At 42.4% G+C, this 549808-nt stretch overlaps 4 protein-coding genes and 1 pseudogene across 11 annotated transcripts in view; 2 read left to right on the forward strand and 3 right to left on the reverse strand.

Annotated features, from left to right (window-relative positions):
• PPARGC1A (PPARG coactivator 1 alpha) overlaps positions 1-39603 on the reverse strand; it is a 686617-nt gene extending 647014 nt beyond the window's left edge. For all 5 annotated transcript variants that reach the window (XM_025385683.1, XM_025385681.1, XM_025385685.1 and 2 more), the window contains exon 1: positions 39149-39603. The gene's annotated coding sequence lies outside the window, so the exon portion shown is untranslated. The remainder of the gene's footprint in view (positions 1-39148) is intronic.
• Positions 39604-88236: 48633 nt separating this feature from the next.
• Positions 88237-145995, reverse strand: DHX15 (DEAH-box helicase 15). The gene is made up of 14 exons (XM_025384980.1): positions 145713-145995; positions 137288-137723; positions 131371-131564; positions 117264-117423; positions 115719-115937; positions 110250-110417; positions 103413-103499; positions 102334-102483; positions 101289-101397; positions 100554-100745; positions 97504-97626; positions 93324-93514; positions 90337-90506; positions 88237-88803 (listed from the first exon to the last, which is right to left on the reverse strand). The coding sequence occupies exons 1-14, from the start codon at positions 145781-145783 to the stop codon at positions 88686-88688; spliced, it is 2388 nt and encodes a 795-aa protein (XP_025240765.1). The 5' UTR covers positions 145784-145995; the 3' UTR covers positions 88237-88685.
• An 86761-nt stretch (positions 145996-232756) lies between these two features.
• Positions 232757-369169, forward strand: SOD3 (superoxide dismutase 3). 2 transcript variants are annotated; one of them, XM_025386577.1, is made up of 4 exons: positions 232757-232837; positions 358035-358089; positions 358184-358224; positions 367823-369169. In XM_025386577.1, exon 4 carries the CDS (start codon positions 367839-367841, stop codon positions 368559-368561), a length of 723 nt encoding a protein of 240 aa, XP_025242362.1. In that variant the 5' UTR covers positions 232757-232837; positions 358035-358089; positions 358184-358224; positions 367823-367838; the 3' UTR covers positions 368562-369169. The 2 variants fall into 2 exon arrangements, with proteins under 2 accessions (XP_025242362.1, XP_025242361.1); XM_025386576.1 differs by lacking the exons at positions 232757-232837; positions 358035-358089; positions 358184-358224 and adding an exon at positions 363863-364049.
• Positions 336500-340854, forward strand: LOC112624287 (annotated as a pseudogene).
• A 5307-nt stretch (positions 369170-374476) lies between the features above and the next one.
• Positions 374477-479102, reverse strand: CCDC149 (coiled-coil domain containing 149). Of its 3 annotated transcripts, none has more exons than XM_025386689.1 (13): positions 478925-479102; positions 443598-443759; positions 440808-440846; positions 421682-421789; positions 406624-406740; positions 405690-405862; positions 404897-404969; positions 403417-403501; positions 400000-400144; positions 391348-391424; positions 389916-389948; positions 388703-388819; positions 374477-377197 (listed from the first exon to the last, which is right to left on the reverse strand). In XM_025386689.1, exons 1-13 carry the CDS (start codon positions 478985-478987, stop codon positions 376767-376769), a joined length of 1623 nt encoding a protein of 540 aa, XP_025242474.1. In that variant the 5' UTR covers positions 478988-479102; the 3' UTR covers positions 374477-376766. The 3 variants fall into 3 exon arrangements, with proteins under 3 accessions (XP_025242474.1, XP_025242476.1, XP_025242475.1); XM_025386691.1 differs by lacking the exon at positions 389916-389948 and adding an exon at positions 476617-476671; XM_025386690.1 differs by lacking the exon at positions 389916-389948.
• Positions 479103-549808: the final 70706 nt, after the last annotated feature.

Consider the following 549808-nt stretch of genomic DNA (forward strand, 5'->3'; position numbering starts at 1 on the left):
TTAAATAAGCCCTAACTCCTCATCATTCCTGAGCACATGTTCTGTTCCCTGGATAGCCCGATTTTTATTGCCGAAACTCAAGAAGCTATTAAGTCTCCTCAACCTGGCAGGGCCCCAGGACCAGATGGTGTTCTCCTGGTTCTTATAAAGCCTTTATTAACAAAACGACACCACAAGCCTCGCTGGCCGCCATAATGACTGCTTTTCCCACCCACAGAAGACCCTAGATGGGGAGGACAACCTGTTGATCGCTATTCTTGTCATCACTGTCAAAACATCTTGTCATCTCCACGCTGCCCTGAATTCTCTTCAGATCCTTTGCAGGGTACTGATGAGAACTGCTCTTTCTACCCAAAAAAAAAAAAAAGGAAAGAAAGAGAGGAAAGAAGGAAGCATTTAAACTAATGAGAGGTATAAACAACAGATGACAGAGGGGGCTTTGCCATGAACTCACCACCTCTCATACGGGTTTTTAACAGTTTGGCAATGATGAGGCCCCCTTAGGGAAGTCGGATCTGTTCATTGCTAAGCTGGAATCATGGGATTTTCACGGAGGATTTGCTTTCAGACTGAGGTAGCTTTTCATCGTGAGCTGACGCAGCATGCCACATGTGACTCTGAGTGTCACAGCTATATCAGGGTGCCCGGGAGAGCTGAGGGAGTCAGTAATGGAATATAGAATTTCTCACCTCTGGATCACTAGTTCAAATGCAAAAGGCCATAAAAAGCCGTTATCTTCTGGCGGACTCAGTGAAAGTTTCCAGGCGGTATCAGCTGCCACGAATGGCGCTCGCGTGACAAATGCTCAGTGCACGGGGTCTCAGGGTGGGGCCTGGAAACTCATGCTCTCTAAGGTCACGGTCAGCTTGGGAAAGCAAAAGGCTCAGACAGAGTAAGTGGTCCCTCTCCACCTGTTCTGTGATCTCCGTGGGGAACGGATTTTGCCAACATCAGATTGTTCATAAACTCAGATGGCCCCTCAATGCACTGTTGGAATTACTTTTAAAAATTCAACAGCTTCACTCTCACCCTCACCTAATTCACTTGTCCACTCATGACAGGCCCATGGAAACCTTTCAGATTCCTCCAAAACTCAACCACCTCGTGGGGAGAATGGGTGCTGTCAATGACAGCTGCCCGAACATTCTGTCCAGAAATGTTAACACACCAGGGAATTTTCCCAGCCCTGGCACTTTACAGCTCAGGACCTTTTCTTGCTGAATATTTAAGTTATTTCTGGAAAAATAACTTTTATTTCCAAAGAAATATGGCAGGTGACACAGAAACGTCCCTTCTTGTTTATTCACTGTCTGTCGTAAGGTTGGCTCTTTCTGCTTTAACTTTTTTTCCTCTTTCTTCACCCTGTTGGCTTTCTCCTGCCCCTTTCTGGAACCTTCTCTAGAAATACAGCCCTATACCTAGACCTCATTTCCTGCCTTTGAAGGCAAACCTGTTCTTCCCTCAGGTGGTATTAGAAGGACAGTGAAGCACCTGGAACCCATCCTCCCTGTATCACCGAGGGCCCAGCAGGAAGGCTGATAATGACACAATGACAACATAAATTACATAAATTAATGCTCTGCCCCCCAGTTGCACTGGCATTTGCTCACTTCTGCAGACAGGCCATGCCCTTGCCCACGCTGGGTCTTTGCACAAGCTGTTTCCCCTGCATGGAAGCCCTTCCTACTTGCTGTGCCTAGTAAACTCCTGTTTTCTCATCAGTCCTCACCTAGATCATGGATCCCTGGAGGAAGCGCTCCCCGAGGCTCTCACAGATTGGGGACTCAACATGTTTGTGACTCAGATGAATGTCTACCTCCTCCACTAGATTGCAAGCTCCAGAAAGGTGAGACAACCTCCTCATTTCACCGCCTCATCTTTGAATCCCAGAGCGGAGCCCACAGCCGCCACATTTTGAGCACTCTGTAGATAGGAGTCAAATGAACCAATCATTTCATTTAACATTTACAACCACTCCACCAAGAGGTGATTTTTTTAAAATTCCATTTTACTAACAAAGATGCTGAGGTTCAAAGAAGACAAATCACTTGCCCTAAACCACACAGCATATAAGTAGGCAAAAGCAAGATTTGAACTTGAGACCAAGAGATGCCCAAGCCCTGCTAAAAAGCAAGGAAACTGCAATTTAGTTATGACCCTGCTACCGGGCCTCAGTCGACAATACTGAGCTGTTAAAAAAAATAACTGTGAAATGTCCTAGTCCCTGATGTGTACCATTCTTGTTTGTCAGTTTAGCAGGATGGGCTACTAGGCTGCATCCACCCAACTCTATACACATGATCCACTGTCACTCCTCAACCACTCTTCCACTAAGCCAAATTAAGCCTCTAATTCCTTATACTGCATGTATCTTAGTTATTCCTGATCAATATAATGTTCCCAGCCGGGATAAAAGTGAGGCTGGTGAGATACTGGCCTTGGATACGAAACTTAATGGGTCACCAAAATCTCAGTAAGCAAGATAGTATTTTAATGCAATGTTTAAATTTGACCCAAAAACATTGATGATGAGCAAAATGTCAAAATTTGAAATAAAGACAGGATGAGTGTGACTGATTTTTCCACTGCCTCAGGCTCCAATGTGGCTCAACACAACACCACTCCGTGCAGCTCTCACAGGTGAGCAGAGGTGGCCAATGAGTTGACATTATGAGCCATCCCAGAGCCCAGGTCACAGAGCTGACATCGATTGGCCACCCCAGAGCCCAGGTGGCAGAACTAATATCTATTGGCCACCCCAGAGCCCAGGTCGCAGCCAGGAGTGTCTGGCTGGCTGGCTCTAGGGAGACCTCAGCCGAGCATCGGGAACACATGGGTATTTTATTTGCCAATACGTGATGCTCTTTGTTCCTCCGCATCAGATGTGATGGGGAGGAACAAAAAACCTGAAAGTCACAAGTTCTCACTTTCTTTCAAGACTGGGCTTTTGTTTATTCAAGTAATAAGCAAATACACATGGCAATGTCAGATTGAGATACAATCTTTGAAGGAAAGACAAGGGATGATGAAGGACTGCTTCATGGAACAGCCTCAGGGACCACCTCCAGCCCTGGGTTCTGTGGGAACAGCAGCCCCTGGAGGCGAGGAGGCCACAGCTCTAGGGTAGAGATGGACAGAAATGGAGGTTCCCAGTGGTCACGTTAGCTGGGGTGGTCAGAGAGGTGCTCTCCAAGGAAAGGACAGATAGCTGAACACCTGAAGGGCAGACATGAGCCAGCTCAGTGCTGAGGGAACAGGGGGGTCCTAGGGCTGCCATAGGCTTGGTGTCCAAGATTTAGAAGGGAGATGTGAGTAGCCGGACACAGTAACCCAGGTAGAGAAGTGCAGGAGATGAGGCTGGCAATCCCTCGGGGCTCTGAAGACTTTGCGAAGGACTTTGAGTTAATTCTGCAAGTAAGGGAAAGGCACAGGGTTTTTTTGGTTTTTGGTTTTCGGTTTTTCGGGGGTTTTTTGTTTTGTTTTGTTTTGTTTTTGTTCTTGTTTGTTTTGTTGTTGTTGTTCCTGTTGTTGTTGTTTTGAGACAGAGTTTTGTTCTTGCGGCCCAGGTTTGAGTGCAGTGGTGCAATCTCAGCTCACCGCAACCTCAGCCTCCCAGCCTCCCAGATTCAAGTGGGATTACAGGCACCACCACGCCCGGCTAATTTTTTGTTTCTAGTTTTTTTTTTTTTTTTGGTTTTTTGTTTTTGTTTTTAAGTAGAGAAGGGGTTTCACCATGTTGGCCAGGCTAGTCTCGAACTCCTGACCACAGGTGCTCCACCCGCCTCACCCTCCCAAAGTGCTGGGATTATAGGCCTGACCCACTGCACCTGGCCCACAGCAGGGTTTCAGCTGGACAGTGGCTGGCTCATGCTCACTCTGGTGACAAATAACTGCAAGGAGCAGCACAGGAGGGAGAGACCCAGCAAGAGGACACAGAGGAGTCCAGGATTGGACCAGGGGGTCGCCGGGGAGATGGAGAAGGATAATCTGACTCAAGACCTAATCCGGAGGTAGCACTGACGACAGCCGTCGGGGATCGGTTTGATGTAGAGGGACAGGAAAAGGGAGGATGATCCTTGGGTTTCACCTCGCACAACAGGATGGAATTGCTGGGGTAATAAAACACTGAGTAAGAAACAGATGTGAGAGTCGGGGTTGGAGTGAAAGGACCATTATCCCATTCTCTCCAGAGCAGGGATTTTCCACCAGAGGCGAGGGTGTGATACTAGAGAAGAGAATACATTTCTGTGGATAATACCCATACCACTGGCTGAAAACAATTACCCGAAATTTGAGTCTCCATCAATCCTCCCACTTGTGTCTCACTCGTGGCAATAAAGTTTATTCCCAATAATAATGTTGCAATATTTTATTCATCATCCTGTGTTTTAGAATTGCCATAGCAGTGAAATTTATATTCAACAGCATTATTACAATTTTCGTCTACTAATGAAATTATTGTTTCTGTTTGTGATGTGTTTTGGCGCTATAATGATAAACATTTCCTCTCAAAAATACCACTGCAATGTTTATGTTCTCAAAACCTGCCATAAATGACAAATTACAGAATGCCTGTGAGCAGTTAAACTCTCTTCTTGGAAAAGCTGGGCCTCTCATCGCTACCATGGTGGGATCTGAGTCCGTTAGTGAAAGGGATTTGAAATACAAAAGGCTGAAATTCATAGTCTAGTACACTGGTCTCCAAATATTTTGGACCCTGTGTCTCATTAGTCAAATAAGAAAATAAAGTGGAGCACATACCCCAGAATGTATTTTTTAATTTATAATATAATGGAATGGAACCTATTATATAATTTATTATCAATTAGACTGCACTAATATATTACTCACATTATAACACAAACCAAAAGGAACTGGAAAAGGATGAGATACAAAATAAATCGACATAAAAATTCTAGTATCTCCTTCCCTCTCCCCATGGCTTTGGAACCCCCTGGGTAAATGTTCTGCAGTTTGGAAAGCACTGCCCTAGAATATTGTCCTCCCTGCATTTCCACAACCATCTCTGATTCTTGTCCATCCTTCTCATTCGTTAAGAGAAGAACTGATGCAATAATGGATTTCCAACCCCTAAGGCTAAACGCAGCACCCTAAGGAAAGGTTCAGGTGAGAGGAGGTAGGAGAAGCATTTTCATCTGTTTTAAACTTGGGGGCTTTGAGTGAGTTCAAATGAACAAAGGGCTTTGTGGTTAATAAGACCAAGTCTAAACCACTGCTCTACTGAGCAGCCAGGACTTACACTTGCCAGTTAGAAGTCATCGGTATGCTCCCTTCCATTCTCGACACTTGCTATAATTCTTTCCTGTAATCTTGACTTCTTGCAGGTTCAAGGTTAAAAGCCATTCAAGGAGTCCCCATTGACTATTTATAATGTTTAACTGGTATTAGGCAGACTCTCACACCTAGGGACTATATGGCCACCATCTGGGTACTACCAGCCACTGCTTTCACGTGAAAAAAAGATTTCCAGAAGAAACGGGAAGAATTCCAAGACAGCATTAGAAAGCATCTCAACAGTAGGCACAGGGATTCTGCGGTAGCTCTTAGAGACTTCTGTTATAACCATTCTGATCTTTGCACATCAGAAATCCAAGATAACTCCTGATAAAATGACCAGTTGATGGTTATACAAATAGGCTCTGGGGTTCTAGGCTTGGATTTACCATGAATTTACTGCGCATTCATGGAAACATGATTCAACCCTCAGAGCCAAATCCCTTAAGGTCCAAGGAGGAGACTTTTTCTTCAAAAAGAATTCTTCCAAAAGAGAAGCCAATTCAGTGCCTTGCTCTAATTTCTCTCCTTATTCAACCTGTTTTGGAGAATCTTCCCAATCTTTTAATCCCTGTTCAAATCCCTTGCCCTATATTAAGCACAAAAAGAGGTCTCCTTCTTTTCTCTGAGTCCCTATCACAATAATTATGTGTGCAATTTGTTTCACAATTCATCCTAGGAGGTCTAAGTATTGTTGTTCTGAACTGTTATCTCAATACTGTGGTGGCGGTGGTGAACTTCTCATACACCCCTCCAGTGTTTAGAAGTGAACCAGAAATATCTGTAGGGCAGATAGGACAACGTGGGTTCTGGCACGTAGTAGGTGTTCAGCAGACATTTGTTGAATTTTTCTTTCAAGCTCCTCATCGGTTTTTTCCTTTAATTCCCACAGAAGGGAAGAGCAATACCAACCCCACGGAGCTGGGCTGAGGTTCAGCCAGTTCACACAAAGTACAGAACATGGCACATGGCGGGCCACAGTTGGAAACTGACACATGCTTCCCACTGACATATTTATTTCAGAGTGTTCATTACTTCTCAAATCTCTTGGCCGGCCGCAGTGGCTCACACTTGTAATCCCAGCACTTTGGGAGGCCAAGGTGGGCGGATCACTAGAGGTCAGGAGTTTGAGACCAGCCTGGCCAACATGGTAAAACCCTGTCTCTAATAAAAATAAAAAAAATTAGCTGGGCATGGTGGCTCATGCCTGTAGTCCCAGTTACTCGTGAGGCTGAGGCAGGTGGATAGTTTGAGCCGAGGAGGTCAAAGCTGCAGTGAGCAGAGATTGTACCATGCACTTCAGCCTGGGTGACAGAGTAAGACTCTGTCAAAAAAAAACAACTCTTATTTAATTGCCAACATTTAAAAGTCAGGAAATTTCACACACACACACGTGCGCGCGTGCACACACGCACACACACACAAACACACACAAAATCAAACCAGCCAACCTGGAATCTGCTTCTGTTGAAAACTCAGCACTCATCACTGATGCAGCATGCCCACCTAGCAACAACTGACGGAGAATCAGCTGCTTCCCCCAGCAAAGCATAGGTTTGTCTAGCTCACAGGGTCCCCACTATTCCCAAGCAATCTAACACAATATTAAGCTAAGATTTGCAATGACATATAAACTCTTGTTTCTTAAAAACAGTCTTTAGTTCATCAGTTGTTTGTTAGAGAGAGGCTATGGAATGGTGGGGACTGTGACAAAGGGACAAATACAAGCTCTGGTCATCACCCACCCCGAGTGTCATCCTGCCTGGCTCCTGTAGTCACAGAAGTATTCCACCCTAGCAGGTGCTTACGAAATGATAGCTTCCTGGCCACTTCTTCCTCTAACTTTGATTTATTCTGTCTTGTAATAACCTAATTGTTTCTGTGTCCTTTCATTTCCCTTTCCGATTTGTATTCCCCTGCCCCTTTCTGCCTGTGGGGTGCTGCTGGGAGGACATCGGAATCAGACCTTACCTCATTCTCAGAGTCTAAGCTACTGCAGTCTGACTGCTGAAGAGCAAGTAAATGAGCAGGACTGTCAGGGCCCGAAGCAGGGGAGAGGTACCACCCGGAACAAAATTCATTCCTGAGGTCTGTTACGGGATGTGGGAGGAGGGACAGCCACCCTGAATGTCCTGTTACTGCCCCAGCCCAAGGCTGGCCTCACATCTGTCATCCCCACAGTCCTGGCTATTGTCCAAAAAAAAGGAAAGTAGGAAATAGGGAGGGAGGAAGAAACAGAAGGAAAGGGTGAAGAAGGAAGGGGAGGGAAGGAAGAAAGGGGGAGGGAAGGAAGAAAGGAGGAGGGGAGGAAACGGGTGGAAGAAAGGAGGGAGAAACAAGAGAAAGGAGGGGAGAAGAGGGGAGGGAGAAACTCTGAGTTCTCAACAACATGCTTCTCAGAGAGATGGTTTTTAGCTCAGGAGCATGCTGCCACCTGATTTAAGCAACGCTACAAATGCAAAATGCAGCTTGTCCTTAAAATTCAGTAGCATCAGAATGAAAAAGAAATGCTACACCGAGTTGTGACATTTAAGTGGTCATGCATTTTTCAACGTATCAGTTATGCAAAGATGTTTATATTCATTTTCTCCTTGGTCATGTTTCATTTAAATAGAGTGGCAAAAAGTCTTCAAAAAGTTTAATTAAATAAAACAGAATCATGGAAATCAAAGTTAACTGAAACAGACTTTAGAGTTCAAAAAAAAGTAGAAATATAAATTACATAAATAATAAGGGAAAAATAAAAGCAGATGAGTAAACTAAATAAATATTCTTGTTATCTCTACCTCTTGCTGTTTCACCTCCAAGTGTACTTTTATCTTGTATTATATTTCCAAAAACTCAAAAAGAAAAATGTCAGTAGATGACAACATGAAAAGGTTCATGGGTTGCTGAGTTAATCTAAAACCTTTAGCAGTAAGGGGAAAAAAAAAATCTTCATTTGAAGAGGCAATTTATTTTTTTAAAAATGTGGGACTGCATGGATAGTTTTAATTCGTAATCTTACAAGCATGCAAAATGAAGTTCAAAAAGGTCTCATAGAAACCCCGGATAAATGTAAGATCATCCATTTCATTTCTATGTTCATAAATAACAGTTTTAATATGTAAGATAATGACAGCAACAATAATGACCTTAACTTGGGTAATCCATTTGTTGACAGCAGGTGATAATTCGGCCTTCCTGATAGTAATCTGTTTTTTGGCAAACAAGAGAGAGGGCTATCTGCCACATACATTTATTTTTATGGGGAGGACATGTTTTATAAAGCTGAATATGGGACAGTACAGGTGTGGAATTAATTGTCCAAGTTGCAAAATATGTTAGAGATGGTATGTTAAATCTACGGCACACAGTGGCCCTGACATGATTAAATGTTCACTTCTATTAAGTAACCACAAGCCTGTATTTCCAATTATGGTGGTGAACTGCTTTCTGCTGAGTGGATTAGCTTAGTACTTCATTCTGCTGGTAGTTTTATGATCTGAGATCTTTAATTTTCCCAATTCAACTCTTAGGGCCACAAAGACAAGCTGCCTGACTTTTAAATAATATATTCCCCTTTTAAATTTCTGCCTTCTACCATTTCCTAGGAGTGCCATTTCCTGTCACCATAATTATAATAATTTGTATGTAGTTCCTGGGATCACATTTCTAATTGAGTCCTAAATTGGTTAACCTCATGAAGTTATTAATATGCTTTTTTAACCTGCACAAATGATATATTTGTCTGGTTGGTCAAATAACGTTCATCATTCACACATTCCTTACCTTTCTTCCTTCAGTTTTAACGTCACTATTTTAGTTTGAAAAATGTATTTTTTTTTTTTTTAAATAATACACCACAAATTTCAGAACCGTAGAGTAGGGAAGGAAGTCCAGTCCAGGGACCAGTGAAAGCCCAGGCTCAGCAGAATGAGAGATGACGTCACACCTGAACACCAGGAAACAGCTCATCTGGCACCGGCACTGGGGAAGGGAGAGTGTGGAAGCACAAAGGTGGGAACTGAAAGCACAGGCAAGAATGACCAGGTCATGGAGGCTGTGCCGAGGTTCAGGAAACCACACCAAAGGCAAGGGCTTTTGGTTTTTGTTTGTTTGTTTTTGCTTTCATTTATTTATTTATTGAGACAGTCTTGCTCTGTCGCCTAGGCTGAAGTGCAGTGTCGCAATCTCGGCTCACTGCAACCTCTGCCTCCTGGGTTCAAGTGATTCTCCTGCCTCAGCTCCCTGAGTAGCCAGGATTACAGGCGCCCGCCACCATGCCCAGCTTTTTTTTTTTTTTTTTGGTAAAGATGGGGTTTTACTATGTTGGCCAGGCTGGTCTCAAACTCCTGACCTCGTGATCTGCCCGCCTCAGCCTCCCAAAGTGCTGGGATTACAGGCTTGAGCCACAGTGCCCGGCCCCCACCAGAGGGTTTTTAAACAAGGGATTACTACAGCCAGATTTGTTTTGGAAACTTTGTTTCTAGGTGGTTCAATTAAGAGTCTACTACACTTGCCCAAGCAAAAAACAAGCAAACAATGAAAGCAAGGAGCAAAGTTGTTGCAAAAAAGGACAAGTCAGCTTTGAAAGTAGTTTCTTTGTTGTTGTCATTGTTGTTATTGTTGTAGAGACAGAGTCTCATTTTGTTGCTGAGACTCGAGTGCAGTGGCACGATATAGGCTCACTGCAGCCTCCACCTCCCGGGTTCAAGTGATTCTCCTGCCTCAGCCTCCCAAACAGGTGGGACTACACAGGCGCGCACCACCACATTGGTTAATTTTTGTATTTTTAGTAGTGACAGGGTTTCGCCACGTTGGCCAGACTGGTCTCAAACTCCTGACCTCAGGTGATCTGTCCCCATTGGCCTCCCCAAGTGCTGGGATTACAGGTGTGAGCCACTGTACCCGGCCCCCACCAGAGGGTTTTTAAACAAGAAATTGCCACAGTCAGACTTTGTTTTAGAAACTTTGTTTTTAAGTGGTTCAATTAGGAGTCTACTGCACTTGTCCAAGCAAAAATAAATAAATAAATATAAATAAAATAAATGCGAGGGGTAAAGTTGTCGCAAAGAGAAGGAGTGAGCTTTGAGAATCATTTCTGCACCCAAAGAGCCTACAGTCTGGACTGGAAGATGTAGCAACACAGTGAAACAGAGAACAGTACAGGGTCATGCATGAGCCACTGCTATATGAACATCACAGAAGGTGACAGACTGATGTAACTTAGAAAGTCAGGATTGGCCTCCTAGCAAAGACCAACTTAAACTTGGGAAGAAGTGACTCCGGGGATAGTAGCCTGAGTGAGTATTAGATGAGCAAGTGAGTCTGTATCTGCTTGAGAGAAGAAAGAGACAAAAGCCAGGTGCAGTGGCTCAGGTCTGTAACCCCAGCAATATGGGAGACAGGCAGATGGCTTGAGCCCAGGGGTTTGAGACCAGCCTGAGCAACATGGTGAACCCTGTCTCTACAAAAGATGTAAAAATTAGCTGGATGTGGTGACGCACACCTGTAGTCCCAGCTATAGGGAGGCTGAAGTGGGAAGATTGCTAAGCCCAGGAGGTGAAGGTTGCAGTGAGCTGTGATCACGCCACTTGCACTCCAGCCTGGGCAACAGAGCAAGACCCTGTCTCAAAAAAAAAAAAAAAAGAGAGAGAGAGAGAAAAACCACAGCTACTTGAGCATCTCTACACTGACCTGACAATCCTGAGCAGCGCTTCACATTGAAGTAGTCATCTCAGCAAATCCTTTATGGCTAATCCCTCTTAGAGTCTCCAAAAATGTTAAGACCATCACCCCAATCATCAAGGAACAAACCCTCTGTGGTCAGTGGCACTCACAGGTGTGAATAAGATCTCAAGACTATTGTTTTTCTATACCAAAGACTTATCTAATGCCTCAGCTCTGACTGATCTTTCATTTCAATGTTTCCTAAATCATGTGTCAGTAAAGGCTGTGTGGATACAAAATCAATATCTTGACAATTCCTTTTTGTCTATTCTGATGACACAACCAGATTGTCAGTACTGGATTCGTGTATTTTACACAGGCCTTGTTCAGAATACACACAGTGGGTTTTCTGATTATTATGAAATAATAACAATTTTCATGCAGTGGATTCAATTCTTCCAAACCTCACAGGAAACATGTCGGTATATGTGAAGCTTTGCACTGAAAGTATTTCAGAGGGTAAGTCAGGAGCACATCTGTAACTCTTTAATCTGGGTGGAGCAAGAGAGGACATGAAAAGGATCAGAAAATCCCACCATGATGCATTTCTGGGTCTAGTGGGCAGGAAGGGGATGCCTTCATTTGCCAAATGTGTTCTGAGAATCTGGAGAACATTGCTGGTTAAAAGATATTTATTCAGGTTGGACGCAGTGGTTCACACCTCTAATCTCTGCACTTTGGGAGGCTGAGGCAGGTGGATCACTTGAGGCCAGGAGTTCAAGACCAGGCTGGCCAACATGGTGAAACCCTGTCTCTATTAAAAATACAAAATTAGCCTGGTGTGGGGCATGTGCCCTAGTCCCAGCTACTCGGGAGGCTGAGGCAGGAGAATCACTTGAACCTGGGAGGCAGAGATTGCAGTGAGCTGAGATCGCGTCATTGCACTCCAGCCTGCAAAACAGAGCGAGACTCCGTCTCAAAGAAAAATAAAAATAAAAAAGACATTCATCCATTCAATATAATTGAAATTCTGAGTGGTGAGGCAGGTTTCTATCAACAGGACCTCATTCTGGAACTTGGCATACTCCAAAGTCACGATAAGAAGGACTGTTGAATTTCCCCACATCTTCACCAATAGCTGTCTTTTATTTTTTGTTTTTTGCTTTTTTATAATAGCCCTCCTAACAGATGTGAGGTGGTATCTCGATGTTTTAACGTGCATTTCCCTGATGATTAGTGCCTCTGAGCATCTTTTCATATACCTGTTGGCCATTTGTGTGTCTTCTTTGGAGAAATGTCTATTCAAGTCTTTAACCTGTTTTTTAATAGGGTTATTAGGTCTTTTGCCATTGGGTTGTAGGAGTTTCTATGTATTTTAATTCCTTCAAGGGGAAAGAGGAGACAAAGACTGTCTCAGTGAAGTAACAATACAAAGGTGTGCTAAAGGCCGGAGGAAAAGAAAAGGTCTCTCACAGAGCAGGTGAAGTGGAAAACATTGAATTTTTGTGTGTGTGTGATGGAGTCTTGCTCTGTTATTCAGGCTGGAGTGCAGTGGCGCGATCTTGGTTCACTGCAACCTCCAGCCCCTGGGTTCAAGCAATTCTCCTGCCTCAACTTCCTGAGCAGCTGGGATTATAGGTGCCTGCCACCACACCTGGCCAATTTTTTTGTATTTTTCAGTAGAGATGGATGTTTCACCATGTTGGCCAGGCTGGTCTCAAACTCCTGACCTCAGGTGATCCACCCAACTCAGCCTCCAAAAGTGCTGAGATTACAGGTGTGAGCCACCACTCCCAGACTGAATTTATTAATACTAGAGAACTATCTCACAACTTTGCCTTATTTGACAAGTGAAAACCTGCCCACTGAATCAAAGACCCCCCTTTCTAGAGAAGGCCCTCAGCCTCTGGCAGCATCTTCTATCTCACTGCTGCAGCTCCAACACAGCCTTCCTCCAGTCCTCCCTTAGAGACACCCTGGAATTCTCTAGAATTCTCCACAGGCCAGGAAACCTGCTGAGCCCCAACAGAGCCTTCTCCAAGAAGTGACTGTTAACACTCTCCTCCCTCCCCTGCCAAGTGATCCCAAGGCTCTAGAGAAACAAAAGGTGGCTCTGCACAAAACAACAACATTCAACACGTCCCTCATTGCTCTGCCCGGCTCTGCTGAGTACACAAGGGACCATCATCACCGACCAGGGGCTGAGCCAAACAGAGCTGCCCTCCCAAAAATGGAACTAAGCGAACCAGAGAAGGGACACAGGAGAAGTGAGACAATCGGGGAAACTGAGGAGCCCAGGGATGCGGCACTGGAGCTGAAAAGGTGATGATGTGGAAGCAGGGCTGGCAGCCATTGGGCTGTAGCTCAGGCCAGGTGAGTCAGTGCAGAAAGGGGCTCCTAGGAAGGGAAGGGTCAGCAGTCTTGACCTTGCCTCTGCAGAACCCAGTCCCACTTCACAGGAGACGTGGCTTCACCTCACTCTCTCACCTTGGAGCCTATGATGTGTCTGAATCCTCGTCATCCATCGGCTATCCAGTTGAACGGGTTTCCTCCTTGCAAACAAAGGAACCTGAACAAAAATAAAGGACAGGGACCACGTCCCTGGGCTCCTCAGTTTCCCCAGTTGTCTCACTTCCCCTCCATATATACTCAACCCACGTCTGCCCCATTTAGGTCCTAAACGTTAGGAGGAAACATTGGCATGAAACAGTCCCAGAAGACATCCTTTCGCACAGAACCACAGCAGGCAATGGCCCGCAGCATCTGGAGACTTCACACCCAAGCCCTTCAAGCCAGACAGTCGATCCTGCTCCATAACTAACAAAACACAGGTTTGCTTATTTAGACATTAAAACGCGTATTTTTAAAAACACCAGAGGGTTCCCAAGCGTGGTTCAGAGTGTGTCCACCGCAGTGCACCCTTCTCATCTACCATTGAATTCCAGCTCCTCATAAAGAACCGTGGACATCTGCCCTTAACGAGCTACTAAACTTTTGTCACGCTAAATTTTCTTAAATCTCCCCCTTTAACCCAAGCAAACACTATTTTCCTATATAACTGAACGTACCATTGCTCCACACTTTACAATAATCGAACTTAATGAAACAGCCTTGGCCCAGGAGGCTGTTTAACGTTTCAGGAGCCCATGTCAGGTTGATCACTTGCACTTCCTACCAAATAACAGATGTCCCTAGAATGCTGGTAAGCAGAGGCAGCAGCCCACACTCTTCTTTGTTTAGGCGAATGCCTCTCCATCTTTAGTCCCTGCCCTACCATCCATCTCTGCTGCTTTACGCAAGAGCCCCTCACTTTCCTCCTGATTCATTCTTGTTCCTGTTACAGCCCATCCTCTTTGAAGCTGTCAGAGTGATCTTTGAAACACATAAATCAGGCCATGTCCCTCCCATGCTTTAAAATCTCCACTGGATTCCCACATGACTGAAAATCAAGTCTAAACTCCTCACATCACCCACAGTATGGAGGGACCTGGGGTCTTATCATCTCTGACCTTATCTTAGACCACAGTCTCGAACTCTCCCAGCTGTGGCCACATGGGGAATTGCTTCCCACCTGGCCTCTGCCTGGAACACCACCCAGAAGATCGAAGGTTAATCACGACCTTTCCAGGGAGACCTCCTGTGACCACCCCTAGTCTGAATGCCCCTCCCTGCATATCTCACACACACCCCATTGAAATCATCCCTATCAACTTTATAAAATTAGGGAAGAAGGCAGGGGGGAAAACAAAGATAAATCAAGCTTGCAGCACATGCAACATGAATCAGGAGGTCCGCCTGCTCTTGGACCTGCTTCCTCATAGTTGTTGGTGCCTATTGCCTCAGACATATCATAATCACATAGACCCCGTTACAAGATTATAGTTCCCCTTAACTGCTCCACAAATAAAAACTTGAGCATCATAAAATATTGTTTTACCATTGAGATGTTCTTTCAGGTCCTGCATACCAGTGAAACTACTGATGTCACCTGGTCTGCAGGACCCTACAAGGGCTGACTCACCAATGACGGCAGTTTCCATGTCTCAGCGATTTCCTGCCCCTTATCCTAACCAATCAATGACCCCAATTTTCTAGCCCCTCACTCTCCATAAACTGCTTAAAAACCCAGCCCAGAACTCCTTGGGGAGATGGATTTGAGGGTCTTCTTCCATCTCCTCACTCAGCTCCCAGGAGCCATTAAACTCTTTCTCTGCTGAAAACCCTGCTGTTTCAGTGTAATTGGTCTGTGCCTGTGCAGTGGACATAGGAAACTGTTGGTCCTGTAACACTGTTCCTGTTGCTGCTCATTGTCTATCCCATCACATGATCCTTTTTTGTAATCTTCATAGTATTTCTCACTTTCAGAAATTATCTTGTAACTGCATTCAGTTTTATTGTTTTATTCTGTCTCTACCTGCAAAATTATAAATTCCATCAAAGCCAAGGCCTTTCTTTCTTGTTCACTGCTATACGTCCAGGTTCTAAAACAATGCCTGGCACATGATAGAGCTTCCAAAAATATTTATTGGAAGAACAATCCTCTGACTTGAGATTGAAAGAGTTACAATTTTTCAGGTAGTTTTGCACAAAAGACTTTTGTCCTCCATTTATAAGTCTGAAGTACTAATTTCTACTTTAATATTGCTTTTTCCACTGATAATAGAAATAACAGTCATCATTTGATTTTGAAATACCACTCTATATTAAATACCTCAGTAATCTGCATTTATTATAGGTCAACTAAAAGAGAACTGGATATTACCTCTCTCCTATAATTGGATTGTATTTTCTGAAGAATCATATTATTCCGGAGTTTTACCTTCTAATTTCCTTTGGTATTATATGTTTTTATTCCCTGCAAATAAATGGGCAATTTTTTTTCCATTTTGTGTGCAAATCAGGAAAGAAATATTTAAATCAGACAACACCTTTCTAGAAATGACCTAACTGGTGTATATTAGAGCATAGGGCTTCTCAATGAAGGAATAAATGTGTTGTTCCTAGAAAAAATTTTATTGAAACTTACCCCATCACCAACATGGTCTGTGGGAACAAGTACAGAAGAGGATGAAGAAACAAATGAGTAGGTCAAGTGGACATTATGGTTTCCCAAAAATGGTCTCTCAAAAACATGGTTAGCATCTGTTCATATGTGCCACATCTGTCTCTCTCTCTCCCTCCTTTTATACCAACATTATCATGATGGCCTCTGTTTGCTTCCCACATACCACACATTGTCCTAAGCTTTGTCTTGTATTCACATGTATGAACTCCTTTAACTCTTTTTTTTTTTTTTTTTTTTGAGACGGAGTCTCGCTCTGTCACCCAGGCTGGAGTACAGTGGCCGGATCTCAGCTCACTGCAAGCTCTGTCTCCCAGGTTTATGCCATTCTCCTGCCTCAGCCTCCCGAGTAGCTGGGACTACAGGCGCCCGCCACCTCGCCCGGCTAGTTTTTTGTATTTTTAGAACTGCAGAAGGTGAATGTTAAAATGTCCATTTTACAGATCAGAAAGCTGAGGATCAGTAACGTGCAGAGCTGGCTGCAACACACAAGACCTTCGCCATCACATTATACTTAAATTTCTTTCTAGAACTTCCATATGGCAAGATTTTATTTACAAGGGTCAAAACTTTAAAGCAATATAGAATTCTTATACAAAGCTGCCTAGGAAAATATAACTGTTTCAAAGATCCTTCTCTGCCCAGTTAAAAAAAAGAGCGGGGGGATCTAAAGTCTGTATTTTTCTGACCAGTAAAAATGACAACAGTATTATTAACCACCTTGTTGAATTCATCATTACAAGTAACCTTTCTTTCTTCCTTTGATTTCGTAAACACTGCATATTCAGTCTGGGCCAGATGCCTACAGACATCTTTGAAAACAGTATTTCATCATCTGAATATTTGACCATTTGAAGGAAAAAAAAATAGCTGTTCCAAATTCCTGCCTTTATACATGTTTTCAAGGCTCAGTGGAAATGTACCTCTCTGCCTCTTGTTGTCCCTCAAATGACCACCCACAGATGCCTCTTCTGTTATGAAGGACTTTCTCAGAAACCAAAAACTGTCTAAGAAAATTATTTCTTTTCAGAACTCTTCTGAATCTGCTCAAAGACAAGAAGCTACAGAAAATTTGATTAGAATCACAAATAGATCTAAGAGTAATAGTAAAGGAAGTTAACAAAGCTGAGATAATTGGCACTTCGGCTTAGGTTCCTAATCAAATAAATCTTTGATTTTCATTATTTTGTTTAATCTGTAACACCCCTTGCCAGCATACACCATGAATTTTGATTTGATGTTTGCATAAAAATAGATATTGTTTCTATATTTGTGTTGTATCTCATTGACTGGAATTAAAGTTCACCATCCAATAAGAATTTTACCGTTTTCTTAAACATTCAGGGCTTGTCATATTTTCTACCCTGGCTACAGAAGATCCTCTGACTATCCCTTTTCAGGCTACTAAATATCTTTTTCAAAAGCCGGCTGACTTCTAAAACAGGCAGGACCCTAACAGCACTTTCAATGAGAGTCTCTTCTACATATGTACATTGGTCAGTTGCTGATTTATTTTAGTCCAGTTCTTCTACCTACATTACAGTCATTACATTCTATGCCATGAAGTGCCTCATGTGACCAAGAGAGCTAGACTGTGTGATTTTTGTTGTTGTTGTTGTTGTTGTTTTTGTTTTTGAGATGGCGTCTCGCTCTGTTGCCAGACTGGAGTGCACTGGTGCTCACTGCACTCGGCTCACTGCAACCTCTGCCTCCCAGGTTTAAGACATTCTCCTGCCTCAGCCTCCCGAGTAGCTGGGATTATGAGCACATGGCACCACACCCAACTAATTTTTGTATTTTTAGTAGAGACAGGGTTTCACCATGTTGGCCAGGATGATCTCAACCTCAGGACCTCGCAATCCACCCACCTCAGCCTCCCAAAGTGCTGGGATTACAGGCATGAGCCACCGTGCCCGGCCTTGATGGTTAATTATATGTGTCAACTTGACTGGGCCAAAGTGCCCAGATATTTGGTCCAACGTTATTCTAGATGTATCTGTAAAGGTGTTTTTTGTACGAGATTTAACATTTAAATTACTGGACTTTGAGTGAAACAGATTACCCTCCCAAGTGTGTGTGGGCCTCATCTAATTAGCTGAAGGCATCAATAGAACAAAGACTAACCTCCCCTGAGCAAGATGGAATACTTCTAGCAGAATAATTACAACTCGAACTGAAACTCTCCCCTGGATCTCCAACCAGCCAGCCTACCATGCAGATTTTGGACTTACCAAGCCTCTACAATTGCATGAACCAATTCCTTAAAATAAATCATCTCTCTCTGCCTGCCCTACCCCCCGACACACAAACACACACACACATATACACATGTACACACGTACCCTACTCCTGTTGGTTTTGTTTTCCTGGATAATTCTAATACAGACTATCTAACATTGTTGTCATTTCCAGTGAAGCTTCAGCTGCTTCCTTTAGTTAACAAAATGTGTTCTAATAGAATAGGTAGGTCTCAGAAGTTCTACTCCCTCAACCTCATTCCTTCCATCATTGTGCACTAGTTATAATCGACTTTGAACAGGCAAAGGCTAGGATCCTTTCACTTCCTTGCTGACAGCCAGCTAAAAGACACTAGGCCACACATTCACCACTCTTTTCTAAATTATAAATCTTGAGATCACTGTATTTCTGAATGACCACATCCCCTGGGTTGTTCATTTTACTTGTTTTTTCATAAGTGAAATTTCTTCATACTCTATTTAATCATGTGTGGGGTGGAATACTGTTCTATGTGCTGGAAACACAAGGATAAATAAATACACTACCTTTGTGGAGTTTACAATCTAGTGGGGAGACATAAAAAAAGAGCAGCAAAAAATAATACCTCTTGGCATTAACATACCCAACAAAGGGCCTGGGATTTCAACCCTATCACTACAATAATGATATTTTAGAATGAAGCAAATGATGGGGGTGTGAGGAGGTTGTTACTAGCTGGATTGTGTTCCTCTTGCCCCCTAAAAAAAATTCACCTTGAAGTCTTAACACCCAGTGCCTTAGAATGTGACTGTATTTGGAGACATGGACTTCACAGAGGTGACTGCGTTAAACTGAGGTCTTCAGGGTGGATCCTAATCCAGTATGACAGGTGTCCTTATAAAAGGGGGAAATTTGAACACAGGCACAGAAGGAAGACCATGTGAAGATATAGGGAGAAGATGGCCAACTACAAGGCAAGGAGAGGGGCCTGGAACAGGAACCTTTCCCTCATGGGCCTGAGAAGGAACCAAACCTGCCAACACGTTGATCTCAGACTTTCAACCTTCAGAACTGTGAGGAAACAATTTCTGTTAAGACACCCAGTCCATGGTACTTGTTACAAATACTAATACAGAGGCTAAGCTTTACAATGATGTAGAGCAATGGCCTTGCAAACTAATACAGAGGCTAAGCTTAACAATGATGTAGAGCAATGGCTGAAGGTAAGAACAAATAAGAGAGTTCTCAGAAAGCCATCATCAATCTGACCTAATGACTGACTAGAAGCAAAAGGAGAAGGAAAGCAAGAAAGGCAGGTTCACCTGAGTTATAAGTGTAGTAAATTATAAAAGTGGCCACTAGGCTGGGTGCAGTGGCACCTGCCTGTAATTCCAGCACTTTAGGAGGTCAAGTGTGTGGATTACCTGAGGTCAGGAGTTGGCAACCAGCCTGACTAACATGGTAAAACCCTATCTCTACTAAATACAAAAAAATAAGCTGGGCATGGTGGCACATGCCTGTAATCTGAGCTACTTTTGAGGCTGAGACAGGAGAATCACTTGTACCTGGGAGGCAGAGGTTGCAGTGAGCCAAGATCATGCCGTTGCACTCCAGCCTAGGCAACAAGAATGAAACCCCGTCTCAAAAAAAACAAAGTGGCCACTAATTCCCTCCCCACTCCCATCCCTTCACCCTCCTCCACCCCACCTCCACATACCTGTCCTTCTGATGTGATCTTGAAGATACTCCAATCAAAAGGTAGTGTCTATTTCTCAACTCCTAAATACGGGCTGGCCTTGTAACTTTCTCTGACCAACAGAACAAAATAGAAGTGATGCTTTATTAGTAACAAGCCTAGGCCTCAAGACACCTTGCAAGCTTCTTCTCCCTTACTCTTCTTGGTAATCTTCTTGATCACTACTATTGAATAAGCCTGGGCTAGCTTGCTGGATGACGGAAACGTGGATACATGGCTGTGTTAGCCCCAGTTCCCCAGCCAGCAGTCAGCCATCTGCCAGATTGATGAGCAATCAACTGCCAGCTGACTGCAGACATAAGTGAACCCAGCTGAGTCTAGTAGAAGAACCACCCAGCTGACCTTAGCCCACATCCCTGACCCATATAATTGTGCACTTATACAAGGTTGCTGGTTTGTTTTTTTAACATAGTACATGGTTTCGGTTTTAAGCCACAAAGTTTTGGGATAGTTTGTGGTACACTGAAAAAGTTAACTGGTATGTGGGATAAATATTGTTGCCTTTTGCCTGGATAAGAAATTCAAGAGCAAAGCAATCTGGATAAGAAATTCTGTCTTGGGCCCGGTGCAGTAGTTCACACTTGTAATCCCAGCACTTTGAGAAGCCAAGATGGGAGGATCACTCGAGCCCAGGAGTTGCACTCCAGCCTAGACAACATGGCAAGACCTTGTCTCTACAAAAAAAAATTTAAAAATAGCTGAGTGTGGTGGTGCATGCCTATAGCCCTGCCTACTCAGGAGGCTGAGGTGAGAGATCACTTGAACCTGAGAGGTTGAGGCTGCAGTGAGCCAGGATTACACCACTGCACTCCTAGCTGGGTGACAGAGAGAGACCTTCTCTCAGAAAAAAGAAAATATGTATTTGGCATATTGTGTTTGAAATATCTACGAGACTGTCAAGAAGCCAATTAGTTAAATAGTTCCGAGTCTCAGGCAAGAGGTCTCATTTAGAAATACAAATCTGAAAGACAGTCATGGGACTGATTTCCATCCATGAGTAGATTGTCACAATAAAAGTAAGAATAGAATAAAGGAACAAGAGATCCAAGTTAGGACCCCAAGAACTCAACATTTAACATCAGGCAAAGCAGGAAAGTCAATTAGGAAGAAGAGGAAATGGATGAAATACACTAGAGAAGTCAGAGGAAATTCTCAACAGAGTCAAAGTCATAGTAATACCTAAAAAAAAAAAAGATAGGGCTGATAAGAGTCCCAGACATTTGGGAATTATAAAGTCATTGCCAGAAGAGTTTTGGCAAAGCACTGAAGGCTGACTCTTACCAGCCATCATTAAAGAATGAATGGGGCCAGAGCAGTGGCTCAAGCCAGTAATCCCAGTGCTTTGAGAGGCTGAAGTGGGAGGATCACTTGAGGCCAGAAGTTTGAGACCAGCCTGGGCAACATAGCAAGACTCTGTCTCCACAAAAAAAAATAAAAAATAAGCTGGGCTTTGTGGCTTATGCCTGTAGTCCTAGATACTCAAGAGGCTGAGAGGGAAGGATCACTTCAGTCTTGCAGTTCAAGGCTGCAATAGCCATCATTGTGCCACTGCACTCCAGCCTGGACAACATAGCAAAAGCATGTCCCTGAAAAAAATTAAAATAAATTTTGTTTACAAAAGTGCCTGGAAGGTGATGAATTGGAAACAATGAGTATAACTACTATGGTCTGAATGTGTCTGCCAAAGTTCACATGTCAGAAACTTAATCCCCAATGCAACAGTGTTGAGAGTTTAAGAGGTAATTATGTAATGAAGGCCCTGCTCTCATGAATGGATTAATGTCATTATCTCCAGAGTCAGCTAGTTGTTCCAAGAGTGAGCTTATTATAAGAGGGAGTTCAGCCTCCTCTTGCCCTCTTGCTGTCATGTGTTCCTGCCCTTCTACCTTCTGCCATGAGATGATGTAACACGAAGGCCCTCACCAAACACCAGCACCATGCTCTTGGACTTACCAACCTCCAGAACTGTAACAAATAAATCTCTGCTTTTTATAAATTACCCAGTCTGTGGTATTCTGTTACAGCAACACAAAATGAACTAAGATAATTATCTAGCTGAGCTTGGCAGATAGGTTGCTTTAGACACTATCTGCCTCTTTGCTCAAAGAATCTGTGAACTACTGGTGGCAGTCAATGTCACACACATGCTGATTAATGCCATTAAAAGGTATAGTCCTCAGCATTAGTTGGGCCTTTCACACCATGCAACAAAGGGAAAAAAGACACAAATAACCCCTAAAGGGAAGTGAAAGGTTGATGGGGGAATTTTTCAAGATGGGAGAGATTTCGGCACATTTATTCCTAACTTTATTGAGTCATAAAGCTGTAACTGATGGATTGAAGTCCTGGAGAGAATGGCAAGGAATGATATCCACAGCACAGGTGGAGGAAAAGCTAGGGGTGGAAAGACAAGAGATTTCTAGATATGAGACAAGAGGTTGAGGGAATTCGCACTGGGTGACCACGAATCCTTACCTGGAAGGAAGCCCATTGGTGGGCAGGGGAGTAGAGGACAGTGGGAAACGTTCAGAGCTGCAGGTGTGAACAGTGAGTGAGCTTGGTATTTCATACAATATTTGCTAGATGACACTGAAGTTGAGGATAATAAAATCATACTGGCATTCTTTGGCATGGCTGGTTTTTTCCAACAGCAGGAAATAGCTTGCATGCAGAAGCAAACATAACAGTTGGTTGCACCAATCCAAGACTAGTGTTTTTGTGGACAGATATAGAAGGGTGAGAGATTAAGAGCTTTGAGGTTTTAGCAAGACAGTGGTTAACATAATATATCATGGGATCTCTCAGCTGGCTAAAAGGAGTCAGGGGAAAAGCATGGTTAATGAACTGGGAAAACGGGAGAGTAGTAGAGGAACCAATGACCTTGGAAATAAATGAGTAGGGGAGCAAGCAGAGAGGCTATGAGGGTATAACCAGATATGGTTACGCTGGAGTTTAATGTTCTGGAAGCAGAGACATTACAGAAGACAAGGTCAGAGTGTGGGCAATGTGATTAAGCTGGCAAAGCATGGTGGGGATGAGGTCTTGCAACTCTGAAGCTAAGTCACTGGATATATCCTCCACACGCAGATGCTGCAGACTACCCTGATGGTGGCAGTTCAGATAGCAAAGAGGACGTGAGCCAAGGGACTCAGCCCTCATGCGACCAGGGGAAGTAACAGGGATACAATAAGACAGCCAGGAAGAAGGGTAGAATATGGTCCATGGGAATTTCACTGGGAGGTATGGGATCATACAGTTTCACAGGATGATGGCAAAGGAATGTTTTGGAAGCAATAGTGACCAGAGCTCCTTTGAGGCCCCTGCCCTCTCCAGAATGCACTTTTTGAGGAAAAATCAGATGTGGGAGGCAGAGTTTATTTTTAATGAACCAGGGGTCCAAAAACGTTGAAAAAAGTTATGAGACAGTCAAATGAGAAAGAAAGAGGGGCAAGCCAGAGAGAATGAGAATGACCTTCGCTGTGGGGCTTAATATTTCATCTTGAATACAAGCTTTATTTTTCACAAATATCTTTAAGATTTCAAGCCTGGGTCCAACCAGACTGACAGTAACGATGCAGTAGGATATAGTCAACATTCCTCTTCTCTTGGAATTACCTCAGGGATAACAAGAGATACTGTTTTGTTTGGTTTGGTTTGGTTGGTTGGTTTTGTTTTATTTTGTTTTTTGTTTGTTGTTTTTGTTTTGTTTTGTTTTGTTTTGTTTGAGACAGTCTTTCTCTGTCGCCCAGGCTGCAGTGCAGTGGCCTGATCTTGGCTCACTGCAACCTCCGCTCCCAGGTTCACACCATTCTCTTGCCTCAGCCTCCCAAGTAGCTGGGACTACAGGTGCCCACCACCACGCCCGGCTAATTTTTTTTTTTTTTTTTTTTAATTTTTAGTAGAGACGGGGTTTCACCATGTTAGCCAGGATGGTCTCCATCTCCCAACCTTGTGATCCACCCGCCTCGGCCTCCCAAAGTGCTGGGATTACAGGCGTGAGCCAACGTGCCCGGCTGAGATACTTTTTGGAGTCCAGGTTTATTCCTTGTTTTGAAGTTAGGTAGTTCAGTAAATAGAACAAGAAAGATTTTTCTCTGTAGATCTCAACAGAACATAAGCCAGTAGGTATTTGCAGATATATTATACCCTGGAAGGAAAGTAAAAATGCTCTGATAACTGGAGTTAAACTCTTGATGTAAACTATTTGCTTGGATCCCTTGACCAACATTTGGTTCTTACTAGAACCAAAAGAATTTACAAAAACTAAAGATGAAGGAAGGTCATCAGAGTTGTAAGCATGGCCTCTTGACTAATATACATGGCTGTTAAAAAGGGTTATTTTGGGGTTTTCAAATGGACAAAGAAAATACTGAGCTGGGCATAGTGGCTCACATCTGTAATCCCAGCACTACTGGAAGCTGAGGCAGGTGGATTTCTTGACCTCAGGAGTTTAAGAGCAGCCTGGGGAACATGGCGAAACCCCATCTCTACAAAAAAAAGTAGCTGAGTGTGGTGGTACATGCCTGTAGTTCCAGCTACTTAGGAGGCTGAGGTGGGAGGATGGCTTTAGCCCAGGAGGCAGAGGTTGCAGTGAGCCAAGATCGTGCCACTGCACTCCATCCTTTGTGACAGAGCGAGACCCTGTCTCAAAAGAAAAGGAAAATACTGTAATATGAGGATTTATTTTATAATATTCTCCATCTGGTACCCTTACATGTACCTGTCAGGAGCATAAGCTGGTGCATCTTTTCAGAGAGGCAATTACATTTGTATGCCCTTTAACCCAGTAGCTCTACCACTGGGTATTACCCTAAAGAAATACTCATAGATATGTACCTGGTTTAGCCATAATTGGTGACAACCTAAATACCCAATGACACAGGATGGTTAAATAAATGGTTCTATTAACATACAATGAGATACTACAGGGCCACAAAAAAATATATAGTCATATGAAATATTATATAGCAGGTCAGTTATGATTTATTATATTAAAATAACATTACACAAATATTTACATGTGATACCAATTTAAACATGAAATGTGTAAGCCTAGAAAAAAGACAGGAAAGATATAAATCAAAATATCTGTGATTATCTCTAGATATTTAGATTATGTATGGTTTTGATTCGATTTTTCTTCTTTTTTCAAACTTTTCTAAGAAAAAAATCCAAAACAAAACATACCACATCTACAATAAGAAAACTAATAATATGCTTTTATCAGTTTCCTGGGTATATTATTTGCAAAAATAATGCTCTAAAAATTCAAGTTAAAATTTTTTTAGTTAAAAAGTAAAATATAAACGAAGACAATATTCCCTATATGTGAAAATATCCTGATTTCAAGGGGAAACTCCCTTTTAAGCAAAAAGGCCTTTAGGGGAGGAGCTTAAAGGACATGGCTCTGCCCATCTAACTTCTGACCCTTTTTTTTTTTTTTTCTGCTAATAATCACATGGCTATTAGGGGCTGATGTCTTTAAATTCCAAGAATGAGTTAAAGATTATTTCTCTAGTCACATGATTAATAAAGATTTTAGTTAGCACCTATTTCATTTCCTACACTGATTTAATGTTATGGATGGTGTAAATAATGGGAAAAAAAACTCAAAGTAATTAGAAATCGATTAAGAAAAAAAAAAACTGGGCCAGGTGCAGTGGCTCACTCCTATAATCCCAGCACTTTGGGAGACTGAGGCTGGCAATAGCTTGAGCTCAGGAGTTCGAGACCACCCTGGGAAACACAGTGAAATCCTACCTCTACAAAAAATACAAAAATTAGCCAGGCATGGTGTCGCACACCTGTAGTCCAAGCTCCTCGGCAGGCTGAGGTGGGAGGCTTACTTGAGCCCCAAGAGACAGAATCTGCAGTAAGCCAAGATTGCACCGCTGAAATCCAGCATGAGCAATAGAGCGAGACTCTGTCTAAAAATAAACAAACAACAACAACAACAAACTGTAGCTATTTACTTTCAATACAATAGGCATAAAATAACTAATAACAACAATTAGCATTCAAGCAGTGCTTTCCCCAAAGCCTTCTTAAATATTGTAAATGCCCAAATATAAGATGAGGTAGTTTTCCAAAACTCTCTGGAAATGAGAGATATTTGTGTATTTTTAAAGACTGACATATTATAGAACATTCTCTAGTTACTTTATTTAAACAACTAAGTGACGCTGAGGAAGACTCAATAGCCTGAAATGATCTCAGTCAAAGCTTTGGGATGTTTAGAGAGATCACTTGACAGAATTGGTTACACAGGATGCAAAGAGATTTAATGTAGATGTAGTCATTATTCCTGGGGTAAGGTGCCACAGTGCAAATGTTTAATATCATTGTAAACAAGTATTTTAATGTAACTACCTAAGTGAATCTAATGTATATTTATTTAACATCTACTTTATTCTGTGTCTCTATTCAATGCTAATGGCTTCTTTTATCAGCAGGCAAACTGCTCTTCCACGATAGTAACGACTAAGAGGACACTTTACCATTAACAAACACTCCCCAACATCATCATACTTGACTATACTAGCGCAGTAAAAGAATGAATATGGCCAAAATTTTGAGAAAATAAACCAGTATTTATGTTAATACAGTAAACAAAGAAGCAACCATTGTTTTTCAGCAGCTGGTTCTCTAGGACTAGTTTAATTGGGAGAAATAATTTTTAACTTCTTTCTCATGAAACTGTTACCATCGGGGTCAAAAAATCAATTAGCAATAAGTCTTATTTTCTGAAACAAGGCTTTGATAAACATGGTAAAGATGATTCCATTTGCTTTTACCATTTGTTTGGCTCTTTCATCAAAGCTATGTAACCCTCTTAGTTTGACATCACACAAAGAAAGACCTAAAGGATTTCATTAGCGCTGCTGCCTGGGCCTCACAGTGTGTCGTCAACTTCTGATGCTATTTCACTCTCTAGCTCAAATGACTAATTTTAATCCACAAAAAGTTTGGTAATCTATTGAAGTACAATAAATCCAAAATAAAACTTCATCTTTGATTTACTAATTAAACTGTTCTTTTGACATTATCAACAGAACAGATTTTAATTTTTTTAGAAACTGGGTCTCACTCTATCGTCCGGGCTGGAATGCAGTCGTGTAATCCTAGCTCACTGCATCCTAGAACTGCTGGACTCAAGCCATCCTCCCGCCTCAGCCTCCTAGTAGCTGAGGCTACAGATGCATGTCATCGCACCTGGCTAAATGTTTTTATTTTCTGTAGAGATAGGTCTTGCTATGTTGCCCAAGCTGGTCTCAAACTCCTGGCCTCAAGAAATCCCTCTGCCTCGGCCTCCCAAACGCTAGGATTACAGGCATGAGCCACAGTGGCCTGCCTAGGGCAGATTTAAAATGATGCAAAGATCTTAACTATTTTCAACCAAGTTTGAAAGCTTTCTTGTTTGTGACAGAACAACCGGAGAAGAGTTCCTACTTCTAAATTTCTGAAGTCAAAACAATTAGCAGGAAAGCCTCCTTTCACCTGTTTTTCTTTCTAGGCACATTATTTCTCCTTCTTGGTACTTGACACAGTTTAAAAGAGATAATGATAGCTAGATGATAGGAACGGAAAAAGAGAGAGAAAGAAAGAGGGAGAGACAGAGAAAGAGAGGGTGATGATGATGTGTATATGGATGGACAGAGCTGTACTATTTTGTGTATATCTATTCATACATATGCACATATCATCTGTCTATGTCTCCATCGTGTGTGTGTGTGTGTGTGTGTGTGTGTTTGTGTGTGTGTGACTTTTATGTCTCTCTTACTAAATGAAAGCTCTCTTAGGGGTTAGGGCAAGCACATTGTAGGTGCTCAATAAATTTCATTGAATGAAAAAAATTTAACACAATTTTTTAAAAAAACCTTGGCAGGTATTCCTTGACTAATTCCTTTTACACTTTCCTTCTGCCTCAAATGTCCCCACTCTCATCCCCCATTCTCATCTGCCCAGATTCTCTCCATTTCTTAAAGCCCAGAATAAATGTCGCTGCCTTGTTGAAACTTTCTGTGATTTTTCCAGCCAAAAGTAAACTCTCCCTTCTCCAAATGACCACTGCACGGGTACCTCCTCCCTAAAGCACTAACTGTTTTCTATCTTCTCTGCATCCAGGTGGGAGGCCGCTTGAAATGCGTATCCATTTTTTTCTTTTTCTTTCAGTTTTATACATGCAGAGCAGCATGTTGTTTGTTTGTTTTTAAGATGGAGTCTCGCTCTGTCGCACAGGCTGGAGTGCAGTGGCATGATCTCGGCTCACTGCAACCTCCGTCTCCCTGGTTCAAGCAATTCTCCTGTCTCAGCCTCCCGAGTAGCTGGGACTACAGCTGCACACCACCACCCCCAGCTAGTATTTATATATACACACATATACACACACACACACACACACACACATAAAAAATATATTTAGTAGAGACAGGGTTTCACCTCGTTGGTCAGGCTGGTCTCAAACTCCTAACCTCAGGTTATCCACCTGCCTCAGCCTCTTAAAGTGCTGGGATTACAGGTGTGAGCCACCGTGCCCGGCCAGCATGTTTTATTTGTCCTTGATGCTCCTCTCTCCACTCCTCCATCAGTTCATCCATCTGAATGCAGCCTAACAGGATAGTTAAAACACGGCCTCGGAAACCAGACATGCTTCATATAAATCCTGGCTCTACCACTTACTAGCTGCGTGACCTTGGCTACGTTACTTCACCTCTCTGTGCCTCAGTTTCCTCATGGAATACTAATAATAGTGCCCATAGGGTAATTTGATGACTAAATGAGTGAATCCATGTAAAGCACTTTAAAATGTCTCTGGAATGTTACAGTAAGTGTTCTATAAATGGATTCTATTATGATGGACTCAATATAATTTACTGAGAATCTACTTTGTACCGGGCTGTCTGCTCAGCTGTCACATCAGTAGAACTCCATAAATATTTGAGGAATGACTGGTGAGAGCTAACATTGACTCAGCCCTTTATTAAGTCAGTAACAAAAGTCTTTCAGGTCCAAGGTCTCATTTAATCCTCACAACCATTGCAAGGGGATGGATGTCACCCCCTCCACCTTCACCCAGGAGCAGAGTCCCTTCTGCACTGCATAAGCACATACTTAGCAGGTGAAAAGTCTCCATAGTGTTCACCTCACAAGCCCGCCAACTTCTAGAGATTTTTTTCCATTCCCTCCTGCAGCTCCCTTGACTTCACACGAAGCATCTTTTTTAGCATCTGTTCAGCCTGACTCCCGTCATTAGATACATTCTTATGTGTTTATAATGCATCACTGATTTGTTTCAGGACTAAATCGTGGGATCTAAAAATAAAGTGACGTTGAACATATTTCTTTGCATATTAACTTTAAAGAAATGGATTAATCATTTAGAAATAATCAAAATTAAATGATCCACTCGGCATGGAGCAGTTACCAAAAATAATAAAAAGTAAAAACTCTTCAGATTCCCACTTTTCCTTTTTTTACTGCTTCTGGATTTGTTCATGTAAGTATATCCTTCATAATTTTTTCTTTTGAAAAATTAAGAGGTTTAGCTAGCCTATGGTAACCCAATCATGTTTTTTCCCTGGGGACATTAAATTCCCATTTTCAAAAATGACATTGCGGAATTGCTATCATCATCCTAAGAGATGGAACAAAGAATGATAAATAAAGTGATGCATGTGTTGGTATAAAAGTTATTTTCTGACATTTCAGCCATTTATCCAACACATACGCTCTGTCTGTCCACCACAGGCTGGGCAGGATGAGTTTCTAGAACTGAAGAGGGTGTAGTTCTTTTCCAAAATCAGCTTCCTCAGTAGAATGGGAGGCAAGACTTCCAAATAAACGTGACAGCACAAGACAGAAAGCTTTACGGAAAGGAGGGCAAAGGGAGTGGGTAAAAAAAAAAAGTCAATTCCTGCTGAAATAAAAATATGATCTGCCTATTTGATAGAACATTTAAAATATTTTCCCCTTCAACGTACATGCACGCATATCCATTTTGACTGTTTGCTTCTTTTCTTTCTTTGGAACCTGACAGTACTCTCAATCACCAGCCCTTGGGTGTTTACCTGTCACCTAGGCTTGGTGACATTGTTTTATTCAATTTGATATTTCCCTATTACTCAGAAGAAGTTATATATGCACATAAATATACATTCTGGTTGCAACATTAAATAATGAGGCAAACTACAGTTTATAAAATGCAGTTGTTCCATGCCACATTTCATTTTAGGAGAGGGAGGCCTACAGCCAACTGTGAACAATTACCAAATTGTCAGTGGAATTCAATAAATGTTGTTTAAAAAAACTAATTATTTGTTACAATAACCAGCTACTACTGCCACTTTGTATTTGGAGGTTTGTAAACTACTTCCATTTGAAATGTAATTGATTCCATTTTTATCATTTGTTCAAGTTTATGTGGTTATTCTCATCCTAAGAGATGATAACATCTATTTTCAGCAAATTATACATTATAATTCCTCATTCAAAAGCTGTAACAGAAAACAAAATGCTAATTTATGCTGTAAACGAAACTACAGAATCATAATCACTCATTGTTAACATTAGGGACTAAACTGCTACTGGAAATAATAAATTGGAGCAGAATGTGTAGGGGTTGTTGGTTAGATTTTTCTTTTTCTTTGCATCATTTTTGCTTGTTTTGTTTTGTTATTACACAACCAACACACTTTCTAATACTCTTTCAGGCAAGAGATTACATGGATGTCTTGTCTTCTTCCACATAGAAGCCAGACGTTCACTGGGCTTCTCACTATTACCTGCAGCTCTCTATCTGAAATCTACGGAAGACATGCTCACAAAGCAATCAGAAGTGTACACTACAGAGGAGAAGCAGACTAGAACTACACATCTGCTTTTCCACATTCCATTAAGTTTCCACATCTGCATTTCCCTTTGCATCAACCATCTCCTCCCCCACCCACTTCCCTCCTCCTCTCCACTGCACGTTTCTCCTGTATGAAGACCCCACTGTAACCTCTTCTGGTCAAGGTGAGCCTTCCCCGATAGCAAGCTTCCCCTCTGTTTCAGCCACTACACCGAACAAATGCATACATGCACATAAACCCAGTAACTTTTTTTAAAGATGGGGTCAGTAGCTACGATTATAGGCACACGTCATCACACCTGGTTAATTTATTTTTATTGTTCTTTAGAGACGGGGGTCTCCCTGTGTTGCTCAAGCTGGTCCCAAACTCCCGGACTCAAGGAATCCTCCTGCTGCAGTCTCCTGAGTAGCTGGGATTACAGGTGCGAAAAAATCGTGCTCTGGCAAAATCAGTAACTTTCAATAAATATAGTCAATCCTTATTAACACACACAAAAAGGGTGGGGGTGGATCTGGTACCGTATTCTAGGCACTGCTTTGTTGAAATAACGATCTTCATGTGAAAATAATGTAATACCACCTAATGGCATTTTCTCCTTTCTTCTTTTATTAAAACATAGAATCCAAAAGAAAGAAACATTTTAATATAATTATTATATCAAAAATGTGAATTTTTCGAAAGGACCTAAAAGTCACACTGCCTTCTAGAGTAAATCACTTTTCTGCTGCCCTTTTATTTAATGCCGTCTGCTGTACACATTTACCTCTTTGCTGGCAAAGTGTGATCATTGATTTCCTATGGTCTCTCTGGAAGGAAGTTCTGCTTCCTTGATGATGAATACAAGGGGTAGGTGACCCCATTCTCATTCCAATGCAAGCCTTGCACTTTTACATTTCCGCTAGGGCCACAGGAACATGAAAGCAGCGAGAAACTCCTCGCCCTCTTCGTAGAGACTGTCTTGCTGTAACTACTGACATTTCATGTTTTCCCTCCCCTTCCCACAACTGTATTTTGGAAGATCACAAAACAAGGGCTGAACCACTGAAAGGCATTAGTTCTTGATGGACATAAATGTTAGGTGCATGATTCAGTAGAGAAGATACCTGTTATAACATGGCCATGATGAGAAAGGTAAATTTCAGCGGATTAGCTCATGACAGTGTATCCCTCACTATATATATGATAGGGTTTGGATACATCTGAATGATCATAAAATTATTCTATTCGTGTATCTCACAATTACATTTCTTCTGTCGAATATTTTATTGATATTCATGTACATTTGGAATGAGTACCCCACTAAGCCATAATTATTCTGTTTTAGAAGGCCCTGTCTATCTCTCAGGCTAGATCCACCATTCAAACCAAAAAGAATGGTCAACTCAAACATCTAGTCCAAAAAGCATCAGGTAGTTACGGTTGATTCCACCAAAAGAGACAACTTCACCTCATTCATCAAAAAGAATTCTATCTGGTTTTTTTTATATATATATGAAAGTTATATATATACATATAAAAGAAAGTGGGCAAACTTGGGCAAACAAAGGAGATATTCACTATTTCACAAAGCTGGCAAATAAATGACACCATTGCCAAACTTGCCAGAAATGTACATGTGGCCACACAATTTCTTCTGTGTTGTAGCAGAAAGTGAGTACAATGGGGAGAAAAAGAAGAAGCTGGCATAAGTCTGCCTGGTGGAGAGCTCAGCTTTCCCTAACTAGCGCTGAGACCTTACACAAGTCACTTAATTCTCTGTGCTTTGTTTGCCTCATCTATAAAATGGGAATCAATAGTAAAAGTACCTACCTCACATGTTGTTATGGAGATTAAAAGAGCCAAATACTTATAAAGTATATGGAACAAGAATTGATAAATGGTAGTTATTGTCGCTGTTCTTTAATTGGCAAGTTTAAGGTTTACATAAATTACAAAGAAAAGCGAACACCACCACTTTGGGAGGCTGAGGCGGGCTAATCACTTGAGATCAGGAGTTCGAGACCAGACTGGTCAACATGGTGAAACTCCGTCTCTACTAAAAATACAAAAATTAGCCAGGTGTGCCTGTTGTCCCAGCTACTCAGGAGGCTGAGACAGGAGAATCGGTTGTACCCAGGAGGTGGAGGTTGCAGTAAGCTAAGATTGCACCACTGCACACCAGCAAAAAAATTAAAAAACAAAACAAAACAACAAAAAAAAAACGAAGGAAGGGAAAGGAAGAGAAGGGAGGAAGGAAAGAAAGAAAGAAAGAAAGAAAGAAAGAAAGAAAGAAAGAAAGAAAGAAAGAAAGAAAGAAAGAAAGAAAGAAAGAAAAAAAGAAAGAAAGAAAGAAAGAAAGAAAGAAAGAAAGAAAGAAAGAAAGAAAGAGAGAAAGGAGAGAGGGAGGGAGGGAAGGAGGAAGGAAGGAAGGAAAAAGGAAGGAAGGAAGGAAGGAAGGAAGAAAGAAAGAAAGAAAAAGAAAGAAAGGAAAGAAAGAAAAGACAGAAAGAAAAGAGAGAAAGAAAGAAAGAAAGAAAGAAAGAAAGAAAGAAAGAAAGACAGACAGACAGACAGACAGGAGGGAGGGAGAGAAGAAGGAAGGAAGGAGAAAGAAAGAGAGAAAAGAGAGAAAGAAAGAAAGAAAGAAAGAAAGAAAGATGGGAGGGAGGGAAGAAGGAAGGAGAAAGAAAGAAAGAGAAAAGAGAAAGAAAGAAAGAAAAGAAAGAAAGAAAAAGAAAGAAAGAAAAAGAAAGGAAGGAAGGAAGGGAGAGAGAAAGAAAGGAGGGAGGGAGGGAGGAAGGAAGGAAAAAGAAAGAAAGAGAAAGAAAGAAAGATGGGAGGGAGGGAGGGAAGAAGGAAGGAAGGAGAAAGAAAAAGAAAGAAAGAAAGAGAGAGAGAAAGAGAAAGAAAGAAAGGAGAGAAATAAAGATAGAAAGAAGAAAGAAAAAGAAAGAAAGAGAAAGAAAAAGAAAGAAAGAAAGAAAAAGAAAGAAAAGAAAGAAAGAAAGAAAGAAAGAAAGAAAGAAAGAAAGAAAGAAAGAAAGAAAGAAAGAAAGAAAGAAAGAAGGGAAGGAGGGAGGGAGGGAGGGAGGGAGGGAGGGAAGCAAACAATGTTTTCAAGCTGATGCATTAAGTAAGCCAGCCTTATTGGAAGACCTGCAACAAACTCCTTTCCTCTCCTATACCCACAGGAGAAACCCAAAGTCAGAAAAATTGGAGTTATGTGAAAGCTGAGGTTCTGTGAGCTGGATTTACAGGATTTCTAAAATTTCTTTAAGGTAAGAATGTAGAAATGCACTTAAAACTCTTTTGCAGTTCATACTACATCTTCAGGGAAATAAAAATGTTGAAAAAGTGTAGAAGCCCAGTTGATATTTTTTGAACTTGGAGGTATTGGCTGTCTAACAACTTTATAAATGGAGGACATTCCCAAGTCTTGGCTTATCTCTGGGGATGCCAACATTGTCACCACTTTAAGAATTATGAAATGTGCAGAAAGAAAGAAAAAAAAAAAACCACTGAATTCTTGATGGTACTTGGACTGAATGGAAAAGAAGCGTTCCTCAGTGGGCTGCTTTCTGCTTTGGCTATCCATATTCATGGAAGTAATGCCAAGCCAAAAAAAAAAAGGGCAGTCAGCACAACATTTCAACAACTTACCCACATCCATTAATGATTCTGCACTGAAACTTCTCCCTTGCTGGAGAAGATACAGTGAGTATACAGCATTATGGGTACTGGCTAATTCAAAACAGTCACTGCCTACTCTGAGAAGATAGTGCTCTTATGAGGATGCCATTTTATATTTCTAGTCTGGAAAATCTGAGGAAATGGTGGGGGGAGGGGGCAGAGAAAGAAAAGTTAAAAAAGCAGGGTCAAGCCTCGTGGTAATGTCTTTTACATAGCCTCAGGTTAAGCTACCTAGTAACCAAAAAGCTGGTCAATCAGGTGAGTGAGGTCAGATGTCTGGCCTCATGGACACCCAAGCGGTCAGCTAATTGGCTCCATTTTTCACTTTCAATTGATTGATTCAATATCATACAGACCTGGCCTGCTTCGATTTGGGCTTACATAGTGACAACTAATAAGGTGACCTGGGTCCAAACTGCAAGCAATCATGACCACTCCACAGTCAGCTTTCTGATGGAGACAGAAAGCTGAAACAACTACAGGAGAGAATCACAGGTTGAAAAGCACAACATCAAAAGATAAAGCTCGGTTTTGGAAGCTTGCACTACTGCCATCCCTAGGCGTGAAACTGTAAATTAAAGAATGGTCTGCTGTCTGCTGCACTGAGCCAAATCAGAGACATTTCACATATACACTTTAATTGGGGGTTTCGTTCTAATTGAAGAAATGAATTCCACCTAAGCAGATGCTCCTCCCCGCACACACACACTTGCTATGATATGTTTTGCACATTGGCAAGTGGGTGCAAAATATCTGCAACATGGTCCTCTCAGATATAGGATGGAATTTCCCAGTTTTTAAATGGTAACAGATGTAGTTTCGGCTCTAATACACATTGGGCTCTCTCCAAAAAAATCACCCCTCCCTCCCCAGCTTCAAGAATAAAATGTCATAGAACAAGTGAAAACCTGGTCGGTCATGATTTGTGGTTGGGTTTTTGTTGTTTGTGTGTGTTTCTGTTTTTCAGGAATGAATAAATGCCCTAGTTGTTTCCAATTTTCCAGGTCTATATATCAAGAACCTCCAACTTCATTATTTTTTTTACTTGCTTGTTTATAACGAGAGGTGTCATAATCATGTGTCTTGTGAAAATGAAAGTAATCAAAATGCCTTGTGATTCCAGGAAAAGAGCTTCTTAGGGAGACATGCCTGCCTGCTATTGATGTTGCAAAAAGGCTCCTTTTACATGGTATTAGATGTTGAGAGCACATCATATTGATCTAGAAATAAAAAGCTTGATTTTTTTTTTTTAGTACAGTCAACCCTTACCTTCATAAGCACTTTGTAACACTAGGAAAAGGATTTTATTTTTAATTGAGGTAGAGTAAACAAATTATATTTGAAGAACATTGCTATTTTTAGGAAACGCAGGATATGTAAGCATTTTGGCAGCAATCAGGGTAAAATCATGAATAAGTCTCACTCTCTCAAATTTGGCCCAGGCCTTCCTACAGCAGTTCTGCCCGAGTCCAAGATGAGATTTAAAGTATCGCCTTTCTTGTATCCTTTTTCTTCTTAGGAACAGTTAAGAGCATGTTTCTCAATCATGTGCCCATGCTCAAATGCTGAAAATGCAAACTGGAGATCAGTAAGGTCCCTTATGCACATGTACTCTTCATCCCCCAAAATGGAGATTGTGGCTGTGCTGGAAACCGCAAATCCTGGTAAGATTCACTGCCCCGGCTGCATTTACCACCAGAGATTAAAGCTTCGGTAGCATCTGACGCACTTTCCCCTAATGATGTACATCTCTCATTTGTTTCTGTACTTTATCTTAAAGTTCATACCGCACCACTGGAAGAAGAAATCAATACTTCAAATAATCCCCCTCTCCCCACCATGCAATTTCCCTGCACTAAGAGTAGCACAGTACCCAATACCAGCCCGAGACCCAATCATTCTCCATAGAGCAGAGCCGGCTGCTTTATCAGAAATTCTTTCGATTTTCTTAGCAACATGAGTATCCCCTTCTAGAAGAAAGATGTTGCCTCTTGGGGAAACGCTTTTCCACCTCAAGTTAAACTAACTTTACCCGAAGAAGCCGGTAGTTTGCCTCTTTTTAAAACGCCCCCCTCCCCCAAATGGTTCTCTCTTTCCTTTACTCCAAACCTGCCCCCACCCCGTCCCTCTCTCCCACCTCCTCTGGTTTCCAAGGAGTTTGCACGTGATTGCCTGTCTTGTGAAATCCAGACGCAGCCCTTCGCTTTTAAACGCTCTCAAATGACTTGTTTCTATCTCGTTAAAAATGCTGCGAAAACTCCCATCACTGCAAAGCTGTATCACTGCTTCCTTAGACCCAAGTCTCCTTCCTCTCTTCCTTTGGAGGAATACAAAGTGCCTGAGTTTCACGGCCCCGGGTGCAGGTCGGAGGCACGCGCCTGGAAACTTGTCCTAACGCATCTGACTCCAGGACTGGGGGGCGCGGCACTGCCGAGGACGCCCGAATGCCGGCCGGGCTTATGCCGGGTGTGTGGTTCAAGCCTTTTGTACCCGCCTCAGTCCTCAAAGACGAGCAGGGCTTGGTTTCTGACTCATCGACAGACATACACGCGCGCGCGCGCACACACACACACACACACACACACACACACACGCACGCAGGCAGGCACGCGGACGCCCGCTCCTGGTGAGCTGGAGTTTGCGGAGCTGAAGGGGTCGTTGGCTCTCGGCAATCCCGGGCGGGCGCGAGGAAGCGTGGAGATCACCCAGGGCCCGCCAGGCGGGGCGGGATAGCCTGAAGAAAGCCACCGGCGCCGGCCACGGGCAGCCGGGCACCCTCCGGGCCCCGATCTTGCTTCTCCAGGCCCCCAACTCCAGCGCCGGCCCGACCACCTCGGCAGCTCCTGCAAGTTTCTGCTCGCAGCGAGGCCTCGTGTCTCGCCGCTGCCTCACCGCGAACCCTCACTCCGCGCGCCTGGGCTGCCCTCCCGCCCCGCCCGAACGGCCGGCGTACTTCCCAGGGGCCGCCCAGACGCCCCCACCCGCGGCGGCGGCCCGATGGTCTGTCCAGAGCTCGCCGCCGCCTCCCGCTGCTGCTGCCGCGGCGGCGAGAGCCTCTCCAAGGCTCCCCGGCAGCCCTAATGTATTATTCACTCGGATGGCCGCGGCGCTTTCTGGAGAGCAAGCACACGCCGGAGAGAGAGGTCTTCACCTGGCAGCTAGTAGTTTGGCGATTTGTTTCTTGGAAACTTGGGGTGATGCGGGGGCGGCGACGAACATTTTTCGGTTATTTGCTTTCAGGGTTTGGCTTCTCTGCCCGGAGCTCTCAGGAACGCGCTGTGCCCCGGGCCCGGGAGGGAGCGCGCCAGCGCCGGCGAGCGCGGCGGGCAACCCCGCAAGCGGCCAAGGCTGGCTGGCGGGATCCGGAGGAGAGGCGCCGCGGCGGCCAGGCGAGCCCGGCTGAACGGAGCTCTTTTCCTCGACACCCCCCACCCCTAGCGGGCCAGCTCCCCCCGCGGTGCGCGCTCCGCGGGGCCCGGGAATCCCCGGCGCCCTGGACCGCCCACCGAGTTGCTAATGCCTTTCACCGTTGCTTCTCCACCGCGCCTCTGGCCCCAACTTTCCCCAGCCCAGACACGCGAGCGCGCGCGCACACACACACAGACACACACCCGCGTGCACACACACACACGCGCACACACGTACACACATGCCTCCCCTCCCTCGACCCCAGCTCTACTTCCCCGTGTAGTTTGGAGATGACAGATGCCTGTAGACTTTCACCAAACAAGCGGTGGGGGCAGCAGACTACAACAGTTATTTAATTAAAAGGCATTTTTCCTCTATTTCTCGCTCCAGCTCCCAGAATAGCTTTTTCACCCCTAGACCCCTGAGCACATGCCTGTCTCTCCAGATTACCAGTGGCCCGCTGACACCCATTTCCTTCCACGCCCCCCTTCCGGCGTCTACCCCCAGTTTTCCTGGGCCCCCCGAGTCACACCGACACGCACACCTACAGGCCGGCGGCGTGGAGCGTCTAGGGCACGATGCAGCCGGACTGCATTGCACAGTCATCAAAGTTAAGTGTGTGTGTTTGTGGGGTGCTTGTGCGCCCCGGGGGAGGCGCGGGGTCAGGAGCGGAGCTTCCACTCTGCACCCCACCCCCCTCCCCACCTCCGCGGGTCAGGGGACGCCTCTACTTGAGATTGCAGCCATTTTAGGGAAAGAGGCGGCTCGGGCCCCGAGGGGAGTGGAGGGGGGACAGCACGTCGCGGGGGGCTCGTGGCTCTGCAGCCCCTCGGCGCAACTGGAAGGCGGGTAGGCGCCGGGCGCACAGGGGCGCGGCGCCCGCGGCGACTTGGGGAAGGTTGCGCTCGAGTTCCCTGGTTCTGCCTGGAGTTGTTCGGGGTAACACGCCGGCTCCTGCCTCTTTCTCGGGTTCCCGCTGGGCTGGGAGGTGGTGGGGGAAGGTGTCGATGGCAGATTGGGCACGGGAGGAACGCGACAGAACCTGGAGACTGGAAAGCTAGCGATGGGGGAAGGGGGTTACCTCCTCACGCCGGTTGGCGCTGACCCAGACAGTGCGACCCACTTGGCCCCCCATCCTCCCCACCCCCTCCCGAGCCTCTGCCTCCCCACCGAGTACCAAGTGAGCGCGCGGCAGGGGGCAAGGGGCGCGACGCCGCCCGGCACCGAGCCACCCCTTACCTGGTTGGAAGGGGTTTCCCAGGAGGAGCCGTAGTTGTAAAAGAAGGAAGAGAAGAGGGTGTCTTCCGACAGCCCGCAGCCCGCCATGCTCTGGATGCAAATAAAATGAGGAAAGAAAAATAAAAGCACACATACACAAAAGCAACCCAAAATTTTAAAAATCAAATTAAACCAATAAACCAAGAAGAAATTCTCTCGAAAATAAAGAAAAGGAGGGGGAAGGGAATGGCAAAGGGAACGGAAACTCTCGGCGGTGCTCCCTCTCCGGGAGAGGAGGGATGCTCGGGCTGCCGCCGCCGCCGCCGCCGCCGCCGCTGCCGCCTTCTCAAGACGGTACCTAGAGAGGTTCGTCCTGACTTGGGCAGCCGCCGCCGCCGCCTGTGCCGGCTGCGTGTGTGCGCGCGTGTGTGTGCGTGTGCGTGTGTGAGGTGTGTGCGCGCAGAGCGAGAGACCGCAGGGGAAGCGAGAGGGCGAGATAATGAGCTAGCCGGGATGGAGGCGCAGAGGCAGCGCGAGCGGGCGGGCGGGCGTGTGCGCGCGGGGGTGCGTGCGTGTATGTGTATGTGTGTGGTGTGTGTGTGTGTGCGCGCGCGCGAGCGCGAGCGCGCGCGTGTGGCTGGGTGTGCGTCTGTTTGGGGAGCTCACCGGAGAGCCGGGGCCGTCACGTGGGCGCGCTGACTCCGCCGGCTGCCGGGGACAGCCTGTACTACAGCCCCGGCCACTAAATCAGCCCGCTCCGCCAGACCTTTGCAGCCCGCGGCCGGCCCGCCGCCTTCTCCGACCTCCTAGCCATCCCCGCCGAGCCATGCGCGCCCCGGGACGGCAGGGGGCGCGGGTGAGGCCGCGGGCAGGTGGATGGATGGGTGGGGAGTGGGCCGCCCTGAGCCTGGGAAGCGGAAAAATGCTTGAGGAAAAACACAGGCCCCCCCCCTACGCTGCGTCCCGCACCCTCCTGGCAAGCCTTCCTTCCATCCTGTTTGAAGATTTTTTTTTTTTTAATTCCTAAAATTGCTTTTCCATGCAGAGACCCCTCTTCCAGCCACGGGAAAATTATTTTCACATAGTTGCTACGTCCTGCTTTTCTTTCTTTCGCGATCCCTCCAGCCCCCTGCGCTCGTGTCCACGCAGGCACAGACACACCGGTGCCTGCCTCCTCCCATCCCAAATGCAAACCCACTTCCTTTTGCCGGTTGCTGTAGTTAAGCTAAGTCAATGCTACATCAAACTAGGCTAGGCTGAGAGGACTGGAAAGTGGATTTAGGGGACAATACTGCCCCAGCAGGAAGAAAGGCTCTAGTTTGGCGTTCTGTTGATTTAACAGTTTAAAACGAAAATGGATTTTGTAGCTTCTGCACTAAAACTCAGGCCCCTTGAGTCACAATTATTTAAAGGGAGCTATTCTCTGAAGTCCATTATATGATATAAAAATGTAAACGGATATAATGCCGTCTCTCTCTCTCCCCACAAGATGGTATTTTAGAACCAAATCTTTCAGTCTTAATAATTGGATGGCTGAAAGGTTTGTTTTGTGTTTCTTTTTTTTCCTGCAAAAAGATATTCTTTACCTGCTTCCCCTTACTCTTTACACAGATATTTATAGAAAGTAAAATTCAAATAAAAACCAGCATATCTGTGTAAGACGCTCTTAGAAGTATTTGAATCCTTTCAGGAAGACTTAAAACAACCTCTTATAGCCAGTTTATATTGTTTCCTTTCTGAATCCCGTTTCCAAATGCTGCCTATTTTTATTCAAACCAATTGTGTTTTTCAAGAGTTCACACTTCCACTTGTAAATTTCCCACTGGAGGTGGAAATCCTCTGTGAAATAAACATTTCCACAGCAACGCAGTGATGTCAGAAACACCAGCTAGTGATTTCAGAGGGGAAATAAAACAGGAGCAAAGAATGGCTCTAGAAAGACAGTTCCTTCATCTTTGCGAATAGCATGCCTCCTAGTAGAAATTCAGAAAACATATCTGGCTAAATACCTGTTTTCTTTTTCTGAGATTGACTTATTTTTCAAAGGCATGTCAAATGATCTTTAAAAAAAATAGGTCACCATCCTCTTTTCTGGATTGGTGAAGAATGGTGTTTCAAATCAGTGGTGCCTAACCACACTGGCCACTATAGATTTTTATAAGGGGGGGATGTTTTTTCTAAAAATTGATGTTGAAGAGAACATTGAAAGATGAAATTTAATGTACTAACTTCAGGCCCAAATAATGCTGACTGACCTGGCTTCAAACTTACAATAGTTTTTTTAAAGTATTAAGCACACAGAAGTTCTATTCAGTTATCGAAATTGGTGCTGATCTCACCAATTTAGAATAAAGGGGCTTCTCCATTGTTCACTCTATTGTTTCCTGTGTCTCCTGGCTGAGAAAAAGAAGGGAGGAATTCTTCATACTGCCCCTAATTCAATCCCCCTGCAGTCCCACCCGTATAAACATTAAATGTAAAGAGACCAGAAAATATAAAATTAGGCCCAATGCCTGGGTTTTCTTAGGCTTCCTGTCTAAATGAGTTTCTTTAGAAAACATTTACACAAAGCATTATAGAAATGTACACTTTGTAAATTGCTTTTCATGTATACGTTAGCCCAAGTTAACATTCTGTTCCTGCAGCCACTCACTGATTCCCTGATTTTAGCTCAGGTCGCACATTCACACCAATGGAAGTTCATTCTGTCTGTGTTATCCCATCCCCTATTGGTTGGATAAATGGATTCATTTCTCACAGTTTTGGGAGACGCAGGACTCTTTATCTCCATTTTACAGATGTGGAAAAAGGCTCAGAGATGCTAAATAACCTAACCCAGGTCCCGCAGCTACAAAGCGATAGAAATTGAACCTAAACTTTGTGACCACACCTACCTCTTTCTTCCAGATCTAACTGAGCCCATCACAGTTCTGCTCTTATGTGATCATTTCAGCCTTGATATACCAAATGGAGTAAGTGATTCCAACCCTTTCCCCACAATTGACGGCAAGTGTACATTTGTGAAATGTCTTCATTTAAAAATTGATTGCCTGTGCTCATCCACTGTCCACAAGAGCCCTGTTAGGCAGCCATTATTAGTTTTTTTAATAGACCAGGAAACTGAGGCTTAAGGAAAGACCCTCCTCCCAACTCCCCCTCCTTCCTACAGCTAGTAAGTGGAAGAGCTGGGTCTCGAACCAAAGACTTCTGGCTCATGCCTCTCTTTCCCTGAACAAACACATAGGAAAACAGATACATGAGCCACCTAGCAGGCCCGGTGCCTACAGAGGCATCCAGGGATAAAGAGGCAGGAACAGGTTAAAAAGAACCTCCTCCGGGCACAAACAGGGGAACACTGCATAAAAGTCTCACCTCCAGCCTGGAACATTTGTTTCCCCTCAAGTCTCTAGCTCTTTCTTTTTTAAACGGGAAAGCCCCCAAAGACGGCCACCTGAGTAGTTTTCAGATAAAATGCCTCCTTCCCTGTTTGCCCCCTCTCCCTGGCAGCTCTGCCACCCCAAAAGAATTCTGCCTTCATTGATAGATTTGCTCACCTGGCATCCCCAAAGTAACATGGAGGTTTGTTTGCTAGTTCCCAGCAACATAAAACAAGCTGCCACCCCACCCCCTACCCTCACCGGGGCCCAGAACAGATGGAGACAGCCCCTTGGGAAGCAGAGGGAGTCGTAAGCTCATTGAGAAAAGATCACTCCAGCCACCTTGCCAACTCCTTGCTGTGCAGTATTCAGAAGTCTGAAGATGGAAACCCAAAACAGAAAGCTTTCGATTTCCAGATCCGCTGTGGTTGGTTCTCTCAAGACAAACCAAACTTTCTTCTGCACGTATTCCCCTATCATATTGCCAAGTCACAATTTGTCATGTTGAAAATATGGAATTTGTTGAACTGATATCATCCTATTAGTGAGAAATCCATCTTTATTCATAATTACTTTCCCCCCAAGAAATAAGTTTTGCATTAATCTCGTATTGGAAATTGGTTAATAGCCCAGATGATGTGGGGTGTTTTCATTGTTTATAAATGAGGTGCATTAACACTCTCATACCACTAGGGTCTCATTTAGCGAATGACTGCTCGGCTCTGCAGATGCAAGAGGCCAAATTCTTGTAGATGTGAGTAAAAAATGATCATCTTGGCTAAAACTGCAGATGGGAAGCAGATGTAATGTACAGAGGAAGTCAATTTCATTCCGTCTTTTTCCTTTATTAAAATAAAGTCTGTTAATTTGTCTTACTTAAAAAAGCATTCTGAATGCAAACACATGAGTTAACTTGAGGCAAAGTGAAAACCAATATCATTCCTGCCTTCAAGAAGTTTACAGTCTCAACAAATGTTTGGTGTATCAGGATTTGGGGTTGCCACTATTCCTTTGAAACTGTTTAAAAGTTTACATCTCATCGAAATCAAAATTACCCTGGGGAAAGATTAAAATTAAGAAGTTGTGAGACACGGAAATGTCAGGAGGGCAAAAGAAACGTATAACAGAAGAGGAAGTTATCTTTAAAAACATGGGATGCCAAGGTCAGGGAGGAGGGTGCAACAGTTAATGCAAAAAGAAACTGAGGCAGGGTCAGGTGCGGTGGCTCACACCTGTAATCCCAGCACTTTGGGAGGCTGAGGCGGGTGGACCACTTGAGGTCAGGAGTTTGAGACCAACCTGACCAACATGGTAAAACCCTGTTTCTACTAAAAATACAAACCATAGCCATGCGTGGTGGTGCACACTTGTAATCCCAGCTACCTGGGACGCTAAGGAGGGAGGATCGCTTAGATCCAGAAGGTGGAGGTGGCAGTGAGCTGAGATCATGCCACTGCACTCCAGCCTGAGTGACAGAGTGAGACTCTGTCTCAAAAAAAAAAAAAAAAAAAATCAAGAAAAGAAACTGAAGAAGAAATGAACCTCGAAAGAGCTACAGCAACAATAATAGCAAATACTTAGTGAATGCTTCTAACGTGCCAGGCATGATATACAGCGCATAACAATCTATTTTGCTTTGGGCTTCCTTGAGAAAAGGATTGGAGTGCAAGTTGTTTATTTGGGAGGTAACCCTAGGAAACACAGGTAAGAAAGTAGGAGAAGTAAGAGAAAGAAGTGGAGGAAGCTATAAGGAGCGCATCTGTGGGTAGGAAGAGTTTAGTTCTGCCTGGGATCCTCTGGGAGGCAGTGTGGAATGCACAGTCTAGACTGACCCTCCTGGAAATGTGAGGGGCTAGGGTATTTGCTGATCTTCCACCTCCTCAGTGGAAGGCTACTCCCAGGTGTTGGTCACTCCCGGGCACATCCCACCTGTGGCCAGCACAGGAAAAGTGGGGTCTAGCAGCCAGAGCAAGTCCTCGGGCAAAGGGGTGCTGCTGCTGATGGAATCTGAGAAATTCATGGAAATGGCCATGCGTGGAAACGGTCAGGGCTGTGCGGATCTGAGTTGGGACCAACAGCATCTGCGACAAAAACATTAACTCATTTAATTTTACCAAAACCTTATGAAGTGGGAATGATTACATTTCCAGTTTCTCCCAGGAGAACACAGTCTAAGAGAGTGAGGAGTGGCATCTGTTGTTTTTACCCAGCTAGTGTCGGTTCCCTCTTCTGGGAACAGCCCCCTGTTCTTCCTTTGAGAAACATTCCTTTCCCCGTGTCAGTGATCTGACCTCACTCTCTCACTCCAGGGATGTGCAGGGGACCCCAGCTGACTGGATGAGAGCTCTGCCTCAGATTTGCACTGGAGCCATAGAGAGGCGTGCTCTCTCTGCTGGGAGAGCAAGGCTGGGAGAATGTGTAAGCCTGGCGCTCTTCCAGGCCATTTGACTCCCACCGGAATGAACCCAGCTGCTTAAGAATGAAGCCAGCTCAGAAGGAAAGAGAGGCTGAGAGGAAGCACTGCAGATTCCTGACTTAGATCCTTTGAGCAACTGGATCCAGCCCAGCCTGAAGCTAGACACCTCCCTGGACTTTCTCAGTGTGTAAGCCAATAAACTTCTCCTCTTTATAAGCCAGTTTGAGCCTGATTTATAGAAGTTTAAAGCATCTTGGCCAAAATCACATATCTAACAAGTGTAGAGTAATATTCAGATCCATACAACACTAATTCCATATGCGCGAGGATTCTTAACCACCATGCTGTACAGTGGCAAATGCCATCTATGGCAGGACAGAGCTCAGAGCCACATCCTTTCATTGCCTGGCCCTCACTGGGAGTTTCTTCCCTTCCAGAAGCAGCTGCCGATTTGTTTAACAGGGTAATTGATCAGGGTACATGTTTGTTTCTTTCTTTCTTTCTTTTTGACTCTTATGGAGGCAAACATCTCAGCTTTATGTGAATTGTTTGTTGCATCAAATCATTAAAAGTCTGCACATGTCTCGATCACTTGGTGAAAGGCTGGAGTGGAGGTGAGAGAAAGTGTAAAAAGAAAACGGAATTAAGACCAGGCATGGTGGCTCATGCTTGTAATCTCAGCACTTTGGGAGGCTCGAGGCAGGCAGATCACTTGAGGTCAGGAGTTCAAGACCAGCCTGGTCAACGTGGTAAAACCCCATCTCTACTAAAAATACAAAAAAAAAAAAATTAACCAGGCATGGTGGCAGGTGCCTGTAATCCCAGCTACTCAGGAGGTTGAGGCAGGAGAATCGCTTGCACCTGGGAGGCAGAGGTTGCAGTGAGCCCAGATCTTGCCACTGCACTCCAACCTGGGTGACAGAGCAAGATTTCATTTAAAAAAAAAAAAAGAAAGAAAGAAAGAGGAAAAGAAAAGGAAAGGAAAAAGAAAAGAAAGGAAAGGAAAGGAAAAGAAAGAAAAGAAAAGAAAAAGAAAATAGGGAATTAAGACCTTCAAGTCTTGCCTCTTTTCTGATGACCCAATCAGGCAATATTTCTGGACACCCTCTGCATTAGTCAGGACTCAGCTGCAAGTGACAAAAACCCAACTTCACTGGCTAAAACAAAACAAAACAAATTTTAAGAACTTTAATGGTTCTCCTGACTGAGAGCCCAGGAGTAGGGGTGTTTTCAGGCAAGGCTGGTCTATGCAAATCTCAAACAGATTTCTTGGCTTTGCTTGCCTTTGGGTTGACTTCATTTTCCGTTCCACGTGGAGCCTCCAACAGCACCTGGCTCACCTCTTCCTTTGTATCAGTGGTCCTAAGGAAAGAGAGTACGCAAATGAGATGTGCATCTCTCTCTCTCTCTCTTTCTCGCTCTCTCTCTCTCTCAACAGTCCAGTCAAAAATCCTTAGATCCTAAAACATTGGCTCTGGTTGGGTCATGTTCCCATCTTTACATTAATTACGGTAACCAGTGGGATGCAATGCTTTCTGATTGGCCAGGCTTGAGTCTCATGCCCACCCCTGGCTCTAGAAGTCCATAACACCAAAGCAAATAAACAGACTGAAGGAGACGTGACTCCCCAGAGGAAAATTGGAGTGCAGTCTGTCTATCTGGTACTTTTGGGAGAATGATGGTTGGATGTCAAGCAAGCAAAAATGGCAGTCATCTACATCACACCTACTATGTGCTCTGCACTGTGGATGACTTGATAGAGGGGAAGTGACCGCTTTCTTGTCTTTAAGGAGCACATGCCGTGTTTAGAAAAAAAGTGTCACTACCTGTAGAACAACAAATAAAATATCTAATAATAAATGAAGTTCACTGATGAGCATATCACAGGTTGTTATTTGCAGACAACAGAATACACTTCAGATACTTTAGGCAGAAAGTCAGGTAACTCATATAATTCCCAGGAGGCTTAGAGAATTGGGTTTGGATGCTACAAATAGGAACAAAGCTGCCAGGAAAAAAAGCTGTATGACAATAGAGACTGGACACCAGAAACTCTACCACCTACGGTCTTGGAAGAACAGGAAGCTTGGTAACCTCATTTGCCAGAACATCTGATCTCGCTGTACTTAGCAGTTACCATATATTGTGCACTTCTGCCTGTAAGACTGGAGAAGGTGTGTTTGCCTGGAGGCACCTTGGTCACATGGGTGACCATACCTGCAAAACGTTCTGGGAAATGTTGCTTTTGGCTCTCTGGCCTCTATGAACCAGAGAGTTAGTAGGAGAGTGTTGCAATGGGTACCGAATGAGTTAATTTACAGTATCTGCCGTAGAGCAGGTGACAGGAGTTCAGTGAAGAGAAGAAGATACAGGCCAAGATCCGATCATCTGTCACATTAGTGGTCTGACATTTGCTAAGAAATCAGAGGATATAGATGCTGGGGGTAAAATGTCCACAGAAGCCACACCTGATCCATACCTCCAAGTCCTGGATGCCATTTGAAGGCAGATAATGGCAAGTTGTGTTTGTTCATGGGCAGACGATCAGGAGGAAGTCTGGGCTATGTTGTGTGAATCATCTTAACACCTCCCTCCCCTTCAATATCAATATCCAATGTCTCTCCTTAAATGCTTCCACTTCTCTCTACTTCCACTCAGTCGCCTAGGCCGGGCTACCTTTCTCTTCTGTCAGGACCTTATGGTAGATTCCTAACAGGTCTTTTTGCATCCATTGTGACCCAGCCATTCTTCATCCTGCAAAACGCATAATGTCTTCAAAGCACAAATCTAATCATAGCCTGCTTCAATGACTTTCATTGCTCTTTGGTTCAAAATCCAAATCCTAAAAATGACTCCTTTCGGTTCCTCTAATCTAGACACCTACCCCCAACCCCAAGTCTGACACAATTTTCCATAATCCCGTGGGGCTTTCTAAGGTGTTACAAGGCCCCTTGTGATCAGATTCCTCTCACGGAACTCTCCAGGCTCATCTCAAGTGACTTTTTTCTTTGTTCCTTCTCAAAGGCCTCCCAACTCACACAAAGCCTCAGTGTGGCCAGCTCACTTAAGCTCTTAGAAACGTCACATTCTTCCACCTCAGTGTTGCTTTGCCCCTACTGTTCCCTCTGCCTGGAGAAACTTTCCTACCCTTCCTGCCTGCCTAAGACCTTCTCAAACTCTAGAGTAGAGGCCATCATTTTGGGGAAAGCCTTTTGTCACGGTCCCAGAGGAAAACCCTTTCATCTCTTCTCCCGGTTTCTGCCACTCCTCTGTTCCATCTCCTACCAGCTGGTCTTATTCACTGTGATTTTCCTCACCTAGCACAGAACCTACTCAATACAAGTTGACTGAACAAGACCAAATAAACTTTAAAAAGAAGAAGAAGAAAAAAAAATCCCCCTACACAGAAAGCAGTAATAAAGAAAATGTGTTCTACTACCACCTTAAGACCTCAATTAATGTGCTTTTCTCCTCGTGAATCCTTGCTTCCAAGCAAACAGAATCTGACAGGCCGAATTAAATCATTTATCTTTCTAGTTCTCTGCCTCGGTTCTAACACTAGTGAAAAAAGCCCTGATATTTCATAAGAAACTGGCAAAAGCAAGAGCTACAGCCTGGTACCTTGACTGTATCTGGTGGTGCAACCGATCTATACATGTGTCAGGAGAAAAACATTCATTTCCAACGGTTCTTTTACCTAGGTGGAATTAAATGCCAAATTACCATATTTGATCATTTTGTTTTCTCATGTACACCCTAAGGAACATGTGTGTGTGTGTCTGTGTGTGTGTGTGCATGGGCGCGCCAACCAGGTTATTTGTCTCCATACGTGGCTATAGCTGCAATTACAGTGCAAACAGCCTTAGTGATAAAAACACAACCAGAAATGCTTAAAACTTCTGCTAAATGTTGTGTTCCAGTTCCTTCTTATACATTTTAATGTTTTTTGATTTGGAGTGACCTATGGGTTTCAGCCATGGGCCAGCGAGGAAACAAAAGATCATTTCCAGTCTGCCCTGTATAATTAAATACCTAGATGAAGTTTTCTCTGGTTCCACTTTCAGAGCCAAGCAACGCTTGTTTGCATTCCATCATCATATATAAACACCCACGGGCCAGGAGAATTTACCTTTGCTGTTCTATCACTAGACCCTTAAATCAGGGCATCCTGACCGCATTTAAGCATATCAGAGAGGCCTCTGGTTACGAAGCCTGCAATATTTATTTTTCTTTAAATCACGAAAATATCCTATTTACAGTCCACTATTTGGAAAGGGATAACATGGATACAGACACTCCATAGATAATCCCTGCATCTCGTCTACAGATTCAAACATCTGTTTTTCTTCAAACCTTTGTCTCGAAGATGCTGAGTAGTCACTAAAGGGAGTGGTTTGCATTCCCCTCTGCTCGCTTCTCCTGCTGAGATCTGGAGGGTGAGACCCCAGAGAGGTGGCATCAGGGTCAGACGGAGAGAAGGGAGGCAGTGAGGAAAGGCGACGATGAGTAGGGGGAAGCAACCTGAGAGGCTCCATGAGCCATGTTCACACGAGGGCTCCCTGGGCACAAATCACCTGGGGGATTTCATCACAGTGAAGATTCTGGCTTGGTAGGGTTGGACGGGGGCCTGAGATTCTGCATTTACTAGCAAGCTCCTGGAGGCTGCTGCAGCTGCTGGCTGGGGCCTGCAATGTGAGTGTTGAGGAACTTTAAACCTCAGCCTCTGAGTCAGACAGGCCTGGCTGGGAATCATCCCCTGGGTAGCTGGGCACTCTTGGGCAAATTTCTTAATTCTCTAGGCCCTGGATTCCTTATCAGTGTAACAGCAATGATAGTACCCATTGAGCCGGTCTGCCCGTGAGGAGTTCAGTGTAAGGTCTGACATGCCAGCCATCTGGTTAGCATTGCTTCTTGTTACCTGATTCAGAGACTTCTTGGAGTGAGGCATGTTGATGGTGATGGTGACAGAATGAGGAGCAGAGCCTAACTCCCCAACTCCCTGGGAAGTACGCCTTGCCTATTTCATTATTTCATTATTTTTAGTATTTAGATTTTTCTTGGTTGTATTTTCTCATTACACATAATAATACAGATTTGTGAAAAGCAAGAAAAGGAGGAAGATGGGAGGTAAAGACAGAGGGAGGGAGAAAAGAAAGAACAGAATTAAATAAGAAAAAGGCCAGGTGCTGTGGCTCGTGCCTGTAATCCCAGCATTTTGGGAGGCCAAGGCAGGTGGATCTCCTGAGGTCAGGATGTTCAAGACCAATCTGGCCAACATGGTGAAACTGTGTCTCCACTAAAAATTAAAAAAATAAAAAATTAGCTGGGCATGGTGGTGGGCACCTGTAATCCCAGCTACTAGAGAGACTGAGACATGAGAATCGCTTGAACCCAGGAAGCAGAGGTTGCACTGTGCCAAGATCCTCCAGCCTGGGTGACAGAGCAAGACTTCATCCTCAAAAAATAAAATAAAGACCGGACGCAGTGGCTCACGCTTGTAATCCCAGCACTTTGGGAGGCCGAGGCGGGCAGATCACGAGGTCAGGAGATCGAGACCATTCTAGCTAACATGGTGAAACCACGTCTCTACTAAAAAGATAAAAAATTAGCCGGGCATGGTGGCAGGTGCCTGTAGTCCCAGCTACTCAGGAGGCTGAGGCAGGAGAATAGTGTGAACCCAGGAGGCAGAGCTTACAGTGAACCGAGATCGCGCCACTGCACTCCAGCCTGGGTGACAAAGCAAGACTCCATCTCAAAATAAATATATAAATAAATAAATAATAAAAATAAAATAAAATAGGAAAAAACTGCCAAAGAGATCATGTGACATTTTAGTCTATGTACTTCTAGTTATAAACACATATACTTTAAATAATAGATTTCTATTGAACATACCGCTTTGCAATCTTTTTATTTTCCTTTGATGCATCCCAATAATAATAGAGCAATAGTAGTAATGCCAGTAACAATAGCTAGTCTTTTTTAGCCTCTTACTATGTGTTAAACACCCCTCTAACACTCTCTTGAGTTAACTTACGAATTTTCACAACCCTTTGACATAGACGCTTATCATCTGCATTTTATAAATAAGGAAACTGAGGCACAAAAAGTATAATATACCCAAGGTCTCATAACTAGTAAATGGGGAATTCAGGGTGGAAACCAGGCAGCCCACAGTACAGCCCCTGCCTGAAACCCCCATGTTCTGCATTCTTCATGGTTCATCCTGACACGCTGTTTCACTGCCTGATTATTTCCCATTTACCACATCATGAATATCTGTCCTCGCCATTCTGTAGTTTTGCACAACATCACTTTTGGTGGCTGCATAGTGTTTGTTGTCTGTTATTATCTCCATTTTTTACAGATGAGAAAATCGAGGCTTGGGTGCTCAGTAGGCTGGCAGAGTAGTTGGAATGACCACAACCTGCCTGCAAGCCCTAGGCACTGTCCACTCTACAGTGCTCTCAGAAACACACACACTGAACACCTACTGCGATCAGGGTATTTGTTGGTCTCAGTGAAGAATGGCAGACCAATACAATTCTCACTGCTGTGCAACTTGCAGTCCAGTGGGTTGAGACATGCAATGAAATAAGTAAGCAAATACATGACCAAGATGATTTGAGATATTGGCAAGCGCTAGAAAAACAATTCCGTTCTGTGGTGTGATGAATGTGAGTGGCAGTGATTATTCTGGAAAACTGTTTGAGGAGGTAAGATTTGAAGTGATACCCAGATGACAAGAGGAAGTCATCACACAGTAATCTAGAGTCAGATTTATCTAAAGCTCTTAACATCAAACAAAAGCTTAGTGGTAACCCGAGGGAATGGTGAACAGAAGCATCTTTTATTTTTAAAAGTCTCATAAAGAGCATGAGACAGCACAGGCAGAGTGGAAACAGCGAGGCTAGGGAGCCAGGACTGGTGGGGGTGAGCCTGGCTCTGTCCTGTGTGGGGCCTTTGACAGAGTCTCATTCACCTCATCTGTAAAATGGGCTTGCGATTGCTTAGAGCAGGGCTGCTGTCAACATGAAATGGGATAACTATGGAAGGCAGCTGGAGGACACTGTGTAATCTCTACTGTTGACGTCGACTCTCAGGGTTTGATCGGCCTGCCCTTTGAAGCATCTGGTCTGGAATATTAAGACATCAGCAGCCGGGTGTGGTGGCTTCTGCCTGTAATCCCACTATTTGGGAGGCTGAGGCAGGCAGATCACTTAAGGTCAGGAGTTCAAGACCAGCCTAGCCAACATGGCAAAACCCTGCCTCCACTAAAAATACAAAAATCAGCCAGGCATGGAGGCATGCCCCTGCAATGCCAGCTACTCAGGAGGCTGAGGCAGGAGAAACACTTGAACCTGCGAGGCGGAGGCTGCAGTGAGCCGCGATTGTGCCATTGCACTCCAGCCTGGGTGACAGAGCGAGATTCCATCCCACAAAAAAAAAAAAAAAAAGACATCAGCATTAATCAATAGGAGAATAAGGAGATTCCTGAGTTTTCACAAACTGCACATATTTGTGAACCTATTGGGTATTGTCACCATATTATGATTAAGATCTAGATAATACGTGGCACATTATTTACTAAGTCTCTCCACAAGGGCAACTTGGAAAATTCAGAGGAATGACCTTTGGTTTCTCAGTTGATCTGTTTACTCCGATAGACTGAGGGAGAAGGCTAACTGGGCCACCCAGGACCACCTTTGACCTTTCTCAACTCTCAGTTGATGTCACTAGAGGCCACTGGGGAAAAATTCTTTCTCTCTCACTTTTCTTCGTCCATGGCAGTAAATTGTATTAAGAATTGGCTCTGACTACTTTTATATCCATCGCCTACCTTCATCCTCCTTCCTGCTGTTCTCCCCATTTTACAGATGAGGGGACCGAGGTTCCGAGAGGTCACACAACCAGGTAGGCAGCTCGCCCTGGGCTGGGTCCTTTTCTCATTCATGTACGCAGTCCCCACAACAGTCTTCAAGCCTTTTTGCCTCAGGAACCACTCTTTCTTCCATTTTCCCCTGGTCAGCTCTGACCTCGTCTTCAGATCTCAGCTTGTATCAGTTCCTCAGTGAAAAGCCCATATTATGGGCTCACCAAGCTCTGTATCTTCCTCCTTCATCCTGCCTATCACAGCCACAATTGCACAATTGTCCATGTGACTGTTGGATTCATGTATAAAGTAAGAGTAAAGAGCCCAGGCTCAGACATCAGGGACGTGGGTTTAGAAGTGAGCGCCACCTCTTTCCAGCTGAGTGTCTTTGGGCAAGTTATTTAGCCCCACCCATCTCAGTTTCCTGGGGTGTAAAATGAGAATCATAATAATAACTACCTCATAGAATGGCAGTGACCTGAAATCAATTCATGTTGCTAAAGTTCTTGGGGAAAATGCCCAAGAGACAGCCTGTGATACACGTAGAGCGGGGCCAGAATCTCCTAGGCCACACCGAGCCACACTACAACCTCCATACAGGCAGGATGGTGTCATGCTTGGCAAAGCAGGCATTCCACAAACACCTGTAGAACTCAATGAAGTACTATCATCATCATCACCATTATCATTCTCATTTTACAAGAGAGCGTTCAAGTCGCTTGCCCAAGGTCACATGGCTAGTTAAGACACTGAGCTGACACTTGCCTTGAATCCTATTGCTCATCCCACCTGGCTATTCTGCTGGCCATAGGGTCTTCTGGTCTCCCGTGGAAAAAAACCCACAGTCCAGGCAGGAGAGGGAACAGCGGGTTGCAGAAGCTTAGGGAGGAACCATGCCAAGGTAGGTGCACCTTCATACCGTCTCCCTACAGATTTTCTGTCTGAGCAGCCAGAAACAAAGATGGCAGCAGAGGGGCTGAAGGTCTTCCAGAGTAGGGAGAGAGGGGTCTTGGTGGGCCCAGATCTCCCAGGCAGTGGGTTCTCGCACCAGCCTTGGTCTCCTGGGCACAGAACAAGGACAGGAATAGGAGACCTCACTCTCAAATGCCCTGGTGTTTTTAACTTGTTCCTGCATTTTCCTGGGGGACTTGTGTGTGCTCTGGGCCTAATGATTTCCTGTGAACGTTCTACCCGGGGTGTACTCCTATGTCTTCAAAGGAAGGGACTAATCCAGCCAGACTGTCTCCATTCCCCTCCTTTTACCCTCTCGGACCAGACCAGCCCGGCATTTTTTTCTCTTGAATTTAAGAGCCTTGCAGACACGAAGATCCTTTTAGCTTTTAACATATTTAATAATTTATTATTTATCTGATATTTTTGTAAATGTGTTCCTCAGATCGTGCCTTTGCATCTCTAGTTTCCAATTTGCACCTACCTGACATAGTTCATATCACAATCCCTTGATTCTCCGAAGGCAGGGTTTCCTCTTTTAACACTTTTTTTAGAGTCCTAATGAACTTCTATGCTTCATTTACTCAAGAAGGCATCTCTCTCTCCCTCTTTCACATTTTCCTGCTCACAGGCATACAAATCATATGTGTCACTAATACAGTGTTGATTTTTCCTGGGTTGGTTCTTTTTTTAAACATGTTTGCCCTTCAGCCTGCTATTAACCAGTTTCTTCATACTTTGAAAAACTCACTCTTTCAAATTTCACCATTCAGTATTTCCTCAGGGATTTTACCCTTTATTAAGAAGTCAAAACCAATTTTGGAGCAATCCTGGATACCAAATAGTCTCCTGAATCACTTGTCTCCTCCCCAGCTCTGGCACAGGAGTGGGCACACAGCAGCGACCTAATAAATACTTGTTGGTTGACCAGGTGGCCAACAAGTGATTTTCAGAGAGGCAGATTGGGGTCCTGCTTAAGTACATGGGTGTGAAATCAGGACCTGTGGGTTTCAATGCTGGTTTTATTCCACATTTGGCTCTGTGACTTTAAGCAAGCCACTCAAATGCTCTAGGCTTCTGTTTCCTCAGCTGTAAAATGGGAATGAGAGTCTTTTCTACCATCTTCCAAAGCTTACTGCAAGGATTAAATACATAAAACACTAAGGATGATACCTGGCAGAGCAAGCTGTCAATAAACAATAGCTTTGGTTTCTTGCCTACTGCCTCCTGGTTGCAAGGCACTTACATGATAGAGATTACCTTGAATCCCAGACAGAACAAGGCAATTCACACCTCTCCCCGCACCTCAAAATTAAGAACCACGTGTGAGAAAGGCACTAAGAAGATCTTGCTCCCAGTTGTCCACACAAGCATTTAGATGTGTGGAAACAGCCCATCCGTGAGTCCCAGTCTCCTGCTGTCCCTTCTGAGACCTCAAGGCCAGCATCTGTGAAAGGGGGATGGTACTTTGCCCCTTACTGGAGAAAGAATTCACCATCCCTATTCTCAAACCTGCCACCTTCATTTAAATGATCTATTGCCTTTTTACCCTAACATGAATTGCCCTCACACCAGTTCCAAACAGCTGGTAATAAACCAACTAGGACCACAGTGGCCATCCAGTGCTCTTTAAGGATGGGTTGGCTCAGGTGGCCGAGGCAGAAATGCCCACTAGGGGGCGAGCGTGCTCACTCATCGATCCCTGTGGTGGCTCTGTCCTGGAACTAGAAAGGGAAGTGGGAGCTAACACGTTCCAGGCACTGTGCCAGGCCCATCTCTGGATGCACTACCACATATAATCTAACACTGCCCCAGCTGAGGAGGTTGTATTTTCTCCGTATTAAACCTAGGTATTCTGAGGCTCGGCGGGGGGGGTTAGTTAATTGGCCCAAGTTCCCAGAGCTGAAAGTAGAAATTGTGATGGAACCCAGGCTTCTCCTACTCTAGCAGGCCACCTCCAGGGTCCCTGTAAAGGGTAATACTCAGCTTTGACCCTTGGAAAGGAAGGTGTGCAGACACCAGACATGTGGACACTGACAAAATGGCGGGTCACATACATCTTCCTCCAAAAAGGGGGATAGGTTTAGGCCTTCCCAAAGTGTGTCACACAGAACATAAATCCTGAAAGGTGCTCTGTAAAAAAAGGTCTCTGAGATCGTAGAAGTATTTGAAATGTGGCATTTACTATTCTCTGAAATACAAAATACTGGTGAGTTTGCTAAAGGTCCTGGGAAGTCCTGCAGTAAAGAAACCTGTTTGCTTGACTTTGTTTAATCTAGTTGAGCACTTGGCCAGCCTATTGGACATCAGGTTGTTACATACATATGACATCTATTCATTTTTTAAAAATATAAGCTTGCTCGGAACATTAGGAACATGCTGAAAGTGAAGGAATGGGAATTCACACATTCAAATAAGGGATTGACATAGATGTCTCAAAGACAGAAGGAACTGTGTCCAAGCAGGGTATTTATGGAAAGACTGAGTTATGAAACAAAAACAGACCCAGAACCAGACAGTAACCTAAAGTCTTTAGGACATGAAGAACGATTTCAGCATTCAGGATGACTCCAAAATGTAATCCAGAAGACAAACTATCATAGTAACCAAGATGTTTCACACCAAGGGATAAAAAATTTACATTTTGAGTCCTGAATCTCCAAAGCATGCTCAGAGCTGGATCTTAGCATGGAATGTGAGTTTCTTCATGAACTTGCTATATTCATCAACACACATATGCACAATGGAAAAAAGTTTTGCTATGATTGTACTGAATGGCTTAGAGAGTACAGTCCACAGAGACAGATGGTTAGACCCATGGCTGGCTCCGAAAGCTGCATTCTCCAGTTCAGTGAGAGGCCAGCAGAGACAAGCAAGGAACCAGCTGCTTTCCACAGCTGGAACAGCTGCAGGGACTGACCTTGAGAGGCCCCACAGTCAGCACATTAACCCAGTGGCTCATGCTGACTTCATGCCTGGGGATGGAGTACAATGAAAAAGAACATCTACTGTTCCTGATGGGTTAAAGATGGCCACAAATCCTTTGATATTTCCCCTTTCAATAGGCGGAGTCTAATTTCCCTCCCCTGGAATCTAAGCTGGCCATAATGGCTCACTTGACCAAGAAAATGCAGCAACAGTACTGTTCTGGGACCTTTGTGGCTAAATCATAAGATGCTTGCAGCTTCTGTCAGTCTCCTAGAACGCTCAGTCCTGGGACCCAGCTATCTTTCTGTGAGGAAGACCAAGCAGCCCCATGGAGAGGCCACATGGAGCCCTGGTTGAACTCCAGCCAACAGCCAGCACCATCTTGCCAGCCACGTAAATGAGCCATCTTAGAAGTAGATGGAAAACCAGCAAGTCATCCAGCCACACCCTACTCTTCTCACCTCTAAATAATCTGATCCTACATTCATGAAATACAGTACAATGATTGTTTTAAGCCACTAAATGTGAGATTATTTGTTAAACAGCAACAGATAACTGGAACACAATTTTATTGAGCTACTGTAAGTGATGACACCAAAGTAGGTACTTTGAATATGTTATTTCCTATAATCTTTACAATTTTCTTTAATTGTACAAATGTGAGAATTAAGACTTTGACCTTGGAGAGACTCATCCCAAATCACACAGCAACCCTGTTTTTCGGTCTCCAGTATCTTTAATTATTAGAAAATGTATTAGGGAAAAAAAAATCTACAAAATGTGCTATAGAGAAAATAGGTAGTAGAAAAGTAGAATGAATGGTGAGTTTGTGTGGGTGCAAAAGAAAGCGCCTCTGATTCTAGCCTAAAATAAAACAAAAGTTGTAGACAATGGAGAATTCTTATGAAAATATGCCCTCCTTCTGGCTTCAGTTATATCACTGCTATGAGACTGAATAGGAAAGAGGGAATGTTTTCATAATGTTAAAGACTTTTTCCTTTATATTAGCAAGGCCAGCACACCAGCTGGGTCCTTGACATTTGTCTTTACTAAGAGCACTTATGGATTTAGCACCTACTATGTGTTAGGCATTGCCTCAGGTGTTTCACCTGTCAGATAACCACAGGCACATTTCCTTACATTTGTAAAAGCTTTAGAGTTGACATAATATATTTACCCACATGCTCTCATTTCATCATGGGAGCAGATGCTTTTCCTGGGGAGCAAAAGGAGCCAAATTAATCCACAAATGATTAATATTTAGCAGGCACCACCTATATGCCTGAGACATAAGATCATTCCCTGCCTCCTTCTCCCCACTGGCTGGTTTATTCCCCTTTGCTTTCTTACTTCATGGTTCGTATTGTATGGTTTATACCTCTTTCCCTCACGAGTCTATAAGATTCTCTTGCATAGCAAAAACCTAAGTACAGTGCCTGGGGCAAAATAGGCAAGGCCTGCTAGTGAAATAGTTGGAGGGAGGGAGGGAGGGAGGGATAGATGGATGACTGGATGGATGCATAGGTGGGTGGGTGACTGGATGGATGGGTGAATAGATGGATGGGTAGATGGGTGGGTGGGTGACTGGATGAATAGATTAATGGGTGGATGGGTGGGTGACTAGGTTAATGGGTGGATGGATGAATGAGTGGGTGACTAAATGGACAAATGGATGGATAGATAGGTTGGTGACTGGATGCATGGATGGATGGATGGATGGATGGATGACTGGATGGATGGTGGATGTCAATGGGTGGGTGACTAGTTGGATGGATGAATGGATGGATGGATGGATGGATGGATGGATGGATGGATGGACAAATGGATGGATGGATGGGTGGGGACTGGATGGATGGATGGGCGTGTGAGTGGGTAGGTGACTGGTTGGATGGATGGATGGATGGATGGATGGATGGATGGATGGATGGGTAGGTGACTGGATGGATGCATAGGTGGGTGGGTGTGTAAGTGACTGGATGGATGGGTGACAGGATGGATGTGTAGATGGGTGGGTGGGTGACTGAATGGATGGATGGATGAATGGATGGGTGGGTGACTGGATGAATGGGTAGATGGGTTAATGAGTGGGTGACTAAATGGACAAATGGATGGATAGGTGAGTTGGTGACTGGATGGATGCATGGGTGGATGGAATGATGGATGGATAGATGGATGGATGGATGGATGGATATGGGTAGGTGGGTGACTGGTTGGATGGATGGATGGATTGGTGGATGGATGGATGGATGGATGGATGGATGGATGGATGGATGGATAGATGGATGACTGGATGGGCAGATGGATGGATGGATGGATAGATGGATGGATGGATGGATGGGGATTCGATGGATGGATGGATGAGTGGGTGAATGGATGAGTGGGGACTGGATGGATGAATGGGTGTGTGAGTAGGTAGGTAACTGGTCGGATGGATGGATGAATGGGTAGATGGATGGCTGAGTGGGTGATTGGATGGATGGATGGATGGATGGATGGGTGGGGACTGGATTGATCGATGAGTGGATAGGTGGGTGGGTGGGTAGATGGATACATGGATGAGTGGGTGTGAATGAAAGGACTGTATGAATAATTAAGTAGTTAAGAGTGGTTAAGACCTTATGGAATCACCCACTCTTTATTGCACTCTTTTTTTTAAGAGGCAGAGTCTTGCTCTGTCACCAGGAGTGCTGCAGCCCAATCATGGTTCACTACACCCTCCAACTCCTGGGCTCAAGGGATCCTCCCACCTCAGCCTCCCAAATAGCTGGTAGTACAGGCATGCACCACCATTCCCAGCTAATTTTTGAATTTTTTGTGGAGATGGGGTTTCACTATGTTGTCCAAGCTGGTCTCAAAGTCCTGGGCTTGAGCATTCCACCAACTCAGCCTCCCAAAGCTCTGAAATTATAGGTGTGAGCCACTGCACCTTGCTCTTATTACAAAAGCTACCAGTTTTGAGAACTTTTGTCTCAAGAACTACCAGATTTTTGAAGATGAGGAAAAAGATAGGGAAGAGAACGAAGAGATGGAAGAAAATGAGGATGAGGAAGACAATTCAGGGAAAGTCATCAAAACAGGTACTAAGGAAGGGAAAAGATGCATTTAAAGTATTATCCATTCCTCAAAGTGGCTGAGGGGGGTGGACCACTTGAGCCCAGGAGTTCAAGACTACCCTGAGCAACATGGTGAAACCCTGTCTCTACAGGAAAAAAAAAATATATATATATATATATACACACACACACACACACACACACACACACATACACACACACACACACAATTAGTTGAGTGTGGTGGCACATGCCTGTAATCCCAGCTACTTGGAAGGCTGAAATGGGAGGCTAGCTTGAGCCCAGAAAGTCAAGGCTGCAGTGAACCATGATTGTGCCATTGCACTCCAGCCTGGGTGACAGAGCGAGACTCTGTCTCAAAAAATAATAATAATCAAGTGCCAAGTGTTGGCACAGACACTAGCAGACAGAGCAGTAAGGGAAGGTTTTTAAATGGAGAGAAGACGGGCAGGATGTGACCTACTGGGGCAGGTAGAGGCTTGGGGAGTGCAGTGGAAAAGGAAGGAGCCCAGTATTAGACAACCAGGTGAGGACACTAAGTGAAAGGTTCCTTCAGGGGCAGTGTGTGTGGGGAATCAGGCCTTGTGTCACTGCAGAGTGCACATGGGAGGTTGAAAGAAGAGACAGGACGGGCCAGCTGTGTAGACTTCATGCAGACTAAGGAAGCAGAAGTCCTCCTGGGAGGCATAGATGTACATTTGAAAAAGAAAACACAGGGGTTGGAGTGGTAGGAGGGCATCACAGCAGCGGTCTCCCAGTTTTTTTAATGGCTGTTGTGTGAAGAAGGGTTAGGAAGCATCCCATGACAACAGCTACTATTTATGTGCCAAGTGGTCTGCTAAATCATGACATGCATAAGCTCATTCAGTCCTCACCCCAAACTTCTCTGGTGCATTCTCTTCTTCTTCTTCTTCTTCTGCTTCTTCTTCTTCTTCTTCTTCTTCTTATTATTATTATTAAGACGAAGTCTTGCTCTGTTGCCCAGGCTGGAGTGCAATGGCACGATCTCAGCTCACTGCAACCTCCACCTCTCGAATCCTTCTGCCTCAGCCTCCCGAGTAGCTGAGATTACAACCACCCATCATAGTGCCGGGCTAATTTTTATGTATTTGTAGAGACAGAGTTTCACCATGTTGGCCAGGCTGGTCTTGAACTCCTGACGTCAGGTGATCCACCTCCCTCGACTTCCAAAAGTGCTGGGATTACAGGTGTGAGCCACCGTGCCGGGCCCCTGGTGTGTACTATTATCCCCATTTTATAGATGAGAAAACAGAATGGAGACGTCAAGTATGTTGTTGAAGATCACACGACTCATAAGTGATGGAGCTAGGACTTGAATCCTGATTTTCCCAACTCTGAAAGAGTAAGATAGAACACTGTATCCAATCCATTTCCTATGCTGTTCAAATTGAGCAGAAGGTAGAAGTTACAGGGGCACAATTACAGGGTTCAGCAGAAACATTTTTCTCAGAATTAGAGCTAAGCCAGATTCTTTCCCAAAGAAAATAACCCGCGGCACTGAAGAAATGGAAGTGGAGGTAGCTGATGGGGAGAGGCATTTGGTAAGAGCACTGTATGGGCGTTTGTCATGTTTCCTCAATGCCCAGCCCTTTAGAACACCCTTCCTATACCAAGCAACACACTTTCCATATTAGGTGACTCTCTTCCCTAAGCCACAGCCTGAAAGCATGTTTTCCCAGCCTCTCTTGCAGCTAGGGCACAGACATGACACCAGGTTTCAGCAACTGGAGTGTCCAGACTGTGATTCAGGAAGAGGGACATGGAATCCATTTTGCTAAAGAGGCTGTTTCTTGAGGGTGGTGGTGGCCACAAAGCCTACTTTCTGGCACAGAGCTGGCATTGGAGCTGGTGATAGTGGTGACTTTGGTGAAATCAAGTTCCTGATAGAGGCAAACTAGCTGCTTAGAGGCAGCATCAGTGGTGGATTCCTCATCAGATTAGATTGATGCTTTCAAGTTTGGCTCCTGAATTCTGAGCCCCATTCTGCTGCACCCTAGCAGGTTGACAAGCCCCCAGTGTGCTCTCAATAAACTCCTCTTCAGCCAAATGGACTGGGGGCCACTTCTGTTGCTCCCTGTGTAGAACACTGACCAAGACAAATGCCCAGAGGGAATTCCTATACTGTGCAGAGTTGGACACAAACACCTCTTATCCCTGTCCAGAGCTGATTCCAGAGTCTAGAGAATTTTTGTCAATCAGCTGGAAAGACAATTTCTAGTGACTTTAACACACTGGTGAAATGGCTCTGAAAACTTGAAGGCAAGACCTGTTAGGGGCATATTAGTCAGGGTTCTTCAGGGAGACAGAAGCAAGAGGGGAGAAAAACAGGAAACAAAGAAGGAATCGGGGAAGGAAGGAAGGGGGGAGGGAGGGAGGGAGAGGGGAGAGAGAGAGAAAGAAAGAAAGAAGAAAGAAAGAGAGAAAGAAGAGGGAGAAGGGAGGGAGGGAGGGAGGGAAGGGGAAAGGGAAACAAAAGGGAAGAGAGGAAGGGAGGAGAAGAAGGAGAAGGTGAAGGCGAAGAAGAAGAAAAGGAAAGAAGGAAGGAAGGAGGGAAGGAAGGAAGGAAGGGAGAGAAAGAGATTGAGAGAAACACTGATTTTAAGGAACTGGCTCACAGGATTGTGGAAGCTGGCAAGTGTGAAATCCAAAATCTGCAGAGTAGGCCAGCAGCCTGGAGATCCAGGGAGGAATTGCAGTTCAAGTCCAAAGACCATCAGCCAGCAGGATTCCTTCTCCCTCAGAGAGGTCAGTCTTTTTCTCTTAAGGCCTTCACCTGGTTAGATGAGGCTCACCTACATTATGGAGGCTAATCTCCTTATTCACAGTCCACTGATTTAAATGTTAAATCTCATCTAAAATATACCTTCACAGAAACATCTGGAATAACGTTTGACTATATAGCTGAGCACTGGGGCCTAGCCAAGCTTAGATGTAAAAATTAACCATCACAGGACCCATACCACGCAATGTAATTATTTGATGGAGGTTGATGTACGTAAGTATTGATGTAATTATTTGACAGGTTGAGATTCTCATTTGACAAAACACCGTTTTCATCCCTGTGTGTCTCCGTACTTCACACAGCACGTGGCACAAAGTCTTGATGTTCATTTCAGAGTTGGGTGTTCGGATGGCTGGGGAAGTGGTAGGTCTTATTGTCCAGCTCTTTGACCGCATTTTATTTTTCTTCTCTGCATCTTCTCAACATTTTTTATATATTTCAAAAGTATATGGCCAGGCACGGTGGCTCACGCCTGTAATCCCAGCACTTTAGGAGGCTGAGGCAGGTGAATCATCTGAGTTCAGGAGTTCAAGACCAGCCTGGCCAACATGGCAAAGCCCCCTCTCTACTAAAAATACAAAAACTAAATGGGCACGGTGGCATGCACTTGAAATCCCAGCTACTCAGGAGGCTGAGGCACGAGAATCGCTCGAACCTGGGAGGCAGAGGCTGTAGTGAGCCAAGATCACGCCACTGCACTTGAGTCTGGGTGACAGAGTGAGACTCTGTCTCAAAAATAAATAAATAAATAAAAATAGTTTCCTCTGTTGGTGTGGGGAGCAAGGGCGGTTGTCTGGAGCATCACTCTTTAGCTGAGGTGAGTCTTTAAGCACGAGCAGGAGTTGAGTTAGCATGGTGATTAGCCCAGGGAGATGCAGGTTTCAAAGGGTGCATGCCCAGCAGCAGAGGGAACAGCATGTGCAAAGAAAAACCAGGAAGAACACAGCGCCGTCCTAAAGATGCAGCTAGTTTTGGTGCTGTTGGTTTTGTGGTTCTTGCTTATTTTAATATCTCTGGAAAAGTCACAAAAATGGGGTTTAGCCTAGATAAGGAAAAATTGAGCTCCACTGGTTTGTGTAAGGAATAGGTTTCATATCCTCAGGAAACTGATTGGGAAGAAATAGGTTTTAAAAGGAGACTAGGAAACAAAGAACTTGAAATTCCCACTAGGATAATCAAACTTGGGCTTGTGCTACAATACCAGGGAACTGTGTGTGGAATGTCCTTCCACCCGAGGCAGCCAGGAGGGAATGACCAGGGCTGATTCCTTGGGGAGGCCAGACCAAGTGACTTCCACCATTTTGTGGCTAATGTTGGTGTGATGGATGGTGTACCACCAGTCTCCGACTCTTCCAGAAAATGCTCCAGTTTAAATTGGCTACAAATACAATCAATTGTTTGGTCAGTGAAAGTCTGCAGTCTCTATGAACTTTACTATACGCATCTATTTCGATAAGCTAAAATGCTAATGCAACTCCATCCTGTGGAACTATTCCCCGAGGTTAGTCTAAAAATCAGCTTTACTCGATGGGTGAATCAGTTGACCACAAAATCCCACTGAGGAAGTAACATTGGGGAAGTACCCAAAAAGAATCCTGTCGTGATTTATTTGGAACAATCATTGCTATGTTTTTATTTTTATTTATTTATTTTGAGATGGGATCTTCCTCTTGTCGCCTAGGCTGGAGTACAGTGACGCGATCTCGGCTCACTCCAACCTCTGCCTCCCAGGTTCAAGGGATTCTCCTGCCTCAGCCTCCCAATTAGCTAAGATTACAGGCACCCACCACCACACCCGGCTAATTTTTGTGTTTTTACTAGAGATGGGGTTTCACCATGTTGGACAGGCTGGTCTTGAACTCCCGACCTCAGGAGATCCACCTGCCTTAGCCTCCCAAATTGCTGGGATTACAGGCATGAGCCACTGCGCCTAGCCAAAAACATTGCTATGTTTTTAAAACATGGTTTTTCAATATTTTAAAAAGATGCCTTTTAAAATATTGATTGGGAAATAACATTTTCCAAGCCTACACCGTCATAGCTACATTGTCCTTAAGAGATACACTTCTTACTGAGAATCTGTTTTCTCCCACAATATTGATTAACTCAGGACCATTTGCCAGGCATCAATAATATGCTGCCTTCATGGGACTTACTGTCTAGAATTGCTGCTGCTTCTGCCTGTTCCCACTACTATATTTTCCTGAGCTTTGCTTTCTATAATGTGTTATGAAAGCAGTAGGTATTTTTCATTTATCATATTTTTAAAATATGATAATTATGTTAAATAGGTTTATTCCAACGATGCATACTCCTTATTGCCTGCTGGAATGCAGATGCCATCCCCCTTAACATACCCTCCCTCCAAGACACATCTGCTCACCAAAAGAGACAAACAGATATTTCTTGATTCTTCCCCTAAATATTTACTTATAATGTGGTAGTAGCTTTCACAACTGACCATCTCTTAACTACTCTACTGGATTCACTGTAAACCATGTAGACGTCTGTAAACGATGTTGATGATTCCCATGGCCCCTGAAATACCTGAAGCTGGCAGCTCCACTTGAGTTTGTCCATGGATTCCCACATATTGAATTAACCCTTTGTTCTCCAAACCTGTCAAAGCCAGTTTATTCATTCACGCACAGACATCTGAGCACCTCGATGCGTACACACTGTTTTAAGCTCTGGAGACACTGCAGTGAAAAAGGACAGAGAAGTCCTGCCCTCAAGGAGCTTCTATGCTAGTTCTGTGCTTCTATGATTTAATTACATGTTGTAAAACCTATTTAACAATGAATGGGAAGCTGGGCATGGTAGCTTGTGACTGCAATCCCAGCACTTTGGGCGGCTAAGGCAGGTGGATCACCTGAGGTCAGGAGTCCGAAACTAGCCTAGCCAACATGGAGAAACCCCATCTCTACTAAAAATACAAAATTAGCCAGGTGTGGGGGCAGGTGCCTGTAATCCCAGCTATTCAGGAGGCTGAGGCAGGAGAATCGCTTGAACCAGGTAGGCAGAGGTTGCAGTGAGCAGAGATCACGTCATTGCACTCCAGCCTGGGCAACAAGAACGAAACTCCATCTCAGAAAAGGAAAAAAAAAAAAAAAAAAAAAAAAAAGAATGGGAAAAGAAGTTCTTGTTTCTATGAAAACCAAGTTGAATGTTTTGGCATAACTGAATAGATGCAAGTTGCTTCAAATAAATGCTGTTGAATTTGGCATGGGCCAGACAACCATCAACCATTGGAGAAAACGGTAGGAATTCGAGATTCTGCTTTGCAAATGTCTGTAAGTTCTTCCTGGAATTTTAAAAAACTGAAAACTGGAGGTTATAGATGAATTATTTCAGGGTGCGGCTTAGACAAGATAGACAAGGAATGCCACTCAACACACCTAGCTGGCAAAGCAGAAAGGCAAGGAGAGAGGCACCTAGAGTGCAAGAGTGAAGAAGGCACTGCCCTCAGGACCACGCAAGTGTAGGGTCAGCACCTGAGAGCGAGCGCTTCATTAAATGTTGTGCTCTTATTTCTGACTTGCCTCACCCTAGTCCCAGCCCTGCCAGATGGCCTCAGGCCTATTTATGCTTTTAAACTCAAATATGGAAGGAGTGTAACATTTTTAAAGATCCATCATTTTATTAACTAACCAACCAGTTCCAATCTGTTGGAGGGAAAGCTTCTACAGTATCAAAAATATTGAGGCTGGGCGCTGTGGCTCACGCCTGTAGTCCCAGCACTTTGGGAGGCCGAGGTGGGCAGATCACTTGAAGGCAGGAGTTCGAGACCAGACTGTCTAACATGGTGAAACCCTGGTCTCTACAAAAAATATAAAAATTAGCCAGGTGTAGTGGCACACGCTTGTAATCCCAGCTACTCGGGAGACTGAGGTGGGAGGATTGCTTGAACCAGGGGGATAGAGGTTGCAGTGAGCTGAGATCACTCCACTGGACTCCACCATGGGAGATAGAGTGAGACTGAGATGCTGTCTCAAAAAAAAAAAAATTGAGCTTGCTATACTAATAGCAAACATTTATGGAGTACTTTACATGGATTGGTGAATGTTCTAAGCGCACTGTGTTAATTCTATGCTATGGTCTGAATGTTTGTGTTCCCTGCCAAAATTTGCATGTTGAAAGTCTAACCCCCAAGGTGATAGTATTAAATATTAGGAGGTAGGTGGAGCCTTTGGGAGGTGAATTAGCTCATGACAGGGGAGCCCACATTCGTGGGATTAGTGCCCTAATAAAAGTGGCCTCAGAGGGCTAGCTTGCCACTTCCACCACATGAGGACACAGTGAGAAGGTGCCATGCACGAACCAGAAAGCAGGCACTGAATCTGCCAGTGCCTCAATCTTGAACTTCCCAGCCCCCAGAACTAGGACACATCTCTGTTGTTTATCAGCCACCTGTTTATGGTATCTTATTATAGCAGCCAGAATGGGCTAAGATACTTCCAGCGCTCAGAACATCGCTGTGTGGTGAATACTATTATTATTGTTCTTCCTATTTTATGCATGAGGAAACCGGCATTGTGAGATGAATTGCCCAAAGTCCCACTGTCTGGCTCCAGAGCCAGAAACAGCAGCAGCACTCCAGATTCCTTTAAGGAACCCCTTCTCCCTTCCTCTCAGGTCACATGAGTCACGTGGGGCTCTACCCCTGTCCAGAGTGAGGTGCAGGACCCAGCCTGGCAGTCAGCAAAGTTCCAGCTCCCTGGCTGAACTGCTTGGCTCCGGGGCAAATGCAGATATCAGCTGATGCATCCTGGGACCGGGGCCCCCAGGAAAAGCCTCTGTCTTTTCAGCTGAGACAACTGGCAATGAAGTAGATGATTACTGGGGTCCCTAAGAGGATCCTGAAAACAAAGCCAACACAGAGGAAAGCAGAGGCAAGAGGAGAAGGACTATGTCTCAGTGCCCTTGTTGAAGTCTTGGATGAGTCTTTTTTTTTTTTGGAGACAGAGTCTAGCTCTGTCGCCCAGGTTGGAGTGCAGTGTCGCAACCTTGGCTCACTGCAGCCTCTGCCTCCCGGATTCAAGCAATTCTCCTGCCTCAGCCTCCCGAGTAACTGACATTACAGGTGCCCGCCACCACACCCAGCTAATTTCTGTATTTTTAGTAGAGACAGAGTTTCACTGTGTTGGCCAGGCTGGTCTCGAACTCCTGACCTCGTGATCCGCTCACTTTGACTTCCCAAAGTGCTGGGATTAAAAGCATGAGCCACGACGCCCGGCCTGATGAGTCTTGCCTGAAGCCAATTTACCCCTGAACTTTTCTGCTATATAAGTCAATGCATTCCCATTTTTGCATAACCCTATTTTGAGTTGGGTTTTCGGTTGTTCGAAACTAAAGATTTTCTTTTTTTTCGTGTTTTTGGCAGGGTCTCATTCTGTCACCCAGGCTGGCTGGAGTGCAAAGTGTGATCACAGCTCACTATTAGGCATGTGGTCCAAAACTGTAGGTTCTAAGGGAGATTAAAAAGTCTAAGTCATGGTCACTATGAATTTATGGTCTTGTCGGGAGTGACACGTCCACCCCACCCTCTCTGACTCTACCAAAAGTTGAACAACATTAGAATTACCACAGGCAGTGAACAGGTGCCAGTTCGAAGAGGGATGCTCACTTCACTGCTGAGGAAGGAACAGGCTGAGCAGTTTGAGAAAGGAAGCAGGGGTTTTGGAGGATGGGTAAGATGCCACTGAAGGCTGAGGAGGACTGAGGCAGAGGGAAGAGAGGTGGCATGCTTGGGGTGGGAATGGCATGGACAGATGCTCAGAGGCCTGGGTAGCTTCCATGGTGTGAACCATTTAGTGAAGGAGCCGAGGGCTGCTTTTCAATCTGGATTCCCCAGAAGCGGACCCACAGTCAAGGATTCAGTGTAGCTATTTAACTTGAGATAATCCCTGGAAATCCTGGTAGGGAAGTGTGGACAGGGAAGGGAAGAAAGCCGATAAAAGGGGCTTGATCAAGCCTGTTCCGGGGAAGGCAACTGGAGCGCTCTCCTGCCGGAGGACCCTGTGTGGATGGTGCCTGAAAATCGCCCCAACCTGAAAGGAAGGAGGCTACACAACCTTGCCCCCTCACTGACTCAAGGCTACTCCTGGTGCCATTTACTCTTCCAGCCTGCCCACTGCTGGAAAACCAGGAAGAGCCCCAGGCAGCCAGGCTGAAGTGCTAGGCACACAGAGGGTGCAACTGTCACCAGTCGCCGGAGGGCCTCTGCATGGAGCCAAGAGAGCAAGGATTTCTCTGTCCACAGCAGTATCCCCAAAACCCATCAATTCTCAGCCTGGGGAGTTTGGGGCCAGTCAGGGGAATGGAGAGGGAACACCCAGGAGTGTGAGGGCTATTTTTTTTTAACCCCAGACCCCAGGAATGTTTCAACAGTCACGCTCCAAAGGCAAGGAGTGAATCCAGAGAATTGCCCAGTTCATTCCCAGCTCTGCTGACCTCAGATGGTGAATTAGGATTCAATGGTGCCCCCAAATGACTCTGCTCCTCCTGGGAAGCCCAGGTAAGCCATTTGCTCAGAGTCATTGGGTTCACCTTTGCCCTCGGCCCAGCACAGTAGCTCAAATCCCTATAATTATGGTTTTAAAAAAGCTGTTGGCCTAGGACCAGGCACTTTTGTTTCTCTCATTTGCAGTGCAAAATAAATGCCGATTTCTTGTTGGCAACCTGCGGTGCACTTGAAGCATTCCATGATTTAAGCACTGTCCTCGTTTTATGGAAAAGGATTCGAGGAAGAAATAGACAAACCACACGAAGAATATCGGTGAAGTGGGAATATTTATTCACTTAGGAAGCCCTTAAGTTAGAGGGTTCTTACCACAAGCAAGAACTTTCCTTTCCTCAATTTTCAACAAATATTTAATGGGGCCCCTGCTTTGTGCCAGGGTAAGGGAGCAAAACGAAGCCCTGGCTTTCATATATAAATAAAGATACATACTTTTCTATGAAGAAAAGTAAAGTAAAGCAGGGCAAGGGGGACCCCTGTGACAGGGAGTGCTTTATTTGAAGTAGGCCTCTCTGAGCAGGTGGCGTCTGACTAGAGACACCCAAGAAGGTGAAGGAGGTGCAAATGGAGGCCATGCAGGTACCTGGGGGGAAGGTTATTCTAGAAAGAGGGAAGCAGAAGGCATTACCATGGTGATGAACAGCTTTTGCATAAACATGCCATACTGGTTGCTTTAGTTACCTACGGCTGCTGTAACAATTTACAAATTCATTGCCTTAAAATGCCACAAACTTACAAGCTTACAGTTCTGGAGGTCAGCAGTCTAAAGTGGGCCTTGCAGGCCAAAATCAAGGCGTCAACAGATCTGCATTCCTTCTGTAGGTTCTCAGGGAGAACCTGTCCCCTCACCTTTTCCAGCTTCCAGAAGCCGCTGGCATTTCTTGGCTCATGGCCCCTTCCTGGCATCACTCTAACCTCTGCTGTCATCATACCTCCTACTTGGTGACCCTCCTGCTCCCTCTCGTAAAGATCCTACGATGACATTTGTCCTACCGTAAAATCTAAGACAACCTTCCCATTTTAAGATCCTTTATCTAACCACATCTGCAAAGTCCTTTTGGGAACAAAAGGACTTTGTGTACCACTTTGGGGGGCTGTTATTCAGCCTACCACACCAGCATTCGGCTAACAGCTGGCTAGTCAGAATGCTGGGACCTTCAGTCTTCAGGGCCTGCTGGCCTGGGGCGAAGGATGGACAGGAACAGACCCAGAAGCAGGTGACTGGCATGTGAAGCACTGGGGAGGCTGGGCACAGATCATCAGAGTGAGGTTCAGGCAGCCTTAGTTCATCGGGGGCCTATAGGTGGGGCTCCCAAAGGCAGGAGGGCCACAAATGTGCCTCCAGGTGAGAAGCCAGGCATGGAGGCCGAGGAACAAGGTAAGCGACAGCATGAGGAAATAACCGGCCAGATCCAGACAACTGAGAAAACCTGAGTATGGATATTGCAGAACTGCCCATTTTCTTAGTTGGCATAATGGCATAAGTGATGTTTTCTTTAAAAAATCCTGATTAGGCAGAGCTGCAAACTGACTTTTGAGTGAGATAGCTTGTGGTCTGGAATGGACTTTAAAACATTCCAGTGACAACAACTAAAAAAAAAAAGTGGGGGGAATAGCTGAAACAAGGTTGGCAAAATGTTAACTGTTGATGCAGGGGATGGGTACATGGAAGTTCATCATAAAACATCTATATATTTGTGCATGTTTGAAAAATCTCATTAAAAACCTGAAGTCTCTTGGGAAGAACCAAATGAGGGTTAAGGGAAGGAACCTGGCTTTTGAATTAGAAAATGTATATGCACATGAAGACATATTCAAACTCACTAGTAATCAAAAGAGATGCAAATTAAAACAAAGATATATTAACTTGGCAAAAATGAGCAAGTAGAATAACACCAGTTGCTGGCAGAGATGTAGGTGGACGTGTCTGCGGGACAGGCATGGTGAAGAGCAATATGGTCCTACTTGCTCGAATAAGCCCGTTCTGTGATCTGGCATATAGCACAGAGAGTCTCATAGGGAAAATGCAAGAATGGCTCACTGCAGCCTCATTTACTGCAGCGCAAAGCTGTGGGTCAGTCACTGGGAGGGTAGGTCAGGAAGATGTGGGGGTTGTACCCGCAAACAGTATGGAATAACCAGAAGCAACCGATTAAATGTCCCCATAGCAAGAATGGGCCTTAAGGCATTAAGCTCAGAGAAAAACAAGCAAAAAACAAAATGATGTCAAACATGTAAATTCAAAATACAACCCCACAAAACAAAATATTCATTTGGAAGGACATACATAAACAAGAAAATTCACATGAAACACAGAAGAGTTACCGGAAAGCAGAGATCAGCAAACTGTGGCTCTCAGATGCAATCCACCCTTAACCTGTTTCTGTAACATTTTATTGGAACACCGCCACGCCCTATGTATTGTCAGAGGCACGTTACGTGAACAAGCGATGATAATGTGCCATATACTAAAGGGTACATAGGATTCACTCAACCCTCTGCACCCGAACTTTAAAAAAAGAAGGTAAGAAAATTTAGGCTGAGTTTCAATAACTAATAGAGCCTTGGGAAGGCACTTTTCCTGCTTAAGCTGCAGTCTTTACAGTCTTCACAATTACAAAAACAGGGTATCGTCCATCTCAGAGATAATATACCTGCAAGCGCCTTGTGAATTAGAATCAGCCTTTCAAATGCAAAGGTTTCTTATTATCAGGGTAACAAGGAGACAGCAGGTTTTGCAAATGTGTTCTCTCAGCCTTCTAATAGAACGTCTTATCCTTTATTTTCTTGCCCACTTTCTATGGGGAAACTAATGGTAAGGAAGTAATTAGAAAGCAAAACAAAGACAAGGGGAACCACAGACCAACAGGATCCACAAATTGGAAGCAAACTGGGGCAAGCTTGGAAATGCCACAGAGGAGCCAACAAGGGCAAATGGGAATAGGTTTTCCATGAAGGCAAGTGTGATGAGTCTGACTTTGTATCCACTGCCCGTCAGCCCTCAGAAGAGGAAGCAGGCTTCATGAGGGTAATGTCACCTCATCACATCTGACAGAGGGATGGAAAAACGGGTGATTTCCTGTAACAGGATACAGCAAGTGTAGCTGCCATGGCTTAGGTGTTGAGCACGTACCAGGCATATGCCCAACATTTCACAATTGTCTTATTTAATCATCAAAGTACCCTATGAGATAGTTATTACTATTATTATCCCATCTTACAGATAATCATACTGAGGTATCAAATATTGTAATAGGAGGCATCAAAGATTAAGTAATTATCCCCAGGTCACCCAAGTGGGAAGTGGCAGAATCAGTAGAGTCAGCCCTACTCACAACCCTAAATGACAGGTATTACCATCACCAGTGAATAGAGGTACAAACTGTCTCAGAGATGTGAAGTTACTCAGCTGGGAGTGTGGAGCCAGGGCCTGAACCAAACACTGGCTGACTCCAATTGTGCTACCCTTTCACTACTGCATCGTAATGCCTCCCTGAGCTTTTTCCTAGAAAAGCCCCTTCACCTCTCTGAGCCCTGAGCCTTGTCATCCCGCACAGTATTCCTAGAAAGGAAATGCAGATTGGGTGCAGCTGGAGGCATCACTGTGTGGGTGCTTAGGCAGCTCCGTGTTTACATTCCCTTGGTAAAGACGCCCAGCTCATTTCTGTTGGCTTATTTGAGGGAATGCTGTCTGCTGTAGCTAAGAAGCTTAAATTGAAAAGGGGAGGTAGCATGGAACGATGAGATTAGGTTTGGAGGAGGAAAACAGGATCGCAGGTCTGCCTATGACAACTTGGGCAAGTCATTTCTCAAACCTTGCAAAGGGTTGGGTTTGCTTCACTAAAAATGGAGACATTCTTTCCAGTTCCCACAATGATACATACTTCCCACTCATTTAAAAACAGACCTTTTTTTTTTTTTTTTTTTTTTTTGGAGACAGTGTCTCTGTGGCCCAGGCTGGAGTGCAATGGTGTGATCTCTGCTCACTGCAACCTCCGCCTCCCGGGTTCAAGCGATTCTCCCATCTCAGTCTCTTGAGTAGCTGGGATTACAGGCACCTGCCATCGTGCCCGGCTTCTTTTTGTATTTTTGTAGAGATGGGGTTTCACCATGTTGGCCAGATTGGTCTTGAACTCTTGACCTCAGGTGATCTGCCCACCTTGGCCTCCCAAAGTTCTGGGATTACAGGCTTGAGCTACTGCGTCCAGCCCTCTTAATTTATTGAATACTTAAACTTAGCCGGGGACGATGCTGTTTTGCATACATTACATAATTTTATACTTGAATACGAATATAGAAAATAGACAGCTATCCCCATTTTACAGATGACAAAACTGAAAAAGGGTTAATTTCCTCAGTGGACCCAGCATTTGAAAACAACTCTGACACCAGAGCGCATTTTAGCCCAGTGGTTCTCAACCCTGGATGTGTATTAAAAGCAAATGAAGACCCATGAAAAAAATGCCAATGCTTGGGCAAACTTCATTTAACTAACCTGAGATGGGGGCTGAGTTAAGAACCACTGTTTCAACCATGTTACAAAGCAGGACCCTTAAAACTAGCAGTTCCTCTCTCATATCCATGCATAGAAATGCACAGAGGTGAATTAATACAGCTGTATAATAAACTAAGATGGCGGCCGGGCGCGGTGGCTCAAGCCTGTAATCCCAGCACTTTGGGAGGCCGAGACGGGCGGATCACAAGGTCAGGAGATCGAGACCATCCTGGCTAACATGGTGAAACCCCGTCTCTGCTAAAAATACAAAAAAACTAGCCGGGCGAGGTGGCGGGCGCCTGTAGTCCCAGCTACTCGGGAGGCTGAGGCAGGAGAATGGCGTAAACCCGGGAGGCGGAGCTTGCAGTGAGCTGAGATCCGGCCACTGCACTCCAGCCTGGGCAACAGAGCGAGACTCCATCTCAAAAAAAATAAAAATAAAAAATAAAAAAAATAAACTAAGATGGCTTCATAATGTGTGGCCAATTATGTTCTTAAGCAATTAACTGATGCTAACTCTCAGCTAGTATATTAATTTGTAATAAATGCAAATTAATATATTTGGCTTTGCAATTTTAAAAAAATCTGAATTTGAAAGGTGTAGTATTCTGATAATGCACATCACTTTAGAATGCTGGGTTTTTTTCTTTCTGTTTTTAGTGAAGATATAAATCAGGAAAAAATCAATCAAGCAATAAAGAGCTCTGGTACAACAGAGTCCAGCCAGCACTCCCACCCAAACAGGAGTAAGTTAACTTACAAATTGCTAAGGACGGCTCACTGGCAGTAAGGGCTTTGTTAGGCTGAGGTTCACATAAGGGTGACTTTTTGCAAGGTCAAGGTACACTGGAGTGACCTGCACCTTCTCTCTTATACCCATAATAAGACGAATTCATCCTTAAGTTGGGGAACTACACTTCTGCCAGTAGGTATTCCTATAAATGTCTAGGTTTAAGCAGAAACTGGCACTGTGTATTGAAGTACCATTTTGTGGCACTTAGTGCTTTATAATCTTCTCATCTGCCTATTGCCTAAGTGACCTGGGACAGTTAATATCTCTTAGCCTTACTTCGTATATTATGCAATAGGAATAACACCCTGGGTTCTTCCTAGGGTTGCCGTTAGAATTGAATGAGCTCATTGTGCCAGTGTGTCTAGCACAATGCCAGAGAAGGGGCTCACTAAATATCAGATCTCCACCCTTTTCTAGTCATGCTTATGTTCAGTTAATGGAAATGGGGCTTGACTCAGACATACCCTTAAAGGATCTTGGTGCCATCTTCTTCTGTTAAGAGTTAAAAAGATTTCATTTTAAATACAATCCACAACTGTACCTTCACTGTAAGCCTCATTGTTGTATTCTCCCAGCCTTCTAATAGAAGGTCTTATCCTTATTTCCTTGCACATTTACTGGGGTTAGGTCAAAAGGCACAAAACCACGAGACCTGTGCATGTTGCCCATTAGACAGGATAGGCCAAGTTACACAGTAGTAACAAACAGTCCCCAAATCTCAGTGGCTCCTACATCATCAATTGATTTCTTGCTCATCTCCATCTTGGGTCTGTTGGGAGCTTTGCTCTACGATGCCTCATGCTGGAATGTTGCCATGGCAGGGGGAAAGGAAGCATGGTGGAATGACATTGTGCTTGTACAGCTGCCACCCAGATGTGACCCCACCACTTCTGCTCAATCCTGTTGACCTAAGCAAGTCTCACCTGGCCTTATGTAACTTCAAGGGGGCAGTGAAACCCTACCACATGCCTGAAATTAGAAATATTTGGAGAACAGCATTAATGACTACCACAGGGATCTTAGTTTACAAAGCATCTGTCACAATGATTACCCAACTTAATCCTCACAATTCCAAGATGGTAATTAATCATTAAATGTGAATATTTAATTATAAGGCATCAGCAAGCACCAACAAAAACAGAAAACCCGATATAAACAGTTCAGGCAACTCTGCCCACTAGTGAGTGAAAGTGCCTGGAGTGCATGAAATGGGAAGTATGAATCTGCTACTTGCTCAAGACTTGTCCAACTCTCCATGTGTGTGTCACCTATGAGTGGGATTCTGCTTTTGAAAAAGGTATTTTTTTGTACATGGCCTCTGAATGAAGGCCAACCAAGATTCTCAGCTCCAAAGATGTAATCTTTCAATGTTGGAGGGAAAAAAAGGCCATTCTTCCCCTGCAAAGTAATCCAGCATGCTTCCCTATCACACCACCTTCTTAGGGAGACTCAATTAGGACTGTATCATGATTTCTGCCTTAAGAATTGACTTTAGAGTCTGCCCCTGGATGAGAGCTAAGACATCACTTCATCATTCTCTAAAAAATGAAGAAATGAACGAAGTCTCAGCAGTCAACAAGGACACTGAGCAAGGAAGTGGCTCAAAATTCCCACCGCTTTAAGGCAAGTCTCCTATAAGGGAATAGCTTAGCTGTGGCTCTCCCCATCCAACTCAGTATTTCAGCGACCTGTTCCACAACGAAGATGGAAAGTGTGAGGCAGGAGGCTAGCAAAGTCTTCACTTTTCTGTTAACCCCCTCAGGAAGGTTTTGGTTTCAAAGTCTGACCACTGGGTGTCAGGCTTCGGGAGAAAGAAAATAGAGATGGTTTATCAACTCCACCTAATTATGCCAGAGAATGTAGGTGAGATTTGCTAAAGGACAGAAAATCGGCTGGCTTAAGTATGTCAATATGTCTGAAGCAGCTTACTAAACTTTCACTCATCTGACTACACCAATAAATACTTATCTTTTCTACATCTGTACAAATAATTCATTAGACAGCACACAGCGATGCTGACCTCAATCCTTTCCTTGATTTAAAGATTAAAAGGGAGTGGTCAACTTCTATATCTAGCAATTCTGAAGACAGATAATCTGAAGGTTTCCCTGCAACAGAACACCTAGAAATGTATATAACAAATATGCTTAGGAAATAAATATGTATTTTTAAATGCACAGCTGAGTTTATTCTGGGATGGGAGGAAGGGACTGGAAAAACAGTAAGAGTGATGTGAGTGGGTATGCATTGGAGACACGAAGAGGAATGAGTGAAGTGCTGTAGAACTGAGATTTCCATGTAAACTCTCGGCCTTTAAAGGGATACAGGGACAGGACAATGAAGTTCTCTGCACTGGCTGCAAGTGGTATAAGGTATACTAAGGTAAACAACCAGCTTTACAGATTTAAGTCAATGGGCTCTGTGGACCTTTCCCATCCCTCTGCCTGGGGTTTGGAACACAGTTCTCATCTACTAGTCCTAAACCTTGGGCAGGTTACATAACCTTATGCCACCTCGTTTGCCTCGGTTGTGGTATTGTGAAGAGCCAATAAACTTCGTGTACATTAAGTGCTAAGTGTACAAAAGTATGGAAGGGGCAAATCAAAAGTGGAAGTTTTTCTCCCAGAGATCAAGATTTTTCCTTAAGAAAGTCAAGATATGGTTATACATTATCTGCCAATTTAATGAAAAAGAAATAAACATCTTTAGTTATAAAGGACCAGGATTTCACAGCCTTATCAGATGCTAAAGAAATGAGAAAAAAAAAGTTTAAAATTAGCAAAGGTTTAAAATTTCCTCCATAGTTATATCACTAAAGTAATGGGGGGAAATGTTCTTTTGATAACTATCATCAAGTTTTATATCCTCCTTTCCTTAGTGCCACTGGCACAGTTCAAGAACAGTTTTTATTTCGGGAAAGCAAGAAACCAAATAGGATTATAAAATACCACAGGTATGGCCAGGCGTGGTGGCTCACGCCTGTAATCCCAGCACTGTGGGAGGCCGAGGATGGTGGATCACCTGAGGTCAGGAGTTCAAGGCCAGCCTGGCCAACGTGATGAAACCCTGTCTCTACCAAAAATACAAAAATTGGCCAGGCGTGGATGTGCACACCAGTAGTGCCAGCTACGGGGGAGGCTGAGGCAGGAGAATTGCTTGAACCTGGGAGGCGGAGGTTGCAGTGAGCCGAGATCTTGCCACTGCACTCCAGCCTGGTGGACAAAGCGAGACTCCGTCTCAAACAAAAAAACAAAACACAGGTACAGCATATATACTCCATAGAGAGGAAATGCTCTCGCTTAGGATGAGACAAAATAACAAACTAAATGACCTTGAACAGAACTTGCTTACCTTTGGGCCTTGGTTTTCTTTGAGTATGAGGATTTGAAATCAATGACTTCTGGGGTCTCTTTCAGCACTTTCTGATTTTATGACAGTTATTCCAATTGCAAAAGAAACTAACTACCCATTTGGCCCTCCCATTCCATAAAAACAAAACACACAGTATCATTTCAAGAGTCAGAATCAGATTCTTGTTTTGAATTTAAAGTGCTACATGACTGCTAAGGTTAAAACTCCTTTCTTTCAAAAATCAAAAAGGTTGAATCATCAGAGGATAAAACCCATCACCACTGCAAACCAAAGTGGATTTTCAACCTAGTAGAAAATCTGAATTGACAAAGCATGCAAAAATTAGCTCAAGTAGCCACAACTACCTTCTATGAGTCTCCTGGTAAATGCTTAGGAGTTTAAATGTGTATTGTTTATGCTGCAAGAAGCAATGAGGTTGAAAGCCTGAATGTGTTATGCCCAGAAACTAGAAACTTAATTCAACAGGGAAGGAGTCTTCTTTGAGTAAAAATAACACAACTAAAAAATTAGAAAGTCTTAATACGAACTGTTTAATTGTTTTAACAAGATTTGAGAGGCGGCGGTAGGTAAATAAATCACCAACTGGCGATAAGTCACCAACTGTTAATGTATCTGCAGGTTTCTTGTTTTTCACAATCACTAGATTTACATACAATTATAGGTTATGGTTCTCCATGTACACATACAGTGAAAGACATTTTCCAAATAACTTTTGATGTAGAATGGAACCTGAGAAAAAAAAAATCACTTAAGAAATCAAATCTCATATAATGGAAATACTTTAACCACAGCATTCAGACATTTGACTGTGGATTCCAAATGCTTATCTAAACAGAGGCAACGCAATTAAACTGCCTTCACTCAAAATGGTGTCAGAAGGCAACTACCCTATTTACTAGCCACTGATAAGTTATGACAACACTATTTCATAGCCTGTCACTGTATTTCTTTTAACCCCCCCAGCAGTAGGATTTAGGATTTCCTCAACACTAAGGGCTTATCTCAAATGCTTTAGTGCATGAACAGTAAAAAATCAGAGTTGCAATGCCACATTGAGAAACTAGATAATGACTTGGAAATAAAAGTGGGGGAAGTGATGAACTGCCACTATCTGTTTTTCTAAGTCTTCTATTTTCTAATACAGAGCAAAACTTTAAATGCTAACTACAAAAATAAATCTAACAGGACTAGCAATTCTGAAGGTAACCCAATGACAATAGAAAACTTTTAGATCACTACTAAGAGGTCTTTATATTGTTCACAAACAATATGAAAATAAGACTGATACTGTTTATAATTACTAGCTAGAAAAAATTTGGCAAAAGACATCTAATATACTTTTTACAATGAAAGTGATTTCTAAAAATGATTCCCTTGATCCCATGCCTATAGAAAAGCTATCAGTTTTTAATATGAAAATAATAAACTAGTTACCTCACACCATTTAAGTATTATTTTCTGACTTTTCTCTCTTCCTTATGAGACTGGGGAAAAAAGATGTTAGAGGAGAAAAATAACTGTTATATGCCAAATAGTTCAAAATCTTCCCCTGGACACTGAAACAGGATCCTTAGAAAGTACACAATGTCCTGAGTTTCCCTTGGAGACAAATACTTTGGTCATTTATTTGTAATCAGACACTGATTTCAGCAGATTACAGCACTTACAAACATTGTCACAGACAGCACAATGTCCACTCATAAATAAAAGGAGGTCTATTCATGAAAAGGTTGTGATTCTTTTCAAAGCATCCAATACATACATCCTTTCTGGACATTTCCCTTTCAGTATTACCTGGCACGTAATCAGGAAAGGGAAACATTCAGGTAAGTTACAAACTCCAGTCATATTCACAGCAATATGCAATATGGACATTTACAGGAGGAATCCCTTTGCAGGTGACTTCAAATAAAAATCCCAAGAGTCACAGTAAATGTTTCAAAGTCCATATAAAGAAAGAAGCTTGGCCAGGTGCGGTGGCTCACGCCTGTAATCCCAGCACTTTGGGAGGCCGAGGTGGATGATCACTTGAGGTCAGGAGTTCAAGACAAGCCTGGCCAACATGGTGAAATCCCATCTCTACTAAAAATACAAAAATTAGCTGGATGTGATGGTGGGCCCCTGTATTCCCAGCTACTCGGGAGGCTGAGGCAGGAGAAACGCTTGTACCTGGAAGGCAGAGGTTGTAGTGAGCCAGATCGTGCCACTGCACTCCAGCCTGAGCAACAGAGCGAGATTCCACCTCAAATAAATAAATAAAAATAAAAGTATTTGCTCAAAGAATGATACTGCATACCAGGACCAGGAGAAAGGGACATAATGATATGGCTCCAGCCCTTAAGAAACTCAAAGTCTAGCAGAAGAAAACAGCTTTAAATACTTGAACAGGTTTCAAGGACAGAGATAGAAAAGACTATCTTAATGATGGCTCCAAGTTATGGAGAAAAGCAGTTTAGTGTAAATAAGCAGAAGAGAACGGGTGGCTCACCTTGCAAATATTTCTAATCCCCAAACCAAGCAAGTGAGTTCTGGACTATGTTCACTTCAGACTAGTCATATCACTGCTCTACTTTAAAAACAATACCAAGAAATGATTGTACTCAAAACCTGTACTATAATAAAGCAGCAAGCCACCAGTAAAAATATCTCCCTGTCAGGCCCTTGTAGCACTACTTAAGGAAAAGGAAGACCAGGAGTGCAGGAAAGTCCTCTTCCATGTCTGTTTTCTCATGAACATTAAGCCAGAATGGAAAATAATTAGACCTAATTACACACCTTGTCCACGCAGGTGTGTAACTTCCGAACCTCAGGATGAAAATCACAATCTTAGAACCATGCACCTATCAAGGACATCGACCAAGCTTTACATATCCAAGCTCCCCTGGTACCCAGCTCAGGAAAAATACCATCAAGGTTGAGGGAGCACTTAGCTAAGCAGAGTGGAATGCCAGCTCTGCAGATAAACAGCCACGTGACCTGGGGCCTCAGTTCTTCTGAAATAAGGAAATAATACAATCTACCCCAGAGATTACAACTTAATTGTAAGGTTCAGTTCTAAGAGTTCCTGCAAATTATTACGTAAGTTGTTACTGACTGCTTTCCCTCCACCATGCTCATCATTTTTCCTACTGTCTTCAGTCTGCCTTACTGCTGCTTGTTTAAAACACAACAGTAACTGTCCAAGAGCCACCTTTACTGTTTAAAAGTTATCTATACCAAAAGACACCTACTATTACATTTCTCTATGGTAATAAAACAAAAACGGGAAAATTTGCATTTCAAAACCTCTCCTCACCCTGACAAGCAACATAACTTTACCAAAGTTGACATGAGTAGATCGTGATCGGTTATGCATCACTTCAGGGAGACACCTCTAAAGCAGCCAGCACTTTTTGTAGAAAATCCTACATGTTTCTCTAAGGTTATTAAAATATTTCTGGAGAGGCAAGGAAAGCATAGATTCAGACATTTAACACTTAAGACAATACCTTAAAAGTTACCCGTTCAGCCCTCCGTAAGTGTAGAAAGGGAAACAGTAAGAAAAAAGAGTATTTCATTAATATAATCTTGGGAAACAATGATTCAACAAAACAGCCAAATATAAAACTTTAAAATTTTTAAAGTAAATATCTTACAAAACAGTCTTCAGTATTTTTTTTAGTAAGCAGAACTGAGACAGTACACTAAAAAACAAATAATCTAAAAAAATAACACACTCGTTATCACAAATCAGAGATGAAATTCTAATCATTTATTTCTAATCTACTGCACAAGTTTTATCTATAATTCCTTAAATATCAAAGTATTTCCCTTTTGAAGAACTCAATATTGGCCGGGCATGGTGGCTCACACCTGTAATCCCAACACTTAAGGTGGCTGAGGAAGGCAGATCACTTGAGGTCAGGAGTTCGAGACCAGCCTGACCAACATGGTGAAACCCCATCTCTACTAAAAATACAAACATTAGCTGGGTGTGGTGGCGGGTGCATGTAATCCCAATTATTTGTCAGGCTGAGGCATAAGACTTGCTTGAACCTGTGAGGCAGAGGTTGCAGTGAGCCGAGATCGCACCACTGCACTCCAGCCTGAGAGATAGAGTGAGACCCCGTCTCAAAAAGAAAAACCAAAACCAATACTAGGTTCTCTGCTAAAGCTAATGGTGCTAGTGCCATAGTTGAAGTATTTCCCAGCATCTTAGCAAATGTACTTTTTAATATAATCTAAAATAAAAAAACACACACCTGTGTAACCATTAGAATGAATTTCTATCTATTCATGGTTTTAAGTAACTCAGTCTCTTAAATTGATAGCATGCCTTATTTTAATCTTACCTCAGATTTGGCTGAGCCAAATTTTCTACTTTAAACTGCCTAACAATTCTTTACATAAGCTGCAAATCTATGAGCTGAAATGAAGAAACCTCTCAGCAAAGTCTTCATGTTTATTATTGAGTGTAGAATATGTTCATCAATGCTACTAACCAAAAACCACAGAACAAGACATACAGAAAATCCACTGGTTCTTTATGAGTTTATGGGTATAACTGCCATGCAAATCTAAACACACTGAATGCATTCAACCCTAAGTAATGATCTTTAATCATCTGCCCCACCTGATGATTCTTTTAAAGGGCAAGATCTTAAAGACTTTACCACTCTCCTACATCCCTGCTACCCATCATCAACCAGGGGTAGCCTTCCACTTCAGTTCTCAGGCTAGCGTGAATTCATCATCAAATTTGTAAGATCTAAGTATGCCCATGATCTAAGCCATCTCTTTGATGATCTCTTGCTTACTCACAATCAAACCACTTTCAAAGTCTCACACATTACTCCCTCTCTCAAGCCGGAACTTGATCCACCTCAGATTAACAGATACATCCCTCTGTGCCAAGATAAGAGAGACTAAATTTAAGTTGAAGTCCCTTGTAACTTTCCCTTCTATCTTCAACCTGGTCTATGAAAATCTCTCCTATTTTCAAAGCTAACATCACTAAGTTTGACCTCAACTTCAGATCGAGTGTGGCCATAATCCCAGTCTCTCCCATGACACAGGTACAGGTTTTGCCTAAAATTTCAAGGTGGTCCGTTAACTTGAAGTTTTTTTCCTCTTGGTCTGAATCCTGCCCATGAAACTTTCTGTTAAAAGCAGGCTTTACAAGCTTTCCCACTTCAAAACCCTTTCTCACCCAACAATGCCTCCAGGTAGACTAAATGAAGGCATGCAAACTGAAGAATACAAGCCTGCCTACAAAGCAGCCGATTATAGTGTGTCAGGAGAAACTTCAGGTAGGCCCGCCCTTGCCAGACTTAGGAATATTTTGAAAACTTTATGTGGATCTATTTTTACAGAAACGTATTCTATTTCTTTGAAACACTTCATGAGGATCACGTTGAGGGCAGGCTGCATCTGGTCCTTTTGACTACCTGCTTGTATCCTCTACCTTAAACTTACGTAAGCTGGCTAAAGACCAAACTACCAATTCCCACAGCTTTCAGGATTCACAGTTCCCATCCACCACACACCTCTCTGCAGCATGAAACTCCACTATCTAAATAAACTATTTTACTTTCTGGCTGCTCCTTCACCCTCCCATCCTCTTATTAAAGGTTCTGTGCTTTGTAATCGCCACCATTTTTTTCTCTCTCAGCAGCAACTAGGATCTCAGATTGATCTGCACCCTAGATTCATGACTGGCACCCCAAGCCATGCATCTCATATAGCCTACACGAGCTATCTCTAATGGCTCTCTTGCTTTAGATCACCACTTCATCTCTGTCCCTTTCATTCTGATTCTTCTAGTTCAATCTCATTACCTGCATGATTGTGTAGTATTTTTTCTAAATGACTTCAGTGAACCCTCTTCTGACAATCTATCCTCTATATTGAACTCAGATGCACACCTAGCCTAACCTTCAAGTTCCTCAACAACTCAACCCCAACCTAAATTCTCCTCTGCTTTTACCTAAATAAAGAGATCATGCTCCATTCAAACCAGACTGCTCTTTGCTGTCCTCTTAGCATACCACCAAAACTGACCCTGACCAAAAAGCACAAACCATTAAACCATTTAAGAAAACAAACAAAAACTAACCCAAAACCAAATATTGGACTTGATCAATATTTGTAAAAGTTCTACTCTTCTTGGTTGGGGGCGGTGGCTCACACCTATAATTCCAGCACTTTGGGAGGCTGACGCGGGTGGATCACCTGAGGTCGGGAGTTCAAGACCAGCCTGACCAACATGGAGAAACCCCGTCTCTACTAAAAATAAAAAATTAGCCGGGCGTGATGGCGCATGCCTGTAATCCCAGCTACTCCGGAGGCTGAAGCATCAGGAGAATCGCTCGAACCTGGGACCTGGGAGGTGGAGGTTGTCATGAGCTGGAATCACACCATTGCACTCCAGCCTGGGCAACAAGAGCGAAACTCTGTCTCAAAAAAGTTCTACTCTTCAAAAGACACTCTTAAGGAAACAACAGTATAAGCTAACAGGTTAGAGAAACACTTACAAAACAGATTATCTCATAAAGAAGTTAGATCCAGTATACACAAAGAACTCTTAAACTCAACAATCAAAAACTACTAATTATAAAAAGGGCAAAAGTTATGACAAGTTACTTCACCTAAGAGATATAAATGGTAAATATGGACATGAAAAGACATCCCAATATTCCACACCATTACTGATTAGTCATTAGAGAAATGCAAACAAACCACGAGGTACAACACCTACTAAAATGGCTAAAATTTAAAATAAAATAGATAGTATGAAATGTTGGCAAGCATAGAGGGCAATCAAAACACCTATATGCTGATGGTGGGGGAGCAACATGATACAGCATTTTGAAGAACTAGCAGTTTCTCACAAAATTTAACATACATTTATCACAACCCAGCAACCTTGATTCCTAGTTACTTACCAATAGAAAAACTTATCCATGCCCATATAAAAATCTACATGCAAATAGCTTTACTCATCACAGCCAAAAGCTGGAAATAGCCGACATTCTAACTGGAAAACGCATAAACAAATATGGTACATAGACAATGGAAAACTACTCAGCAATAAAAAAAGAACTCACTGATATATATGAAATAGATGACTCTTGAAAGGATTATGCCAAATGAGAGAATCTAGACATAAAACACTACACACAGTATGATTCCAAGTAGCCAAACACTTGGAATAGGAGGAAGGATATTAGCTAGAGAGACACATGGGGAACTTTTTGGGGTGATGAAAACGTTGTGTATTGATTGTGGTGACAATTACACAACTGTATACATTTGTCAAACTTCATCAAACTATAGATCTAAAAATGTATAGTTGATGTTAATTATACTTCAATAAAGTAGAACTTTAAAAACTGTCTCTGAACCATGACTCTTGCTCTGAAATGCTGTTAATCATCTAAGAAATACTTATAGCTAATTTTTAAGGTACCACTAAAAATGCACAAGACCAGAAAACCACCTCATCATGTTCTCTAATATTAAAAGAAACTGCAAAATTCAAATTAATGTTTACATACAATTATTTACTAAATCTGTCAACTTCATTTTAAAATGTAACATTGATAAAAATTGAATTTGAAATAATGTGTAGGTTTCATACTACAAGAACTCTGAGACTGTTAGCTTAAGATATTCCTATCCTGCCTTTAATTTTTTATGTCATTAATGAGCTGTGGATATATTTCAACATGTAGGGTGAAGTCTCCAAAGATTAACACGACCCAAGGTCTGCGAAGGTCCCTTCTCAGCCCTGAGCCACAAAGATTAAAATTCTCAAGTAGCAATTAGGCACCTTAAATTTATACTAAGATTAATATGAAACAAAAGTATGCTATGGTTGCTTGAAAGGTTAATGTAATCTGAAATTGTAGTAACAGAAGTGATGGTAGGCCTGGTCCTCTGGGAAATAGCAAGTTCAACTGCAGTCTGTCCAGCTTCGACCATAGTACTGACTGCAATCCAGAGAACACTTGGCAGAGGTTAACCAGGAATGTTCAGAAAAGCTGGAAACAGTGTTAAAGAGAAATGTTGACAGGAAAGAAAACAAACAAACAAAAAACCAAATTATTCAGTCTAAATTAAAAATAAGGGAAGATGACAGTTAATTCCAAATATCTAAATGGCCATCGAGTAGCAGAACAAACAGCCTTATTTATGTTCTAGAAGGAAAAACTGGAATCAGGTGTTACACAGAAAGAGCTTTAGCTTAGCATTTCTAAGAGCTATTAGGCAGCCTTCAAGGGTAATGAACTGTTTTTCTTAATGTATCTGGTTAGGGAGGATAGCCATTAAAATTACTTCTAAGTATATGCGAGTACCTTATAAACCTAAAATTCTAGAACTAAGTCATATGCCGTATAAAAAACTTGAGTATAGAGTGCTTTTGGATTCCGGCTAAATTGATTTATTGTAGGGCATTTTTTATCTTGTCCCATTTCTCACAAGTTGTGTTAATTTCCTGAACATTTGCAGGGTCAATGGTTCTACTTGCTGATGGCCGCCTTTCCTTATACCATATCGCAACAAGCAGTTCACCTATTCCAAGTTGACAGATAAAAGGAAGGTGATCTCTTCAGGTAATCTTCAAAAAAACTTTTTAATTTTCTTGTTCTATACCACAAATAAATTATTTGATAATCATAGCTCTATGTGAACAAAGGAAACTAACAACTTTGGTGTTCAGCTGCCAAATCTGTAAGAGAAGGAGATTGAGAGAAGACCATTTTTAAAAGCCACAACTTTGTCAATAACATCAACGGTAAGAATCTTCCGTTTTAGGCCGGGCACAGTGGCTCACGCCTATAATCCCAGCACTTTGGGAGGCCGAGGTGGGTGAATCACGAGGTCAGGAGCTGGAGACCACCCTGGCTAACATGGTGAAACCCCATCTCTACTAAAAATACAAAAAAATTAGCCAGACGTGGTGGCAGGTGCCTGTAGTCCCAGCTACTCTGGAGGCTGAGGCAGGAGAATGGCATGAACCCAGGAGGTGGAGCTTGCAGTGAGCTGAGATCACACCACTGAACTCCAGCCTGGGCAGCAGAGCGAGACTCCGTCTCCAAAAAAAAAAAAAAAAAAAAAAAGAAGAACTTTCAGCTTTGGTTAGATGTAGCCTAGAACAACTGGAGATGGCGGGGGATAGACATCATGATAAAAACTCAGCTTGCTCTTTCTACATGGCCATTCTCAATGCACACCCATCATTCCTAGAAGCTCTGCCAAATACCAAACTTTGTTCTAGATATCTGAAAACTCTAACACTTAACAGTTTCTCTGTAACAAAACCTAATGGTCTAACTTCACATTTTACACAGCCCAAGATTAAATAATACGTTACACCACTCTGAGACCTACTTAAAATTGGATGGTCAGATTATAAAGATACACAACTCCTCACAAACTACACTTGCAGCTTAAATTAACAGGCAAAATATTCTTCTGGTGAGAGCTGCCATTTCAGTGAGAACAGTCTGACCAAGTGCTTAGATTTTTTTCAACATAACTTTAAGAGATTCTGGCAGACAATGTTGCCAATGCTTAATGTTGCATGAATATCTAACCATTTCAAAATGCTGTTGCATAAATATCTAACATTTAATATTTAAATGTAACCTGAAGTATTATTATACCATGTAAATTATTCCATGGGAACAAAATGAGGCACTTATACAAGGCACATTAACTTTTTCAAGCCACTAGGCATCATTTAGTAACACCTACCTACACTAAAAAGCATACTTGTTAGCTTCAAAGAGTTAACTTGCCCAACTCCCTAAGTCACATGCTAGTTACCAAGTATATTTAAATGCCAGGCACACATCTATATATTTCCTTTAACGCTTAAAAACTTATAAAGGTAGGATGGGAAGAAGAGGAAGTCCAGACATTAATGAGTACAGTAGTCTTCACATGAAAATAATTGATTAAAAAACATTTTATGGGCCACATAAAACACCTCAATTTTCATTCCAAAATGAATGTAGACAAGTGTTCAACTTGTCTACTGCCTATCACAGAAAATGGAAGGTCAAATGTACACTTTAACACACTGTAAGAATTTTGTAAAACAGATGTAAAATACGCTTCCCTCTTACCTAACATAAATATGTTTGAGAAGCTAGAAGTATAATAAAAACATCTGACAAAAATGTAGTTAAGATAATAAATTATGAACCTTATGAAAGGAACTCTAAGACAAGTAGAGAGCTCTCCTTTCATTGTTCTGTCTTTTGAGGTCCATTTTCAAATATCACTACACACACTTTACTCCTTTTAGATCGATCACATCCTGATTAACCTAACAAAGCGCTAAGCCATGCTCTTAAAAACATTGTTTTAACAGCTACTTTTCCGAAGGAGTACTCCTTGTAGAAAGACATTAAATATGTAGTAAGAGTATAATTATAATAATAAAAAAGCTCCACACTTGAAAAGAAAAACAGCTATACTTAGAGACTAGAACAAAGATACCAAAGGGCTTTGGCCGAAATTAGTATAAATAGACTTTATTGAAGTCAGTGCCTCTGTACTGAGACAGAAGATTGTGTCTACATAAGCACAAGTTGTAACATTTCACAACTTCTAAAAGGAATGTCAACAATTACAACGATCATGCATACCATGGTCGATAATCACATTTTAGAAGCATTTTCAACCATTTCTAAAGAAATGCTTATAACATTGTTATATATAGAACTACTTTCAATAAACTGCAAAACATTGATCGACTTTTCCAGTATGAGCTACAGTGTCAACACAAAAGGGAGGCATAAATGTTTAATTTATGAAATCAGAATGGAATATTTACTGTAAAGAAAAATTAAAAAGCTTTCAAATAAAGGCCATTATCGAACCAACGTGAAGAGCACAACTCGAACTTTTGAGTTCATTCATCTTTTAAAGCTGTCCTCTCAATAACTTCAGTTCTAAGCACTGAATTCAGTACTGTGAATATTCCTTGGATTGAAGTTTGGCAATGATGCGGTCCAACTGTCTTTTTGCTTCACACTGTGGGAAATTGCTCATGTCATAATATTGAGGGGCAATTTTCACCAACCTGTTTAGAAAGGGGGAGAAAAATTTCCAAATTAACATTTAATTGAAATACTGGAGTTGTTAATAGGATAGGCATTATTCATTAATATACTGATGAACCAAGGCAAATCTATGAATTCAAGTCTCATAAAAATACAAATAACTAATCCTTACAAATGGCACTTTTAGAAATGTGTTAAGTATTTTATTTAGTAAGATGTAAATTTTCTGATGTTGAACTTACCATAAACAAACAAACAAAAAAAAACCCTCAAGATACATTAATGTAAGGATAACAGATAAAGTCACTGATTTCTTTACTCTGGCACACTATTAACTTGCAGCTCCAAGGATATAGTAATATAACAGGTTCTGTGTAGGAAACATCGTGGTATTCAAATGATTGGATCTTCTCATTTCCAATTGTTTTTTAAATAACTGTAACTCTATACCCCCAAAATATACCTGACTGAAATATTTTATAAAGTTTAGCTATACAATTTTTTTCTCAACAAAGCATTTCAGATAAAATGGTAATGTCCTACACAATTTAAGTGTCAGAAGTCCCAAATCTGTATAAGAAAGCAGTCATACCATATAAAGCAGTGACAGCAACTAGAATACATGCCTTCAGTCCCACTACTTTTGGCTGACATTTCCTATCATAGGTTATAGAACAGATTCTGGCATAAATAAAAAAAACCATGAAGGTGAGGGTTATTTTGCTTAAAACAATCAGTTCTCACTCTACATTTTGTAAAAGCTAGTATGTTAAAAGACAAAGAGTTATCATTTTTATGCCTGCACAATTCCTAAAAACCAATATATAAATAATAAATAGTTGAGAGCTAATTGTAATGGGAGAAATAAAATGTAAAAAAAAAAAAATTTCTGCAAGAAACAGTACTGACTTGAGTTAATCACAACAGCAAAAGAATGGCTCCAAAGAAACTCTTTTTAAAAAAAAAATTTTTTTAAACCCTTTTTAAAAGTATTTTTGAGAGATAGGGTCTGTCACCCAGGCTGGAGTACAGTGGCATGATCACAGCTCATTGCAACCTCAAACTCCTGGGCTCAAGTAATCCTCCTGCCTCAGCCTCCCCAGTAGCTGGGACTACGGGTGTGCAGCACCACCATGCCCAGCAAATTTTTGTACACACCTATATATATTTTAGTAGAGATGGGGTCTGGCTATATTGCACAGGCTGATCTTGAACCCCTGGTTTCAAGTGATCCTCCCACCCTGGCCTCCTAGAGTCCTGGGATTACAGGTGTGAGCCACCATGCCCAGCCCCTAAAGAAACTTTTCATGCTATTCAAATGTAACTTTACATTTGGCTTCAAATCCTGCCCATAAATATCAACAATCCCACTTTCCACTTATCAAAAGAAGGGTGTGAAAGATTAACCACACCATCCAGTCAATACCCTCATACCTACACAATGAAATATAAATCCTCAATGAGTGAATGCAAGGCCATGACTCTAGCAACAGTCGGGTTCCATTTTGAGTGAAGTATTAACAAAAAACTATTAGAACAAAAGGTGTACTTACCATTCTGGCTTGATATCTGTACATGTCCGGATGTAATTCTTTGTTGTTAGAACAAACTCATTATAAAGCACCCATTCAGGTTTGTGGTCAAGAACAGTAGAGGGATGCAACTGAACCACCTGGTTATCTTTCACAGTTAAGTAATGCCCTGTTCGTTCTAAATGTGCCACCTAAAACAAAAACAAAAACCCAGTATATTATTAACACAATGCTTCTGTCATACTAGTTGTAAAGCTACCTATATAGTTAGGAAAAGGCAGGCCTCCCTTTTACTTTTCATTCTATGGCTATACTTTTTTATCACTGTCTTATAAAAGCAGAGATAAGCAAACTGCCACCTGTGGGCCAAATCCAACTCACAGCCTCTATTTGTAAGGTCTGTGAATCCAAAATGGTTTATACATCTTTAATTAGAAAGAAAAAATATCATACAAAAAACATCCCGTGAAGCATGAGTAGCATGTAAAATTCAAGCTTCAGTGTTCATAAGGAAAGTTTTATTAGAACGCAGTCATACCCATTTGTCTATACCTATTATGCTCCAAGGGCAGGCAGCGTTAGGTAGTTCTGACAGGGATCTCACGGGTTCACAGAGCCCAACATTATTATCTGATCTTTCCTGCCTTAGACCATCGAGAGCAGGCTCTTCAGCACTGGGCGCCAACTATGAGTAGACAAACAATTACCAGAACATTCATGTCTAAGGTAGAAAACTAAAGCCGGGTGTGGTGGCTCATGCTTGCAATCCCAGCACTTTGGGAGGCCGAGACAGGAGGATCACCTGAGGTCAGGAGTTCTAGCCCAGCCTGGCCAACATGGTGAAACCTCATCTCTACTAAAAATACAAAAATTAGCCAGGCGTGGTGGCGGGTGCCTGTATCCCAGTTACTCAGGAGCTGAGGCGGGAGAATCACCTGAACCCAGGAGGCAGAGGTTGCAGTGAGCTGAGATCACATCACTGCACTCCAGCCCTGGTGACAGAGCGAGAGGCTCCATCTCAAAAAAGAAAATAAATAAATAAAAAATAAGGTAGAAAACTAAAGAGGGCAAAGAGGAAAAGAAAAAGGTAACCTACAAAGACAGGAAAATAAAAAATGAAAAAAAGAGCCTGCACGTGCTTCTCTTTCATTTCTTTTTTTTTTTGGTAACGCCTTGACTGGTGATACTCATCAAAATTGACAAGTTCTCCCTTTCCAATTCTAATATTCTGTGCATAAAGAATGAACATGAATAATGGAAAAGAAACTCAATTTCATTCAAAATATTTACTAAACACCTATTAGGTGTCAGGTATTACAATGCATGTTGTTCCTAATAAATTTTTTGTTGTTTTTAAGATCTAGGGTTTTGCTATGTTGCCTGGGCTGGCTTCAACGCTCCTTGCTCCCTACTCAACTTTTCTAGTAGCGAGGACTACTAGAGAAGCACTACTAGCAAGCATACTCTGTGGTGCCCAGCTGTTTGTACCAAATTTTAATCTACATAATTAAGAAGTATAATGCTTGAATATAATTTCATCAATTTTTTTTTTGAATATAAAAAGCAAATTTAAGAACATGTCAAGCCAGGCCTGGTGGCTCATGTCTGTAATCCCAGCACTTTGGGAGGTCGAGGTAGGAGGATCATTTGAAGCCAGGAGTTCAAGACAAGCCTGGGCAACATGGCGAGGCCCTGTCTCTACACACACACAAAGGCAAAAATTAGCTGGGCATCATGGTGCGTGCCTGTAGTCCCAGTAACTCTGAGGTGGGAGGATCACCAGAGCCCAAGAAGGTAAAAGCTGCAGTGAGCCGTCATTGCGCCACTGCACTCCAGCCTGGGAGTGAGACCTTGCCTCCCTCACCCCACCCCTTTCCCCTAAAAAAGAACAGAACATGTCAAAAAGAAGCTAGTACATATTAAATATTAAGAATATAGTTAAGAGTTTCGAGAAAGAATGCTCATACCTATTATTCACCAAACTCTAATAAGCCTAAGATATTATATAATAAGATGCCACAATAAACATTCTTACTGTTACTTAGATTCAAATACAGACATCTCCCCAATCTCCTTTGATTTTTCATTCTGAGACTGTCTTTAAGCTCATATTCTAGCTATTGAGCCCATCTGGCCTTAAGGGTAAGCCACATCTTGCTTAAGAGACACAGTCAAAGAGAGAATGAACAAACAGGAAACAGATAGAAGAGACCTATCCCAAATCAAGTGATTTGTTTTCTATTTTATCACCACAAAATTTTCTTGCATTTTTCTCAAAGTTTCTCTTCTTTTATAAACACCTTAAAACAACTTCGCAATATTTACTTGACAAGTTTTACTTCTGTTTGTATAGCCATTAATACAGCACACTTAAACTAAATAAAATCTTTTAAATTATGTTTCATCTTTATTGCTACTCAACAGACATTTTTGGCTTTTGCAGTATGCAAGGGTCTTGGACATAATTACCAATGATCCACTCTGTAAGAGGACTGTAAATGAAATCCACGTATTTGAATATTTGAATTTGGAGGTGCTTAGTTTTTAGATAAAGACTAAAGTCAACTGTATGTACTTTTGGATCTGCTCAATTGCCTCCTTTTAGTACTCTGTTATGACAATATATTTCCAATTAAGACCTAGATTCAGAGAAACTTTGCACTGATCAATATTCACATTCCTGAAGAAACGGGTGCCTAATCACATCTGAAAGTAGCCAAAGTTTCCATTTTGTACAACAAAGACTCTATTAATAAAATAATTCTAAAACTGATTCCTGTATAACTAGACTACCTTAGCCATTTAGTGCATTAATTTGTTACTCATTAAATACTTAAGATTTCTTAGTATATTAATTCACTCAAAGAAACTGGATGTAACAACATTTAAGATTAATTTTTAAGGGCATGCGTAAACTCACTTTTGCTTTCGAGTGGATTCAAAGGACTGTTAATAGAAATCAGTGTCATGTGAATACTTAATTATTCATTCCCGTATTATCTACATACCTGCATAAAATACCCAGTAACCAAAGCTTTTCTTATATTAATATAATAGTCCCTGCTTGTAAAGTCAGTACTTCGACGAGGCAAATTAAATCTGTCCATAATTCGAGATAGCTGCTGGCGTACATTGTCTGCAGACATCAGGGACCTGTAGTTAATGAAGTTGTCATAACACCACTGAACCGATTCATGATCTAAAAAGGTGGAAGGCGGGGAGAAAAGAGGGGACCATGAATCATCCACACAGGAATATTCTCTAATTAAAAAAATTGTTATGAAGAATAAGCTAAATAAACCAGAAAGGAGATTTACCCACAACATTTTCTTTAAAACTGCAATGTTACCAACTTTCTCAAAGATCTGTAGTGTGATTCAACATTAGAAACAGTAACAACGCTTTTGGATTTGGATGCCAAAACAATGATTTTGAATTAACTGTTTTTAGTGAATTATTTCACCCATTAACATCCACCTGGTTGTTTCCAACAGATAGTCTATTAGATAAGGGAAGGCTGGGTGTATTAGGTAAAAGTCACTGCCTGTTCATTTTCAATGAAACTACAGCTTTAGATTAAGATAACTGCAAACAACTGTTCGGTATTGTTCTTTACGCCTGAGCTAGAGCACCCCAGACTTAAAGACGTCAAAGTTTTATAGCGACACATGTGCCTCTAAGCAATTTACCAGCAAGTCCTGAAACTGAAGTTTACAAGGATGCCTGAAACCTCCATTCACGTTTAATAAACAAAACCTAAGTCTAAGAACTTCAAGTAATTTTACTGCATGTATTATCAAACGGATATTTCTCTGATGAATCCTTGATAAGCTTCCAACTAGCCTAGTGTTGCTCATTTAAAGAGCTCAACCTGTAGCATCATGAAAAAAATTTTACAGTGACATCTTTTATGTACCAAAGACAGTCATGGCAAAGAACTGCATTATTTGTTTCAGAGGACCTTTGATAAATAAAACTAAGAGGGTTATTGTGAAATGGGAGAGAGAAAACAAAAATTAAAACTGTTGATCCTTCTCTTGCTACTGTGATGTATGCTTACCTTCAGCATATTCTTTTCTCTTTGGTTCTAGGATTCTAGTTATAGTGCATAACTTTGCCTTAATGTTTTTTAGAGACATAACAAATACATAAGTACATTTTTATCCATTACAAAATGCATCCCCATTTCAGAAATTAAGAGTGCGTGGGGGTGGAGACAGGAAATAGATCTTTGAATTAAAGAATACAGTAACATATTAGAACACCCATTAATTAATCCATCTGGAATAAGAAATAAAAGGTACCCATCTGAAGCTATTGACATTTAAACCAAAGCACTGAATATCTTTGGGAGCTGAAACAGCACACCGTGGAGGTAATTTTACTTACGCTGATGCTCTATAACAAGCTGAAAGGCAGGAAAATGCCCAAGCTGGACAATAAAAAGGCAAATTTTTGAAAGGGTTGTTGATTTGCAGACTATGGCTTGAAATGTAGTTTTTTTGTGTGGTTCTCAATTTTTAGAATTCATGTACTACAGATGGAAAAATGGCAATTCTAAGTTATTTGTTAAGAACAAATGACTAATAACTAACATCTGATGGTTCTACTGTAATTCTAAACTTGTGAGAAATAATTGCGTAAATGGGAAAAGTAAATCTAAAACTGGGAACATTTTATTAATATAACTTTAGGTGTTTCTCTCTTACCAATACAGTAAACTACCCCTAAGATCTAAAGCCAAATCACTGTCTAATTTTTAGAGAGTAATCTCCCCTCCCCAGACAGATTAAGGTACTGCAAAATAACTTAAATCTAGTTTTGGATTTCAAAGGGTTATTTCCATAAACAGTATTAAGACAACATTTTAACTGACGTGACATTTTAGCTTCACTATGTAATCAACTATTGTCTGTAACGTAAAACATCTTGACCAGTATCTGAAACACGCTTTGTTTCAAATATACTGAATGATTCAATTAATAACATACAACCATTTAAAAAGCTTTCATGAAAATATTTCAAATATTTTCATATCCATATATATGTCTATATTGAAATAATAACGCATGGGGATCTGGCAAAGTTTTTTGCTTTTTTTTTTTTTAAAGGGCTTCTCTTATTTGAAAAGGTGGCAATCAGTGATTAAAAGATAAATCCTCATCTTTAACTAATAAGGACGGTTCTAATAAATGTCAAGTCATCACATACTGCAAACCCCTAAAAACCACCAATGACTAACCATCCCTCTGGCAGTGAGAGCTCATAGTACCTCTCACTAATAATTCATTTCTTGGGCAAACAGTAGACTTGAACTTTTCCAACTCTTGTTTACAGGCCACTTGTAGCCTGAGAACCATCATTCATACTTGTCTGTTTTTTCTATTTTATTAGTTGTATTTTGATGTAAAAAGTAGTATTTTGATGTATTTATCAGAAATAGATCACACATCTGGTGAGTGGACAAGACCATTCTAACTTACTACATTCCCTCTGACTGTAAATCTGTTCCTTCTCAAGGCTTTAATAGGTTATGTATCTCTTGGTCACCCTGCATGTTTTGCATACAAGAGGAATACGGTAGGTTTTTTGAGTATATCTGTCTAATCAGGGGTAAGTCTTCAGCACTTCGTAAGACCAGTATTTGGATACAAGAAAGATTCTAAGGTAAACCATGTGCTGGTCTTGAGCCTTTGGTTTCATAACCACATTTCCCTTAACTTTCATATCTGCCCAAGTTTTTTCGGGCCTGGGCAGAGAAGGGCTCCATTCTTTCTCTCTGCTAGTCATCAATTCTATTCAACTCATCAGGGTTCTGGAGTAAGCAACAGACGTAAAGCAAGTTAGGTACTACGTCTGGTGCACACACTGGCTCTCTAGCACTTCTGGACCCCAAGACAAATAAATTCACCATCACCCCCACAGAGATGTGCCAAAGTCAACAGGTTCCCCATTTTAAGGGTATAAATGAGATTTTTATGAGATAATAAAAATGAGTTACAAATAAAACCAGACATACAAAATTGGAATGTCAACTTTATAAATTAGGAAACCAATTTCTCATGAGAAGAAACTACAAACTTAGTGACGGAATTCCACATTTTTGGCACGGGGTGATGATGTAGGGCTATCAGTTAAAAAAAAACCAAAACTGTCAGATCCGGTTGCACTCAATTGCTGTATTTTTTTTCTCCTTTGAATTTATTAAGGTTTCCTCTCAATTTTTGTAAATGGTACATTCCAACAACAGCAGCTAGCAATAACTTCATTATTATTATGTTTCCTCATTTACAAGTCATTGGCAAATGTTTTTCAGGTCACTAAATATTCTCTGATAAGATAATTTAAAGCTAGAACAATTACTTCATATGTCTACAGCATAACTCACAATTTTTCCACTGGTAGGCATTTGGGTAGCCAATTTTATTTTACCACCATAAATAATGATGGGATGACATTCTTTAATCAAACCAGTGTACACAGAATATCAAAAAATAACTTTTTAAATTATTTCTGGGTCAAAGAGTGTAAGGTTGCTAAAGTTCTTGGTAACATAAAATCACATAAAGACCACATAATCCCACTCCCATACAGCTAAGGAATATTTTTCTTCAATGTCTGCAAATTTTATAGGTGAGAAAATGGTAGTGCCTTTCATTATCAATAATAATGCCAAAATAATAATGCATTTCTTGGGCTAACAGTACAGTTGAACTTTTCCATATCATGTTTACAAGACCACTGGTAGCCTGAGTACCATCATTCATACTTGTCCATTTTTTTCTATTAGCTTTATGTTGGTGTAAAAAGTTCTTTATTAGTAAAAATGTTAGAGTAATGAATTGTATAAACAATATAAAACTATTCTTAAAATGTAAAATGCACAGAAATAAAAGTATATAAAAACTTGCTTGTTAGCGATAAATGTCATGCAAGTCTGTCATTTTTATCACCGTATTTTTCAGGTTTTCTACAACTGGTGCTTTATCCCCTGATTATAAACATAAACAACTTGGGGAAAGATTGGCGATTTCTATTTTAAATGCTAGTCAGGAGTTTTTCTAAAGTACCTCTGGGTTTCTAATGTAAGTTGTCACAGATAATAAATGAAAGTGGGACAAAGAAACATCTTATACACTGCAAGTGACATTTAGACAAAAGAATGTCTCCAATCAAATTTACACTTACTTTGTTTAAAAGCATGGTAGACGTTCAGCAGTGTCAGATGATCTCCATCTATGTGGGCAAATCTCATCTTGGCCTCATCTGCGGCTTTCTTGGCCTCCGTGGGGCGAACAAAACACTGTGGGACTAAACAAGGTTGGTATGGGCCCAACACAAACGCCCATATCGATGAGTCACGCATTCACAGATAGAGGAACAAGGCCTAGCTAGGTCAGTTCACAGAGCATAGGGCAGGGCAGGATGGCCTCCAACTGCATCTTGGACTGTTTACTACCTTGATTTGGTACATCAACACCTAACCACATCTGTAAGACAAGAGGATTTCAAAGCTACAGAGTACCTGATTATTTTAACTAGATCTAAAAGTAGGCATCAAAACAGCTATTCTGAAGGCCATCAGGATACTAAAAAGCTCAACTTATTTAAAAAAACCAGTGCTGATAGCTCTACCAATAACCAGAATAATGGTGTCAATTGCCTTTCAGCTAACTGTAATTTTTCAAAAGGACATCCACTACATCTATTGAATGGCCATGAAAGTTAGGAAGCTACGCTTGCCCACTGCAGAGCTAACAACAACTTTGAAACCAGTCTACTGCCATGTTTCTATCAGAATTTTTTCCCTAATACTGTGGTTATTACCAACTGGTGGGTATCACTATTAGCACCGGTGAGCAGAAGCATATGTAAACATAAAAATATCAAGAATTCTTGGGTTTGGATGATAGCAGTAGTGGTGGAAGGTTAAACCGCCTCTGAATTAAGAAAATTCAAAAAGGCTGGGATATTCAGCCTAGTGTTTCAGCATTTTAACAAAAGGATTAGAAAATAAAGTCCCAATTTTAAAAAAGAAAAAACAAACTTATTTGTATCAAAACCTCAATATAAAGCAAAGTCCAGTATTTCAAAAGTTGACAATTAGTCTGAAACAGTCATATCAAGGGTCATCAAAATATGTAACTACAGTTATTTGTTTAGAGCCTCAATATTAATTCACATAAAACTTTAAATTGTTACAAAGCATGTACTACATTTTTTGAAATACAACTTTCCTTAATTCAGTTTAGCAATTCCATAGTCATAAAAGCAATATGAAAATAAAAATACTTAACAGCTTGGGACTTCTTCAACACATTTTAAAAGCTCTTAAAACCTTGTCAATGAAAAACTTCATAAATTATCGGTTCCGATAGAAGATAATGGGAATAATCAACAACAAGATAAAATACAGTATCATATTACTCTTTCCCATACAGTTTCCCCTTTAAAAAGATGTCAAAATAGCCAAATAGTGACAACAAAACATGATCATAATAAATATTAAAACTCTTGCTTAATGTAACTGAAGCAAGGTAATCATAAAAGTAACACAAACTTCTCACAGCTGTGAATGTTAATGTGAACTAGCCACTAGAGTTAAGTGGGAATAAATAAGTACTGCTCTGAAAGGCCTCTAGATTTGCACTGTTAATATCAGGACCTTAAAACTTCAAAACCTATTTTAATGTCAAACAAAGCATTACAAGCTTAGCAAACTGTTTTTTGTTCCATGACTTCTTCCTCGCCTCTTATTTGAACACTTTTCCTACAAATGGACCGTTTAAAAACAGTCCATTTACATTGCTGCACATAAATGCTCATTCTCCTGATAAACTAAAGGTTTTTATTTGTAATAAATAAAAATAAGTTTTTAAAATTACAAATAAAACTGAGATGTAGTTGGAAGATTACAACTGCATCACAACAACAAACTTTTTAAAGAGCTAATATTCTTAACTCAACGGTAATCATATAAGTATATCTGATAAGAGAACCTAGAGAAATAAAAACTAGGTAGATAGACAAATAAGTACACAATCCATTAGTTCTTGCCCCACACTTTCTCTAAAAACTAAAATCTTGGGAGAGGTACAACTGGGAGAATCTATAAAACAACATATAAGAAAGGCAGACAACAACCTACCACCACCTCCGCAAATGAAGCTACAATTTAATTAAAGTGACTCAATACTGCCCTGCCCATCTGCTCTGAGTCTGATCAGTCATAACTCTGCAAGAAAACATTTTAGCTACTTCTTAAATAAAAAAATTCACACCATTAGAATATACCATACATCTAAACTAAGCCATATTATTTTATATTTAAATTTTTTTCAATTTATCCTTTAATTCCACAGAATATTTTGAAATATTTGCAGCATTAAGATCAATAAACCACTCAGCAATAGGGAGTCAGTTCTCTCCAGTGCTAAAACTAGTAGCAGAGAATATTTTGATTGTAAGAACTTATTTTCTATTTTTAGCTGTAAGAATAGCCATTCATTTGTTTCTTAACAATATTTCTTTTCCTTTAGGAAAAATCTAATTTCCAAGTTACTATTCATTTGTGGTTTACATTTTGTTACTAAAAACAGCATTATTTCCTTAGCTTAATGGTCCAATTTTACAAAATTGGCAATTTTATATATTAGGTATGTTTCTTTTACCAAGTTTTTCTACCATTGTAAAAGAATGTCATTATCAGATTAGATTTTAAGCCTAAAATTATACATCCCTATTTCTATTTACTTGATATCAAGTCTGAAATTCATGTTTGTTTGGGTGCCATTGGAGTACATATATAGAAAAGGCTCAACTTAATGTATAGCTTTAAGTTTGCCACAGGCACATTTAATAGAGCCAAGTACTAGAGCAAAGTTCTTCTTGTACTTGCAGTAAAAAAAAAAAAAACAAAAAAAAAACCCCACAAAGATAGCAGTGATGGACCTTTAACCAAAGAATTCAGTTACAACTGTGCTCAAACTAACTGCAATTTTTATTAGCACTCAAGACAGCCAATGTTTTACTATCTTTTGTGCACAATGACTTACTTTACTTTTGTAAGTACTATGTCATTACGAAGCTATTTACAAGGTATTTAGGAAACAAGATTAATTCCTTAAAATCATCTATAAAATCCACTATCATACTAAAAATTAAAAAACAAAAACAAAAGTGAAGTCCACCCAAACTTTGAAGAGCTGGGCTTTTTTTTGTTCCTTTCCCTCTATTACCTGACAACATAGCAGTAATAGATAGGACCTCATTAGAACAGTTGTAGTCACAACTTGCAATAACCATTTTTGCGAGCTGTGGATCTAGAGGAAACTCTGCCATCATGGATCCCAATTCAGTCAGATCTCCATCATCATTTAAAGCAGCCAGATAATTCAAAAGTTCCAGGGCTCTCATCAGAGTTTCAGGAGCTAGGGATAAAAGACAATCTATTAGACACGGTGCCTTAAGCAAGCAAAAATGTGACAAAGTACAAACTATTATAAGCAATCTCATTTTTCATTCTGCAGTGGACCAAACTCAAACTCAAACTGTCATCCAATTCAATTATACAGATCTAGCAAACAATGAATCATAAAAACATTGCAAAATTCTCCTGTAGGCAAAACTGTCTTCTTCCGAAATACATTAAATAACTGCTAATTCATCAATGTGTTTATCAGACTGTTTTTTCCCCAAAGAAAAATTAGGAATTCTCACATTTTCATGCCCAGAGGATAATTCAATTTACCTAACCACCCCCCCAATAATAACTTTTGAAGAAAAAACAGAATGTGCTCATATAACTGTCACCTTTTTTAGTTTTAATGCTATCACGTAAGACTTAATCTTGATGCACACTGGATGGAAAAGGCAAAATGTATTTAATATACATATTAAATAGGATGCAGAAAAACACTAAGAGTCAATTTTGGTTAAAAGATCTGATAAAAATGTGTTTTGATAAGTCATACCTGGTGGATCCATAAAATCAAAATGTACCAAATCATCAATACCAAGTTTCTTCAACTGTAACACAACTGATCCTAAATTAGAACGCAAAATCTCAGGATAGGTGTTATCCTAGCAAAAAACAAAAACATGTATTTGTTATGTTAAACATGCCTCAGTCTCCTTGTTCAAGAAAACAAAAATCTGTTCACTGCCTCCCGAGCTATTTGTTTTGGCATTACTTCTACACTACTGTCTCAGGAGAGATAAATACTTGTAGACTACGCTAGAGAGAAACCATTTTTCTCCAACTATCTTTATGCTATTCGAAGTGTTTGCTACTGTCCATAAAACTAGAAACTGCAGAAAGAAATTTGTATAGTAGTTTTCACTCATCTATGTTTTCAATTTCCATGGTTTCAGTTAACCACTGTCACCAGAAAAAATTTTAAAGATTCCAGAAACAAACAATCCATCAATTTTAAATTGTGCAACATTCTTAGTAGTATGCTATATACACTATATGCCCATTTGTCACTTAACAACCATCTGTTATGAGATCAACTTTTGCAGTATCACAGTGCTTGTGCTCAAGTAACCTTTTACTTAATAATGGCCCCAAAGCGCCAAGAATAGTGATGCTGGCAATTTCGATATGCCCTGAAGTGCTTCCTTTAAGTGAAAAGTTGAAAGTAAGGAAAGAAAAGAAGTTGAAACCTAGTAAGGAAAGAAAAAAAAAAAAACAAAAACACACACATCTAAAGTAAGAATGTATCTTCTATCAGTGAAATTGTAAAGAAAGATATTTATACATAGTATATATAAGTAAGGTTCAGCATATTCTAGTTTTCAGGCATGGTGGGGGGGGGGGGGTCTTGGAATGTATCAGCCTCGAATAAGGGGGTGTGCAACTACCTAAGTTAATTATGCTATACATTTCACTCCTGGAAAAGCTAAGGAGCTTTTAATCCTAAAGGGCAAGATTAAGTAAATAAGGCAATTTTCTTCTGGTAAGAAATTCAACTTAACATTTTAAACATATAGGCAGGAAACAACAATACCCCATACCTGCATTTCTGTTTTATAAGCTTTCTCTGTGTAAAGTCTGAAGCATTTTCCAGGTCTGGTACGTCCAGCTCGACCAGCCCTTTGTTGAGCTGACGCTTTACTAATAGCTGTCACCAAAAGGGACTCAACTCTGATTCGAGGATTGTAGACCTATTGGAATTGAAATAACACAAGTCTTTCTTCAGTCAAACACAAACTTGTGATCCAACAGAAGTATCCAAAGCCCACAGTTAATTCCAAAATAAACAAAGAAATATTGATAGCCATAAATCATGCTGCTACAATAGACAACCCATCATCCTGAACCTTAAAGTTCTTTTAGACATTCTAATTCGATCATCTGAAAGACTCAAACTAACATGAAAAACTTCTTGTCAAACACACAGACAGCTTATATAATCCTTACTCCTCCTAATTTCAGATAATTTCAGTTCTATCAGGCTGACCTTTTTCCTTGCTTTTTATATGCTGGGCAGTCAAGGATTCTGCCCAAAAAGAAACCTTCACTTTCAAAACTCAATGTTCTGGGTACTATTACTCTGATACTGTTTAATGAAAAAAATTTCCAGCAATAACATGATATGCCTACAAAATGTAATTAATTTATCCAAAAGATACTTGAAAAATAAAACATGTATTTATTAAATAGCCAGTTCACTTGCACTTCACTTCATTTAGTACACAGCACTGTTAAACTAGAGGAGTAACATAGTACTGTTTTCAAATAGTGTGCCTAGTTGACAGCAGTAACTCTAATGTTGGATAAGTGACTGAACTGCAGGGATGGAAATCCTGTACTTTATTACTAAACCCATACTGTTAAATGAATATACAAGCCAAAACACCCACCATCACTACACTGAAACAAAGAAATCAAAGCAATTCTAAAAGGAAAAAAAGCCTAGAATTACATATTAAACAGTGTCTTAATTTCTGAGAGCCACCCAGAACATACAGCAGAAATCTGAAAATCAAACAAAAGAAAATAATTCCGAAAGGTAAATTTTAGCCATTAAATGAATGGGTAGTAAGTACTGTTAAACCAACTCTAATTTATAAAGTATCCACTAAATATGTACCTTCTGTTTCGCAAATCCAGGATCAATCACAAACACCACACCATCTATTGTCAAAGATGTCTCTGCTATGTTAGTTGACACAACTACCTGTTAAGAAATACAGTATATAAATTATATTACATATCGAATAAAATTAACAGGACTGTTAAAGATCAGCCATTAACTTTCAATAACACAAGGAATTTCAAACCAGCAAATAAACTAGAAATATGATTTGATTTTCAATGGCCAATGCTTTAAAAAGGTAAATTAAAATTTAAGAAACCAAAATTTTGTTTACGTCACAACAGCAACTTCTTTCTCAACAAAGCTATTAATTACTTCAGGTTATCACTCAACCGCGCTACATTTTGCTTAATCAAATTAATTGACAGCATAAAAAGAAAAACACTGATAAAGCAATATAACATGCCTGACAAAATGTCTGATAAAACAGCCCTTATAATTAGTATTCAAATTTCCACAAGTGTATCTTTCAAAATGAAAACTTCATTATTTATATCACCAAAATTCAACTCAACATTTTAAACAAAATGCCACATGGGAAAAACCTCAAGTTATAATCCAGTAAGAACTGACAGATCAGCAGAATCAAATGTAAATATTTTGCTAAGTGCATGATCTCAAAGGGATGACATGTAATATGCTATTAAATAATACAAAGCAACTGTTAAGAACCATAATTTTTTTATTGACAGAAATGTTTAAAGCATTTACATACTAATATGATAGCTTGTTTTGTGTATGTGCATGTTTTACTATAAATTACATATGTTTTAGAAAATTAGTTAAGGACTTGGGAAAGATGTTACATATAATTTTTTCCTTTTAAAACAATGGGAAATGGGGATTCCTCATTAGCATTTTAACTTAGTACATCTGATTTTCAGGAACAGGTTACTGATATTAAGTTGAAGATGTCTGTATACGCAAGCAATTGATACAGAAGATGAATCAAATGGAGTCTGCTTTTACCATTTGTAAGGGAAGATTAGACATGGATAGAAAGTGTGAGTGGCACCAAAGATACACTGTGAAATTTAAAAAGGTTTACTTCCATAGCAAAGACAAGAAAAGCTTTACTGAAAAATAACAGCATTTAGGATAGTCCTTGAAGGTAAGGTTAAGACCTACTCATTAGAGAAGGAAACGGCACTTAAAGTTCCATCTTAAAAAACACATGTGGGCAGGAATGCCTACGGACACATATAAAAAATGAAAAGATTTATATTTATCCCTATTTTATTTTAAAAACACTTAATTTTATAAATCAATAGCTTTAAAAAATCATATGCTTTTGCTGCATTCACTATTTTACTTAAAATAATATTAACAGTTTCATTTTCTGATTTCATATTTACTAAGTAGTAGACTTCCCAAAATACTAGCAGGAAACCTCAGGGATTTAAAAACATAATAGCAATCTACCATCAGTGTATTTCAGAATAATTTACAAGTAATAAACCAAAATGTTTCCTTTTATTTGTCAGCTGAAAAGACTGACAACTAGCAAAGGAATAAGGAAGGACAAGTGGTTTCATGATGTTGCTGAAATACATTCTTCAGGACATTTAGATAAATAATCAGCAGCTAGAACTGAAGCAAACAACACCACACATAAGGTTAACAGGTGAAACTTGAATAAGCATAACCTGCATTTAATATTCTTCTAGAAAGTCCGTTTGTCGTAGTTAAAGAAGTGATGAACTCAGAGATAACTGGCAGACACAGCAATCCAACCTGAGTGGCTAAGTAACTGTGGAAAGGTTTTAACACCCCCAAGCTTGTACTCCTTTTATAACTTGCATATTACTTAGTCTACGTAACACAGGGTTGTAGGGAATAAATTATGTAAGGATGTGGAAATATTCTATAAACTATACAGAATGGACCAGGCATGGTGGCTCACATCTGTAATCTCAGCACTTAAAAAGGCCAAGGAGGATTATTTGAGTCCAGGAGTTTGAGACAAGCCTGAACAACATAGTAAAATTCCACCTCTATAAAAAATTAAAAGAAATTAGCCAGGCATGGTGGCACATGCTTGTAGTCCCAGCTACCTAGGAGGCTAAGATGGGAGGACTGGTTGAGTCCAGGAGATTGAATCTGCAGTAAGCTATGATCATGGCACAGAACTCCACCCTAGGCAATAGACTAAGACCCTATCTCAAATCTATACAGAACCAACTACATGCCTGTAAATACAGAAGACGTCTTCTGGCTTTCTGGAATTCTGGGGTGAAAACCATGGTTCTGAATATATTTATGAAGAAAATCACTTTTTAAAAAGTTATTCTGGCAAAAAATACATGTCACATATTTCTTCTAGAACAGAATACAATGTGATAAAAATTTCTGATGTGACCAATTCTTTAAAGAGTTACTATTATTAAAAAAACACTTAATTTTTCTCCACAAAATAATTTCATCCTGTATGTCTTTTATCTGGGTCTGTGTGTATTAAATTCTGTAACAGTTAACAAGACATGGATGCATGATTCTGCATGTGTTTAAGAATCAAATGATTTATGCCAACTTGGCAAACCCATGTCATTATTGATATTAATAAGAGCCTATTGCCAGCCAAAAGTCAAACCCTAAAATACAAGTGTTAAATTGAGTCCTTACAAAAAAGCACAAGTTTTAGGCCTTTCTCAAGGACTAAAAATAGCTAAGGCTAAATATACATACATACACACACACACACACACAAAATGCAAAAGCAAACTAATAAATGACAAGATAAAAGCTTCTTTGGAACCTCAGCAATTGAGTGAGGCAAGCCCTAAGCATGTTCTAATTGTAAATGGCACACTATACAATCAGGAATCCATCAGGAGACAAAATGACCTTGAATTTGTCAAGGGATTTACATTATGACCAGTTAGAATCAATATAATTGTTACATGCTTTCTAGACTGCAACACTGCAGTAAGTGTTCAAAGAGCCTTAAAAAGTGTTCAAATTTCATTTACTAATATGGAACAGACCCTATGGTGAAAAGCTTGGCATCACTGTCAGGACATGCTAAGAGTCCATTTTCCCCCTCAATAACCTGCCTTATAATAGAACTTACTTTTTTTCTAATAGAACCACTTTCCCACCCCCCACCCCACCCCCAATAACTCCACTTCAGAGCAGAACTCGCAGTACTTCATTTGCCCTACCTGAATACTGTCTGGACACAATAATGCATTTAGTTTAAACTAATTTGGATTTTTAGTCCCCAGGGAACTCTGTGGGGGTCTCCAATACAAGGACATCAACTTATTTGCTTATAAACGTCCCAGCAGCACCACAGTAAGCTATCTTCAGACCCTGGATCATCAAGTCTCTCTTTAAAACTATAGAACCATCTCCATAAGGGCCATTTCTCTTTTTTACTGAGCAATTGATGCTCTGAATCGTATTAATTAGCAAAATGCAGGATAAACTATAGAAAAGTCAGCTATTTGTATGAACAAAATTTGTGAAAACTAAATATTTAAAAAATAATTATAGTGGTATTTTAGTAACAACCAAATCCATAAAATAACAATTGTATGTCTCAGTCAAGAAATGCAGAGAAGTTATCCACTGAAGAGTAAACTTGAATGCATGTAAAGAATTACTATAACTTTTAACTTAGTCAAATACTTCAATAAACTTCAAAAATTACCAAGAGGTAAAAATATCTACTTTCGTATTAATATATGTTGCATTCTCAACCTTTCTTGATTGCTAAAAACTTGAAATCGTTCACCATTAGTACTGTAACATGTTTAAAAGGTTACTGTTTTATTAGTATCACAATCAAGTTATAAAATCTATTTTGCATAAACTAAGAGTGAGAAATAAGAAATGGCACTGCCTTAGAAAAGGTACTCAAATATAAAGTTATACAGACTCACAATTTGATGGAAATTAAAATATCATATTAAATATTTTATTTGTTCAAAAACTTTCAATACTTTTATATATTTGCTTTATGCTAGCTACTATCCTTATATTAGAATCAACAGTGTAACAAAAAAATCAAATATTTTGTTTTTCACAATTAGATGCAAACAGTAAGTTTAAAATTACATATGAACAGTAAAACTTGTATAGATCCCTCCTCTATAAGTTAGCTTTGTATGAAAACTTTAAATTTGTGCTTAACATGCTGCACCTCAGAATGTTCTTCCTCCTAATGAAAATGATGCAGCAACTGCCAAGGAAGTCTTCCTTTACTCTCCCTAGGACTGTCCAGGGAAGCTACATCAGTGCTCGTCTCAATCTCTAAGATGAAATTGACTCAAGGTAAGGATAACATGATTTCCCAGCAAGAGGTCCTACAGCTTTGGCTGAAACACCATCACTGGATGGCAAAGTGGCATTATAGCTCTTAGTTCTGAAATACAAGCTCATGATCAGTCCTCAGAGTGAGCCCATCACCAACTGTGGCCATCATCACATATCCAGCCATTGCTGAGTCACTCTTTTCAATAAGACAAAATTCTCCTCAGCATCCTAAGGATTTAAAACACAAAAAGCAAAACAGAAACAAAAACCTTAATTTACTTCAAAGGCTTAAGACAGCAAGAGCTCAGATGTGTAACTGTAGTAAATATGGGCCCATATTTCTCAAAGTAGAACTCAATGAAATGAGAAGTACACAAAAGGAGGCAAAAACGGGACATCTTTGTTGTACACCAATTTCACTCAATGGCAAACAAACACAACATTTCAAAAATAAAACAAATACAGATATACAAAGTACACATGATTTCAAGACAAATGAAAAACAGGCAGGCTGAGGGCCAGGCCTGGTGGCTCACGCCTATAGTCCCAGCACTTTGGGAGGCCCAGGAGTGGGGACTGATTGAACCCAGGAGTTTAAGACCAGTCCTGGCAACATAGTGAGACCCCATGCTGTTTTAAAAATAATAATAATAATAAAGGCTCTGCCTGAAGGGTGCATTAACTTCTGTTTATTATATAAATATTTAAGACATATTTTTCTCTCTCTCTCTCTCTATATATATAGATATATATTTCTGCTGATGAGGAATCAAGCTAAAATTAGGCCCACAGAGAATAAAGCACTTTCTAGTCCATAAATCAGCTTCAAAATTATATATTAAAACTATCACTTAAAATGACAAGTTTTCCCCAAAGTTCAGAATACACGTAAGGTAACATGAAAAAAATATTTTAACATGTTCTAGAGACAGGCAAAAAATAATTAAAAGTTCAACATTATGAAGCTATGATTAGACTATTTTCTAAAAGTCAAATTTATTACACTTGATGATCTATGAAAAACTCAAAAGCTGTTTTGTTTTTTTTTAATATTTCTATCAATCCCTGTTTATTTATATTACACTAGGCTGCTACTGCACATCCACTCAGTGAATTCTTTCAATTTGAGAAACATACTTTGTTCATTTAAGTTTTATATGGCCATGTAAAAAATAATCACAGTTGTGTTTATGATTCATAATTTTTCAGTAATCATCAAAAAATTAGCTAAGATACTGGGAAAAAAAATCACAAAAGAAGTTGTGGGTGTGTTAGTCCTCAATACAGAAATAAGAAAGCAACAAATTTCGATTTTGACTAACAAGTAAATGAGGTGAGTAAAAAGTTCAGGTAAGACTTTTTTCAATATAAATAAACTGAAGAAACTTATAGCAGCTGCCACAAAAGCCTTGTACATAAGTATCTTGTATACGTCAAACTTAATCCTTGACAATCGTCCCAAGGGATCAAAGTAACAGCTTTAAAAAATGAAAAAACTAGGATCACAAATTAAGAAAATCTTACCAAAATTCACATGCAGCTATTATGTAACCTAATACATGGGTAGGTTTAAAAGTCTAGTTGACTCCACTGTTCAAGTGATTTAAACCTTTTAATAAAACTGTGCAATCTTATTTTCAAAGACTCTATTAGGACTCCCAAATCTTAAAAAATAAATAAAAGCCCAGCTGCTGTTTCAAACTGGAACCAGGATGTCTTCCCAACCCCTCAGCAAAGTATCTCAGAAATAGGGCTGAAATAACCTTGTTCCTGTCTGTGTGACAGGATCTAGATGAAGCTTCTGCCTTTAAGGAACTCACGTAGTTATGCAGTGTGATCAGTGCTACCTTTTTTTTTTTTTTTTCCTGAGATGGAGTCACGTTCTGTTGCCCAGGCTGGAGCGCAGTGGTACGGTCTCAACTCACTGCAAACTCTGTCTCCCATGTTCAAGTGATTCTCCTGCCTCTGCCTTCTGAGTAGCTGGGATTACAGGTATGCACTACCATGACTGGCTAATTTTTTTTTATTTTCAACACAGACAGAGCTTCACCATGTTGGTCAGGCTGGTCTCAAACTCCTGACCTCGTGATCTGCCCACCTCGGTCTCCCAAAAGTGCTGGGATTACAAGCATGAGCCGCCACGCCCGGCCAAAACAGTGCTACTGTTATTAGATGTCTGCACAGAGTCAACATTTCCCACCTGTAGACATTATTACTTGGTGAAGCCTTAAAGAAAATTATGGGCAGAAGGCCAAGGCACCAAAGAAAAAGTGCTTACTTTATACCAAGTGATTTAATAGAAGAAAAGACAGTACTTGGCCAACATCCTCTTTTCTTAACCCATTCTAACGAATCTTCCATTTGCTAAGGAGGGACTACCTAGGAGAAGCAGTACCCATTCTTACTTTAGGGTCAAGAGAGATGCAGAACCCTACAAATGGGTATTATTTTGTTGTACAAACCTAGATCATAATCACCCACAACTTAGTCCTTTATAACTGAATGAAGTTTGTATATCATAAATAATTCTTTCATTATTAGTGAAATGTTTATAAAGAACATTTCTAATGTTACCTTTCTTCCAATTGCTCCATTCTGTTTTTTGGGAGGTGGAGGCTCAAAAATGCGTTGCTGCTGCTGAGGTGGAAGTGTAGAATACAATGGAATGATTTTAATGTCACCAACTTCAGGGCCCAAATCATCAACCTCACGCTTTATTCTCTTACAGGCTTCATCAATTTCCTACAAAATAAAAGTGAGTCTAAAAACGAATACTGAAACATTTTTATTTACTATAATCACAGTTCTATGCAGTCTATTTTATGTATGCCATCCTCTTTCACTTCATAGATACCCTATTTTCAATTTAGTAACCAAACTAATTTAGCAAATTTCAACGAGATTTCCAAAACAATCCAAGAAACTTTCATTTTTGTATTCAAATGAATATATAACTGCCTTATTTGCATTCCACACCCCTTTTCTTAAGAGTCAGATTTCCTAATTAATTCTCAACAAATTGTACTAAAATTGAAATTTCTCACCCAGGAATATTTAAATGCACTTATGACCTTTTCAATTTTCACAATCTAAAAGAAATTGATGTGCTAGACATTTTAAATAAGCCAATTAGGCTTTAATGTCACGTATCACTAATGCAATTATATGGAAGATTTGCTTCATTGTGCCTAATGAGAACAAACACCTTTACAGTATCAACACAGACATTTAAGAACTAGGCTAACCCAAATGTCTTAGAGCAGCTACAATTTTTTTTCTCAGAAAACTACAGTCACACGTTGCTTAATGACAGGAATATGTTCTGAGAAATCTGTTAGGCGACTCTGTTGTTGTGTAAACATTCTAGTGTATTCATGAACCTAGATGGTATAGCCTATTGCTCCTAGGCTACAAACCTGAGGAGCATGTTACTTAAGTGAATACAGTAGGCAACTGTAACACAATGGGAAGTGTTTGTTCATCTAAACAAAGAAAAGGCATGGTAAAAATATGGTATAAAAGATAAAAATTGCCAGGCATGGTGGCTGACGCCTGTAATCCTACCACTTTAGGAGGCCGAGGCAGGCGGATCACCTGAGGTCGAGAGTTTGAGACCAGCCTGACCAACATAGAGAAACCACATGTCTACTAAAAACACACAATTAGTTGGGTGTGGTGGCACATGCCTGTAATCCCAGCTACTTGGGAGGCTGAGGCGGGAGAATCGCTTGAACCAGTTAGGCAGAGGTTGCGGTGAGGCAAGATTGCGCCATTGCACTCCATCCTGGGCAACAAGAGCGAAACTCCGTCTCAAAAAAAAAAGGTAAAAATCAGTACACCCGTATAGGATATCTGCCATGAATGAAGTCTGCAGGACTGAAAGCTGCTGTGAGTGAGTACTCAGTGAATGTGATGGCCTAGGACATTCTGTACACAACTGTAGACTTTATAAACGCTGTACGTTTTGACTACACAAAATTTATTTAAAATGTATTTTCTTTTGATACATTTTTCTTTCTTCAATAAATTAACCTTAGCTTACTGCAACTTTTTAACTTTACGAACTTTAATTTTTTTAACTGACTGTTTTGTAGTAACACTTAGCTTAAAACACAAACACGCTGTACAGCTGTGCAAAAGTATTTTCTCTTTATATCCTTACTCTATAAGCTTTATTCTAATTTAAAATTTTTTACTTTTTCAACTTCTTAAACATTTTGGTTAAAAGACCCAAACACCCACTTAACCTAGACCCCCACAGAGTCAGGATCATCAATATCACTATCTTCCAACTTTACATATTAGCCCACTGGAAGGTCTTCAAAGGCCAGTAACACACATAGAGCTGTCATCTCCTGTGATAACAATGTCTTCTCCTAGAATATCTCCTGAAGGACCTGCCTAAGCCTGTTTTACAGTTAACATTTTTAAGTCGAAGGAGAACACTCTAAAATAATGATAAAACATGTAGTAAATACATAAACCACTAACAATGTCCTATTATCATTATGTACTGTACATAATTGTACATGCTATACAGTACTTTTAAACAACTGGTAGCAAAGTAGGTTTGTTTGAACTAGCATCACCACAAAGCAGTGAGTAATGTGTTGTGCTATGTTGCAAGGTTACGTTCAGCTCCATTATAATCTTATGGGACCAGCACCATGGCTATCTGAGAAGTCTGTCTTGACCAAAATGTTGTTATGTCACACATGACTATATTCTAAGGCATTTGCATTCAAGAGGAGACATAATGAATACCAAGACAGAAGAAAAGAGAGAGACAGATTATGTATGATAGCTCTGGGAGAGGCAAAGGAACTTAAAAATGGAAGGCAGCACTGCAGACAAATGTATTCCAAATTTTATTGGAGTATTAATTCAATTAAACCCAGAAGTATGTAAAACGCTTACTATATACGAGGCAGCCTGTCCAATAAATGACCCAATCAGAAGCTACCCTTGTCAACAAATTGCGTTTTTCCCCCAAAGGACAACGATACTAATGAGTGAGGAAGAATTTTAGGACGTTTACTTTATATTTTTTTTAATGTCCAACTGTGTTTCTGTATCAAAAAACACAAAGTTCCTTAACACAGTAAGAACAAATAAATTACTTTTCACTTATTTCAAACACACCAGTTTTCTTAAAGGTTATCTGTCTCAAAAATCAACACAGAAAATTACTATTAAAGATTCAGTGTTAACAGATCCATCCCCCTTTGAAATCTCAAGTTTCTAATGAAAGTAGATGCTATTCATCTAAATAAAAAACATAACAAAGTGAATAAATATTTTCTGAAAATACTGCTTTCAAACGTTGTATCTAGATTAGAATGCCCCCTGCTGGCATGCAAATAAAAAATTAAGAGCTCTCCAACTTCAAAAATATTTGAACATAATATAAAACTAGGCTTCCAACATTTAAGAGTATCTGCATTTTAATTTTACTGTATATATATATGAAAAATAAATGGTCAGAAATCACAAAATATCCAGATTTCACACATTAAAAATTACGTGCTTTAATTAGACGTTTGCTTTGTGATTCCAATATTTTAAAATGACAATTCCAACTTTGCTGGAGATTAGATTACCCAATCTGCTAAGAATGCATGGAGCTAAAATAAAATGTTGACTATGTAGGATATAAAGGCATCTCTAAAATGTGGAAGAAATCCCATAACACTTATGTTTTTAGATAAAGTCCTAAACAGTTTTAAAACTTGCACTAAAAATTTTCCCTGAGGTTTGCCAAACTTCCAAAAAGTCAACACTATCAGCTGAGAATGCCACAAAACTTATCTGCATCATCAGAATATAAAAACAAACAGGTAGAGGAGGAAAAGGAAGTTTCACTGTCCCAACAGCAGCCATCTGCTTAGTCATCAGCAATACTAAGAATAAAGACAGTTCAGGAGTTCTTTATTTGAGGAAAGATTTTTAACTCCAAAAGCAGCAATATGTTAGTAAATTAATCTGGACCTTACCAATTAACTCACTGCATGCTGAAAAAGAATTTTACTAAGCAAAATTAAAAATAAAAAATTATTTAATTACAATCACTCTTATCTAATTCCTATCTAGGCAACACTGTTCTCTCTCCCTCCCAAATCAACTTAGGTGACTATAGAAGCACTTTTATTTAGGTGGTCAGAATATGTTCTTAAAAACCAGTTTTAAAATTTTATAAGATTACTCAATTTCATGGAAGCTATTCAAATTTATGAAGAAAGGAGTACTGATTTCACAGTACCATTTAACTTACCAAGTAAAAATAACGAAGGTTCACAAAAATGAGAAGGTAATACTTACTTTAGACCAGCTCTATTACTAAATACAACGAATGAAATGTAAACAAAACATTAGGTTTTCTGCTACCTTCTCCCCAAAACTCTACAAATTCAAGACTGGGAACCTAAAGATAATTTAAAGAAGCAATGGTATGCATATAAACAGTTGACAACTAGAGTGGCATTTTATTTCATGAAAGACTTACACTCTAGCACACATCTGAAAACCCTTCGGCTTACTCCCTTCCTTTCCCCAGCTGTGGGATTCACAGTTAAAAAATAGTGCACAAAGCTGTCTCAGAGAAAAACCTTTCAGGTCCTTAACCATGAGGCCATTTGATAAATTTCTGATAGAATCTCAATAAGCTTATGTTATCTGAATATGATGACAACTTTAAATACTGATTTAAAAAATAAAAATATGGCTGGGCGCAGTGGTTCACGCCTGTAATACCAGCACTTTGGGAGGCTGAGGCAGGTGGATTACCTGAGGTCAGGAGTTCGAGACCAACATGGAGAAACCCCATCTCTACTAAAAATACAAAATTAGCCGGGCATGGTGGTGCATGTCTGTAATCCCAGCTACTGAGAAGGCTGAGGCAGGAGAATTACTTAAACCTGGAAGGCAGTGGTTGTGGTGAACCAAGATCGCGTCACTGCACTCCAGCCTGGACAACAAGAGCAAAACTCCATCTCAAAAATAGTAAAAATAAAAATACACTATGCACTTTGGAGGAAGTGAGAAACTAGAGAGACCAGACACAGGAGGACAAAGTGATTATCCCAACAGTCTCAATACCACCATTGCTGTTCATATGCCATCAGAAAAGCATTTTGGGGCTGGGTGTGGTGGCTTGCACCTATGATCCCAGCACTTTGGGAGCCTGAGAAGGGCAGATCACCTGAGGTCCAGGGTTCGAGACTAGCCTGGCCAACATAGTGAAACCCTGTCTCTATTAAAAATAAAAAAACTAGCCAGGCGTGATGGTGGGCACCTGTGAGCCCAGCTACTTGGGAGGCTGAGGCAAGAGAATCACTTGAACCTGGGAAGCAGAGGTTGCAGTGAGCCGATAATCATGCCACTGCACCCCAGCCTGGGTGACAGAGAGAGACTCTGTCCTCCCTCTTACCCCAAAAAAGAAAAAGAAAAACCCTTTCGTAAAAGCCTTTTTAAAACTTTGTATTATCCAAATAGCTTCTGAATTTATTTAGCCATTCAAGAATTCCAAAGCACACCTATAAACACCCTATTGAAAATAAGCTTAGAAATGCTACATCTGAGAATACAATTTTAAATGAAGTAAATTCTAACTAAGAACTTTTAGTCATCCTTTCCAACCTTCATGAGCATATGGGAAGACAAAACCAAACTGAAGTGTTTTGACGATGAATAGGCACCCAAGTTCACTCACAAGCTAAATAACTGTATGAGGATAACCTGATTTCAAAGCAGCTATGATGCAAATTCATGCCTCAGCATAATACCAATTGTATCCCACGGATCTCCTAAACTGCAATTGCAAAATCTTAAACAATAATTAGCTATAACACAAACTCTAGTGGTATATAAAAGTATTCCTATAGTATACAGATAAAGGGGGTTATATATTTTACATATTAATATAATCAGGTTGAAGAACATTGAAATAAAAAAAATGATTAACATGCCATGTTCTTATGATTAAAGTTGCTGCATATTAGAAACAGTATGTCAAAAGCTAAATAATGAAGAAAATTAAAACAATACCTCTTGACCAGTTAAGAAAAGAAGAAGATCTCCCTCTTCCTCTTCACACATATGAATCTGGATAACTGTTCGAATTGCTGCTTCAAGATAATCTCTCTCTGGTTCTGGAGTATAAAAGATCTCAACAGGATGTGTACGCCCAGGAATAGTTAAGAGAGGACAGTTATCAAAGTAAATCTGGAATTTTCCTGCATCTAGAGTAGCGCTCATAACTATAACCTGAAAGAAAACAGTAAATTACTTGAAGCTGTCTTCAAGGGTTCTTATGCGGTCTTAAAAGTATAGTAATATTCACTATTCTATGTATATATCAGCTATTAAAAAGCCCATGAAAACCTTCAAATAAAGTGTAAATGAAAAATCAAATACATAATGACTGAACTATAGTAAAAGTTATTTACATTTTTAAAAATTTAGAAAAAAAATAAATGCATAAACTACAGTATTTCTTCATAAAATACCTTAAAAATCAGATTTTATAAAATTATATGTAATTCAGATTGGTAAAAGAAAACATTAATATGTAGGATAATTACTGCTACCATTATTAAAACAAAACTTTGCAAATAGGGAAAAACAGAAAGAAAATGCAAACAAACAAACAAAAATCAGTGGACCAGATATAAAAAGAAGGTTCCTCCATAAAATGTTTCACTAGAGTTCTTAATTTCTACTTTCAGGTTCTCACTAAAACCTTGGTAGCACAGCAAGTTTAATAAATAATGACAGTACTCACATTATTCTTTAAATATATTTTTTAAAGCATTGATCTAATTTTTATAAACAAAAACATGCTCAGGTCTCAATTTTTTTCCTAAAGACCCAGAATCTTTCTTGCCAGTGCTGAACCCTTGTTTGTTTGTTTGTTTCTGAGATAGAGTCTCGCTCTGTTGCCAGGCTATGAACCCTTCTATAACACACATATCAACAAGGGATGAGTCTACATTCTAATGAATAGTATACACACACAACACAGCAAAAAGGTGAACTTCATAGACTTTGGGGGACAAAAATGTCAAAAATAGTTTTAGGCCCTTAACATAGTAACAGTGGCCAAGGTACATGTGGTATGGAGAAAAGTAGTAATACACTAGGGTAAGCGACTACATTTCTAAGGAGCTGCCTGTCCTATGTATAGTTATTTCCACTCTCCAACACTATTAAGTTACAATGGGTGTTTGTGATGAGACAAGGACATGGATCTGAGGGACAAAGATTTAATCCTTAAGTAAAGGGGGCCTCTGTACTTAATGAAGGGTAGAGTGAGTAGCGCAGTTACACATATATGTTATTAGATTATAAAAGAACTAGGTGGGTAAGAAATTGAGAAGATTTGGCTTAAAAATGCATTACTAAAAAGGGGGAGAAATATACTTAAAGTCTAAAATGAAGACACAGCAAAGCAGAAACAAAACAAGAAGGTACTTACTAGTTCCTTCTTTTACAGGTGATTTCTTACAGTTCGTTATTGATCAGTATGTATTCCCCATTTTTATGCCCATATACACACATATATAATTAAATGGAGAGAAGATATTACTTCACCTTTAAATCTGATCTCTGTCTTACAACTTCCTTCAGAACACCCATTAGAATATCTGTAGCCAGTGTCCTCTCATGAGCCTCATCAAGAATTATTACACCATAACGCTCCAGGAGGGGATCATTCATAGCTTCACGAAGTAACATCCCATCAGTCATATACCTATATTCCAAAGAACATGTTGGTTAAAGGTTCCTTTAGGTCATTTTAAAACCAAACTTCGTGACAAAAATGAAATGCAAAGACATATTAAAACTAAACTTCTGCCCCAAACAAATGTGCTACTGTTTCACGATCAATTGCAAAATTAAGTTTCAAGAAAATCTTTTTTAAGAGTATACAACCAAACACAATATGCATTATCAATTCTTGAAAAATATAATACTGAAATGTACTGGGAAGACTTTATGACCGATTATGGAACGTAACGATCACACGGTTTCACACAAATGCCAAGGCAAAATTCATCATTTTCAATTTCTTAAACCGTTTAAAAACATACAAATACTCAACATACAAAACAAACTAATAAACCATTTTAAGTTGCTTCATGTCACACTACTAAAATGTTACCACATGCAAATAAACATTTTTTGTTAAGCCTTAACAATTCCTTACTTAATAAGCTAACACCAGGCTCTTGGTTCAAAAGGGCTGACAGCGCTTGAGTCTGCCATCTTCCTCCCATCCCAAAGAAATAATCTTAACACACAAAAGGAATTTATTAATAAAAGAAGTGGGACTGAGGGGCAGCATCTACACTAAAGAAATGCTGATACATAAATGGAAGATAAATAACAAATGATGTCAGATTGATCAATGAACCAAAAAGGGAAACCAGGCTTAGTTAGGGATGGCTCAAGTGAAGGCAGCTAATATGGACTCCAGTTATCACAAGAGAGGTGCCACGTAAGAATGAAGACAATGAGATCAAGGGTCAAGGTTGTATAACTTTGTAGGGGTCAGCTATCTCCTGTCCATTCCACTCTGGTTACTGCTGTCACTATGAAAAAAAACTATTTTCCTTTTGGCACCTGGACAAAACACAGTATGCCTTTAGATGCTTAAGTCACAGCTCATTCAGTTAGATTAAAAACCCATTATTTTATTTACAGATTTAAAAATGGTATTAAAAATCTGAAGCCATCATTTATGATTTCACCATTTTGGCTCTTTTTATGATTAGTCTAACCGAATCTTTCATGGACCATGAAGCTCATGCCATCCGTTGGAGCATTAAGTTCAGCAAACTGATGGTATACCACAAAAAGAAGTGAATTCTCTTTATTTCACCTAAACTTAATTCTAAATTTAAAAAGCTTTTGGCAAACAAATCCATCTTAACTCATTTATATGCTTTATGCTTCTTGTCCTTGGTCATATTTTTAAAAATAAACTACCACATTTCTGGGAGGGACAAACAGCATTAACTATAAGGTTATTTTATGTAAGACCAGGAAAGAAAAAACTGCCAATTAAACTATGACTCAGTGCCTTAAAGACAGTAAAGTATAGTGTATGAATCAGCAACACTATAGCCCGTAGCTGCTTTGAAATTTCTTTGATCTGAGGACATTTGGTAATTTTTCCTGTCTTTCGATATATCACAGACATGAGATAGGCAATACTCTTGTACATGATCTTAGTAACAGAACATTACAGCTTCCTCTATTTTGAGTTAACTCTCTTAGCTTCAATAGAGCTGTCTGTTGATTTGCAGGGCAAAAAAAAATGGATAGGTTACTCTTCCAACATTTGCTCAAATACTAGCGTATTCACACCCTATTGCTCCATTTCCCAGTCTCTTGATACTCAGTACTCATTTCAACATGGAATCATAGTGTGATATTTAATATTTTTGAAGGCATTTAAATTAGCAAATCCTCTCAGTATATACAGACCCAACAATTCACATTCTTTGAGGTGAAAATATGTACAGCTAGATCAAGTTCAAGCATTCACAGGCAATAATTACCAAACTGCCACCAACTACAAGACCTCAGTAGATCGTAAGATACATTGTAACTTCAGACAATAAAAACTTGAGAACAAAGTCACAGAAATGACAAAATATGACTTTAAGTTGAAAACTTCTTAAAAGTGGTTTTAAAAGTCACCTTCTTTATTTTGATCCTTTTTCTCCTCACATTCCTCAAGCTTTAACCAATCACAACAATATGGAGCAGAGATAACCAACAGACATTCCTTTTTATTTTTCTAAGGGAAGAAATGTTACAGATGGCAGACTATAAATACTTAAGTTAGATTAATGGAAATATTTTATTGTGCTTTATTAACTATGCATATTGCAAGTACTAAGTTAAATGGCCAAAACTTCTGTCATCCACAGACAATTCTTAATGGTTCTTCACCACTGACCATCACCCAGTGATCCCATTCCATGAGGTGCTGCACTTAATTACTTCTTGCATCACCAGTTAATATGGGATATTGCTGTTTGTGCAATGAAGAATTTCAAGAAAAATGAAATTTTAAAATTTGGAAGGTCTCAAGAATACAGTCAAACTTACTTCTTTCCCAGTGAAGAAAACGAAAAAACCATAGTTAACTTTTACAGATTCCCAAAACCAGTTACTAAGACTAGGTATGACTGTACTGATTCTCAGTCCTAAGTCTCTACTACATTAACACACTCTCCACAAAGTCCCAGATAAAGGAATACACTGTATATACAAATTTAATAGCAAAAAAAGGTATTTGAAAGATATGCCCAGGTCCTAACCTCTGTTACCTACCAATGTGACATTATTCAGAAATAGGGTCTTTGTAGAAGTAATTAAGTTATGAATTTCAGAAAAGATCACCCTGAATTTAGAGTGGGCCCTAAATCCAATGATCAGTATCCTTATAAAATGTAAAGAGAGCGAGATTTGAATACAAAGGGAAAGCCATGTGAAGATGAAGACAGAGACTGTGGTTATAAAGCTACAAGCCAAGGAATGCCAAAGACCGTTAGCCACCACCAAAAGCTAGGAGAGACTCATGAAAGACTGTTGCCCCTTAGAGTCTCCAGTTGGAACTAGCCTGCCAACATGCTGTTTTTGAACTTCTGACCTTCAGAATTGGGAGTGAATGTTAATTTTAAGCCACTTAAAAAAAACAAATAGAAACAGTACCTGATGATTTGCTATACTGTTAAATGCATGAAACCCTCTGCTTAACAACAAAAAACTAGCTTGACACAGAACTCAGGGAAGGCAGAACCAGGTAGTGGAGATAAAAACTATAGTCCATTTTCCTTTATGTAAGAGTCAAGTTTTACTACCTTTCTTAGTAGCAATGAAATATTATCCAGGCTAAGGAGTGAGTCACAAGAGTAAAATTTTAAGTTTGAAGTTTCAATAACGAATTAATAAACAAAAATGCCACAGGATAGTCAAACTCTACACTTTACTGGGTGCCTTACCATCTACAGTGTTTTCCGACTGTTTTAGGGCAGAGACTCCCTTAAAAAGTTATTAGCATCACCTGGGAACCAGTAAGAACTACAAAACCTGAGTCTCATCTCAGATCTACTTAATCAGCAAATTTGAAGGTGGGGCATAGCAATCTGTGTTCTAACAAGTTTTCAAGTGATTCTGATGATTGCTAAAGTTTAAGAAACACTAGTCTAAATCAAACAAGAAGCAGATTACCTAAAGTAGATGCCTAAAGTAGCAAAAACATCCTTGGAGTATGTAACAGTTCAGCTTTTCAACTGTGACTGCCTAATAAAATATACCAAAAACCCAATGTACTGTATAGTATCAACCCAGCTTAAGTACTTTTTTGCAACAGATACATGTAGATGGCGTAGTATAACTACAAGCCAACTGCCAACTATGATCTTGGCAAGATGACGACACCTAACACATCACTAGTTCTGATTTGAACAAACCATGGTAAAACATTACATCCTGCAAATATATTACTTATTTATATTTTTGTATTTATATATGTATGTGTATATATATGTGTGTGTGTATATATATATTTTATGAAACATTGCAAAAAATTATAAACTAAGCCTCAGAAAGGCAAAAAATCATTTTTCTAAAATGAAAACCAGAAATCCCTACCTCAAACCTTATGATCCCTCCCAGTAAAATTCCAGCTTGGTTAAATGTTTAAAACAAAAACAAAATAGTAAAATACATGGATTAAATTATTTAAAACAACATTGGGCAGGGTATGATGCAAAACCTGGACATCATAAAGATGGTTAATTCAATACGTGTACAAACTTCAAGTCTTTGTGTTTTATGAAGTGTTATCAAGCAAAGAAATAGATGACAAACTGGGCAAAAATTGCAACTTATATCCAAAGTGCTAACTCCGTTATAAGCTCCTACAAATCAATAAGAAAAAGGCCAACCCACTACAGAAGATGGGCAAAGCATGAGGAGACATCTAATTCTATCAATTTTATAATACTGCACATTTGGCCAAATTTAAATTCTCTGAAACTGAGACGCATTTTAAAATAGCACCTTAAAAACAGCTGTCAACTACGTAGAAATCCTGAGATGAAAAAAGCACCAGTCTCCGATTCCAAAAAGAAATACAAATGGCTAATATACAAAGATGTTCAATTTCACAGAAAATAAATGCAAATTAAAACCATAAAGAGATCCCATTTTTCACTTACAAGATTGACAAAGATAAAAAGTTTTATAATGCTGAGTTGGCAAGGGTAAAGAAACAGATGCTCATTTGCTCATTCCTTACTGGTAGGAGTATAAAAATCTCTATGGAGGGCAATCTGCCAAAAGCTGATAAAATTCAAGTATACCCTATGACCCAAACAATTTCCCTAGTAAGGAATTTATTTCACAGAAGTGTGTGTGTGAAAAAATGTGTGTGCAAGTTTGTAAGAGGATACTGAGGACAGCAAATGTTTATAATAGCAAAAACTGCAAATAAGAGTTTCCATCAATAGAATTTGTTAAATAAGGTACAATCGTAAATGCTATGCAGCCATTAAAAATAAAGCAACTTAAAACCACAATAAGATACCACTGACTACTTTAGTAGTCAGCATGGCTACTAAAAAGTCAAAAAATAACAAGGTTGTAGAGAAAAGGGAATGCTTATCCACTGCTGATGGGAATGTATTAGTTCAGCCATTGTGGAAAGCAGTTTGGCAACTTCTCAAAGATTTAAAATAGAATTACCAGTTGACCCAGCAACCCTATTACTGGGTATACAGAATATAAACCCTTCTACCATAATGACACGGGCATGTGTACATTCACTGCAGTACTATTCACAATAGCAAAGACAAAGAATCAACTTACATGTCCATCAAAAGTAGAATTCGTTTTCAAAAGTAGCACATATACACAATGGAATACTATGCAGCCATAAAAACATGAGATCATGTTCTTGTGGCAACCTATATGAAGCTGAAGGTCATTATCCTAAGCAAACTAACACAAGAACAGAAAACCAAATACCTCATGTTCTCAGTTCTAAGTGGGAGCTCAACTTTGAGGAAATACAGACACAAAGGGAACAACAAACACTGGGGCCTACCAGAGGGTGGAGGGTGGGAAGAGAAAGAGGATCAGAAAAACTGCCTGTCAGGTAACTGCTTATTACCTGAGTGACAAAGTAATCTGTACACCAGCCTGTAATCTCAGCACTTTGGGAGGCCAAAGCAGGTGAATCGCTTGAGGTCAAAGTTCAAGACCAGTCTGCCAACATGGGGAAATCCCATCTCTATCAAAAAACACAAAAATTAGCAAGGTGTGGTGGCGTGCACCTGTAGCCCCAGCTACTCGGGAGGCTGAGGCAAGAGAATCGAATCGCTTGAACCCAGGAGGCACAGGTTGCAGTGAGCTGAGATTGCGTCAATGCACTCCAGCCTGGAACAGAGTGAGACACTGTCTCAAAAAAAAAATCTGTACACCAAACTCCTATAACAATTTACCCATACAGCAAACCTGCACACATACCCCTGAACATAAAAGTTAAAAAAGCATAAATAAAGCAACTTGAAAAAGGCATCTATTATAAATGAATGGCACTTTTTAATCCAAGTAATTAGGTTTACTGTTTTCCATATTACCTAGGAAAGCTTTACAATACACTCAGAGAATTACATGGAGCGATGAGGAACGATGATGAAGGAAATAAAACACACAGAGGTTAAGAATACATACTTGTTGCAAGACAAAACTGGGTTTAAGTCCCTGTTTTCCTATTATTGTCTGATCTTGGACAATTTCTTCTGTAATGTTCCCTTTGTAAAAATGTGAACAGGGTAAAACTTGTTTAAAATAAACAAAACAATGTACATATATAAAGTCCTCAGGATACTAACTGCCGGGCACTTGGGAAATATTCAATAAACAGAGTTCTATACCACACTCTCATAAACTAGCCTCCATGTAATTCATAAATCCTTGGGATAACCATATACTTTATGAAACATAATGAATATATACATAACCCTGTCTCCATCACTTGAGTCAAGGGAATTATAGCTGACATGAAATGATAAACCCCAAGCATAGAAAAGAGAGTCATATAGATGAACACTAAGTCGTATGTTTCAGAAGTTTAGAACAAGATGAATCTCACACACACACAAAACTATCAAATCTGTGAGACAACTCTGAAAGACTTAAAAGAGCCTAAAAATCAAGCCTTCCAAAAGACTGAATTATCTTAAATTCCAGAAAAACTTGTGTATTTTCTAAATGTTTGAGTTTAAATTCCAGCTTTAGAATTAAATGGAATTCCAAATGACCCATACTCAACAAAATGGCGTTGGTTAATGTTAACAATAAATGAATCTATAGGTCTTCTGTTTAAATGTCCAGGTATAATTTTTCTATTTACAACTGATCTTTTAGATTAACTCACTGAAATCTAGTCAACCCAAATGAGTGCCTCTATTTTAAAAAAAAGCTTACCAGCATTAATATGCCTAAATAGATTTATGTGTAGTAATTTCTTTATATATATAAAGAAATATATATAATCTATATATAAAGAAACATATGTATATATGTAGGTATATATTTTAAAGAGACAAGGCCTTGCTATGTTGCCCAGGCTGGAAAGCAGTGGTTACTCACAGATACAATCCCACTACTGATCAGCTTTGACCTGCTCATTTTCCAACCTGGGCTGGTTCACACTTCCTGGGGCAACCTGGTAGTCCCCACTCTCAAAGGAGTTACCATATGGATGCCAAACTAGCACACTACATCCCAGAACTCTTGGACTTATGCAATCCTCCTGCCTCAGCCTCCCAGAGTATTGGGATTACAGGCATGAGCCTGTACTTTGCATGAGCACCTGGACTTGTTTACAACCTTAATGTCTATGCAGCCAAAAGAAGATTAAACTACTTTTTTGGGTAAAAACAGGTCACTCAAATGGTAGAGTAAGCTGTTGATTCCATCTGTTAAATGCATTAAATGATCACCTAGAATATACATGTTCTCATTTTAATGATTTAAAACATAATGTTTTACTATTTTCCATGTTCAACATGTAGGACATCCCAGGAACTACAAGTTTTTGGTAGTTCAGAGTTTCAAAAGTAGACCATAAATCCTTTTGATGTCATATTTGTGAAGCTAGACTTTTGATAGTTGCTGTTTTAAAAAGTATGAGGCAAACATCAGTATAGAACAGGAAATAAAGAGGTAGTGTTCAATCTGTTATCAAGGTTTGAGAAACTGTGAGCGATCAAATAGCATCAACACACTTAGTAAATAATGGTGGTTATTTAAGAATGAAATAACTTTTCTTTCAACGTATGTGTATTATTTTTTAAAAGAAACATACTTAGGTTATTAGGACCCAACTACTTTGTAAATGGAATTCTGAAATAGTTCTTCAGGCCTGGGGTACTATGACAAAATTACTGAGACATTAAATGTGCTGTCAATTAAGACAGTGTGGGAACTTCAACCTTACTGGAAACCAGCTCATCTACCTAGAGTATCAGGAAATGATTGATACTATTTGCTACTGGCTAGTCCATCTGCCTATCAAAGTCTCTCCATCCTTCTCAACTCAGATGAAATACCTCCTCCTCTGTGAAATCTCTATACATTCAAATTACCTTCTTATTGGCTTGACAGCTTACCCCTTCCCAACCAAGTCAGTGAAGAGCCAGTGATATGAGCAGAGTCCTTAAATAATGTTTCTTTTATTGGTGAAAGAATAAACAAAGACAGGCTCTATTTCAATCTGTTATGTTCTTAGCAACCATATTACACAATATGAGCAACACTAACTTACTGTAATCCCAACAGCACTACATATAGCAAAATACTGGTTACAATGACAACAAACTACTAGATGTAAATGTTCACAAGGAAAGGGAACATATTTTGAATAACTTAGAATCTACAGTGTTTCAATGTTCAATACATCAAACAGGGCAAAAAGGAAACATCAAACCTTGGATTCTTAAAAAAGAGCTGAAATGTTTGAGACCACAATCAAAACATACAGCTTTGTTAGTGTAAACAGCTAAAATACATTTGGTATGTGTTTCCGAGTTAGATACCTAATCAAGAAAAAATGCCTAAGTTAACAATGGAAAATAAAGACAACTAAATAAAAATACACTGCCTATTCCTCAAATTTTCACAAAAGGGAATATTCTTTCATCCTCAACAGAACTCACAGAAAGCTAGAATGAATGGGTAGGTTCTACTTAATATTTTGTAAGATATTGGCACTGTATAAACAAAGAGAGCCTTCTCTATCTAATCCTAAGTATAAAGGTCAAATTTAACAAAACATGTAGAGCCTCTGTAAACCAAGTTAGCTTTCTAGGAATCAGCAAAAGCCAAGAGAATTCTACTTCTAGGGTGACCACAGTAACTTTTTAGTCCTCTTGTAGAAACTGCCTAAATGTTAAATAACCACATTTATCCTTTATTCCCACCTCTTTTTAAGAGTCCAATAAAATTACCCTTACCTAACTTACGTGCTACACATGAATTAGAACCAAGACTGCCACATAACAGATGTTCAATAAATTAGTTTATAATTGTTTGTATAATTAATGGTCCTTAAAGTGCCACATCTGTTTCACCTTTACCTCCAGCCCTAAGAGCATACTTGAATTGATTCATTCCAGTGACATGTCAAGGTTTAAGTTTACATCCCCAATTGTAATTCAATTACTGTGCTAAAAGGAACTTTATTAAATTGGTTTTCTAAGTCCCTCTCTAACTGGGTTAACTGGTTAAAAAGATCCAGTAATTTCTCCAACTGGAAATCTACCATCATCACCAACAGCAGCAAGAATCAGCAATGCTGACTGACGCACCCCTAAACAGAGTGTCATAAATGACGAAGAGTTGTACGCGGACTACTATATCTGATCTCAGAACAACTGTATCAGGTAGTTAGTATCAGTTCCATCTTCTGAAAAAGAAATAAGCACATGAGGGCTACTTAACATATAGTTAATGTCACAGCTAATAAGTGGGCAGAGCTAGGACAACTCAGACACTGACCCTAGAGGCTATGCTCTAGGATCTATTTCCTTTTGGTTCTCTTCACAAGCCACCTTTTTTTTTTTTTTTCTTAAAGAGAGATGGAGTCTTGCTCTGTCACTCAGGCTGGAGTGCAGTGACACAATCCTAGCTCACCTCAGTCTCAAACTCTTGGGTCCAAGTGATCCACTTACCTTACCCAAGTAGCTGGGACTACAGGTACATACCACCACACCTGACTAATTTATTTACATATAAATCTTTTTGTAGAGCCAGGGTCTCACTATGTTACCCATCCTGGACTCAAGTGATCCTCCTGCCTCAGCCTCCCAAAGTGTTGGGACAACAGGTGTCAGCCACTGCTCCTGGCCTCAAGGTATTTTTAAACGAAGCTGTCTTGTTGGAAACTCTGGAATCTGCATAAATAGTCTTTATACAGTTAGTGCTTCAGTCAGCTGTTTCCAGGGGCACCAAAGAATCTGCTATGGCAATGCCCTGTAATTCCCTATCCCACAACCCCTGTTGTAGCTAACCATCACTTTAAATTCAACCCTTGACTTAAATTCCAACTTCTTGGCTGGGAGCAGTGGCTCACGCCTGTAATCCCAGCACTTTGGGAGGCTGAGGTGGGTGGATCACTTGAGGTCAGGAGTTTGAGACCAGCCTGGCCAACATGGTGAAACCCCATCTCTATTAAAAATACAAAAAGTAGCCAGGCATGGTGGCACGCGCCTGTAATCCCAGCTACTCGGAAGGGTGAGGCACGAGAATCGCTTGAATCTGGCAGGCGGAGATTGCAGTGAGCCGAGATGGCACCACTGCACTCCAGACTAGGTGACAGATGAGATGAGACTCTGTCTCAAAAATAAATAAATAAATCCAACGTCTTCCCACCTAAACTTATTCTCAAATCATTCTTTCATATAAACACCCATATTCTGCTTCAGAAGGTTAATTACAATGTCAAACTTTTTATTACATTTTTATTTGCTTTAACAAGGACAGGGACTAGATGCACTTTTCATTATTATACCTAGAACTGCCCAACACATAAAAGGTACTTAATTATTAGCTGACTGACGAATCATTACATGTATAAATTATTAGATTCCTTCAACATAAAAATCTCTAATTTTATAGCGTAGGAAAAAATAAAAGGTAGCGTATCACCTAAAATAACAGTAAAATTACCTACCAAATTAACAACTTCAATCATTATGTTTTTCTACACATACAAGATTATTAAATTGTTTTCTTCCCTAAAAAATTACCAGCTCCTTCAAAAAACAGAAGGTGATTTCCTGAATTAAAGTATGTTACAACCAGGTTGCATGTGGTTGGGTGCCTGTAATCCCCGCACTTGGGGAGGCCGAGGCGGGCAATCACAAGGTCACGAGTTTGAGACCAGCCTGGCCAATATGGTGAAATCCCATCTCTACTAAAAATACAAAAATTAGTTGGGCGTGGTGGCGGGCGCCTGTAATCTCAGCTACTTGGGAGGCTGAGGCAGGAGAATTGCTTGAACCCGGGAGGCGGAGGTTGCAGTGAGCTGAGATCGGGCCACTGCACTCCAGCCTGGGCGACAGAGCAAGACTCCCTCTCAAAAAAAAAAAAAAAAAAAACGTTACAACCACAGAAAAATGCTTCTTAAAATCCACTGCAAAAGGGCTACACCAGAAGCCAACAACCTCTCCTTCCTTATATCAAAATGAATCAGGTTATTTTACACTGACTAGTCACAAATACGGCAATATATTGTTCCCTGATTGGTCAACTCTTTAGGTATCTCATTGGGTTTTTTCTTCATAATTTCCACTCCAAGACAACAGGAAAGTATTTTGCAAAAAGAATGTTTCAGAAGAAAAGGATGGGGACAAGCAAACACATAAAAAAGGAAATACAAAAACCATTTAGGAGTGGCAGTTTTGTAAACTTACTTGTCCACTGGGACGGGGTAGCCACTTAAGGCTAGACTAACAGAGTGTGCACTAAGTTATACTAGATCCAATCTTCTGAAAAGAGCACAGAATCAGATCTACACCCTAAAATTGATGAACAGGTATCCCAAACACTAAAAAACTATCTTATGGACCCTTAATCTATATGGGGACAATTTAAAGATGTATTATTTAGCTAAAATGCTCTCAAACTATGGTTAAATTCTGTGCTCCTCAAGCAAAATCTGCCTAAGTTAGCCTCTTTACCATCCTAGAGTGAAAATTAAAGTTCGCCTTGGCTACACAATGGATATATAAGCATTTTATATCTATACATGAAAAGAACTACATTTAATGAAACATTCCCATTAGTTAAATTCTTCCTATTAAACAGCAAAGAGTTACATTTGAAATTTTTAAATTTTAAGCTAACTTACTGTAATAATACACTCCTTTACTTACATTACTTAAAGGCAACACCAGGTGAGCTCCTAAAAAAAACCCCAATAAGCTTACCCTGTCTTAAGAAAGCTTTTAAAAGTAGTTATAACCTCTAGAAACTGCTCCATAAAAAAAATTACAATGCCAAAAACACTTCATTTGAACTATAAAATCTGTTACTTGTCATTCCCTATGAAGTGAACCAAAATCTTTCAGAAGTACTCATCTTTTGAAAGCCTATCCTCCATCCACTTCCTACTACACATACACACAGCACCAATATTGCATAACTTTCTTGCATCCCAATTTCCGATTTCTGTTCTCAACTGTGGCTTACCAAGAAAAATTCAATGCAATGTGAATCAAGTCAGAATAATGATATTCCTCCTAAAGATGAGTAAAATCTCCCCCTTATTATCCTCAAGTCCTTGACATTATCTGCGTTTTAAAGTAACATAACATAATGAACTATGATTTTGCTTATGTAATTGTTAATTATACTATTATTACCAGTGATCAATAACATGGTATCACCAAACTACGATAATTTGTTCAGTGAAGATTAAGGTTTAAGTCAAACATAAGGATAAGCTTATTTAAGTATTTTAAAGTTCATCTGCTATTAAATACTACATTGAATAAAAAGTTCTAATAAAATTAGATAAACCAAAGAATTAGAAAAAACTGACACAACTATTGAATGAAGACTGGATATTTTGATCAAATAAATTGCTTTAAGTTATGATAGCTCTGTTTTAAGAAACTATCTCAGAGATACACACTGAAATATTTATATATATAATTATTTGGTATTTAGGATTACTTCAAAATAACATGGGACAGGCAAAGGGTTTGGGGATATGAATTAAGATTGAAATAGTTAAAAATCGGTGATAAACACATGCAGTTTATTATTCCATTCAATTTCTGCGGCCGGGTGTGGTGGCTCACGCCTGTAATCCCAGCACTGTGGGAGGCTGAGGTGGGCGGATCACGAGGTCAGCAGTTCGAGACCAGCCTGGCCAACATAGTGAAACCCCATCCCTAATAAAAATACAAAAAGTTAGCCAGGTGTGGTGGCACACGCCTACGTCCCAGCTACCCAAGAGGCTGAGGCAGGAGAATTGCTTGAACCTGGGAGGCGGAGATTGCAGTGAGCCAAGATGGCGCCACTGCACTCCAGCCTGGGCAACAGACTAAGACTCCATCTCAAAAAAAAAAAAAAAAAAAAAAAAGAGACTGTTGTTTCATTTATTCCATTAACACTATATATCGCCCTGACAACAAAGACTCATATCACTGCCTATACAATGCTCCAAAATGGTTTTTAAAAACCTCAGGGAGAAGATTACATAGATATGATTTTTTATTTTTTTCTTTTTAAAGAAATGTGGTCTTGCTATGTTGCTCAGGTTCAAATGCAGTAGCTATCACAGGCATGATCAGAGTGCACTGTAGCCTTGAACTCTTGGCCTCAAGCAATCCTCCTACTTCAGCCTACCAAGTGGCTAGGAATAAACAGGCATATGCCACTGAGCCCCACTCAAACAAGTCACGTTTAAAAGGACTTAAATGTCACATAAATACAGAATAAGCAGAAGCAACCAGAGGGAAATAAGACTTGAGAAAGAATCATTATCAGGTAGTATATATCTCAACTTATGCAGAATGCAAGTGTAAGGCAATAAAAAGTTTGCAGAGTTAAAACATTAGAAAGCTCAATATGGTAGTCAATCATCTGCACCACAGCTACAGAGGAACGAGGTCCTAGAGGCAGCTCTAAGAGTGTATTACAGAACAAAAGACTCCTCTTTAGCTTATAACAGATGCACGGTAATAACTGCATAATTAACATCAAAAGTCCCCTCTCCCCTAAATAAATCATATCCCATCCTATACATTCTTCTTTCTAAAAGTAGTTATCTTTTACTAAGACACGCCACTTTCCTTTTCTTTCACAATTAAGTCATACGCCATTGTGTCTACTAAAATCACACATTTTACGGTATCAGTAACATTTCACCTAAAATGCAGAACCAAGTAACTAAAATGTGACCTTTGAACTTCAATTTCTACCAAATAGCTATATATTACCAATAATCTATAATTAAAATAAGGTCATGTGGTAAGTCTAAGAAGGCCTACTTTGGACAATTCTAAATTTGGATGACATAAGCCTGCACTAGCAAAGTCTTCTACCTAATGGCAGAAAATGGCAAGCAGAGAAACAAAAGCATCTTTAAAGATACAGTACTTACTTAAGAATGGTTTTCGCACTACTGCAGTCTTCAAATCGAATGGAGTAACCAACTTCCTGGCCCAACATCACATCCATTTCATCAGCAACTCTCTGAGCCACACTCATTGCAGCCACTCTCCTGGGTTGGGTACAGGCAACTCCTCTCTTGGGTCCTGGTAATGATCGCATGTACTCCACACACCACTGCGGAATCTATCAAATAATTTCACATTTAAATTAATTCTATTCTGCCTGCATATCAAGCATATGTAACATAAAACACTTTATCTCATTCCAATGATTTAAAAACAAATTCAATTAGGCAAATGACAAAAAGATTTGTGACTCAAAACTTGTAACAACACAAGCTCTCTAAACCAAGGAACAGTCATGTATAATACTGATATGACACATACCCCTGAGCTGGGTATACACAGTCAGAGATGCACTCAACAGGTGAACTATCCCATCATGAAGTATTTCCCTATGCAATTTTAAAAACTCCAACTTACTACAAATTCTACTTTATAACGTTTCTAAGAAAGTGTAACTTTTAAATTCTTATATAATTTGAGTTGCAAAATCAAGTAGAAATCATATCCCCTTGTAACTCTGAAGTTGTACTTGTATTTAATTCAATTCAAATTTGGTTGATAAGCCAGCAGAACCTAACTCTTAGCACCCCACTCTTTGGTAATCCGATCCTTTTCCCCTCAGGAGCAGTATGCACAATGGCAGCACCTTAGGTACCATCTTAAAGTCAATTTTAAGAACTGCCAGTCTCAAATTTAACAGGACCTAGAGCAGTACCACTTCGTTAAGGGTGGCCAAAGGGGCGGGGGACCCCCAAGCACAAGTTAAGTTGGGTGCCTTGATGGCAGTACATTTCCCCCCAGTTCCATTATCAACATAAGCTAATGGATTCCCCAGTTTTACAGTTTTACAAGTCACTTAACTGGAAAAGAATTATGGGGAAAATGTAAGTGCTCACCACATTAAATGGAAATCCACTGCTGGAAGAGCATAATTGTTTTACATCAAAGCTTCCAGAAGCCTATCAGACTCTAATGCTACAGGAAACATGGAGTTTTCTGCACAGTATCAGTAGAGTAAAACTGATGAAGAATATTCGTAGCTGCACTATTATTACATTTTAGTTAGGTTGCTTCTGCAATTTGGGGGTAACCTGTCACTGACAAGTATCTGAAAGGGAGGGTTAATTATGCTGATTCTCTAAAAACATCACATATATCTTTAAAACACTTTAAATGAACAAAAATAACTAAAGAAGTGGTATCTATCGGGTTCTGTAAATCCACAGACCTACACATATCTATCCTCAATTCGGCAACCCTTTCATAAGGGCAAAATGTACTTTCAAAGATCTAGAAAGTGAAAATTCAAAAACCACTCACTGTTGTGAACTAAAGATATTTAAAATTAATTCAAAATTCTCAAGGCAAGAATGTTCAGATCTTTTGTTTTTTTGTTTTTTGAGATGCAGTCTTACTCTTGTTGCCCAGGCTGGAGTGCAGTGGCACAATCTTGGCTCACTGCAACCACCGCCTCCCAGGTTCAAGCGATTCTCCTGTCTCAGCCTCCCAAGTAGCTGCGACTACAGGCACATGCCACCACGCCTGGCTAATTTTTTGTGTTTTAAGTAGAGATGGGGTTTCACCATATTGGGCAGGCTGGTCTCGAACTCCTGACCTCAGATGATGCACCCGCCTCGGCCTTCCAAAGTGCTGGGATTATAGGCATGAGCCACCATGCCTGGCCAAGAATTTTCAGATTTTTTAATTCACTCCGCTAAAATCAACAGCTTATCTCCACTTGAAAAACAAGACCAACAAGTTAACTAGCAGCTCTCAGGACCCCTGTACACTCACTCTGAAAATGACCAAGGATGCCAAACTACTAATAAATTTACTGTGTTAAGAAATTAAAACCGAAAAATTGGCCGGGCGCGGTGGCTCAAGCCTGTAATCCCAGCACTTTGGGAGGCCGAGACGGGCGGATCACGAGGTCAGGAGATCGAGACCATCCTGGCTAACATGGTGAAACCCCGTCTCTACTAAAAAATACAAAAAACTAGCCGGGCGAGGTGGCGGGCGCCTGTAGTCCCAGCCACTCGGGAGGCTGAGGCAGGAGAATGGCGTGAACCCGGGAGGCGGAGCTTGCAGTGAGCTGAGATCCGGCCACTGCACTCCAGCCCGGGCGACAGAGCGAGACTCCGTCTCAAAAAAAAAAAAAAAAAAAAACCGAAAAATTGCTAAAATATTTATTAATTGCTAACAATAAAACCTCATTCTGTTTTAATACAAAATAACACTTTCTATAAAAATGACTACTTTGCAAACAAAAAAAAACTGAGCTAGAAGAGTGCATTTCCTTATATTTTTACAAATTCTAGGACCCCTGAAATCGTTTCAAGGACTTTTAAGAACTCCCAGGCAATAGCTGGAGAACCAGTCAGTTAATGCATCTGTTCACATTTCTAAGGAACATAGCATTAAGAAGAGAAGGAGGTCCTGAAATATGTAGGCTACTGGTGTATTCAAGCCAGGGATCAGTTCTATTTTTTTTAAGATGGAGTCTCACTCTGTTGCCCAGGCTGGAATGCAGGGGCGCAATCTGGGCTTACTGCAACCTCCACCTCCAGGGTTCAAGTGATTCTCCTGCCTCAGCCTCCCAAATAGCTGGGATTACAGGTGTGCGCCACCACGCCCAGCTAATTTTTGTATTTTTAGTAGAGACAGGGTCTCACCATATTGGCCAGGCTGGTCTCAAATCCCTGACCTCAGGTGATCCAAACTGCCTGCCTCAGCCTTCCAAACTGCCAGGATTACAGGCATGGGCCACCACACCCAGCCAGGACTAAGTTATTTTAAAGCCATTCCTCCTTTTCAGCTTCTTCTCTTCCTCCACTTGAGGTCATCTTACAAACTGATCCTCGGTGTTCTAGTCTTCTTGTTTTACACAATATCCTGTGAAGTTTTATATGTTCTAACTTCTAGTATTACCTGTAATTCATCAATGCCAATCCTAACTCTAGCTTCCATCTTAGAGCTAATGGTCATTTCCACTTAGTTAGTATCTCAAATTCAGACGTTCAAAAGCAAAACCATTTCTCACCTTCCTCCAAAATACTTGTTAATTCCTAATATCTTGACTCCAATCCATTCTTTATTTTCTATTCCCATGGCCCTTCGCAGAATAAAAACTTTTGTTATGACCTCTTACATGGTCTATCATCAGTATGTTCACTAGACAGGACATTTTTTTAAAAAAAAATCCTCATCATTCCTCTTCAGTTCAAGAGCTCTGATGGCTTCCAATCTATATAAGATATATTAAGGCTCAACCGACAGCTGTAGTCTCACCTGCCCCACCTCCACCTTCCCAAACCCTCTGTATTCTGGCCAGAGCATATCTGCATTCCCTTAGCTCAATATGTGTCCTTGCTCACACTGTCCCTTTGGCTGACCTAGCTTCAATTCCTTACTCATGTGCAGTTATGTGTCTACTAAGCAGCAATGTGAAACGTCTTTACTGTAGGTCTGTCAAAAGTTAAAGTCATGGTCCGGTGCAGTGGCTCAGGCCTGTAATCCCAGCACATGGGAGGCCGAGACAGGCCAATCACTTGAGGTCAGGATTTAGAGAACAGCCTGGCCAACATGGTGAAACGCTGTTTCTATTAAAAATACAAAAACAATTAGCCAGGCATGGTGGCGCACACTTGTAGTCCCAGCTACTCAGGAGGCTGAGGCAGGAGAATCACTTGAACCCAGGAGGAAGAGGTTGCAGGAAGCCAAGATTACATCACTGCACTTTAGCTTGGGTAACAGAGCGACACTTTGTCTCAAAATAATAAAAAAAAAAAGTTAAAGTCATTACTTTAGATTTTGTTTAGAGAATTTTTCTGACAAGAACAAATCACTAAAAAAAAGACTGGTTTTAATGGTTTGAGTCAAAGTTTAATAAGAGTATGCTAGGAAACATATGAATGAAATTCACTCCTTAAACTGTTTGGTTTCCCTTCAAATCCCCCTGATGTGCTGCAATCCTAAGTATTCAAGTATCTTTACCCCTCTAAAAGTCAAATATTAATCCAAATAATCACAAACCTCATCTTGAGTTGACCTGACCTCCTTCTACACTAACCATTAATAAACTCATCTCTGAAATGAGGCTACCTATATCAGACCACAGAATAGCAGTATGAAATATAACTTTAGATATAAAGACAAAGGTACAAAGTTTTAAACGTTGAGCCCACCAAAATCCACAACCCAACCCAGGACAATTCGCTAAACCTAAGTTTCTCATAAACCTAAACCTCATTTTGCTCATCTGTAAAGTGGTGATGAATATCTTCCCTGTAGGATTATAGAAAAATGTAAATAAGCTAATACATGTAAAGTATACAGTGTCTGGCTTTACCCAAATGTCAATTAAATAGTAAGTTCAGAGTTACAGTCTTCCATGTAATTTGAAAATTCTTTACATTTCCGTAAGGTGATTTTTGAACACCCTAACATCAATTCTAAGTTTTCTTTCATTAAAAAAGAAAAATTGGGAAGGCTAAGGCAGGAGGATTGCTTGAGCTCAGGAGTTCAAAACCTCAACTCTACAAAAATTTTATTTAAAACTCAGCCAGGCACTGGTGGCATATGCCTGTGATCTCAGCTACTTGGGAAGCTGAGGCAGGAGGATCCCTTCAGCCCAGGAGGTTGAGGCTGCGTTCATACCACTGCACTCCAGCATGGGTGAAAGAGACTCTGTCTCAACAACAAAAGAAAAGAAAAGAAAAAAGAAAAGAAAAGAAAAGAAAAATGGTACAAAGGCTCAGTCTGTAATAAAAGCTTCTTATTTTTGTTGCTACAAAATGTCTATGCACATGTAACTTTAGAAAAAGATAAATTGTGTATGCAGTATGTTCAATCTCTGCATGGTAAGGCAGGTAATTATTAAATTAGCTTTAATACTTTTTTGATTTTTTCAAATTTTCTACAATGATCAGGGACCACTACTTTTGAAACCGAAAGAAATTTTTAATTAATGGTTCAGGCTTAAATGTATAAAGAGTTACTTCTCACCCACAGCAAGAAAATGCAAATTAAAAAGTACACTAGAATGCAATTTTTCATCTATTGGATTTGTAAAACTTCAAGTTCAATGATACGTTTTAATAGTTTCCCACATATGTTCTCATACATGCTCATGGAAAGGTAAATTAATACACTCCCTCTGGAAGGCTATCCAGCTTTCTGTATCACAATTACAAATGATCTTCTGACCCAGCAATTTCTGATTCCTACAGAAACACTTGCCCATGCAAAACCACCATGGGAAACAGCCTAAATGTCTATCAACAGGGGTCTAGTTAATAATAGCCCATCCGTGTTTAAAAAATATCCTAGATATATTACAAATAAGACACTAGTAACAGTGTTTAGTTCTATGGGGGGGATGACTAGATGGACAAAAGTCACGAGTATAGACTTTATATCCTTTTAGCACTTCATTTTTTCGAAAAATAGATATTTGCATGGCTCAAGATACTATATTAAATACAAACGACAAAAATCTACCCCAGTGGTTGATTTCTCCACCCAAGCACCAGAAAATAAACTGTGTGTCCCTAAATCTGTACTGTCCTAGAGTCAAAATGGGTGGGAGAGCATCACTCTGCCATACTTAAGGTAACAAAATTTGAAAAGCAAGCACCACTATTTTCCCCTAGACTCAGGGGAGAGAGGTACTCTCCATAGGATTTCCACTCTGAAATTCAGAGTGCCAATTAAACATCAAAGCAGCTATTCTTCAAGATGTTCCATAGGACAGACAAGGGAAATGACCACCAGAATCAAATATGCAACATTTGCTAAACTTAAACATAAATGAAATATGTACCATGGTATACAGTAACTCACCTGTGTTGTTTTACCAGACCCAGTCTCACCAACCAGTACAAAGGACTGATGTCTAACCAGAATATCTGTAAACCTATCCTTGTATTCCCAAACAGGGAGCTGAAGCCGTTTCTTTAGAATATCATAGTATCGAGGAGTATGGGGTAAGTTGGTGAACGGATTAATGCACTGTGGAAGTGACGTGTGACCTGCATGTCCGGCGTGCGCTGAATGAGCAGAATGTGTCGAATGCGTTGAATGCGCTGAGTGGGTTGAATGAGCTGAATGGGAAGCTTTTAAAGGTGGTAATCCAGCACTGATAAGCATAGCATTCGTTGAAGCTCGCAACTCCTTCTCCTTTTCTTTCTCCCTCTCCCGCTCTCTATCTCCTCTATCGCGTTCTCGGTCTCGATCTTTAGACCGATCTTCACGATCCCGGTCTCGATCTCGATCCTTCCTAAAAACAAAAATTTAGAATTCAGATTCTGAATTTTAAGCACAATGTTCATGTTAGTGTTATAATCACAAAGAGAGTAAATGTCCAACATTCAAGTGAGTAAAAAATCCAATGGATTATGTAACTATCAGAAATAATAAAAAATACCCTACAATTAAGGGCTTCTCATTCTCCACCACAAACATCCTTCCCTTCCTTGCTGATGCCTCACCTTCCTTAACTTTCAACGTAAGGTTACAAGAACTCAGTCTGCTGCAAGTAAAACCCCTCCTACTTAGACAACAGAAATCAGATACTGAGAGTAGGATGAAGAAAGGATAGGTCCAAATTGAGCAAAAGAAGATGGCATCTCAATCTTTCTCAAATTCTCCTTCAATTTGTGAAGAGGTATTTTTTGCACTAAAAGTATATTCAGAAGTTAGCACAAACACTGTTACTGGACATAAAGACAACTCTACCTCACATTACTACAGTCAACAGTGGTGGGTTTTGCTCAATACTTTTATAATCCACATTTAATAAATTGTTTTAATATTCCTTTCTTTGCCATAGGACAATGTTTGGTTGTAATGCAAAGTGAAAAGAGCATAGTACAATGTTATACATATCAATATCTCAGCTAATACAAATATGAATTACAGGACTGCAGAATTTGTTTTTTTAGTTATACTTTCCAGCACTTTCCCAATTTTGTTCAGTAAATGTATACTGTTTTGTAAGAAAAACTAAAATTAAAACACTTTTATTCCTTCTTCCTTGTTTACTCTTGCATTTTAACCTTAACAGCAATAGTAAAAAACTGAAAGCACTCTATAAATCTATGTACCTTGGTCTACCATAAAATGAAACATAGTCAAATTAAAAATAAGCTTCAATGAACACTACTAAGTTGTTTAACATGTTAAAATTATGCAGGTAGCCACTCTATTAAACTTGGGTCAATTTTAAGTAGTCAATTCTGGTATCTACTTCCAGTTATTAGAGATTGACCTTAATAAGTCATTTTAAAAGTATCTATGCTAAGAACTTCACAAGCAGAAGGGCTGCATGTTGCTCATATGCGTTGTGGCTGAAAGCAGCCTCTGGGAGACTGGTGGTGGAAATAAAATAATCTATGCTTGTTCATTCTACTAGTCCAGTTTACTACAGACCAACTACTCCAGCAGAGAAACTTGCCTCAAGATGTTTAAACCCAGACTTGAAATAATCAGGCATGATGGAGCTATGACACAAGCCCCTAAACATATCATTGTTCCTTACCCACAACACACAAAAGTACAAATTCCATGTGCTCCAAGTACAGTTGTGTGCCATGTACAAATTTACTCAAAGAGAAGAAAAGCCAGATATATGCATATGTAAACATGAAAAGTGATTTTCCCCTCTTCTATCCCAATGTTCACCTACAAAACTCACAGAGCATACAAGCCAGAACTGTATGAAGCCTCTCATCTCACCTGGCATAAACAGAAAGAAAATCAATGGGAAAGAAAAGTCAACGGATAACTTAAAAAACATAAAATGAAGTCTCACAATTCAATACTTGAGAGTCTGGGCCTACCTTCCGAAATATGCCATCAACCATCTTTGCTTCTCCTGTTTCTGGCCTAAGGTGACTGTTAATTAAATAAGTGTTTACATTGCTCCAAAATGCCAATGAGGTGCAGTTTACAATAAGAGTACACAGAAATGTACCCAGCAAAGTGAGAAGCACTGTACTCACATATGGTTCAAATACTAGACATCTTAAAGATCATGGAACATACAGCTAGAAAAGAACTCTTAAAGCACATCTGGTCTATACAAGAAGGATTCATGTTTCTAGTATTCACTCAACCATGGGGGAAGGAGGAGATCACAAAAAATAATTGAAACAATTTTCTTTTTTTGAGATAAGATCTCGCTCGTCACCCAGGTTGGAGTGCAGTGGCTCACTGGATCATGGCTCTCCGCAATCTCAAACTTCCGGGTTCAAGTGGTCCTCTTACCCGAGCCTCCCGAACAACTGGGACTACAGACAGACATGCACCACCATGCCTGGCTAATTTTTTATTTTTGTAGAGATGTTGCCCAGGATGGTTCTGAACTCCTGGGATCAAGCAATCTTTTGCTTCAGCCTCCCAAAGTGCTGGGATTACAGATGTGAGCTACCATGCCCAGCCTAGAAATTTAATGATTTCTATATTAATCATTAAAGTATAGAAATTTAATGATTTCTATACTTCTAGCATAGTACTAGGCAATTAAGACATGGACCTAACCTTTCAAGAGTTACAAAATTTGGGGGAAGAGCAGTGACAAAGTAAATCATGTATTACATATTGCCTTAGTTTGTTAAAGTAATACCTATACTAACAAAGATTTTTTCAGGGGCCCACTTCATCAGAAGCTTCATTACCAAAACATAGGATGTATAAAACACATTCTAAAGATAAAAAGGTTAGCTGCTGATCAAGCAATGGGGACAGCTGTGGTATTAAAAGGAATGCTGGAATCACAGTTGTAAGACACCACCTCAATTTACTGACCTGCAAAATGATAAGCATTTTCAGATACTTTTAGTCTCAGATTAAAGTAAGAAAACAGGGAGGATGCAGGAGGCAAATTCAGCCACCTAGAAATGTTGCTTATGGCTCAAACTACCTACCTTCAACGAGAGAGGTAGGATACAAATGAAAAGTCAGTAAAGGATGGAAATCAAACCCTCCACTTCATAAATATTTATCAACTATTGTGCAATGTTTTTTTAAACAGGTATTTTTTATGATAAAGGAGTTTTGTTCTTAAAAGTTTACTTGGGCCGGGCGCGGTGGCTCAAGCCTGTAATCCCAGCACTTTGGGAGGCCGAGACGGGCGGATCACAAGGTCAGGAGATCGAGACCATCCTGGCTAACACGGTGAAACCCCGTCTCTACTAAAAAATGCAAAAAACTAGCCGGGCGCGGTGGCGGGCGCCTGTAGTCCCAGCTACTCGGGAGGCTGAGGCAGGAGAATGGCGTGAACCCGGGAGGCGGAGCTTGCAGTGAGCTGAGATCCGGCCACTGCACTCCAGCCTGGGTGACAGAGCGAGACTCCGTCTCAAAAAAAAAAAAAAAAAAAAAAAAAAAAAGTTTACTAGTTGAGGTATAAGGGTTTTTAAACACTGGTATCAAGTCAGTGTTTCAGACACAACCACAACACTAGCAGGGAGAGAGGTGATATGACACAGTTGTTTAACATACTGTTCTATACTGTGTCTCAGTTCAATCCTGGCTCAAGACTTAAGGCAACTATAGGACCACAGTTATTTCTTCCCTCATCTATAAGATGTGGCTATTAATATGTCTTGTAGAGTATCAAAAGGATTAAATGAGTTCATGTATGTGATGTGCTTAAAGTGTTGTCTGGCACACCGCAAATGCCCAACATTGGTGGTGGTGGTGGTTGTTATTATTATTATTTTGAGATAGAATCTTGCTCTGTTACCAGGCTGGAGTGTAGTGGTGCAATCTCAGCTCACTGCAACCTCTGCCTCCCTGTTTCAAGCAATGCTCCTGCCTGTCTCCGGAGTAGCTGGAACTACAGGTACGTGCCACCACACCCCACTCATTTTTGTATTTTTAGTAGAGGCGGGGGTTTCACCATGTTGGCCAGGATGGTTTCAATCTCTTGACCTCATGATCTGACTGCCTCGGCCTCCCAAAGTGCTGGGATTACAGGCGTGAGCCACCATGCCCAGCCAATATTGGCCATTATTAAAGATCTTTTTAAAGTTCTAATATCATATTATAATCCCACATGGAAGGCAAGACCTGGTGATTCACGCATGTAATCCCAGTGCTTTGGGAGGCCAAAGTGGGAGGATCACTGGAGGCCAAAAGTTTGAGACCAGCCTGTGCAATATATTGAGACCCCATCTCTACAAAAAACTTTAAAATTAGCCAGGTGTGGTGGCATAGCTGTAGTCCCAGCTACCTGGGAGGCTGAGGTGGGAAGATCACTTGAGCCCAGGAGTTTGAGACTGCAGCGAGTCATGATCACACCAGAGCACTCCAGCCTGGGAAACAGAGGAAGACCCTATATCTAAAAAATGAAAGAACAAAAATTCTAAATGGAATAACAACAGGCACTGAAGTACTGCTAACGAAGATGTAAACTGGTCATCAAAATCATGATATTTTAAATAAACATTGCTTTTTTTTTTTTTTTTTTTTTTTTTTTAAAAAAAAAAAAGAATCTCACTCTGTTACCCAGGCTGGAGTGCAGTGGCACAATCTTGACTCACTGCAACCTCTCCCTCCCAGGTTCAAGCAATTCTCCTGCCTCACCCTCCAAAGTAGCTAGGATTACAGGGGTGCGCCACCACGCCCAGTTAATTTTTCTATTTTTAGTAGAGACAAAAATACGTTTTACCATGCTGGCCGGGCTGGTCTTGAAATCCTGACCTCAGGTGATCCATTCACCTAGGCCTCCCAAAGTGCTGGGATTACAGGCGCTTAGCCACCGCACCTGGCAATAAGCATTGCTTTTTATCTGTCAATCTTATTTCCAGGAACTTCTCAAGGATGTGTGCAAATATGTATGTATAAGGATGTCCATCATACTTCTCATTTATAAAATAGCAACAAGTGGAAAACTTCCTAAACATCAATGAATAGAATATTGGTTAAGTAAGTGATGTCATACCTTTACAACTAGAGTACTATGGCAGCCAATTTTTTTTATGTTTTATTTTTTTTTGAGACGGAGTCTCGCTCTGTTGTCCAGGCTGGAAGACAGTGGCGCAATCTTGGCTCACTGCAAGCTCCGCCTCACGGGTTCACGCCATTCTCCCGCCTCAGCCTCCCAAGTAGCTGGGACTACAAGCATCCACCACCACACCCGGCTAATTTTTTGTATTTTTAGTAGAGTCAGGGTTTCACCGTGTTAGCCAGGATGGTCTTGATCTCCTGACCTCGTGATCCACCCGCCCTGGCTTCCCAAAGTGCTGGGATTACAGGCGTGAGCCACCATGCCCGGCCTATGGCAGCCAATTTAAAAGCATAATATATACCTACTGTTAATGACATTTCTGAGTGGAAAAAAAAATCAAAGTACAAAATGACACGTGTTGATCCCACTGATATCAAATTTTATAGCTCATATTTTTAAGTCAATACGCAGAGATCTTAAAAAATGTTCACTAAAACATGTTCTCCAAAGACGGAGATGAATATTTTAGGGAATGCCTTTTTTAAACCTTTGAGTATAAACATTTCCTATGTTCCCGTGGTAAGTTCATTTAACCTCATCTACCATACAGGATTGTAGTGAAAAGGTGTGCGCTCTACAAATGTTATCACAGTATTAACATATTAGCATTACTTTCCCATAAGTAACAGGAAAAAGTCTTATCAGGTGGTAATATCAAAAACCAACATCAAAATGAAAAACGTCCCTAACATGGAAAACTTTTTTCCATACTTCAACAGTAAGTTGTCTCTTGGTAATAACTGTATAGTGAAGACTCTGTGGGTTGACAAAAAGAAGAAATGAGGCCAGAATACGCAACAGAAACCTATAATAACTTCACCTGATTTCAAAGTTAAAATATGTCAAGAATAAAATAAAGACTTATATAGTTGGGAACATTAATGTAAGTGAAATCTCCCACTGAATTACCTTTTCTTCTCAGTATTGAAGACATCCTATCTGGCAGTGGAGTTTGTAAGACTGACAAGCTTATGCTCTCAGATAAAACCACTTGCTGACTATCAGGGTAAAAAAAAAAATCTGCACGATTGCATGGCAGTCAACAAGTGACTTAAAATTATGGAGTATGAAAAAAAATCCTGATGCTGATAAACACTGTAAGTCCACTGTTAAATAAAGCCAGTTCTATGATAAATGGCACTCAAATGACATAGAAATTAGTATTAAAACTTCCCTCTACAATTTCTTATAACTTGAGCATTATTCCAAAGATGAACTCTCCTTTATCCACAGGCAAATTCTAAATAATATACAAGGGAATCATAAAGCTACCGTTAGACCCCGAAAGTCGACATGTTTACTAAGGGTATCTGTTTTTGCAAGAGATAGTAAACAAGTGCACATACATATGGTGGGACCACTAATCCCAAGGGAAGCATTTTAAATGGTGCACATATGCACAAATACAAATGAATTCATTCATTCCCTCCCAGAATATTTTGTTCCAATCTCACCTCCTGTTAGAGACATCAGTTCCAGATGACAGCAATTTATTTTTGCTTCAGAAAAATCAAGAACTAAGTGTTCCCTACTTTACCAACCCATTATAAATGTCATTAAAATAGGCTTTAATGAGTCTTAACTACAGTACTGAACTGTGTGCTGCTGAGTGAAAATGATAAAGGCAGGGTTCCAGATCCTGCTGTAAACTTGCCCAAGCCACGTTAACTGTTCTCCATTTCTCATTCCTTGAGTGGAGCTGTATAGTCTTTTTTAAGTTGCTCCCAGCTCTGAGAGTCTGTGACATACAGCTCAGAGGCATTTAACGTTTTGTGGGGGGTAATGGTGGGGGACAGTGATAGCCTAAAGAGAGTCTGTCTTACAGTGTCATTGTCTTTTTACAATGCCTAATATCGCCAACTAAACAACTCACAAAACTGTGACATGCTTTTGCTTTGTATTGAATAATTCAACATATGGGAAGGTCTCAGAAAGTACATCCTATCCTGGCTTATACTCTACGATGACACTAAACATATCCCTAGAAATCAATTTCAATGAAGAACTTCAGCTGAAAATTTCAAAAAAGCTAGACAAGGGGACTTCACAGAGTGATTCCGTATCACAAGTACACAATAAAATGATAAAATTATGCAAAGTATTTGGATATTCGGGCTTTTGTGGGTTTTGCCTGAATTATCCAAATAGGTCTTTGTACTTCAGCAATGAAAACACACACGGGAAAGAAACAGATTTTCATAAAACTGCTTAAGTTAACTGTTAAATTCCTCTGTATCTTTAAGGAAAGGAATCTGGAACACCATGAGTTTGTAAGTATTTCAACTCTCAACCTCCACATGGGCGGTGTTTCGCCATAAATACTAAAAACACGTTTTGAACATGATCCCTGTATTTCAAAAGCTACTTATGAAGAAAAGTGGGGCATGCACAGAAAATAAAGGATGAAAAAAAAAAAAAAAGAATGCCTTCTAATCCCTCCCCATGGGATGATGTTCGGTAACTAGTTTTAACCAAAGCAGGAAATAGAGGAGATGGCGGGAGCGTAGGCAGAGGGCGGAAGTTTGCTAGTATCTACTTTGAAGTGTTTGAATGGACCGAGGCACGCTCTCTCCCGCCAAACTATAAACTCAGTCGCCCCAAAACACCAGCCTTCCAGCCCACCAGGTATTTTACTCCACCCTTTCCTTTCTCCCGGCAAGTCCTCTACTCCCACTTCCCCAGAGAACTCCCCATTTGCTGGCTTCTCTCAACTCCCGCCACCCCCACCCCAGCCTACATTAGGATCCACGCGCTGCTCTCACTTTCCGCCCTCCGCCTTTCCCGTCTGGAGTGCCTGGCCGCGCCCCCACTCAGGCCCTCCCCATGGCCCCTCTGCCTGGGAAGTGCCTGGTGCCCTTGGAAGCGAATACTCCCGCCGCGCCCTCCCCCACTCTCTCCCCCGGATCCAGGCCTTCCTCGGGAACCGAGGCCACGAGGTCCGCGGTTCACTCCCGCCCCACGCCCTCGAAAGTGACTCCTGCTCGGTTCGGCCTGGGGGAGGAGGCGCCTTCATGGCCACTGCAGGCCTCTCCACCCTCCGGACTGGGTTGGGCACCGGCCCCGCCGCACGCAACTCCCCGCGCCCTTGCCGGGCCGAACGGGCGCCGCGCTTCTCCGACCCGCCGCTGGTGAACCCAGCCCAGAAGGAAACAAAGGCTCGGGCTCCAGGACCCGCTCGGCCAGGCCAGTCCCAGCCCGCTCCCTGCCAGGACCCCAACAAAGCCCGAGCTGCTGCCTCGCGCCCCCGGCCTGGCTTACCCATCGGTCCCCGCACGCTTCTTGCCAGAGGGGTAATCCTCCCCTAGGTCCAACCGGTGCCGCTTGGACATCCTCGCACTCTTCGAACGGGCGGTTATTAAGGAAGAAAGCTAGCTGCTGTATGGGCACAGTGGAGGACAGCCACTTAACTCTGGAGGACCCCCACCCCTCCCGCTACTACAGCCCACACGGTGCGGCCGGAACCAGGAGCTAAAATGGCGGCGGCGACGAGGGCTGGGCCTGCGCGCGCGCGCGCGCTTCCGCAGCGTGCGTGCGTGCGAGTGTGCGTGTGAGCGAGGTGCGCGCGCACGCCGCCCAAAGGCGGGAACTCCTGTCCCGCCCGCTGCCTCATTGGTCCGACCTTTCTTGGGTCTCCTCCCTCTTCCCGTAGCTTTCCCCTCCTAGGAGCGGCTGTTAGGAAAAGCCTGAAGGCCTTCACTTTCCATTTCAGTCTATCCTTGCACCTCTGAGTCGAGAAATTGAGGAAGTCTAGTCCTAGTTAGGGAATCCTATTCATCTCTATTACCCGGCTTTAAGGGAATCTCAGACCCAGAGAGGCTGAGAAACGAAGATCGTACAACTAATAAGTGGCAGAGCCGGAATTGGAACCCAGCTATTTAGTAACTCCAGATCTGGAACTTGAGGCCACCCCGCTACTCTCAGTTGCAGTGAGGGACCGCGCGCGGTGGTTCACGCCTGTAATCCCAACACTTTGGGAGATCGAGGCAGGCGGATCACGAGGTCAGGAGTTCGAGACCAGCCTGGCCAACATAGTGAAACCCCGTCTCTACTAAAAATACAAAAATGAACCGGGCGTGGTGGCGCACGCCTGTAATCCGAGCTACTCGGTAGGCTGAGGCAGGAGAATCGCTTGAACCTGGGAGGCAGAGATTGCGATGAGATCACGCCAGTGCACTCCAGCCTAGGCGACAGAACAAGACTCCGACTTGGGGAAAAAAAAAAATCAATTGCAGTGAGGAAACTAAAGTGAGAAAATGTTAAGGCTTGTCATGATCTAGTTTGCCCTTTTCTTCCCCAGCACGGACACCCATGCACTCAAGCTATAGATGTTTTTAGCTAGAATACAGAGAATTCGCAGTGAGGGCACAATTTGCTTTTATGTTTGTTTTTTGTTTTTCTTTCTGTGCCTATTAATGCACTTTCACAGTGTTAAATAACACCCTGCAAGGTAGTTGTTATTTTGTAGACGTGGACGCAAAGGCTGCAGAAGGTTAAATCTCATGGCCATAAGGGCTGTACCTAAAGCCGTAACAAGGAGGTGGGGCAAGATGACTCTAAGGAATTTTGTAGATCTCTCCCCCTAGAATATCTCTGCTTCCTCAGTTGCATTCGTTCCCAGAAGAAATGCACAAGAAAAGATCTGTGGACTATCTGCAGCAGGGTGATCTCTGTTGTTCATGGAATGACTTGGTTTGGCTGCCGTGGAAGATCATACTCTGGTTCTTATCAAAGTCTCAGGACTGCAATTGCTAGGATTAAACACAACTTAAATATTGCAACTGATGAGGGGTTTGTGTGTTTGTTTTGAGACAGAGTCTTACTCTGTCGTCCAGGCTGGGGGACACTGGCACGATCTCAGCTCACTGCAACCTCCGCCCCCCAGGTTTAAGCCATTCTCCTGCCTCAGCCTCCCTTGTAGCTGGGATTACAAGCTCCCGCCACCCCGCCCGGCTACGCGCCCGGCTAATTTTGGTATTTTTAGTAGAGAGGAGGTGTCGCCATGTTGGCCAGGCTGGTCTCAAACTCCAGACCTCAAGTGAGCTGCCCACCTCGGCCTCCCAAAGTGCTGGGATTACAGGCGTGAGACACTGCGCCCAGCCAGCAACTGATAAGGAGGGTTTTTATTTGTTTGTACCAAATCCACATGGCAAAGTCAACACAAAGAAAAATGAGTATCTTTTTCACTTGTAAAATATTCAGTACAACTTTCTATCGTAAATGTACAGTAGTCCCCACTTCGTCCCTGGTTTTGCTTTCACAGTACAGTAAGATATCCTGAGAGAGAGACCACATTCACATTGCTTTTATTACAGTATAGATGCTCCTTGACTTATGATGGGGTGATGTCCATCGTAAACCCATCGTAAATTGAAAACATTGTAAGTTGAACATGCAGTTAATATACCGATAAACCCATCATAAAGTCAAAAAATCTTGTCAAACAATTGTAAGTCAGGACTGTCTGTATATTGTTATAAATGTTTTATTTTTAGTTTTTAATATCTTAATGTGCCTAATTTATAAGTTACACTTTATCATAATTATGTATAGGAAAAATCTGAAAATGATGAGTTGGCCTATTATCTGTGGGTTCCTTACCCCTGGATTCAATCAACTGCAAATCAAAAATATATTTTTCTTTAAAAATGGATGATTGCATCTGTACTGAACATGTACAGACTTTTTCTTGCTCTTTTCTCTTAAACAATACAGTATAACAGCTATTTCCATAGCAATTACATTGTATTAGGTATTATAAGTGATCTAGTGATGATTAAGTATACAGAAGAATGTGCGTAGGTTATATGCAAATACTGTGCTATTTTATATCAGACACTTGAACATCCATGGACGTTAGTGTTGGCAGTTTCTCCTGGAACCAATCCCCAATGGATACTGAGGGATGATTATATTGACTTTTTTCAGATCATGATATATAATCACTGGATTGTAAACCTGCAAGAATTTCCATCGGATTTTTCTCTTTTTGCTTAATTTTACAAATGAGGGAACCTGAACCCCTAGGTCTTATCAAAGTTCACACAAGCAGTTGGTATCGAAGTCAGAATAAAATACAGATTTCACTTCAAGTATTAAAATCCCAGTCTTCAGGTTTCCAGTTTGATGACTACCATAAAGTGCTCTAAAATTTTGGAGAAATAATCAGAGAAAAAAGTTAGAATTCCACCTGCAGAAGTGCTCCACTCTAAGAGATGTCAGCCTCTTATAAATGGTAAAAGAGGAACTGAAATCAAGGTGATAAGACTTTTCCCTTGGGCCTAGGGTATAGCTAAAAAAAAAACCCATAACCTCATCAGTTGTGTTGTGACCTGAACGATTAAAGAAAGGCCCTGGGCAGGTGCAGTGGTTCACACCTGTAATTCCAGTACTTTGGGAGGCCGAGACAGGCAGATCACGAGGTCAGGAGTTCAGGACCAGCCTGACCAACATGGTGAAACCCCGTCTCTACTAAAAATACAAAAATTAGCCAGGCGTGGTGGCACATGCCTGTAATCCCAGCAACTCAGGAGGCTGAAGGCAGGAGAATCGCTCGAACCTGGGAGGTGGAGGTTTGCAGTGAGCCAAGATTGTGCCATTGCACTCCAGTCTGGGCAACAGAGCAAGACTCCATCGGAAAGATGGAGAAAGAGAGAAAGAGAATGCGAGAAGGAGAGAGAGAAAGAGAGGAAGAAAAGGAAGAGAAGGAAGGAAGGAAGGGAAGAAAGGAAGGAAAGAAGGAAAGAGAAAAGCCCTACTTATCAAGAAGGAAAGGAAGAAAGGAAGGAAAGAGAAAGGCCCTACTTATCAAAGGATAGTGGCCTCTGTGGAATCTAGAATAAGGGGAACAAGTGGCCAGAAGCTGCCGGGTTGTGCACACTCCTTGGGAAGAAGGGCAGAATTCTAAATGATCCACACTGGATTTTCAGACATCATTATCCCTAGAGTAGAGAAAGGGCACCAACCAGACCCTCCACAACTTGGCTGGAAATATTTCCAGAGAATATCCTATTTCCCTTACTCTTCCTCTTTCTCTACCAGACAACCCTCTGGTCTATGGCATGGACTTTCTCACCTGGACAAAATGACTTAATAAATCAATAAAAAATAATTGCTAATAGCAAACGCATACAAAACACTATAAGCCAGATGCTGTTCCTCACACATTTGAGCCTAATTGAGACTTACAGCAACTTCAAGTTTAGTCCAACAGCTAAGGAAACTGTTAGTCAAAGAGGCAAGTATTTTGGCCAAGATGACAGTTCTGAGAGTCAGCCCAGACAGTGTATGTGCTTAATTGCTATGTTCTGCTGCAGCTGATAAATAGATATTCTCATTCTACTTTATCTGTCTAAGGTGTGGTTACTGAGGATAAGTTCTCCCAGTCTGACGAGATGAACATGAACTGATAAAATTTCTGCATTGTCCATATAGAGAACTAGTTTACAGAACTCTCAGTGGACAAGTGGGGATTTGGATGATTTGAACCCAGTCCAACTCCAGAGCTGCACTACTGACCATTGTACAGTATCACTATTACCATTTATTTATTCGCTCAACAAATATGTATTAAGCTCTCCATGTCAGGCATTGAGTTAAGTGCTGGGGAAAGAGGAAAGAAGAAAATAGCCATTGTTCTTGCCTTCATAAAACTTGGCAGAGGGAGAAAGACAGGCACTGACCAGCTAAACACATAAATAACTATGTTGTTATCGCTATGATAAGTGCTGAAAAGGCCAGCTACAGAGGGCAGGCGTTGTGAGAGCATAAAACAAGTGGCCTTGATCTAGATTGAGGGTTAGGGAATGCCTCTCTGACAAAGAAACATTTAGACAAAAACCTTAAAAATGAATGCAATCCCAGCACTTTGGGAGGCCAAGGCAGGCAGATTACCTGAGGTCGGGAGTTCAAGACCAGCCTAACCAATATGGAGAAACCCCGTCTCCCCTGAAAATACAGAATTAGCTGGGCGTGGTAGTGCATACCTGTAATCCCAGCTACTCGGGAGGCTAAGGCGGGAGAATGGCTTGAACCCAGGAGGCGGAGGTTGTGGTGAGCCAAGATTGTGCCCTTGCACTCCAGTCTGGGCAACAGGAGCGAAACTCCATCTTAAAAAAAAAAAAAAAATGCAAATTGTCCAGGCAGAGAGAGCAGAAAGCATTCCAAGCAGAGGAAACAGCCTGTGCAAAAGCCCTGAAGCTTTAAAAAGTCAGGTGCGACCCACAGACAGAGAAAACAACATGAATGTGTTGAGATGAGGAAGTTGTCATCTGTGATCCTGCAGATGCAAGAACAGGGCAAATCATGCCCCATCTGAGGAGTCCTGCTGAGGAGGTAAGGCTTTATCCTTCCTAAAACAAGAGGAAAACAGAAATGAGATTTAAGTGGGAAAACAATATGATCACTCATGAGGATTTGCCAGGATCAATCCACCAGTCTCCCTCTTTGAATCCTCTTTAGCGACAAAATGCTTACAAATTTGAAAGAATTTTCAGTACTATTTTTAATCACCTTATCCTCTCTTTAGTATGTAAGAGACAGAAATAGTTACAAACGATAGTGGCACTATGGCTTGCCATCACAGTCTCACTTCCATAATGAGACATCCCTCAGCTCTGGGAGTGTTTGCCACTTGCACACAATCCTCATGTCAGCCCTCTTCCGGAACTTCTGTGGCTAAAGAAACCTGCCATGCCCAGGGGCAGCCTGAATACATTCTACAGGTATAAAGGCCTGGCCTGTCTAAGAACTCAGGACAACTGTGAGCTTCAGAGCATCTGAACCCTCTGTGGGATCAGCTGAAGCCTTTGTTATAATGGCATCTGATGTACCCCAAAGCAATTTGGCCAGTAACAATCCAGAGTTACCTCCAATCCCATAAGTTAAGGACACAGTCCCAAACAAGACTGAAGATGTCCCCACTCCAGACACCATTCATAAGTTCAGGGGTCTGCAGGCCACCAGCACTTCTGCCCAACTGACTACAAATTCAGAGTTTCTCACAACTCCATCATATTTGATAATTTACTAGAATAACTTAAACTCAGGAAAGCACTATACTTATGGTTGCTGTTTTATTATAAAGGAAACAAGTCAGAGCTTTTGTGTCTGCTCCCCATGGAATTAGAACATGTGACCCTCCCTCACATCCATGTCCTCACAAACCAGGGTGTTCCACTGAGCTTCAGTGTCTGCAGTTTTCACTGGGGTTTCATTATGTAGCCATGATTGATTGACTGAATCATTGGCTTCATGATTCAACTCAATTTTCAGCCTCCTTTGCCTGCTTAAAGGTCAAGAGATTGGGCTGATAACATGTGGCTCAAAGCTTCAGCCCTTTAATCACTTGGTTGCTCTTTCTGGGATGACCAGTCTCCATCCTGAGTTATCTCCTTAGCACTAATTCAGATGTGGTCCAAGGGCCCAGCATAAAGAGAGTAACTCTCTTTAGGGAATAAAGGGAATACATAAACCTAAAGAGAATAAAGAGAATACATAAAGAGAATAAAGGGAATACAAAAACCGGGATACATAAACCAGGAAGTCACTGCATCTTCCCTAAAGAGAGCAACAAAGATACTCTTACGACTTAGGAGGCCCCAAGGACTTAAAATGAACCAATCCCATGAATCAGGGATAAAGGCCAGTCAAATTCATTGTTATGCAACAGCATCACAGTCAACTTTTCCTTATCTGATTCTACTTTTATCTTTTCTTTCCACTGATATTGATCCCAAGTGTACTTCTTAATAAACTTCCTAAATGCTAATCTTTGCCTCAGAGTCTGATTTTCATGGAAGCTGACCTAAAAGATTTGGTGTCAGAAGTGGTGCCAGAAGGAAAGCAGACATTATGATTGGATTTTGGAGTTGGTCACCCATTGCTGGTTGGCAATGAATCTGTGGTGGAGGTAGGACACAAGGAAGCAGGGCAGTTGTTAAAACTTTCACCTGTAGCTTACTGGGAAAAAAGCATGTGGTGTACTGCAAAAGGCATGCAGCTCTCACATATGGGGGAACTAATAACTATAAGCTCCCTAGAATTTGATGGCTACTTGCTAAGTAGAATTAATATTTTGGGGAGAGATAATGAAAGGCTGGAAGTGATTTGTCTGCAATTCAAAACTAAGCATGAAAACCAGAAATCCTATGAGGGAGCATCTAAAAAAGTTTTCATTTCTTGCAGTGGGAAGGCAGAGAAAACTGAAAAGCAGTTCCAGGACTCAAACATAATAGTAGCAGAAAATTAAGTGGAAACATCCAAAGAAGATTAAACTCTCCACTTAGGCAATTGTGATATACCAAGGTTACGACCCTGGATGGGAAAGAGTGGGACTCTGACACATGGGTGGGGACATTTGGGTAGATGTACTTCAAAAATTTTGAATCCCTGGATTCCCCTCAACCCACCGAGTCTGCCAGTACCCTACCTTTCCATATTAAAAGCTCATGTTCCTCTCTTATAAAATGATGCAGAGGTTTCCTCTCTGCAGAATAACATCTACCGCCCTTTTCAGGATACATAAACCAGGAAGTCACTGCATATGATATTCCAGGGACATCACTGCATATAATAAAAGTGTATCATAAGCATCCATCTTTGGCTTAACTTGGTTGTTCAGATTGAGAACTTCCCTTGACGGTTGCCCATTTATTTTCTTCCAGATGCCTTATTTAATTTATTGTCTCCAAAACTTCCATGAGTAAAGCTCCTTTGACTGCCATTTCTTACAGGGGGAAGGCAGAAAAAAGTATATGATATAAGTATCACATGATACAAAGTCATATCACTACATATGATATTCCAAGGACATCTGATATGGTGTGGCTGTGTCCTAACCCAAATCTCATCTTGAACTGATGCTACCATAATTTCCATGTGTCATGGGAGAAACCTGGTGGGTGGGCAACTGAATCATGGGGGTGAGTCTTTCCCATTCTGTTCTAGTGATAGTGAATAAGTCTCAGGAGAGCTGATGGTTTTATAAAGGGGAGTTCCCCTGCACATGCTCTCTTGCCTGCCACCATGTAAGATGTGCCTTTGCTCCTCCTTTGCCTTCTGCCATGATTGTGAGGCGCCCCCAGCCATGTGGAATTGTGAGTCCATTAAACCTCTTTCCTTTAAAAATTACCCAGTCTTAGGAATGTCTTTATTAGCAGCATGGGAACAGACTAATACAACATCAGAGGACTCATAATATTGGCATGTAATCCTACTCAAAGAAGCTGTAGGGTCCAGCCAACAGGTACCAGCAGGAACCAGGAGAGTAGGCACAGGACCAAATTCTTTTTTTTTTTTTTTTTTTAGACAGAGCTTCACTCTTGTTGCCCAGACTGGAGTGCAATGGTGTGATCTTGGATCACTGCAACCTCCACCTCCTGGGTTCAAGCGTTTCTCCTGCCTCAGCCTCCTGAGTAGCTGGGATTACAGGCATGCATCACCATGCCCAGTTAATTTTGTATTTTTAGTAGAGACGGGATTTCTCCATGTTGGTCAGGCTGGTCTTGAACTCCCAACCTCAGGTGATCTGCCTGCCTCAGCCTCCCAAAGTGCTGAGATTACAGGCGTGAGCTACCACGTCTGGCCAACAACCGAATTCTGAAGGTTATGAATGGCAGGGTAGGGAAGGGGAGCATACAGTTACATAAGGGAGAATTTATCAAGTTGGTAATACTCTCCTAGCATGCAAGATTTAACACTCATAGAAGAATCCTGGGTGATAGTGTGAACACACTTAGCATGTCATCTAGAAGCACAGAGAAATCAATGGCTCACAGTACACCAGGTTACATAGAGATGCCAAAACTGCTTTGGTTTACATTGTAAGGAGGGACTAAATGGCTCAAAGAAGTGAGCATGCTAGAGTGAATATACTTATATAAAAATGGAAAACCCAACAGATCAATATATTTCAAAGGAAACTTCAGAGAATATACTGCTTACCAAATCAGTAAGGAATGATCTGGTTAGAGAGGAATCAGCATCACTCTAAGACTCAGCAGGGGCTCTCTCTGTAGTCCAGGGTGAAGGCAGAAGAAACCAGTTCAAAACTGGGTTCACTGAGAGCAGCAGAGATGATAGAACCTTGAGACATTGAAGTGACATGATGGCATTCAAACTTCAAAAGCCAAATGGACACTGCAAGGAAAGAGTGGCAGTTCAAGGGGCTTTACCCACAGATGTTTTGGAGATGACAAATAAGCCATCTGGAGCAAAATAAATGGGCAACCATCAAAGAAAGTCTTCAATCTGAACAACCAAATTAAACCAAGAATGGATGATCAAGAGGTTAAAGGCTGATGTTGTGATACAAAGTCATGATCACAAGCCCAGTTTCTGGACTTGAACCAGTTTTTGGACCTAGAATATATTTAATTGGAGGGAGAGGGACTATCTGTAGAAGAAAGAACTCTGCAGCATCAGAACAAGTGTACACAGTAATAATTCCCCAAGTCCTTCCCTCAGGTGATCCACAGCCATTTACTTAGATAGCCATACACTGGGGAAAAGGGAATATCCAAATATTTCAAGGACATCATGGACACAGTGTGTAAAATGACATTGATACCAAGAGACTCAGAGTTTCATTATTGGCCCTTTCTTAGCATGGAGATATATGGAAGTCGAGACTGGATGTCTGGCCCAGGTAAATCTACAGCGTTCTCAAACTACTTGCCATGCCCCAAGTATACAAATATACACATAGAATATACATCCTTAGTAGTTTGTGCAACCCCGATATTAAATTCTGGATCTGTAAGGGGTAAGAGCTATCATATTGGGGAATTCCAAGTGGAAGTTTAGGAAATTGCACACACTTCCCATCCCCTGAAAACTCAGCCAAGATACTAAATAAAAAACAGCCCAGGATGGAATTACCAGTTTCAGCTCTGGCATGTAAAGAGCTTGGAAGTTACTGCTCCCATTCTTACAAGAAGAAAAGCTGAACAAACTGAAAACCAATGGCTTTTCTTAGAGCCATTAGAGAACCAGGTTGCAGAGTAAATTACCATGCTGACATCTGAAGAGACATGCAAGTTCAAAGAGTCACAGCAGAGATCTGCTTACTTTGAGCAGGAGCAACCAGAACCATAAATTGGTAGAAACACTTAAGTGGTTACTTTGACAAATTTCTAGAGGCCGAGTATGAACTGTCTAGATGATGAGAAACTCCTGGGTATTTTAATGTTAGAGAGACCCCCAGACTTTAATGGGTTTTCCTCCAGAAACCCACTCAGTTTGCACAATGAAAAGCCAAGAAAGATGCCCCCGTGGCTCGGGCAGAGAAAGAGGAAGAGTAACCATTGTGAAGCATGCCCAGAACAGTGTCCACATAGAAGTCCTACTTTCCAGGGAAAAGACTTTATGGGAGCCTTATCCCAACTTGGAAACAGGCGTTTCACCTACACCCAGCCCACTAGCCTTTTTGTCTACCTAAGGAAATTTTAAAAAGCTAACAAACATTTGTGAAGGTCACAGCTCAGGGACATAGGCCTATTAAAAGACTAAGATTTAATTACAGGATTACAAAATAGCCCAGGCACAATGCCTCACACCTATAATTCCAGCACTTTGGAAAGCCAAGATGGGCACATCACTTGAGCCAAGGAGTTCAAGAGCAGCCTGGGCAACACGGTGAAACCCCATCGCTACAAAAAATACAAAAATTAGCCGGCGTGGTGGCAGGCGCCTGTAGTTCCAGCTACTCAGCAGAGAAGCAGGGGTGGGTGTGAGCACTGAGGCAGGAGAATTGCTTAAGCCTGGGAGGCAGAGGATGCAGTCAGCTGAGATTGCACCGCAGCACTCCAGCCTGGGTGACAGTGAGACCCTGTCTCAAAAAAAAAAAAAAAAATTACAAAATACTTTCCCTTCCCACTCCTTTCTACCACACCAACATAACTCTAGTATAATAGCAGTGGATTGCGGCTGGAAAAGCTCCAACACACAGACTCTAACTGAGGAAGGGTTCTCAGAGAATCCCAAAATCAACAGGGGAGACTAGAGAACACTAACGGAATTTGAAATCTCTAGCCCCTCTAGCTATAGCAAACATTAAACACAGTCCAACTTCTAGCCAGATTAACATAAAACTTAACATTAAATGTCTATTTACTTCAGTTTGTATTACCCAATGCATCACACCAGATTTCAATAAAAAATTGCAAGGCATACTAAAAGACAAGAGGAAACATAGCCTGAAGAGACAAAGCAAGCATTGGAATCAGACTGAGATACGACATAGATTTTGGAGTTATCAGACAGGAAATTTAAAATAACTATGATTAATGTGTTAAGGACTCTGATGAAAAAAGTAGACAACATGCAAGAGCAAATGGGCAATATAAGATAGATGAAAGAATAATAAAGAAATGCTAGGAATAAAAAATATTATAATATAAATGAAGATTGCCTTTGATGGGCTCATTAATAGATTGGACATGGCCAAGGAAAGAACCCATGAGCTTGAAAATAGTTCAACAGAAACTTCCCAAACTGATATGCAAAGAGAAGAAATAATTGAAACCAGAACAGAACATACAGGAACTTTGGGACATTTCAAAAGTGTAACTATGTGTAATTGGTACCAGAAGAAGAAGAAAGACAAAACAGAGCAGAAGAAATATTTGAAATAATAATGGTAAAAAAATTTTCAAAATTAATGACAGACATACAACCACAATCCAGGAAGCTGAGGATAGATCAAACAGGATAAATACCAAAATGCATATGACTAGGCATATCATACTCAAACTGCAACAAAGCAAGGACAAAGAGAAAATATTTAAAGAAGTGAGAGAAAAAAATTTTTACCTACATAGGAACAAGGATAATAATCACAGTGGACTTCTCATCAGAAACCTGCCAGGCGTAGTGACTCATGCCTATAATTCCAGCACTTTGGGAGGCTGAGGGTTGGGGACCACTTGAGCCCTCCATGGTAGTTCAAGAGCAGCTTGGGCAACATAGCGAGACCCCATCTCTACATGAAAAAAAAAAAAAAAAAAAAAAGAAAAGAAAGAAACCAACCAAGCAAGAAAAGAATGTAGTCTCTTTTCTTGGTGCATTTAAAATGCACCAAGCTATAATTTTAGGTACAGAAAAATTATCCTTCAAAAGTGAAAGAGAAATTTTTTAGTCAACAAAAAATGAGAGAATTCATTGCAAGCAGAACTGCATGCAAAGAATATTAAAAGAAGTTCTTCAAGGAAAAAGAAATGACATAAGTCAGAAACTTAGACCTACATAAAGGGAGAGCATTGGAGAAGGAATAAATGAAGGTAAAATAAAATCTTTTACTTTTTCATTCTTAATTGATCTGACACATAACAGTTTGTTTAAAGTAAGAGTAACAATGTCTTGGGAGATTAGAGCATAGAGACAAGTGAAATGAATGGCACCAATGTAATGAGGGATGGGAGGAAGTGGAGTTATTCTGTTGTTGTAAGTTACCTCCACTACACGTGGAGCAGTATAATGTTATTTGAGGATGGAGGAAGAGTAGGTTAAAATGTATATTGAAAACTCTAGGAGGTCAGGTTGGGGAAGATGGTGGAGCAGGAAGCAGGAGTAATCTGTCTCTCCATGCAGGCAACAATTGCACTGGCAGAATCTGTCTTACCTAACTACTTCTGGAGTCTATTAAAGGCTTGAAACTTCTAGAGGAAGGTTTGGAATGTAAGTTGTGGTTAATTTCTGTCAATTTCAGCACTTAGCACAGTAGCAACTATCTATCCCTCACTGCACATCTGCAAGGCAGGCAGCAGTGCATAGGTTCCTGAAATAGCTTACAGTTTGGGGGGTTGAGCAAAAAGGACTCTGTCCTTCAAATATCAGTACTCCGTGCTCGATCGCTGAATGTCAATGTTTTTTTGTTTTTCATTTTTTGGGTTTTTTTTTGACAGAGTCTCGCTCTGTCATCCAGGCTGGAGTGCATGGGTGCGATCTCAGCTCACTGCAGCCTCCGCCTCCTAGGTTCAAGTGATTCTCCTGCCTTAGCCTCCGGAGTAGCTGGGATTACAGGCGCCTGCCACCACACCTGACAAATTTTTGTATTTTTAGTAGAGATGGAGTTTCACCATGTTGGCCCAGGCTGGTCTTGAACTGCTGGCCTCAAGTGATCCATCTAGAAAGTGCCAGGATTACAGGCGTCAGCCACCAGGCCTGGCCCTGAATGTCACTTCTGAACACAAAAGTTCAGAGAGCTACGAAGAGGTGAGTGGCCATTATTGTTGCACCTACCCCCATTTGTTGCAAACTCCTCCAGCTCAAGTGACTCTGGGGAATTTAAAAAGACAGCACCTTTCCCTCCCTACTTCATTTTTTTCTTTTTCTCTCTTCTGGACCCAGAGATAAAAAAATAATGACATTAAAAACAACACATATAAGAAAAAATAGAAAGTGACTAAACATGCCCAGGGTAAGGCCCAGAAAAGACCTGAGAAGACCTTAAGTTTACACCTCAGGTTGACTCTTGGCCCAGAGACAAACTACAATAATTAAAAATAAATAAACAAAAACAATAAGAAAAACCAGCAAACCCTGGAAAGAAGGAGAATCTGATTTCCAGAGTTATCACATTATTGAATTCAAATGTTCGGTTTTCAACGACAAAACAAAAAAATCATAAAGCATATGAGGAAACAGGAAAATATGGCCTAGTCAAAGGAAAAACGGTAAACAGAAACTGTCCCTGAAACAGACTTGATGGCGGATCTACTAAATTGTCTTAAACATGCCAAAAAAAAAAAAAAAAAAAAACCTAAAAGAAAAGATGAAGAAAGTCAAAAGTAGTGTATGAACAAAATGGAAATACCAACAAAAAGGTAGAAGAGCTAAAAAGAAACCTAAAAGAGAGTCTGGAGCTGAAAAACCCAGTAACTAAAATGAAAATTTCACTGGAAGTATTCAAAGGGAGATTTGAACAAGTAGAAGAATGAATCAGCAAATTTGAAGATTAAATAATGGAAATTATTGAATCTGAGAAATAGAAAGAAAAACAACTTAAGAAAAGTAAACAGATCCTAAGAGACTTATGGGACACCATTGTGGCAGGCCAGGTTTCCATTAGCAACCAGAACAGTTTCCACTAACTGTTTACTATAATTATGATGAAGTCATAAGTTAAACATTAAAGAACTGGAGAAACTGGGGCCTGAGTATTAGGGCTGGAGTAAGAAAACAAACCCATTAAGATCCAGCCTGGGTTTTCTCAGACCCTAAAGTCTGGTTGAATTACAAAAGCATTCTTACACATACACCTTGTACCAGGGCCCACTTAAGATTAAGAAACTTTCAGCTGGGCGTGATGGCTCACGCCCGTGGTCCTAGCACTTTGGGAGGCCAAGGCAGGCGGATCACTTGAGATCAGGAATTCAAGACCAGCCCTGCCAACATGGTGAAACCCATCTCTACTAAAAATACAGAAATTAGCCGGGTGTGGTGGCACGTGCCTGTAATCCCAGCTACTTGGGAGGCTGAGGCAGGAGAATCGCTTGAACCCAGGAGGCAGAGGTTACAGTGAGCTGAGTGCACCATTGCACTCTAGCCTGAGAGACAAGAGCGTAACTCCATCTCAAACAAACAAATAAAAAAAAAAAACAGATTAAGAAACTTTCCAAGACTTCAGAGAAAGCTTCCCAGACCCTAGACCCTAGTTAAAGATTAGATACAGAGTGAATGAAACACTTCTGCTTGTAGATACAATTCCATATGTAGCATGGAGCTTAAAATATGTATCAGCAGTAGAAAAAAACTTGTAACTTTGAGTCGGTCTGGTGAGTTACTCCGACCTTCTCCCTGTAACTAGTTGCAGAAATAAACTCCCTTCTTTCTCAGCCTGTCTGCATCTTGTTATTGGATCATAGAAATGAGCAGCCAGAACTTGTTCTGTCCAGGAACAAATCTGGCGACTCCACAGGAATGGATCTGTGCTCAGTGGCCGGTGGCTTGTAAGTCAACAGTCTTCGGGAGACTCCCAACAGCTGCCAGGTAAGGTTTGTCCTGGGGAGTCTCCCAAGGACCTTCCAGGATGCAAAGACCCCCTGTCTCTCTATTACTGGGGAACAACAGAGGCTGGGAGTGAAGCTGCTCAAAGGGTTAAGTAAAACCTGATCGAAAGCCGGGAGTCTATTGTTTTCTCTATTTGAGCTCATGTAGCCATTTTCTTCAGTACTGTTGAGGAAACAATAGGACTCCTTTGTATAGCGGTCATGGTTAATACTGAGTGTCAACTTGATTGGATTGAAGGATACAGAGTATTGATTCTGTGTGTGTCTATGAGGGTATTGCCAAAGGAGATTAGCATTTGAGTCAGTGGGCTGGGAAAAGCAGACCCACCCTTAATCTGGGTGGGCACAATCTAATCAGCTGCCAGCGAGGCTAGAATACAAGCAGGCAGGAAAATGTGAAAAGAGAAACTGGCCTAGCCTCCCAGTCTACATCTTTCTCCTGTGCTGGATGCTTCCTGCCCTTCAACATCGGACTTCAGGTTCTTCTGTTTTGGAACTCGGACTGGCTCTCCTTGCTCCTCAGCCTGCAGATAGCCTATTGTGGGATCTTGTGATCATGTGAGTTAATACTTAATAAACTCCCCTTTATATATATATATTCCATGAGTTCTGTCCCTCTAGAGAACCCTAATTAATACACCTACTTTACAAAGTTAGAGGACCTATTTGCATTTGTTCGTGGAAATTCATTCGTTCTGTTGGTCTGATATGAAGTTTAGAGTACTCAGTATGGGCAACACTGCATCTATCCTTACAAATAGTCCTCCTGGAAGGGTTTTGTCCCATTGGAAGCACATTGGTTATCCACCAGTGACAAGAAGAGTTAATCTTCTGTTTTAACACATCTTGGCCAATGTATGTTTTGGGGTCTGAGAAATGGTAGCCAGTTTTTGGATCTTTAAATTTTCATACCATTTATCAATTAGAATTGTTCTGCCAGAGGTCAGGCAAATGAGGTGAAATACCTTATTTCCGGGCATTAATGATGCTATAGAAAAGGGAAAAAAGCTAATGATGCAATGCACTGCTAAGTCTGTCCTGACTCACAAGGAGAGGAAGAGAAAAACCTCTGAAACCCAACTTAGTGAATAGTTAATGAATACCCAAACCCCACAGTGGCTACTGCCGCAGCTCAGGAAAGAGAGGGAATGCTGCCCCTAGAGTACAGGAAGGCAGTAGGGCTACTGTCTCCCTCTAAGACTAGGCAAGGTACTAATTTTGGCCAGGAAGTCACTGAGTCTGGAGCAGGGCAGTTCCCACTATAACAATACTCAGTAGGAGTCAATCAGCAAGGAGCTCCAGCCAACATTATTGGGCCTGTAATATCACTGTATTTGCTACCCAGTGCCCACCTGCGCAGATGTGCAGGCTCTCCTAAACATTATGCTCGCTGCAGATGAGCGGCAGCTGGTTTTAAATAAAGCGAAGGAAGAGGCGCAATGACTTCATGATGAAAATTCAGACAACACAGATCCTGATGGGGCAATTCCCCACAGGGACCCTAACTGGGATATTGTAGAGGACATACATCCCACTGTAGCTAACCCATATACTACGTTCATTTCTCTTCCTGGAGATTATAAATAGTTTACAGTGCTGGATTTAAAAGATGCTTTCTTTTGCATACCCATAGACACAGAAAGTCAACTGTAGTTTGCCTTTGAATGGGCAGATCTTGAAGTCGCAACGTGGTTTCAGTATCATTGGACTGTGCTCCCACCGGGATTTAAAAACTCTCCAAATATATTTGGGGAAGCCTTGGCTTGAAATTTAAAGAATTTAAAATTGGAAAATGGGGTGTTGTTACAATAGGTGGGTGATTTACTACTACCTAGCCTCTCTGAATGGGAATGTCGGAATAATACCATTAAAACTCTGAACCACGTAGCAACCTGTGGGTATAAGGTTTCAAGCAAAAAGGCTTAAATATGCCAACAAACTGTGGCATACTTAGGTTTTCTCTTACAGAAGGGAACCAGAGCTCTAACAGTGGAAAGGTAAAGTGCAGTTGCTTCCATTGCAGCACCCACTACCAGAAGGTAGCTGAGAGGATTTCTAGGCATGGCTGGGTTTTGTTAGATCTGGATTCCTAACTATGAACTACCAATGAAGCCACAATACAGTCTGTTAAGGGAGCTAACAATGATGCCTTTGACTGGGAGCAAAACACCAGCACCCATTTGGACAACTGGAATGTAAGTTAACCTCTACCCTATTCCTGGGGCTCCCAAATCCTCATAAGCCCTTTCAACTGTACATGCATGAGAGACTGGGTCTAGCACTTAGGATCCTTACACAGAAATTAGGAGAAATATTGCAATCAGTAGGCTCAGTTTCCTAAACAACTGAATAATGCAGCCAAAGACTGGCCCCTGTTCAACGGGGGTCACTGCCACCTGCCTACTATTAAAGGAGGCTGAAAAGTTGACTTTGGGGATAGCCTGTCACTGTCTATGTGCCTCACCAAGTACCAGTGTTACTAGAACAAAAGGGAGGCTACTGGCTGATAGTGGGCAGATTGAGCAAATACCAGGCCGCACTCCTAGGTGAACCCACAGTAAAATTGCAGATTACCAGAGCCTTGAACCCAGCTACTTTACTTCCCTCTACCGAAGAGCCAAAAGAACTTATGCAAAATGTTTACAAATTATTGACTAAGGTGTTTTCCAGTCACCTTAATTTAAAGGACACAGCCCTGCCATATGCACACTGGACATTGTTCATAGATGGGAGCAGCCTGGTAACCAACAGAAAAAGAAATGCTATATATGTCATGGTAACCTTTTCAGAGGTCACAGAAGCCAGGACTTTACCACTAGGAACCTCTGCACAGAAGGCAGAACTGATCGCCCTTATGACAGCCCTACACTTGTTCCAAGTAAACAAGGCATTTGGAATAAATTGGCAACTCAGCGTGGAGACCACAGTCTTCTGGACAGACTGAAAGGAAAATCCAACACTAAAAACAGTTATTGCCAAACCGTGCCAGGAAACTCAACCAAAATGAATTCAGGTACTTGGCAGTGCATTGCTCTGGGTAAGAATGACCTCTCCAGATGTGGGATTAGATTAAGTCCTATGAAATGATATATGAGAGACCCTTTACTGCTAATCCATCTTGGGTTACTAGGGTGCCCCGTAATAAAAAGTCAACCATTAAACATTGTGTTACTCACTTGGGACACATTCTTAACGTTTTGCATAAGCTTGCTTTCAACAACAGCATTATGAACTCAGCAGAGCCACACCACTCATTCCAGTCCTGTGATCAAGTACTGCTAAGGAACAGATGGGAACGGGCCCAACCCGGCAGCTACAGGAGAAAAGGAAAGGGCCCTACTGGTGCTGCTAACCGCCAGTTCAGCACTGAAACTGGCAGGCATCAAGCCATGGGTCCACTACACACAGTAAAGAAGTTCCTGCCAAAAGAAACATTCACAACAGAGGACCCCAAGATAGCCAAATAGGAGGCAGAACCCCTTGAAGGCCTAAGATTTCTGTTCAAAAAATGATAGGATTTTTCTTTATAGTATTTTTTTCTTACTTCATCTTTTGTTGTTTCTTTCTGTACTCCTAACCTTTTCCTACAATGGTGTATTAGTTCGGACTCACACTGCTATAAAGATACTACCTGAGACTAGGTAATTTATAAAGGAAAGATGTTTAATTGACTCATAGTTCTGCATGACTGGGGAGGCCTCGGGAAACTTACAATCATGGCGGAAGGTGAAGGGGAAGCAAGCGTGTTCTTCACAAGGTGGCAGGAGAAAGAGAGAGAGCAATTCCCACACTTTAAAACCATCGGCTCTTGTGAGAACTCACTCACCATCATGAGAACAGCATGGAGAAAATCACCCCCATGATCTAATCACCTCCCATCAGGTCCCTCTCTCGACACATGGTGATTTCAATTGGAGATGAGATTTGGGTGAGGACACTGAGCCAAACCATATCAAACGGGCATAAAACTATGCAAATAGGTTACAGCAAGACTCATGCTGGGTCTGTGGTCTATTACCCCTCTCTAGCACCAAGGCACTGCTTTGGTGGGTCTCCCCCATACAATGAAAAGATTAGGTTTCTTTTTTTTTTTTTTTTTTTTTTTTTTTGAGACGGAGTCTGGCTCTGTCGCCCGGGCTGGAGTGCAGTGGCCGGATCTCAGCTCACTGCAAGCTCCGCCCCCCGGGTTTACGCCATTCTCCTGCCTCAGCCTCCCAAGTAGCTGGGACTACAGGCGCCCGCCGCCTCGCCCGGCTAGTTTTTTGTATTTTTTAGTAGAGACGGGGTTTCACCGTGTTCGCCAGGATGGTCTCGATCTCCTGACCTCGTGATCCGCCCGTCTCGGCCTCCCAAAGTGCTGGGATTACAGGCTTGAGCCACCGCGCAGGTTTCTTTATAGATCTTAAACAATGAACAGGTTGCAGATGACTGGGGTAACTAGAAAAAATATTTCAGAATGGCCTATAAAGAAAACTTCAAATGATCACAGGTTCCTCCTGGAGCTGCAGTTAAAACCGATTCCTGATAACTCAGGAAACACTGTTTTAGCTTTTAAGGATATGCACCAACAGATCAAGGCAATCTCTAGTCCTGCACTGTCTCTCAATGAACTGATAGCATCTTGGTTTGATGGGGGACCTTCCTGTGGCAGAAAATTCTTGTTGTCTTAGGTGTCCTCCTCCTGGGCATAAGTATAACACTATGTTGTGGACTATATTTTTTGTTTGTTTGTTTGTTTGTTTGTTTTTGAGATGGAGTCTCGCTCTGTTGCCCAGGCTGGAGTACAGTGGCATGATCTTGGCTCACTGCAAGCTCCGCCTCCTGGGTTCACACCATTTTCCTGACTCAGCCTTCTGAGTAACTGGGACTACAGGCACCTGCCACCACACCTGGCTAATTTTTTGTATTTTTAGTAGAGATGGGGTTTCACCATGTTAGCCAGGATGATCTCGCTCTCCTGACCTGGTGATCCGCCTGCCTTGGCCTCCGAAAGTACTGGGATTACAGGCGTGAGCCACTGTGCCTGGCCATTGTGGACTATATTGTTGTTGTATGCTGTTCCAAAGCATTCCTTGAGCTCATAAGATCATGTTTCAACAAGCACTGCCTTTGAGTCCCCAAAGCTGAGAACATTACTGATGCCAAATAAACATCTTCTATTCCAGTGCCCCTGACAATGACCCTGTCCAGCAGGAAGTAGCCAGAGAGAATACATTGCTCACTTTCTCTTAGTTTGTCACATCATAGTTTGCACTCTTGTACTAATCTTTTAACAAATCAGTGCTTGGGAAATTAACTAACATGATAGAAATCATGTAAAAATTGACAGTGGGGATTGTGGTGAGCTAGGTTTCCATTAGCAACCTTTACTATAATTTTGATGAGTGCACAAGTTAAACATGAACTTATCTTAATATTAACTTCCTCCATACTATGTGTGGAATTGCAACTACAAACAGAAGTGCTTCATTCAATCTATATCTAATCTTTAACTACAGTCGCAGGTCTGGAAAGCTTTCTCTAGAGTCTTGGAAAGTTTCTTAATCTTAAGTGGGTCCTAGTGTGAGGTGTATGTGTAAGAATGCTATTATTATTCTTTAGGGTCTCAGAAAACCCAGGCAGGGTCTTAATGGGTTTGTTTTCTCATTCCAGCCTCATACTGAGGCGCCAGTTTCTCTAGTTCTTTAATGTTTAACTTCAGCATTCATCAAAACTCTAGTAAAGGGTTAGTGGCAACTTACTGTTCTTGTTGCTAATGGAAACCTGGTCTGCCTGCCACACCATCGAGTGGACCAATATACACATTATGGGAGTTCCAGAAGGAGAAGAGAGAAAGAAAAGGGAAGAGAGAATATTTCAAGGAATAAAATCTGTAAACTTCCCAAACTGTACTTCATGAAAGTCTCTTCATCAAAAGACACTATCAACAGAGTAAAAAGGCAACCTACAGAATGGGAGTAAATATTCACAAATCATAGCTCTGATAGGGGATTAATATCCAGAATATATGGGGAACCCCTACAATTCAGCAACAAAATAACAAAAAACCTGATTTGGAAATGGACAAAGGACTTGAACAAACATTTCTGTAGAGAAGATATCCAAATAAATACATAAAAAGATGCTCAACATCACTAATCAGTAGGGAAATGCAAATCAAAACCACAATGAGAAACCCCTTCACACCCATTAGGATGCCTATTATTCTTTTAAGAAAGAAATCAACAACTGTTGTAAGGGGTGTGGAGAAATTGGAAACCTGTGCATTGCTAGGGGCAATGTAAATTGGTCTGATCACTGTGGAAATATATAGAGTATAGAGATTCCTCAAATATTAAAAATAGAATTACCTTATGTCTTAGTCCATTTTCTGCTGCTAGAACAGAATATCACAGATTGGGTAATTTAGAAAGAACAGAAGTTTATTTGACTTACAGTTTTAGAGGCTGGAAAGCTGAAGAACATGGCATCATCATCTGGCAAGGGTCATCCCACGTTGGAAGACTAACGGCAGAAGCAAGGGCATGAGACAGAAAGAAAAAGGGGCTGAACTCCCACAGTAACTCACTTTGCCACTAACAGCATTAGTTTATTCATGAGGGTAATGCCCTCGTGACCTAAACACCTCTTAAAGGCCCCACCTCCAAATACTGTTACAATGGCAACTAAATTTCAACATGAGTTTTGGAGGGGGCATTCAAACCATAGCACCATGTGATCCAGAAATTCTATATTTGGGTATATATGCAAGATAATTGAAAGCAAGGACTCAAAAAACAGCTATTTGTACAAGAATGTTTATAGCAGCATTATTTACAGCAGCCAAAATGTGGAAACAATCCAAGTGTCCACTGGCAGATGAATGAATAAACAAAATGTCATATAGGCATAAATGGAATATTATTTAGCCTTAGAAAGGAATGAAATTCTGAGACATACTACAACAGGGGTGTCCAATCTTTTGGCTTTCCTGGGCCACATTGGAAGAAGATGAATTGCCCTGGACCACATATAAAATGCACTAACGCTAACAATAGCTGGTGAGCTGGAAAAAATAAAAGGTTCATGCACAAATCTCATAATGTTTTAAGAAAGTTTACGAATTTGTATTGGGTTGCATTCAAAGCTGTCCTGGGCCTCATGTGGGCCACGGACTACAGGTTGATCAAGCTTGTGCTACAACATACATGAATCCTGAAAACATTATGCTAAGTGAAATAAACTACACACAAAAGAACAAATATTATATGAGTTCACTTCTTTGAACTACCTAAAGTAGTCAGATTCATAGGCGGAAAGTAGAATGGTAGTTGCCGGGGGCTGAGGAGAAAGGGGGAATGGGGCATCGTTGTTTAATGGGCACAGATTTTCAGTTAGGGAAGAGTGAAAAAGTTCTGGAGATGGATGGTGGTGACAGTTACACAACAATGTGAATGTACTTGATGCCACTGAACTGTACATTTAAAAATGGTTAAAATGGTAATTTTATTATTTGTGTATATTTTACCATGATAAAGCATCTTGGGAAAAAATATTAAAATGGTTGCCTCCTTAAAGACCTAAAAGACAAATAGTCTGTGGTTCCCATTATATCTCCATTTAGATTAACCATCTGGTCTCTGCAAAATTCAGACAGATCATGGAAAATGGCAGTGGATTATCACAGACCTGACCTATTATTTTAACAGTATCTCCAATTACAGTTTCTGTTCTAGATCTATCTTTGTTAGAACAGATAAGCATGGAGTCAGGTACATGATATGTGGCCAATGATTTGGCAAATCCATTCTTTCTCTATTCCTATAAAACATAGAATCAGAAATGATTCATGTTTCTTTGGAATGCACAACAATGTTCATTTACAGCTTTGTCCCAGAGCTATGTTAACTCTGCTGTCCTCTGTCATAACATAATCTGAAGAGACATGGACCAGCTGGAGGTGCTGCAGAATAAATAGCACACTGGTCCAGGAAATTGATGACATCATGTTAGTTGGACCAAATAAACAAGAGTGGCTAGGAGGTTGAAGGTCTTGATAATTCACAGGCATTCTTGATGGAAATAAACCTTAAAGATTCAGAAGCACACTGCATAGGTAAATTTTGAAAAGTCTGGCTGTCTAGGGTATGCTAGGACATCCCCTACAAAGTAAAGGAGAAATTACTGCATCTTGTAGTTCCCATCACAAGAATGGAAGCACATTGTGTGCTACGTAGGCCTCTTCAGATTCTATAGGCAATGTATTCCCAGACGTACACTTCCAGCTCACACACTGGATAACACAATGGTGCTATTTTTTGATGGGGCCCATGGCAGGAAAGGATTCCACATCAAGTCCAAGCTTCAGGGCAAGCAGCTGGCCTCTTGGACTACATGATCCAGCAGACCCTATGCTATGAGGAATATCAGTATTGTGAAAAGATAACGTGGATTTTATGACCAGCCCTTATGGAAGAATCACAACATAGATTCTGCATAAAAGCCATACCGTGGCAACAGAGAATTATACACCTTCCAAAAAATAAATGTTGGAATACAACTGGGCCCTAATAGAGACAAGTGCCTCACTATGGAGACACCAAAACTACCTCTCATGAGCTAGGCTCTTTCATACCCACCAAGCGATAAATTAGGATGGGACTAGATGGAAGAGGAACATCTAGTATTCAACATCAATAAAACCAGAGGGCACAAGCAAGCCGAGTGAGCAGGTAGCATGCAGGTAGCTCATGTCATCCACCACTGTTACACAGCACGTCTTCCCCAGCTCTGAGAATATGCGGGAGCAGGTTTGTACCAGTTCATAAGAGTTTCTTGTTAAATTTTCAGGAATCTTGCAAGCCTGTTGATGCCACGTTGGTAGGTTGAAATTCACCATAAGTACTTACAGAAAGGAAAGTAGGTAATACTACAAATTGGGTCTTTTCTTCTCCTTTTCAGAAGGCTACTTGCTAAATATTTACCACCACATCACTGCTCAGCTCACATCCATGACTACATGGGGATCTATAATGACGAGTTAATATAAGAGCTTGATTCACAAATGACTCAACTTGGTATATTGGTACAAGCTAGATATAGATGATGGCTGTACAACAGCCCCACTCAGGATAGTCTTGAAAGGTAGTGGCAAAGGGAAATCCTCCCAGTGGGTAGTATTCCAGGAAATCCACCTGGTCAGTCATTTTGTGTGAAAAGAGAAGTGGCCCTGCAGTTAAATAGACACTCAGGGACTCATGGGCACTGTGATACAGCTTGACTAGGGTCTTGGAAGGTCTTGAAAGGTGAACACTTGGAAGATTGGCAGGCAACAAGGGCTATGAACATACAGAAGTAAATGAACTTATGGAAGTGAGCACAAAGTGTAAAGATCTTTATTCAGATGCCCATCAGAGCATCCATGACATAAGAGGCACTAAAAAAAACAAAAACAGAATCAAACCAAAAAAACTATATGTCATTCAACCGGTAGCAGCCAGCCTCCATCATCAATATGAGATCCCACATACTATTGTGTCAGACAAAGGGACTCATTTAGTATTTAAGGAGGCACAGAAACAGGAACATGACCACGAGATTCAATGTTCGTATCACATAGCAAGAAACTGGTCCTGACAGAAGCACCAGATCAGAGACAGTGCCTTATGAAGATGGCTCGCCATCCCTCAGAATGCAGTGCACTTTCTAAAGGAATGACCTTTACATGGTGCTATTTCCCCTGTAGGTAGAATACATAGGTCTAGGAATCAAGGAGTAAAAGTGAGAGTACACCTACTTTCCTTCACTCCCAATGGTTCATTTCAGGAATTTGTGCTTTCCATTCTTGAAACTCCGAGTTTGTTTTTTTGTTTGTTTGTTTTTGTTTGTTTGTTTTGGTTTGTTTGTTTGAGACGCAGTCCTGCTCTGTTGCCAGGTTGGAGAGCAATGGTGCGATCTTGGCTCACTGCAACCTCAACCTCCTGGGTTCAAGTGATTCTCCTGCCTCAGCCTCCTGAGTAGCTGGGACTACAGGCGCATGCCACTATGCCCAGCTAATTTCTGTATTTTTAGTAGAAATGGGATTTCACCATGTTGGCCAGGATGGTCTCTGTCTCTTGACCTTGTGATCCACCCGCCTCAGCCTCCCAGTGTGCTGGGATTACAGGCATGTGCCACTGCGCCTGGCGAAAACTCTGAGTTTTTAACAATTAAGAGTCCAAGTTCTTAAGAAGGAATATGTCCACAAAGGTTGTGACCTGAGTTCTTGAAGTTTCTCACACCAAAAGGCCAGGACAAGAAGAATTACCATTCTGGCAGAAGCAAATGGCCCCCATCACCAGGAGGAGACAAAGCTGCTGATACACAATAAGGACGAGAAGGAAAAACATGTTTTCCACCAGGTGATCCATTTGAGTACCTTGGTATTCTGTTAAGCAATGTTGATAGTAAGCAGACAAGTGTAGCAGCGACAGCCTGACAAAGACATAGGTGACCAGGGACTCAGATCCTTAGGAGTTGATGGTCTGGGTCATACTTACATATAAACCACCAGGACCAGCAGAGGTGCTAGTCAGGCTTAAGGGTCAAATAGACGGCTAGTAGTACAGGGAGACAATGAGTGTAACTGCAGCACTGAAATCTACTATAGCAGTGCTATCTGTGGATGATCCCACTCACCTTCATCCTCTTAGCTTTCCCCAGGGAAAAGGTGCTCCAGAATTCTGGAGAAGCTGTTCCTAAAACTTATACAAAGAAGTGGCTCTAGGCCAGTTATGGTGGCTCACACCTGTAATCCCAGCACTTTAGGAGGTCAAGGTGGGTGGATCACCTGAGGTCAGGAGTTCCAGACCAGCCTGACCAACACGGTGAAACTCCGTCTCTACTAAAAATACAAAATTAGTTGGCCGTAGTGGTGCGTGCCTGTAATCCCAGCTACTCAGGAGGCTGAGACATTGCTCGAACCTGAGAGGTGGAGGTTGCAGTGAGTTGAGATGGAGCCATTGCACTCCAGCTCAGCCTGAGCATCAAGAGTGAAACTCCATCTCAAAAAATAAAACGAAGAAGAAGCAGCAAGAAGAAGTGGCTCTAGGTAATGCAAAGATTGGACTGTAATAGATCCTGGAATGTGCCAACCAGACCTCCTTCAAGAATGAAGGACTGATTTCCTCAGCATTTGCAAGGAGTGCTGTCAGCAGACAGCCCTCAGTTGTCAGCCTCTCCAAGAATTTCCTGATCTGGAGAGAGCTACCTCATTCTAGGACACATCCCCTCCCCAGGATAGCCTGTGTCTAATGACTGATCATTATGGGAATATATGCCCGGGCCCCTCCCTTCATAATCTGGGCCAAATTGAGAGGGCTATCCCAGCTTTAAAGTTCCCTTTGGAATCAGCTTAGGCTTTTAAAAAATAACTGCATTGGCCAGTCACAGTGGCTCACGCCTGTAATCCCAGCATTTTAGGAGGCCGAGGTAGACAGATCACCTGAGGTCTGGAGTTTGAGACCAGCCTGACCAACATGGAGAAACCCTCTCTCTACTTAAAATACAAAATTAGCTGGGTATGGTGGTGCGTGCCTGTAATCCCAGCTACTTAGGAAGCTGAGGCAGAAGAATCGCTTGCACCTGGGAGGCAGAGGTTGCGGTGAGCCAAGATCGCGCCATTACACTCCAACCTGGGTGACAGAGTGAGACTCTGCATCACACCCAAACTTTATCCTCTGCCCAATACCGCTTTATTGACTTTTTCTTCACTGGTGTGAATCCCAGGAGTCTTTCACAATAAACTTTCTGCGTGCTAATCTCAGTTTCCAAGACTGCTTCCCAAGAAGCCCAATTTAAAATACTAGGGTTGGTTTCTTCGTTTTCAATTTGAATAACATCCTAACAAATTCTGGATGAGTTGTCAGAGAGTTTGAAAGGTTTATGTTTTCAGCTGGGCGTGGTGGTTCACACCTGTAATCCCAGCAATTTGGGAGGCAGAGGCTGGGGGATCACTTGAGATCAGGAGTTTGAGACCAGCCTGGCCAACATGGCAAAACCGTCTCTACTGAAAATACAAAATGTAGCCGGGCATGGTAGTGCATGCCTGTAATCCCAGCTACTCCGCAGGCTGAGGCAGGAGAATCGCTTGAACCTCAGAGGCAGAGGTTGCAGTGAGCCGAAATCGCGCCACCGTACTCCAACCTGGGTGACAGAGTGACACTCTGTTTCAAAAATAAAAAAGTAAAAAAAAAAGAAAGGCTTATGTTTTCAGTCATTCATTCAAGAAATACTTACTTTGCACCTATTATATATTAAGCACAGTTCCAGGTGCTAAGGCTATAATGATGAAAAAGATAAAGAAGATTCCTGGGCTCATGGCATTTAAATTCTAGTAGAGGGTAACAAACAATAAGCAAGTAAATAAACAAATAGGATAATTTAATATATTAATGAATGCTATAAAAATAATATAGGGCAGTATGATAGAAAGTAATTGGAGGTGCTGGTGGTGTGAAGGACTGCATCGAAAGTGGGTTTAGGGAGGGATTCTCTTAGAAGATGGCATTGAGCTAAGACAAAATGAAATCAGGTTTTTTAAAAAACTGGGGAAGAAACTCCAGGCAGACAAAAAAGCAAGCATAAAGAGGAAAAGGAGTGTGAGTGTGTAAAATATAGGTGGCATACAGTGGCTTATTCCTGTAATTCCAGCACTTTGGGAGGCCAAGATGGGAGGATCACTTGAGGCCAGGAGTTCAAGACCAGCCTGGACAACATGGCAAAACCCCATCTCTACCCATGAAATATATGAAAAAGGTTGTAATGAATGGAGGTAGTGAACAAGATGAAGTAAACTGAGAGAAGGTCAGTGAGGGAGGCAGGAGCCAGATAGTATTGGATTTAATGGGTCATTGTAAGGATTTCAGATTTGTTCTAATTTCAGTTGGAATCCATTGGAGGATTTAAAATAAGGGAGCAATATTATCTGTTTTATTTTTCCATAAGTCACTTCAGCTGCCATTGGAGAGTCAACTATGAGGAAAGAATGAAAAAGTGGAAGCTATTAAAGTATCCAGATGAGAAATGATGGTGATAGCTACGGTCTGAATGTTTTTGTACCCCCAAAATTCCTTTGATGAAACCTAATCCCCAACATGTCGGTGTTAGGAGGTGGGGCCTTTGGGAGGTCATTAGATCATGCAGATGGAGCCTGCATGAATGCCCTTATAGAAAAGCCTAAGAGAGATTCATCATCTTTTCTACCATGGGAAGAAGGCATCATGTGTAAACCAGAAAGCAAGCTCTCACCAGATATTGAATCTGCCAATGCCTTAATCTTAGACTTTTCAGCCTCCAGAACTGTGAGAAATAAATTTCTGTTGTTTACAAGCTATTCAGTCTATGATATTTTGTTATAGCAGCCTGAGTAGACTAAATCAGTGACTAAACCTAAGATGGTGGCAATTAAACAGGTAAGATGTAGTTGCACTTGGGATATACTTTAGAGGAAGAGACAATAGGACATGGCAATGTATTGTCTCGGCAGAAGGTTTGAGAATAGAAGGAAAGGAGAAAAATATAGGATGTCTGATCAACTGGGTGGATCATGTAACTATTTACTGAGATGGGGAGGATTGTGGTGAGTGGGGTTGAAGTGAATGAATCATGACTCTACTTTGGCCATACTAAATTTGAGATGCTTATTAGACATCCAAAAGTAGATATCAAGGACTCAGCTGTGTTTAATCTTAGGGTTGGAGATGTAAATTTGGAAGTCATCAGCATAAAGATGTATTTAAAAAATGCAAGTAGGTGAGATGACTTTATCCACATAGAGAAGTAGAGTGAGAACCAACCCTGGTGTTCTTGTATTCTTTCATTTGCCAGTACAGACAGCTGAGAAGTATTAACCACCAAAACCAGCAAAAATGACAGAAGAACCAACCATCCAAACCACGTCCTTTAAGTCAAGAAAAATCAACGTCTCAAGAAGAAAAAAATCTTAAATGTTTCTAAGAAGCCAGGTGTGTTAGGCAAGATTGTGGCCCATGATCTTCATCTCCTAGTGTTTTACCTGTAATACTATGTTATAATTGCAGATGAAATTGATGTCACAGGGCCGGGCACAGTGGCTCATGCCTGTAATCTCAGCACTTTGGGAGGCTGAAGTGGGAGGATCACTTGAGTCCAGGAGCTAGAGATCAGCCTGGGCAACATGATGAAACCCTGTCTCTACAAAAAATAAAAATTAAAAAAAAAATTGGGCATGGTGGTGCATGCCTGTAGTCCCAGCTACTCAGGAGGCTGAGGTGGGAGGATCACTTGAGCCTAGGAGACAGAGGTTGCAGTGAGCTGAGATTGCATCACCATGCTCCAGCCTGGGCAACAGAGTGAGACTTCATCTCGAAAAAAAAAAAAAAAAGGAATTGATGTCACATGTCACAAACTCTGAGATAGAGAGGTTTTCCCAGATTATGCAGGTGGGCACATGTAATCACATGGACCTAGAAAAATGGAAGAAGGCAGAATAGTCAGTCAGGGAGATGTGATTGATGAGGAGGTAGGAAAGATTCAAAGCAAGAGATGGACCCAACCCAGCATTGCTGGCTTTGAAGATCAAGGAAGGAGCCATGAGCAAAGAAATGAGCACGACCTCTAGAAACTGGGAATGACCTTTAGCTGATAGCCAACAATGAAACAATCCTACAACCACAAGAAACCAAATTTTGTCAACAATCGGAATGAGCAAAAAAACAAGATTCTTCCCTGGAATTTCCAGAAAGCAACATAGCTCCGCAGACACCTTGGTTTGAGCCTGGTGAGTCCCCTGTCAGACGTCTGCCTCACAGAACTGTAAGATATTTAATTGTTTATTGTTTTAAGCTGCTAATGTATAGCAATATGTTATAGCAACAATACAAAACTAATACAGAAATAAGATGGGACAGACCATGGATTTGGAATAATGGAGGCCATGGGTGATCTTTATATGAGTTGTTTCAGAAGAGTGATGGCAATGAAAACTCAAATGAAGTGGGTTAAGTAAATTAGAAACAAAAATAGTTGTGTCACTTAACAATGAGGATACTTTCTAAGAAATGTATTGTTGGGTGATTTCCTTGTATGACCATCATTGAATGTACTTACACAAACCTAAATGGTAGGGCTTATTGCTTCTAGGTGACGAACCTATACAGCATATTGCGTACTGAATGATGTAGGCAATTGTAACACAATGGTAAGGATTTGTGTGTATAAACAAATCTAAACACAGAAAAGGTACATTCAAATTATGATAGTATAATCTTACAAGACCTCCCTTGTATATGCCATCCATTGTTTAGCAAAATGTTATGAGGTGCACAACTGTACACATAGACAATTCTTTCAAGGGAGGCAGAGACATGACACAGAGCAACAGTTTAAACCATGGGTTCTGATACACAGTCCAGGCCCTAGAGAAAGTGTTTCATGTTGGTGAAAAATAAGATTGGGTTCCCATAGCAAGAAGGGATGTGTATTAATATGGAGCACTCTTAGGCTATCTGTGGATTGCCAGACAGGTCTACTGCTAATATATGAGGGATCTGGGGAAAGGACATAAATGAATGCTCAAGGCCTCTGCATACTTCCCTGTAAGGATACACCAGCATAATTGTAATGGTTGTGGTCTAGGATCCTACAGGCAGAGACTCCAAGTGGCCACATTTCCTTGGCCCTAAAGACACCTTGCCATGTGAGTGAGTAGGGCTTCAGGCCTGAGGAGAGCTACAGTGGAGCCCTACAGCCCAGATCTCATGGCAGGAGCCCTGGTCACCTGGGTCTAAGGGAAGTCCTGCTCCAGGTAATATGTGTCAGTTTCTTTCCCTCTGATGATAGTTGTGTATAGTGTGCAGTAGGAAACTCAGGGAAGCGTCTTGTTACCAGTGCCATACAGGTGCTATGTTAACTGGGAGACAAGTAAGAAGAATGGAAATCTATAAAGAAAACAGAAAGGAATAGAAAATGAGGAAGGCAAACCCATTAGACTGTGAGAGACAGAAGAGGGACCGTATGATGTCCACGTTTGAATTCTCAATAAAATGCCTTGTTAGGTGTATGGGACAGCTTCACTTTCCATTCCCAGCTTTATGTACTTCGCAGACACACCTTCCTCTTGCGAGAAGTACCAGGAAGGAAGATATCACTATTTCTGTAAACTCAGTGAGAGCCTGACATTCATTGGTCCATGTTTCTCAGTTGGATGTGATTAAGGAGTCTCTCTGTGGCCTGGTCGTCTGGCTCTTGTTCTATTGGATCTGCACAGCCACAAATGGAGTCCATTGTCTTTTTCCTACTTGTCAGGGTAAGCTTGCCAAAGTAGAGCACTTATTCCCACCTCCTGTTCCCACAAGAGGGAAGAAATGTTAGCCCCACTATCAGTCTCAGGTCCAGGATATAGTTTTTTGTTTTGTTTGTTTGTTTGTTTTTAAGACAGGGCCTCACTTTGTCACCCATGCTAGAGTGTAGTGGCATGATTTCAGCTCACTGCAACCTCCACCTCCCCGGTTCAAGCAGTTCTCCTGCCTGCCTCCTGAGTAACTGGGATTACAGGTGTGTGCCACCATGCCTGGCTAATTTTTTGTGTTTTTAGTAGAGATGGCATTTCGCCATGTTGGCCAGGGTGGTCTTGAACTCTTGACCTCAAGTGATCTGCCCCCTCTGCCTCCCAAAGTGCTAGGATTACAGGTGTGAAGCACTGCACCCAGACCAAGCTATAGTTCTTGATGAGTTCTCTAAAAGCCAGTTTCTAGAAAACCAATTCACCAAAGTTGATGCATTGAATGGCCCAGTCTCCAAGTCCTTAGAAGTCTGATTTGAGTCTTTTCTACAACTTCTATGTCTCTCCTTAACATGTTCATGCTTTCTTCCTAACTTCCTGGACATATCTGTGATTGCTATAATAATTTAATATCACTGCCTACTAATTTAATCATCTATGTCATTTCCAGGTCCTCCAGGTCCATTTACAGGTTGATTATTTAAATCCTCATCATGAGTTGTATTATTCTGCATCTTTCATGCCTGGCAATTTTATTTTCCAGTTTTGTGGAGATAAGATACATAAATAAAAATTGTATGTATTTAAAGTGCACAACAGAACGTTTTGATATATGTATATATGGTACAAGGATTACCACAAGCTAATTAATATATAAATCACTTCAGATAGTTTTGTGTGTGGTTAGAAGACTTGAGATCTACTCTCTTAGCAAATTTCAAGTATATAATACATTATTATTAACTATAGTCACCATACTGTACATTAGGTCTCCAGAATTTATTCATCTTATAACTTAAGATTGCACCCCTTGACCAACATCTCCCACATTTCCCCCACCCACAGCTCCTGGCAACCACCATTCTACAGTCTGCTTCTATGAGTTTGACTTTTTTAGATTCCGTATATAAGTAAGATGATGCAGTATTTGTTTTTCTGTGCCTGGCTTATCTCAGTTAACATAATGTCCCTCAGTATCATCCATTTTGTTGCAAGTGACAGGAGTTCTTTCTTTTTTAAGGTTGAATGATGTTCCACTGTATATGCGTGCACCACATTTTTTTAATCCATTCAACTGTTGATGGACACTTAGGTTGATTCTGTATCTTGGCTATTATAAATAGTGCTGCAGCTAACAATGGAGTATTTTATTTCCTTGGATGTATACCCAGAAAGGAGATTGCTACATCCTATGGTAGTTCTATTTTTAATTGTTTGAGAAAACACCACATTGTTTTCCATAATGGCTCTACTAACTCATGTTTCTACCATCAGTCTACAAAGGTTCCCTTTTGCCCATATCCTCACCAACACTTGTTATTTTGTCTTTTTGGTAATAACCATACTAACAGGTGTGAGGTAACAGCTTGTGTTTTTATATTTGGGTTTTCCTGATTATTGAATATTATGTTGAATACCTTTTCATAAATACCTGTTGGCCATTTATGTGTCTTCTTTGGAAAAATATCTCTTGAGATCTTTTATTCATTTTAAAATTGAATTATTTGGGTTTGTTTTTGGTTTTTGCTACTGAGTTGTATGAGTTCCTCATATTTTTTGGGTAGTAATCCCTTATCATATATATCAGCAGTCTCCAACCTTTTTCGCACCAGGGACCAGTTTTGTGGAAGACCATTTTTTCATGAACTGGGCTATGAAAACTTTTTCTCGAAGTTTTTCAGGATGAAACTATTCCACCTCAGATAATTAGGCATTAGATTCTCATAAGGAGCATGTAACTTAGATCCCTTGCATGTACACAGTTCACAATAGGGTTTGCACCCCATGAGAATCTAATGCCACTAGTGATCTGACAGGAGGGGGGAGCTCAGGCAGTAAAGCTCATTCACCTGCCACTCACCTCCTGCTGTGTGGCCTGGTTCTTTTTTTTTCTCTTTTTTTTTTTTTTCTTTTTTTTATTTTTTGAGACGGAGTCTCGCTCTGTGGCCCAGGCTGGAGTGCAGTGGCCGGATCTCAGCTCACTGCAAGCTCCGCCTCCCAGGTTTACGCCATTCTCCTGCCTCAGCCTCCCGAGTAACTGGGACTACAGGCGCCCGCCACCTCGCCCGGCTAGTTTTTTTGTATTTTTTAGTAGAGACGGAGTTTCACCGTATTAGCCAGGATAGTCTCGATCTCCTGACCTCGTGATCCACCCGTCTCAGCCTCCCAAAGTGCTGGGATTACAGGCTTGAGCCACCATGCCCGGCCTGTGGCCTGGTTCTTAACAGGCCACAGACCTGTACTAGGGGGTTGGAGATCCCTAGTATATATGGTTTGCAGATATTTTCTCTCATTTTGGAGGTTGTCTTTTCATTTTTTGATTATTTCATTTGCAGAAACTTATACAGAAACTTTTTAGTTTGATGTAGTTTCACTTACTTATTTCCGTTTTTGCTTTTGTTGCCTGTGCTTTTGGTATCCTGATATTCAACAAAAATTGCCAAGATAAGCATCATGGAACTTTTTCCTGTGTTTTCTTCCAGGAGTTTTACAGCTTCAGGTGTCAGGTTTAAGTCTTTAATATATTTTTACTGCATTTTTGTGTTAGATAAGGGGCCAATTTCATTTTTCTGCATGTGGATATCCAGTTTCTCAACACTGTTTATTGAAGAGACTATCCTTTCTTCATTGCATATTCTCAGCACCTTTGTCAAACAGTTGACTGTATATGTGTGGGTTTATTTTTGGGCTCTCTGTTCTATTGATATATGATTTTATGCCAGTATCATATTGTTTTGATTAAGATAGCTTTGAAATCAAGAAGTATGATGCCTCCAGCTCTGTTCTTGCTCAAGATTGCTGGAGCTACTCAGGATCTTTTGCCATTCCATATTAATTTTAGGATCATTTTTTCTTTTTCTGTGAAAAGTCCCTTTGGAATTTTGATAGGAATTGCACTGAATCTGTAGATTGATGATATGATTTGACTCTGTGTCCTCACCAAATCTCATTTCGAATTGTATTCCCCATGTGTTAGGGAGGGACCTGGTGGTTGGTGATTAGATCATGGGGGCAGTTTCCCCCATGCTGTTCTTATGATAGTGAGTTCTCATAAGATGTGATGGTTTAAAAGTGTGGCACTTCTGCCCTTGCTCAGTCTCTCTCCTGCTACCATGTAAGACGTGCCTTGCTTCCCTTTTGCCTTCCACCATGATTTTAAGTTTCCTGAGGCCTCCTCAGTCATGCAAAGCTGTGGGTCAATTAAATCTCTTTTCTTTATAAATTATCCAATCTGAGATAGTTCTTTACAGAACTGAGAAAATGACTAATATAATTGCTTTGGGTAATACGGGTATTTTAATAATATTAATTCTTCCAATTCATTGATATGGGACATATTTTCATTTATTTGTCTTCAATTTCTTTCACTAATGTTTTAAAGTTTTCATAAATAGTTCAATAGTATATATAGTTCACTTCCTTGGTTAAATTTATACTTAATTATTTTGTCCTTTTTGTTACTATTATAAGTGGGATTGTTTTTAATATCTCTTTTTCTAACAGGACATTTTAAGGACATTATCTGTATCTCTTTTTTGATTCTTTATTGTCAGTATATGAATATGCTACTGATTTTTGTATGTTGATTTTGTATCCTGCAACTTTACTGAGTTATTTATCAGTTTTTGACTAAAAGTCTATTTTGTCTGATACAAGTATAGTATTATCCCTACTCTCTTTTGGTTGCCATTTGCATGGAATTTTTTTTTACCTTCCTTTACAGTTTCAGCGTATGTATGTCCTTAAAGTTATGATGAGCCTCTTGTGAGCAGCATATAGTTGAGTGTTGTATTTTTATCCATTCAGCCATTCTATGTTTTTTGGTTGAGAAATAAAATTTATTTACACTTCGAGTACTTATTCATAGGTAAAGACTTACTATTACCATTTCATTAATTATTTTCTTGCTGTTTTGTAGTTTCTTTGTACCTTTCTTCCTCTCTTGCTATCTTCCTTTGTGATTTGATAATTTTCTGTAGTGGTATGCTTTGATTCCTTTCTGTTTATCTTTTTGTGTATCTACTATAGATTTCTGCTTTGTGGTTACCATGAAACTGACATCACAAGTCTTATAACAGTATATTTTAAGCTGATAGAAACAACTATAATAACATATAAAAACTCTACAGTTTTGATTCCCCTTCCACTTTATTTTTAATGTCACAACTTATATGTTTTTATATTGTTTACCTATTAAAAATTTATTAAAGCTATACTCATTTTTAATATTGTGGTCTTTTAACTTTCATACTAGAGTTACAAGTGATTTATACACTGCCATAATAATATTAGAATATTCCAATTTGACTATATACTTACCTTTACTAGTGAGTTTTATACTTTCAGATGTTTTTGAGTTGCTAATCAGCATCCTTTCAACTCAACTTGAAGAACTCCCCTTAGCATTTCTTGTAAGACAGGTCTGGTGATGATAAACTCCCTCAGCTTTTATTGTCTAAGAAAGTTTTTACCTCCCTTTCATTCTTGAGGGATATCTTTGCTGGGCAAAGCATTCTTCTTTGACAGTTTTTTTTTCTTTCAGCACCTTGAATACATTATTTCACTGTCTCTTGGCCTGCAAGATTTCTGGTGAGAAATTATCTGTCAGTTTTATAGGGTCAGGTTCTTTGTATGTGCTGAGTTTCTTTTCTCTTGCTGCTTTTAAAATTCTCTTTGTCTTCACTTTTTGTCAGTTTGATTTCACTGTGTTTCTTTGAGCTTCATTTACCGGGATGATCATATCTCTCTCCAGATTTGGGAAGTGTTCTGCTATTATTTCTTTAAATAATCTTTCTGCTCCTTTCTTTCTTCTTCTAGAACTCTCATAATACATATGTTAGCTTTCTTGATTGTGTACTATAAATTCTTTCTTCATTCCTTTTCATTCTTTTTCAATTCTTTTCCTCTAACTGGAAAATTTCAAGCAATATGTTCGCGAGTTCACAGATTATTTCTTTTGCTTAGGACTGTCATTGACATTATTTATTGTATTTGTCACTTTATCCATTACATTCTTCTGCTCCAGAGTTTCTGTTTGGTACTCTTTTGCTTTTCATCTCTTTGTTGAACTTCCTGTTTTGTTCATGTATTGTTTTCCAATTTTGTTGAGTTGTGTATGTTTTCTTTGTAGCTAGCTGAATTTCCTTCAAACAGCTGTTTTGAATTCTTTATCAGGTAATTCATAGATCTCTATTTCTTTGAGTTCGTTACTGGAAATTTATTATATTCATTTCATAGTATTGTAGCAGGACGAGCCACAGACAAAACTCAGACACTGGGTTAAAGAAGGAAGCTGCTTATTCAGCCAGAAACTTCTCAGACTTGCGTCTCAAAAGCCGAGCTCCCTGAGTGAGCAATCCCTGTCCCCTTTAAGGGCTTACAACTCTAAGGGGGTCCATGTGAGAGGGTTGTGATCAATTGAGCAAGCAGGGGGTACATGACTGGAGGCTGCATGCACCGGTAAACAGAACAGAACAGGACAGGGATTTTCACAGTGCTTTTCCACACAATGTCTGGAATCTATAGATAACATAACTGGTTAGGTCAGGGGTTGATCTTTAACTACCAGGCCCAGGGCATGGCACCAGGATATCTGCCTGTGGATTCCATTTCTGTCTTTTAGTTTTTACTTCTTCTTTCTTTGGAGGCAGAAATTGGTCATAAGTCAATATGAGGGGTGGTCTCCTCCCTTATTCCCCTCTTTGAGAACCTCACTCATTAGTGGGAGTTCTTACTTTCATCCTTACTACCCATGTCTTCTTGCAAGACTGATCGATAGTGATTCATATAGTACACTTGTGCTAAGGTAGTAACTTTTCATTACTTGAAGGTGCAAAGGCAGCACACATGGAAGCAACAAGCAGGTTAATATTACTATTATAATTCCTATTATAGGAGTTTTAAATTCTCCTAGTGCTGGAAATCATTTTCGAAACGTGGACCTAGGATTAAACCCATGCCACACCTACACGGGCACATGTGGCAGCTTTGTTGTATCTTTATATCTTCAACTACTTGCCCTTGGTCATCTATGTGCAGACAGCAATTGGTCAGGTTAAATTTTTTACAGACCCCTCCTTCAGCTGCTAGCAAGTAGTGTAGGGCTAGTCTATTTTTATAGATAGCATTTCTAATCTGGGTTTCTGTTTGGGCTAAAACAGTTAAAGCTCTGCCAGTTTTATTAGTGATTATTTCTAAGAGAACTTGTAACTGTATGATTCAGTTGAGCATATAAATGGGGGCTCAGTATCCCCACGGGTCATCTTGTGCCCAAATGGCAGGCCCATAGTACTGTATGATTTTTTTAGGGGGCCACTCGTCATCTTTCCAGTCACCTATAGCTATGCTTCTCTTTTCTCAGGAAGCATAGACAGGGAAGCCTAGGAGCTCACCTGTTTTTATGGGCAGTAGGAAAAAAGATGGTTTAATGGTGCCAATAACACAACTACCTGCCCATTGTCAGGTAACTTGGCATAGGCTTTATGCCCACATATGTGGCATAATCCAGTGGGGGCTGTCCAGTCCCAATGGGACTCCAGGTGGGTCCACATGGTTTGCAACTTTGGAAATTTACTAAATGGATTTCTTTTAGTGTGGTTTGAACTTCACCAGGTGGCTGTTTTGTAGTACTGTTACACAGTTTTTGCCCAAGGCAGCTGAGTCTTCCCACAGGAACAGTGAAGTCTTTCCTCACCCTTGCTATATGATATTGCCTAATAATTGAGGTTTTTCAGAATCCAGAAGTTGCCAGTCTTTAATCTTATTGCCAGTCTTTAAACCAGCTGGTGCTGGTTTACCGGAAATTCTAGGGGTGGTACATGTGCTAAGCCAAGTTTATAATTTTTAAGAAATTGACCTTTTGTTTTAAATGTGGGGACATCAGCAGTGGACTTTATAGTCATTGATGCCTTTTTACTGAGTAATTTCCTTTAGCACCTATTTTTATTAGCTTTTAGACCAAAGAAATCCAAACACCATTTTATACTTTACAGTGCTTTCTGTATGATTTTTATACCAGATAAGCTAAATTTCACCTTTATATTAGTGTGTTATTAATGTTAAACTTAGTTTTAATAAAATCTTATAGACATATTTATTCAATTTTTAATGTCGGACCATAAGGTAAGATTTTTATAGACTCTTTTTAACATTTTATAATTTTTGTTAAAGAGCAGGTTAGTGCTTTAAGAAAAACCCATTGTGTTTTTATTTTAATGTTCAGTTCACAGAAAAACTGGATGATACCCATTTAACTTTAGCCAATATGTTTACACACAGAATTTTCTTTACAATTAATGTTTTAAAACTTGCTTAAACTCCATCCTGGCTAACACAGTGAAACCCCATCTCTACTAAAAATACAAAAAAAAAAAAATTCGCCAGGCATGGTGGCGGGTGCCTGTAGTTCCAGCTACTCAGGAGGCTGAGGCAGGAGAATGGCGTGAACCCAGGACACAGAGCTTGCAGTGAGCCAAGATCCCACCACTGCATTCTAGCCTGGGTGACAGAGCAAGACTCCTTAAAAGAAACAAAACAAAACAAAACTTGCTTAAACCTTCAAAACAAAAAAATTTTTTTTTTACATTTTAATGTAGGTAAACATCCACATTGTTATGCCACCTTATAATCCTTTTACCAGAGGTATGTTTTACTTTCCTTATACACCTTGCACATAAGCTGTTTCTTCAATAGTTTTACATTCAGGAGACCTAATTACTTTTAAATCATACAACATTTCTTGCATAAATTCTTTTTTTATAAGTTTTTTTCACGACTTTCGCAGACAATTCCTCGACATGCCTCAACTTCCTTATTACAAACATTTCTTTCTTTAAACAACCAGTTAATTTATTTCAGAACAAGAATTTACCATATAACATTCTTTTTACATAAATTCTGCCCCCACCTTTTTTTCCTTTTTTTGAAGATGATAATCATTCTTTTCCAAAGCAAACTTCCTTTACGTCTGTGGACTAGACTAAGGCCACAAGATTAGAAGTTACTATAATACATGTTACACTGTTAACTTTAGCAAACTTTACTTTTGTTAAAAACCTTGTAAGTTTGGGATTTCAATTATCCTTTGCTATTAATAAGACCTTGTTTAGTTCAAATTAAGTTAGAATTGGTATAGATGGCTTCCCCCCCCTTTCAATTACCCAGGAGGAACCATCTATTGTCCTGTCCTGAAGGGAGTTTCTCCTAGGTCTGGTCAGACCTTTGTATGGTAATTAAGATTTAGATCCCCTGTTAAGAAACCTGCTGGGTTAAGGGAATTTTCAGTGGTTAATGTTAAATCATCTTTTTTTTTTTTTTTTTAAACAGAATAACCCTATATTTTAAGATTTTTAAGTTAGTAAGCTACCTTTTTGCCTTTTTTGTTTGTTTGTTTGTCTTTGTTTTTTACTTAGGATGCTTTTGAACTTGTGAGGTGTGTTCACAATGAGGTTTCCTCTAAAAGTTATTTTTCTACTTTCTTCTGTTAGCAAAGCAGTTGCTGCTATAGATTGAATGCATTTGGGCCATCCTTGGGTTACTGGGTTAAGGATTTTTGATAGGAAGGTTATTGGTTATCAGTGGCCTCAGTGCTTTTGGGATACGCCATTGTTTACACTGACAACAAAGTGGTATTAGGGTGTTACAGGGTTACAGAGAATACCTTTAGTTATCAATTATGGGTTTTAAATTTACCTTGGCTTTCAAAGGAATAGAGTACACTTTTTTTTTTTTTTCTTAACTACTTATATATCTCTCTCTTGCTTTCTTTCTTTCTCTCTTTGACTTTCAGTCTCTCTTTTTTGAATTTCCTTTTGACTCTGTCTCTTCTCTCTCTGCCTCTCTCTTTCTCTCTCTCTTTTTTTTTTTTTTTTTTTGTGAGGCAGAGTCTTGCTCTGTTGCCCAGGCTGGAGTGCAGTGGCATGATCTCGGCTCACTGCAACCACCACCTTCCAGGTTCAAGCAATTCTCCCACCTCAGCCTCCCAAGGAGCTGGGATTATAGGCACTTGCCACCACGCACAGCTAATTTTTGCATTTTTAATAGAGACGGGGTTTTGTCATGTAGGCCAGGCTGGTCTCAAACTCCTGACCTCAAGTGATCTGCCCGCCTCAGCCTCCCAAAGTGCTAGGATTACAGATGTGAGTCACCACACCTGGCTTCTCTCTCTCTTTCTCTCTCTCCTTGATTCCCTTTCTGTCTCTCTGTCTCTTCCTCTCTGTCTCTTCTTCTCTCTCTTTGCCTCTTTTCCTGTCTCTTTCCTCTCTCTGTCTCTGCTGGTCCTTCCTTGTCTCTGCCAGCCACGTATGCCGCTGTTCTCTCAAGCAGGGGTGGGGGGGGGGGATCTAAAACCAGCTGTAACCAAGTATCTATGTACGGAAACTGGTCTGCGTGCCCTGGCTTACAGGTTACCTTGTGCCATACCTTTGAAACAAGATACCTGTCCAGGCTTCCTTCTGATGGCCAACCCACCTCTAATGCTGGCCAGCCTATTTCACACAAAGTTCTAAGTTTTCCTGATGTCATAGTAACACTGTAATCTCCCTTAAATCCTTTCTTGAAATTTTCGACATAGTTCCTAGTGGTGTGGGCTTACTTTGTGACTGACCCATGCTTCCTCGAGACAAAACACCACACTAACACCACACACACACCACAAAACAAAGAACGGGTAAAAAGGGCACACACACACTTTTACAGTTTACACCAAACCAGAATCAAAACCAAAATCAGAGTATCAAGAAATCCAAACCAGGTCAACACCAAAACCAAAGTATCAAGCAATCCAAGTCAAGTCAAAAACAAAAACCAAAGTGCTGGTATAGGCACACCGTGGGTGATCAGGCCACACTTCCATTCAAATGGAGTGGGCAAGTTCCAAAGGCCAGACTTACCAAGTTTCAGATGTCCGGACTCCAAGTGTCAACTCCTTCCCGGTGTTCAGCAACTGTGTTGATCCTCACGGGGGCCTGCCATATACTGCTCTGGCGAGGCGTCCTACCGGGGCAATTGCCTACCTGGGAGCACTCTTTGGATCCACATCACTCAGGCTGGTCAGAGTCCCCTGCAGGTATGCTTCATAGGGCAGGCCTAAGTTGCCTAAGGGGCTGCCTCTACCGTCCACCAATCACCTCGCTTCCCAGTCGGGGAACCAAGAAATGTAGCAGGATGAGCCATAGACAAAACTCAGACGCTGGGTTAAATTAGGAAGGAGCTTTGTTCAGCCCGGAATTTCAGCAGACTTGCGTCTCAAAAGCTGAGCTCCCCAAGTGAGAAATTCCTGTCCCTTTTAAGGGCTTAAACTCTAAGGGGTTCCACGTGAGAGGGCTGTGATCAATTGAGCAAGCAGGGGGTATGTGACTGGGGGCTGCATGCATTCGTAATTGGAACGGAACAGAACAGGACAGGGATTTTCACAATGCTTTTCCATACAATGTCTGGAATCTACAGATAACATAACCGGTTAGGTCAGGGGTTGATCTTTAACTACCAGGCCTAGGGCGTGGCACCAGCAGTGCTGGGCTGCCTGCCTGTGGATTTCATTTCTGCCTTTTAGTTTTTACTTCTTCTTTTTTTGGATGTAGAAATTGGGGATAAGACAATATGAGGGGTGGTCTCCTCCGTTAGTATCATGTTTCCTTGATTTTTCTTTTTTTTTTTTTTTTTTTTTTTTTTTGAGACAGAGTCTTGCTCTGTCACCCAGGCTGGAGTGCAGTGGTGCAATCTCGGCTCACTGCAAGCTCCACCTCCCGGGTTCACGCCATTCTCCTGCCTCAGCCTCTTGAGTAGCTGGGACTGCAGGCGCCCACCACCATGCCAGACTAATTTATTGTATTTTCAGTAGAGACAGGGTTTCACCGTGTTAGCCAGGATAGTCTCGATCTCCTGACCTTGTGATCTGCCCACCTCGGCCTCCCAAAGTGCTGGGATTACAGGTGTGAACCACTGCGCCCAGCCCTTGATTTTTCAATTACATTAGGATCTTGCATTGTTGTTTTTGTTTGTTTGTTTTGTTTTGTTTTTGCTTTTCATTTGAAGACACAATCATCCTCTCCAGTCTCTGCTAACTTTGGGAGAGAAATACCTGCACTATTAGGCCTGAATAGGGATTCTGAGGTTTTCTCAGTCCTTTCCTATTAATGGGTCTGGTTCACACTTCTTGTTACCACTTGTGGAGGCGGAGATTCCTAAGATTGTATGCCTTCTCTTGATCTTTTTTTTTTAAGGCTGTTCTCTGAAATGGTCAAGTTTATGTGCCTTGTCCCAATCTCACAGAGTTAGGATGGCTTTCTGCACATGGTCATGGGCCATCTGCCGAGGTTTGTACTTGTATTTGTGGTGAGATGCATAAGGACCATGGGGTGGAGAAGAGTGGGACATGCAAAGCGTTTAGGGTGCCTGTGAGCAAGCTGAGGGATTCTGTAACCAAAGCATTTCCAGTAACCCATAGGAGGGCTTCCTGATGGAATCTGCCAAGCAAGGGAGCTAGTAAGATCCATGGTCTTTTATTGAGTTCTGAGCCCTGGTTAATGCGAATCCCCAGCTCTCTTCCTTGCTCCCAACTTTCTGAACTTTTTGGCTGTGCCAGTCACCTCAGTATTCTGTGTGAGGTAAGAAAGAGGTGGACCTCTCGAGTAGCACTCTTCATGACTGGATAAGCCAGGTACTTGCTTCCTATGCATTCACTTTCCCCTATAGGAGAAATTGCAGGCTGAAGGAGTCTCTCTTGGCACTAAACTGTGCTGCCTTGGGGGAAAGGTGACACAGTTTAAGTGAAATTGTTCTTCTTACCCTCTTCAATGCATCTATTATCAGACTTTTTGCTCCACAGTGTACTAGAACTTCTCTGCTGGACTCTCAGACTCCCACAAAGGTACTGTCACCTAGGGGTAGTTGTCAAAATCAATGCTTCTGTGTGAAAATGATGGCAGAAAGCCCCTATCCTGGCATGTTGAATGAATTCAATCCTTTCAAAGCTTGCCTTTATGCTTTGTTAGTTGGATCCAGAACAATCTTTAGCCTAGGACTAGTTCTGGCTGTTGCTTTACCTGATCCATTCTGGTGGTCTTCCCCACACTTCATGTAATTTTCCCATAGATGTTGTGATGGACTGAATGCTTGTGTCCCCCTCAAAGTTCATACAGTGAAAACCTAAACCTTAATGTAATGGTATTCATTGATAAGGCCTTTGGGAAGTAATTAGGGTTAGATTAGTTCGTGAGAATGGGGCCCTCATCATGAAATTAATGCCCTTATAAAAAGAGGAGGAATTGTTACTTCTGCCTCTCTATATGCAAGTAACAAGGAAGGTCATGTGAGGACATAACCAGGAAAAGGGTCCTCATCAAGATCCTGACCATGCCAGCACCCTGATCTCAAACTGCCAGCCTCCAGAATTGTGGGAAATAAGTGTTTGTTGTTTAAGCCTCCCAGTGTATATTACAGCAGGCCAAGTTGACTAAGGCACACATAAACTGATTGATACTAAGCTAAACTCTCAAGAGGAGCTCTCTGCAGATCTTCAGGGTCCTCCCGATGTGGGCTTATTACTCTTTGGCCCTGCCCCACAAATCCTAGCTCCTTTGACCTCTTCAGACTCTGTACTCTGGGTGCTCCTTCCATGAGCTACAGCTGAGAAATTCTCTCCTGGCAGTAAGCTGGCAACATTAGAGTTCCCCTTATTTTATTTTCCTTCTCTATGTTGCCCGTTGTCCAATGCCTGAAAATTGTTATTTTGTATATTTTGTCTAGTAATATGGTTGTTTAGGGAGGAGGCTGAATCTGGGCTCTGTTGCTTCCTCATAGCCAGGAGCAGATGTCTTATAACATGTTAGTAAAGTTTGTCTACATTTTAGACTCTCAGGGTGTGCTTCAATATCTGGTAGGGAAAGTCTTCCCTCATTTTTCTTATTATTTCAACATTTTCTTGGCCACCTGAGTCCATTTCTCTTTTCCATGATTGTCTAGCCAGCTTACTAAATTTCCTTAAAAAGTCCTGTTAGGATTTGGATTGAAATTGAATTAAATTATATACTAACATGAAACATGACTGATAGTCTTATATTTTCATATACCTTGTCCTTGGATGAGAAAAGTTAGCATAAAAAAAAACCAAAGGTCAAGATGGGCGGATAGCCTGAGGTCAGGTGTTCGAGACCAGCCTGGCCAACATGGTGAAACCCCATTTCTACTAATAATACCAGACGTGGTGGTGGGCACCTATAATCCCAGCTACTCGGGAGGCCGAGGCAGGAGAATCACTTGAACCTGGGAGGCAGGTGGAGGTTGCAGTAAGCAGAGATGATGCCACTGCACTCTAGCCTAGGCAAAAGAGTGAGACTTGGTCTCAAAAAATAAAATAAAATAAATAAAATAAAATGAAACTGAAGAGCCAACTCAGGACATGCTGGCTAATTGAAGACTGAGAAGGAGCTGAATGAGATGGCAACTCCACTGGATGAAAACATTAAAATTCAAAAGAGCAAGGAGCGAGAGTGGTCTCTGGGATAGTTTGTTAAATGAGAATACGAGAAGGAGAGAAGCATATACTGTTTCCTACCATTTAATTAAGAAAGAAGAGATACACATACAAATATATACTACGTATGTATATACATGTGCATAAATCTGTATCTACTTCTATTTAAAAATGGAACTCCTGGCACGGTGACTCACGCCTGTAATTCCAGCACTTTGGGAGGCCAAGGTGGGTGGATCATGAGGTCAGGAATTTGAGACCAGCCTGGCCAACATAGTTAAATCTCATCTCTACTAAAAAACAAAAATTAGCCGGGCATGGTGGCATGCGCCTGTAGTCCCAGCTACTCAGGAGGCTGAGGCAGGAGAATCACTTGAACCCTGGAGGCGGAGGTTGTGGTGGGCTGAGATGGTGCCACTGCACTCTAGCCTGGGCAACAGAGGGAGAGTCCATCTCAAAATAAATAAATAAATAAAAATGGAAAGTAACTATAGAAGCAGCTTTGAATGACTTTATTGGGAAGTAACAGAGACAGAAGCTGGACTTTTCTGGATATATCTTGCTTATAGATTACCCTTTAAAACTATATATATATTACAAAATCATATAACAAAGTTATTATTATTATTACTTTGTAGAGACAGAGTCTCGCCATGTTGCCTAGGCTAGTCTCAAACTCTTGAGCTCAAGTGATCCTCCTGCCTCAGCCTCCCAAAGTGCTGGGATTACAGAGCCACTGTGCCTGGCCAGTAAAGTTAAATTTTAAAAAAGCAATCCCTTAAAATGGAAAGTAAAATAAAGCAAATGAACCCAACACAACTGGAATTAGGTTGGTGGCACAGTCACACAGAGAGAACCTATTTAGAGCAACTTGAAAGCACAGTAATTTGATAGCTCATCCCTAGTGGGATACTCCCTCAGGGCAAAAAGAATTGCAAAAAAATATCTTAAGCTGCTCAGAAATCTCATGTTTCAGAACTAGTATGAAAATCATTATTTTGAGACTGTAGTGTATACAGAGAGGTTTAAAGTCAACAAGTCATTCTGCAAGTTTTCAGTGTGGGAGAAAAGATATCGATGGGTTAGACAAAAACCCTGTAGTGGACCTGCAACTATTAGTATAAAGTCACAACATACGTAATCTTATAAACAAATACCATTTTCTACTCTGTCTACTGAAAAAGCTCAGAAACAGTAACTAAGCCCATAATGCCAAATGCATCAATGGTGTTCCCAAATACCATTTTCCCTGGAAGACAGCAGGGTCCCTTGCATTACAGCCTTGACAGGTCTAGGGCAGGAAACACACAGCCTACCCTAAGTACCTCAGCTTTCTTTTCTCTGGTTTGACCCCAAAGGTCCCAGGGATGTGTCCAAAGAGTCCAAGATCCAATCTGAAGAAGTTCTCTCCCATAGGCCAATGAAACAAAAAATAATAGCTATCATAGACAAAAACCAAATACGTATGTTGATATCCACTAGTTTATAATGAAACACACCAACAAAATAAAACACAGTAGTCCCTGTTATAGGATTCTGGGAAACCAGTTCATCTGAAATTAGTTCCTTATCTTATCTCCTGCATGACCTGCACCTCTAGGTTCCAGATGGTTGAAGAGGACATTGCATCATTGTGGAAGAAACTTCTAAAGCTGCTTCAGTTAACAATGAGAAGGAATCATGGAGTCAAAATATCACCACTGTGCAAGTCCTAACAAATCAGTGGATATAGGTGTGCTAAACAACAAAGAGAGACGATCAGACTTCCCATGTCACCTTCTATGACAAATATTGGCCCGAAAATTGAATCTGAGTCTGATCAAAGCGCTAGATCTAACCACCAACATTCAGGAACTACAGGAGACAGAAGAATACATTAAATGACACCATAGAGGTACACTTATCAAAATTCGGGTTAGGAAAATGCTGCTGGACAGCCTGTTTTCTTCAGTAAATTGCAAGAAAACATATAACAAAGGAGATGTCAACAGAGTTAAAAAGATTTAAACACCTATCACTACCAACTGCAATTTATGGCCTATTTAGATCCTAAGTCTAAAAAATAAATTAAACAATCCTGAGACAATTGGAGAAGTTTAAGCAGTGACTAGATATTTAATCATATCAAGAAATTATTGCTAATTTTTAAGATATAATAAATGGTAAAGAAAGACTAAAACTTTTACAAATTAAAAAACTAATAATATTCCCCTAAATAAATAGAGCAAAATTCCATGTATTATCCTAATAGTTCTCTTTTTGGGGGGTAGAATGAGTTGGATAAAACTATTTTAAAAGCCACATGGAAATGTAAGTGCCTGAATAACAAAGAAAGTATGCAGAAGATAAATAATGAGAGACTTGCCTTCAACTGAAAGCCACTGTAATAAAAATCACTGCAATACAATCAACATGGTATTGGCATAAGAGTAGACAAATCAGTGGAACAGAAGAGTGGATCCAAAAATAGATCTCAGTATATATCATAATTTAATATGTGACAAAGGTAGTATTTCAATTCTGTGGGAAAGAATGGCTTACTTAATAAGTATTGCTGGCATAACTGCCTATTCATCTGGAACAAAATGAACTTGTATCTCAATTTCACAACAAATCCAAAAGTAAATTCCAAATGGATTAAAAACATAAATGTAAGCAACAAGTTAAAAAAAAACAGTTAGGTGACTGCATGCAAATCTAGGGGACAGAGAACATCTTTTAAACGAAAACCAGAAACCTGAAGTATAAAAGATAGACATATTTGATTACATAAAAATTTCAAACCTTTATACGGTGAAAGGTACCCAAACAAAGTCAAGAGTCAAAATGCATTTAGAAAAATATGTACAATGTAGATAACAGATATTGGGTTAATATTTCTTATATATAATGAATTCTTACAAATTGATAAGAAAAAGATAAACCATTTCAATTTTTATAAAGGGCAATAAGTATGAAAAAGGAAATAAACCGAATAGCAAATCCAAATGGCTGGCAAACATATGAAAAGGTACCCAACTCAGTGATAGCCAGGGAATTGCAAATTAAAATAATAATGAGATATTACTCTATATGTAACAGATTGGCAGAAGTTAAAAAGAATATTATCTATTGCAATCTCATGCATTACATGTGAAAATGCAAATTGTCACATTTTGAGAAAAACAAAAGCCAAGCAGCATCCATTAAAATAAAGAATCCTCATACCCTTTAACCCAATGATTGCACTCCTGAGATTCTACTAGTAAAAATAAAATAATCAATATGGAGAGCTATACATAAAGTTGTTTACTGCAGAATTATAGTAACAAAAACCTAAAAACAAAGTGAATATACATCCATAAGGGAATGGCTGAATAAAAAATGTGTGTGTATTTGTATCATAAAATACTATGCAGTTGCCGGGCATGGTGGCTCATGCTTGGAAATCCAGCTCTTTGGGAGGCTGAGACGGGTGGATCATTTGAGCCCAGGAGTTCAAAACCAGCCTGGGCAACATAGCAAGACCTTGTCTCTACCAAAAATACAAAAATTAGCTAGGCATGGTGGTGCACGCCTGTAGTTCTAGCTACTTGGGAGGCTGAGGTGGGAGGATCACTTGAGCCCAGGAGGTTGGGGCTGCAGAGAGCCATGAACATATCATTGCACTCCAGCCTGGGTAACTGAGTAAGACCCTGTCTCAAAAAAAAAAAAGAAAAAAAAGAAAAAAAAAGTACTATGCAGTTACTAAGAAGAAGGAATTAGAGTTACCGCATGTGAGTTAGAAGGATCGCTACAAGGTGTCGAGTGAGAAAGATGGGAATGCTTTCTCGAAATGCATTGTTAAGCAGTTTTGTTGTTGCATGAATATCATAGAGTGTACTTACATAAACCTAGGTGGTAGAGGCTCCTACTGCACACTTAGACTATATGGTATGGTCTGGTGCTCCTAGGCTTCAAACTTGTATAACATGTTGTTGTACTGAAAACTGTAGACAATTGTAACACAGTTGCGTGCCTAAACATACAAAACATACAGCAAAAATATGGTATTATAATTATTTGTTTCTTTGGGGCCACTGTGGTATATGTGGTTTGTCATTGACCAAAATGTGGTTATGCAGCACATGACTGTGTATGGATGAGTGTGTGTGTGTGTGTAAACATATATATTTGTGTACAAACTTCTATTTGTTTATAATTACATGAGTTTGGGAAAAAAGTTTGGAACCAAAGCTCTACATTGGGTTGTTAACAGGAATTTTGTCGAGTTGGGTGTGAGGGTGTGAGATTTGGGTAGAATCTGAAAGGAGAAGAGTAGAAGAAAAAGTGGATCTAATTTCTTTAGCTACCACAATGATATTCTGTTAATATCTATACATATTAATATGTATATGAATACATTATATGCATATATACCTAAAATATAATACACACGTATAATGTGTGTGTATATATATGCTACAATATATATGAGAGGAGAAAAGCTAGAGTTGAATCCATATCTACATATTTGTAGAGATGAATATGATATGGTGATAAATGTTAAAGAGCTGGTAATGTGTAAGTATGATTCTATTTTGTCAAAGCAAACACATACAAACAAACTTCTATAGTTGTGGTCTCCATAAATGCTTGTAATATTGAATGAGCTACGAAAAAAGGTGTGACGGAATAAATGCCAGGATGTTAACATGTGTTAACTCAAAGGGGATTGAGTTGAGGATGAAATGGTGATTGACTTTTTCTTTGCACATCATTGTACCATTTTACTTCTTCAATAAGCCTATATTGGTTTGTAATTTGACGAAAAAAAAGGAAAAAAATATGCACATTCCATTTAAGGATGTAATATCTTTCAATATGTATTCAGGTCTTCCTTTTTTCCTTAAAAGTTTCTTTATCTTTCTTTTTGTTGTCATTTCTTTCTTTCTTTTCTTTTTTTTCTTTTTTTTTTTTTTTGATATGGAGTCTTGCTCTGTCACCCAGGCTGGAGTGCAATGGTTCGATCTCGGCTCACTGCAACCTCTGCCTCCCGGGTTCAAGTGATTCTCCTGCCTCAGTCTCACTAGTAGCTGGGACTGCAGGCATGCGCCACCATGCCTGGCTAATTTTTTGTATTTTTAGTAGAGACGGGGGTTCACTGTGTTGGCCAGGATGGTCTCGATCTCCTGACCTCGTGATCCGCCCACCTTGGCCTCCCAAAGTGCTGGGATTACAGGTGTGAGCCACCGTGCCTGGCCTGTTGTTGTTTCTTCATCAGTTACCAGTGTTTGAGGTTTGTCACATCTTTTTTGACATCTGTTGAGATGATCGTCTGATTTTTCTCTTTTAATCAATTAATGTGACTTTTCTCTTTGTTATCTATATTCGCCCATGTGATAATCTCACCTCGTCTCATGGCTTTGAACAAGATACATACACCAACAATTCCCAAACATGTATCTCCAGCCCAGACCTCTCTTCCCAACTCCAGACTCTGGGTAACTGGCTACTGCCATCTCTGCTTGAATGTCTAATTGACATCTTGGACTCAACAGGTCCAAAATGGAACTCTTGACCACGTTCCTCCATCCCAAATCCCACCAAACCTTACATGACCTTGGGGGAAAGCTTATGCAGGAATCTGCAGCTGCCCTATCTTAGTTGAGGGCACTTAATCCAACTAGTTGCTCAGGCCAGAAAACATGGATCATCTGTGACTTTCTTCCTCTCACACCCTATACTCTATGCATCTGGGAAATCCTGCTCCTTCTACCTTCAAAATACATTCAGAATGGACAGCTTTAATCATCTCGACTGCTTCCATCATGGTCACCATGTGTCCTCTCTTGACTAGATTACTAATCTCCCTGGCTCTATTCTCACCCTTCCTAAAGTCATTCTCAACAAGGCACCAAGAATCAAGCCCTTTCATAGATATATTAGATCATATCCCTCCTTTGCTCAAAGCCCTGCACTTCCCTGCTTCTCCCTACACACCTCTCCTGCCACTGCCCCATTTTATTTAGAGTGAAAACCAGTGTCCTAGTCCAGGTGTAATGGCTCATGCCTGTAATCGCAACACTTTGAGAGGTCGAGGCAGGCGGATCACCTGAGGTCGGGAGTTCAAGACCAGCCTGACCAATATGGAGAAACCCCATCTCTACTAAAAACACAAAATTAGCTGTATGTGGTGGCACATGCCTTAATCCCAGCTGCTCGGGAGGCTGACACAGGAGAATCGCTTGAACCCAGGAGGCAGAGGTTGCAGTGGGCCGAGATCGAATCATTGCACTCCATCTCATCTCCTTCCACTCTTCTTCTAACTTACTCTCCCACAACCATTCTGGCTTCCCTGAAGTCCCTTGAACATGCCGGGCATACTCCCTCCCATCCTGGTGCTTTCACACTCACTGTTCTTTCTGCTTAGAATACCCTTTCTCTTATAATCTGTGTGGCTAACTCTCTCCTTCTCAACAAGGCCTATCCTGACTACCTTGTTCAATATCCTCCCTCCTTCCCTGATACAACAAATCTCCTTGCCCTGACCCACTTTACCGTTTTCCATGGCATCACATCCCTTTCTGGCATACAGAGATGTTTATTATATTAACTTTATCTTCTGTTTTCTGTCTTATCTCATTAGGACATCAGCTCCAAGAGGGCAAGAATCTTGTTTTGTTCACTCATGTTACCTGAATGCCTAGAATGGTGCCTGGCACATAAAAGATGCTTAGTAAATATTTGTTGAATAAAAGAATGAATTTGTGCATTGCATTGGCTCTGAGCGTGATGCTTCCCCAAACCAGTTCCCCCACTCCCCTGCAATTCCTCTCTTATGTTTGTTTTAAGCTGTGACGTTCTTTAGAATTGTTTTTTCTCTTACATATGATCTCTGTTGCTTTCTCGCTTTAGGAATAATTCCAAGTTTCTTGTTCATTAGTGGGGCTTTTGATTATTTCCTCACAGTGTTAATAGATTTTTTAAAAAATTTGTTAAAAGGTACAACATTACAGCTAAGTAAGAGGAACAAGTTCTAGTGTTCTATAATACTGTGCGATGACTATAGTTAACAATAATATGGTATATAGTTTCAAAGAGCTAGAAAGAGGATATTGAACGTTCTCAACACGAAGAAATGACACGTTTGAGGTGATGGATATGTTAACTACCCTGATGTGATCACCATACATTATATATATATTGAAACATTACCATGTACTCCATGAATATATACAACTATTATTTGTCAATTAATAGAATAGAATGAAATAAATAACAATAAATGACTATACCTCTCCACCAAAAAAAATAATAATAATTCCATGATTTCATAGGATTGGGTGAGGAAGGAAAGGCAGATGCGCGTCTCACTCGACTATTATCATGCAACCTTGACCTCAGAGAACTGAGTTTGTTGGTGTGAGTCAGTCTCTCTGAGTCTGGGTAAATCTGATGAACTTATGAATCCTGGCTTGGCCACCAGCTGCACTTCTCTAATACCTCCAGTCCCAGCCCCTTGAGAATAACACTGCCTACATTAACCATGATATTATAAAGTATTTTTCAATTCAGAGAGGAAATGAATTGCATAAATGCTAGATAATAAAAATGAGGTTCTAATGCCTGACACGACATTTCCTTCCTACTAATCGACTCAATCTTAAAATCAAAGATATCCACCCACATCCTTAGGGAACTCATTGAAAATCTTATGCAGCTGAAAAAATTTCTAATCTTTTTACCATGGCTCTAGTAGTCAATTAAAGACTTTTCAAAATGTAAAATATGCATTTTTATGTCTGTTTTCAAAGTCACTAAAGACCAGATTTTGACCATTGATGTATATGCTGAATATGCCTGCCCTACAGAAAGAAATTTGGTTAATTTGGGAGTGTGCTAAACTATTTTTATCTAACTTTCCTACCAGCACAGCATTTCTTTTTCTTTCTTTCTTCCTTTTTTTTTTTCTTGAGACAGTCTCACTCTGTTGCCCAGGCTGGCGTGCCATGGTGTGATCTCAGCTCACTGCAACCTCTGCCTACAGGCTCAAGTGCTTCTTGTGCCTCAACCTTCCAAGTAACTGGGATTACATGTGCGCTCCATCGTGACCAGCTAATTTTTGTATTTTCAGTAGAGACGGGGTTTTGCCATCTTGGCCAGGCTGGTCTCAAACTCCTGGCCTCAAGTGATCTGCCCACCTTGGCCTCCTAAAATGCTGGGATTATAAGAGGGAGCCACTGCTCCCAGCCCCAGCATAGCATTTCTAAGCCACAGAAAAACACGCTTTCTTTTTCCTTCCTTAAAAAAAAAATTATATGCTTAAAGAATCAATGCTTTTGGTTCTTTACTATAAAGTAATTTTGTGCCTATGTTGAATTGGAGGGAAAAGCGTTCATTGCGAGCTTATTTTCCACAGTCAAACATGAATTGATACAGAGCTGTGACCACTATTATTATTTCTAAGAATGTGACTTGCACTTTGACTACTATCAAGCACTGTTGAGAAGAAACCTTGAGTTATCATCTGAGTCAGCACCCACCTGTCAATAGAGGACAGGATAAACCAGATTTTCCAGATCTAAGGTTTCACCAATAGCCCCTAGCCCTAGTCTGCTGCTAACAGTTCTATCCCTTTCTCTCACCTTCCACAAGTTACTCCAAATAAGAACTCTAGTTTGTAAACTATTGGTATACACCATTAAGGAGAAAGTGTTTCTATTATCTTTGGAAAACCTATGGGGCAGGAGATTCTTATCTTATTTTGGAGTTTCTCTCACTGTTTTTTTTTTTTTTTGAGACAGAGTCTCGCTCTGTCGCCCAGGCTGGAGTGCAGTGGCGTGATCTCTGTTCACTGCAAGCTCTGCCTCCCGGGTTCACGCCATTCTCCTGCCTCAACCTCCCGAGTAGCTGGGACTACAGGCGCCCGCCACCACGCCTGGTTTTTTTTTTTTCTTTTGGTATTTTTAGTAGAGACGGGGTTTCACCATGTTAGCCAGGGTGGTCTTGATCTCCTGACCTCATGATCCCCCTGCCTCAGCCTCCCAAAGTGCTGGGATTACAGGCAAGAGCCACTGAGCCCAGCCTTATCTCATTGTTCTAACACCCTGATAGCAAATAAGTTTTTCCTTATGTTCCTCTAAACTCTTCAACTTTGCTGTAAACACATTTTCTCTTAATCAAAATTATTGAACATGGAAAATCATTGCTCATTATCCTCTGTATTATTCTTGGGGATAATACATAAGTTCTGTCTTTGGTCTGTTCTATTTTAACTTTTACTTGTGAAAAAATGGAAACTTACTTTTCATTTCTCATCATTTTTGGATCCTATTCAGATGTTCCATGTGACAACTGAAATGTGGTGGCCAAAATGGGACCCCATTTACTAGGTCTTTGTAGAGATGGTGGCATTTGAAAGATTGAAACAATAAGAGAAATTAAACTGGAAGTGACGGATTTAACTGTCTAACATTTTTGAACTTTTGTACCATGGAAATCAATAAAGTTGGCTTGGAAAGTATTTGCATCATGTATAACAGTTAAAAATTCATATCTGGTTGGGTGCTGTGGCTCACGCCTGTAATCCCAGCAGTTGGGAGGCTGAGGTGGGCAGATCACCTGAGCTCAGGAGTTTGAGAGCAGCCTAACTAGCATGGTGAAACCCCATCTCTACTAAAAATGCAAAAATTAGCCAGGCATAGTAGTGGGTGCCTGTAATCCCAGCTACTAGGGAGGCTGAGGCAGTTGAATCGCTTGAATCTGGGAGGCGGAGGTTGCAGTGAGCCGAGATCACGCCATTGCACTCCAGCCTGGGTGACAGAGCAAGACTCTGTCTCAAAAGGAAAAAAAAAAAAAGAAAAAGAAAAAATTCGTACCTATACTATCTAAAAAATTCACTAATATATATGAAAAGTTGCCTGTATATAATATTCAATTATGAATGAGTACTTTTGCAATAAGATGTTATTTTTTTTTTTAGAGGGGTCTTGTGCTGTGGGCCAGGCTAGTGGCATGATCATAGCTCACTGGAGACTAGAACCTCCGGGCTCGAGTGATCCTTCACCTCAGCCACCTGAGTAGCTGGGACTTCAGGCATGAGCCACCGTGCCAGCTCATAAGATGTTATTTTCAATTAAAACAATTTTTTGGCCAGGTGCTGTGGCTCACGCCTATAATCCCAGCACTTTGGGAGGTCGAGGCAGGCGGATCATGAGGTCAGGAGTTTGAGATCAGCCTGACCAACATGGTGAAACCCCATCTCTACTAAAAATACAAAAATTACCTGGGTGTGGTGGCGGGCGCCTGTAATCCCAGCTACTCAGGAGGCAGGAGAATTGTTTGAACCCGGAAGGCGGAAGTTGCAGTGAGCCGAGATCACGCCACTCCACTCCAGCCTGGGTAACAGAGCAAGAGTCTGTCTCGGAAAAATAAATAAATAAAATAAAACACTTTTTTTTAGTAACATCATGACTCTAGAACATACATGAATGGACAATACTCTTATTGGCCAATGTCCACTTTTCCTCAAAATCTAGTGGACATGTCATGTCTTGAAAGCACTGGACAAATCCTTAGGAAAATAAGCTCCTCTTCAAACTCCATCATTCTATATTCCATAATTCTACAAGGAATTCCAATCTGTATGATTCTACAATCCCATACTGTACTGTTCCTGTTATAGCAGTCATTACATTACACTGAAATTTTTTATGACTATCTTCCCTACTAGAAATGATTATCTGTATCAGGAGCTGGCAGATTAGGGACCATGCAGTCGCTTCGTTCTGTTTTTCATGGTCTAATATGATGCTGACTACATGCAGTAGATGCTCCAACACTGCTTATAGAACGAATGAGTTTATGTTAAAACAAATGTAAATAGTAATTACAGAATATGGATAAGATCCCCCTCCTTAAACTTCCAAAGATATGCCACGTGATGCAATATTATTTTGCTCAAGAAGACTTTAATACCATTGACAGACATGTGTTCCTTTTTCTATGAATTAAAAAGTTATAAGTATTATTTTAAAGATTTAACAATATAAATTATCCTGAAATTAACTTATGAATTCAATATAAGGCCAGTCAGAATACAGGGCTTTTAAAAACTTGATGAAATTGTTCTAAGGTACATATAGAAAAGCAAACATGGATGAAGAGCCAGGAAATAAAAAATCTTCAGATAAAAAGCAACTATGAGAGGAAATATATCAAATGTTTAAATGTATCATTATATTACAGTAATTAACATGGTATAGGCCAGTATGGAGACAGAAAGATTCTATTAAATAAACTGAATGGAAAATTCAGAAATAAACAAAAGTACCTATGAACATTATTTTAAGATAAAGCTGGCTTCTCAAATGGTGGTAAAAGACGGCCTTTTTCACCCTTTTTCATACTTCATCAATAAAGTACGTTGCGAAAATAGAAAGCCATTTGAAAGGTCACCTGGATCTCTACATCACTTCTTTCAACCAAAGGCAATTCAATGGCTCGACCTCTCAAATAAATGACATAACAGCAACAACAATCCTAGAATTGGATTTTTTGAAAATTTGAATGGGGAAGGGCATACTAAATAATGACATGAAATTAAGACACTACTAATGATAATGCTGATTATTTAAATATATTTTTTTAAACCCTGAAACTGTGGCTGGGCATGGTGGCTCACACGTGTAATCCCAGCATTTTGGTAGGCAGAGGTGGGTGGATTACCTGAGGTCAGGAGTTCGAAACCAGCCTGGCCAACATGGTGAAACCCTGTCTCTACTAAAAACACAAAAAATTAGCTGGATATGGTGGCACATGCCTGTAATCCCAGCTACTTAGGAGGCTGAAGCAGGAGAATTGCTTGAACCTGGGAGGCAGAGGTTGCAGTGAGCTGAGATTGTGCCATTGCACTCAAGCCTGGGCAACAAGAGTAAAACTTCATCTCAAAAACAAAAAACAAAAAAACCTGAAACTTCCATGCAGCAAAAAAAAAAAAAAAAAAAAACCCAAAACGAAACAAAACAACAAAACAAAAAACAAAAAAAATTCACAAAAAAACAAGCAAAAAAAACCTTCAGAAAGAAAATTGTTTGCAATATGTGACACAAAAAGGACTAATCCCTTTAATATGAAAACAGTTCATACCAATCTGCATGGAAAAGACCAGTGACCTAATAGAAATATGGACAAAGGATATGAACACAAAATTCACAGCAGAGCAGTGAGTGGCTAATGAATCTCTGAAAAGATAATTTAAAAATCAAAATAAAACAATAGAATTACCTATCAGATTAGCACGTAAAATTTAATGACGTACAGCCTTTGTCATGGAGAGAGGAAATAGATACTCACTAAAGTGTTGATGGACGGTGAAAAAATACATAAAATATTTAGAAAAGCAATTTGGCAATATTAATCAAAAATTTTAATTAGAACAAACAAGCAAAACTGTGATTGGGGATTTTTGTTGTTGTAACATTGTTTGAAACAACAAATTCTAGAAACAACCTGGATGTCTATCAATAGAGAATGGATTAAATTATGACATGGCTGTATGCTCTGGTCTGAATATTGCTGTACCCCCAAAATTCATATATTGAAACTGAAACTCCCAAGGCAATGGTATTGGGAGGTGGGGCCTTTTGGGAAATGAGTAAGTCATGAGGAAAGGATTCTTAGAAGTGGGATTAGTGTCCTAATAAAAGAGGCTAAAGGGAGCTAATTAGATCCTTTCATGATGTGAGGACAGAGTTAGAAAGCGTCATCTATGAACCAGGAAGTGGCCCTTTACCAGATACCACAACTGCCAGCACCTTGATCTTGGCGTTCCCAGCCTCCAGAACTGTAGGATACGTAATTCTGTTGTTTGCCAGCTTGTGGTATTATAGCAGCCTGAATGAACTAAGATATAGTACAATGGATTTCTATGCAGCAGCTCAGACAGAACGAGCTAGAACAGAAGGATATGGAAAAGTATCTATTATGTCCTTAAATGGAAAAAAAAAAAAAAAAAACCCATCAGGTTCAGAACAGTGGTATAAATTATCCCATTTGTTTTTTAAAGGGCATGTATCACATGCATACTTTGCATGTATTTATACTAAAAACTACCTGGATGGATACATAATTTGTTAACAGAATAAATACACAGTTTATTCTGGAAATGGGATTGAGAGGAGCACAATATAAGAGACTTACTTTTTACTTTATGCTACTTTCCCTTTTTTTTATTTTTTAGTTTTTTTGAGATGGAGTCTCACTCTGTCACCCAGGCTGGGATGCGGTAGTGCAATCTCGGCTCACGACAACTTCTGCGTCCCGGGTTCAAATGATTCTCCTGCCTCAACCTCCTGAGTAGCTGGGATTACAGGCGCATGCTACCACGCTCGGCCAATTTTTGTATTTTCAGTAGAGATGGCCATGTTGGCCAGGCTGGTCTCGAACTCCTGACCTCAAGAAATCTGCCCACCTTGGTCTCCCAAAGTACTAGGATTACAGGTGTGAGCTACCGCATCCCATCTGCTGTTTTCTGCTTTTTAGTTTTTATGAGTATGCAGTATTTTTGTAATTAAATTTAAAAATCTTGTAAAATAATGTTTGTACTTATGTAAGAGTCACTGGAAGCAAAACCCTTTGATGATTTGGCAGCACGTGATGAGCCACACGGGCTGGGACTGGGGTGCAGTTGCTGAGGCATTGGCCTTGGTTACAAAATTTAAGGGGTTATCAAAGACGTCAGTAATACAGATAAACAATATGTAATATTTTTAAGACCTTAATTTGTTACAGCACTTTTATTTTCACAGCAAAATTGAGAGGAAGATGCAGAGATACCCCATATTCTCTTTGCCCTCATACATGCATAGCCTCCCCCATTATCAGCATCCCTCACCAGTGGTATCCATCAGAGGTCTCCAGTCCCCTGGCCATGGACCCATACCTGGCTGTGGCCTGTTAGGAGCTGGGCTGCGCAACAAGAGGTGAGGGGCAAGCGGACATTACTGCCGGAGCCCCGCCTCCTGTCAGATGGGCGGCAGCAGCAGTAGACTCTCATAGGAGCACCAACTCGATGGTGAACTGCGCATGCGAAGGATCTAGGTTGCGCTCTCCTTATGAGACTCCAACTTAAGCCTGAGGATCTGAGGTGGAAGAGTTTCATCCCAAAACCACTAAGGTTGGGGATCGCTGGTGTACGTGTTACAACTGATGAACCTACATTGACACATCATTATCACCCATGGTTCTGCTTGTTTGTTTGTTGTTGCTTTGAGACGGAGTCTGGCTCTGTTGCCAGGCTGGAGTGCAGTGGCACGATCTCGGCTCACTGCAACCTCCGCCTCCCGGGTTCAAGCGATTCTCCCGCCTCAGCTTCCAGAGTAGCCGGGACTATAGGCGTGCACCACCATGCCCAGCTCATTTTTGTATTTTTAGTAGAGATGGGGTTTCACCATATTGGCCAGTATGGTCTCGATCGCTCAATCTCATGATCTGCCCACCTTGGCCCCTCAAAGTGCTGGGATTACAGACCATGAGCCACTGCGCCGGGTCCACCCATAGTTTACATTAGAGTTCACTCGTGGTGTTCTACATTTTATGGTTTTGAAAAACTGTAATGACATGTATCCACCAGTATAGGATCATACAAGAGTAGCAAACGACATTTAACTAAAAGTTAAATGGCTGCTGTTTAAGGAACAGGAAGCTTTGAACAGAGAGACTTCTAGAGCCTGAGTGATAACCCTTCATGGCGCGTGCATTGGTTCCACCTGTCTCTCCCTGGTTTGAAAGCTCTATTGGCTATTCCTGAGAGACCCCCTTTAATTGCATTGCCTATTGAAGAGAGGTACTTTTTTCTGTATGCACGTATGTTTTTGTTTTAATGTTTCATCATAACACAATCTTCTGAAAGACATTTTAAGCAACAAATTAGAGATCCAAAGTTTAGTTAAAATACTGTTACCAATGCGAATAATTTGCTGAGGTGAGAAAATGGGGCTGTATGATGTATTTCAGTGCAGCTGTATTTTTATGCAGCTGGTATGAAAGTAAGATTTGACATTGAGAAGACACACTCCAATCCCAGAAATATCAAGACTTAACGAATGTTTGCATTTACAATCACAAAATTAACATACTTGCTATGTGTTTGTTTCCTTTGCAAGACTATAAACTCCTCAGTTCCACTATTGTTTCTCCCTCATCTCTGTGGTTCTAGAATCCAGTATGGCACTGGGTATATTTACATGCTCAGTAAATAAAGTGGCATGAATGAGTAAAGGCAAGCTATAAGTTAGACAGGTAACTGACAATACATCTTCGTGTAATTCAGTTGGAATGACAGGTTTGAAGGGATAGTTCCCAATTTATTCTGCCTTGTTCTGTGAATTGTGATGGAGGTGTTTTGCTGCTCAGCTGGAAGAATGTTTCTCTCAAATGCAAGCAGGAACACTTATACATAAATGAATAAAATCTTCTCATTTAAATTGTCTATGAATCTTGGGAACCTGCTTCTACTTCTGTGATAGGGAGTAGTTCATAAACAAGGGAATGAACAAGTAGCAAACAAATATTAACAGGACATCTTAGAAACAGCTGATGTTCATTAGGTCCAGAAACTGATTTTTTTTTCTTTTTGAGACGGAGTCTCGTTCTGTCACCCGGGCTGGAGTGCAGTGGCCGGATCTCAGCTCACTGCAAGCTCCACCTCCCGGGTTCACGCCCTTCTCCTGCCTCAGCCTCCCGAGTAGGTGGGACTACAGGCGCCTGCCACCTCGCCAGGCTAGTTTTTTGTATTTTTAATAGAGATGGGGTTTCACCATGTTAGCCAGGATGGTCTCCATCTGCTGACCTCGTGATCCACCCGTCTCGCCTCCCAAAGTGCTAGGATTACAGGCTTGAGCCACCGCGCCCGGCCTCAGAAACGGATATTTTAAGAAAATGTGTGTTGAAGGTTGTGATTCTTTATTGCACACTTGTAGTGTATAGACTAGTAAAATTGTTCTTGGTTCATACAATGGGATTAAATAAACCAATGTTTCATTGTGCTGATCAAAGGATCTTAGCAGTTCTGGAGTTAGGACTAGATCCACTGTCAGCCCCCAGGCTTTTCAAAAGAGCAGCCAGTGAGTGGGGTGCGGTGTTATCCACTGCTGTATAACAAACTACCCCCAAACTTACTGACTTTAATCAGCAACCATTTTATTATATCTCAGGACTTTGTGTGTAAAGATTTAAGGCAGAGGTCAGTGGAAAAGCTCCGTATAGCATCTACTAAAGTCATTTGCTGTGTTCAGATGGAGGCTGGGCTGTCTAGGAGGGTTCAAGATTGCTTTACTCATACGTGGTATCTTGGCAAGTTGAATGAAAAGCTCGGATCAGCTGGAACTTCCCCCCCACAACCACCCCGAGAGCCTACATGTGGCTTTTCCATCACGGTGGCCTCAGGGTAGTTCGTTTCCTAACATAGCAGCACAGGGCTGAATGGCCATTTATGACCCAATCTCAGAATTGCACAGTGGCACCTCTAGAAGGAAGGAATGACAAGGAATTTGCGGCTTTGTTTAAAAACTGCCATGAGTGTGGGAGTGGGGAGAATTCAAAGGAAAGCCAAATTTATAGAGGAAGGACTGTGTGCCCTTCAGGCTTGATGATGAGGCTGCAAATAGGAGAATGAGAAATAAGGTCAGAAGCTAAGCAGCAAGCGTCAAAAACTACATGACAGGAGAAAATGCTGGCATCAGGCACTCAGAAGTAAGATTTATGAGCAGCACGTGACACTGGAGGCTTCCCTTTGCCAGTGGTGGGGGTCCAAGCTAACATGGAGGACACGGAGGGGGGTGCTATTTACTATCGGAGGGGCTCAGATGGCTAGACAGTTGCTTCTTTATGCGTGGACATCAGAGTAGGTTTGACAGTGTGGTCACCAGAAATCACCGTTTCCCCTTCTCAGTGACTCAGTCTGTTTCCTGTTCCAGGGATCACTTTTCTAAACCCTGACCAGTGATGATTGGGTTATTGGCCTTCCCGTAAGCAGAGGCTTCTGTTCCGTCCCCAGACCCACCCATAGCCTTAAATTTCAGGGGGCCATGAGGCACAGGGGGTGACCTGGGGTTCTTTGGTTTTTTTGAACTCCCAATGGAGCCTCCATTTTCACCAGCAGGTCTCAAATCCGTCGCCTGCATTCTGTCTTCCTCCGTTATCCCTCCATACCCTTCAGCTCTCTTCCCTCTTTCAGTCATTGTGCTGTACCTGTTACCAGTGGAGGGTGTCCAGGTTCTTGGCATCTTAAACAAAGAATTGGACAAAACGCACAAAGCAAGGAAGGAATGAAGGCTTTTATAGAAAAAGATAGTGTACACTCCACAGTGTGGGAGTGGGCCCGAGCATAGGAACTCAAAAGGCCCCGTTACAGAATTTTTGGGAGTTTAAATACCCCCTAGAGGATTCCACTGGTTACTTCAGGTTCGCCTTATGTAAACGGAGATGAAGTAAAGTTACAAAGCCATTTATGGCGAACGCCCTGTGGAGAGGATATTTCCTGTTATAGCTGAAGTGTGAATCGGCCTTATGTTCCCTGCCTCCAGACTCTATTTTCCTGCCTTATCTCCCCCTCAGAGATGTGATCCCCATAAATCTTTATGGGAAGTAGAGAGACAGATGGTTTTTTTTGTTTTTTTTTGTTTTTTTTGTTTTTTTTTTTTCTGTAACTGCTTCATGCTGGCTTGGGGCGGAGTCCCTACCTCTTGGGGATCACGGAACTCTCGCCCTGTTCTGTCCAGTGGAGGCAAGGTAGCTTCTTGATGGCCAGGGCTGGTGTCTTCACCTGGAACTGGCTGGAACCTTTGTTGCCTGATCATCTAAAGCTTGATGGTCTAAGTGAGAAGAAATGAATTTGGTTAAAAGACTTAATGGGAACTTCAGAGGGTGGATACCTATGCTGTCAGAAACGTTCGTTATAGAGATTTGCAAGAGAAAGTCAAAACCTAGTCTGTTCTAGAATCTATGTGTTTCCTTAAAGTCTTAGCGTGAGCAACTCCACTTTGGTTTGGTTTGGTTTGATTTGTTGGGGATTAGCACATGAGCTCAGTTCAAAACAATGGCCTCTCATAATTTTGTTTTAAAAAATTCCCCCGTTTTGGTCAGGTTCTCACTTAGGTGAGAGTGTAACCAAAACTTAGGGCCTTAGCGCCACTCTCCATTACCATGTTTTTGGGTTTCCAGTCTCAGCACATCATTTATAGGTTGTGATGTCCTCATGGTTGCACGTTTCATTCAGCACCTCTTATTCCAGTTGAAGAGAGACCATATGACATTCTAGAGATGGCTGCATGCAAGCATTTGAAACCTTTGAGAGAATACAGCGTGCCAGGGAGACTATTATTAAGACTATTGGGAGGATAATACCAAGAGTTTGGAGTATGTTCCTTACCCAAGGTCTCCATAAATCAAACCTCCTAAAATCAAATAGATCAAAGAATGAGCTAGATAAAGAGTTTACTCACTTGACTAAGAAATTTCTTTGTCAATCCCCTACCACTGAATTTATATAATCTTCATTTGATGTATTTCCCCATAGTTCACAAGTGCCAGCAGCTGCGCAGGTACATTTCTGTTTAGCCAATTCTATTGTTTAGCATAACTTTCACAAGAGAATTTAAAGTCTGTTGTGTAACTGTAGCCTTTATCCTAGAATTTGCTATAAAGCCTATCATGAGGCATAGATTTCTAATCATTGCTTCTTTTACTTTAAACCATGGAAAAAGGACCTAACAAATGATGCCCTTTCAGAAGAGTGAAGACCTTCTGGCAATGTTCTCTTTAACCCATGATGTGGGTTAAAAGGAGCGAACCAACATTTTGTTTTTGACTGATTATGAGGCAACACATGTACCATTAAAGTTTCTCACCTACATTGGGCCTTCATCTTTTATTTGTCAAAGTAGAAGTTTATCCATGTATAAGGCTGGCTACAAACTCCTTTACAAATAAAAGTCTACTCCATTAGTGCCCACAACAGACCCCTTTTTCGCTTCTATTGTTCACAGAGGCATAAGCAAGGAAAAATATTCAAAGATAAGAGTTTCATGATAGTAGAGGTCTTAATCTGTGAACTTGGGGAAAGCTGTTCACATCAAGGATGCCATTCTCTTCTTGGGAGAAATTTCCCTGGTTTGTTTTACCTTAAAGATTGCAGTGGGTGCGCAGCTAGCTCCAAGAGTGTGCAGGGACTCTTCTCAGTTGTGAGATTATGAACCCAAAGTTCAAGGTCCCAAAGTTTTGTTGTAGTGTGGATGGCCTGCCTTCTACTTCATGCAGGGTTCTTGTAAGCCTTTCTTTGAATTATGTTTTTTATCAAAAACTTCCCTACAAACAACTCTCAGGAGAGCCAGTTGTTAAATTGTCAGGAGTTTGCAAGCTGGTTGACTTTGTGAGGATAGCTTGAACTTGGTCATAGTAGACTATTTATGGCATAAATTAGCACCCCTGTCCCAGAGCCGGATGTTAAGCACTTACCAGCACACCACTGTTCATGTCTTTATGATTTTATTTTCGCTCCTCTTGCCTCCCCCACCCTCTGTCTAAATTTAATTCAGAATCACTATTTCCACTTGCGGTAGAAACATAGAACATTTGCATTTGAAAATATAAGATGGTCAAGAGCAAGTGGTCTCATCTTTCTAAGCTTTCATCTCCTGTCTGTAAAGTGGTGATAGCAACATCTTCCTCATAGGTTGTGGCGGGATGAGGTGATGTCGTACACATCTGGGCTCAGCAAATACTCAATACTCACTGGCCACATCACTGGTCTCCTTCTCTGCATGCACCCAGCCTTGGGTTACTTATTTATCAACTGACACGTTTTGGAGCTCGCATTCTTTGAAGAGCTGACACTAATGACTCATTAGTGAAGTGTGTTTTCAGTAGGAAAACTTGTTTCAATGGTGGAAAATGCTCACAACGATCAGTGCACACTCTTCTACATCTATGATGAACTATGAAAACCAGGTCTCTTTCTGCAAAGCTAAAGAAGTTGGAGAGTATTCTGAATGTAAATTCTTGGACTGTGATCCATGCTGGGCTTATTTCACTTGGCCAAAGTTATTCTTCTGAGAGCACCCACCTGGCATTTGTCTCTATTCAATTTTGCCTTAGTTATGTAGGACCAGCTTTCCTATGTGTTGAGGTCATTGTGCGTCGAGGTCAGTCATGAATAGGCTGGGCAACAGCCCTTATCTCCCCTTCTCCAGAGTCTGAAACAATGCATTCCTTCCTATGCATCATCTGACATGGATAAAGCCTGCTAATGTGTTTTGCCCAATGGAATTCATATCTGATTCTCTCTGCAAGAGTGATTTTAGTTGGAAAAAGAAATATTTTCCTATGCTAGTGCTACTATATTTGATGAGATTAATTGCCCTCTACTTTAAAATATGCATATTTTAATGGCTAACAAGGATCTCAATAAATACATAAAGTAAAAATAAAAGTCAGAAAAAAATAGAGGTTATTTGTTTGACTTTGGGAAGTGCCAAAGTTCTTTTATTGCTGCTCCATGGTTCCTATGGATCATTTTATTTTAAAGTTAGGTTTACTGAGATATAATTCACACAGTACAAAATTTATTTATTTTGGTGTAGAGTTTACGAGTGTTTCCAAACACATGTGTTGTGTAACCACCACCACAATGAGGAGATGAAACATTTCCATTCCTTCCCCAGATTCCCTAAGGCTTTTTGTAGCCAGCCCCCTTCTCCCAACAACAGGCCCTGGCAACCACTGATCTGTTTTTCTGTGCCTGTAGCGTTGCCTTTTTCTGGGAAGTCATACTAATAGGAATCATACAATATGTAGTCAGACAATATTTTGAGTCTGGCTTTTTTTTTACTTAACTAATGCTTTTGAGATGTTGATATGGTTTGGATTTGTGTCTCTGCACAAATATCATGTCAAATTGTAATCCCCAGTGCTGGGGAAGGGTCCTGCGGGGAGGTGATTGGATTATGGGGGCGGATTTCCCCCTTGCTGTTCTCATGATACTGAGTGAATTCTCCCGAGATCTGGTTGTTTAAAAGTTTGTAGCACCTCCCCCTTTTCTCTCTCTCTCTCTCCTGCTCCACCATGTGAAGATGTACGTACTTGGTTCCCTTTCACCTTCCACCATGATCGTAAGTTTCCTGAGTCCTCCCCAGCGATGCTTCCTATATAGCCTTCCTGTATAACTGTGAGCCAATGAAACCCTTTTGTTTTTGTTTTTGTTTTTGAGACAGAGTCTCATTCTGTCACCCAGGCTAGAGTGCAGTGGCATGATCTTGGCTCACTGCAATCTCTGCCTCCCCGGTTCAAACAATCCACCTGACTCAGCCTCCCGAGTAGCTGAGACTACAGGTGCCCACCACCACGCCCTGCTAATTTTTGTATTTTTAGTAGAGGTGGGGTTTCACCATATTGGTCAGGCTGGTCTCGAACTCCTGACCTCAGGTGATCCACCCACCTTGGCCTCCCAAAGCGCTGGGATTACCGGCGTGAGCCACTGCACCCGGCCTTCAGGTAGTTCTTTATAGCAATGCAAGAATGGAATAATATAGATGTATTGATGGTGTACTGGTACTAGTAGTTGTTTTTTTTAAAATTGCTGAATAGTATTTCATTGTATGAATGTAGCACGGTTTGTTTATCCATTCACCAGTTGAAGGGCATTTGGGTTGTTTCAAGTTTTTGGTGATTATGAATAAAGTCACTATAATAAATATCTGCATACAGATTTCTGTATGAACATAGCCTTTCATTTCCTGGGGGTAAATTCTATGGCCCATCTTCTTGGCCCGCACCCGAAGTCCTGTGGCTCCTCCATTGCCCTCAGAAATCACCACCCTGGGGAACTGAGTACTGTTTTTACTTCCAGCAGAGACGTGTGAGTTCTGGTGCCAGGAAGCAGCTTCATTTTTTAGGTTTCTGGACAACAGACATATATACCCTCTATGGAGATAGAGAAATAAATAATAAGCAGGTAAATAGATGGGTGATAGACTGAGGGAGAAGTGAGACAAAACAAGGCCAGTAAGCATGAGACAGGGCTTCTACATCAGGTGCTGTAATTAAGGGCTTCTTCTTAATTAACAGCCCAGCTGCCTATAAATTTGAATTGTGCTTCTCTGCTTATAAACTGGAATCATGACTCACTGAATTACGATTTGCTTAAATCCACTCTTACCATTTCTGCATATGAGCTGATGTATTGCAGCTGATATCTGGACTAAAGTGAGATGATTAGGAGGTCTCTGGTCATCAGAGATTTCTATTAATTCTGTTTGAATAACTGCAATAGCAACACTTACGAAGTGCCTGCTGTATACCAGATACTGTTCTAAGGACTTTACATATGCTGACTCATTTAATACCCACAACAGCCTTAAGGCTAGTGATTTTTCCTACTTCACAAATTTTACAGAATTTGAGGGACACGGAGGTTACATATAGACAGCAAGGGGCAAAGTTAGAATAAAAAATTCAGGCCATTATAAGCCAGACACTTGGCATCTCTTTTTTCTCTTCATCCTAGCCTGACAAGGTGACTTCTTATTATCCCTATTTTACAGATGAGGGAATTGAGACTCAGAGAAATTAAGTCAGTAGGTCAAGGTCCTCCAGCCGGTGGGTCGCGGAGTTGGGAATGGAATTCAAGTTAGTCCACGTGCTCTCCATCACCTCTCCCAGCCTCTAATAAAATCACTTGGTTTGCCTTGGAGTTGACCTAAGTTGAGAGGCTGTCGAAAACATGAAATGAAGATGAATTTGTCTGAGTCTCTGTTAACCTTGCTGCCAGGCTTAGCACATGCTGCCTGAGTGTTTCTGCCGGGAGCTTGCTCCATGCAGCCTGCTGGCCCCAGAGAGGACCTCTCCAGGGACCAGGAGGTGTATGGTAAAAACCTTCTGATTTTTACTATGACTTTTCTCAAACAATAAACTCCCTTTAGGGAAGTTGGGAGAGAACAAAAAATAAATACTGGTTAAGGGTATATTTACAATAGATGTCCTTTTGCATTCATTTGACTCAAATTTCCTTAATAGGCTGCTTATTCTGGGCACCATGCTTGCTCTAATTAGTTTTTTCATCATGCGACGGTTGTTGGTCTCTGGAGGGAGAGGGAGCCTGGAAACATGAGCAACAACTATGGTTATAAAACTGCCAAATAAGCCCGTCATTCATTTCCTTGACTGTGCTCCGTGTGGCAAACGTGAAGGCCAGCCTTGCCCTTATCAATCTTACCTCCCATGCAAATGCCCTGACATGCAGGGTGCGTTGGTTTTATTTGTTTTATCATGATTGGGCATCTTCTGTGTGCTAGTTCTGTGTTCAGCACTTTTGGACGTTTGCTATCTCCCGTGCTCACAGCAGACTTTATGTACATGTCTGTCTCCTTCATAAATTATGGGCTCCTGAATATAGGGAAATGTGTCATTAAGGATGAATTGGATCTGGTTTTCTATCATCCAGGAGCCCCTAGTTTAGTAGGAGAAACCGACATATATATAAATAATCTGAATACATGGCACACTATGATAGTGCCGTAATGACTATAACGGTAATAGTTACCATTTAAGGAAAATGTATCACAGTTCTGGTACTATGCCAAGTCCTGAACATGTTTCTATGCTTCTTTAATTCCCAGTGAAATTGAGGCTGTATCAGTTATCTAGTATCATAATAATGCTGTGTAACAACCATAAAACTTCAGTGGCCCACAACATTTATTTTTGCTCACAAGTCTATGTGCTGGCTGGCAGCTTCTGCTTCTCGGGTAGCTGGCTGTGGGCTGAGGCACCTTGGCTGGGTTCTCTTGCGCATCTGGGCAGCTGGGGGTTTGCTGGTGCTAGGAGGGTCTCAGATGAAACAATTTGCCTCTGTTATAGGAGATGTCTCCTCCTCCAGCAGGCTAGCTCTGGCTTATTCTTTTGGCAGAGGCAGGATCCCTAAGGGCACAAAGTACACAAGCCTCTTGAGGCTGAGACTCAAAATGGGCACACAGCCATTTCTGCTGAACGTTTGTATTTGGCCTAAGCACATTTAAAAGGGTAACCCAGATTCAGGGAATGGGGCAGTACGCTTTGCTTTTTGATGAGAGGAGCTGCAAAATTATGTTGTAAAGGGCCTGGATACCAGAAGGATGAAGAATTGCAGGCATTTTTTGCAATCCACCACGAGTACTATTATCGCTCCCATTTCACAGATGAGGAAACTGAAGCATAAAGAGATACCTAAGCTCACGCAGAAAGTAATGGCAATGTATACTAATAGACAAAAGACTATAGAATTGTTGGCAAAGGGAGACACTGGTGCTTTTATAAAAGACTACCTCATGTGGAAGAAGAGTGGGGACGAATTTGAACCTTAGCACTCTAGAGATGCTGTTGATGTCCTGCATCACGCCAGGACCACCTCTGAGGTCACTGGGAGCTGTGGTGGGTGGTTCCCACATGCTACACGCTGCTCATCTCATTTTATTATTCATTTATTTATGAGATGAAGTCTCCCTCTGTCACCCAGGCTAGAGTGCAGTGGCGTGATCTCAGCTCACTGCAAACTCCTGCCTCCTGGGTTCAAGTGATTCTCCTGCCTCAGCCTACTGAGTAGCTGGGATTACAGGCGCCCGCAACCATGCCTGGATAATTTTTGTATTTTTAGTAGAGACCGGGTTTCAGCATGTTGGCCAGGCTGGTCTCGAACTTCTGACCTCAGATGATCCACCGATCTTGGCCTCCCAAAGTGCTGGGATTACAGGCGTGAGCCACCATGCCTAGCCTGACTGCTGCTCATTTCAAGGGACTCTTTGCTCCTCTGCCTGAGGCTTTTTCCAGTGTCATCGAGGTTTGCCCAGTGTCCTCGCAGGGCAGTCTGCAAGTGTCAGACTTAAAGTGTCCAATGGTAACCCCCAACTTAAGGGGAATAGGAGCTGGTAAATCAGTACCCCAGCTCCCCCATTCCACAGTGGAGTAATTCGGTGACACATTTTACAAAGTTCCTTGGAGGATCCCCATAGGGATTGACCCCAGATTACTCTGGGTGGTAACCTGCTAATTAATTCACACTTTATTGTCTTCTTCCTTCAAATAAGCCACCTACACCCACGCCCTTGATTCAGGGTCTGCTTTTATAGGAAATCAAACTAAGAAACCTTGAAGGATGGCTAAGATACTGACAGATAGAAGGAGGCTGGTGAGTGTTCTAGGTAAAAGCTCTTTTGAACACTTTTTGACATTGTTTCTAAATTTTCTTTGTGCAAATGATACTATATTTGCATAATAACATTGTATTTTAATTTCAGATGATCCCTTTTAAGATTGACTCCCAGAAATAGAGTTAGTGGTTATAGAGTTTAAACATTTCACAGGCCTTTAGTCACTGAAACCTAACCTTTAACAGTAAGGATTTGCCCAGCAGATCTCTCTCTTCTTATTAACTGAAGAAGTTTTTAATTATTGAATTTTCTTTTTTCTTTTTCTTTTTCTTTTTTTTTTTAGACAGAGTCTCACTCTGTCACCCAGGCTGGGGTACAGTGGCACCATCTTGGCTCACTGCAACCTCCACCTCCTGGGTTCAAGTGATTCTCCTGCCTCAGCCTCCCAAGTAGCTGGGATTACAGGAGCCTGCCACCACATCCTAATTTTTGTATTTTTAGTAGAGACGGGGTTTCACCATATTGGCCCAGCTGGTCTTGAACTCCTGACCTCAAGTGGTCCGCCTGCCTCAGTCCCTTAAAGTGCTGGGATTACAGGCATGAGCCACTGTGCCTGGCCTAATTACTGCAATTTTGAGGGTATGGGGCGTTGCTACTAACTAAGCATAGCACAGATGTCCCAATTTAACATTAAACATTAAACATCCCTATTCTAAAACTCTGTTGGCCTTTCCAGTACCAGGAGCTTCTTACTGGCCAGTCTTCCATATAAAACCATAATCTATCCCCATATTCTCCATATTCTTGTCCTTTTTTTTCTCTCGTCTCTTCTGAACTGTCACAATTTTAGCTGGCAGTTCCCAACCCAACCACCCTCTCTTCATAATATTTTCCTAAGCCAAGCAATTCACTTCTCTCTCTATTGCCTTCCACCCAGACAGGCTTTCCACACCTGTAGGCTCATTTTCCATGACCAGAATTGCTCATTAGAATTTTCACTAAACAAAGGGCTGTTCTCTCCCTCAGGGACCCCCACAAAACAAGCCACTGCCAGCTAATGTGTTTGTGGAGAAGGGGGTGGGAAGGGGAGGGAGGGGAGAACATCAGAAGAGGGTTCAGAGACTTAGTGGCCCTTGCAGAGGGGACAAAATAAATGTGGTGCAACTTGAGAATAATCTGGACAATTTTCTGCTCCCTAGAATATCCACCTCACAGCCTCTAATTCTGTGCTTTGTTCTTTTGGACCCTGAAAGCTTTTTGGTCTTCAATAATTCTCTATTAAAATGCAAATCCCTACTGGGAGTTGTTAAGCCTTATCAGCTAATAGTTGACTGTCGCAGGAGCATTAAGATCCTGCTCTAATGGGGCACAGAATGGCAGAGGGATGGGACCGTGCTGTGGAAGGACAAATAGATTCAGGAAGAAGGAGAGCGGGTATTTATGAAAGGGGTCATTTTGGGGTCTTTCTTCTATTTTGACCAGAATGAACTTTGCTCACCATTATCCACAGCTGTTTCGTTTGCTTTCTCAACAGCAGTCATTTTTAAATAGTTGGCTTTAAATGCCCTTTGACCTGAGTACAAGTTGAATTAAGGAGGAATGCTGGAGCATCTCTGCTTTGCCTAAATTAGAAAGACTAAAAGTAATCTAAGGAAATTGCGACAGAACCCTTCTCTGCTCTAAATTTAGCTCCCATTTAATCACATCAGTGTCGTGGTACACACGTGGCTTTTGGTGGCTCAGTGGCTCGCAGCAAAGCCTGGATGTGGCCAGGGTGGCGGGTGCATTTTGTCTGTGGTAGGAAAAAGCGGAATTCATACCAGCCGACTTAGCAACGTGTGCCCGTCAGGAGGGACCGAAAGAGAGCATGGATGCACACTGCCAATTTATCCAAAGTCTCTGGAAAACTGCAGAGATGCAGCGTGACCTCCACGGGAAATGAAGGTATCCATCAGCTGAGTCCCAGCCTTCCAGCCAGAGCACCTTCTCCGTCACCCATGGCTCTCACACATATGTCTTCTAGCCCCTGCTGGACTGTGAGTGCCCTCATCTTTGACGGGAGCCAAGGCTACTCCATCACTGGGGGCAAGTCCAAAATGCTTTCAGAAAAGATGCATCCATAAAGAATAAATGGCAATCCAGGATCATTCGAAAGCAGTGTTGTAAAAATGAGTGCAGTCTTTGCCACCCTCTCATCCCTTTTCCCCAGGTCTGTTTTTCCTTTTCAGGTGTGTAATTCAAAATATTTAACAACCAGGAAGGCACCAGTACTGACTAACCAGAAAAGAAGTAGGCTTGCCCATGAAATCAATCCCTGGGGCTCTGGGGCTGCCCATTGTGCAGCATTAACCCTTTAATTCCTAGATCATTAGGCCCTCCGGGGGGTTCCAAGGCAGGGGCTAAATTTGCACAGGCACACCCAGCGGGCTCAGGATAGCATCCGCTCACCCAGCAGTGTAGAAGTATTCCAGCATTCCTGGTGCTTTCTCGCCTGAGGGCCAGCCCTACCCAATTCCAGGCACCTAGCTCTAATCTCCAATTGTGTGCTAAAGTTGGGCTTAGGGAAGCTCTCTTTGCATGGGGCCTGGACGCTTTGATGGGGGCAGGTCACTGAGCTCAATCCTGGAGCAGGCGTGGAGGTTGTAGAGAATGGTCCAAGGCCTGGTGGCCCAAGAAGGTAACGTCTGTGCAGCTCTGAGCTGGGCTGTCAGGACCGGTTACAGCCTCTCCTCAGACACAGAGGTGTAGTCACTGGCTTTGACACCCAGGAAATCCCCTCATATAGATCTCTTTCTCTAGGAAAAGGCTTCTTCTGACATTGAGACACAAACTTCCTATTCTTTTTTTTTTTTTCTTAGCCTATTACTGCTATTAAAGAAAAAAATACTTTCCCCCATTTCTACTGCTTCCATGTCTCCCCGCAACCACACACACACAAAACAACCAAAACACCTTATCTTTAGGCAAACTCATTTCTGCTACTTCCTGGGGAAAGGAGAGGAACTGTTTTCATTGTATGCCTTGGTGGAGGTGGGGATGGTGGGCTCGTTTTTACTCCTTCTGCCCTCACTCACGCCTCCAACTTCTCTGTCTAGTACAGGGGTAGAGAACTCTGACTCATAAGGTCTTTGAATATAATCATGGACTTGGAGGGGGTGGGCACAGGAGGAGAACAAGGAAGTGAGCTATTTTCAGTTTGTCAAAAATCCTAATAGAAAATATAGATTAACACTCTTGTGTGCAACTAGAGAAATTTAGGGGGAAAATTGGAGTTAATTGGCTCATGAAATCAATCTACAGAAATAAGTGGGGTGTGCTGAGTCTCAGGGACAGCTGAAGCCAGGGCCCTAAATGTCACCAGGGCATTCTGTTATTCTCTGTGTCTCACCTGTGCTCTTCTCCGAGTGTGGGCTCCATGCTGCAGGCCAGCAGTTCTCAATCAGAGATGGAGAGCTATTTTACCTCCCAGGGGACATTTGGCAATATCTGGGGGACATTTTTGATTGTCACAACTTGGGGAAAGGTGCTCCTGACATTCAGTGGGTAGGGGCCAACACTGCTGCTAAGTATCCCACAATGTATAGAACAGCCTCCCAAAACAAAGAATTATCTCATTAAAAATGTCAATAGTAGTTGAGAAAGCCTGCTCTAAGACCAGTGTTTTAGTTTGTTCTTTGCTGCTACAACAGAATACCACAAACTGGGTAATTTACAATGAACATAAATTTATTTGGCTCATATGGCTGGGCACGGTGGCTCATGCCTGTAATCCCAGCACTTTGGGAGGCTGAGGCAGGCAGATCACCTGAGGTAGGAGTTCAGGACCAGCCTGACCAACATGGTGAAACCCCCTCTCTACCAAAATTACAAAAAGAAGCCTGGCGTGGTGGCGGGCACCCATAGTCCCAGGTACTCGGGAGGCTGAGACAGAGGAATCACTTGAACCCAGGAGGCAGAGGTTGCAGTGAGCTGAGATCATGCCACTGCACTCCAGCCTGGGTGACAGAGCAAGACTCAGTCTCAAAAACAGAAAGAAAGGAAAAGAAAAAGAAATTTATTTGGCTCATAGTTCTGTAGGCTATGTCCAAGATCGAGGGGCTGCATCTGGTGAGGGCCTTCTTGTATTTTCTCACGCTAGAAGGCATCACACAGTAGAAGGGCAAGAGAGGGCCAGAGAGGGAGAAAAAAGGGGGCCAAATTTGTACTATTATGCAGAACCCATTCCTTCTACAACAGCATTAATTATTCATGAGGGCTCTACCTAATCACCTCTTAGGGTCCTATCTCTTAATACCACCACACTGGGGACCAAGTTCCAACACATGAACTTTGGGGGATACATACAAACTTTAGCAGCCAACTTTCTCCTGGAAACGTAGCTGCTGGCAGCTCTCAGGCCCAGATCTAATGGCCTTGGTGACCTAAGGGGGACTGAGACTCTCTCACCCTTATCCAAATGTCAAAAATGTCAGGGAATGTCTCTGGTCCAACTTCATCCAGCGATGCATCCCTAGACTAATCGCTGCGTCCAAAAGTTGAACGTTAGAAGGCCTTATGTTTGGAGTTGGTAGGAAATATTCTCAGAATGAGAAGGGTAAAGGGCAGGCCAGAAAATAGATGACAGGCCACAAAAGCTTCTAGTGAGTAAGTTTAGTTTATTTGGAGGCAACATCTTTTAGAAGTAGAGATATGAGGCAGCAGGCAGAGAGAAGTGACCTTCAAAGAAGTAAAGTGTGGGAACCATATTAATCTAGAACCCACCATTAAAATACTGCACAGGCCAGGCCGGTGGCCCATACTCCATACTCTTTTTTTTCCCCACTCTTATTTTTATTTATTTAGTTAGTTAGTTTTTTTGAGACAGAGTCTCACTCTGTTGCCCAGGCTGGAGTGCAGGGGCACAATCTGGGCTCACTGCAACCTCTGTCTCCCAGGTTCAAGCGATTCTCCTGCCTCAGCCTCCCAAGTATCTGGGATTACAGGCACCCACCACCACGCCTGGCTAATTTTTGTATTTTTAGTAGAGACGGGGTGTCGCCATGTTGGACTAGGCTGGTCTGGAACTCCTGACCTCAAGTGATCCGCCCACCTCGGCCTCCTAAAGTGCTGCGATTACAGGCATGAGCCACCGCGCCCAGCCTCTGCTCTTCTTATGAAGGCAATTCCTGGGGCACCTGTTGTCCACCACACCTTGGGTGGTAAGTGGCTATTTAGATAAACTAATTATTGCTAATATTTACTTAGCTAATGAGTTATTCCTTCCAGGTGACATAGTGCCTAACCCCATTATAATGCGCACATTCTTTCAAAGGTCTCTAGAGGAGGAAATAGTGGTAGCACTTTCAGTCAAGTAGGAGTTGGTGGGAAAATTTTTTTTGTCATGGCGGCCTTCCATTCAAGTCATTAATGCAGGTAGCAAGTTACGGCTGTATCTGAGTAAGTCAGGTTCAAGGTTAACATTTGCTTTTTTTTTTTTTTTCTCCAACTCTTATGTTGGATTCACGGGGTACATGTGCAGGTTTATTAACTGGGTATATTGTGTGATGCTAAGGTTTGGGGTACAAATGATCTCATCATCCAAGTACTGAGTATAATACCCAACAATTAGGTGTTCTTTTTGTTTGTTTTGCCTTTTCTAAAAAAATTATTTTCAGTTCCAGGGTACATGTGCAGGATGTGCAGGTTTGTTACACAGGTAAACGCAACAGTTAGGTTTTCAATTCTTACCCCTTTCCCTCCGTCCCTTCCTCTCCCATCTAGTATTCCCCAGTGTCTATGGCAAGGCCAACATTTTCTGAAGTATGTTCTTAGAAGCAGGGAGTCCCTGGATGCTAGTCATTGTTATTGAAAATAAAGATTTCATAATAAAATCCATTAGGGAAATGCTGGTTTGGATGACATTTAGCAGAGTTTTTTACTATAGGACTCAGGGCCTATAATAGAATGGGTGTTGTGACGCTCAGAGAAGGAAGAATAATGTGTAGACTTCCCAAATTATTGGGCCAAGGATCCCCTTTGGTGAGGCACATTTTACATAGGACTACCAGTCCAATTCTGTCCTTTATCCTTTCATAATTGCTAAAGGCATTCTCCTTTGTTCCCCAAAGTATATCAGTTTGGAGAATAAATTTTATGGTCATCTTATTCTTTTTTTTTTTTTTTTTTTTTTTGAGAGACAGAGTCTCGCTGTGTTGCCCAGGCTAGAGTGCAATGGCACGATCTTGGCTCACTGCAACCTCTGCCTCCTGGGTTCACGCGATTCTCCTGCCTCAGCCTCTCAAGTAGCTGGGATTATAGGTACCCACCACTACACCTGGCTAATTTTTTTGTATTTTTAGTAGAGACAGGGTTTCACCATGTTAGTCAGGCAGGTCTCGAACTCCTGACCTCAGGTGATCTGCCTGCCTCAGCCTCCCAAAGTGCTGGGATTACAGGCGTGAGCCACCATGCCTGGCTTATGGTCACCTTATTCTAACGGGAGCACACTTTGGAAAATGCTTTTCTGTTGTTATCTGGATTTCTGGAGAGCAACTTTTTTTTTTTTTTTTTTTTTTTGAGATGCAGTCTTGCTCTGTCACCCAGGCTGCAGTGCAGTGTCATTACCTTGGCCCACTGCAACATCCATCTCCTGGGTTCAAGTGATTCTCCTGCCTCAGCCTCCTGAGTAGCTGGGATTACAGGCGCATGCCACCACACCTGGCTCATTTTTTTTGTATTTTTAGTAGAGACGGGGTTTCACCGTGTTGGTGAAACAATGGTTTCCTACTGTCCCCAGAACACTTCTAAATTAATCCCCCATTAATATTAGCATTAGAATCCAAAACCGAAGCATAGATTGTTTAAAATTAAACAGACCTTAAGCTGATTGCATTATTAAAGTTTGGTGTGTGTGTGTTTTTTTTTAAAAGACAGAAGTTCAACCTTAACAGGCAAAAAAAAAAAAAAAAAAAAAAAAAAAGCTAGTAATTTGGGGAAGAAACAGAATCAGGGACCAGCTTCAGGAAGCAGAGTACCCTGATGCTTCCAGAATTTTCTCTCCACAGCTTTTCTCCACTTTAGCTTCGGTCTTTCCCACCAAGGACAACGCTACCTTCATGCACACAGGTGATTACAGAAGTCAAAGTTCACGACCTTCACGTATTCACATAATAAGCATCAGACAAAACAAACAATTATTTTAAAATTATAATTACGAGCAAAATGCTAAGCAACAGAGAGTGGTTTCGTGGGAGGAGGAAACAGGACAATGAAATTTTTGTTCTAAAGTCTAAGTATGGGACAAAACAAACGTTTTCCTTGAAAGCTCCTTAAATCACTTGTAAAGTACAATATATGTGGTTTGATGTATTGAACTCTGAATGCATTCAAATGACAGAGGTTTGCAGTAATGCACAGAAGGTAATGAAGGATGCATATGCAAAACATACATTTCCAGATTTTTACTTACATAAAAAAGAGATGAAGCCAGGCGCAGTGGCTCTCGCCTGTAATCCCAGCACTTTGGGAGGCCAAGGCGGATGGATCACCTGAGGCCAGGAGTTTGAGACCGGACTGGCCAACATGGTGAAACCCTGTATCTAATAAAAAATACAGAAATTAGCTGAATGTGGTGGCACGTGCCTGTAATCCCAACTATTCGGGGGGGCTGAGGCAAGAGAATCTCTTGAACCCGGGAGGTAGAGGTTGCAGTGAGCCAAGATCACGCCACTGCACTCCAGCTTGAGCGACAGAGCGAGATTCTGTCTCCAAAAATAAAAAAAAAGAAAAGAAAAAAAAGGGGGATGAAAGAATAAAGAAGAAAATAAAGGAAGACTGCAGATGGTTTCTCCTAGCCACAGTTAGGGAGAAGGGTGGTATTAATTCTTCAGTCTCCTGTTCTGACTGAGGCTCTCTGTGTCTCACTGAAGGGAAGGGTAGGAGGAGTTGCCTGGGCTATTTTGACTGTGTTTGTTGATTTCGTCTCAATTCTCTAAATTCCAGCTCTCTCACTATGGAATCTTGGAAAAACTGACTTAACCTTTCTGTACCTCAAATATAAAATGAGAGCAATGATAGAACATACCTCATAGTTTTATTGTGATGATGAAGTAGAATAATACAAGCAATGTATGTAGAACAGTGCCAGGCATCTTTAAGCACCATGACTACTACAACTGTTTGCACAATAATAAAACCAATAGGGCCTCTGCTCTCTGGGGAGTTTTATTTTATTGGTTTTCTTCTTTTCTTTCTTTCTTTCTTTTTTTTTTTTTTTTTGAGATGGAGTCTCGTTCTGTTGCCCAGGCTGGAGTGCAGCAATCTCATCTCACTGCAATCTCCTTCTCCTAGGTTCAAGCAATTCTCCTGCATCAGCCTCCCAAGTAGCTGGGACTACCGACATGCACCACCACGCCTGGCTAATTTTTTTTTTTTTTTTTTTGAGACGGAGTCTTGCTCTGTCGTCCAGGCTGGAGTGCAGTGGCCGGATCTCAGCTCACTGCAAGCTCCGCCTCCCGGGTTTACGCCATTCTCCTGCCTCAGTCTCCTGAGTAGCTGGGACTACAGGCGCCCGCCACCTCGCCCGGCTAGTGTTTTGTATTTTTTAGTAGAGACGGGGTTTCACCGTGTCAGCCAGGATGGTCTCGATCTCCTGACCTCGTGATCCACCTGTCTCGGCCTCCCAAAGTGCTGGGATTACAGGCTTGAGCCACTGTGCCCGGCCCCGCCCGGTTAATTTTTGTATTTTTAGTAGGGATGGGATTTCCCAATGTTGGCCAGACTGGTCTCGAACTCCTGGCCTCAGGTGATCCACCCGCCTCAGCCTCCCAATGTGCTGGGATTACAGGGGTGAGCCACCGCGCCCAGCCTGGTTTTCATTTTGTGTATTTTCTCCTCACCCCCCGTTTTTGTTTTGTTTCTTTGGTTTTTAGTCAACCTTCTGACTGGTTTGCACCTTATGAAGAGAAATATCTTGTTTTTGTTTGTTTTGTTTTGAGACGGGGTGTTACTATGTGGACCAGGTTGGACTCGAACTCCTGGGCCCAAGGCAATCTTCCCACCTCAGTCTCCTGAGTAGCTGGGACCACAGGCTCACACCTCTATACCTGGCTAGAAAGCTGCTTTTGATTCCTTCTTCAGAAGTCACACTCCATTATCACTCATTCAACAAATATTTATTAAGTAACTCCTATGGGCCAGGCATGATTCAAGGTGCTTCAGATGTAGCAGAAAACAAATCAACACAAATCCCCACCCTCATGGTCTTACGTCCCCATGGGAGAAGGGAAATATGAAGGAAAAAATGACAAGCGTCTCCTGCTCCCCAGCTTATACTTCAAATTACGTTGTGTTTCTCCCCCTCTCCTGCTGCAGCTTATGCTTATTTATCACTTTTTTTTTTTTTTTTTTTTTGAGACAAAGTCTCAGTCTCTCGCCCAGGCTGGAGTGCAGTGGCGCGATCTCCGCTCACTGCAAACTCTGCCTCCCGGGTTCATGCCATTTTCCTGCCTCAGCCTCCCGAGTAGCTGGGGCTATAAGCTCCCGCCACCACGCCCGGCTAATTTTTTTATATTTGGAGTACAGACGGGGTTTCACCGTGTTAGCTAGGATGGTCTCAATCTCCTGACCTCATGATCCGCCCACCTTGGCCTCCCAAAGTGCTGGGATTACAGGCGTGAGCCACTGTGCCCGGCCTTATTACTTTTTTTTTTTTTTGGGACAAATCTTATATTATTCAGATAGCAGTCTGATCACACATGGTCGAAGAACACTCAAATAATAAATCATATATAATCAGATGTTAAAGATTGGTTTTCGGCCAGGTGCTGTGGCTCACACCTGTAATCCCAGCACTTTGAGAGGCTGAGGTGAGTGGATCACAAGGTCAGGAGTTCAAGACCAGCCTGGCCAATATGGTGAAACCCCGTCTCCACTAAAAATACAAAAACAAGCTGGGCATGGTAGCGCACACCTGTAGTCACAGCTGCTCGGGAGGCTGAGGCAGGAGAATCGCTTGAACCCGGGAGGCGAAGATTGCAATGAGTCGAGATCATGCCACTGCACTCCAGCCTGGGCGACAGAGTGAGATTCTGTCTCAATAAAAAGAAAAAAAAAATTGGTCTTTAAACATTACAGCCACTGATGCCTCACTTGGCTAGACACAAAACCACATTCACACCTCAGGGACCACCAAACCTTTCAGCATAGCTTCCTTAACTGTGAGCTGTTTGAAGCTATCAATCTGAGCACTATTGACTATTGTTTTCAGGCTCTGACTAGCTCTAGGGATCTCAGCAGGGGTGGGAGGAACCAGCTCAACTTTTGCGTAGTACCAAAATGTGGCCAATCCAAGCTTTGGATAGTCACAGTAGCGTTCACCAGCACCCGGGCCTTTTCTGCAAGGTTACAGACAAATTGGGCTATTGTTCTGAGATGGAAAGTTTGTTGCCCCGAACAGTTGGCTGACTGTCTATCTGTAACTTCTTGATACCACCTGCTTGCTGTAAACTTTTCCCTTTGTTTGGTTTGTTTTCAAATACCCTGGGTTTTCCCAGAAAGAATTTCAGACAGCTTCCTTGCCCTTTGGCCTCATTGCTTACAAGTGACTTTTTCCTTTGTTGCATGTGCTGTGATCCCCTCCCCTCCCCTCCCCTCCCCTCCCCTCTCCTCTCCTCTCCTCTCCTTTCCTTTCCCTGTCTCTCTTTTCAGGGTCTCATTCTGTCACCCAGGCTGGAGTGCAGTGGAGCACAATCTCAGTTCACTGCAACCTCCACCTCCCAAGCTAAAGTGATCCTCCCACCTCAGCCTCCCAAGTAGCTGGGACTACAGGCATGCACCACTATGTGCAGCTAATTTTTGTATTTTTTGGTAGAGACAGGTTTTCACTGTGTTGGTCAGTCTGGTCTCAAACTCCTGACCTCAACTGATCCACCTGCTTCGGCCTCCCAAAGTGCTGGGATTACAGGTGTGAGCCACTGCGCCCAGCCATGCTGTGATATTTTTCGTTGGTGCTAGTTCCCTTTCTTAAACTGGAATTCCATCTCCCACTTGGTTCTTTCAGAGTCCCTTCTTTCGATGCAGGCAACAAATCCTAGTTTAGCATCACTTGTGATTATAATTAATGTGTTGTTTACTCCCTCTTCCAGATCATTAATGAAGATGTTAAATGAGACCAGAATGAAACCGTGTCCCCATGGCATTCCGCTAGACACCTTCCAACAACTTGACACTCTGCCATTTGCTGTTTCATTACCCTTTGTTTACCTTGTGAGCTCAGGTCCTTGCTTTTGAAGGAGGCAGAAAGCTTGCTATTTCTATTGCTGCATAGATGCCACTTAAAGGGTGGGGATATTAAAACCTGGCAGATTATAAATGCATCCTTTTGAGTTTGAATTAAATGTGGATTATGAATAGAGCATTGTCAGTAAATGCTGTTGCTCTCCCTCCTCTCAGATGCCTTTGTTTGCTCTTGACTTTCTGCAGCTGTTGTCTTTCTGGGAGTAGAGAAGGGTAGCTGTTTGCTGTATGGAAAGATATTGCTTGGATCAGCTTAACTAGGAGTGTAAAGTTACACTGTTGCATGTGAAAGATGTGGTAGATGGATTGCATTCATGGCTCTAGTTTTTCTCTCCTCCCCATATCCATGCCCTTTACTGATGTAACTTTTCAGTACACTCCCGCTCCGACTCTGCCCAGCCACGTGACTTTCTTTGGCAAATGGGATTTTAGCAGACATAATGCAAGTGTAAGCTTGGAAAAAAGCATTACGTGTCTGCTTGCACTCCTGAGCCTCCACCACTGCTATGAAAACATGCCTGGGAGAACCTGCTGGAAGACAGTACCCAGAGTAGACACCCAGTCTCTCCAGTTGACTAGCCAGGACCAGCCTAGATCTTCTGACAACTGGATGATCTTCAGAAATGTGAATGAAACCAGCAGAACTTGCAAGCTGACCACCACCAGATGCATGAGCAATAAGTATATTGCTTATGAAGTCTTGTTTGTTACACAGCATCAGCTATGGCAATAGATAGCTGATGCAATAGCACACACTTGGAGCTTTATGGACTGGGAACTCATTGAGGTTTTCCACATGGTGGGTCCCTGACATGATCCTTTACAAGAAACGAGAAGGAAAAGTTTTCTAAATAGAGATTCAGAAGGACAAAACAGGCTCTAGTGTCTGCAGTAACCTTTAAGAGACAAGGAACAAGGGAGAAAAGAGCCTCCATAGAGACTTCCAGAATTTATGGGACACTAAAAAAAAAAAACTCCTTTTTCCTCTCTCTCTCTCTCTCTCTTTCTTTCTCTCTTTCTCTCTCTCTCTCTCTCTCTCTCTAAGTAAAACAAGGTCTCACTGTGCTGTCCAGGTTGGTTTCAAATTCCTGGGCTCAAGGGATCTTCCAACCTTGGTCTCCCAAAGTGGTAAGATTATAGGCGTGAGCCACTGCACCTGGCTTTCTTTTTCTAATGAAGACAGAAAAGAGAAATGAAGGGTGACCTAAGAATTAGAATGCACTGACTCTCCCCTAACCCTAGGCACTGGTTTGCTGTTTCATTTTCAAATACTTGCCTCTGGAAACAGTCACATCACTCAGCCTACAGTTGAAAAATGTTCCTTTGGTTTATGGCAATGCCATTGTTACAGGAAAGGGGTTCCGATCCAGGCCCCAAAAGAGGGTTCTTGGATCTCACACAAGAAAGAATTTAGGGTGAGTCCGTACAAAAAAGTGAAAGCAAGTTTTTAAGAAAATAAAGGAATAAAAGAATGGCTGCTTTATAGACAGAACACCCTGAGGGCTGCTGGTTGCCTATTTTTATGCTTATTTTTTCATCATATGCTAAACAAGAAGTGGATTATTCATGCCTCCCCTTTGTAGACTGTATAGGGTAAGTTCCTGATGTTGCCACGGCATCGGTAAACTGTCATGGCGCTGGTGGAAGTGTAGTAGTGAGGATGACCAGCGGTCACTCTCATGGCTATCTTGGTTTTGATGGGTTTTGGGTGGCTTCTTACTGCAACTTGTTTTATTGCCAAGGTCTTTATGACCCGTATCTTGTATCTCCTATCTCATCCTGTGACTTAGAATGCCTTAACCACCTGGGAATGCAGCCCAGTAGGTCTCAGCTTCATTCTACCCAGCTCCTGTTCAAGATGGAGTTGCTCTGGTTCACACGCCACAGACACTGAGACAGGTGGCCTTACTAAGATGGGTAAAGCCTGGAAAAGGAGTCTGTACTCCTTACCCTGAGTGGAGCCACACACTTCTTAAGTGCACAGGCTTTTGAAGACGCAGCCACTACTTGCTCCCTGGGGCTTTTTTTTCTGGCTCTGTCACCCAGGCTGGAGTGCAGCAATCTCAGCTCACTGCAGCCTTCGCCTCCCGGTTTCAAGTGATTGAATCCTGCCTCGGCCTCCTGGGCAGCTGAGATTACAGGCGTGTGCCATCACGCCCGGCTGATTTTTGTATTTTTAGTAGAGACAGGGTTCCACCATGTTGGCCAGGCTGGTCTCAAACTCCTGGCTTCAAGTGATCCACCCGCCTTGGCCTCCCAAAGTGCTGGGATTACAGGTGTGAGCCACCATGCCCACCCCCTGGGGCTTTTCTTACTCAGCAGCCCTCTAAGCTGCCTCTTCACAGCGGACCCCAACCTTAGAATGGGCAATGTGTGGCCCCTAGCCAGCAGCCTGGGCTTCACCCAGGAGCTCATCAGACCTGCAGAATGTCAGAACCCACACCTAATGAATCCAAAGTGACATTTCACCAGAACTGCAGGGAATTTGTGTGCACATTAAAGTTCAAGAAGCACAGGTCTTAGGAGATGTAGAGCTCTTCTGGAAGGGCAAATCATTTATTTTGGGGTCCATCCCCTCCTCTAGGTGGTGAGTTCTTGAGGGGAGGATGATATCTTTTGAGTCTTTGTATCTCCATCACCAAGCACTGCACCTAGATGTAATAGGAGCTGGAAACTAATTTGCTGAACTGCAGTGAGCTGATGTAACCGAACAGCCAGAGTCATCAAGCTTACTCCCCTGTCTCATGGACAGGACTTTCCTCTCCAGGAGTCCTGATAACAGGTCGCTGTTCTCTGGAGCAGCGACCACCTTGAATGTGCAAATTTATCAAAACAAGGCAAACCACCGCCCCCCCCCCCCCAGCCCCCGCACAGGCCCTGGGCAGCTCTGTGCACTCCAGAGATTTAGGTTTGAACGTTGTGATATAAAGCACAACAGCCAGTGCATTTGAATAAGTGAGTTTGGGATTGGCATTCTGCATATATCAGAATGTCAATGTGGAACTTAAATTAGGGCCCTACTAAAAAATTTGCTAGGCCTTTAACAGTGGACTCAGAAATAAACCAGCGGGCAGGGAGGGAGAGAGGAAAGGAGGAAGGTAAAAAAACAGGGAGAGTGACAGTCGGGGAGGGGGAGGAAAGAAAAAATAGTCTAGGGCTTATGGGACCTAAATTTTACCTTCTTATTTTCTACTGGAACTTGGAATTTTTCACCCCCTCTCACGGTATCATTGACATTAAATATCCAATCTTCTCTGCCCCACATCAACTTGAGTAATAAACCACAGCCAAGGTTGGCTGCATCTGCTCTCTTCCTCCTTACTCAATTCAAGTTAAGAATGCTCACACCATACATTACTATTGGGATTTTTAAAATGATTTATTTTGCTACACAATTCAGACCTTTGAAACAGGCTGGACGCTGGGTGCTTTGTTGACACAGTAGTTAGGGATAAAAGGGGAGTTTGGGGGATTGCAGAATTCTGACTTTCTATAAATCACTAATTTTATTGTAGTAAATAGAGGTCACCTCCTGGAACTTCAGTTGCCTGCCTTGAAAAATGGCATGAAACTATCAATGTCCATCAAAAGGAAAAAAAAAATAGGACAAAGAGAGTGGAGGGGAAAAGTATTTTCTGAGTTTTAGCCAAGGCTGCATCAAGAATATGGCTAGTACGGTCAAAGCTATCTTTAAGAGATGGCCCAGAAACTTCCCATTTCTCCTTTGAGCACATTGTCTATTGCCCCTGCCCTAGATGAGAGGCTAAAGGCAAAGAATGTGGCAAAGTAGCTGGGGTGTGGGGGCCCTTGGACGTTCAGTTCTGTCATGAGCTTAGAAGGGCTAAGCCAGAAGGGAGAGACTGAAGAGTGCACTCCAAAACTGTGCCCAGTTCAGCTGAGAGTAATCAAAACAGATACCACATATGGCATGGGCTGCAAACACAGGTAAACTCAGGGGCCATGGAGGGAAGGTAAACAGCTGGGGAGAGTCTGCTAAACTTAGAGACGCTAGCTTGAGTTATTCAACATCTTTCTAACTCCTTCTTTCTTTTTCGTTCCTCTGTGTTTTCTTTCCTTATTTTATTTTGTTTTATTTTATTTTATTTTATTTTATTTTATTTTATTTTCTTGCATTCTGGGGCACATGTGCAGGATGTGCAGGTTTGTTGCATAGGTAAACGTGTGCCACGGTGGTTTGCTGCACCTATCCACCCATCACCTAAGTACCAAGCCCAGTAGGCATTAGCTATTTTTTCCTGATGCTTTCCCTCCCCCAGCCCTTCTTTCTTGCGTGTGTGTGTGTGTGTGTGTGTGTGTGTGTGTGTCCAGGTCTCGCTATGTTTCCCAGGCTGGAGTGCAGTGGTGCGACCTCAGCTCACTGCAAACTCTGCCTCCCGAGCTCAAGCGATCCTTCCACCTCAGCCTCCTGAGTGAGACCACAGGAGGATGTCACTCGTCTAGGCTAATTTTTGAATTTTTTGTAGAAAAGGGGTTTCACCATGTTGCCCAGCTGCCTCACTTCTAACCTGTAAGATGTAAGTGGAAGTCCCTGGAAAGTCTTCCTTTCTTGTATAAAAAAAGCAAAGACTTAATAGGAGAGATCTTGTCCTTTGCTCCTTTACCATTCCCTCCTTCTTTTCCTGCCTGAAACACAGATGCCATAGCTTGCTGTGCAGGAGCCATCTTGAGGTCATGAGGACCAAACACTTCATGCTTAAAGATAGCAGAGCAGCAAGGCTGAGGAGCCTAGGTCCCTGCTGGCATTGCTCAGTCTCACTGCCAGCCCTGGACATCCAGCTGCATGAAAAAATTAACCCCTTACTTATTTTAGCCCCTGTGGTCAGGTTTTCTACTCTACACACAGTGATATCCTATCCCCAGCTCTATCCATTGTTGCTGTATAGGAATGCTGGCTCAGTGTCACAAGATTTTCTGATTTTTCAAGAGAAGATATAAATCTGGATTTTTTAAAATACAAAAATTCCCAGTTGGCAGTTGGTAACTGATCCCAATAGAGACAATTAATTGAATTTTTTGAAGACACACTTCCAATTTGTGATCTCTGATTTATAGAATCTTTACTCTGGGCCAGATGCTATGCTAAGCATTTTATATAGATGATCACATTTAATCCTGACAACAGTGCTGAAAGTCCTGCTATTATTACTTTTTTATATATAGTTTAAGAAACTGAGGCTGAAAAGTTTAGCTAACTTGCCCAAAGCTGTGTAACTGTAGAGAAAGAGCCATTATTATAGCTCATGCCTGACTTTCGAGCAGGCATTGCTAATTACTACGGAGTCAATCCTCTATTGCCACATAATGCTGCCTGACAATCCACATCAAAACTCAGTGGCTTACAACCAGAATTTACTCTCATGCTTATGGTTCTGTAGGATGACAGCAGTTTGGGTGATCCAAGTTGGGCTCAGTTGCATGCCTCTGCTTCAAGCTGTGATTCCTGTGGGATAGGGTCTAGGCTGGGAGTTGGGTTCAAGTCCACTCCATGTGTCTTCACTCTGAAAGGGCAGTAGCTGCACAGGGTATGCTCTTCCCTTGGAAGAATACTAGATGTAAGAACCAAGTCCTAAGAGGTAAGTGCATTTAAGGTCTCTAGTCATATTGTGTCTGCTAGCATTCCACTGGTCAAAAGAAGCTATGATGCTGAGCCCAACATCTGTGGAGCAGGGACATATACTTGGCCCACACAAGAAGGGAGCGTGAGCATTGCTCAACAGTGATCCAAACAATCGCAACTATTCTACACAGCCTCGGGAAAAGCTGGCTTTCATTCCAGTGAAACAAATACTCCTTTTTTTCCCCACTGCCTGTTTGCAAAAATGGCAGATGGTGCAAGGACCTGGTAAGTGGGGCACAAAGCCATCCAAATCCATCTGAAGTCAGTTCATTTCAGAGATACCACCATCTTCTGATGGTGTTACACCCTGGAAATGGTAGTCCAGCTCTAGCTTCTAGAAGGCAACTGGCAGGACGTGAGGAAGAGACAGTGGGAAGGTAGCCCCTCTCCTTGTTGGGGAGGAGCTTTCATCTCATTCCAGTTCTCAGCAGTAGAAGCTATGCCTGGAGACTTCCAGGTGTCTCCTGTCCTGGTTCCTGCCTTGTTCTTTCTCTTTTCCCTCATCCTCATTTATGTTTTCACTCCTCCTTTTCCAACATTCCAGAATATTCATTCATCCATTCAATGAATAGGCATTTATTGGCCACCCCCTTTGTGCCAACTGCTCTTCTCGCTGCTGTGGAAACAGCGAGAACAGGACTGAACCCATCCCCATTTCCATCTGAGCTACTTCTAGTAGAGACAGGCAAATAACAAACAAGTAAATAAAATGAAAGGCATAATTTGGGAGAGTGAGAAGTGCTCCCAAGGGCAGACAGAATGGAGAGGGGAGCAAAGAAAGGGAAGGAGGGTGGAGGAGAAGGGGCCCAGCCTCTCAGTGCCTGACTGGCCCTTTGCCGTGAAGGCTCACCTTTCACGCTTGGCTTCTCCCTGAAGCTGGGAGCTACTTCAGGCAGGGGCCATATTTGATTCAGCTGTGTCCAAGGTCAGGTGCGAAGCTTCCCCAAACACTGCTGAGCAGCAGATTATGCCACAGTGTCTTGAAATACTTGCATGGTGTCTATGTGAGCAAGATCTGCTGCCTCCAAGTGTCCTGTTGGTTGCGTTGATCGTGTGCATGGGAGGTGAGGGGTGGTATGTACATGGAGGGGGAGCTCATAGCGAAGCGCAGGGGAGAGAGCCACCAACAGCTTCTCCACTCCTTTTATGGGGTAGGCTGGGTGGTCCCTCCTGTACACAGGCTTCATGCAGAGATCTGGATATGCTTCGTTAGACCACCTCGTGCCTCCGTTTACCGGAGGGATATAACTAACCTCCTCAGGTTCCCTAGAGCAGAGATCCTCAACAGGGTGAGAAGTGGTTTTGCCCCGCCATACCCATCTCAGGGAACATTTGGCAACGTCTGGAAACATTTTTGATGATCACAACTCGGGGAGGGAGTGCTACTGGCATTTAGTGGGCAGAGGCCAGGGATGCCGCCAAACATGCCACAATGCACAAGGCAGAATTATCTCTCCCACAATGTCAGTAGTGCCCGGGTGCCCTGGGGCCTTGCTTGTTAGCCACCCACTGCTCTTGCATCTGTGCAGGGGCTCAATTTAATTTCTCCATATTATTTTGTTTACTTTGAGAATGGGTGATATATGCACATCGCAACATTCCAAAAGAACAATAGGGGTCATAGTGAAAATGGCTGTCTCTTTCAGTCTTATTAATAGCTCTCGTTCCTCTTCCCCACCCCTACTACCAGCTCCTTGTGCATCTCCTTCCAGACATACTCTGCCTGTTAGTGCCCCACCTAATATCTTCTCATCGCTCACCTCGACACACCAAAGGCTGCTTTCTGTGACTATCCAAGTTTTTCTGCCTGGGGGTTTTTGTTCTGGCCCTGGGAGCACATTTGGCAAACTGGAATTGCCCAAGAGGTAATGCTCCTGGAAGTAGCCCACAACCAAAGACAGGTGGACAGTTGGTGGATAAATAACCCCACTTATCTTGGGTGAGATAACTCTAAAGGGAGTTCTACACTGTTGGCCGGTTTCCCCCTGTAGGATTGCTGTCCAGTTGCCCTCAGTGGTAACGTTCTTGATATTTTCCCTTAATTGACTACCTTTTCTTCCTTGCCTTACTTCTCCACTCTCCTATTGGAACAAGGTTACTGAATGACAAAGATATTAATTGACCACTTAGTGGATGGAAACTATTGAAAGCCTAACCCAAACTGCCAGGGTTAAAATCCTGACTGCTTCTCTTATGAATTGGGTAACCTTAGGCAAGATGCCCTTCTTCTCTTCAGTGCTTCTATTTTCTCCTCTGTAAAATGGAGACATTGCTATGAAGGTAAAATAAGTTAATAGATAGAAAATGCTCGGAAAAAAAAGGCTATCTAATCATTGTCTATTTGACTCTTGAAGCTGTTTTAGTCACTGTATTTTACAGTATCCCAGCAGTCCAGTTCATTTTTTTTTATTTTTTATTTTTTATTTTTTTTGAGATAGTGTCTCGCTCTGTCACCCAGGCTGGAGTGCAGGGGCCCAATCGCGGCGCACTGCAACCTCTGCCTCCTGGGTTCAAGCGATTCTCATGCCTCGGCTTCCTGAGTAGCTGGTATTACAGATGTGAACCACTACACCTGGCTACTTTTTGTATTTTTAGTAGAGACGGGGTTTTGCTACGTTGACTGGGCTGGTCTCGAACTCCTGATCTCAGGTGATCCTCCCGCCTCGGCCTCCCAAAGTGCTGGGATTACAGGCATGAGCCACCATGCCCAGCCCCGGCCAGTTCATTTTTTAAGAATAAGAATAAAACTGAAATTTTAGGAGTTTAAGAAAATAAGCGAAAGAGATACAAGTTTTATTTCGGAATTCTCAAAGCGTACTGAAGATTGTTGCTGGAACCACGCTTATGCCTCCGCTGTACGGCTGGCTGGGGGCTCCTGGGGTGGCAGCCGATTACACTGCCGTGAGCAGCAGTGATAGAAGCACAAGCCGGCACTGACTGTTAGGCTCATCTGCAGAAATCCAGGCTCTCTGCATTCTGGAATAATTTGATCCACACCATCTGGCAGCTTGAAAGAAGAAGAAAAAGATGAAGAGGGAGAAGAAACAACAGCCATGTAGCATGAATGTAATTCCTAATCTAAGTTATGCACTCCCATTTGCTTCATGTAATATGAGCCAAATTTAAACATGTCAACATCTCAACAATTGCTGATTTTTCAAGTGCTATACGATGCATCTGGCGGGCACTCATTGAATGTTCTTCAATGATGTGACATAAATCTATTTACTAAAATAGAGTGTATTGAAAAAGTAAATAGTATATTGTAATGTTCTTTAGTTGGCATTTGCATAAATTGGGACTCTCTGAAATATGTGGGTTTGAGATTTAAAAGCACATGACTATGTTTTTAAATGTTCAAAGCATCATAATTGTAGCGCTTACAAACCATTGAGTCCATTTCCCTCATTCTAAGCATAAGAAAACAGTCCAAGATTAGATTTTGATAATAAGAGAGGAGGGAGAGAGCCCAACCATCCTGCACCCCCTGGCCAGGAGGACAACAGGGGAAAGAGGTGAAACGCTGTGTAAGCTGGACCGCCCACGCTCTCTAACACCAGGACACCAGAGCATCCTTCCTCCCTCTTCTTTTCTGCTGTAACTTCCTGGAGGCATAGCAGAGTTATAACTGCTGACCAGGTGGAACTTCTCTTCTCCTATAAGTTTGCTCTGAGATGGAGAGAATGTGCCTGTGGTTCATTAAGAAGAGGTCTTGGGATCAATGCCTGTAAAAAGCAAGGGAAGGAAGCAAGATTGGCCAGAAGGAGAAATTGAGCTGTGATGAAGCCTCAGTGGAGACCTCAGCCAATTCTGAGGCATGTCCCGAAGCTAGAATATCTCCTCCAAATTATCGCAAACTGAGATGAGGGAGCTGGGCATTTAGCCCTGTATTAGGCCATTCTTGCACTGCTGTAAAGAAATAACTATGGCCTGGTGTGGCGGCTCACGCCCTTAATCCTAGCGCTTTGGGAGGCCGAGGTGAGTGGATCACGAGTTTGACACCAGCCTGGCCAACATGGTGAAACCTCAATTCTACTTAAATATGAAAGTTAGCCAGGCATGGTGGCGGCGCCTGTAATCCCAGCTACTCGGGAGGCTGAGGCAGGAGAATTGCTTGAACCCAGACAGTGGAGGTTGCAGTGAGTTGAGATTGTGCCACTGCACTCTGGTTTAGGGAATAAAGCGAAACTCAGTCTTAAAAAAAAAAAAGAAAGAAAGAAAAGAAAAGAAAAAAGAGAAAGAAAGAAATAAAAGTGAGACTGGGTAATTTATAAAGAAGAGGTTTAACTGGCTTGCAGTTCCTCAGGCTATACAAAAAGCATGATGCTGGCATCTGCTCAACTTCTTGGGAGGCCTCAGGAAATGTACACTCATGGCAGAAGGTGAAGGGGGAGCAGGCACTTCACATAACTGGTGCAGGAGGAAGAGAGAGAGGCAGGAGCTGCTACACACCTTTAAACAGCCAGATCTCCTGCTAACTCACTCTCACCACAACACCACCAAGGGAGATGGTGTTAAACTGTGAGAAACCACGCCTACGATCCAATCACCTCCCACCAGGCCCCACCTCCAACACTGGGGATTTATAATTCAACATAAGATTTGGGTGGGGGACGCAGATCCAAACTACATCATACTCTCACGTTGATCAGTCGTTAGATGTGGGCCACCCTAGTTGAAACAGCTCCCCTCTGCTCAGGTGGCTCCTGAAGCGAGCAGACGGCTGACGGCTGCGTGCCAGAGGCATTCTCAGCAGCTGAAGGAGAGTCTTTTGTGCCAAAAGCCATCTTAAGCAGCACATCGCAGTGTCCACCACACCAGGTGATATGGTTTGGATCTGTGTCCCCACCAAAATTTCATGCTGAATTGTAATCCCCAATGTTGGAGGTAAGCCCTGGTGGGAGGTGTTTGGGTCAAGGGGGCAGATCCCTCATGAATGGCATGGGGCATCCTCTTGGTGATGAGTGAACACTCGCTCTGAGTTCACACAAGATCCGGTGGTTTAAAAGTGTTTGGCACCTCCCCCCAACCCCACTCTTTCTTGTTCCTGCTTTTGCCATGGGACTTGCATGATCCCTTTGCCTTCTGCCAGGACTAAAATCTCCCTGGAGCCTCCCCAAAAGCTGAGCGATGTTGACACCATGCTTCCTGTACAGCCTGCAGAACTATGAGCCAATTCAACCTCCTTTCTTTATAAATTACCCAGCCTCAGGTATTTCTTTACAGCAATACAAGAAAAGCCTAATACGCCAGGGGTTTGCAGGCAACCCTGGCCCCTGTCCTTGAGGACACAGCAGCAAGACATTGTTAAAGCAAAACTGTTCATAAGGAAGGCTGCTCCCATGCAGTGTTCATTTGAGCAGCCCAGAAATCAAGAAATCCTCGGTCCATTTCAAGTTTGGGGGAAACCTTATTTTTTTCATATTTGAGATGAATAATAAAAGCAAATCCAGAAGTTGTATGGAACCTTTTATTGGACTTAGACCTGGTGTTGTTGAATGGGATTCAATCTGTGGGATGAAGAATGAATCCTAATTCACAGCCACTGCCCTATATTGGACTTCTAGAGTCCATCCCTGACGCACTGTGGCCTCAGGTGCTGAGACTTCCACGGGGTTTTGGAACTGCCCAGATATATGTGTGCCAGTTGGTGCCTGGGGTCTGTATGTCTGTCTTCCAGAACTAAAGTTCTCTCAGGTCCAAAACTGGCTGCATATTCTGGAGCACGGAACTTTAATTTCCTCTTTTATTTATTCATTTATTCATCTATGCATTTGACAAGTATTTACTGAAAGCAGATTGCAACTCAACCAGATGTAGTGGGAGAGGCAGATAATTGAAAAAGGAAGTACAACGGTGTGGGAAAAGTATTAGGAAAAAGGAAGTGCAGGGTCGTGCAGGAGCTTGAGGAGGATCGGAGAAAGTCTCCCAGGAAATAAGGGCGAAGATGAGTGGAGACGGGGAGGATGCTGTGGGTGGGATGAACAGTGTGTGTGGAAGCTCTCTGAGAATGACACACTTGAGGAACGAGAGTCTGGTGTGGCTGGAGCCGTGGGTGTGTGAGAAGGAGAGGAGGAAGGGAGTTAGGTAGGGACCAGGAGGTAGACAGCTTCACAGGCCTAGTGAGGGAGACTGGACTTTATTCTAAGGTCAGCATGACACCGCTTTGAAGAGTCTGAAGCCATGTCATCAGAGCTGTGTTTTCTTTTCTTTTCTTTTTTTTGAGACAGGATCTCACTGTTGCCCAGGCTGGAGTGCAGTGGGGCGACCTCAGCTCGCTGCAACCTCTGCCTCCCGGGTTCCAGCAACTCTTGTGCCTCAGCCTCCCAAGCAGCTGGGAATACAGGTGCTCACCATCACACCAGGTGAATTTTTGTGTTTTTAGTAGAGGCGGGGGTTTCACCATGTTGTCCAGGTTGGTCTCGAACTCCTGGCCTCAAGTGATCAGGCCGCCTCAGCCTCCCAAAGTGCTGGGATTACAGGCCTGAGCAACCGCGTCCAGCACCGAGTTTTAAAAGATCAATAATCTGGGAAAGAGATTATTACTCTCTCTGAGCTTGGGTGGTGGCAGCAGCAATTAGAAGTGTTGAGGAAGCAGAACTGTCAGGCTGGGGTGATCCTCTCGCCAGACCCTAGTACTGGGGAATTGGGGAGTGAAGTGCCAAAAGGCTGAACAGATCACCTTCCCAGCCTGGGGTGCAAGATTTCACTGCCTGAGGGTCCTACTGCCGCCATGGGTCAGGTTGTACCTGAAGTAAAATCTGTTTCCCAGGAGTGATTTGGGATAGGGGTGAGAATCCCATGGTGATTTACACTCAGGAAAAATGCAAAAAGGAATCAGAAATTCCTCCTGCCTCTGAATCTCTAGCATTTCTCCAACTTGGCCCGAGACGGCTTCCACTCTGGCCCTGATTTCTACTGTAAGCCAGCAGGATTCTGAGCAGCGGAGATTCATCGCCCTCAGGAAGCAGGCTAAGTAATGATTTCAGTCCTTAATCAGGCGCTTAACAAAGAAGCAGGCCAGCTCCAGGAATGCGTGTGCATTAACTTTGTTAATGGTAAAGGGCTGGACACTGCAAGGTTGCAGCCAGCTCCCAACCAACCAGGCCTTCCTGGTGCTTTGTGTCCTAGAATGTGAGCCTCAGTAACTAACGTGTCAAAAATATATTTATTGAATACCTACTATACTATGTGCATGGTGGCTCTGGAGGCAGATCCTGTATATTATTTAGCTCATTATTCTTAATCCCTGGCACAGGCACAGGACTGAAAGAGAAAAGGTGGGTGTTTGTTGTGCTGTGAAATGAGCCCCGCAATCCTCCAGGTGTGTTCTGGGCGGTGGCGCACCTCCATCCTAATTACTGCCACGGTTCCAAGCACAGGTCTTGGAGTCAGGTCTCAGTGCAAGTTCCAGATGGATCACTTATCGGCTATGAGGTCCTTGGCAAGTCGCTTACCTTCTATAAGTCTCAGTGACCTCACCTGTGAAACAGGGGAATCATTAGGTTGAAGGATACAAAATTACCATTTTTGTGAGTCAAAATGGTCCAGCATCTACCGTTTCATGTGGTTCAACCTCCTATGATAGAGGGTTTGTTGTGAAAATTAAAGGAGATTATGTATTAAAATTTTAATCTAGTCCCTATCACAAGGTAAAAAGCCCTCTTGATTCTCCTCTTTGTAACAATAGTAATTACAATGATGATTATTTATACCTGTGCAGGAGAGTTCAGAATGTGGGTGCTGGAGAGAGACCCCCTATTAGTTTTCCCAAAGCGCTCCTGGCCTCCTGCTACACTCCTTACTCCTTCCCTTGGAGGTGGAGGGAGTTACCTGCTTGGTGGGTGATGGCCATCGATCCATGCTTCTAGATGGGAAGGAACAAACCTATCAAGAATCCTAAAGGTAAATGTGTGCGTGTTGCCTCTGTCTGCCCTCTTCCCTTCCACCCTCCTTCCCTGAGCCAGTGCCAGGGCGCAGTCCTGAGTAACTCTGTGTGCTCCATAGACTTGAACTTTCCCCGGCAGGTTCCTGGCTTTAGAATGGGGTGCGTAGGTGGCAGGAGAGGCAGGGAGAAGTTGGAAGCCCACCTCTGAGCCGTTCCTTTCAATCCAGGTTTCAGTAACAATAAAGCGGATGTTTGGACATTCATCTCCAATTCATTCTTGGTACTCCGTTTTTGGCACAGAGGAGACAGCTATAGCTAATTAGCTCCTTCAAGCCTCCACAGAAGGGGCTGGACCAACTGGCTCAGGAAAGTTGCTGTAACAGAAACTCTGCCTGTACCTGCTGGAAGAGTCTAGACTGGCAGAAAAAGGGAAGTGGCTCATGTGTGGCAGCCATAAGTAATTTCAGGCCATTGGCTGGGGGTGGGGAGACAAGACCAAGTATAAGGAATCTCAACAGGGCCTGAAGTTTCCTTGGCCGTTCTAGCCAGAAGGAATTTTCTCACTAGGGAATTTTCCCCTCGGGCCTCACCTTTAACCATGGTGTCCAGATTTCTGTCCTTCTGGAACCTTCTACTCCTCATCCATATCCCTGTTACTTTCTCACACTGCATAGTTGAGCTCCTGCCTTCCTGCCCTCTACCCATCCCGTACCCAGGACTGACCTCATCTTACACTCCTGGTTGCTCTGCTGTCCAAAGAGCACCTACACCTCTAGGTCTGGGGCACCTAAGCGGCGCAGATTCAGAGAAATGCATACCTAGGTGAGAGGAAAAAAATCACATTTTTAGTTTCGTTGACCTTCAGCTGAAATTCAGCATTTCCTTTAAATATGAATGCAGACAACAAACCACAGTGGTATTGGCAGTATTTGCGAGCTTGTCATCATTAGAAATCACAAATCGTTTCATATTGCATCATTATCGTTACAGATTTTTTGAAATATCATTTATGCTCATCACAACTTCGAAATTACAGAATTTGGCTGGGCACGGTGGCTCACGCCTGTAATTCCAGCACTTTGGGAGGCTGAGGCGGGCGTATCACCTGAGGTCAGGAGTTTGAGACCAGCCTGGCCAACATGGTGAAAATCTCTACTAAAAATAAAAAAATTAGTTGGATATGGTAGCATACATCTGTAGTCCCAGCTCCTCAAGAGGCTGAGGCAGGAGAATCGCTTGAACCCGGGAGGTGGAGGTTGAAGTGAGTCAAGATCACACCACTGCACTCCAGACTGGGTGACAGAGTGAGACTCCGTCTAAAAAAAAAAAAAAAGAAATTACAGAATTTATGAGACCTGCTGCTAGAGCTGACTAAATTATAATTTAACTAGGTGGTTTGATGACTGTGTTTCTGTACAATTGGTTTTCTTTGTAATCCTATGTTTTTATTTCATGCACTTGAAAATATTATTCTGAGGAATCCATAGATTCTATTACATGATAATGCCAAGGGGATTCACAGTATGAAATACTTAGAATTCTTGCTTTGGCTGGAAAAAGCACTGCAGAATCTGTGCAATTAGAGTTTTTCTTTAATGTGATCGATTCCTAGCTGGGGCTCCGTCTGCACTAAGGGTCAGTGACCAGGAGGGCAGTTTGTTCCTGAGAACGTGCAGTGGTAGTTCCCAGGTTCTCCGCCATGGAGAGCTTGTGTTGCTCCTCTTGAATATGGGAGGCCCAGGACTTCTGTGTGTGATGCAGAATGTAACCCAAGCCAGGTCGTGAGAGATGTCACCACTTCCTCCAGGACAAGCCCCAGCTGAGGTCCCAGGTCACAGCCACATCAGCCGCCAGACACTAGCAGGGGGAAGCCTTCCTGCCACCCTCAGCCCAGCCACAAGCTGCAACTTGCAACTGCAGAGATCCTTGGTGATGACTGTGTATTAGTCCATTTTCATACTGCTATGAAGAAATACCCAAGACTGGGCAATTTATAAGGAAAAAGAAGTTTAATGGACTCACAGCTTCCCATGGCTAGGGATGCTTCACAATTGTTGCAGACGGCAAAGGAGGAGCAAAGGCATGTCTTACGTGGCAGCAGGCAAGAGAGAGCATGCACAGGGGAGCTTCCCTCTATGAAACCATCAGATCTCGTGAGACTTATTCACTATCACAAGAACAGGATTGGAAAGACCCAATCCCTTGATTCAGTTACCTTCCACTGGATCCCTACCATGACGTGTGGGGATTATGAGAACTGCAATTCAAGATGAAATTTAGGTGGGGACATAGCCTAAGACTATCCCAAAGTCTACTCCCCAGAACCAGGAGAGATAATAAGACTCCTGGTTCTGGGGAGTATAAGAAGATCATAAGACTGTCTCAAGGTCCACTCCCAGAACCAGAAGAGATCATGAAATGATTGCTGTTGCTTTAAGGTACTAAGTTTTGGGGTGACTTGTTTCATAACAATAGTAACCAGAATAGGTGTCTAGAATATATATATTTTTAAATTTAATTATTTTTATTAATATATAATATTTGTACATATCAATGGGGTACATGTGATGTTTTGATACAAACAACGTGTAATGATCAAACCAGTGTATTTAGTATTTAGGATATCCATCACCTTAAACATTGATCATTTCTTTGTACTGGGACTATTTCAAATTTTCTCTTCTAGATATTTTGAAATAAACAATATATTATTGTTAATTGTAGTCACCCTACTGTGCTCTCAAACACTAGAACTTATTCATTCTACCTGTGTGTTTATACCTACTAGTCAACCTCTCTTCCTCCTCATCTCCCACCCACACACCCTTTCCAGCCTCTAGTAACTATATTGTACTCTACCTCCAAGTGATTCACATTTTTAGCTCCCACATGAGTGAAAACATGTGACATTTGTCTTTCTGTGCCTGACTGATTTCACTTAACATAATTACCTCCGGATCCATCCATATTGCTGTAAATGACAGAATTTTATTCTTTTGTATGGCTGAATAGTATTACATTGCATATATATACACCACATTTTTAATCCATTCATCTATTGATGGACACTTAGGTTGATTCCACATGTTGGCTATTGAGATTAGTGCTGCGGTAAGCATGGGGGTGCAGGTATCCCCTGGATACACTGATTTCCTTTCCTTTGGAAAAATACCCAGGAGTGAAATTTCTAGATTGGATGGTATTCTTATCTTTAGTTTTTGGAGAGACCTCCATACTGTTTTCCAAATGGCTGTATTAATTTGTATTCTCACAAACATTGTATAAGAGTTTCCCTTCCTCTGCATCCTTGCCAGCATTTGTTATTTTTGTCTTTTTGATAATAGCCATTCTAACTGGGGTAAGATGATATCTCATTGTGGTTTTGATTTGCATATTGCCTGGGGTATATTTTTGTCCTTCTTCCAGTGATACTCTATGTTTCTGCACTATAGCTAATGCACGAAGTGTAAGATGTCTGTAGCCCAAGCTTGAAATCTATATCTATATTGGAAAGGAGTTGTTATACTAATGGTTTTCTCATATTAGGCTCTAGAGCAGCACTGTCCCATAGAACTTTCTGCAGTAACAGAAACGGTCTCCATCTGCATTCTCCATCTGGTAGCCACTGGCTGCATGTGGTTATTGAGCCCTTGAAATGTGGTTAGTGCAATGGAGGAACTGGACTTTAAATATTATTTAAATTTAAATAGCCTCATGTGTTACTGGCTGCTTTACTAGACAACACAGCTTTGGCAGGACTGTTTTAGATTTCATGTACCCGTATATCAATTGTTACTTCCATGCTATACTTGTTTTATTAAGTGAAGGGGAGAAAATACCTGATAAGCATACTGTTACGGAATATTGAAGACTTTGCTTTTTGGCAAACAAAACAAAACAGAAAACCAAAAGCACTTTGCAAAACTGGAAAATCGCCAACTCTATCAAACTGGCATTTTGGTACCAAGCGGCCATGAAGACTCTGAAGCTGGGTTATTAGAGGTCAGAACGCATTCAGCCATCATCAACTCAATCAGAAAGGAAGCCCAGCCCCAGCCCTGTAGACAGGGCTCTTGGAATGCTGTATACGAGCAGAAGTCATCTGCGCCTGCGCGTGGAGACAGGCGCGGCGGGCTGGGGTGCGGACTTCCACTTTTTACTTTTACACACTTTGGTCATGTTTATGTTATTTTTTTAACTCAGAAAATAATTAATTTCTCAATGTATGTCCTGTATTTTACAGCTGTATATTTTAGTGAAGGAAAAACCTTTTGCATTTTTAAAAGCATGCTTTTATTTTAAAGAGGGGTACAGTGGGTTACAAAACACAGTAAAAATCTGAAAATTAGAATTAAGAGTATGAAAGATCCATTCAAATTATTGAAGAAGTTCTGAGTCAATAAATATTTGTGACTTTTTTTAAAGGTTAATTTTAAAGTTTTATTGTTGCTGTTTTTTGAGAGACTGGGTCTCTGTTGCCCAGGCTGGAGTCGTATAGTGGCACAATCGTGGCTTAATGCAGCCTTGAACTTGTGGGCACAAGCAATCCTTCCACCTTAGCCTCCTGAGTAGCTGCAGGCATGTGCCACCATGCCTGGCTTTTGTGTTATTTGTAAGGAAAAGATATGTTACTTTCAATACTGAGAATAACACAAACTAATAGAAAACAGAATGCTGCCAGGAAGAAATTCTGCCAAATCAAGTCAATGAATTATAATTATTTCTAACCAGTCCATTAATTAACTGGGCACAAAAGGATGTTGTACAGAGTTCAAAAGTATTTTCCCAAGTAGGTTAAACATACCCCTCCCACCACATCTTGCTTACATGGACATTTCACTCCACAAACTCTAATTTTATTCAAAGAAAAAAAGTAAGTTTTAATATTGTCTAAATTCTCCGAATTCTCACAAACTATAACTAAAAAGAGTTCAGATAAAAAGCTTCTGGTATAAAATAGGGGGAAAAAGACAAGAAAAAATACCCAAAGGGGTAGAGGAAAGAAATCAATCATGAGTATTCGTTGAGTACTACATATCGACATAGATTAAAGAGGGAAAAAAAGGACACATTTTCTGTTTTCAGGCACTTACATTTTAATCAGCGATTGACAATGTAATTATAAAAAGAAACAATATCGGCCAAATGTGAGTTTTTGGCTAGCATTTTTATTTCTCTGTTCAGTTGTGGCTAGAAAAGAATAGAGACGTTTCCAAATTCTGGGCCCTCAAGCAAAATGTTCCAGAAAGCAGCTTTCTAATCATTCTGAAAATTACTCTTATAAAGAAAAAACAAAAACAAAGTGCTCAAGAGATGGAGGCTCATTATAGAAAAATATTTAAAAATACAGAGAAGCAAAAGAAGATTAAAAATTACCTACAATCCTACTCTTCCAAGATATACTTTTATATGCTCTTGAATTTTTATATGCATATATTCGCCTGTGTTTTTATTTGCCAAAATAACATTTTACATATTGCTTGAAACCCGTTTATTTTTCTCACTTGATAATAAATCATCAACATGTTTTTATGGCAATAAACAACCACCATAACATTTTTAATGTCTACGAGTATTCTACTGCACGGGTATTCCAAAATTTATTTAACCAACTGCTGTTATTGGACGTTTAAGTAAAAATTTTTTTTCCTCCATCAGAAACAAAGCTGTAACCAACAGTCTCATTTTGAACCTTTGTTTACATCTTTATTTCCACAGGAAATGGCATTCATGGGTGAAAGAACATGGCATATACATTTGTAAGAAAATACTCCTCACGTTGAGTAAAATTTAAAATAGTGATAGTATGGGTGGTGGAATCTGACAGATATCTGATTAGTTAGCTCTGTGATCTCAGGCAAGTACACTGTTGAGTTCCACACTGAATCTGTAGAGAGAGAATAATAACAGCTGTGTGGCTTGTTGGGGCAGTGAAATGAATACATATATGCATATGTAGGTGTCCTGGGCACAGTGCCGGGCACACAACAGGTGCTTCATAAATTTCGAGTCCCTTTCTTCCTGAGTCCCCACCTGGTAGGAAACATACATCTCCTCCACCATGTTCTTGTGTCAGAGTGGCTTCTCTCAGATTGTCACTGATTCTGCTGAAAAAGAGAGAGAAGGGGAGGCAGGTGCAGAGAGAGGGAGGAAGAAGAAGGAGGAGAAGAAGAGGGAAGGAGGAAAGGAGGGAGGAGGGAAGGAGGAGAGGAGGGAGGAGGGAAAGAGGAGAGGAGGGAGGAGGGAAGGAGGAGGGGAGGGAGGAGGGAAGGAGGAGGGGAGGGAGGAGGGAAGGAGACCGAGAAGAGAAAGATAGAGAAAAAAGGGAGAAAGAAGGAGGAAGATGGGAGGGAGAGAAGGAGCAGGGAGAGACAAAAGGAGGGAGGGAGGGAAGGAGGTATTAAGGGAATGGAGAAGGAGGTTTGGCAAACAAACAACATGGGCTTAACATGCTGCTGCTTAGGAGAAAAGGGCTCTTAAATTCTTTTCATGTTTTTTAGTTGTTTATCTCTTGGCTAGAGTTTCCCCAGCCTAGCATGGAAGAGAGGCTCTACAGCACCACACTTTAGCATTTCTCTCTGCCCTTTGGATATTAAGAAGGGTTAAACCCCACCCAACATGGCAGAGTACAGTTCGTTTACTGCAAGACTCACGTGTGGTCTTGAAAGGTATTTCCTCCTTTGCCCCACAGCCACTGATGGAAAAGAAGATAGACTACACCAAGGATGCAGATGATGCCTGCAGATTGGGTTGTGTGTGGGCCGGCTGGGTTGGGGAGAGCATCTTCCCAATCCACACTCACACCTGTACCCAAGTGCCCAGGGGACAGCCAGACAGGCTCTCTCCTGGCCCTCATTTCCTAGCTCACTTTCTCCAGAGGCGCTTTCCCTTGCTGGGATCTCCTAGGGGTCCCTTACATGCCAGAACGCATTTCAGTCAACTGCTGCCGCTCGAGGGCCATCTGCATTTCGGGATGCAGCCCTGCCCATGGGGTGTGAGGGTTGCCAGTGTTAAACTGTATACTAATCATTAAGGGAGCCTCACTTCCTTCCATGTCCTTCCTTCCAACAGCCATTTATTGAACACATCATGTATGTTGTATCACACACTACAACCACTATGCACAAGACAGACAAGCTCTTCGCCCTCTTGGGCATACATTACGATTGAATAGACAAAAACCAAGTATGCAGATGCACCCCTTATGATGAGGTTATCAGGGGATCTACTCTGAATTGGATGGTCAGGAAAAAAATACCCCTTTTCCAAGAGCTGGTGATACTACTTATACTTCAACCTTAAAGAAATGAGTTAGCCACATGAAAAGCCAGGACAACAGCAGATCTGGGTTCTTAGCGCACTTTTTAAGAACATGACCTTGATGGTTTAGGATGAGGTTTTTAGAAAAGTCAGATGCAGTTGATCAGGTTGTTTTTGAGATTTGCAACCTTTCTTTGTTGTCCAGAAATGGGCATGTCAGTCACTACATCATTACAGGAGATAAATGCTTTGGTCTGTTTAATGATAATAACTTACACTTACTGAATGTCTATGATGTGCTAGGCAGGCTGTGGGCACGTCCTTGTCTATAGGGGTCTATAGGTACAGGCTACAGGCACATCGCTGTACCTAGTCTTCACAACAAACCTTTGATGTAGGAATTATTACCTCCAAAAAAACTGAAAGAGGTTTTCCCAAAGTCATATTAGAAAGAAGTGGCAGAGCAAAAATTTGAACCTGGGTCTATTTGATTCTACAACCAGTGCCTTTTCTTTACCACATCACTTCTCTTTCTAAGAGCTAAGAGTTCGTTTGTGATAACATGATACCCTGCAAACCCTTGTTCCACAAAGCGTGAATAGTTTAATTTAGAATTCACCTGGATTCCCCGCAAATGACAAAGGCACGCCCCCGCTCCCCTTTACAAGAATCTGCAAACCTTGAATTACTTCGTTTCTTCCTTTCAGTTTCCCCCAATTCGCTATAACCCTTCCCTTTGGAGCAAATAATCCAGTTGGATTAGTTGATGTTCACTTGTGTTGCCAGAGACACACAACACCTGGTGTGGGGTGGTAGCCCATCCCTGCTTCCTCCCTGCTACCCATCTCAGACTCTGCCCCTCCCTCCCTCTTTTCATTCTGCCCCTGTCTCTGAATTGACTTGAATCTCGTTGACATAACCAGTCTATGTTTGCATATTCCTTCTGATCCTGGAGCCTATCATCATTACAGATTCAAACGAAACCCCGCACTCTGGTCCCCTGTGATGGCCTTTATGGACGTTATTGACACGAAGCTACTAGGACACAGGAGCATTGAGCAGAAAGCATAGCTTAGCCAGAAAGTGCCTGATATTTCACAACAGAAATCTGTTCAGGGTTTTCTCTTATGATACAGATGCCCATTGAGGAGAAATGCCTTGAGTATTTTTCGTCAATAATTTAACAAGGATTAATATCAATAGCAGTTCTATTTGTATGGTACTTCCCAAAGTACTTTAATTCATATTAAGTCTTGTAGTCTTCCTAAAAACCAAGAGATGGCCATAAACCATTATTTTCACTATAGACAAAGGAGTATGAAGTGCATGGCTATAACGACTGGCCCCAGGGCACCCGGCTAGTAACTGAACCAGCTGGGGCTCAAACCCAAGGCTCTGGAAGTTGAGGCCAAGTGCTCTTTCCAAACACTCCATTTGACTCTATAGACTGGAATTGCCCAACAGGTTCTTCCTGCCCACGGCACAGACAAAACCAATTCATGGAGACTGTTGTATTGCAGTTAAGCAAGAGTTTAATTAATGTGAAGCTGGCCATGTGGGAAAATTGGAGCTATCAGTCCAATGAGTCTCCCTGGAGGGCTCAGAGGTTTGCATTTTTCAGGCATAGTTTGGTGGGCAGAGGAGAGGGAATGACAAATGTTGATTGGTTGGGGATGAAATCATAGGGGTGTGGAAAATCTCATGCACTAAGTCAGCCTCTAGGTGGGACCACAAGACTGGCTGAGTCACAAGCTGCGGGTCCCACAAGTCGCAGGTCCTGGTGAAGTCAATTGGCTATCAAAAATACAAAAGTCTGGAAAACATCTCAAAAGGCCAATTTTAGGTTCTACAATAATGATGCTATCTATTCGAGTAATTGGGGAAGTTACAAATCTTGTAAACTCTGGAACAATGGCTGGTTATCATTTAACTCTTAGCAGAATTCAGGCCCCTCTCATAATCCTAACCTTGTGGCCTTTCATTAGTTTTACAAAGGTAGTTTAGCTTTGAGAACGGATATTACCATCCTTGCTTTAAGTTTAAACTATAAACTAAATTCCTCCCCACATTAGCTTGGCCTATGCCTGGCAATAACCAAGGACAGTGTGGAGGTTAGAAGTAAGATGGAGTCGACGGTGCTAATTTCTCTTACTGTCATAATTTTGCAAAGGCTGTTTCAAGATCGACACATGAGGCCTTTACTAACTGTGGCAGCCGGCTGGGAGAAAGGGTTTAGGGAAATGGAACACAGGATAAACAGAGAAAGTCAGTGTATGAGGATCGATTGACTGAATAAATGAATAATTCACTCATTCATTCATCCATTTAATAAACATTTATTAAACACCATCACTCACAGGATGATACTCCATGATAGTCTATATCACCACGGGGATGGATCATGCTTATTTATGGCAAAAGCCTGCTTGCATTTTTCTTCTTTTTCCTAGTTCCACAGATGGACTACATTTCCCAACTTTCCTTGGGCCTGAGTTTAGCGAACAGAATGTGAACTGAAAACCTTGCTCCTCCCAGCTCTTTCCCCTTGAAGCAGATGATCGTGGAGACCTTGGAACCTTGGAACCTCAGAATGATTGTTCCTGTCAATTTGGCACACCATGAGACAGAAACTTCTATTAGATGAAACTACTGAAAGTTTGGAGTTTATCTTTCATAGTGATTAGTGTTACCTTCCTGGGTGTCGTAACGAGATTGCAGAAAGAAATTAAGACCTAATGCCCTGTCTGGGCACAGTGGCTCACGCCTGTAATCCCAGCACTTTGGGAAGCCGAGGAGGGCAGATCATCTGAGGTCAGGAGTTTGAGAACAGCCTGACCAACACGGTGAAATCCCGTCTCTATAAAAATACAAAAATTACAGGCTCTAGTGTATTGGCGCATGCCTGTAATCCCAGCTGCTCGGGAGGCTGAGGCAGGAGAATAGATTGAACCTGGGAGGTGGAGGTTGCAGTGAGCCGAGATTGTGCCACTGCACTCCAGCCTGGGTGACAGCTGGAGACTCCGTCTCAAAAAAATAAAAAAAAAACCCTAATTCCTTAACGCATCCAATGTAGGTAATGAATTAACTTCTCTTCTGTGCCTCTGAAATGGGATGAGTTATATATCATTTGTTTTTTCAGAGAATTGAGAAAAGAGTCACTCACATGATTTTCCATGGAGTTTGATTCTCTTGTGGAAGCCCTGTTAGAAAAGCTGAATATACTCGCACAATCTCTGTTCTCAAAGGGTTTATGATAATCTAGTTGTGGAAATCGGACAGATGTACACACTTCTCTGTAAGGAAATGCGAAGGGAGAATCTCATATCGCTTCACTTCACTTCAGCCTTTCAACAAGCCTAGAAAGGGGAGCTTTGCAAACATTATCATCATTTTACAGAAGAAGAGATTTCAAGGTTAAATGTTCAAGGTTGCTCAGGTAAGAGGTGAACTTGAATTTGAACCCATGTCTGCTAAGTTCTTGCTCCTCCTAAGATACCACACTGCAAAATAAGCAAGTTTAACCTACTCTACAATTCTCCTTAAGGCTCCCACAAGGACCAGAGGGCCCAAGACGGTTCTCCATCTTCAAGGTCAAAGATAACACTTTCCTTCTGGAGAGAGAAGTCCTCTCTCCAGCACCTCTGGGATCTTGGTCATCCCTGAGGTGCTCTGTCTTTATCAGAATTTTTCTACCCTGGATCTGTTTATGAGAAAGTGATAACAGTGTAATTTAAAAATACGTAGGAGTGGATGAGTGAAAAATAAGAATCATCTTGATTCTAGCTTTAGGAAAGGGGGACCAATTTATGAAAACTTTGGGGGATGTGATCAGGAGCGCAAAGGATAGTTAGTTTACAAAGAGAATTAGGTTAACTAACAATCAGCTTCCAAAAGCTTAATTAAGTCTCTCAGCCCTCGAGTGAGGCAAGGAAATAATTGATTTCCACATTGCTGGTGGGGAAAATGAGGAGGGGGAGGTAATTTGCCTGTGGCCAACAAGGGAACCAGCATTTGTCCTGGGATTAAAATCTAAGATTTTCTGGCTCTTGGTCCTTGGTTTTACCTTTGAATCTGGAATGCTCAAGGCCCAGAAGTGAGAATCCCAAAGCAGGACTGTCAACCAAGATGCTCTATGCAAATAAGGGACCAGATAATTAATGCTTCGCTCTTTAGTAATTTTCTGTCCTTCAAAAAAGTAATGCAAACAATGCGCCACTGGTGAGAGTCAAGGCCATGTGGGTTTATTTTAATAAGCACTGGCACTTTTCCTTATAAGGTGTGGCCATCACCCAGAGGAGTTACCTGTGATGCTAGAAAATATTTGGAAATCTCAAAATTTAAAAAAATGTCTGGAAAAGATTAGAGAGAGAAAAGAAAATGAAAGGGAGAAAAGAAGAAAAGAAAAATGAGGAACAGGAGGGGAGAAAAGCATTCTAGAGGAAGAGTAACTACTAATTATTGAATGCCTGCTCTGTGCAAGGAGCTTTTCAAATGCTTCTTCGTAAGAATTCCATGAGGTAGGCCTTTGATGACTTTAAACGGATGTGAAAACTGAGGCTTTGAGGGATGAGGCTTTTCCCAAGCTAGGAAGGGGCAGGACCAGAATTTGAGTCCAAGTCTGTAAGTCAGCCTTAACTACTGCCTGGTACTGCCTTCTGCCTATAGATCTGACTGGAAGAGAGCGGGAAGGAAGGGGTGTTGAAAATTCATCTGCCTACAGGCCAGGCGTGGTGGCTCACGCCTATAATCCCAGCACGTTGGCAGGAGGGTGGATGGCTTGAGAAGGCTTGGTAGACCAGCCTGGGATTCCTATTTCTTCAAAAAATAGTATTTTTCTTCAAAAAATACAAATATTAGCTGGGAGTGGTGGGGCACACCTGTAGTCCCAGCTACTCAGGAGTGTGAGGCAGGAGGATTGCTTGATCCAGAAAGGTCGAGGCTGCAGTGAGCTGAGATCTCACCACTGTACTCCAGCCTGGGCGACAGAGTCAGTCCCTGTCTCAAAAAAAAAAAAAAAAAAAAAAAAAAACAGAGAAAAATAGAAAAAAGAATTCATCTGCTTATTCATCTGCTTACTTGTCTGTTTTCCTCTGCTGTATTGTAATCTCCTTGAGTATCAGAATCAAGATTTAATCCTTTGTCTCCCCAGAGCCTAAAATAGTTCCTGAAAGACAATATATAATAAAAGTTTGATGCACGAACAAATGAATGAATATCTGCAATGAGCCCAAGGCGGAGGGTCAAATATCTTGCCTTCTCCTCTAACCCTAAAGTCATCTGTGGTCTCTCTGGCTCTCAAAATGTAGGGAACTGGTTTGTGGTTTGTCTTCCTCCATCCTCCACACACCCAATTCTATGGCCCCGGAAGTAAGTCCAAGGTCTTGTCTGGAACCTCTGGAAATTCCTGGGTTTCGGGACAGCGCTGTGCTCTCATTACCTCCCTCAGCCTCCTGACCCTGGTGTCTGTCCCGCTGTTCCCACTATATCCGTGAATCAAATCCTGACTCTGTCACTTGCCAGTTATGTGGCCTTAGGTAAGTCAATTTTGGATTCTGGGATTCAGTTTCATCCTCTGTAAAACAAGTGTCTTGACTTAGATAAGGATGGCAAACCCAAATGCCTACAAGCGTCAGGCAAGTATTGAAAACGAACGATGCAGATCGCCTGAGATGACAGGGAGTGGGGAAAACGGAAAAGCAGGCGGGAAAGGGCGCCCCCTGGCAGAGGGAGAAGCTACTACTCATCTTTAGCTGTTACGTAGGAAGGAGCGCTCAGTGCGGTCACATTTCCTGTGTGTGTGGTGTGTGTGTGTGTGTGTGTGTGTGTGTGTGTGTGTGTGTGTTTGTAAGATGCGGAAAGTCTGGATTTTTATGTGAAAACTTTCAGTTCTTAAATGTTAGTACAAAATTTTTCAGAAACACAACGTGAGCCAAACTCAACACATCTGTGTGCCGAATTCAGCCCATGGCCTCCAGGATACAGCCTTTAGACCAGGGATGCCTAACATCTTTCCCAGCTTTGAAAGGATTTGGCCTGGTGGCTCATCATCCCTTCAATCGGGATGTTTTTGGCTCTCTGGACTATTTTTGCTACAGTTTAAGCAGGGTGGACCAGGGCTTAAGTGTAACTGTTTATAAACACCCTGAAGAATTCCATATGGTATGCCGAATGTGAAGTTGGCTTAATTTGAAAAGATTAAATGTAGTCAGGCAATTGCAGAGTTGTCTGTTTTGCAAATCAATGCAATTTGTCGGTACAGGCCGGGAAGGAATGAGCTTTGGGAAGCGCAGCTGGTGTGACCAGCAAGCCCAGTAATAGTATCATAACAGGAAAGCCAGTGTGGCAGCAGCTCCCTTCTTCAACATTCACATTTCCTCTTTGCATGTACTGCACACACACACACACACCCTTCGCCTCTTCCCTGATGGCTGATTCAGTTTACTGTTTTTAAATTTGAACCATATCCAAATAAAAAAGGGTTCATTTACACATATCCACGGAGAATGTGGAGAATACTTAGCAATCTGGGACAAGTGTCTCACCTGATCGCAGTAACTTTGGGTCATGGAGAAGCCCTCAGTTAGGTACCCGAAAGCTGGATACACAGACCCTCCTATAGTATTAACTAATGGTGGGAGCTTGGAGAATTATTTCCCCTCTTCAAGCCTTGGGTTCTTACCTGTGAAATAATAGGAATGAACTTGGATGTCTTAGCTCCCCTTTAGCACTGACAATATTCGTGATCTTTTGGTCTAGTGTCTAGGCATGTCAATGACCATGGATTTCTAGGGACACCACTTTGAGCAGCTGAAAGAGATTCTGGTCTAACCTGTCGTGTGAACGTAAGGTGGACCTCGAGGAATCTATAGATCCCACATAATTCTGGCACAGAGGGTCCCTTGCCTTTCTCCCCTCTGCCATTTCTGGTACAGTTCAACAGTGCACAAGAGGGTCACGTAATCAGGTTCCTTGATCAACACTTCTCAACCTGTAAGGAAACCATAAAGCATAAAGGAGAAAAATAGGAGGAAAATTGTATGGAAATCAGAATTTGGACACAAATAACAGAAAAGCAACTCAAACCAGCTTAATCTTAAATAAGGGGATACTTTAAGGTCACAAGAAGCCCAGAGTTATTCCAGCAACTCTAGAAATGGTCAACAGGTTGTTGACGTCTTCAAAGACCCATATCCCTTCTGTTTCTCTACTTTGTAATAGGCCAGTTCTCCTCCTTGTAACGAAATTGCTGCCACTGTTCCAGGCATCATGTCTTTGCACACTTTTCTTCATGTGTACCTTCTGTAGAGTAAAGCTAATTTTCCAGTAAGCCCCTCAAAAGACCTCCTTAATGGCCAGAAAGGAGTCACATGCTCATGCCTAAAACAATCATTAGCAAAGGAATGTAATTACTTTGGTTGGTTTAGAGCCAAACAGTGCAGATTCATGCTGGAGAAGGCAGAGGCTCTACCTCCCCCATGAGGTGCAGTAAACCTTGTATCTGAGCAAAATTAGGATTCTGAGTGCCAGGAAGAAAGGCAGGAAACACAGCTGTCAGGAAGGCCACTAACCGTGTCTCTCCACCATCCCCCCACTCCCACTGTAAGACTGGTGAGGAAGGAAGAAGAGAAAGCGTAGAGGAAAAAGGGGAGAAGGAGAAAAGCAGAGAGGAGGAGAAGGTGGAATTACAGCTTTGGAATCAAACAGACTTTGGTTCCAATCCTACCTTGGTTGTTTTCTAGCTGCCTGTTCTTGGCTTATCCCTGAGCTTGTCTAAGCTTGGGTTTCCTCACTTACAAAATGGAGAGAACATGGGCTTTTCATGAGGTTACAAGAGGAGATGAATGTAAGGAGCCAAGCACAGTGTTTATCACAAAATAATGTTCAGTGAATGTTAGCAAGAAGAAAAACAGAAGTGGGAGAGGAAGAAGACTTTATGCAGAGCTTTACAGTTTGTAAGATGCTGTCACAAACATTGCCTCTTCGATTTGACAACATACCAGGAAGGCAGGCAAATGGGGCATCTTTTTTTTTTTTGAGACGGGAGTCTCGCTCTGTCGCCCAGGCTGGAGTGCAGTGGCCGGATCTCAGCTCGCTGCAAGCTCCGCCTGCCGGGTTCACGCCATTCTCCTGCCTCAGCCTCCCGAGTAGTTGGGACTACAGGCGCCCGCCACCGCGCCCGGCTAGTTTTTTGTATTTTTTAGTAGAGACGGGGTTTCACCGTGTTAGCCAGGATGGTCTCGATCTCCTGACCTCGTGATCCGCCCGTCTCGGCCTCCCAAAGTGCTGGGATTACAGGCTTGAGCCACCGCGCCCGGCTAGGGCATCTTTATCATCTTTTTTAAGGGATGTTGAAGCTATAAACCAGAGACTATATGTGTCTAGCCCAAGGTTGTAAAATCTGGATGCAGGTCTTCAAAGTCCAGAGCTCCAGAAACACACAGAAAAAGTAGTTAAAAAAAAAAAAGCATATTGAAAAAAAGAAATGCATATTATCATATTTAGAAAATACATTCTTATTGCAGCAAACGGAGGGATCCCTACAATGAGAAATCTGCTTTTTAGAGATCACCCCACTCCCAAATGGGGTGGTCTCCATCTTCCTAAATGTCTAATCAGGACATTTAGATTCAATTCAACAAGTATATTGAGCACGGACTGTGTATAAAGCAGGGTGGTTGGTCCCTAGAGGATAGAGAATTGGGTACAATACTCTGTACTCAAAGAGCTTACAGTTGAGAAAAAAATGCAGAGTAATTTTACTGATAAATATTTTTCAAAATGCAATGTATTTGAGTTAGTTCTCTTTTTCTGTCATTGCCAAGGGTGAATTAGATTTGGCATCTGTGGGGAGGCCGCTGCAACGAGGCTGGCTTAGATGCTCTCTCAGGTTCCTTCCAAAGAGAATATTCTTGAGGACAGGAAATCTGCTTTGCCAGAAAGGGCTTCTCTGAACCCTGCCAAGCTCTGGCACCCTGGAAGATGTTGTAATCCTCCTGACTGAGCTAGCCTCTGCCACTCCTCATCTTTACCAACCTGGGCCAGGATTAAATCAGAGAGCCCCAGACCAGCAGGACTCTCAGTTGGAGTGAGTGAGTGAGTGAGTGAGTGAGTGAGTGAGTGCTGCTCCACTCAGGTCTGAGTCAGCCGGGGTCGCGTCTGGTCTGGAGGTCTCCTAGACAAGTGGGCCAGAGATCTCAGTGAGTCAGCCTCACTCTCCAGACCCTCTGGGGCATCCTAATGGGAAGAGGATTTCTAGTCATTTCTCAGAGGGGTCCTTAAACCTCTCAGAGCAAGCCCCTCCCTTTTGAAAAAAAGAGGTGTGTATTATTTAGAAAACACGTTGTTAATTGCAGCAGAGGGAGATATTCTTGCAGCGGAACTGATCTCCTGTATCATGTACTGGTTTGGGGATAATGTGAGTTAACATTCTGAGACCCAAGTAGATTTGCCTTGCAAGATAAGCTGGTGATACATTCGCATCTGAAAGACATGAAAATTCAACCCTATTGATATTGGTCTCATGTGATTGGCAGACCTGTCTTGTGAATGAACTTGGCTGTGGGAACAAGAGAATGGGGTTATGTGTATGAGACACAGCCCTCACTGAGGGCTTGGGTTGGGGTTGGGCTTTCTACCATGTCAGTTTCAAGGCAAATGGGAGATGAAGACTCTCAGAGGTGAGTGCTCTAAGAAGAGCCGGGGGGTGGTGATAAGTGTTGGGATGTGTGTGCATCTGTGAGTGTGAGTGTTAGCTTGGGGAAGTAGGGTGTCAGGGAGAACCAGCCATCTCGAGCTGCAAGTGCTGGCTCAGACAGATTAAGCAGGGAATTCAGGCAACGATTGGCGAGGAGTATGAAACACTCGGCCTCATATAAGAGTGGACAGGAGGAGCACAGAGCCTTGGCAGCCAAGAGCTCTGACATGGAACAAGGGACCAGATGTGGGCCTGGGCTAGAGGAATGAGGATCAGGTGCCCTGGAGCAGGCCAAGGACACCAGAGGGACTAAGGCCCATGGCTACTTTTATATGGCAAACCTCTCCCCTTTTCAAGGCAGCTCCATATTTTTTCTAAAGAGGCCACGCTCGAGAGTTGTCCACCGACTAATGAGGCTGTGTTGATGGCCCAGGCCTCCTAGGCCTGCCTGAAAACATCTGCAGCTGTGCCAGTCCAGAACTGCCCCTCCCTTACACCCAGGCTTGTGGGACAGTGAGTCTTAACCATTTATTCTGGGGTACAGGTCAGCAGGTGGGTCTTGAGGACCTGAATCCCACATCGTACTCAACAGTCTCCCAAAGCAGTTTTTACAGTCTCTGCCCAGCACTCTCTGCTTCCCTCCTCTTCGGCATTATCTTTCCCGGACTGGGGTCTGTGGATTGACAGTCCCTCCAAAGGAGTTCCTGTGTGGGCGTCAGGTGCATTGTAAAGAGGAGCACAGACAGCACCCCGTTCTCTTCCTGCATATCTCCCCAGGAGAGGCGCCAGGGCTGCCCGCCCTGCATTCTTGCTGTTAATACTTGGGCTCTGGGATGACATGGTCCCCCATTCCCCACTGTAAGTGGTCAGACAAGGTACCTAGTTTTTCGTGTACACAAGGGAAGAGCTGCAGGTGTTTAAATCCTTCGGAATATAAGCTCCTTGAGGACAGAGATTTTCATCTGTTTATATATCTCATGAATCCCCAGAGCCTGGGGTAGACAATAGCATATTTTAGGCACACAGCAAACATCTGTTGAATGTTGATTAAAATACAATCACCCATGCAAAGTGCTTAGCACAGTATCTGCATAAACATAGTTCATGCTATTATGAGTGGTTTAGAAGCTTTCTCAGAAAGCGTTTAAGAGAGCATAAAGAGGCCAGGCAGGATGGCCCATGCCTGTAATCACAGCACTTTGGGAGGCTGAGGTGGGCAGATCACTTGAGGCCAGGAGTTCAAGACCAGCCTGGGCAGCATGGTGAAACCCTGTCTCTACAAAAATTACAAAAACTTAGCCATGCATGGTGGCGCATGCCTGTAGTGCCAGCTACTTGGTGGAGGTGGGGCACTGAGGCGGGAAGATCACTTGAGCCTGGGAGGTTGAGGCTGCAGTCAGCCATGATTGCACCACTGCACCACTGTACTCCAGCCTGGGTGACAGAGGAGACTCTGTCTCAAACAAACAAAACAAAACAAACAAACAACAACAATAAAAAAGAGAGCGAGCATAAAGAATACTTTATTTGTTCAGTCAAAACATATTTGTTCATTGGCTGGTGTGTACCAGGTGCTCTGTTAGGTTCAGGGGAGGCAGCAGGGAATAAGAGACACATTTGCTGATAGAGTTTATAGTCTAATGAAGGAGACAGTTGTTGAACAAGCAACTGAGTGTTAATCGATGTGCTGACCTCACATAGTTTGTGCAATAAAATGAGGTTGACTATACTAAAAAATTTGAACTGGGTACCAGATTTTAGTTGGACTACACAGACTTCAGTTGGACTACAGTCCCTTCTGTTGGTGTATCAGTTAAGGTAATGCTAGTCACTGTAACAGATACACCTTCACTAGCAGTGGTTAATACAAGAGAAGTTTATTTCCTGCTCACATGAAGCCTATACAGCTGCCTCTAATCAGCCGGCCATTCTCCTCCAGGCAGTGTTTCAGGGACCTGGCTCTGTCCTCTTCCACACTTGGCTTCCAAGTCCCCTGTGTTTCTCTGCATCAACTTGGTGGTAGTAGGGGTAGGGGAGAGGGCTTGGCAAAAGGTTTTTATGGACCAGGCCAGGCAGTGGTGAGCATGACATGTACTTCCATTCTGTAGGTCAGAAGTCAGGCCACAGCCACACCAGAACACCAGGGAGACTGGGAAACGTAGTCTAGGCCAGGGCTTGAGGATCTCTGCTGCAGTCTGCCCTTCCGATCACTAAATCCCCTTCACCCCCTTCTTCCCATTCATAGAACACACTGACCCTTATCCTTAAAAGAGGTAACTCAAATCCCAGTTTAGTCACTGTGTCCAGCTCAGTGTCCTGAATCTCTGGGCGATATGTAATATCTCCAAGTCCAGATGCAATATTTCATGTTCATTGACCTGTGATCTAAAAAGACAAGTTATCTGCCACCATCCTGCATGTCCCCCATAAGCTATGATGGAATATAGATGGCACAAGGCAACAAGCACTCCCATTCAGAAAAGGGCAGAATGGGAGTCACATGGCTGTCTCTGGTCCATAGCGATTGTACACTCCTGCCAAACAGGAATGCTGCAGTCGGCTGGTCAGTCGGGGAATTTTGTTGATTAGACAGAAATTGAACTTCCTTGTCTATTGCTCTCTGTGGTCTGTTACTCTTCTTGGCCTCTTGTACTGTGAGAGTTGTAAAGCTTTTGCAATTTGGGGGTCTTGAGATTGGTTTAAAGTGGGATTTTCCAACCTCAGTCCTAGGGACCTTTTTACCTAGATAATTTCTTGTTGTGGGGAGTCTGTCCTATGTATTGTAGGATGCTTAGCAACATTCAGGGCCTTTATTTAATTTTTAAAAAATTTATAAATAAAAGAGGTTTAATTGACACATGGTTCCACATGGCTGTGGAGGCCTCAGGAAACTTACAATCACAGCAGAAGGTGAAGGGGAAGCAAGGCACATCTTACACGGTAGCAGGAGAGAGAGAGAGAACTCAAGGGAGGAAGTACCACACTTTAAAACCATCAGCTCTTGTGAGAACTCACTCACTATTAGGAGAATAGCAAGGGAAAAACCCACTCCATGATCCCATCATCTCCCACCAAGGGCCTCTACTTATGAAGATGCCATGGGAAGAGGCATTTCTATCACAGGTATGACACCAAAAAATGTCACCAGCCATTGCCAAATGTCCCTCGGAGGGCAAAAACACTTCCAGTTGAGAACCATTGGTTTAAGGCTTAAACAAAGTCTTGGCTCATGGTTTCTTTGGCAATATCATTCCCTCAAAATCTTATTAGGCTTCTGATTTATATGCTTCCATTCAGTTCCATGACTAGTAACCATGGTCAAAATTGTTTTCTAAACAAGAATGTTCTCATCTAATTTATTTCTTTGCCTCCAAACGTTTTGCTACCACGTAACATGATCTGCACCTTTATAGCTTCGAAAATCATTTTTTAAAAATCACATGTCACTCACCATTAATTGAGCAGTGGGCACACGGAAGCTGATTCTGGAGACTGGAAAGACTTGCACAGTGACAAAACACCTGCGATGGCTTAAAAGGAAGATCTCTAAACAAGGCCACAGATTTTAAATTTATGTTACAACAGCCTCCCACTTTAAGTATAAACTTCTGTGTTAGTTAAAGGAATGTTACAGAAGCAGTCCACTACAGAGTATAGATTTTCCTATTGTTAAGGTATAAAAATAGGCCAAAGGTCTTTTTTCCTGGCCCCCTTTTCTTCTTGTTTCTCAATGAGTAGCTGCAATAGCATGTTCAATGCTGGATTAGCTACCTCCTGGCTTGGAAGAGAAGTGGGAGCTGAGTTTTGCAGCTATGTGGAGGTCAGAGAAGGATGGATATGTGGATGGGGCAAAAAACTCACAGTGGCAGAGGAGGTGAAACTGGAGGTAGCCTGGGGGGTTTGGTGTGGGTGAGATTGCACTGGCCAACTTCATTCAAAAGGGCCAGAGTGGGATGAACACCACGAAAACCCCAAGACAGTTCATGAATCTGAATACCTGAGTAAGCCACACGAGCTTTGGTTTCTCAACTTCCAACATCCCATTTAAAATTTGTGTGTATATTTTAGGTTCAGCAAAGAGGAAACAAAAATAATTAATATTTCCTTCTTGCTATACAAATAACAAAAAAATGAAACAAGGTAAAATACCTAAAATGTTAAACAAGGTAAAATATCTATTCATCAGGGAAATGCTAAATATACTATGATATACTAGAGAAATGCTAAATATACTAGTGATATACTAGAGTTTCTCATACTAGAGAAAAGTATGCCATAGTTTAACTCATGTGTACAGTGTTAAACCATTTACACAAAAAGCAAATCCCCACAACAATGCCATAAGCTGAGTCTGAGGATGAGTTATGTAAGTAAATGCATAGAAAGAGGTTTATGGACGGATAACTATGCCTGAGCTGGGAGAAGAAGGAGGGGTTAGTGACATGGATTGGGGTGATTGCTAAAAGGATTTTTTCCTTTCTTTCTTTTTTCCTTTTATTTATTTTTTTCCCCTGAGATGGAGTTTCCCTCTTGTTGCCCAGGTTGGAGTGCAATGGCTCAATCTCGGCACACTGCAACCTCCGCCTCCCAGGTTCAAGTCATTCTCCTGTCTCAGCTCCCCGAGTAGCTGGGATTACAGGCATGCACCACCATGTCCAGCTAATTTTGTAATTTTAGTAGCGATGGGGTTTCACCACGTTGGTCAATCTAGTCTCAAACTCCAAACCTCAGGTGACCCATGTGCCTTGGCCTCCCAAAGTGCTGGGATTACAGGCATGGGCCACCACTCCTGGCCTGCTAAAGGGATTTCAAAGCCACAGTCTTTCTAATGTAAACCAAATTTGATAAAAAGTAAAAGAATGAGATGGGTCTGTTTGCATGGATAGATGCTGGTTTAAGTTTTTCTGATTTTTTCCTTCTTGAAGGAAATAATTCATTTTTGGGGGGATTCTTTGGGTGATTAAGTAGACAGAAAGTTCTACTATTAATTGTATACTTTTCTGAATTTTCTAGCCATGTTCATATGTTACTTAAAAAAAGTCCAATGGGCTATTCTGAGTGGTAAGATAATTGGTCTCTTGTTGCTCTTTTCTTTATATTCATCTGTATTAAAATAAACTAATACATTTTATTTAAGAGGAACTTACACAAAGCAATACATGATGCAGGCTGATAATTTTGAAATAGAGGAAAGCATAAAAAACAGAACTCAAGTCATCTATATTCTCCCTATCAGATATAATAATCAGTATCAACATTTTAGTGAAGTTTCCTTCAGTCTTTTTTTCTTCCGTCTATAAAATGTCTACTTTAATAAAAATAGAGTGATATTTTATGTTCAATTTTGTACTTTGTTTCTGTTACTTAATAAGATATTACAAGCATTTTCCCTGCCACTAAATATTCTTCAAAGTTTGTAATGGATACATAATAGCCTATATATATATACACACACATTTACAGTAGATAGTCACAATTGTGATACTAGTAGTTAATCCCTTACAGTGTATCAAGCAGTGCCTTTGACTTCTATTGTCTCCTTTCATCCTTCCAACACACCCATGAGATAATGTTATAATTCCCATTTTATAGATGAGGAAGTAGAGGCTCAGCGAGCTATGTTTGTAACTGGCCCAAGGTCCCAAAGCTAGTCACGTAGCTAAGCCAGGTCTCAAACACACATCTATTATTTTAGCTACTCTTAAGTAAAACACAGTAGAACCACCCCCAAAACAATTCTTTATCCAATCCACTGTTTCTGGACATAAGACTGCTTGAAAGTTTTTGCCATCTTAAATACCACTGTGATGATTATCCTTGCACATACAGTTTTGGCCACATCTCAGAATTCCTTGCTTACGTTAAATTCCTAAAAGTGGAACTGGGTCAAAATGAGAGAACATCTTTTATCTTCTTGCAACATATTGCCAGAGAGAACCAGACCCTTTTGCAGGCCTGCTTTGGAGCTGTAGGCAAACTCTTCCAAATGGGAATGGTAACTGCAGGAACTATGGACTGCAGCAATCATGGCTGTCCTGGGCTGAGGACTGAACTGGGCTCATTGACATTGACCTCTAAATGATGTCACCCAAGTCACACCTGGCTCGCAGAGAGTTTTATCGAATTGCCTTGCAATGCTATTATGCTCCGTAAACACAGTCAGGCAGACGCAGTGACCACGGGCCCCTATTACATCAGGTAAGTGCACATCCTGCTACATGCCTCCTCTCATTTCTATTATTTCAAATGTCAAATGCACTTTGCCTCAAGTCTTCTTGGCCTTTAATTTTTAAATCCACATGCACTTAATTTATTTATTGGATTTCTATGGGACTTGAGGGGAAATTTAATTCGTATACTTCTGCTTCATCTTCACTTAACTCACTTGATGGCTCAAACAGTGTTGTTGGCTCTTTTAAATAAGAATTTTTTTGTGCAGCTTTTTTTTTTTTTTTTTTTTCCCAGAGGCAGGAAGCTGAGGAGGGAGGATTCTCATTGAAAAAAATTCGAAATTTAGGAAGGTGATGGACTTGGGGAAGGGCAGGCTCCCAGGCATTCATTAAAACATTCTTGCTAGTCAAGAGGTTGCAGAAAGGTACACAGAGTTGGGAAAGCAGTCTCTTTAACTTGGCTTAATTAACTTAATTTAAGAGCTCATCTCTACCATAGGGATATGCCAGGAAGCTCAGGGGCACCTCGAATTTTTAAATTTTCGTATTTAAATTAATTGATGCCATCAGTAACTCCCTAATCTGTCCTCCTTACGAAGATGAGATAATTTAGTAAGTTGAGATAATTCCTTTCCAAAGCATACCAAACTTGATATTTTCTTATGTCATTTCAACCTGACGATGGGTACATTTCAACCTGACGATGGGAAAATGTACGATGGGTACATTTTCATTAGGCTTCCTTTTCTTAATTTCCTTTTTTCTTATTATGAATATTTTCAAACATTCAGAAAAGTTGAAAGGATCATACCGTGAACACTCAAATGCATAACGCCATAATCTTTTTTTTTATTATTATACTTTATGTTCTAGGGTACATGTGCACAACGTACAGGTTTGTTACATATGTATACATGTGCCATGTTGGTGTGCTGCACCCATTAACTCGTCATTTACATTAGGTATATCTCCTAATGCTATCCCTCCCCCCTCCCAACACCATAATCTTACAATGGTTATCATTTTGCCCTATTTGCTTTATATTTTATCAATCCATCTCTTAACCCATCTTATTTTTTAATGCATTTCAAACTAAGTTGCAGACATCAATAAATTCATTGTTAAACACTTTAGCATACATGTCACTAACTACATTTTTTCTTTCTCTGATAAAATGTATATAAGTAAAATATACATTTCAACTGTACCACTCAATGGGTTTTGACTAATTTGGGTACCCAAGTAACTCAAATTCCATCAAAATATAAAAAATTTTCATCACCACAGAAACTTCCTTGGTGCCCTTTTGCAATTCATTTCTTACCATCCTTTGCCCCAGACAATAATGGAGCTAAGTTCTGTGACTGCATGTTAGTTTTGCCTGTTCTAAAACTTCATGTAAATGGATTCATATCCTGTGAAATATTTCATGTACCTCTCTTCTTGCTCAGCACAATGTCATTGCATCTGTCAGTATTTTTTCGTTTTCTTGCTGCAGAGTAACCTTGACTCTTGGTGGCATCCTTTGTTTTTTTTGAGACGGAGTCTCGCTCTGTCACCCAGGTTGGAGTGCAGTGGCGCGATCTCCGCTCACTGCAAGCTCCGCCTCCCAGGTTCACGCGGTTCTCCTGCCTCAGCCGCCCGAGTAGCTGGGACTACAGGCGCCCGCCACCACGCCCGGCTAATTTTTTGTATTTTTAGTAGAGACGGGGTTTCACCGTGTTAGCCAGGATGGTCTCGATCTCCTGACCTCGTGATCCGCCTGCCTCGGCCTCCCAAAGTGCTGGGATTACAGGCGTGAGCCACCGCGCCCGGCCTTGATGGCATCTTTGAACACTGGTTTAACTAACCCTAAACCCCATCCCAACTCCACACTTTCTTTAACAGGAGCTTATGGTTTCTTATGGCTAAGTCAGATTGTGATGGGCTTTCTGTTACTTGCAGCAGTGAGCCTTCTAGTTAAAACAAGACCTATTTGAGACTGGTCTTTCCTGCCTTATGTTATAAATTGGAATTTCTCAGAAACATGTGAAAATAGAAGTGAAAGCACCGTTCTGGAAATAATAACCTAATTAATGTCTTGCTAGAATGCTATTAAGTATGCTGTGGGATTATTCTCCTTAATAAAGTAACATTTAGTGAAGAGACTTGCCAGAAAAATGCATGTGGTATTTTAGAAAGTGTCTTTTCCTATTTGAGTTACCTCCCTGTCGCACAGAACCACACTGGCCTGCACTATATTGAATGTGCTAGGATTCCATTTGTCCTAGTGTTACTTCAAATACTTGGGTTGCAGGTCAAGACTAAGATTCCACTGTTCTGCTCAGAAGACCCCTGCACATCCTTTGATCCTGAGCAGGATGGTCCAAGCCCAGCTGTAGGGTGATGGAGGTGGAGTCGGTCATCCATAGGTGGCGCTCTGCCTCTGGACCACGATCCAGTCACCCCACCCTATGGAGGTTAAAACTGGGAATTGGCCTACAGGAAGAGCCTGCCTTCTGAAAGGGACAGGAACGGAGGCTTTAGGTGTTTTCAGTTATGAAGGTTCCTTAGATAGCCCTTGGCTGTAGTTCATTAAGAACCATGTGTAGCCATTCCTAGGGCCTTTTACCTGGAAAGAGTAGTTTTAGGTATCCTAACACCACATGTTATATGACCTGATTGAACAAAAAGATGCTTGGTACATATAAGTGTTAAGAATCAGTACTGAAAAGTTTGGGAAAGAAAAATATAGGAATGAAATTGGAAGACTTGATAGAATCTGAATGTTCATTACTGATATCAGAGTAATTTCACTAGGGTAGGAAATAGAATCATTCAGTCCTTTATTTTATTCATTTATTTGGTATTCAACATGGGAGAGGATATGAACGCAGTATGTAATTTATTCAGAAATGGGTGTTGGAGTCACACTTGGATTCATTTCTACCTGAGCCACTTACTGAACTTCAATTTTTTTTTCCTTCTTTCCTTCTTTCCTTCCTTCCTTCCTTCCTTCCTTCCTTCCTTCCTTCCTTCCTTCCTTCCTTCCTTCCTTCCTTCCTTCCTTCCTTCTTTCCTTCCTTCCTTCCTTTCTTCCTTCCTTCCTTTCTCTCTTTCTCTCTTCCTCTCTCTCTTTCTTTCTCTCTTTCTTTCTCTTTGAGAAGGAGTCTTGCACTGTCACCCAGGCTGGAGTACAGTGGTGCAAGCTCGACTCACTACAAGCTTTGTCTCCTGGGTTCAAGCAATTCTCCTGCCTTAGCCTCCTGAGTAGTTGGGATTAGAGGCATATGCTACTATGCCCAGCTAATTTTTGTATTTTTAGTAGGAACGAGGTTTCACCATGTTGGTCAGGATGGTCTCGAACTCCTGACCTCAAGTGATCTGCCTGCCTCGGCCTCCCAAAGTGTTGGGATTATAGGTGTGAGCCGCTATGCCCGGCCCAATTATTTTTCATCTGTAAACTGAAGATGAGATACTTAAATCATACAGCATTTCATTCCTTGATGCAACAAGTATTTATTGAGCACCTACTATTTGCCAGACATTGCTCTAGAATATAGGGGTGATGGCAACAAAACAAAGTTGCTGCTCTCACAGAGCTCTCTGGCAGACCGTATTTTCAAAGATGGCGGCACCAGTGTATTCCACACTCTCTCCTTGCAGGGTGACACTGACACACCTCCACAGAGAGGTGTGGTCTGTGTTCCCTCCCCTTGGGTCAGAGCAGGCCTGTGGCTATCAGGGAAGTGATACTGCATAACTATTCAAGCTCATCATAAAAGGTGAGGCAGAATTCTCCTGGCCTTCTCTCTTGGGACACATGCCTTGAAATCCCTACATTGATATATAAGAAATCTAGCTACCCTGTAGCTGCTAAGATGGAAAGGTCATAAGGAGAGACCACATAGAGACAGAGAATGATACCCACAGCATCCCAGCTGTTCTAGGCCCCAGCCTTTGATCTTTGTTGAAGGCCCTGAGGGATAAGCCATCCCTACTGTGCCCTATCTGAACGTCATGCTATATAATCTATGAGCATAATAAGCAGGGGTTTTATGCCATGGGTTTTGGGGTAATTTGTTATGGCACCCTTATAACTGAAAAAAGCTGTATGCAAGTTGGGCAGAAAGATGCTAAGCCAGTAAACAACAAGATATTGTCAAACATGACCTCAAAGAACTAAAAATAGGGTGATGTGACTGAGGAAAGGAAGGGAGAGGCAACTCCTGGTAGAAGATTTTCCCCATAGAAATCCTGGCAGAAGAGAGAACATTTGAGCTGCGTTGACTTGAAAATATAAAAAGAAGGGCCAGATTGAATGTTCTGAGGATAGAGGTAACAGTGAATGCAACGGCCCAGGGAAGGCTGCAGCTGCGCACATTAGAGGAACTTTTTTAGCTGGTGCCCCTGGATTACAGAGAGGGGAGAATAACATCTCAGAGCAGACAGGGTCACCTCATATAGGGACCTGTAGGCCAGATCAAGGCTCTGGATTTTTATTTAAGTGTGATGGGAAGCACTGAAAGATTCTTAGCGGTGAAGAGAGATGGTTCCATTTACAAGATCCCTTTGGCTATTGCGTGGTGAAGGGATTGAAGGGTAAGAACTGAAGTAGAGATGAATTCAGAGATGACGGTCCGAGTCCAAGTGAGAACAGAAGGCGGCTTGGACTGGCATTGGAATCGGTAGATGTATTATAGTGACAAAAACAACAGTAAGTAACATTGCCTGAGTGGTTTCTATGTTCAGGCATTGTTTAAAGTGCATTACATAGATTATATGATTTTATCCTCACAACGACCCTATGATATCGGTTCCATTATTGTACCAGATGAGAGTTCAAGTTCCTCGCCCAATACCACATATTTAGTAAGTGGTACAGAAAGACTCCTAATCCAGGCAGACCCCCACAGTGTGCTTCTTCACTGGATGGAATCCAGCGGGACAATTCAGGGTATTCTGGAGAGGCCAGTTCTTGCTAAGTAATGGGATTTGGAGAAGGGCAAAGAAAGACATCAAGAATGATACCTTGATATTGAATCTTCCCAACAGGAAGAAATGATAAATGCTTGAGATGATGGATATGCTAATTATCCTGATCTGATCACTACACATTATACGTATGGAAACATCACTATGTATTCCATAAATATGTACAATCATCATTTGTCAATTTGAAGAACGAACGATACCTTGAAGTCTGACATGGATGATTAGGAGGGAGGTGGTGCCATCTATTGAGATGGAGAAGTCTACGGGAGAAACAGGGTCAGGGAGAGGCAAGAATTTTAAGAATGAACACAGGCCAGGCGCGGCGGCTCACGCTTGTAATCCCAGCACTTTGGGAGGCCGAGGTGGGAGGATCACGAGGTCAGGAGATCGAGACCATCCTGGCTAACACAGTGAAATCCTGTCTGTACTAAAAAAAAAAAATACAAAAAATTAGCTGGTTGTGGTGGCGGGTGCCTGTAGTCCCAGCTACTCAGGACACTGAGGCAGGAGAATGGCGTGAACCCGGGAGGCAGAGCTTGCAGTGAGCCGAGATCGCACCACTGCACTCCAGCCTGGGCGACCGAGCAAGACGCTGTCTCAAAAAATAAAAAAAAGGATGAACACATCATAATGAACAATGAATGTAAGAATGAACAATAACAGTGATGCACTGATATTTATTAACATTTACTATGTGCCTATCATGACCAAGCATGCTGCATATACCAACTTATTTAATTTTGTGATAACCCTAAGAAGTAAGGCACTGTTATTTCCTCATTGTACTGAAGATGGAACTAAGAAACAGAAAGGCTAAACAAATGGTCAGAGGTGACAGAGCTAGTAAATTGGGGACTTGGAATTCAGGCTGACTGGCTCCATGCTCACTGCACACACTGCTTCTTTTTTTTTGTTTTTTTTTGGGAGACGGAGTCTCGCTCTGTCCCCCAGGCTGGAGTGCAATGGCGCGATCTCCGCTCACTGCAAGCTCCGCCTCCCGGGATCCCGCCATTCTCCTGCCTCAGCCTCCTGAGTAGCTGGGACTACAGGCGCCCGCCATCGCGCCCGGCTAATTTTTTTTGTATTTTTAGTAGAGACGGGGTTTCACCGTGTTAGCCAGAATGGTCTCGATCTCCTGACCTTGTGATCCGCCCGCCTCGGCCTCCCAAAGTGCTGGGATTACAGGCGTGAGCCACCGCGCCCGGCCACACACTGCTTCTTATGAAACAAGCAGGTGTCAATGAAGAACAGTGCCCAGTTCATAGTAGGTGATTAATTAATGGTAGCTGTTATTATTAATATTGTTACTATCTAAATGTGGCTGACCTTCTCTGGTGTATATGATATTGTGTTACTAAGAAATAGAACACAATAAATTCTCTCAGGGAAAATGCCATGTCTATGGCAAGTCCAGACCCACACTCATGGAAATTCAAATGATTCAAGACTAACACAGAGCAATAGGAAAAAGCCATAGAAGAGATGCCGCAAGGCAGTGTGTGATGAAGTGCAGAAGAAACATATATATCTGGCTATACAGATCGTTTCAAACATCCAGAGGAATAGTAAAACCTTGTGCCAGGATTACTAACACACATGCTTGCAACAGGACGATTCCTTCTCTATAATTCATTGCGCCCTGTCAGGACCTAAACCAAATGTCAAAGATTGGAATAGTGACATTTACACTGTTTTAATTACCCAGCAAGATTGGTGTTTGTGGACTTGTTAAGCAGTTCCCAAACAAAGCAATGAAATTTAATGGTTTTGCTGTGCAACAAAATTTACCTCCTTCTTTCTTTCTTTTGGTGGAATGGGGGGGGGGGCAGTGGGGACAAATTTTTCCTGGCGTAATTGAGACAAATTCCTTGAAGTTTTGGTACAATGAAAATTTAAAACATGAGCTGTTTCTACCTTTTTAGCTTCATGTAACATTGTTTTTTTCACTACAGATCCCAAATGCCAGAGATTCAAAGCAACAAGTCAAGCTATATTTTTGGAAAGTTTTTCATATTTTCTTAAGATTTCTGAAAAACAAAACCCAGAAAATTTAGAAATAGAGAATATTGAAGAAACACGCAGATAATCTCACATAATTCCACCACACGACTACTGATTATCTTGATGTGTTTCTTTATACATTTTTACCCCTGTGCTTATTTACATAGTTGTAATTCTAGTGTATTCATAAATTTGTATCCTGCTTTTTATATGTAAATGTTTATCAGTCACACCTTTCTATATCTTCCACATTTTGCTGGGAGAGTCCATTAAGTGAACATACCTTAATTTCTAAGCTGTGTAACTAAATCACTTTTAGAATAAGGAAATGAATAAATAAAACAAAATATATAAGTTAAATAACGTTACTCTTTCCCCTAACATTGAACCCTTGGCAAGGCCTCCTATCTGGGAGTTGAGAGTTCTGTCTCTGGAGTCTGACCTGATTTAAATCTCAGTTCTGCTACTTGCTAGCTGTGTGACTTTGGACAAGTTACTTAACCTCTCTGAGCTTTAGTTTCTTCACCTACACAATGTGGATAATGGCGGTGCTTACTCAGTGGAATGGGATAATGTGCACTGAAATACCGCAGACCTGTCACATTGTGAACTCTTAATGAAAGCCAGCCATCATTGCTATTATGATGATAATCATCATTATTGTTTAAACTTCCATGTACTTCCAAACATGATTTTGGTGGAATGAGCACTGAATTAGAAATCCGAAAGGTTGAGCTTGGCCAGGCATGGTGCCTCACGCCTGTAATCCCAGCACTTTGGGAGGTCAACGCCGGTCGATCACTTGAGCTCAGGAGTTTGAGACCAGCCCTGGGCAATATGGTGGAACCATACCACTACAAATAAAATGAAAAAATTAGCCAGGTGTGATGGTTTGTGCCTGTAGTTCCAGCTACTTGGGAGGCTGAAGTGGGAGAATTGCTTTAGCCCAGAACGTCGAGGCTGCAGTGAGCTGAGATCACACCACTGGACTCCAACCTGGGCAACAGAGTAAGACCTTGTCTCTTCTCTTCCAAATATATATACATATGAAAGGTTGAGCTCTAGACCTGGTGAGCCACGTACTTGTTCCTAGTGTCCTTACCTATAAAATGGAGTGTTAAATACCTGTCTTGTCTCTTTTAAAAATAACTGTGACAAAGGGAAAAAGCTATGTAAATCCAAGACCTCATGCACATAAGCATTGCTCCTCGTGATCTGAGAAGCACAGTCCGGTGCTTTATGGCTGGCATTCTCCATGCTGCAGGAGAGCCAGGGGACCGGGTAGGGGCGGTTTCTGACACCTCTCTGATGACCAGGTCTATTACAGAGCCAGCTTTGCTCCTTAGAACAATGCCTTCAGAACACAATACTATGCAAAGGTCAGCAAAGGCGTTCCCGCACATGCTGGGTATCTCTTCTTTCCTTTCCTTTCCTTTCCTTTCCCTTGCCTGGTCAGCAAAGGCGTTCCCGCCGCATTTTTTTTTTTTTTTTTTTTTGCTGTATTCATTTATTTTACAGGAATTTTTTTTTTTCTTTTTGCTGTATTCATTTATTTTAGGTAGTCCATCAACGCCATTTGCACTGCTCAGGTTAGAAGTTGTCAGCATTTCCCACTTAGGCTGCTATTTCCAGGGAATGATGATTTGATTGTAACATTTGTTCCAGGCAGCAACGGGCCAAGGAGAGGTCTTAGCTCAAAAGCACCTTCCACCTACTTAAAAGCAACAGCCACCACAGCATACTCCTTATGTGACCAATTTAAAATGATGGAAATCAACAACAACAAAACCTCTGATATTTTGAGTTCTGGAGGACAGAAAGGGTTGTTTTGACAGTGGTGTAAAGTTTATGACTGCGGGTCATCAAGAGTTCATTGTCTGCCATTCTGGGCTGGGCGTGATTGCAGGAGCTGCCAAAACGTCACTGAGCGCAAATGTGAGCCAGGTGCCTCCTCTGGGGCGGACCGGTTTGTAGGCGTTGCCTCCTCCTTGCCCTTTCTCTTCCTCTCCTGTCTCCTCTCTTCACAGCTGGAAGACGGAATAAGTGGAGAGAGGAGGTCACAATCAGCTCTCTCCTTTTTGGGAGTTTGCCCAGTGAGGAGAGCAGGCTTGGCAGCAGCAAGAGAGAGAGAAGGAGGAGACACATTATTATAACAGGCTGACCCTCCACATTGCACATCATTACACTTATCACCTGAGAAGCCTGTTAGGCATGAGGCGAATGATTGATGTTGCGGAGCTCATTCCTTCAAGTGCTATTTATTGAGCGCCTACTAGGCTTCTTGTGTTTTGTGTCTTGCTGGGTACGTGAAGTTGAACAAAAACATGCTGTCTCTTCCCAGAGAACCGCAGCTAATGTGAAGACAGTCAAAAGTGAATGTGCAATTACACACCAGGCTTAGGATTCCAAGGATGTGCCAGACGGGGATACGAGGGGCATAATTCGGATCGTCAGGATAGAGAAGCCCTCTCAGAGGAAGTGGTGTTTACCTGGAGAAAGGAAGGCGGAGTCAGAGGCTTGGGAAGTGCCTGAAGTATGTGCTTGGGGCATGTACCAGGTGTCTTGAATTTTGTCTGAGCCAGCATGCAGTTGGATGTGAGAATCAGAGAGCTCTTCAAACAGGCTTAAACTGGAAGGGAGTTTTGTTAAAAAGGGGAGGGGGGAGATTTGCTTGAACCCATGGGTAGAAAGCCTGGCTAGAGCTCACAGGGAGTGGACTGGGAAATGAGTGGCTTCTCCGCTTCTCCTTCTGGAAGTGATATGACCAACTGCGTTTTGAGTAGGAATAGGAGTAACCTGGTGCTGATGGGGAGCCATCTAGGCCTGGGTGGCAGCCTATGGGAAGAGTCAAGGCAACAGGACCCTGTGCGGGAACTCTAAGGACTTAGCATGGTTGTTGAGCTGGAGTCTAGGATGCCTGTGTAATAAGCCGAGGAAGCAGGTGATAGTGGAGTGAAGCTGCAGGAAGGTTAGCAGGGGCCACATCATAAAATGCCTGTGTGCTCAGCTGAGGTGTTTGCTCTTGGCCCTGAAGGTTAAGAGTCCATGAAGGAAAGTGAAATAATCTGGTGAAGATTGCATGTGGAGGATGAAGGGTGGCTGGAGGCAGGGAGACCCAGGAAGAGCCCCTTCTCCATCAGGGTTTGAGACGAGCATCTGCTATTTGTTTGAGCCACCCGGCATCAGGATGCACTTCTTGTTTATTTGGGGGGATTTCTCACTTCATGAGTATTGATGTGGGATAAAGACGGCCTCCCCTGCTAGAAGCTGCAAAGATAAACATTCACTTTCTCAGCCTCCCTCATAGCTGGGACACAGCCATGTAACCTTAGCTTGGCCAATCAGAAGGTCCTATGTGACGTTTTAATTGCTCTCTCTCTTCTCCTCTTCTTCTCTTTCCTCTTCCTTCTCTTCCTCTTCCTCCTCCTTCTTCTTCTCCTTTTGCCGTTCTTCTTTCTCTTACCCCACCTCTTCCCCTCCACTTCCTCCTCCTCCCTCTTCTCCTTCCTCTTCTCTCTATCCCTCCCTATCCCTCTCTCTCTCCTTCTCCCTCTTCCTCTTTCTCTTTCCCTCCTTCCCTGGCACTCCAGCTCTCTCTTCCTCCCTGTGTTTCCCTTTCTCTCTCTTTTGCGCAGTGGAGGCTGCAGACACTGAGAATGCAGTAGTGCAGACTGTAGTATCCATGCATATGGTGGTGGCTGCTGTTTCTTCTGTTTCTGATCAGGCCTTCACCCTGGAGTTGGTCATCCTTTACCAAATCTTATCCTCAAGCTCATTGTCTAATACTCCAGTGTCGACTGTGAAATGGTCAATAATCTTATTTATTTATTTATTTATTTCTAAAGATGAGGGCTTGCTATGTTGCCCAGGCTGGTCTTGAGCACCTAGCCTCACCTACTTATGTGCCAGGACAGCAGGCCTGAGCCACTGCACCTCCCCAATAATATTCGTTTTAGACTTAATTTAATTCTGTATACATTTATAGGAAGTCATAAAGATAATACAGGGAGGTTCAATGTACTCCTCACCCAGTTTCCCCCAATGGCTACTTTTCAAATGACTGTAGTAAAAACTAGAGAATGGATGTTGGTAAATATGTGTGCATAGTTTTATGTCATCTTATCGCAAGTGTAAATTCATGTATTCACCACCACAATCAAGACACCTAACTCCTCGGAGCGCTTCTCACTCCTAAATGGTCATTCTCCCGGCCCCAACCCTCCATTCCCAGCTCATTACAACTACGAATCTGTTTTCCATTTCTACTATTTTATCATTTTGAGGATGTTTTTTCAGTTGCTATCATACAGCATGTGTTCTTTGGAGAATGACTTTACTTTTTACTTTGAGTAATGCTCTTAAGATCCATCCTAAGTGTTGTCTGTAACAATACTTTATTCCTTTTCGTTACTGAGTAGCATTCCATTGTATAGATGTAGATGTACCACAGTTTCTTTAACCATTTACCTATTGAGGGATACTTTTGTTGTCTCCCATTTTTGGCTATTGCAAATAGTGCTGCTATGAACAATCATGTTCAGGCTTTTGTGTAGTTATGGGTTTTCATAACTCCAGGGTAAATGTCCAACTGTGCAATTACTGGTCACATGGTAAGTATAGGCTTCGTTTTTCCTTTTTTTTTGTTTTTTGAAACTGCTGAACTATTTTCTAGAGTGGATGTGCCATTTTACATACCCATCTGCAATGCGTTAGAAATCCAATTTCTCTGCATCTTTCCCTGCGTTTGGTATTGTCACTGTCTTTTATTTTATCTCTTGTAATAGGTGCACAGTGATAGCTCACTGTGGTCTTCATTGGTATTTCTCTAACAGCTGGTGAGGTTGAACATCTTTTCATGTGCTTATTTGCCATCCATATATTCTCTTCATGGCTGTTGCCCATTGTCTAATTGAATTGTTTTTCTTTTAATGACGAGTATTGAAAGTTCTTTGTATATTCTAGAAATGAGATCTCTGTCAGATATGTGGTTTGCAAATATTTTCTCCCAGTCAGTAACTTGTCTTTTACCTCTTAATAAGGTCGTTTTAGGCAGAATCTCTAAATTTTGATGAAGTTCAATTTATTTTTTATTTTATGGGTTGTTCTTTTGGTATAATAGCTAAGAACTCTCCACAAAGTCCTAGATATCAAATGTTTTTTCCTATAATATTTTCTAATATTTTCCTATAATATTTCCTATAAAATTTTCACATATTACATTTAAATAAATGTATAATTCATTGAGTTAACTTTGTATAAGTTGTGAAGTTTAAGTCAAAGTTCTTGGTTTTTTTATTTTTATTTTTATTTTTTTATTTTTATTTTTGAGACAGAGTCTTGCTCTGTTGCCAGGCTGTGGCGCGATGTTGGCTCACTGCAACCTCCGCCTACCAGGTTCAAGCGATTCTCCTGCCTCAGCCTCCTGAATAGCTGGGACTACAGGTGCACACCACCACACCCAGCTAATTTTTTGTATTTTTAGTAGAGATGGGGTTTCACCATGTTGACCAGGATGGTCTTGATCTCTTGACCTTGTGATCCTCCCACCTCAGCCTCCCAAAGTGCAATTTTTTTTAAATCTGTGAATATCCGATTGCCCTACTACCATTTGTTGAAAAGACTATATACTGCCTCAATTAAATTGCTTTTGCATCTTTGTCGAAAATCAAATTTACATATGTAGAATTGTTCATAGTATTGCCTCATTGTCTTTTTCATGACTGCAGGATCTGTGGTAATATACCAGGCCTCATTTCTGACTTTATTAACTTGTGTCTTCTCTTTTTCTTTGGCAGTCTTACTTGAGATTTGTTAGTGATATTGATCTTTCCAAACAGTTAGATTTGTTTCATTGATTTTCTCTATTGTTTTTCTGTTTTCAATTTCATTGATTTCTGTTCTTCATTATTTCTTTATTTCAGTTGCTTTTGGTTTATTTTGTTCATTCGTTGTTCTAGTTTCTTGAAGTGGGAGCTCAGGTTATTGATTTGAGGCTTTTTCTTCGTATAACACTAAGCATCTAGTGTTATAAATTTCCTTCTCAGCACTGCTTCAGCTATGTTCCATAGACAATTTGTTCAACATATGAACAAAATTCGTACATTGAAGTCCTAACTCTTAGTACCTCAAACTGTGACTATATTTGGAGATAAGGTCTTTAAAGAGAAAATAAAGTTACATTAAAATTATTAGTGTGGGCCCCAAACCAATACTGAGGCACTTATACGAAGAGAATATTAGAACACACATAAGTACGGAGGGAGGACCACGTGAAGCACAGGGAGAAGGTGGCCAACTATAAGCCAAAGAGACTGGCTACAAAAGAAATCGACCATGCCAACACCTTGATTTCAGACTTTTAGCCTCCAGAATGGTGAGAAAATAAATTCTGTTTTTTAAACCATCCAGTTTCTGGTACTTTGCTATGACAGTCCTAGCAAACTAATATAACCATGTTTTAAGATTTCCTTTTTTCTCGTGATCCACCTGCCTTGGTCTCCCAAAGTGCTGGGATTATAGGCATAAGCCACTGTGGCTAGCCTGGCCAACATGGTGAAACCCTGTCTCTACTAAAAACACAAAAATTAGCTGGGCATAGTGGTGCTCACCTGTAACCCCAGCTACTCTGAAGGCTAAGGCAGGAGAACTGCTGGAACCCGGGAGGCGGAGGTTGCAGTGAGCCGAGATTGCACCACTGTACTCTAGCCTGGGAGACAGCTAAACTCTGTCTCAAAAAAAAAAAAAAATTCCTTTTTATCTTTGTGTTACTGATTTCTAGTTTTATTTCATTGTGGTCAGAGAACATAATGATGTCAATTATTTTAAACGTGTTGAGGGTTTTTTTTTATGGCTCAGGTTATGGTCTACCTTGAGATATGTTCTGTGAAAACTTGAAAATAACACATATTCTGCTGTTTTGAGTTGAATGTTCTATAAATAATCATTAGACCTGATGGCTTGATGGTATTGAGTTCTTCTACAATCTTGCTGATTTTCTGTTTCATTCCTATTAATTTTTGAGAGAGATGTGTTGAAGTCCTCAATTATAATTGTGGATGTGTCCATTTCTCTTTTCAATGCTACCAGTTCAATATATCAGTATCATATACTTTGCAGCTTTATTGTTTGGTACATACACATTTAGGATTGCTATGTATTTATCACTATGTAATGTCCTTCTCCGTCCTTGGAAAATTTATTTGCCCTAAAGTATAGTTTATCTGATAGCCACTCCTGCATTCTTTGGATTAACACTCACATGGAACACTTTTTCCATGTTGTACTGCCAATTTATGTATATCAATATAGTTGAAGTGGAATTTTTGTGTGTATATATAATGTATGCATATAGTTCTGTTACTTTTTTATCCACTCTTTCATTCTCCATCTTTTAATTGGTATATTTAGAACACTTACATTTAATGTAATTACTGACATTTTAAGGCTTAAGTCTGCCTTTTGATTTGTTTGTTTTCTGTTTTTTTCTTGTTTGTCTATTTTATTTTTCTTGCCTTCCTTTGGATTACTTAAACATTTTAGAATTTTATTTTCATTTATCCATAATATTTTGGGTATATGTTTTGTGTAGCTTTTAAAAAGTTGCTCTAGGGTCTACATTATATAAACATAACTTATCAAAATGCACTGGTATTGATATTTTACCAGTTGCATGAAGTATAAAATCCTTACTTACTTTTATGTCTCTTCACTTTCCTCCATTACCAATAATTCTTAAATATTTCCTCTACGTACATTGAGAACTACACTAGTCTGTTACAATTTTTGCATTAAACTTCAAACATAATTTAGAAAACTTAAAGAAAGTCTATTGTATTCACACATATTTTTGCTGTTACAGTGTTCTTTCTTCTCTCTAATGTTCTAAAGTCCTTCTATTGTCATTTCTTTTCTGTTTACAGAACTTCCTTTAGCCATCTTTTTTAGGGTAGGTTGGCTAATGACCAATTCTCAGTTTTATTTCATCTGGGAATGTATTGAGTTCCCCTTTATTCCTGAAAGATATTTTCCCTGAATGTAGAATTCTGGGTTGACAGTTCTTTTCTTTCAACAACACTTGAAAAATGTGGGGCGGATGAAGTGGCTCACACCTGTAATCCCAGGAATTTGGGACATCAAGGCAGGGGGGATTGCTTGAGCCCAGGAGTTCGAGACCAGCCTGAACAACATAGTGAGATCCCATCTCTATAAAAATAAAAAACGATAATTTTTTTAGAAAGGAAAATTTGCCACTTCCTTCTGGCCTGTGTGGTTTCTGATGAGAAATCCATTGACATTTGAATTGTTTTCTACTGTAGGTAATGTCATTTCTCTCTGACTGCCTTCAAAATTGCTTTTTGTCTTTAGTTTTCAGAACTTTACTCTAGGGTGTCTTACAGTGAACTTTAAAATTTTGGTTGTGGTTCACTTGCCCTCTTGAATATAAGTTTATGTCTTTTGCCAAATTGAGGACATTTTAAGCCATTATTTTTTCAAATATTTTTTCAGCCCCACACTCTTTTTCTTCTCCTCCTGAAACTCTGATGACCCAAATATTAGATCTTTTGTTATAGTCCTGCGGAAAAGTGAGGCTTTGCTCTTTTATTATTTAGTCATTTTCTTCTCTGATATCAGGTTGGGTAATTTCTATTGTTCTTTCTTCAAGTTCCCTGATTCTTTTCTCAGTCCTCTCCATTCTGTTGTTGAGCCCACCCGCTGAGTTTTAAAATTTTAGTCATTGCCTTTTTTAGTTATAAAATTTTTATTCGGTTCTGTGGGTCTTCTATTTCTGAGACTTTCTTTTTTTTTTTGCCAAGTCTTAAAAAATTATTTTAAGCATGCTCGCAATTGCTTGTTGAAACATTTTTACTTTAAATTCCTTATCTAATAATTCTAACACACGCCATCTTGGTGTTGATGTCTATTGACTGCCTTTTTAAATTTACTCTGTGCTCTTCCTGATCTTCAGTATGAAGAACGATTTTTTATTGCAGTCTCAATATTTTTATTTTTATATGATACAACTCTGGATCTATGTGTAATAAATACTGGAATTTGGCAGGCCTCCTCTGACATTGCTCTGCCGAGTGAGTGAAGCGGGAGCAGACCTCATTATTGCCACCTGGGGGTGGGAGTCCAGGTTTTTCTCTGAGGGGCTCCGTGGTACTGCCGGGTGGAAGGGGCTTTTAGGCTCCTCACTAGGCCCCTGATACCTGGGAGGGGGAGGGGCACATTGTGACTTTTGCGGACACTGTGGGAGAGTGACCTTGTTACTACTGGGTGATGGTGAAAGGACGGGGAAGGGTACCTCATTATGGCTGGGTGGGGGTGAATATACAGCCTCCTGAATGGCCTCCACCAATACTGCTGGAGAGGAGTCATTACTGCCTGATACTGAGGGAGATACACATCTTGGCTCTGTACTTGGCTTTCTCTGACACTACCCCAGGGAGGAAGTTGGGGTACCTCACTACAGTCTGGCAAGAGTGAGAGTCTAGGCTATAGGCTTTTGCAGGAAAGGTAAGTGTGGGGTTGCAGGGCTTTTCATGTGTGTGTGTGTGTGTGTGTTTTGTGTGTGTGTGTTGTGTGTGTGTATGTGGTGTTTAACTAGGGTGGTTATTGTCTAACATTTTCTGGTATGTTTGGTTTTCCCTGTTCTGGTCATTTGGCAAAAGAAAGCAGGTTTCCTTGGGGATGTTTTTGTCTATACTCATTGACATTTCTGGGTTTCCAATTTCTCCAGTATCCAATCTAGGGTATATGAGGCAAAATAAAGCCCATGTCAAAATAAAACCCTTATCACCGTGTCATTCCTTGGATCTCAGGTTTCCTAGACAGTCTACCTTCTTTTTTTCACCTTTTGGAGACTTCTTATGTTTATTTATATAATGTTCAGAGTTTTTAGTCATACTTGATGGGAGGAATAGGGGAAAGTATGTCTATCTTACTGAAAGTGGAGGCAATTCATCATCCTTTAACTCAACTACTTTCAACTTAATCAATCAAAGTCAGCTTCTGTTGTTTAAAACTAAGATCCTGTCTGACATAGAGTTCTTAGTAACAGAAAACCACTCACAGTAGTTTTAGTAGAGCACAACTTATTAGAGGATAGCAGACAAGCCCTAGAATTTCCTGATATTTTTTCCCGCTTTACTGAGGCAAAATTGACAAGTAAAAATTGTATATATTTAAGGTGTACAAAGTGATGTTTTAATACAGATATAAATTGTGAAATGATTACCATAATCAAGCTAATTAACACATTTATTATCTCACATAGTTACCTTTGTGTGTGTGTGTTTTTGTGTGTGTTGAGGACATTTAAGATACACTCTCTTAGCAAATTTAAAATATACAATACAGTATGATTAACTATAGTTACCATGCTGTATATTAGATCTCTAGAGCTTGTTTATCCCAAATAACTGAAACTTTGTACCCTTTGACCAATATTTTCTCATTTTCCCCAATCTCCAGACCCTGGAAACCACTGTTCTACTCTCTGCTTCTATGAGTTTGACTCAGACTTCATATACAAGTGGTATCATGCAATATTTGTCTTTCTGTGTCTGGCTTACTTCACTTAGCATAATGTCCTCCTGATTTATCCACATTGTTGCAAATGATGGGATTTGCTTTTTAAAAAAAGGCTAAATGATACTGCGCTTTTATGTAATGGAACTTATAGTATAAGTTCTATTATTATTGCAATGTCCCTGTATTAGTTTATTAGTTCTAAGGGTTTTTTTTTTTTTTTTTTCTGGTGGAGTCTTTAGGGTTTAGGATACTTGATATAATCCCAATCTTCTTGAATTTACTAAGATTTGTTTTGTGACCTAATATCCTGGAGAATATCCTAATATCCTGGAGAATATTCTGTGGTCAATTGAGAAGAACGTGTGTTCTGATGCTGTTGGATAGAATGTTCTATATATAGGTCCATTTGGTCAATAATGTTGTTCAAGTCCTCTGTTTACTTATCAATTTTCTGTCTTAATAATCTTAATTAATTTCCGCCTTAATAATCTATTCATCATTAAAAGTGGGATATTGAGGTCCCCTCATATCATTGCATTATCTATTTTTCCCTTCAGCTTTGTTAATATTTGCTTTATGTACTTAGATGCTCCAATGTTGGTTGCATATATATTTATAATTGTTATATCCTCTTGATGAATTGGTTCCTTATCATTATCTAATGACCTTCTTGGTCTCTTGTGACAGTTTTTGGCTTAAAGTCCATTTTGTTTATTGTGAGTATAGCTACTACTCCTCTTTTCTGATTACCATTTACTTGGAATATTTTCACCCATTTCTTCACTTTTAGCCTAAGTGTGTCCTTAAAACTGAAATGAGTTTCTTGTAGGCAGTATACAATTAGATCCTATTTGTTAAACATATTCCATTCAGATAATCTATGCATTTTGAATGAGGAATTTAATCCATTTACATTTAAACTAATTATTGATAGGTAAGAACTTAGAATTGCCATTTTGTTAATTGTCTCTGACTGTTCTGTAGTTCCTTTCTTCCTTTCTTCCTCTCTTGCTGTCTTTCTTTCTGATATGAATAATTTTTTAAAATATTGGCATGCTTTGATTTCTTTCTTTTTATCTTTGTATAGCTATTACAGGTTTTTGCTCTGTGGTTATCATGAAGCTGATCTAAAACATCTTAAGGTTATGACTGTCTATTCTAAGCTGGTAACAACTTAACTTTTACCGTATACAAAAACTCTACACTTCAACTTTCCCTTCCCCAACATTTTATGTTATGAATGTCACAGTTTACACTTTTATGTTGTATATTTATTAACAGAATATTATAGCTGTAGTTTTTTTAGTATTTTGTCTCTTAACTTTAATACTAGAATTAGATGAGATTTACACACCATCAATATAGTCCTATAGTATTCTGCACTTGACTGTATTCTTACCTTTTCAGTGAGTTTTATCCTTCCATATGTTTCCATATTGTTAGCATTCTTTTACTTTAACCTGGAGAACTCCCTTTACCATTTCTAGTAAAGTAGGCCTAGTGGTGATGAACTCTTTCAGCTTTTATTTGTTTGGGGCCATCTTTATATTTCTTTCATTTCTAAAGGACAGCTTTTCTGGCTATAGGATTCTCAGTTGAAAGATTTTTTTTTCTTCTTCTTTTAGCACTTTGAATATATCATCCCAAATTCTCCAGGCCTGCAAGGTTTCTGTTGAGAAATCTGCTGATATCTTATGATGGTTCCTTTTAAATGACAATTTTTTTTTCTCTTACTATTTTAAAAATTCTCTTATTTTGACCCTTGGGAATTTAATTATAATGTGTCGTGGTGAAGATCTCTTCATGTTTAATCTATTTGAGATTCTTTAGGATTTATGAAGCTAGATGTTCATTTTCCTCTGCAGACTTGAGAAGTTTTCTGTCATTATTTCTTTAAATAAGTTTTCTTCCCCTTTCTCTTTTTCTGCTCCTCTGGAATTGCCATAATGTATATGTGGGTCACTTGATGGTGTCCTGTAAGTTCTATATGACTTTTTTGCTCTTTTAATTTTTTTTCCTTTTTGCTCCTTTGAATGGGTAATTTCAAATACCTATCTTTTAGCTTGCTGATTTTTCTCCTGCTTGATCAGGCCTGCTATTGAAGATCTCTATGGAATTTTTCAGTTCAGTAATTGTGTTCTTTACCTCTAGAATTTCCTTGATTCATTTTTTAAAATTTAATTTTAATTAATTTATTTTATTATTATTATTTTTTTTTTTGAGAGAAGGAGTTTCACTCTTGTTGCCCAGGCTGGAGTGCAATGGCGCAATCTCGGCTCACTGCAACCTCCACCTCCTGGGTTCAAGTGATCCTTCTGCCTCTGCCTCCTGGAAGTAGCTGGGATTACAGGCACCTGCCACCATGTCCAGCTAATTTTTTTGTGTGTTTAGTAGAGATGGGATTTCACCATGTTGGCCAGGCTGGTCTCGAACTCCTGACCTCAGGTGAGGATCCACCTGTCTCAGCCTCCCAAAGTGCTGGAATTGCAGGCTTGACCCACTGCACCGAGCCTCCTTGGTTCATTTTTATGTTTTCTATCTTTTTGTTAAACTTCTCATTTTGTTCATGTTTTGTTTCCTGATTTTGTTTAGTTGTCTATTTATATTCTTTTGTTGTTCACTGTACTTGAAGACAGTTATTTCAAATTCTTGGTAAGGCAGTTTGTAAATTTCCATTTCTCAGGGTTGATTACTGGTGCTTTGTTTCTTTTGTGGTATCATTTTATTATTATTAATTATTATTATTATTATTATTCAAGATCTTTGTGGCTTTGCATAGGTATCTGTGTATTTGAAGAAGCAGGCAATTCTTTTAGCTTTTACAGATTGGCTTCAGCAGGGAAAGCCCTTTACCGGTCAGCCCATCCAGAGATTCTGGATGGGCCAATTTGCTGCTAGAGTGCTTGGGCTGGTTGGTCTGGTGCCTGGACCCCTTGAGTGGATGGGCCTGATGCCTGGATTCACAAGGGTCAACTTGGAGCTTGGATCCACATAGCCAGGCATGGAACCTGGGTCCGGTGGTTGGGCCTAGAGCCTGGATCCATGAAGCTGCCCTGGAATTTGGGTCCATGGGGATTAACACAATCCTGGAGTGGGCCTCGAGACTGAGCCTGTAAGGGTGGGCCTAGGGCCCAGGTCTACAAGGACTGGGGTTCAAGGTTTGACCTGGCACTGGGGTGGGCCTGGAGCTTGACTCTATGGGTTGAGCCTGGAGCTCCGGGCCATGGGTCCAGCCTGGTACTTGGGAAAGCTTGGTACTCAGTCTACAGGGGCCAGCCTAGAGCCTGAGGCCATGAGTGCTGGCCTAGGGTGGTGGAAGATAGCCTAGTACTGGAGTGGGCCTGGAGCATGGGTCTTCAGGGATGAGCTGGGGGCCTAGGGCTGTGGAGGTCCAACCAGGAGCCTGGGTCTGTAGGGGCCAGCCCTGACCCTGAGGCCATGGGCACTGGCTTATTGCTGGGGCAATAGGGGCCTGGTGCTGGGATGGGCCTACTAAGGGGATCTGGAAATATTATAAATGAAAACCTATATTTAAAAAGCAAATGGAATTGAGTCCAAAATTTGCTGTGATATTCCTAGGGAGAAAGAAACCAGACAGAAACTTATATTGCTATAAACCAAATTGTGTTCCCTCAAAATTTACACGTGAAAACATTAGTCCCCAATGTAAATGACTTTAGAGATAGAGACTTTTTAGAAGTAATTAAGGTTAATTGAAGTCACAAGGGTAAGGCCTTGATCCTAGAGGATTAGTATCCTTATAAGAAGAGACATAAGAAAGCACTCTGTTTCCCTGTCCAGCAAGTGAGGACACAGAGAGAAGGAGGCCATTGGCAAGCAAGGCAATTAGCCCTTGCTAGTAACTGACCATGCTGGCATCCTGATCTTAGACTTCCAGTCTTCAGAACTATGAAAAATAAATGTGTTTTTTCAACCTCCACTCTATGGTATTTCATTATGGCAGCCTGAGTAGACGATGACATGCATGCTGTATATCTCCAGTTATCAAGAAAGCAAACTGTTACCCAGTTCTGAGCTCTGCAAGTAACCCAACCTGCAGGTTGCTTCGATAAGAGACATTGAACAATATATTAGAATTTGATAGCAGTTTCTCAAAACACATACAGATGACCTTATAACAGTTCCTGATAAAAAGCGGGTGCCTGAAAGTTAAATCATAGTTCTTTGAAAAGATTTAGAGAACTGAGTAGTGTCACACAGGCTCTGAGCTTTTTGGTGATGGGACTTGATAAAAGATGTGTGGCAATCAGCAGTGAGGTGGACTTCCTGTTAGTTACTGGGAATTGGCATTATTCCTAGCCCATATTTTCTGTGCTATAACCCATAATATGGGACAAGCATGAGGGTACAAGGGTGGCATATGTGTGAATTTCACAAGTGCCAAATGACAGAAAGGGGATGAACATGGCTTTGGAGAAGTGTCTGATCAGGGTCACTGTATTAGTCCATTCTCACATTGCTATGAAGAAATACCTGAGGGGCCGGGCACAGTGGCTCATGCCTGTAATCCCAGCACTTCGGGAGGCTGAGGCAGGTGGATTATGAGGTCAGGAGTTTGAGACCAACCTGGCCAACATGGTGAAACTCTGTCTCTACTAAAAATCCAAAAATTAGCCGGGCTTGGTGGTGCATGCCTGTAATCCCAGCTACTCGGGAGGCTGAGGCAGGAGAATCACTTGAACCTGGGAGGCGGAGGTTGCAGTGAGCCAAGATCTTGCCCTCCAGCCTGGGGAATAGAGTGAGACTCCGTCTAAAAAACAACAACAACAACAACAACAACAAAAACACAAAAAAAGAAATACCTGAGAGTGGGTAATATATAAAGAAAAGAGGTTTAATTGGTTCATCCTTCCATAGGGTGTACAGGAAGCATGATGCTGTCATCTGCTCAGCTTCTAGGGGGGCCTCAGGAAACTTACAAATATGGTAGAAGGGGAAGGCGAAGCAGGCACATCTTACGTGGCTGGAGCAGAAGCAAGATGGATGCAGGTGCTACACACTTTTAAACAGCCAGATCTTGTGAGAACTCTATCATGAGAACAGCACCAAAAAGATAGTGTTAAACTATTAATGAAGGATCCAACCATATGATCCAATCACTTCCCACCAGGCCCCACCTCCAACATTGGGGATTACAATTAAACATGAGATTTGGGTGGGGACACAGATCCAAATCACATCAGTCACAAACTCAAAAATATGTTCAGGAGCCAGAGGCTGCGTATGGAGTGGCCCAGAGAGTGTATACCTGGTCAAAAGAGAGTAGCTGATCTTTCAAAAGTCAAAAGATGCCCTGCAAGAATACTGTGCATGTTGAAAGCCATCTAAGGGCAGAGTTCTGCAAGAGGATCCCCAGTCAATGGGTCGCACAAACTGCAAGACTATTAACTCTCAGATATTAATTATCCTATCCAAATCCTAAGTAATAATTAAAACGAAGATGGCTGCTGAGAATTTGGACTTCAGGTAATGTCAAAATACTTAAGGTTCCTCAAAACAATTATTCCTTAAAGTAGTAATGACTATGTCAGGACTTTATCACAAAAGTTTGGAGGATAAATATCCTTCCCAATGCTGCAGAGTGCAGTTTTCTTTTTTCTTTTTCATTTGCTTGGGCTTGTTTCCCAACCATGTGTCCTTCAGTGGGGTTTCTAAATGGTTTAACAATAACACCCTCCGGAAGAAGTGCTTGGTCAGGATATTTGTCACTTTTTTGCAGCCATGGAAAATGCACACAGGGATTGAAAGGCCCAGTTCATGCAGCATTGCTCAAAGGATTTGAGGATTCCATTACTGCACAAATCCTTTAATTAAAGCCGGTTCCTCCAGGCCCCTGTTGCCCGAACCCAATCCAGAACGTCCCAGGTGACCTTGGGAGGCTTGATTAATTGACAAGTTGGCAGTGCAACCATTCCTTCTAAGATCCCAAGATATATCTGCTAAAACAAAAATGCCCCTGGACACCATTTGGTCCCGCGTTTGTGGCAGCTCTTAAAATTTGTCTGCAACTTCTCCCCTGTGTGACTAATGCCTGCTGCCTTCTACTCAGTGGCTGTTGTGACCCGTCACCCTTCTTTGTGGCAAAGAACTCTTCAGCAAAGAGGTATTTTTGGAAACTCAAGAGGGCGTTTTTGCAATTTGGCAACAGGAAGTAACATTCTCTACTGGGTTCAAGTCACTGTTGATATCAAAATGACCAGATTTTTGAAAAGTATCTCTTCCTTGGCTTTTCAAAGCTTCAGCAATAAGCAATTATATCTAAGAAGCACCAACCTCTAGATTCTGCTTATCAGAAGAGTGAAGTGAAGGTAAACCGGATAACGTAGAAAAGCCAAGCATGCTACAGATGAGAGTATTTTTCCATGGAGACTCTTGAGGGTGGCTCTAAATGTCTCTTCTTTATAATTCTGGGTATTCATGCTTTATCAGCACCCTATGGATAACACCCTAGTAATACTGAGTTTTAATTCATCTTTTCAGAAACTACAGAAACAAAGGAATTCAACCAAAGGCAAACTTTTAAAACTGTCTGAAGGAGAGTGGTCCAGTGATGGGTCAGGGCATGCATATTTGAAAGAAGCAGCTTGATAAAAACTATATAATAAAGAGAGAAGAATTTGGAGTTCCCAAGGCAATCCCAGAGGAAAGAGATAAGAAGACTAGGGAGGAGAAAAGAAGGAGGAGGATGCCAGGGAGGCAGAAGTCTGTAACATTATGTTATGATTCCTCTCTGTGAGCTACACCTTCCATTCTCAGCAAAACCTATCAAATCAGATGCTCTTACAAAAGCCAAATACATTTTGGGGCCTCATGGGTTAGTCTCAAGTGGATGTCATGGGCAAAATAATGTCATCCAATGCTCACTCCAAAGTTTACTTGAATATCTGTAATATCATAAAAGGAAATGCAGATCACAAATCACATGGGAAGGAGGATAGAGCAAGGATTCTCAAGTATGGAATCTGGGCCAGGCAGTCTAAGTTTGAGTTTTGGCTCTCTCGCTTACAAGCTGTGGAATCTTGGGCATGTCTCTTAACCTCTCTATACTTTGGTTTTCTCATCTGTAAAATGAGGATGATAATAGTACCTACTTCACAGGGTAGTGATGAGAGGTAATTGCATTAATAATTGTTGTACCCTCAAGATCGTACTAGGCACATAAGAAGAGCTACATAAATCGTTGCTAAATAAATAACACATCTTAAGATATATTTTCTCTAACACTTGACCTAAAAGACCATTTCTAGTTTTCCTCTCTCTCTCTAATCAGTTTTCTACTCTTCTCTTTTACTCTCTCTTTGGAATCTCTGCATTTTCCAATGCAGTCCCCAACCTTTGATTCTCCAGCTCTGTAGTACCCACATTTGCACAGTAAGAGCCCACAGTGGGGTGAGAGAGGAATAAGAAAGAAAAATGCAGAGTATATCACATCCAAATTTTCCCTTTAACTCAGGATGAGGGGGTGGTAGAAGAGCTGTGAATTGGCATTTTTGGATAATATTTTCTGGTTATATTTGATTTGAGTGACTATAGAGGGAGAATCGGAGGAAGGACCTGAGTTTCATAGCAAGCAGCAGATCTGAGGCAGCATGAGAAAACATGGACTCTGCAGGTGACCTCAAGAGCCTGTAGTCACATAGGAATTCACAGAATCCTCCGCACCTTTTGACTTCCATCGGTTCTTAGAAATGTAGGAAATGTGATCCAATTTCTTTAACATTTTGAGAGATGTGAAGTCTCGCTCAGAATATAGAAAAGGGCAGAAATGGATTTCTTTTATATAAAGATACACATTTGTCAGGACCCTTAGTATAACAGAGGGATTGATGGGGAGTGGTCAAGAATTTAATCTTTTGAACAGTAAGAAGGACAATTTATTAGGTTAAATAATGCATTTTTAAAGTGTGTTTGGTATGCATGAGATGGCACACATACAACATTCATTTCTACATGCGAAGAATCATGTGCTTATGAATGTGGAAATGAGTATATACAATATGTGGATTTAGATGAATATGTTTGGTTAGTAAGATATATGAATGATGTAGTAAAAATGTAAGACTTTACAATCTGGCGACCCACCGAATGAAGTGAGTTAAGGACACAGATGAAGACTGTGGTCTCGTAGGCTAGTGGTCTCAGCCCTCTTGGCTCCAATAGTACGTCATGCTACTGACATTATAATGAGCAACAACACGTGCAAATAAAGTAAATGGAAAGGATGAGAGAGAACAAGTGGTTGAGCGACTAACCCAAGACATACAGGTATGAGCTTGGATTTACATGGCTACTGTTTCTCCTTCTAGCCTGATCAAGACCAAGGTAAAGAAATCAAAAGTTGGTGCCTCCCACATTGCCTTGCCCATCCTACTTGTTGAAGCGTCCCTGGACCACAGGGTGGCAGAATGTCTCCTCCTGGTGGGTTTGGAGGCTTGGTGTGAATGGCCTACAAATGTAAGCCTTGACTACTCTCCCTTACCCTGCTGCCTCCAAAGAGGGGTAGAGCATGCAGGATGGCTGGTGGACTCCAGTGACCTCTCACGTGTATTTATATTTATGTGATGGGGGTAGAATTACACAACCAACCTTGTCTTTCTCTCACCCTCCTAGTAGAAATGCAGGCTGGTCCCATTAGCTCTTAGACAGTAAAACTTTCTTTGGTCACCTTTAATCACAGACACAGATCAACTTAGGTAATTTAAAAATGTTAACTCCTGGCCAGCCGCAGTGGCTCATGTCTGTAATCCCAGCACTTTGAGAGGCTGAGGCAGATCACCTGATGTCAGGAGTTCAAGACCAGCCTGGCCAACACAGCAAAACCCCATCTCTGCTAAAAATACAAAAGCTAGCCAGGCAAGGTGGCAGGCGCCTGTAGTCCCAGCTACTCAGCAGGCAGGAGAATCGCTTGAACCCGGGAGGCGGAGGTTGCAGTAAGCCAAGATCATGCCACTGCACTCCAGCCTGGGCTACAGAGCAAGACTCCATCTCAAAAAAAAAAAAAAAGTTCACTCCCATTGGAGGTAATCATTAGCCTCATTTTTTCAGGTAAGAAAATGAAAGTTGAGAGACAGTAATTGACTTAACAAAGGTCCAAGAAGTGGGAAAGCCAGCATTTAAACCCATATCTGTCTCACTCAGCAGGCCGTACTTCCCCCTCTCTACCAGGTGCCTCCAAAGAGACACCCTCACTCGCTCACCTTTCCCCCTCACCTGCTGTATCGACCCCTGAGCAAGCGATGTGTGAAAGGTCGCCAACCAGTTGCATCCTGTCCTTTTAGCATGTCCGGCGTGGGTGGTGTTCTTAGAGGCAGAACTCTGAGATCACATGAAAAGTATCATCTGTATCATTGTGTCACACCAGGACAAGAGAAGAATTGTTTGCAAACAGTTTCTTAGCCTGCAGTCCATAAATAGCTTCCTGGTGGGAAGATAGGTACTTTCTTTAATTTCTTTTTTGTGCTAAATTATCTTTGTGAAAGTAATGTGCTTTTTAAATGTAAAAATATTGTTGATGTGTAGTTTCACTGCAAATGAATGTAGGATGGAAAAGAAGTTTCTGTATGTGGTTAGTAACAGATATAATAGTAATTACCCTGACATCCCATTGATGAGAGGAGATTCCTGTGGATAGGAATGCATGACAACACACCCTATCATTGTGAATGGGCACTCCTGCCTTTGCTCACATCAGGTCTAGCTTGAGTGGAAAAATATCAATGAAAAGAGATGAGGTCCAAATTTACATATATCCATTGTTTCCATTTATATGACTGAACATGATAAGGATTCCCTACCTCTCCGAACCCCGGTGCTTCTTGTGTGGCAAAGTTAATGTTTGTCCATCGTGACATTGGACAATGCAGACATTTTTTCATGAGAAAGCTTAATTTTAAAAGGCTGGACCTATATTTAAACTTGTATTTGTCTCAACACAAAATCCTTTGGTTGAAACATCTTACACAGTTATTTATTTACCCTTCAAATAAAATCAGCCATATACAGTTGAAGAGATTTGGGGAAATCCTTATTCTGTGGAGCTGACGTAGCTTATTTGGGACTTGAGGTAGATAAAGAATATGGAAGCAACAGTTCTGTCAGATGGAACCAGCCATCTGGAATTATCACCATTTCTTTTAATGTGATAGCCTATGAAGATGTGTTGCTTGGAGTTGCTGCAGCTATCTTGTGACCGTGAAGGGGACATGAAGAGAATTACAGAGAAGCTTACCCAGAACTTTGATGCTGCTGACCTGCTGAATTAATAGTGCGATTTTCAGACTTACTACCTAGGAAAAAATACATTCTTAGGGTTTAAATCAATTTAGTTACATATTTTGTTGCTTTTTCTCCATCACGGTTTAAAAAATGTGGATAGAATCCTCGATTTTTCATCCTCTTTTGGACAATGCTGGTGCTCTTTGGCACAAGTCTCTCAGTAGAGACTTTGGGAGCACTGATTCTTTTGTGAGTCAGCATTTAATATCTTCAAAAGGAAAAGTCAGACTGAAAGGATATCAAAGATGATATGCATGGACCATGTCAAGCTGCATATTACCATTTCAACTTCTATTTCAAAGCAAGCACCATCGTGTTTTAAAAATTGATTTTTTTAGCATATTTAAGATGGACTTTCTTTTCTTTTTCTTTTCTTTTTTTTTTTTTTTTTGAGACAGAGTTTCACTCTTGTCACCCAGGCTAGAGTACAATGGCATGAACGTGGCTCACTGCAACCTCCATCTCCCAGGTTCAAGCCATTCTCCTACTTCAGCCTCCTGAGTAGCTGGGATTACAGGCATCAGCCATCACGCCTGGCTAATTTTTGTATTTTTAGTAGAGAGGGGGGTTTCACCATGTTGGCCAGGCTGGTCTCGAACTCCTGACCTCGGGTGGTCCACCCGCCTTGGCCTTCCAAAGTGCTGGGATTACAGGCGTGAGCCACTGCACCTGGCCTAGGATAAACTTTTATTGTGCATTTTTTTCTTTCTGGAATGAACCATTAATTGCTGCATCATTGAATAAAAGTGAGAGACATGATATATTAAACCATAAGGCTGAACATTTATAAAGTAAATCCATTTCTAGTGTACTAATTTTTCCCTCTTGTGTTTTTAATGAGCATTTTTCTGGAGAAGGGTTTTATACCCTTCATCGGATCCTCAAAAAAGTTTGAGACAGAAAGAAAAAGTTCCCTTGTGGAAAGTCTACCTGATGGGCTGTTGTGTGAAAGAGTTACAGTAGCTTGTAGCCTTATCGGAAAAGAAATTTGGGTTAATGGAGGCAACGTGGCACCGTAGGTGCAAGTGTAGCTTTTAGAGTTTGACATCGCCTCTGAGAGCCTCTGTTTTCTAATGCAAAAGATGGGATCATAAGGATTCATCTCATAGGTTTAATGTGGTGTATAGTAATTCACTGAATACAAAATGATTTTATCGTGTCTAATGCACTAGCATAGTCATTAGCATCTCAAGGTCATAACCAATGACCTTGAGAATCACCTGCAGGGCTAAACTATTGATGCCAATGGAGAGACCTGAGGCAAAGATAGGAAGAAAGCACAGGTGAGGGTCAAGAGGTGGAAATTAGCACAGAAGAACAGAGCATGCCTTTGGCACTTACTCCTCTGTGACCTAGAACAAATGACCTCCTTTCTCTGAGCCTAAATGTCCTTATCTTCAAACTAGAGATCATAATGTTCACCTCATGAGGATATTGAGAAGGTTAGATAAGAAAAGGTGTGTGTGGACAGCAGCTGGCCCAGTGGGGTGTTCAGGAAATGAGCTATCCCTCCCTCCTATGGTCCTCCTCCCTCCGTCTCAGTTCTGTGCTTGCTCCTAACAGGTGACCTGAATATCCATGCACAGGTGTGGGTGAATACATGGAATAGTTCCATCAGTACAGATGCACAGGGAAGTTGAGGCCTCAACAGTGGTTACATGGTAACCCCAGGCCCTGGTGGAGGCCACTCTTGTTCTGCCTTGGGCTAACCTGCCGCACTCTGTGTCCTGTGGGGCAACGGTGCAGCACGAGCCCGGGGGCACTGCCCAGTATCTGAGGTTCACATTGTGAGGAGGGAGTTGGATCAAGGTGGTGGTAGTGGGAGAAAGGTGTTAGCGCTTGTGTTTGTGAAAATTGTTATTGTTGTTGTTATTTTGAGGCAGTCACATTGCCTTCCAGAAAGCTTTAGAGAACTGAGGAGGCGATAAAATAAAATTTGAAGGGAATAGCATTCAACTCATTCAACATCCTCTTGAGTCCCTCACTTCAGTTTAGTCATCCTTAGTACCCTTACCCATTTTATTTTACTTTTTTAGCACATAAGCCTTGAAATGTAAGTATATATGTTCTACTTGTTTGTCGTCTGCCTTCCTTCTAGAAGGTAAGCTTCATAATGGCAGGGACTAGATCATGTTCACTGAGCCTAGAACAGTGCTTGGAGCATTGAGGATAACATAACCAAATTATTGAATAAACACAGGTCTAAATGTTTAAACAAACTATGGGTTATAGGAAAAATTGTTTTTGAGATAGGGTCTTGCTCTGTTGCTCAGGCTGGAGTGCAGTGACACAATCATGGCTCACTGCAGCCTCGACCTCCCAGGCTCAAGTGATCCTCCCAACTTAGCCTCCTGAGTAGCTGGGACCACAGGTGCACACCACCACACCTGGCTAATTTTTAAAATCTTGTAGAGATCAGGTCTTCCCATGTTGACCAAGCTGGTCTTGAACTCCTGGCCTCAAATGTTTCACCTGCCTCGGCCTCCCAAAGTGCTGAGATTACAAGTGTGAGCCACTACACCCAGCCCATATAGAAAATAATTTTAATTGCTGTGACAGGATTCAAAGCCTAAACGTTTGCTAGAATTCCATGTACTTTTTTATTACATATGGAAATTGGCTTGAGCCGAGTTCCTGTACCATAGTCCCTTCCTACACCTCCAGTCTTTATGGCTGTGGTAAGATGATACATCCCTATGCCATTTACTCAGTGCAGCAATATGACTTGCTTCAGTCTATGAAATGTGAGTGCAAGTAATGTGTATCACGTCCAGGCAGAAACTTTGAGAGCTAGTGTATTGTTTGCTATACTCCTTCTTTCTTCCTCCTGATCTTGGAGTCATGAGTCCAGATGGAGCTTCTGCCAGCCTGGGTTTCTGAGTGGCTAAGGCGGGTATAGCTCGCTTGTCAACCCGTGATGGATGGACGTGGGCTGTGGTGAGAAATGAACTTGGTTGTTTTCAGCTGCTGAGGTTTTCAGGTTGTTATTGTAGCACAACCTAGCATATTTAGATGAATCCAGAGCTCACTTCCATCTTTCCTGCTTTATTGACTCATATCGTTAGCCCCAAACACAGGTAACTTGGATCCTGGGAATGGAAGGGATTGCATTTACAGAACACTTTCCAAGTGCCAGGCTGGTGGTGGCAGTCATTCTCAAGCCATTTTTTTTTTAAGAGACAGGGTCTTGCTATGTTGCCCAGGCTTGCCTTGTACCTCTGCATCCAGTTCCAAGTCATTTTATTTCAACCTCTTTACAGTCAGTGAGATAGGCAGGGACTCCTAGCTTCTTCAGTGTAGGGCTGAGGAAACTGAGGCCCGGGAAAGGCTAAACACCTGCTGCAGGGCTGTTTGGTTTCCACTCCCAAGCTTTCACTCTTTCCACTACAGCAACTGCCTCCCACTGAAATGCAAGCTAAGGTCATTCTGAGAGTGGGTGTTTGAATCTTAAAAAGAAATAATAACCTTTACTAATGACCTGGTAATTGTTTTTATAGCTTCCCAACGAAGTGTGAAGTGTTCTGAGAGGCAACACAAGACAATTTCCTTTGATGGTGAAGTTTTCCAAAGAACAATTGCCTCACTCTTCTGGTCTGTTGGTGCCTTGGCTTTGCTGTGATATTATACTGATGCTGAGGCAAGCCTGGGAACTTTGAAAAAGCTCCCGATGTTAGAAAGAATGTTGGGCTCAGCCATGCCTTTATTTTAAATCATTAATCCTGTCTTACTTTTATAAAAATGGTCACATAATAATATATGAACCAATAATAAATAGTGCCATCTATCAAATTCTTATGCTATCCCATGACTGAGCTCTCAGCACTTAAAGTCACCACCCTCTTCATCCAGATCCCGGCAAGCTGCATGGTGCAAGGCGAGGGCTCCATAAATATCTCTGTAATGAATGAATTATCCTACAACAAACATTTGTTGGACCTGCTGCTTTGAGCCCTGCTCAAAGGCAATGACATGTTTTCCATATGAAAATTTATTGAGGGAAGGGGGGGAAAGGCTAGTGTTCAGACAACTTGGTCATCTAATTCATATCCAAAAGCCATTCTAAATCCCAAGAACGGCGTTTGGATGTGAATTGGATGTGATTAACAAGAAGGCAAGGAAATTAATTCTAATTGAAAACATTAATGATTTTGTTAGCTAACATATTAGAGTTAGGTCAAACTTATGACATGTTAGAGTTGCCTTTTATTGGCTTTAGTACAAATAATTGGACTCAGCCTGTCCAGAGCACTACTCTTCTCGTAGGATAATGTCTTATGTTGAGACATTTTAAAGTTTATTTACAAAGCCCTTCCCAAGAGTTGCTTAATTTTATCCTCACCTTTCCCCTATGAAGGCAGGGCAGATACGTTCAGTATGAGTTGCAGCTGCAGAAGTTTAGAGATTCTCAGGAACCTGCCTAAAACCACACACTAACCCAAAGGCAGAGGGGGCTGGAAACTGGGACGCCAGCTATGATTTCTGGTAGGTTCCAAGGGGGCTAAGCAGGTGATTGTTGTACCTTTTGTGTTGTTGTTGTTGTTCCTTTTTTTTTTTTTTTTTTTTTTTTTTTGAGACGGAGTCTCGCTCTGTCACCCAGGCTGGAGTGCAGTGGCCGGATCTCAGCTCACTGCAAGCTCCGCCTCCCGGGTTTACGCCATTCTCCTGCCTCAGCCTCCCGAGTAGCTGGGACTACAGGCGCCCGCCACTCGCCCGGCTAGTTTTTTGTATTTTTTAGTAGAGACGGGGTTTCACCATGTTCGCCAGGATGGTCTCGATCTCCTGACCTCGTGATCCGCCCGTCTCGGCCTCCCAAAGTGCTGGGATTACAGGCTTGAGCCACCGCGCCCGGCCGTTTTTCCTTTTAAGATAGCATGTTGTAAGTCTAAGATATATTCATTTGGTTTTGTTTTGTTTTTTGAGACAGAGGCTCACTCTGTCACCCAGTCTGGAGTGCAGTGGCATGATCTTGGCTCGCTGCAGCCTCTACCTCCCAGGTTCAACCAATTGTCCTGCCTCGCCCTCCCAAGTAGCTGGGATTACAGGTGCCTGCCACCATGCCTGGCTGATTTTTGTATCTTTAGTAGAGTTGGGGTTTCACCATTTTGGCCAGGCTGGTCTCGAACTCCTGACCTCAAGCGATCCACTCACCTCGGCCTCCTAAAGTGCTGGGATTACAGGCGTGAGCCACCACAACTGGCTTATTCAATGTTTACTGCATAGATTTTTCCCTGAAAACCTGTATAAGATGAAAACCTGAAATAAGATGATATACTGGTGATGGTGAATTTTATGTGTCAACTTGACTAGGCTATAGTGCCCAACTGCTTGGTCAAACCCCAGTCTAGATGTGGCTGGGAAGATATTTTTTTAAGAAGTGATTAACATTTAAATCAGTAGACTCTGAGTAAAGCAGGTGATGCTTCATAATGGGGGTGGGCCTCATCCAATCAGTTGAAGGCCTTAAGAAAAAAGACTGAGATCCTCCAAAGAAGAAGGAATTCTGCCTCCACACTGCCTTTGCACTCAAACCTGCAACATCAAATCCCAGCAGAATTTCCAGCCTGCTGGCCAGCCTTACATATCTCAGACTTGCCAGCCCTCATAATCGTGTGAGCCAATTCCTTAAAAATAAATCTCTTTCTATGTCTCAGTCTCTATCTCTATCATGTATAATAGGATATATGCACACACCCTATTGGTTCGGTTTCTCTGGCGACCTCTGACTAATACAATACCTTATGCCTTTCTGGTAGATGAAGATGATGATGATAATGACAATGACAGTGCCCAGTTTTTAGTCCCTACTATACGCCAGATACTTTTCTTGAGCTATCACAAATGAAGAAATGAAAATGAGTTGAAATAACTTACCCAAAGTCAGAGAGCTAGAAAGCGACAGAGAATAGAGCCAGCTTTCTGGTCCTAACCACTGGAACAAATATTTCTAAGATTCCTCTGGCAATTCATTATCTAAACTGTCTAAGGATGCTTTACGGCAAAAATTAGGCAGCTAACTATGTTTTCCAGATGTGATATCTTATTCTTTGAAAAATGATAGTCCATTGGGCAAGTCATATTTGTGTAGATGTAGTATAATATTTGGAATTAAAAGAAAGAGGAAATCTTTCTATTTGCTTCCTTTCCAAATTCATTACCACAACAACTCCAATACTTGTCACCTGGAACTCAAAAACCGAGTTCCATCTGGATGACAGAAGACAAAAGACTATTCCTGTCTTTTTCCATTGGTTTTGGGTTTGGAGATGTTTGGGTTTTGCATGGGGGAGAGTGATGATAAATGATCCTGAAGCCCAAGCTTTCTCTTTGCATGCAGCCTGGCCCTCAGGAGCATAAGCTAATGTTCCAGAGAGATGAAAAAGAGATAGAGTTTGAGGGCGGCCGCCACCTGTCCCCGTGGAGTACGTGCACTACAGGTGCCATTTATTTCACCTGTCACACGTACACAAATGTGTAAACCTCAGGAAAATCAGCTTTCCATCTTTCTCTGAGAAACTTGATGTGAGCTTTGGAAATTAAAAAAAAAAAAAGTGGGGAGCATCCTTCACATGCTCTTATTTTTAGCTCCTCTCTCCTTTGCAGAATGGCTAACGCCAACTCAAACTATTTCTGCAAAGAGTTGCTGGGGACAAAGTGGAGATGTGGGTAGGCCTCCTTGAGCCGGGCTCTCAGAAGCAGGTGAGATGCAAGATAAAGCAATCGCTTTTCAGCCACCTTTGACGTAAGTGCTGGAGATTTCTTCAATTAGCTTAATCCTTTCCTCCTGACATGCACTTTATAGGAAAGCAAATGCCATAATTATCCTCCCCCATCCTCTCTAATCCCTGTCTGCGTGGCATGCCGACAGATGCTTTTCTGCTTGCCCGCGCTGCCAGCCTCTTGGAGCCCAGTGTCACAATGAGGCGGGCTGTGTGTGACAGATTGCTAAATCTGGCCTCCTCCAAGCAGGAGACTCGGCGTTCAAGTGGTGCCGGCTGCTCACGCCTCCCTGCGGGGCTGATGCAGGCCTGGCTTCAGGCAGGCCCAGAAAGTTCTGGAGGGCTGCCTTGTGACTCAGACAATCCCTTGCAGAGATGGTCAGCCCTGCACCACTGGCAGAGCCCATCACGGGTAGCTCACCTCGTTTAGGATTTAAATCTGGGACCCTGCCACAAAAGGCCTTTTTCCTCCAGGGAAGAGTGTCCAGCACCCAAATGCCATGGCAAGCATGGGGTTTCTGTCATTTGATAGCAACAGGAATGTTACCTGATCCTGTCCCGCTGACTAAATGCAACAGCGGCCCATCTGTTGGTAGCCATGTACTCATCTATGCATATCTGTTATTTACATGCTTAACACATTATATATTTTTTTGAGGTCATTGTTTGTTTTGGTTCCAGGAACTGCTGTTAGAATTCAGTCCTACTTCTGACTTCCTATGTAACCCTTGAGTCACAGCCTCTGAGCCTCAGTTTCCTCATCTGTATGTTTGTAACCATTTTCTTTTGCAAGATCTTTGTGAAGATTGAGTAATATCATCAATACAATGCAGCTAGTATATAGTGGGTACTTAAATGTGATTTATTAATGAGACTAACTATAGCATAGTAACACTACTGCTACTACTACTAATGTACATTTTGCTAGTACTTTAGTTCATTCTAGTTTTCAAAATAATTTCATATAACATTTCTTCATCTTCTATAGGGGCAGATATCATATCCCATTTTTTTTTTTTCAGATAATGTTTGAGATGCTGGAGATCATAGAGATTAGGGGTTTGCATACTAAGGCCAGTGGACCAAATTTAGCCTACTGTCTGTTTGTGTAAATAAAGTTTTATTGGAACACAATCATGTCCATTCCATTCTGCATTTTCTGTGGCCACTTTTGCACTGCAAAGGCACAGTTGAGAAGTATAGGCTCACAAAACTTGACGTATTTCCTATCTGTCTCTTTATAGAAAATGTTTACTGACCTCTGACATAGATGATAGGTGGTAGAACCAGGACTGAAATAATGCACCTGTCTACGGATGCCTCAGTCCAGGGTTACATCAGGAATATGCCTTCTCTAAATGAAAAAAGCAATGGTGGCAGCAGACAGCAAAATAATTCTGAAATTGTTTTTGAATGTTTCTAATCTACCTAAAACATATTTCTTCATCTCTTATCATAGTGTGCACAGCAGTGTCCCACATCCAGAGCTAAGGTAGTTCAGAACTTGGGCTCCCAGGCAATGCCCTGAACTAGAGTCCACATATCAAGCTCCTGGCAGAGCCAGGGTGGGAACTGCAGCTTCTGATTCTGGAAGAATTTCTAATGAAGGCTTGTTTCTCATCTCATCATTATCTCCATACAAGTATTTCTCGTTACTTATTCTGTCTTCTTCCCACTCACTGTTTCCCCTATTCCTGAACTCAACTAAAGTCTAAGCATCCCAGAGTATTGCCATGTGGTCTGACGTTGCTCTCAGAGGTTCAGGGGTACAAATTCTACAGGCAGAAACACAGCTCTTTTGGCCCCTTCCTGCTTTCTCTCCTCTAACATACCGTATTTCGCAGAAGTCTACTGTGTGCCAAGCCCAATCCTGGATGCTGGGGAGACGTCCGCAGAGGATAAGACATGACAAGAAGCACACAGTCTAGTGGGGAAAAGTGGGCCAGAAAGTAAAGGAGTCATGATAAAATAGGATCAATTATTCGCTAAGGGCATGCAAATTGTTTAGTGGGTCTGGAATGAGAATTTGAAAGAAAAACTGTGAGACATGGTTGAAGTTGGAGAAGTACAGAAGGGGAACGCTCCCTTGGGGCCTTATTTCGATGCTAAGGGGTTTGTATTATTTCCTGAAAGAAGTAGGGAGTCCTTGAGGATTCAAGACAGGGAGCAACCTCAGCCTGTCCTCACATCTGCAGGGCCTACAGCCTGCTGCCTGCTTCTTGTCTTTTCCCTCCCCAGATTCTCCCGACTTGGGCGGGTGTGTGTTTTTACCATCCTATGTCCAGTCTCCCTCCACAGCCCACTCCCAGGGAAACTGCTACCCCTTGACCACACTTCAAGGCCTGGTAGTGTGGACACTAGCAGTGGCTCCACCTTCAGGGGAGGAGTGCTGTGCAAGCCCAGAATTGGCTCAGGGCTGGCATATCAGGAACACAGCGTCCTGGGTATCTGCATTCTAATCTGGAATCCTCTGGGGGTGGAGGATGAGATAGCGCTTTGTTGGGAACATTCCTTTAGCCTGCAGACTCCTTGTTCCATTGGGAGGGGTGCAGCTGAGACCCAAGAGTGCTGAGAGCCAGAGCTGGGCCCTCTATAGTACAGAATCCAGGAATGAAGCCCAAGGCAAAAGATTGTGCCTCTTGCCTCATCAGATTGGGCAGGACAACCCTTGAGGCAGGGCCAGTTAAAAGGCTGCTAACGTATTTTATAGGATATCAGAGGTGGTCTGAAACGGGCAGGAAACAGGGTCGAAAGGAAAAAGACCAATTTGAGAACAATTCAGGGAAATAAATGGACAGGTGTGGCCAGGCACGGTGGCTCACGCCTGTGGTCCCAGCACTTTGGGAGGCCAAGGTGGGTGGATCACGAGGTCAGGAGTTCAAGACCAGTCTGGCCAAGATGGTGAAACCCTGTCTGTACTAAAAATACAAAAGATTAGCCAGCATGGTGGTGGGCACCTGTAATCCCAGCTACTCAGGAGGCTGAGGCAGAGCATTGCTTGAATCCAGGAGGTGGAGGTTGCAGTGAGCCGAGATCATGCCACTGCACTCCAGCCTGGGCAACAGAGCGAGATTCTGTCTCAAAAAAAAAAAAAAAAAAAAAAAAAGAAGGAAATGAACAGGTGCAACCCTCTGGCTGGTGCTGTGGTCTTGCCCGTGTCGTCTGACCATGTTCCATATTGTAGCTGAAGGGCCTGCTGTGTGCAAGCCCAGGACAGCCTCCAAACACAGAGAATGACAAAGGGGAAATGCAGGGTTCTAATTAAAGCGTGTACCTCTGTGCAGAAGTGAGCTCTGAAGGGTGAGTGTGAGTCAACCAGTGAAACAGGGTGAGGTGGCAGGTGCAGGAGAGAGGAGAGTGGTGGGGAAAAGCATTCCAAACAGCAGGACTGTCAGGAGGTGAAGACACTGAAATGTCTGCAAATATTCTCTACAGCAGGGGTGAAAGAGGGAGGTGGCAAATGGCAAAGGTAGGCTCGACCCAGACTGTCTGTGGCATTAGTGCACAGCTGTGTGTGTGTGTGGTGTGTGTGTGATGTGTGCACATGTGCACACTTAAGTGCGGAGGGAAGGCGCATAGGAGATACATCTCCAAGCAATGCATTTAAAAATGTTGCATATCTCCCCAGCCAGTTAGAGGACTGTTGGCCTCAATGCTCACCTCCTCTCTTCTGCATGGGTGTGTAAAAGTGCAGAAGTAATTTAATCTCAGAGATGAAGATAAGAACATCACAATGACAACAACACACACATGCCCAAAGCAAAATGAGCAAGAGCTTCAAACAGCTCTTCATCCCACACAGATGAAAATAATTTGATATTTGACACAACTAAGGATCTAAAATGCAGGCAAGAGTGACATGACTTAGTTGCCAATCACGCTGCTTTGAATGAGTTCTTCCGTTGTGTTTATGTTTGAGGCCACAATAGCCCCAGAGGACTCCTGGGTCAGTTATCTATAGTTGGAACATTGTGTACACTCTCTTTGCACAAAGCAGGGCCCACTTCCAAGAAGATATTATGTTTTCCCCATCAATAAAGCTTGATTTTTATGGGTGTTTAAAACCATACTAGCAAAACCCATTGGTATTATGGGTAGGTGTTGAACCGGTTCCAGGATGCAAGTCAGCCATCGTCTATCATGCTCATGAGCTCAAATGCCCTAAAATATTGCCCTTGAGGTTCTTCCCAGAGAGACCAGCCTTGCCAATTTTGCAGTATTGTTGAAATAAGAAAGAATTTCTGGAAGATTGTAAGGCATTTGGAAAGAACCATGCATTTTCTTGAGGGGGCGCTGACTGACTCTATTTTTAGGCTGCCTTATTCAAAGGCCACTTCTACCTCATCTCCTTACTACCAGTCCTCCTGTTTTCTCTTTTAATATTCATGTGGTTTCTAATATGGGGTTGGTGTAAGGCTTAAAATTAAGGTCCATTATTATCTGTTCCTTGACATCTGATAATATTGGGAGGGTCTCAAATGCCTAATCACAAGTTCCCCTTCCCACTCTAGAGTCCCACAGATAGAGTCCAGTGACCAAAGGAACCTTCTTGTTAAATGAGCCAGGTGTAGCTCTTGCTTATCCCTGAGTAGCAAGTTTCAGTTCTCTGCTAGTCTGCAGAATTATCTAAACAAGCCAATCTATCCTCTCATGGAAACCAAGGGGGACCCCGCCCTCTTAATACTACACAGCCTGCCTTCCACAACCTCTTGTGGTTCACTCTGTGCTCGACTGCACCTCCTGTGTGGCCCTGCATGGTGCAGCAATTCTTCTCTTTGAGTGTGAGCATATGTCACTAGTAAACTGCTGCTGATCTTAGCTGTCCAGTGTTAGGTGTCTCATGTTCAGCTATTCCTGTAGCCCTAGGGAGAGAATCTGCTTGTCATCAGTGGGCTGAATAGGAGGTGATTAAAATAATGAGAGGTAGACAAACCCTGTCTTCAAACCCCTGTCCTCCCCAGTTTTTAGCTGTGTGACCTGGGAAATAACTTCTCTGAGTTCCCTCAACTGTAGAGCAGCATCTGCTTTATGAGTTTTTTGGGAAAATTAAATGAGATCATTTACTCAGTTAATCTTTTGTTTGTTTGTTTGTTTGTTTGAGATGGAGATTTGCTTTTGTTGCCCAGGCTGGAGTACAGTGGTGTGATCTCACCTCACTGCAACCTCCGCCTCCTGGGTTCAAGCGATTCTCCTGCCTCAGCCTCCCGAGTAGCTGGGATTACAGGCACACACCACCATACCTGGCTAATTTTTGTACTTCTAGTAGAGATGGGGTTTCACTATGTTGGCCAGGCTGGTTTCGAACTCCTTACCTCAAGTGATCTGCCCACCTTAGCCTCCCAAAGTGCTAGGATTATAGGCATGAGCCACCAAGCCTGGCCTTACTCAGTCAATCTTTACTGAGACCCTCCTAGGTGCCAGGAACAGGAACTGTAGCAAAAACTGCATATTGGGTTTTTGTCCACAAAGAACTAATATTCTAATGGACGGCATAAACAACATGCATTTAAAAATTAACGAGATGGTTACAAACAGGTGCAGTGCTATGAAGAAACAAAATGCATCAAATAACAGGAATAGAATTGCTCATGCTGGGCAGAGGATTGGGGGTGATATTAGATACAGATAGAATGGAGGGCTCTGGATGGTAACGTTAGAGCTGAGACCCGAATGATGAAGAGTCAGCCATTAGACGATTTTGGGAACAGCTATTGTAGGCAGAAGGAACAGCAAATGCAAATGCCTCCGGTAGGAGGCAGCAGGGCCTGTTGGAGCAAGGCGAGAGAAGTCAGCGTGACAAGTACACGTGAGGAGTGATATGGTTTGGCTCTGTGTCCCCACCCAAATCTCATGTTGAATTGTAATCCCCAGTGTTGGGGGAGGGGCTGATGGGAGGTAATTGGATCATGGGGCAGATTTCACCTTGCTGTTCTTGAGATAGTGAGTTCTCATGAGATCTGATTGTTTAAAAGTGTGTGGGACTTCCCTCTTCACTTTCTGTTCCTCCTGCTCCAGTCATGTAGGACGTGCTGGCTTCCTCTTCACTGTCTTCCACGATTGTAAGTTTTCTGAGGCCTCCCTAGCCATGGCTTCTGTATGGCCTGTGAAATTGTGAGTCAATTAAACCTCTTTTATCTACAAATTACACAGTTTCAGGTACTTCTTTATAGCAGTGCAAGAATGGACTAATACAGAGAATTGGTACCAAAGAAGTGGGGTATTGCTATAAAGATATGTGAAAATGTGGAAGTGACATTGGAACTGGGTAATGGGCAGAGGTTGGAACAGTTTGGAAGGCTCAAAATAAGATAGGAAGATGAGGGAATATTTTGAACTTCCTAGACTTGTTGAATGGTTGTGACCAAAATGCTGATGGTGATATGGACAGGGAAGTCCAGGCTGAGGTGGTCTCAGGTGGAGATAAGGAACTTACTGAGAAATGGAGTAAAGTTCACTCTTGCTATGCATTAGCAAAGAGACTGACAGCATTGTGCCCCTGCTCTAGAGATCTGTGGAATTTTGAAGTTGAGGGAGATGATTTAGGGTATCTCACAGAAAAAATTTCTAAGCAGCAAACATTCAAGATGTGGCCTGGCTGCTTCTAAAAGTCTATGCTCATTTGCATAAACAAAGAAATGACCTGAAACTAGAACTTGTATTTAAAAGGGAAGCAGAACATAAAAGTTGGAAAATTCACAGCCCAACCATGTGGTAGAAAAGAAAAACTCACTTTCTACGGAGGAATTTAAGGCTGTAGAAATTTGCATAAGTAAAGAAGAGCTGAAGGTTAATATCCGAGAAAATGGGGAAAACGACTCCAGGGCATTTCAGAGACCTTTATGGCAGTCCCTCCTATCACAGGCCTGGAGACCTAGGAGGGAAAAGTGGTTTGGTGGGCCAGGGCCAGGGACTCACTGCTCTGTACAACATGCTCAGGACATGGTGCCCCGCATCCCACCTGCTCCAGCTCCAGTCATGGTTGAAAGGGGCCAAGGTACAGCTTGGGCTATTGTTTCAGAGGGCACAAGCCCCAAGGCTCAGTGGCTTCCATGCGGTGTTGGGCCTGCAGGTGCGCAGAAGGCAGTTGAGATTTGGAAGCCTCCACCTAGATTTCAGAGGATGTATGGAAATGCCTGGATGTCCAGGCAGAAGTCTGCTGTAGAGGCAGAGCCGTCATGGAGAACATCTACTCAGGCAGGCATAGGGGAAATGTGGGGTTGGAGCCTCTGCACAGAGTCCTCACTAGGGTATTGCCTAGTGATGCTGTGAAAAGAGGGCCACATTTTGAAATGTCAGAAGGACACGAGATTTGGAAAGGGTAAGGGTGGAATGATTGGAATGATATGGTTTGACTCTTTGCCCCTACCCAAATCACATTCTGAATTGTAACCCCCAGTGTTGAGGGAGGGACGTAGTGGAAGGTGATTGGATCATGGGGGTGGATTTCCCCCTTTCTATTCTCACAATAGTGAGTTCTCATGAGATCTCATTGTTTAAAAGTGTATAGCACTTCCCGCTTTGTTCTCTCTCTCCTGCCACCGTGTGAGGATGTCCTTGCTTCCCATTCACCCTTCTGCCATGATTGCAAGTCTCTTGAGGCCTCCCAGCCATGCTTCCTGTACAGCCTGTGGGACTGTGAGTCAATTAAATCTCTTTTCTTCATAAATTACACAGTCTCGGGTTATTATTTATAGTAGTGTGAGTATGGACTAACATAAGGAGTATGGCACATAAGGCCTAGTGTGTGCCTTCCTGAGGAAGCCATCCAAAGTCAAAGCCCTCCCAGTGTAACTACTGCAGTGCATTGCTGGAAAGTACAAGCTCTGTAATTCTGAAGCAGAAGGTATGCAAAGGGGTGAGCTGGAAGGAAGGCATGTTGACTTCCTGTCTGCACCAGTGTCTGAACCAGTGAAAGGTCTGACTGGAGAGCATCTTTAAAGAAATGCAGCATTTCCAGAGATCAGAACATAAAGACATCTAGATGAAATTTTGGCAAACAGAGATCCTGTTGGGAACTGTTGCTGTGAATAATTAATAACTCCACTTGAAACTACCACCTCACCTGATGGAAATTCCTTCCTTCCTTCCTTCCTTCCTTCCTTCCTTCCTTCCTTCCTTCCTTCCTTCCTTCCTTCCTTCCTTCTTTCTTTCTTTCTTTCTTTCTTTCTTTCTTTCTTTCTTTCTTTCTTTCTTTCTTTCTTTCTCTTTCTTTCTTTCTTTCTCTTTCTTTCTTTCTCTTTCTCTCTCTCTCTCTCTCTCTCTCTCTCTCTTTCTTTCTTTCTTGATGGAGTTTTGCTCTTGTTGCCCAGGCTGCAGTGAAATGGCACAATCTCAGCTCACTGCAACCTCTGCCTCCTGGGTTCAGGTGACTTTCCTTCCTCAGCCTCCCACGTAGCTGGGACCAAAGGCACACACCACCACGCCTAGCTAATTTTGTATTTTTAATAGAGATGGGGTTTCTCCATGTTGGTTGGGCTGGTCTCGAACTCCTGACCTCAGGTGATCTGCCTGCCTCGGCCTCCCAAAGTGCTGGGATTACAAGCCTGAGTCACTGTGCCTGGCCTGAAATGCCATGCTTCTATTAGTTATTTCTGAAGTTCTATAAGAGTTCAATTTCTTCAGTGCTTGGTTGGGCATCATATCTCCCTGGATTTGCACCCAATCTCCATTACTTTCTAGGTACATAGAGCTTGAACCAAGTTCTTAAGGGCATAAGCCTCAGTTTTCTCCTCTATAAAATGGGGATGATGATGATGATGATGATATTAGCAGTACCTATCTTAGACAGCTTTTGGAAAGATTAATCAAGACAATCCCTGAGAAACTCTTAGCATACTATGTGTGACTCTGATAAGAGTCCCCAGTGTTAATAAATATTTTCTGAGATATTGTTTACTATTAATTACTTTTTTTTTCAATACCCAGATTAAAGTTACAAATGGCTTTGGTTTGACTTGATATTCTGAATTATTGGGCTGTTACTAAATGAGCATTTCCATTGTCCATCTGCTCAATGTTTCTTGATGTTAAGTGGATTTATGCAGATTTTTTGTGGGTGCCATCCTTTAAACTTTCTTTACACTAAAACAATACAGCATTTTATTTTAATATTAATACAGGTCTCCTGTAGAAATAGAAAACACAGACACATATTCAGAAGATAATAAAAATCATTCATAATTTCACTCAGATCTGTACCCAGATCTGTCACTAATGTTTTTCCTTTTAGGCTTTCCTCTATGAATTTTAAAACATAGTTTATATTTTATATGTATTATTTTTATTCTCATTTAAAAGTTGGCATATTATAAGCATGTGCATCTTATTTAAAAATTCCATAAACATTTTAAATGTCTATGTAATATTCTATTATTTGGATTTGTCATAATTGTCTTAATAGTTTTCTTACTTCTGGCTATTTGGGTTATCTTTTATGATGTAATTTTCTATTACGTTATCTGTTATAAATAGTGCTGGGATAGCAAATGTGGACATCTAATGCCCAGCTCCACAGATACGGGTCTTTAATCAAAGATAATAATTTCTTTGATGAGTTTCACAGTAAAGAACATTGCTACCTTATATGGGGAAGAAAATACTTCAAGTGATACAGGATAGGGGTTGGAAAACTATAGCCTGTAAGCCAAATCCAGCCAGCAGGTTTTTGTAAATAAAGTTTTATTGGAACAGCTAAGTTCATTTGCTCCCACATTGTCTGTGACTGCTTTCATGCTGCAAGGGCAGAATTGAGAAGCTCGGGTTTGTAAACCCTAAGATACTTAAGGTCTGGCCCTTTACAAAAAAAAAAAGTTTGTGATTTCCTGATGTAGAGTGTCAGAGAACTAAGTAATCTTATCCAAAATCCAACAAAAAAAAGAGAGACTTTAAAAAGTCTCTCTTTAATTTTTGTATTAAAAACAAATATAGAAAAAATTAACATGTAATAATAAAACCAAAATAAAATAAACCTCCAAATGCAGACATCATGGGAGTGCCCAATTCCACTCTCCATCCCTCCTGGTCTACATCTTAAAAGTTTGGATCAGGCGATGACTGATAGAATAGAACAGAAACTCAGGGGACGACTTGGGTATGAATGGAAAGTTTGTCATAATAAAGATGGCACCAGAAATCAGTCCATGGGGAAGGAAAGGATTACTCTGCATATGGTAGTGGCATATGGTGTGAATCAGGAATTTGACTAAAACCATATACAAAGATGAACTTCAGATTAAGACCTAATTGTGAAAGGTATAGCTATAAAACAGTGCTGTTAATATATAGCTTTTTGGTAATCTGAGAAAACTATAGACTCCTCAGAATAACATTTTTAAATGCATAAAATAAAATAGGATTATCAAAAGAAATAATTATGTACAAATTTTAAAACTTGTGAAGAAAAATACATGCTTCTGTATTAAAGCATTGATATGGTTTGGCTCTGTGTCCCCACCCAAATCTCATCTTGAATTGCACTCCCTTAATTCCCAAATGTTGTGGGAGGGACCCGGTGGGAGAGAATTTGAATCATGGGGGTGGTTTCTCCCATATTGTTCTCATGGTAGTGAATAAGTCTCACGAGATCTGGTGGTTTTATCCTTCTGCTTTGCATCCTTCTCATTTTCTCTTGCCACTGCCATGTAAGAAGTGCCTTTTGCCTCCCGCTGTGATTCTGAGGACCCCCAGCCATGGAACTGTAGATCCAATTAAACCTCTTTTTCTTCCCAGTCTTGGGAAGCATGAAAATGGACTAATATTCGTGAAAATGGAATAATACAAGCATTACTCAGATCTGGCAGCAAATCTAACAACTATAGCAATTTTGAAATGTGGCACTCAAAAACAATTTTGAAATATATACAACAATGGTAATGTAAGCTAAAAATATATTTTTTTTGGAGACAAAATTGAAAGCCTACTACTATCACTGTGGCTTGTTGCCCACATTCATAATCAGAAGAAATACTAAATGTCCATTAGAGGTTACTGAAAATAAAAATGTATTTTTTTTCCCATCCAAGTTCACTGACATCTTGAATTCCAGGTTAATGCCAATCTGGTTAAAAACCCCTTCAATAAAGCTGATAGCAGTAGAAGAGATTATTTTTGAGTCCTTAAAGCTAGGGAAGAACTTCCAAGATAGTGGCCCCAAAATGCACAAAGAATTGATGGATTTGTTTCCTTTAAAATTCAGAAATTTTGTTTAATAAGATGACAGACTAGGAGAAAACATTTGCAACCTTCAAAACCAACAAAAGATTGACATCTAGAATAAATGAGGAGTTTCTGCAAGTCAACAAGGAAAAGGACAAGAAAACCAAGTAAAAATGTATGAATAGACACTTCACGGAAATGAAAATCTTGTATGTGTAATAGCTATGTGATGAGATGTTCACTCACTTGTAATAAATGAGTGGAAAATTAAAACATCAATGAAGTAGATACTAAATACCATCCTATTTTCCATAAATAGAAAGCCTGTTACCACTGGTTGGGTGTGGTGGCTGTAATCCCAGCACTTTGGGAGGCCAAGGCAGGCAGACTGCCTGAGTTTAGGAAGTTTGAGACTAGCCTGCACAACATGGCAAAACCCCGTATCTATGAAAATACAAAAAATTAGCTGGACATGGTGGCGTGTGCCTGTAGTCCCAGCTACTTAGAAAACTGAGGTGGAAGGATCGCTTGAGCCGAGAAGTTGAAACTGCAATGAGCTAAGATTGTGCCATTGCACTCCAGGCTGGGTGACAAAGGGAGACCCTGTCAAAAGAAAGAAAGGAAGAAAGGAAGAAAGGAAGAAAGGAAGGAAGGAAGGAAGGAAGGAAGGAAGGAAGGAAGGAAGGAAGNGAAAGAAAGAAAGAAAGAAAGAAAGAAAGAAAGAAAGAAAGAAAGAAAGAAAGAAAGTGTGGGAGGAACAGTACAGTTGGCTCCCGGAACTGAAGCCGGGACAAACCGGTTAGGAAAGTCCCTGCCAGAGGTCATAAACATGTCAAGAAGAGTAACTGAAATAGCTCGGATGGCGGGAGATGGCGGGAACCAATCAAGAACAGCCAACTCGCACTGTTCAAATATCAACCAGTCCCAAGCTTGCGTTGTTCAAAAGACCCCTATGACTCTGTACTTGTTTACTGCTGACTATAAAAGACAGTTGCTACCCCTCCTCAGGGCTCTGGCTCGACACTCGGTCGGGGGTCCAGGTTCGAACCTGCAATAAAGATCCTTGCCGCTTGGCTTTGACTGCAGTCTCTGGTGGTCTTCTTTGGGGAATAAACGGACTGGGTATAACAAAAGAAAGAAAGAAAGAAAAGAAAGAAAGAAAGAGAGAAAGAGAGAAAGAGAGAAAGGAAGGAAGGAAGGAAGGAAGGAAGGAAGGAAGGAGGAAAGGAAGGAAAGGAAGGAAAGGAAGGAAAGGAAGGAAAGGAAGGAAAGGAAGGAAGGGAGGGAGGGAGGGAGGGAGGGAGGGAAGGAAGGGAGGAAGGGAGGGAGGGAGGGAAGGAAGGAAGAAAGAGAGACTGCTACTACCAAGCATTGGCAAGGATGTGGGAAAATGAGAACTCTCATGCACTGTTGGTAGAATATAAACATTTATAACCATTCTGAGAACAATCTGGTGGTATATACTGACACTAAGAAACACATATATTATGACTCAACCCTCCTATCCTGGGTATATAAACAGGGAACTCTGGCAAACCATCCTTTAATTGAACAAATATGAAGATATTAATCTCAGTGCTGTTAGTGATGGTGGATACCAGAAGCAACTTTTTATAAAATGTGGAAAGCGTGTCCTGGTGGGGGCACAGTATGTAGCACCTGCAACCATAAGGTCCAAGGAACTATGTATGGACAGCAACCCAGATATATCCTTAACTTATACTATTGAGTAAGAAAAAAGGTTAAGAAAATCAAGAGATCTTTAGCACAATACTATTTAATAACATACCCACAGAAAACGACACTACATATTTTGTAAGATATCTGTATCTTGAGAGACTGAATGTACACATGAACAGTGGTAGGACCGTATTTGAAAATAGAACTAGGACTCACAATCTGCAGCAACCTGCCCAGGAAATCAAACCTTTATCTACAATAGCCAGCCCAGGAAGCCAGCCTGCTGTAAGTCAGACATCTAGAAAGTCAGATGCCATCTCTAGTAACAATTCAAGAAGCTAAGCAGTAACTTTTGTAACAACTGATCTCAAATAGCCAGGACTTGATTAACAACTGACAATTTCCATAATTTTTGTTCCCACTTCCAACTCGAGGTCAATTAACGAAAGTCAAATATACACCCCCAACCAATCACATAAGATGCCCCACTTTTAGTCTCCTCCAGCTTCTTCAGGCCAACAGCCTTCCATCAGGGCACACCCAAAGCTTTCCCTTTCTCCCATAAAGCTTCCCCATTCCTCTGCCTGCCTTTGAGTCTCTGCCAAACCCAAGTGGCGTTGGCTGTCTGTTGCTATACAACAAGCTCTGAATAAAGAGCCCTTGCCTGTTCTCATTTGGTAGGTCTTTGTTTATTCCTACAGTCTCCAAAGAGACTTGCAGGGCACATGAGTGGTGCCTTTTGAGGGGTGGGAATGAACTGGATTGGAGAATGGAGCTCAGGGCCTTGCACGAACCTGTAGACCATGTGCCATGAGCAGAGGAAGTGATTCACCAAACTGTTGGAGGTCCACACAAAATACAGACAAACATTTTAAAAATTAGTTCGTTTTTGGGCCGGGCGCGATGGCTCAAGTGTAATCCCAGCACTTTGGTAGGCGGAGGCAGGTGGATCATCTGAGGTCAGGAGTTCGCAACCAGCCTGACCAACATGGTGAAGCCCCGTCTACTAAAAAAAAAAAAAAAAAAAAAAAAAATTAGCCGGGCGTGGTGTTGCGTGTCTGTAATCCCAGCTACTTGGGAGGCTGAGGCAAGAGAATTGCTTGAATCTGGGAGGCGGGGGTTGCAGTGAGCTGAGATGGCGCCACTGCATTCCAGCCTGGGCAACAACAGCAAAACTCCATCTCAAAAAAAAAAAAATAGCTTGTTTTTATTTCTTTTTGCATGGTATTTTTCTTTTCTGAAATCTCTTCTACTCCTCCTGCCCTTTTTCAAGCTTCCCTCTGCTTGGGGACTAAGTATCCAGATCGTTACTCCCCAGGCAGAGCATTCAGGGCATGAAAGGAAGGAAGCCACACTCCACCTCACTCCTCTGACCAGCCGGTAGTGGAGGTTCCCAGGGCCCAGAAAGGTCCCTGCCAAACCTGAGCCTCTCTAAGAAACTCTCAGCAATGTCTCAGGTAAGAGTCTTGAATCCAGATATTCCCCCTCCGGCCTGGTTTTACCTCTATTAGAGCACAGTTTAAGCCAGTGTCCTCCTTTCTAACCACTCAATGCTGGAGATTAAGGGAAAAAATAGCCCCAGTGATTTCATCTCACTGTTTTTCAGTGAAAATTACTTTGCAGGACTATTAAATCTTCTGTGAAGGTTATAATAGAGGACTTAGGTTCAGTTTAGCCATTTATTAAGATATAGGCTACCAAGCCCCAATAGAAAAAATAAACAAACAACTAGCAGTTTACTTGGATTTATGCACAGTCTGTCTAATCAATCAATCTGTAAACATTATGTAAATGTGTGTAAACCCAAACCTAGCCCAGACTTTACGTATGCATTGTTATGTAAACGATCAATCTTGTTAATGCAAATATTAATATAAACCTGACATTAAACACACGTTTACACAGCCTTGCTGGTTGAAGTTGGCTTGATTTACATTGAAATATAAATAGCAATAGTGCTCCTTTCGGGGCTTGGGAAAATAGACTGACCTGAGGTCACTGGATGACCAGTCTCCACTTTCCTCTGATTCACTTCCAACCCCTTCATTCAATGCATCTTATGAAGAATTGGGAGACAATTTGAACCGCAACTCATCAGCCCCTACGGGTGTCTTTGTTTAGCATATCCCAGCTCCCTGTGGTGGGATCTCTCTAGGATCACCTTCAAAGCCAGATGATCCGTCTCTGCACCAATGATGAGGCGGGGTCCGTCACCAGCTTTTGGTGCAACATTGGTTGAAACATTGCAGTTGGGCCATTTTTCCAACCAGATTTGCTATTAAGAAGCCTCCTGGGCAAGTTTCAAGTCACTTTGCCTCAATCCTTTCTGCTGACTGGCTTCTTATCCTTCAAGTCTGTTTTAAATGTCACCTCCTCAGACAGGTCTTCCTTGATCATCTATTCTAAATAGGTTACCTCCTAGATTATCCTCTAGCACAGCACTCTATAAATTACACTCATCAAGCTTTTCTCAATTTGTGATGACATATTTATTTACTTATGTGTTAGCTTTTTCCATCCTCCTCACCTATAGCTTCACAGGGGCAGAGCTACATCTGTTCACCACTTTATACTCAGTGCCAGGTACACGTGATGTGCTTAAAAATATGTTGTTGATTGGATGGACACACACACTCAGGAATCTCGTGGTTTAGCTGAAAGATCTGCCTTTCTTTTCATAGGCAGCTTCAGGAACTTGCTTAGCTGTGTCTTTCCATTAGGACGTGGGACGTGTCCTGAATATATTGATAATCTCCATGGCTTTCCTCAGTGCCTTCTGCCAGAGCTGGATTCTGTTCTCTGAGATCCCACCATGGCATAATAATAGTAGTAGGAGAAATAGCTATCATATATTCAACTCTGTCTCAGTCTCTTGGGGTTGCTACAACAGAATACCATTGACTAGGTGGCTTATAAACACCAGAAATTGTTTCTCACATTTCTGGAGGCTGCAAAGTCCAAGATCAAGATGCCAGCAGATTCGGTGTCTGATGAGGGCTGGCTTCCTTTTGAAGGAGGTTCATAGGTGGCTATCTTCTCCCTGTGTCCTCCCATGGTGAGAAAAGTGAGGGACCTCTCTGGGGTCCCTTTTATAAGGTACTAATGTGGTTTGGCTGTGTCCCCATCCAAATCTCATCTTGAATTGTAGCTCCCACAATTCCCACATGTTGTGGGAGAGATGGAGTGGGAGGTAATTGAATCATGGGGAGCTGGGTCTTTCCCATGCTATTCTTGTGATAGTCAATAAGTCTCATGAGATCTGATAGCTTTGTAAAGGGGAGTTTCCCTGAGCAAGTACTCTTCTCTTGTCTGCCACCATGTGAGATGTGTCTTTCACCTTCTGCCATGATTGTGAGGCCTCCTAGCCATGTGAAACTGTGAGTCCATTAAACCTCTTTCTTTTGTAAATTGCCCAGTCTTGGATATGTCTTCATCAACAGTGTGAAAATGGACTAATACAGGTACTAATCCCATTCAGGGGCTTAGTCACCCCATGACCTTATCATTCCCAGAGGCCCTACATCCTAATACGATCACATTGGGGGTTAAGTTTTGACATATGAATTTTGGATGGGACACAAATATTCAGTCTGTAGCAAATATTTAGTAGTTTTCAGATGTTATACTGGAGGCTTTACCCTCATCATCTCACTTGAACATTAACCTTCAAAGCAACTTTTTGTTTTTCTTTTCTTTTCTTTCTTTTTTTTTTTTTTTGAGATGAAGTCTCACTCTGCCACCCAGGCTGGAGTGCAGTGGCATGATCTTGGCTCACTGCAACCTCTGCCTCCTGGGTTCAAGCAGTTGTCCTGCCTCATCCTCCCTAGTAGCTGGAATTACAGGCGCATGTCACCATGTCCAGCTAATACTTGTATTTTTTAGTAGATACAGGGTTTCACCATGTTGGCCAAGCTGGTCTCAAACTCCTGACCTCAGGTTATCCACCCACCTTGGCCTCCCAAAGTGTTGGGATTACAGGCATGAGCCACCGTGCTCAGCCTCAAAGCACGTTTTTCAAAAGATCAAGCCTTTAACAAGTAGTCCAAGACAAAAGCTTGGGCTGGGGACAGTGCAGTGTACATTTTAGGGTCCATATTTGAAATCAGTTGGAGCTGAGTTTGAATCTTGACTTTACCAGCTATAGATCTTGGAGAAGACATTTGCTCCAGGCCCTCATTTCTTAAGTTGTAGAATGAGGATGTGAATATTTGTTTCCCAGGGTTGTTGTGATGATTAAATAAGATTGAGTGCATAGCACAAAAAGAATTTAGTAAATATTAGTAACTATTTCCAGCTTTTATACAAAAAAGTTCAGAAACCTGGAGACCAAGAACCAGATTGACTCTCTTTGACTTCTGTGTCTTCTTTGTCCTCTTGAAACCCTTCGCTGTGTCACCCAGAGTTCCTTCAAGGAGGGAATTTGTATGGGCATCTTTATGGTGCATCCACTGAGATTGGTCACCCCAAGCTGAGACTGAGGAGTGATGACCGAGAGCCCTGCAAGTGGAAGAAAGAGGTGCTGAAATGGACCAGAAACTTACACACACATTTGAGTCTCAACCCCAAAGGCCCTGAAGCAAAGGGAGCGGAACCGGACTCTAGGAAGACACAGCTGGTCGCTCATGGTGTTTGGCCAGAGTACTTACAGAGTATATTTAGTTATGTCTGACTCCCCTGGGGAACAGGGCCTGCCTCTTACTCATCTTTGTAACTCACAAGGCAACACAGTGCTGTTGCATGGTGGGTGCCCAATTCCTGTTTGTTGAATAAATATTCCCTTCTCAACCCCTCCTACTAAGACTCATTGGATTTCTACTTTTTTGGTGTTTTTTGGAGGGGATACTTTCAATGTTGTCTTTGATCTTCACTTGGGTGGGGCTTGGGGGGTGCATTGGGAAGGAGGTCACACAAATAGAATTCCTCTAGGCTCTCTATATCCCTAGGGGATGCCTGCCTAAAACTTGCTTGCTTATGCAGAGGCTCAGGCCTTGTAGAGGGAGCTCAACTCCAATGTGTCAAATCCCGAGACTCCCATAATCATTAATAGCAGCTGCAAGCTCCAAGAGCTCCTTGCAAAAGTAGAAACAGCCACAGAAATGAGAAACTTTTTATTGCCTATAGCAAAAGAAAGCAAACTAAAATGAAGGCTGAACTATTATCCTTACTTTTTTTTTTTTTTTGAGACGGAATCTTGCTCTTGTTGCCTAGGCTGGAATGCAATGGCACTGTCTCGGCTCACTGCAACCTCCACCTCCCGGGTTCAAGCGATTCTCCTGCCTCAGACTCCCAAGTAGCTGAGATTACAGGTACCCGCCACCAAGCCCGGCTAATTTTTGTATTTTTAGTAGAGACGGGGTTTCGTCATGTTGACCAGGCTGGTCTCGAACTTCTGACCTTGTGATCCGCCTGCCTCAGCCTCGCAAAGTGCTGGAATTACAGACTTGAGCCACCGGGCCTGGCCTTATCTTTACATATTATTAATAATGACAGCTTTTATTTGAACAGCACTTTGGAATTTAAAATATGCTTTTTCCTGTATTATTTCATTCATTGCTCATCACGCACTTTGAGGTATTACAGCCAATTTGCAGATGGAGAGACTGCTCAGAGACAGGCCACAATAGCAGCTGGAGCCCCAAAGAATAAGCTACCAGCATCCCTTAGTGAGAACCCATGTGTTCCCTGGTGTCTCTCCGGGATATCTTAAGGGAAATAAGGGCATAAGAGTGGTCAGCTAGATGAGTGACTAATTCTTCTGACTGTTATAGGTTTACAAACTCTTTTTTAAATTAGTTTTTTTTTTCTTTTTTTTTGAGAAAGGTGGTATCAGCCAGGATGGGATTTTCCCCAAAGAATTCTTTAGCAACAGTTTCAGAATCTTTACTTTCCACCTTGGCAGTCCCCAGAGACAAACTGAAAGGACTTCGCTTAATGTCTCATCCGAAGGGTATTTGCAGTGCTGGCTTCATCATTCAAAGCAGGAAAGGCCTTTGTCATGGTCAAATGGCTTTAATGTGTTTTGAATGCTACATAAATTCAAACTTGATGGCTCATTTATTTGTTGGATTGAAGTTTTATACAATAAACTAAGCCTTGGTATTTACTAATAACTTGTGAACTGCCCTTTGTTTATTTAGAACAGCCAGAAGGCAAAGAAGTTGACAGAGTCCCTCATGGCCAATACGATGTTCAGATCCTGGCATTTCCTGGGACAGTTTATGGATCGGTGGGAGGGGGTCATAAGAAGGTTGGTTGTGGAGAAGACAGGGGACACAGTGGGGAAAAGTCGAAGAAGGGGAAACATTGTAGGTGGGTGTTTTATTCCAGACTTATTTTGACGCAGACCCACCACAGTGGCTTCATCCACTGAGTTCAGTGAGCTGGGAATTCAGAGCTTTGAGTGACAGGCCAGGCTTGGCCAGTGACTTGTGGCATGACCTTGGGAGATTCATTGCTCCTACTGTGTCTCACTAGCTCACACTGAGAAGGGAAAGAAAGTGTAGAATAAATTCAATTCATCATTCTAGGTGAGCTTCATTAAACTACTGTCCTTTCAGGAAATCTGTACTCTTTACCCCTATCCCATCTGCAAGCATTTCTCTCTTTCTGAAACTCCAATAGGCATTATTTGTCCCCATAGATACTGTGAGTGGGAACACAGGCTTTGGTGTCACAGCTGAGTGTGAGTCCCAACTCTGCCACTCGTGTAAATTGAACAGGGAGAGAATGTTTCTGAGCTTCCACTTCCTCACCTGCAAAATGGGAATAACTATAAAGGTAACCCGCTATGTTGTTGTGAGAGAGAAATGGCGATGGACGTGTCAGGTCATCAGCATTTAGAAAGTATTCCTTATAGAGAGGAGTGATGTTAATTATAGCGTTATGTTTTGGGATTTGGAGTAGAGTATAAGTGCCCGAAGAGAAGGGACCCCACGTTTGCGGTTCTTTGCCACACCCAGTGCTTGGAGATGGACTTGCTTTCTGTGATAATGGATGTTCACAGCTTGCCTCTCAGGGACAGAGGATGTGCCTGCCACTGAGGACTTGCTGAAGGGCAGCAGCATCTTCAGGTTCATCTGAAGGGTAAGAATGAGTCATAGGACACATGTGAGCAAAATCTCGACATCCCTACATTTCCCTAGCCGGGGAAATCTTTCTTCCTGTTAAGATTGGATGACAGGGCCTGCCTTCAGCACCTCCCCATTTCCACACACTTAGAGATTCCAGCAGACTCATTGGCTGGGATGAGCCCTGGCCTTGAGAAAGATACACCAGGAAATGTTTCGCTGGGCTAGAGCCTCGACTTGAGTTTGTTGGTCTCTGGCGGACTCCTATCTGCTGTGCCTGTCTGCTTGGGTCCTGACCAAGGTGTGCTTGGCCCTGGACTTCTCTGCCCTCTGCTGCATCCGGCACTGGCAGGCCTTTCCTCATTCTTCCATGCTGGAGTCTTAATCTTGTTCCAGTAGCCACATCTCCCCTGGGTCGCTTGGATTAATTCAGATTGGTCTAAGGCAATCATTGGAACCTCATTCGCCAAATTTGGCCAATGAGAATAGAGCTTCTGAGTAAGGCTTCTTAGCTCTAAAAAAAAAAAGGGTAAAAGTGATAAGAAGAAGAGCTAGTACCCCGTATCAGTCAGGGTTCTCCAGAGAAATAAAACCAGTAAGGTGTGTGTGGGGCTGTGTGTGTGTGTGTGTGTGTGTGTGTGTGTGTGTGTGTATTAGGGCTCTCTAGAGGAACAGAATTAATGAAATAGATATATAGATATATATAAAGGAGAGTGTATTAAATATTAACTCACACGATCACAAAGTCCCACAAATATGCCATCTGCAGTCTGAGGAACAAGGACAGCCAGTTCGAGTCTCAAAACTGAAGAACCTGGAGTCTGATGTTCGAGAGCAGGAAGCATCCAGCACAGGAGAAAGATGTAGGCTGGGAGGCTAGGCCAGTCTAACCTTTTCACGTTTTTCTGCCTGCTTTATATTTGCTGGCAGCTGATTAGGTGGTGCCCATCCAGATTAAGGGTGGGTCTTCCTTCCCCAGCCCACTGACTCAAATGTTAATCTTCTTTGGCAACACCCTCATGGACACATTCAGGATTAACACTTTGCATCCTTTAATCCAATCAAGTTCATACTCAGTATTAACCATCACTGTGTGTGTGTGTGTGTGTGTGTGTAGAGAGAGAGAGAGGGGGGGAGAGAAAGTTATCATAAGGAATTGGCTCATGCTATTATGTATTAGGCAGTCTCACAAGTCCAAAGATCTGTGAGCTGGAGACACAGGAGAGCCAATGATTTAATTCCAGCCTAAATGCAAAGATCTGAGAATGAGGACAACTGACAGTGTAAATTCCAGTTGAAAGGTTGATAGGCTGTAGACCCAGGAAGAGTTCGTGTTTCCTGAAGGCAGGACAAAAGCCAGTGTTCCAGTTGGAAGGCAGTCTGGCAGGAAGAATGCTCTCTTACTCGATGGAGGGGCATCCTTTTTGCTCTATTCTGACCTTCAACTGATTGGCTGAGGCCCACCCACATTAGGAAGGGCAATGTGCTTTACTCAGTCTACTGATTCATATGTTAATCTCATCCAAAAATACCTGCACAGAAACACCCAGAATAACGTTTGACCAAATATCACCCTGTGGCCCAGTCAAGTTGACACAGAAAATGAACCATCATATCCCCGTTTTAACTTGGTGTGGCTTGTGGATTGAATCATGTCCCCCCAAAAAGATATATTGAGATTCTAACCCTGGTGCCTCAGAATGTGCCCTTGTTTGGGAATGACTTCATTGTAGATGTAATTAGTTAAGATGAGGTCGCACTGGTGTAGAGTGAGCCCTTAATCAAATATGACTGGTGCCCTTATAAGATACAGACACAGAGAGAATGTCATTTGATGATGGAAGAAGAGATTGGAATTCTGCAGCTGTAAGCCAAGGAACACCAAATGTTACACTACACTGGATGCTAAGGGAAAGGCATGGAGCAGATCCTCCCTCAGAAGCTTTAGAAGAAATCAACTCTGCCAACACCTTGATTTTGGATTTCTGGCTTCCAGAACTATGAGACAATGCATTTCTATTGTCTTAAGTTCCCAGTTTGTGGCACTTCGTTAGGGCAGCCCTAGGAAATTGATTCAGTGTGTGACAGTGCCACTCCTTGGGCTACTGTGCCATCCTGCTACCATGAGGTGTGCCCACAGATACACTGAGAGTGACAGCAGTCAGGAGAACCTGGGTGTTTGATACATTTGTTGAGCTCCTGAATTAACCAGCTTGGAAATTCCTCTGCCTCTAAACTTCTTGTAATATGAGATCGTACAAACCCTTATTGTCTCAACCGTTTGGGATTGAGTTTCCTGATTTTTAGAGACAAGTGCATCTGATTGATGGATGGCTCTCATACCTTCTTTACTCCAGGCTCTCTGCTCCTCTGTTCCTTGTCACAGTGTATGGCATCACCATTAACCCAAATACCCACGAGATAAACCCAGCTTCCATCCTTGGTGCTTTCCTTTCTGTCATCCTCCCGACTTGATCATTCATCAGGTCCTGCCAATATTGCCTCCCTATTTAGTCTGCCCATGCCTTCACTGCCCTGGTACTAAGCTTCCTTGTTTCCCCTTATGTGTTATCACAGCAGCCGAGCTGTGCTGTCTGTGTCAAGTCTTTGTCAACTTAAACCATCCTCCTCACTACAGCCAGGGTAAGACTCTGTAATCTATAATTTCTCCAGGTTATTCTCATTGCCTGTAGGACAAAGGCCAAGTTCAAACTCCTTAGCATGATGTCATTCATGATCTGGCCTCTGGTAGCAGTTTCAGCCTCATCTCTCTCTTTTTGTTTGTTGAGACAGAGTCTTGTTCTGTCACTCAGCCTGGAGTGCAGTGGCGTGATCTTGGCTCACTGCAAGCTCCGCCTCCTAAGTTCATACCATTCTCCTGCCTCAGCCTCCCAAGTAGCTGGGACTACAGGCGCCCGCCAACACGCCCGGCTAATTTTTTGTATTTTTAGTAGAGACGGGTTTTCACCGTGTTAGCCAGGATGGTCTTGATCTCCTGACCTCATGATCCACCCACCTCGGCCTCCCAAAGTGCTGGGATTACAGGTGTGAACCACCGCGCCCGGCCCTTCAACCTCATCTCTTATGACTTGGTTAGAGTTGTCAGCTGCTGAAGTTACCACTGTCTGTCTCACCTCAGGGCCTTTGCACAGACAGCTTCCTTGAGCTAGAATACAAGCTGCCTCCCTTGGCCTGCCTAACACCAACTCATTCGCCAGGCCTCAGCTCAGCCACTCCTTCCTCCAAAGGGCCTTTTCTGATTGGTCCTGCTATTGCTTGGTTGGATATTTTCAGATTCTAGAAGAACATTGGTGCTAAGGGGAATATGGCATGGGAGGCTCCATGTTGTAGTTGCACCAGCACTAAATAGGGAGTGAGAAGATTCTCCAGTGTCTGACACTGGTGAAGTAGTGGAGTCCTGGGGAAGTCCTTTTTCCTCTTGGGCTCAGTTGCTCTGCCCACAGGATGAGGGAGTAAGGCTATGCCAGTCATTCTCATGAGGGAGTAGGGCTACACCAGTGATTTTCATTGGGGAGTAGGGCTACGTCAGTAGTTTTCATGGGGGGACTAGGGATACACCAGTGGTTTTCATGAGGGAGTAGGGCTATGCCAGTGGTGTCCATGGGGGAGCAGGGCTATGCCAGTGGTTTCCATGGGGGAGTAGGGCTATACCAGTAGTTTTCATGGGTGAGTAGAGCTATGCCACTGCTTCTCATGAGGGCATAGGGCTACACCAGTGGTTTTCATGAAGGAGTAGGGCTATGCCAGTGGCTTCCATGGGGTCATAGGGCTATGTTGGTAGTTTTCAAACTATGTTCTTCAGAGCTCTAGGAATTCTGGAGAAAGCTGCCCAGGTGAGAAGGGAAAAGGGGGCAAAAGCAACTTTTGGATCCCACTCCTAATTCTATTCAGGTCTCTTTTAATATCTGCATCATATATTGTGCTTTTATAAGAATTTGTTTTGGAAAAAAGAGGCATTAACAGCTTAAAAACATTAGAAAACCACTGATCTTTGTAACTAGGGTCTTATCCAGCTCAAACATTATGTTGTAACACAGAGACCTCCAGCAGAGAAAGAGAGGGAGACAGCTGAGGGTACAACGGTGATTATGACGAAGTCTATGAGAGGACACGAGGAGAGGACATGAGGAGCTGATGGCTTTGGCCCAGTCAAACCTGGCACGGGATCTATAGAAGTGAGAGGTTTTGCGACGAGACTGGACATTTTGGGTTTGGAGTCAAAAGAACTGGGCCTGCTGGACTCCAAACCAGTGAGTTATACCCCTGATGCTCAGTGGAATTACCTGGAAGCTTTTGAAAAGCATTGATGCCAGAGTCTGCTCCTCAAACAACGGAATGAATCTCTAGGGGAGGGCTGTGGCACCTGAACCCTGCAGAGGAGGAACTGTGATTGTCTTGATCACCATTATAGTGCTGGTGCCCAGCATATATGATCAGTAGGTAATAAGTAACAGCAAATATTTGTTGAATAAATAAGCGCATTTCATATTAGGAACTGACAGGCTTATATCTCCTTATTCAGATTACTGAGACTTCCTGAGGCTCAGTTTCCTTATCTGTAAAATGAAAAAGTAATTTCTACTCAGAAGTGATGCTATGAGAATTAGGGATAGGTCAGGTACCTTGCAGAGCATACGGCACATAGCAGTTGATCTGTAAGTGGTGCTACAACGATTAGTGACAAATGATATGACTAAGATTCAGACCAAAAAATACTGGGTTCCAATAAGGCTGCCTTGTATCAGTCAGGAGACTAAATTATTCTCTGATGACAAATATCCTCCAAGTCTCAGGGGGCATAACACAGCAAATAATTTATTTTACCTGCATTACTTGTCTATCACAGGTTGATTAGGGGTTGTCAGAGTCTCAGTCAGGTGGAACATTGCCAGTCGCCATGAAAGTCAAAAGGAATACCCTGGAGCTCCTTCCACTGGCAAGTCTGATCCCAGAACTGACCCACAACTGGGCCGTCACATGGTTGCATCAACCACTGGGACCCAGCAAGTACAATCACACTGTGTGCTCAGAAGGCAGAGAACTGAAACTTACATTGATGAACAATGAGAAAGATAGCACCGTAGCTCTATAGAAGTCATACATGACTCTATACACACTTAACTTCCAACAATGACAGCAGGAATCAATGACAGCTTGAGGCACAAATTGCTTTGGGCATTTACTGTGTTTTGATACCCAGTATTAATTCCTCTTTTTCCTTTTTTTCTTCCTTCCTTCCTTCCTTCCTTCCTTCCTTCCTTCCTTCCTTCCTTCCTTCCTTCCTTCCTTCCTTCCTTCCTTTCTTTCTTTCTTTCTTTCTTTCTTTCTTTCTTTCTTTCTTTCTTTCTCTCTCCTTCCTTCCTTCCTTCCTTCCTTTTCTTTCTTTCTTTCTTTTTTGAGACAGAGTCTTGCTCTGTTGCCCAGGCTGGAGTGCAGTGGCACGATCATGGATGACTGCAATATCTGCTTCCTAGGTTCAAGCGATTCTCCTGCCTCAGCCTGCCTAGTAGCTGGGATTATAGATATACACCACCATACATGGCTAATTTTTGTGTTTTTTAGTGGAGACAGGGTTTCATCATGTTGGCCAGGCTGGTCTAGAACTCCTGACCTCAAATGATCTGCCTGCCTTGGCCTCCCAAAGGGCTAGGATTATAGGTGTGAGCCACCAGGTCTCTTTCTTTTGGAATCATCACTCAACTATAATGCTTAAACCACTTCATGAGGTAAAATTTATATGCCAGAAACTTCACCTGTTTTAAATGTACGATTCAATGATTTTTGTGAATGTTAGAGTCTTGGAACCGTCACCAAAATTCAGCCATTTTATTCTTCATTTCTAATCTGAACCATTTCAATGAAAAATATTTTTCTTACTTTACTAGCTAGAACCTCTAGCCACAATGTTAAGTAGAAAGTGGCGAGAGACATCTTGCTTTGTTCCTGATCTTGAGGGGAGAGCACTAAATCTTTCACTATTAAGTATGACATTAGCTGTAAGATTTTTATAGATGCCCTTTATCAGGTTGAAAAGTTCCTTTCTATTCCTAGTTTGTTGAAAATGTTTTACTTGAATGAGTGCTGGATTTTGTTAAATGCTTTTCCTGTATGTGTTGAGATAATTGTGTGGCTTTTGTCTTTTATTCTATTAATATAGTGTATTACACTAATTAATGTTCAGATATTAAATCAATCTTGCAATACTGAGATAAACCCACTCAGTCATAGTATTTAATTATTTTTATACGTTTCTGGATTCATTTTACTAATATTTTGTTGAGGAGTTTTGTATCTATATTCATGTGACTATTAGTCTGTAGTTTTAATTCCCTGTAATATGTTTGACTAGCATCAGGATAATGCTTGCTTCATAGAATGCTTTGGAAAGTGTTTCCACTCTACATTTTCTGGAAGGATTTTGGAAGGATTAGTATTTTTATTATTTAAACATTTGATAGAATTCACCAATAAAGCTATCTGTCTCTGGGGTTTTCTTTGTTAAGAGATTTTAAATTCAATTTCTTTTCTTGTTATAGGTCTAGTCACGTTTTTATTTCTTCTTGAGTTCATTTGATAATGTGCATCCTTTAGTTTCATTTAAGTTACATTTAAGTTACCTAACTTGTTTCCATAACATTGTTTACACAAATCCCTTGTAATTATTTTAATTTCTGTAGGATAGGTAGTAATATTCACCTCCTTCAGTCCTGATTTTTGTCTTTTGTGTCTGTCTCTTTTATCCCCTAGTCAGTCTAGTCAACAATTTGCCAATTCTACTGATTTTTTCCATGGAGCAAATTTTTCGTTTCATTGATTTTTAGAATTATTTTGTTTCTATTTCAATGATTTTCACTGTAATTTTTTATTATTTCCTTTCTTTGCATGCTTTGGGTTTACTTTCCTCCTTCAGTCTTGTTTCTTAAGACAAAAGCTTAAATATTGATTTAAGATCTTTCTTTTTTACTAACGTAAGCATTTAAAGCTATACATTTTCCTTTTGGTACTGCTTTAGCTGTACTTAATAAATTTCTGATATGTTGTGTTTTCATTTTCATTTACTTAAAAACATTTTTCAACTTCCTTTGTGACTTTTTTCTTCGACTCGTTGATTATTTTGAAGTGGATTGTTAATTTTCAAATATTTGTGAATTTCCCAATTTTCTCTGTTGAGGACATCTAATTTAATTTCTTGTGGTCAGATGTTTCTTCCCCAGCACCTGCAATATGTCCTCCCACTGTCTTCTGGCCTCCATTGTTTCTGATAAGGAGTCAGCTGTTAATTGTGTTGTTGCCCCGCTATACATGATGAGTTATTTTTCCCTTGCTGTTTTCAAGCTTGTCTTTAGCTTTCAACAGTTGATATATTGTGTATCTAGATGTAGATCTATTTATACTTATCATACTTGGAGTTCATGGAACTTCTTAAATGTGTAGATTAATGTCTCTTATCAAATTTGGAGTTTTTGGCAATTATTTCTTCAAATATTTTTATGCCCCTTTTCCCACTTCTCTTGTTCCAGGATTCCCATTACATGAATGCTGTCATGCTTGATGGAGTTCCACAGCTGTTTGAGAATCTGTTCAATTTTCTTCATTTTTAAAAATTTTTTCAGATTGGGTAATTTTTATTGATTTATCTTCAAGTTCAAGATTTTTTATTATGGCATCTCAGATCCGGTGTTGAGCCCCTTTAGTGTACTTTCCATTTTACTTACTTTATTTTTCAACTCTAGTCTTCCATTTGGTTCTTTTTAAAATAAAATCCCTATCTGTGTGTGTTGATATTCTCTATTTGATGAGTCATTGTCATTATAATTTCCCTTAACTTATAAAATATAATTTCCTTTAGTTTTTGAACATAATTTTACTAGCTGCTTTGAAATTTTTTCTGCAAATTCTGACATCTTAGAAGACCTCTAAGAGACAATTTCTATTGACTTTTCCCCTGAGCTTTTTCCACTTTCCTGTTTCTTTTGATGTCTTACAACATTTTTTGGAAATTAGAAATTTTAAATAATGTATTTTAGCAACTGTAAATTCTCACCCTCTCTCCAGGAGTTGTTACTGCTGATTTTGATTGTGTATTGACTTTCCTGGACTTATTCTGTAAAGTCTCTCTACTATAATGTGTGGCTGTGATATCTCTGCTAAAGTTTCTTTTTTGTTCTTACTTTTTCCGTAAATTTTAATTCCTATTGTTTTTTTTTTTTTTTTTTGAGACGGAGTCTCGCTCTGTAGCCCAGGCTGGAGTGCAGTGGCCGGATCTCAGCTCACTGCAAGCTCCGCCTCCCGGGTTCACGCCATTCTCCGGCCTCAGCCTCCCGAGTAGCTGGGACTACAGGCGCCCGCCACCTCGCCCGGCTATTTTTTGTATTTCTTAGTAGAGACGGGGTTTCACCGTGTTAGCCAGGATGGTCTCGATCTCCTGACCTCGTGATCCGCCCATCTCGGCCTCCCAAAGTGCTGGGATTACAGGCTTGAGCCACCGCGCCCGGCCCCTATTGTTAATCCTTGGTTCAGCATAGCTTACTAATTGATCAGAGGTTGTGCTCAAACACATCAAGTCAGTAAGGCTTCTACTGTTTGCTGATGGATCACTATATGGATTGCAGAACACATTTAAAGTTCAGGCAATTTACAGTTCTGTCCCTGCTCTTACCTTCTATGGAGATTTTGTGCCTTATTTGCTTGTACACAAGATCTCACATTCAGCCAGGCATATGTACATAACTAATGTCCACTTCAGTCTTTTTTGCACATGCAGTCAGCCTTGCACATAACCACAGCCTTTCAGACCGTTAGGGATATTTTGGAGCTTAACAAGGCTCACGATGGCTGTCTAGTTACTTAGAGCTCCCTGTCAAATTTCTGGCTGTGCTTCTGATCTGTTGCTTATCCTAACCAATATTATAACCACAGACTAGCTGCAACCTTGGCCTTCCCCATTTGTTTGCTAATGAAATCACTATTGTGAATCAACTACTCTTTTCCATGATGTCTGGGGGCATGGGATATTTTCCATATTCATTTCAAATCAAGTCAGTCTTCTCCGGCTCTGAAGAGCTATTGGATTTTGCAGTGTGCCCTGACCTGGTAGATCTACTACAATGATGGAATTGAGGGGATGATGGGTGCAGCCCCAGGTTAAAATATCAGCTTTCCAGTGTCCTCAGCCCAGTGTCAGTAGGTTTATTTGAAAAAACTCTTCTCAATTTTTTGCATGATTTTGGTCAATTTTGTTTCTCCAAGTTGTTTTTTGACAACTTTGTTTGGTTGTTTCTTTGGGGAAGAATTTGCTGAGTTCCTTTCTCTACCTTTCTCAAAGTTTCACCTCTTCAATGTAATTTTGTTGTTACTGCTTTATTGTGTGCTGCTTTGCTAGGACTGCCAACCAGAGACCCCACCCCCCCCTTTTTTTTTCACCAGGAAATACACCTAAGACATAGCTGAGCCATCAAACACTCTCCTTCCAAATTTTCAAATAGGAGTAATATAAAAACTGAAAATAAAGTGTTATACTTCATTCATTTTAGCAGCACCCTGACTGGATTCTAAATTATCTCATGCTACCTCTACTTCTAGGGCTCCTCTGGTTCTCATCATGTACAAAGCCTGGTTCTGTGGCCTTTCATCAATTCTAGAAGGACTCCCATGTCTGCCCAATAAATACCTTTCCTTCTCAAGTTAGCCAGAGCCTGTTTCTGTTGCTGGCAAACAAAGAATCTGACTGATACAGCTTTTCAAAGGATGTGCAGAAGGGAATCTTCTAAAGACTCCAGATAAGAGGCCAATTATTCACTTGTCAGTTTTTGGGATTGCTACAACACACGTGTGCCTGTGGGATGCTCCTATGCCGACGGTATGTTGTGTGCCTGATGAAATCCCACTGGAGGAGCCAAGTCTGCACCTGTCACCAGTCACAAAGAGAATCCAATTTTTATCCATTTCATCTGGAGAACCATCTGGGCTGGGAATAGCAGTAATAATAACAAATCATTGTCACCAGATTTCCTCATTGATAGCACACTTTTTTGTTGTTGTTGCTCTTGTTAAAAATCAAGTTTTCAAGTCTGCTGGTAAATAAACAGCCGGCAGTAGTTATAAAGCCTGTCCTGGCCTGTATGACATGGGATCTGGACTGGTCCTAAGAACATGGCATAGTGAGAACTGGCTACTGGTAGTCTTTTCTGGAGGGGCAGGAAGTTGCAGGGAGAAGAAGGCCATCGTTGAAAGAACCATTCAAGGGAGTAGTGGGTAGCAATGGTTTGCTTATCAACATCAGGTATAAAACAATTTTGGGTTTTGTTTGATGTGGGCCAGCAGCAGAATGTGGCTGATAAAAAAGCAATCTGTGTTATTAAACAGCATTAATAGAGGTATATTATATTAAACAGGGAAGTTGGTAGTCCTGCTCTGTTTCATCCTTCTTGGAGTACTCAAAGTTATATCTTCATTGGAGACATCACACATTTTATGTGCTAGAGACTATCAAGAACACATTTAGAGGACAACAATCAAGGTGGTGAATTGACTTTGGCCACCATTTAATGAACACTGGAAGGAGCATTTAATTTGCAGAGTACAAAACAAGGGAGTAGAAATAATAGAGAATGGGAAGTAACATAGCTATTTTCAAAATCTACAGAAATGAGATGTGGAAGAAGTATAGCATTTGTTCTCTCTATCTCCAGTGACAGATCTAGGATCAACAGGCAGACGCTACAAGTAGATACATTTTAATTTCATATGACTCTATATAAAATACTTAAATATGTTTTCTATAAGGTCACGTAGAAGTGGGCTTTCATTTTGTAATTTTAGTTAAAGTATGTATAATTGTGAGGACTAACACTGTTAATTTATAAATACTGACACTGATGAGTGACAGGCAGGTGAAAGCTGAAAGAATTGTGTGTTTGGTTAAGGTTTTGTTCGCCTACTCTTTTAAAAATTAAATGCAGTGATTCTTTCACAAGTTGTAATCTGTAGTAACAAATATGCATTTTCTATTTTGAAATTGATATAATGCAAACCCTATTTATAAAACGACTATGTATATTTTTAACATTTATTTATTTTAGGAGTTTTGTAAAAATTTGCAGAACCACGTATAGGAGCTCTGACAAATGAAACAAGATACACAAATAAAGCCTTAGAAGAAAGATCAAATAGTTGACAAGTGAGAGACTAACAGTGAACCTGGAGGAAAGAGTGGGAATTAGAAGAAGAGCAAACAGCTCTATGACTGTCTGTTAGAAGGAGTAGAGGAGAATAATCAATCACTGTAATCAAGGTGGATGGGCATAGCATAGAAAATGCTGTTAGAATGGTGTGCACTACATTGATCTTGGACAGTAGTACTATACTGTATACAGCCATTTAAATCATGGTCCCCAGTCATAGGCATAAGACTCAGGACGACAGCTAGCTTGTCCAATAACTTTGGGTCAATCAGAAAAAGGCACACACTGGGCGGATGTAGTTCTGTAGGTGAATTGCTTGGGGAATAAAATATAGGCTGGATTTCAGCTTTCATACATGGCCATCTGCTGAGCACCTTCATGCAGGGAATAGCTGTACCTATGGATATGAATAGTCTCCACATCATCTCTTCATATTTTCTGAAACTCATGTTTGGAATTTTCTATCTAGACTCTAAGGTTTGGGTCACAGGGATGAGATTATTCATTTTGTTTGGAATGGAATGGAATATATCAAACTCCACACAAATGGCAAAGAAGAACTTTCAAAACTATCCAAATTTGAAATGCAAAGCGTATTAGGAGGAAGTTATTCCCCATAATTAAAAGTTTAAGCAAAGTTTTGGTTATAGGATGGAAGAAAATAGCCCAGTGACTACAACTAAGATTTAAGGTCCAAGTGGAATTAGGAGCAAAATTGGTGAAGCTGAGCTTGGGAACGTGGTTTGCAAAACAGCAGCATGCATCAGAATCTCATAAAGGTACATAGAGCTGGGCCCTGGTCCCAGAGTCTCTGATTTCATAGGAGTTCTAACAGGTCCCCAGGTAATATTGATGCTGCTAGGCCAGAGACCACATCTTGAGATTGGCTTAGACAGTCAATTTGCAAACTTTAATGTAGGCGCAAATCAGCTGGAGATCTTGTTAAAATGCAGATTCTGATTCAGTGGGTCTGGGGTGGGGCCTGAGATTCTGCACTCCTGAGCAAGCATCCAGATACTGGCCCAGGGACCAGGCTTTGAGCATCAAGGATCTAGGGTTGGTTTCAGTGGCAGATGCAGGGCTTGTAGTTGTATAACAAATTATTGCAGCTGTAGAGACCAGACATTGTTGGGCAGGGAACGAGGTAGCTCACTCATTGACTCTGCAGATATGAGCAGAGCACCTACTCTGTCCCAGGTGCTGTTAAAGTGCTGGGACACTGCAGTGAACAAGACAAAGTCCTTGCTTTCATGGAATTCCCATTCCTGAGAAGCAAAATCATGTTCATAGTGCACTCTTCAATCTCTCAGAGGATTCTTTTTTTGGCTTCAATTTTTCATATCACAACTTATCCTGAGGAAGGAGAAAGATAAAGGACTAGAGAAAAGTAGAGTAACTCAAAGTACTTTTTTCTTCCATTTTATTTAAGAAGTCTGAACATTTCTTAGACTTGTAAATAAATTTTTTGAAAAGATGTTCATATATTTATACAGGCATATTCATTTATACTTCCTCCAAATAATTTCTAACAAAATATACATCAAGACACGTTATAATGTTCTTGCCATATGGGGATATAGACAGAGGCATGACATGAATATGGACTTTTAAATTGGGGTGGTTCAAAAATATGGATCAAGACAGTGTTTAGAGGGAGTAGACAGTATTTTAAGGGAGCCAAGGGTGATTTTCCACTGCCTTCTAGGTTCCTCCCAGGAAGTCTGGGAAAGCAGCAGACTAGGCGAGGCAGTGAAATGTAGTGGCCAAAAGCATGGGTTCAAATCCTGTCTCCATCGGTTACAAATTGTGTGACCCTGGCAAGTTATTGAATGTCTTTGATACCTATTATCTTCATCTTAAAAGGGCGGATAAAGTCTACCTTGCAAGTTGCTTGAGAGAATGAATGAAATGAATGTATGCATGACTCATGGTTAACTCTCAATCAATGGTAACTTGGTATCAGGCTGGACATAGACCAGGATGTCAGCATAGTTCAGGGCTCTTTTTGAGATACATGTAAGCAATTCTGAGGAGAAGATCTAGCCCAAGCTACGAATGTTCTCCTGGGCCAACTTTCCAGAAGGAGCCTGAGAACACAGCAGAAGAATTTTATCAAGAAAAAAGAAAGCACTAACTAGATAGTAAAGGGCTGAGTTAGACTGAGCAGGGGAAGATTCTATGGCTACGACGAGTGTAAATTCCCTCCTAAGATTAGAGTACTGAAATTTTACGACAGGTTCACCAGAACAGCTTTTGAATTTGTGATGCTTTTAAATATGCTTTAAGATGACAACACCCAAACTGGTGAAGTTGCAATAAAAGTTCTATATCATAACCTGCTGGTGGCAAATTGGTACTTTTAGGAAAGTAATTTGGCAATGAATTAGAAATTATGAAAATATTCATACTCTGTCACTTGATTGTTCTTCGTTTGGAAAGTTATTCTAAGGAAATAATCCACAAGAAGGAAAACAAGGGAGATGATTCTTTCATTACCTATATTGGAGAAGAAGAAAAACACAGAAAGCAGCTATATAATTCAAAGGATATTTATGTAACAATATAATCTAGTTATAATTGGGGCATATTAAAATTACTTGAAAACATAGCAGTTTAGGCCGGGTGATGTGGATCATGCTTGTAATCCCAGCACTTTGGGCAGCCAAGATGGGAAGATCACTTTAGCCCAGGAGTTTGGAGACTACCCTAGGCAACATGGCAAAACCCCCTCTTCACAAAAAAAAATACAAAAATTAGCCAGGCATGGTGGTGTGTGCCTGCAGTCCCAGCTACGTGGGAGGTTGAGGTGGGAGGATCACCTGAGCTTGGGGAGGACGAGGCTGCAGTGAGCCGTGATTGCACCACTATACTCCAGCCTGGCTAACAGGATAAGACTGTGTCTCAAAACAAAAACAATTTTAAAAAATCAGTTTTTTTTTTTTTTTTTAAAACCAGTCATGTTCATTTGCTCACAGTTTTATGAGTCAGAAATTCAAAAAGGTTGGGAAGTTCTTACTTGGAGTCTGCCGTGGACTGCATTCAGATCTCTGTTGGGGCTGTAGTTCTCCAATGGCATGACTAGGCTTGTCATCTGAGATGGATCACTCACACGACAGGCAGTTGGTTTCAGCTGAAAGTTTAGCTGGGCTGTCATCCAGAGCACCTACACCCTGCCTCTCCAGCATAGCAGTCTCAGGATAATCAGATTTCTTTACAGGGTTTTTGTTTCTCCCAGAGGTAAAGTCCCAAGAACACCAGGTGGAAGCTTCCTAGCTTTTTCTGATCTGATCTTGAAAGTTATGCTGCGTCATGTCTCCTGTATTCTTCTGGTTAAAAGTGAGTCATTAATGCTGGCCCAAACTCAAGGGGAGGGGATACACGCTCCACCCATCAATGGGAGGAATGTCAGAGGAATTACAGACATGTTTTAAAATTGCTACAGTCTTATTTGCATTCCTTCCGCGTGCAACATACCCTCTCCCTTATCAAGACCTCCTGAAGGCTCAACTATGACAGCATCAGGCTCAGGCTGGACGTTCAGGATCTCATCATCTCAGTCACGTCCAGGTGTAAATGCACCTGCTCAAGTTTCTGAAGACCTCAGGACTAAAGAGATCAAGGGTTGGAATAAATAAAATAGATACTCCTATTCAAAAAGGAAGGGAATGGCAAGCACAGAGCAGTCACTAGTCCAGAGAAACTTGAAATTCAACTGAGTACCTGTCACCAGCTCTTGGTTCATGTCATCTAGTACTGTGGATTGTACTGATGTACTAAGTACTAAGTACATCAGTACTGATTCCCTAGTACTGATTTGTACTAATTATACTAGGGGACTGTTCATTAGTACTGATTTGTACTGATTGTACTAGGGAATTCCTCTTAGGTTCTCGGCTCCTCCACCTGGGCTCCTGGTTTTTCCCTCTAAGTCGTCCTTCCCTTTTCACGAAAAACAGCCTGTGAGTGCAGCTGGGTGGCTCTCTGATTTGGCTTCCTTCCCACAGAAGGTTGTGGATCAGAACCACTTTCATTTTGTGCTGCTTCTGTCTCTTTCCGACCAAGAGGGTATTGCTTCTGCCAATATAATTCTCTTGAAATATTTGTCAGCTTTTATGAATCTTACTAGAGTCCCTTCATTGGACAAAGACCATAAAGGGTCTTTGGGACAGACTGTTCTCTATCTTTAATTCTCTATAAGGCTGCAACGTCCTTCAGAGCCTAGAAGATCTATGACTTAAGAGAGATGATCTACTAAAAGCATGATCTTAAGATCCTTAGACATTTTATCTAGCAGACCAGGTCTAGGAGATACCACTTTAAATCTTTCTGAAATAATAAAAAAAAGTGTTTTGAAGTTGCCCCTCTGGCTTTATTTTTACCCTTTGATGGTGTTTTCCTGAAAGAGCCCTGAGTTTGATCTTTTCCCTAAGGTCCTTTCTTACTTTAAGAATCCTTTGCTGACGGAAAATATTCTCCTGAGCCCTTTGTATTTCTTTCAAATTTCCCTTGAAAATAAAATAGTTGGTTTTTAAAGTTTATTTGTTTATTCTCTCTACTTTCATTTTGTCATAGGCAATTAGAAGAACCCAGATGGCATCTTAAACACTCTGCCTGGGTATTTTCTTAGCTAGATCATTGCGCTCCTTTAGTACATTTTCTATTTTCCACATTACTGCAAGTGATAGTTTTGCAAACTTTCCACCACTACATAACCACGGTCTCCTCTCCTTCAGCTTCTTGTAAATCTCCCTCACCTTCCTTTAAGCCCTCCCTGACACATTGCACTTCTCAAGGCCCATCAGGTTTCAGTTTACATTCTAGCCCTTGCCTGCTGCCTAGCCTCAAAACCAATGGCATGTGGTTTACATTTCTATTATTGCAGACCCTCATTTCCAGATATCACAGTTCATTCTGGTTACTATCGCTGTGTGAAAATTTGTCTTTAAATGTAGTGGCCTACAACAGCCATTTCATTTTGCTCATAATTTTGTGCATCAGAAATTTGAAAAGGGCTCAGCTGAGCAGTTCTCATTTGAGGTTACTCATGCAGTTGCAGTAAGATGTCAGCTGGGGCTGCAAACATCTGATGACTTGACCAGCCTGGATGTCCAAGATGGCTCACGTGTACGGTTAAGAGCCGGCGCTGCTGTCAGCTGTGAGCTCAGCTAGGCTATCTTTGGTGTCTACATGTGGGCTTTCCAGCACAGCGCTCTCAGGATACTTGGCCTTCTTCCATGGTGCTGGTTTCCCCTGGAGCTAACATCCCAAAAGAACCAGGCAGAAGTTGTATGGTCTTTTCTGACCCAGTTTTGAAAGTTAAAAACAGTGTCACATCTGCTGCATTCTATTGGTTATAAGGTGCTTGCTAAGTCATCCCAGATTCATGGGTAGGGAACATAGATACCACCCCTCCATGAGATGAGTGACAAACAATTTGCAGGTGTGTTTTAAAACTGCCATGCAACATACTAAATTCTCTAAGGTTAGGGATAAAAAGCAGAATATATAATTGAGTATGCCCTGGGATTGAAAGCAGTATCCAGGAATGGACATATGGAAAACATTGGAAAGAAATGCAAAAAATATTGCATTTTTTTCATTACTGTAGATAATTTTTCCCATTTATTTTATAGTAGGAAAGAAAGAATGAATGAAAGAAAAGAAAACATATTTCTAAGTGATTGGATGCTTTTTCTTTATAACCTCTGCTCCATTTATCTTATAGTTTATCTTTGGGATAACGATGAGAATCACTTTAAGTTGGGTTTGAGGGTGAGAGGGAGCATTGAGAACATGACCAGTTGCATACGAAGGTAGCCCTGGCTGTGGTGAAGACGGATTAAGTGGTAATGCACAGGGCTATTATGTGACACTTCAAGGACTAATTAGGGCCAGGAAGAAGCCCAAAAGTGTTATCTCTTATGTACAGGATCAAGACACCCAAGTAGGTTCACACATTTCATGGCCATCAAATTATGTTTACCCCATGAAAAAAGTAACGAGACAGAGGTCAAATGTTGAAACTGAAAAGTGGTACAGATCTGTCCAAACAGAATGTTTTTGCATTCAGTCACTCAAGCAATGTGGAATTAAAAGCTATGTGTTATTACTAGATGCTCTACACTACACACCCAGACTTCTCTCCACCTGCTGATGTCCAGAGAACTTTCTTAACCTGGTTTTGCTCACACAGCAGGACCTGGATCCCAGTACAGATCCAGAGGCCTGTTATGGACTGAATTGTGTTCCCCCAAAATGTGTATCTTGAAACCTGAAGACCCAGTGTAACTGCCTTTGAAAATAAGACTTTTAAAGAGGTAATTATGGTTAAATATGGTCATAAGGGTGAGGCCCTAATCTAACAGGATTGGTGTCCTTTTAAGAAGACAGACACCAAATATCTCTCCTCTTTCTCTCAGTGCATGCACATTGGCAGGCCATGTGAAGATACAGAGAGAAGGCAGCCGTCTGCAAGCTGCAGAGAGAGCCCGCAGGAGTGGTCAATCCTGCCGACACTTTAACCTTGGACTTCCAGCTCTCTCAACGGTGCTCAAACAAGTTTCTGTTGTTTAAGTCACTGAGACTGTGGTACTTTGTTATGGCAGCCCTAGAAAACTCATACAAAGTCCTTCAAGCTGATTTCTGGTATCCTTTTGGCACGCCCTGATCATTTATTGAGCATTTCTTTACTTTCTAGCACAATAAGATGATCTGTGTCATTTAGTACCTTTTCTGCCTGTGGTAGGCTGCACGATAGCCTCCCAAAGAGGTCCACATAGAAATTCTCTGCACCTGTGAATAAGTTGCCTTAAAGGTGTTTGGCCCAGTGCATATGCTACCACGTAAAATTAGCTTCCATGAGTAGCAAGAAAAAATTTTTGGAAAATCACATTTGTCACTTGGCCCAATGAGAGAAATATTGAGAAGAAATTTAACTGAAATTTAAGAAAATAAAAGGCTGTTTGGGGATGAGAATGGTTTGCTTCTTACCTTCTCTGCACAGCAGAGATACACAGAAATGGTTTAGAGTTGCCATAGGATGGACTTGAAGTAGGTGGTAAGGGAATTCCAATGTGTCTACATCAGGTGCAGTGCCAGGGGCTGAGAAAAAGACAAAGATGCTTAAGACATGGCCCCTGTCCTCAAAAGATTCAATCTGGGGATATTTTCTCACCTACATGGGAAACCAAAGAGATTACCTAGAATACATAAGGGCATTTTGTAGTGCTAGCAAGTAAATCAGAAGACTGATGTACTGATTCAGCTGATGTGTAGATTTTAAGGACAGAAGGAAGAAATACAGCAATGACAAATTTAATTGGAAAAGATCAGCTGGGACAATAATACGCATCCCAAATGGAGCGTTATCACAATGGAACGATGCCTGATACAAAAGAAACAACAGAACGTGGCAGATCAAGGTGTTGTGAAAACACTGAGCTGGTTGTAGCCACTGCACCTGTGTTTGCTGATCTTAAACAGCTGTGTGTGGATAATGTTAGCAGGAACAGAGCAATTGAGGAACTCGAGAACGTTAGTGCTGTGATTGAAGCCACCTGTCCTGGCATCACAGGTAAGATGGTGAAAAAGTTAACTGGGAAATTTCAAAAGCGTTCCACTGATGTATCCTCTTCTAAGCTTTTCGTTATTGGCTTCCGTTTCATATGAAATCCAGTAAAGCTCTTCAAGCTTGCCTTCATGCCTAACTCAAACGCTCTGTATGCCTTTCATACTTTTGCAACTTGTTGATGATTAAAGACTTTAAAAAACTCTCCTCGTCCCCATGAGAAAAGTGCTTTGTGTAGTGGTTAAAAGTGTGGATTTTGGAGTGATCATCCAGGTACAAGGCCTGAGAAGCTTTACAGGCTGTGTGAGTTTAGTTGAGTTATTAAACGTTTCTGGGCTTCTGTTTCTCTTCCACAAAATGGAAATAATAATATCACATCCTTGTGGTAAATGGGAGTTGAAGATTATTCTATACCTGGTTGACTCCAGGTCTGACTCTTTTGCAAAATGTCTGAACCCTTGAAGAGAGACTGATGAGTCTGGTGTTACTTTACTTTGACCAAGCTCTTGGTCTTGGGCCTAGACGTAGGTGAGAAAAACACTTCCTCTTTTTGGAGCTTGGCCTGGACTTTAAGGTGAGGAGACATCTGCGGTGCTTCTGACAGTTGCTCAGGGAAGCCCAGCCCAGCCCCAAAGTGGCCACCAGGATGCAATCTAGGAAACTGACCTGTAAAAATGCGGGGATAGGCCCGGGTCCATCAGATCTGTGAGTTTTTATCTAACTTTTACTTTCCTGCCATTATTCCTATACCTAGGCTAGTTCTCAATAAGAATGACGTCCTGGCCTCTGATTTGCTATGGCAAACAAGCAGGTGGCCCTGCCCATGTGTGAGATGAAGTGGACACAAGGAGGTAGCAATCCCTTCCTGAGATCAGGCTGGAGGTAGCAGTGAGGCCACCAGAAGAGGATCATTGGTGGCAGAGGCACCACATGGTGGTATGGTGAAGAGACCCAAGTGACAGAACACAAGAGTCTGCCTGAGTACCTGAGAGAGATGCCCAAAACCCTGAAATAGCTGCAATTCCCTGGATACAATGATGGGATATTTTCTGCTAACTATGTGGGCAGGACCATAGATGTAGTCCTTGGGTTACTAGCCCAAAACCTTCATTTAACAGAACACACAGTCAGTGGGGATGGTCACACTGTATTTAACCACCACTGTGTCGTCAAAGACCAGTCCAAAAGGATGTAGCTGGTCCTGGTGCTGAAGCTTACAATCATTTATGGAAGAAAGCAAATCCTATTGCTGGTGACATGGAAGATCTCCAAAGTCCCTTTATAAAGGAGAGAAGGGGTATTTGGGTTTTCCATCATTTTCCCAACAAACTATAATTTCTATCTATTGAGACTGATAGAACTTTTGCCACCAATCTTACTGAATTCTGGGTTTTGTTACTGGTTTTTTCATTGGTTTGTTTGTTTTGTTTTATTTTTGTTTTCAAAAAAGAGTGAATCAGATTTTCTGGATGTCCCACTGTGCCAGGAATTAACCCTTTAGTTTCTGGATCCTGGAGAAGTTTATGAGGTTCCAGAAGAGGGGCTGGATAGCTGACAGTGGGGAAGCAAACAGAGAGCTTCAGTCAATGTCTATTTACCAGGTTGTATGAAAATATTCCAATGTTTTAACAACCGGAGCATCTGGGACTGGTGCACACCGGTCCTGCGTACACAACCAGGACCACACACAGCAGAATTTTTCTCACACCCGTGTCATTCCTGAGAGGTTTTACATAGAAAACTGAAACTCTGCTGAACTTTAGCAGGGAACAGGATAGGAGCACAACACTGCGCTGGTTCAGGCTGTCTCTAATGGTTGGATAGCTCTTCTCACGTACCCCTTGTGTAAGAAGAGAAGCCATGTGGGAGAGACCCCATGTTATTCCCCCTTGCTCTTGAGTCTCTAAAACAAGGCAGATCCACATGTCATAGCTCCTGTTTTAGGGCTGCGATCTGCCAAAATGTTGACTTACCTTTAACGAACTCTTCTGCTTCTGGGCCTGCATGAATGCTAGTCAATTCATAGCTGGCAAAATGAAGCTATTTCCATGACCACAAAAACCCATTCAGGGTCCCCACAAACTCAGCCCACACCCTCCTATTCCAAATCAATGAGGCTGACTCAATTTCCTGCTGACTCACGGCAGTCCCAGCTTTACCAGTCAGCTGGTTCCCCAGGTTAAAAGTGGCTCCAGGCAGAACCCAAGATCCCTGGGAACCAGAGTGCTGCATGTGGCCACTGCAAGAGGCTTAGCATGAGTCCTCCGACCCCCTGCTGTTTCCACATGGCCTGGGCCTTCTCACTGGACTGAATATTTCACGTGTGCACTCTGAACCTGGAGCCTGAACAAGGGTAGAGGATGCAAGGCCAGCTGGACGTGCAGAACTGAGATTGTTGCTTAGCCAAAGGCCTCCAAGTTCTCACTTGTTACCTGAGATGAAACACCTCAGGAAATCCAGACAACCTGATGGCCAGCTGCTTATAAAAAGCAATTCTAAATACACTTTCCAATCATTTACAGAAGAAAGCAAATCCTATTGCTGGTGACATGGAAAGTCTCCAAAGCTCTTTTATAAAGGAGAGAAGGGATAATTTGGTTGTCCAGGATTTTCCCAATAAATCATGGATTCCTTCCTATTGAGGTCAACAGAACTCTTGCCACCAATCTTTGTGAGTTCTGGGTTTGGACACTGAGGTTCTTTCAAGAGGACAGAAAGAATCAGATTTTCTTAAGAGGATATATTCATGACTTAAAATGAATCTCTTTGCACATTTTACAACACTCGCTACCACTGACAAAAAAGTTGATAATCTTCTAATAAAAACATCCAATTCAGAGATAATGAAAACTGGAAAAAAAACACTGTATCTTCTCATAATCCTTAATTTTAATAAAATCTATGGGCTCTGGGAACAGAGCTTACAAATGACAGGTGAAAGCTTCATCTTGGGGAAGCCGCAGGAGAATTTCAGAGAGAATCTGTTTGTAACCAAACAAGAGAAGCACAACTTCAAATAACCACCCAACTTCTGTCTTCACTCGCTAAACATGAGGTTTTTGAGTGTTTCCAAACAATTTAAATTGTGATGGTTAATTTTATGTGCCGACTTGGTGGAGCCATGGTGCTCGATATGCGGTCAAACATTATTCTGGCTTTCTGCCTGGGGATGCTGCTGAGGAAGCATCATGAAAGTCTCTCTTCCCACGGGCATCGTGTGTAAGCCAGTCTCCTAAAGAGCCTGAACAGGTGCAGAAGCTCTACATCAGGGGCTTGAGCTTTGAAACAACTGATGAGAGTCTGACGAGCCATTTTGAGCAGCGGGGAAGGCTTACTCTCACAGACCGTGTGGTCTGACAGATCCAGATACCGAGAGCTCCAGGGGCTTTGGGTTCGTCACCAATGCCACTGTGGAGGAGGTGGAGGCAGCCCTGAATGCAAGGCCCCACAAGGTGAATGGAAGAGCTGTGAAATCAAAGAGAGCTGTCTCAAGAGAAGATTCTCAAAGAGCAGGTGTCCACTTAACTGTGAAAAAGGTGTTTGTTGGTGGCATGAAAGAAGACACTGACGAACATCACCAAAGAGATGATTTCAGACAGTTTGGGAAAACTGAAGTGATTGAAATCATAACTGAATGAGGCAGTAGCAAGAAAAGGGGCTTTGCTTTTGTAAGTTTTGAAGACCATGACTCCAAGAATAAGATTGTCATTTGGAAATGCCATCCTGTGAATGGCTGCAACTGTGAAGTTAGGAAAGCCCTGTCACACAAGAGATGGCTAGTGCTTCATCTAGCCAAAGAGGTCAAAATTGTTCTGGAAACTTTGGGGGTGGTCATACAGGTGGTTTTGGTGGGAATGACAACTTCAGTCATAGAGGAAACCTCAGTGGTTGTGGTGGCTTTGGTGGCACCCATGGTGGTGGTGGATGTGGTGGCAGTGGCGATGGCTCTAAGGAATTTGGTAATGATGAAAGCAGTTTTGGAGGCAGTGGAAACTACAATGATTTTGGCAATTAAAACAATCAGTCTTCACATTTTGAATCCATGAAGGGAGGAAACTTTGGAGGCAGAAGCTCTGGCCCCTGTGGTGGTGGAGGCCAATACTTTGCCAAACCATGAAACCAAGGTTTCAGTAGCAGCAGTAGCTATGGCAGTGGGGGAAGATTTTAATTACTGCCAGGAAACAAAGCTCGGCAGGAGAGCGAGCCAGAGAAGTGACAGGGAAGCTACAGGTTGCAACAGATTTGTGAACTCAGCCAAGCACAGTGGTGGCAGGGCCTAGCTGCCACAAAGAAGACATGTGTTAGACAATACTCATGTGTATGGGCAAAAAACTCAAGGACTGTATTTGTAATTAATTGCATAATAGGTTATTTTAGTTTCTGTTCTGTGGAAAGCATAAAGCATTCCCACAAAAAGCATTAAATGTAGACTTTTTTCTTGCACGCATGCTGTTAGTTCCTGAATGTAATAGTCTGATCATGATGCCGAATAAATATGTCTTTTTAAAACAAACACACAAAGAAACAAAACATTATTCTGGGTATTTCTGTGAGAGTGTTTTTCTATGAGATTAACATTGAAATCTGGAGACTTTGAGTAAAGCAGATTTCCATCCATAAAATGGGTGGGCTTTATCTAATCAGTTGAAGGTCCAAATAGAACTGACTTCCCTGAACAAGAGAGAATTCAGCAGCAGCAGTCTTTAAGATGGAAGTGCAATATCAGCTCTTCCCTGGGTCCCCATCTAATGGCCTCGGGACTTGAACTGTAGTATTAATTCTTCCTGCCTCCAGGTCTCCTGCCTCCTAGCCCACCCTGCAGAGTTTGGACTTTCCAGCCTCCATAATCATGTAAGCCAATTACAATTATATGTACCATATACAATTTACATATGTATGTGTGTATGTAAATTGTAATATATGTATGTACATATATACATACATGTAAATTGTATATGTGTGTATACAATTGTTTATGTGTGTGTGTATATATATATACACACACACAAACACACACACACATTCTACTGGTTCTATTTCTCCAGAGAATCCTGACAAATGTGTTTCCGTACTTCCCTAATTTGATTCCTTTCTTACATTCTCTTCCCAACCTTGGTTGAACAGTGGAATCACCTGGGTAGCTTTAAAAAATACAGATACAGCTGGGCACAGTGGCTCACACCTGTAATCCCAGCACTTTGGGAGGCCGAGGCAGGCAGATCACCTGAGGTCGGGAGTTCGAGACCAGGTTGACCAATATGGAGAAACCATGTCTCTACTAAAAATACAAAATTAGCTGAGCATGGTGGTGCATGCCTGTAATCCCAGCTACTTGGGAGGCTGAGGCAGGAGAATCTCTTGAACCTGGGAGGCGGAGGTTGCGGTGAGCCGAGATTGTGCCATTGCCCTCCAGCCTGGGCAACAAGAGCAAAACTCCATCTCAGAAAACTAACAAAAAAAGACCAAAAAACCCCCAGATGCCTGAGTCTCCATCTTCAGACAGTCCAGTTTGATTAATCTGGACTGTGGCCTAGGTACTAAGATTTTAAAAGCTTCCCAGATGATTCTAAAGTACAGACGACCTCAAACTTATGTTGTTTTGACTTACAGTTTTTTGATTTTACGATGGGTTTATTGAGCTGTCATTCCATTGTAAATTGAGGACCATCTGAGTTACAATGGTTCAACTTACAGTATTTTGACTTTACCATGGGTTTATAAGAATGTAACCTGATGCATTTTGACCTACTATATTTTCAATTTATATTGTGTTTACTGGGACATAACCCCTCATAAGTTGAGGAGCATCTGTAAAATCACAGTTGAGAAACATTGTCTTAGAGTTCCTTGGTTTAAAAAAATCTAAATAAGAACTGAGCTAAAGCTCTTCAACTATCCTATTTCCTAATCAGCTCTTGAATTCCTTTGCTGTGAATGTTACCTTTATGAGACTCTAGAGCAGAATCACAAAGTCCTAGGAACAGGTAGTTTTCCCCCACCAACCTACTTATGAAAGTTCTTTAGATTACTAACTGTGAACCATGCTACTTGTATTTACAGAAATTCCTATCTTTCAAAGAAAAGCATGCTTTTCAATTTCATTTCAAAGTTTTATGACAACGTTTTGACGTTGGCAAGTGGCTAGTTAGTTTGCATCCATTTTATTTGCAAGGAAGCTGGGGCAAAAATGATTATTTCTTTGCATGGAATTCTTCCTATCAGTCATAACTGTCCAATGAAGTAATAAATTGCCTTTTAAGATCTTCCTCCCATGGTGATTCTTATGAAGTCATGGAACCATGCCTACTTCTATATTTGCACATGAGCAAAGTGACATGCACACAAGGTTGTCCATTAAAGCCTGGTTTGTGGAAGTAAAAGACTGGAAACAACCTAAGTGTCTGCCATCAGGGACAAGTTAAAAAATTATAGCACTTCCAAAAATGTGTGCTATGCACACATAAAGGAGAATGAGGCAGTTCTTCATGCTCTGATATAGGATGATCCGGTACAGTGCTACAGCCAGTTTGGACCAGTTCACGAGGGCAGGTTGTTAGCGTCTCTTCTTAATTTTGCAGTCAGCGACAACTTGAAATTTGCCATGGTGGGAGTTACACTATGAAAATCTATAAATGGTATGAATCGAGCGTAGCTCACCCCATAAGAGCCAGTTGTTAAATATTTACTAGCACGCCACTGAAAAGATCTCTAAGACCCACTTTAACGTGAATAAAGCAAGGTGTTGCGCAAAATAGGGGAAATTATTGTGCGTTAAAAAACCTCTAGATTCTTTAAAACTTAAACATAGAATTACTGTATGTATTCCCAAGAGAAGTGGAAACATATGTCCACACAGAAACATGAAAACAAATGTTTGTAGCAGCATTATTTATATGAACCAATAGGTAAAAACAACCTAACTGTCCATCAGCGGATGAATGAATACATTCACGGTGGTGTGGACATACACTAGAATAATATTCAGCCATGAAAAGCAATGAAGTATTGATGAATGCTACAACTTGGATGAACCTCAAAAACATTATGCTAAGTGAAAGAAGCCAGACACAAAAGGTCACAAATTGTATGATTCCTTTTAAATGATATAGGCAGAATAGTCAAATACATAGAGACAGAAACAGATTAGTGGTTAACAGGGGATGGAGGAAAGGGAATGAGGAATGATTATTTAATGGGTAATTTTTGTGTGTGTGTTTCTGGAGTGACGAAAAAGTTTTGAAACTAAAGAGTGGTGGTGGTTGCACACCATTATGCATACATTACATGCCACTGAATTGTACACTTTAAAATGGCTAATTGTGTGTTGTATAAATTTTGCTTCAATTAAGAAAACAAAAACAGGCCAGGTGTGGTGGCTCATGCCTACAATCACAAACTTTGGAAGGACAGGACGGCAGATCGCTTGAGCACAGGAGTTCGAGACCAGCCTGGGCAACATGGTGAAACCCCATCTCTACCAAAAATACAAAAAATTAACTGGACCTGGTGGTGTGCACCTGCGTTCCCAGCTACTCGGGATGCTAAGGTGGGAGGATCGCTTAAGCTTGGAAGGTGGAGGTTGCAGTGAGCTGAGACTGTACCACCACACTCTAACCTGGGTGACAGAGTGAGACACCATCTCAAAAAAAAAAAAAAAAAAAAGAAAGAAAGAAAAGAAAACAGAAAGAAAGAAAGAAAACAAAAACATAAATATCTGGCAGGCTGTACATAGAAACTGGTAAGCTGTCTCTAAAGAGGAGAACTGGGTAGCTGGGAGACAGGGTGTGGGAGTAATTTCATTGTATGCCTTATTGTTTGAACCATATGGACAAGAGGGGATAGGAAGGTGTAAGAGACATGTACATCCCCTCTGTAAAGCCCAAGGTAAATGGATAAAAAATGAATTAATGGCAAATCACAATTAATTTAGAATTTACAAACTGAAAGCACTAGCTTTCCAGAGACTCTCATTGGTTGGTTTTCCATCACCATATCCCATCAGGTGGGAGTGTCTCTCCCAGGCAGCACTTGGACACCTGTATTTACTCTGCCCTGCGAATGCAGGATGCAGAGTAATGCTGGGGGTACTTAGTCGTAGAGTGGGTGAGGTGGATCTGGGAACAGCCATATGGCCTTGGGTTAGGCACATAACCTGTCTGAACACGAGTTTTCTCCTCTGTAAAACGGAGATGATCGGGTCCACCTCTCCGAAATGGTATGACAAAGGTATGGAGAATTAAGATAACACATGCGTGTGCCCAACACACTGTAGGCACTGAGCAATGCTGATATCCTTTCCTGGGAAGGGGGATTCTGCCTGCTCAGGAGACTCTCCCTGATGACTCCTGAAGATTTCCTCAGCCTGCTTTGTTCAACTGGCCCAGCACCAGCATAACCTTGTTCCTGTGTCTTTACAAGCCCTTCATTTCTTCTGTTTTATAAACCAAGACTGTATCATCGAAGTGGAGAGTCAATAAAAAAGTAAGAGAAATAGATTCTTAAGGGTAACTAGAGCTGTGATTTATTGAGTGCTTACCTTGGGCCTCATATTTTAAATGCATTATTTCTAACACTTAGAACAACCCTAGAAGCAATATGTTTCAATCATCATTTACAGGGACAGAGAGAGCTTAAGGAACCTGCTCACCATTACTTTGTGCTAGAGCAGCGATTTGAACCCAGGACTGCCTGGCTTTCCATTCTATCATATTCCATCATGGAATCCGGCTTGCAAATTGCCAAAGTCAAGACTAGTGGACTGTGTGGACCTAACACAATCATAGAATCTAGATGAAAGGTGGAAGGGGCCCAGAAAATTATTGAGTCTAACCCTCACCTCATAAGAAAGCTCTACTTCAACATCCTGACTCTTTGATGGAAAGCTCATCACCTCATGTGACAGCCCATTCCATTTTTAGACAACTCTAATTACTAGAAAGACTCATAATGTGCTATTTGCCAGTCAGATTCACCTGCTATTTTCATTACAACTTCATACACCCTGATGAGGCCATTATTAAGACATCCTTGGCTGAAATCCTGAACTCCATTACCTCCTGGACTTGCAATAAGGCCCCAACACCATTGCCAAATAAAGTTACTCCAGAACATCAGCGATGCAGACAAAGTCATGAGAGGGATGTTGATTGCAACTTCCAATGAGTGTGGGATAGGTGATTATCTCTTTCTAAGGAAAGGTTATGCTGGGTGGGATGTATTGTCACTCGGGACAATATATAAGTACAGCATATATTGCAGAGGTTTAAAATAATCAGAGTCGTGTGTATGCAACACAATTCCTTGGTTAATTAAAATGCTTGCAAAAAGCAATGAAAGCTGATTTTTGTGTTTCTTCTTCCTGGTTTTCAGCTTCTCTGGCAGTTTTCTGTTGAGTGAAGGACAGTCAGGTCTAAATGATGAAATATGAGCTCATGTTGCTAGCTTCCCACACCATGAACTTACGGTAAGATCTAACAACTAATAATGGAGATTAAAAATGGATAAGAACTAAAAAGGGGGAATCCAAGGTCCTCTAAGTGTGTGAGTCGTGCTCATTTGGTTCTCTGCAGGGGAAGCAGAATATGTTTACGTGATTGTGTGAACTGCAGGAAACTAAAAGATGCCAGGGTCAGAAGAGTAAAATGTGGCTCCACTGGGACTTCAGGTGGCAAATAGGATTGAGAATCTTAACTTTAATGAAGACAACAAAAACCACATAATTAACACACACTGTTAACACCTCATTAGTCTCCTGGGGCTTAAATTATGCTAAAAATAATCCACACATTTTGTTTAAATAAGGCGCTGTTACAGGTGGTCACGAAGGCTTCCTTCATAGCAGAATGAGGCCATTTTTCCACATTTTTTTCAGACGCTTTAAAGTAGGTCTTATCTTCATTCCAAGGAAAGGATTATTAAAAACATATGTGGAGCTGCAGAGAGGAAATGAGCGTATTAGTTAGAGTCTCTCTGGCTCTGAGCCTGACTCCAAAATCTTACACAACCCCATTTCTCAATCCAGACCCTCAACATCAGGATTGTCTCACAAATGATGTGCTGTGGGGCATTGGTGCTGGCTACACATCAAGCTGCGAAATAGCCAAGTTTGGTCTGGTGCCTTTTCTTCTCTTCTTTTTCGCACTGTAAACATTAAAACTCCTCTGACATGTTTATACATTCACTGCCGCCTCATCTGGGTTTGACCTGTGACTACTTTGACCCATAGAATTTAGAGAAAGTGATGTTTCTGGGTTTCTGAGCCTAGGCATTGCAAAGACCTGAAATCTTTGGCCATGCCTTGAGCCACCATGGAGGAAGTCCAATTTCCCCTGCTGTAGAGCCAGGCCACAGGGAGAGGCCTTGGAGGATGAGCCATGGCCTGGAGACAGGCCACACGGCCTCTAAGCACCTGAGGCCTAGACATTCGGCCTGGTGGCGCCCCAGCTGCCAAATGGCTACAACTGCAAGAAAGAACTTAAGCGAGGCCTGTAGAGGAACTGCCATCCCATCCCTAGATAACCCACAGAATCATGAGATATGATAAAATGATTGTTGTTTTAAGCCACTAAATTTGGGGTGGATGTTGCAAAACAATAAATAACCAAAATGCCTCTTTGCATTATCCCTGTTAGGATGCCCCTTTCACCCACCCTTGACCACTGGTTATGAACTGAAGGTTTGTGTCTCCCCAAAATTCATATGTTGAAGCTCTAAACCCCAGTGGATGGTATTTTGGGTTGGGGCCTTTGGAAGGTAATTAGGTTTAGATGAGGTCATGAGGGTGGGGGCCCCCATGATGGGACAAATGTCCTTACAAGAAGAGGAAGAGAAACCAGAGCTCGCTCTCTTCACCATATATGAACATAGCAAGAAGGCAGCTGTCTGCAAGCCAGGAAGAGAGTCCTTACCAGGAACCAAATCTGTGGACACCTTGATCTTGGATTTCCTCCAGAATTTTGAGAATCAAATGTCTATGGTCTACGTCACCCGGTGGCATTTTGTTACAGCAGCCCAAGCTGACTAAGAAACCATCTATCTGTGTATTTCCAAGATATCTCCCAGCATCTTTAGGAAAATCATCCATGTGTGTTCATGTGTATTCATGGAAGAAAGTCTCCCTCTGTTTCTTAGAAAAATTTCATATTCACTATGATGCTTAGAGATGAGACTCCTGACTTCCCTGTGCAAGCCAAAAGAAAAATATTAAATTTTTCCATTACTTGCTCTTGTTTTCCCTCTGTATAAAAATAGGAACTCCACCTATTCTCCACCATGGAGTTAAACAGCAAAACCCTGTGCTTGTGGGCTAGTGGTGCTGGTTGGGGGAAGGACGAGAGGCATTGCTTGATTATGCTGCACTGAGCATCTCCCTAAGTTTTAGAGAGTCAGTGATGGCTCTGAAAAGGGGACTTCTTTTTCAAGCAAAAAGCTTTGCATTTCTGTCAAAAATCGGGGTAGATAACAAAACTACTTCTACTTTTGTAGTGAAGGTCATAGCTTGCTCATAACAGAGAGTGACATAAAGCATCTGTGCGGCCCTGAAGGAGAGAAAGAAAAACAAAGCATTCTGAGACCACATTGAAGGACCGTTTACATAGACCTGCTCTATAGCCTTGGCACAGCAAAGTTAGAGTGCTAGAAGTATTGTTGATAAGACTGTACTTTGACTGAATTTAGAAATGTTGGATTGAATCAATAAAAGGATGGATGGATGATGATGATGGGCAGAGAGAGTATAATTTATCCACCAGCTCTGCTAGAGGGAAACCACTGGGTATCATTGTGGGACCTGAAGACCTGTGAATGGCTCAGAACCAAGATGATGAAAGATGAATATCCAGGCAGAAAAATTTCCCTGTGCTGAACCCAGTTAAGAGTTACATCACTCCCTCCAGGTAAGGATTATATGAGACCTTATTGTTGTCATTGCTTGTAGTTTGGAGCCTCTTTATTCATGCCCAAGTTAACTGTAAGCAGTTAATTCCATGAAATGAGTTTGGTCCTTCCCAACTAATTTTCTTGCTTTCTTTATAAAATCCCAAATCAAAGAATGTCCGTAGTTCCTTAAGAACTAAAGGTAAATATCTGAACCAGTGTGGCGGGTATTGCTGGTTGCCTAGCCAATAAAATCCTTTATTCCTTCATAGTAAGGAAAATTTGATTTTGCTAGGGTAGCAGTATGTTCAATGAAAGACCATTTACTCTGCCAGACTCCTGTGCCCCTAGGGATGCCCTGTGCCACATTTCTGACTGTGAGACATAAATTGAAATTGTCTGGGAAATAGGGTGTTGCTACTTCCCTTTTCCTTCTTCCTGCCTGAAGGAAGGTGCCATATCTGGAGGTGTATAAGCCACCTTGCAGCCTTCAGGCAACATTCATGGGTCAGAAGCCTGCACACTGACAATGATGGGAAGCAAAGATGGGAAAATTGAAAGCCCTGTAGGTATCATGGAGCCACCCTACCAGCTCTGGACTTTTTGTTCCGTGCCACAAATGCCTAAGTGTTCCAGCAAGTTTTTGTCATACTTTCCTTATTTGTAGCCAAAAGCATTCCTGCAAATCCACTAGCAAAGCTAAAGTGCCAGAAGTATTGTTGACAAGACTGTACTTCGACTGGATTTAGAAATGTTAGATTGAATGAATAAATGAATGGATGGGTGATGATGATGGGCACACTGTATTAGTTTGGGCTGTAAGAAAAGAAAGTCTTGGCTTACACTAACTTACACAACAGACTCCCAGAGTGGGAAGTCCAGAGGTTAAAAAAGAGGCAGATGCAGAGCCATCAGGGCCTCAAGGACCCAGATCATTCCATCTCACTGCTTGGCCATCCTCAGGGAATACCATGTGCTGATTGAACAAGATTAATCAGGAACTTTCTTGGCGACCCCCTGCATTTTTTGCAGATTTCTATACCTGAACAAAACAGATCCCTGATAGAAAAGAAAAGCAGGGATCAACAGTCACAGGAAACCATCAGTGTCTACTACCCACATGTTATATAAATACTTTGCAAAATGTGCGAAGTCCCAAAACACAAAATGATGGTGAGGATGATGCCAGCCTACCATCAGCATTGGTTTGGACACTTTCTGGCTGCCATTTGGAAAAGGGGAGTTTAGTTTCTTTCCATTCAGTTGACATTTATGGCTTCTAAATGAATGGTCTAATTCATTCATCCAATTTGACTGGTCTCATAACAGGAAGCAATTAAAGTTTCCAAGTGACCAACTAGCCTGCTTGTAAAAACTGAATACTTGAAAAAACAAACAATTTCATCCTTCTGGCCCTCCCAACTAAGGCACCTTCAGTGTACAAAAGGGTGGTGCCAAAATGAACTCAAACTCTGTATAAATGGAAAAAAAGAGATTCCAAAGTCTGTTTAACAACAAGACCAAGTCATAGATCCTCAGTAGGAATAGTTTCTTTCCCCGCCTTTGTGGATGGAGCTAATGTTCTTTCTTTAGAACCGGTGCCTCACTGGGAATAGATGTGAAAACTGCGTAGCAGGATCATGCAATGCGTAGGCAGCTTCACAGGAGTGAATCTCCCCCCCAGAACACTAAGCTGCTTGTGCGTAATCCACCATTGTATTGCAAACACAGGCACAGGAAGAACAATCTATAGTGCCAGAGAAACCACTTGTCAGACATACAAAACTAGGACAAAACAGAGCAGCACCTGTATTTTTCTTTGTGAAACAGTGTCTTTTCCTTTCTCCCCATGCGGTTCTGGTGGTGCTGATCCTACTTCTGGCTAACAGAGTAAGCCTATGATGAAATACTGTATTCCATCCTTAGCAACACAGTGATTGGTTCAGATATGGAAACAGGACTCACCGGGCAATTTTGTTGGAACTATTAGAAGTTTTAGAGCTATGAAAATAGAAGATCCTGGATTTTTCAGTTTATATGAGCCAGTAAAATTCCTTCTCACTGAAATTGGCATGAATTGCATTTCTGTCACTTGCAGCTTAAGGAAATCTAGCTAACACAGAGACAAAAGGAACCAGTGTCTTGAGTCCTAAAAAGAAGAAACAGAAATCCGTGACAATATAAAGAAATTGATTCTACATTCACAAGTCTTTCTACTTCCACCCTGATACCTTTGTGTTCTCCAGTTCAATGTATAAAATGAAGAACCTCAAAAAAACTTCAAAAGGTTTAATCCTCAAAAAACAGGTAATAAAATTACAGAATTCAATGATTGCTACATGCCAAGCACTTAGTTGGTTTCCTTACATAATTATCTCATTTAATCCTCAAAAAAAAAATCTTCACAAAATCCTACCTTGTTTTTACAGGTGGGGACAGTGAGGCTTGGAGTGGATCAGTGCTGTGTGGGAACTGTCAATTTAGTTAGCCTGAGGTCAGGAGCATGCTCTCCCAGGAGACCTCAGAGGAGGGTCTCAACAGGACAACTGTCCCACCAATGAATAAGAAAGCTTTCTCTTTTTACTCTCCAGGGCTTACTCATTAGAGTTCTGACTTCAAACTTTGCAAGACTAAATCTGAAGGACCAACAACATAATACAACATTTTATTTGGATGACCTTGCCTTGAAAGGATTTGAACTTGAGGTCATCCTCATGCCAATGAGGTCAGCCCAAGAGTTGCCAACCTTCTTACTTTGCTAATGCTTACAAGATGCCTGTGCTTTTCAAATTTATTAAGAGATAATTTATAAGCAATAAAATGCATGCTCTTTGACATGTAAACACTCATGTAAGCATCCCACATTCAAGATATAGGACACTTTCATCGCTCCAGAGAAATTTCTCATGCCCCTTTGCAGCTAATTCCAACATACACACGCACGCGCACACACACGCACGCACACACAAACACACACACACACACACACACACACACTCTCTCTCTCTCTTTTTCTCTTTCTCTGCCTCTCTCAATGTTCCTCTGCCTCCATCCCAGGAAGCCATTGTTCCAATTTCCACGACAATAGGATTAGGTTACCTATTCTAGCACTTCATATGAATGGAATCACACAGCATATACCAATCTGCATCTTGCTGCTTTCACTTAGACTAATATTTCTGACATTCCTTCATGTTACTCTATGTACCAGTAGTTTATTCCATCTTTTTTCTGAATAGTGTTCCATTGTGGAAATATAACGCAAATAATATATCTGTTCACCTGCTGATGGATATTTGCGATGTTCCCAGTGGACCCATTATGAATAATGCTCTTATGTATTTTTATGTATAAATCTGTGGACTTGCATTTTCATTTTTCTAGGAAAGAAAATATTGAATCATATGTTAAAGGCACGTTTAAACCTATAAAAAACTTCTACAGAGTTTTTCCAAGTAGTTGTAGCATTTCACACTCCCACTATTAATGTATGAAAGTTCTAGTTACTCCATATCCTTGCTAACATTGCCATTGTCAGTGTTTTTATTTTCAGCCAAACAAATTGACATAGAGTGATGTTAAACTGTGATTGTGTTTTGCATTTTCCTGACAATCAATGAATATGCTTATTGGTTGTTTGTAGATCTTCTTCTGTGAAGCATTGGTTAAATACATTCCTCCAGTTTTTCAATTGGATTGTCTTTCTTCTTATTGAGTTATAAGAATTCTAGTGTAGATACAAGTCCTTTTAAAGATACGTGTATTAAGAATATTTTCTCCCAATCTGTGATTTGTCTTTTCAGTTTCTTAAAGGTTTCTTTTTTTTTTTTAAATGTGAAACACATGTTTTTATTGTTCCATTACAGGAATGTATAATAAAGATTTTTTTTTTAATCACCTATAATCCCATCACTCATTGTGTTTTATAAAAAGGGTAATTTTATCCATCAAAATTTCTCTAAAGTATTGTATATGGGGAAGTAAAATACTTGATAAATCTTTTTTTAAAATTTTTTATATTATTATTATACTTTAAGTTCTAGGGTACATGTGCATAACGTGCAAGTTTGTTACATATGTATACTTGTGCCATGCTGGTGTGCTGCACCCATCAACTCGTCAGCACCCATCAACTCGTCATTTACATCAGGTATAACTCCCAATGCAATCCCTCCCCCCTCCCCCCTCCCCATGATAGGCCCAAGAGCAAACATTGTTACATGTGATGAAGTCCACTTTGTCAATTTTTTCTTGTATGGTTTATGCTTTTGGTGTTCTAGTAAGCAATATTTACATCCCAGAAGTTTTACAGCTTCACTTTTACACTTAGGTCTGTGCTCCATTTTGAAAAAGCTTTTTTATGTGTTTAAGATAAAGGCAGAAGTTTGTTTTACTTCCATATTGATATATAGTTGTTCCAGTACCATTTGTTGAACAGTCTACCCTTTGCCCCATTAAATTACCTTGGCACTGTTGGCAAAAGTCAATTGACCATATATGTATAGGTCTATTTTTGAATTTTCTATTTTGTTCCATTGATCGATATGTCTGTCCTCGTATCAATACCACACTGACTTGATTATTAAATTTTTATAATAGGTCTTAAAGTCAGTTAGTGTCAGTCTTCCAACTGTGTGTATGTGTGTATGTATTTCAAAATTGTTTTAGCAATTCTAAGTCCTTTACTTTTCCACATACACTGCAGAATAATCTTTTCAATTTCTACACATAAGCCTACTGGGATTATGATTGGCATTGTATTAAATTTGAGATAACTGACATCTTAATACTGAATCTTCTAATCCACAAATATGACACATCTTTCGAATTGTTTAGATCTACTTTAATATCTCTCAGAAACATTTCATGTTTTTGTATATCTTGCACATTTTAAGTGTAGAGTTTTAAAACTCTTTTTTCTGAATTTATTACTAAATATTTCATTCCTTTTGGTCTTCTTATGAATGGTAATTATTTCATTTTCAAATTGTTTGTTGCTAGTATCTAGAAACCCAATTTAGTTTTATTTACTGACTTTGTATATTGTGGCCCTGGTAAATTCCCTGATTATTTTCAGTAGTGTTTAAAAAATATCCTTAGAATTTTCTTTTCTCTTTTTCTTCTTTCTTTCTTTTTCTTTCTTTTCTTTCTGTTTTCTTTCTTTCTTTCCCTTTCTTTCTTTTTATGTCTCTCTCTTTTTCTTTCTTTGTCTCTCACTCTTTCCTTCTTTGTCTTTCTTTCTTTCCTTTTCTTTCTTTCTTTCTTTCTTTCTTTCTTTCTTTCTTTCTTTCTTTCTTTCTTTCTTTCTTTCTTTCTTTCTTTCTTTCTTTCTCTCTCTCTCTCTCTCTTTCTTTCTTTCTTTCTTTCTCTTTCTTCGTCTCTCTCTCTGTTTCTCTCTTTCTCTCTCTCTCTCTCTCTCTCTCCCCTTTCTTTCTTTCTTGGGGTCTCACTCTGTCACCCAGGCTGGAATGCAGTGACACGATCATAGCTTACCACAGCCTTGACTCCCCTCAGGCTCAAGCGATCCACCCACCTCAGCCTCCAGAATACCTGAGACTACAGGTGCACATCATGCCTGGCTAATTTTTTAATTTTTTGTAGCGACAGTGTTTTGCCATTGTTCCCCAGGCTGCTCTCAAACTCCTGAGCTCAAGCGATCTGCCCACCTCAGCCTCCCAAAGTGTTGAGATTATAGGCGTGAACCATTGCACTTGGCCTAGACTTTTCTGTGTAGGTATTCATGTTTGCATAAAGGTTAAATATGCCCCTCAATATCCATGCTATTTATTTATTTATTTATTTATTTATTTATTTATTTGGAGATGGAGTCCTGCTGTGTTGCTAAGGCTGGAGTGCAGTGGCTTGATCTTGGCTCACTGCAACCTCTGCTTCTTGAGTTTAAGCAATTATCTTGTCTCGGCCTCCCAAGTAGCTGGGATTACAGGCATGCGCCACCACGCTTGACTAATTTTTTTGGTATTTTTAGTAAAGATGGGGTTTCACCATGTTGGCCAGGCTAGTCTCAAACTCCTGCCTCAGGTGATCCACCCACCTCAGCCTCCCAAAGTGCTGGGATTACAGGTGTGAGCCACCGTGCCTGGCCTCCAGGCTTTTTATTGTTATTTTTTCTTGTCCTATTTCACTGTCTAGGAATTCCAGTACAATATTGACTAGAGATGGGGAGAGCAGATATTTCCTCGCTCTCAATCTTAGATAGAAAACATTCAATATTTCTCCATTAAGTCGGCTGCTACTTGTAGGTTTTTCATAACTGCCTTTAATCAAACTGAGGAAGTTGTCTTTTATTATTAGTTTGCTAAGAATTTTTTTCTTTTTATCATGAATGAGGTTAGATTTTGTGAACTACTCTTCCTTCATCAATCCAGATGATCATGTGATTTTTTTCACTGCATTCTGTTAATGTGGTTAATTATATAAACTAACTTTCAAATGTTAAACCAAGCTTGCATTTCTGGGGTAAACTGTAATCGGTCACAATCTATTTTCCATATTGTGTATTTTCTGAATTTGTTTTGTTAAAATTTTGTTCAGGAATTTTTATTTATGTTCATTAGATATACTTATCTGTCAGGCTTTTAATTTCATGGTTATGTTAGTCTCAGAAGAGAAATTGAGAAGAACGTTACTACGTTACTCCTCTCTATTTTCTGAAAGAGTTTGTGTAAATTTGGTATTACTTATTTCTTAAACATTTCATAAGCATTTTATAGAATTCACCAGCAAACCCATCTGGCCTAGACTTTCCTTTGTGAGAAGGATGTTTTAAATAACAAAATAAAATTTTTAAATATACACAGGGCAATGCACACTGTTTTTCTTGTGTAAATTCCGTAAGTTGCGTTTTTCAAAGATTTTCCCATTGCATCTCAGTTATTGACCTTATTAGCATAAATGTGTTCACAAGACTTATTTATCTTTTTGATAGCTATAGGATATGAAATAATGTGCCCTCTTTTATTTATCATATTAGTAATTTTGATTTCTTTCTTTTTTATTAGTCTTGCTAGAAATTTATCAATTTTATTAATCTTTAAAAATAATCCACTTTTTGTTTTTAAATTTTTTCTCTATTGTTTATCTGTTTGCTGTTTTATTATTTTATGTTCTTTATTACTTATTTCCTTTTACTTACATTGGGTTAATTTGCTCCTTTCTTTAGCTTCTTAGTGTTTAAACCTTTTTACTTTTCTAATATATGCATTGAAAGTTATGTGTTTTCCTCTGAGAACTGCTTTGGCTCCATCCTCTATGGCTTGATATGTTGTTTTCATTATAATTCATGTGAAATATTTTCTGATCTCCCTGTGGTTTATTCTTTGGCTCATAAGTTATTGAGAAGTGCATTATTTAATTTTTAAATATTTGAGGATTTTCTGCATATCTCCTGGATTTGTATTTTAGCTTCATTGTACTCATATAACATACTCTGAAAAGTTTTAACCTCTTTAAATTTAATAAAAACTTATTTTTGGCCTAAGAGATTATCTATCTTGGTAAACACTCCATGTAAATTTGAAAAGAATATTTATTATGGAACTACTGGGAAAACACAAGTTCAGTCATGTCAGTTGATAATGTTGTTCAAATAATCACTGATTGTCTTGTCTATTTCTTCTACCAATTAATGAGAAGGCATGTTAAAAGTGTCCAGTTATGACTGTGAATTTGTTTATTTCTGTCTTTAGTTTTTAAAATTTTTGTTTCATTTATTCTGAAGTTTTGTTGTTGGATATATAAAATTTAGGATTATTATGTTTTCTTGATATATGTGCCTTTTATCATTGTGAACTGTCCAGTTGCTATGACTATCTACAGCAGTAGCTTTTGTTTTGATGTCAATTTTTGAATGATGTTAATATAACTATGTCCTTCTGCTTACTGTTTCCATGGTAAATCCTCTTTTCATGCGTTTACTGCCAGTCTGTCTGTGTCTTTATATTTGACATGCATCTCATAGAGGCAGCAAATAGTTGGGTTTTGTTTTTTTATCCAATCTGAGAATGGCTGAATTGCCATTTTTCAATGAGCTGCTGTTCTTCTTCTCATGGAAGAGAAATATTTTTTAGGTTAGTATCTCCACTAAGATAGAAAGACAAAATGTAGATATGCAGTTTGGGAGTGTAAGGGCAAATGTATTAGGCCATTTTTGCATTGCTATAAAGAAATACTTGAGGCTGGGTAATTAATAAAGAAAATAGGTTTAATTGGTTCATCTTTTTGCAGGCTGTACAGGAAGCATGGTGCTGGTATCTGCTTGACTTCTGGTGAGGTCTCAGGGAACTTATGGCAGAAGTGAAAGTAGGAGCAACATGTCACATGACAAGAGGAAGAGAGAGATAGGTGAGGAGTCACACACTTTTAAATAACCAGATCTTGCATGAGCTCACTCATCACCCAGGGAACTGTGCTAAGCCATTCATGAGGGATTCAACCTCATTATCCAAACACCTCCCACCAGACCCACCTCCAACACTGGGGATGAGATTGCAACATGAAATTTGGAGGGAACAAATATCCAAATCACATCAACAAATAAGAGGTCTATATCCAGCCAACTTTACTCATTATGTGACCTGTATGGCCCCCAAAGGCACTGAGTTTTAAATTCCTGTAGTAGTAAATTTGAGATTTTCTAGCTTTGAGGGAAATAATATAAAAAGGAGATGATAGTTTCAGCCTATGCATTGGCATTTTCTTATAGAAGTAATTGTTCTCTCTCTGAAAATACATTTTTAAAGAGGTTGCAAATCTATACTTGTGTTTAAATAATGAATATATTCATGAGTGAAAAGATAACTTCATTTTGGTCACTAGTGCCCAACCAGAGGAATGTTTTGATCTATTAAATCTCATCTTCCTAAGTGAAATCAACTAGTTGAGCCAGTAGTTAGAGTCCATCTTTTCTGCAATGGCTTGGCCAATGAGTGATAAATTCCTGCTTTGGTGTAACAGTTTGGGGGAGAATGGCCAGTATGATAAGTTTCTTCTGCTAAAGTGGACAGAAGTTGGGAGAGATATTCTAAAAGTTCATGCGTTTGTCCCAGGCTAAGGCTGCCAACAGCTCGTACAGGTGGTGTATCCCTTACTCAAAATGCTTGGGACCAGAATTGTTTCAGATTTTGGATTTTTTCAGATTTGGGGATATTTGCACATGCATAATGAGACATCTTGGGAATGGAACACAAGTCTAAATGTGAAATTTATTTGTGTTTTATGTATACCTAAAACACATAGCATGAAGCTAATTTTATACAATTTAAAAAATAATTTTGTGCATGAAACAAAGTTCATATACATTCAACCACCAGAAACAAAGGTGTCATTGTCTCATGTTGGTGCTCAAAAAGTTTTAGATTTAGGAGCTTTTAGGATGAAGGATGCTAAACCTGCAGTATATCCCCAGTGTGCAGAGGATGTCTTATAACTCAACCACATTCCCTCTGTTTTCTCTAGAAGGGCATGATGGAGTCTGCACAGCTGGACCATGGCCCAGGAACACTACGAGGAGGTGGGCTGCTTTGTATGATTTGCTCCAATATTCTGTGAAGTGAAATTCCATATATACTACCAGAGCTATAACACAGAATCTTCTAATCTTCCAGATGCTAGTTCTGCTGTAGCTGCTCCTCTTTAGGTAACCCTGGTGGGTGAGGGTGATTTGGGGACTGTGATGGAAGCTATGACCCACTTCATTTAAAATCATCCCTGAAGATTGGCCAGAACCATCCTGGATTCATTTCTGAGTGAGACACATGGCTGCTGCCCTATTTTCTTCCCTAGGCCTTGGATCTGAGGCTTCGTTTTGAATCCTGTCAGCATTTAGAATTCCTAATTATTTCTCTAAAATAAACTCTGAGTCAAGAGGATCTCTCTATCCTCTACATTTGCTTCTAACATCAATTTTCTAAAATTCCAAGAGTAGTTTGTCTCACCTCTGTCCTCAGATTCTATTTTCTACATTTGGCAATGTTCGTGCATTTTACGCAGCTCCTTGGAGATCTTCTGCCCATCTTTTCTATTACTTCATTCATTCTGGGAGTGTGGAGGAAAGGGCCTGGGCCAAGCTGGCTTTCAGAGTGGGGAGAGTACTTCTTCCTCATGGTGAAATTGCGGGGTGTGTGTGTGATGGGATGAGGAGGGAGACAGGTGAAGAGATGGTCAATATGGCCAATGGAGCCTTGGAACTGGTGAGATTGAAGGTCAGCAGCCTGAAGGCTTCAAGTGCCTCCTCTGCATCTAATGGGGATGACACTGGAATAATCAATTAGATTTTGGTTTCCACCTGTAAAATAAGAGTGTGACACTGGGAGGATTCTATGGTCCCTTGCACATATGTCTCTCCAAATAGACTATGAGTCCCTTGAATTGAGGTTGTGATTTCCACATCTTCATAGTCATGGTGCCCAGTATAGGGTCTGACACATGATTGCATCAGCTGGTCATACATTTGGCTGCTAGTAACAGAAACCCACAATAGTAGAATGTGTTGAGGCTGATTTTCTTCTATTACAAGAAGATTAGAGCTGTGCAGGTGTTGGTTAAGGTGTTCAGTGAGGTCTTTGAGGACCGAGGTTCTTTCCGTCTTTCCCTTTTACCATCCTGGACATGTTGGCCTTATGTTCTCATTCTTGTCATCGCATGGACCCAAAGTAGCTACCATGTTACCAGGCATCACACCCACATTTTAGGCAGAAGGAAGGGGGAAAACACCAGCCGTTTCTGCCTTTTATAAAGAAAGAAAAAGCTTTTCCAAATGCACATCAGGTTATGTCTCATGGACTATGTGCTGAGTCACATGACCAATGTCAGATGAAAGGGATTCTGGGAAAGCAAATGTCTAGCTTTTCAGCTTCTTGGGAAGGAGAGAGTAAGAATTGGGGCAAATATGGTTGTTGAGCCCATTGAATGTTTGCTAAATAAATATAATTAGAAAATAAGCTGGAAAAGTCTTTTTTTCCCCAAGTAGAGTGTACTATGACGTTATTTTGAGGAAATAAGCACTAAATTGGATTTGCTTTTAAGATGTGACACAACTCTTTTATTATTATTATTGACATTCCCGAGCCATGCTATCTTGTTTCCCTATGGCAAACCAGAATTGGCCCAAGTCTTCTCATAGGCATGGGGCAGGGAGTAGAACTGGAGGGAGAGTCAGAGTTCATGAAGAACTCAGTGTGGAGGGATTTAACTCTGATGTTTTCCTAAGGGAATATTTTACACATACTCACCTTTGGATCAGAAAAGGCATTTCGTCTGTATTCTGCCATTTGTCATTCTCTTCATGTGGCCTCATGTGTAATTAGTTGAGAAATTACTGGTTCTGACTGGTTTTCATTACCTTCTCCTTCATACACGTTGTTCCAACATTTAAAGGGCAGGGTTGACATGTTGACAGTGAAAGCAAACGTGCCAGAATGGGGCACAGGACAGCATGCAATTTCTCCTCTTCACTGAGGAACAGCACTAATAATACAAAAGAAGAGGTGCACATGAAGGGTGCATGTTCCTGGCACAGAAGAGGCACTTAATAAATGTTAGACGTGATTGTTTTCTTTCCTTTATTTGAGATAGGTCTTGCTCTATCACCCAGGCTGGAGTGCAGTGGCATAATCATAGCTTACGGCAGCCTCAATCTCCTGAGATCAAGCTATCTTCCCACCTCAGCCTCCTAAGTAGTTTGGACCACAGGCATGTGCCACCACACCCAGCTAATTTTTAAAAATGTTTTGTAGAGATGGGGGTCTCGTGTGGTGTCTAGGCTGGTCTTGCCTCAAGTAATCTTCCTTCCTCAGCCTCCCAAATTGCTGCAATTGCAGGTGTGAGTCACTGTGTCTGGCCCATTATTTTATTTCTATTCATAATAAGAATGATGTTTCTTGTCTTCCTGCTCACACTCCGAGGATCCACTTTTTCCTGTTACCCAGATGTTTCTAGATAAAATGATAAGATTCAAGATTGTACTGTGCAGTTCCCTGGTTTTACTTTAACTCCCCAGGGGGCTTCTGGGAGAACCCCGGGCAGGCAAAACATGCTGTAAGTTTTTTCAGGCATGTTTGAAGTAATCTGGTTGGGTAAACAGTGATCACACAAAACCTGGCTTTCTAGGGAGCTTAACCTGAAACCTTAATTGTTTTCAGAAATTTTCTCTTCCACTCTATTTCCTGGCGGAATTTAAGTCTATCAGTTTTCTGAACACATGAAGAGGAAACTATTTACAACTGGCATTCCTGTACAAAATGTACAAAGTTCTGTAGCAGAGAGCTCTTCCACGTGGGTAGGAAGAGTGCTTTTCAATGCATTTCCTAAAACTGGTGCTCGACAATGCTCATTTGACTTTCAGTGTATTATACATTAACAAATGTGAAAAGGATAAGAGGTCAATGGTTTAGTGTCTCGCTTGCGTGGCACTCACTGATGTTACAGAGATCACTGTGAAATGTGAACTCCTCTGTTACTTGTTTCTAACTTTGCTTTCATCTTCTCATTAGGTTAGGTGGTAGTAAAGCATATGATTAAGAATCCAAGCTTAGGAATCAAAGTCCTAGGGTTGAATCTTGACTTTGCCGTTTTCTGCCTCTCCAACCTGGGGTCCATTACCTTTTCTTACTGGACCTTATTTTCTTATAAACAAAGTTGCCAAATTAGTATCCACCCCACAAAAAGTATTGGAAGCATGAAATATGATACTATATGAAAAAGTGCTTCATAAAGTGTTCAGTTGCAACTTCAGAAAACTCAACCCAAACACCTTAAGCAAAATAAGAATGTATAGACTCATATAATGAAAATAGAGCATCTGAACCCATGCCAGTGGGTTCAGATTTCACTCTACCCTTTATTTATGTATTTATTTATTTTTAGAGGCAGGGTCTTGCTACATTGCCCAGGCTGGTGTGCAGTGGCTGTTCACAGAAGTGATCATAGCACACTATAGCCTTGAATTCCTGGGCTCAAGCAACCTTCCTGCCTCAGCCTCCCTAGTAGCTGGGACTACACATGCACCTATCACTGCACCGAGCTCTCACTCTACTTTTATTTCTCTGCCTTCTGCATTGGCTTTATCCTCAGACAGCTTCTCCCTTAGTGGAGCATGATGGCTGTAATAACTCCGCCTTTTTTCTCCAGTTTCAAGTCCAGCAAGAAAGAGAGAATGCATCTCTTTCAACAGTACCAGTGAAAGTGGCATTGCGTCTCATTGGCTGTGAAGGTGGATCATCCCTGAACCAATGCAACAGTATAATTTATCATACCGAAGCCACAAGCTACCTCCGGAGCAGGAGATGAAGTCAACACCACCTGCTGGACTGAAAGTATAGTGGCTTCTCAGAAAGGAAATTGGGATGCTGTTACCAAAGGAAGAGGAAATGAATGTTGCCATGGTAGGGGACGAGAAAAAGGCAGACTTCCTTTAGAATGCCATCAAAATGAAAGTAAGTCTAGGCTTTAGCACCAGTCCTAGAATACCAGAATGGACACGTGCTTTCTTGGACCCGAAAAGAAATAAAATTCGGTCAAGTGAAGAAAGTATCATTTAAAATAGTAGCTATCTTAAGAACGAAAGCATTCTTAAAGCTTCACTTTAAAAATCATAATATAGATTCTTGTGGAAGACGGTAGTTACACAAAGATTAACAATCCTTTGTTACAAGCCCTTGTAGTAGAACACATCTCCCCTATGATTTTTTGTTTTGTTATCTTATAAATAAAGAAATATTGTACCTAAGTTGGATGCATTCTTCCTCTTGCTTTCAGGAATGTTCAGCTCTGCCTATGCAGTAGCCACACTTTTATTCCTTTACTTTCTTAATAAACTGGCTTTCATTTTAATATAACATAAAATAAACTAAAAAAATAATAAAAATAGTAGCTATGAATGTATATAATTATGATTTCAAGAACTGAATGAAAATATAAATGTTTTTAAAATGGGATGAACGATTGACAATAAGCAACTAGACTGTTGCAGGGTGGGGGTGGGGTGGTGGGTGGCATGTGGAACTCTGAAAACTCATTAGTCGAGGACAACTACACCTACCTACAGAACGCAGAGCTGCAAGATTGAGCTACTGGTGCCTGGGTTCTCAGCGGGCCGGAAGGAAGGACGGTAGGGTGGAAGGGCTGGAGTCTCTGAGTTCTGGGAAAGTCTCCCTCTTATCTCGCAGAATGCCTGCCCTTGGATAAAGATCATTAGTTTGAGTTTTTCCAAGATGATTCTAGGAAGCTCCTGCTGGTAACTAATTCACCCAGCCTGGGGTGGAGTTCAGAGACTTAGATTTTTTATAAGCTTTCCTGCCACCAAAACGGGTGTTTGGGACCTCACGAGGCCCTGTTCATTCCTCCGTTGCTGCGCTCCCCACTCTGTACTGGATGCATCTATTGATGCTGCTGTCTCCGTCCCCAGAGTATGAACCTCCAAGGTGACTCATGCAGCTTTGGGTGCCCGGCACACAGCATAGTGCCTGGAATGGATGAGCACCCAATAAACATTTGTTGAAGGAATGCGGGAGGAGGGGCAGGCCAGCAAGCAGGCTGCCTGGTTGTTCCCACATGGGCTTTTCTGGGAAAGAAGAGCTTCTATTTTTGGAAAGGGCTACTATGATTGAGAAAAGTTCATGGTAGCAAAAAAAGGACGGACATCAGGAGGGAAACACTCCGAGTTCTCCCAGACAACACATTTTTTAAAAAGACTCCTTCATCTCTTTAATAATAACAGTAACGACAATGACAATGATGATTATTTATGAGTGCGGCTAGTGCCAGCCACTGTGTTCTCACTGGGCAAGTGATGATCTCATTGGATCTTCACGGTGGGCGTGTGGGGTGGACAGCATCACATCCCCATTTTACAGATGATGAAAAGGAGGCACAGGGAGCGGTGCAGCTGCTGCAGGCGTACACAGATAGGAAGTGACAAGGCTGGGACTCTGCAGCCTGTGTCATCACGACCCACCCGCTGCTCTGCTCTCAGGTATGACAGCACAGCTCCGCAGCAAACACCATGCACATTTGCGAGGTGCCCATTTCCATGCAGCAAAAATAAGTCAATAAGTTACTGACTTAGAGAAAAGCAAAGGGCCTCTCAATAAAGAGGTCATTGTACATCTCTCCAAACAGGCGATTTTCTTTCTCATTTTTATTCCCCTGCTGTGTACTGAAGGTCACTGGCTACAAGCCGGTGAAGTCACGGAATGAAATCTTTGGCCCAAAACCCCAGAAATGGGAGGGGCAGGGGAGGTGGGGACAGAGCGGGAGGAGGTGGAGGCGAACCAATTCTACAAGCCGGGGCTGTCTGGCCTGCTTTTCCTCCGTAAACCAGCCCAATGGCCTGCCTCCCTCACGCTGACCACTCCTCTGGGCTGGCCTCCTGCTGGGCTAACAGCCCAGGCTCCAGGGACAGCCAGCATTCCTGGGCCGGCTGGGTGCAGCACTCTTTTCAGGAGAGAAAGCTCTCTTGGAGGAGCTGGAAAGGTGGGTGCTAAGTTGAGGTTCATTTTGTTCTTCTTGGAGTGTGTTTATTGAGTCTGAAGTTGGGTTGGGGCAACAGGCCTCTTCTTGGGAACAAATTGCATCTTCTTGGGAGGGAAATGGACTTTCTCTGGCTGCTCTGAGGGGTTAGTAGGGAGGTGGAGTGAAGAGAGAGGAAGGCAATGAGGGGAGGAAGAAACCGTTCCTCCTGTGGATCTGCAAAGACCAGTCCAAGAGGACCTTAGTGTTAGGAAAAAGAGCTCCTTCTAGGAGCGAGCTGAGGGATGAAATCTACCCAAGGCTCAAGAGGGGCAGGTTCTTCCCACATATAGACCCAGGAAGGAGATAAAGGCTTGGTGCCTCCATTTGGTTCAGGATACAGGCCCCTGTCCTCTTTCTTTGATAACACTGTCCTCCCCTCCAGATCCATGTACAAAGGAGGCCCTTAAAAAGGCACTTGGTCATTTCACAGCTCACACTGAGCAGGAGGCTGTGGGAGAAGAATGAAGTTGGTCCCAAGGGGAAGAGGTGTCAAAGGCTTAAGAAACAAGAAGTCAGAGTTTACCTGGGTTTAAGGGAGAATTTTCTTTCCCCCTCTTCCTCCTCCTCTTCCTCTTCTTCTTTTTCTTTTTCTTTTTTTTTTTTTGAGACACGGTCTCATTCTGTCACCCATTCTGTCGCCTAGCACCCAGGCTGGAATGTAGTGGCATGATCACCATCATGGCTCATTGCAGCCTCCACCTCCTGGGCTCAAGCGATCCTCCTACCTCAGCCTCCTGAGCAACTGGGACTATAGGCACATGCCACCACACCCAGCTATTTTTTTATTTTTGGTAGAGATGGGGTTCTCTCTATGTTGCCCAGGTTGGTCTCACACTCCTGGACTCAAATGATACTCCTGTCTCCGCCTCCCAAAGGGGTGGGATTACAGCAGAAGCCACCATGCCCGGCTCTTCTTTTGGTTTAAGAGAAAAACATCTTAAAATATTTATTTCCCAAGGATTCTTGAAAAAGAAAGCTCACTGACACACCCCAAACAATCTGGTTTTGCTCTGTGCTTTTATGGAGAACTTTCTAAGCAGCAGAGCCCTTCTGAGTGGCAGGGCTGTCTTAGGAGGAAGATGTCTTTGATGATGGGGAACTTCATGTCCAGGTCTGGCAGGAGAGTTACCCCACTTTCCTGCCTACTCCCTGGGGCTTTGGGGTAGTAGTACTACATTGGGCCATGTCATTTAGGTGAGTCCTTGAACATCCCTTTCTCTGCTTCTCCCTCTTTCTGGATATTTCTTCCTGGAGCCTTTCAAGGGCACCTCCTCTCACAGTGTCCACAGCGTCTCTTAGCTAATGGTCCTAAAATCTCTACCAGCAGCTTCTCTCTGATAGCTAAGAGCTGCCATTTCCTGAGAACTTTCTAGGTACTGGGCTCTGTGCTAAGTGCCCTAGATGAGAGATGTGCAGTGTGGTGCCTAAACCTTGGGCTTGGAGCAGACACACACTTTCAAATCCTGCCTTCAGCTCCTTATTGAACATGTCACCTTGGGCAGGACACACGCCTCTCTGTGCCTCAGTTTCCCACACTTTAGAATGGGGATAACAGCTACTGAATAATGTTCTTGTGAGGATGCAGGGAATTAACCCATGCACAGTACTTATAATAGCGTCTGGCACCTCTGTTCAACAAGTTTTAGCAATTCTAATCATCTCTTTTAAGCCTCGCAGCAAGCCTCTAAGGTAAGTCTGTATTAGTACCCCTATTTGCAGATGAGAAAACTGAGGTTCACAGGGGATGAGGCAGTGCGCAGTCTGCAGTCCAACATTTACTCTGCTACTCAGCAATAAAAATAATAACTGCTAACCCTTAGAGTAAGTGGCAGAGTCAGGCTTTAGATTCATGAGGTAGCTCTAGAATCCATCCCTTTAATCACCACACTAAATTGGCTTTCTGAAATGGTTATATAAAGCATATCTACTCAGTCTTGGAGTTTCTTAAATGGCAGCTAGTTTGGTGTTGGAAATGCAGTTGACCTTTAAAGCAGTTCTTTGGAGGCAGCACCGATCCCTCTGGACATACCTTGGTGGTATGGCTGGCCTTATGCTACAGGTTAAGGAACCTGAAGCTAAGCATCAGTAATCCCATGAAGTCACAGTTACAGTTAGTATAGGTTGGAATTGGGATTCAAATATGTACCTGACTTTATAATTCCTGGCTGGGCTCCAGAATCTTTGATGGAGGTTTCTTCTTTCTTTTCTTTTCTTTCTTTCCTCTTTCTTTCCCTCCCTCCCTCCCTCCCTCCCTCCCTCCCTCCCTCCCTCCCTCCCTCCTTCCTTCCTTCCTTCCTTCCTTCCTTCCTTCCTTCCTTCCTTCCTTCCTTCCTTCTCTTTCTTTCTTTCTCCTTTCTTTCTCACAGAATCAGAATCTCTTGGGGTGGCGCCTGGGCATCTGATTTTTAAAAATCAGAATCTGATGTGCAGTCAACACTGAGAACCCCTGCCAGCTTCATCTCCTCTTCCAAGTGCCAAACCCAAGTTTCCAACTGTCTGCCCACCTGTCTCCCCACCTGGGCACCCGCCAGCATCTCACCCTCAGGAGACTCCAGCTGAACTCATCCTCTCTCCCTGCTTCTCCAGAACAGGTCCCACCCTCCCTCCACCCAGTCTCTCCTGCTGGGAACCTTGGTCATTTGCACTGTGCCTTCATCTACCAGCCTGCCAGTGCTGCCTGGTGTGTCTCTTAAACCCATGCCTCCTCTGTGTGCACTGCCTCCACTTTGGTAAAAGCCTTCATTTCCTGCTTGGGTTACTACAATGCCCCCTAACTCATCTCACTGTCTCTATTTCTGCTTCTCTGTCTCTTCCTAGGCTACTCCCATTCTTTCTCCCCTTTCCTCTTCATCCCAAAGTCCAACCCATATCCTTTTACCTGTAGGACTTAGGGAATGAAAGACCACCTCATCACCCACTTTTCTTCTTAAAAACTTCCACTGCACTACCTGCTGAGATGGCCTTCTTACTCAACTTGGCTGGAAAACTCCTACCCATCTTGTGGAATCCAGTTCAAAAGTCACCACCTCTGAGAAGCCTTCCCGGAGGCTCCTAGGGAGATGGGTACTGCCTCCTCTGTCCTTCCCCAGCACAGGCCCGTCTTCAACCGTAGGATTGTGCTGGAATGATTGGATGCCAAGTCTGTCCCTCACTTAACTCCTTATGCAAAATCACATATTATATGTTTCCTATGGCCAGGTGTGGGCCCAGGTGCTGGGGATACCGATGAATAAAACTGAGTTTCTGTCTTCAAGAAGCTCCAAGTCTACTGAGTGTAGCAGAGAACACGGAGAAGGCACTTCAGGGAGAAGGCATAGCACATGCAAAGCCACAGAAGGCAGGGACAGGGTTGTCTGTGGGGGAGGATGGAGGAAGAGGGTAACAGGAGACCAGGTGGGGAGATGAGAGAAGGCCATGAGACACCCCTCATGCTCCCTGAGACCCCCTCCACGCTATGGAGATGGGACTGGAGAGGACCATGATCATTTGCGACTCAGATCCCTGTGGGTTTCTTCACATTGGGTCGCAGCCATCTTTACAGTCACAGCACTTAACACAGTGCCCGGCACACAGCAGACCCTGGACAAACGTTTGCCACACGAAGGGATGCCCACTGGGCCAGGAAGCCCACTGGGGACTGGGAGGTTGGGTCTGCGACAGTGGGGTCCCTGAGAGTCCATGTTTCAAGTAACTAAGCCTCACTCTGCCCCCATCTCCGCGGGGGCGTCCCGCAGGTGCCCGACTCCAGCCATGCTGGCGCTGCTGTGTTCCTGCCTGCTCCTGGCAGCCGGTGCCTCGGACTCCTGGACGGGCAAGGACTCAGCGGAGCCTAACTCTGACTTGGCAGAGTCGATCCGAGACATGCACGCCAAGATCACGGAGATCTGGCAGGAGCTCACGCAGCGGCGGGACGACGACGGCGCACTCCACGCCGCCTGCCAGGTGCAGCCGTCGGCCACGCTGGACGCCGCGCAGCCGCGGGTGACCGGAGTCGTCCTCTTCCGGCAGCTCGCGCCGCGCGCCAAGCTCGAGGCCTTCTTCGCCCTGGAGGGCTTCCCGACTGAGCCGAACAACTCCAGCCGCGCCATCCACGTGCACCAGTTCGGGGACCTGAGCCAGGGCTGCGAGTCCACCGGGCCCCACTACAACCCGCTGGCCGTGCCGCACCCGCGGCACCCGGGCGACTTCGGCAACTTCGCGGTGCGCGACGGCAGCCTCTGGAAGTACCGCGCCGGCCTGGCCGCCTCGCTCGCGGGCCCGCACTCAATCGTGGGCCGGGCCGTGGTCGTCCACGCTGGCGAGGACGACCTGGGCCGCGGCGGCAACCAAGCCAGCGTGGAGAACGGGAACGCGGGCCGGCGGCTGGCCTGCTGCGTGGTGGGCGTGTGCGGGCCCGGGCTCTGGGGGCGCCAGGCGCGGGAGCACTCAGAGCGCAAGAAGCGGCGGCGCGAAAGCGAGTGCAAGGCCGCCTGAGCGGAGCCCCCACCCGGCGGCGGCCAGGGACCCCCGAGGTCCCCGTCTGCCTTTGAGCTTCTCCTCTGCTCCAACAGACACCCTCCACCCTGAGGTCTCACCTTCGCCTTTGTTGAAGTCTCCCCGCAGCCCTCTCCACCCAGAGGTCTCCCCTATACCGAGACCCACCAACCTTCCATCCTGAGGACCGCCCCAACCCTGGGAGCTCCCCACTCAGTAGGTCTGAAGGCCTCCATTTGTACCGAAACACCCCACCCACGCTGACAGCCTCCTAGGCTCCCTGAGGTACCTTTCCATCCGGACCCTCCTTCTCCACCCCATAAGCCCTGAGACTACCGCCTTTGACCTGACGATCTTCCCCCTTCCCGCCTTCAGGTTCCTCCTAGGAGCTCAGAGGCCGCTCTAGAGGGTTGTCTCGAGTCCCCCTACCCCCACCCCTCGCCACCCACCACCGCTCCCGCGGCCAGCCAGCCCGTGCAGCGGAAGCCAGGCCAAATGCCCCGCGTCTTCAGCTGTTTCTCATCCACCGCCACCCCACTGAGACCTGCTCCTTTGGGGGAATGTTTGGCAATCTTTGTGTTGCACATTAAAAATTCAGCAATTCAGTACTGCCTCGGGGCCTTGGTTACTTTTTTTCTTTATTTGTTTTAGGCTTCTCTCCCAAGCTGAGTGGTTTTTTTTGTTTTGTTTTTCCTTTTTTTTTTTGGAAGTGGCAAACATACTTCCCAAATCCCTGCAGGACTTCTCCTTATCCTCTGCCCCCACCCCACTAACCCTGCTGGTAACAATGTTCAGCCACTGCTTGTCTTGCCCTTCCGTGTGGCTCCAAGAGGAACATCACCAGAATCACTCAGGGCAGTTAAAAAAAAAAAAAAAAAAAAAATACAGCTTCCTGGGCTACATCCCAGAGCTGTGGAATCCAAAGGCAGAAGAGAAAGTTTATTTGCAATAAGCCTCAGGATGATTCTGACACTGGAACCTCTGGCCTGAGAGGGGAAGAAACCTTCAATCTCACCTGGGCTGGTAGCTTGTTACATCTGCCTCTGAGTACAGCCTTAGGTCAATTTTCCCAGATATCAGAGACAGTGCCAAGGAAACCAGGTGACTGCATCTTGCCTAAGCACAGAAGAGTAGGGTTGGAATGTGACGTTGTCAGCATTTGGCAGGACCAAAATCAGAGGAAAACGGAGGCACTGGGATGGAAAGGTGGTTGATTTTGATGAAGGCTTGTTGGGAGTTTAGCTTTCTTTTGAAACTTATAATCTATACCCATGCTAGAACGGTCTTGTGCATACACCTTCATTCACAGAATAAACGTACTTGCAATAACTTTTTAGCCTCTCAGGGTAGCCTCACTTCCTAGCTGTGACTTTTCCACCCTGGTTACTGGGAGGCAGCTTCCATTTCTCCCAGACTCCTAAGGCAGTGTGACCGACTGAACCACAGCCAGAAACCTGTCCCCAGGGGTTATTTTTACCTTGAACTAGCACTAACTTGTTATTTAAAAATCTTTCCTTGAACCCAAGTGACAACTGGAGCGAAAGGCTATTGCTCCAGTAAGCCACCAACTGGTTCTTACTGGTTTGAATACTAACTTGAACTGTACTCATCAGCACTGAAAGGGGATGAGCAAACAGTGTCTCTAAACCTCCCAATCCTGATCTCAAATATCCCCCCCAATTACAAGTTGCGACGAGGCAGCTATTACATGGGGACAGAGGATGGAGAAGATTAAAATGTCAAACACCCATCATCTACTCTGCTGTCTCGATTACGGTAAATTCAGGACCATCAAGGGAGGTGTGGACCTTTTTTTTCTTTTACAGAAGGAGGCTGACACTTCTTGTCAATTGCATTCTGTTCTTAGTTTCTCTCTTCACAACCCTTGACCCTGTAGATGGGGTCTGAAGAGGCACCCTAGCAGACTCACTCCATTTCTGTTCCAGGAATGGGATGGATAAATTATCCTATGGGCCTCTAGAGCCAAAAAACCAAAATGAAACAAAACAAAAACCCCCAAAACAAAAAAAGCAAAAAACAAACAACACACACACACACACACACACACACACACACACACACACACAGGAAATAATAGGAGGACAAATTACAGTTCATTGTCAGGGCAAAGATATGCGTCTAGCATGATGGTTAACAGGTCAGACTCAGGTAGAACAGCCCATTTGAACTTCAGCTCTGCCACACTCACAAACTGTGTGACCTGAACAAGTCACTTAACCTCTCTGAGCATGGGTAAAATAAGATCATCATACCAGATTGTTTTGAAGATTAAATCAAGTGTTATTCATGAGAGGTGCATAGCATAGCATGCACAACAAATAAGGACCTAATAAGTATCTAATTAATAACAATGGCTAAGATCCAAAAAATAGCTACCTACTAATAAATAGATGGGACTGCCTTGTAAGGCAGCGAGCATCATGCAACCAGGATTCAAATGAAGGACAGTTGCTACCTCTGAGGTTCTGGAGAAGGATTTCTGCATCCATTGAGAGACTGGTTGACATGAACTCTGAGATCCCATGTCTTGCGGGGAGGGGGCCTAGGATGAAAGGAAGATTGTGGGCCATAAAGGCAGACATCTGGTTCCTGGCACAGAACCATATGTGTGCCACCAAAGCCACCCACCGGACCCCACTTGGCCCCTGGAGTCTATTTTTACTCCTCTCATCTTACAGATCTATTTTGTTAATCTCCTTATATTTGCTGTTTTGACTTCCCAGCCAGCTTGCTAATCAGTTTGCCTGTTTGACTCACAGGGTTTGCATTTGTCACTGGGACTGAAACACACGCTTGTTTTGATTTCTTTTTGTAAAATTAGAAGCGTTTGATGTAATGACTCTACCTAGACACAGCTGGTAAAGTGAGAATAATGCTCAAGTTTGCACAGTTTAAACACAATGTAGACAATAATTAGAAATGCTATCTTTAGATGTTTAGGATAAGCTTTTTCTCAGAATTGCACTGATTTTTTTTTCCGAGTGGGGCTTTTTAGTGCATATATACAGAAATACTAAAAACGTAAGAAAATAGAGCAAATCAGTGAGCGCTTTGGTCAACTTGAAAGACTGCAGGAAATAAACCAACTGATTTTAGATCTGCCTTTTTTTTTTTTTGACTGAATGCATAAAATCTTTACATTCTCCATATTTTTCATGACTATCATATGATCAAATAGTTTTAGGTGACAGATTGCAACTGATAAGTTGCTGTAGTATGCCACAAGTCATGCTCAGCCTCCGCTTGCCCTGTGGTGAGGGTGGAATAGGAAGTAAACAATAAAGATAATTAATCATCTCTATCAGGAAAATTGCCACATTTTTATTTCAAGTAACAAAAAAGATATAGTTATGATACACAGTGACCATAGAATCCAATAAAGCAAGTTCTGCAAATGAATAGAAGGTACTTTTTCTTTAAATGAAACTACAAAATGGCAGCTGGTTTTAAAAACAAAGCCAATTGTTTTACATTTAACAGGCTACCACCGGCCTCTGCTAAGATCCCTAAATCTATTCCTGAGCTCACATAGATTCCAGAAAGTCAAACTTTTCAATAGTATGCAAACATTCCCTCTGCATCCAAAAAAATTCTCATTTAGTAAAGAGGTGATATGAAATGTAAGGCAGCATGTTCATATCTATCATTTTAAATTGCCTTCATGCTGTATCAACTTGTTTTGTTTTGTTTTGGGAAGCAACCATAATATTGAGAGACGGGTCTTTCCTATTTTTTCTGCTTCTCATTTCTAACTAGATTCACTATGGAGCTCCCAACTGCATCTCTCTGATCTATACATTTTTCTCTGTTGAGGAAGACACCTGGAAAGAAGGGAATACATTAAAGGACTGTGTTGGGGGCAATGCTTTGGCCTTTTGACATCCTATCTAGTCTGAAGGGATTCTCACTATTGCTAAGGAGGAGAAGTGTTTTAAATGGAGGTTTCAGAATGAAAGTAGAGGAAGAAGGTGCTTTTTCAAAAAGAAGTAGGGTACAGGCCGGGTGCAGTGGCTCACGCCTGTAATCCTAGCACTTTGGGAAGCCAAAGGCGGCATATCACGAGGTCAGGAGTTTGAGACCAGCCTGGCCAACATACTGAAACCCCGTCTCTACTAAAAATACAAAAATTAGCCAGGCATAGTGGTGCATGTCTATAGTCCCAGTTACTCAGGAGGCTGAGGGAAGAGAATCGCTTGAACTTGGGAAGTGGAGGTTGCAGTGAGCCGAGATCATGCCACTGCACTCCAGCCTGGCCGACACAGTGGGACTCTCAAAAAAAAAAAAAAAAAGTAGGGTACCAAGTCATCCACAGGGCTGTGGGAAACCAACAAAGCCAGGAGGCCACCCCATTTTTTTGGAGTGAAGACCAACAGGGGCAAAGGCATGCTGTAATTTTAAAGAGACAGGGAAGATCACCTCTGTAAGTAAGTAGCTGGTCTTTGCCATTCCTTAAAGAAGAGACAGAACTTTTCATGCCATGTGGTGAACTGGGGTGCAAAGGCTCCCAGTAGGAATAATACATCAAAATATTTACTCCAACATGTGAATAACTGATAGCAGAGCCCTTTTCTAGAACTTTGCGTCATGATGGTGGTGCATGTTTGGGAGGGAGGTCACAGAAGAGGAGCAACAATGGGCAAACTAATTTAGCTTGCTTAAGATTGCCAAAAACAGGGAGGGTCCAGCTGGCATTGAGCTGAGGCCATCAGGAGCCTCCCGGCTAGAGAGGCTTTGGGAATAGCTGCGGGAGCAAGAGAAGGAAGGGGGAGGGGAGAGGAAGACGGGCAGAGAAGGTGTGGAAAGAGGAAGAGCAAGAGTGAGGGGATGAGAAATGCCTGGTTTACAAAAACCAATCCATTTCTACAGGCCTTAATTAAAAGAAAGACAAACGCTCATGTAAAAATCCACACCTAGAGGCTCTCAGGCACAGAGCGATCACAGGAAAGGCAGGGTGTGCAAACAAGCTTTCATTAAGAGACCTGTCAGCTCTGTTTCATTTCTCTAGACTGCTCTGCATTCTGCTGGCAACCCAGCTGGAAAAATAATGGAAGGACAAACACGTCTGAACAGGCAAACGAAGGTGGGAACATTCCACCTACAAAACAGGACAGATCAGAAAGATGCCAGGGAAGGGGGGGATGACATCGATGGCATTTTTCTGAGCAAACAACCATAGCCCCTCCCCCTAACTCCAAACTCATCAGAAACATGATTTTCTGGCTTTTTATGCAGCAACAAAAAGATATGGTGTTCAGAGACACCACCATTGGTTGTCTATTCCCAACTCTCTTACACATCCCAAGATATGATCCTGTTTTGGTGTTTTAGAGTCTGAATGTCTAGGGACAGGGCCCTTCTTCAGTTCTTAAGAGTGAATCTTGGGGAACCTAAACAGATCATGGTAATACCATCTCCCTTGCTAAGGAATGGTTAAGACATTGTCATGTGATATCATCATGCGACAACGTCACATGCGACCACAAGCCCCAGGTGATCATTCTGACCAATAAAATGTGATAGGAACTGGGTTTCTCGCTCTTGAAACACACACACACGTCTGTGGGGAGAAAGAAACTTCCTTCTGCCTTTGAACAGATGTTATCTGGAGCTGTTGCAGTCACCTTGTCATGAGAAAGCAGCTGACACAGCAGGAAGAGAAGGAAGATGGAAACCTAGAACACCTTGACGACTTTCTTGAATGTATAGCCCTGGAATGCCCTACTTCCAAAGTTCCTGTTATAGAACAGAATTCACGTCCCTACTGTCTAAGTTTCTGTTAAGTGTGGCTTGAAGCTGAGAGGACCATGCCTGAGGCAGGGTTATTTAGTGAAGTAGGGGAGAGAATGCCACACCCTTAAACAATGATCCTAAAAAAGACAAAAGACAGCTATAAGTAATTGCAGAAACCCCCTTTAATGCCTGTGGAACAGAAGAACCATGTTGGATGGGGAAAGCAGGGGCAGGACACACGTGTCACATATCTATGGGGTGTTATCATGGTTAATCTGTGACAGGATCAACTAACTGGCTCTCATTTCACTTAACAACATAAGACCCTCCCAGCTGACTATACACAGTTCAGGTTATCACTCCCTATGACTCCTGCTCCCTGCCTTGCACCCTAGATTCTCTGGGACTCACCGCCGTTTTCCTGACTCTGATGGAATGTGCTGGAGTCTATTACGAGCCCTGCTTTTCAGAAGGTGCTGAACAGGCCCTGAAGATGTGCATCTGGCCGACGGTGGGTCAAAACCAGAGTTCTGCAGGCTGAGCTTTTTCCTTTTATTATTATTCTATTAAACGTGGCTGTGTTTTCCTTCGGTGGCTCTGGCATCCTACGCAGTAGTGCTGGACATTTGCAGGCAGTTAAGGCCCAGTCCAGCAGGAAGAATGATTTCCGTGACTGACTGCTGGTCTGTGCAAGCCCTCCAGCTGTGGGAGCAACCGCCCTTGAGGAGAAGTTGTGGGGTGGGCCTGGTGGGGAGGGGGATAGGCTGGGACAGAAGGAAGGATGGAACATTGGACCCAGTGGCCAGGGGTCAGTGGGATGTCCTTCTCACCAGGAGCAAGAGAACGCTGACTCCAGCATGCTCCCATTTCAACTCCAGTAACGGGAGGCCCACCCAGTGTGCGTCAGACAAAGGAATGGGTGCTTCTGGGCTGCACTTTGGCCTACTTCAGAGGAGCAGCACAGGAAGGGATGGGGAGCCCATTCTGCTAGCAGACTGATTCCTGGAGACGCAATCTGGGAGGGATGTATCTGTGTGGCTGGCCCCTCGTGTCCAGATGTCACATCTTAGTGTCACGAGCCTGGGACAAACACTGAATTTTTAGGACGCATTTTCACTAAGAGAGCCTACCACTCTGGGAGCCTCTTTTTCCTGCAAGGAGCGCCTCTCAAAGGAGTGACTCTGGTTCTCAGAGGCATTCTGAGCTTTGGGATCTAGTCTCAGGTTTTCCAGGGAAGGAAAAAGCTATGGCTGGATGACCTTTTAGTTTTCTGCAGTGCCGGATGCCACCTAGAAAAGCTAATCTTTATCTGCAAGGAAAGCACCAGCTGGGTATTGAGCACGCCCCCCTTCCCCACCCCTGGATCATGTTCTTGGTTCCACATCCCCCCTTGCCATGCTGTGGTGAAGCTTTTTTGTTTTCCTCTCTCTTTCCCATATAAGGTTATGAGCTCTGTGTCTGGTCTTTGAAATTCTAATACTTGATGGCACAAATGAGGCAGCCTCCACATTCTGTTGAAGGAGTGAAGGGTTTGGAAGTTCCAGGTGGTGCGGGGAACTAGACTGGCTCCCAGCAGGTAGATCTTTCCCAAACCTGAAATGGCCACACGATCCTGTATGTGAGACAGGTTGAATGCAGAGAACGAGCATTTCCAGGCTGTAGCTCTCATCTCATCTCACAAAAAACCAGACCGCCCCTGGGAGTCCTGTTCCCCGGCTTTTACAAACGCTCACCCCTCCCAGTCACTTCAGATCAGTTAATTCTTCAGATTTACGAGCCAGAAAACTCAGCTCTGGCACTCAGCACACAGGCCTCAACAGGGGCTGTGGATTTCAACCCAGAAGCCCAAGCTTCTCAGCCTGCTGCAGGCCCCTTCCACCTGCCAGTCTGCACAACAGCAGTGCTGTGGGTTCCATGCCAAGCACACCCATGCCAGGCAGTCCTACCCGGCGGGCCCTGACTTGATGGGGTGCAGCCATGGGCCCTCTGGACATGTTCTGCTCAATTACACCTTCCTCTCCAGCTGCCTAACCTTGACCAAGATGGGGGCCTGATTAAAAACCCCATCAGTTTCTAGCTCTTCCCGTAATTTTGATTGACAACATTAAATGCTAATACGAAAACATCTTATCTCTGATAAAACAAAAGCTGACAGAAAGACGGATGCTGACAACCAGCCATATGGTGGACACAATTCCTGGGCCTGGCCCTGTTCACAGTAGCACTCTCTGGCAGAAAGAGATGACACTGAGAAGCTTGAGGACCTACATTTAATAAATCAAACTGAACTGGCATCATCAGAATATTCACAGTTTGCAACAGGATCAGAGCATTTTCTCACTTGCAGACTCGGAGGTGTTTCAGGAGAAGGCGACGTGGGCGCACCATTCTGATGCTTCATTCTTGACCCTCTCTGGGCTTTCAATGTGTCATTGTGTCAGATCCCTCTCCCCTTCAGGTTTTCACGGTGCTCCTCGTGCCTCTGTCCTCTGGGATCCCTTTGCCGTCTTCCGGTGTGGAAGCTTCGGCTGCTGGCTGGCTGGCCTCGATGGAGTCCAGGTGAGGTCTGGGGAGCTCCCCCTGGATGGCCAGGCCCGGTGGGGCTGGCCCCGTCTCACTCCTCTGACCCTCCATGGGACTCTCTCTTCTGACCTCTTCCAGTTCTGCAGCTGCCTGTTCCTTTGTCAGTTTAATTATTTCCCTTCCAAGGCTGTTTACTTCTTCCTCAGAAGGTAACTGGGGTAATGAAGGATGAAAGAGCTTGCACTGGTTCCCGTGGCTCTGATTTGCTGGGGAGTTGACAGCGGGCCTCCCAGCATCCTCAGGCGCTGTCAACGCCTCAGCAGCGGCACAACTTTCATCTCCTTCTTGCTTCTGAGCCTCCCCTGAAAACAGAACGAGGACAGCATTAAACCTCTGGCAGCAAGTCAACCCTCACCGCCCCTCTTCTGCCAACCTCCCGCCCAGCCTACCAGCACAGGGCCTCTGAAAAAGGAGCAAGACTTTTTTTGGCTCCCTGTGCAGGGAACTGGAGACGAAGGGGAACACAGGACCCAGGTGAAACCAGTGAACATGCATTCTAGTGATTCCTGCATTATTAACAGAGGGCAAGAGAGCACTTGGACCATGTCATAATCCATCCTTTCTAGGCACCTGGTTAGCTTCTGTTCCATTCTCTAATGGCCGCTTCTTGTGTCCATTAAATATTTATATTGAGGACAAAGGTTTTGTTGGTTCTGCAGCTCAGAACTGGGTCTTGTTAGTAATGAAAAAAGGTTCCAGCTGCATTGAGGGTGGGAAGCAGAAGGATAGTTCGGGAAGGATTTAGTGCCACCCCTTCTCCACGATTCTCCATCAGCATCTCATTCCTTAATGCAGACACCTGGTGTTCCTCAATATAAAATAAATTATATGCCAATACACCTTCAAGCTTCCTCCCCTGTCGAGTTGTTGTCCCTAAACCCCTTTGCCATAGGATGGAAATTCTAGCACTGCAACAGGAAGGACATGGGAGAGAAGGGTGAGCCCTGAAGTGCTGACATCCAGCCCTCATTTTCCTACTCACTTGCTCTGTGATCAGGACAGGACTCTGATGCTCCTTCTGAACCTAACCAGCAACAGTTGCTCTGCATGACTGGGGAGCAGCACGGTGGAGGCAGCTCTTAGTACCCGGGCATGTGCATTCAACAACAGACACTGAGTTTCCCCAGAAGCCAATCTCTTCTCAGCCCTCAGGCTAAACAGTGAAGAAAGGTATGATAGAGCCACAGTGGGACTGGGTTTAGCGTGGGCGCAGGTCCTAGACCAGGAATAAGGGCACCCCAGGAACACTTCCTGGCACCCCGGAATGGAACCACAGCAGAACCCTACTGTAGTGGGGCTTGCTATCAGATATGTGCAGGTATGTTTTCAGGCTGTAAGCTGGAACTTGGGGAGCTGGAGAACTGCAGCAGGTTAGAAAGGATGTTGAGCATCATCTGGCCATGCCATTTTCCTGCTTAAAACCTTCTACTGGAGCCTTGTCACTTTCAGGATAAATTTCTTTTCACTTAGGCCCTTACAAGGTCCTGCTGATGCGCTCCTGATTCACTCTGCAGCTTCATTTCCCACAATTCCATCACACATGTCCTCCCAGCCATGCCATGCGCCCATTAGGTCTCCACACACACTGATCAGTTTCCCCCCTGTCTTAAATAAATCCTCCCAGCTAACGCTTATTGGGTGCTTTTCCACGCTACGCACTGCGCTAAACATTTGACGTGTTTATCTCATTCTAAATTTAAGTCCATGAGAGCAGGAGCCTCATCTGACTCATCCAGTGTCTGACACATTCTAAGCATTCAACAATATTTAAAAAATAGTTCCCTTTCTTTTATAAATGGAAGTATAATACACATAAAGAGAAGTGCACAGAACTCACGTATCCAGCTCAATGAATTTTCGCAAAGCAAACTCACCCATATAACCAGGATGAGAAACAAAATATTACCAACCCCTGCAAACACTTTAGAGTCCAGGACTCCTGGACCCCCTTTCCAGTCCCTTTTCTTCTGCCAAGGATAACCATTAGCCTATTTAAAATTCCGAAATGAGAACTGCCTGGTCTGGAACTTTATATTCAGGAATCTTACTGTGCTGGGTCCTTTCACTTCACATGATGTTTGTGAGATTTACCCACGTTTATGAGTACAGAATTTGTTCATTTGAATGTACCACAATCTCCAACAGGTATGTAAATGTTGAATGAAAATGGGCAAGCCGGAAACAGAAAAAGATATAGAAATGGAGAGCAGACATATTAAACGATTCACACCATCACTCAAAATTGCAGAAATCTAAGTCCTAGCAAAATGTAGTTTTTCCTCTACCAGAATGGCAAAAATGAAAAGGTTTGACAAAGCTCAGTGTGGCGAAGGATGCAGGGAAACAGGTACAATCATATGTTAATGAAGAAAATAAAACTTAGTAAGACTCTTTTATAGGCCAGATATTTCAAGACATATTGTTCTTAGATACTCACTACAACACTGTTTTTAAAAACAGAAGTCTGGAAAAATCCAAGTGCTCATCAACAGGGGATTATGTATACAGATTTACTTGCCAAGTTGTGAGATTCTTTCTGATAATATGCACTAAAAATTGTAGGTTGTCTTTGGAAAGCAGACTGAGGACCACAGCAAGAAGCAAGGGTGGAGGAAGACTTTAAGTTTAATTTTCCATCTTTCTGTGCTATTTATATTTTTTAACATGTGCTGTATTCCTATTTTATAAAACAAGATATGCAACCTCCAAGATTCTACCATCCATTATCACTTCATCTTTCCTTTGCTACACTGATCTGCAAAGCTAGGAACCCATATCCACTGCTTCCACTTCCCAGTGCTGATTCACACCTTCAATCCTTCAGTCTATCCTGCGTCCCCTCTGCCTGTGAGGCCTCCTACATCTCCCTCCCCACCCTGTAGCATACTTTCCCATTGGCCACATGCTCCTCACAAGCTGTTTCTCCCTGTAATCTCTCCTTCAACCTAGTTCTGTGAGCATGATGTATTAGTTCCCTATAGCTGCTGCAACAAATAACCACAGATGTAGTGGCTTAAAACACATTTATTCCCTTATAACTCTGGAATCAGAAGTCCAATTTCACTGGGGCTGGGCACAGTGGTTCACGCCTGTAATCCCAGCACTTTGGGAGGCTGAGGTGGGCGGATCACCTGAGGTCAGGAGTTCAAGACCCTCCTGGCCAACACGGAGAAACCTGTCTCCACTAAAAATACAAAAATTAGCCAAGTGTGGTGGCGCACGCCTGTAATGCCAGCTACTCAGGAAGCTGAGGCAGGAGCATCAATTGAACCCGGGAGGCAGAGGTTGCAGTGAGCCGACATTGTGTCAAAGCATTCCAGCCTGGGTGACGGAGCGAGACTCTGACTCAAAAAAAAAAAAAAAAAAAAATTTCACTGGGCCAAAACCAAGGTTGTGCTCCCTTGGCAGCTCTGGGGCAGAATCCATTTCCTGCCTCTCCCAGTTTCTGACAGCTGCCAGGATTCCTTGGTTTGTGGCTGCATCCTTGCTATCTCTGCTGCCATGGTCACACTGCCTTTTTATCTGTGTGTGCACAATCTCTCTCTTGCCTCCCTCTTGAAAGGATACATGATATTGCATTTTTGGCCCACCCAAATAATCCAGGATAATTTCCTAATCTCAAGATCCATAAATCAATCATATCAGCAAAGTCATTTTGCCATATAAGGTAACACTTACAGGTTTCAGGGAATTGGACCTGAACTCTTTGAGGGTCAGTATTCAACCTCCTACACATGCCTTCCCAGTTTCCTTTGTTGATTCTGATATTTCCTTCTGGCCCCTCTGAGGGCACTTTCCCCAGTGATCTGCCATCTGTTTCTCTTCATTCCTTCTCACTCTTTGGCTATCATATGACCTTAATTCCTGCCTCTGAGTACAGCTCCCAGATCTATATTGATGGCTCTGCTAGCTTCTTGTAGAAGAGACAGACCCACGTTTCTGGCTGCAAATAGGATCCTCTACCTGGAAAATCTGCTGGCACTTTCCAGAAGATAGTTTTCCCCCATAGAGTAACCTCTTGTTTGCAGTTTCAGTAATGCTTCATAGTCACATGGGCTTAAGACCCTGAAGACCAGTCAATGCTAAGTCCTGTCTTTGTCCCTCTGTATAGTCTGTTTTCATGCTGCTAATAAAGACACACCCAAGACTGGGTAATTTATAAAGCAAAGAGGTTAAATGGACTCAGTTCCACATGGGTGGGGAGGCCTCACAATCATGGCGGAAGATGAAAAAAGAGCAAAGGGACATCTTACATGGCGGCAGGCAAGAGAACGTGTGCAGAGGAACTCTCATTTAATGAAACCATCAGATCTTATGAGACTTATTTGCTACCAAGAGAACAGTATGGGGGAAACCACCCCTATGATTCAATTATCTCCACCTGGCCCCACCCTTGACATGTGGAGATGATCACCATTCAAGGTGAGAGTCGGGTGAGGACACAGACAAACCATATCAGCCTCAGTGCTAGAGACTGTATTCTTGTGTCCTCCCAACATTCATATTGAGGCCCTAATCCCCAGTGTGATGGTATTTGGAGGTGAGGCCTTTGGGAGGTACTCAGGGTGAGAAGAGTCATGAAACAGGTCCCTCATAATGGGATTTGTACCCTTATATGAAGAGGAAGGGGCCAGAACCCCCTCTCTCTCTGCCATTTGAGGATACAGCAAGAAGGCTGCCATCTGCAAAACAGGAAGAAGGCCCTCCTGAGTCACAGAATCTCTTAGCACCTTGATCTTGAACTTCCCAGCCTCTGGAACTATGAGAAATAAATGTCTGCTTATTGTTGAAAACACTCCGTCTATGGTAGTCTGTTATAGCAGCCTGAACTGACTAAGACACTCAGAAATGTTCCTTGCATCTGCCCACTCTTCTCTTTGCCCAACACCAAACATTGCTTGGATTTCTAAGGTTTCTAGATAAATTGCTGAGGCATATTTCCCCATGGTTCAGCTGGATGTGACTTTTAGACCATCCCCCCAGCCAATGAACAGGTAAGCATTCAGAAGGCAAGTGCAAACAATGCCCAATATTTCCGGAACTCAGACCCTGGCAGGTGACAGGTATGTGGTGACAATTTATAAGATGAATTTACAAAGATTATTTCATAATTTAGAAAAAATGTATATTTAAAAACACATGAGACTAAGCATGTGGTTAGATACTTTAGGTTAAATATAACCTAAAAAGGGCTGGGCACGGTGGTTCACGCCTATAATCCCAGCACTTTGGGAGGCTAAAGAGGCAGATCACGAGGTCAGGAGTTCAAGACCAGCCTGGTTCACATGGTGAAACCCTGTCTCTATTAAAAAAATATAAAAAATTAGCTGGGTTTGGTGGCGTGTGCCTGTAGTCCCAGCTACTCAGGAGGCTGAGGCAGAAGAATCGCTTGAACCCAGGAGGTGGAGGTTGCAGTGAGCCAAGATCGAGCCACTGTACCCCAGCCTGGGTGACAGAGCTAGACTTTGTCTCAAAATAAATAAATAAATAAATAAAACCTAAAAAAGAAATATAATCTAACAAGTTTGAATTAAAATGGAGCTTAGAATTTCTGCAACATGTAACAATGTTATTACATCTGTGATCCACTCTAATTTTAATACAACATAAAAGTATTGATATGACATAAAAGTATTTATTGATATGCATGGTATGTGGTGAGCATTTTTTAATTACATAATTGAATACACTTTTGAGCATTTATTTATTTAATCAAATGTTTAAAAGTTTTTAAATGACTGAACCTTGGTAAAAACTCTGAGAAGCTCTAGAAGAAATGAAAGAGTGAAATCAGAGGGACTTTAGGACTCAAATGAAACTGCCAAGATGAAGGGTGCAGCACAAGGAAGAGAAAATGATCACAGACAGAAGCAGCGATGTGATAACAAACATCAGTATCAACAGAGAAAGGGACTGTGGGTTTCAGCTAAGTAAGGTGGATCTTGGCTGCTGTCACCACACCCTATAGCTCTAATTCTCCTGATATACATTTGCTTTTCACATCAAAATAAGTTTCCATTTCCTTTAGCCTTTTTGATGACCACAGACAAATCCCAGGGACAGAATGTTGACCAAATCTACTTTATGCTTTCTGAAGGCTGCATTTAGTCACAGACGACTATGTTTACTCTCCTAAGAATTCACTGACCTCAGTAAGCATTGTATCTGCAAAGGAGACCATTACTTGTGCTTACAATGAAACACATGAAGGTAATAAAGCAAGCCTTGATTTTTTTTAAAAAATAGCTATTCAGATCTGTTCAGCCAGGATAAGGTATGTTAGTTCCTGATGCGCAATATATAGATGTATAGATGTGTGAATAAATCAAGCCTGCATTTTGAAAAAAACAACTATTCAGATCTGTTTAGCAAGGATGAGGTATGTTGGTTTCTAACAGGTTCGTTTGATTCTAGTCTCCTCCTGCACTAATCCAACCTGTTGCGAGACAGGAACCTTCCCTAAAGCTTTGCTACCTAAAGTGTGGTTCATGGACCAGTAGTGGCAGCATCACCTGGGGGCTTATTAAACATGCAGGGTCTCAGGCTCTGCTCCAGAATGACTGGTTCTGAACCTTCACTTTAATAAGATCCTGGGTCATGTGGGTGCGCACTTCAGTTTGAGCAGCACACGCAAGCTTGAAGCACAAATCTCACCATGTCTTTGCCCAGCTATACATCATTTAAAGGCTGCCAGTGTCTCAGGAACAAAGCCTAAGCTCATAACCTGACATTCAAGGCCTTCCACGACTAACATCCATCTACATTTCTACCTGGCAAACCAACTCTTCTTTTTCCCTCTACTCCAGCCACACTGGCCCTTCATGTCGCCCACCCCTGTCCCCAGCACCTATAACTTAGAAAGTTGATTCCTCCATGACTATCATTCTCTCTTGTGTGTCCCAGGGATGAACTTCAAGAGTCACCTCCACCTCCACATCTTCCATGATGCCTATTTGATTAAATCTGGCCAGAAGTAATACTCCTACCTTAAATATAGAAACTTGCCTGATTAATTTTTTAACCTTGTTTCATAGTGGGGACTCAATAATAAATAGCTTATTAAATGTTTGAATATATGAACAATATACATGAATGCGTGAATCCATGAATATATGAGTACATCTCTTTAAATACCACTCGTTAATATATGAAAGCAATCCTTGAATTTACGGTATTCATTTAAGGTTGTATTCAGGTTGCTACTCTAAAAGTTCTTAAAGTGGTACTTTTGAAAAAGAAAGACAAAGATTTCTGACTTGCACAAACATTTATCTACATCTAAGGTAGCTCAGGGAAGCAATCACATAATTTTCATACTCACAGATGAAAATTTTTATAGTGGTCATACAGGGGACATGAGAAACAGCGGGTCAAAATGAGCAGGTTTCCAGCATGGTGGGGAGGCTTTATTTAAAAGGAGTAAATTACGGTACTTGCAGCAGCTAAATTTTCCGCCAACGTGAGACGAATAAACTCCTTCTGGAAATTACTCTTATGAAATTACTTCTTCCAGGACACTTAATAGTATATTCTAGTGCCCCTGAAAAATTAATTAACCTTACTCGTAACAACCTAACCCCTAAACCATCTGTGGTGTGTTTTTACTGGAGGTCAGCTTAATCTTCTCTACCTTAATTTACATCTAAGTGAGGGTGGTCTAAATTACACAGGGGACTTTCAGTTGCTGGTATTTTGCCTTGTGCCATTTCGTTAGATGACATTCTGCTCATGTCCAAAGGTATGAGTCTCTTTTAATATGGCAAACCTCTGAGATTAGCAGGGAGAACTTTTGAAGCAGCGGGTGCGGGGGGTTGTGTGTGGCGCCAACACCGCTGTCCTCATTAGGGGTTAAAACACAGCCACAATAAGAGGAATGTACTCAGGCTGTAATCCTACTCTGTTTACTTTTTCTGAGAAAGGCTAGATTTTCAGAGCCTTAGGACCACAGAGCTACAGGAGCCAGGATCTAGGACTGGATTGTAAGTCAACAGCAGGATTTACCAACCCACTCCCCCATTCTTTTCAAATCTAAATTTTAATTTTTAATTTAATTTTTTTTTCTTTGAGACAGTATCTCACATTGTTCCAGGCTGGAGTACCATGCCACGATCACAGCTCACTGCAGGCACAACCTCCTGGGCTCAAGGGATCCTTCTGCTTCAGCCTCCCGAGTACCTGGGACTACAGGCATGTGCCACCACTTGCAGCTAAAGTTTTCATTTTCTTTTTTAGAAATGGAGTCTCACTATGTTGCCCAGGCTTGTCTCAAATTCCTGGCCTCAAGTGATCCTCTCACCTCAGCCTCCCACAGTGCTGGGATGACAAGTATGAGCCACCCTTAGACTATCTTTTTTTTAATCCAAAAGATACCTAAAATTATACTCAAGTCATTATCCGGAGACAAAAAAAAAGTTACTAAAAATGTCACGAGCGTTGAGTTATCACTGGGACCTCTGGTTACTTGCTGTGGGAGCAAAAATCCTCCTTTGAAGATTCTAGAATCTTAACTCTTAAGCTGTGGGCGTTTTATTTTTAAGGACAGACACGTAGCATTGCTATTTCTATAAAATATTTCTGAACCAGCCAAGAACAGGAAAATATTACAAATAATCGTAATTATTTGGTGTTTTAGCAAACAGAATCATTAACACTTATTATTAATAATGATACACATATCAATGATGAGGAGGCAGTGAACGGCTACAAACGCATTATGACACAAATAATGTGGAAAGAAAAAATATTTCCTCTAAAAGATAAAGCAACAGTATCTCTTTGCTTAAAAGATTGCTAATCACCCAAAAGTGTGTCCCCCACTCCCCACTGCCACTGGCCCGAAGGGGCGATTCATCTTCCTTTGTTAGCTGCTCTCTGATAGGCTTTGTCCTCCCAAGTGTGCGTTGCTTTCAGTTGGAATTGATCACAGATGTGACAGTGATGAGGCCATCCCGGACGCTGACAGCCACGGCGTAAATGCTTCCTTGTTCCCACCCAGCGCTGTCGGAGGATGGGATAGGAACAATGAGAGCTAATGATGCAACTCTGGAAGCTATCATTTTGAATCAGTCCGTGACTTACACCGCCCTTGTGAAAATCAAGCCAGGCTCATGCTCCTTTTCAGGTTAGCAGGCCCAGGTCCACCCTGAGGCTCAGCAAGCCCAGAACAGACAGAAAGCTTTGGATCTCCACGTGGACGTTGGATGCCGGCATGGCATAACCACCATCCAAGACATGCTCCAAATCACACAGGGGGCCACAGTGATCCAGGCCAGCCTTACAAGCAGCCACATGAGGCTGGCTGCAAAGACCCAGCCTTGCTTTCTGGCCAGTGTGGAACCAATTAAAGTCAGGGTCTCTCTCTAGAAATTCTTCCCACATGTTCTTGGGGAGTAACCTTTCTGTTCAAATCCCAGATATGTCCTAGCTTCTACCACTCCATGAACTATTATGGTCTTATGATCAGGCTCTCAACCCTGTTGGCTTATCTGGGTCTTCTTACTCAGTGATAAGAAGTGGTCTTGCCACTCCACGTGCTATTATGAGTGATTTAAAGCAATGACTATGCATTATTTTCCACGAGCCTTTGGGTCAGATGGGTGGTTCCGGTTCTGCTAATCTAAGCTCAGCTCGGCAAGGCTCCCTCATCCCTACGCAAGAGAAAGCTTGCAGAGCCTAGCTTAGTTTAGCAAAACCACCCATCTGACCCAAAGACTCATGAAAAACAATACATAGTTGTTGCTTTAAGTTCCACATTTTGAGTTGGTTTGTTACCCAATAATAGCTAACTGACACAGCTGGTTAGTCCATTTAGCTGAGAGCACAGTGTTTAGGGCAGACAATCATGAGGCTGGAAAGGCAGGCTAGGCCAGGCTGCAGAGTTGAGATGTTAAGTGGAAGACAGTGGACAGCCACTTGGGATTTTTGAGCACGGCACAAATGTGATGAAACAGTACTCCAAAAGCTTTATTCTATAGTAGCAGGATGAAGATGAGAATAAAGGAAAGACAGTCAGGGAGGATGGAAAACCAGGAGAGGAGCCCTCCTGACAAGAAAATGAGGGCCTGAACCATGCCAGAGGCGGTAGCTCCCGAGGTGTGAAAACTCTGCAGAAAGAGTTGAGTGAAAGACCACATGTAGATGGAGACAGAAGGTTGACAGTGGTTGACAGCGCCAAGGTTTTAAGCCTGAAAAGCTGAGAGGGTGATAAAAAAAGAAGGAAGAAAGCAGGAAGAGTTGGCGATGCCATGCTTGAGAAGTCCACGGAGTATTCAGGGCAAGGGAAGCTGGGGCTCTGGGAAATTGTGGGGTGTAACTCTGCAGATGGAACCCTGCAGGGGAAAATACTTTGAGAGTATTTTATGGAGGTAATGATTAAAGGCATGAGTCTGAGCAAGAGAAGATGGAAATGTGGATGTCTATTGTTTATCTATTGCTGTGTAATGAATTACATCAAACCTAGCAGCTTAAGACTCACAAGTCTGAAAACAGTTGAGCTGGGTGGTTCTGGCTAATGGTCTCTCATGAGGCACCCATGAAATGCTGGCCAGGGCCGTTGGCATCTGAAGGCTTGACTAGGGCAGGAGAATCTCCTTCCAGGATGTCTCACTCAAGTGGCTGATGGCTGGAGGCCTCAGCTCCACACTACGTGAACAGTGTGGATAGCTGCTTGAGTGTCCTCATGATATGGCTGCCAGCCTCCTCCAGAGTAAACGACCCAAGAGAGAGCATAAGGGACAAGTCTGATGTCTTTTATGACCTGGATGTAGAACTCACATACCCTCACTTCTGTATTCTATTAATCAGACTGATCCTGATATGACATGGAAGATGGTTACACAGGGGCATGAATACCAAGAGGTAGGGAACATTTGGTGCATTCTTGGAAGCTGGCTGCCACACTGGGGTGGCAGAACAAGACAAGCAAAACTTCAAAAGATAAGAAGTTTGTTGGGAAGACAAGACTCCCACATGAGAAGAGATCAGGCTCTCAAACCTGTTGGCTCATCCGGGTCTCTATATAGGTCTTTGATCCCTTCCAGAACATCCTGCCTCCAGAACAGTCTATCTGGTAGAGAAGGAGCTTTTCTCTCTATTCTACTGCTTTGCAGACTTCCCATGTACCAGGCAACGTGCCAAGATTTCCCTGAGGTTGACATGATCGTGTCACTGTTTTAAAGGGAAGAAAACTGAGGCTGAAGTCTCCAGCCCAAGTTCTCATAGCCAATGTGATATGGAACTGACCATGAACCCAGGTTGTTCAGCTCCAAGGTCCTCACTATTTATTTTTTGAGATGGAGTCTTGCTCTATTCCCCAGGCTGGAGTGCTGTGGCACAATCTTGGCTCACAGCAATCTCTGCCTCCTGGGTTCAAGTGATTCTCCTGTGTCAGCCTCCTGAGTACCTGGGACTAGAGGCATGCCCCACCACACCCGGCTAATTTTTGTATTTTTAGTAGAGATGGGGTTTCACCATGTTGGCCAGGCTGGTCCTGAACTCCTGAGCTCAGGTGAAACACCCACCTCCACTCCCAAAGTGCTGGAATTACAGGTGTGAGCCACTGCACCTGGCGCAGGGTCCTCACTCTTAACCTCTCTGCCAACATGCCTAGAGAGCAGGGGCCTGCATGCTGCAGTTAAAACCTCCCAACAACATGAACCCACAGAAGCAACAAGAGGAAATCTGAGGAATGTCCCAATGATGCCAAAGCAGCAGCAGGAAAGGGAAGCGGAAGAGACCGATGTTCATTGAGCCACTCCTCTGTGGCAGGCACAGTCCAGGTAAAGATGGAGAAATTGAGGTGCACTTACCATCCTTGGGATCTGCTTTGTTCTCAGTGGGCTGCTCGACAAACTTCAGCAGTGGGGATCTCGACCTCTGTCCACTAGGAAGAGTGGGGTTGCTGAACAGTATGGTGTCCTTTCCCCCTGTTGCGGAAAAGGGGAAAATGGATGTCTTATATCATCAGTGGAGCTGGGTTACATTTAGGCCCACACACTTAACTGGCTCAGGGCTGGCTGCCCACAGACACTACCATTGAAGGGAAGCCTGCTACGACTGCTGACATCCTCCATACTTCTTTACACTATTGCACCACCCTAGCCCTAGCCCTTGCACATACACACACACACACATACACAATCCTTATCATTAATTTAGTATTGAATTATAGGCCATTTCTTACTTTCCTCTCACTGCTCGATGTATATTCATCTTGCTTCCCTAAGTGGACCATAGGTTCTTGGAGGGGGCGATAAGCATGTCTAGAATGCCTGGTACAGAACTGAATTCAAAAAGTCAATGCTCAAAAGAGTAACAACACATTGGTCAGCTATTACTGGAAGAGACACTGATTCTTCCCAGGTGTTGGTAAATGAGAGAAAGTTGGCAATTCTTTGATGTCATTGGAACTCTGCTCTCCAGTTGGCTAAACACTATGATTTGACTCCTACTTTGCGAAAGAAAGAAGAGGAAGAGGAAGAGGAAAAGGAGGAAGAGGAGGAGGAGGAGGAGAAAAAGAATGTATTGTGTCTTATTCCACCATTCAGTAGTTTAAATGGAGACACAAAAAACAAAGAGCAGACAGAACAGACTGATCTGATTTATACTAGAAGAGGCTCTTTTTCCCTTTACTTTCAACATGGTTTGAAAATATCATAACATGTTTCTTCATCATAACATCCTTCACCACTGCAGAAGGTCAACACTATTGCCATGACATAAACTGTATCAGATCTGGGGAGCTGCCACTCTTTCCTGTCCTCCCATTTTGTATCTATGTGGAGACCAGAGATTAGAACAAACAGGGCCACAGCATAAAATTCATTCAGCCAAGTCCCCAAAGCTAATTTCATCCTTTAATATTTGTTTTGTACTAATTGAATTCTCTATTTCAATTGACTATTCTAATCAGAAAAGTTCAAGGAAAGGTAGATAATGCATTTCTACTTATTTACATGCAGGGATGACATAATGCACTGCTGATATTAGCCACAAAAACAAGATATTTTAAACAGAACATACTCCCAAATCCTACTGAAACATTGTAGCTCAGGCCTTCAGGCAGCAAAAGGAAAAAAGGAAATAGTTGTTATTGCATAATAGCCATTTGAAGTTGTACCTAGACCAAACAAAACCACAGAAAATTCTCGGCATTTGTTCACTCAAGTAACTTCCATCTTTTAATATAAATTGTAGAAATGAAACAGTGAGAAATTTCACCAAGTCATTTTGAGAAAAAAAAATCAAACCCCCATACATGCACAGACATGGCAATCTCACTGTACAAATACATGATCAATTTGCCCAACTGTGTTGAAATTCAATGCAATAAAAGAAAGGCCTTCCTAGAAGATGAGGCTTTAACAGCATCAAAAGATTCTTGTGCAGAAATGGATCATTCAAATCCCCAGGACTGTACCCGGCAGTAATTAGTTCTGTTAGGTCTTTTGACGTCAAATTCAAGGAATCACTGCTAAAAATTCCAATTCTTGAAACACACATCCAGGCAACCTAAAGCAGCGATTCAGGTTTACATTTCAGAAAATGTGTTGTTGTCCACCTGCCTCCCTGTGCTGACTTTTACTTATCGTCCATTCCAGGGAAGCACCCATATGATTCAAGGATGAAGGAGACTGGTTTGTGCGGAAGGTGAAGTAACTAAAACTATAGGTACAACATGGTTTCCAGGGAAAGGGGAGATGGTGGAAATGGTAAATACAAGTTTCTGAAGAGTAAAAAGTCAACGGGAATGGCTGACTGGGGTCTCACAAAAGGAGTATTTTACCAAGACAAGTGGGATAAATACAGCTAATTAAAGTAGAACACCAGAGCTTCCAAATACAGTGTACAACTGGAAAAAAAACCACAGGAAAATCAAATTTTCAGACTAAGTAAAAACGGGATGGGGGAAGGGAAGAGAAGGAGGTGCTGGAGTACATTTTCGGTTAGAAAAATTGTTGGTTTTTATATTCATTTTTAGTACTGGTGATTAAATTGGACAAATCTTTGTATGTTCTTAGATTCAATTTTAGGACTGGTGATTAAATTGCACAAATCTTTATTAAGTTCTTGTATTAACTTTTAGGGCTGATAATTAAATTGAACAAATTGAATAAATCTTTATAGGATATCTACAGATTAAAAGAAAAGAAACAATTCACTACATTCACAAAAGTTAAAAAAATATATAGACACAGTGACAATTTCAGAATTCAGGTTTGCTAAACTTCACAGTTCCACAGATGAGACCCTGAATATTTATTGCATTTTTCTGATTCTACCCCCAGCCTGCCACGTAGTTTCTAAATTTAGAACACTTGTAGATTTTTTCAGCAATGATCTACTTTAAATAAGGTAGAATAAAAGGACTTTAAAAAGGTAGAAGATTCTTGTAAATTATGTGGGAGCTTCATTTCTTAAAAAAGGAAAATAGTTTTCATGAAGTTCTGTTTACCTGGAAGACTCCACAAACCAGAAACTTCCAGAGTTCTTAATTTTTTTTCCAGCTCAGCCACCCGATTCCCTAGGATTCTGAAAAAAGGGGAGAAGATGACAGTCGATTATTGAGCCTCCTGTCAGCCCGCAGCCCTGGAGATCCCACTGGTGCCCTAGTAGAAAAGTTTTGAGATTTATGATATATGCTAAAAACAGAGCATTTGTATGTATGTGTGTGTAAATAATATGTGCTCTATTGCAAGTGCATATGCAAATAGAAAGTACATGAATGATTAAAAACAATACTCAAATACCATGAAAGTGAGCCCTCTCCCCAAAGGTAGTTTTCCTGGGAAGCTAAACGATGACTCCACCGCTGCCCAAATCATTTGATGGAATCTCTATTTAAGAAATGCTCATTGCAAAGAAGACAATAAATTTTGAATGCCCTTAATAGTATCACACCTTGATTCTTTGAAGGTGAATCTGATTTTTGGAAACAACTAGGTCTAAAAAATAAGATGGATGGACACACTTGGTAATGTTGTTTTGAGTCAATAAATAATACCATCAGCCTTCTTAGACCCATGTCTTACTGATGTCCACATTCTTGATATTTAGCACAATGCCTGATACATGGGAAGTATTTGATAAATATATTTGATTAAATAAATGCCTTTCTTTTTTCATGACTCATAATTAGCTATGGGAAGAATGAAAAGAGATATTTCAAAAGAGTTTTCAGTAATTGCAGAATCATTAGAATAATTATATTGTTTTCCAAGGTGACCATTCTGAGTCACTAAGATATATAAAGTCTAGAATGTGTGTACTTGAAAAGACCATAATGTTTACTTGGAAGCCAAACTCTCACTACATGCATGGATAGACATGTGGGCATACAGACTCCCACATCACTCTATAAAAAATTAAATATAGTTGGGAAATGATTTAATAGTCCTCTAAAACTTGAATCACTTGCCATTGGGCTGGAAATTGAAAAACCAGCCTTTATTTTATTTGGGGGATTTTCTTGGCACTGCTGTGCTAAAATAATGTGGAAATCACCTTAATAGCAAAGTTTCAATTCCTTTCAGCAAGATAAATTAGAACACTAGAATTATTCTCCTATCTCTCTTTATATTCCAGAGATAGCTACACACACCCACATACATACAGAGGCATGAATATGTATATATCTGCACATACATATGGCTGTGGATTCATCCTTGTTTTACCTGAATTGACTTGTATCATCTTAATTAATATTCCCTTTGAGTTCACAGAAAACTCAGGAATTACTCTACGTGGTTTTCTTCCATCTAGGTACTTAGAGCTTTTCTTCTTTTCCCTAAGTCTTAAAATTATGCATAGTCTTTATCAATTACTTTCCACTTTCATTCCATTTGTTGGGTCTCTTTTGCTTTCATGTCCCTGACCCTTCAACAGGCGCTATCCTTTTGTAATCTCGCTTTCCATATTTTGCCCAGACCTTCTGATCCAAGCTCCCTTTTTACCAGCTGATGAGTTTGAGATGCAATCACAACAGTGTTCAAGTTGATGCCTGTTTCTTAACGAGATCAGATCATCTGTAGGTGGTTGCTTCTTGGAAACAAAAGATAAGGCTTAACTCTTCCGCGGAGGTGGAGGGACGCCATCTGAGCGGCATTTGAAGGTGTGGTGAAGAGATACTGGGTTATATTTTTTCTGATGTTTCGGGATAACGCAGCTGTTTCTCTCAGAAATGGAACGAAGTGAATTTCCTGGTGTCCCCAGCAATCTACTTTCAGGGCCCCTGCCTAAGTTTGTCAGTGCTTTCTTCTCTGACCTGACTCTTATCAGCATCTGATGCAGGGCTGGAGGTAGTAAAATGGACTCAGTAGAAGTTACGACAGTAGAAATAATAACAATAGTATCATCGACAACAATAGCAACTGCGTTACTGTTAACACAAACAACTAATCTTTCCTGAGTCCTTAACACACATCAGAGGCCATGCTGAACACTCACCTCATCTGTGTTAGCTCATGTAACCTGACAAAAACCCTGTGGTATGCATGGTATTGTTGTACTCCTTTTACACGTGGACCCAAAGGAACACAGAGGTTAGGCAACTTGCCCAAGGATGCACAGTTTATCTCAAAGTTCTGTCTTTCCCCAGCCCCCAGCAATCTCATCCACCATACTCCCCTCTTCCCACTAGGAAGGTGAGGAACAGAAGTTAGTTAACTTGACCAAAACCATAAGCAAGACTCAGCTGGTGGTGACACTGTACTGGAATGTAAGCCTGGACTTGCCTCTGAAGCACATGCTCTTAACCAATGCCCCATCATGGCACTTTAAAACCAACCTTGACACATTCTTTCTCATGTCTGCATGAAGTGCTCCTTAAAAATGGTTCATGTTGAAACATGGATGTGGCCACAGCTGCCTTGCAAAATACAAGCCACAATGTTTCAAATGGCAAAGAGGATCTCTGTTAGCTTCACACTGAAAGAACGTGGCAGGGAGCCCACTGAACCTGGTGTGACGCAGCCCAGGGAGAGAAGAGGGGCTATTTACGTCTTAGTAGCCGGCAGCATGGATAGGTGGAGAGAACAGCAGGAGCCGAGTCCATTAAATTCAGTTTGACCAATTCAACAAACATTTCCTGAGATCCAGCTCTGTAAAGCACTGCGCTACAGGCTGTAGGGGATAATGAGGAGAAGGAGACCCTGTCCCTGCATTTGAGAGACTAAGCATCTGGTGGGAGACTGACTGATGCATACACACAAAAACATACATGGACGGTGCAGTGGAAGGCTTTAATAACAGCTGGCATTTGTTAATCACTTGCTGTATACCAGGTATGCACACACACTCCCTTGGTGTCCTGCAACAACTGATGTGTCAGCTCTTGTTAGCCTTATTTTGTAGATAGGAAAACTGAGACTCAGAAAGGTCACTTAATTCACCCAGGCTTACACAGCTAGTGAGCAGAGGGGCCAGGCAAAAACATGGGCTTGAAAATACACACATGCTTATTAAAACTGTAGAGCAGAAATGAAGAGCTACATGGCAGATGAATCGAGAGAGACCAGTAGGAACCCAGACCATGAATGACCTATCTGCCATATTGACAGCATTCAGACTTTTCTATATTGGCAATGGGGAGAGAGTGAAGAGGTTTTTTGTTGTTGTTTTGTTTCGTTTTGTTTTGTTTTTTAAGATACGGAGTCTCACTCTGTTGCCCAAGCTGGAGTGCAGTGGCGTGATATCAGCTGACTGCAACCTCTGCTTCCTGAGTTCAAGCAATTCTCCTACCTCAGCCTCCCAAGTAGCTGGGACTACAGGTGTACGCTGCCACGCCCGGCTAATTTTTTTTGTATTTTAGTAAAGACGGGGTTTCACCATGTTGCCCAGGCTGGTTTCTAATTCCTGAGCTCAGGCAATCTGCCTGCCTCGGCATCCCAAAGTGCTAGGATTACAGGTGTGAGCCACTGTGCCCAGCTCAGTGAAGGGTTTTAAGCAAGGAAGCAGCATGAGGAAGTTTAGGCAAAGTATTCTTGATGCCTAGTTGAGAATGGAGTGGAACGAGTGTGAGTAGAAGCAGAAAGATCAGTTAGAAGGGCATTGTCCAGGTGGGATCGATACGGTCCAAATCAAGCCAGTGGGGATGCAGGGGTGCTACAGGAATGGGACAATAACGAGGAGGTAGATGAGCTTGAGATGCTTGTGGGAGATCTGTGCAGACACACTGGACACAGGAAGAAAGGCAAAGATCTGAGAGTGCAGGCTGGGGGAGCGGAGTCAGTAGCTCACCACCAGAGGATGTGAAGTCAGAAAGAACAGTGGAGGGGGCAGAGGAGAGCCAGGACAATGTGCCACCTTGGAAGCCAAGTTGAGAGGGGTGCAGATGAGAAGCGTGGTCAATATTGTCTTATTCTAGAAGGTGGTCACACCGGATGGGAGTTGAGAAGAGGCGGCTTAGAAGATGTGCCTGACACTTAAAGGAGGAATGTTTCAGGACAGTAGAGGGGATTAAATCCACAGTCCAAGGGACTGGGCTGAGACAGAAGCAGACTCTGGGAAAAGTGAATATAGCCGACTCTTCAAGTAGCTTAGCAGGGAAAAGCAGGAGACAAATGGCAGTAGCTCGAGGCAAACTCAAACTTGAGAGAGGTTTGGGGTTTTTTTGTTTTTCATTTTTCTTGCAGGATGAGGGAGATTTTAAAGTTTTTATTTAGTTATGGGTTGTTTTGGGGTAGATTTCAGCATATATCTACCTAGTAGTCTAGGGACATCTCTCAGGACGCCAGGACTCCAGATGGCTTCCCTGCAGTGGTTTTATATAGTAATGACATCATTGAAGGTGGGACAAGGAGTCTGCGAAGACAGAACTCACACAGGAACTGCACTACTGTGCTTGCTCTCTGGACAACACACACAGCAGGAATACCTGAGTGAGGGTCTTTAAGGAAAGACTGGCTCTAAAGGGGAGGCGGGTAACTGTGTCTCTACACACCTGGAGATGCCCCTGCCTCCTCCCACCCCAAGTGGCCTCCTTTGGCGTCTCTGCTCTGATCCATGACACCCTCTTGCTGCTGCTCCCCAAGATGCTGAACTTCCAAGCTCATTCACCATTGGCCAGGGAAAGAGAAGAGGAAACGGTTTCAGGCATAGCAGGAAGGATAGCAAAAGGCCAATATGTCCTCATATATTCACCACCACCTCCCCACCCTGGAGAACTAAATGTGGTGCACAGTGAAACAGCCCTTGAACAACCGCCTCGTCCACAAATGCTTTGCCACCCGGTTTGAAAGACAAATGAACCTCACATCCGTTCTTTCTTGATCACCAGGTAACTGCCAACTTGCTGGCAAGAAGTAGCTCAAGCAAATTGCCTATTAATTGAACGTCGCTCAAGATGTAAAGTCCTAGGTTTCTTCATCAATTCTTCGAGATGGCTCCGGTTGGAGCCTCTCGAGGGTGGTAACTGTCAGGTAGTGGAAAATCAGCAGGGCAGCACACGCTGCCAGGAAGGAATACCTTTAATGCTATGTATAATGCTCCAGCAAAATAAAGCCATTTCTTTTTATTTTTTAATTAATTAATTATTTTTTTCTAAGATTGCAATTGGGGCATGCACACAGAGACCAAGGTAGTTTCCAGTGTATTCCAAAAGCTATTTTATTATTTCAGTTACACAAGGCTAAATCAAGCAGGAGAACACACAGAGACCAAAGTCACATTCTATTCTCAGCCCTCATTCCATTTGTAGTATAATTAGTTTCTTTACACGCCCCCAAATAAAACATTTATTAAAAGTATGAAACAGAGGACCTTCTAAGTATTAAAGATGGCACATTAGGCAACTTACGTACTGATATAAAGCAATCTCCAAGATCCATTATTACAGGGGAAAAAAAAAATCAAGGTGCAGAACAATGAGAAAAGAAAGCTTTTAAAAAAATGAATACCAGTTACCATTTGTAAAAAAAAAAAAAAAAAAAAAAGGCAGTATATCTACGTAAATATATGAGTATGTGTATATACATAAATGTATTGTGCATTTGCTTATGCTTATACTGTCTATGCATCCTTTGGAAGGATACATAACAAATGAGGAATGGACGTTTCTTCCAGGAAGGGGATTAAGGTAGCTGGGAGTAGTTTGGAAATACATTGTTGTTTAACCTTAAATTAATATTAAATTAAAACCACAGAGGCAAGGCATGCTGGCTCATGCCTGTAATCCTAGCACTTTGGGAGGCTGAGGCGGGCGGACCACTTCAGGTCAAGAGTTTGAGACTAGCCTGAGCAACACGGTGAAACCCCATCTCTACTAAAAAAATACAAAAAATTAGTCGGGCATGGCTGAGGCACAAGAATCGCTTGAACCCAGGAGGTGGAGGTTGCAGTGAGCCAAGATTGTGCCACTGCACTCCAGCCTGGGCAATAGAGCAAGACCCTGTCATAAATAAATAAATAAATAAATAAATAAACCCAGAGGAGGGTTCAAAAATTATTTTAAAATAAACATGAAAAAGTACATGGAAACAAAAATAAACATGGTCAAATGAAAATGTCAATCTTTCTCAATGGAGGGAGAGAGTGCTATGAACCTGGGGAATGGGCATGTTTGCAGTGGGTATGGTTAGGAACACATTAGGGAACCAATCTGTCAGAGGAGGCTGGAATCCAATGCAGAGGCATGTCAGGCCGACAGCCTGTGGATGCTGCCTTTGGCAGGTAATGGGGCCTCAGCCTGCTTTGCAGGGAAGGCTAGTGGCATGCTCAGAACTGTAGCAGGAAGGTGGGTTAGGCGGGGGGAGGTAGGGCTGGGGTCTGAGGATGGAGCTGTGGGAGGGTCTCCCCAAGGAAGAAGTGATGGTCAAAGGGCATAACCATTTGTGAAACATACTAGGATGGATGTTGACTGACGGAATTTGAGGAGCTGAAAGAATATCCGGAGAAACCATCAACCAGAAGTTGGAAATGTGGGTCTTGGTCTTGCTCTTGACGGGGTGGTGGGGATAAGAGATTTGAGAAGAGTCTGCAGGGAATGAGAGGCAAAGACAGAGACAGGGAATGAGGTCTCCCAGGTGGGGGAAAAAGCACCGAAGACAAAGAAAAAAGATGGAGTGGGTCTGGGGTGAGGGGTCAGGGGAAGAGGTGGGAAAAGGAAATGAGACAATGGAGAAGGCTGGAGTTTCCCCCTTGAAATCCATCTTAGATTTCAAGATGAAAATCTCAATGTGAAGAAATTAAAGAAGAAAGAGACTCAAAGGTGGAGTTTGGGGATACTGGTGACCTGCAAAGAAAGAATGCCGTGGGAAATGTAGGAAGAGGTCTTGGGAGGCATTAAAGCCAAGGTTATCTTTCTTTCCTGTGCATGGACTCATTCGGGACTTACTAAAATCCAGAATTCCAACCTTCCCTCCCACAAATCCCCGATTCTGCATTTATAAACAAGTGTCCCCACCCCCCAGCAATTCCAACATAAGTGACCTCCCAGAATACATTTAGACAGGGTGGCTGTTGAGGAAGGAGAGGAGGCCTTCTTCGCAAACATTCCAGGCTGGTGGTATTTTTGAGAAGGCAGCAGGGTTGAGGAAAGGCTTTGGGGGCTCGGGGCAAAGAGGCAAAAGCCAGAGGAAGGGAAGAGGTTGAAGAGGGCGAGAGAGAAGGTCCCAGAGGAGCAGAGGCCCAGAAGAGAAAAGATCCCAGGGACCAACAAGATGGCGGCTGGTGTACTTCCTGGAGACAGGAGTGAGCAGAACATGGGGAGACACTGGTTTTGGGGCAGCTGCAAGCTGAGGGGCTCAGGGTGAGAAGCCCCGTTTTCTCAGTGAATAAGGAACTGAGGTCACCTGCTGAGAATGGACCATGGTTTAGAAGACCTGAGAAGGCTTGAAAGATGAGGTATTCTGTAGAGAGGGAACGACGAAGCCAGCTCACGGAGGACATTTCGTGCTGCGGGGGATGCTCATTCCTTCTTCCTCCCCTGAGAAGCATCTGCATTTCAGCATCTGGCTTTTCATTCCTTGGTTAAGATTTCATTTTTCAAGAACATTTAAACCTTCTCCTGTCAATAAATTACCCTTGTCATCCCTTCGAGATTGCCCTGCTTCCCTTTGCTGCTCTCTGCTTTCTTCCACATACATCTTCATCTCTGGTGCGATCTTCCCTTCACTCCAGCTTCTCTTTTTCTATTTTGTTTTTATAATACGTTCAATCATTTTCCACTTGCCTTTGTCCCATGCCCCTGCGTTCGTCAGGCCCCGGATTCTCTGGTCCCTCCCTTTGTCACTTGAAGCCTAGCCTTCCAGGACCCGCTCAGTTCTCTCACACTTGCATTTTGGTTCCGGGTGTACGTCTGTCTTGCAAGCAGGACCAGCTACATAATTTGAAGGGTCCAGTGCAAAATAAAAATGTGGGGCCCTCTTGTTTAAAAAAAATAACTAAGAATTCCAAGATGGTGACAGTGGAGGATGAGACCTAACGTGGGGTCCTTCTGAGCACAGGTTGGATGCCCACGAAGCCAACACCATGTGTAGTATTTGCTACTTTAATTTATTGTTTATTCACCATTCTCTGAACACTCTCGATATTGCCTCTGTCATCTCTAATGGCTACTTTAACCTGCCTGGTTTTACATAATATAGTCAACATGCTATAAAAACCAAATAAGACATTCCATTTTAATTACCCTGCCTTTTCACCATCTTTTTTGCTGATCTGGAAGAGTGACATGAGATTCTTTTCTAGGTCCAGCAGCCTACGGAAGTTGATGCTTGGGCGGTTTCTGCCATTCAAAGACCCTCAAAGTCATGCTGGGAGTTTCAAATGGCACTGAGACAGTTTCTCCCCTAAAAGAAGAGCTGGAGGAGAGGTGGGTCAAGTCACCCAGGCAATTATTTTATGGAACTCACCCAGGAAATACATACTATTCAGGGCGTAGCTCAGAGTAAGCATTCAATGTGGCTGGTACTCTTTCCTTGCTTGGCTCCAGCTGAGAGCCAAGATGCTGATATAAAGCAGAAGCACCATTCTAGTGAGTTTCCTTCTTGATTTGAGGGATCTCACCTTCCCTACAGGTCCGTGGTTCCACCTGGTTGACATTCACTTCTGGTAGCCTCATCCCACTTCCTTCGCGCCCACACCCCAACCCAAGAGTTAGGCCACCTACTTGTTGGTTTGCCTCTGGTGCTGAATGACCATGTTTTTCTCGTGGATTGTTTCCAACAGGGCTGTTGCCAGAGATTTCAGGTCAGAAATGGACTGCGGAGTAGCTGGGAGGCTGCATCCATGATCCTCAGATAGCAGATCCTGAACTAGATAGGATACAAAATATATAACTCAGTTGTCATTCTCCTGAAACACTGGAATGCAAACCAATGTCAATCCTTCCTGGATAATGATATGTCCCCAGCTTCAAAATGCAACTGTGTGGTATTGAGAGTCCACCTCAAGTGTCAACACAACAAAGTAAAATCCAGTGTGAGGACTAAACAGAAAGGAGGAAGTTCTCAGGACTTTTATCAGCAATTTTTAAGAGGATAATAATATTTGCATTTGTCTAGTATTTTAAACACTTTCATAATGACTAACACATAAAGTCTTAAAATTTGGGGAAAAGATACCCTACGGAATATTGATTTTTTCCATTTCATGGACAAAACAAGGTGCAGATGGGTTAAGAACATTGGCTGAAGGTCACACAGCCATGCAAATGACAATGACTCCTAGCTCCAAGCACCTTGCTTTGTGTCAGTTTCCCACCATGTGATACCCCTGGCAGGTGATAAGATAATTTAGGAGATTATTTAAAGTTCAAAATATGTTTTGTATTTTAGTAGCTATGCATTTGTTTGAAGGTATTATAGAAAAGGTTATATATGGCATAATAAACCAGTGATTTCACAGGTGCTACTACTTAGGATAAGGCCAAGTAAAATGAGTCACTTTAAAATCGACTTAAAGAAAAACATTAAGCAAACAATAGCAAGGTGGCACAAAGATATGGCAAAAAGATATATAACAGACTGCAAATAGCAAATATCTAAATATTGGGAAAGAGTACATTATGCAAAATCTAGCTGTTCTTGGATGTTTGTTACTCCACAAACTGCCAAATCCCATTCACGGCCAAGTTCAAAATGAAAGCCAAACAACATACACAGTTCCATGTAATTGAAGGATTGAGACCCACATGAGAGAGACCCACCCCTTGTGCATATCCTGCCCTGGATGAGTCTGCTAACAAGTCTCCAGTCATCTAGGGATGGCTCTGATAGAAAATTATTTTTTTGTCTAGTTTCTAAAGTGTATACTTGAAAAAAATTCCTAATTTGTTTGCATGCCACTTATAAATACATAAAGGGATATTGCAGTGTGGTATACTAGCTTAGCACATAGTAGGACTGTCACCTCCTTTATCCCAAATTTCCTACTTCTGTGAATAGAATGTAAGATTTCCTTAGCTTCTTTGGCAATAAAACACTATTAATGAATAATATGACAATACTATCTACTAAAACATCTGTGACTCTTTCACACGTGATGCTGTTACAACTATGTTTCCCCATTTATGATTGGCTGGGCTTGAAATGGCTTAAATTGCTCTCAGAAACCACCAGCCCCATCCATAGCATGGCCCCAATCTACATCTGCAACTTCTGCTTCTTCTCCCACCATTTTTTTCTGCCCTAGGGTCACTCAGGTGCTCCTGCCTATGTGTCCTTCCTGACTCCGAATGGCTGTTCTTCAAGTCTGCTTTGGGTATTTCAAAAGCACTCTTCAAAGGGAGATAAACTAAGAGTTAAACAAAAGGACAACAACCATTGGTATTCCTACCAGACATTAAAAAAAAAAGAAACAATATAAATCTCACAAATTTTATTTTCAAAAATGAAAAAAAAAAACCCTGCTTTTTTCACTTAACAATATTATTCATCATTAATTTCCCTTAAAACATAAAATTGGATGGCTGCTTTGTAGTCTGTGTATAGATACAGAATTATTTGGCCGGGTGTGGTGGCTCATGCCTATAATCCTAGCACTCTGGGAGGCCGAGGCAGGCAGATTACTTGAGGTCAGGAGTTCAAGATCAGCCTGGCCAACATAGTGGAACCCCATCTCTACTAACAGCACAAAAATTAGCTGGGCGTGGTAGCGCACGCCTGTAGTCCCAGCTACTCAGGAAGCTGAGGCAGAAGAATCACTTGAACCTGGGAGGCAGGGGTTGCAGTGAACCGAGATCACACTACTGCACTCCAGCCTGGGCAACAGAGGGAGACTGTCTCAAAAAAAAAAAAAAAAAAAAAAAAGATATAGAGTTATTTTACTACTGCTGGACGTTTATTGTGTTTTCAATATTTTTTATTATAAGCAATGTATTATAAGCAACATCTTGTAGCAAAATGTCTGCATATGTCTGTAATTGTTTTTTGTTGGTTCAAAGGGGGCCAGTTTAAGGCTTTCCACAGGCACGCTGCCATAGAGTCATAGATTTCGTTTACTAATACCAATAGATTCTTGATAGAATGCTTTTCATCATAGGTTTTCTAGAAAGGCTGTGCCAGATTGATGGTTCTGCCACAGTGTTTGAGTGTGGCTGGCATTCCCCACATCAATGATAACACTGGGTATCAACATTCAAAGATGGTTTGCTATATATGGTATCCAGAGCTAAACTTAGATGGGCTACTTCACATTTTTATAGAGTATTGTAGTTTTCTTTTGAAAAACAATTCTAGGGTGTTCTTTTCTGGTTGAGTGGAAAAAAGAAGTTGCTTGGAAAAGAGCCTTGGTTGTTATGTAGGCTGGAGACTCAGCACTTTTTTTTTAAGCCACTGTAGTGCTGATTAAGACTGCCATATGATAGTTGCTGGTCTGCACTATCAACAACCAAAAAGTGGGCCAGCTGAGCATGTTCAACTTGAGACTTATGTTTAGCACTGAATTCTGAATATTAAGTGTCAGAAGCAGTGTGCTGCTATTTATTCCCCTGGACTGTTCCTGGAAGATCATTATTTTTCATTGGAATCGACGAGAAGGAGGAACAAAATTGCAATCAATAAAAGCTTCTTCAAAAAAGGCACATGTTATGTGAGAAAATGATTTCAGCAGCTAGGAGACTTTTCTGATCCTAGAGGCCAGGAAAAGGGGAAATTCAAGGAGGTCGAAATGCATCCTTGGAGATGCTGAATTGGTGATTAGGAAAGGGAGAACATTCTGGAAAGGCGAACACAATCTAGGGGAATATGCCCAAATGGGGTCTAGTCATTAGAAAAACCTCGAATGCAGTGGTTCCCAAAGTGGGGTCCCTGAACCAGCATCAGCATCACCTGGGAACTTTTTAGAAATACGTAATTCTCAGGTCACACCCCAGACCTACTGAATCAGAAACTCTGGGGTGGAACCAGTAATCTGTGTTTTAACAGTCCCTCCCGGCAACTCTGATGCGCTTGGAAGTCAGGGAGCCACTGTTCTATGGACCGCCTTGGTTCCCAGGCCACAAAAGCAGCATCCTGGATGGGATGTGGCCTTGCAGTTGTAGTATTTTACGCTCATGAGTGGTCTTTCCTGGAGCATGATATCCTACCTTGCTTTGCAGACAGGACTCCTGTCAGAGCACTGCTGCTGGATTTACCCTGGCCCTTCGAGTTTTTCCGTCTCTCCAGAGCATTCTAAAACAGGATTGGGAGAGAATAAAAACCCGTCAGAAAAGTCAACAATGGAAAAGTACCTGGCAGATGTCTCCTCTCATCGGCACACAAGAACCCCTTGCAAGCTCCAAGTGCTAGCCTAATATTTAGAATTCCAAGTCTATGCCCAAGAGTTATAATTTTTACAGCCTGGTAAGAAGACTTTTTTTTCCCAACAAAGGTGGTGCATGGCAGAATGATAGCAATTATAGTCCCCTGTATACAAAAAGCACTTAATACATGTTAAATTAAATCAAATCTGAAGCAAGAATGCAGCCTAACATGTGAAGTCACTAGCAATGAAAATTCCTTCTGAATAGACATGAGATGGTGACTAGGTTTATTTTCATGCACCAACGGTGATTTCTGGAAGGAAAGAGAGCCATGATCAATTAGTGATGTCTGCCGTGGATACAGATTAAGGAAGTACATATGTGCCACCTACATGTCATTCCTAGAACAGACTTACATTAAAATTGATATGTAGCATCTAGTCAGTGCTTGGCACATAGAACTGAATAAATGTTGTTAAATGAATGCATCCACACATTTTTAAAAATTATGGATTAATTATACAACTTTAAAAGTTATATCCTTCTTTGGCTGAATGCATATAGATAGACTGGTATAATGTGTGGCCCCCACAAAATGGAAAGGAAGAACAGCATGGAGACTTGTGAGAACAAATGCTAATGTCAAAAGCCAGCAAAATAAGGTTCTTCCAAGTATCTAGATGGCTGTAAAACTTCACCCTCAGGAAGAGAAATCAATCTATTTTCCAAGCAGAGAAACCCACGAGATTTTTCTAATTATAACACTTACAACTAACATCTGCAGAAATAGATATTATCAAACTAATGGTGCTGGAATTAGACTAAACAACAGTGGGGAGAATTTAAACATTCTGTCCTTGCAGTGTGACGTGAACATTATGGTTTAGACTGTGCCTTCCCAATCTTTGTTTCTTCATCACTCGGAAACCATTTTCTTATGGGTGATTATGAGAGAAATGGCATCTGATGAGTGAACATGTCATAGAGAAAACGGGTAAGAAACCTAATTGCAAATAGACCAAGGCTGTGTAATACACAAGTCCAGATTCTAGTGGAGAGGCTACACCAGGCACTAAAACACATCCTGGGTGGGCATGCCTTGCTCAGATAACAGCCGCAGAAAGAGCTCTTGTGAAGAGCTGCTTTGGTTTTTTGTTTTGGAGTCTTAGTTTTTACTGGTTACCCAGTTAAAGCTCTTATTAGACTCTATCTGGGATGGCAGGCAAGTACTAAAATATCTTTGGCACATAAAAGGGAATTAAAATAGAATGACATTTAGATGCACAATAGTGAATCACCATCATTGTCATCATGATTTTGCTACCTTGTATTTGGCAATGTTTGATTTCAAGAGGTTGACCTCTTCATGGAGTTGCTTTAATCTCTCTTGAAGATACCTGGAAAAGAATATATAAAACTAGGAAGTGTTTAAGGGCTAAATAAAAAACACACACTGAAGTATAAGAGGAAAAAACAAAAATCACTTGCCAGAAGAGCTATCTTTTACACATAACACCTTGCCTGCTCACCAGAAAGGAGAAACACGTGCATGTTTGTGACCTTTTCTTAAATGAATGCAATCAAGGTCAAACATGCCCAAATCACACACACCCCACTTTAAAACAGCCCTCACAGAGATCCCCTAAGGGATATCAACACAGTTTTCACATAATTCTCATTAAGACGATTCCACTGGGAAGAGAGGCAGGAAGAGGCGACACCAGACATAACATTAAGTTAGACACACACATACTGAAATTTGCCTCAGGGAAAAGAAATAGCTAAGGGAATTTCTCAATTTATTTTCTTATTCTTTTCTTTCTCCTTGATGGCAATAACAAGCAACTCTTATGGGTTCCTCGCCCTTCTCAACCTACCAAGGAAGGTGTAGGGAAAGAGAAGGGAGACGTGTGCAGCTGTGCAGGTGTGGGCTGTTTTCCTTTTTCACTTTTACAACTAATACATGGCATTGATGTCATCATTTTGGGGGAGTAAGTTTCTTTTCACTTGTAAGGCAATTTTTTCCAAAGTAAATAGGGCTGCAAATAACTCCCAGCCTGCAGGCCTGTACAGAGCCAGCCTTCCTCCCACACACAGGCCTGGGCCTGGCCACTTGCCTGTTCTCCATACACAGGGCGTCCACGTCAATGATGCGGTTCTCATGCCCGCTCAGGATATGGTTCAGCTCCTGGTTGAGCCTCTCCACTTTGTCCTGGTAGGAAGACCGTTCTTCTTTAACGTCCTGAAGCTCGTCCACAGAAGCCTGCAGGTCATGCTCCAGAGACTCAATCTAAAACCACAGGGAGCACCCTTACCCAAGATGTTCCTCAGGCACCGGATTTATGGCCAGAGATGGAGCCTCCCACTTGGTTGACTGATTTTTAGAGAGTTTATTAACACTACCCGCTTGCCCTAAAACCATAAGCGCCACACACTGAAATACAATAACAGCTAAAAGTGAGGGATGACTTCCTGCCAGACACTTATTATATCTAAGATAGGAGAGGTGCAGCAGCTTGGACAACCAGAACTGAACCCTCAACTACTTCAGGATGCCCTGCAGCTGCCAGTGTCTTACAAATCCATACTTTTTCAAATCCACTCTAGACCCAGAAATCTTGTTCTGCTCTTCAGTTAGTAAGAGGAAGAAAATGAACTTTAGGTTCTCTTAGATGTTACCTAACTAGGGTTGAGATTTTGCACTTGTTGAGATTTTGCCTAAGAGGCATTGCTCAGCATTTTAGCAGAAACTTGCAAAGTAAGGCCAAGTTTGTCCTGTGTTGTTCTCTCCCTGTCTGTCCTGGGTAGGAGGAAAGTTTCTTGTTGTGTTCAGAACAATGGTACTCAATGGCAGGGAGCAGATCTGCCTGCTGGAGGCCAGAAACCCAAGAGTCAGCTTGGGACCCGAGTGCAGTGCCAAGGAAGTAAAAGCATTCAACGTGCATCCCAGCCACCCCACCCTCTGAGAAACGGGGGACACGGCCCACTCTTGTGTGTGTTGTGTCCAGCCGTGTAAACGCATCCCCGACTCTGAATAACGTTAGTGAGAACCTGTTCCTTCGCTCTCTCCAGCTGCTGCACCAAGTCTTCACGTTCATGGGCTGCAAAGTGTCGCACGCCGATTTCTTCGTCTCCCAGCCGCTGTTTGGCAATCGTCATCCTCAACAGCTGCATTTTCCATTGGTAGAAAAGAAAAAGGGACAGAGAGTAAACAGATCCAAATAAAAACCAAAGGACACTAAGAAACTTTTGGAAGGTAAGATACTTTCAAGAAATACTGGAGAAAGCACAAAACAAAGAAATTACTTGCCAGTATCATCAGTGTGTTTAAAAATGAAAAATATAGATTGTAGTGTACACATGTATACACTGTTTAAGGCCTGGACACGCTAAGCTGGATGTCTGGTGGAGCACTGCTACTGGCAGGAAACAAACTCTGGTTCCCATTAAAATTTAGCAGAGATTCAAAAATGATAACCCAATGCTGGAAGATTCTGCTGAGATGGGCACACTCCCACACTCATCACAATGAGGTGACATTATCAAGAGCCTTAAAAGTGTCCCTACCCAATGATCCAGTAACTCTACTTTTGAAAATCTGGGCCAAGAATAATTCCAGGCTGCTAACTTTAGGAAAAAATGAAAAAGTAGATTGCACTGTTATTTAAAGAGTTAAAAAAAAAAAAAACACAAAAAAACTAGAAACAATGTCTAACAATAGTGGAATGTTTAGCAAACTACAGTGCAACCAACCAAGTGGCTAATTTGCAGCTGTCTGAAATGAGGCTTATGTGAACTAGGTAACACCAGAGAACATGTCTATGATGCCACGTTAAGTGGGGGAAAAAAAGAATACTAATGCTTCTATGCAGTATGACTAAAATTATACTAAGAACTCTCTCTCTCTCTCTCTCTCTCTCTCACTCACACACACACACACACACACACACACACACAGAGAATGACCAAATACACCCAAATATTAAAAATGTATATATTTGGCCGGGCGCGGTGGCTCAAGCCTGCAATCCCAGCACTTTCAGAGGCCGAGACGGGCGGATCACGAGGTCAGGAGATTGAGACCATCCTGGCTAACGCGGTGAAATCCCGTCTCTACTAAAAAATACAAAAAACTAGCCAGGCGAGGTGGCGGGCGCCTGTAGTCCCAGCTATTCGGGAGGCTGAGGCAGGAGAATGGCATAAACCCGGGAGGCAGAGCTTGCAGTGAGCTGAGATCCGGCCACTGCACTCCAGCCCGGGCGACAGAGCGAGACTCCGTCTCAAAAAAAAAAAAAGTATATATTTTGGTGATGGTGAGACTGCTGCTAGCTGCTTTTTACTTTCTAACTTTTAAAATATTCATTCACTGCATGAATTTCATAATATGCCTTTATTTATGTTTTAAAATCCTCAGGAATAAAATTGCAGTCTTCCAAAACATAATTTTCCAAAAGATCCCTGCAGAACCCATAGCTTTCCTGGACTCCCGAGCCAAGATCCACCTGCAGCTCCAAACCTTCTAGGTGGGGTTGCAATGGAAACTGTGTGAGAGGCCCAAGAAGACCCCAATGGTCTCAGAGCATCCCCTACCTGCCCATCACAACTCCAAGGATCGCCACTGAAGAGTGACTTTCAAAAGTTATGGCAGCGCTTTCCAATGTTTCTTTTATGGAGGTTTTAATCTGATTCCACGCCTCCCCATAGGGCAGATGTGGATGGGTTTCATATATGAACGGAAGCCTGAGGACAGTTTTTCACTGTCACACCGATCCGACCCAGGCAGGAGTGCCCGCGGGGGGCATGCTTTTCCTTGTTCCTGCATGAATCTTAAGGGATTCATTGCCAGTCGAGAAAATGGCTTAATTTTCAGAGTCTCTGAAGGATTTATGGGCAGGTGAGAGATAGGAAGTTAATTTAAGCCAAGGAAGAATATTAACTAAATTGAAATAATAAATAATAGCAAGGAACTCTGAAAGAAATGATGACTAAAGAAAAGTAAAGTACATTTTCAAATGACACTTACTTTGGGTCCCTATTTGAAAACTACTCAGTTGAACTCAACAAATATTTGCTGTGTCCCTACCAAGAGCAAAAGCACCATTGGGACCGGGTGGACAGTGTCCCAGGCAGGTGGAACAGACCGTGCAAAGGCAGGCAGAAGATGCAGGACGCTTAGATGTGCAGATGGCTGCACTTCCTGGAATCTGGTTACAAGCGATCCTCATTATCCATGGATTCTGTATTTGTGAATCTGCCTACTTGCTGAAATTTATTTTTAACCCCAAAATCAATATTTGCAGTGCTTTCATGGTCACTGTCAGACACGCAGAGAGTGGCAAAAAATTACAGTCGCCCGACACACACATTCCCATGGAGGTCAAACAAGGCCACATTCTGCCTTCTTGTTTCAGCCCTTGGACTGTAGACAAACGTCCTTTTCATGATCTAGTGAGTGCCACTACATTTGTCACATTTTTGTGCTTTTCATTGGTGACTTTGCTGTTTCAAGTGGCCCCCACACATAGTGCTGAAGGGCTGGATGTGCTTGCACTTAAGTGTTATCAGTGCAAGAAGGCTGTGAAGCGCCTGATGGAGACAATATGTGTGTTACAGAAGCTTCCTCCAGGCATGAGTGACAGTGCTGTTGAACTCAGTTCAATGTTCATGAATTAACTGTATATGTCAAATAAGGTGATGTGAAACACAGACACACATAAAACAAGGTTATGACTGATCAGTTGACAAAAATGTTGTGACCAGAGGCTTACAGGAACCTAACCTTGCATTTCTCCTAGGAGCAATGGTTCGGTATTCACTAATCCAGTAGTTGGCAGTGACTCCACAGAACAAATATGTAGCAAAACTGGTAATTCCACTGAAAGCTGATATACAAAAACTCTATTACATCACACAACTCTTGGCTTGGGACATCAGAATCCCAAAAGTGGATACACAGGAAGGCAAACAGCAAGACAAATTAAAAAAAAGTCTATCAGATCTGAGGGTCTAGAAACAAGACAACTCCTGGCTTTCAGTACAAGGCCAACAGGAGGCTCAGGTCGTGTCTTTGAAAGCAGGGTATTTTTCTTGGTCTATGAAAAGCCATACTGACAGCCTGAACTTTAAGTAATAAAACACTGTGGTTTTCTATTCCCAATATGCTTCACTGAACACTTAATTTAGAATTGCACAATTATGTTTGCTTAATGCCAATTAATTATTAAACATGTTTATTGAGGTCTGACAGCCATATAAGAGAGTCATCGTTTATATATTGGATGCCTGTTAAGCTTCAATAAATACGTTAACAATCATTTGGTGTTTAATGTGCATACAATATCGGCTGTTAAATCTCAGGGCTGGACTGGTTGAAACACTTATTTTTAAAAGTGAGGCCCAAGTTGGTAATAGCTGGATCATTAGTTGGGTCTGAAGCTCAAGTGCAGTCAGCTGAGGGGGTCTAAGAAGTCACCGCAGGGGAGACAGCAGAGCCCCAGGGAGAAGGCTCCTGGCTTCCCAGCTGACAGCTGGTGTGCGCTGGAGTTGGCCCACCTAGGGCCTGCATCCTGGTCCCACAGTCTGTGAGCTGTGCAACCTCAGGACCTTGTCTGAACTTCTTGGAGTGTCAGTATCCTCCTCTGTAAAAACACAGCAGTAAAAGTGTAGCCTCAGAGAAGTGCTGTAGGCATGAAGTGAGAGAGCAGGGTTGAGTTAAATGAACACTGAACTCAGGGGAGTTCAAATACTCATATATACGAGTTTGGGGATTAAATAGAAGAGGGAAGAGAGAAATAAACCAAAACATTGGGTGATTCTCCCAATTCCTATGCTCAATATCCCTGCTGGAGAGTGAGGGGGAGAGGATGACTGATAATATATTTATGCAAAGTCACACTGTTCTATTTTTACATAATACTACTATTCTGAAGCATACATACACCATGAAAGTTTTGGACAATTTCAAAGGACAATCGGGGGAATTTTGGCTACATACAAGTTTCTGCCTCTTATGTGCTGACTTCAGAACCTAACCCTAAGTAAAAAAAGACGGGACTTCTCTTCAATACTTAGCACAGGCCCTGGAGTATATACTGTGTTTAATAAATAATACATGTTAGGGGCTCTTATGATTATTGTAATTATCATCATCATCCTCCTCCATGTATGTTTCCCCACACAGAAGCCCACTAGGGAAGTCCGACCTTTCCTCTAAGCTGGAGAAAGCAGAGCTCCCGAGCCAACCTTATCTGTGTAGTGCAGGCAAATGATGTTGATTTTCCACCTTGGAAAATGGCTATGAAGCAACCGCTCAGGGCACTTAATTTCCTCAAACAGCGCCATCAAAACTGCACAGCCAGCCTCCCTGTGCCAAGCCACAAAGTGGATCAGTGCCTTGCACAGCACCCGCGCCGCCACCAATAGACGCATTCAGTTGCTGATTTAGATAGAAATAAATGTTTATGAATGAATTATGGGTGTGAGTCGTCAGCTTGCGGATGAGGCGCAGCTGCAGCTGGGAAGTGGCTGAGGGACATGGCCGCAAAACAATGTGGTAAAATGGCTTCTGGGTGCCCTGCCCCCAACTCTGCCAAGAGCCTGCTCAATCCGTCCTCCATGAAGCCTGCCCAGACCTTCCAAGTCGGAATGACTTGCTCCTTCCTTGATCTCTTCTCAGCCTTCGTCTCCCACAGTCCTCAACATTCTCTACCTCATCCTATTTTCATTTACCTGAATCTGTTTTACCCAACAGTGAGAGGCAGCCAGGTGCAGGAGCAGCTATTCTCTGGGTATTATCTACATTCAGATCCAGCTTCTACTAATCCTAGCTATGTGCCCTTGGCAAGCTCTCTAACGCTGGGGGACTACATGTGACTAAAATCTATCTTGTAGGCAGGACAGCCATGTATGGCTGCCCAGGCTGTGCACTGCACAACTCCATCTGTGGAGATCACATTACCACAATGGGAAGATACAATGCAATGATCACTGTCCATGTAACTTCATGAGCTTTCCAAGTGCAATCCCCAGTTACAGTTGGTATAGGTACAGTTCTTATACAGTGGCTGTCAATTTGCCAGAGCTATTGAGAGGGTCAAATGAAAGAATCATTAACAGGAAGTGGAAGTTAGACCTTCCTTGCCCCCAGTCCTCATGTACTGCTGTAGATAGCTCACCTGGGGAGAGGTCAGCACCAAAAGGCATTTATTAAACATTCATTTGGAGTGGCACTGCACTGGTCAACTCAAAAACAAGACCCTGCCTATTATTTCTTTACTTTTCCTGTTAGTTTCCTCCACATCCTCTCCAAATGCCCCCTTACCTTTTGGAAATACTTTCAATAAAACTGGACGTGAGAGATTAAAAAGGCTCCAAGTGGGCCACCTATTGTGTACACCAGAGTCCAAATTCCTAGATTTATATGACATTCCAGTTTTAGTTTCAAACAAAATAATTTGTCACTTAAAACAAATCAAAACAGTAGTTTTCATCCTCTGTCTCCTACCCTGGAGATCATCACGCACGCACTCATTAGTGTGTATATGGATGTCGCCCAGTTAACAAGCTCCCAATGTAGTCCAAGCAAGCAATGTGCTAGCAGCTTTCCTTACACCACTGATAGATACCCCCAAGTGGCTCTTCACAGCACTGAGATCCGCACAGAGCCTCTACTAGAGCTGAAGAGGCACAACATTACCTGCTCCCACCTGCCTCCTGACCCCATTTCTAACCATCCCCCTATGTCTGTGCTCCAGCCATGCCGGCTTCCCTCCCTTGTCCTAAACATGCCACTCTCATGCCTGTCCCGGGCCTTTGCACTTCCTCTGCCTTTGGAAGAGCCTACTCACAGGTCTGTCCAGAACCCACTTCTTTTGTCTCATGCAGGTCAGATCAGATGTCTACTGTCTGAGAAGTCTTCTCTGCACATTATCGCCAGAGGCATTCACCCCTAAGCCACTCTCAACCCATACTGCCCTGCCTCCCTGTCTTCATCATACTTACCAGAAACAATCACATTCATCTGCTTGTGTCCACCCCACTGTGAGCTTCATCACGGCATGAACCTTGCTTGTCAAATGCACTGAAACACCTTGGCCTCCACAACCGTGTCTGGCTAACCATAGCCCGTCCTCAAATGCTTCTTAGATCTATTAAATAGGAAGTCCCCAATCTGTGCTCCCCACAACTCTCAGAGGCAGACACTGTCATCTCCTCTTTACAGTGGAGAGAACCCCCTGAGAAGCTGGCACAGGGCTCTGAGGCCAGTGTTAACTGGCCAAAAGCTTTAGGGCGAGGGCACTGTGACCCACTGGGAACCATGTACAAATCAGTGGGCCAGGCCAGGTGTGGTGGCTGACACCTCTAATCCCAGCACTTTGTGGGGCTGAGGCAGGTGTATCACTTGAGGTCAGGAGTTTGAGGACAGCCCGGCCAACATGGTGAAACTCTGTCTCAACTAAAAACACAAAAACCAGCTGGGCATGGGTGGTGCACACCTGTAGTCCCAGCTACTCAGGAGGCTGAGGCAGTTGAATTGCTTGAACCTGCAGGTGGAGGCTGCAGTGAGCCGAGATCACGCACTGTACTCCAGCCTAGGTGACAGAGCGAGACTCCATCTCAAAAAAATAAATAAATAAATAAAAATTAAAATCAGTGGGCCACAGTGCCTGGGCCTGAAGTTTTTGGCCAGGTAACACTTAGCACTAATGTGCCATGCCATGCACTGTCCTAGGTGCTGATCCCCATTCACCCATTTAAGTCCACCAAGCACCCTGGCAGGTATTGTTGCTATCCTTATTTGCACGAGAAGCTGAGACAGAGAGAGGTGGAGGAACTCGCCTATGTCACACATCTCATAAATGGCAGTCAGGAATTGAGCCCTGGCAGTTCAGGGCTCTGAAGTCTATGCTGCGCTGCCTCTCTTCACAACTGTGGCAACAATTCCTACACAGCAGCTCCCCTGGAGAACGTGCTCTATATCAAATGCTTTATAGAACTTTTTTTATTTAATCCTCACAAAAGGCAAACTGCATGCCTTCCGTACCAAGCCCCTGACTCCCTAAGCTCGCTCCCCTCACAGGGTCTTTGGATTTCACACCCCTCGTCCCTATATCTGACCCCTCCCACCATACTTCCTTCAGTGTTCTGTGTCACCCACATGAGCAGAGGGCCTTCCCCGACCACCTGATATAAACGGCATCCCTGCCCCACCTGAGCTGTATTCTCTAGCCCCTTATCCTGCTTTAGTTTTTTACTTAGCACTTATCACCTCCTGACATATTATACCACAGTTCATCAAATATAAGACTCCATCAACTTTAAGAGCCACCACTGTGCATCTCTAAAAAGAGGTAGTTATGCCAATCATAACTACACAATACACCGACTGTATCAGAGATGTCCAAATGGGAAAAACTGTGCATCTCGGAATCTGTGAAATATGATTTATTTGCTTACTGTCCATCTGCCCCCATTAGAACGAAGCCCCCGTGGGAGCAGGGACTCACTGATATTGTTTGCTGTTAGCCCTAGACCAGACAGTCCATCCTCAACAAATACGTGTTGAAACGAATTGCACTGAACCAACCTCCATGAGGCAAGTACTACTGCTATCCCCATTGTACAGATGAGAACAACTAAGGCACAAAGAAGTCAAGGAATTGTCCAAAGATTACACAGCTAAGAAGCCCCTGAATTACTGTCAGATAGTTCAGCACATGTTGCTCCCAGAGCCAAAATCTTTAGTGTTGCATCAAGCAGTTTTAAAGAAGCTCTGATTTACTTTTATTTTAGTGTGTAATTTGAACATGGTGTATGATAAAACAAGTCTTGGGCAGAGATATCTTTCAGTTCTCCACTAGGAAGTGTAATTATGTTCACAGTCTATGGGATGAATATCTGAAAATCATGCTGTTTTGGTCACATGGTCTACCCAGACTATGAGCTCATGTAAGCCATGGCAGGCTCAAATAAGGTATCTGAAGACCAAGTGTATCCAATTCACTTACAAATAAAACATGAGAGACTGCTGAACTAGACTGGCTGCTTGCTGGACTCACTGAGCATTGCCTATAGTTCATAATCAAGATCCCACGTAGAACAAGACATGATAGGGTGGGGAGGCGGGGTGCGGTGAAGGCCCCTTCTCACTCATTGTAATTCTTCATAATTAATTTCTATAGTGCCCCAGGGTCCGAGCTTTTCATTAGAGTGCCATCTTCACTTCAGTTTCTTGCAGGTTAGGACATCTCTCTGCTCCCTTTGAAGCATAAACTGAAACAGCTTCCGAAGAGCTCTCTGATCCCTCATCCTGGACCATTACAAACATCCACAGCTGAGCACTCCTTTTCAGTGAAGTGTACTTTAATTAGTCACCTGCACACTCATTGCTCTGTCTTTATTGGCTTGTAGCTGTATCTTAATTGGTTTGCTCACCAAATTCATCCAAAAGTCCCATGTCAATAGAGGTATGTTCACAGAAGGTCTCTATCATTTTATGGCACCAACGCCAGATAAAACAGAGGTACCTAAAGACCTTCAGCTGGTGTAACATAAAACTCATTATTAAGGGCAAAACCCTGAGTTTATGCAATATCACAACAGCTAAATTTAAATTTGCCAGCAGGGGCCCAGGAAGTATAAATGTATGACATTGGTAGGAGCATTCACCTACCGAAAACTTCCTTGCCTTTGAACACATCGCACTGTATTATTGGCCTTCTGCACGAAAGTGCCATAATCTTTAAAGCAAACAGACAAGACGACCAACTGCCATCTGTCCCAATGGGAACATGAGTTGCTGCTTCTGACGTATCCTATTAGATGCTTATTCCACAAGGGGCACACAAAATGCAAGAAAGTTCCCAGGAGCTCGGCACCAAAGCAATAATGCTTGATGCCGGCGAAGTCGAGGCTGGTGATTAGGAAGGCTGACTTTTGGGGATCCATCTGCCACATGCCAGGTGTCTCACCAGGATCATTGTCTCTACTGGGGCGGGGGGACATATCTAGTTCACTGGAAATAGCTTATAAATAGAGAGGAAGATCTTAAGATTTCTGGTGGAATTCTTGCACAAGTGGATTCTAAGTCAATATGGATGCGTGTTGTGCTAAAGATAACAGCAACACTTACCCTCTGGTAAGTGCTTGCTAGGTGTTATGAACCATGCAACACCCTCTTCAAACGATACTGCATGCAAGTCCATCCCTAAATCATTAAATCTCATTGTCCATTCTCTTTTCTTCTCAGACTAAGCACTGTCTGATGAAATTACTTATGTATTTTATTTTCTTATTATCTACTCCCCAACTAGAATATCAGCGCCATGGGAGCTAGTACCTTGTCTTTCTTATTCTTTGATGTGTCCTCAGCTGCTAGAATGTTAATTAGCATGTAGGAAGTCCACAATTACGTGGGGAATAAATGATGTGAATAAATGATTAAACAATTCTATGAGAAGTATTATTATTGCCACTTTACAGATGGGGAAACTGAGGCCTGGAGAGAAAACTGACTTGCCGAAGGCCACAGACAATAATTGGCAGAACGAGAACATAAACCTGGGTCTGACAATTTTAAAAGGTGGACCTCTTGGGCTGCACTACACTGCTCCACTTCACAGAGGCAGGCTGGAGCTATCTTTTCCTGGAGTCCAAATATTCCAAGTTCAGTGACTTCACTCTGGTAACCTGACATTTGTCATGGCACCAGTATCTATCACACAGACATTGGCAAAGGCAAAATGTTACAAGTCAGGCTTCTTCTTTCAGAGAACTGGTTCAGGAGCACACTTCAGGGAGTGGTAGTCCCCCTAATTCTTGGTATCAGCTACCTGCGGTCAACCGTGGTCTGGAAATATTCAATGGAAAATCCCAGAAATAAAAAATTCATACGATTTATATTGTATGCCATTCTGAGTAGCATGATGCAATCTCGTGTCCTGGTCCATCCCACCTGGCCTCGCTGGAGAAATGCAAATTCTTCCTTTGTCCAGGGTCCCCGCTGTCTACACTACCCACCCCTTAGTCACTAAGTAGCCATCTCAGGTATCAGATCAACTGTCATGGTATTGCAGTGCCTGTGTTTAAGGAACCCTTATTTTACTTAATAATTCCCTGGCCAGGCATGGTGGCTCATGCCTGTAATCCCAGCACTTTGGGAGGCTGAGGTGGGTGGATCATGAGGTTAAGAGATTGAGACCATCCTGGCTAACATGATGAAACCCCGTTTCTACTAAAAATACAAAAATTAGCTAGGCATGGTGGCACATGCCTGTAGTCCCAGCTACTCAGGAGGCTGAGGCAGGAGAATCACTTGAACCCAGGAGGTAGAGGTTGCAGTGAGCTGAGATTGTACCACTGCACTCCAGCCTGGCGACAGAGTGAGACGCATCTCAAAAAATAAATAAATAAAATAAAAAAGAATGACACCAAACACAGATTGCACCACTGCACTCCAGCCTGGCAACAGAGCGAGACTCCATCATAGATAAATAAATACATACATACATACAATAAAAATATAATGACCCCAAACACAAGAGCAGTGATGCTGGCAACTTGGCCATGCCCAAGAGAAGCCACATACTGCTTCTTTTAAGTGAAAAGGTGAAAGTTCTCAGCTCAAGGAAAAAAAAAAATTCATATGCTGAGGTTGCTAAGATCTACAATAAGAACCAATCTTCTATCCATGAAATTGTAAAGAAGGAAAAAGAAATCTGTGCTAGTTTCGCTGCTGCACCTCAAAACTACAAAAGCTACGGCCACCGTGCATAAATGATCGGTGAAGATGGAAATGGCATTACATTTGTAGGTAGAAGACATGAAGACAAATGGGCTCTGATTGATGGCAACCAAGTTCTGCACTAACCCAGGTTTCAGCATCCACTGGGGGTCTTGGGAAGTATCCCCCAGATAAGGAAGGACTGCCGTATTTGTGATTCCAATGTCCTCTGCTAGTTCTGCTGTTTGACCTATTAATCCTTAAATTCTCTGAGACCCCTTTTTCCCTCCTGATCCCCTTTCCCTAAATCTATTCTTTTCTTAATGCCCAGAAGAGGAACAGGCCAACCTCTGGGGCAGGCCAAGGGGAGCTGCAGCTGTCTCTGTGGCCCCAGCACTGCCTGAGTCTTTCCTCGTTCCTTATAGACTGATACACTGAGAGCTCTGGGCAATGTGCAAAGCTCTTCCAGGGTAATGCGTGGCTTCATGAGCCCTCCTTTTCCCAGAGGTCTCCTCTAACCTTGTTAACCTTTAAGAACTGTAATTTTTAAGGAAGGGGAGGGTATCCAGTAGGTTTCCCTTTTCACATCTCTCATCTGGTTTGGCTTGGAAGTTTGTGTTAGTTTGGGAGCCTGAGAAATTCTTGGGCACTGGACAGAGATCGCAGGAGGTAATCGATCACACAGGTCCCCCATCACAGGATGCCCATGTTGGCACAAGAACGCTGCCCCCTGCCCCATGGGAGAGCTAAGCTGCTTGGGAGCCAGGGTGGCAACAAATGTTTCAGGAGGCTGTTTGGAAATGCTTTATGGCCCACAGGGTTACAAGGCTCTAGCTGAACAAATGGAAAAATTAGTCTACCCTAAAATATCCAAGGCAAGTAATTTCCTATCACCTTGTTTTTCAAATGTACTTAACATCTAGAATCTCGGCTTCTCAAAATACGGATAAGGGTCATCAGTTAAAATGGCAACTCAGAGATAAAAATCTTCCACTTTAACAGTCACTCATAAAATGATGCCATCAGCCCTGCTGTTTGGCCTCAGAGTTAGGAGTCCAAAAACAACAATTATTAAGTATTCTTGATGTAACAGACTTGAACCAGCCAATGAGCAGGACACTTATCCTTTGTCCCCCAAGGCTCAGCAACTGACCCTCTGCTCTCTCCACAGAAGCTCCTCAAAGACACGTATCTGGGGTTAGTTCCCCCTCTGTTGGGACAGTTTGCTTTTCTGCAAAGCTTTTCCAGGGTAATGTGTGGCTTCGTGAGCCCTCCTTTTCCCGGAGGGCTCCTCTAACCTTGTTAATCTTTAAGAACTGTCATTTTCAAGGAAGGTTCCTTTCTCCAAATTTCTAAACTACTTCTTACTCCACAAAGTACTGATGACAACCAGATGGCAGTTGGTCTGTTTATTTCTTGCATGCTTTTTTTCTTTTTCTCTTACTCTTCCTTGAATCCTTTTGCTCTTCTTTTCATTCCCTTTATTCATTCATTCGTTTATTCCATTCCACTCCTTCAATAGAGATTATAAAATACCTCCCTATCAGGAACTAAGAATGCTAATTTATAGGATACAGATGGAAATTCGGCCTTCAAAGAGCTTCCCTTTGGGGCTGGCGGTGCCACGCAAGTGTGAGCAGAGGGGCAGAGCAAGACATCGCAGGCTGCACGGGACTGACGCCTAAGAGCTGGAGAAGGCTGCATTTGATCTACGACCTGGGAGAGGAACAGAAGCTTGCAGGGGAAGTAAAGGGGAAGAGTATTCCAGATTGAGCAAACAGCAGGTGCAAAGGTCCTGTGGCCACAGGCAGTGCAGCACAGCAAAGGGGCTGAAATTAGTACTCTAGGGCTCAAGTATGAAGTGACCAGGAGCAAGGATGTGGCTGTAGAAATCAGTAGGGGTCAGACCATGGGGGCCTAGCACACCATGATCATGGAGGCCTAGCGCACCAGGAGGTAGAACTGAATGCAGAAAGTGATGGAAGAGTTGGAGTAGAAAGTGCCTTAATTAATTAAAAAAAAAAAAAAACCTGAAGGTTTAACTCATTCTGTACCACACAGCCACAGGAACCTGGGAACAGGGGCTTCCGAGGTTCTCAAGAAAGTCTGGTGTCATTATGGAAGGAGTAATCTGGCCTCTAGGTGGGGGATGGGGGAAGGATGATCGTGACTCACAGGAGCCTGAAAATAAACCAGCCCTGTAACTTTAGAGGCAAATGAGAATAAATGGAATCTCTAGGGCTCACTGCAGTTAGACTTTTTTTTTTTTTTTTTTTTTTTTTTTTTTTTTTGAGGGAGAGAGGCCAGATACTGAAATGGGGAGGTTTGCTGAACAATAGAACATCTTCTCATGCCCCTTTTGGCAGGCAAACTTCTTCACAGGCCATGAATAGGAGTCACTAAATTCTAAACATAAGGTGAGAAGACAAAGTTTGATAAATGTGCCCAGGTACAGGAATAAAGACCCAGAGAGCATGCAGATCACAAAGTTCAGACTGTGACAACCTGTGCTCAGTGTTAAACACACAAACATGCTCTCTCACACACACTAACACACTCACACACATGCCCTCCCTTTCTTTTCTTTCTTTCTGAAAGAGATAGGGTCTCATTGTGTCATCCATGCTAGAGGTCATTGGCATGATCATGGTTCTCTGCAGCCTCAACCTCCTGGGCTCAAACAATCCTCCGGCCTCAGCCTCCTGACTATCTGTGGCTACAAGTGCGCCACCACGCCTGGCTGTTCTCTGTTTCCGTGAACTGTCAGTTGCAAACGTCAATTCCTAAAATTCTCATACCTAAAAGGCAAAAGAATTGAAAGTGATCAAAAGATGAGACAGGAGCACATTTAGGAAAGCTGAGGGGAGGAGCAGCTCAGGAAAAAAAAAATGAAATAGAAAAAATATGTTATCAGTCAGTCAAGAAGAGTCACGGCTCCAGAAGTCACATCTTAAATATGTTTCAGTATTTCACGGGTTTATAAACTCCTCTAGTATTCTCATGGGCTTAAAGAAAACTATTGCATACATTTTGTTTTATTCTCCAGCAAATCTTGCCCTGCTGCTATCACTTGAGGAAGTGAGTAAGAAGGTCTGTCCTTTAATTATTGACCAAACACCTAGGTTACAGAGCTTAAATCCTTTTAATGATGCATAAAACCACACAAGGGGCCGGATTAGCTTGTCCAGTGTTAATTAGAGCCTTTCCTGCACATTCTTTCCCACCCTTTATTTCATGACCAGGAATAGTAAAGCCTAAGTTTTCAAATTTGTGTTAAATCCAAGAGGTTAAAAAAATGTAAGGCCAGTTAAGTGGAGAAGAAGCTGTGTAAAGAAGGCTTACTAGATGTATATATGCCCTCAAGTCAGGACTCTCAAGCCAGCAGTATGCAGCACCCTCTCTGATGTCTTGTTATGGAAGAGCTCTCTGGATGATCCAGGCAATTCTATGCATTTTTTAAAGAGTGGGCATTTTTCAAAATGGCTCCTTCTAATAACCAACAACTCCCAGCAATGATGAAAGTCACCATCATTTGTCAAGCAATTTGGTAACATCTAAAAACAGTTCCCTAAGAACTGCTCCCCTCCAACACACTGCGCGCGCGCGCGCACACACACACACACACACACACACACACACACACACACACTATAGTTTTCTTGAGTCCACTTTCAAAGCCATCTCTGTTGCAAAAGCTGCCTCGGGCAAGGAGTTGGAAATGAATCAATCTTGGCAAAACGGGAAATGATTTTGGGGGACAGAATTAAACTTGGGTAGTTTTTCTTTCCTTTCTCAATTGTACTTTTGTTCGTAGCTTCAGCTGGGAGAGAGAGAGCACACGTCTAGTTGGGAGTTTATGAGTTCATATTTTATAATTAACGTTGCCAACAGGGGAGTTTGATTAATGCCAAGCAGTGGATTTTGAGCAATGTTCCATACAAATTGCCAAATTTAGCAATAAAATAAATTGGTTATGCGAACATAATTAGTAGGATGACTATTTAAAATTCAAAACCGAATGTGAATAATTCCAAATCATCTGAGCCACAAATCCATTATGTGTATATAAGGGGGAAAGTATAACATTTGGGTTTTATTTTGCCCTCAACCACAGTGTTATTCACCACCAAGCTGAACAGAATGAAACTTCCACAATGGGTTGTGGAAATATTTTAGAGCCACTGAGAAACACACATATACATGCATGCACACACATAAAGGGAATGTAAAAAGGCAAGATACGCTAAACTGCGAATTTTCATTATAAATTTAAAAATCTATAACAAACTTTTCAACAAATGCTGCATTACATTTTTCCAATGTGCAATATATAAACCTCAAATGCACAGTTTTGCAGCAGAGCTTTCTCCCTGTAAATACTCACAGTACCTTGTTGTCACCCTGGACTTCTCCAAGCCTTTGCTGAAGTTCTTTAATTTCTTCTCCCAGATGTTTATTTCGGTCCTGAGAATCTCTCAATAGTTGTGCAAGAGTCGCCTACAAATATCAACACATTATGAAACAGAATGAGAAATGGAGGAGTAGATAAATGCAGGGCTCTATTGGGCTTGTGGATGCTGGCGTCCAACCCCAGCTGAACCCCACAAAGCCTGTTATAGTAAACACATATATGAATGCAGCCAGTGTGTGAATCACGCCACTACAATGGCACGCAGGGAAATGAAGTTGGCCATGAACCTCCATTTGGGGATATTCTTTTGTTTCCAGAATGGCTCACAGAGGGCACTAGGACAAGCAATGGAAGAGTCAGTCTTATTTGAGTTAAAAAAAAAACCAAAAAACTGTGAGGCTGAGGCAGGAGACTTGCTTGAACTCGGGAGGCAGAGGTTGCAGTGAGCTGAGATTGTGCCATTGCACTCCAGACAGAGCAAGACTCCATCTCAAAAAAAAAAAAAAAAAAAAAAAAGAGAGAGAGAGAGTTTATCACTAAAAATCTTGAAAATGGACATAGCGTTCAATTGTAAAATTTGGGCCAGGCCAACAATATAGAAAAAGCTTCATTTTCTTGTTTAGATAGCTTTTGTTTTTCTTCAAATATATGTGTTTTGTCTCATGAGTTTTTGTGTGTGACCTCAATGCCTAGAATTTTGATTACAATTCCAGTGGGCGGCCAGAAAAGAGGTCAGTGACGAGCAACAATTTCTGAAATCAGGATCCAGAAGAAATGCAACAGTTTCCTGGGCTGGTTTTCCCCCTCTTTATTTCCTTATTTTACCTCACATCCGGGAGAAGTACTAAATAGCCAGGATAGTCGCCTTTCATTCCCATCTTCATGACATCATCCTTTCCTTAAGATTTGCCTCCTGTTGGGATCCAGGTCCCTCCGATCTCCACGGCCGGTCCATCAGCCAGCCTCCCCTTTCGGTGTGGCTCCATCTCACAGCCTCATCGTTCCTTTTCCCAGAGCATGCAGGCACCTTTTGCCATATCCTCACCCCTTTCCCACATTTCCTGAACCTGGGATTCCTGGCTGCCCATCTAATTACCTACTCCAGCCTTTTATTCATATTCCTCCTCGCACACATGGCTTCTTGTTCTCCCGTACTATTCTTATTTAGCTAATGGACTTGCCCTAATTCTCACCTGACTTATCACATTCTTATTGAAACTTAGCAGGGAGAGACTGCAAGCTACTGAAAGGCAGAGATTCTGCTTTCTGCTTCCTCCCCTTCCATGTGTGTTGTTCCAGACAGTGCTCAGGTACCGACGAGTGTTTTAAAAGCTCATGATGAATAAATGAAGGAAGAAAGGAGGGAAGGAAGCAAGTAAGCAATCCGAACAGTCCTCTTGGAAGGGGAAATCATTCAAGGAGAGTCAAACAAGGGATATTAGAGATGATCTTAATATGAAAGAATCCTTTCCTGCTACAGCTGAAGAAACCCAAATCCAGAGAGGTTAGGGAACTAGCCAGACTGGAATGGCGACATTTCCAAATACTTCAATGCTAATACTTTGGGGAATATGCACCTATGGTGGGTACTAGAAAGAGAATTAAAGGGAAAAGATAACGACTATATGTTGGCTGACCTGCCTTATCCCATTTATCCTGTTGTCTTACCTACCAGGTCTCCCCAACTCATGCTCACCTCCCTGTGGTCCCCCACACAGACCAGGCATGATCCTATCTCAGTGACAGGGCCCTGCTCTCTCTGCTTGGAATGCTCTCCCTCCAGAGAGCCTCTTGGTTCACTTCCTCACCTCCTTCAGTCTTTGCTCAAAGGTCACCATCTCAACAGGGTCCATCTTGACCGGTTGATTTAATACTGAAACCTTCCCCTGTGCTACCTTATCTTTTTTTCTGGAGCACTTGCCATCTGTTAATATACCATATCATTTACTTCATGGTTCATTGCTTACTGTTGCCTCCTTGTCTCCCTCTCCTTACTAAAACGTAAGTTCCATGAAGGGCAAGGAACTTCGTTGTCTTTACTGACCTCTCCCAAGCACGTAGTAGATGCTCCATAACTATTTTTAAAATAAGAGGCAATAAGCTGCGTGTGGAGGTTGCGCTCTCACCAGGAGAGATCAGGAATAATAAGAGCGGGCACCAAGACTGAAACCAGTGCCTGGCATGGAGACTTGCATAGAAAATCATTCATTCCTGGCTGGCTGCTGAGGCTCACGCCTGTAATCTCAGCCCTTCGGGAGGCCAAAGCGGGTGGATCACCTGAGGTCAGTATTTCAAGACCAGCCTAGCCAACATGGTGAAACCCTGTCTCTACTAAAAAATACAAAAATTAGCCAGGTGTAGTGGCACATGCCAGTAGTCCCACCTACAGTGGAGGCTGAGGCAGGAGAATCCCTTCAATCCGGATGGTGGAGGTTGCAGTGAGCTGAGATCGTGCCACTGAACTCCAGCCTGGGCAACAGAGAGAGACTCTGTCAAAGAAAGAAAGAAAGAGAAAGAAAGAAAAAGAAAGAAAGAGAAAGAGACAGAGAGAGAGAGAAGGAGGGAAGGAAGGAAGGAAGGGGAGAGAGAGAGAGAGAGAGAGAGAGAAAGAAAGAAAGAAAGAAAGAAAGAAAGAAAGAAAGAAAGAAAGAAAGAAAGAAAGAAAGAGAGAGAGGGAGGGAGGGAGGGAGGGAGGGAGGGACGAAGGGAGGGAGGAAGGGAGAAGGAGAGAAGGAAGGCAGGAAAGAAAAAGGAAGAAAGAAAGAAAAGAAAAGGAAAAGAAAGGAAAAGAAAAGAAAAGACAAGACAAGAAAAGAGAGAAAAGAGAAAAAAGAAAAGAAAACAAAACAAAAGAAAGAAAGACATTCATCCCCATTGGCTGGATGTAATCAAGCCCTGATCTCCACTCACTTATTTGAGAATATTACTCAGTAACTCCATCCAATTTTTCAGCCCCCTATTTGCAAAGCTCCCATCTTGTAATATTTGAGTTCTAATTTTCCCAGATTTCTGTTCTCCTAAGACAAAAATTTAGTGATGGATGAGGAAAATCAAAACCTATTTTGTAGGTAGGAAAGCAAAGAAACAAGAGACACTGTGAACAAATGACTGCCTTTGGAAATTTCCCTGAATGGGAGGAATCAGAGAGACGAGGCTGCATTCTGATCATGCCACTTCCTGGGCTGGATGACCTCGCAGGAGTTTCTTAATCTCTTGGGTCTCTCATCTGTAAGGTGGAGCTAGCAACACATAGTGATTTGATCTTTAAATAATGAACACAGAATGCCTACCACAGTGCCCAGCATCCAGTGTGCACTCATTAAAGGTGGGATACCTCCCTCAACTGTGCCCACCCCGTGACTCCTACTCTAACACTCAGTGAACAGAGCTGTGTAGATGCAGTGAAGGCTTCCTTGGACACAGCTGACTCCTTTGCAATCCTGCCCCTTCACTGTTGATTGTTCATTCATTCATTCATCTGACAAATATTTATTGGACACCCGGCATCTGCTTGGCACTGTTTTAGACCTGGAGATACAGCAGCAAACAATACAGACAAAACCCTTACCCTTGGAAACTGACCTTGAATGGGTGACATTACATTAACTGCATTACATTACAATAGAATATACAATGAATCCATGTGTTAGAGGATAACATGCTGCAGAGAAAAATAAAGCAGGCAAAGGGAACAGAATGTGCTGGAAGAAAGGGCCACAGAAGGTTTCACTGAGAAGGTCACATTTAAGTCAAGACTTGAAAAAGGAGAGAGAGCGCCTTGTAGAGATCTTGGAGAAAAAGTCCCAGACAGAGGAAAAGGCAAACAGGCTTCCCTCTCTCCCTCTCCCCATCACATCTCAAAACTTCCATTTGGAAGCACAGCTCAAGGCCACAAGAGCAGGCTGACCACGGGGACTGCAGTGAAGTCAAGAGATGACTCAATTCCTGATTTTCTTTTCCTGGTTCCCCCTCTCCATCCACAGCTCTCCTTCCTTAGCTCAAGGTGTCACATGTGGGTGGACTCTGCCTTTCCTCCACAGAACTCCAGAACATTCCCCAGACATTAGCTCATTGATCCTTTCCCCTGGCAGCAAACATAATCCCTCTCTACCAGATGGAGGGCCAGGCCACTGGGCAGCAGTGACTATCCCTGGGGAGAGGTGGGAGGAGCAGCCCAGCGCTTGCTCGGTCTGGGAGCTGGCTGCCAACTGCACATTCAGGTGAATCTCAGCATCCCCATCTGGAGGAAATGCAGCAAAATCCACCTAAACCTTCATTTAGCAGAAGAGAGGCCCAAAGAAACGTCTGTAAGGGCAACAATGAAAATGTAACAAAAGACAAGGGAAAAAAAATCTCCAACCTCCCTAACCTTCCCTTTTTAAATCAATATTTCCTTAGTCTCTGGTGGGTGGGAAGATCCTGACATTCACTGACCAATGTAACTGCAGTGGCTACATTGGTAGCTACTGTATTGGTAGACCAGTACAACTCAATCTATTGGTGGGGAAAGACCCGTTCTCTTTTTCCAATCCACAACAGATCAATACTTTTGTAAAATCTAATAAAAATGAATTACTAGGCAAATAAGAAGACAAGAAGATAAAACCCCAAATGTGTATCATTAGATTCAACAGACATAAAACCATGCTGTCAAATTGCTATGAAAGTTTCTGAACACTTACTCTCAATTTCTGTATGTATCTTGTCATGGATCAGAAACAATTAGGTTGCAGCCTGGCCCTGGTCCTTGGGCCTCACTTTAAAAAGCATTGAGCTCACATGGTTTTCCCGGGGATGTGGAAACTAGGAAGACACTTGGTATAAAAATCAGTTGATAATTCCAGTGATGACCAGGACAGAGGGCAGGGCTGCTTTAGGAAACAGTTATTTAGAGACCCAGTGATGGGATTATTGAACATGATTTACTCTGCAGCCTGGCTGAAAAGAAATCTTAAGAGCCAGGCGTTTCTACATTAGCTGCAAAACAATGGTTTATTAAAATCGCCATGCCTCCAAGTGAGTTCACTGTAAATGTACCCCAGCTTCAAACTTGACCCCTGGAGTACAGTGGGGTGGGGGCGGCGCCGCTGCTTCAAAGCAGGTGACTGTAATTTTCTTTTACATTTAACAGGCTAGATTCCTTGTCAACACACAATCTTTTGTATTCAGTCCCTCCACCTCCTCAACTCCAAAACAATAACTTTGAAAACTAGAAAATGACTATTCTGATAATGGTGCCTAATTCCTTGACATACACCTTAAAGAACAACAAAAAAAAGAAAGGAGTACATTTCAAAGTGCTCAAAATAGAGGAGAAAAGTTCACACGATTCTTTTGACCAAAAATAACACCCATGACTCACACACATTCAATATAACAATCCATCAAGCTAACACACGGTGCCTGCTTATAATTTATCAGCTATGCAGAGTGCTTTGTCTCCCTGTTACTGAGAAGGACTCTGTGACCATCAGTTTAGAATAACAGCACTATGTAAAGGAAATGTCAGGGAAAAGTGGCAGCCTGCCTAAGACTGGGTTTCACAGGTAAGGAAAACAAAACCAAGAGATTCTTTTCTCTAAATTTTTGGGGGCAGGAGGCAGCATAAATAGCAAAACATCAAGAGGTTTAAAAAGAAGCCTCTTTTAAATATTCAGATCAAGCGAGAGCCGACATTAAAGGTTGACATTTTTGCTCTGATAATAGTGGAATGTTGAATATAGTGGGATATGTGGTAGAATCCATATATTTAAGTCACTCTTTCTAGATAGGAGTTCATTAAAATTGTGATGGGAAAGGGAGGGAAAAGAGATTTGATGAAAACATAGCTGTGAGATTCAAGGCCAAAAGGATATGACAGCTCTCCATTCTGAAATACCTTCCTTTGTCAAGGAACAACTCAATCCCCAATTACAAATGATGCCTGCAGAAACAATTCACCAAAGTCAGCCCCTGGTGTGGGAACTGGGAGGCCCTGGAAATTCTCTCTGGACAGGGATGATGACTACAAATACTGACAGTTGTTGTGAAGGCAAAGACCAGGGAATTGACAGAGCCGTCGAACCTCACCCCAACCTCTTCCCAACTGTTTGCAGGAATCCTTACGGAGGGAGGTTAGCCACGTGGGAGAGGGGAGCTATCTTGCAGCCTTTCTTTAAGCCCTACTGCACCCTGAACTCTAGCTCTTGCCTCTATCACCATTCCAATTCCCCTATAAATGCCGCAAAGTATGTCAGAAGGGTTTACACTACAGATGCAACATGTTTTCTAAACTTACAAGAACCAATGGGAGATTTTAAAATACAGACAGTCCCTGATTTAATGAAGCTCTGACAACTTTACAATGGTGTGAAAGAGCTATGCATACAGTAGAAACTGTAGTTTGAGTATCCATATAGCCATTCTGTTTTTCAGTTTCAGTATAGTATGGAATAAATTATACTTTATAAAATAGGTCTTATGTTAGATGATTTTGCCCAACTGTACACTAATGTAAGTGTTCTGAGCATGTTTGAGGTAGGCTAGGCTGAGCTAAGCTATGATGTTCAGTAGGTTGGGTGTATTAAACGCATTTTCAACTTATAATGTTTTCAATTTACAATGGGTTTATCAGAATGTAACCCCCTTGAGCATCCCTTTACGATTAAAACCCTCAGCAAAATCTGCATAGAAGGGATATACCTTAAGGTAATAAAAGCTATCTATGACAAACCTACAGCCAACATTATGCTGAACAGGGAAAAGTTGAAAGCATTTCCCCTGAGAATTGAAACAAGACAAAGATGCTCACTTTCACCACTTCTATTTAACATAGTACTGGAAGTCCTAGCCAGAGCAATCAGACAAGAGAAAGAAATACAGGGCATCCAAATCGGTAAGGAGGAAGTCAAACTGTTGCTGTTTGCCGATGACATGATTATATACCTAGAAAGCCCTGACGACTCCTCCAAAAAGCTCCCAGATCGATACAAAATCAATGTACACAAATCAGTAGCACAGCTATACACCAACAGAGGTCAAGCTGAGAATCAAATCAAGAACTCAATCATTTTACAAAACCTGCAAAAAAATAAAGTACTTTGAAATATGCCTAACCAAGGAGATGAAAGACCTCTACAAGGAAAACTACAAAGTACCACTGAAAGAAATCAAAGACAACACAACCAAATAGAAACACATCCCATGCTTTTAGACAGGTAGAATCAATCTTGTGAAAATGAAGATACTGCCAAAAGCAATCTATAAATTCAACACAATTCCCATCAAGTACCCTCATCATTCTTCACAGAACTAGAAAAGACAATCGTAACATTCATATGGAACCAAAAAAAAAAGAGCCCGCATAGCCTAAGCAAAACTAAGCAAAAAGAACAACTCTGGAGGCATCACACTACCCGACTTCAAACTATACCATTAGGCCATAGTCACCAAAACAACATGGTACTGATATAAAAATAGGCACATAGATCAATGGAGAAGAATAGAGAAGCCAGAAATAAAGTCAAATACTTACAGCTAACTGACCTTCGACAAAGCAAACAAAAACATAAGGTAGGGAAAGGACACCCTATTCAACAAATGATGCTGTGATAATTGGAAAGGCACATGCAGAGGAATGAAATTGGATCCTCATCTCTCACCTTATACAAAAATCAACTCAAGATAGATGAAGGACTTAAATCTAAGACCTGAAACCATAAAAATTCTAGAAGATATCATCAGAAAAACCCTTCTAGACACTGGCTTAGGCGAAGACATCATGACCAGGAATACAAAAGCATATGTGACAAAAACAAAGATAAATAGATGGGACTTAATTAAACTAAAAAGCTTCTGCATAGCAAAAGAAATTATCAGCAGAGTAAACAGACAACCCACAGAGTGGGAGAAAAATCTGTGCAAACTATGCATCTGACAAAGGACTAATATCCAGAATCTACAAGGAACTCAAACAAATCTGCAAGAAAAAAACAAATATTCCCATCAAAGAGTGAGCTAAGGACATGAATAGACAATTCTCAAAAGAAGATATACAAATGGCCAACAAACATATGAAAAAATGCTCAACATCACTAATTATCAGGAAAATGCAAATCAAAATCACAATGCAATAATAACTTAAATCAAAAAATAATAGATGTTGGCATGGATGTGGTAAAAAGGGAACACTTTTGCACTGCTAGTGGGAATGTAAACTAGTACAACCACTATGGAAAAAACAGTACGGAGATTCCTTAAAGGTCTAAAAGTACATCTAACATTTGATCCAGCAATCCCACTACTGGGTATCTACTTAGAGGAAAAGAAAGTCATTATATGAAAAACACACTTGCACATGCATGTCTGTAGCAGCACAATTCACAATTGCAAAAATATGGAACTAACCCAAATGCCCATCAATCAACGAGCAAATAAAGAAAATGTGGTGTATACACACACACACACACTCACACCCACAAACTAGAGAGGGAAAACTCTCTAAGCCCGAGGCATCCTCAAAGTTATCACAGACAGAAGTTCTACAGATGCTTCTCTCCATGGTCAGTTGCTTTGTTGTTTTTATGTTTTTATGAATACTACTCAGCCATAAAAAGGAACAAAATAATGGCAATTTCAGCAATCTGGATGGAGCTGGAGACCATTATTCTAAGTGAAGTAACTCAGGAATGAAAAACCAAATATTTTAAGTTCTCACTGATACGTGGGAGTTAAGCTATGAGGAAACAAAGGCATACGAATGATACAATGGACTCTGGGGACTCGAAGGGAAGGGCAGGATAGGGGAGAAGAATAAAAGACTACATATTGAGTACAGTGCACACTGCTCAGGTGATGGGTGCACCAAACTCTCAGAAATCACCACTGAAGAACTTACTCACGTAACCAAACACAACTTGTTCCCCTCAAACTACTGAAATTGAAAAAAAAAAAAGTAACCCCCTTGTAAGCTGAGGAGCATCTGTGTAATCATGGATCATATTTGGCAATGACCATGATGTTAAGGGAACCTATTTTCAATGATCAAATATTTGACAGTGGTCAAATTTGACAGCCCTAAATCTTTCAGATTTGGGAGAAAAGCTTCCATTCTGTACCATTTCTCTCCCTGCTATCAGAAATGAGAAGATGGACATGAAGGGAATCACGATACACCACCCTGAATGATGCCACTTTGGCATAAGTCTTTTGAGTTAAAGGCAACTGAGAATCAACAAATGCAGGAAGAGTTCTCTACACTCCCTTTTCTGCCTAAAAGCAGGCATACATTTCCCTTTGAGAAGGTGTTCCTCACTCCAGTACCAGGAAGAAAAGAGAGACTCCTATCACCAGAGACAGTCAGAACCAAGATGAATCTTGATAGATAATAGTGTTTTGTGATGCTAATTGTCTCAAAATGAAGTCACTGATGACAAGTGACAGTGAAACTGTTGACCCCTCAAAGTGATAAACATATGTATAATGGACTGAGGTGATGATTCCTGCTGCGGCTAGGCACCCTGAGACCTGACGAGAAACTGAAGTCACGTGGCAGCTGAGATAGTGAGTGTGTACACTCTGTGGAGGGCCGTGAAAACAGCAAAGCAACTGACCATGGAGAAGCATCTGTAGAACTTCTGTCTGTGATAACTCTGAGGCCGCCTCTGGACACCAGGAGTGGCCACCAGAAGTTCTGCCCAAAAAGAGCAGTCACCCCCTGCTGGTCAGCATTTTTAGAAAATTCCAGCCCTCTCTAGTTTGTCTGTGGATGTGTGGTTCTCCCCAGCTACTCACTGTGGTTTGTCCCCCTCTCTCTCATCACTGCCTATGCACTGAATATACTTACGTGATTGCTAGTGTGTGAAAGCCTCACAACAAATCGTGAGTTTGAAAACATTTAGTTGGTCACTGATTCATCGTGAAACCTCTTGGCCCCTGCTGAAGTTAACATAACTAGGCTGATTCAAACCTGATACAATATTCTTCATAAACAAATCTTACTAAAATAACCCTTATCTTTCATTAATTTCTCCCATATATTTCCTGGTTGCTTTCCCACAATTCGTCATCACTCAAAGCCCAAATCCCCTTTCCTTTGTTAAAACGGCACATAAGCCCTGGAGTCTAACTGCTTCCTGAGTTTTATTTTTTTCTGTGAATTCCCATTGCATGTAAAATGTTAATAAAATTATATGCTTTTTTTCTCCTGTTAATTTGTCTTCTGTCATTTAAGTTTGCAGGCCCCAGTCACTGAACCTAAGAGGAGAAAGGAAAACCTTTATTTCTCCCACAGACAAAACAAAAAACAAAGTGATAAAAGTTTAAGAGAGGCTGGGGGCAGTGGCTCAGGCCTGTAATCCCAGCACTTTGGGAGGCTGAGGCGGGAGGATCGCCTGAGGTCAGGAGTTCGAGACCAGCCTGACCAAAAGGGCAAAATCCCATCTCTATGAAAAATACAAAAATTAGCCAGGCGTGGTGATACGCAACTGTAGTCCCAGCTACTCGGGAGGCTGAGGCAGGAGAATTGCTTGAACCCAGAGGTGGAGGTTGCGTGAGCCAAGATCACACCACTGCACTCCAGCCTGGGTGACAGAGCGAGACTTCATCTCAAAAAACAAAACAAAACAAAAACAAAAACAAAAAACCTTAAGAAAAAACTTTTAACCTTGTGTTATTCCAGACACTGGAAATAGGAATCAAAGGGGTAGGTCACATGTTTTTACCTGGTCCTTAAATATTTCAGATCAGTAGCCAGGAGAGGAAAAGACCAATATTCCAGGAACAGTACGGCAAGTTGAAACTGCCTTTGCAAAATTATGACAGTAAGAGAAATCTGACGTGGCTTCTAACCTCACAGGCTGGCTGTCTTCACTTATTCTCCGGTGTAGAAAGTAGAAAAGTTCCTCTTCAAAGCTCGTCTTGGTTTAAAAATAAAATAGTAGACACTAGGAATAATAGCTCCTTACTCTAAAGCCTCCTATCAACTAATAGTTCTTACACTTTAGCCCAGGCATGTCTGGACAGGCCCAGGGTAGTCTTAGCTCATAGCTTATGCCCCTTCCTTATTTGGAAATGTTATTGCTTCCTTACACCTTTCACAAGCAACTTCTTCTCCTTCTTTGTTCTTCCCTGCACTTACCTATTTAAGAAAGTTTTAGGCTATTAGCAAATCAGGTATCAGTTTAAGATTGTGAGGTTCAGCTCTAGCCAATGGATGCAGGACACAGCAGTAAGGATGACCTAAATCGTAAGGGATAAATATGTCTGCTTTTTCTTTGTTCAGGTGTGCTCTCGCCATTGTTCCATCTGCTATTGAGCACCCTTTCTGCAGATAGTAAAGATTGCCTTGCTGAGAGATCTTTTGTCTCCATGCTGACTTTTCTTCATGGGGCCGATTATCTATTTCTAACAATTTTGGTATTTCTAACACCTGGCATGGGCCAGGTTAACTTTGCGAGAAATTTAGTTTATAGTTTAAATAATAGCCCTTCTCAAAAACTAAACTGCTCTTGTAAAACTAATGAAAAGCCAGCAAGTTAGAAGGCCTGAATTCTACTGAAAGGTAGGTATCATTAAATAATCACCAGCCATTATTCCAGAGATCACAACATTTGCAGTTTCCCTAATTATTCCTGCTAACAGTGCCACTATTGTAGAACCTAAGATTGGCCTTTTGAGATGTCTTTTTAGGTTTTTGCATTTCTAACAACTGGATAACCTTACTGGGACTAGCCAACCGGTCCCGTGACACTCACCCAGGAACCAACTCGGCCCAAGAAGACAGCTTCAACTCCCTGTGATTTCATCTCAGATCTGACAGCACTCCCTATTCCCTGGCCCCCTACCTGCCAAATTATCCTTGAAAACCCCTAGTCTTCAAATTTTCAAGGAGACTGATTTGAGTGATTAAAAAAAAAAAAACTCTAGTCTCCCATTCAGCTGGCCCTGCTTGAATTAAACTCTTTCTCTACTGCAATTTCCTTGTCTTGATAAATTGGCTCTATCTAGGCAGTGGGCAAAATGAACCTATCGGGCAGTCACAAAATCATCCTAAATTCTTCAGAATTTATTAAATATAGTTGATCCTTGAACAACACAGGCTTGAACCACACAGATCCATTTATATGTGAATTTTTTTCAACCCAATGCAGATCAAAAATATAGTATTCACAGGATGTAAAACCCACGGATATGGAGGGCCAACTTCTTGTATCCACAGGTTCTGCAGGGCTGACTGGGGAACTCGAGTATGTGAGAATTTTGGTATACACAGGGGTCCTGGAACCAATCCCCTTTGTATACTGAGGAATGACTGTACATGTAACCTAGCCATGGAAAAGTTATTCTATACGATAATATAAAAATGAGGTATTCCAGAAAGTCTGGGTAACATACCTCTCAATCTGAAAGACATATATCAGAAGTGGAACTCAAAATGAGAGGAAAATAAGAGAGAGAGACAGACAAGCAAGCCCTTGACCTAGGCACTTTCTCAAGAAAAGTAAGGAAAAAGAGAATGAGAAAAAGAGACCAGATTTTTGCATGGTATTAAAAAGTTTGATACTCTAGGACCCTCGTCCATCCCTTCAATATGGGAAAGTACTAGATTAAGCAAGAATACATTTAAAAAAAAGTCTGATGACACATCAAGCATTCTTGAGAGATGTGATTGATGGCAAACTTAATTGCAATTTCTACTCTGCTGCTTTAGTCTGATGGTGACTCCTGTGTTAATAGTAATAGAGTGAAACTTGCTTTGCTTAGCAAGGGCCCCCTGTTCACCGCAACTGCCAAGTGATGACCTTTGCTACAGCGACAGCTGTCTTATTTACAAAAAGAACGACCAGCCGAGAGCTTATTCGTACATATTTTTTGGCTATGCAAGGAGACCTTAGCAGCCTACTGCCACCTCGTAATCTCAAAACACACACTTGCGAATGAATGCATTTCCAGGCCCCACAGGCAAATGCTTTTGAATAGGCTTGGGAGGTTGCTATTTAAATAAATGTTTGCTTTAATCTTGGCCATTATGATTCTGCATCTGCCACTTAGTGGCTCCATTAATAGCTCCCAAGTTCTTTAGACTCACTGAGCCTAAATTTCCTCATCTATAAATTGGGGGGGTGCTTCCACCTTCCTTACAAAATGGTTTCAAGGATTGAGAGGGCTTACGGCAAGGTGCATTAGTCCTCACAATAAAGTTGCTGTTGTTATGATTTGGGAGTGCTCCTAAGGACAGGACCTGGGATTTCTTCCTAGTTTCTCTGGTGTAATGAAAAAGTCATACCATTCAAAGTGATATAAAAAGGAACATCTCAAAGCACTTGAGATCTTTGAAGGAAGTTTTAGGTTCTGAGCAACAAACCAGGACGTATATACAAAGTCACTGCGATTTGCAGTCACAGGAGACTAAAATAAGCTTGACCAAGGAGACTTTTCTACGGAAATGAAAGGCTCCTTCCCATCCCACAAAGGACCACTCTATGCTCTGATTTTTCCAGGGTTGTCACCTTGGCACATGTCACTGTCTAAATAAGCCATCACGTTTTAGAGGCGAGAAAGCAACAGCTCCCTCCTGGACCAAGAGAGATACCTTTCGTGGTATGTCTGTTTGAAATCAAAAAAGGAAAAGACAAAGATCTTAAAGATGTGTTTGACTGTTTATTCAAGGAGTTTTCGCGGGGAAAATGTACCTCTGTAACCCCGAAGAATCCCATCTTATAAGAAAATTAACCCAAGATAATTTAAATTCCCCTTTGTCTGCTTTGCAGGAACTGCTTGTTTAGCAAAAGAAAAATATTTAAAGGGTCGTTGGAGATCTTTCGGTGATCTCTCACTGCAGTGCAAAGGGGCACTCTGTGTACACTTCTGCCTGAAGTCACAAGAAGAAATTTTCATTTCAATATCCCACGAGAAGCTATTAGTGCAATCACTGTTGTCTCAATTTCTCCACAGCTTCTTTAACGGATGATTTGCCATTGGAAATTGGTTGTTTTAAAAAGGATTCTGAGTTCCAAAAGAAAGCCTCAACAACTATATTTCTAGAACTACAAATGTAAAAGTTCTCATCTATCCTTTAATGTGAAGACCCAAAAAGCAAAAAACAAATATATATATATATACACACACACACACACACACACACACACACACACACATACACATATATATTGGTTGCTACGGGAAAGAAGCCTGGCTTAGCAGGTAAAAATTTCTAGCTCAATTTCTGGTTCTCTACCACTCCTAGGCAGAAGGCTTTGAACAAGACACTTAATCTTTAGACTTCCAAAATGGGCTGGACTGAATGTTGACTACGGTTTTCCCCAGCTCAAACAGTCTAGGAATCGAATATAGAAGAAAAAGCCTGAACTAGAGCACCAAACTACAAGCTAGAGGGGTCTGGATTCTAGGCCTTCTCCATTAACCTGCTATGTGCCCTTGGATAAGTCACAGGAAAAATTTAAAATATCCAATACTCATTGAGCACTCTCCAACTAACAGGCAATGCACAGCACAAACACTGTCACATCAATTCCTCATAAGAGCTTTACAAACACATCTCAATATCATGTCCATTATGAACAGGAGGAAACTGAGTCTTTGAAAGGTGACATAGTTTGCCCAGTCAGCAAGTGGAAAGGTTAAACTTGAATCCATGCAATTAAATGCCAGAATCTAAACTCTTTTTATTTATTGCTAACTGTGATGCTGCCCTGTGCCTTTACGAAAGACATACCTCCCAGTGTGACCTCAGAAGAATGCTGGGAGACTGCATGCAGGCATGCATATATACATGGTCTCTGAAAAATACGAAGTGTTTCAAAGACTAAGAATGTGATATTGTTTTCTATCTCATCTCCGCTTCTGAGGAGGAAGCAGAAAAGGAGATGAGAGCTGACGAGAGGCCTGGGCTCCTGGGCCCTGCTGTGGCTATTCCTGGGGCCCAGTGGCACTTCTGTTTCCCATGGGGAATGCTTAACCAACTCTTCCCATAATCTATGAGCCGGAACCTGTCTTTGGAGCAAGCTACTTTGAGCGGCAACTGCAACCAAAAGAGTCCCAACAAGGGCAGTGTGTCCTGTTGACAGCCAAGAGCTGTGCTGGACAGAATCAACCTGCTAACATACAATTGTTTAAAAAAGAGATGACGAGGAGGAGCAGCAGGTGAGAAACATTGATGGATGCTGACCTCGTGCCAGGCACTGTGTTGAGGCCTCTACTTGCACTGTCTCATTTGATCCTGACAGCCACACTATGCATTGGGTACCATACTTATCCCCATTTTATGGATGAGAAAGTTGAGACTCAAGACACTCAAAGAAGCCTTCCCAAAGTCTCACAATTAGTTTAGTGGGCATCATTGCTAACTTCTAATAGCCCTTCCATCCCAAGTGACGAATCAAAGCCGATGAGTGTACAGCAGCCCCCTGGTGCGTGTTACTAGACCAGGAATGGGAGCAAGTCCTACACTGGCCCAGCCAGACTGCAGAGGAGGACTTATTTTCCATGGCTGCATTTTCTGCTTCTCCTGAGGGGAACCAGACACAGAAGGAAGCTGATACTAAATGTAAGAGGAAGCTGACAAGTTAAAATCGGCAAAATGGTAGAGTTGTCAGTTAAAATACAGAATGTCCAGCTAAATTTGAATTTCAGATAAACAATGAATAATAATTTAATATAAGCCTATCCCCAAAATCACATAGAACACACTTTTGTACTTAAAAAGAGTACAATTTTCTACATTCCTATCTGAAATTCAAATGTACTGGGTGCCCTGTATTTTTACTTGCTAAATTTGGCACAGTGGAGAGAATGAGTACATGACAACTTCATGAAGCCATAAACCATCAAGTACTTAAAGCCCACACTACCTCTGAACTTCTGGCTATGTAAGGTAATTAATTTGTTTATTGTTCAAGCAGTTTAGAATTTCTGTCACTTGCACCCCGAAGCATCCTATCTCATGCAGCAGTCACTGGTTCCAACCCAAGCAGGAAGGTGGTAGAGCCCAAGCTCCCACCACCACACTCAGTCCTAAAGGGACAGAAACTTAATGCCATATGAAAAGCTACAAAGCCAACGTTTAGGATGTTGAACTTATATTTTTAGAGCTGTAAGAATGCAGCTTAACAGACTTACTGGGATTCATCAGATTCTCTTCAGTTGATATAAATTTTTTATTATAAAGTTATGGAATATGAATTCCCCTAAAACTATAAAACTCCTTCATGAATACTAACAAACTCTAAAATAGCAGCAAAGGTGCTGCTTATAACCACCGAAACCTTAAAACCCAAAACACCTGGCAATTCAGGATTAAGAACTCCAATTTTTAAACATTAAAGATAAATTTCTACATTTTGTTTAGAAAAAAAAGTCAATGAGCATCACAGAAAAATGTGACTTTAGATCAAACCTGGAGCATTATAAAATAATCCATAAGATAGAGAGGGAGTGTATAAGTAAGCACACTGAATGAACGAATGAATGAACGAATGAATGGGTAACCATAGGACTGAGCTGATCTCTGAGGCTAAATGTGTGTGTGTTGGACATACTGTTCACCAGCATAAAAAAGTTTCAAGGTAATGACTCCACAGAATCAAGGAATATACATGTGGTGCTGGTACACCATCAATGAGCAGAAGCAGGATGCTGGGTTAGTCGTGACAGCTGGGAAGAGAGCAAATCATTCCTGGGTTGCTATCCGCATCCACCCATTTCAAAGTCCTGCTCAGGCACAGAGGCTTCCCTATAATGGGAAACACACAGCATTAACATCACCATGATCTGGACTCCCTTCAAGTCCATAAAAAGTCGCCATTTAGGGCATGTCGGTACAGAACAACTATAAAGTTAAGGAAAGTTCTAACAAAAGTATATATGAAAATAGCTTGCTCTCTCATTCTCTCTCTCTCTTTCTCATAAATACATGTATAAGAAAGAGTGACTCAGTGGTTCCAACCCAGGCAGAAAGCCTGCAGAGTCCAAGCTCCCACCACCACACTCTCAATCCTAAAGGGATAGAAACTTAATGTAATTTGAAATGCTACAAAGCCAATGTGTAGGTCATTGAACTTGCGTTTTTAGAGTTGTAAGAATGCAGCTTAACAGACTTACTGGAATTCATCAGATTCTCCTTAGTCAATGTAAATTTTTTAATTATAAAGCCACAGAACATATCTATCTATGAGAGAGAGAGACCAAGTTAACTTATAAATTTAACAAAACCCCTATCAAAATACCAGTAGGATTTGTGTGGGAAGGATCAGAGGAGAACTCGATAAAATGTTTCTAGGTTTTATCTGAGAAAAGTAACAAATAAGAAACCTTTGAAAAGGAAGAGCAAAGCGAAGAAGGTTAGCCCAAAAAGATATCAGAAGTATTATAAAGCAAAACAATAAGAATAATGTGGTAGAACCACAGGACTTTTCAGGGAGATCAAAGGAACAGAACACAGAGTTAAGAAGCAGATCCACATATATATAAGGATCTGATGATAAAAATGTGCATCTAAAACCATTGGTTTGGTCAATAAACAGTGTTGGCCATGGTGCAGGAGAAAAGAAAGTAAAGGCATGTGAATTTTAACGGAAGATGGCTTTTAAGAGTGTGAAGTGGCAGAACCTAAACAGAACAGTATGCACCCACAGAATGGCACGCACCCACCAAATATTATATATCTACCAAATGGTATACACCCGCTAAACATTATGTGCCCACAGAATGGCATTTACCCACCAAATGGTATCACCCACTGAATGTTATGTACCCACAGAACGGTATGCAACTACCAAATGGTATGCACCCACAGAAGAGCATGTACCCACAGAATGACATGCACCCACTGACTGGTATGCACCTACTGGACCATATGCATCCACTGAACAGTATGCACCCACAGAACGATATGCACCCACTGAACGGTATGCACCTGCAGAATGGTATACACCCACTGAATGGTATGCACCTGCAGAATGGTATGTGCCCACTGAACAGTATGCACCCACAGAACAGTGTGACCCACTGAATGGTATGCACCTGCAGAATGGTATGCACCCACTGAATGGTATGCACCTGCAGAATAGTATGCACCCACTGAATGACATGCACCCACTGAATGGTATGCACCTACTGGACCATATGCATCTACTGAACAGTATAGACCCACAGAACAGTATGCATCCACAGAATGGTATGCACCCACTGAAAGGTATGCACCTGCAGAATGGTATGCACCCACTGAATGGTATGCACTTGCAGAATGGTATGTACCCACAGAACAGTGTGACCCACTGAATGGTATGCACCCTCAGAATGGTATGCACCCACTGAACAGTATGCATCCACCAAATGGTATGTATCCACAAAACAGCACGCACCCACCAAATGGTATGTACCCACAGAACAGCAGGAACCCACAGAATGGTATGCACCCACAGAATGGTATGTACCCACAGAATGGTATGCACCCATACAACAGTATGCACTCACCAAATGGTATGTACCCATAGAAGAGTATATAGCCACAGAATGATATGCACCTACCAAGTTGTATGTGTCCACTGAATGGTATGCACCCACTGAACAGTATGTATCCACTGAACAGTATGTATCCATTGAACAGTATGTACCCACTGAACAGTATGTATCCACTGAACAGTATGCACCCACCAAATGCTATGCACCCATAGAAGAGTATACAGCCACACAATGATATGCACCTACCAAGTGGTACGTGCGCACTGAATGGCATGCACCCACTGAACAGTATGTATCCACTGAACAGTATGCACCCACCAAGTGGTATATGCCCACAGCATGTACCCACCGAACAGTAGGTAGCTCAAGTGCCATAACCACGTGCCCTCAACTCTATTTCCCATCAGGATTCCCAACAAGAAGGGGAATGCAGTCAATTGGTGTACCTCCCCCATCCAGACTTCACTGGGTTTCCTTCACTCCACTCCCAATTTCTCTTTGCAGTTGGAATCTCTACCCACTCCTCCGAATAACAGAAAGAATTCCAGGAAATTAAAGGAAGTTCTTTACATTATGACATTCCCTGATCCTCCCAATTGCTGCAAGTTATCAGTAAAACAATCTGAGATCAGAAATAAGTCTTACCTGTTTCCTTTTTTCAGGAGGAAGTGATGGATCTCCATCCTACAAAGAAACACATGCTACATTTTACTCTGTAAAAAAATATAGATGTACTTAGAAACAAGAAGTTGAACTAAATTATGAACCTAAATGTAGACTCTCCCCACCCTCCCCACCCTGCAGCCAGTAATGTGCTGAAGCAAGCGCAAATATACTTTAAAAAAATAACTACAAACTGAACCAGAGTTATTTTGGAAAAACCTCTAGAGAATCAATCCCATTAGGACCAAATCTATATATTTTCTAAAATTATTTGGAAAAAAAAACTGGATTTGTCAAAATTATTTTTGATCAGAGCCTAAACTGAAATAATATTTCATTTGGTTTGAGTTCCTCTTTTAAATAGTTAGAACCAAAGAACAGTGATGGGGATGCACATACACACATAGAGAGAGAGGAAAAGAGAGAGAAAGAGAGAGAGAGAGTTTTCTCTACGGGCAGAACAATCAATGTTGGGAGGGACAGTACTTGCTCAAAGTTAAGAAGACATTGAGAACTTCTAGTCCTATTAGATTTTTTTTTTTTTTTTTTTTTTTGGCCTTAAAAGGATTCAGGCCGGGCGTGGTGGCTCACACCTGTAATCTCAGCACTTTGGGGGGCCAAGGTGGGCAGATCACCTGAGGTCAGGAGTTCGAGACCAGCTGGGCTAACATGCTGAAACACGTCTCTACTAAAAAATAAATACAAAAATTAGCCAGACATGGTGGCGGGTGCCTGTAATCCCAGCTACTAGGGAGGTTGAGGCAGGAGAATTGCTTGAACCCAGGAGGCAGAGGTTGCAGCGAGCAGAGATTACACCACTGCACTCTAGCCTGGGCAACAGAGTGAGACTCTGTCTCCGGAAAAAAAAAAAAGAAAAGGATTCAATTCCTCTCCCTTTTGTGCCTTATCAGGGAAGACGAATATCTCAGGTGAATAAGCGAATGCTCCTTAAATGAGCACTCTAATATCTGATGCTGTCCACATATGAGTCAACATGATTTTAACCTGAGGAATCTATTCTATTCTATTTCTACTCCAGGGCTGTTTAATAATGCCAGCGCAGATAGTTAAATGTCAGTAATAGTGTCCCACTTAAAAAAGAGATTGCCTTAAAAGCAGCAAGAATGAAAACTAGTATTATGCTGCTGGCATTCTCCATTTCAGTATCATTTGCACCTTAAAAGTTTTGCCATATAAAAACCTAGAGAAAATAAAAAAGCCCAGGATACGAGAAAAGTTACAAAAAGTATGGCTATGTCCATACTGTGTATTACCATGCAACTGTTTAAAAGACTGAGTTAAAGGCCAGGCGCAGTGGCTCACGCCTGTAATCCCAGCACTTTGGGAGGGCGAGGCGGGCAGATCACGAGGTCAGGAGATCCAGACCATCCTGGCTGACACGGTGAAATCCTGTCTCTACTAAAAATACAAAAAATTAGCCGAGCGTGGTGGCAGGCGCCTGTAGTCCCAGCTACTCGGGAGGCTGAGACAAAAGAACAGCATGAACCCGGGAGGCGGAGCTTGCAGTGAGCGGACATCGCACCACTCCACTCCAGCCTGGGTGACAGAGCGAGATTCCGTCTCAAAAAAAAAGACTGAGTTAAATCTGTATGCCTAGAAATCTGGATGATTCAAATCTGGATGAGTTAGATCTGTAGGCTTAGAAAGATGTCCAAAATAAAGTGCTGAGGGAAAACAGCATGTTTTATTATTTTTAAAAATAAATTTGGAATTTATTTTATTTCTCCATGAATTTTTTTTTTTTTTTTTTTTTTTTTTTGAGAACAGTTCTCACTATGTTGCTCAGCTTGGCCTCAAACTCCTGGGCTCAAGCAATCCTCTCATCTCAGCCTCTCAAAGTAGTTGGGATTACAGGTGTGTCACTGCATCTGGCCTAATATAACTGTCTGGAAGGATGGCAATGCTCTCTATATACACTGCCCAATACAGCAGCCATCAGTCACCTGAGCCCATGAAATGTGACATTGAGACTGAGGAATGGAGTCTCTTATTTTGTTTAATTCTAATTAATTTAAAACTAAGTAGCCACCTGTAGCTAGTGGCCTCTGTATTACTGTAGACTTATGAATCCTCTTTTTGAAGAACTTTATATAATCAAATTAACAAATAAACAGCCACACATACAGTAGTCCCCACTTCTCCTCAGTTTCAGGTACCTGAGGTCAACCATGGTCCAAACATGTTAAATGGAAAATTTCAAAAATAAATAATTTATAAATTTTAAATTGCATGCTGTTCTGAGTCGTGTGGTGAAATCTTGCACCATTCCCGTCCATCCCACCTAGGATGTGAATCACCCCTTCATCCAGGGTATCCACGATGTCTATGTGGCCCACTCGCTAGTCACTTAGGAGCTGATTTAGCTATCAGATTAAAAAAACAACAGCATATATAGGGTTTCATACTATCTGTGGTTTCAGGCATCCACTGAGGGTCTTGAAACATGCCTCCCTTGGATAAGCTGGGGAGCCTACTGCAAACACACACGTATATGTTCACAGATGCCAGAGCAAGAAGCATATACATACACACATACACACACACACACACACAGAGAGAGAGAGAAAGAGAGATTAACTTGTGAGTGGGACTGGGTAGTGGAGGAAATAGAGGTGGTGACTTTTACTTCTAAATTCTTCCACTTTGAACTGTTTACATTTAACCATTTCTAAAGAAACAGCATGTGAAAATCTCTTTATATCTTAATTCAGGGAACAGGAAAGTGGCCGAACAGGGCAGCCTAACACTTACGATCATCTCTCGGTACTTCTTCTTCAGCGACTGGTGGCGCTCCCGGAGCTGATTGGCCATGAGTTTGTACTGGTCTCTTTCCTGTTGACAGGTGTCCAGCTCCTTGGAGAGGATCAGCAGGGCTTCCTTCTTGCTCTCCAGCTTCCTCTTACACACCAGGTACTACAAAGCAAAAAATCCAGGCAACAGGTTAAAAACATCCATGGGCCTCCATTTAACACACAACGTACCTCACACACCCTGTGGAGAATTTTTGCCATTCTCATTTTTAGAGCTCATATGCCCAGAGAGATATTTTTCAGCAAATGAATGTACGTAAAGGCTTCAACAGTGCTAACATACAGTCCCCTCACGACAGAACCTAAACCTTGGACAGTAAGTCAAAAACCAGAACGTTTCAAAAAGTTGCATAAACAGGTAAACAGGTAGACAACTGGACCCCAATTTTGTTTATAAAGGATTTATATATCCAGGTAAGATTATGTACAATTTTATTAAGATATTTAATACAACTTTTATTAAAATGTTACTAACGATAATCTCTTGGTAGTCAAATTATTTACCCAGGTTTTAAAACTTTTCTTGATGCTTTTCTGTGTTTTCTAAGTTTCCAGAGTAAACCTATATGGTTTTTTGTTTGTTTGCTTGTTTGTTTTTTGAGATGGAGTCTTGCTCTGTCATCCAGGCTGGAGTGCAGTGACATGATCTCGGCTTATTGCAACCTCCACCTCCTGGGTTCAAGCAATTCTCCCACCTCAGCCTCCCAAGTAGCTGGGACCACAGATGCGTACCCACCATGCCCGGCTAATTTTTGTATTTTTAGTAGAGACAGCCAGGCTCTGTTGGCCAGGCTGGTCTTGAATTCCTAACCTCAGATGATCTGCCCACCTTGGCCTTACAAAATACTGGGATTACAGGCGTGAGCCACCACGCCTGGTCCATATAGTTTTTCTTGTAAAAAAAAAAAAAAAAAAAAGCCCAAAAAAGTTAGTAAAAATAATTGAATTGAACCATAAATCATTGCAATAGATTGCAACTGCCCACCAAACCCATCAGCTATTTTCTCACTTGCAAATTTGTCCACTAACATGGCCCTGATGTGTTTAACTTTTCCTGTGATTCAAATGCAGGCACTCCCCATCCAGAGACCAATCTTAGGAGCTAAGCATTTTAGCTACATTTTGAATTCCCCCAAAACAGTTGAGTACACCTGGTTGGAACTCTTGCCTCAGAGTGATGTGGCATCCTTCCTTCTGCTCACTCTCCTGCACCGCAAGCCACCCTCACCTAAGTCTGACCCACCATACTGGCCAGCGTGGGCCCGAATAGGACACTTCACTTTTTATTGGATATATTGCACCGTGTGGTATTATTCACATATGTGAAATGTGGCACTAAATACCTTTTGAATTTGCCCCGTAAAAGACCAAATTCAGAGCATTCATGAAAACAATTTATAGTTTCATTATACACTCTGACATGAGTACTTTGTCATTATGGACGCTCACACAAAGCGGAGCGAGAATCAGCACTCCCATTCCACTAGAGTCAATGCTCTTTTATGGACAAAAAGCATTACTCATATATAGTGCTTGCTCGGAACTGACTTTGTTAAGTTCAATTTCAAATAAATGAAAGAGAGAAAAAGAGAGTTTTGTACATTTGCACAATTTTTTTTTTCCTTAAAAAAAAAAAGAGTAATTGCTTAGCTTCAAAAACAAAGGGGAAAGAAAAGGCAATTCTGAGACGGATTTGAGTTCTAAAAAAGGACACTTCCACCTTGGATGAATTTTATTCCTGGCAGTAATGAGGTTGGAATCCTGCCTTAAAATGTCCTGGATTTTGAGACGTTGACATCGTCTTCATGGAGGCAAAATGGTTCTGTTGTCACAGTGATTTCTCAAGAGTAAAATCCCCAGTGAGTAAATATCAGAGGAGAGTGGCTCAGAAACCCAAACTGCAGTGTCCTCAGGGATGTATTGAGATTTCACAGGAAAAATACCATTTACACACAATTTAACACATCTGCCCTTGTTCCTCCAGTTCTTTTCGCGTAATCAGCACCCTTGGTTGTCAGCACTGCGAGTATCGGTAACCCAAAGACAGTCACCTTTATCCCTTCAATTTATCAGATTCAAACCTGAGGCCCCAGAGACCCTCCTGCCTTCCAATTTAGGGGACAAAAATCCTCATGCACGGAGACATTGAAAGCTGCAGTAGGTAAGCTCCGTGGGAACACCCCGCCTGTTGAAGGGTAACAGGTAAGGGCCACTGCTGACTGTCAAAGTGGAAATTCAAGTTCCTTGACCTTGAACAGTCTCTGTTAGGGTCTGAGAGAAAAGCTATTTCACTCACAAAGCACGGTCCAGATAAGGCCATGAAAGCCGAGAAGGGCAGTAAAATGCCTCCCTTGCTTCTGGGTCTGAGATGCCTGGTAGAAAACAGGCACAGAGGCCTCTGCTGAGACCCATTGGCCTGGGATTTGAAAAGCAAAAGTTCTGTAGGTCCCAACAATTTTACTCCATGTTATTTATTTTTATCAGCAGGACAAACCTGAGGCTGAAGCCTCATTTGTAAAGTAGCTCAAAGCAGAGCTCTGGCTGAAGGTGAGACACCTCCCCTGTAGTTCTGCCGCACCCTGGCACGACAGTCTTTGGCATCTATAAGGAACCCTAGACTCTCTGCCAGGCACGGTGGCTCACACCTGTAATCTCAGCACTTTAGGAGGCCGAGGTGGACAGAATACCTGAGGGCAGGAGCTCAAGACCAGCCTGGCCAAGACGGTGAAACCCCCTCTCTACTGAAAATACAAAATTAGCTGAGTGTGGTGGCGGGTGCCTGTAGTCCCAGGCTACTCAGGAGGCTGAGGCAGGAGAATCACTTGAACCTGGGAGGCAGAGGTCGCAGTGAGCCGAGATCACACCATTGCACTCCAGCTGGGCAAAAAAAGTGAAACTGTCTCAAAAAAAAAAAAAAAAAAAAATTAGCTGGGCATGGTGGCAGGTGCCTGTAATCCTGGCTACTTGGGAGGCTGAAGCAGGATAATCACTTGAACTCGGGAGATGGAGGTTGCAGTGAGCCAAGATCATGCCACTGCACTGCAGCCTGGGTGATAGCATGAGACTCCATCTCAAAAAAAAAAAAAGAAAAAGAAAAAAGAAAAAAAAAAGAAAAAGAAAACACTGCTGTCTATCACCTGGGATGCTTGTTAAAATGCAGATTCCTGGGCTCCAGCCCAGGCCCACTAAATCAGAATCTCTGGTGCTCCAGCCCAGGCCCACTAAATCAGAATCTCTGGTGCCTGGCTCAGGAATCTGCATTCTTAGCCCATGGTTCAGATGATTCTCATCCAGTCCATACTTTAAAAACTCAGGCTCTGGAAGCCTCAAGCTGCACAGTGTCTCAAAAGTTAAAACCAACTACAATGGTCTGGAGGGACTGAGAGGCCACAGTTAGCCCATGAGTTCAGGGGCGAGGAACACTCTCAGAGCCATTCCGATGAGAGTCTGTGCCACCTTTTGTAGCTTTTGGGATTCTAGACAAGTACAAACATGGACTGCATTTTACTGCCTCTAGCCAAAAATCTTATGCAGTCATGTAGCACATAACAACACTTTAGTCAATGGCAGACTGCATATATGATAGTGGTCCTACCATAGAAAGGTGATGGTACCTTTTCTATGTTTAGATACATTTAGATACACAAATACATATCATTGTGTTACAATTGCCTTGTATTCAGTACAGGAACGTGCTGTATACGTTTGCAGCCTGGGAGCAACAGGCTGTACCACACAGGCTAGGCGTGTAGTCGGCTGTGCCATCTAGGTTTGCGTAAGTACACTCTATGATGGTCACACAATGATGAAACCGCCTAGCGGCACACTTCTCAGAAGGCATCCCTGTCGTTAAGAGACACATGATTGTATATGCATGTCTCATCAAAACAACAATAGAAAACTCTGGGAAGTGGGGAGAAGGGAGTGTTGGAGAATGAGATGAAATTTCTTGGCCTCATTCTAAAAAAGTAAAAGCGTATTCCCTGTAATGACAGCTGTTAAAATGTCCCATTTCTTATCCCTGTGATTGGAAACAAACACCAAAAAAACTGGAGAGAAAAAGGTCATGAAGATCCTTCTTAGTGGGCAGCTTTGAACAACCACCAAATATAAGGCTGGGGCATTAGAAGGAACCCAAATTAGAATGGAAAACCAGACAAGCTAAGTCACTGTGCTTGGGCTGTTTAGGCTCCCAGAGGAGGATCAGTAACTATAGATAGCAGATCCAGCGATGGGCTCATCATGAACTGCAGGTACCTTGGGAAAGACATAAAATACAAGGACCAAAAGAACACACACTCCCCGGGCCTCATTTCCACACTTGAAAGATGAGGGGGTTCTCAGGGCACTCTCTACCTTGAGGAACCCACGATTTCAACACCACTGTTGAATATCACTGGATGTGAAGAGTGCAGGGGAAAGCACGGGGTAAGGGCTCCAGTCCAGAAGTTACAACTCACTTTAAGCACCCAGAACTTGCTTTCTCTGCCTTGTCTAAGACAGAGCTGGCTCAATGATTTCCAAAGACCATCTGCGGCCAGAGTATTTCCAGAATCTCTGGACAGTCACTTGGTGGGACAGGGTGCTGGGACTGAAACTGCGTTTGCAGCAGCAATTTATAATCGAGTGAGAAAACGCCAAACATCTATTGAGTCAATATTCATGGCTCTTGCTATTATTTCTAGTTCTCCTTTCCTTCTAGGCATGTGGCAGGATTGTCCATCCCCACTGCTTTTGGGTAAAGCAGAAACACAGAACCTGCTTTGCCTGATAAAATGGGATTGGAAGGGATGTGAGTTGCTTCAGGAGGAAGGCACTTGAGAGAGGAGGTGAGAATTGCTGGGTTTTCTCCTCCCCTGCAGCAACAATGGTGGAAGCACAGGTCGCTATGGGGCTGCCACAGGATAACAGAGCTTGGAGGGGCAAGCACAGCAGACAACTGCCTGGAGAGCCATTTGGGTCCACAGGGAACTTTGCGTGATCCAGAAAAAAATGATGGATGTGTCAAAGCACTGAGATTTGAGGGTTTGTTACTGAAGCATAACTTAACCCATCCTGACTCACAGTGTCTATATCAAAGAACGGGACTGTCTGGGGGGGAGAGAGGTTATAGTTGCCCCTGGGCTGTGTGTCCACTGAGTCGCCACACTTAGGACGAGGGTTCATGTGATCACTATTAGTAGTGCTATTGATGACAAAAAGCAAGGTTTTGTAACACACGCTTTACCTGCATAATCTCCTTTAATCCTCAGGACAATGCAATGAAGTTACTGTGCTATCATCTGCATTTTATAAATGAGGAAGTGAGGCTTAAATGAAAGTGTTTGCATAATGTGCCAAGGGATTGCAAAGCCAGAATCGGAACCCAGCTCGTTATAGAGCTAAGCCTGTGGAACCCCAGCTCCTGACACACTAGACATTCTGTGCCCCACCCCCAAAAATCAGAATATTCATGGAGTTGGTTACCACATCTAGTTGGTATTCCTAGTACAAGGAAACAAAGAAAGAGACATTTTGAATTTGGCTACTTTTCTGGACCTAGAACAAATAGTAATAAAGGTTTTATTGATTCAAACAACTTTTTCTAAAACTAGTGGGTCTGCCACTTATTTCCTCAGATGCAAAGCCTGAAGGAAGATGGAAAAAAAAAAATGTTTAAAAATCCACAAGCCTCACTACTCTCTCCTTTTCATGAGGGAGCCAAGTGGAAACAGTAAGGTTTCCATTCACTTCTAAGAAATGGGAAAAACTAAAAGGCCTCAGAACGGAACTAGAAGGTTCTTTTCTCAAAAGCAGTTTGATCGCAACAGGAGTTTTCTGTAAGCTATAGCTGGCCTCATTATTCAGTCAAATATTTTCTGGGTGCCTTCTATGTGCTGGGCACTGAGCTAAGTATTGGGACCCTCATGGGATAAATGATATCATTGGATTTTGAAGAGGGAAGGCATGATACCTGGATAACAAAACGTTATTTCCTGCTATCTGGAATCCTGAAGGTTCTGAAAACTGAAAATGTGTTTCTATCTTGTTAGTGACCTAAGCTGACGTGAGGGTGCCTGTGGCCTTTATCCCACAGAGTGTGAATATTCATGTATTTGCTGAAGAAAAATCAATGTGTTTGATCCGTGGCTGCTGCCTGAGACTCTGCTGGGGATGACATATAATACACAGTGTGTGTACTGCATTTCGTTTCAGATTCCCAAAACTCCTGCATGAGAAACACATCTGGGCTCCAGGGACTTCAGATATGGAATCTTTTATTGGAAAGTCACCCTTACAAATCTCTACAGTCTCGATGATGAATGTGTGAATAAAATCAAATCTTTCTCCAACAGTAATTGCCCAAATAGCTAAGTATTCATTAGATTTCTACTTCCTCACATAGGCCAAGAAAAACTGTAAGTGCATTAAATGCAGTAAATCTTCAAGCTTCCATATGCTTACGTGCCTGTTCCCCCAGCCTCCCAACTTCCTTGTCCTTTAGAGTCAGCACTGAATGCTGGAGCTGGGATAAACCTCACAGATAACCCAAGTGACTTGCCCAGTTGTAAAGAACAAGGTTCCCGACTTCCAGCATATTCCATGACAGTGTTTTCCAAATTGTGGGTCATGATACATTAGTTGCAATCCTTGTTTTCTTTAAAAAAAAAAAAAAAAAAGATACAGAACAGAGCAGAAAATATCAGGGTGTATGCCCTGTAGTAAGGGTAATTATTGTTTCCTGAAGCTTTTCTATTTGAAAAGTCTATAGGAATAAACACACACATATGCCTATTTTCACATATTTCTTATGAGCTGACATTTTAAAAGTCTGAAAACCACTGTTCTCTAATAAGCCACTCTGGACACTTATCCATTCACTCAACAAATAACCGGTGAAAGGAACGAAGAGAGGCACAGGTGGGTGGGGGTGGGGCAGGGAGGAAAGCTTGAGAGATGATGTTCGATGTGAATTTTGAGAGGTGAGCAGGTGTAAAAGGCACCTCAATAGAGACCATTCTGTCATGGAAATCATTCACTTGTTCTCTGGGATTCAGTCACAGCTCTGAGGATTTAATCCCTGCTCTGCCCACCACCTGCTGCCCCCTACGTTGAGGTTATTGTGAGCTTGAAAGGAAATGTGCTATGCTAAAGGCTTTGTAAACTCAAAAAAGATTGAACACATGACTTTTAGAGCATATAAAGCATTCAGAACACTTTCGCAGACACGCTCCCATTTGACAGTCAACACTCCATGACAGGTGGGACAAGAACTGCTTTCCCCAATTTATGGGCAAAATAGCTGAGATTCAGAGAGGTTAGCGTCTTTCCTAGAGACAAGTAACTAACAACTGTCAGCTCAAACCAGAACTTTCCATTACACATTCCAGGTTCTTTTTACTATTCTGTATTGGCACCAGATTAGTTATAAGTGGTTCAACATATTACCTGTGTTGAGCAAAACAGTATTTTCAACAAGTCACTCCATAGAGGTAACTGCATAGCTCAGAGGAATACATTGTAACTCATTTCCAGGTCCTGTTTGGGTGAGAGGCAGCTCTCCTGGGGCCCTAAGTCGAATTCCACAGGGAATGGCTGAGGTCCAAGAGGCCACCTATAGATTTAACAGTGTCAACAACAAACTGCATGTACAACAGTGGTCCCGTAAGATTATGCGGCCATATTTTTACTACACCTTTTCTATATTTAGATATCTTTAAATACACAAACACTTACCACTGTGTTACAATTGCCTAGAGTATTCAGTACAGGCACATGCTGTACAGGTTTGTAGCCCAGAAGTAACAAGCCATACCATGTAGCCCGGGGGTGTAGCGGACTATACCATCTAGGTTTGTGTCAGTACACTCTAGGATGGTCGCACAATGATGAAATGGCATAACAAAGCATTTCTCAGGACATATCCCTGTCATTAAGCAATGCATGGGCACAGATAATAATAGATGGTAATAAGTAGCTGATTATCACTCACTAATAGTGGCTAACTACAGTACACTAAACGCTATAAAAGAGACACAAAACTCCCAGAAAAGAGAGAAAAGTAGTAGACTAACGGTTGGGAACATGGCAGAAGGAGCCAAAAATGCCTGAGTTCAAATCTTGGTTTTTGTCACTTACTAGCGACATGACCAATTACCTAGCCTCTCTGTGCCTTGGTTTCTCCATTTTTAAATGAAGATATTTATAGCATCTTCAGAGGGTTGGTATGAGAATTAAGAGTTAGTATATGTCAAACATTTAAAACAGTGTGTTGTATGCGTGTTAATGATCATTACTACTATTGTTATCACGGAGGAGGGAGTGATCATAGCTTAGCAAAGAAGGTGTTCAAGGAGTTGGAGGACAACGTGGTATTTGAAATGGATCAGGAGGGAGAGGTAGAGGGATACATCTTGGCTGGGGATAGATGGAGTTGTGACAAGTGGCAGTGACCGGGAAAATGTTACTCCTGGCTGGGAAACAGCCACAGCAAAGCACAAAGGTGAGAGGCCAGAAGATGTGTGGTCAGAACAGTGAGCCACACCCTGGGCTGGCTGCGGTGGAGGGTGGGAGTACAAGTGTGAGAGATAAAGTCAGAAAGACAGATGGGTGGCCAGGTCAGAAAGGGCCTGGATGTGGTGCTGAGGAGTTCAGATTGTATTCTTCCAGCAATCAGGCGCCCCGAGGGGCTCTGAATGGGGGAGTGTCATTAAGAATCATCTCAGGAAGAAACTTTCATCCTGTGGTGTAAATTATATCGGACAGTACAGTGTGGGTGGAATGTGTTGCCAAGCTTGAGAAGAGAAGAGAAAGTGATTGTGGGTCAGGACCCACTCTACAGATACACCTTTGGATCCTGCAGTTTGATCTGAGCTGTCAGTCCTACAGAGAACACACTGGCTTTGCTGTTTCTTAATGCAGTCTGTGATCACGGTGTCTAATGCAGTATTGTTACACAGGGTGCTACCCAGGCAACCAGACTCATGCATGGTTTCAGCCTCCGCTGTGACAGCTGGTGCCAGAATCACATCAGTGGGTGAGTGGGTCACATGGTTGCCCAAACACACTCCAAAGGGCCAACTTGAGCAGGGAAAAACAGGGAAATACCCCACTTTCTGGTCACTAGGAGGGGCCAAGAGACACACACTTTATTCTCCTAATGCCTCCACTTTCCCTCTTCAGTCAAGACGAAACTCTGCTGGTCAAGTTCATGTGTAGAGTAGGGACCACCGACATTCTCTCTCCTTCCCAGCTCAGGAAGGTTTCAGTTTGTTTTCAGAAGAGGGGACAGAGAAATGAAATTAGTATTTTTTTGAATATCTACTATGTGCCATGCACTCTTAGGAGTAAGAAGAAGACCTTCATTTGATTATAACAGTAACAGTAGCAGCCACTATCCAGTGAGCATTACTATTTTCCAAACTGCTAAATGTTCTACTTGAAACATTGTATTTAATCTACGTGGCCACTATGAAATAGGTTGTAAGATTAGTCCCATTTTACAGAGGACACAGAACCTCAAACAGGTAAATTTATCCTTCATCACAAAGGTAGTAAGTGGAAGAGCCAGACTGTTACCTGGGTATATCAATTAGGATTCTTTGGTGTAAGCAACAGTAACTGACACTCTAACAAAGGAATATATTGGAAGGATACTGGCCCTTATAGACTTGGCAAGAGAATGCAGAACTAGACTTAGACACAGGTGGGCAGCAAGGCAAATCTGGGCAATGGAGATGGGAACCAGGAACCACCAACCACCAGGTCTTGTTGCAGGAAAGGTTGAATCAGAGGTTGCCAAATGGGGTGAACTGGACTCTGTTACATTTCAATCTCTCTGTCTCTCTGTTCAAGGATGTCTCCAATAGCCTAAAGCAGATTATGGGGAGCCTTTGCCTAGCACCTGTCCACAGTTGTTAATGTACACAGACTGTATCCAATGGTAATACTCTCCACTTGGAAGTGCTATTGAGAAAAAGCAATGAATTCTGGGAAGTGAGAAAACAACAAATGTGCACCGCACCAACCTGGGGAGAATCCATGCTACTGAGTTTACTTCTCAACCTTGCTAAGGCTCCCTTCTTGTGGTTTTTGAATAAAGATTGAAAAAGAAATAGTGATCATGTAATAATAATCCTTTTACTTTAATTAACCTCTAAGTCTCTATTAATCATACACAGAAACACAGGAGTGCATAGGAGCTGCAGGAACACTCAGGGCGAGGCTCACGTGGCTGCCCTTGGGTACACACCTACCAGCTGGAGTAAGGAAGAAACCACCTGGTATATACTAACGCCAAATATACTAGGTAATCAGTGACACGCGAATGGAATAAGCTCAGTAAAATATGCCCAGTTTTGAGTGTGAATACTAGATATCATAAAATATTTTTATTATTTTCTCAAAAATAAATTTCTCTGGAATTGCATTTCCATTACATTTTTAAAGCAGAGCTCACAACTCATTTGTCGATGTTAATTCACGCCCACACACAAACACCATGAAGGTAGCCCTGTGCTCATCATCCTAAGAGCCCAAACTATTGGCCATTGAGGGGCTTTTATCTACCCGTTTACTGTTATCTGCATTAAAGCAAATCATAATTGCTACAACAAAGATCAAAAGATCATAATAATTAAATGGCTATCTGACATACTACATTACTATTTGGGTGCTTTATAGTCAGATAAATGAGAGATGAAGGTAGCTGGGGTGTAGTGCGGGGGGGCGGGGGAGGGTAGGGGGTGGGGATGGGGTAGAGTCATCTCTCACCAAACAAAGACTCCTGTTCCTTCGAGATTTTTACTAATGGGATCAGGCTAGCTCTCATTAGCCACTGCAAGGGCATGCCTGCGAATCCAGACAGGCTTCTCAGCAGATGATAAACAGACAACGGCCAAAGGGTTCATGTTCAGGAATAATTTAGAAACTTCTCAACTGCAGACTCATTCTTTCTGCAGAGGTACCTCCACCCCGATCACCCTCTACTCATAACTGCACTTGCCTTCCCCTCTTCTCCATCCCCCATCCAGCAATACCTCACTTCCCACCCAACAAACAGCTCCAGGTGAACAGCATTCGACAACCAACCTCCTTTCCCAGCCTCCGACAAGCCACCCCTCCAGCCTGGAACCTCTGATTTGCTCTGCCCTGTGATCTCTGGCAGGGATCATCACAACAGCCTTCTGGTTTCCCTACTTGTCTAGTCCGGGTACCAGTCCTTTGGAGGATGTAAATTAGGGCTTGCCACTCTTCTTTAAAAAAAAAAACAAAACAAAACAAACTCTGATGTTAAGGAGATTCGCAAACAGAAGCCTTTCAGTGTCTGGCTGCAACGCACCTCTCCGACTTCATCATCAGCTCTTCTATTCCTAGCCTCCATGTTCCTGTTCAGCCCACCTACGGCTGCCCCCACGCTCAAGCTTCTTCACCTCTCTCTTTTTCTACGCTGTCCTGCACCCTGTTCCCGAGTCCCTGTCTGGGAAGCTTCTGCCATGCCCCCAGGCAGAGTGAGAGCCATGCGGCATTGTGAGTATACTTAGAGTAGCACTCACACACCCTGTATCGCAGCACCTGCCCACCTGCCCACTTGTCTGACTGAGGCCTCTTTGCAGCCAGGGCCCATCTTATTCATCTTTGCACCTCCAGAGCCAGGTACAGCTCCTGGCCTGCAATGTGTGCTGAATACATATTTGAGAAATAAATTTCAGTTCCCACCAAGCTGAATATATACATACATATAAAGATAGATAGATTTTACATATTTTAGTCAGATAGCCATCAATTTACTATGATGCCTAAATGTCTAAATCTCATTTAGCATCATGCTTTGGGGAAAAAAGAATATCCAGTTACACAAACTGAGTGTGTATGGAGAGGATGCAGGACAGTTCCTATAGAATTATCAAAACGACATTTGTATGTTGACCTCGTTTTTATTGCTTAAAAGGACCACTTCCCTGCCATTACAGGGGTATACACTCCATTCAGCACCTTCATTCTTAAAAGTCCTGCAGATTCACCAACCCCAGATAGGCATTCAGAACTGCCACTTGAAGATACACGTACATTTAACCTCTCCAGACATGGATTTGGGTATCTATGGAGTACAATGCTCTGTGGGGCTAGTCACATGCTGATGTTCATTTTGCTGAAGTCCTCCAGCCTGCGGCAATCCCTAAGCCCTGCAACATTAACACGCTCACATCTTGGGTGTGAGCCTTTCCTGCCCACACCGATACTCTGTCCTCCAATTGTAAGACTCCCTGGGCATCTCCACAGACTTTTCTAAATCTGTATTCACCTCTGTAATTTTTAGATAACATTTCAGCAATTTCAAGTTCATAGCTTAATGATTCTAATGCCATTCTCTAAGAAGGAAGACTTCTTTTTTTTTTATGATCTATCTTTCTCAGACTCACCATTCCCCTCTCCGGTATTACTTTTGACAGGCAAACTTTGATTATTTGAATGCCCCAGGGGATGTGCTGAAATTTAAGTGAGATTTCAGGTAATTGGAAGAGTTTATAATGTGAACTATAGTAGCTGGGGGGTATGTGAAATTCACTGACAGCCTTGGCTAACCGAAGTTTTGAATAACGAAGGTTTGCCTGAATATCTATTTCAATTCTTTCACTTCTCTTACTTCTCCTTTCCTCCCTCTCACCATCTTCTCAGTCTCTGCATTCTCCACTGACTATACACCTGTCCTTGGCAAGCCTATAAAGATGAGAAGGAAACACATGGAAAAAAGATTGGCTTTTTTCTCGTTGGCCATAAACGGACTAGGAAACTCACTTGCTGAAGATAGCATCTGTTTCTAAAAATCACTGCTTGCCTAGAGTGAATTTGCTCTGTCCCCAGTGCTAGGCTGATCTGACCTTGCCTCAGGCCGAGATGCTGCCAGTGCACCTTGCAGCTCTGGTTTGTTTCAGAGATCATGTATGTATTCAGGATGAAGCACTAAAATTATCCATGCATCTGAAACCCTCTCTTTGCCATCCAGGTTGCCAGGGGCCTGAGATCTGCTGGATACGGGTGACAGGCGGCTTGCATCACCAGCCCTCACATACTGCAATTACACCTTATGACATATAACTGTCACATATGGAATGTAACGATAGATTCACTGGTTACTTCATTATAGAATAATAATTCAATTCAGTTGCAGAGGGCTTTCCTTGTGGGCTTTGTAGCAGTAAAAAGTCAGCAAAACATGTACAATATTTTGGTCCGACTGACTTTAAAAGCTGTAAAACTGCTGTGGTTCATTTTATCTATCTCAAGAGAAATTCTAAAAAAAAAACCCTAACACCCCTACTACTGATGAGGCCCAGTGCACTTTTGCATATTATCAGCTCTTAACTTCTTAGACCTGTTCCCGAACCCTGGGAGGCAAAGGGGACCTGTAATCGTGCTTCCACTTTATAGATGAGGTACTGAGAGGGTTACAGGATGGCATCTGCAGAACTAGAACTGATTCCTTGACTGTCCTTTAACAAAAGGGAAACTTAGAAGATACAGACAGGAAGGCATCATTAATAGAAGCAATGTGGCACCTGGGCTTTACAATGAAATGATGTGGGTTTTGCCACTATCTCCTACCACGAGGACCACAAGAAGCCACTCCCCCACTCTGTGCTTCAGTTTTCTTTTCTATAATGATACAAATAGCCAGCAGCATTTGGAAGCCTACTCAGTCCTAACAGATGATTCAGCATTTCACATACATTAATCACTAATCCTCATTGCCACCCCAAAATGTAAACATCATTACCCCCCTCTACAGGTGAGGAAACTAAGGCTCTAAGAGTTTTTTGGGAAAAAAAAAATTATGAAGCTCGTAAGAGGCAAAGGCGGGATTTGAACCCAGGACTGTCCCATGCCCTTTCTGCCACAGCACCCCATTCACTCACAGGAGAGTTGGAAGGATTCTATAAAATTACTCACATGAGAAAAAGCATTCAATAAACTCTAAAGACACCAATCTTATTATCACAGTAATCAAAAGAACTGAGTCTGTCCTATTTGAAGACAGAAAACAATCTCGATTCCTAAATGTGTCGACATATCTTGTCTTCTGAAAAATAAGGGTCCCCTGCTGGGATGAACAGTCCCGTAAGAGGGCCAGTGTGTTCAAGATGAAGCTTCAACCCAAGATGGACCATGTCTGAGAACAGTCCCTCACTCCCAGCTCGCTGATACTCGAGTCAGGTGCACATACTCTAAAGCAAGGAGGTGTTCCATCCCAGTCTGCCCCAAAAGGCGTCATCTGCAGACTTGAGATCTTGAAATCAGCCGTGCAAATCCATCACTACTTTAATTATCCAAGTAAATAGAGCTCTTACCACCATCTGCTGAGATTTCAACCAATCATGATCAACACAGTCTTTCTCTCTGGATGAGAACCTCAGAGTCATCGCTAAAGGGCCACTTGGGCCCTGAATTTCCGCCTGCAGTATGCAGACTTCCCCAGCCGAGCCCTGTGCTGGGAGCTGCTTTCTCCCTCTCACTGCACCTTGCTCATATTTTCCTGAGTGCTGTTAACTTGCTCCTGCACTTCATCTTCATCGTTTTTGTTTTCTTTCCATCAACTCCAGATACTACTGATTAGTGAGAAACTCTCCTCAACAAGAACTGTCAGTTCAGAACTCGGCCCCCCAGCAAAAAGTCAGGCGGAAATTTATTCTGGGACATGGGTGGGTGTACAATCCTGGTGATTCAAATCACTGAAGTTTTCAGAGGACAAACTAAATTGGAAACATTGCTCAAGGTGGGGACTCCATCCAGGTCTGTTTCTCTGGCTGATAACTGTGATGGGCTGATTATGTTAGCAAAAGGCTCCCATGGGTGACCCAAATTAATTATGGCTCTCTGGGAAAATGGCGAAATCTTCACTGGCTGCAGATCACCAGTAGACTGCAAGCCAGTGATGGGCATGATTTGACCTGCTTTTCTTAACAGTCCACTTGACCACCACCATCATCACCTCTGTCATCACTATTGATCAAGAGGACATTTAAATGACAACAAAAATGGGTTGTTTGAACGTTTACTCCCTTGCATGTGCATCTACAAGATCTAATATTAAATAAAAAATTCCTTTGGAGAAATGCATGTAGACATCACTAATTCAGATAAGCTCAAGGTTTGGGAATCTCACTTTCAATAAAGAAAATTTGCCAGGCACAGTGGCTTATGCCTATAATCCCAGCACTTTCGGAGGCCAAGGTGGGAGGAGTGCTTGAGCCCAGGAGTTTGAGACCAGCTCGGGCAGCATAGTGAAACCCCTTCTCTAGGAAATTTTTTTTTTTTTTAATTAGCTGGGTGTGGTAGCACACACCTGTAGTCCCAGCTACTTGGGAGGCTGAGGGCAGGAGGATCCCTTGAGCCCAGGAAGTTGAGGTTGCAATGAGCCATGATCATGCCACTGGATTCCAGCCTGGGGGAAAGAGTGAGAACCTGTCTCAAAAAAGAAAAAAAGGTCAAAAGAAAATTCAGTAGCATCAGGATCATCATAAAGAGTAGCATCAAAATGGATTGTTAAATATATGTCCAGGCTGACCATTCCAAAAGGAGATGAAATTCAGAGGCAGAGAGACTTAAAAAGATAGAAGGCAGTGGATACTCCCAAGTAAGACCTGGGGTGTGAGTCAGACTTCCCGCTGGATTCCAACTCCTGCCCTATCACTTCTAGCTGAATGATCTTGGGCAAGGAAATTCATTGCTTGCTAAGCCTAAGATCTTTCATCTGCAAAATAAGGACTATGATAGTACCTACTTCATGGTACTATGGGTTTGCCAAAGGAGTAAATGAGATAACGAAAAGAAGGCTTTTAGCCCAGTAACTGGCATGCAGCTGCCATTTACTTAGAGCTTATACTCATCATCATCATCATTATCATCATCATCATCATCATTATCCATAATCATCATCTTCCTGGTTAACATCAGCACTGCTTGCTGACCACTTACGTGGAAGGGTACAAAGACTATAGTAGTTAAAACAAGTCCTTGGGAAAGACCTACCAAGCCTGATGGGCTCAGATCCCAGGTATGACCATAGAAGCATCAGCCAAAACACTGATGGCAGGCACTGTTCTGGGCAGTTTTTCACATTAGCTCATTTGATCCTCACAGGGAGGCCCTCTGAGGTAGGTACTATGAGGATCCCCTATATAAAATACTGTCCAGTGAGATGGAAGCAACAGTGTCTGAAACATTTCCTTTCCAATGTTTCAGACTTCTGAAACATTTCCTTTAAGGGAGGGGCACTGTCTTTGTCCATTTTTTCGTTGTTATTACAGAATACCAGAGACTGGGTAATTTATTAAGAAAATAAATTTATTTCTCGCAGTTCTGTAGACTGGGAAGTCCAGGAGCATGACACCAGCATCTGCCAATGACTTTCTTGCTACATCATAACACAAATGAGGGAAGGCATCCCATGGTGAGCAAGAACTCAAGACAGAGAGAAAAGAGGGCTAATCGCCCTCAATAACAAACCTACTCCCATGATAATGACATTAAATCCATTCATGAGGGCAGAGCCTTCCTGACCTAATGACCTCTTGAATGTGCCATTTAGTAACACGATCACAATGGCAATTAAGTTTCTGTGTAAGTTGTGAAGGGGACATTCAAACCAGAGCAGGTTCACTCTTGCCTATGTCTTCCTCCTTCCTGCCACATAGTGGTCTGCAAAGTGGAAAGCTTCACGCATGCAATGATGAACCAGAAAAATGAAAGGTGGCTGGGTCCTTCACAGATTGTAAGCCTGCATGCCAGCCCTAAACTGCCCACCTCCACATTTACTGCACTTCAGAAAAAAATTAAGTTCAATATTATTTAAGCCATTATTATTTCTGGCATTTCATTAAAATTAATCCTAAATAAAATACCAACATACCCAAATAACTGGTATGAGGAAACTGGGCACCCAATATTGTAAGATTTGTAATCCACTTCACAATCAGAACTCTGTGTCACCACTGACAGATGACACTGGTTATATGAGACACAAAAGTATGTAAGTACTACATCAGGGCATTATGTAGTCAAGGTTTTAAATAAGAGAATGTTTCCCTTCTAGCACAATCTAAAATACAGACTTTTTTTTTTTTTTTTGAGATGAAGTCTCACTCTGCCGATCAGGCTGGCGGGGAATGGGGCAATCTCAACTCACTGCAACCTCTGCCTCCTGGGTTCAAGTGATTCTCCTGCCTCAGCCTCCCTTAGTAGCTGGGATTACAGGCACCCACCACCACGCCCAGCTAATTTTTGTATTTTTAGTAAAGACAATTGGCCAGGCTGGTCTCAAACTGCTGACCTCAGGTGCTCTGCCCATCTCAACCTCCCAAAGGGCTGAGATTACAGGTGTGAGCCACCACACCAAGGCTAAAATATAGACTTCTTAAAAATGAGGGCTTCAGTGTACCAGGTTGGTTGGTCCACTCATTCACTCATTCATTCCTTCATTCATTCATTTGGTGACACCGTGTTAGAGTAGGAACAACACAGACTTCAGAATCAGAGAAACCTGGAGTTCAAATCCCAGCCCTGGCTTTCCTTGCATATTCCCTGATGTTTACTTATCATCTTTTAGCTGCACTGAAAGTCATATGTCAAGCATCCAGCACAGGACTTAAGCATTAAAAAGTGCTCAATGAATGTTTCCTTTTTTCTTCATATAAGTTCCTGAATTGAAAATTACATTAAAAAATCTTCATGTGGTGCCTGGCACACCGCAAATGGAAACTTAATATAATTTTATTGCCATTAGTAATAATAATAAGAGTAGTGGTAGCAATCAGCATAGTGGTTGTAGTGATAGTGGTAGTAAAATAATCAAAACCTAAACTGAGAAGAGGTTGAAGAGAGGCAGGTTTCCAAGTGTGCACAGTTAATGCCTACATAATCAAGACTCAGCTGTTCAGCACTGAGTGGGAGGGTATTTCTGGGAGATGTGTGGAGCTTTTCGCCTCCTTGTTGGTGTCTTCACAAATTCCAGTAATCAAAATAGTCATTTTCCTTCCTCACCAATGTCATCTTAAAAGAACCTCTCTCTAAACCCAGGTGCTTAAATTGTCCAGTGACTTTCTCTCTTCTTTAAGAAGAAGTTGAGGAATGGGAGAAACAAGCACCTTCATATTTGTTCTCCTGTAAACACCAGAGCAAATGTATGTTTGAAAGGGCATCTCACAACGCATGTTAGGATGTGAGATGCTCTTTCGAACATACACAGCAATGGTTATTAGAATGTTTAGCATAACACACGTATATTCAAAAAAACTAAGCAAGCCACAGAAGGCACAAGTAGGCCTTGAAGAAAAAAAAAAAAATCTCAAAGTCGCTGACACCCCTGCAGCCTGTGCTAGAACCAAATAGAACCCCTCATGCCAGTCATTTAGGCTTTCTGATAGTGGGAAAAAATAGAGTAGGCATTTCTAAAACATAGGCGTAAAGTCCAGTGCAGGCATGGTTTGTCAATATCATGGAATCCCAAGCTGCCGCTCTGGCAATGATGATGATGATGATGATGATGATGACGACGACGACAATGATGGTGATGATGGTGAGTTAATGACATGGAAACTATTCACTACTTATTGCTGATTAGGAATAAGAAGAAGTTATGAAAACAGCATATGGCACTGGAAGTCTGAATAATGGTTGCCTCTGGATGAGGTAGGAGCAACATCTTGGCTCAGAAGGGCATAGGAAGCCTTCTGGGGAGCTGGGAATGCTCTAGAACTTGCTCTGGGTGGTGGTTAATGCAGGTGTGTGCACATGTAAAAATGCACTGAGCTGTCCACTTAAAATGTGCGCATCTGCTGTCTACATGTTAGCCTCGATACAAATGAAATCGTAAAACAGCCTATACTATAAACTCATTTTTAGAAATTAGGGCATGGAAACATGGAATATTACAGCAGTCAGCTCTGGGTAGTCAAATTGTAGGTGGCTTTTTTTTCTTTTATATGTATCTATATTTTCTAAATTTGGAGGGTGCAGTGAATTGACATTGCTCGGTGTTTAAAGTTAAAATCCAGTTACCTAAGGCATTTCTCACCTCTAGATAACACCTTCACGCATTCACTTTCTTTTCAAACGTGTCCTCATTCATAGGTTCAGGCAGTCTGGGGCAGGCCCCTCATGGCTACCTGAGGAAATTCTCTACAATGGGGATGAAGCAGGCATGGGGTGGGGAGGTGAGTCCAAGGTATTACTAGATTATCTCACTTCCTTGGAGCCTCTGCTCAGACAGGACTGGGTCACCTGGTGCACCCACCTTCAGGCTTCCACAGCAGAGGGGCTACGAGACCATCCCTTCAGGATGACCTGACCCCACTCTTGCGGACTCCTCAGCCCACTGTTGCTCAGTTTCCAGCCTATACTGAAGTCTGGGCAGGAATCTAGAACCAGACCCCAAAAGTCTCCTTTTCAGCTTACACTGGGTTTAGATCAGGTGAGCAGAAGCAGAGATGAGGAAAGCGGTCTTGCAGCATGCAAGGGCTGCCGCCTCTCATCTGGAAGTGAGCGTGCTGTGGACCTGAATCCAGGGTTCCCAGCACAAACCCGGGGTTCAGTGGGGAAAACATCTGACAGGAAGTTAAAACTGAGCTCCTCTTGCTTGCTTCTTGCTGAGTGACCACAAAGAAGGACGCTGAATTTCTGAGCATTTCACGAACACTCTGAATTACCATGTCTTTATTTACATAATGAGGTCACTACCACCTGCTCAGTCTAACCCACAAGCTTGTTATGAGGGTTCCATAAGGAAATGGGGAGGAAGGTGATGACATCCTGGTGGACTGTGTACCCCAACTTTTGGCAGAGTGCCTGAGACACAGTAAATCCTTGTAAATACCAGTCGAAGAAAGACAAATGTAAAGAATTATTTTTATCATTATTTTTCTTAATAAGAAGACCATAGGGACCAAAGAAATTACGTGACTTCTTTGCATGAGAGTCAACCGTAGGTGGTAAATAACCGTTGGAGCAAGCTTGAATACTAGAGCAGGACAGAGTTAAAGCCTGGTGGACGTTCAGACACGCTATAATACAGGTCAGACCCCATTATAGAAAGTAGCTCTTTACAACAAATGATTTCCCACCCACAGCCTCTGCCCAGATTTTTTTCAAGCAATATATCTGAGATAATAAAATTCCAGTTTGGAAGGAAGGAAGGTAAAGAAAGGAGGGAGGAAGGAGTTGACTTATAATAAGTTCATAAATCCCTTAGAGCTTATTAAAAGGTGATTTGACTTACTACCTTGAAAAGATCACAATTTATATTTTGAAAGTCATGTCTGCGGGATAAAAATGAATACAAAAGGACTTTGGGGAAAGAAACAGATGATAATGTTGTTCGGACAAAAAAAAAAATGAACATCCTTGTGTTAATTCAGTAGTTTTTCAATTTAAGTATTAACTGAGAAACTGTGAGGTTTGTCATCTCTTTTAGGTTTTTCCACTATTTGCAGGACATTGTGCCGGTCACAGTGGGAGATTCAAAGATGAATTGGTCAGTTCCTGCACTGGAGTAACTCCAAGCTGGAGGCAAGGCACAAACACATGTAATTCCAACCCACGGCGGCCCGGGAGACATGCGGTCAGAGAGGCATGGCTAGATGTTGTAAGATCACAGAAGGGGAGGAGGGCTTTTAGTCTGGGGGCAAGAGAGTTGTGACTGAAGCTTGACAGAGAAGTAAGAAAAAGGAAGAGAACAAGAGTTCCAGGCAGAGGGCATGGCCTGATCAAAGGCTGGGTGTGTGGAAGCATGGGCTTCAGACAGAAATGGAAGTGGTTGTTTTCCAAGAGTGCAGGATGTGTGAAAAGGAGAAAGTAAAAATAAGGCTGGAAAGTTTGGTTTGGACCAAAGTAAGAAAGGCCTTAAATGACAGCACAGTTTGGGCCAACATGAGAGCTGACGAGAGCTATGGAGGTCTGTGAGTGAGGAAGGCTCATGGTTAGAGTTTTGCTTCCAGGGACTTGATCAGGCAGTAATTAATGCAATGGAAAGGTACAAGGAGACACAGGAGGTAGGGAGGCTGCTGGATTTTGCCCACAAAAATCCCAGAGAGAGGTTGCTATGAGTTCTTTGTGAGCTATTGCAGTCTTCTTCCCTAAGCACTGAAATCAGTTTAATAAAAGGCTTATTCAAACTCCAGCAAATCAGCAAAGGAGAGTGGCCAACAGATGCTCTGAAGGCCAGAGAGGGGTATGAACGAAGAGGGAAGAACAATTTGGGCATGAGTTTGGACTTGGGCACAATAAGAGGCATATGAAGTCAGAAGGTAACTAGGAGGTTCTCAGAAGAGGCCGTGGAAATGGCAGCTGCCCAGGCTTGACTGAGCAGCCTGCACGCACGCTGCAAAGTCTGGCAAAGCCAGAGACTCTTGGGAAGGAAGAAGAGGTTACAGATTGACCCCAGCAGCACTCACCAGGTTGGAGCAAATTAAAAAGCAAATTGGAACTGGCTAGTGAGAGAGAGTCCCATCCCTGCCATCTCCAATACTGCCTTGGTCATGGGGTCTGCAGATGGCAGAGCAAGCAGGCACAGCAATCTGCGCCCCATCAATATGATTTTTCCACGGCATCATGTTGACAGCCAGCAGCTGACACATCACCTCTCTCTGCAGGAGCATCTCTGAAGCCCTGGGGAAGGGTTTTCCCAAAGCCCAGGCAAGGATAGGAGCATCGCCTCATCTGGAGAGGGCTGGGGACTTTAAAACACACTTTCGTATATATCATCTCACTTTATCATCATCTTAACCAAGAGACATCCTCGCTGTATGAAGTCCAGAGAAAATGAGGTATTGGAGAAGTCAGGAGATTTGCTCAAAACCAGGTAGCTACCTACTGGTAGAGCTTGGTGACGTACAAAACCCACCGCAACTTGAGCCTGGAAGCTGGCCAGGACACTGGGCATGTTCTGGGGCACTTCAGACACTCCCAGCTCCCTTAGGGCCATGACTGGTCTGGGGGAGAGACTGGAAGTGGGGCACACCAGCAAGGTTGGCTTCAAAGAGAATCCTGGAAATGACAAGGTTAACTGCCTTTCCTTCTTATTCCCTCCCTCCTACAAGCTACTGCTAAGTGTCTATCCTGTGCCTAGTATTGTGCTAGACATTGGTGACCAACAACCACTCTGAGAGCCCCCATCCTCAGGAACCCAGTTACTCTGCCAACAATCCCCCATACCATCTTCCCACATGTCATGTACCATTCATTGCCTAACCTCTTGCGGCCCAAGGGAAGTGGGAGACCCAAAGGGAGACTGTGACATTTGAGCTGGGCTTTAATATATGAGTAGGATGTCACCCTTGGACATAAGCAAGCCTTAGAGATGCTATAGGGCATAGAATGATCTGGCCAGAGTCAGGAGTACTACGAAGGGTAGGGGAGGTGGTGGAAATAAGGGATACAGGAGTTACCAGAGATGGGGAGTGGGAAAGGCCTTTGGAGGCCAACTGAGGGATATGGCCTTCACTCTGCAGTCCCTAGAAAGCCATCAGAGAGCTCTCAGCAGTACAGTGGTAAAATCATTTCTATGCTTAGATGATGACTCTAGTAACTGCATGGAGGAAAGATGGTCCTAGAAGATATTCCAGGGAGAGGGGTTGAGAATCTGGCCACAGTGAAAGAGTAGGAATGGTGACATGGATGCCCTATTTAAGGACTTGTTCAAAAGCCAGAAAGATGGATCTTAATGAATAAGAATTAGAATCGGGTTGGGAGGTGTAAGTTGGGAAGAAGAATCAAGGTAGACTTCACAGCGATACCATTGAGGCGGGATAGAAGGAGGAAAGAGAGACAGGAAAGGTGTAATACAGAAGGAGCATGAGTTCCACTGAGGGCACACTGAGTAAGGTGTTTAGTTCCTGGGGACATGGCCAGTAGCCACATAGAGGGATGCAGAAGCCCAGCATGTAAGAAAAGAAGAGGAGGCTGTCTGGAGTCAGAGGCTGCACAGCCAGCAATCGAGTCCTAAAGACCACTGGGTGTGGTAGTTAGGAGGCTGGTCTTAGGCAACCTTGGCAAGAGCATTATCAGGGGCAATGAAGCTGTGAACGGGAGACCTAAGTGAGTTGAAAGTGGATAAGGGCAAAGGGACAGACACAGACAGGCTCCTGTGCTCTCTCCAAGCCCCATCCCTGTCCAGTCCCTCACATACACTCCTGGCAGATCAGTTCCCTCCCCAATGCATCTAGGCAACTTCTTCTACTCAAAGAAGACTATTGTGCCATTGTTCACCTGCAGAATGAATGCCATACTCAGGACCCTTGCGCCCGCTATACAGTTAACAGGGCGTTTGAGGCCTACCTAACAAACACCCGATGCCCCACTATGTGTCCCCACCAGAGACCAGATGATCTGGGATTTCCCCCAATAAGTCTTGCACTTTGCTACATCTGCACCTTTGCCATCTCCATTCCTTCTGTCTAGAACACCCTTCCTTTACATCTCCATTTGCTAAAATTCTGCCCAACCTTCCTGGCCCAGGTGCCACCTCCATTAAGAACCCTCCTCAATCCTCCAATCTAAATTAGCCTCCCCTTAACCTGAAGAATGCTTATCACAATGTACATCACAGTGTAGTGACCTCATCCCCATTCTCTATCACCACTGGACAGCAAACTCCTTGAAGGCAACTGTCATATGCAGAAGGTTTTGCCCATAGTAATGCTCACTATGTAACCAGCACATTGAATGCTGACCTTCTCCTCTGCTAGACATCCTGTCCCACTGACATATGAGGGCTGTCCTTCACTCCTCCTTCACATCAACCAGCCAACTCACTACAATGGTGGCTCACTCCTGATATCGCTGACCTCTACCTTTGTGCCTGCCATTAATAGAGCTATAGGTGGGCAGGCACATCCATGAGCTACTCCCTAAATAAGGATGTGAGATCAAAGTAGAGGCTCTGCAAATGGGCCAGAATCAGGTTCGTTCTGTATTCTGTATCAGTGCCCTGCCTCAGGACCTGCACACCTGAGCCAGTGCATGACACATCATCATTCCAGAATTCCTGTCTCCTGCCCCAACATAGGTGACCGCAGTCCTTCCTCTAAGGAGCTTGTCAACTTATATAGGAGTTAATATCTACACAGAGACAAGGCTCCTCTCTTTCTTAGGTAGCGAGTGAGTGTGAAAGGATCAGTTTAAGCCAAGCCACATAAGGCAACAGGACGAAGAGCTCACTTCAAGACTGGCATCATGGAGGATTTTAGGAGGGATGTGGGTTTCCACCCCACCTTAAAGGACTGGTGAAGGCTGTGGTCGGAGAAGTGGGAGGCCCACCTGGAAGAGGTCAGGGTGTGAGACAAAGGTGGGGGAGCCAGAATACATGGCAGATTATTTTTACTGAAGCAGCCAGCTTATGCGGGGAGCAATGAGACAGAGGCAGAAAGATAGGTCAAGTCCAGCTTGAAGAGCCTCGAACACCAGGTGATGGAGAACTACCGCTGAAGCTTTCTGAGTAAGAGGACGTTGTGAAAAATGTTTTTTCTTAAAGGTGGTTTAATTGGCTAGCTGTACAGAGGATAAGCGGACTTGAAGAAAATCTGATACCCTGAACAGTATTAGGGTGTTTGTTGCAATAAAATAGCTTCAGATAATGAAGAGAGTGGACCAGAAGAGGTGAAAGTGGAAAGACTTCAAAGTAAAAATCAACCAAAGGTTTGTGTTCTCTGGGAACCAGAATGGCACCATTCTGCCTGATGGGCCAGAGAGAGGTGCGGACCCTCAAACTTAAGCAACTTCTCTGCCAGGAGGTACCAAAGCCCCGGTATGGTTTTATGGGTGGAAAACCAGGCAGTGAGTAATAAATGTCATTCACTCTGGTCATTTTCATTCAGGGACTGGCCAAAGTCCTCTTCTCATCTTCAGCCAATGTATTTTATTCAAAGTGAAACTCACTATATTAATTTTTTTAAACATAATAAGAGTGGAAATTGTCAATTTTAGGAGCACATATGCGAATTTCCCTGCACAGGAGAGAACATGAATCCCATCAGTTAAAAATAGCAGTTGAGCTCACTTTCCCCCACATACTAATTTTAATAAACTTACTCTGAAATTAGCCTGCCACTATGAAGATAGCTGCTCATCGAAAATGTTCCCAATAAGCACTAATCTTGCTTCTCAAGAGCTCAAGTACTCCCAGGAAACTCTGAATGAGGCACAGTTCTGAAGAGAACCCATGTTCTTCTCATCAGACTCATATCCCCTAACCTCCTGTCACTTCCAGTACCACCACCCTCCAGCCATGCAGCAAGGGCCATCTTGGACTCATTCTATTCCATCTCTCCAATCCTGCTAGCCATGACTTGCTGTAGGGGTCTTCCTTTAGAATGTTTCCCATAGCCATCCCTTTTTCTCTATCCTCACCAATGCTGTAACCCCTTAACACCTCATTCATTCAAACATCCAAGCATTCATACATTCCATGTGTATGGAGTACCTGCAATGGGCAAAGTACAGTGCTAAGTGCTAAAGTTACATATGGTCCCTACTCTCAAAGATTTCAAGATCTTCTGGGTTCAGAGGAGAGACAGATAAGTCAAGGGTTAGGTTGAAAACTACATGATAAGTGGTAGGACTTAGGTGCAATGGAAATAATTGAGAATGTTGATGGTGACAGAAAAGGCTAGATTACTGGTATCTCTTCCTAAATTGTCCTTCCCTGATTCCTGGCAGGGTCACCAAATTAGTTTTTATATCATCACGGCCTGGCATAGTACCTTGCAGACAGTACAGACGCAGTAACTGAATTCAGTGGAAACCAACCTATCCCCAGTATTTTCATCAATTTGTTCTCCAGTTAACAAAAGCGTTCAGTGCCTCCCCATTACCAGCTATATCAGGGCACATCCGGCAGCCTGGCTTTTGAAGTCATTCACCATCTGGTCCTCTCTGGTTATCCAATCTCATTTTCTGCTGTACCTCAACCCAGAGATTTCTGCCTTTATCTGGAGCATCTCTGCAAAGGCCACCAACTCGGCCCAGTGCTCATGCCTGCTCATGATCTCCCTTGCCCTCTTCAACCAAAGGGAAGGGACTCAGTTAAAGCTCAACTTCTAAGAAGCTTTTCCCCACTCCATCAAGCCTCACCAACTACATTAGTGTCTCAGATCTATTGCTCACTATTGTGCATGGTGTTTTTATCTAATAATAACAGCTAATAAGAACGAGTATTTTAAGCCAGGCGTGGTGGCTCACACCTGTAATCCCAGCAGTTGGAGGCTGAGACCGATGGATTGCCTTGAGCTCAGGAATATGAGACTGGCCTGGACGACAAGGTGAAGCCCTGTCTCTCCAAAAAATAGAAAAACTAGCCAGGAATTGGTGGCTCATGCCTGTAGTCTTAGCTACTCAGGAGGCTGAGACTGGAGAATCACCTGAGCCTGGGAAGCAGAGGTTGCAGTGGGCCGAGACTGTGCCATTGCACTCCAGCCTAGGCAACAGAGTGAGACCCTATCTCAAACAAACAAACAAACAAACAAAAGAGTATTTTAAAATATTAACTGACAGCCTATCTTTCTACCTTGCTTCCATTTCCTGCAACCGTTACCCTAATTTTCCCCCACATCTCTCTCTCCCTTTTTAAGAAGCCAGACATTCCGTCTTTACATCTAAGAAAGGCACAGCCCAGCAGAACACAGGTAACAACTGACTGGCTTTTCCATTTTGAGGGCCTGTTCCTGAAGATACGAGGGCACAGTTGAGTCTCTCCAGTGGTGCCCTCAACCATAACTCCTCAAAAGACTAGAAATGATCTTCCAAGTCGAGAAAAGGGCAGAATCAGAGTACAAAGGAGAGCCTGGTTATGTCTCCAAGGAGGAACACTGGGCTTGGCCCAATCCAGCCTGGGGTCGAGAGGGCAGAGCAAGGACTCGGGGCTGAAATTTGGGGGGCACAGCTAGTTTTGATGGAAACCTGATGAGCTCTGGAATTGGAGAGATAAGGACTAAAGCTCTCTGTAGCAATGGCTGTTTTAAATATCCATTCACCTCCTTTCGAAAAATATTGAGTTTACTGAGGTATAATTTGGAGAAAATTTCATCCCTTCTAGGTGTAAGGTTCCATGAACTTCAACAAGCTTACACAGTCATATAACCATCATCACAATCGAGACACAATACATCCATAAATCCAAAAGATTCTCTCATGTTTCTCTGCAGCCAATTTCCTCACTGTACCTTCAGGCTCTGGCAATCACTGATCAGTTTTCTGTCTTTTTAATTTTTAGGTTTTTTTTGTTTGTTCTGTTTTTTGTTTTTATTTTGAGATGGAGTTGCGCTCTTGTTGCCCAGGCTGAGCAATTCTCCTGCCTCAGTCTCCCGAACAGCTGGGATTACAGGTGCATGCCACCACGCCTGGCTAATTTTTGTATTTTTAGTAGAGACAGGGTTTCACCATGTTGGTCAGGCTGGTCTCGAACTCCTGACCTCATGATCCACCAACCTCGGCCTCCCGAAGCGCTGGGATTACAGGAGTGAGCCACCACACCTGGCCTTTCTTCTTATTGAGTAGTGAGAGTTCCTTTTATATTCTGGATACAAGATGTGTGTTCTGCACATATTTTCTCCCAGTCTGTGACTCTTTATTGTTTTAACAGAGTCCTCCAAAGAGAATAACTTTTTAACTTTGATATGTCAACCTACTCATTTTTTTTTGATAACTTATCTTTTCCATGTCCTATATATTCTTCTTTGTTTCTTTTTTTTTTTTTTTTCTTTTGTGAGATAAAGTTTTGCTTTTGTTGCCCAGGCTGGAGTGCAGTGGCACGATCTCTGCTCACTGAAACCTCCACCTCCCAGGTTCAAGTGATTCTCCTGCCTCAGCCTCCTGGGTAGCTGGGACTACAGGCGCGCGCCACCACGGCCAGCTAATTTTTGTATTTTTAGTAGAGACGGGGTTTTGCCATGTTGGCCAGGCTCCTGACCTTAGGTGATCCACCTGCCTTGGCCTCCCAAAGTGCTGGCATTACAGGTGTGAGCCACGGTGCCCAGCCTACTCTTACATCTTAATAGGACCCTCCCAAAGTTAACATGGGCACATTCTGCTAAAGACTATATTTACAGCCTCTCTTACAGCTAGGAGTGGCCGTATGACTATGCTCAGACCAATGGGATGTGAGCAGATGTGATATGTACAATTCTCCACTCATCCCTAATTAAAGAAAAGCCCCTTGCCCTGGAGTTCCCCCTTCTCTCTTTCCCCATTCCCATGGACTAGGACACAAATGTGGCAGCAACAAGCTTCAGCCACACAGATGAGGACCATACCCTAATCATGGAGTAACAAGATAAATCTGAATTCTTAGATGACTCACGGAGCAGGGCCGCCCTCCATGCCTGAACCACCACACTCACATGAAAGAGACACAAATGTCTTACCTTATTTAAACCACTCTATTTTGGAGGCAGGCATATTTCTTATAGTGGCTTAGACTTTACCCTAACAAATACAGCCTTATTTCTTAGGAAGTGAAAACTAATCCCCAGTTCCCTGGACCCAGCCTTGGTGTTGTGACATGCTGTGTGAACAACAGTTTCCCAAAGTTTCCCATAGCCCCAGAGTGATTTGAGGGCAGTATAATAATTTAGCCCTAGAGTAACTCAGGGGCAGCAGAACAAAGTTTTTATCTTATCTTATCTTATGACAGAGTTTCACCCTTGTCACCCAGGCAGGAGTACAGTGGCACAATCTTGGCTTACTGTAACCTCTGCTTCCTGGGTTCAAGCAATTCTCCTGTCTCAGCCTCCCAAGTATCTGGGATTACAGGCACGTGCCACTACACCCAGCTAATTTTTGCATTTTTAGTAGAGACGGGGGTGTGGGCTGGTCTTGAACTCCTGACCTCAGGTGATATGCCTGCCTCAGCCTCCCAAAGTGATGGGATTACAGGCATGAGCCACCGTGCTCAGCCAAATTTTAAAAATGAATAAACCTTGCCCCACCTTGGGCAAGACAGCAAAGTTCACCATGCCTAGAACAGTGAAAAGCAGTTCATCAATTTGTTCTTCATTCACCCAAAAGTAGCATGGACGTGGTGCAGACAGTCAGAGGGCCAGGGGACATCTGAGGGGGGATGAGAGAGGACACAACAGTGACCTAGAGTGACCAAGGGCAAGATACTAGACTAAATTAGGAGCCTGTGGATAGATAAAAACAGCCCACCCCAGCACCCCAGCCAATGACTTAGCCTTAGTCTTAGTATTTCATAAGTCCCCTAGAATTAAAATACAAATTCAGGGAAAGGGAGTGGTGTGGCTTCACATGCAGATTACATTTCCACTATTCAAACAACAAAAACTTGTAATCAAAATTAAGGCATTATGGCAAATTATAGTTTTCACAAACCAGAGTTTCTGTCTTGAGGTTCAAGCTCACTATTCTACTGCTGCCTTGCCTGGCAGAGGCCTATGTACTCGCAAGCATTATTATTTCATTTGATCCTCACAATTAGGATCACCTATGAGGTAGGTACTTTTATTACCCTATTTAAAGACGAGAAAAAAGAGGCTCAGAGAAGTTACATGGTGCAGTCATTCCCTCAACATCCATTCTCCCTCTTCTGGAAAGAAGCCCCCCAATTTTACTTGGGGATCTACCCTAGCTCCACTCACAGTCCATGTATCCTGGGGCAGGGCTCCAAACACAACTCCGGGCCTAAAACAATCAGATCACTACCCGCCTGAGCGATTTCTTGCAGGATAGGTGAGTGATCTAAGTGGATTTAAATGGAGCATCCCAGGGTTTCACAGGATCTGCTAGAGAAGAGTCTCGTCTTCCCCTCTGGACTTGAACTTGAGAGGATGGGAGGCTGAGACCAAAGCCAGGCAGCAAGCAGACTCAAAGATGGAGAGAAACTGTCTTAGTGTTGAATCAGCCGAAAGCCAGCCCTAGCATGGAATTATTAGTCATATTAGTTATATTCACTTTCAAGGGCTGCCATAACAAATTATCACAAACCAGGGGACTTAAAACACCAGAATTCAACTGTTGCACAGTCCTGGGGGTTAGAGTCCAAAATGAAGGTGTTGGCAGGACCGTGTTCCCCAGTGAGGCTCTCAGGGAGGATTCTTCCTTGCCTCGTCCTAGTTTCTGGTGGTCGCCAGCAATCTTTGGCTTTCCTTGGCTTGCAGCTGCATGACTCCAGTTTCTGCCTCTGTTGTCACATGCCTTCTTCCGTCTGTGTCTTCACATTTTCTTCTCTTTGTGCATCTCTGTGCCCAAATTTGCCTCTTCTGATAAGAACACCAGGTCATTGGATTAGAGCCCACCCAAGATGACCTCATCATAACTTGATTATATCTGCAAAGACCCTACTTCCAAATAAGGTCATATTCACAGGTGTTTGTGTAGTGGCAGTTGAGGGGAGGGTGTTAGCACTTGAATACATTGTTTTGGGGACACAATACAACCTACAATATCAGCCAATAAATTTCCTCTAAGCTTATCCACTTTGGTTTGGGTTTTTGATCTTTCGTACCAAGAAAAAGGCAGGGCCAAGACTTACCCCCAGGTCTCTTATTATCTTCAGAGTCAAAGCCAACAACTGAAACCCAAAGCTGGGTCTTTAACCACAGAGCTGGTCTCTATACCTACTCAACCTCTCCTTTCCAAATATCAGTGGCTAGGCCAGGCACAGTGGCTCATGCCTATAATCCCTGCACTTTGGGAGGCTGAGGCAGGAGGATTCCTTGAAGCCAGGAGCTCCAGATCAGCTTGGGCAACATAACGAGACTCCATCTCTATTTTTAAAAAATGGCTGGGCATGGTGGCACATGTCTGTAACCCAGCTATTCAGAAGGCTGAAGCAGGAGAATCCCTCGGGCCCAGGAGATGGAGCTAAAGTGAGCCACGATCGCACCACTGCACTCCAGCCTGGGCAACAGAGTGAGACCTCATCTCTAAAGCAACAACAAGAAAAACCAAAAATCAGTCTCTACTTTGGGTGGAGGCCCACGGTTAACTGTCTTCTGCCTCCTGGCTCCTGCATACAACATGCTTAAGGAATAGGAGATTGATTGCTATCTAATTAACCAAAATTCAAACAGTGAAATGGAATTATGTATAGTTTATCATAGAGTGGTGGGCTGAGCAATGACCAGGATTTTTATCTTGGAAAATAAAAAGTTATTGATTGCCTGCACAGCTGCACTTCGAAATGTCTCCAATTTTGACAGCTCACCTCAGGTGGCAATAAGAACATCTGCCCCTCCCCAGACATTTAATTTCCAAAACAGAACCCCGGCCATGCTTCTTTCACACGCATGGGTGTGTTTACTTCAGGGCCTGAGAAAAGGCTGTAATTTCAGCTTATTATACCAAATATATGAAAATAAAACTGATCTCTGTAGGATCGTTTTAAATGAAAACCGCTTCCTCGAGGCAAGTGGAGGAAGCAAACCGATTGAAAGAGAGGACAGGGCTCTGGGCAGGTGATGATGAGGTGAAAGAGAGGTGATGGAGAGAGGATCCAGGGTGGGAGGCAGCACCCAGGACTTCTGCAGAAATAAATGCAAGTCCACGAAAATCCCATGTAGTGCAGATTAGCTGTGCAGCGATGTCTTCCTCAGGTCCTTTGCCAGGTCCCCAAATCACTTTGTAACACCACAGCTGCTGAGCACACTCTTCCCTGAATCTTACCTGGCTGGTACCAGACCCAGTCACACCCATGGAACCCCTGCCAGTCAAACCTGATTGGGCAGGGGAATCACCTGGGCAGCTCAGCTTGTAAGAAAGGCAGATCAGGGGGCTGTACCCCCAGGCACTTTTGAGCAGTAGGTGTATTAGTTTCCTGTGGCTGCTTGATATGGTTTGGCTCTGTGTCCCCACCCAAATCTCATCTTGAATTGTATTCCCATAACTCCCACGTGTTGTGGGAGGGACCTGGTGGGAGATAATTGAATCATGGGGCTAGTTTCCTCCATAATGTTCTCCTGATAGTGAATAAGTCTCATGAGATCTGATGGTTTTATAAAGAGGAGTTCTCCTGCACAAGCTCTCTCTCTTTGCCTGCTGCCATCCATGTAAGATGTGACTTGCTCCTCCTTGCCTTCCAGCATGATTCTGGGGCCTCCCCAGCCATGTGGAATGGTAAGCCCATGAAACCTCTCTTTCTTTTGTAAATCACCCAGTCTCGGGTATGTCTTTATAAGCAGCATGAAAACGGACTAATACATTGCTGTAACCAATGATCACAAATGGGGTGGCTTAAAACAACAGAAGCATATTCACTCACAGTTACAGAGACCAGAAGTCCAAAATCAAGGTGTCAGCTGTTGTCTTTTTCTGGGGACTTTGAGGGATAATCCACCTCTTCCAGCTTCTGGGGGCTGCCAGCAACCTTTGGCATGCCTTGCCATGTGGCTGCATCACTCCAATCTCTACCTCTGTCTTCATATGGTCTTCCTTTCATGTATCTCCATCTTCCCATAGCCTGCTCCCTTGTGTGTCTGCAGCTTAAATCTCTGTCCTTTCTCTTCTAACATACCAGTCATTAGATTTAGGACCTACCGTAAATCCAGGGTGATCTCATCCAAAGATCCTTAACTTGATCATATCTTCCCTATTTCCAAATAAAGTCACATTCGCACCTACTGGGGTTAGTTCCCAGATGCATCTATGGCAGGCAGGGGGTGGGGGGCAGGCGGGGTACATAATTCAATTCACAATAAATTTGGGAGAGACCCATAAACTTGAATTTTTCACAGGCACCCAAAATGACTCTGATGCAGCTGATCTGTAGGCCATACTCTAAGAAACAGCGATCCAGTTGCTGGGGACTCAAAGTTGAATCAGACATGGTCTCCTTCCTTGGGGAGCCTGCCATCTAGCAGAAGATACAGACAGATGAGTAATGATTAAAATAGAAAGTGTGGCCTAGCAAGGCTCAGACAAGCGAGGCTCAAGCAAGGAGTCCAACAGACCAGGATTCAAATCCTGCCTCTTCCACTTACCAGATGTGAGGCTCTGAGCAAGTTCCTTAGCCTGTCTGAGCCATTGTTTCCTTATCTGTAAAATAAGAAAGAATTCCTACCTTATGTCATTGTGAGTATGAGGCCATGTAAAATGCTTAATATGAAGGATGCACTCAAGAAATAGTCATTAGGCCGGGCGCGGTGGCTCAAGCCTGTAATCCCAGCACTTTGGGAGGCCGAGACAGGCGGATCACGAGGTCAGGAGATCGAGACCATCCTGGCTAACACGGTGAAACCCCGTCTCTACTAAAAAACACAAAAAAACTAGCCGGGCGAGGTGGCGGGCGCCTGTAGTCCCAGCTACTCGGGAGGCTGAGGCAGGAGAATGGTGTAAACCCAGAAGGCGGAGCTTGCAGTGAGCTGAGATCCGGCCACTGCATTCCAGCCTGGGTGACAGAGCAAGACTCTGTCTCAAAAAAAAAAAAAAAGAAAGAAAAGAAATAGTCATTAGTTATTATTAAGGTGGGAAGTAAGACCCATTTTCACCTCCCCCAAGGCCCCTGGCTATGTGTTCACCTCATGTTTGTGAAGTTAAGGAGGTGTTACTCTGGAGAAACTCTGCTGGGATGGGCAGGCAAACTCCTGAAGGACCTACTTCAGGATCCACTGACTTATTCAACAAACATTTTTTGAGCACCTGCTGCATACAGAGCTCAGTGTATAGGCCCTGGAAATAATGAGCCAAACAAAGCACACAGCCTAGTGAGGAAACCCATTGTTCAATAATGTGGTTAGCGCAAGGTGGAGGTAAGCCCAACCCACTGAGGGGCACCCCTGCCATTTAGCACTTGAAGTCATTCCATCCTTTAGTTCACTCTTACTGTCTATGGTGTGACCTTCCTCCCAGACTATATCATGAAATCCCCAGGAGTTCTTTGAGGGTAGGGGAGTTGTCTTATCCACCACTGAATCCCAAGCACCTCACAATGTACCTGACTCCTAACAGGCACCTGATATGCAATTGTTGGAGTAGTGAAGATTCTGCTGCTATTTAAGGGCCTAACACCGGACTTCTAAGAAGAACTACCTCCAGCTCCTCGACTACTAAGTATGATTCTTGATGGGACCAGAAACAAGGTCCCCAGAGGATCTGTCCCTTGACATAAAGCCTGTCAGTTTGAGAAGATGGAGCCAGGCTGCAATACAATGGATCATAACACCAGACAGTTAGGAGAGCTTTCAAGTACTAGACCAACGCCGAGCAAACTAAACTAGGGCAGAAGCTACCGCATGTCATTCCTCTTCAGAAACACAATGCTCTGCACACACTGGGCATGAAGCACTATTATCAGACTGACCTGGAGACCCAGAAAACGATGAAAGGAGTGAGACAGTAGAGGGTTTCCCTTCCCATACCCCACAAGGGAAAGATAAGAGCAAACTGATACACTCCGCATTGTGTGCACAGGATTAAAGAAAAGGAAGCCCCAAGTTGGCCTTGGGCTGGAGCTTGGTTTTCAGAAATTCCCTGGCATGGGTAAGTAACACCAGGAACTGCCCCCACAAATGGTGGCAAATCAGGGCAACTTACCTGCGAGAGGAAGACATCCGCGTTCCCTCTCACCTGGAGAGGCCAGCAGCTTCTCTTAGCGGGGACTGAAGAGCAAATAGCACAGGAGGCTGAAAGCGGACCCCCAGGGTATGTTTATGACAAAAGAGTCTCAGGGCAGGGGGACACGTTGTTCTGTGCTTCCACAAATCGAATCACTTCTGCACCTGTGCTTCACTTTTTTGATAAATGCCCCTCCCCACCTTACACATGGTAGGCCTGCAGTAAACACGTGTTGACTGAATTGAGCAAGTGAATGAGTGAACGGCTGCGACGGACCCCCGAACTCCCTCAACTCGAACCACCGAATTCCATCTGGCCCAGGTGCCACCCCAGGGCTCGGATTCTACCCCATGGCAACACCTTCCCGTTTCAGTCCCAGGCGTCCAATGGTTTGGCTCCACAACAGTGGCGAGCAGGCAGGCAGGTGGGGCTTGGCACCTTCTCCTCCCGGATCCCAGGGCTTCAGCCTCCAATCCAGGGCCAACCCCTGCCTGGGGGGAAGGCCCCTCCCCAAAGGCTGACACCAGATGGCGCCGAAGAAAGTGGCGCCCGCGCAGACCCGAAAGTGCGGGAGGAGCGGCGCACCTGGCGGGGTCGCGCGGGGGCGGCAGCCGCGGCCGCTTGGGGTGCGCGCCCCCCGCTAGTCCCTCCCCTCTCTGTCTCTCTGGGGGCGCGGGCCCAGAACGGCGGCCGCTCGGCCCGGCCCATCCCGCCTGGCCGGCGCCGAGGCCTCACCTCGCTCACCAGCCCCTGCCAGTCGCTCTCGGTCCGGTCGCCGTTCATGGTCTCCTCCTCCATGCGCGGGCCGGCCTCCTGGACCCCTGCCTCCTCCTCCTCCTTCTCCTCCTCCTCGCGGCGTCACCGCCGCCGCCTCCGCTGCCCGGGCCCCGCGCGGCCCCGAGAGGGCCCGGCGCCTCCGAGCCGCTGCGCCGCCGCCTCCCGCGGCCGCCCGCGCTGTTGACTCCACGTCAGCCTCCGCGGGAGGAAAGGGAGGAGGGGCGCGGCCGCTGGGGCAGCAGACACAGCCCGGGCCGCAGCCGAGCCCCGCCGGGCCCGCCCTGCGTCCTCCGCCCACGAGCCCCGCGACCCCGGGGTCCGCGCCCCCTGCCCGGCCTCTAGGCAAGGGGAAGCCGGGGTCTCAGCCTACAGGTCACATCGGACCCCTCAGCGCTCTGCGCGGAAGGCGGGCCCCACGGGCAATCCTGTGTCCCCCGCAAGTAACAAATCCCCAAATCCAGTCCTCCTCCGACCACCATCACGACTCCCACCCGTAGAATGAAAGGTCCCCGAGGGCAGGGGTTTTCTAGATTCGTAGATGCGCCTTTGGCACGATCCTGGCCCATAGGAGATGCTCTACAAATATTTGTTGAACGAATGTTTGTTGAATGCAAGAATGAATGAACCACGTTTTATTATATACTTAGCATTGTTTTTTAAACTATTAATGTTTGCTTATATTTACTTTTTTAACGGTTCAGCTGTCATAAATAGAAAGCAAATGTAAAAATTGAAAATAAAGCATTGTTCAATTGTGAATAGGGACAAAAACTCTGAGGGAGATGGTTAGCATGGGTTGGGAGAGGAGTCAAAGACAAATTGGCACTGGTGGCATTCTATGGCTCGTGCCCTAATCCCAGCACCTTGGGAGGTTGAGGCAGGAGGATCCCTTGAGGGCAGGAGTTCAAGACCACCTGGGCAACAAAGCGAGACACCCCCTCTTTAAAACAATAAAATAATTAGCAAAAAGGGAAGACATTGGCATGAAGCTGAGATTTCTCCTAAGAGGAAGGACTGAAACAGAATGACAGAGGGAAGGTGTATCACACACATAAGTCAATAGTATTCAGTGTGGTGTTCTTATGACACCTAAAATCCCCTCTTGGACCAGCATCAATAGTGAGCCCTCTGTACTCGCAGAAACGCTGTGTGTGGAGATGAGCAAGTAGGTTGAGAAGTTGTGAACCCATTGTACAGTTGTGGAAGCATCATCGTCAACATTTATTTATAATTTTTTAGCCCCTGTTGATCCTGGATCAATCCTGTGAAATGGATGTTATCCCCATCTGTCAGATGGGGAAACTGAGGCCTGAAACGTGGAGAAACAGGGACTCAACTAGGACTTCTTGCTCCAGCATCTTGAAAATCTAGGAATGAAGTATCACCTTGAAAGTTTGTTCTTGGCCTTGTTTTGCACATGGTAGATTGCAAAATGGCTGCAATCATTCCCCTTCTTTGTCCCTTGCCCTGCCACAGTCTCTAACTTTCACTCTGTGCTCAGTCATGTAACTTGCTTTGGCCAAAGCAACATTTGTACATGTGTTACTGGAACAAAAAAAAAAAATAATAAAGGCTTTTAAATCAATTGTGCATCAGGACTTACTCTTGCTTCTGCTCTTGGAAACCTGTGATCACCACCTTGTAAATAAGCTCAGAATAGCTTGCTGGTTAAGATAGAATTCCCAACCAACAGCCAACCATCACCAGATGTGTGAGTGAGGCCACTGACTACCTCCCCTCCGCCACCCCAGCTGATGACAAGCACATGAGTGAGCCCAGCTGAGACCAGCAGAAGAATCACCCAGCTGAGCCTTGCTCAACTAGCTGACTCACAGCATCACATACTAAATAAATAGTTGAGTTTAAGCCACTAAGTTTTAGGGCTATTTGCTAGGTATCAACAGGTAACTGAAATGGATTGTGACACAACTGATGAAGGGCCTGAATGGCTCAAACTCTCCCTGGCAGCCCTTCAAAAAGCAACAGTCTGGCGTCATAATCTAAAGAACTGGCTGGCATCATCTAAACAGACTGGCTGGCCAGGAGCTAAGAAAAGGAACCGGCATATTAGTCAGCACATTGGTTTTCTGCCTGTTTTATACAACTGCAGCAGTCATCCTGGGGAAGTTCAATAACATTGCACACCATGGTCCCTGTCCTAGGGGGCTTGCAAACTAATGTGCTAGAGAATGACAGAAAAAAAGTGGGAGCTAGAATGCAGCTAAAGTTTCTTCTGGTCTTCTGACCATTCTGGGCTGCCTAACTCATTATCTTTTTAATCTAAGGAGTAGAAAGAAGGTCATCCTTGAGCTGAATGTCTAGAGTTAATTAACTCAGTGCCAAGCACTTGTTCCTAAGCTTGACGTCTCATGCCTAAAAAGCAAGGTACTGTTCGCCAATATATTGCCCTCTGGCAAACCATCTGTTTTCATCCTGACCTGTGGATGAAGTAGACTGTAGGAAAAGTGGGCAGAACTTGGTCCATCTGCCTTTTGAGCCTCCTTGTCTGCACTTTGCTCTCTGCCTGCATTCAGGTGGGAAAGCCCATTCCAGTTTCCACAGTTAGCTGAGCCCTTCATGATATACCACTGCTCCTTTGGCGCCCTCACTGGTATTTCAGGCAGCAAGACAGACTATCAATGAGCGTTGGGAGCCAAGAAATCTTCGCATTCCAGACTATGTGCCTTTAAGACCACTGTCCCTGTGACTCCATTTCCCCTATTTGCTTTCCTTCTCTGAAATAAGTCAGACAGTTATTACGGTACTTAAAAATAAAGTTGGGGAGGAAAATCAAAGCGTGACAAGCCTCTACCCTCCCCAGAATGTGAAGAGATTTCAACTCAGTTGAAACAGCATCTCTAGCTGCCTGGGTTTTCTTTGGAGGTTTCATGCCCCAAGTGCCAGCTCAAACCTGCTTCGCTTGTGAGATGCGATGAAATCACAAACCAAGGCAATGTAGCTGCAAGCGATTCTTTTTTATCTCTTTTCATTTATGTAGCCTGACATTGAGTAATAGTAATAATTAAATGCAGTTTAACGTTTTAGGCACCTATACCAGAAGGCCTCTAGATACCTCATCAACAGCAGCCCAGACTGACAAAAAAGAGAGCTAATTATATTGTGGTTAGCTTTTTTCAAAGAAAAAGTAAATCTATACACCAACTATCTTTATCCCTGATAAAAGCATTACATTAAATGTCCCATCCGACGGTCCATTTGCACAGGACCACTTTAAAACCTGGTGCCCTTGTCTTAAATGTGCCACCCTGTTGCAAAGTATTGAAACGTTTGCTTTAGCCTCTATTTTCACATCCCCTTAGCTTTCTGAAAACGCATCTCTAGGGACCTAATTTTTCCATATATATTCATAGCCCCAGGACCAGTTTTATTGATTTATTTATGTGCACCTATAGTGTTAGAAGAAAGTACTTAGATGCCTTTGAGTAATGCTTTTCACTTTTAAAAGTTTGAGAGGATTTTAGATGTGGAAACTCCAAAATAACTTAATCTAAACACTTGAGCCAACACAGACTGATGAAAACAACAAAAAAAAATCTCTGGAAATATTGGGAAAGAAAGGATGATTTGAACTTATTGTTAGCAACCTAAGCTTTCATTATGGGTTCTATACTGACTTGCATGAAGACTCTGGCCAGGTCTCAGCAGCCCCAGACACGCGGGAAAGCCCTAAAGCTTTTGATGTGACTTCTCCAGACAGTATTTCAGTTCAAATTCTGGCTGCCCAAGCAAAATTCTGGCTGTTGGAGTTCTCATTAAAGGAAACTAAGCAAACCTCCAGTAGAGATTTTGGCCGGGCTTCTCTCTGAACTGTATAGTTGGGGCAATATTCATGGCCATTTTTTTCCCCAGTGACTTTTCTCCAGCCTCAGTTAAGAAACTCAATCTGGGCAGAAAACAATTCATAATGACTGTGGTTTATAATGGGGTGTGTGTGTGTGTATGTGTGTGTGTGTGTGTGTGTACATACATATATTAATTAGCTCTATATGAGCCAGGCGGGCCATTTTGACAGGTCCTGCCAGGAGCCCCTATAGCCTGGCTGCTAAACTACTTCATTTCCTCTTGGTTCTAACCAGGTTCAGAAGACTGCAGGTCCTGGTGAGTGCCACAGCCAGGCCTCCTGCAGAGGCCTGAGACCTGAGGGCCCCTGAAACACTGGCCTCAATTCTGTAGAAGATAAGCCTCTCTCTCCTCCCCCTACCTAGAGGTTCTCTGGGAGGGACCTCATCCATCATTTCCCTACAGAGGCCAGCAGCCAGACACCAGAGGGGCAGATGGGGGATTCTGGCCAGGTTCCTGTCTCAGGGAATCCTCTGTGTGTCTTAGACCCCTGAGCTCCCAGGTCCTCTCATGACCACCCCTGCCAAGCCCTCCCTGCCCAGCGGCAAACAATCAGCGCGAGCTGCTCCCCTCCAGCCCCGCTGGCTGCCAATCAGCCGGGCAGCAGGGAGTGGAAGGAAGTTGTACTCCCTGCTGAACCGCAGCACTCAAAATGACTGAGTGGGGCTGATGACGGCCTGGCAGGCCGGGGACCCGTAGTTGTCACCCTAAGGGGGCACAGGCTTGGGCATGATTGGCTTGGGCGTTGCGGGAGACAAGGGGTGGGGAGGAGCAGAGGCGGAAAGGCCACTCCTTGGCTGTTGGAGGGGTTCCCAGAAGGGGGACTAAGATGTCAGGAGGAAAGGAGGATGACCAGAAAGGAGTTGAGAGACAGAGAGAGACAGGGCCTGGGGCGCTGGAGGAGACGCCCAAAGATAAAGAACCACGGGAGGAGAGCAGAAAACCACGGGCGCCGGCAGGGTGGGGAGAAACGCAACCCCAGGCTGGAGGGGGAAGTGGATGGAGATGCAGCCCACGGAAGGAGTTAAATGGAAAAGAGACAGGAAAAGTCATCCGTTCTCAGATTATTCAAATTTGTTGTACTTATTGATAATGTATTTCATTTCTTCTGCGTGGGGGGGATATGATTCAGCACAAATTTGATGTAAATTTATGGAAATGGAAACGCAGAGAGGCAGCAGGCCCCGTGCTGCTGGCGGGTTAGCAGCGTGGCCCTGGGCGAGGTGGAGGTTACTGCACTCTGGACTTGGGGAGCTGAAAATAGAAATGTCTGACTTGGGGGCCACTGGCCTCTCCTGCAGGCCAGAAGAGGGACTGACCCTGTCGCTCTGGAAGCCTTATGAAAAAAAAAAATCTGATGAATGTCTAAAATAGAATCACCTACATTGCCCTCCTAATTTTTGTCTTAGGGTGGGGGACAATCTTTAAGGGAGAAAAAAGAAGACAATAAAAATGTCAAGGACCTACTGTGTACACAGAAATCGCTAGTGAACTGACAAAAATGATTTTTCTTCTGTACTGTAGAATATGGGACTTGGGGAAGGGGAAAAAAAACAAAGAAAACAATTTGATGGAGAAGGTGAAAAGGTGGCATTTCATATAAATGACCAGTGCTGGTGAAATATTTATTGTCCATTAGGCTGTCGTACAGAACGTCGGACGTTGGTTTTTATCCAACTTCACCCCCACACCAGGTCATGGCATTTATCTAATGACGTGCCTCTCCCAGTTGGTAGCAACCTCTCTAGCCTGGCTGTGACCAAGACAGCACATCAAACTTTTCACAGTAGGAGAATTGCCTCCCTGGGCCTTGCTCTGCATCTTACAATTGCATTGAAACAGGAGATTCATGACTCTACGGTGCAAAGCCAGACCAAAGAGTTTTACTGTTCCTCCATTCCTATTAGAGACAGATATTATCAGCACTGGTTCCTGCCTTTGGCCAAAGCTGTGATTCCTTTCTCTGTCCAAAACTTTCTGGGTTCCTGAGTTGCTGGGGCTTCCTTGGTCTGAGGGTAGAAAAGAGGAGTTGATCTGCAGCTCTCAGCCACGGTGTGTCAGTGTACTGGGGCAACTGTTTCAAAGTGGGAGTGATCTCATCACTTTTATTATATCTGTAGGGTAGAAATTGCCAGCCGTTGGTGACATTCATTACATTGCTTTGTCCTCATTCAGTCAAATTTCTCTTTGTTCTCTAATAGAAACTCAAAATGACAAGTAAACGTGATTTCTAGATAGACACTGTCAACAAGGGTGTTTGCCAATATATCATGTCCCCTGCTATTGCACTGAGCAGCTTACCTTTGGGAAAAAGGTACATGGATGCCCCTTCTATATCCACATATGACACATTGGTTGCCACTTACTAATTTACTAGCCCCATTTGTTTCCATGATACAGGAATAACAATCTTAAGGTGCTATAAGAGAGGCTTAGCAGGGTCTCCTTTAACATAATGGGTCATTAACTCAATAAGCCTTTCTTGAGCTTCTCTTATATGCTGAACTAGGCTGTGAGGATGACAACCAGGACCCAGACATCTGTCCTCAAGGCTTTTGGAGTATGATAGCCATGTTCCCAAGAAGCTTAATATTGCAGAAACACAGAGAGACACCCCAGAATTGAACTCTAGCTGTGATGTGAGACACAAAAAGCCCTTTCAGTAATTGGAAATGAACCATAAAACCAGGTCCATTGGATACACATAAAAATGGTTAAAATGGTAAATTTTATGTTATGTATATTTTACTGGTAAACAACAATAACAACCTTTGCAGGTGGGGGGTGGAAATGGAAAGGAAAACCAGGTCTATTTGGAAAGCTCTGAGAGAGGCAGGATTGAAGACTACCAAGACGTGGAAAGCATGAATGGGTGATTATACTCACCATATCTCAGAATATTTGAAAACAAGGAGGAATGACCCTCTCCAAGGTGAAGGAAGTAGTAATTGGACAAAACATTTAAAAAGGGAACAGTGGGTTGGAACAGCAAGCATAACACCTTTACCTTTCCATGAATTAGTGTTGTTACCTCCACCGTGGGTGGATTGGGCCAGGTGATCTTGAAGGTCTGTGACTCTATGAAATTAATTTTACATTTGGGTGGGGAGTCTGTATAAAAGGTTAGTGAAGGTACTGTTACTACTATCCAAGAAAGATTATAGTAACCTAGAACATAGAAATATTAAGAATCATAAAGCTCTGGATCCTTTGCTATACAAGAGAAGAAATAGAGGCCCAGAGAGATAAAGCAATGTGCCCAAGGTCATAAAGTATCTTAAGGACAAGCCTGTGGCTACAGCCTGGAACTTTCGATTCCCATGCCCTGGCTCCCCCACAATGCTTAGGAGTTGAAGGTATTTGAAGTTCATGAAGAGCAGAATTCTGGTTGTCTATTGCTATACAACAAGCCACCCAAAACCTTGTGGCTTAAACATTGATTTATTACCATCTCTTCTGGTTTTGTGACTGGGCTCTGCTGGGTGGTTTTCATGTGGAGTTTCCTGGGTGAATGTAAATGATGGCCACAGTTGTGGTTATCTGAAGGCTCAACTACACTGGACATCTAAGATGGCCCACTCAGATGGCTGACCATTGGCTGAGAGCTTAGCTGAGGCTGTCAACTGAAGCCGCCACTCATGTTTTTTCATGCTGGGCTCCCCACAACATGGCAGCTTACCAAGGGAGCCTCTCACAACATGGCAGCTGGGTTCCCAGTAGGAGCTTCCCAAGAGCTAATGTTCTAAGGGAGAGGAAACGGAAGTTACCAGTTCTCTTAAAGTCTAGCCCTGGAACTGGTATAGAGTCACTTCTACCACATCCTATTGGTCAAAGCATTCAAAACCAGATCAGCCCAGATGCAGAAGGGTGGATGAATAGATTCCACCTCTAGATGGTCATAGAATGGAGCCATGTCTGTACCGGAAGGGAAGGATTTGATGACCTCCATCTTTGGAAACAAGCTACCATAGCAGCAATTCTGATTTCTACCACAAATTATTCTTCCATGTCCTGTTTGGAAAAAATACATATTAGACAAGTATTAACCAAGCCTGCATTGTTTATCTTAATGGAAACAAAATCAATTAAATTCAGGCCTCAATAGCTATATATTTTTTTAGAACCTACCAGTTCAGGTGTCACTTCAGCCAAACCATGGCATAGGTGAGTTCCTAAGGAAATTGTCATTGAGGAATGTATGAGAACATCTAGCATGGAAAAGTGGGTGGGACTGTCAGCAACAGGTGCTGAGACCCTGGAAGAGCCTGTTTCCCTTCATCAGGAAAAACAGGGGAGTAGAAAAGAGTGTCTCAGCTTTGCTAAAAATAGACTCTTTGAGAGCAGGGATTGCACCTACAGTGCCTGGCACATAGTAGGTGCTTAATAAATGTTTGTTGAGCTCAATTTTGGTGCTAGTCTCCTCATCAATACTATAAACAGCATTTAATAAGGACTCTTCATGCACCAGACACTTCTCTAAGCATGTGACATGTCGCTGCATCAAATCTTTACAACACCATATAATTATGTGATGATCCCAGGCCTGATACTCAGGAGGTGAAAACCAGGAAGGCCCTATTAGTCACTTAAATATCAAAATACTTCCATACAGATTGGTAAATTATGGCTATTCTGTGTCCCTTGAATGAACCCTATATGTACTTCTTTCCCCGATTCAACACTCCAGTCCAGGAGAGACCCAGTGGGCACGGCCCAGGAGCCTCCCTCATGACTGAGAGCTCTCTATGGCTCTCCTACAATGGCTCCCATTTCTGGATCAAGTTGACAAGACTTTAAGGAGGTGGGCAAAGCCCTGGTGCAGGTGGTGCTGGTACCTCAGCATGTAAATGTTTGGTGCCCATCTAGCCATCTAAGCAAGACTAGACAGGGTCTTTCAGAACAATGTACCTGCTGTCACCCCCCAGCGCCCACATGTGGGAATGGCAGCCTCTGGCCTGCACTTCGTGAGCTGTTGAATATTTGGAATCCTAATTACCCACATATGTGAAGGAAAAGGAAGCTGGGGACTTTACACAGTTTTTTTTTAAAGATTTGATGAAAGTCACATAGCTAGTAAGGGGTGGGTCCAGGGCTACACTGCCTCCAAAATCCACACTCCCTATTCCCTGCTCTTGTGCTGTGCTGCAGTGTCAGTTTGCTGGGGCTGACAAAGGACCACAGATGGGGGTGTTTAAACAGCAGAACTTTATTGTCTCAAAGTTCTGGAGACTAGAAATCTGCAGTCAAGGCGTCGGCAGGGTTGGTCCCTTCCAAGGGCTTTGAGACTTTGAGATCCTTCATCTGTTCCAGGTACTTTCGGTGTGTGTCTCTTAGTAACATCTTTCCTTTATGCGTATCTGTCTCTGTGTCTAAATTTCCCCTTTTTATAAGGACACCCATCATATTGGATAAGAGACCCACTCCACTCCAGTATTTCATCTTAACTAATTACATCTGCAATGACCCTATTTCAGCATATGAATTTGGGAGGAGGAGGGCACAATCCAGCCGTTATAGCGACTTTCTTTTCAATGAGACATCCCTCCTGTTATAACAAAGTTAATTAGGCATTTACATAAGTCATCTAGAGAATGTTCACTTGGCGTAGGTCCACTAGGTCCCAGTGAATGCTTCACCATTCCAATACTTACCCCCACCCCACCAACTTCAGTCAAAGCGGTTTGAATTGGCACTCATTCAGTAATATTTGCCCTTCCTCCATGCAATCCACATCTTTCTATTGTGCCAAATCATTTTGATACCTAGTTGAAGGCTGCGGGATGGGGCATTTTGGATTCATTTTTATTCTTTTTCATGTTTCTCCAACGTCCTGAAGCTCACTGATGTTCATACAATCAGGGGCTGGTGTGTGAGTCAGCTCTTGTCCCTTCAGCAGTTTAGTGAACTCTGCAGCTGGCGAGATTCTGGAACTGCTATTCTCAAATGATGAATCCCTTCTTAGTTCAAGGAGATACTACAAAGGCTTTCCCCAGTGAGTGCTATAGGAAGGTATTACCTTTGGAACTTTTCTCTTGCTGGGGGCTTCTGCTATATTCTGAGTGTGTGAGATGGTTGTCTGGTTTTCTTGCATACTCCTTTGAAACACACAGTAACCTTGGTCTCAGATGCAGTGTCCTCGGACTTGGAAAATCATTGGACCAAAAATGTCTACAACTTATTTTTCCCCTTAGATTTTCTTTTTTTTATTGATTTTCCATTTTTAGCACAAGATTGATCACCAGCAAAATACCAATTTACATACAGATTCTGCTCAACTCAGCATCCTATATACTTGGGACTTTTTCATCCATAAACCAATTTTTTAAAGAGAGAGAGTCTATTATCAGAAGCGTCCCTGATGACACTCAAGATGGTCTATAGGGAACAAGCTCAGGAGGGTTACAGCCTGGTGGGGTGAGCTCAGCTGATTTGTGAGCATAATAACTATGGGGATAAGGTCACACAGGCTGATAATCCCGGGGACAGTTTAATATTTGCTTACTTCTGTGGCCACAAGCCTAAACTGCAAACCTTGGTCAGCTATCTTGCAAGTTCATTAAATAACATTCAACAAATACTTCTTGAGTTCCTACTATGTTGAGTTCCTGCTATGCCAGGCATTGTTTAAGTACTGGGACTAGTAGGAGAGGCAAGAAGGACATAAACTTTAGCCACATGTTGTCTATAGTATAGTGGGGAAGCAGATATCAAATGATTATGCAAAAATTATTTAATCACCAAGGTGATAAATGCTGTGAAAGAAAAAAAAAGGTTTTCTTTGAGAGATCTAATAGGGAATCTAAGTGAAGAGTCATTGAAAGCAAGACCTGAAGGATGTATAAAAGTTAGGTAGGCAAGAAGATGGGCTGAGAAGGAGTAGCATGTGGGCAGAGATAACAGGTGAAAACAAAAGAACTTGAATGAAGATTAGTGTGACCAGAGAATAGAGAGGAGGGAAGAGAGTGACAGGAGATCAGACTAGAGTGAGGAGCGGAGCCTTAGTCATGTGTTAAGGAAGTTGGAATTTATCACACAAGCCCTGGGAACCTTTGAAGTATGTATTAGGATTAAAGCTAAGCTTCAGTAACAAAGGCACCCAAGTATACAGTGGCTTGACTAAGAAAGAATTTGATTTCTCCTTCACAAGACAGGTTGCCAGGGCAGCCCTGCTCCCCAAGGCCACTCTGAGCCCTAGATTCCTTACAAACTGTGATTCTGTCTTCACCTCGGATACTGCCCTCAGATGTGGGTTTGAAGCTGGGTTGCAGCTCAAGTGTGTTTCAGCATGTGGGAAGGGAAGAGGTCCAGGCAATATCCTTCTAAGCAAGTGACAGGGAAGTAGCATATGTCACTTCCACTCATATTCCATTAGTAAGAACAGACATATGGCTACATGCCACTGCAAAGGAAGCAGGGAAATGTACTCTAGCTGGGTGGCCATTTGCCGAGAAAGATGAAAATGGATTTCGGATACGGGGGGTAGCACCACTCTGACCCAAAAGATCTTAAGTCATAAAGTGATGATATCAGATATTCAAGTCTTTATAGCTTAAAAAAAATAGGATCTTGGAAGTCAGTTAATCCAAACTCTTCATCTTACACATGTGAAAACCAAATGAGGTCCATGACTTTAGATACTATTGCTGCATAACAAACCATCCCAAGTTTAGTGGTGTGAAACATCTCGTTATGTTCATGGATTCCATGTACAAGAATGCAGAAAAGCCACAGTAGGGTCAGCTGGCTCTGCTCCATGAAGCATGAGGCCTCAGCTGAGAAGATTCAAAGACAGAGGGTGACTCAGTGGCTGGAGGCTGGAGTTATCTGAAGACTCATTCTTTTGCATGCCTGACACCTACTTTGGGAGGACCCAAAGACTAAGACTGTCAGCTAAAATGCCTTAAATGTGGCCTCTCCATGTGGTGTTTCTTCCTCACAGCACAGCTGCTTCAGAGTAGTGAATTTTTCTGACGGTGCCATGGAGTTGCAAGAATGACTATTCTAATTAACAAAGTGGAAACTATACTGCCTTTCATCATCTATTCTCGGAAGTCATTCAACATCATTTCCACCACATTATTTTTTGGTTATGAGTGAGTCAAAAACTTGTCCAGATGCCACCTCTTGAGTATGGATGAGTATCAGTTTCATTTTAAAGAAGCTTGTGGGATGGAAGAAATTGTTGCAGTCACCTTTGGAAAATGCTATCTACCACAGTGGCCACATCCACTGGCTACAATACCCATCACATGTACAAAATGAATAACCTCTCTCCTGAGACACCCAAAGTTTCTTCCTGTTACTACATCAGTTATAAGTCCAGAATCTCAACTACATCTTGTCCAAGTGTGGTTGAGGCTCCTCAGGTACAGTTTTTTGGGTCAACATCCTCTTGTTCTGAAGATCTATGAACTAAAAAGATGAGTTCTCTGTCCCTTATACTAGCAGCATGCCACAGTAGAACAGGCATTGGATAACTGCTGTAGACATTCCTGTTCAAAAGCAGAGAAAATGAAAGGCATTGGTGGTCACTGGTCCATAGCAATTCTGAAATGTGGGGACAGCTTAGGACTCAGTCATACTCTCTGGGAGATTTTCTTCATGGCTCTTGGTTCAGCCCTCTGAGTTATCCTTCATTTTCCATAAGAAATACTTCAGTATGCAATTGAATAGCCCTTTTAGCCTGTTTCTTGCCTTTAAAAGACTGGGGGTGGGGTAGGGTCAAAAGGATTCTTTTCATCTGATACTGTCTCTGTTCCTGTCCATCAAAGCTAACATGCTTCCTTTTAAAAAAAACTTTGCGGTGTTTTGTTTTGTTTTATTTTTTTATCTATATATATAGAGAGATATACAATCAACTTTATAGACAAAAATCACACTTACAAATCTCTTTGAGTCAGGTCCTTCTCTATCTTGAGTGTCTGTGCCACTGTTGTGGGACAGTGCCTTCAAGATTCTTTGAAGTCATATTGTTTGATGAAGAAGGTCTACAGGACAAACACTATAGATTCTTAGAGAAGGACTTTTATCTTCCTGGAAGCTTCTCTGAAGTAGCACGTAAGATATTTCTGAGACTTAAACAAGGGATCTTACAGTCCCATTCTGAATTGATATTTTCCCAGAGCCTGTTTCTTAATTTGGGACACTTTGCTGACTAAGATGACTATTCTGAGACCTTATCTATCCTTTCAATTAGGCTTGAAGACTTAAGAATTCATTCTTGGCCAGGCGCAGTGGCTCACACCTGTAATCCCAGCACTTTGGGAAGCTGAGGCAGGCAGATCACCTGAGGTCAGGAGTTCAAGACCAGCCTGGCCATGGTGAAACCCTATCTCTACCAAAAAAAAAAAAAATTAGCCAAGCATAGTGGTGTGTGCCTGTAATCCCAGCTACTCGAGAGGCTGTGGCAGGAGAATCGCTTGAACCTGGGAGGTGGACGTTGCAGTGACCCGAGATCGTGCCTTTGCACTCCAGCCTGGGCAACAGGAATGAAACTCAGTCTCAAAAAAAAAGAAAAAAAGGAATTCATTCTTGAGCTTCTCTCACACCTCCCATTTTGTTATAGGGAACTGAAAGAAGTTAGTCAGCACCCTCAATGCTTTGCCTGGAAATTGAGTTTAATAAATATGCTTTCCATTTTATGCATTATCACAGGAAACAGTTTTGCTGAACTTTCTTCCACTGCATAACAAGGATCTCCCTTTCCTGGGTTTCCAGATAACATATTCCTCAGTTTCCTTTGAACCCTCATCAACGCTCCCCTTGAGGCCCTTCTAGCTTGTCCTACCTTCCCTCAGGGGCTTCCAGAACCCACTGCGGGGTGTCCCAGTGCTAATACTACATGTTTCCATTTTTTGCTACAATTGTCTCCCACTTCCAGGTTCCAAATTTCTATTTCAATGTTTCTGTTTCTACTGCTGCTGATTCTGTTCCTATTGCTTCCAACTTGGTAACACAGAATAATCATTTTATTATTCTCACAGATTATGTCGGTCAGGAATTCAGAAAGGGCATAACAGGGAAAGCTTGTCTGTGCCCTGTTTAGGGTCTCAGCTGGAAACGCTTGAAGGTTGGGAGTGATTCCCTGCTTGGGACTGTGGATCGTCTGAAGGTTTCTTCAGTCACATGTCTGGCACCTGGGCTGGGAGAACCTGAGACGAGGACTGTTAACTGGAACACCTACACGGGGCCACTCCGTGCCACTTAGCTTCCTCGCAGCATGGCAGCCTCAGGACAGTCACACTCCTTAGAGGCAGCACGGCTCCTAGTGCTAGTGTTGCAGTAGACAAAGCAGAAGTGGCATTGCCCGTAAGACCCCCGGCCTCAGAAGTCACACATGGTCACTTCTGCTGTATCCCATAGGTTACAAGGAAGTCCCAAGCTCATCTGGATTTGAGAGAAGAGGACATAGACTTCTCTTGATTAGAGAATATCAAGGTCACATTGTAAAGGAGTACATGAGATGTGAGGTTCTTGCAGCCATCTTTTGAAAATATAATTTCCCACATCCAGGAAGGTCATTACTGACGAAGCAGAACTGAAACTCAGTTGTGTTTATGGCCAGACCCCTGTTCTTTCACTATACCATGCTGATGAGTCAATAGCATCATTTGCATGAATGAAAGATCTCATGTTATTAAAAAGAAAAGTTGAAATATAAGGCAAGAAGCCAAATTCAGTCTCAATTGAACATTCTCTGTATTACAAATGCAGCATAAATATATGTTTTCCATAGCTCTTGCAGAGCAAACAGCTGCATTTATTTGCGTCCAAAAACATGGAAAAATTCCAAACTATAAGCAAAGGGAAGGAACTCAAGAAAACGACTCAAACTTCTGTAAATGTAAATCTTCATAAAAATAGTTGTAACGTTGATTAAAGCAGGTGCTGAAACCTTCTCATAGCCTGAAGTATTCCACTTACAAACAACTCCCTTCTCGTATAATGATGTAGTTTTCTAGGAACTACTCATATATTTGGCTAAGCAGTCAAATGTCTATTAAATAAACTTCCTTATATTAACTTGATCTGCCACCTCCTCCCCCATCTCCAACATACACCAACTCTGGCTCTCTCTATACTCAAGCACACACTCTCTCTCTCTCTCTCTCTCTCTCTCTCTCTCCTGTATCACCCTGCAGTCCTTTAGAGTTCCTTATTAGATCTTTTACAGGGGATATATACATGTATGCTTGGCTTGAAAAAAAAGTCAGGGTACTTATACCTGTGCACATCCATGAAATCTAAGTGAATTTCTTCCTTTCGACCCATGAATAAAGATAGAGTCTAGAAGAAGGATAGGACCAAAAAGACCTCTACAAAATGTCTCAGCCCTTTCCCTCCCTCTATCATGTTCTATGTCTGGTCTGGGAATCTGAAAATGTCAGGCAATGCATTGCTCCCTGTGATTGAGCATTAGCAAGAGAGTTCTTTGAAAGGATTCTATTACATCTTTATGTCGTTGCACATAAACTTGGACTTCTCTAAAAACTCAGTTCAAATTTGATTTGCAGTGAAAATTCTTGACATTGTAGTAAGGATTTTAAGAGATAAAGAAGGAAAACACTATTCGGGGATTACTGTGTGCAAAGCAACATGCTAGGTATTTTTCTAGAGACATGTACATTGGACTGTGGTAGCACAAAAGAGGTTAAGATTAATACTATGTGTAGATGGTGCAGGTGCCCAGGAAGGAGAAGATGGTGAAGGGGAGGAAAGGGTAAGGCATTGTGAGGGAAAGTGGGCACAAGCTTGTCCTGAAGGATGCCTAGGAATTCCAACAGAATGGATGGTATGTATAAAAGTCGAAGGCTTAACATGGATGACCAGTATTTCTCATTTTCTTCATGAACTCACTGATTCCTTCTCATTGTCAATATATGAGCCTAACTATGACTGGGTGATCCAAGACTGCCCTCTCAACTCCTACTACTCTTTTGCTTGCTTTCTTTGCTCCAATCACATTCGCCTGGCCCTCTCCCCTCTCAGGGATCCCCTGCTTGGAATGCTCTTCCAGAACTGTGACAGAATAAATTTCTGTTGTTTTCAGCCACTAGGTTCATGGTAATTTGTTACAGCAACCCTAGGAAACTGATACAGGTGCTATCATGGTCTTCACAGGGCAGAGGTGTCTTCCTGTCACTCCCTGATGTGTCCAAAAGCTGAAATGAGTCCAGAAGGTCAGGAAGGCAAAGAACAAGAGGAATGGGGTGAACTTCATGTGACAGGTGGGGCAGCACACTTCCCATTTTCAGGTGACATTTATGGTCAACTGAAATGATCTTGCATTATTGCTAAATTTCATCTGCCAGGTTGCTACGGTGTCATGCATTGAGCTCTGTGTCCGCCTAATTTAAACAAAGAATCAGTGCCCTTTTTGCAGAGAGCTTTTATCCACTGGTTCTTTTATGAAAGGCTGAGGTATGGGAATCCAGCCTCTACCTCTGGGGTTTGCCGTCCCGTGGTCTGGTGAAGATGCCTGGTCCCATTCCTAGCTGGCCTCAATGTGCTGGTTTATGACTTCTGCGTTTCCTAAACTGATTGCCAAGCAGCCCTACCCTGCTGATTCTCAAAAACAGCCCGTCGTCTGCAGCACTTTTTCTCATGTGGGCTCCCAGGGAGTGGGAACCGGCTCTCAGTGGCTCATGAATCATGGTCTCAAGGATTCTTCTCAGAGCGAGGCAGAAAGATTTCTGGGTAGATGAGGAAATTTTACAAAATCTCTTCTCCCTCCTAATCATTAGCGCCACCACCGCTATCATTTCCATAATCATCTTTATAATTATTTGAAGTGGAAAGGGAGCAGAGTACCTGCTTAATGAAAAATAGATGGGAAAAATTTGAAACTGTGGAGATAGGTGATTGAATAGCCTCTCTCAGAAATGCACATCATGTGTGATTAGGGAGAGTTTGAAAGATCAGACCCCAACACCCTTTTCCAACGTAAACTCTGTCTTTCCTCTTCTTACACCCTTCACCGCAGTCCAAGTGAATCTCTGACTTTCTATCATAAAGACTTCCTAATTTCCTCCCTCTGTGCCTCTGCTTATGTTTTGCCTAGAACACCCACTCACATCACAGAATCTTCCAGCTAGCCCTGCTTCCGAACTTCCAAAAAGTCTCATCTGAGCCTTTTTTGGAGTTCTTGTCATTTTCTGCTTTATATTTTATTGCTTATATCCATATTTTTCCCTACCTGATTATGAACTTTAGACCGTCTCTCTGACTCTCTGCCTCTCCCCCCCCATCAACCAACAAGCATGCACTTTGAATGCAGGTGCTCAACAAATGTCTATTGACAGAACAAGAAACTAGAAGTTTACTATTATTCTTTTAATTGACACGTGTTGGCAAGAAAAGTGTTTATCAGAGCCTGCTATGATTCTCCAAACACCTTTACACCTTTCCTCTTTTTCCTGGACATACAGACAAATGACATTTACTTGCCTGTTTTTCAGCTGGAGGAGACCCTGTAACCGGGAGAGTGGAAAGTGAACAGAAATGATGTGTATCACTTTTAGACCCGCATTAAATCTCCATGCATGACCTTCCATTTCCTTTCCCCTCTACCAGCTTGGTGCAGATAAGCATGGCGACCTTGGAAACCACAGCTAGGAGGTGGCAAAGCCACTAGACGGAAGGAGCTTGCATCCCTGAGTCATCACATGGAGGGAAGCCACCTACCATTCAGTAGCACCATTTTGGGATTCTGTGTAAAAAAAAAGTGTGTCCCATGTTTTGGTCATTGTGCAATTTTGGGTTTATGTGATTACATAAACAGAATGATACAGCAGCTAGGATTACATTAACCATTGTAATAAACAGGCTTTACTATCGCTGAAAAAGTACAAAAACTATGATTCTTGGTTTTCTTAGGCAAATGATTTTTTTCTACTTTGGGCACAAATATGTCCACTTTAAAATTTTAATTTTTGTTGTAGAGGTATTTAAAGACCACTCCCATTTCCAGAAATGTTCTCACTCAGCCACCCCCCAACTCCCTGTCCCTCAATGAGGGGAAGCAGAAAAGGGTTTGGTTGTTCTTCCTAGAAGTTGTCATACTGAGACATTATTCCAGTTTCAACAGCAAGCAAGAGGGTTCCTGTTACTCTAAACAGGGAGAGTTTATAGAGATAAGTTAGAAATCATGATAAAAAATTTTTGTTTTAGGGATCATAAAATTTAACTTTTTTAAATGTTAACTTATAAAACAAACTTCTAGTTTTCTGAGCTAGAGGAGGGAGGGATCCTCTGGCACAAGCTCATACCTAAAATTATGGAAGGCTTTTGCTCTTCAAAGGGCTCTCACTGGTACTACCTGCTTGGTGTAATTATTCTAGGAAACTCATACTTAATGGTTTCCTGCTGCCTTGTGGAATAAAGTCTAAACTCTTTTGTCAGGAATTTAAGGGCTTCAGTGATGTAACCCCAGCTTTTCTTTCTAATCAAATATGTGTTCAATATGTTGTACTTTGTCCCATTTCTATTTTTTTGGGCTGTTCCACCATGATCATCATATATATACACACACACACATATATAATGTATTATAAAATATTTGTATATATTGTATAATATGCATATGTGTCTGTGTATATGTGTGTGTATTTATATATGTGTGTATATACATATATATACACATATCAGTACAGGCAAGGCTATGCCACAGTGCAAAATTAAGCTTAAACTCTCAGTGCCTTAGCACATGATACATTTATATTTTGCTCCTATTACATATCCATTGTGAGGTGTGTGTGTTTGGGTGGGGGGATGTGTCTCTGCTCTACACCACCACTCAGGTACCCAGGCTGATGGACTTTCTACCATCTTTAGCTGCAACACCTGGGGTTAGTGTCCTTCTCATTCACTGAAGCAGGAGAGAAGAGAGGCCAAATGAGTCAGCACTTTTATACACATCGAATTGGCTAGAACCAGTCACATGACCCTAATTGCAAAAGCACTGGGGAGCAAGCTGGTGGAGGTTATGCAGTGCATATTTTGTGAGCATTATTGTCTTTGCCACTTATGCATCTTCCAGAAAGCCTTCCTGGTTTCCTCTGGCTACAAACAATGTCTCCTGCCTCTGAATTCTGGCAGCACTGTAATATGTTCCTCCCTTATATTGTATGGAGAGAAGTACGCATATATATAGAAGTATGCATAATCCATGTCATGTCTATATAAAATAAAAATCACTTACTATGTCAGACACTCTTCTGTTTATATTTATTAACTCATTTAAATCCTTATAGTAACCCTATGAAGTAGCTACACTTTTTGTGTCCAACTTACAGATGAGAAAACTGAGGCACAGAAAGGCTAAGTGTTCTAACAGGATTCTAGCACAGCCAGTTTAGTTCCACAGTGCTTGCTCTAAACTATTATATTATATTGTGGCTTCTCTTTTAAACTTCCTTATTAGCAAAGACTAAAATATAAAATTGATTTGTTTCTGTATTTGTCATAATGCCAAGCACAGTTTTAGGCACTTAACAGGTTTTCTGAAAGACACCGCATACAATTAGTACCTTTTCTAATGAAGATCTTCAACAGATCTGATCTTTTAGTAATTTAAGTTTCAGCACTGCCAGATTGCTCCAGCTGTACCAGGAATCACTTTAGGAGATGTGATTGTTTCTCTGTTAAAAGCTAGAGGTCTTCACAGAAGATAGAATGGGGTCTTTGGGGACACCTAGGGGACAGCAAGACAGAAGACAGGAGAAGTTAAGGTAAGACACTCAGGAAGGAGTAAGGCCACTTTATTTATATTGTGTTTGATTTTGTGCTTAAGAGACTGTTAAATTGAAGTGGGGAAGTGTGGCTGCTAAGTCTATTTGGTCTTCTTTTGAGTCCTCAAACTCTATAAATAAATCCAGATCCCCAAAGACGACTTTCCTTTGCTTTGAATGTGGATTCCTGGTAAGCTGTAATCCCCTCCCATTGGCCATGAGCCTTCTACAGACTAAATTTAGAGAAATTAAATTGCAACCCAGCACTGGCTTCCAAAGTGAAATGAATAGGGCAGAATACCTGAAAACACCAGGGAAAACGTTAGTCAGAGGGAAGTGTCAGGGACCTGGTGATCAATCTCACATCTCCACAATCAGAAAAGCAAAGGTCTTGTTCGTTTAGAAAGAAAATGGAACTGTGCGAACCAATTTAGAGCCATCAGAGCAATGATCTGGGAGAGGAGCCTTGTTCTAATTATGACTCTGTGTTCCAACCAGGCATGAAAGAAATCACAGCAAACCTATTTCACAGAAAGGCATTCCCAATGTGGCAGCATCCAATGTCTTATGCATGGTAAGGGCCAGTGAGTCAGGGAGGAAAAATACCAGAAAATGATCTTCTTCTATGACTAACAAAGAGGGGGCTGTTCTTGTGTTGCCCTGATGGAAAAATTGGTGGGATCTCAGGAATTAATAAGGAACTATCAGCCCCAGCTTGGATGTGCTATCCTAAAAGTGAGGACTTGTATGTACTTAAGTGGGAGGGGCTGGGTGGCACTAGAAATCTATCCTGGGAAGATAGGATACTAAGTGGTACTTTGTCATTAACCTACCCACAGGATTATTCAGTGAATGGTAATAATGTCCAAGTCATCTTAAAATGCACTGCAGATCTTGAACCAAAGTATTTTCTGGATTTATAAAAACAAATGCCTGGTAAGTTTTTCTAGCAAACTGATAGAGAACTTTGATTTAAAAAGCAAAAGTAATTGGATGTTGAGATTAAAGAAAAAAATGTGTCTGTGAAGATGGGTATAATTTTTTGTGGAAAATTAAGGCTTATGTTAGGGTTCTTAGTATTTAGTTTATTCAACAAATATTTATTAAGTCCTGAAATAGGCCAGGCATTGTTCCAAGCACTGGGAATACTGTGGTGAACAAGACAAAGTCCTTTTCCTCCTGGAGTTCATATTTTTGAGGGAGAGACAGATAATAAGCTGTAGACAAATAAACGAATAATTGTGTGATTTCTTATTGAGATAAGTGCTATAAAGAAAAATAAACAGAATGAAGAGTTAGAGACTATTTCAGTCATCAATTAGCATGTAATAAACTATCCCAAAATGTAATGGCTTTGAAGAATGACATTAATTTTTCATGATTGTGGGTTAGACATTTGGGGAGGGCTCAGCTGGATGGTTCTTCTGCTCCATGTGACACCAATTGGAGTCAACCACTTGTTGGCATTCTGTTGCCACTGGACGATGCTGAAAGGTCCAATTAGTTATTAATATGTTTGATGCCTCAGCGCTCCTTCATGTGTACTCTGTCACCCTCCATGGTGTCATTCTCACCATTCAGTAGTCTAGCCTGATCTTCTTCACAGCATGACAGCTGGCCTCTCCAAAGAAGACCAAAATGGAGGGTGCCAAGCCTCTTAAAAGCTAATCCTAGGACTGTTATATTGTTTGGCTGTGTCCCCAACCAAACCTCATCTTGAATTGTAGCTCCTATAATTCCCACATGTTGTGAGAGAGACCCAGTGGGAGGTAATTGAACCATGGGGGTGGTTTCCCCCATACTGTTCTCATGGTAGTGAATACGTCTCATGAAATGTGATAATTTTATAAAGCATTTCCCCTTTTGCTTGGCTCTCCTTCTCTCTCTTGCCTGTTGCCATGTGAGATGCCTTTGCTCCTCCTTTGCTTTCCACCATTATTGTGAGGCCTCTTCAGGCATGTGGAACTGTAAGTCAATTAAACCTCTTTTTCTTTATAAATTACTCAGTCTTGGGTATGTATTAGCAACATGAGAACAGACTAATACAGATTGGCACACTGCTACCTATTCTGCATTCTCTTGGTCAAAGCAGGCCACAAAACTGGCCCAGACTCAAGGGTGGAGATATGGACTCCACCTTCTAATGGCAGAATTAGTTATCTACTACAAAGAGTGACTGGGAGTAGTGGACCCTGTTAGATATTGTAATCTCAGGAAATGACATTTGAACAGGGACGTAAATGAAGTGGGTGGTTGAGCCACAGCAAAGATGGTCTAGATGCACACTCTAGACAGAGGGAAACATGAGGACAAAGGCCTTGAGATAAACACTTAGTGTCTTTGAGGATTAATAAGAAGGTCAAAGAGAGCAAAGATATGGGATATGGCTGAAGAAAGTCGACTGAGAATACAATAAGTAAGTGGTTGATGGAGACAGAGAGGTAGTCAGATTATCACAAGACTTGAAGGTCATGATTAGATCTTTATATTTTATTACAAATGTGATGAGAACCTCTCATAGAAGAGTAACATGAAATGGCTTATATATCCGAAGGATCCCACTGCCTTCCATGTAGAAAATGGATTAGAGGAAAGAAGGATAGGTGGGATGAGGCAGACCAGATAGCAGGCTCCATCAGTCATCCTGATGAGAGATGATGGTGGCTTACACCAGAGCAGTAACAACAGAGATGCAAGAATTTACCAGATCCTGGAAGTATTTTTAAGTTAGACCCAGCAAGGCTTGCTGATAGATTGGATGTAGAAGTGAAAAAAAGCACGTAATTCAGACTTACTTCAAGATTTTAGGACTAGACAACCATGTTAATCATGGTACCATTTTCTGGAATGGAAAAGACAAGAAGAGCAAATTTGGGTTAAAGGGTAGTAAAAGTAAAGATTTATATTTTAAATAATTCAAGGGGACTATTAGAAATCAAAATAGAGATTTTAGTTAGGCAGTATACTGTGACCTGAATGCGTGTTTCTCCGTTAAATTTATGTTAAAACCTAACCCCCAATATGAAGGTATAAAGAGGTGGGGACTTTGGGACATTATTAGGTCATGACAGCAGAACCCTCATTAGTGGGATTAGTGCCCTTATAAAAGACCCCAGAAAGCTCCCTTGCCCCTTCCATCATGTGAGGACCCAGTATGAAGGTCATGTGAGGACCCAGCATGAAGGCACCATCTATGAACCAGAGAGCAAGCCCTTACCAGACACCAAATCTGCAGGGCATTGCCTGTGAATTTCCAGTCCCCAGAACTGTGAGAAATACATTTCTGTTGCTTATAAACCACTCAGTAAATGGTATTTTGTTATAGCAGCCAGAAAAGACTAGACACAATGAATATATGAGTCTAAAGTTTAGGGGAGAGGGAGAACCAAAGTTATATATTTGGGAGTCATCCATATATAGCTGGTATTTAAAACCATGAAACTGAATGGAACCTAGAGCTCTCAATTTTTAGAGGTCAGGGACAGGAGAGACCAGCAAAAGAGACAGAAAAGAGGTGGTCAGTGAGTAAGCAGAATAAACGAGAAAGAGAATGATGTCCAGGAGGCCATGGAAAGTGAATGTGTCAAGAAAGAGGCAATGCTCACCCAAGTTGCTGATATTAGTTAACACAGATGAGAAGTGCTCATTGGTGCAGAAGTCTTGGGCAACCTTGAGAACAGCAAGTTCAGTGGAGTAGTAGGGAAAAAAGAACTGATGAGAAAGTAGAGGCAGCTGATATATACAACTCTTTCCAAGACTTTCGCTTAAAGTGGCGGGGGAGACATGGGTCAGTAGGGTCAGTGGGGGGTATGGATAAGGGAGGTTTTCAGCTTTGCTTTTTGAGGTTTTTTTTAAGATGGGCAATATTACCGCATATTTTTACAACGATTGAAATATATCAATCATTATATATATATATTTTTATATATATACATATATATTTGCATATATATATCATCAAATATATGTTCTAGGGAAAACCAGGCTTTATCTTCTTTAAATATTTTAAATTTATTTTTCAAATGTATAACTGACATAATTGTCCATATTTATGGGATATAATGTAATGTTTCAATGCATGTATATATAGTGTCATGATCAAATCAAGCTCATTACCCTATCTATCACTTTAAACATTTATAATTTCTTTGTGGTAACAACATTCAAAATCTCCTCTTTCCGCTTTCTTGAAATATATAGTACTTTGTTATTTTCTATAGTCACCCTAGAATATAATAGGACACCAAAATGTGTCCTTCCTGTCTAACTCTTTGTTCCCATTGATCAACCTCCACAGTCCCCCATTAGGGCAATGGGGATGACACCACTGGTGGAACGGGTTTTAGAGGCTCACTGGAAGAACCTGAGAGTGGGAAAGGTTGGCGGCTTGACTTGCATTAGGAGATGCCCAGAGCTGCATGGGAATCGAGTCAACAAGGAATGGCCTGGGAGGCTGGCATGATTCTGTTAGGTTGGAGGTAGTGAGATCAGTCCTGAAGGTCTCTCAAGGGAGAGGGAAAATCAGTTTTAATTACAGACTCCCTTTGGGGCCTGGTTTCTGAGGTAATTTTTGGTGGTGCAGTGGGCAGTGCCCATGGCAGAAGAATGGTAAATCTCTTCAGGGGCACAGGTGGACCTCTTTTACATCCCGTTATTGGTGGTGCCAAGGCCAAGGAGAAGAGAGTCCTACCAAGGCCAACAGAAGCAGGCCTTGGCCTAAATTAAGCAAAGGTGAATTTATTAGAAGGTTATCAAGAAAACCACAGAACTGACAAAAATCTGGAGAACTTGGCTGGGAAAGAGACAGGAATAAATGGAACTCAGGAGGGGTGGAAGGAGGTGCAGTGGTATTCGTTTTGTAGCATAAATAGTCTGGTGAGCAAACTGGTCCTGATGAATGTCCTCCAAGCATTTATTCATGAATTGAGGTGCTCACTCAAGACTCCCAGTCTTGGGAGAATAACCTGTTGACCAAATCTAGATCAGCATCTGTATTAGTCATGATAGACTAGGCTATGCTGCAATAGCATATTAAAAACTCACATTTCAGTGGCTTAACACATAGTTTATGGTGCAGTGACATGTTAAAAACCCGTATCTCAAAGGCCTAGCCAAAAAAGATTTGCTTTTTGCTCAGTCTTTGTAGTTAAGCAGGAGGCTCTGTGCCATGTGGTCACTCAGAGATTCAGGCTGTTAAAGATCATACTGGTTGTACTGCCACACTTGATGGCTTCAAAGCTTGCTGAGGAAGAGGAGGAGAAAAGCTGGAGAGTTACACCCTGGCCCTTTAATGCTCTGACTTGTAAGTGATGTACATCTTCTAAGAAGACATGCACTTCTATTCACACCTATTGGCCAGAGTTAGCCGCGTGACTCCTCCTAACTGTAAGGGGTCCAGAGACATACAGAAGAGCACATGGAAGTTGGTGAGGAGTAAATGTCCCTGCTGTTCTAGAACTGAAGAGGGAGGTTGGCAATACATCTGAGTTCTTCTGACACGAAATTCACACTCTTTCCTAAATGCTGTGCTGCCCCTTACAGATATGTTGGTGGTTGGCGGGGGGCGGGGGGTGGGGGGGTAGGGGGCGGAATGGTTGTATAGGGGCTATTTGATATTTCTGTATGTGCCTTCCTATTCCTCTCTAAAAATACTTAACATGGTGTTGGAGCACAGAGCATATGCTTGAAATTTCTTCTTTGTTGATGGATGGAGTAAAGTTTAATCAGGGTGAAATCACCATAGTTCACAGAATCAAGATCTCCAAATAGTGTAACTTCATTTCAGCCAGACCCTAAGAGTGAATCTGCATCATGCATCAATTATGGGCATTAAAGAGAAATGACAGAAAGCCCTGATCAGGAGGAGTCTGAGGTTAGAAATCCTAGAAGAGGAATATTTTTTGTTCCTTTGGCTATTAAGAAAAGCCTTAAAATTCCCTGGGGAGAAAAAAAACAAAACAAAAACACAAAAAACAGCAGCATTAAGAACTGAAAAAAATAAATAGTTTAAAGTAATTAAATCTATTGGTAAGGTAGACGTATCATCATTTGACTCCAATAAATAAATTCTGAAGCGGGAGTGGGGGGCAAGGGGAGGGAGAGCATTAGGACAAATACCTAATGCATGCAGAGCTTAAAACCTAGATGATGGGTTGACAGGTGCAGCAAACCACCATGGCACATGTATACCTGCATAACAAACCTGTACATTCAGAACATGTATCCCACAACTTAAAGTAAAATAAAATAAATTTTGAGAGCTTTTATACAATGACTTGTTTTCTGCCATGTATGATTTGAAAGGATAGTGATGATGGTAGTTGTTTTTGGCAACTGTAAGTGTAAGGAAGCTCAAGACCACTGGTAAGGTCATCAGAGCTCAGGTGCAGGTTCATTTCTGCTTCAGAGTCCAGCCCCTACTCCCACATTCCCTCTCCCCTCAAACCCTCCTTTGTCCTTACATGGAAAACTACCTGCATTGCTCTGTCGCCCAGGCTGGAGTGCAGTGGCACGATCTCTGCTCACTGCAAGCTCCGCCTCCCAGGTTCACGCTATTCTCCTGCCTCAGCCTCCGGAGTAGCTGGGACTACGGGGGCCCGCCACCACACCCGGCTAATTTTTTTTTTGTATTTTTAATAGAGATGCAGTTTCAATGTGTTAGCCAGGATGGTCTCGATCTCCTGACCTTGTGATCCGCCCACCTCGGCCTCCCAAAGTGCTGGGATTACAGGTGTGAGCCACCACGCCTGGCCAATGTGTGTTGTTTTAAGCCACTCTGTTTATGATAATTTGTTATATGCCAAAACTTTCTTTTTTTGAGATGAAGTCTTGTCAGCCAGGCTGGAGTTCAGTGGTGCGATCTTGCCTCACTGCAACCTCTGCCTCCCAGGTTCAAGCAATTCTCCTGCCTCAGCCTCCCAAGTAGCTGGGATTACAGGGGCCTGCCACTGCGCCTGGCTAATTTTTGTATTTTTAGTAGAGACGGGGGTTTCACCATGTTGGCCAGGCTGGTCTTGAACTCCTGACCTCAAGTGATCCGCCCACCTGGGCCTCCAAAATGCCAGGATTACAGGTATGAGCCACCATGCCTGGCAGCCCTAACAAACTAATATATCAAGTGGTGCTGATGCTCTTGGTCTGGGCATCACAACTTGAGAACCATTGTTCTAGGAAAAAAGGAAAAGAAAAAGAGGAAAGAAGGCCAAGTACCTCTCCAGAGGCAAAAATGGAAGAATTTGGGTGATAAGTATTCTTGAAAAACATACTTTACAGTCAGAGATAGACACACCACGCTTGCTTGACCAATCACTCTCTCTTCTGGGACTTTAGGTTGTTAGCAAGAGACGCAGACTCAAACATACAGCATTTCTTCTTCCCAGTGCTGTGACCAGACATCACTGTGGACAGGTGTCGTGGTTCAATGGCCTAGCCTGAATCCTGTCCACTTTCAGGCCAGTTCTCCAGGCTCCTTGAGATTTTGTGAGTCCCAGTATCCTTCCAATAAATCCCTTTTTATAAAATTAGTGAGTCCATTTCTGTTGCTTGCAAATCTCTTGTCTTCACATTTGTCATTGAAGTGGTCTGTACTTAGCTCAGTTAAAGAGGAATGAGAACTTATTTGCTTCGATTTTTCTATGATTCAAACATAACACTTTTCAATTAAAACATCTTGGTTTTTTTCCTAATTACAAAAGTGATGCAAACATTGCAACAAAGGGCGGGTACTTGCTAAAGATATATTTTTAAATCTTTTTGATTGACTTTCCATTGGTTAAAACACCATTGCATAGCTAGCGAGAAAGTAAAATGTTGACTAACTAAAGGATGTTCCTTTGAGAAAGGAATATATGTTAAATGGCAGTCTAAGGAGACCACAGTGAATATGTGGCCACTTTATCCTAGCATGGGTAGGAGCTTCATCTCTGCCTTCCTAGTGGGCAAGTTAATATTAAGGCCGCTTTGTGATTGATCTAAAGATTTGTCTGAAAAATCTTATTTATGTTAACTACACACGCACTTTCAGAGTTTAAGACTTAGGTTTTTAATACACAATTACTTGTGGTGTCCACATATTCATATGTACTTATAGATTTTCCTCTCCGAACTGTGAATTATTTCCTCTTTGTAATGCCATCTGCTTCCTCCACCCAAGCCACTTTACAATGCTTTCCTAAAGTCGATTTCAATAGCTTCCTCTCTGCCCAGGAAATCAGGTTCCTGTGCAGGACAATAACAATATTTTTGCAATCATTGGATAAATTATGTTAATTTTCCCCCTTTATTAATTTACTAATGCATTGAAAGAACCTCAGCTGAATTTTCATCCTTGCTTTTTGCTTAGTGATGTGGTTTGGCTATGTCCCCACCCAAATCTCATCTCGAATTGTTCTCATAATCCCCACATGTCATGGGAGGGATGGGGTGGGAGGTAATTTAGTCATGGGGGCGGTTACCCTCATGCTGTTCTCATGATAGTGAGTGAGTTCTCATGAGATCTGATGGTTTTATAAGGGACTTTTCCTCTTTTTGCTTGCTGCCACCATGTGAGGAAGGACATGTTTGCTTCCCCTTCTGCCATGATTGTAAGTTTCCTGAGGCCTCCCCAGCCATGCTGAGCTGTGAGTCAATTAAATCTCTTTTTTTTATAAATTACCCAGTCTCAGGTATGTCTTTATTAGCAGCATGAGAACGGACTAATACACTTAGAGAACTCCTCCGTCCTAACCTACAAAAAGTCACAGATGTCTATGTCAAACTGGACACCCATGAAGTCCTCCCCATGTCTATCCTCCTCTTCTATGAAATCCAAGCCAGGGTTGCCCAAATCACCTCATCCTCAACAACTTTCTCGGAATACGAAATATTCAAAATTTGCCACTACCCATCTTATGGGCTTCATATAAAAAGTACAAAATGCTACATTTTAAAAATTAAAAAGCCAGTAAAGTACCTTCCAAGGTTCAATCTGAGTTTAGAAAATTCATTACAATGAAAAGAGAAGGAGGATTTTTTTTTTTATTGCTGATAGTTAGTGGCATTGATGGATCATGGCAGAGCCATCCGCAATATGGCCAAATAATTTCACTGGAGAGGATTGTATATAGCTACAGCTAAAATTCAATGAACTGATTCAGAAGACTCAGTATAAAATATAACAGTGACTTCGAGTGCCAAATCAATTTGGGGGCTTGAAGGGATAGGGAGAGCCTTCGTTCCCTCCCCATTCATGGACGTGACTTTAACTGGAACTGTAAATTCACAGGCATAGGAGTGGCAGGCAGTGGGCTACGGCAGGTGATTTAAGAAACCTGTCATGAAAAATCAGCAAGTGGTTGCAAACAGCAGTCCTTAGAGAAGCATGGGACTCTGAAGTATGTCCAAGACAGAAAGTTCAAAGGATGTTCTTGAGGACAAATTAGGGATTTGCCATCAGGTGACAAGGGTTCTAGGTTTGCAAATGGATCAACTCGAGTCCTTGTTTTCTACCTCAGTCTCCTCCCTTGTGAAATAGAAGGGTTGAAGCAGAATAATGGCTTTCACAGTGTTGTGTTGTCTTTGTCTTTTTCATAGTAGGAGGCTTTTTGCTCATGGATTCATCCTACTCTGCTGGATTTTCACTTTGCCTCTGCAGACCCATGCTCCGGCATTCTCACCCTGCTCTTGGTCCACAATGCTGAGGACTGCATCATTAAACTCCCTTGCCTGCTAGCTTCCACTCAGGTTCAGCCAGCAGGAGGTGCCCATAGAAGACTGGAGGATGAAATAAGATAGAGGTCGGGATGTTGACACCTACAACTCCCTCCCTGCCAGGCCACTGGTTGACAGTGGCAGTGCTCCTGCCCAGTGTCCTCCTTCCACCATACCTCTCTCTTCCTCTCTCTGGGTTCCAGAATCATCCCTGATATGGTTTGGCTGTGTCCCCATAATTCCCACATATTATGGGAGGGACCTGGTGGGAGGTAATTGAATCATGAAGGCAGATCTTTCTTGTGCTGTTCTTGTGATAGTGAATAAATCTCACGAGATTTGATGTTTTTTTAAAGGGGAATTTCCCTGCACAAGCTCTCTCTTTGTCATCTGCCGTGTAAGATGGACCTGTTATTTTCATTTGTCTTCCGCCATGATTGTGAGGCCTCCCCAGCCATGTGAAACTGTGAGTCAACTAAACCTGTTTCTTTTATAAATTACCCAGTCTCTGGTATGTCTTTATCAGCATCATGAAAACAGACTAATAGAATCCCCTAACCCTGCCCATTCAGACAAGGTTAGCAACTGCTGTTGTTAGCCTCCAGGGCTTCATCATGCCTTTGGGGTTTCCTGGAACCCTGTCCATTCTGTTGGAATAACCTCTTCATTAAACTGTCCTCAAAGACCCCACAGAAATGTGGCATCTCTTTCCTGCTGGAACAGGTGCACTCAGAGACTTCTTAGGTAAAACAGACCAGAGAGGCGCTGCCCTGAGTGTAGCTGGGGCTTCCCTGCACACATTATGCCCCACCCTCATGCACTTACGGGGACCTGATCCTGTGCAGAAAGACACTTCCAGCTTCTGAGATTCCTTCCAAATTGTCAGCTGTAGAGAGGTGGCGGGGGATCCCTCATCTGTCATTATCCAAATATATTGAGCTCCTATATTTGTTTATTCACTCATTCAGCTAATAACAGTGGAGCACCTATACTGAGCCAGATCCTGTGCTAGGTTCTGAGGTTAAGGGGTAAATAAGATAGAATTCCTAGTCTCAGGGGGCTTACACACATTTGCAAACACACAAGCCAACTACGAAAACCTCAGAGCCAGAAAGAAAGGGCCCTGAGATACTTCTCATCTGCAGCAGCACTGAGGCCAGGAAAGCAGGACTCGGGCTCTGTCAACCTGAGAGAAAACAGCAAGAGCAGCACATTGTGGAGTTAGGATCTAATTCTCTGTGCGGGAAGGAAGTGGCAGGCAGAAGAATAAGACCAATGGGATCTTTCACCAAGATGTTGTCAGGGATTCAGGTGTGGAATCCCCGGGGCCTGTGACTAAGGTGGGCGGTTGCTTTAGTAACCTGCAGGTGCACAGAGGGGACAGCAGAGGTGGCCGTGAAGAGAAGGATGGCGACAGAGGTGATGGGTTGTGCCAAGGATCAGAGAACTGGGCTCATGCCAGAGGCACATGGCTGAAACCATCTGTGTGTAACAGCCATCTCTGCAGGGGTCACCTCCAACCTGGGAACTCAAGAGAGAAATTGTTGTCCTGGTAGAAACTGGTAAGGACAGCTCTGACGTTCCTCAGCCTCATGAGGTAGCAGAGAGAGTATGCCAGAGCCCCTGTCTCTATAACAGTGAGAATGCAAAGGCTGTGAGCATGAACTCTGGAATCAAACTGCCCAGGGCTGAATCCAGTCTTTGTCACTTGCTGCCAAATAATACTATTTTTGTTTTCAGCCTTCTCATCTGTGAAGGGTGATTCTAATCCAACGTCATAGGAGGGTTGTGAAAATGTATTTAATTAGTATCTGCAAAGCACTTAGCACAGTGCCTGGCACAGAGTAAGTGCAATGCAAATGTTAGTTGTTATTACTCAACATCACTTTACTATTTTCATTTCAGTATGGACCCCAAATCAAGTGGACTCAGCGGTGGGAATTTGGCTGATGGGAATGAGCACAACATTGGAAGGGGAGTGGAGAATCCCAGGCTTTGGAGTAAGACAAAAATTTAAATCTAAACCCTGCCATGAGCCAGCTCCATAATCTTGGCAAGCACTCAGACCTTCTCCAATCCTTAGTGTTCTCATCTATAAAATGGGGATATTATAGTACTTACCCCTTAGGGTGGTAGTGGGGGGTAATGACAAGTTACTTTATTTTTCATTTACTCATTCATTCACGTATTCAATAAATACATTCTTCCCCACCATGCAAGCTATGTTTACCAAGGAAACAAACTTGTTTCCCAATTCAGGGGTCTGGGGCACGTGTAGCCACCATTCAGAGCCTCTAACAAGCAGGACCCCGCCAACGTTGCCACAGGAAGTTGACTTAATTCTCACGTCTTGACTGGCTGCTCCCTGTGTTCCTCAAATCTAGCATTTGGGACACAGATTCCCTCAACATCATAGCTCAGCCTCTCTGTATCTTCGGGGACCCCTTTGGGTTAAAAAGCAGGTGTCATCGAGCTAGGGGAGTGGGGAAGGGGGCCACGGGCAGAGATACACAGGAAATCGCTACCTGTAGTGGGTGATCGCCACATGTGTGGGTTCTGTGGGTGCCCAGGCTGTGACTGGGACTGCAGACGGCAAGTGACAGATCCCATGCACGCCTCCACATTTAAATTCACCCCACAGTCCAGATCTGCCTGCACCCAAGGAGGTTTCAGGGCAAGCTGCCCCATGTGCTTCCATTCAGAATGATGCATCCCCCTCTCGTTTTTGAAAGCTTTTAAACTTCAGGATGGACAGCGTGGCCCTTGGGAATGTGCTTTCATGCATTAGGAGTCGATTATAAACAGCAAATATGCCACAGTCAGTCATAGAGGAAAATAATAATACAACTTCAAAAGAGTGGAGCGCAAAAGAAAGGCTATTACTAATGGGGAAAAATAATTTTAAAGTCATATTAAAGAGCCTCGAGTCTAGTGGAAAAAGCCAGGAAATGGGAACAAAATTAGCATTATTATAGCTTTTCATGGTAACTTACTCTGGGTTTTTCTAGTGGCTTTAAAAAAGCAGAAAAGAAGGGAAAGGCTGGGTGATAACAATTTATCCGACCAAATACATTTCCCATCCCAAATGCACCTGTGATAGTGACTGTATTTAAATTGTTTTCTTTTTATATCTGTTTTGTGGCCATTTATACCTCACAGTGTTATTAGAGAAAGCAGCATTTTGTGTGGAATGGTAAACAGTAAAGCTCTTTGAGGCCTTTCAGAAAGAAGTGCAATTCGAAAGGCAGACATTATGATTATTAATTTGCATGTTAATAATCCAAGTCTTGACTAAAGCCCACACTGCAGATGCACCCTCTGAAACTCCGCAGAGGAAAGTGCTGTATATTAATGTGGCACCTTCGGTCTTGAAAGAAAAGGAGTTTCTGTGAAGGACGAGACATTTTTCCTTTCTCAATTTTGAAAGGAGAGTCCTTTTTTTGTTGGGTGCTCATTGCCTTTGCTTCAGTTAAATTAAAATATTCCCTTCTCAGATCATCTTCCTTCTTGTCATTTCACATGAAGTCCCCAACAATTTCTCTCAGCTAGGCTTTAGGACACTCACACCACCACTCCTCTGGAAGCATGGTGAAGCTTACGTGTACACCACCGTGTACAGTGTGTGCTAACGTGCACCCCTCAAACCTTCGGCTTTGTTTATACGTATGTGTATTCTATTATTAATGGTTTGGAGCCACTTTGGTTCTGAAGTAGGTGAAGTTTAAATTACTTTTTAAAACATATTTTTTGGCTGGGCAAGGTGGCTTATCCCTGTAATCCCAGCACTTTGGGAGGCCAAGGCAGGAGGATCACTTGAGGTCAGGAGTTCAAGACCAGTCTGGCCAACATGGTGAAACCCCATCTCTACTAAAAATACAACAATTAGCCAGGCAAGGTTGCAGATGCCTGCAATCCCAGCTATTCAGGAGGCTGAGGCAGGAGAATTGCTTGAACCAGCAGGTTGGACAGAGGTTGCAGTGAGCCAATATCACACCATTGCACTCCAGTCTGGGCGAAAGAGCAAAACTCCATCTCAAAAAAAAAAAAAAAAAAAAAAAAAAACAAAACACACACACACACACACATATATATATATATATAGTGGTAAAAGACACATAACAAAAAATGTACCATCTTAACCATTTTTAAGTGTACAATTCAGTGGTATTAAGTACATTCACATTGTTGTGCAACCACTAACAGCATCCGTCATCAGAACTCTTTTAATGTTGCAAAACTGAAACTCTGTACCCCTTAAATAACTCACCTTTCCCCCGCTCTTCCCCATCCCCTGGCAACCACCATCTACTTTCTGTTTCTATAAATTTGGCTACTTCAGACACCTCATGTAAATGGAATCATAGAGTATCTGTCTTTTAGGAGGAAATTTTTTATGAGAAGGCTAGGTTTGAGAACATCCGTTAGAAGGTGATTGTGATGTCAGTAGAATGTCACTGACAATACTGGGCTGCCCTGTGAGAGCCGCCTGATCCTCCAATAAAGTGCTCATTCCCCCAGTAACAGAACTTGCTCCCCTCCAATTGTTGTCCACTGTCTATTGGGTCCAGAGAAGACTGGCAAATGGATGACATCTGAGAATTGAAGAGATACCACTTCTCTAGCATCTGGCTTGGGGCTCCACTGGAATAGCAATCAGTGATCAGAACACAGATTCCTGATTTTGGAGGATGGGGCCCTTTTTGCCCACCCTGGCTCTTGCAAGCTGTGTGCGGCTTCCTCCAGGAGCATGTGCATTGTTACAAGTCCCTCCCTCTCCAGCTGAAATGACTTCCAGGAGATTAAAAGGTTGCCCCCCGCTTCATTTTTGTCTTTTCTGCCTTTTGAGACCCAAATATTAAAGACTAAGATATTCAAAAACAACTGCCTGTACTAGGAAAATTAGAAAGTGACTGCGCATACCCAGGAAAAGGCACACCTCACAAAAGACCCAAAAAGACCTCAAGTTTATACTTCAACCTGATCCTTGGCCAACAGCAAACTCTAGGGACAGAGGATGATCTGATTTCTAGTAGTACCAGAATATTATATACAAATGTCTAGTTTTCAACAAAAATACTTCAAAGCATACAAAGTATGGCCTATTCAAAGGAAAAAATAATAATCAGCAGAAACTGTCCCTGAAAAAGGCCTGATACCAGCTCTACTTGCCAAAGACTTTAAAATAACTGCCTTAAAGATTCTCAGAGAACTAAAGCAAGATGTGGAGAAAGTCAAGAAAATGATGTCTGAACAAAAGGGAAATAACAAGAAGAGAGAAAAGCTAAAAAGAAACCAAAAAGAAATTCTGGTGCTGAAAAGTATAATAACTGAAATGAAAAGCTCACTAGAAAGATTCAAAGAGAGATTTGAGCAGGCAGAAGAAAGAATCAGTGAACTTTAATATAGGACAATTAAAATTATTAGTCTGAGGAACAGAAAGAAAAAAGATGAAACAAAAAAGTGAACAAAGCCTAAAGAACCTATAGGACACATTGTGGAGGTCTCACAAGGAGAAGAGAGAGAGAAAGTGACCAAGAGAATATTTGAAGAAATAATGACTGAAAACTTACCAAATTTTATGAAAGACATTAATATAAACATCCAAGTAGCTCAACAAGCTCCAAGTAGGATAAACTCAGAAAAGACCCATAGGCAGCCTCAAGACAGCCCTCCCCCTGTGGCTTTGCTGGGTACAACTCAGGCTTCATGCATTGAAGTCACATGTTTGCAGATTTTCCAGGCAGGTGCTGCATGCTGGTGGTTCTACAGTTCTGAGGTCTCAGGGATGGCCCTGCCCCCAAGGCTCCACTATGCTTTGTGCTAGTAAGGGCTCTCTGTGAGCTTTGCCTCTGTCGTAGGTCTCTGCCTGGGCTCCGAGGCTATCCAATATATCCTTTTAAATCCATGTGGAGGTAGCCATAACTCCACAGCTTGTACACTATGCATGCCTGCAGCATTAGCACCATGTGGATGCCACCAAAGTTCACCACTTGTGCTTTCCTGAATGGTGGCTTGAGCTGCATCTAGGCCCACTTGAGCCACAGCTGGATTTCTTCTAATGCAAGGAGCACTGCATTGGAATGCAGGGAGCAGAGATCCAAGACAGCCCTGAGCAGTGAATCCTGAGGCCCCCTCCCTAGAAATTGTTCTGTCTCCAAGGTCCTATCACTCTGGACTTGTGATGAGCACGGCAGCCCTGAAGAGCTCCAAAATGCTTTCAGGGTCATTCTCCCACTGTCTTGATGAATAGCACCTGGGTACTTTTTATTCATACTGATCTTACCAAATGGTTGCTTGGTCACACTCTTGGTTTTCTCCCCCAAACATGCTTTTTAATTCTTTACGTGGTTAAACTGAGAATTTTTTAAATTTCTGCATTCTGCTTCCCTTTTAATTGTAAATTAAATAATTTCTCTACTTGCATTTTATTATAAGTAGCTAAGACACACAGTATCTCAAATGCTTTGCTGCTGGTATTTGTTATAGCAACACTCCACTTCTGTTACCAACATTTGTCTTACTCCATTTGTGTTTCTGTAACAGAATATCTGACACTTGGTGATTTATAGAGAAGAAAAGTTTATTTTTCTCATGGTTCTGGAGACTGGGAGGTCCAGGATCAAGGCACTAGCATTTGATGTCTGGTGAGGGCCTTCTCGCTGCATCCTTCCCAAGGGACGGAACCTTCTCTCCTTACATGGCAGAAGGCAGAAGGGCAAAAAGGGCAGACTACTCAAATGCTGCATTTGAGTAGCCTCTTTCATAGAACCTTAGTTCCATTAAAGAGGAAGGAACCCTCAAGTCCTAGTCACTTCTTATAGACCCTAACTCTTAATAGTATCACATTGACAACACCTGAATTTTGGAGAGGACACGTTCAAACCATACCAATGTGGAAATAACCCAAGTATCCATCAACAAATGAATGAGTAAGAAAAATGTGATATGTACATATAATGAAATATTATTCAGTCTTAATAAAGAAAGAAATACTGACACATACTACAACATGGATGAAACTTAAGGATATTATGTTAAGTAAAATATCACACACAAAAAAACCAGTCACACACAAAAAAACAAATATTGTATGATTCTACTTATATGAGGTACTTAGTGTAGCCAAAATTATAGAGACAGAAAGTAGAAGGGTGGTTGCCAGAATCCAGGGGAGGGAGACATGAAAATTTGCTGTTCAATGGGAATAGAGTTTCAGTTTTCAAGATGAAAAGAGTGATGGACATGGATGGTGGCAATGCTATTACAAAACACTATTAATGTATTTAATGCCCCTGAACTGTACTCTTAAGGTTACATGGTAAAGTTTATGTTGTGTGTTTTACCACAATAAAAAGTTTGAAGAAAATTCTTACAGGAACTTCAGTCGAATAACACTTTATTCACACCCCTCCTACTACCCCAAATAGAGGAACACAATCTTTGCTTGAATCTTCATCCAAGGAGATGGCAGAAAGCTTAATGCATATATTAGACTCCAGCAGTGGTTCCGAAATAATTGTAGCCCAATTGTTAGACTACTGAGAGGCAAAAATATAGGCCTCAAGGTTTTCATGTATCATCTCCCAAATTAACTGGGTGTATGCTGAGTCATTTCTCCTTCTGCTGCCTTAGAAGACAAAGTTCTTGTGAGATGACAGCAAACCTAGTTAACACAACCTGACCCCATAACAAGAATTTCTCTGAACTAGCCCCAGGCCTGATAGTTCCAACTCACCCACTCAGTGACTCTCTATTAACATATGTAAAGACTTTCAAAGTGACTTCTAAAGCTATCTTGTTCATTGAAAGGCTGCTGACAACCTTCTGACTCTGTTCTCCAGCCTGAACTTCTGAATTACTATATTGCCATTCCTGGGAGAGCTAAACCAGACCTAGGTAACTTTGGGCTATTAATATAAATTACTTTAGTGATCCATTACCTCAGCTCTCCCCAGCATGCACCCACACGCATACCTTACCTGGGGCACTCCATGCCTATTATATCAATGATATCATAGCAATTGGGCCCAGTGAGTGAGAAGTACTATGGATGCCACAGTAGGACACTCTAGGAGATGAGAAATAAACCCTACAAAGGATCGGGGTCTGCCGTATTGATTAAATGTATAGGTGTTCAGTGGCCTGAGGCAGGTCATGACCTTCCATCTAAAGCAAATAAATAAATAAATTTATTGTATTTTGAATCGCCTACCACTAAGAAGGAAACAGAAACTTGGCAGGTCCCTTTGGGTTCTGGAAGCAGCATGCTTCACACTTGAGAAAGCGTATACAATCTAATTTATCAGCTGACCTGGAAGGCTTCTAGCTTTGAATGGGGCCCAGAGCATGAAAGAGCTCTGTACTAGGCCTAGGCTATAGTATAAGCATCCCTGCTATTAAAGCTATGTGACCAAGAAGTCCCACGGTACTAAACACATCACAAAAAGATATTGTGTGGAATCTCTGGCTCCAACATTAGAGCTCAAATCCCTAGAATTATGGAACAAAGCCATGAAATCTATGGCAGAGAACTCTATTCAAAACACAGCTCCTGGCATGTAACTGGGCTCTGGTAGAAACCATCTGACCATGAAATATCAAGTGACTATGTGGCCAGCGCTGTCCTTTTAACCTGGGAACTGTTGAATCCACCAAGCAACAAAATCAGGCACATCCAGGGACCTTCCATTGTTAGATAGAAATGGTACCTCTGGGGTTAGAGGGCATAAGTCATCTCCCCAAACTGGTAGCACAGATCCTCATGTAATCTACCAGTGTTTCATTGACTCTCTTCTTTCAGCTCACATGTATAACTTTATGAGAGGTTTTCTACAACTAGCTGAAGGAGGAGGATTAAGCCCAAACTCAGCCCACTGATTTATTGACTTGATACGAAAATGTTGACCTAAAATGGACCACCACCATAGTACAATCCCATTCAGGGACAGCCCTAAAAGACTGGGGCCAGTGCACCAGGTCATCTATTTTCCATGGAGCAGTAAGAAATTTAAGTTAAGGGAATACATGTATTCATAAGCAACGAGCAATGCTTACATCACGGTTTAGCAAACTCTGGTCCACAGGCAAAATCCAGCCCAACGCCTATTTTTATAAATAAAGTTTTATGAGAACATAGCCATGTCCATTCATTTTCATATTGTTTGTGGCTCCATTTGCAAGAATGGCAGAGTTGCAACAGAAACTGGATTGCTTACAAAAGCGAAAATATTTACTATCTGGTCCTTTACAGAAAAAGTTTGCTGACTCCTGACTTACATAGTTAATAAGGGAATGGGAAGGAGCAAGATTGGAAGATTGGGAATGGAAAGGTCTGGGAAGGATGTGGGTGGACTCTTGAGAGCAGACATCAAATATAATATATTCAAATAGTACACCCACGTTCACCAGAGAGTATCTGGTACAAAAGAGACATTAAACAACCAAAGGGGCTGATGCCTCAGCCAGTAGACATCAGGAAATGTCTGTCCTTGGTCATCCCAGTTTTTATGCCATAGGTTCATGAATGAAGTAGTCACAGTGGCAGATATAGAAGCTCTTTATGATCCAATGGCATAGGTTCTTTCTTACCAGGGCTCATTGACCTACTAATGCTGCTGAATATGTGATTTGCCAACAGTAGAGACCAATACTTAGCCCTGCATAAGGTAGCATTCCTTGAGGAGTCCAACCAGCCACATTGAAGTAAATTGATTATACCAGATGCCTTCCTTTTGGAAAGAATGGTGCTTTATCCTGATCAGGATTATTTCTTCTAGATGGTTTGCTTTCTGCCTGCAGTGCCTCAGACAGAACCACTATCTAAAGTTCACAAAGTGTCTGATTACTACCTTTGGGATCCTACATTACATTTCTTCAGACCAAAGACCCACTTTACAACAAAAGAGATGGACACGTGACCTTGAGATCCACTAATTCTATCAACTATTCCACCATCCAGATCTGACAGTTGACAAGGACATTAAAACAGTCATTGTAATCATTTTCATATGTTGTAAGATATCTGAAAAGACTCAACTCTAACTTCCAGAGATTAAAATTGTAATACTAGAGGTAAAAAATGCACTATATGCAATTCATGGCAGATTAGATATTGCAGAATTAGTGAAGATCAAGGCATAGCTATAGAAATTATCCAAAATAAAAACATAGAGAAGAAAAAGAAAGCCAGGTGCGGTGGCTCTAGCCTGTAGTCCCAGCACTTTGGGAGACTGAGGCAGGCAGATCCGTTGAGGCCGGGAGTTTGAGACCTGCCTGGCCAACATGGCAAAAACCTCTCTCTACTAAAAATATAGCCAGGCGTGGTGGTGTACACCTGTAATCTCAGCTACTCATGAGGCTGAGGCACGAGAATCACTTGAACCCGGGATGCAGAGGTTGCAGTGAGCCAAGATCGCGCCACTGCACTTCAGCCTGGGCAACAGAGTGAGACTCTGTCTCAAAAAAAAAATTTTTTTTTTTAATGTAAAGAACATCAGTGACCTGTGGAACAAATGTGTTTATCTGCTAATCCTAACATCTAACCCAGTTCTGGGTTGGTTTCTATTGATTGATTATTTTCCTTGTTATGAGTTGTGCTGTTTCCCTGTTACTTGGCATGCTTGGTAACCTTTGATTGGATACCAACCTAGTTGGAGTTTCCAAAGGAGAGGAGGAAGCAGCACAGAAAAGAAAATTGAATAAATGTTGGCAAAAATGTGCCCAAATTTGACAAAAATTATAAACCTGCAGACCCAAAAACATTAAGAAGCACAAGAAACATAAGAAACCCATACCAAGGCATAGCATAATCAAATTGATCAAAACCAGAGTTAAAGAGAAAATCCTAAAAGCAGCCAGAGAAATAGACTTTTTTATACATTTTATGGACAGAGGAATAAAGATAGAGATGAAAACAGCTTTTTCATCACAAAAAAATGCAAGTGAGAAGACAATGGGACATCTTTAAAGAACTGGAAGAAGAAGCCTATCAGTCTAAAATTCTATCCCAAGCAAAAATACCATTTAAAAACAAATGCAAAGTAAAGGTGTTTTCAGACATACAGAAACTGAAAGAATTTACCACCAGTAGACCTGCACTACAACAAATATTAAAGAAAGTCCTTCAGGCAGAAGGAAAATGATACCAATGGAAATACGTGTCTACACAAAGGAATGAGGAGCATCAGAAACATTAACTACATGGGTAAATATATTATTTTCCTCTTTATGTCTTTTAATAGATAATATTTCAAACAAATAATCATAATGAATTGTGGAGTTTATAACATATGCAGAAGTAAGATATATACAATAGCATGTAGGCCAGAAAGGGAAGCATACTACTGTGAAGATTTTCTCTTACTATGCATAAGGCGATATAATGCCAGTTGAAGATAGATTGTGTAAACCAAAGATATATACTATAACCCTAATAGAACTCCTAAAACAACCAAGCTAATGTAATTCTTTCTTATATTGTTATTTAACAATTGTTAATTATTAGCTATCATTCTTTGTTTTGCTGTTTTAGAAGTTCTATTGGGTTATAGAAAATACAGTTCTATTGAAATCATAGAAAATACTGAGTCCCAAAGAAGGCAGAAATAAATAGCATATCAATAAACACATTAAATGCAAATGTTCTATATATCCCAAATAAAATCAGATTGTTGGATTGGATTAAAAACCAAGATACAGGCCAGGCACGGTGGCTCACGCCTGTAATTCCAGCACTTTGGGAGGCCGAGGCGGGCGGATCACGCAGGAGATCGAGACCATCTTAGTGAACACGGTGAAACCCCGTCTCTACTGAAAATACAAAAAAATTAGCCGGGCATGGTGGCGGCACCTGTAGTCCCAGCTTGTAGGGAGGCTGAGGCAGGAGAATGGCGTTAACCCGGGAGGTGGCAGAGCTTGCAGTGAGCGGAGATCACGCCACTGCACTCCAGCGTGGGTGACAGAGCAAGACTCCATCTCAAAAAAAAAAAAAAAAAAACAAAAAAACCAAGATACAATTATATTCTGCCTACAAAAGACATACATTTAATATAGACACAAACAGAATAAAAGTAAAGGGATGAAAAATGTATGCCATGTTAATAATAATTTTTTAAAGCTAGAGTGACTACACGAATATCACCTAAAATATATTTTAGAGCAAAGAATATTAGCAGGGATAAAACGGCTATTTCATTATGAAAAAGTGTTAATTAACCAAAAGGATATAAAAATCCTAAATGTTTAAGACTCAAATAACAGAGCTTAAAAATACATAAAACAAAAACTGATGGGATTACAAGGAGAAATAGACAAATACAAAATTATAGCTGGAAATATCAATATTCCTCACTCAGTAACTGGTAGAATAAATAGAAAATCAGCAGGGATGCAATGGTTTGAACAGCACTAAAACCAATTTGACCAAATTGAAATTTTTAGACTAGAATTACCAGTTATCCAAGTCTGCATGAGACAAGAGAGTTTCCCAGAAGGTGGACTTTTCAGTGCTAAAACCAAAAGAATCCTAGGCAAAGTAGAATAGTTGGTCACCCTACATAGATAAGAACAGCAACAGAATACACACTCTTCTCAATTGCATGCAGAACATGGACCACAATAGACCATACTTGAGGCCTTGAAAACAAATTTTAATAAATTTAAAAGGATTCCAGTTCATTGGAAGATGCTGAAGGACAGAAAGAAGAAGGTGGACAGCGTAGGATCACAGGACTTGAGGAATGACATGGTGGTGGTGAGTTTCCTCCATATATTCCAAACAGGGTGCTCCAGATGCCTCCAACCAGAACCACAAACAGACGCTGACAAAAAAATTAAATAAAACAAAAACATAACCTTTAAGAAAAGCATGCTCTCCTTAGCCAAAAAATTGAGAAAGAGGTGGACTAACACCTGAAAACCTTGTGGCAATACTCTCGTTTTTCTTGCCAAACATCAATAGAAAAACACCCACAATCAAGCAGGGAGCTGATCTTCCACCCCAGAGAAGCAGGAAGCACTTTTTAATTCTTCTGCTGGGTGGTGGTAGCAAGGTAAAGTGTGGATCTAATTTACCATCTTCTGCCTAGTGGGAGTAGGAACACCAATTTCTCTGCCAAGGGAGGGTCAGCAAGACTGAACAGAGAGTTGATCTTCCATTCCCCACCTGGCCAAAGTAGGTCGTTTTTCAATCACCAAAACCAGGGTAGTGGCAGTGGCATTTGTGGGTGAACAGAGCCTCCACACCCGTCCAGCAGCAACGAAACTTAACAAGGCAGTTTGGGTAGTTGCTGCTAGGCTTCACACACACGCTCAGTGTCAGCAGAACCATACAGGGAGGTGAGCCTCCACCCTCACCCAACACAAACAAGGTGATGCAAAGCAAGGTAGTTGACATTCTACTTCCTCTCTCCCCTGGACCCATTGGGGAACTGAGTTTATATTCCCACTCACTCAATGGCAACAAGGTGATACAAGTCAACGTCTCACTTTTTCTGGGAAGGTGTTAGTGGAGTCCAGCAGGGAGTTGCATGCATACCTACCTCGTCATCAATTTATGTCTCAACGAGAGGACTGCCTGCTTTAAAAAAACAATAAAATAGGATGGAGAGTCTCATAATATCCAAAATGTCCAAGAGATAATCAAGAATCACTGCTTATACCAAGAACCAAGACAATCATGACATGAATGAGAAAAAGACGACAGATACCAGCACTGAAATGAATGAGATGTTGGAGTTATCTGGCAAAGATTTTAAGGCATTCATCATGAAAATGCTTTAACAAGCAATTACAGTTTATCTTGAAATAAGTAAAGAATATAACATTTCAGCAAAGAAATGAGTTATAAAATAGAACCAAGCCAGGCACAGTGGCTCATGCCTATAATCCTAGCACTTTGGGAGGCCAAGGTAGGAAGATCCCCAGCACTTTGGGAGGCCAAGGCAGGAGGATGGCTTGAGCCTAGGAGTTCAAGGCCAGCCTTGGAAATATAGTGAGGTTCCATCTCTACAAAAAATTTTTAAAATCAGCTACTTGTGGTGGCATATGTCTGTAGTTCCAGCTACTTAGAAGTGAGATAGGAGGATCACTTGAGCCCAGGAGGTCGAGGCTGGCTTGAGAAGTGATCACACTACTGTACTTTAGCCTGGGCAACAGAGTGAGACCCTATCTCAAAAAAAAAAAAAAAAAAAAACAAGCAAAAAGAGCCAAATGGAAATTATAGAATTAAGAAATACAATAACCAAAATAAAAAGTCCACTCTATGGCCTCAGTAGTAGAATGGAGATGACAGGATAGAATCAATGAACCCGAGAACAGAATTTACCCAGTCTAAACAATGGACAATAAATAAACTGACAAAAATGAACAGAACCAAGTGTGTTCTCTGGCTACTGTAGAATTAAATTTGAAACCAATGACAGAAAAATCTGTAGAAAATTTCTCAATATTTGAAACTAAATAACCTACTTCAAAATAACATGGGTCAATTAAGTTAGAAAATATTTTGAACTGAATGAAACTGAAAACACAACCTATCAGAATTTGAGATACCTCTAAAGCAATATTGACCTGTGGGACAATAACAAAAGAACTGTTATTTGTATCACCAAGAGACCCAGAAGGAGAGAATAGTGAAAGTGGAATTGAAAAAGTGTTTGAAATACTAATGGCTGAAAACTTCCCAAATTTAGCAAAAGACATGAACTTACAGATTCATGAAGCTAAGGGAATCCCAAATACAATAAACCCAAAGAAATTCATGCCAAAACACATCATAATTATTCTTCGGAAAACCAAAGACAAATTTTAAAATCTTGAAGACAGCTAAAGATAAACGACACAATACTAATAGAACACCAATTCAAAAACAGCAGGTTTCTCATCTGAAATCATGGAAGTCAGAAAGAACTGTACTTTCTTCAAGTCTGGAAAAAATGACTGTCTGATGAAAAAATCCTTGAGGAATAAAGGAAAAATGAAAACATTTTCAGATAAAAGAATTTGTTCCTGACTATCCTTAAAAAATGGTAAAAGAAAGTTCTCTAAGCAGAAATAAAATGATAATAGAAGACAGTTTGGAACTTCAGAAGGGAAAAAACATTGGAATGGGTAATATTGGGGGTAAATAAAACATGCTATTCCATTAGAAGCAATAGACTACTTCTTATGAATTTCTTAAATTATATTTGATGGTTGAAGCAAAAATTATAACATTTTATGTGTTAACTAGCATATGTAGAGAAATACATAGCATAATTATATATTTTTAAGTGGAGAGGATAAAGGGACTTAAACGCAAGTAAATTTTCTACTCTCAAATGGGAAAACACCTATAGCAGCAGACTGTGATAAGCTGCATGTGTATATTGTAATACCTAGAACAACTACTAAAAATCTATAAAAAGATTCAAGTCCACAGTGGAATTAAATTTGAAATTAACAACAGAAAAATCTCTGGAAAATCCCCCAATATTTGAAACTAAATAACACATTTGTAAATAACACATTTTTAAATAACGTGGATCAAAATTAACAATTAAATTAGAAAGTATTTTGAACTGAATGTAACTGAAAACAGAATATATCAGAATTTGAGATATTCCCAAAGCAATAATTAGGGAAAAATTTGTAACACTAAACACTTACATTAGACAAGGAGAAAGAAGATCTCAAATCAGTGACTTCAGCTTCTACCTTGAAAAACAAAGGCCAATTAACTCAAAGTAATCCAGGACTACCTCCCTGTAGGGAAATGGTTGCGCTTTAGTCAGGAGCAGGCTGAGGCGCCTTCTGTCACAGCATGACTCAGCAGGTTTGGAGCGCAGGCCCACAACCCCACATATTATGTAATCATGCCATGTGGGGTGCATTAGGTGATAACTCATGTGAGCTCATGCTTGGCTTGGAGCCACTCTTGTCTGTAAATATATAATTACTCTGCTAATACTGTACATACTACTCAATTGCACCCAAAGAGAGAGTAAAGCCATGTCAAAACTGTCTATGATTCGTCAAGTGTTTTTCCAGCTACCCACCACTTGTCCACCAACTTCCCTCGGACCTCAGTTGGAACCTGACAATCGGCATCACAAACAGGATCCCGAGCAGTTGCAGGTGAGCACGTGGTTAGCACAAGGTCAATGTGACCATACCCTGGTTGAGTGGCTATGGGCAGCTATGTGGACTGTGTGGAACGACACTGGTGAAATACCCAAAACTGTGAGTAAATGGCAGTCATATGCCAATTTGGTGCAAGTCATCCAGGAAATGGGTATGTGGCAGGCTATGTTTGACCTGAATACCCGGGGGCCACATGATGAACATGTCACCTCCCACAGGAGGGATCTCATGTGGGGTTCTGTGTCCCTGAGTGCCTTTGGCTCCCTAGCTGTTGTCCTTATCCTGTATGTAGGGCACCACATACATGAAGTGACCACTGCTATGATGGCTCTTGGGCAAGCAGAAGGCCGTCAGTGGGACTGAGGGGTCTGTGCTGTAAAGAAGGGGAAGATGCTCCACCCACAGTGGCCCCCTGACAGGAGAAAAGAGGCCCCAATGAGTGACACACTCACAGATGTGAATAGATATGATTTTTGTCAGGATTGACCAAGAGAAAATCGATGAGCAGCCCAATGAAGTACTCTTAAATTTGTGGAGACAGTTGTCTCAGGAGCAGCAATTTCAGAAAATGCCCAAGGGAGAGAAGGACATTGCTGTGTGACCTGGTCCTGCCCAGACGCTTCAGTTCAAAGACTCCTTGCTGCAGCCAGGTGGAAATGTAGAGCCTTTTCTGTTTGATTAGGGAGCTGACCAAAGTGCCTGACTTGGGGGAAACACTGGACGACTGGAGGCCACATGTGGAATTAGCAATCCACTGGTCCCCCACCAATGTATGGTGGGTGCTGGTGCTGGTGGATACTGGCACAGATTGCAGCCTCATTTATGGGAACCCAGATAAGTTTCCCAGCAAACCTGCTTTCATTGACAGTTATGGAGGTCAGTCAGTGAAAGTGAAACCTGTATCTCAGCACCTTGACATCAGCTGTTTGGCTCCCCATTTATATACTATATATGTCTCTCCCATACCGAAATACATTCTGGAGGTGGATATTTTGCATGGCCTGGCATTACAAGCCATGGCCAGGGAATTCATACTGAGTGCATGTGATGGACATATGCATCACCAGCCTCAGGTCCTGCCACAACCCTGATGAGTTACTTCCACCCATCAATACCATTTGCTGGGTGGGTATACAGAGATAACCGAGATAATTAAAAAGCTGGAGGAGGTGCAGAAAATGTGTGGCACCCACAGCCCCTACAATTCTCTGGTGTGGGCAGTTAGAAAGCCTGATGGAACTTGGCAGATGATGGTGGACTGTCAGGAACTGAATAAAGTAACACCCCCTTTGCATGCAGCTGTACCATCAATCATGGATTTGATGGACCATTTGATGACAGAACTGGGACAGAACCACTATATAGTGGACTTGGCCAATGTATTTTTCTCCACAGACATCAGTCCAGAGATCCAGGAACAGTTCACCTTCATGTGGGATGGGGGACAATGGACTTTTACAGTGCTGCCACAGGGCTATGTGCATAGCCCCACCATATGTCATGGTCTATTTGCCACAGATTTAGCCACCTGGCAATGTCCAGAAGGGGTCTACCTATTCCATTATATTGATGATATTATGTTAACCTCTGATTCTCTTGCAGATTTAGAAGCAGTGGTGCCCCTCTTGCAGCAACATTTGGCAGCATGTGGTTGGGCTGCCAATGAATCCAAGGTCCAAGGGCATGGATTATCTGCCAAATTATTGGGAGTTATCTGGCCGGGTAAGACAAAGGCCATCCCAGAGGCTATCACTGATAAGATTCAGGCATATCCCCGACCCACCGTGGTGAAGCAGCTGCAAACTTTTGTGGGCCTCCTGGGTTATTGATGGGCATTTGTGTCCCATTTAGCCCAGATGATAAAACCATTGCATTGGTTAACAAAGAAGGGAGTTATCTGGGATTGCGATGATGCAGCTGAGACTGCCTTCCTGGCAGCCAAGCAGGCTATTCAGCAGGCATGAGCCCTACAGGTCATTGACCGGGGGCTCTCATTTGAGCTGGATGTGCATGTGACCACAGATGGTTTCGGATGAGGTCTGTGGCAGCACACGGAGTGCTTGAGAATGCTAGGAGGCTTTTGGTCCCAACTATGGAAGGGAGCTGAGCTCCAGTATTCCTTGAAAGAGAAACAGCTAGCACCTGTATATGCCACCCTTGAGGCTTGTGAAAGTGTGACAGGATAGGCTGCAGTCATTGTGCGGATGACTTACCCAATAGCAGGATGGGTGTATTCATGGGTAACAAACCCCTGGATTGGGATGTTGCAGACATACATTTTGGCAAAGTGGGATGCCTACTTGGAGCAGCAGAGTACCCTGAGTACAAGTCCCTTAGCAACAGAGTTGTCAGAGGTCTTGAGACCTGTAGTCCTAATGCAAGATAAAGCCATGGGGCCTGAAGCACCCCTAGACCCTGAGCCTTCATCATTTAAGGAATGGAGTCCCCTCATTCGCAGTGGGTCATGGTACAAAGATGGGTCTAGCCAAGGCGTTACTGCTGCCTGGACTGCTGTTGCAGTCCAGCCTAGTACTGACACCATATGGCTTGAAACCCGGTGTGGACAAAGTAGCCCATTGGGCAGTATGGATGGTGATCACCAAGGAGGTGATACCTACGGTAATCTGTACTGATAGCTGGGTGGTCTATTGAGGCTTAACCTTGTGGTTAACTACCTGGAAAATACAGAAGTGGCTAGTTGGCCACCGACCCATCTGGGGGCAACCCATGTGGTACAACCTCTGGGAAATGGGTCATCAGAAAGAGATAACTATTATCATGTGTCAGGCCATATGCCTTTGGCCACCTCTGGCAATGATGAGGTAGATGCCTCGCCGAAGTTCTGATAGTTAGAGTCGGCACCTACATGAGATGTGGCCTTGTGGCTATACTGGAACCTGGGACATGCAAGGGGCAAACTGATGCAACAGATCAATAAGCACTGGAGTCTGTCCCTGCCCATGCAAGACATTTGGGAGGCTTGTTAGAAATGCCTGGCATGTGCTCAGGTATACCCTAAACAGAGGCAGCTGCCCAGTGTTACAAGTAACGATAGGGCGAGTGCCCTTGACCAGGTGGTAAGTAGACTACCCCAGGCCAATGCCGAAGTCACAAGGGTATATGCATGCGCTAACAGCTGTGGACACAGGCCTGTTGTTCACCTACACTTGCAGGGTGGCCAACCAACAGAACACCATCTAGGCCCTGCAACATTTATGTGCCCTGTGTGGTTGCCCTCTGGCCATTGACAGTGATAGGGGAACACATTTCACTGGAAAACAGGTACAATAATGGGCTCAACAAATGGACATAAAGCAGGATTCCATGTGCCCTACAACCTACAAGTATGATAGAGCGATGTAACAAACTCGTGAAGAATGGGTTACGCTTGCATGTCACACCCCTGTCTTTGCAGGGCTGGAGTTCCAAGCTGGACCTGGTGCTCCTAACTTGGAATGAATGGCCACAGAAAGGCAGCCAGGCCCCGGTGGTGGCTTTGTTACACCAGGCCGCTGCCCCACTCCATTGCAGATACATTCCAAGGATGACCGTCGACCAGGTATGGGGACGAATGGTAACCTGCTGTTGCCTGCCACAGCTCCCCTGAAGGCAGAGAACAGAAAACCTGGCTGTGGCCATGTACCCTCCAAGCCCCCACAGCCAGTGGTTGGCCATTGTAGCTCCCTGGGGGGAGGGCCTACAGTATGACTTGCATTTCACTCCTTGGGTGTTCAATACATCGCCCCTGCAGTTGACTGTTCATAGGGGAACGGTCAGGGAAAGAACCCTCCTCTAGGGGATATATGTACTGTCTGTGCCGCCTATTATGAGCTTCCCCATGACTTTGGCACAGATATAGGACTCAAAGGAACTATGGGGAGCTGAGAAGATGTGGTACCATTGCCCATGGCAAAAGCCCTTAGTGGCTGCATTGTTATCCAGAGATGAAAGTGTAGCCTATATTTTGCCTGAGAGATGTGCTTTACCTCCATTAGTACCTGTGCCTACTCAGTCATTTCCACCATAGGTTAACATGCTCCAAATGCATTGTGGACTGAGTCCACACCTACGCTGAGATGACCAGTGTTTCCAGCTGTTGCATCTGCACCACCCTTCCAGCAACAGCTGTGGATGGCTTGCCTTGGCACATACATTCAGCATCTGCAGAGAACTGCACATGGCTGGAGACTTGGACTCCCATGGCTGATGCCTGGAACGCAATGTGGCAAGCTTTGGACAAAGGATGCCACAAGATCCACTGCGCACCCACCCCCTGGCTGGCCTGTAGTGTTTATGATGGGTGGGGCTGGCTGGTGGGGGAACATGTAGCACCCCCAGTCCAGGCATTACGGTGCACTGAGCAACACTGGGGTGACACCACTGTGGGGTGGGTACCCATCATGGCCTGTGTAAACATAACATATGTCACTACACCAAAGGTATAGTGACAAAGTGGTAGAACAAGCAGCCCCACCAACATCAGGCCCCAGTGGATTTTGTGCCCCCGGGAGTTTACGGGTCCTGAGTGACACAGAGTGGCCTTACCTACCAGTGGACTGAACTGGACATTGTACCTGGGGGTGGCCTCATGTACCTGGCACTGTTCTCTCCATGTTGTCCAGATTCCCACATAACCGGGAGGCACCACGCTCTTGGTTTTTATGAGTGCGATGCGCCCCTTGGTGGTTCTACCCCTTGGCAATGACTATCCCTGGAGCGGGTATCATAACTGTAGAAGCACAAGTTACTGCTCTTGAAGAGCACACCGCTGGGGCTCTGAATTACACCCAAGTGGCCCTCCTCCTGTTACAGAGGAGGTTGATCGGATGAGAAAGGTGGTGTTGCAAAACCGAATGGCCTTAGACATAATAACTGCTGCCCAGGAGGCACCTGTGCCCTTTTAGGAATACAATGTTGTATCTTTATCCCTGACAATTGGCAGAACATAACAGCAGCCCTGCAAGGGGTCTCATGGGAGATTAAGGTGGTCAGGAATCTTACTGACGACCCCCTACGGAGATGATGGGCATCCCTAGACTCTGGCCTATGCTGGGCCCTAATAGTCATAAGTAGCATAGCTGGAATCCTAGTAGTGAGCTGTTGCTCTCTGTATTGTTGTTGTGACTTATGAATTCAGGGCTCCACCCTATGGACATGTGTCCCTGCCCGGGGGACACCCTCTGCCCTGGGAGGTGGAGTATAAGGGAGATGGCTGTAATTTAGTCAGGAGTAGGCCAAGGCGGCCTTCCAGTGCAGCATGATTCAGCAGGTTTGGAGTGCAGGTGCACAACCCTGCACATTATGTAACCATGCCACATGAGATGCATTAGGTGATCACCCATGTAAGCTTGTGCTTGACTCCGAGCCAAGGTATAGAAGGTATAATTACCCTGCTAATGCTGTATATACGGCTCACTTGTGCCCAGAGAGAGAGTACAGCCGTGTAGAAACTGTGCATGATTCCTTGAATGTTTTTCCAGCTATCCACCACTCGCCCACCAACTCCCTTCCTCTTGGTAAGGACATTCTAAAGTTAACCAGAAAAACAAACTAGTTCAGCCCATGATGGGAAGGGGGAGCCAGACGTGCCTCATTATATCCTCCTCTCTTTTAGAATTACTGATACAACAGACTCTTTAAGTCTGATAAGAAACATTTACAATCTATTCTCTTTGCAACCTACTACCTAGAGGCTTCATCTCCATAATAAAACCATGGTCTCCACAACCCCTTATCATAATCCAGACATTTCTTTCTACTGAAAATAAGTCAACCAGTTGCTGATCAAAAAATCTTTTTTTTTTTTTTTTTTTTTTTTTGAGACGGAGTCTTGCTCTGTCGCCCAGGCTGGAGTGCCGTGGCCGGATCTCAGCTCACTGCAAGCTCCGCCTCCCAGGTTCACGCCATTCTCCGGCCTCAGCCTCCCGAGTAGCTGGGACTACAGGCGCCCGCCACTTCGCCCGGCTAGGTTTTTGTATTTTTTAGTGGAGACGGGGTTTCACCGTGTTAGCCAGGATGGTCTCGATCTCCTGACCTCGTGATCCACCCGTCTCGGCCTCCCAAAGTGCTGGGATTACAGGCTTGAGCCACCGCGCCCGGCCCAAAAAATCTTTAAATCTTCTTATGACCTGGAAGCTCTCACTTCCAGTTTTCCCACCTTTCCAGAACAAACCAATGTACATCTTACACATATCAATTGGTCCCTTATGTCTCCCTAAAATATATAAAACCAAGTTGTGGCTCAACCACCTTGGGCATATTCTCAGAATCTGTGGAGGACAGGTCACTCATCTTTCACTCAGAATAAATCTCTTCAAACATTTCACAGAGTTTGACTATTTTCACAGACAGAGGGAAGGATGACAAAGGGACACAGGAAAACCCTGGCTGTCATGAACCTGTTTGCTGTGTTGATTGTGGTTGAGGACTAAATTCTGACCTTTTTCTTTTCTTTTCTTTTCTGAGGCAAGTTCTCTCTGTCACCCAGGCTGGAATGCAGTGATGCCATCTCAGCTCACTGCAGCCTCAACCTCCCTTGCTCAAGCCATCCTCCCGCCTCAGCCTCCCAAGTAGCTGGGACTACAGGCACGCACCACCACGCCCAGAAAATTTTTGTATTTTTTGTAGAGATGGGGTTTATCCATGTTGCCCTGGCTGGTCTCAAACCCCAGAGCTAAAGCAAGCCACTCCCCTCTGCCTCCCAAAGTGCTAAGATTACAGGCAGGAGCCACCACACCCAGCCTTTTTTCCTCTCTTGCCCAAATTCCTAAGAAGCCTGGGGAATCACACACTACAAACCGTAACATCTCATCAGAGAGGTTTATTTAATCCTGTCTAAGTGACTGACTTTCCAATCTGACCCTGGCATAACATCACATGATAGATAAAGAAGGAAATCAAAACATTTTACCCCAAAGTATGTTTATTTGCCGTACTTTGAAATAGCCTGCAACGTGATTTTTGTGGTGGAATTACATCTGTAAGGAATCTGTTAACTAGATCTTTCCCCTTCCAGGCCCTCTCAATCCTGAGGAGATTAACTGAGGGTCTAGCACTTTTTAAGGGTTTGAATAGGAAACATTTGCCATCTTTGGCCTGTAAGGGTGGGCACCCATGAAGCTTCATCTATGTAACAAGAACCTTGGTTTCCACAACCCCTTATCTTGACCTACACCTTCTCTTCTATTGATTCCAGCTCTTTAGATAATAACTTAACTCTTTTAACCAATTGCCAGTCAGAAAATCTTGGAATCCACCTGTGACCTGTAACCCTCCCATTCAAGTTGTCCTACCTCTTCAGACCAAACCAACATATACCTCACATGTATTGACTGATGTCTTATGTCTCCCTCACACACATAAAAACCAGGCTGTAACCCAACCACCTTGGGCACATGTTCTCAGCACCTCTTGGGACTGTGCCTCAGGCCTTGGTCACTCATATTTGGCTCAGAATAAACCTCTTTTAAAATGTTATGGAGTCTGACTCTTTGTCTCCACATGCTGATGGTCCCATGGGTGTACACATATGTCAAAACTTATCAAATTATACACTTTAAGTATATGGAGTTTATTGTATATCAATTGTACCTCAAAAAAGTGAGTTAAAAAAAGTCTTGAGAAAAAGAAGTCCCCTTTTGTTTGCACTTGGAGCTGTAAGTAAGCATGTCTGAGGCTACTGGCAGCTATCTTGACATTGTTCGGAGAAAACATGCTTGAGAGTGAGGCCAACCCAGAGGAAAACAGAACTGAAAAAGGCCAGAGGAAGACCTGATTCCAGCCATCCATTGGTACTGGATCCAGCTGTGCCTACAATTGTCACTGGAATTTTTGCTCATTGAGACAATACACCTGTGTGTGTGTATGATTAACCCAGTCTGAACTGAGTTTTGTTTGTTACAACTGAAGAGTTCTGTGCAGCATCATCCACAGTCCATCAGGCAGGCTGAAGGTGCTTCTTAATCAGCAAGTGCTTCACGGAGGGATTGGGCTTGGAGTTATGGAAGTGAATAGAGCTGCCTGCCTTAAGGCAGGTAGGCCTTGCTCTGTCCCCCTTGCAGTCCCCGAGCCCGGGAAGCCCGAGAGGGAGCCCTTCAGTGCTTGTGCACTCGGCTGTTTCGCAAGAGTCACGGTCAACTGCGCCTCTGCTTCGGAGGAGTATTTTTAGTGGCAAATAAAGTGGTGTGCAAATAAACAAATGCCTGGAACAAATCCTGCAAAGGAGAGCGCCTGTGTGCGGCCCACTGTCTAACTAGGTCAGCCTCGGGCACAACTCCTTTTGACAGTTTGCTCCCCAGGGTGGAAGGTGACCGGCAGGTGCCGGCTGCTTTTCCCACCAATCAGCCATCTGTGGTTTGAGACTCACAGGCCTAGGAGAGATTCGGGAGGCATCAGCTCTGCACCCCGCACTCCCACATGAATTTGCCCCCGCCCCGAGCCAGAACCCTAGAGGGGTGAAATCCCTGAATTCTGCAGGGGAAACTCACACTTCTTTGCTTTTTCGGCAATTCCAGGAGATGTCGTTTTTCAAGTGGCAAATGTGTGGCTCTAGAGGACAGAGTAACCACCTTGCAGCCAAGCAGCCCTGATGTGAACTCCCAGCTTTGCTGCAGCACCCGCAAGTCACCAGACCTTTCTGCATCATTCTGGGTGACTCTGTCATGAAGATTTCACAATGTAATTCCCTAGCACACACGAATTTCTCAACTAATGTGACTTTCTTTTTTTCTTCTCACTAGACTTTGAGCTTCTCAAAGGGAAGCCATGTCCTATCCATCTCTACATCCTCCACACCAGTCTGCATTCAGTAAGTGCTCAATAAATGTCTGCTTAATCACATCTTCCCATTCAACTGCATGGCCTTGGATGATCCAATTCTGTGGTGCTCAGGGTCTCCCTGATTCTGAAGATCTCCATTTCAGCCACCCCATCCTGGTGCTTTTTCTGGAGAGACTGGGAAAGAGGTGAGCAGGAAAGAGTAGAACCAGGAGAGGGAGGGAAAGAGGGGTTGAAAGAGGGGTTGGGGGAAGGAAGGGGAAGGAAGGGAAATGCTATAGTTTGAATGTGTCCCCTCCAAAATTCAGATGTTGCCAATGTGATAGTATGAAGAGGTAGGGCCTGTGAAAAGGTGATGAGGCCGTGAGGGCTCCCTCCTTGTTCATGGGATTAAGGCTCTTATGAAATAGGCTTTGTGCAGCATTGCACTACCTTGCTCTCTTGCCTTATGCACTGTGAGGTTGCAGCAAGAAGCCCCTCATGAGATGACAGCACCTTGCTCTTGGACTTTCCAGCCTCCATAGCTATGAGAAATAAATTTCTGTTCTTTATGAATTACCCACTCTCAGGTATTCTATGATAACTATTCTGTTAAAGCAGCACAAAATAGACTAAAGCAGGAAGGGAAAGGGGGAAGATAAAACAGAAGATAGGAGAGAAGGGGAAAAGAAGGGAGGCGAGACAAAAGGAGAAGGGGGAAGGAGAGGGAGGGGAGGGGAGGAGAAGGCAGAAAAGAGGAAGGGAACTTGAGGGGAGGGGAGAGAATATAAGAGGGGAGGGGAGGTGAAGGAAGGGGGAGGAGAGGGGATAGGAGAGGGAGGGGAGGGGAGGAGAAGGAAGTGGGGAGGAGACAGGAGAGGGAAAGGAAGGAAAAGTAGGACAGGGAAGGGGAGGAGAGAAAAGATACAAGGAGAGGAGAGGGGAGGAGAAGGGAGGAGAGGGAAGGGGAGGAGAAAGGAAGAAAATGTCCTGGGGAAGGAGCTCATTGATGGGGCTTGGGTCCATGCCCATTCCTGAACCAGTCACCGCGCACCATCACTAAGTCCCGCGTCCACCCCTGCAACCATGAAAGCAACACAGTGTCAAGGGTGGTCCTCCAAAGAAAGGGGAAGTAATGGGTCCCAGGCAAGCAGAAACCACAGATGTCTTCCCTGCTGATCCTGCGTGCCTGTCTTTGAATTTTGTAATTAGAAATGAGTTTTTTTCTGATCATGTCCATCATTTAGGTCCTGAGAAGGGCAGAGTCTGTGTTCCAGTGCGGTCCGTGCATACAAGGAAGTGAAAAGAAGAGAAAAGGAGGGTAAAGGAGGACAGGGGACAGGAAAAAGAAGGAGAAGGGAGAGGGAAAAGAGGGGAAGGGAGGGAAGGAGAGGGAGGGGGAAGGGAGGGAAGTGGAGAAGAGAGGAAAGATCTGGTGGCAATCATTTGAGCCCCGTGTTTAGCTGTGCCTACTTTAGATTTTTCAGTTATTTGAGCCAATAATTACCTTTTTCCTTAAATGAGTTTAATTATTTTTTAAGAGTACTTGGAGCTCAAAGGGATCTTTACTAATCTATCTGGGCCCTGTAGAGTAATTCCAGGGCCCATTTGTCAAGGAAAGCAACATGGGGCACAGGCAGAGTCCCCCACTTGAGGCTGTCTGCAGGTATCCTCCTTGCTTGGGCACTGTGTGGCCCTGGAACCAGGCCTGTGTCAGGGTGAAGGGCTAGAGAAGGCAGAAGTGGGTGTAGAGGTATCACCAGGACATTTATCCAAAATGTGTCATCAGGCGTGCGGTGGCTCATGCCTGTAATCCCAGTACTTTGAAAGGCTAAGGCTGGCGAATTGCCTGAAGTCAGAAGATTGAGACCAGCCTGGCCAACATGATGACACCCCATCTCTAAAATTAGCTGGGCATGGTGGCACATGCCTGTAGTCCCAGCTACTCAGGAGGCTGAGGCAGGAGAATCGCTTGAACCCAGGAGGCAGAGGCTGCAGTGAGCCAAGATCGCGCCACTGCACTCCAGCCATCTGGGCAACAGAGTGAGACTGACTCCCTCTCAAAAAAACAAAAAACAAAAAGTGTGCCATCATCTGGCCTGCGCTGGTATGGTGTTGTTTCTGAAGGATGTTGCCAGAAGTTGTTGTCAGGTGAGTGCAATGGACACCGGCTCTGGAGCCAAGCGGGGATTTGGAAGCTATGTGCGATTGTGGAGAACATCTGGCTGCTAGAGGAGTGTGCATGGACCACACCAGAACACAGGCTCTGTGCTTCCCGAGACACCTGTCCAGGCTTGATTAAAGGATGGACCTGATCAGGAAACAAACAAACCAACCTCATTTCTAATTACAAAATCCAAAGACAGGCATGCAGGATCGGCAGGGAAGACATCTGTGGTTTCTGCTTGCCCGGAGTCCATTATTTCCCCTTTCTTTGGGGGACCACCCTTGACACTGTGTTGCTTTCATGGTTGCAGGGGTGGACACGGGATTTAGTGATGATGTGCAGTGACTGGTTCAAGGATGAGCATGGACCCAAGCCCCATCAATGAGCTCCTTTCCCAGGACATTTGCTGGAGCTTTGGGAGAGAGGTATTCTTTTTCCATTGAGGACGCCAAGCTGGTAGGTTGGAGCTCCTCTTAGCCATCTTGCGTGGAGACCCTGCCTAAGATCTACCAAGCACAGACAAAAGCAGAGCCGTGAGTCAGGACACATCCATTTCTCCCTGGATCCAGCCATTCCTGAAACCACGTGCATTCATTTTACAAACCAACATTTCACTCCCCCACACCTCTGTTATTTATGGTTAAGCCAGTTTGAATCAAGTCTCTGTCATTTGTGGCCAAACAAATCCTGAGTAATGTTATCTGTGAATCAACAAGTCTGTCTAGCTAATGCCAGATGTTGAAGAAGATAAAAAAGATGATGTTGTGGACCCAAATGAAATACCTAAGGCATGGTAGAAGGCACCCAGCACTGGAGTCCGGCTCTAGTCTCAGCCCTGCTACCCCTAAGGAGGATAAAATAGCTTAACCTCCCCTAAGGCATTACCAATACAGGGATGATAATACCACATAGGTCTGCCTCTTAGGAATATTGACCAGATGATAATGTGCCTGTGAAAGCATTTTGAAATTCAAAAGCTCAATGCGAACACAGTAACAAGATATTCTATAAATCTGTGTTACCTGGCTGGGCACAATGGCTCTTGCCTATAATCCCAGCAGGTTATTAGGCTGAGGTGGGAGGATTACTTGAGGTCAGGAGTTCAATTCCAGCCTGGGAAACATAACCACAATCCCATCTCTACACAAAGTAAAAAATTAACTGGGTTTGGTGGTGCACACCCGTAGTCCCAGCTACTTAGGAAGCCGAGGCAGGAGGATTGCTTGAGCCCAAGACTTTGGGGCTGCACTGACCTATGATTGCACCATTGACTCCAGCCTCGGTGACTGGGCAAGACCCTGTCTCAAAAATAAATAAATACATACATACATACATAAATCTGTGCTGTTCAACACAGTAGCCACTAACTACCTGCTGTTACTGAGCATGTAAAATGTGGCTAGTCTGAGCTGAAATGTGCTGTAAGTGTAAAACACACAGCAGCTTTCACAGACTTGGTATCTTTTTAATAACTTAAATATCATATTAATACCTTTTATATTTTTTTCATGTTGAAAGGATATTTGTGATCTACTGAGTTAAATAAAGTACATTGTTACAATTAATCTCACCTGTTTCTTTCCCCTCGTTTAATGTAGCACTGGGAAATTGTAAGTTGCATGTGGTGGCTTGCATATGTGGCTCACATTCTATTTCTGTTGGCACCACTAGTCTAAATTGTGAGGGATGGTTCGTTGTTGGCGTGGGAGGTCAGTGAGTTCTGGAGTAGTCAGAAAAATCAGAAAAACCTCAGATGAAGTGACAAGGATGGGGGTAGGATGACATTTGGAACCCATTCTCCCGTGGTTGTTGTCTCTAATTTTCCCTGTGAATAAAATGAACTGTCTTCCCTTTCCCCATCATTCCTCCCACCGTTCACACCCACCACCCACCAGACAATGAAATGGTTTTAGCATCCTGTGCGCTTTTCACAGCTGAAATGCTGGCAATTTTGCCACTGATTCAGATCTGCTTGGACTCGCTGGTTTCCTTTGGTAAAATGCCCCATATCCAGAAGGGAAGTCCACTGGCTTCTCTGACTTGGGTATGTCTTTAGGATTTCTCAATAGGATGACTTCTGTGACTGGTTGTCCAACACTCATGGCTCCTTTCTGCAGGCGGTGCACTTTGTTCTTAGCCTGAGTTACCCCTAAAAGGAGACCCTGAGAAGGACTGCGTGCAGATGGTTTGGGGGGAGAGGAATTGCAGGGAACACTTTGAGGGAGTAGGGAAGTGAGACAGGGAACAAATGGAAGCCAATAAAGGGTGAATTAATGAGGCCACCATGGGGGACATGGATTCAGTGTCTTGGGAAATACCTTGAGAAATACTGTGGAGCATATCTCCTTATTGTCCCTGGATAAGGAACCTGGGATATTTATTAACTAACTTTTATTCCTTAGTATTGAGGGTCAGTCTTGGGGTGTTAACTTTCTGGTATTTCCAGCTTGGATGTACACCACCAGGAACAGAGAATGCCCTCAGACAGAAAGATACGGGCAATCTTTGAAGCATACAGGAAATGTCTGCAAGTGATCTTCAGGATAGGCTGCGGGGAAATGGTCAGACAGTGTCTGCTGTACCTTAGAAGAAAGACAGAAGACATAGAGAGAAGTGGGGTCCTTGGCGATAGTCTTTATCTACTGGACCAAGCCTTACCGGAAACCTATGTCTAGATTTGTCATTTACCTGCACCTATAAATTCCATATGCTATTTAAACTGGTTTGAGTTTTCTGTTATTCGCAATGTAATGATTCCTAACTCAGTCTTTTCCTAATCTGGTTCCTACAATTGAGTAGATCCCCTGTGGTTTCAAAATCAGGAAACAGGGCTGATGGGTAAGTCATGTCATCATTTCCTTCCTGAAACCAGAGTGCAAGGGAAAGAAAAGGGAGTTGCATGGATGGTAGCCAAGTTCTCATTGTGACCCAGGGACCATTACCGTAAAAGGAACCTGCCCAGGGAACTTGCTCAGCTCTCTCTAAACACAGTCAGCTCCATGTTCCCAACTGAATGTCACATTAATTGCATTGATGTTAATTCTGGTAAACTGAATTCATCCGAGAATCTTGTTGTGGAAGCAAAATGGGCTTAAAAGGCTTCTTTGATGCACAAGGAATTCTCACAAGCAATAAATTAAAAATGATCAAGGAGTTATTTTATATAATCTGTACATAATATAAAGTAATTGTGTCCATAAATAACGAGGAAGTTAAACAGGAAAAGAAAGGCTTTTTTTCTGACGTTCACATCGCTTCACAAGGTTTCGTGGATTCAGAAGGACATCTGGACCCCAGGAAAATTCCAATGTAGCATTTGAGACTTCCCTACGGCCCCCCTGTCTAGTAGGCAATCGCGGATTCACCAGCTTGGGTCAGTTGGTCTGTTTTGCTTTTGCAGGTAAATGGGGTGGTGGGAAGAGATACATTTCCATTCCTGATGTGGCCACAAGAGGGAGCTCCCAATGGTCGGCTGTACCTGAAAGTCCTGTCCGTGAAAACTGACAAAGAAAACTTGATTTAAAAGGCGTCTTCTGATAAACCTCAGCATCTCCTTGCTAACATACTAAGAGCAATCACTGAACACTTTTCGTCTGTTCAATGCGTCCTCGCGGGATCTGAGTAGCATTGTCCTATTAAATCTCAGTCGTCTGATTTTCAGCATCAATTTATCTTGGGAGCTGCTCCTGCATTTTATAAGGTGAATTCTGGAGCAACGAGATTAAAGATTCAGAAAGTGAGTAAAGTTAACACTGAGCCCTTGGGCCTGGTAAATTGACAACTGAGCCAGAATAAGTATTTACCATTGTAAAGCTCTCATCCTCGTGGCACAATTGTTTCTGAAGAATGCTACCAGCACTTCCCTGCCCTGCGTTTGTCTGGCTTTTTCCATTTATATTTGAATCAATTCTCTCTCTCTCTCTCTCTTTTTATTATTATTATCATTTTCCAGGGACTTTGGATCATTATAAGATTGCGGGTAATGACAGACTGTAATTAAGCCTAAAACAGATTTTTCTTTTAGGAGACAGAAGAATCCACTCTAGCTGAGACTCCAGATTGCCTGGGCTGTAATTTACGGTGCTGTCACAAAGGGGTCCTTTTTCCGCATGGTGCTCTGCGGTGATGAGCCAGAAGCTGAAGCTGAGGGGTGTGTGACTCTCCTGCACACTCTCTGGAGTGAGCAGAATGGACGCTTAAATGGCTAAGTATAGCTTGAAACTGATTACAGGCCAGATCCTGCTATTGTGCATCATCAGTTGTCATTGTTGAGACTGAAATTGCACTGGGATGTTTCTCTTTGTCACCAGCTCCAAGCTCGTTTCTAGGACAGGAGTGAAACCGTATGGTGAGCCTCAGGCCCAGGCACAGGGAGAATTGTTCTTCTGGTGTGTCGCCCAAGGAAGGGCTTGGCAGGTCTTTGGCAGTGGAAGATGGGCTCGCTTCAGTCTTGATACCTATAACCTTGGTATTGCTAGGGCTTCCAGATGTATGGATAGTAACCTCTAATCTCTAGCAAAGAAGGCTGAGGTTGTGGCTCTTCCTCAGTTGCTGTGTGAACTTCAGCAAACAGCTTAACTTCTCTGGCCTTAGTTTTCTTATCTGTATAACAGAACTAATTATAGTTACTTTCTGATATGGTTTGGCTGTGTCCCCACTCAGATCTCATCTTGAATTGTAGCTCCTACGATTCCCACGTGCTGTGGGAGGGACCTGGTGGGAGGTAATTGAATCATGGGAGCAGGTCTTTCCTGTGCTGTTCTCATGATAGTGAACAGGTCTCACAAGATCTAATGGTTTTATAAAGGGAAGTTTCCCTGTGCAAGTTCTCTTGTCTGCTGCCATATGAGACGTGACTTTCACCTCCCACCATGATTGTGAGGCCTCCTCAGCCACATGGAACTGTGAGTCCATTAAACCTCTTTTTTTGTAAATTGACCAGTCTTGGGTATGTCTTTGTCAGCAGCATAAAATCAGACGAATACACTCTCCTGTTCTCAAGGTAGATTTGCAGAGCAATGAAATGAGATATATGAAGACCCTGAGATATATATCTATATATATAGATATATATATACACACTCACACACACACACACTCAGGCACTGCACACACACATGTACAAACAATATGCATAGAAGACATAGAAAGTACCGATATGTATTATTATAGGGTGTGTGTGTATGTGTGTGTGTGTGTGTGTAGTTTCTTGGTAAAAGCATTGGGGTGAGATTATGGAGGGTTTATATGCTAGAAGATGAAGTCTGCACTTGACTGCATAGTAATTATAATAATAGTAAACTTGCATTCAGTGCTTATCATGAGCCAGGCACTGTTCTAAGCTCTTTGCATGTATGAAAGCAGTGGTTTTCAATAGAAGCATTATCAACATTTGGGCAGGACAATTCTTCATTGTCAATGGGACTGTCCTAAGCCTTGTGTGATTACCAAAGATCTCTCAGGACCCTCATCATCGCTGCTGACAAAAGACAGCCCAACTCCGCTGCGCTTTTAAAAACACCCAGCTGAGAACCAATTGCCTAAGTATAGATATGTACTCTCCAATATGGAAGCTACTGGCCACAGGTGGCTATGAATGGCTTGCAATGAAGTTAGTCTGAATTGGAGTGTGCTGGAAGTGGAAAAAAACAAACATTGGATTTTGAAGATTTGGTATAAAAAAATCGTATTAATATTTTAAAAGATTGATTACATGATGAGATGTTAATAGTTTGGATAGATTATAGTAAATTAGATATCTAAATTCATTTCCCCTGATTCTTGTTGCTTTTTTTTTTTTTTTCTTTTTGAGACAGAGTCTTACTCTGCCACCCAAGCTGAAGTGCAATGGTGTGATCTCGGCTCACTGTAACCTCCACCTCCCAGGTTCAAGCGATTCTCCTGCCTCAGCCTCCCAAGTAGCTGGGACTACAGGCACCTGCCATCATGCCCAGCTAATTTTTGTATTTTTGTAGAGATAGGGTTTCACCATGTTGGCCAGGCTGGTCTTGAACTCCTGACCTCAGGGGATCCACCTGCCTTGGCCTCCCAAAGTGCTGGGATTACAGGCATGAGCCACTGTGCCCTGCCTCTTGTTGCTTTTTTGATGTGGCTACTGGAGAATGTTAAAGGACAGTCGGAGCTTGCATTTGTGGTTTGTGTTCTATTTTTATTAGGCAGTGCTGGAATGGATAGTGGGATGCTGGCGAGGGCTTTTGAGCCAAAATGGTGTCAGAGTGGCTGTGGGGGACACTGTTCGGCCAGCCCACCAATATTCACTTCTGTTTCGTCTATACTAGCAAAATCCTGATTATATTTGTGATGGTCTTGTGTTGAAATACTCTTCTCCTTAGATCCCATGTAACCTAGTTTTTGTCAAAAAGCATAAATGGAAGTCAACTGGGTGGGCCATCTGGGGAAGCTGTTGTTAACATGAGAAAAAGAAGACTTGGCTGACATGTGCCTTTTGCCATTTGCCCTCCCCTCCTTTTGCTGCCTGGAATGCAGACACAATGCCTGAAGGTAGAGCAGCCTCTTTGGGACCAAGAGGTTGACAGTCACATTATAGGAATGGTGAAAGGAGGGAGGAGACTAGTTCCGTAAGCAGCGTCACAGGCCCAGCACTGCCCACCCAGGACTCTTCATTATGTGAGCAGAATAAACACCTTGTTTGGTTAGGCCACACTAGTCGGGTTTCTGTCACAAGAGTTGAAAATGAGCCTCACTGATCATTATGGTTTCATTTGTTTCATTCTGAAGTCAATGCACTGGATGTTTTTGCTTTTCAGTCTGTCTCAAGCATTTGAGCATCTTTGCTAAGTTTGGGGAAATTCTGACATTAAGAGTTGGGCCTCCACTTGGCAGAACTCAGAAACCACCAATGGCCAAGTCCCTCATGGCATGAGGCTCTGCCAGTCGGTGTTTGATTCCGAGAAACTGGAGAAGAGGATCTACTGTTTACCCCAATAGCCTTTTAATAAACTCCTTGTCTGCTTAGCCAGCCCAAGCCAGCATCAATCGCCTGCAACCTAGAGCACTGATGGCTGCAGCTGGGAGTTAGTTAAGGTCCTGCTCCTCAATAGTCTCTTATTAAAATCCTATTCCCCAGGAAAAGACACAGGAATCCTTAACTTCTCAGCAGGAAACACTGCTCTGCGATCAGGCACTTCCTTACATTGCAAGGGCATTGTAATCTGTGCCATTGTCAAAATGCAAGACAACGCTTATTATCCCAACTCTCCTCTGTCTCTGGAGGCTGCTGCAGTGCCGGGCTTACAGAGTGTATTGACAATCACTTTTTGAATTCAAGCTGCTTGTGAGGAATCTGGGTAGACCACACCTGGGTAGGGAAATATAACGAGTGAGGAGTTGCTGGAATACCAGTCATCTGCCTCTGGATGGAGTGTACTTCGCAGCACACCCCTCTGCTTCAGCCCGAGAATGTTTATGTAGAAGTGAGACTACCCAGATTCAAATCATGGCACCAACACTTACATTTACAATATAACATATGTTTACAATATAACATAACTGCTGTGTGTGATCTTAGGGAGGTCACTTAACATCTCTGAGCTTTGGTTTCCTCCTCTCCAAGGTTAGTTTCAAGAGTCTGTGAACTGTGCAGACACTTAGGGTCTCCTCCACTTGGAAAGGTTCCCTACTTAGTTTCATGCTTTGCTGTTGCCATCTTAAAATGTGTGATAATTTTTAACAAGGGACCCTGCATTTTCATTTTGTCCTGGGACATGTAAGTTAGGTAGCCAGTCTTGCTTCTCTATAAATTGAGAATACTATTTACCACAAATATCTGCAGTGAGAAGTAAATGAGAAAATGTCTTTTATGTGCTTTGCCAAGTGTCTGGAACTAGTGTGTCCTCAGTGAATGATGACTGTTCCCTGTCAGCGCAGCTAATTTTCTCACAGCATCCTCCCTGGCAGGCTAAGTTCCCTGCACCCCTCTTACTAACCTCTGTGTACTCAGGGCCCATGTGAGGACAAGTTGGACACCCGCTGCAGCATCAAAAGTGGGAGACCTTAAGGAGCCAGGAATTCCCAGAAGTGAGATTTTGTTTCAGTTCTTTCCAAATATAAAGGCACTTGAACTTCCCCTGTGACTTTGATGCTGCAGTTGGAATTTCCTAGAGGATTCTAAGATGAGAAATCCATGTGATTAGCCAGAAATGCCACAGGCTCGTAGCAGAAGCTCCCAGACGCTTCCTTCTAAAGCACTGACACTTGTCTGCACTGTGAGGTTTGGGGATTAGACAGACCTTTCCTGAATACTCCTTAAAATCTTCTGGGCCCCATCTCTTATTCCAGCCACTACTGCAGTGACCAGTTCCAGGCTGACTTTGACCAGCTTTGTGCAGGTGCAACTGGACATATTTACTGGGATTCACCACGCACCTCTGTCCTCCTGTCTTGGGTGAACATGCATCCTGATGCTGTCATATGGGGCACCCCTAGAGCCTGCCTAACCCAGAAGAGGGGGAGAGTAAATGCCTGCAAGGCCACCCTTGGCCAATGGGGGATGAACGCTGATGGATAAATGCTTCCCTTTTCATCCCCTTGCTATGCAGCTCTGAAATACATAAAATACAGCCACTGAGAAGGTCCCAGTGGGATGCACAGGCAGCAGCCCCTGTAGCACAGGCCAACTTGTTCCTCTTCCTGGTTCTCACTCCAGCTCCCCTGGATCCTCCTCTCCAATAGTCAACCCCATGCAACAAAGCCTTCGCATAAGGCCCTGCTTTCCAGGGATCCCAGGCTAAGATGATCCGCTAATCTTCTGAAATGAAATACATTTACAATATAACATAACCTACCTCCACACAATGTAATGCCATAGCTGAATTTTGATAGAGAAATAAAAAGGAAATAATCTTAAAAATAATTAAAATGTCCCAGCAGAACTCTACCAGAAAACCAAGGGAGCAAAGACACTGAGCCCCTTGCATGGAATCCCTATGAAAGTGACTTCGTGGCAGGAACCCTGGAAGGAGGGTCAGAGGACCTGGTTGGAGTAACCAGCTCTACCATTACCCTCCTGTATCATTTGAGTCCTTTTTTTCTGGGCATCCATTTTCTCAAGGGTGGTGTGGCATTGAACTGTATGCTAAGGACCTTTCCAGATTGATTTCTATATGATTTTCTGATCTTCTGACCTTTGCAGGACACTTGTTACTTTGTTCTGGCCTCCCTCCAGCTGTTAGCCCGGCCATCAACAGCTGAAATACTAAAGTTTTATTGAGGATCCATACCTGCCAGGCAATGAAAAAAGAGGCAGAATTGTCCACTGTAGAGTTTACATTTTGGGAGGTGGTGGGGGTGGGGAACAGACAGTAAGCAAACAAGCAACTAAACATATAGTGTGCCAGAGAGTGGTAAGAGCAATGGAGAAAAATAAACAAGTAAGGGGTCAGGGAATATGGGTGGTAAGAGGCAGGAGAGGCTGCTCAATAAATTCCCTATGATGCTCATCCCATAGAGTTATCAATATGAGGAGTGATGTCTCATTTGGAATGCCTGCTGTTCTGGTTACTATTGCTGCATAAAGAATGACCCCAAAATGCAGTGGCTTAAAACCATAGTTATTTCATTAGCTCCCATTGTTTCTATTGGCCAGGAATTTGGGAAGAGCTTGGGCAGGTTGGCTTCAAGTCTCTCAGGCACTGTGGTCAGACCGTAGCTGGAGCAGTAGAGGCTGCCCAGGAATCTCCCTCTCTCTTCATTTAGTCTCAGGGCCCCTCCTTGAGGTCTCTGTATGGGCTAGCTTGGGCTTCCTCACATCATGGAGGCCTCAGGACAGTAAGACCACTGACATGGGTAGCACAGAACTCCAGGCAAGTGCTCCAGGAAACCAAACTGAGGCTGCAACATCTTTTGTGGTAGACACACCCCAGAGAGGCCCCCATGATTTCTCCCCCTTAGTATCTGCACCCTATATAACTGCCTCACCTTGAGGTTGGCAGGAACTGTGACTTGATTCTAACCAATCATATATGGCAAGGGAATGGGATGTCACACTTGTAATTATGTTATGTGATATGGCAGTGGTGTCAGGGGATCTCAGGGGTAGTTAAGGCCCCTAATCAGTTGAATGTGAGTTAATCAAAAGGGAGATAATCCTGAATGGGCCTGAGCTAATCGTATGGCTTTCAAAAAGAAGACCTAGATCTTCCCTGTAGTGAAAGAATCCAAGCAGCAGAAATTCTCTCTCTCTCTCGTCCCCTCTCTCTCTCCATTGCTTGCTATTATGGGCTGGATTGCTCCCCCCACACCACCAAATTCGTATGTTGAAGCCATAACCTCCAGTACCTCAGAATATGACTGTATTTGGAGACAGACTTTAAAAGTTGTCATTATGTTAAAAGGAGACTGTCAGAGTGGACCTTAATCCAATCTGACTGGTGTCCTTATAACAAAGAGGAGGGAGAGACACCAGGGATGTGTGCACACAGAGGAAAGACCTTGTGAGGACACAGCAAGAAAACACCCATCTGTAAGCTAGGGAGACGGGCTTACAAAGGAACTGAATCTGCCAAACAGCCTCTGGAACTGTGAGAAAATAAATGTCTGTTGTTTAAGCCACCCCAAAACTGTGATATTTTGTCATGGCAGCCCTAGAAAAATAATACACTTGTCCTGAAGAAATCAGCTGCCACAAATTTTACAGTCATAAGGAAATAAATTCTGGCCAAAACCTGAGGGAACATGAAAATGGCTTCTTCCCTAGTTGAGCCTTCAGATAAGAACACAGCCCAGACCACACCTGGATTCTGTCCTTGGGAGATCCTGAGCAGAGAATGCAGCTAAGCTATACCCAAACTTCTGACCCACAGAGAGTGTGATATACTAATGTTGTGGTGAGCCGCTAAGTTTGTAGTCATTTATCATGCCACAAAAAGACCTAATTCATCTGTAATAACCCAGCTTAGGAAGTCACAGCACCACTTTTGTTGCATCTTATTGGTTACAAATGAACCACAAGCCCTCCCAGATTTAAGCACTGGGATGGGAGGTGTTGCTGGGGCCAAATTTGGAAAATACAGCCTGTGACACCTGCATAATTGAATTTTAATTTGTAGCTCATATTTGAAACTGCAGCTGGCTTTCTACATCTACATCAGCTTAATCAACTTGGCATGTTTCCTCCAACTGGTCTTCACATGGGCTTCAGAACCTCTCTGAAGGATGTCTGCCTCTGCCCGTCCCTTTGAGGAGCCCCCAAAGTGCACAATACCAGCACAGAATATAAAACAGGCTTTTTCTAACATTCCCTCCACGTTTGATGACCGTTCATTTGGGCATTTTTACATGATGCCTTAATAGATAAAAACAATTATTTATTTGGTATAGGTTTTTCTTCACCCCACCTTTGCACCTGCTGGCTGGTTCCAGATTCTAACCTGGGAAAGCATAAGCATGACTAGCCAACTGGAAGTATGTATCTCAGCACCTTGTGAAGTAGGCCCTGAAACAGAGGCATTCAGCCACTTCTCAGGGCTGTACCTGCACTTAGAAGCCCCTAGACTGGACTTATATTATTCCTGGGGGTAATAGAGAAACCAGAGTTAAGAGTCCTGTCCCCAGGCTGGAAAGCCAGAAGCACCCTTGGCTCTCCATAAGTCATGACACTGACTCATGTGCCCTCAGCTAGGAAGGACCTTGGAGGACATTTAGGCCAGACATCTGCTACTCAGTTCCCTTCTACAACATCCCCACCTAGTGGATCTGCCAGAGTGCTTCTCCAGTGGGGATAATCATTCCCAGTTGCCCCAGGGAAGGAAAGGGAAAGTTCTATCCAGAAGAAAGAGGCCATTAACCACCTGGAGTCTCTAGGCTGCCTTCCTTGACCTCTTTAACAAGACAATGGTCTTGATAGCTGGGCACTGTCAATAGACGATTTTCTAAACTCCCTTCCTCTCATTACTACATTAAAGCCTGGCTACCTAGATCATAGAGTTTTACTATGAGACAGAGAAGAAAGAAGCCATGGTATGATGACAAGGAAATGAGAAGTCTATTCCTTCCAGTCCCAGAGATTGTGAGAGGAAGAGGAGCCAGGCCGAGAAAGCAGAGAAAGAATGGCCAAGGCTCTGGATGTGGAGGGTGTGCTCCAGAGGGAAGGGGAGGGCCAGAAACTCTGCACAGCCAGAGACATGCTTCCTTGTGAGTCCCAGATGGATGTGCAGAATGTCCAGCAGAAGCCCACCAAGCAGCCCCTTTTAACATGACACAATGTAGGGGCAACGGCTATGGCAGACACAGCACTTTTGGCCACATAGGATCTCATTTACAAGCCCCGCTGAGGAGACCTGGAGGGGCTGAAAGGGCCGGCAGAGGGTCCTGCCAGGGGACAGAGTCCACTGCCAGTCATTTCCTACGACGAGAGCAAATGGCCAAGATCCAGTGATGGGTCCTGGCCAACAACAATGATATTGACCCGTATTGAACACTTATTAAATGTCAGGCTTATCTAAATGCTTTCCATTTATTATCTTACATTTAATCTTTGAATTAGCCTTGGGAGGTAGGCACTATTATGATCCCCACTTTTCAGATGAGAAGTTCCTGGCCAAAATTTCTCAGCAAGATTAGATAGGATCAAACAGACCTCAGTGGTCCTGAGGTCAAAGATCAAACCAGAACAGGGCAGAAGATGGAGTGTGTCCAGAAGATACTATATGCACATGAAAACCCTTCCCCATCCCACCTCATCCCCACTGCCACCAGAACCCTAAAAGTTCTCTTGCAAGAGAAGCTAAAGAGGGTGGAAATCTGAAAAACTGACCATTTAACTCTTAACAGCCTGAATGGTCTAACAGGACTACTGAAATTGTTAGATTTGACTGACATTACTGGGTTGGTCTGTGCATGGTTTACCTACTATCCAGTGCTGGGGGTCCAGAAAAAAATTAGGTCAATTAGACAAAAAATTACAGAAGTTCAATTTTTTGCATGTTCGAGTGGAGTTTGAGTAAATTTATGGTTTGACTTCATTTCCTAGTCTGGTATATCTAAGACACTATTTGCTCTGAATAGGAAAGTCTGACAGTTCTGGGTTTGAACCCAGCTGAGCTACTCACTTGCTATTTGACTCTTGCTTACTTTGAGGCCTTCATTTTCTTCACATGAAAAATAATAATAACAGATTTATATTGTTTAGAAGAGAAGCCAGCAAATATTTTCTATGAAAAGTTAGAGAATAAATATTTTAGGCCTTGGAGTCTTACAATCTCTATTGTACCTGCTCAACTCTGCCACTGAAGCACAAAAGCAGCCACAGACGATAGATAAGTGGATGTTCAAGACTGAATTCCAATAAAACTTTATTTACAAAGGCATATGGAGAGACAGATTTGGCCCAAGAGACTTTGTTCGCTATCCTTTGGGTTGAATATAAACTACCCAATGACAAAGAGATCCCAAAATATATTGCCTTAAATAAGACAGAAGTGGTCGGGTGCAGTGACTTACGCCTATAATCCCAGCACTTTGGGAGGCCAAGTCAGACAGATCATGAGGTCAAGAGATGGAGACCATCCTGGTCAACATGGTGAAACCCCATCTCTACTAAAAATAAAAAAATTAGCTGGGCGTGGTGGCACATGCCTGTAGTTCCAGCTACTCAGGAAGCTGAGGCAGGAGAATCCCTTGAACCCAGGAGGCGGAGGTTGCAGTGAGCCAAGATATCGCACCACTGCACTCCAGCCTGGGCGACAGAGCGAGACTCCATCTCAAAAAGAGAGACAGAAATTTATTTCTCTCCCCTGTTGACAGTCTAGAGGTGACCATCCGGATTGGTGGGGCAGCTCTGCTCCATGTGGTCATTCGGGATCCAGGTTCTTTCCATCTTTTGCTCTTCTATGCCTAAGGAACATTCAAGGAATAGCAAGGACAAGGCTGGAGTGGCTAGAGCAAGGACAAGGCTGGAGTGGCTAGAGACAAGCAAGCAAAGGAAGTCGTTTAGGAGATGAGGTCAGAGAGGATGTGTGTGTGTGTGTGTGTGTGTGTGTGTGTGTGTGTCAGAGAAACAAAGACAGAAAGAGGAGTTTAGGTTCTTGTAAGCTATTGTAGAAATTTGGCTCTTGCTCTGTGAATGATGGGAAGCCCTGACTTTTCTTGAACCACCTGATCTGACTTACACTTTAGCAGGATCCCTAGAACCACTAAGTGGAAAACAGACAAGGAGGAGTCAGGGAGGCAACAGGGGGCCTAATGTGGTGGCCACAACAATAATCAAGGTGGGAAAGCATGGTGACTTGGGTCAGAGTGGATGTGGTCAGACTCTGGATATATTTTTAAATGCAAATACAATTTTAATTTTTTTCTGCTGAGAAAGTTCATGACTTTGTTTGGCTTATCAAAAGTTGACCCTCTAAAAACTTACAAATCGCTGTGTAGGCCAGTCACATTTAGATATGACCAAAGGCTTTGAGGAACCACTTAGTGTCTGAGTATCATGGTAAATAGCTTCACACGAGCAGGAACTGTGTCTTTTTTGTTAAACACTGAATTCTCACT

Source organism: Theropithecus gelada, chromosome 5 (genome assembly GCF_003255815.1).
Source record: "Theropithecus gelada isolate Dixy chromosome 5, Tgel_1.0, whole genome shotgun sequence".
Lineage (NCBI taxonomy): Eukaryota > Metazoa > Chordata > Mammalia > Primates > Cercopithecidae > Theropithecus > Theropithecus gelada.

Excerpts from the sequence above, each read along its gene's own strand:
- SOD3 (XM_025386577.1), top strand. The coding sequence starts at position 367,839 with ATGCTGGCGCTGCTGTGTTCCTGCCTGCTCCTGGCAGCCGGTGCCTCG.
- CCDC149 (XM_025386689.1), bottom strand. The coding sequence starts at position 478,987 with ATGGAGGAGGAGACCATGAACGGCGACCGGACCGAGAGCGACTGGCAG. Across the intron at positions 405,863-406,623 it reads TGGAGAGAGCGAAGGAACAG|ATTGAGTCTCTGGAGCATGA; the intron begins GTTCTCACTAAC and ends CTGTGGTTTTAG. Across the intron at positions 403,502-404,896 it reads CAAACATTGCCAAATACAAG|AATGCTCTGGAGAGACGGAA; the intron begins GTAGCAAAATCA and ends ATCCTGTTTTAG.
- DHX15 (XM_025384980.1), bottom strand. The coding sequence starts at position 145,783 with ATGTCCAAGCGGCACCGGTTGGACCTAGGGGAGGATTACCCCTCTGGC. Across the intron at positions 137,724-145,712 it reads AAGCGTGCGGGGACCGATGG|GAAGGATCGAGATCGAGACC; the intron begins GTAAGCCAGGCC and ends TTTTGTTTTTAG. Across the intron at positions 90,507-93,323 it reads TTACTGGGTATTTTATGCAG|GTGGCACATTTAGAACGAAC; the intron begins GTATGTAGATAA and ends TTTTTGTTTTAG.